Source organism: Panthera tigris, chromosome A3, assembly GCF_018350195.1.
Source record: "Panthera tigris isolate Pti1 chromosome A3, P.tigris_Pti1_mat1.1, whole genome shotgun sequence".
NCBI classification, from domain to species: domain Eukaryota; kingdom Metazoa; phylum Chordata; class Mammalia; order Carnivora; family Felidae; genus Panthera; species Panthera tigris.
The window spans coordinates 42,083,758-42,644,763 of record NC_056662.1 but is presented as its reverse complement, the minus strand read 5'-3'; the positions used below and the strand labels follow the sequence as shown (position 1 = coordinate 42,644,763).

At 44.0% G+C, this 561,006-nt stretch overlaps 4 protein-coding genes and 2 long non-coding RNA genes across 19 annotated transcripts; 3 read left to right on the top strand and 3 right to left on the bottom strand.

Moving 5' to 3' along the window:
* Positions 1 to 6,014: 6,014 nt before the first annotated feature.
* On the top strand, positions 6,015 to 70,226 carry RRBP1 (ribosome binding protein 1). Of its 3 annotated transcripts, none has more exons than XM_042980946.1 (24): positions 6,015 to 6,272; positions 29,972 to 31,838; positions 44,774 to 44,922; positions 46,124 to 46,246; positions 49,524 to 49,676; positions 50,395 to 50,513; positions 52,898 to 53,051; positions 55,263 to 55,401; positions 57,225 to 57,403; positions 57,550 to 57,575; positions 60,322 to 60,412; positions 61,232 to 61,324; positions 63,599 to 63,691; positions 63,773 to 63,856; positions 64,012 to 64,101; positions 64,809 to 64,901; positions 65,339 to 65,410; positions 65,973 to 66,068; positions 66,634 to 66,717; positions 67,194 to 67,301; positions 68,035 to 68,118; positions 68,383 to 68,481; positions 68,962 to 69,105; positions 69,652 to 70,226. In XM_042980946.1, exons 2-24 carry the CDS (start codon positions 29,993 to 29,995, stop codon positions 69,688 to 69,690), a joined length of 4,158 nt encoding a protein of 1,385 aa, XP_042836880.1. In that variant the 5' UTR covers positions 6,015 to 6,272; positions 29,972 to 29,992; the 3' UTR covers positions 69,691 to 70,226. The 3 variants fall into 3 exon arrangements, with proteins under 3 accessions (XP_042836880.1, XP_042836879.1, XP_042836881.1); XM_042980945.1 differs by having other exon boundaries at positions 29,972 to 31,847; XM_042980947.1 differs by lacking the exon at positions 67,194 to 67,301 and having other exon boundaries at positions 29,972 to 31,847.
* Positions 31,882 to 35,024, bottom strand: LOC122237269. The gene is made up of 3 exons (XR_006215609.1): positions 34,504 to 35,024; positions 32,950 to 33,356; positions 31,882 to 32,218 (listed from the first exon to the last, which is right to left on the bottom strand). It is a non-coding gene; the product is annotated as an uncharacterized LOC122237269 (long non-coding RNA).
* Positions 70,227 to 75,480: 5,254 nt separating the features above from the next.
* On the bottom strand, positions 75,481 to 111,025 carry DSTN (destrin, actin depolymerizing factor). The gene is made up of 4 exons (XM_042980944.1): positions 110,815 to 111,025; positions 83,396 to 83,703; positions 78,912 to 78,988; positions 75,481 to 76,718 (listed from the first exon to the last, which is right to left on the bottom strand). Exons 1-4 carry the CDS (start codon positions 110,815 to 110,817, stop codon positions 76,609 to 76,611), a joined length of 498 nt encoding a protein of 165 aa, XP_042836878.1. The 5' UTR covers positions 110,818 to 111,025; the 3' UTR covers positions 75,481 to 76,608.
* On the top strand, positions 111,019 to 181,872 carry BFSP1 (beaded filament structural protein 1). 10 transcript variants are annotated; one of them, XM_042980938.1, is made up of 11 exons: positions 111,019 to 111,158; positions 112,222 to 112,311; positions 112,397 to 112,591; positions 127,984 to 128,111; positions 148,067 to 148,127; positions 158,590 to 158,685; positions 161,497 to 161,589; positions 166,202 to 166,309; positions 175,782 to 176,002; positions 178,644 to 178,729; positions 180,723 to 181,872. In XM_042980938.1, exons 5-11 carry the CDS (start codon positions 148,107 to 148,109, stop codon positions 181,709 to 181,711), a joined length of 1,614 nt encoding a protein of 537 aa, XP_042836872.1. In that variant the 5' UTR covers positions 111,019 to 111,158; positions 112,222 to 112,311; positions 112,397 to 112,591; positions 127,984 to 128,111; positions 148,067 to 148,106; the 3' UTR covers positions 181,712 to 181,872. The 10 variants fall into 10 exon arrangements, 8 of the variants coding, with proteins under 8 accessions (XP_042836872.1, XP_042836874.1, XP_042836871.1 ...); XM_042980940.1 differs by having other exon boundaries at positions 111,019 to 111,176; XM_042980937.1 differs by lacking the exon at positions 111,019 to 111,158 and adding an exon at positions 111,190 to 111,329.
* A 9,752-nt stretch (positions 181,873 to 191,624) lies between these two features.
* On the bottom strand, positions 191,625 to 461,860 carry PCSK2 (proprotein convertase subtilisin/kexin type 2). 2 transcript variants are annotated; one of them, XM_042980934.1, is made up of 12 exons: positions 461,684 to 461,860; positions 424,971 to 425,075; positions 318,689 to 318,802; positions 316,401 to 316,509; positions 307,935 to 307,972; positions 263,697 to 263,773; positions 244,849 to 244,937; positions 233,834 to 234,009; positions 211,928 to 212,143; positions 209,603 to 209,703; positions 202,664 to 202,891; positions 191,625 to 192,788 (listed from the first exon to the last, which is right to left on the bottom strand). In XM_042980934.1, the coding sequence occupies exons 1-12, from the start codon at positions 461,858 to 461,860 to the stop codon at positions 192,302 to 192,304; spliced, it is 1,917 nt and encodes a 638-aa protein (XP_042836868.1). In that variant the 3' UTR covers positions 191,625 to 192,301. The 2 variants fall into 2 exon arrangements, with proteins under 2 accessions (XP_042836868.1, XP_042836869.1); XM_042980935.1 differs by lacking the exon at positions 424,971 to 425,075.
* Positions 344,724 to 348,165, top strand: LOC122237268. 2 transcript variants are annotated; one of them, XR_006215606.1, is made up of 3 exons: positions 344,724 to 345,270; positions 346,369 to 346,469; positions 347,886 to 348,165. It is a non-coding gene; the product is annotated as an uncharacterized LOC122237268 (long non-coding RNA). The 2 variants fall into 2 exon arrangements; XR_006215605.1 differs by lacking the exon at positions 344,724 to 345,270 and having other exon boundaries at positions 346,295 to 346,469.
* Positions 461,861 to 561,006: the final 99,146 nt, after the last annotated feature.

Sequence of the window (561,006 nt, the reverse complement as noted above, 5' to 3'; positions counted from 1 at the left end):
TGCTAATGTAATCTTTTAAATGTGGATCACATTGCAAGACTTTCCTGCTTAAAGCTCCCCACCCCCATTGGCTTCCCAATACCTCCTAGGGAATGTAGGACCTAGGTACCTTCCTGCTTCCCTTGCCTTTCTTCTCTTCCTCCTGGAGCTCCAGCCATACAGCCTTCTTCCTGTTCCCTGAACTACCTGCTAAGCTTACGGCCACCCCTGGCTTTTTTTCACTTATTCTTCTTATCCTCGTTTCCAAGACAAGATCAGCTTTTTCTCATGTTTAGGTGTCAACTCAACCATCACCTCCCCAGGAGGGTTTCCTCTGACCATGTTCTCCATCACTAGATGCTGCTCTATTTTTCTTATAGCCTTTTGCACCATTTTAATTCATCTTGTTTATTTATTGGTTGACTTGTCTACTTTCTCTCACTAGAATGTGAGCTTTAGGAAAGGAAACCCATTGCTTTGTTCATGGCTGTCTCCCCATCACTTAGAACAGTGATGGAAACATAGCAGATACTGAGTTGGATTCATCTGTTGGATGGATGGGTGCACATGGTTTCGTCTCTCCCCACTGTCATTCATCTCTGAACGTTCCACAAGTTGGTGGCTACCTTATCATCCACTCCTTCTCTAAAACTATTTCCCCAAGGTCCCTGGTGACTCCTGAGTTGCCATGTTTAACACATAGTCCAGTCTTTATCTTGCTGGATTACCAGGATGCATTTAACAGTGCTTACCATTCTTTATTTCTCGAAACTCTCTCCCTTCCACGAACCCCCATCCTCTCCTGATTTACCCTTGCCATCTTTCTTGGGCTCAGTGGTAGATTGCCTCGGTAGTGCCTTTCTTCATGCCTGGCCATATTTCCCCTCCTGTTGAATCTAGGCTTGTCCACGTGACATGCTTTGGGCAATAGAACAAGGTGGAAGTGACACAGTTGTAAGCCTTCGAGAGACCTTGTGTATTTCTGCTTGTTTTCCTTTGCTTCAGCTGTTGCTGAGGTGAATGCCCCTTTTACCTCCCTGATCCAGGAGAAGGGAGGGATCCAGGTGGAGCAGTACTTCTAAGATGCCCCAGTCAAGCCCAAACTAAAGGTGAACCCCAGCCCACCCAAAGATCCAGGCATGGGCTAGCCAAGATCATCTAAGACTTGAGCCTTTTTTAAAGCTATTGAGGTTTGGAGTGGTTTGTTATGCAGCAAAAGCTGATCAGTACAGACTCTTTTGTGGGTTTTCCATTCTCTGTCCAGGACTCTAGTCTTGGCTTTCTCCTGTCTCCATCCACATGCAGCTCCCAGCTCTATATGCCACACATGAGCATCTCCGTCCTTAAGGTTTGAACCCCCACTCATGTACTTGGGTTTCGGTGTGTGTTACCCACACTGGCCTCAGCACCTGGGCTTCACGCCCACAGAAACAGTGTCTCCACCTGGACTTCCCTCAGCCTCCTCAAACTCCACATGTCAATAAACATATAATAGCTTCTCCAGTTCCTGTCCCTTATGTGTCCATTCTCCTGTGGGTCCTGCTCCAGTGGTGTCACTCAGGCCAGGAACAGTGGCTCGCAAGTGGCAAATCTCTGTCCCTCACCCCATGGTCACCAACCCTCACCTATTTCACCTCCTAATCACCCCTCCCAAAGGATCATTGCATCCCCCGCTCCTACCACTGTCCCATTCCTAAACCCTCATCTCTGGAGCTATCACAACGGTTCCTCAACCTAGTGGGTCCCCAACCAAGCTGATCATCACTATCACGGGAAAGAGAGTGCCAAGGGAGTGATGTCTGCTGTCATTGATCACAAACCTTTCCCTGAGTCACCACCACTGAAGGTCAGAGTTACCCCCTCCACACATAGGTACAGCACGCCTTCCGGTATCTGACACCAAATGCAGGAGTTACGTGCATGTGCCCTGAGCCAAACACTCCTCTTCTGATTAGCCCTGTGACACTGGGCAGGTTATCTAACCTCTCTGTGCCTCAGTTTCCTCATCTCTAAAATGGAGATAAAAAAAGGGGCATCTGGGTGGCTCAGTCAGTTAAGCATCTGACTTCGGCTCAGGTCATGAGTTCGAACCCCACGTTGGGCTCTGTGCTGACAGCTCGGAGCCTGGAGCCTGCTTCAGATTCTGTGTCTCCCTCTCTCTCTGCCCTTTCCTGGCTTGCACTCTGTATCACTCTCAAAAATAAATAAACATTAAAAAAAATTAATGAAATGGAGATAACTGTACCTCTTTATTGAATTATTCTGAGGGTTATTAAATATTTTTACCTATATGTAGGGCATCTCAAATAATGTCTGGCACATGACAAGATGTAAAAATGTTACATATTGTCACAATGACTTTTTCCCACATAACATTTAATTCTGTTTGTCATTTATCATCCTTTCATAGATGTCGATAAAGCAAAAGCTCTTTTTACACTGTAAGATATTCTCATCTTTCTACTCATTTAAAATAATATTTGCAATTTAGTAATAGAAAGCAAAGCACAGCCATGAGTTCATAGGCCATACCAGGTAATTACTCTTGTATATTTAGGGTTTCCTATGAAGAATGTTCTATTTGTTTTTAACACACAACGAAAACCCAATACACCCTCTTTTTGAGTCAGGTTGATTGAAATACAATTTCCTTACAAACCAACTTCACCCTTTCAAGAGAGGGTGATTTGATCATGTGACCATCACTATCACCAAGATATGGACCATTGACATCACCCAAAATGGTTCCCTTGGTGCTCGTTATGATCACACTTTGAGACTCGTCTCTTCTTACGGTCTTCTGCAAGTCTTGGGGGTTCTGGCAAAACAAAACAACTCAGAGTTGCTCCTACTGCATCATGCCAGCTTGGGTCACCAGGCCTTTGTCCTTGCTCCTCTCTCACCAGGTGCACCCTTCACCCACTCTCTGGGCTAGGTAACTGCCACTTCTCTTTCAAGCTTCTGCTGTCACCCCCTCTGCTCTCCTCAGTCTAGGTTAGCGCCCCTGCCTGAGGGCCCTCCATCACCTCGGGCCTCTCTCTCTGGCCCTTTTACCGTGACAGCCCCTCATTGGACTATCATCCAGGGGGATGGCAGAGACCTGTTTCCCAGGCTCTAGCCTCGTGCCCGGCACTGAGCAGACAGGACCTGGAGGCTGCAGTGTGCCACGGGGTCTCTCTGCTGCCATGGAAGGCTGTGTGATTTGGCAGATATGAGCCTGCGATAGAAGACACAGCAGGGCCAGGGGCCCTGAGCCTGAGGGAAGCCCCTCCGGCTCCACACAGGCACCCCCATCCACCTAATCCTGGGGTGGTTCCTGTTTTCCCCAGACACACCATGGGAGAGCGCAAGATCAAGACACACTGACGACGCTGAGCAGGACCAAGGCTGGGGGGCTCCGCGGGCACGTGGTGAGAGTCAGGCTAGGCCAGGCAGCAGGGGCAGTGGGGCGTGGGGGCTGCCCTGGCCCTAACAGAACCTGGTGGAGGGAGGACAAGGAGCAGGGAGGGAGGACAGGCAAAGGCTCAGGCCAGGCCACCTCTCCATATTGAAACATACACTGGGTTGAAGCCAAACCAAATGTCAGATTATGGGAGGGAACACAGAGCCCCTTTTGGGGAAGTACCCCTCACCCCTAGGAATCCTGTAATCCTTTGCAATCCTGTAATTCACTTGACGTATTTATGGAACATGTGTTTACTGAGCCTCTACTCTGTGTAGGTGCTGTGTCAGGCTCGGCATCACAGTTGCAAAGAAGACACTACTGTGACCCCTCCACACCCTCCAGGCACACGCATCCTTCTGCCAAGGGCTTCTTGTTGCAAGCGGCTGCCTTTTTCTGCCAGAAGGCTTTTCTCTGGGGCATGAGACCAGTTAAAGTCCTCCCAGAAGAAGCCCTCAATCAACGAGGAGTGGGAGTGGTGGGTAAATAACACACCTCCTCATCCTGCAGGTAGGACGTCTCTGGGACATGTGCCACACAGTGTCCCGGCATGCCCAGCAATTCTGAGCCCTGGTTGCCCATACCAGTCACTAGCCTGATATTGTGCTACTTGCCTGACACAGCTCTCTCCCATTCTACTTCTCTACCAATGTGTCCTGTGATTACCGCCAAGTGAGTCACTTGAATCCATGTCAGGATCTGCTTCTGGGAAAACCTAAACCCACAGCAAGGCCCTCAGGGGCAGTTGAGCCTTCACCTGGTCTGCATGTCACTCTAGGCTATGCCCAGCCTGGTAGTGAATACCAGGCATTCAACAAACACCAATGAATGCATGAATGAATGAATGAATGAATGAACAATGAGTGACTTTCTTCTCTAAAACTCAGATTGCCCTAGAGGGATACATCCATGTTCAGAAAAGTTAACCGGTTTACCCATGGTCAATTAGAACTAGCTGATGTGGGGCACCTGGGTGGCTCAGTCACTTAAACATCCGACTCTTGATTTCAGCTCAGGTCATGATCTCACAGTCATGAGAGCGAGCCCCGTGTTGGGCTCTGCGCTGACATCTCGAAGCCTGCTTGGGATCCTCGCTCTGCCTCTCTGCCTCTGCCCCACTCATGCTCTCGTTCTCTCTCTCAAAATAAATAAATAAACTTAAAAAAAAAAAAAAAAGAACTACTTGATATGCCGGCCAGAGGCTGAGATTCTTGACTTTTATTTCAAGCGGGGGCTCACCGCTGGAAACAGACTGAGTGTTGAAAGTTAATCCAGGTTAATTCCCTTTGATTAATCATTAATGTGTTAAGGAACTGCTGAGATTAAAAATAGGAATGAACGGTTTAATTTCAACTCCGCCCCTCTAGTCCCTTACCATAGCTTGTATTTTTCACATCTTTCTAACAACAGCTAGTACCGCACCAGTGACAGAGCAAGGGGTAATGTGAAATTGCCCAACAAACATATATTAGGAACAGGACTCTGCAGCCTCAGGGGCCAGGGAAGTGGTGTGGAGATTAGGCTGCAGCAGCCCTTTTGGGTTTTTGGAGACCTTAATTTGAAAGAAGCTGGCTTTGGCTCACATTCAGAGTTGGCCTTAAAAGACCCTGATATAATGGTTAAAAACCAGGCCTAAAATTATCTTAATTGAAAGACTTATTTGGTTATGAAGAGACAGTGTTGGCTTGTATTGAGGGGAGGAAACTACATAATGAAGAAGTACTATTTGTTCAGTTTTCAGGGAAATGGGTGAGTTTGCTTGGGTCAGACCCCCTCACCCTCTTCCTTACATGGAGCCAAACGCCATAGGGTGGGTTATATTTATTGCTCTGCCAGTTGTGCTTTGTACCAGTAACTCTATTAGACTGTACTCAATTGCACCACCCCTAAAAATGGGTGCAATCACATCCACCTTGGATTCCTTGTGCACCTTCTGGCCTTTCAATCCCAATTCCTCCATTTGCTCAAGAAAATCCTTTCCAGTACTGAATGCCATCTCTTTGAAGATTAGAATTTGTCCTCTCGGGGTTGACCCCCAGCCGAACTTGTCCTCACACCCTGGGCCCGGTGGAGCCGCTGCTGGGGGGCGGGGGGGAGTGGGATTCAGTGGGTTTAAATAAAGCATTCCTCTCTGCTGTTGGTGGGTTGCGCAACCGCGTTCAGGGTGACACCCACCGTCACCTCAGCCTGTCGAGATCCAGGGGCTCAGGCCCGGCATCCCCTGTATTCGCACCTTCTGCAGGCTGCCTGGGCAGCGCCCGCCCCAAGGCAAAGACTGCGAGCGGCGCCGCGGGCCTGGGGTGGGCGGGACCTACCGGCGCCCCCTCCCGCTTTGGCGGGGCGTTTCGGCCCCGCCCCGCCCCCGCGCAGGGCCGAGCGCCGCACCGCACGACCCCGCCCCTCCCTGGCCCCGCCTCCCGCGGCTCCCCGCAGCTCCTCCCCTCTCCCATTGGCCGAGGCGGAGACCCTCCTCTTCGCCCAATGGCCGCCGCCGCGGCTCGGCCGCCCGCGCTCTGACTGGCCAGTGACACGCGGAGTGGCGGGGCGCGGGCCAATGGGGAAAGGCGGCTCGATGAATGGCTGGCCCGGGTGGGGAAGGCAGGAGGCGGCGATCCCGGCGGAGGGGGCCGTTCGCCAGCTCCGAGGCAGAAAGTGCCACGACTCCACACGCGCGCACGCAGCCAGCGAGCGGCCGGAGCGGACGGCGGACGGGGCGGACGGCGTCGGGGTCGCGGTGACTGCAGCTGCTTGGGGGCGGCTTCTCGGCGGAGGCTCAGCGGGCTTCTCTCCCGGTTCCGCGGCGGCGGCGGCTCCTGCCCTTTCGCTCTCCCTCCCGCGTCTCCGGCTGCAGGTAAGAAACTTGGCAGGGCCCTGCAGCGTCGGTGGCGGCGCGCGGGCCGGGCCGTCGGGGCGCCGGGGCCGGCCGCGCCGCGAGTGACACGTCTCCTTGGCGGCCCCTCCCCCGGCGGCGCCGCCCGCCGCCGGCCGTCGCCGCGGCCACCGACCTTCGGGGTCGGGTCGGGCCCTGGGGGGGCGTGTTCCGGGCGAACCCGGTGCAGGGGCGGCGGCGGAGCGCACCCCGCGGCGTGGACCCCACGCCCCTAAGCGGTCGGAGGGGACCTGCGGCGGCCTGGCGGCACGACGTGGCGACCCCTCCCTCCCTGCGGGCCGTCGGGCCGGCCCGCACGCTCCGAAGTTGGGCGAAGAAAGTTGGCGGTGGGGCGGGGCTGCGCACAGCTGGCGGAGGAAGGGGTTAAGTTTCGGGAAGCGGCCGGATGACGTTGCCGGGCTGGAGTCCGGGCTGGAGGGGTGGGGGGGGGCGGGCGGAAGGCGGCGGGGGCCGGTCGGGGGGGAGGAGGGCGGGATTGAATGGGGGGCCCGCGGGCCCAGCACGCCCGCCTGCGGGCTGCGGCCTGGAGGCGCTTCCGGGGGGCGGGCGGCCCCCGACAGGGCGGGCCCGGGACGCGGGGCTGCAGGGGACGCCGTGAGAGCACCGTGGCCGTCCGGGGTCCGGACTCCCGAGCGGCCGCGATGGCAACTTCCCGGAGTCGGGCGGCGGCTCCCTGCTCCCCCTGGCGGCGGGGCTAGGGGCACCGTTTTCCCGGCCGGGCCGCGCGGAGCCCGGCGCGAGGGCGCCCAGCGGGGTGACGGGGCCACCCGGGCCCTGCCCGGTCCGCCCCGCCCGCGCCACGATGAATGGCCCGGCGGTGCCATGCCCGGGCGGAAGCGGGCACCTCCGGCCCAGCGGGCCGGGGCGCGCTGGCACCCGGCCTGGCGCTCGCCCCAGCCCGCCGGGTTCCCCAGTCCGCGCCCTGGGGCAGGGAAGACGGGCTGGGGTCCGCGCTTCCAGTAGGGCGTCCGGGAAGCGTCAGGGACACTTCCCCAGCTTACAGACCATAAATGGTAGCTTATTGTGGTATAACGGTTAAGGGAGTGGGCTTTTGAAATCCCTGAAGCTCTGAGGGTGACCAGGGCCAAGCTGCCTCACTTCGGGTGTCCCGCTTTCCCCTCTGAAAAACGGGGTTGCTTATCATTTCTACTTAAGAGAAAAGCTGTGAAGACCCAGCACGCGTAAGGAATAGCCAACAAGTGTTGCCTGTTAATGCTCGGATGAGTTTTTAGGGGCTTGTGGGGCACCAGAGGGAGGTGGAGTCTGGGGCTGACTCCAGCCCGCCTGCCACAGACCGAAGGCTCGCATAAGTCCCAGGGTCCAACCGATGCCTCTCTTACAGACTCCCTGCGCAAGCCCCTTAACCTCTCCGAACCTGGGTTTCCTTATCTGTAGCCTGGAGAGATACCACCTACTCTCTCACCGCATGGTCAGAGGAGCCTCCCCCACAAGTGCTGGGAAAAATTAGGACCTTGTGCAAACAGACGGCAGTTTGGCAATACTCCTGGAAGTCGGAGGTCAGCAGAGACTGGGAAGCACCAAGGAAATGAAACTTTAAAGGGTGCTTGGGAGCCTCCCACCACTGTTTGCTTATTGTGCTGGCTGGGGGCATCTGGATGGTATATTTTGGAGGTTGAGGAAGTGGGCCCACTAGGACCTCACATCCTAGGCTAGATACCTCTTTAGAACTCTGGCTGCTGAGTGTTTCTAGAGACCTGGGTCTTCTTTCTCGTAGTCTTAGGAGGGACAGCTGCACATTTTATGCCAGCTCTACACAGTTGGGGAGCCTTCTCCTACTGTCTCTGCCTGCCTCCTTACACTTTCCTTCTGTGTGTGCTCTTAACTTCCTCTTAATCTGACACCAGAGAGGTCCTGGTGATCCTGCAGCATGCTGCCTATGGTGGTGATGTCTCAATTACTTCATGAACTTTCTAAAGGTCAGCTCCACCAGGGGCTGCCAACCTGTTTCCCTTCCAGAAAAGAAGCTTCCGATTCTAAGGTCCTGGAGGTACCACTTCCTTCTCTATTTAAGCAAAGGAGGAAAAGTGGGGGCATACCTCCTACTAGGCTAAGTTTTCCCTTAACCTGGAGCAATGCAGACGTGGCCTGCAGGGCAGCTGGGATGGGGACAAGTGAGGCGTCTTGGGGTTTGGAAGCAGAGGACGGCCAGTGGGGAGAGCCATAAGCACTCTGCTATAACAGGACTCCTTTCTTTTGTAGTTAGGAATCAGCCTCTCAACATCTATAGAGTTTAGAAGTTAGAGTGGTACCTTGGTGTATGAATATTTTTTTTTGGTGATGGGAGAGTTTTAGATAAATCCAAGTCATTGAGTCACATTTGAGCAATTAAGCTCTTTGCTGAAGAGTCAACAGGCTGCAATAATTATACAGTACCAAATTCTGTCTAAGTGGTTGAATGGGAATGATTTAACTGGAATATTGGCTTACTATGTATGTAACAAGGACACCTTTTAAAAGTGTCAGGACCCCAGACTCATTGTTCTTTTATCTCTGGGAACTTTAGCTAATGAATGACACATAGGCAGGGACTCAAAAGTTCTTTCCAGATAGCAGAGTTTTCTGCCCTAAAATCTTGCTTCAGGAGGGAAAAAATAACGGTCAGTCCGAATTACAGAGGAAGAGTCTGTGCTATCCATCTGTACATCCTGGGTCTACTGTAGTTAAGGCCTGGCCTGTAACATGTTGAATGTTGACTGGTAGACGGCCATACCTGTCAATATTCTCTCAGTTACCCAACTACTTTATTGGACAACTCAAGCTGAGCCCAGTTTGGTTTTTAAGGTTTACTGTTTAGTAATAGAGTCCACAACTTCAGTGTGTACCTAGGCCTTGCACAACCTCATTCCATAGAAAAGGTGTTGTTCCCATTCTACTGCTGGAAATGTGGAGGCCCAGCAGGTCAGGTGGCTGTCACTGTCAGGCCAGTTCCTGTTGCCCAGTTCCTGTTGCCCAGTTCCTGGGCAGTGTGGGCGTGGCCTTCTGAATGTTCACCCACAGGGTCCTGTAATTCCACATTTACTGGGATAGTAACTACTCAAGGGAAGACATGGATCTAGAAGATTGGAATTAAGAGCTTCAGAGGAAGAAAGGTAGACAGCCAGTTGAAAATGTGATCAGTGCAAAAAGGTATTTTTCATTTCTTTCTGCAGTGTCTCCTGCATGCTGGGCCTTCAAACATTAAATATAAATGAGTGAGACCTGTTTCTCGTGCAAAGAAACTGTCATCTAGGGGCATCTGAGTGGCTCAGTCGGTAGAGCGTCCAACTTCAGCTCAGGTCATGATCTACGGTTTGGGAGTTTGAGCCCCACACCGAGCACTCTGCTGTCAGCACAGAGCCCTCATTGGATCCCCTGTCCCCCTCTCTCTACCCCTCCTCTGGTGGGACTTCTCTCTCTCTCTCTCTCTCTCTCTCCCTCTCCCTCTCCCTCCCTCTCTTTCTCTCTCAAAATAAATAAACTTAAAAAAAACAAAAAACAAAAAACTGTCGTCTACAACTGTGTTGTCCAATACAGTAGCTGCATAGAGTTGTTTAAGCTGAAGACAGTTACAATGAGGCCAGTAAAATATGGCTTAGTCACACTAGCTGTATTTCAAATGCTTAGTAGCCACACGTTTGCAGTGCAGATTTAGATCATTTCCATTATCATAGAGAGTTCTCCTGGGCAATGCTGGTCTGGAGATAGCTGGAATTCTTTTTTTTTTTTTTTTTTTTTTCTTTTTAAGAGTTCCAGGTAGCTGGAATTCTTTAAACATTCAAGTCTCTGTTCTTGATCATTTAGGAATATTATGTCGAACCACATAAAATGCCCCATTTTATACGTTAAAAACGGTTGACTTAGTGGCAGTTCATGGGCTTCACCCTAATCGCCTTTAGAAAACGTTTATTCCTGCCTCCTTGTGTGCATTGTAAATTGCATACCAAGAAAAAAAAGTGGGTGGGGGAGCAGAACAGATAGTGGCCCTGCCCTGGGGAAGTTCTTACCTATTATCAACAGCATCAAAATGGTCAAACCAAGCCAAATAGGTATTGGGCAGACAGCATATGGCTTGTAGGGAAAGTTAATATTTAATTCTAAGTGAGAGCGTGGGCAAGAGGGCCATCCAGCATTATAGAAAATTAACTCAGGGACTTCCTAGAAGGTTGTTTTCTTGGGCAGACAAATTCTGATGAGTCTCCTGAAACTGGCAACCGGACTCCCACAGGTAAAAACCGGACACATCTAATATGTTTAAGTGCCTTGAGTGGCGTATCTCCCACTGTCTAGCAATGGGAGCAACTTTGATTTGTGAGCAAAGTATTGCATCTGAGTTCGATTATTTTGGCAAGATTGGAACAGCTGCTGGTCCCTGAACCTTACACTAGCAGTGTATTGGTGTTTTCATAGTTGGCTGGCATAAATTGTTTCCTGGGTCATTTGCAGGACTCTGTTCTCTGTATAACTTCGAAAGAATCATTGGACGGTATTTGGGAAGACTTTTTGAATTCTTGGCTGTTCTAAGGGGCTTATCTTAGTACTCCACAGAGAATAAGGTAAAGCCAAAGTTAACAAAGAACCCAGAATGATGGGCAGCTGCATATTCTCTTTTCGGTGGGAGAGGAGGTCCACTGAGGTTGGTTTAGAAGTTATCAGCTATTTATAGGAATAATGAATGTCATCTGCTGGCTGAAAAGTTGGACTAAAAGTCCATCTTAAACTGAAACCTTTAATTCCATGCCCTAACCCTGGTCAAGGTGTGAGTGAACCAGGTCTGTTTTAGGCTGTCTTGGGACTGGTTCCAGGATGGTGCCCTGTGTGGGCTGAACTTGGCCTGCATATGAGATTTGTTCGGCCAACCTCATGTTGTTAAACAGCTGAGCCGCCTTCTAAAGGAGAATTTCTTCATTAAAGTCTAGATTTGGGAGTTCTTTTGGGAGAATGGGAGTGTGTGAGCACAGCAGGTCTGTTCTCTTGCATGGCAGGCAGGGGCTGTGGTCATCCTCTCTGGTTCGTGGTTCATTCACCAGCATTCCTACCCTGGTTTACATTCCGTGCTTAGAATCGGTGGTCTCCGAGGGGGCACTGTCTGCTGTGGCGTCTGAGAGCATAGAGGAGTTGGAGGGCATCCGGGTGTGACCTGAGTGGTCACTACTGTCTCCCACTGAGCTGCAGTTTGGGGCAGAGGGAGAAGTGCTAGTTGGGGTTCTGGTCCTAGAAACAAGCTATGTGAGCTTGGACATGACTTTGTCCTCCCTGGGCTTTCATTGCCTCTTCATGTAAAACGAAGCTAGGCCAGATGGCTCCATCTCTCAGGCCACAAACTTCGGTTTATCCTTAATTATTTGCTTTCTGGTTCTTGTATCTTGTACAGCGGCAAACCTCCACGTTCAAAACAGAGCAGGAATGCAACCATTCTCCCCTCTTCCACTGGCACTACCCTGGTCCAGACCCCTCTCTTCTGTGGATTAGATTACTTCACTAGCTCTCACCCCCTGCCTTCTTAGCACTTCTCTGCTTGAGACCCTCCTTGGCCAGAGTCTTCACAGTGGCCTCCAAGGGCCCCGCTTTCACTGTGGCTTCACTCCTGCCATTGCCTGTGTCCTCTGCTCCAGTCACATCGGCCTATTAATCTGTATGCTTTTGCCTCAGGGCCTTTGTATGTGCTGTTGCTGTCCATGCAGCTGGCTGCTGTTTCTTAGAAGGCCACAGGGCTTGCTCTCCCCCATCTTCTTCCCTACTTGAAGTGACAGCCCCTAGTGATCCCCACCCTCGCCCCTGTTCCCTGGCCTGCTTCTCTGTATTTCTTTCCCTTCATTATCATCAGCCAGACATGCTGCATGTGGGACTGACTTTGTCTGCTCTGCCAATGCTGGGATCTGTCTGCTTTCTTTCCCCTTGGTATCCCTAATGCCTGGAACAGTGGCTGGCACACAGTGGATGCCCATCCTTGCCAAGCTAATGGGGAGAGGATTTTCTAGTGCTTGTGTTCTAGGAATGTATTATTGTTTAGCCTGAAGTAGTCAGGATTCCTAGAGCATCAGATATAAAACACAAAAACATATTATAGAGCCAAGTGATTTTTGGATTCCCTCCAGCCTGGCTGCAGTTGAGAGGTTGACAGTAACATTCATGGAGGAACACTTTGGAATGGGGATGATCCTGCTCTGCTCACAGAGTCCAGGGGTTTGAAGTGACCCTAAGTGGAAGGCCTGGGCATTGGCTTTCTCCCAGGTGTCATAAGCTTCCAGGCCAGTTATATGTACACATTATATATATTACATTATGTATATATATATATATATATATATATATATATATTTTAATGTTTATTTTTTGAGAGAGAGCAAGTAGGGGAGGGGCAGAGAGAAGGGAAAAAACAGAATCTGCAGCAGCCTCCAGACTCTGAGCCATCAAGACAGAGCCCAACACAAGGCTCAAACCCACGAACTGTGAGATCAGGACCTGAGCTGAAGTTGGACGCCACCCAGGTACCCCCAGGCCAGTTATATTAATCTCAGTCCTCCCTGTCCCTTCATAGCCCCCCATCCATGTCAGGGTGCCTCACCAGCTCTGGGTCCTTCCCAGCTGCTCCGCAGTTCCTGGAGGAGAATCCACAGCAAGCACCCTTGATTTCCTTCTGTGGCTGATGAGCATTGGTGGGGCTTCAGGGAGTAACTGAGTGTATCAGCGACCACACGCTCACCAGGAAAGAAAATGTTATTTTTGCTTTGAACAATGTGACGGTTCTGCTCTGAGAAGAGGTGGATTTTGTGTTTAGTGAGCAAGAGTGTTCCTTAGTGGTAGGAGGAAAATTCTTTTCTTGTAGTTGGCATTTTATTCTGTCTTTTAGTCAGACTTCGAGGAGTACAGGAACTGATGAGGTTAACCTGCTACCTCCCGCATGGAGGTTACTCTCCTTGAGCACTTGCGTGTGGAAACCAGGGGAGGTGGGAGAAGATGGTCCAGGCAGGTGGTCTGGTTGGTAAGAGTCCGTCCCAGGTTTACCCCCATCCTTTTGTTTCTCCCCCAGCTCTTCTGCTTTGCTTCTTGGCAGAGACATGAAAAGTAGATCCTGGATTCCTTGCCCTTCCTTCCTTCCTTCCTTCCTTCCTTCCTTCCTTCCTTCCTTCCTTCCTCTCTTCCTTTTTCTTTCTTTCTTTCTTTCTTTCTTTCTTTCTTTCTTTCTTTCTTTCTTTCTTTCTTTCTTTCATTTTTGTTTAGTTTTGAAAGAGAGCATGTAAGTGAGGGAGGGGCAGAGAGGGAAGGGTAGAGGACCTGAGGTGGGCTCTGTGCCAACTGACATGCCACTGGAGCTCACAAACGTGAGATCATGACCTGAGCCAAAGTCAGACGCTTAACCGACTGAGCCACCCAGGTGCCCCGATTCCTCTCCCTTTTTGATGGGCACATCTGGCCTATTTGTTTGACCTGGGACGGTGGAGACGCTTGTTCTGCCCTAAGCCCAGGTGGGATGTTTTTCTGGAACTTCTCATTCAGTGGTTAGAATGTACCACTCAACTCCATCAAAACTGTTTTCTTTTCAATTAAGGCTCATCCTGAATAGGAATTCGATGTAGTCTTCTTTCTGTGCAATACACTTTAATTTCTTTCTGAGTTCTAGATGTTTGTAGTAAGGAAGGGGGAAAAAACCAAGTAATTTTTGGAATTTAGTAGCAATCACAGTGATTGAGGAAACGAAGGGGTCAGTGCTGAAGAATAAATGAATTATTGACACCTTTAATGAAATCTTACAGTGATGTGTCAGCGGACATTGAAAAGGTCAACTTTAGCCACGGCTCCGAAGCCCAGGCACCGTTTTCTGTGTTAAGTTGCTTCCCTGTTAAGTTGGGAGCTTATTAAGTTGGAGCCTTATTCTGAACAGTTTTATTTTATGTATTTACGTATGTGTGTATTTATTTATTTTTGCATTTTTTCAATGTTTATTTTTGAGAGAGAATGTGCGCATGAGCAGGGGAGAACAGAGAGAGAGGAGGACAGAGGATCTGAAGTGGGCTCTGTGCTGACAGCAGAGAGCCCGATGTGGGGTTCGAACTCACGAACCACGAGATCACAACCTGAGCCGAAACCAAGAGTCAGACACTTAACCGACTGAGCCACCCCGGCACCCCTGAACGGATTGATTTTTCACTCAATGCTGTCTGGCGGCCAGCACAGTAAGCGTGGCCACAGACTGTGAGGTGACTGCCTTCCTGCTCCCCCCTCCCCCCACCCCAGCTACCCACCTCTTTGGTGGGAGCAACGCGGCCACGCCCATGAGAGGTCTGGGAGGTGGCAGCAGCTACTGTGTCACAGAAACTCCAGGCACTGAGGATGCTCCTCCTTCAAGTTCCGGGTGATAGAGTTTTTCCTACCAGAGTGGGCATATATATTTTTAACCCTTTAGTAATGCAAAGTACCTACACAGAAAAGTGCTCTGTTGTGAGTCCACTGCCCAGTTTTAAACTGCCACAAACTGATCACCCTGTTTAACCAGCAGATCAGGAAATATTATCCCCCCACACGTTCCTCTTCTGCCCTCTCCAGCTGCTGCCTGTCCCCAGGGGTAGCTGCGCTGCTGGTTTCTGGCACGCAGATTTGCTCCATCGAATTTGAACTCCAGGTAAATGGAATCACAAAGCCCGGCCCGTGCTCTCTTGGGTCTTTCATTTGATGTTGTGTGTGGGAGTCATCTGTGCTGTCGGCCTCGTAGCTCATTGTCGTTGTGTAGTACTCCGGCTTGTGAGTCCATCACCAGTGCCCATTTCATTCTGCATGGGTACTTGGACAGTTTCTGATTGGGGGCTTATAATATAGGAGATGTTATATTACGAAGTATAAAGTCCTGCCCCTCATTGTGGTGACCGCTTATCTACATGGCCATCAGGTCTGTACCTAGGATTGGGATTATGAGCCACAGGGAGGCATATCCTCACCTTTAGAGGAGAGGCCAGACTTCTTCCCAAGGTGCAGGTACTCATTTCTACTCCCACCAGCAGTACAGGAGGGCTGGGGACATATGATACAATGGCTGATTATAAAAAGGAACCAGAATGAAGTTTGCTATTCCTAAGAAATAACTCACTCATCCCATACTTCCCCTTGGTCACAGAGATGGGAGCGTCTGGCCAGGAAATTCGTTAATACGTGGTGGGCCTTTGCAAAAGGCTTGTGGAAGAGGGTCAAGTTTTGTTGCCCATGAGCAAGTGCTCTTAACCACAAATCTGAGTGGAAAGGCAGCAACTCTTCTTAGCAGTTAAATGAAGGGAGAGCCCTGATCCGGGGATTGATTTCTTTATCAGATCCACGCCCCCAGGTAATGTAATGAGTGTTGGAGTATTGAGTGGATTTCTTAAAAACAAAGGAGCCAGCAGTCGAGTACCAGAAGTCATTTGAGCCCTGACCACGCATTTCTAACCTGAAAACCCTCCCACCTTGGAGAATCCTTGGCCAGGGCCCCAGTTGGTGGTGGAAGGACACCCTGTAGGCTCCCCTCTTCTGGGGGTTGGATGTCTGTCCAGAGCTGGATTTGGAAGTCTCCCTGGCACAACCAGCCCTCCTGTCCTGCAGCAGGGATGATCTCATTTTTCTTTTAAGAGCTTGATTGGCTGGGATTTCATTTGGCGAGGGGTGCCAAATGGCAATGTCTTTTGGTCCAACAGTGCCAAGAGTCAGTAGCCCAGAGAAGTGAGGGGCCACTGTGCTCTGGCGATGGGGTGGACTGGGTGGGATGGACCAGTCTAATGAACGGGGTGGGGCAGGGCAGGTGCTACACAGCCAACAATAAGCATCTTCTGAAAAGCAGGGAATGGCTTGAAAAATACTCTTTTTTATTTAAGTATAATCTACAATATTCTGTTGTGTACAGTAGTGATTTGTATACATTGGGAACTGATCGCCACGATAAGTTTAGTTACCATCTGTCACCATGCAAAGTTAATACCGTATTATTGACTGTATTCCCCATGCTGTGTATTACATCCCCCTGACATTTATTTTATAACTAGAAGTTTGTACCTCTTGGTTCAAACTTCACCCATTTCACCTCCTCCCACTCCCAGCCTCCCTCCTCTCTGGTAACCACCACTCTGTTCTTCATAGCTGAAATCTGGGTTTAGTTCAGTTTGTTTCTGTTTTTTAGATTATGACTTACAAGTGAAATCATGTGGTATTTGGCTTTCTTTGTCTGACTTACTTCATTCAGCATAATATCCTCAAGGTGCATCCATGTGGTCACAAATGGCAAGATTTCATCCTTTTCTTTGCCTGAGGAATGTGTGTGTGTGTGTGTGTGTGTGTGTGTGTGTAAAATAGACCACATCTTTTTTTTATCCATTCACCTAACGATGGACACTTAGATTGTTTATTCTTAGAAGATAGGAGGCCAAAACCTCGGTGAAAGGAGTAGCCTTGGACAGCAAACACGGCCCCGAGGGCATTTGGCAAAGGGAGCAACCGCTGAATTTTGATGGCATCTCTGGGCACAGGAGGCAGTATGATGGAGGACCCTACCCCTCAGAACTGCAACCACGGAGGACTGCTACACCGTCAGGGTGAAGGCGAGCCAGAAATAAGCCCATTCCCCTCCTGAGGACTCGTTCTCACGAGTGGTTCCTCATGCAGATCCCGTGACCTAAGTGGGAGGAAATTCTCCAGCCAATTTTAAAGTTCTTTATTTCAGAGTCGACGAAGACTGTCCTTCTGGGCCATCCTGCAAGTGAACAGATGAGCAGATCTTTGAAGGACCGCCCCGTTATTCCGGGCTTAGTGAATCCCCATGTGTAATTTTCACAACGAAGTGAGCAGTTCCTGGTTAAGAATAAGTAAATGCGCAAAGAATGCAGAGCAGTATGAAAGAGGACCAGCAGAAACAGATTCGTGAAAATATGAGACAGTAGAGGGGTTGACTCAGATTTTGAACAATGCCTCTCACTGTACTTAAAGTAATAGACAAGATCAAAAATACCTACAGGGAAAGGAAACTATAAAACAACCTGGCAAATTTGGAAAAGGAATCAGGTTACCACTTCTAGATATGAGTAGCTCAATAATTGTAATTAAAAACCTAGGGGCGTCTGGATGGCTCAGTCGGTTAAGGGTCCAACTTCAGCTCAAGTCATGATCTTGCAGTTCATGAGTTCAAGCCCTGCATTGGGTTCTGTGCTGACAGCTCAGAGCCAGGAACCTTCTTTGGAGTCTGTGTGGCCCTCTCTCTCTCTGCCCCTCCCCCATTTGCACTCTCTTTCAAAAATAAATAAAACAAAAAAAATAAATAAAAAAACCAACAGACTGAAGAGAATAAGTGAACTGAAAGATAAAGCAGAAGAAAATATACAGATTTCATCTTAGAGGACCAAATGAATAATTTGTAAGACCAATTAAGAATTGGGGAGGGTAGAAGTGTGTTTAATTGGGGTTCCAGGAGAGGTGAGTGATCATGGGCCAGAGCCAGTATTGGACAAGATGATGTCTGAGGGTTTTAAAGAATAGATGAGCCACTCATCCAAAAAAGGAAAAAACACCCATATGTAGAGTGTAATGATACAGGAACCAAAGGAAAAACAAAAATCAAAAACTCAAGATAACTTTTAAGACAAAGAAAACTAAGACAGGTAATTACTGACAGGCCCTCACCGAAGGAATTCTGGAGGATGTTCTTGGAAGGCAAGTCATGCCAAATAGAAAGAGTAAGCTGTACAAGCAAGGAAGGATAAAGAAGGTGGTAAATATTTGGGCCACTCTAAACAAATGTGGAAGAATAATAGTAACATGTGGCGTGGGGTGGGGATGACTGAGAAAAGGATAGGATTAAATACTGAAAACAGTAACACTGAAGACAAAAGGAGTAATAGAGCTAGTGGAAGGGGTAAGCTCATTTAACTTTGAACTTGGCGAACCCTGCCATGTTCTTTTTTAAAGGTAATTACTAAAGAATAGAAACAGTATATTCTAAAGTAGTAGAGGGGGAAAATGGGATGACTTAGAAACAAAAAGAAGAGCGGACAGGTGGGAAACTAGCACAAAATAAGATTACGGAGTTAAACTCAAATATATCAGCATTCATATCTAATATACATTGATTAAATACTGCAGTTAAGACATAAAGATATACTGGATTTTTTAAAGTCCACTCTTGTGCTGTTTACAGAAGACAGGTTGAAAATAAAAAGATAGAAGAAGATACATTATAGAAATTCTACTAAAAGAAAACTGGTGTTGAGGCAGTTGGCAGGCTCAGTCCGTAGAGCAAGGGACTCTTGATCTCGGGGTCATGAGTTTGAGCACCATGTTTGGTGTAGAGATTACTTAATACAAAACAAAAAAACAAGAAAACTGGTGTTGTATTACTGGTATATAAAAGAGACGTTAACACTCACTGAAAGTGTTGTACAGAGAAAGGGCACTTCATAACGATCAAAGTTTAATTCAGCTTAAAGATTCGGCAGTTTTCACTTTGGGTGCATCTTATTAACTTCGTCACAAAATACCTAAAACAAAATTGGCAGAACTACAAGAAGTGTTCAAATCTATAGTCATGGTGAAGAACTTTAGTACATCCCATCAGTAATTGACATTGACAGTTAAGCAGACAAAAATCAGCAAGGATTGGAACTTTGAACAAAATTCTATGACTATATATAAATAAAACATTGCAGCCAGCTAGTACACATGTGACTTCAAAATTTTCAAAGATTGGTCATATCTGGGGCCTTCAAGTCTCAACAAATATCAAAGGATTGGGATTATATAGAGCAGGTAATCTGAGCACAGTTATACTAGAAATATGAATAAAAAGAAATAGGAAATCTTCATGCATTTGGAAATTTTGTAAACCTATGCTTCTAGCACTTACTTGTAGGCCAAAAAAAAGGGAGGGGGATAGAAAATGTCTTGAAGTGAGTGATAATGAAAATGCTACACATCCAGCCTTGTAGGATGTAGCTAAAGTATTGTTTACAGGGAAATGTGTACCTTTACATACATGCATCCGAAAAGAAAAGATGAAGATTAATGAGTTATAAGTAAGCATCTTCCCCCAGAAGTAAAAAAAGACATACTAAAACCAGTCAGAAGAAAATATGGATGAGAAGGAATAAATGAAACCAAAAACAGGTGAATACATAGCAGATGAATCCAACAAAGCCAAGATTTCATTCTCACAAAAGATAGGTAATGTTGACAAATACCAAGCAAAATTGATCAAGGAAAAGGCACAAATCCTCTCAAGAATGTAAAGTGGGACTTTACTACAGATGTGGTTGACATTAAAAAGGTAAGTGGTTATAACGAGCAACATGTGCTAAGTAAAAATAAGTAAAACCAGTGTTGTAGATGCTTATTAAAAATATCTGAAGGATCCAGAGGAGGGATCATGCCACGCATTATACAGAGAAGACCTCTTTTTTTTCCACGTCAACATGGCAAGAGTTTTGCAAGTTCTGACAACATATATAAATTTCTAGGAAAATATGACTTATCCACACTGACCCAAGAAGAGAACCGAGAACCTGATAAAAGGATCTCTACAAAAAGCCTGTAGCAAACACCGTACTAACCAGCAGCATACTTAAATCTTGCCTTTGGGATCAGGAAAAACTGGAATGCCTGGATCCTTCCTTCTCTTTAGCACAGTGTTGGGAGGGCCTACCCTGTGAAAAATTCAAGGAAAGTGAAGCCGAAGACAGGAAGACTGGGGAGAAAGGAACAAAACTGTGATTCATAGGCAGTATGCTTATATACCTAGGAAATGTTTTTAAAAATCTAAGGATGTGTCCCTAGAATTAGGCAAAAGTTGCTGGGGGGAGAAGTCACCCTACAGAAATCAACCAGCGGCAAACAAAATGAAACAGAGACCACGTTTGCAATAGTGGGAAAACTCTGAAGAACCAAGAACTAACTGTTTGCGAAGGTGTGCAAAACCACCAGCACACATTCTTTTCCTTTACCGGGGATACCGGGTCTTTTCTGGTTGGATGTGATCTTTATAACCATACAAATGGCGACTCCTGTCCTGATGGCCTTTGTTCACGGAGCACTTGGGAGTGTCGATGAGCTGAGGTTTGCTTGGACACAGTGCGGAAGAGACCGGTCCCTGCTTTCTGGGAGCCTGATGTCAGTCACAGTACGAATTCTGTCATGGGCCAGCACATCTTAACTGCTGTCATTTTGAGAAGTCAGGATTCTGGATTCCTGCCTCGTAGGCATGTTGTCTTCATTGATGAGGTGAGGCCTGTAGGCTTCCTGTGCGTTCTCGGAAGATTTAGGCCTTTTGAAGTACTTACTTTTCCAAAGACCATTATTTTGGAGAAACACAAAAACATGTCAATTCTTTATTTTTTTTCCTTAGGCGTAGAAACTGAATCTGAAATAGCCAATGAATAAGCAAAGGCTTATAATAGAATACATTTCTATTTTTAGTGTTTCATCTTTCTTTAAAATGAGTAGCATTGTTTTTCTAAAGTGGGAATTAAGTCGTTTCCATTCCCTTAACTCATGAAATAAATTATTTCAGAATATATTGTTTAGCAACCAAATTTTCTTTCTCTGGGTAAAAAAAAAAAAAAAAATCAGAAATTACACTTAATATTTAGATGAGTTGATCTGAAAACCCTCTTCTCCAGACATTTAGAAATGTTAAAGTTCATAGGCATTCTCTAAAAGCTTAGCTGGGCTTGCAGGGTAATAAAAGAGGTTGCCAAAGCTGTAAACCAAGGGTGAGGGAAATGACTGGGACCCAGAAGTAAACTGACCATGGGGTGTGGGTGGGGTCTTGTCAGCCCGAGTCACCTGGGTCTTTGGCTTTTGCGTCTAGATGGGAACAGGGGTTCGTCAGTGGGGAGTAGGACCCGAGCCCCCCTCACACCCTCGTGTGAAACGCGCACCCTCAATGAAAGGACGGACTAGCAGCCAGGGGAGATGACATAGAAACTTACCTGTTTTGTCCTGGGGCAGTGGTGGGGGTGGGGGGGGGGGGCATCAGTCTCCTGAGAATCTATTATAGGAAGCCCAGGCCTTGTGTAAAAGTTAGTCCGAGGTTGCTGCTTTCCGAGGGCCCTGTCATAACAAAGATTAAACAGCTCTGACACAAGCCCACTACTCACCCCAGACAGGATTGCCTCTGATAAAGTCCCACCAAAGACGTGACACGAAATCGCTATTAAAGATATAAAAGTAGATAATGAAAAACATTAATGGAAAAAATAACACCAGAAAAAAAAAAACAGGCCAACTTGAAAAGAGATAAACTCAAAGGACTGATTACAGAGCTGTTTAGATTCAGCTGAAGAGACTGTTGGTGAAATGGAACGTATGTCTGAGGAGTTTTCCCAGGTGGCAGCATGGAGAGCTTGAGGTCAGATTAGGAGTTCTGCCCCAGAGAAGGAGCAAAAAAATTTTCTAAGCACAAAGTGGCCCAGGATTTTCTGGAATTTTTGAAAAGCATGAGCCCTCAACCTCAGAATGCACAATGAGCCTGAATAAGGTAAATAAAGATATACACCTAAAAATATTTTCTTGACAGGTGCCTGAGTGGCTCAGTCAGTTAAGTGTCCAACTCTTGATTTTGGCTCAGGTCATGATCTCACGGTTTGTGAGTTTGAGTCCTGTGTTGGCTTATAGCACAGAGCCTACTTGGGCTTCTCTGTCTCTGCCTCTCTCTCTCTCTCTCTCTCTCTCTCTCTCTCTCAAAATAAATAATCTTAAAAAATATTTTTGTTGAATCCTTAGAACTCCAAAGATGAATCTTAAAAGTTGTGAGAGATTTTTTTTAAGATGTCATAAAGGAACAACAGATCAGTAGCATGTTTCTCAATAGTGACTCCTCCTCCCCCCCAAAAGAGCTAGAAGACAGATAAAATAGTATCTTCAAAGTGGTAAGAGACAAGGACAGTCAGCAGGGAATTTTGCACTCCGTTAATCCACTCATGAAGAGCACGAGTAGAATAACGATATTATTATTACGGGTCTATGAGGACTTGAGAAAGTTGATCCAGAATAGATCCTTGTTGAAAGAGCTGGTCAAGGATGTACTTTGGAATGACCCAAGAAGAAGGGAGTGAGGCGCAAGAAGCAGTGGTCAACAAAGAAATTGGTAAACATTTGGGGAATGCAAACATGAGCTGTCTGAGACAAGAGTCGCTTTGGGTCGTTTGAGTCATTCTGGGGTGTGTGTGATGGAGAAGCGGGGTGCGCCAAGTCGGAAAAGGGGCTCATGTCAGATGGATGGGCACCAGACTTCAAGCCTTCCACAGTTCTTTGGCTGTTGGGGAAGTGGCTGGAGGCATCGGGGAAATAGGTCAAGTATGTATGCTAGGAAAATGGAAGAGTAAAACACATTTTAATTATAATTTCAGTACTCATTAAAAAAAAAAAAAAAGAGTAGCAGTAGTATGTATAACTTCTAAACACCATAGAGGAAAAGGAGATAAAACCTAAATAGCCTGATAGGATGCAGAAATAAAGGGAGTGGGAGGAGAATAAGCAAGGAAGTATTATAAATAGGAATGACAAAATCAAGGTTTCAGTGCGTCCAATTGTATAGGAAATCACAATAGGCGTTGATGAATTAAACCTACCAGTTAAAAAGACAAATTGCTACACTGGTCTTAAAATAAAATCCAGCTTTATGCTATTTTTAAGAGTTCTACTTAAAACATATGAACACAGAAAGGTTGGAAGTGAAGAATAGAAAATGATTCTAGGTCAGTATTAACCTCCCAAATGTTGGTATAACTTTTTAAATAATCAGACAAGCTAGACTTTAATGGTTAAAAAAAAAAAAAAAGTTCATTATTAGGGATAAAGAAGGTCACTATGTAATGGGGGGGGGGAGTGTGGGGAATAGCAGATACTTTATCAAGAAGATGTAACAATGCTGATCTGATGTTCACCTAATGAGATGGCCTTCAAGTAAAGCCCAAATTGACAGATTCCCAGGAGAAACTGATAAATACATGATACGTGGTGGGAAATGTTAAAAGCTCTCAATAGCTATTAGATTGAATTAGCCAAAAATGGTCTATAGAAGGTATTAAGCTGAAGCTAAGGATACACATTGAACCCTTCACTCCATAGAGAACACGTGTATTTATAAAAGTTGACCACAGTCTAGCAAAACTCACCAAATATCGTTATCTAAATTAGTATTTTTATTTTTTTTAATGTTTATTTATTCTTTGAGAGAGAGAGAGAGCGCGCAAGTACATGAGCCAGGAAGGGGCAGAGAAAGGAAGACACAGAATCTGAAGTGGATTCCAGGTTCTGAGCTGCCAGCACAGAGCCTGACACGGGGCTCAAACTCGCGAGATCATGATCTGAGCCGAAATCGGACACTTAACTGCATCACCCAGGTGCCCCTCAATTAGTATTTTTTAGAGTATAGGCCCAACCTATTGTGAGACTCAAAATGAATTTAATTTATTGTGAAAAACCTTTTCAGATGTTTTAATAGTATAGAAAATACTGATGTATCACATGTCCTAGTACTGAGTTATTTCATGAAAGTGTTGTGTATATGTATATACACATACGTATGTATGTTTCTGTGTGCTAGGTCATGTAAAAAATTATTAGTGTCTCCATATCCTGATTAGAGGTCTAAATGCTTTGTTCTATATCACCCAGAACAGATTCTCTGATGACAACACAGTTAAATAAGAACTATCAGTGATATTTTAAAGCCCCCATGTGTTAGGGAAGTTAAGGTCACTACCATCTCATGAGTCTAGGAGATCTTATGGGATTTAGAAAAGACAACTGAACAATCATGAAAAAAGTGAGTATGTGTGCTGCAGCTTGTAGTATGTAGCTACAACAGTACTAAGAGGGAAATTTGTTGCCTTAAATATTTGCTGTAAGAAAAAAGAAAGGCCTGAAAATTAATAAATGTCCATGTTGGAAAGTTAGAGCAGAATAAACCAATAGAGATTAGAGGAAGGAATAATGAAAATTATGTATGCTGGATCACAAACCCAAAAGCTGGTTTGGAATCATCCTTGATATTGAATCAGCAATTTATAACAGCCAAGACATGGAACAACCTAAGTGTCCATTGACAGATGAGTGGATAAGGAAGTTTGTGCTACGAACACACACGCACACACACAATAGATTATGATTCAGCCATAAAAGGAAACCTTGCCACTTATGGACCTTGAGGGCGTTATGCTGAGTGAAACATAATGTGTTGTGTCAGAGGAACACAAATTCTGTGTGATCTCACTTATATGTGGAATCTAAAAAAAACCCAAAACCAGTCTCCTAGAAAAAGGGATGACCAGCGGTCACCAAGGGCAGGAGTAGGAGGAATCACAGGAAGGTGGTCAGAAGGTGCACACTCCCAGTTAACAACATAAGCGAGTGCTAGGGAGGTCCCAGACGGCTTGGCTGGCAACTACAGCTAACATTGGTGTGTGGGGCGTCTGAAAGTTAAGAGAGTAACAGTTCTCCCGAGAGATAAAATTGTTTTCCCCCCCTTTTTTTTTTCTGCCTTGTTTTGGTCTCTGTATGAGATGATGGAGGTTCACTGAACTTAGCGTGGTAGTCATTTCACAATATATGCATAAGTCATTATGCTGTACACCTTCAACTTACACAGTTCTTTTAATTTTTTTTTTAATACTTATTTTAAGACAGAGATAGAGTGTGAGCAGGGGAGGGGCAGAAAGAGAGGGAGACACAGAATCTGAAGCAGGCTCCAGGCTCCGAGCTGTCAGCACAGAGCCCAACGTGGGGCTCGAACTCTTGAGCTGCGAGATCATGACCCGAGCTGAAGTCGGACACTTAACCGACTGAGCCACCCACGTGCCCCAAACTTACACAGTTCTGTGTGACAGTTATATCTCCATAAAACTGAGTGGAAAAATAAAATAGCAGTTAAAATAAAATAAAATTAGCAGTTAATTAGCAGTTAAATAAAATTAGCAGAAAGAGTTAACTCTTTACCCCCTCCCCCCACCGCCAGGAACAGATCTGGAAACACCAGATCTTGACAGTTTTGCAGGCAAGTTCTTCTAAACCCACAGAGAAGAGAGGGGAAAGGGACCATCCTTAGCTCATTTTGTAAGACTCGAGTGACCTTGCTACCAAGATCACAGAAAGACGGGGTCATGAGAATGATCCCTAGGTTTTCTCACTCCGCAGCACACATGCAAATCTCACATGAAAAAAGTGAACAAACCAAACTAGTGATACATTAAAAAAGAAAGGACCCAACATCAAGAAGCGTTTATACCATACGAACCATCTGTGAGTTAACATTAGAATATATATTATTGTGATTCAACCCATTTCAGATTAGAGAAAATGTCAAGGGATAAAGAAAAAGCATTTGCTAAAATTCAGTACCCAGTTGTTAAAAAAAGAAGAAAAGAAGAGGTGACTAGGAATACAAGATAGCTTAACCTCATAAAATGCTTCTGCTACAAACCTACAGTCAACACAGCATCTAACAGACGTGGAAACTCAGAGAAGAGACCAGTAAGCCCCCCCTCCCACCCTGCTCAACACTGCTTCAGAGTCCCTGTGAGACAAGAGCTTGAGTGGTAGGACATGGGTGGTCACAATATTTTTTACAATATTTAAACAAATTAGGTGATAGTGGTCCTGATGCAGCCATATCTGCTAGGGTCTCTGATTTATTGTCGCTCTGTTTTAGTTTTGTACCTGCCTGGCTGGTCACCTTGTGCCCAGGAAGGGTGTCTGGAAACTAGATCTCTTTGACATCCGCCGGGCACATCCCTGCCCCACGCTTCTCTGTGCACCTGCTTATGGCCCATGACAGAGCAGATGGTTAGTGATGAGATCCAGCCCCAGAGGTGCTGTTGAGGGTATCTTCACAAAACCTACCCAAGTCTCAATTGCCAAATTGGCTTGAACTGGCCAAATTGGACTGCGTTGGTTGGGCCACACGAGCTGGTAAATGTATTCCATGTCTAAAGAATTCAGGGCCTCCACAGACTTTTGTTCCCTGAATCCTTACCCCCTAGGAACAGAAGAAAAGACATTCTTTCCAGACCCTTACTGATTTTAGAGACACAGCAGGGGTGGAGCAGAGAGAGAGAGAGGGACGAAGGATCCAAAGTGGGCTCTTAGCTGATGGCGGAGAGCCCAATACAGGGCTTGAATTCACGAACCATGAGATCATGACCTGAGCCAAAGTTGAGTCAGACGCTCAACCAACTGAGTCACTCAGACACCCCTCTGCTCTACGCTTTCAAGAGTACTAGCAATAGTAAGTGAAAGCACATATTTCACAGAAGTTTCTGGAATTGACAGAACACAGGTCCTTTGTGGTCAGTCCATACAAGATGTGGGTGGTCACACATCTGGCCTCATTCTTTGACCTGCTGGGCCTGGCCCAATGGGAAAACCCGGGGGACATTCCTACTGGGGGTCCTTTTAGGACAGTGGGGATTTCAGAAGCGAAGCACCCAGAATGCTGGTCCCGAGAGCACAGTTGGAAGGCATCGCTGGCGTTATCACCCCGGTGAGTGTGGGATCTCCCCACGACGTTTCTGCTGAGCAGCGGGCTGGCTTGGCTTTCGCTGAGATTTCTTTGCCATTTGTGGCAATACGGCCTGAGCCGTAAATGTTTCAGTGTATTACTTCTCGAGACTAGGGCTTTTCATTTTCCTGTGAAAGATTTCTTTTAAAGAAATTCTAACTCAGGAATTAGCGGTGGGGATGTAATTCCTTTTTAGAGCAACCCGTTCTGCACAACTTGGAAGACACACTTGTGCTCCTCTCAAACATGCGTTTGTGTGTGCTGCGGAGGAAAAATATTCTCCCGAGCTAGCTTTTTCTCAAGTCTGTGCTCCTAACAGAGGGTATATTTTTGTATCCCGTATTTGCCTAGCTTGAGTAAGATTCAAGGCACATTTTTCAACCTTGGCTTTTCTGCCTATACCGCAAGGCCGCACCGATCCCACAGTGCTCAGCGGGGAACAGACCCGGCTTTGTGGGAGCCTGGTGACTGTGTCGGCGTGGTGACCCTGCAGCAGCTCCATGGAAGACCGCCCTTTGAGTACACAGCTGTTGAGAAGCCACTGGGACTTATGGAGCGACCCAGACCAGGGTGACCCAGACCCCTGGTCTCACACTGCCTCTGAAGAAGCGGGGGACGGGGGAGGGAGGGGAGTGTTTCAGAGGATTTTTGTCATCTGAATAGATTAAATACATTTGATTACAATGTGATCTTTGTACCTGAATGTGTCCATGTCGGCGAAGTTTTGAGAGCTCCTCGTGAGGACCCAGAGTTTTGGTTGGTCGATGCCCACCAAGAAATGGAAGTTGATGGTAGAAAGTTCCAGGCCTTTGTGTCCCTGCCCTCCCACCCACTGGATCCCTTCCGGGACTGAACAGGGTGCAGTGTCCTTTTTGATACCTCGCTTGTGAGTGTGTTCCTGGAAAGGCTAATTTGGGACAGCCTCTCTTGAGGGTGCCTGGCTGTGGCTCACGCCATCAGAACCCACGGCCAGAGGTCAGAATCCACTTGCCCAGGATTTGAAAGCTCCATGAGCCCACCTCAGAGTTGGCTTGCGGCGGTCACAGCTGCGATAAAGGTGACAGTCTGGGAGAAGTAAATGTCATAGCCTGCAGCTGGTGTAGTCACCACGGGGGGAGCACATGCTGTGGAGTTTTTGTCATGAGTACCTTAAATCCTGTTCCTGCAGAGAGCTTATTTAGAAAGCCACAGTGAAATTGTGTGTGTGTTCCGTGATGAGTGATTTTTTTTTCCTCAAACCTAATGCTGAGGCATTTAGAACAATCTCTTCTTAGTCCCTTCTTTAAAATGCCCTAATGTTAGAGTACTTGGGTGGCTCAGTCGGTTAAGCGTCCAGCTTTGGCTCAGGTCATGATCTCATGGTTCGTGGGTTTGAGCCCTGCGTCGGGCTCTATGCTGACAGCTCAGAGCCTGGAGTCTGCTTCAGATTCTGTGTCTCCCTCTCTCTCTCTGCCCTTACCCAATTCTCACGCTCTCTTTCTTTTTCTCTCTCAAAAATAAACATTAAAAAATAAAAAATAAAATAAAATGCCCTAATGTCAGAATTTGGATTTCATGATTGTTAAGAAATCCCCACCCTCTTGCCCTCCCCTGCTCCCAATGGAGGACAAATCTCTACTTCTGAGCCCTTGGCAAGCCTGGACCCAGCCTACCCGAGGGTCTAAAGATTTGGCAGGCAGTGGTCATGCCAGGGAGGGGGGCTTGTTGACCTCTCCCCTTCTGTTCCCTCCTTCCTCTTGTCCCACCTTCCCCGACTCACCTTTTTTTTGTCAAGTTTATTTATTTTTGAGAGGTGGGGGAGGGGCAGAGAGAGAGAGAGAGAGAGAGAGAGAGAATCCCAAGCAGGCTCTATGCTGTCAGCTCAGAGCCTGACATGGGGCTCGATCTCACGAAGCATGAGATCATGACCTGAGCTGAGATCAAGAGGAGGACACCTAACTGACTGAGCCACCCAGGGCCCCTTACCTTCCTTCTTATACTTGTGTTCTGTTCACTAATTCCATCACTGCTCCTCTTAAGGGGGGCTAGGATCTGTGCAGGGGACTGGGAATGTGATAGTCACATCAAAATTAGCTGATAAAAGTTGACCACACCCAAATAAGTAACTCTCTTGGGGTTCCTCACTGAAGTCAGACCCAGCCTGGGCTGGCAGCCCGGAAGTCGTGGACTCTGGTCCAGGGGCAGTGAAAAGAAGTGGCTCATCCTCTTGGTTTGTTTGGAGTGTCATCAGGCAAAAAGCTCCCTCCCTGGGGTGAGGATTGGGTCTGGTGACACCATTTACCCCCACTGTTTGCAGCCTGTGGCTGTGAAATTCCAAACATGAGGTCTCTTCTTTGGTGGGCTTTCCAGGACTTCCTGTTTCCTGTTGTGCACCTTGCAGCTTCAGCAACTCTTTAGGAGTGTATCCTGAAGGCCATTTTTTCCTCAACAATTTCTTGATCACTTTTCAGGATTGTGAAGGTTTTTTGTCTCTGACGCTCGGTCGTTGTCTGTCAGCACTGGAGAAGAGGGAAAGGAAGGCAGCAAAGTAGAGCTAGAGGGCCAGGGGCTGCTGGCCAGAACGCATGCAGCCGAAAGCCTGCAGAAGTACTTGATTTGGTTCACATGGTATTTTTTTAAATCAGTCGATTTCATTTTAAGGAGAAAAAAAAAAAACAAAAACATTTCTGGCCTAGTGTGAAAAAGCAGATCTCTCAACACAGCACTCAACATTTCTACAATAATTAGCAATGGCTGGGTGACACTGTACCCCTAGTTTACTGGGGCATTCATGCCCCAGTCCTCACCACTCCCCATTGTCTCACACCTCGCCTGTGCTCATGCTTATGTGCATCTTTGACCCCCACGGTGGAGAATCTCTTGAGTTGTGATTGTGGCTTCTGAGTCTCCAGGGTATTATGTGTCCACACCTGTACTCTGCCATTTCTCTGCCACTTCCTATCCTAGCACTAGTAGGGGCTGCTCATATCTTGCATAAAAACTCACTCCTGAAGAGGGGCAGGAAGGAATGGATGACATCAGAGATTGTCTGGATTTGTTTCTTCGACTTTATCAGTCTGAAGGATTAGCAAAACCTTAAGTTTGGGGGCAGGGGTGAGGATGGAAACTGTCAAATGCCTCTGTTTCTACAAAAAGTAACCTACATGTATGTATTTGGCAGGTGAAAGGAAAGCAAGCCAGGATGGATATTTACGACACTCAGACCTTGGGGGTTGTGGTCTTTGGTGGATTCATGGTCGTTTCTGCCATCGGCATCTTCCTGGTGTCCACCTTCTCCATGAAGGAAACGTCATATGAAGAAGCCCTAGCCAACCAGCGCAAGGAGATGGCGAAAACGCACCACCAGAAAGTGGAGAAGAAAAAGAAGGAGAAAACAGTGGAGAAGAAAGGAAAGACCAAGAAAAAGGAAGAGAAACCCAATGGGAAGATACCTGACCACGAGCCAGCCCCCAACGTGACCATCCTTCTCAAAGATCCTGTGCGGGCACCTGCAGTGGCCGTGGCTCCAACCCCAGTCCAGCCCCCCGTGGTCATTGCCCCTGTAGCCCCAGTACCAGCTGTGCCCCAAGAGAAGCTGGCCTCCTCCCCTAAGGACAAAAAGAAAAAGGAGAAAAAAGTGGCAAAGGTGGAACCAGCAGTTAGTTCTGTAGTGAATTCTATCCAAGTTCTTACCTCCAAGGCTGCCATCTTGGAAACTGCTCCCAAAGAGGTGCCTATGGTGGTTGTGCCCCCAGTGGGTGCCAAGGCCAGTACCCCAGCCACTGGCACTGCACAGGGCAAAAAGGCAGAGGGAGCCCAGAACCAGAACAAAAAGGCAGAGGGGGTCCAGAACCAAAACAAAAAGGCAGAGGGACCCCCCAACCAGGGCAAAAAAGCAGAGGGGGCTCCCAACCAGGGCAAAAAGGCAGAGGGAGCCCAGAATCAGGGCAAAAAGGTAGAAGTGGTCCCGAACCAGGGCAAAAAGGCAGAAGGGGCCCAGAATCAGGGCAAAAAGGCAGAAGGGACCCAGAATCAGGGTAAAAAGGCAGAAGGGGCCCAGAATCAGAGCAAAAAGGCAGAAGGGGCCCAGAATCAGAGTAAAAAGGGAGAAGGAACCCCAAACCAAGGCAAAAAGACAGAAGCGGTCCCCAACCAGGGCAAAAAGACAGACGGGGCCCCCAACCAGGGCAAAAAGGCAGAGGGAGCTTCCAACCAGGGCAAAAAAGTAGAAGGGACCCATAATCAGGGCAAAAAGGCAGAGGGGGCACAGAATCAGGGCAAAAAAGCAGAGGGGGCCTCCAACCAGGGTAAAAAAGAGGAAGGGACCCCAAACCAGAGTAAAAAGGCAGACGGGAGCCCCAATCAGGGGAAAAAGGTGGAAGTGGTTCAGAACCAGAGCAAAAAGTTAGAGGGGACCCCCAACCAGGGCAAAAAGGCAGAGGGGGCCCAGAACCAGGGCAAAAAAGTAGAGGGGGCCCAGAACCAGGGCAAAAAGGCAGAGGGGGCCCAGAACCAGGGCAAAAAGGTGGAGGGAGCCCCCAACCAGGGCAAAAAGGAGGGAACCCCAAACCAGGGTAAAAAGGCTGAGGGTGCCCCCAACCAGGGCAAAAAGACAGAGGGGACCCCCAACCAGGGCAAAAAAGCCGAGGGGGCTCCCAACCAGGGCAAAAAGGCAGAGGGGGCTCCCAACCAGGGCAAAAAGGCCGAGGGGGCCCAGAATCAGGGCAAAAAGGCAGAGGGGGCCCAGAATCAGGGTAAAAAGGCAGATTCAGTTGCTAGTCAGGGCACAAAGGCAGAGGCTGTTGCAAGCCAGGGGAAAAAAGCAGAGGGGGCCCCCAATCAAGGCAAAAAGGCAGAGGGAACCCCGACCCAGGGCAAAAAGTCAGAAGGGTCTCCCAACCAGGGCAAAAAGGTGGATACATCTGCCAATCAGGGTAAAAGGACAGAGTCAGCTCCTATCCAAGGCAAAAATGCAGATATGGTCCAGAGCCAAGAGGCACCAAAGCAAGAGGCTCCTGCAAAGAAGAAGTCTGGCTCAAAGAAGAAAGGTGAGCCTGGTAAGTAGTTCTGATTTCTCTGTGAACTGGAAGGGAAAAGCGATCTTTTAGTAGCTTATGGATTCCCTTTGGGGGAGCCATATGTATCAGTTAGCTGTTGCTACAACAAAGCTGTGTAACAAACATCCCATAATTCAGTGACTTACACCAGCAGTCATTTATTCTTTTTCGTGCTTCTGTTGAATTGGCTGAAAGTAGACTGATCTGGGTTGTCTCAGCTGAGTGGCTCTGCTTCACGCTGCAGTTTAACTAGGTTCGGCCCCTTGCTGTAGATCGAGCATAGGTCTGTTCCATATGTGTTCATTCTGGGGCCCAGGCTGAGGCTTCAGGGATTCTGGAGGGTAGAGGTCCTTCTCCTGGTTACAGTAGAGCTGTAAAAGGGCACATGTCAAACCAGCATCCTATTGGCCAGAGCAAGTCATGTGACTGAGCCAGAGTCAAGGGGTAGGAAGGGCACTGTCTCCAGTGGGAGGGACTGCCAAGTGATGTTGTAAGAGGTGTGAGTATGTGAGTACAAGGAGTGGTGAGGAATTAGGAATAGTAATTCCATCCACCACGCAATCTGAAACACTTCTGTGTCTTGGCAAATCTTTCTTAGACGTCTGAGTATGTTCTGCCAGCCTGTTTGTTGCTTACCTCACCTGGTACTCGTTTCTGTATGTTTGTTGAATGACTAATGGTAGGATGTTCTTAAGGTTAACAATGGCATCCACCCCCATCCCCAGTTTTTCCTCTTCCCAACTCCCTATCCCAGTTACTTAGTGGACCATTTTATATATATACAATACAGAATGGTAATTTTCTGTTATCTTTTTAGTGTGCATTATAGAAATTGGGCCAGTGAGTTCCTGTTTCCTGTTCATCACTCATTTGATATGGCAGTCTTCTGTTTGCTTTTCTTTCTTTCTTCCTTTTTTTTTTTTTTTTTAAATATCTTTGACTAGCCATTAGTTGATTTGGATAATTAATTGCATTTGTCTTACCGAGTTATCTTAGGGGGTCTGAGATGTTTGGGCCTTGTGCTGGATAGGGGCTATCCAGCACAAGGCCCTATGTTCTTAGCTGGGTTTCCCTTTCTTGCCTCTTTGTGGAGATGCATTACCTTTTCTCAGGTTTCCTCCTCCCCCACCTTTTGGGGGGGCATTTGTTCAGGCAGCACCCAGTTCCTTATGGGGGGACCTGTGCTGTGTGAGCAGCTTCAGGCTTCTGCTGAGCCTCAAGGATGAGCCCACCTGGCCCCCCACAGGTGAGGCCAGTTTCTCAAAGCCCTCTGAAAATCCAAATGTTCAGCCTCCGTCTGCCTCCGCAGGCCAGAGGAAAGGCTTGCTGCCTTGTCTTTAAGTTGATGTTCCACTTGACCCAGGGACAGGGTATTTGAGACATGAGGACAGGGATGGAACTGAGAAGTGGCCTGTTTTCTGTAAAGCATCAGGTTTGTTCAGAATAGAGCTTCCTGTTTCCTGTGGCCTATGTCCTGTGGCCATTGTTACCATGTTTGGCTTTAGGCATCTGAAACAAGGCACAGAATAGATAGAAATGTGATACTTTAGGAAGGAAGGCAAGTGGTACTAATAAGCCAGAAATAGAGAACCTTATTAGGAGGAAGACCTAACTTTCTGACCTATATGAACCCACACAACACCTTGCTGGCCTAAGAGAGAATTTGAACAGAGAAAAGAAATTCCAGAGATTAAATATTATGGATAAAATGACAATTATTACTAAAATTATTCTAGCCAAAATTTCAATGGGATTCCCCCGCCGACTCCCGCCTTTAACTTGACAAAACTATTCTAAAAGTCCCATCTGGAGGGGAAAATAGGTTGGAATATCGGATAGATTTTTTTAAGCAGCTTTTGGGAAGCCAGTTGTGTCTGATGTGTGAATATATTCCCATGCCATTGTAATTACAGGTTAGGGTGCTGGCCCAAGGACAGACAGGTCAAAGAATAAAATGGTCCTGAAGCAGACTGTCATGCCTGAGAACTTCAGTGAGGGGAGGCAGCCTCATTTCAGTGGGAAGAAGAAATGTTCTGATCTTGGGCAACATGTTCAAGATTTGGAAGAGTCTGCTTATGGATCCCTCTAAACATGTAAGGTCTGGATAAATTAGATTTAATTAAAAAAAAAATAAAACCCCAGAAAATACCAAAGACAGCCAAAATTAATATTAATCAGCCCAGATATCGGGAGGCCTGACGCCACTCCAAGGTTGCAATGAGAAAATCACAAAGGCCAATATGGGGCACTGGGCCACAAAAGCAACCACACAGGATCGTCAGACCCAGAATGAAAACCCAGCCACACAGGGTATTATGTGCAGCTGAGAGGACACCTGAAAAGCGAATTTCTTTATTCTTCAGGGGGTTTGAGAGCCTAGAGACATGGGGAAAAAACTGTCTTGTAATTTGTCATTTTCCTGAATGTAATTTGTCATGTGATCTCCACCTGCTGTGGTTGGGGTGTAAAGCCATCTTGAAGCCCCACCCCCACACCCAGAGTAGACGCAGGCCACTCCCTGCACCAACACCAGGAGGATCCTGAAATAATCTGTGTGTTCAGAAGTAGTGGGGATATGCCCAAGTGCATTGCTTCTCCAACTTTCTATGCAGTTGGATCCCCTGGGGGACTTGTTAAGGTAAAGAGTCTGACTCACAGTTCTGGGCAGAGCCTGAGACTCTGCATTTCTAACCAGCTCCTGGGAGATGCTGATGCTGTTGTTTCCAGGACCACACTTGGTGGGGAGGTGGGGGGTGGGGAGCAGGTAGTAAGGACCCCTGAGTCACTGCCAGGATGGCACAGGGCAAGGTGGGTGTCTCCATGATGCCTGGCTTCCGGCAGCTTTGCAGCTCTTGTCTGTAAAGGACTGTGGACCTGAGGGTAGAGTAAGTGAAGTGTGTGCTTTGGGTGTTTGGGTGTTTGGGTGTTTGGCGCTCCCAAATACAGACATGCGGTTTGGGGCTTGCTCTGAAGACGACTCCCAAGTCAGATGTCAGTGACGAGCCATCAAGGCCCTTCTCCACTCTGAGAGCCTTCAGTCATTTGCAGCCATATTCCCACTGTCCAGAATGCTGATTTCTTTCCATGTTTTCATTTAGCCACGACCTGTGTCTATGGACGGCATGGATTTTCCAAGTGGAGTATGATAGAATAGGGCTCACTCACTCTTCCGTTGTGATGACATCTCATACATGTTTAGCATTCCAGAACTGATCTGACTCACATTGAGCATCCATGGCGGTGATCTTGTGGCCATAACCGTGTTGCTGAATGGGAAGCAGGCCACATTCCTCTCATATAGTCATACTGCATGTCCCGTGTTCCTTCCTTTGCTCGAGATGCTGCAGTCAGCCCCGGCTGCCTGCTTTTGACCTCCTTGCCCACTAGCTGGGGTGGAGCTTCTGTATTTCTGTCCAGGGCCTACCCACCACCAGCTTCTCCATGGCCCTGTGCACTCAACTCAAGAGCACAGCTCGGGCTGGGCTGGGTGGCCCCAGGCATCTAGAAACTTGGGGGTGTGGAGATGTGAGCGGCCTCAGCTAGGGGAGATGCCTGGAGAGTAGGTGTGGAGCAGGCCAGGAAAGGAGCTCCTTCTCCAAATAGAGGAGACCTGAACTTGGGTCAGGGAGGGCTCTAGGGCCTTGAAGTTTTAACCGTAGGCACCAGAGAGCTAGAAGTCTAGGGCTGGTCACATGGGGGCTATCTCAGTTAGCATTCAGATCGATCAAAAGTCAGTCAAATGACTGGTTCAGTTGCGCTCGCCACATTCCAAGTGCTCAGCAGTGCCCTGTGGCCAGTGGCTGCCTTTGCTGGACAGTGCAGGGAAGAGTGTCTCCATCAGTGCAGTCAGTTAGGACAGTGCCGTTCTAGACCAGAGCCACCAGGAGGAGGCCAGGCAGCCTGTAAAAATGAGCATGTCTTTGCAGCTCTGAGTTGGCACCACGCAGCTCACCCAGTGCCTTGTTCTGTCTGCCTGCATCCTGAGTGGGGTGGGGGTGAGCTCCCCGTCGTCCTCCATATCCCAGTGCTATGTGACAAGTGAAATCGTGGAGCCTGTGGCTGGCCCATGATGCACGACAGATCAGCAGCAGAACCTGCCCCAGAGCTGGGGGGCACCACAGACGGTTGTGTCCTCAATTGTCACCAGGTGGGCCCAGCAGGGTCCTTGCTGACAGACGCCCCAGAGAGAGACCAGGCAGGTGTGGAGGCAGGCACAGGACACGCTTCTGCAGGCCCCAGTTGGAACTCTTCCAGGACTTCTGATCTGTTTTTCCTACAAGAGCAAATCAGGGCCGTGTGGCAGGTTTTTACCACTTGTCCGTGGCTGGATCTGACAGTGAACACCTGCCTTCCTAATCCACGCTTTTAAAATTTATTAGCGTATAAATGTGTGCTTCCAGCAAACAGAGTACAAACAGCATAGAAGTGTGGAAGGTGAAAACCGAAAGTCTTTCCACTCCCTCCCTTTCATGGGGGAGCCTGGGAGCCATTCCGCTCATTGCTTTGGCACACACAGTTGCGGCCTGCGGTGCACACAGCCTTGGAGCTTGCTTGCCTTGTGTACCAGGGTACCAGTGACATCTTTCTGTATTGTACCTACAGGGCTGCTGCTGCTGTATCCTGTCCCATAGCGTGAATGTATCGTTTGCTTATTTAAATGGCATTAACCAGCGTGCGGTTTTTTTGCTGCTAAAATTAATGCCACAGTGATGTACGTATATTGTAGTGTATCTCTGCAAAGTAACTACGTCGATACGCAGTTGCTAAGTGAAAAGACGGGTCCGTTTTCAATTTAGGAGCACAGTGCTGCATCGCTCCCCAAAGACACTTCACGATTTACAATTTGCTCAGAGTGCTGAGAGGCCCACGTGAGTGTTTTCCAGCACCTTCCACCTGACTTGACTCTTCACGTGGTGCTGTCGAGATGGTGACCACTTGAGGGGAGCGTTATAAACCCAGGTGTGGAGTAAGGAGAAGACGCTTACTTATGAAACAAAAGGCGCAGATTCTTTTATTGTTGTTTGCAGAAGAGGGAACTCGGGGAGCCACAGAGAAGTGGAAATTTCCCCAGAACTAAAGCTCCTGGGTGCATGCAGCCTGGTTGCAGGCCTCCGCTGGTTCGCTCTCGGAGAGTCCCTCAGGACTCGTGCATGGTGTTTATCAGGAATGCTGCGTCCCTCTTACAGGAAGTGTGTTGTGTACATGGTGGGGGTTTCTTGAAAATCTGTTTTTGCCCTCGGAGTCGGTCTTTGCTGGCATACCTCGGCTGGGAGTGTGAAGTTACACTTTTAGGACAGCTCTTTTTGTCCCAGTGCCTAGAGGTGAGTCCAGATTAGTACGGTGTGGGCTGGCCCCAGAGGAACCAAGGACCGACGGGGAGCGCAAGATGCCCGTTGGCACACTCTCCAGAACGTCGTGCTTCCGCCGGAACTTGGTGGGTGCACTGCTGTCGCTGAGCGTGGCTCTTCCCCTCTTGCGCTGCATTCACACTGGACACCCTTCCCTGTCTGCGGGCCTGTTTGCCCTGAGGCCAGAAGACCGTCATCGTGTCAGGGCTCGGGGGAACCCCGCCAACCTGCAGGAGATGGAAAACGCTCTCAGACACCCCACGATGACCTTGTCACACACACACGAGTCTGTGTGGGAGAAAGGCCTTCTTGGGGTACCCGACTATGGGTAAATTTTAATACCTTTCCTTCACCCATATTTTCTGGTTTTTTGGTAACCTGCATTTTTTTTTTTTTCATTTAAGTTTTAGTTAACAGACAGTGTAATACTGGTTTCAGGAGTAGAATTCAGTGATTCATCACTTGCATACGACACCCAGTGCTCATCCTAACAAGTGCCCTCCTTAGTATCCCCCACCCATCTAGCCCATCCCACACATACCTGCCTCCCTCCATCATCCCATAGTTTGTTCTGTATCATCAAGGATCTCTTATGGTTTGTTTCCCTCTCTTCTCTCCCCCCCCCCTTCCTATATGTTCATCAGTTTTGTTTCTTAAATTCCACATGTGAGTGAAATCATACAGTAATTGTCTTTCTCTGATTGACCTATTTTGCTTAGCACAATACACTCTAGCTCCATCCACATCATTGCAAGTGGCAAGCTTTCATTCTTTTTGATGGCTGAGTAATGTTCCATTGTATATATACACCACATCCTCTATATCCATTCATCAGTCAGTGGACATTTGAGGTCTCTCCGTAGTTTGGCTGTTGTTGATGATACTGCTATAAACAGTGGGGGGTGCGTGTACCCCTTCAAATCAGTATTTTTGTATCTGTTGGGTAAATACGTTTTCTTTTTTAAATGGAAAAGAAAAAAAAAGCTCTATTATTTGTCTGCGAGTCAAATAAGCAGGCACTCATTGTACGGAGTGGGGCTCCTAACCTTTCGGGCTTTGTGAGGCAGCCCAGCCCTGACCATGGGTCCTCTGAGCAGCAGAAGGGGGTCCCTGCTCCTTCAGGGGGGTCAGGTTGAGGAAGGAAAGTGGCCAGTTCTTTTCAACCTTGTCCCAGCCTTTGGGTACCCAGTCTATGATCACAAACTGAACTAAGATGGAAAGTTCGTGGCTCCCCACATCTGTGAACCTTGAAGTGTCCTGGGGGAGCTGCTCAGCTCCATATTGTGCAAGGCCTCCCTGGCCACTCCCTTCTGTGCCAGAGCAGATGGAAATGCACAAATAGGATCATGCTCTGTACCCTTCTGGGGCAGGAGTCACCAGAGGTCAGGGGATATAGGGAAGGATCTTCAGAAAAACTGCTAAAGTCGTCTGTACCTTAGCATGTGACTTAATCTAATCTTAAGGCATGCAACTTGATAATAGCATCACCCCTTCCTTCCTACTATCCCATCCCCCCCACCCCCCAGTGTCCTTCTTCACTGTGTGCTTGCTGGGTCGCCCCCAGGATTGTGACACTATCGTTCTCAACTAGATGTTTGTGAGATGTGTGGTTTACGAAGCTCCTTTCCATGCATTTCTCCTCCTGAAGGTCTGTAACGTGGATTGGTATGTTTACCTGTTTTTGCAAAAGCAGAAGCCACAGCTCACCTCTTGTTTTGAGACTTCCCAGAAGTCATGTGGCCAATGGACGGTCAGGGATCTCAGCCTCCTGCCTTGGGCCCTCTGTCTCTGCGGGTCCCTCAGGCCAAGTGCAGCCCACCTCAGCGGCTACTCTACAGCTGTCTTAGGGCTGAGGTACACGCAGATATGTCTTGAGATTAGGTTTCATACTTTTTTCTTTCAAACTTAGTTTTTCAGGGTCTGAAGCTCTGAAATCTCTGTAGGACTTTTGAGCCTTCATAGCCTTCATTCCCTTTCTCTGTAAGTTCTTCAAGCCCAACTTCTCTTTCTCTCTCTTTTTTTAATGTTTATTTATTTTTGAGAGAGAGAGAGAGAGAGAGATGAGACAATGCGAAAGGGGGAGGGGCAGAGAGAAAAGGGGACAGGATCCGAAGCAGGCTTTGTGCTGACAGCAGTGAACCCAATGCAGGGCTCAAACTCACGAACCGTGAGATCATGACCTGAACCAGAGTTGGATGCTTAACCGACTGAGCCACCCAGGTGCTCCAACTTTGCCTTTTTGCAAGAACAAAAACATGCCCTAGGGAAGGAGCCAAATCAGTCTTGGCGCCTCATGTCTCAGAGAAGCTGCTGGATGACATTGCTTCCAGAACTTTCCATTCAGTCATGTTAAAACATGGCAGTGCTGGGGCTCCAGTCGCTGTCCTCAGGCAGCTGTGGTCAGGAAGCCCATAGTTGCACAGATCTTAACCTTTTGTTACCACCCGGGCCTCTGTCCCCCCAGTTCAGCTCCTCGGGGCCCTTGGGCCTGGCCCCTGGCCCTGGGGCTCTTCCCTCATCTGCCCTCCCCCCCGCCAGCCTTGTCTCCCAGGTGTCCTGAAATAACATCTCCTCATTGCAGACCTTCCTCCCTGCTGGCATTGCTTCTAGCCTGTAAGATAGAATCCAGATCCTTGGGGCCTAGGAAGACGTGGACTCACTCCAGTCTCACTTCCCTCTGCTCTGAGTGGCAAGGCCCCTCCGAGCCTCACTGCCTGTCCTTGCCGCTCCCCTTTCCGAAGCCCCGCACAGCCCTTGCCGTTTCCTTATCCAGTAGCTCTTGGCCAAAGCATCCCCTGCTACTGCTGCCACGTCGCTTCCTTGGCAGCATGCCCTCCCTGGGTTCCCTTCCTGTGGCTCTACTGCATGGTTGCCGTGCATCCTGTGTCTCCTCTGCCTCTCAGCTGGCAGTTCGGCCTCTGACTTAACCCTGCCACCCCCAGTGGTGTGCTGACTGCCAGGTGCACGGTACGAGCACACTCTGTGTCTCTAGAGACCGTTGGAACCTGCCTGCCCCAGGCAGGGCTGCCTCAGGGTACCTGCACCGGCCATTGGAGTTGAGCCTCGGTCACCTGATGGGCTGTCCCAGGGCCAGGGTGGCCACCCGCTCCCATTGCTGGGCAGCGGTCAGCACCGACCTGTCGGTCGAGTCCTCTGGAGCCGCACAGGAGCGGTCCCGAGCTGGACTCTGGAGGGGCTGTGATAGTGCCGGGCCGCGGAACCCCACGAGTTCCCTAGCGCTGAGACCTGGCCGCAGGGGATCCTGGTGGGGATGTAAAGACAAAACTCTCCCGAAAGGACTTTGCGGTCGACAGGGAGAGAGGGACTCCTAAGTGCCTCTTGGCAAGACAAGTTTGATTTTAGGTGACCACGCCCCCCGGCATGGTCACAGAAGGGCGCATGGTTTTGGAATTTGAGGTGTTATACACATTACCCAGTGCCGCATGCTCCCTGGCTGGGGGCTGCAGGAGGCAGAGGGCTCCTTGCTTTATCTAACCCTGTTGCCCTTCTTAGCCTCACGAGAGGGTACAGACGGGGGTGCCAGGCAGGAGCCAGAGGGTCCGTGGGCTGTGTTGCTCTATCCTCAGGGCTGGCTTCTGGGCACCACCCTTGCACGACTTCTCCGTCCCGCTGGTGGGAGTGGGGGAAAGGGCAGAGCCCCGCCTGAGTCCTTCCCGGTGGGCGCTGTCTGTTCAGGGAGGGGTCGGGGCCTGTGCCGGTCCTGTGACTGGGGCTTGCTTGAAGGTGGCCCTGTTGGTTGACTCTGTGGTGCGTTTTGTGCCGGGCATTGTTCCAAACGTGTTGGGATTTAATCTTGGCAGTGAGGCTGGAAGGAGGAAAGATTGATTATGACCCCTATTTCGCAGATGAGGAAACCGAGGCCAAGGGAGGTGAAGCAACTTGCCCAAGGACGCACAGGCAGGAAGGAGCTGAGCTCGCAGAATTTGAGCCCAGACTGCCTGACTCAGGGGCCTTGTTCTGACCGCGGTGCCCAGTGCCCAGGGGCAGAGGTGATCTGCAGGCCACACCTGGCCCACAGATGTGTTTGTTCAGCCCCACAGAGGTTTTATTTATTTCTTTGAGTTAGCTGTCAGCACTAAAGGTCAGGAGGTGACACATACAAATCTCGTTTCCGGTTCTCCTCGGCAAGTCCACAGCTCTGAGGGTTCTGGCCCAGACCCCACAGGAGCCATCCCCTGGAGGTGAAGGAACATGTCCAGAGGCTGTCCCCTGAGCCAGACCTGTGCCATCCTTGCAGGGCCTGGTCCCTGCGGGTGTTTGTTGTGTCCCCTGCCGGGCAGGTCTGGATTACTCCAGAGCAGTGAGGCACCAGTTCTGTCTCTGTTCTGTCTCTCCGCTCTTTGCTCTCTTGCTGTGACCTTCCTCCAGGCCTCCCTGCTCGTCCATTCCTGGTATTTCAGAACTCACCAAGGTGGGCAAGGCAGAGACTATAGGGGCAGGCTCTCAGGAGCTCGTCTCACTACGATTCACTGCCTCATGGTCTTCGTGAAGTCAGTGGTTTAGCAGATTAGATGTTAGTCTTTGACAAATTTAGTGTAGTGCCTTAAGATTTCACAATGCCGGGGATTATTTCCAGTTTTCGAGTCTTTGCTGGAGATGTGTAGCATGCCGGCCCAAGTTAGCTCCCATTAGCACGTGATTTGTGGCCCGGGTGCCCGCCTCCCAGGAATAGGCATCCAAGTGAGCTCAGTGCCACTGGTTTGGTGAGAGGATCTTGAAACCCAGAAGCAAACGCAGTTCACACGGAGGTCCAGAAGTTCTGGTGCCTACTTCCAAGTACTTTTTTCTTTCATTTTTACTTCCCCTGATTTGGGGGAAATAAAGATGGCACCATTCTTTAAATTTTTTTTTTTTTTTTTTTTTTTTTTTTTTACATTCCCTTTATTTTTGATAGAGAGAGACAGAGCACAAGTAGAGGAGAGGCAGAAAGAGGCAGAGACACAGAATCCGAAGCAGGCTCCAGGCTCCAAGCTGTCAGCACAGAGCCCAACGTGGGACTCGAACTCACAAACTGCGAGATCATGACCTGAGCCAAAGTCGGATGCTCAACTGACTGAGCCATCCAGGCGCCCCAAAGATGGCAGCATTCTTACCTAAACGACTTCATGGAAAAGTGTAAAGCTGGGGCTCTCTAAAAATACCTTAAAAGATAGTGTTCATATGAACATAGAGAAGGCCAGGGAAGTTTGTGTGGGGAGATCGGGCGATAGGCAGGGGAGAGTTAAATTGTGCTGTGTGTAGCTTTGGATTGTTGCACCTGCTCAAGTTTTCATTGCTTTGTTCTCTAAAACATCTAAGAAAATATAATTAGGTAAGAAAGTTTGAATAAAGGTATATTAGAACGATACTCTTACAGAATACTCTTGGCAACGTTCTACAGGCAGAGTGTCCTGGCTATCCAAGAGGGAACACGGTCTGTCAAGACCACTGGGGTGACATCTGTGGGGAAACAGAGCCCCATAGCAAAGCCTGGCTCCACTATCTAAATGTCTCCCCCTCCCGCCCCCAGCAATGTGGTAGGGACTACGGGGGCCTAGAAGGATGGTCTAGGAGAGGCTTCAAGAGATGCCCGAGCCCCTGCGCAGTCTGAGGCCTCTGCAGGGACAACGGCCGTACTTTTGGGGGGTTGGAGGGTCCCTAGGGCTGGAAAGGAATAGACCAGCCTGTCCAGTAGAAATAGTGTGAGCCACCCGTGTGAGCATATGTGTAGTTCAGACTTTCCTAGCAGCTACGTGAAAAAAAAAGCAAACAAAAAACAAAGAATTAAATTTTAATGATATATTTTATTTAACCCAATTTTCCCCAAATATTATCATTTCCACATGCAGTCGATACCAGAAAATTATTACAGATATTTTACCAAGTCTTCAAACCGGGGTGTATTTGTACCTGCAGCACAGCTTGGTCCACGCTGGCTGCATTTCAAGTGCCCAGTGGCCACATGTAACTGGTGGCCAGCCTGTTGGGACAGCACAGTAGACATTTCCCGAGTCAGGAAAGGAAAACGTCTGTCCATTTGAGCTCCAACTGTGTCTTTGAAATAGTGGACTTCCGTCTTCTGGAAAACCTGCATCTGCCTGCAGGCTGAGGGGGAAGGGCAGGGACCCCGGAAACCAAAATGCTACTGGTGGGGTCTTCTTCCAGTAGTGAACTTGAGAGCGGTCTTTGCTTTGTTTTTGGCTTAGTGGTGCTCAGAGTGGTTTTTCTAAGTTTGCCATCAAGATGATTTTGTGTTATATACTTATATCAATGAAAAGAAAGGCTGAAGGGAACACGCACCCCACCTCCACTTCATTTTCATGGCACTCTTGAGCTCTTAGGCCTTGAACATCACCGTGGTTATTTTTAATCTCCCGAGCCTCACTCATGAGGTAAGAAGTTCTACAATGAAGGTGCTCATAGCAACCAGCTCGCCCACATCCCACGTTCCCCTCATTAAGGTATCACTCTAAATGCTTTGACTGGCGATGAAAATATTGTGACTAGCAAGTGAAAATATTGTGACAGGCCAGAGAATTTGGGGTTGCTATGGAAACCTTCCCCGTGCGTTGTCCTCAGTGAGGGGGGCTTAGCTGAAGGTGCTGCCACGGGCCGGCCTGTTTCCCTTTATTTCATTCATTTGGGGCCCGGCCGTTCGGTCGCGGGGCAGCTCTGGGCCTCGGCATAAGTCATTCCCCGGGGCATTTCAGGCGGGGTTGCTGCCAGATGGGGCGTCTCAGTTCACCCTTTCCTGCATTCGAGGTCACTCGAGAGCCTGCTTTGAGTGAGTGTGCGTGTGTCAGGGGGCCTCAGGAGCACCGCAGAAGTCACAGCACAGGTGGCTGTTGGCACCTGACTCTGTGCCTCCCGGGAAGTCACTCGTGGACTGACAAGTGGGCAGGCCCGCTGTGAAAGAACCTAGCCCAGCCTCCCCTCCCCTAAAACCTGCCTCGGGCTTCGTGAAGCCGGAAACAGTGTTTGAACCTGGATGTGTGGAAAGAGCCTCCTTTTCCCTGGGACCACAGAGAAGCAGCGTTAGAGATGCGGGCCTTTGCTTGCCATCCTTCTCCAGTGACCGCGGGGTTGTGGCAGTGGGGTCCATGTTTACGAGGAGCCATGGGGCTTGGTCACCGCAGGCGGGTGAACCCACCTGTGCAGGGCTGTGCAGGGCTGTGCAGGGCTAGAACTGGACCAAGCGGTTTGCTGGAAAAAGGGAAGGAAAAGCACCTTTGGGGAAGGTATGCCTTGCTTAATTCTGCTCATTTTGATGATAAAAAGGGGGGCGGTGAGGATGTCTCCCCCAGCCTAGGAAAACAGCCTTTCTTTTACTTAGGGACCTTCCTCCTCTGCTCTCTTCGGGCAGTTGGGACGACTGTGCAGGGACCTGAAGTCTGGGCCGTTTCTCAGCACTCTGAAAGAGCTCAGGGTACCCAGGGCAGGCTCGCATTCAGCCCGTACAGCCCAAGCAGCTGGACAGAGTCCTCGGTTGGCTGTCTGGCCCCTGCTGCTTTGAGGTGTGACCAGCTTGGTTGTTGGGGGCGGAGGGTAAGTTCCTGTTCCTTCTCTCTCCCTGCACAGCGCCCCCGGACTCCGACAGCCCTCTCTACCTCCCTTACAAGACTCTGGTCTCCACGGTCGGAAGCATGGTATTCAACGAGGGTGAGGCCCAGCGGCTCATTGAGATCCTGTCCGAGAAGGCTGGAGTCATCCAGGACACCTGGCATAAGGTAGACCCGCCCTCCCTGCTCTCCCCTTAAGTCCTGGGGCCCTCGCCTCCCTTGAGTGACCCCGTTGGGCTGGCCACATGCACAGAGTTCAGGAAACAGTCTCCACTGGCCTCTCTCAGCAGCACCCCGCCTCCCCTTCCCAGACACAGATTGCATGAATCACCCTGAGTACACTCTGCCTTCTGCCTCAGCCCAGCCACAGCCCAGCCACGGAAACAGGAAGACCGTTACGGGTCAGGGCCGGGCTCTGTGTTGTGTGAGCCAGGGGGGGTGAACACAGGAGCTGGGGCCCGGCTGGCCTGTGGCCAGGGCTCGGGTGCAGAAAAGAAGGTGTAGGGACACGCTGCACAGTGGGGAGCCTGGAAGCCCCTTTCTCTGACGTCCCTCCTGCTGTTGGGGGTCAGTCCAGAGGCCGGCACTCGCCCTCTGCTTCTTGTGGCGAATGAGCTGCCACCAGGAGATGCTGCCTGGCATGTGTTTGTTCCTCATCCAGAGTCAGAACTCTAGGAATTTTGCTGGAGAATTTTGTGGCACCCTAGTGGTTAGTGATGCTGGGGGGTGTCTTGAGAGCCAGGCCAGTGACTCCTGACCTGAGGCCAGCGGGGCTTACTCCCTTCCTGACTCTCGCCAAGGTGTGGCACATCCCACAGTCACAGGAAGCTTTGTGCTCAGTGAGCTTGGGGGAGGGAAGGGTGTCTCTTGGCGTGCGAGTGACTGGAGGTTGGGAGGACCTCTCCTCCAAGGAGACAGGCCCAGACTCACCTCAGGCCACTGTCCCCAGAGTACACCTCGCCTCCCGAGGCATCTTGCAGGCCTCACACAGCAGCTAAGGGGTAGGCCCCAAGCCAGAAACAATGACTAATTGCCCTTCAGTGGGGTAGGAAAAGGCCTTGGCCACCATTGGCCCAAGTTTGTGGGAAGCACCATGCTCCTAAAACCTACTGCAGAGACGCAAAGCTTTTGGTCCAAACAGTTCCTGTATGCAGTGGGCCTAGAGACCTGGCCGACTGAGTGGCTGAGGCAGGGGTGCCCATCCCCAGAAGTGCGTGGAGTCGGGCTAGAACCCGCTCACCCAGAAGCCCCATCCCACAGGACCGGGCCCCTGCTCTGGTCGTGGGTCAGGGTCTGACTGCTGGGGTGGGAGGGCACACCAGCTATCTGCACACCCCCTCTGTTAACGCTGCTCTGTGGGCACTTCCAGGCCACTCAGAAGGGCGACCCTGTGGCAATTCTGAAACGCCAGCTGGAAGAGAAGGAAAAGCTGCTGGCCACAGAGCAGGAAGACGCAGCTGCCGCCAAGAGCAAACTGAGGGAGCTCAATAAGGTACGGCTGAGCGCACACCCTGTCCTGAGCACCCCCAGCGGTGGCCAGTGCTGTCCCCAGATCGCAGGCTGGCCTTCCCACCTGGACTCCTTGCACGCGCCTGCTGGCTTGGGACTGCCTCTCACACCAGGGATTCTGTGTCCACGGGAAGGCCTTCTGCTGTCTGAGAGCCTGACAACCTGGGGCTGGCTCACCTGTCATGGCCCTGGGTAGCTGTGCGGGGTGGCAGCTCCCCTCCATGATGAAGAACACGTGCGCATGGACGTTAAGTAGAGGGTTAGGGCTGTCATTCTCTGATGGGGATGGGCCAGAACCTCATCACCGGTCCCACAGTGACAGGCCATCTTTTTAGGGTATTCACCCTGAAAGTGCAAGGGGCCACCCCGCCAGAACTCGCTGAGCTTTGTCCCTTGCCTCTCTCCTGAGGAGTAAGTCCTGGTGCCGCAGTCCCACGAGGCCAGTTGCACTCAGTTTGAAAGCTGTCTCTTTCCAGCAGAATTCTGTGGCTTGCTCTTGCCCTCTTGCTGCTTACTTCCCCCTTCTGTCCGGGCATCGGGCCCAGGGAGATGGCCTGGGACTGGGGATGTCCCATGTGGTCTGGGCCACAGCCCTTCCTCAGGGCACCTCCACCTGCTCATTCGAGAATAGTCAGAAACGAGGCAGCCTGAGTTTCTGACCTCAGTTGGAGAGACACAGCCCTGAGCCAAACAGTGAAGTTCATTTGGTGGAGATGGCAAGAGCAGATGAGCTTTTTGGGTGGTAACTCTTGGTTAATGGTCCACCCAGGAGAAGGACCTTCCCTAGAGCTCAGTAGCCTTCTGCCCGCTGGGCCTCATCACCTCTGTCAAGATTGTCCACGTGCAGCCTTCATGTGAGCCCGTCTTGAGTTGTTGGTGAAATGCAGGCTGGCTGGAGCCGCTCGCCCTGCCCCCAGGAGCCGGACACGCAGCCTCTTTCTGCCTCGGCCAATGGTGCGCCATGGCCGTGAGCATTTGCACCACAGAAAAGGGCCAGCGCCGTGAATCAGTGCCCTCCCACCCCCAGGAGCCAGCAGGCCAGCACTGGTCAAATCTGTGGTTTCGGGGAGCCATCCTTCTGTATCTTCTTTCTGGACAAACTGAGAAATCCCTGTGACATTTGTCTGCCCCAGAATTAAGGTCAGGGGAGAGGAAATGGAGCAAATGTCCCCACGGCTGGTTGGCCGTGTGGTTGTCTGGCTAGTTCCGTGCATGCCCCCTTGACTTTAGGGTGGGCTGGAGGTGTGAGGAGTGAGGAGGTACAACCTTTGCCAGTCCCAGTGGCCTGTTTCTTCCCCATGCCCAGGGTCTCTGGCTACCGTGGGCAGGGCAGCGGGTGCAAGCAGGGAGTACATCCTGCAGGAGGCCCCTTAATGCGGCCCTCATGCTGGACACTTACTGCTCACCCTAGTGGTGGCCGCTTGACACAGCCCTTGGTGTTCGTTACCCATCTTGCTCCGAGGTGTCCAGCCAGGCCCCCGCTCCTCTGACCGCACCCTCCCTGCACCCTCCTGGGCTCCCAAGTGCTAACACGGTCCTGTGAGGTCCCTCTTTAAGCTCTGCCAGTGGGTCTTAATCTTCAGACCCAAGCCCACACCCCTGCGGTCCTGCCCCATGTGCTCCCCTGACATGCCGACCCTTTGTTGCCACCCCTGGGCTTCTCCTCCTGCTCTTCCCTTATCCTCAAATGCCTTTCACTGCGTGGCTGGCTGGAGATTTTCCCCTTATCTTTGAAGACTCCTTTGACCTCCCTCCCTCCCTCCTGTGAGAAGCCTTCCAGAACGCCCATTTTCCTCTCCCAATGCCATGGTTGTCATCACCAAAGCAATTACCTATCATTGTATTGTCCCCTGTGATTCTGGCCACCTTGCTTGACTTAACCTAGCAGGCTGCCTGTTAGCGAATGGCCACCAAGGCCCAAGGCCAGCACACAGCTAAGAGGAAGCCTTCCCGGCCTTGGACACCATCATATCTTCCCCAGGGCTCAGTGAGCTCAGCTTTAAAATGGGGGTCATGATCCCCATCTTACTGACAGAATTGAGTGAGGCGCCTGCTTGCCTCAGAGTGGGAGCACAGTGTTGGCCACCTCTCCCGGTTCCGGTGGATGATCAGTGAAGTGTCCTTTAGCGTGGACCTTGGGCTCCTGTGGGCTCTCACCCTGGGCAGAGCCAGGAAGAGGATTGTGTGAACAGTGAGGCCAGGGGTCCCAGGTGGGCTCAGGGAAGGCCGGGCACACAGGCAGCGTTGGCACCCAGCGGCCACCCCGTCAGCCTAGCTCCTCCTTTAGCTTCTGATTTGCTTCTGTCCCAGCCCAGGGACGGACGTGCGGGGGGCACTCTGGCCCTTCGGGGTGGGTCTCCCTGGCATCCCTGGCCTGGAGAAGGAGAGCATTTCCCACTTCTCTGATCTCCTGCCCAGGACCGGGATGGCACAGGGCCTGGAATCTTGGGAGACGCTTGCACCGTGGTCCCCCAGGCCAGCTGGGCCCACACCAGGCTCTTCCAGCCCAGCTGGAGGCCCACTGGACAGGGAGCATCCTCACCCCAGGGGCTTGTTTGCATCACCCTTTCTCGAATAGTCACTCTCTGCTCCCCTGTGGCTTCCATCCATTGCCATTCTTCCAAGAATGACACAGACCCCAGCCAGCCCCTCTCCCCTGACCAGCCCGTCCCACCCTGTGCTCTGCCCATGCCTGAGGCTTCAGGTCCCCAGGCCCAGCATCCTGTGTTCATCATGGGCATCTGACACTGACCAGAGCAGATGTTCCCTGGGCTGCGGAGGGAGGACTGATCAGGTGCACATGGAGACCTGGGCCCTCCGTGTGGCTCAGCCATCAAGGCTCACTGCTGCTTCCATCCTGACACGAAGCACTCAAGTAGAAGTGGGCCTTCCAGGACCTGGATGTCAGGGACCCAGCCAAGCCAGGGTGTTGTAGCCCCAGCAGGGCCGAGCCAATAGTCCTGGAGAGCACAAGACAGTGTGTCCTGTTTACATAGCTCCTTCCTGTGTCCGCTGCCTTCACATGGCCAAGGTCTGACATCCACTCCTACTGGTCAGGTCAGCAGGGTTTTCCAGGGATCAGATCCCTCGTTGCCTCCTGTGGGTTCTCTGCTGTGGCTGGCTTGGTCTGTCCGGGAACTCAGGGGGAGGGGGTCTCAAGCCCCCAGCCCCAGGCGATGTCTGGGCTGTGATGACCTTGGGCCCGTCTGACAAGTTCCTGCCCTGGCCTGACTGCCTCTGTGCCCTCTGCTGTGTCCTAGGAGCTGGCAGCAGAAAAGGCTAAGGCAGCAGCCGGGGAGGCCAAGGTGAAGAAGCAGCTTGTGGCCCGGGAGCAGGAGATCACAGCCGTGCAGGCGCGCATGCAGGCCAGCTACCGGGAGCACGTCAAGGAAGTGCAGCAGCTACAGGGCAAGGTGGGCAGTGGCTCTGGGGTGCGGCCGGGGGCCCCAGGGGGCACATGGCTCCCCACAGGGTGGGGGAGCTGGCTTCAGAATCGGATTGGTTTGGGAGGGAGGGGCCATTTCACGTGGCCAGCCCACCACGCGTGTGTGAACGTCAGCAGCCAGGAAGATATAAAATAGATTTTAAACAACGCTTTTTGAAAACAGCCTGGTCCCAAGTGGCCGGTGCCATGTCCCGTCTCCTCCGTTCCCGTGGGTCAAGTTCGCAGCCTCCATGTGACTCCCCAGTCATGCTGGCTCTGCCCTCTCTGCTCGTGCTTGGGAGGACGCCATAAAACAAGAGACACAAGCTGCCCGAGGGAGCAGCCTGGCCTGCCTGCAGGGCCAGAGCCCCGTGCCTTCTCCCCGGCCCTGCGCTCTGTTCATGGTTGGCCATGGCCACCTCCCTGCTGCTTGACTCAGGATGTGCCACGGGAGGTCAGAGAGCAGGAAACAGGCTTCCTCGGGGTAATTGTAGGCTGTGGCTATGTGCTTGGTGTCATGGCGGTTAACACAGCGCCTGGAGTCTACAGACCGTAAGGCAGAGGGAAGGGAGGGGGCGCATGCAGGGGGTCACCCTGCCTCTGGTGCATTAGTTTGTGGGCTGGGGCCTCGCTGACCTCGCTCCCCACCAAAGCCGGCTCTCTGTGAGGCCAAGAGGCACTCTGATGCCCCTTCGCTGACTTTGCAGATCCGGACTCTTCAGGAGCAACTGGAGAATGGCCCCAACACACAGCTGGCCCGTCTGCAGCAAGAAAACTCCATCCTGAGGGATGCCTTGAACCAGGCCACAAGCCAGGTGGAGAGCAAGTAAGCTCAGCGCCCCCGTTCAGACACCGTGAGGGCGCTCTCCTGGAGGCTCTGGAGCTGGGGAGGGTGTCCGAGCCTCAAGGCTTTGCAGGTAGATTCTAGTTTCTTGCTGGATGTGGGGCTGGCACGACAGCCTGTCATGGGCCCCACACGTGAGCGAGCACGGGGAGCTGGCTGTGCACTTGGCAACCCTCCCCGTTCAGGGCTCTGGCCTGAGACTCCATCCCCCTGTCTGGCTGTGAGTGGCCAACCCTTCCAGTGCATGGCCGGCATCCTCACACGTGGTCAAGGCGCCAGGGAGAGCCAGCAAACCCCGGTCTGGTCTGTCCGTGCCCAGTGTCCACGTAGTTGGGTGCCTCTCAGGTCCTGGCTGGTGCTGGCATCTTGCCTTCCCGGGGGAACACGTACTTTTCCACGTCTGTCTTCACAGGATCTCGATGTAGGGTCTTTAAACACTTCTCATGGTGGCCCAGAATTTTGGGGGTTAGCGGATTGTCCATGATCAGAGTTTGATGGTGGTGTGGGGACCCACCGTGGTCCTGAGCCCCTGGATTCTCCACCGGGAGACGAGATCTCCTGTGCTGGAAGGGACATTTGCAGTAGTAAGTCCTGCCTCACGGCACTCGGCCCGGCCTGCTCAGGGGGGCTCTTGCTCTCAGCATCACCCATCAGGAGTTCCAAGGGCTAGTGAGTCCAATAGGGGGCTGACCTTGGAGGGCAGCAGTGACCTCACCCTGTGAAGGGCAGCGTGGCTTTCTTCTGACTTCCTGATTTGAGCATTACAGTCTCAACTGGCTGGCCCAGAGGAAGCCCCACTACGTTTTCTTTTGATTCACATTTCCTTGCCCTCTCTTGGCCTGAAACATCCAGAAGGGACTTTCCGAGGTTCTGCGTTATCCCCAGAGCATCCCCTCTTGCCTGGAGAACCGACAAAGGTAGAGGGCGCTAGTACCCTCTGTCCCTTAGCTGCAAGTCAAGTGGGGAGAAGGTTGGCCCAGGAGCCGGACCGGGGAGGGGAGTCTGTGCCCATGCGTCTGGTCTTGCCGGTGGCCCCCCAGGGCAGTGTGAGCTAATGGCCACCTTCCCCAGGCTGGTGCCTTCTGTGCAGAGGCCTCCTCTGGGTGTGCGTGTGCACACATCTTCATGTCTGCCCTGGCCTGTCAGCAGGCTGGAGGTTGGTGGCTGTGGTTTCCTCAGCAGCTACAAGCAGAAGGTAACAGTGGAGCTCTGGTTTCTCCACTCATGTAGAATCCACTGCGGCCTCTGTCCCGGGGAAAGTCATAAAGCTACAGACCTGTCACCCTGAGGCGGTGGCCACCGACTCCCTTTGTGGAAGTTCCGCTCTGCGTGGGGTGGGTGTCCCGGGGCCCTGCCCAGAGCTCCAGAGCAGTCCCAGGGGGCCACCCACTCAGCTTCCCGTCACTATCCCAGGGCACTGGAATCTAGCCTTTGCTGTAAGCCCTCCGGTCTTGAATCTTGGCCTTAGCGTGAGCTGAGAGAGAGCCTTTGGGACAGCCACTTTGGTGCAGGTGGGAAAAGCCAAGTGCAGAGAGGTGGGACCCACCTGGCCCTCAGCCAGCAGAGTGCAGCTGGTCCTAGCCAGGTTTCTGGCCTCCACGTGGTGTGACACCACTGTGCAGGGTTGTGGGCGGTCTTGTCTGTCCCCTTTGTCTTGCCGAGTACTGTCTCCTGGCTGGATGGTCGGTCCTGCCTCAGAGAGATGTCTTCTGAGCTGATGAGGCTGGTGGGCCGATCACCTGCTCGCACTGGGGAAAGCGGGTCTTGAGCTGCCTTTCTTTTCCTTTCAATCGAGTCTCCTTCCTTCACTTCTGTGCTTGTCGCCGGTCCTGAGATCCAGCTTTTGTGCAGTGTTCAACAGTCTGTTTTGTAAAGTGCCTCAACCTCCCATCTCTGGTGGCCCCCAGGCGTGGCCATGGTCCAGTCTGCCAGGGAAGTGGGGCGCATGGACTCCAGCCCTGCAGGGGTGTCGAGGCCAGTCAGCCTGCATCTGGGGCCTGTCTGGTCCTAGATCAGCAATGAGGAGAAGAGTGTCTTGCCTTTTCTCTGACTTTCTCTGACTTTCTGGGCGGGGTTCCTGTGGGATACTGTAGGGCACATTTTGCTCTTCGCTCTGTATGGTCCATACGTGGCGCTGGCAAAAGAACGTCTTCACCAACACACATCAAAGCCCATAGGACCGACAATATGAGAGGCTTTGGTAGTGGCTCTGGGATGTGGGTGACCACTTGTAAAAGAGCACGTGCCCCGAAGGAAAGGCTCGCCTGCCAGGCCCTGTCACCCAGGGGGAGCTCTTGGGGCTGGCGAGAGCTCACCCAGTCAGTCCCTCTTCTGTCCATCAGTTGGGGCTGGTGACTGTCTTGCAGGCAGAACGCAGAGCTGGCCAAGCTCCGGCAGGAGCTCAGCAAGGTCAGCAAGGAGTTGGTGGAGAAGTCAGAGGCCGCACGGCAGGAGGAACAGCAGCGGAAGGCTCTGGAGACCAAGGCGGCCGCCTTTGAGAAACAGGTCCTACAGCTGCAGGTGAGCCAGGGTGGCAGCCGCTTCAGCGCCCGAGTCCGCTCTGCCCTCCCCCCCGCAAGCCTATTTGCGTAGCAGGGACAGGCCAGAGCTTGCCTGGCCACATCGGGTCATCCCTTCCCCGTGATCGTGATGGCCGGAACCCTCGGCCCGGGCCTCGTTAGTAACAGTGATCGCTAGTGGTGTGGAGCGGGTGCACTCAGTGTGGTCAGCATTGTCCTAAGTGCTCTGTAAGCATTGACCCTGCCAACTCTCGTCGGGACCCTAGGAGGTAGGTGCCATTGTTATCTGTCGTCACCCATTACAAGATCTGAGGCACCAAGAAGTAATTGGTCCCAAGTTCACACAGAAGTGGGATTTGAACCCCTAGGTCTGGCCCCAGAGCTGTTTCTCCTTCCACGTTTGCCACCACCGGTGGTCCCGCAGCCTCGGGCTTCAAGGCTGGGCTGGTATGCTTCCTTCTCAGCCTCTGGCTGTGGCCCGAGAGCTGTCATTTTCCCCGGAGAGTGGCTGTTCTCCTTCAGAGGAGGAAGATTGTCCCCATCCCAAAGTGCACTGGGCAACATCCAGTGTGGCCTCAGCCTAGGGGCTTTGCTCCCTGTTGCCCTGAAGGCTTCTGGATGCCCCAGTCAGCCCGTTTGGGGACCACATGTGGGGAGCCTTGCTATCATGTCTGCTGTGTATTTAACTTACCTGCGGGAGAAAGTCCTGGTGGTCTGAGGGCCCTGGGCCCTTCTGCGGCTCAGCCATTGAAGTTAGGCTGAAGCACAAGTCTTGTGGAAGGTACTAAAACGACAGACGTGAAATTGTAAGACCAGTGTTTGGGTGTATACGAGGGACCAAAAAGGAACACTGACAGGTAAACACAGTGTGGATTATTGGGGCAGCATCAAGATGGATGATTTGGTGTTTGCTATTTTTACCTAAAGCAGGCCCACCCACACCAGTGAGATCAGATGCTCACTGGGGTGGGCCTAGCCGTGATCATGTGTTGAAGGTTTCGGGATAGTTCCTGTGCTTCGGGGGCTGGAACCTCCCCTCTGGCACCCAGCTCGTCACCGTTATGTGTGCCACTTCTAAGGGGTCAAAGCCTGGGGCTGGCCCTCACCAGTAAGCCCCAGACTCGGAGCGTCTCTTGCCCTCTCAGGCTTCGGGCTGTCGTCCCCCGCCTGGGGCCGCAGAGAGTCCCCTCTTTCCTCTCTGACACCAGAGATTCTGGGAGTGGATGACTGCAGGTGGTGAAGGAGGCAGGGGTGTGTGGCTGCCTCCTCTGTTGTCCCATTGCTGACAGTGAAGCCCCCGGTGTCCGCTGGGGATTTTGGAGCCTTTTTCCCCATCTGAAAAAGGGTGTGACAGTAGTACCTGTCCCATGGGCTGGCTGGGGGTTCACCACGCTGATGCACACATAGAATGCCTACAGTAGTCCTTTGCTCAGAACAAGAACTCAACAGATGCGAACCTTAGAGGGGCCAACTCAGGAGGTCCCCAGGTTTTTCTGGAGGGTTAGGTTGCGGGAAGCAACTCTCTGTGTCACACTGAAGTCAAAACGGGGCTTTTCCCTTTCTGTGACTGCGCTTCATCACCTGGGACCCCTTACCGAGAACTCACCGTTGAGGGGCCAGGGTGGCCATGGCCTCCTGGCTTTTTCCAGTGGGTAAACTGACTTTAGAAATCCAGGAGCATTTTTTTTTTCAAATTTTTTTTAATGTTTATTTATTTTTGACACAGAGGGAGACAGAGCATGAGCAGGGGAGGGGCAGAGAGAGAGGGGAGACACAGAATCCGAAGCAGACTCCAACTCACAGACCGCGAGATCATGACCTGAGCCGAAGTCGGACGCTCAACCGACTGAGCCACTCAGGTGCCCTGAAATCCAGGACCATTTTTTTTTTAAGTTTATTTATTTATTTTGAGAGAGGAGAGAGGGGCAGAGAGAGAGAGAGAATGATTCCCAAAAAGGCTCTGCACCGTCAACACAGAGCATAGCTCTGGGCTAAGCTCACGAACTGTGAGATGGTGACTGGAGCTGAAATTGAGTCAGATGCTTAACCGACAGAGCCTCCCAGGCGCCCCTGCAGGAGCATTTGATAAAGGCTGTTGGGGTAGGTTGGCAGGATGGAGAGAGCTCTCTGTCGTCTGCGACGTCAGAGCCAGCTGAGGGGCCAGCTTCCCTCTGGCATCTTCACGGCCCCCTTCCCTGTGCCCGGTCCCCAGGTGTCTCACAAGGAGAGTGAGGAGGCTCTGCAGAAGCGCCTGGATGAGGTCAGCCGGGAACTGTGCCGCTCACAGACCAGCCACGCCAGCCTGCGGGCGGACGCCGAGAAGGCCCAGGAGCAGCAGCAGCAGATGGCCGGTAAGGGTGGCCTGTTGGCTCCCAGCGGGCCTGAGGGTCTGTGCCAGATGTGGGGCCACACACCACCCTGGCCCCACTGCCGGGCCGGAGCCCATAAGATGACCAGCCCTGCTGGCGAGTGAGGGCAGCATGGGATCCCTGACTCTGCCCCTCAGGTGGTGGTGAGGTGGCGGTCTCGGCAGGAGGCGGGCAGAGCCAGCAAGGACTAGGTGTCGGGGCGGAGCTTGAGAGCGGGGCTGGGGAGTCGGGGGTGTGGAAGGTGCCACCGCCTGGAGCCTGCCTTGCCATGGGGCCCCCTCTGGAGCATCGGCTGTGGGTGAGAGCCACAGCAACCCTGAGGCCTTTGTCGACCTTCTCAGCGGACTCCTTCTGGACCTGTCCTGGCTCACTCAGCCCAAAAGCTAGGTTTGGAAGGTGGGGCCTATGGTCCCCCTAGGCCTACATACAGGTAACCTTCATAATCAGAAGAATGTGGCTAAGTGAGGGTGCTGAGGGCCCCTGGAGAAATAGGGCAGACGAGGCCAGTGACCACTCCATAATCACTTGCTCACAAGTATTTCCTAAGCGACTGCCATAGGCACCCAGAGCTCGGCCAGGAGTAAAGCAGTGGCAGCAGGGCCACATTCTAGCAGGAGAGACAGTAGTCAGGTGCGGGGCCATGCATCAACCAGCCCTGTGCTCTACAGGCTTCAAACAGCCAGCATGACCTAACGCAGGGTTAGTATTCTGTTTCTCTGAAGAGGCAGCTAGTAAATAGTTTTGGCCTTGTGGGCCAGACACAGGGTCTGTCACAGCTGCTCAGCTCTGCTGTCATAATGCAAAAGCAGCCCTAGACGGCGTATAAACAGACAGACCTGGCTGTGTTCCAATGAAGCTTTACTTACAAAAACAGGCAGTGGGCCAGAGATGGCCCTTGGGCCTCGTTTGCTGACCTCACTCTAATGGGCTAGGTGTGGCTTTAGATTGGGTGGTCAGGGAGGCCTCTCTGAGGCAGAGGGAATGTTCAAGCCAAGTCTGGATGACGGGAAGGGGCTGGTCTCACAAAGACCGGGAAGAGGCAGAAACGGCCAGCACAGGGCCCCCGAGAATGGGGATGAACTTGAACTTGGCCCGCACAAGAAACAGAGGCATAAGATCAACAAGTGTGACTGGAACAAGAAGGCAGTCGGCCAGTGTGGGGCCCCAGGTGGCCCTCCCTGTGAGGTGTAGCGTGCTGGGAGCACTCAGGGCATCTGGGACGGGGGTGGCATGAGCCCCTTGTACTTGTGGATGCTCCGGTGCTGAGTGGAGACTGGACCAGAGGAGCAGGAGTGGCCCAGGGGAACAGGCGTGAAGCTCTTGCAGTCATTCCGGCCAAAAGCAACAGGCTGGGCCCAGGTGGCTCCAGGGTGCTGGTGGGCCGGGGAGGGATTTGGCAGACAGCGGATGTGGAACCCACAGGCCTCGCTGGCCGGTGAGAAGTGGGGACACGGAGGAGCAGAGCAGCCAGATGAGGAGACCAGGCTGGTCGGCGGGAGTGCTGGGTTCGAGTTGCCTAAGCAGAGCTCAGCTGATATGAGCCAGTGTTCCAGAGAACAAAAGTTCAGCAGCTACAGCTGGAATCCATTTCAGAGCGGCATCATTTTCCCATGAGTGATCTCAGGGCATTTCGTTCCACCCCGGTGTGCGCTGGGGAGCAAAAGCCAGAGTGACTTTGTCCCTCAGCCGCTAAGATGCCCAGTGGTCACAAGTGTGTCTTACGGGCCTGGGCGCACGCAGAAGGCAGTGGGGGTGGCCGTGCCGGCGTTTCCCACCCCCACCCACCCTTGCACGCTTCTCCTCAGAGCTGCACAGCAAACTGCAGTCCTCCGAGGCGGAGATGAAGAGCAAGTGTGAGGAGCTGAGTGGTCTCCACGGGCAGCTCAAGGAGGCCAGGGCCGAGAACTCGCAGCTCACCGAGAGAATCCGGTCCATCGAGGCCCTGCTGGAGGCGGGCCAGGCCCGAGACACCCAGGACGCCCAGGTCAGCCTTCGGGAGGGGAGGGAGAAGGCTGCCGAGTCCCACCCTGCCAAGCAGAGAGGGCCGACCGTGGATGGGCCCCATCCTGACTAGTCGCCGCACGAGGCCAGTCTCATGGTGACCGCGGCGCTTTCTGTCTCTCGTTCCAGGCCAGCCAAGTGGAGCAGCAGGCCCAGTAAGTGGAAGCGGAGGCCCGCAGCCTTAGCGTGGGGTGGCCAGGACCCCAGGAGCCAGGGCTTCCAGCAGGGTGCACAGATTCCCTGGGGAAGAGCCCCTTCAGAGGCCCTTGCCTTTCCCTGCTCCCTCCGGTGGCTCTGAGGACAGGGAACAGGCCTGGCCAGAAAATAAGGCCTCCCTGCAAAGAGCTCCTTGCCTCCTCTCGAGGAACAAGGCTCAACTGTGTGGAGACTGGCAGGTGCTCGGTGGGGGCTTCTGGACCTTCTGCCCCCTCCTGTCCGTCCATCCATCTGTGACTCAGCTGGTCGGAGGGTCTCCATGTCTACAAGGCGAGGGTTTTTTAGGGACTGAGATCATAAATCAGGTAGCAGCCGTGATTACACACCCATCTAGAGAACCCAGGAGGTCTCCAGCTTTTTGCACAGATCTGCGATGTCTGTGCAGTTGAGAGCTGACCCAAGTCACAGGATTGCCCGCGAGGCAACTTCACTGCTGGCAGACCTTGTTCGCTCTCGGTATTGGTGACCCAGCACGAGGCTGTGCTAGGGGACTGTTTATTTGCTGTTGCAAAGGCTGGAGCCAATACTTGGGTGGAGTGGCTTGAGTTAGGGGACTTAGAGTCCTTGGGACCATCACCTCTGGAGCATGCGTCCCTGAACAGATGTCCACAGGCTTGGGAGAGGGTCCTGGCTGCTGTGGCCAGAGCTCCACAGGATAGTCACGGGGGGGTGAGGCATGAAGGGTGTCCTCTGTCCCTATGCAGACAATAAGACATGTCCCAGACCATCAGCTGACATGGTTCCCTTGTTCTGGCTGCTGCCACCAGTGAGTCACCTCCCCTGCGCCTCCTCGGGCCGTGGTCCATGTTTCTTAGCCTCAGGCTTAGCGGTTTGAGAGCTGAGGAAGGAAGCCAGAGGGCCCAAAATGCCTTGCAGGAGATGCAGGACCAAACTCTCCATGTTCCTTTCCCACTGTGCTACTTTGCAGAAAGTTCACGTGAGTTTTGTTTCTCTTGGAATTTATTGGAGTAGAGAAGTTGTGTTTGATGAGGGTTTTTTTTGCTTTTGTGTTTTAAGATCACATTCTTGGATCACAGAGCAAATTATTGAGGCATCAAAGTTACACCGCAAATAATGGTTCATTCTAATTTTTTGCATTGTGCAGATGTGTTTGGCAGAAATCGGTTTTTTAAATTTCCTTCTGAATTTATCTGGAAGTTGTGTCTAAGTCTGGCCATCCTGTTCTGGGTGGAGATGAGTGATCTGACCCAGATGTTCTGGAACCCAGGCAGCGGCCGCCAGGGGGCTGATTGTCAGTGTGTCCTTGCCATCTGCCTGCCTGGGTTTGCTCATGTGGTGGTTTGCTGGAGGCAGGCTCTTGCACGAAGGGGGGGGTGGGGGGTGGTGCTTGAGGGAATTGCTGCGAGGGGTCCCAGTACAGCTTTAAGGGTGAGGTCAAGGTTCCTTGGGCCTGAAACCACCCCCCAAGAAGTCAACAACTGACTTCAAGGCCTTGACCAAAACCGTTTTGAGAGTAACCAGGTGAGGCGTTGCCACGGTGGGAACCCATTTCCTGGTAGGGTGGTTGGGGCAACTAGCGGCCCACGCTCACAATTGTTTTGTTCAGTCCTAACGTGCGTGAGAATGGTGTTTTGCAAAAACGTTGTTGACCGCGGCCCATGAAAAGAAATGCAGATGTGTATGTCCTCATCTGGCTGGCAGTGGCCAGGGCCCCACCCGCCTCCCCCAGACTGTGGCAGCCCCCTCTGGTGGGCACACCCATGGGTGGGGGACCTCTTTCCAAGCTCATCACTTCTGGACTTCAGATTTCACCTGTTCCTGCTGTTCCTGGGGTCTTCGCTGCCCTAAAGTTTAATGCAGAACCCAACATGTTAAAGCCCCTGTTTGAAGCCTGTGACTCAGAACAGCTAGTCCATCTGTAGCAGCGTCAACCTCTCACTGTCTGGAAGATGAGGGTGGTCAAAGCCCACTAGGCTCTTGAATGTGGAGACGGGACTGACATCTCGCCAACCCCATGGCATCTGGGGCGTCACCCGGAGCTGATTCCCCAGAGCCCGGGCGCAGGCCTGAGGGAGGAGCCTTTGGGTCTCAGCAGAGTTAGGTTCTGGACAAAGGATGGTCCTGCTGTACCCTGCAGAGACTGCTGGCCTATCATGAGCTGCTGAGAGCAGTGGCGTCCAGAGTCTCAATGGGTGTGCAGGTGACAGCACCACCTGAGTCTAGCTCAGTCGACCTCTGAGAACGCCCAGCCCATGTCTTCGGAGGGCCAGGTGTGGCTGTGGCCATAGGGAAGGGCCAGCTGACATGTTTTGTGGGGACCGAGCAGGACCAGGTTGAATAGAAGCCACATACCGTTCAGTAGAAGAAAAAGCACCCCCCAAACCCTACTGTCTGGGATACATCCCTGTTCCCGCCACTGTGGCCGCTCTGACCTCTTCAATCCCAGCAGCCAGTGTCACCAGGTGTAATTCTGGTGGCCTTTTGGGTCTGCACCCAGCCCCCTGGGCACTCGGGATGAGTGGAGAGGATGGGGCCGAGGCAGTTCCTTGGGCTCCCCTTGAAAGCTTGTGCTCTGTTGACGTGATTGGGGGCAGTGGGAGGGGACTGACCCATAGCCAAGTGGCTCCGGGTAGGTGTTCAGGCAGCAGAAGGGGCACTCCCGAGGCAGGACCTGGGGTGGCGTGGCCCTTGGAGTGCAGCAATGACGTCACTGTCTCCCTTCAGCCTCAAGGAGCTGGAGTCCCAGGTGCGGTGTCTGGAGAAGGAGGCCACCGAGCTCAAGGAGGCAGTTGAGCAGCAGAAAGTGAAGAACAATGTGAGTGCTGAGAAGCGTGGGTGTGAGGCTGGCCTTGTGGGAATCCCACCCCTAACCACTCAGGAAAGGGTTTGGCTACCCCTTTATGTCCCGTTGTGCTGTTCGTGGCTGGAAGCCTGCCTGCCTTTGGCGGCTTGGGTGAGGCCTCTTTTCCCCTTTGGGTCCGTCATAAGGCCCAGAGCTGACTCCCTTCCCATCAGCTTGGGTCACGTGCCCAAGCATGGAGCCCCCTGCCCCCCCTTACCCCCACCCCATGGTGGGGTCAGAATGTACCAGTTGGTCTGGTCTGGGTCATATGGTCACCTTGGAGTAGGGAGGCAAATGTCATGAGAAGGGGATATGGAAGCCCCTTTCCTCTGCAGGGGGTGCGGAGCCCCCCCTACATCCTCCTTGCTGGGCTGCCCCTCACTGCTCCTCAGGTGGCCCCGGGCTCCCTGGCTCCCCCATCTCCTCTTCCCCCGGGAGCCCCGCCTGGCCCTCCCTGTGCCTGGCGCAGCCAGAGCCAGCTGAGGGGTCGGTGGTGACAGGAGCTGCTTCTCTCTGAGGAGCCAGCCAACCCTGTCTTCTTCTCTCTCCTTCACGCTGGAGCCTCCTCACGGCCTGGTGCCACGGCCGCTCCCTAGTGGTTGGCCCCAGAGGAACCAGGCGACGTGCGCTAAGAGAAAGCACGTTTTGTCCCTTGGCAGTCTCCCCATTGGGGTCCCAAGTGGGGTTGGGGAGGGTTCTCCCTCGCTACTGAGCCTGGCTCAGGCAGCCCGGGTGGGATGTGTGGGCAGCCGACCGTCCCTGGCCGCTGACCTCTCCTGCCTCTGCCCCCAGGACCTCCGAGAGAAGAACTGGAAGGCCATGGAGGCTCTGGCCTCGGCGGAGAGAGCCTGTGAGGAGAAGCTGCGCTCCCTGACCCAGGCCAAGGTCAGAGTCCCACACGCGCAGACTCCCCTGCTGGTCAAGATTCGGTCGGCAGCAACTGTGTGGTTTAGCAAACCACACAAAACTCACAAACCACGTGCAGAGCAGCCTTGGCCTCGGAGCCTCAGAGATCCATGCCAGGGGGCCCCTCGGAGATCCGTGCCAGGGGGCCCCTCGGAGATCTGTGCCAGGGGGCCCCTCAGAGATGCATGCCAGGGGGCCCCTCAGAGGTGCGTGCCAGGGGGCCCTCAGAGGTGCGTGCCAGGGGCCCCCTCGGAGATCCGTGCCAGGGGCCCCCTCGGAGATGCGTGCCAGGGGCCCCCTCGGAGATGCGTGCCAGGGGGCCCCTCGGAGATGCGTGCCAGGGGGCCCCTCGGAGATCTGTGCCAGGGGGCCCCTCGGAGATGTGTGCCAGGGGGCCCCTCGGAGATGCGTGCCAGGGGGCCCCTCAGAGATCCGTGCCTGGGGGCCCCGAGGCCAGCGGACAGTGTGCCCTGTGCGCCTGCATCTTCCCCCTTACCCTCCTCTTCCCTCTCCTTCATTTATCCTTAAGGTGAAGGGGGGGAACATACCCCCCGGTGCTTTTTCTCACCTGGGCCTTTTGCCGTTAGGGTGCAGAGAGTGAGCGGCCATGGGGCTATGAGCCCTCGTGGCCTCACTGCCTTTGAGCCCGAGGTTGGCTGTCCTCAAGTTGTTTTTCTCCCCGGCCACTTTCTCGGGGCCCATGAGATCCTGGCTTAGTAAGTCCTATGGTTGATCTTTACCGTAAGTAGCAGAAGGAAAGTTGTCTTTAGCAGCAAGCTGTCTATAGGTCCTGGGCTCTGTGCCACCCAGCTCGGCGGAATGTGGGTGTCTCCATGTTTGGGGCCCCCATGTTGCCTCTGGAGCCCTGGGCCGGGAGCCAGCACTGAGCTCTGGCCTGGGGACGTGGCCTGCAGTGGCAGCCATGGGAGGCCTCACCCACCCCCTCTTGCCACACGTTTCCGTCCTTGATGAAAGGCCCCGGGGCAGCTAGCCCTCCCCTCCCAGCCTCGCTCATGCAGAAGGAATGTCTGTCCTGTTATCATGAGCTCTGCAGTGACTTTCATGAGCCTCCCAGGAAGCCTGAGGGTTGTAGCAGTTGAGGCCCCAAGACAAGGCAGGAGGTGGAGGGCTGGCCTCAGGCCAACAGCTGTAGTTAGACTCCTCAGAGGTGACCTGGAAGCCTGTGGCCTTTCTGTGGCAAATGCAGGAGCTGTGATGAGAGATGTCATCTGCAGTCATGCAGCCAGATTGATAGGAGCTGGTCTCTGGGTCCTCTGGCCCTTGCCTGGGACTCACGTGGCCAGGGGGCCTGAATGGGGTCATGAGGTCATGGATTCAGAGCAGGCCACCGGCATCGACCAGCAGCGTTGTTTGCATCGGTGGTGAGCCAAGAAGGGTCACCACCCTTGAGACTTGAGTACAGATCACATGGGTGCTGTGGGCGGACGGGGCATCCGTTTGTCATGCACATTCCAGAACAGCATTGGAAGGTCCTGATCTGGTCAGAGTTCTAGTGTCACCCTCAGGTCTCCAGCCATGCCGTCGGCAGCAGGTTCAACCTACTGGGCACAGGATACTAGATAAGACTTTCTTTTAGCCAGAAACCTCCCCAGGGTCCTCCTTGCGCTTTGCATGGGAGCCTCAAGGAGGGCGGATGGGGTCTGGCCTGGCAGCCTGGCCAGTGTGAGTCAGGCTTCAGAAGAGCCAGGACCCCACCAAGCCCTTAGCCCTTCTGGGTGGGTCCCTCCCTTTGCAGAGTGGGGGTCCTGATCCCCGCTGCTCCTGGCTGGCAATAGCCCTTAAGTGGTGGCTGCTGGGAGATTCACCTGTCCTCTGCCTCCCCCTCAGCAACCCCCCCCCCCCCAGCAGCTTGGCCGTCCACACGCACACAGGAGCACGCACACGCTCATGTGGAGAGCTCCAAAATTCAGAACCGATAGTGGGTAGGTTCCTGCTGGGGGGTGTCAGGAGCCTGCACCTGCCACGTGGGCACCTTGCTGTCTCCCCATCAGCACTTTGATCTGTCAGGACTGACCCAGCGCAGGCCAAGGTGGCCAGAGCCTGGCTGCTGAGGTTGAGCCCCCACTCCACCACCCCTTTTGGTCCCACGGAAGCTACCTGTCTTCTCCTTTGATCCTGTCCCTCCCCCGAAGAGCTGAGGTGGGGACGGGCATCTCCAGGAACACTCCCTGGGGTTGCCCTAAGTGTCACAACTGAATGCTGCCCTCCCCCACCCGCCCACCACTGCTCTAGGAGGAATCGGAGAGGCAGCTCAGCTTGACTGAGGCACAGACCAAGGAAGCCCTGCTCGCCCTGCTGCCAGCGCTCTCTGGCTCGGCACACCAGGTAGGAGGCGAGGTGGCTCCCGCGGGACCCCACTGCCCACAGGAAATGTCTCCGGGCCCTACCTCGTGTGTTTTGTGGCAGAGTTACACCGAGTGGCTGCAGGAACTCCGAGAGAAGGGCCCCGAGCTGCTGAAGCTGCCGCCAGCTAGCACAGAGCCCTCCTCGGTAAGCACAGGTGCCGACACACACCCTTGCCGGGGCCGCTGCGGTCACTTCTGCTGTCCCCTGTCACTGGGAAGGGAGGGTGCCCGGAGCTGCCTCATCAGGCAGCTGGGCGAAACCTTTGTGCTTGGCTAGCCAGACCCCTGTTCTGCCCTCAGGACCTGGCCTCCAAGCTGAGGGAGGCTGAGGAGACCCAGAACAGTCTGCAGGCTGAGTGTGACCAGTACCGCACCATCCTGGCGGAGACGGTAGGGTGTGAGAGGCAGGGCCTCTGGCAAGGCTCTTGGCTGGGTGTCCCTCACGGGGCTGCCAGGAAAGAGCTCTCAGAGCCTCCAGGCAGTGGGCAGGCCAGTGGCCCTGGGGGAAAGAGCCCTGGGTTCAGACGCTGGCTCTGTGCGCCCTTGGGCGAGCCGTTGCCCCTGCCTGGGCCCCAAAGGGGATGAAGGAGGTGCTCAGGCCTTCGTTGCTTCTGAGCGGAGGAGAGGGCTGGGCTGCGGGTTTGGAGCTGGGGGTGCAGAGACAGTCGGGACACGGAACAGTCTGGGAAAGGAAGAGGTGGGCATTTGGCTGACGGCCGGCTTGCAGCCACTGTCCGTGTGACTGCCGGAGCCACGCTAGGTCTAGACCTCCTGCCCGACCCCGTCCCGGGCCCCTGAGATCAGCGCTGGTGGCAAACCCAACGGAGATGAGAACCCTAGTGATGTCCTTCGGGTCACAGACCTCATTCCCCTGCGTGGCCCACGCACAGCCTTCGTTCGCACACTGGCCAGAGACCCCACTCCAGGACTGTGGCCCGCCTTCCTCCCCATGTGACAACTATGACGAAGTCAGAGCTGGGCCACGCTGACAGCCAGGCAGCCATCCCAGAGGAGCCGGGGGCACTAGGCTGCGGTTGTGTTCATGGGAGTAGGGTCTACAGGCAGAGGGGCCCCGCCTCAGTGTCCCTTTCCCCCAGGAGGGCATGCTCAAGGACCTACAGAGGAGCGTGGAGGAGGAGGAGCAGGTGTGGAAGGCCAAAGTGAGCGCCACGGAGGAGGAGCTCCAGAAGGTACTGGAAGGGCCCTGAGACCCTGGCCTGGAGCCAGTGACCTGGGCGTCACTCCGGGGGGGTCCACCTTCCCTAGGAATTCAGACACAACTTCCCAAAGGCCCACAGCTAGATCAGAATTCATCAAAACCAGGGGGAGCGCCGATGGGGTCGCGCAGGTCTCCTGGGAGACAGGAGGCGAGTGCGCTGGGTTTTGGCGATGCCACATAAAGTGTTGATTACGGAGTGACCACCGACTTCTCTGTCTCCAGGGCACCCCCACCCCTACCCTAGGGAGAGGCTGCTGGTCATGCGTGAGGTGGGCGGGCACCACTGGGCTTCCTGGGAGAGGGGGCCCCGTCCTGCTCGGGTCCGGGGACACGTGGCACCGCATCCCGGGACCATCCCCCCCCCCACCAGGGGCTCACATTTGATGGGACCTTGCCCTTGCTTTGCAGTCACGGGTCACAGTGACACATCTCGAAGAGATTGTAGAGAAGCTGAGAGGAGAACTTGAAAGTTCAGATCAGGTAGGCGCGGGGGCTCTGCCCAGAGGGCTGCTTTCCTCATTACAGAGGCCACCGTAGTTCTTTCTCCCTCGTGGACCACACGTGTTGAGAGGGGTGGAGGGATCTCGTCCGTCCTGCTTTTCGTTCTTGAGAGCCACTTGCCACCTCAGAGCGGCCCGAGATAGTGGGGGGCCTGTGCAGGATGCCCGGCACACGGCAGCGTCTGCGGCGTGGGAGGGGCGCCGGGTGGCCCCAGGGCTCTGCAGACACGGTCAGCCCTGGCCTTGCGGAGGGGGCCTCTGGTGCCCACCTAACAAGGAAATCTAAAAGCTCTTCCCCACCGTGGAGTCTGGAACACATCTGGGCCCAGGAGTGCCGGAGTTCAGGACGGCATTCCGCTGCCAGGGACTCATTTCTGCCTGTCCTTGGTTGGCCCATCGCCAACAGGCCACGGAAAGTCTCCCAGCCCCTACCCCAGGGCAGCCAGCCTTGTTGCGCCCCGTCACCCTGTCCTCCCGTGGTCAGTGCCTCCTGCTGGCCCACTCGAGACCTGTGGTGTGTGTGTGTGTGTGTGTGTATCCAGGTGCGGGAACACACCTCACATCTGGAAGCAGAGCTGGAGAAGCACATGGCGGCCTCCAGCGCCGAGTGCCAGAGCTACGCCAAGGAGGTGGCAGGGGTGAGTCTGCCCAGCGAGGTCTCCAGCCTGTCCTGGGTTTCTCCTTCCATGGTGCTCATTAATAGGAACTCAGAGTCTGGGCTCTCGGGCTTCTGCCCTGGCCGTAGGCCAGCTGACCTGAGAGAGGTGTCATGGGCAAATGGCAGAAAGACCGTGCCACCAACAGGGAAGCATACAGCCAGGACAGCCTCGTGAGGCCACTTCCTTCCCTGGCCCGGGGACACCATTTCAGGGGCAAATGGGCTTAAATCTGATACCGTTTACTGACTGTTCAGAGGCGGCACCCCCCCACCCCCCAGTCCTGGTTTGATTTCAAACTTTTGGCCGTATTTTATAAGATGGTCTGTAAATGAAGATCCAAGAAAGGCCTGTAGTGGATTCTGTCTTCCCCACGTCTTCAGACAGAAACCGTAGTTTGGGGAGGCCGAGGAGCCCCTGCCAGGCCCACGCTGCTCCGGAATGCTCTCGGGGCTTGGAGCAGCTTGTGTGCGTAGGTGTTAACTCATAGGAACTGGTTTTCTTTTCTCCTTTTCCCCCCATCACCTGGATTCATTTTCTCTCCAAGTTGAGGCAACTTTTATTAGAATCTCAGTCTCAGCTGGATGCAGCCAAGAGTGAAGCCCAGAAACAAAGCAATGAGCTCGCCCTGGTGAGTGAGCGTGGACGGGAGGGGAACGGTGCCAGGGTGTGTGTGCGTGTGTGTGGTTCATTGGCCAGTCGTGGTTCTCCACCCCGTGCAAGGTCACACGGCTCGGTGGAGTGGGGTGTGCCCCGGTGTAACCTCTGGGGCCGGCTTTGATCAGCCGTGCTGAAGGGGCTCCTTGTGCGTTGGCCCAGAACTCGGAGCTGGGCGTGTGGCTGCCAGGGCCGGTGCTTGGGCTCTAGTCACATGTCCCCTGGTGTGGCCTGGCCCCATAAAGGCACTGGGAGCTCAGGGCAGGGGTTCTGGGAAGTTCAAGTCTCCGTGAGCCCTGTGGCTCAGCACTACCTCGCCCTCCGTGGCCCTCGGATGTTTTCTCACTTCAGCAGTGGCTCAGACCCATTCAGTCAAATGTATGGGTGGGCGTGGCACGGTGGGCGTGTGTCTGGCTGTGTATTTGCACAAACCCACCCTCCCTGTTTCAGGTCAGGCAGCAGCTGAGTGAGATGCAGAGCCACGTAGAGGATGGTGACGTAGCTGGGTCCCCGGCTGTCCCCCCTGAGGCCCCCCCAGCAGAGCAGGACCCTGTCGAGGTTAGGGCGGTGAGCCGGTCCCCAGATGTCTGTCACTAACAGCCCGCGTGGGCCCCCTCGAGCCCAGTTGGAGAGCAAAGGCGGCAGGCCTCTGTTCCGGCTAAACACTGGCAACTTGCGGCCTCCAGCGCCTGCTCTCCCCACCCCGCTCTGCCCCGAGAGGGACCACCAGGTTCTGAGGAAGTCCCAGAGCAGAGGAAGGGGCAGGGAAGCGGCCAGAAGAAGAGGGGTCGGGCGCTGGATCTTAACAGTTGTGCGCAGGAGTGGGGGGAAGAGGGAGTCGGGGTGGCTGGGCCTGCAGTCAGGGAGTCTGGTCTCCTGCCAGGGCCCTCGCCGACACGTCACAGCAGGGTGCTTGCCCTCCAGACTCCGGACCCAAGTGGCGTGGTTGCGAGCCCTCAGCGGGAGGTGGGGTCCTGTCACCAGAGTGGCAGTGGTGGGCACGACACTGTGGGGCGGGGACTTGCACGGTGGCTCTGAGGCCTCCTTGTGCCGTGAGTCTCAGGAAAGGTGTCTGAGGTTGGCAGAGGTGGTGGCTCTGGACCCGGGGGCCGAGGCACCGTCTCCGCGCAGCGGGAGTGTAGGAGCGACTGTCAGCTGGCTGGTGGGCAGCCAGGGGCAGGGAAAGGCCGAGGGGGCGCAAGGAGCTAGGAGGCGGCGCCTGCCCAGGAGCCCTGGTTCCCAAGGGGGTCCTTCACCGGGTTCCCACAGTCTGTGCGGTGTTTCCACGCAGCTGAAGACGCAGCTGGAGCGGACGGAAGCCCTCCTGGAGGACGAGCAGGCACAACGGCAGAAGCTCACGGCCGAGTTTGAGGAGGTCAGGCCCTGCCTCTGTAGCCCTCGGGGTGTCGGGGACAGTGGGGGTATGGGCGGGGGTCTGCCGGGCGGTCTGGCCTTGTCCCTCCTGGGGTGGGGTGGGGGGGTGCCACACAGTCCCCTGCCCCGTGCGTGTGGGTCCCACCTGCTCTCCCTGGCCACAGCCTTAATCCCCTCCTGGTGGGCGTCCCCAGGCGGACTTATAGGACCTGTGGGGTGTGTACGGCGTCCCGCCCATGCCCCGCTGCCCTCTCTCTACACCAAGGCTCAGAGCTCGGCGTGTCGGCTGCAGGCAGAGCTGGAGAAGCTCCGCAGCATGGGGCCCCTCGAGTCTTCAGAAGCAGAGGAGGCCACGCAGCTGAAGGTAGAGGGGGCCCTGGGGGTCTGTTCCAGGGCTCAGGGTGGGGTCAGGAAAGGAGCACCACCTCTCCCGCCCCGGCTCTTGCCACCATCTCCCACTGTCGCTCCGTGTGGTGGGAGCCATCTTGAGGCCCCTCGGGCAGGGTCCAGCCTCATTTGGTGGTGATGGGGGTGGCGGGATGTCTAAACTTTTGATGTCGCACACAGCAGCCACCAGTCAGCGGGGCTGTTTACATTAAACAAAACTGGAAGTTCAGTTCCTCCGTCACGCTAGCCACAGTACGCCGTAGGACATGCCCCGTGTCATAGGAAGCTCTCCTGGTAGTGCTGGTAGCTGGGACAGAGACCTATCTCTGGGTGACCAGGAGATCACATCCTCCCGCCGCCTTTGGAAGACTCTGGCTTCCCGGGCATATAGCCACGTGGTCTTTCTGCTGTGTGCCACGTGACAGCTGATCTCCTTTGATCCTGTGACCACCCACAGGAGAGACTAGAAAAAGAGAAGAAGTTAACCAGTGACCTGGGACGCGCTGCCACCAAATTACAGGAGCTTTTAAAGACGACCCAGGAGCAGCTGGCAAAGGAGAAAGACACGGTGAAGAAATTGCAGGAGCAGCTGGACAGAACAGTGAGTGTCCTGGCCCCAACCATGGCCTCGGCTGCCCCATCCCCGGAGCTGGGCCCTGGCCCAGAGCAGAGCAGACCCCGTGGGAGTCAGGGTGGGAAGGGCCAGGTGGGGTTGTGGGAGCCCCAGGACGCAGGATAGATGGGAGAGCCAGGCCTGGGGAGCCGGAAGTGGTGGGGTCAGACTCCTGAAAGTGGGTGGCAGGACATTCAGCCTGCTGGGCCCAGCACCTGCCCTCCTGTGGCTCCCCTTGGTGGGAAGTACGTCTCTGGCCCCCACTGCCAGCTAGGTCCTCGCTTTGCAGCCTGGGGGACCAGGGTCCTCACCCAACTCAGGGCCCTCCCTCTCCTATGTCCCCGGCTCCTGTCAGCCCCCGGAGTCCACTCTGGTTTTCCAGACTTGCTGGGCTGGGTGTTCTCTGAAAGTATTGGAGTGGTGGGGGGTGTTAATCCCAAGGGGTGATTGGAGGTCCCTAGGAGTTCGGGGTGAGTGCTTGCCTTGGCTCTTTGACCCCAGCCTCTCCTTCCGTCTGCCCACCTTTGTTCACAGGAGGACAGTAGCAGCTCAAAGGAGGGCACTTCTGTCTGAGTCTCCTCTGCGGGAAGAGAAGTTACTGTTCAACTTACCAAAATGCCTTACACATTCCTTACAGATAAATAAACCAACCAACAGCGTTATCCAGGCCCAACTTCCAGTAGCTCTGAGAGAAGCCATTAGAGACGAGAGTCTCTTAGAATCACAGAAATAGATCTTCCAGACCCCTGTTTGTAAAAGAACCTTTGTCACGTTTGATAAACACTATTCCCCAGGACCAGGCCTGGACCACCACCGAGCAGACGCCAAAGCCCTTATCAGCTCCGTGACAGACCCCAGGGTGTGAGCTGGGGAGGCTGGGGCCTCTGGGGACCCGTGTGTCAATCAGTGCAATTGTTTTCTCTCACTGGGCTGGGGAGTGGGAGGCGGGCGGGGCCGGGTGAGGAATCTCAAAGGCTGTGGGACAGACTGGAGGGTCACAGCCCGGCCCAGCGAGGCAGCAGCCCTCAGCCCTGGGAGAAGTTGCCAGCAAGAACGGGTGTATGACCTCCGGATGTTAATGCCATTAAAACCAACGTTGTCGCCCGGCACTTCGGTCTCGTCTGGTCTGCTGGGGCTCCCTGGCCTGGCCGCTGGGCCCAGGATGAGGAACGAAGAGGGGCTGTCTCCCTCAGGGGAAGAACAAGTGTGCTGTTTGGTTCCCCTGAAATCAGGAGATTTGCAGCTGTCTTGGGGGCTCCCCCAGCACTTCTCCCGGTCATGGCACCCGGTGACCAGATGTGCTGACCGCTGCCCCCACCCTTGAGAATCGGAGGCTACCTAAGCAGGCCACAGGTGGCCTAGGCTGTTGTCCAGGGTGAGCTCTGTGAACGAGCAAGGGAATCTGTGTCCTGACTGAGGCTTGGACGCTCCTCTGTGCCTCAGGGGGGTGGTCCAGAGCTGGAGCAGCCAGCCCAGACTTGCCAAGATCCTAAGACCCACTGTGTCTGGCAGCTGGAGGCAGCGTGGTCTTGGAGGAAGCAGTGGGAATCGAGCTTGAGCAACACCTGGACTGGAGGGGTCAGGTCCCAGGATGGGTGGGACCAAGCCAGGAGCAAGCAGGTGAATCTGAGCAGCCTGGGGCTTGGTGGCATCAACCAGTCCTGTTAAGGGGTTGCCTCGAGCAAGCACTGTCCCCTTTCATCACCCTCCTGAGCCTCAGGCCTGTGACAGGAGTTGGATTGGCTAGGGGGAGGGCGCACACCCTCACAGCAGGTCCAGCACAATGGGGAGGGTGCCAAAGAAGGGCAATCCAAGAACTAGCCTCCACTGCCTGCTTTGGGACCTCCGTATGTCAGGAGTCAAACCCACCAGAGGGCACTTCTGTGGGTGGCTGTCACGGGAACCTTGAGACCCAGGCAGCATGTTCTCAAGCCGGCAGCCTCTGCACTGAGCAATCCTCCCGAGGCCAGGCAGTACTGCCTTCAATCTGCAGGACCCTGACCTGGTCCCGGCTCCTGTGGGCCACCTAATCATGCTATGTGGCACCTATGTATTGCAACGGTATTGGCATAAAGGATGCTGGGAGTTTGAGGAAGGCTCCCCAGAAAAGTGAGCTTAAGCTGGAGTTCACCAGAGCAGGAGATATTTGTCAGGGGAGGGGAGAAAGGCCCAAGGCCAAGGGGACAGCATGTGCAGGGACAGGAAGTGAGGTCAAGGGGGCCTTGTAGAGCCAGGTTACAAAGGACAAGGTGTCCGGACAGGTAAGGCAGTAGGGGCTGTGACATTTTTAAGCAAGAGGACACCATCCTACCTGTCCTAGAACTCTGGAGGGGGCTTACGTGGAAAGAGGAAGCCCATGCTTTGGCAGGAGACTGAACAGAAGTGACTGGTAATATCTGATGCTGACCACATGCCCAGCCCTGCCCTTGGTTCTCACGTGAAACTTTTCAGAACCCATGGGCGGTATACCGCCCGCCCCCCCGCCATTTTACAAAGAATCCCCACAGAAGGGAAAGCTCACCTGGTAAAAGGCAAGGCAGGTTTTAAACCCACCTTATTGTCAGTGCAGCACGCAGCCTGGAGGGCCAGCTGGAGGAGAAGAGTTGTGGAGTCCATGGACCCCATGAACAGTGGCCACTGAACACCCCCCAAACCTGTGGTCCCTCACCGTACCTTCCGTGTCCCCTGTGCACAAGGAGCAGGGATTCTGTGCTGGAGGACTGGCCCTATGGGGGGAGTCACAACCCTCCTCCCGCTGACACAGTGGCCTTAAGGCAAGTGGTTTGGGGCCCTGGTCAGTCTCCTGTTGGAAAACTGAGGCCAGACTTGGCCCTGCGCCAGGACACCCGCCTCAGAATTGTCACCGGGCCCTGTGAGCCTACATTCCTAGTAAGTTCCATCCCCTTGCCATGCTGCAGAATTGAGAACCCCTATGCTGGGCAGGTGCCCTCTGAAGGCACAGGAACAGGGGGGGCTCTGGGGCAAGAAAGGCACGGAGAGAGACCTGGGGGCACCAAACTGCCGCCTTCGGGTATTACAGGGCGGCAGCTGCTCCCTGGGTTCTGGCTCCAGTCCTACCCCCTGCTCAAACCACGTGGTAAGAGGCCCAGTGTCCACCGGTTAGGAGGAGGTAAAACAAAGGCAGGGTGTGGGGCCCCTGGGGGCTCTGAAAATGCCACGTCAGAGACTACCTGCCACTCAGGCTTTAAGGGCCCATCGTCAGTCTTCTGCTCCACACGCCCCAGCAAATGTGCCACGCAGCGCTGAGGCCCAGCAGAAGGGAACCCAAGTTCGCCAAGCAGCCTGATAGGGTTTGCCTCTGCCTGGCCTCCTCGCCAGGGCTGTTCCTGGGCAAGCTTCCATCACCAGGCTGGGGAAGGAAGAAAGAGCCATTCAGGAAGATAACGGAGACAGCCACCCTTGGTAGATGCTAGAACAGGAGGCTGGCTGATAGGCACCTCGTGTTTGTCAACATGGCACAGATGCCCTGAAAGCCTGGCTCATCGGCCCGGCCATTCCTAGCTCTGTGTCCTGCAAATGGAGTATCGGTGCAGCACAGGACAACCGGCTCTTGCAGTCACTTGCTAAGTTCAATGTGGAGGCAGGAGTCACCCGGGCTCGGTTAGAGCACTGGCTGGCCCGCCAGCCTGCTGACAAGAAGCCATGTTCTCCCCTAGGTCAGGCTTTGCAGAGGCCACAGCCGGGGCTCAGCACTGCCACTGCCATCGGAGACCCCCGACAGTGCAAGTGGGAGAGTTCTGAGAACATCTAGTCTACACCCCACCCTTCAGAGGCTCCAAGAATTGACCTGAACCTCCAGGGTCACACAGCCCATAAACAGCCATCTCCAGACCTGGGAGCCCCATCGTGCCAGCGGCGACTCTTGTGACTAAGTTCCTCTGGTCATCTCAGCATGATATTTAGTAAAATGTATACACACCAGGATGCCTGGCCTGTAGGCAGCAAAAACACAAGGTTTTAGAAACCACCAGACACCCTCCATAAATGTCTTCTAAGCTTCCTTCAGGTTTGGGTCTAACAGGATTCAAAGCCCAAAAGAACTCTCGCCCTTTCCTGCCCCAGTTCCAGTCTCATCCCTGGCACCGAACAAGATTGACCTCAGAATTCCAGATGTTAGAAACAAGGAACTCCCCTGGGATACAATGGGAATAGCTTAGGGACAGAAAACAAGAGATCCAAATTGTAGTCCCAGGGTTGCCCAGTAGAAGTTGTGTGACTTTCCTTCCTGGGCTGCCTACCAAGGGCACTGGCTAGGGGCTGGGGAAGTCTCAAGGGCAGACCTGGCCAGCCAGATGCAGCTCAAGTTACACAAGCCTTCCTTCCACCAAAACTCTGGCTCCTAGAACTTCACCCTCTTGCAGCCACAATGCAATTATGGGTGACCCTTGAACAACTCGGGGGTTAGGGGCAAGATACCCCTACCTGCATAGTGAAGAATCTGTGTATTACTTTTTTGTTGTCGTTTTTAAGTAGGCTCCACACCCAGCAAAGAGCCTAACATGGGGCTTGAACTCACGACTGAGATCAAGACCTGAGCTGAGATCAAGAGTCAGGATTTAACCGACTGAGCTACCCAGGCACCCGTGTATTACATTTTTTGACTCCTCCAAAAACTCTACTAATAGCCTCCTAGTGACGTGAAGCCTTACCAATAACAGATTAATACATTTTGCAAGGTATGTGTATTATACACTGTATTCTTACAGTAAAGCTGATGTTAAAATCATAAGGAAAATCCATAAATAAATGGACCCACACAGTGCAAACTTGTATTGTTCAAGGGTCAACCATAATGACCCTTCTTCTAGCTGCAGCTCAGCTGGAACTTGGTCTGGAGAGTGTTGCCGTGTTTCAGAAATGCCCAGATCACGGGAAAGTGATGTGTCCCTGGGCATATCCAATCTGTTAGTCCTAAGAGCAACAAACCAGTCAAGAAACAAGCTGCCCTTCCTGTGTGTGTGGACGAGCCAGCACTCTGGGCAGTTCTGCAGAAAGGAAACCACTCGACTGAGCCTAATTCTATTATCTGAGTCGCTGTGCTATTTTCTCAGGGATTAATATTCCCTGAAAGAATGAACTTCACAGTCAAGCTCTGTATTTGTTAGCAATGGCTTTATTTGCTTCTTTCCCAGGGCAAGAGAGTATCACTTTAGTCAGCTTTCCACAAACACATTTTTGTAATGTGTTTACACTTGTAAAAATGTAAATGTGTTTGCTGAGAGCAGAGTACACCTGCCAGTTTTATTCCTCACCAGTGTTGGCTGAGGTCTCAAACTCTAATTCTGCATCAGAATTACCTGGAGTCCTTGTTAGCAGGATTCTTGGGCCCCAACCTCAGGAATCCAGTAAGAATCTCTCAAAAGTTCCCCTAGGTAGAGATAACAAGTAACTATTAGCATCTTCCCAATTTCTGCTGTAAGAGTGGAGTGTTGGAAGACGTTTACGTTCTCTTACATCCCTGTACCAATTTGAAATCCTTCTGTTCCCACAGCCATGCATCCCTCTCCCATACCCCCAACACACACGCAAATGCACACACACCAGCAGGAAAGGGTGGTTACACAGGTAGCGCCACATGTCACAAGCTAAAACCACAGAAAAAAGCTTCCTTCTTTTAAAACTCTTTGACCAAATACCTGGCTGTATCTACATGGCTGATTCTGGAGTAGGGCAGCCGTGGCCTGTGATGCTTCTTGGGCGGGCTGTTAATATACACGGTCTCTGAAAGCACTGCTTTGCAGTAAAGAAAATAAGAAACTCCGGAAGAAAGAATGACAAGCAGTCCATCAGTAACAGTAAGCCAGTAGCCAGCACGGTCTTCTAGACCATTCTTTTTTTTTTTTTTTTTTTTTTTTTTGAGAGCGAGTGTGGAGGAGGGGGCAGAGGGTGAGAGACAGACACATGGATGGACAGACGGAGGGAGGGAGGGAGGGAGGGAGGGAGGGAGGGAGGGAGGGAGAGCAGGCTCTACACCCAGCCTGGAACCAAACATGTGGCTTGATCTCATGACCCTGGGATCATGACCTGAGCTGAAATCAAGGGTCAGATGTTCTTCAACTGACTGAACCACCCAGGTGCCCCTAGACCATTCTGAAAGAAGTATTTTAAGTGTAACTTTTTTGTCTCCCAAACAAATCAGGAGATATAAGCCTGCTGTTTGAATACACATTTAGAGTAGAAAAGGATTCCCAACTTTTACACCAACTTCCTCGTTCAATAAGAGGAGGAAAGAACTGTGATCTTAACTCTAATGGTCTGAAATACCCAAACCTCCACGCCTTACCCCACTTATGGAAGGCAAAATCCTCCATCCCCAATTCACCGTGAATAATTACACGAGAGGGAGTTAAAAATGCTTCCTTTATTACACAAAGCCAATACTGCTACTTCTAAGTCCAACAGTGTGCATCTCTACACCGTTCAAAGTGTCGTTATGCCTGTGATGTTAAGGACAATCACTTGCAAGTGTCATCAGGTGGTGGCTTCCGTGGGTGTCATCCATTACACCTGCTCCCCATTTCCCATACAATCCACAAACTGCTCTAGGAAATTTGGAAGTTCTCCCAGGCCCCAGCATAAACATGTACCTAATGTTCTTCCACACTTTACTGTACCAGAAGCAACAAAATTTTGAAGGACACACAATTAAAGAGGTCACAAGTGTCCCAGCTTGTCAATACACCATTTTATCATTTTCATTAACAAAGTATATTACAATGGAGCCCTAATTTGTGTTATAATGAAGTCGTTGCAAGGTATTGCACATTCTCCTGAGGACACACCATGATTTTATTTCCAAGATGCAAGGTCACTCTCAGAGCAGTCTCACGAACTAGCGAATGGAGAGCTTACTGCAGGTGCAGAGAGCTGCTTCCTGTATTCCAACCGCGTGCTCAAAATAGTGCTTTGCAAAATCAGCGCCGGTTAGAAGTGTGCACAATTCTGAGGCAGTCTCCATCACACAGTTGCTAGAATTAGAAGGCTGCCTGACTTAGTCTTACTGTAGTTAGTATATTAGTGCTGTTACATATGGTGAGGAGATTTATTTTCTAGTATGCAGTTTAGCTCCAGAGAGAATAAATTGGGGCCAAAATTATAACCAGATTATGACCAATTCTCTAAGCAAAGAAATAAAGTAACTGCTGAGGTTACAAAGATGCAGTGATTCTCTTCATAAGGCCTTGTACTGTTTTGTGAACTGCATTATTAAAAATCATGAGTTTAACAAAAATCTTTACAAGCCAACCCATCAAAAACAGGCATCTGGCCAATAAGAATTTAATTTCACACCAATAAAACTTCAGATTTTAGATTTATTTAGGGCCATCTGCACATGTTTATAGAATATTTAATTTACTCTAACAGATGACAAGACAGCTCCCCCTCAGTGAGACCCTGGCCTAAACATTTATATAGCAAGAGGATAACATTAAACATGGAAGCTTTCAATTTGTGGCACTGAATGATGGTCTACACAGGGCATCCTTCAAAAGCTACAATTAAGGATCCACCTAGCTTTTCAGCAATACAAGCCCGATTGAGGTCTTCTGGCCCATTTGCTTGACATTCGTGTTTTATGCCTAGGAAGGAAAAACAACAATTCTATTTAAGAATTATAGCAGTAATTTAACCTATTTCTCTAAGACAGCAACTGTTTTAAAAGACCAGCGCTAACATGGATAGACAAACTGTGGTATATACAAACAACAGAATACTACAGTGAGGAGAATCAATAATCTGTAGCTACATGCGACAAAATGAAAGACTAACAGAACGCTGACTAAAAGAAGCCAAACTTTATAAAAACATACATTCTAGATGATTCTATTTGTACAACAGAAAATCAGCCAAAGCTATTTTATGCTGCTAGAAGTCAGGGTGCTGGTTCCACGTGGAGGAAGGAGTAAAAGAAAGTGGTGTGACTGGAAGGGATACGAGGGAGACTTTTGGGGTGCTGGTTGTTAAATCAAGAAACCACCATTTTGTTCAGTTTGTGAAAATTGAGTTCTACAATCATTTATGATGCATACTTTTCTATAGCTACGTTGTACTTCAATAAAAACTTAAAAAGCAGGTCTAGTAATTTTCTTGGTTTTTAAAATGTAAGTAAAAATATGAATTCAGTGTTTTGATTGCACAGTTGATTTTAGTTAACTACACTGAAGAATAAGAGTATTTACACAACCAGCATCTCCTTTGCTCTAGAAGTTAGCTCTCCAGTGGTATTATACTATACGTTTAAGAACTCAATCACAATGAAAACTGTGTAAAATGTGTTACTGATTGCTTTCTCAGAAAAATTACATCACCACACTGCAGAATCAGCTCACTTAGGGAATCACATACAGTAGCTTCTCTGTAAACAGCTACTGTTTTTCAAACAGCTGCATTGTTTCTGATTGTTCATAATTTTAAGACCATTTCTTAAGCTGCAGAAAGTATAGCAGGTCAGCCTTTGGACCACTTAGACTGACTGGAGAAAGCCAGTAATGGTTTCTCTAGGGAAAAAAAAGCAACAAGTGACCATCTTTAACATCACCAGGCCAAGTCTATATAGCAATTCCATTTCCTTTACTGAAAGGCAACACAGAATAAGGACGGTAAGGAATCCACTGTCAATCTTTTTCAGTTGCATTGTGGAACGTTAAGGAGTCCCGCTAAAACATCAGTTAACCAACCAGTGAACACACTTCCGGCGGTGCGGGGGCAGGGAGAGCAACATCAACCCAAATGCCTGTGGAATCTGACATCTGACAGGCCTGAACTATGTAGCAGCAGGCTTCAAGAAAAGAAGTGAGTTTTCCTAAGCAAAACAAGCTAGAGCAAACCTGTTTCACTACAAGAATATAGAAGCCAGCCATGGTAAAACCAAACAAAAACCACACTGGGCCAAGCCCTATGACCTTGGCTCACACAGCTGTTTGGAGCTAGCCACGGCAAGGAAGGTGGTGGGACACCTCTTAAACTGAGCCTACACAATCCAGACCAAGCCTCCCATTCTGCTATGGAGAGAATCAAGGTCGAAGGAGGTTAAGCGGTTTGGGCCAGGGTCACACAGCAGTTAGATTACAAGCTTAGCCCTCATTGCAGGCCTTTGGGCATTTGCCCCATGCTCCTCCCATCATACCAACATTTCCTCCTGGCTGGAGGCAGTAAGTACAGTCAGGCCGTCTCATCAGGATCCCACTCACCCAGTGGCAAGTCAGAGATAACTGGCCAGTTCAAGAAGGGCACTTTCCTTTGGACACAGATGAGACAATTAGCTAAAATCATACCATTCCAAAGTAAAGCTAGAGACAAAGAGTATCCTTTCCCATTTATGAATGTCTCTTTTATGCAACTTTATTATGTCAACACATTCAAAGGCTATAAATTCACTACTTAGTATGACCAACACAAACCAATTAATCTCCACATGCCGTGTGAGAGACTCAGCAGCATCCCAAACTAGTTTAAAACCAGCCTAAACAAGTCCTATGTGGGCAATGTCCAGAGAATGAGGTATTTGGGGGTTTTTTTGTGTGTGCCCCCTACCCCTCCCTGAGAATAAGGTTTTCAAGACAGGCTGTTCAGACCTGGAGTGACCGGCGTAAGGCAGACGACACGCTGAAAGCCGGGTTCAGTCTTCCAGGTTTTTCCTCAAAACAGGCAGCACGTGCCTTCTTTGTCACCAAGACTCTCCAAAGGAAATAAGGTGCTTCTTAGAAAAGATGCAGCCCCCAATTCCAGGCTCACCACACCTCTAAATATTTGCAAGTAAATCTAATTCATACCTTGAAACTTCTTTTTGATTGCATCCTTGGAGCTTGCATAGATCATTTTACTTTTCAGAGGAGCTAGTTCTGGTGCCCTGGATAAAAAGATGCCAAAAATGGAAAAAAACGTTCAGAGAAAGTACAAATTTACACTGTGTTAAGCATTTGCATCAGTGATAGGGGACGGTCCTCAGAATCTCCCGGGAGAGTTTTACTAACTACCCAATTTTCCTATTTCCCACCTCCTTAGAGATGTCATGATGGACACGCATACACACAATGGCTCAGGTTGACTAAGGTGGAAACAAACTAGAACCACTGATTTAAAATCAGATTAACGGTCCATAATAAAAAAATCCCCACACTGGACAATTGACTATATCACCCAATTTGTTTTCTTTAAATTTTTTTCCCCATTTTTATCAATAAGTTCAGGCAAATTACAACCATCTTTATACAAGGTTTTTAACTCCTTCTGGTTAGAAAAAAAGTTTCAAAACACAGAAAAGTACAGAGAATAATCTGTAAATCAAGTATCTGCCACCCTGAATTAAGAAATGCTAGCAACTTAAGCATTTTTGCTTCAGATTATTTGTAATATATTCTTTTTTAGAAAACAAAGTAAAAGTCCCCTTCTTACCCCTCACCAATCCCTTCATTTATGTCTATTCCAACGGCAAATTCTGACCACACAAGTCTGTGCTTTCCATCTTAGTCTCAAATAGTAAAAGAAATCACAAGGATTTTTTTTTAAGCATAAGCAATTCAGCATTAATATGCCTTAATTGTCAATATTACTATTATCTTGTATTTACAAAAATGTTAGTGTCTCCCTCCTCTTGAATGAATACTGGAAAGCATGCTTCACCACTTTCTTCACCAGCAATATTGAAAAATAATAGAAATATTATCAGAAATATTAATAGAAAAATAATAGAAATATTAACAATGGACAGAAAACTCTCATCCTATCCAAACCCCTTGTCCATGAACGGATCATTTAGCACAATACCATCAAGCCCCACTGCCTCCACTCCCCACTATCTACATATCAGGGGAGAGGGAGAGGGAGAGGGAGAGGGAGAGGGAGAGGGAGAGGGAGAGGGAGAGGGAGAGGGAGAGGGAGAGGGAGAGGGAGAGGGAGAGGGAGAGGGAGAGGGAGAGGGAGAGGGAGAGGGAGAGGGAGAGGGAGAGGGAGAGGGAGAGGGAGAGGGAGAGGGAGAGGGAGAGGGAGAGGGAGAGGGAGAGGGAGAGGGAGGGAGAGGGAGAGGGAGAGGGAGAGAGGGAGAGGGAGAGGGAGAGGGAGAGGGAGAGGGAGAGGGAGAGGGAGAGGGAGAGGGAGAGGGAGAGGGAGAGGGAGAGGGAGAGGGAGAGGGAGAGGGAGAGGGAGAGGGAGAGGGAGAGGGAGAGGGAGAGGGAGAGGGAGAGGGAGAGGGAGAGGGAGAGGGAGAGGGAGAGGGAGAGGGAGAGGGAGAGGGAGAGGGAGAGGGAGAGGGAGAGGGAGAGGGAGAGGGAGAGGGAGAGGGAGAGGGAGAGGGAGAGGGAGAGGGAGAGGGAGAGGGAGAGGGAGAGGGAGAGGGAGAGGGAGAGGGAGAGGGAGAGGGAGAGGGAGAGGGAGAGGGAGAGGGAGAGGGAGAGGGAGAGGGAGAGGGAGAGGGAGAGGGAGAGGAGAGGGAGAGGGAGGAGAGGGAGAGGGAGAGGGAGAGGGAGAGGGAGAGGGAGAGGGAGAGGGAGAGGGAGAGGGAGAGGGAGAGGGAGAGGGAGAGGGAGAGGGAGAGGGAGAGGGAGAGGGAGAGGGAGAGGGAGAGGGAGAGGGAGAGGGAGAGGGAGAGGGAGAGGGAGAGGGAGAGGGAGAGGGAGAGGGAGAGGGAGAGGGAGAGGGAGAGGGAGAGGGAGAGGGAGAGGGAGAGGGAGAGGGAGAGGGAGAGGGAGAGGGAGAGGGAGAGGGAGAGGGAGAGGGAGAGGGAGAGGGAGAGGGAGAGGGAGAGGGGAGAGGGAGAGGGAGAGGGAGAGGGAGAGGGAGAGGGAGAGGGAGAGGGAGAGGGAGAGGGAGAGGGAGAGGGAGAGGGAGAGGGAGAGGGGAGAGGGAGAGGGAGAGGGAGAGGGAGAGGGAGAGGGAGAGGGAGAGGGAGAGGGAGAGGGAGAGGGAGAGGGAGAGGGAGAGGGAGAGGGAGAGGGAGAGGGAGAGGGAGAGGGAGAGGGAGAGAGGGAGAGGGAGAGGGAGAGGGAGAGGGAGAGGGAGAGGGAGAGGGAGAGGGAGAGGGAGAGGGAGAGGGAGAGGGAGAGGGAGAGGGAGAGGGAGAGGGAGAGGGAGAGGGAGAGGGAGAGGGAGAGGGAGAGGGAGAGGGAGAGGGAGAGGGAGAGGGAGAGGGAGAGGGAGAGGGAAAATCCCAAGCAGGTGGGATCCTGGAAATCAAGAGTCTCACACTCAACCAACTGAACCCCACAGGTGCCCTCTAACCAGATTTTTAAAACACCTTAAGAGCCATTTCCTGGGCCCTAAACAGAGCCTGCTGTGGGAAACTCCTATACAATTTTACAATTTCTTAAAGGAGCAATGCAAAACAAAACACTGCATTAACACTGAATTTCCCTTTCTTCTTTCCAAATATTCTCCAAATGTCCTTTAATAAGGACATATTGTATTCACAGTGGGGGAAAAAAAAGTATAAACACCAGGGGAAAAAACAGTGCAAACGAAGGAAACAGGCACCAACTTAAAAGCCGAATGCTTTAGCTGCCATCTCTACCACTCAGCTATAAATCTTAGAAGGGCAGAGGCTTTACCTGTTTTCCTCACAGCTGTTTTCGCAGGCCCTAACACAAACGCTGGAATGTAGCAGAAATAAAAGTTCAAATCAGGAATGCGTTCACCTGAGGTCCCATTAGCTACGATCCTTACGTATGTATGTCCATGGCTGTCAGGCTTGCGGAACAAAAAGCTGCCCCCAAACAAGCACCCTGACCCCATATTTATATCCACACAGCATCTTGGTTTAACCAAGTTCGATAAAGGCTTGCTGCAATGTAACTGAGGAGTGATCTAGAGTTACATTCCTTTTAAACCAGAATTCTTTTGACTACCTAGCTCCATATCCCAAGCCATTGGTAGCACACAGTTAAAAGCTAAGCCCCTCCTCACCTTGCCCTGCCTCAAGCAAAAGTATCAAGAGGACCCTCGCTCCCCCAGAATCAAAGGCTGTCACCATTCTCCCTTCCATCGGAAGCTAGAGAATATTCTGTGTAAGAATTCCTTATCAAGGACAGTAGCATAATACAACTAAGTAAGACATACATGTGTGACTGTCAACTCAAGCTTAATCTCAAACTTACTTGAAAAGACGAGAATAACTAATTTAAATAGCCTTTCAAGAAAAAGGCCACATCAATCACCTTTATAACACTTTTTCACCATTTAGAACAATGTCCAGTAGAGCTTTCTGCAATGATGGAACTGTCCTGCATGTGCTACCCAGTAAAGTGGCCACTAGTCCTATGTGGCTACTGAGCATTTGAAATGTGGCAATTGGACTAAAAAACTGAATTTTAAAATGTATTTAATTTTAATTTTTTTTTTTAATTTTTTTTTCTTTTAATGTTTATTTATTTTTGAGACAGAGAGAGACAGAGCATGAATGGGGGAGGGTCAGAGAGAGAGGGAGACACAGAATCGGAAGCAGGCTCCAGGCTCTGAGCCATCAGCCCAGAGCCCGACGCGGGGCTCGAACCCACGGATGCGAGATCGTGACCTGAGCCGAAGTCGGACGCCCAACCGACTGAGCCACCCAGGCGCCCCTAATTTTAATTATTTTAAATTTAAACAGCCACAGTAGTTAATGGCTACCCTGAGCTAATTACAGTTGTAATACCAGTACCGACTTCAAAAGTAGCAAAGCACAGAGGGACAAGGTTGGGTGATTTAAAAAGTGAGGAGTTGGTTCCTGCAAGACATGTTGCAGAAGGATTTTGGTGCGCTAAACTTTCTCCTCAGGATTCCAGGAAGAATTTTTTGAGAAACTGTAACTTATAAGAAGTGAGGCCAGGGGCACCTGGGTGGCTCAGTGGGTTAAGTGTTCAATTTCAGCTTGGGTCATGATCTCACAGTTCATGAGTTCGAGCCCTACATCAGGCTCTCTGGTGTCAGTGCAGAGCCTGCTTTGGATCCTCTGTGTCCTCTCTCAAAATAAACAAATATTTAAAAATTAAAAAAAAAAAAAAGTGAGTTCAGAGAATGCATAACATCTAGCTCCTGTCCCTTCTCCTACCAAAAAAATTAATAAAAGTCATAGTCTTTCAAATACACAGAGAGTAAAATTTAGTTTTCATCCCACAAACATCAATCCAGCTAAGACATTATGAAGCCCTAAAAATAAAAACTAAATGACAACGACTGCAAAGAGCTTGACTGAAAATCATGTTGGCCCTAGGAACTGGTTTTCCAAGTGCCGACAATAAGAGATTAACACTGAGTTTTACAGAGCCTCGATATTTCTGATGCTTACCACAAAAAAAACATCAACTCCTCTTTTCTGGATTCCTTGGTTTCAAAGCTTGCATCATACAAAGCATAGCGACAATCTTTTTCAGGAAGCATTCCCACAAAATGCTTGAAAGGATCGGTTATGGTTACACCAACATCTCCAACCAAGATCTCTTTCCCTTCTTCTACAATGATGCACTTTTTGTCTGCACTGAGACAAAAAATGACAGCCTTCTTTCTTTTCTTGATTTCTTCTGGTGTGGAGCACTTCCGAACTTTCATGTCATAAAAAATGCGACATACTTCATCTGCAACTTGCACTCCTGAGGCCTATAAGGGGGGGAAAAAAATCAGAAGGAAGCTTACAACTTTTATTGTGCCAAACATAACACTATGTAACTTTTTGTTATAGAATGGCGTGCACTTCAAATTTTTAAGAACTCATCATCCAACAGAAAAACAAAATCTAAGCTGTAATCACTAATTTCAGGCATTGAACTTTTAAAAAGATTACATACATAAAATATTCATCACTATTATATGGGAGTAAGAGAAGACTGAGTGACAGCAACCCCTCCTACCCTAAAACCTAGAAAAAGATGCTTCCTTGAGGTGGATTCTTTTCTTTTTGAAGAGGTTGTTCAGAGCCCTGCCGGGGACTAGTCATCTCCCAGTTTGGGTTAATGATACCCAAAATTCTTTTCATAATGCACAACAGAGGGACAGAATGGCTGGGTTGGGAAAATCCCAACCAATTAAAAAATTAAGTTTTATTTATTTATTTGAGAAAGAGAGAGGCCAAATGAGCACACACGCAGGGGAGGGGCAGAGGGAGAGGGAGAGAGAATCCCAAGAAGGCTCTGCACTGTCAGCACAGAGCCCAACTCAGGGCTCAATCCCACCAACCGTGAGATCATGACCTGAGCTGAAATCAAGACCCTAACTGAATGAGCCACCCAGGCACCCCTAAAATCTTCAAATTTTAAATTAAGATCAGGGTAACTAAAACTGAGACTAGACCTTAATTGTTTTGACCATGGAAATGATAATTAAGTGACAAGATAGTGGTATTAATGTAATCATCACACTGTAATACATAACTCTATCAAATCACTACCTTGTATATCTTAAGCTTACACAATGATATAGGTCTTTTATATTGCACATTTAAAAAAAGGGTAAGAAAATGTTTACTGCTATAGAAAGAAGACAGTTTAAGATCATACTGACCAGAAAAATAAGTTTTACCATGTTATACCTGCTATTCTGAAATGAGGAAGCAGTTACACATAATCTTCAGAGCAAAAAATCTAAAGCCAGTTTTTAATCTTTTCATCTTTAAGAAGTGTTCTATTTACACTAACTTCACTAGAGCCATAATTTTTAATGCTTCATTAACTACTGTGTTTTGCACGTTAGCTTTTCTAAAGCAAGATTTATGACCTTAACAGAATTTAAATACTAAACAATGCAAAATTAATGTCAAGTAATGTGATTAATAAAACTGCATATAAGATGAAAGGACAGCCCACATACGGGGAGAAAATATTTGCAAATCATATATCCAGTAAGGAATTTGTATCCAGAATATTATAAAAGTCCCTTATAACTCAAAAATTAAAAACACAACCCAAATTAAAGAGTTAAGGGATCTGAATAGACCTTTGCCAGAAAGATATAAAAAGGGTCAGTAAGCACTTGGAAGGAGTGCTCACCATCATTAGCCATTAGGGAAAAATATATCAAAACTACAAGGAACTACTGCTTCACACCCACTAGGACTAACAAAAAAGACGGCAGTAACAAATGCTGGTGAGGCTGTCGAAACACTAGAACCCTTCTACATTGCTGACAGAACCGCGAAACAGTGCAGCTGCTTCAGGAAATCATTTGGAAGTTTCTCAAAAAGTTAAACACAGAGTTAATACCTATCAAAGCCACTACTAGGTATAGGCACAAGAGAAATGAAAACGTATGTCCATATAAAAACTTGTACACGGGGGCACTTGGGTGGCTCAGTCAGTTAAGCGTCTGACTCTTGGTTTCAGCTCAGGTCATAATTTCATGGTCCTGAGATATAGCTGGGCGTGGAACCTGCTTAAGATTCTCTCTCCCTCTCTCTCTGCCCCTACCCCACTTGGGCGCACACACTCTCTCTCATACAAAATTTAAAAAATAAAATAAAACTTTAAAACTTTTACAGGAATGTTCAGATCAGCATGATTCATAATAGCTAAAAGGTAGAAAGACCCAAATGTTTACCAACTGATGAATGGACAAACAAAACGTGGTAGTATCCATACAGTGGAGTATTATCCAGCCATAAAAAAAATAAGGTGGCGTTACATGGTATAACATGGATAAACCTCGCAAAACATTATGCTAAGTGAAAGAAGCCAGATATAGAAGGCCATATATTGCATGATTCTATTTCTATGAAATGTCCAATATAGACAAATCCACAGACAGGAAGCAGATCAGTGGTTTCCAGGGGCTTAAGGGGGAAAAGGAATGGGGAGTGACCACTAACAGGCATGGGGTTTCTGTGATGTGATGTGATGTGATGTGATGTGATGTGATGTGATGTGATGTGATGTGCTGTGCTGTGCTGTGATGTGATGTGATGTGATGTGATGTGATGTGATGAAATGCTCCAGGATTTGACAGTGGTGATGGATGCACAAGTCTGAATATACTGAAAATAACTGAATTATAGTTTATGATATGTGAATTATATCTTAGTAATAAAGCTATTACTTTAAAAATGCATATAGGAATTCTGGGGATTAAAATATACTAAGATTCTAGCATGTACTTAATATTGAGGTAACTGGGCCATATAGTCATCTCATTTATTAAAAGAGCTCTAACACACTTCAATCCTATCCAATCCATATCTGATCATAATCTACTTCAATCCTATCTAATCTAATCCATTTTGTTTATAAACTTTTCACTCTAAATTAATGAAGTAGTAGAGAAAATTAAGACTACAAAACTACCTCAAAAGCGATACAATTTTATCACTTTCCTGCTTTTAAAAAACAATTTTCTTAAACCTTCTTTTACTGCTTTAAGAGTAGTATTGTTCTGATCTTCAACAGTTCATTTCTGTTAAACAAGAATCTTTATTTTGCTTTTTTGAACAGAGGTGAATAAAATGTCCAAAGTAACAAAGATTAATGAACACTAGAAAGAGCCCCCACTTCCTCTAACTCCCTAGTCCATATGCTGATCCATAAACCACAACTGACCAACCCATATTTAAAAGCATGAAGGAAACATTGGAAGTCTTATATACAACCAATCATTTGAATGTACCTGTCAATATCTAAGTGAATTCCCTCAAACAACACTTTAAATTCTGACTTGGAAATAAATCCTATTAATCACATACCAGTAATTGAAAACAAAGTCAATATGTATTCTGCAATTATAATGCAACTAATCTCAGCCAAATCTAGCTGTAATTTAGAGGAACCTTAAAAGCTTCAGTAAGGAGAAGTTTTGAGCTTTTCTCTATCAGAAAGGAGGTTTATGAAGGTTTCTGATGAAAGGAATACTACAGACACTTGTGCTTGAGGAAATTAACATTGAAGACTGTGAAGGAAAAACTGGCAAACACAATGAAAACAGGAAGACCACTTCTGAAGCAATTACAAATATCCAGAGTATGTTAATTTTAAAGACATCTAGGTGGAGATGACCAGTTAGCAGCTGGCAATGTGAGCATGTATCTGATAGGTATTTTGGACTATAATCAATATCTTAGAGGCACTACCATTAAGTAGCAAAAGAGTAGCAAGTCAAGGGGACTAAGAAGAAATGATCAGGAAACCATAAAGAAAAAGTTAGAAGGGAGAAAACAGCATCCTAGAAGCCACGAGAGAGTGGCCAGAAGGGGTCAACAATACCAAAAACTCTGAAGCTTGAGAATGACTGAAACAGACCACCAAGTTTGGCAATTGAGTTTCTATGCATTTCAGGAGATTGGAGGAATGGGCAGAAGTCCAGGGTAATGGGCTGAAGATTTACTGGGGTAAACTGAGGAGTTAAAGACAGAAGGCACAAGATGGTTAATGGCAAAGGGAAAATAGTGTGCTAACTTTACAGAAATTGTCTTAGGACTGGGGAAATCTGACCATACTAAAAGTTTAAGAGTTTGAAGGAACAAGAGGAGGAAAACCAAAACACCAAAGGCGGGAGGAATATATATATATATGTGTATATATATATATATATATATATATATATATATATATATATGTGTGTGTATATATATATATATATATATATATATACATACACACACACACACACATATACATACACACATATATATATGTGTGTATACATATATATACATATATATATATGTATACACACACACACATACATACATATATATATGGAGGGGAGAGAGAGAGAGAGAGAAAGAGTACTTAAAGTCATCAGACACTTATAAATCACAAAAATTCTATGAGATGACGGGATCATCAGTCTTAGAAAAGAATATACAAATATCCCTTGATTTTCCAAAGTTCAAGTTATACCACTTTACTTTTATGAAAGACCTGCCATTAGTATGTTTTTGCAGACCAAAAGAAATCTAAAGATTTTCACTTTTACAAAAAAAAAAAAAAAAAAAAGGCAAATAGCAAAACTAGTGTTCAGCATTTGTATGGAAGCAGTCCATACCCCCGAGCAGTGAGTGGCCCTGTCAAGCTCCTTGGCCAGATCTACACTCAGCATTTCCTCATCAAGACACCATAGCTTTAAACAGTGTCTGTGGGCATGTGTGCTTTATCTTGATTTATTTTGTTCATTTGTTATCAAGGTGTGTCCTAAGGTATCAGAAGAGCCTAAGAAAAAAGGTCATGTTTTTGGGTCTGCAAATGCTCAAAAGTTTTTCCATATAAATTTTTTTTTTGTTTGTTATTTTTTTTTTAATATTTGACAGAGAGAGAGAGAGACAGAGCACAAACAGGGGAGAGGTAGAGAGAGAGCGAGACACAGAACCCGAAGCAGGCTCTGAGCTGTCAGCACAGAGCCCTACACGGGGCTCGAACCCACCAACTGTGAGATCACGACCTGAGTCAAAGTCGGATGCTTAACCAACTGAGCCACCCAGGCACCCCAAGTTTTTCCATATAAATTAATGGTAATTGCTACACCATTCTGGCTTATGAAAGGTTTCAAAGGATCACTCTACTTTTGGATAGTGGGGGGAACCTACACATTTTTCCCTCTAAAAGAGTAAAAGGGGAGGGTAACTGTTTCGAGAAGGAAGATACACTGCTAAAAACTGTACTTGAAAGGCTCTATTTTCTCCGTGAAGTATAAGCTAGAAGAAGTAGAGCAGGGGTTTGAGGGCATATTAGGTAAAGATTTAGAACAGCTGTTACAAGGAGTTCCCAAGGGGATCACCTGAGGACAAGCAAAGAGGCTCTGAGGACATCTAAAGGTCAGCTGAGGTCAGAGAGGGTGACAGTAGAGCAATCTGGCAGTACTGAGATGCTGATGGCAGTTAGGTGGAAAGGAAGGACTCTGCATTCTCCCTAGGAGATTTTATCACGCGTAAGGTTTCAATCATCTAATCCAAATGACTCACACATTATTCAGATTTCTGCCTGACCTGGAAGCCTTTACACCCAATTTCCTATCTAAAATCTCCAGCTGCATGACTCAAAAGAGATCGGACGCTCAGCATGTCCAAAGTCCTCTTCTAGCCAGTTTTCCTTTCTCAGTACATACCACCATCCGGGTTACATAGGCTCCAAACCTAAGAGATATCCTCAACACTTCTTTCTCCCTCACCACATTCAGCCCTTTGGTTTTTTGTATCTTTTCCAAGACCTTCGGCTCTCTCCATCTCTGTTGCCACTCTTCCAGCCCAAGCCACCACTGCCTGTTATCTGACTGCTATAATAACCTCCCAAGTGGTTGCAGGGGAGAGAGATCAAGATTATGTATACACCACACTGCTTCCTCCTCATGAGCACACAGGAAGACTACATTCCCCAGCCTCCCTTGCAAGTTCAGCGGGCAGCCATGGAGTTCTGCTTAGCAAAAGCTGTACACAGTACTACAAATGACTTCTAGCCCTGGCTCTTTAACAGTGATCTTCAAGCTCTGTCTTCTCCTGACAAGAGGACCTTGGTGAACACACTTCAAGACAGAAGAAGGCTGCCCGACTCCCCTGAACTCCACGAGATAGAGAGTAGTATTTTCTGTGTCAAGTCACCGAGACTTTGGGTTTAATACGTTATTGCAGTTGTTCAAATACAACAGACTGCCCATGCCCACTGCTGATCCCCTCCACCTCCAATTCATCTTCTACACTGCAGCCAGAGATCTGAAACACAAATCTTATCTCCATGCTTAAACATTTCAATGGCTCTGCATTGATCTGAGGGTAAAAGCTGTAATAATTCTTTAACATCCACTGGTCCTACCCAGCTCTCCAGCCTTATCTTATACCCCATGAACTCTGTAATCTCACCATCCTGGCCTTCTTTCGGTGGTTTATATTGGCCATGCTCCCTCCCACCTTTGCTCTTACCTTACACTCTAACAGCACTTCCCTACCCCTCTTTGTCTAATTCCCTCAGCTCAATTCTCACTTTGCAAAAAAGTTGTCTGGGTCAAAACCACTATAACATCTATGACACCATGAATACCATGTACTCTATCCCATAGCACTTACCACAGTTTCAACGTGTTTTTATTTATTTATTTATTTATTTATTTATTTATTTATTTAGAACGAGCACATGCATGTGAGGGACAAAGAAAGAGAGGGAGTGGGGCGCCTGGGTGGCTCGGTTGGTTAAGTGGCCGACTTCGGCTCACGTCATGATCTCATGGTCCGTGAGTTCAAGCCCCACGTCAGGCTCTGTGCTGACAGCTCAGAGCCTGGAGCCTGTTTCAGATTCTGTGTCTCCCTCTCTCTGACCCTCCCCTGTTCATGCTCTGCCTCTCCCTGTCTCAAAAGTAAATAAAACGTTAAAAAAAAATTTTTTTTTTTTTAAAAAGAAAGAGAGGGAGAGAGAATACCAAGCAGGCTCTGTGCTATCAGCGTGGAGCCCAACTCAGGGCTCAAACCTACAAACCGTGAGGTCATGCCCCGAGCCGCAATCAAGAGTCAGCCGCTTAACTGCCTGAGCCACCCAGGCACCCCTTTTTATTAAGTTTTTAATTTTAATTCCAGTACAGCTAACATGCAATATTATATTAGTTTCAGGTGTACAATTAGTTATTCAACAATTCTATACATTACTCAGTGCTCGTAAGTGTACTCTTTAATCCCGATCGCCTACTGCACCCATTCCCCCACCCTACACCCCTCTGCAACTGACTTATTTCACTTAGCATTATACTCTCTACTCCATCCATATTGTTGCAAATGGCAAGATTTCATCCCTTTTTATGGCTGAATATTCCTGTGTGTGTGTGTGTGTGTGTGTGTGTGTGTGTGTGTACACACCACACCTTTATTCATTCATTTATCAATATACACTTAGGCTGCTTCCATATCTGGGCTATTATAAATAATGCTGCTATGAACACAAGAGTGCATATATTCCTCTGAATTAGTATTTTTGTATTTTTTGGGTAAGTACCTTCGATGTTCTCTAAGATTATTAAATAATGACTGTCTCCCCAAATAGGCTGTAAGTTACTTTAGACTGTGTCTGCTTTCGTTCACTGCTGCATTCCTCTGAGGAAATCAAAGATTTCCCAAGACCCCCAAGAAAGCTTATTTGACCACTGAAGAAGATAAAGACAGCATACATAAAGCTTCAATACTTGGTAAAACTTACATTATTCCTTGATAAAGAAAGCAGAGATTAAATGAGGGGTCAGAGGGATGCAGGGAGTCAGGGAGGATTCCACATGTAAGCTGACTTAAAGCACTCCAAAATAAGGTTGAAAGAAGGAAGACAGTTCCTGACAAAGCAAACCTGGCACAAACAATAAGAGAGGAGGATACAGGAAGAGAAAATGCAGATGTGGACTGGCTTCAAGTGGAAGAGGCCATGAATAGTAGGCTGAGTTTGGAGACACTGGATATTTTTAAAGAGAAAAGAGGACCAGCCAAAAGGCTCATTCGGTAAGCAAGGCAAGAGGTACCCAAGGCCTTCAGCAGTGTAGTGGGAACAGTACAAGGAGGCGACTGGGTGCCGGTACTGTGAAGGTGCAAACAATTGCACTTGACAACAACTGGCTGAGAGAGGAAAGGTAGAAAGGAAGGAGTCAGAATAAAGTATAGTTCGGTGATTAGCGTTTCATCAAATGCTTACTTTCTCACATCTTTCCAGATGGCAGCTTCAGAGGCTTTGATGTTAAAAAAGTATGGTCTTCTATAGCTAGTAGTGTTGTAGTACTAAATTCTGCCCATGAAAGTAATAAAAAGTCCACCAGGTAAAGTGTATACTTTTAATACTACGGAACTATATACTATCCAACTGTAATAAATAAATATGCTTGGATCTGTTACACCCAGTATACCCCTGAAATTGCACAGATATGGAAGATAAAACAAATGGCCCCTTGATTCTTGATAATGATTTTATAAAGTATAACTAAAACCATGAGGTCAGACAGGGCAACAGGGAGTGCTGGTCTTAGCGCCCAGGACTCCTCTCAACAAGCTGGGAGCTCTTTTACCCTTGATTCGGGGAGTGAAGAGTGCACTGAAAAGCTGAGATAAACATTAGCAGGAGGGGAAAATATGAAATACTCTTAAGTAACTATAGTTTATTAACATCTTGAGGCCAAAAGAAGATAACCTGAGGGGCACCTAGGTGGCTCAGCAGGTTGAGCATCCAACTCTTAATTTCAGCTCAGGTCATTATCTCACAATTCACAAGATCGAGCCCCATATTGGTGCTGCACGGACAGCAAGGAGCCTGCTTGGGATTCATTCATTCATTCTCTCTCTCTCTCTCTCTCTCTCTCTCTGTCCTGCACCCCACTCACGCTCTCTCTCTCAAAATAAAAAAAGTTGAAATTAAAAAAAAGTTGAAATTAAAAAAAAAAGTTGAAATTAAAGCACCAGAATTTTGAAATAATGAATCCAGATTACAAAGTGTTTTAATGTTTTTTATTTTAGAGAGAGAGAGAAAATATGAGCAGGGGAAGGGCAGAGATAAGAGAGGGAGACAAAGAATCCCAAGAAGGTTCCATGCCATCAGCGTGGAGCCTGATGTGGGGCTCGATCCCAAGCACCACAGGATCATGACCTGAGCTGAAATCAAGAGCTGAACGCTTAACTGAATGAGCCACCCAGGGGCTCCTACAAAGTTTTCTAGTACCAATAAGGATAGGGGCAATTCTCCCTCTCCCTCTGCCCCTTCCCCAGCTCACATGCACTCTTTTCTCTAAAATAAAAAAAAGGGTAACTTCATTTTATGTAATATTACACATTACCATTCCATATGAATTTTATAATTAATTGGGAATATATGTTTTAAATAAAGTCAGATATGTAATTTTTTACTTTACTATGTTCTCTTTCTCATAAACAGAATTTGGAAGATTTAATCTTAGAAGACTTTTTAAACAGAGGAGAAAGCATACTGAATCTCTTACTCAAATCTTGTAACAATGAGCAAGTTAGTTAGCTTCTCTAAACCTCACTTTCATCATCTGCAAAATATGAGTCATGATCATCCTACCTCAAGAGGACTGAACACACAATACAAGTAAATCACCTAAATACAGTGCCTGTCAATGGTACCATTCAGTAACTGAGGAGTCATGTTATTCTTAACCAGAAAACCTGGTCAGAGCTTCTTCAACTCCTTTTAGCTACCAATGTGGCTAATTTTTAATGAAGCCTTTGGGGAGTGGAAGGCTATGGATAGAAGAAATCCAGACAGGGGTGCCTGGGTGGCTCAATTGGTTGAGCATCCGACTTTGGCTCAGGTCATGATCTCGCGATCTGTGGGTTCGAGCCTCGTATCGGGCTCTGTGCTGACAGATCGGAACCTGGAGCCTGCTTCGGATTCTGTGTCTCCCTCTCTCTCTGCCCCTCCCCCGCTCATGCTCTGTCTCTGTCAAAAATAAGTAAAACATTAAAAAAAAAAGAAAAGAAAAGAAATCCAGACAGCTTAAAACTTGTATTTGAAACAGTCATTTCCATCTGTTCCCTGATAACCAGAACTACAAACTAAACCATACTGACATTTGACGTATGTTTCCTCTTCCGTCCCATAACTACTGAATGGCTGCAGAGCAAAGACACGCAAGGGCAAAGCTTAACAGCCCTCTCAAACAGTCACAATTCAGTTACACTACCTCTTACTATGCTGCTAGGCAGAGCTACCACTTACATGCCTAAGTCAAAAAAATCTACAGTGATGAAAACTGGGGCCTGTGGGGCAAGGTAAAAGGCTGTTCTAAAATTTGTCCCTACCCTAGTATATATCAGCCAAGCAAGCACATAGCAAATCCTCAATCACTTAAGTTCAAAATATCTGGAGCTGTTAAGTACAGTTTTAAAGATTGTGCCTTGCTTAAGGGTGCAAGACAAGAGCTAAATTCAAGTTCATGGTCCACTAGCCAAGGGATGTGCCTGCAGGGCTTCAATTGTTTGAAGGAGTGCCATCTACCAGTCTCCTGAGGCCACATCACCAGAGGGAACACCATTCCGTAATTTGCACAAAGTAACTACGTAAACTATCGGCAATCCAGAAAGAAATCCAAGTTAACTCTCTGCCTTAATACACTCATTCATTCCTGAAAACAATTTCCAACTACGGAAGTCCTTCATTCACCTCATAGCAAGGCACAGTGTCCTTGAGACAGCCTACACAGACTGAACAGCAATTCTACCAGCTATATGTTACTTTTATTTTAAAGAGTTCCGCTAAAACAAATTTTATGTTTATACCTTACTCAGTAGGGAAAAAATTCAATCAATATCCTAAACTCTATGAAACGCTACCCACACCCCATCAAAAGAAAACAGAAAACAAAACCTTACAGAAGTCATCTCAACAGTGAAAGTGGATTAGATACAATGCCTAGCTGCATAAAGTAATCCATGTCATTCGTACTGTGCGCAATTGTATAGACAATGCTAACCAGATTTGTCAACTGATTTCCCGCCACAACTGGGAAGCAGAAAGTCAGAAGGGGAGGGTAGGAAGAGTGGGAACAATAAGTTTTATAAGCATGGTAGAGAAAATAAAACTCCCCACTTCTCACTAAAGGACTAGACAGAAAAATGGGAGGTAGGAGGGCAAGCCAGGGACAGTAAACACACTGGCAGACAGTCTTATGCTTTTACTGTTTTCTTTTTAGAGTTTCCAACTTTCTTCAGGATAAAATCCATGCCATATCAAGCTCTTTATGGCCTACTGCTGCAGCCTCTTTTCCCACTTGTTCCTGACACATTCCCCTTAATTCCAGCCATGTACAATTCTTTGCGATTCTCTTGAATACACCATGTTCTCTTGAAATGCTTCATCATCCTTCTCTTCATCTGGTTAAATCCCTCAGGGCTCAGCTCAGGCATCACATCCTCTGGAAAGGCAACTCTTACTTGGTCCTTCAATCACCACCTCTAATCTAAATCACATGATCCTTCTATGTACTGACACGAAATACAATTATTTCTATCACAGTACTACCTACTACTGTGATTAACTGTCTATTGTTTGTGTGATTCTCACTTAGTGCTCCTTAACTCAGGATCTTTTTTTTCAACCCTACTTCAAATCAGAACTATCATCTACTTTCACAGGTTTTGAAAAATGATTATCCCATAAAATTTTTACAAAATGTACCATCGCCTTCAGGGTATTTTTTTCCATCCTTTATAGTACAATTCTTCAATTTATACCAAGGAAAATCATCCATCTCAAAACTTTAGTATTTTCAGGAAAAAATAAAGCAAAAAAAAAAACCTCTAAGTAATTTTTATTGATCTCTATTGGAATGTTTTGGTCTTGATGAGATCTGCTATTATGGTCTTTTTCCTAAAGATACAGAACTTTAGTCCTGTGAAATACTGTTTGCATAAATCCTCATAACTGATAAAGAAAGTTGTAAAGAGAAAAAAATTTTACACTATTTGACTTATAAGTGACAACTCATTACCTACCACATCATGAAAACATGAAGGTCTTCATGATAATACTGAAAGAGTTCTTTTGAGCTATAAATTGGCATATAACATTAATCTCAAGTGCACAGCATGATTCAATACTTGTGTACACTGTGAAATGATCACCACGATAAGTCTAGTTAACATCCATCACCACACAGTTACAATTCTTGTCTTATAAGAACTTTCAAGATTTACTCTTCTGGCAACTCTCAAATATGTAATACAGCATTATTAACTATAGACACCATGCTGTACATTACATCCCCATGACTTATTTGATAACTGGGAAATGTGTACCTTTCGACCACCTTCAACCATTTGACCATCTTTAACAACCATCAATCTGTTTTCTGTATCTAGGAGTTCAGGGTGGGGGGTGTTTTGTTTTGTTTAGATTCCACATACAAGTGAGATCATCCAGTATCTGTCTTTTTCCCTGTGACTTATTTCACTGCACATAAGTTCCACCCATGTTGTCACAAATGACAATATTTTTTTCTATGGTTAAATAATATTGAAGAATTCCTGTGTGTGTGTGTGCGCACACGCGTGCCACATTTTCTTATCCAGTCATCAATCCGTGGACATTTAGGTTGCTCCCATGCCTCGGCTACGGTAAATAATGCCGCAATGAACATGGGGGTGCATTTATCTCTTCAAATGTTTTTGTTCCCTTTGGACAAATACCCAGAAGTGGAGTTGCTGGTAGTTCTATTTTTAATTTTTTGAGGAATCTCCATATTGTTTCCCATAATAGCTGTATCAATTTACATTCCCACTAACAGTGCACCAGGGTTCCCTTTCCTCCATATCCTCATCAACACTTGTTATTTCTTGTCTCTTTGATAATAGCCATTCAACATATATATGGTCAATTCATTTACAACAATGAAGCCAAGAACATACACTGGAAAAAGGACAGTGTTTTCAATAAATGGTGTTGTTAAACTGGACAGCCACATACAAAAGAATGAAACTGGACCACTGTCTTATACCATACACAGAAATTAACTCAAAATGGATTAAAGACCTGAATGTTAAGACCTGAAGCAGTTAACACTAGAATTAAAAAACAGGAGATAGGCTCCTTCACATAGGTCTTTGTGATTTTTTCGTTTAACACCAAAAGGCAAGGCAATAAAAGCAAAAATAAACAAGTGGGACTACATCAAACTAAAATGCTTCTGCACAGCAAAGGAAACCATCAACAAAATTAAAAGGCAACCTACGAAATGGGAGAAAATTTTGGCAAATCATATATCTGATAAGGGGTTAATAGCCAAAACATATAAATAACTTACACAACTCAATAGCAAAAAAGGCCAACAATACAATTTAAAAATGGGCAGAGGATCTAAATAGACATTTTTCTTTTTTTTTTTTTTTTAATTTTTTTATTTTTTTTATTTTTGGGACAGAGAGAGACAGAGCATGAACGGGGGAGGGGCAGAGAGAGAGGGAGACACAGAACCGGAAACAGGCTCCAGGCTCTGAGCCATCGGCCCAGAGCCCGACGCGGGGCTCGAACTCACAGACCGCGAGATCGTGACCTGGCTGAAGCTCGAACTCACAGACCGCGAGATCGTGACCTGGCTGAAGTCGGACGCTTAACCGACTGCGCCACCCAGGCGCCCCTAAATAGACATTTTTCCAAAGACCTGGATGACCAACAGATGAGCAAGTGCTCAACATTAGTAATTATCACAGAAATGCAAATTAAGACCACAATGAGATATCACCTTAACTCTTAGTATCTTTATCAATTCCCTGTCCAACATATACACACAATCTCCCATCTACCCAGAATTGTGAAGCTGCCTAATGTTTACTTAACCAATACAAGTTCTCTCCTTAGTATTGTTTTAAAAGTGACAAATTATCATTTTTTAAAACTGATATATAAGTACCGTTTAATTTCTGAATGCTGAAGAGACATTAATGTGTAAAACGACCAATATGCAAAGAACATAACCTTTAAGAAATCAATATCCCATAAAGCACATTGACACATTTCACAAGTTGTGCAATCTACACCCTTGTTAAATAGGTGTTTGATTCCACAATTGAAAAACTAAGGGCACTATTTAATAATAAGGTGTGTATCTATCAGTAGTAGCTTTACCAAGGTGGAGAGAATGACTATTTCAAGCCATTTATCAATATTAGGAAAAGAAAAAGATCTCATTGGCCTTACTCTTCACTAAGACAGGAAACAATTAAAAAAGGACTCTATTCCTCAACTGGGGAACAGAATACTACCCACAGTAAAAAGGAGAAACTGCTGATGCACAAATGCTTTATGCTAAGTGAAATGAGGCCTAACTCAAAGTATCTGCTTGGGTAATTCCATTCGTAGGACATTCTTGCAAAGGTGAAATTATAGGGACAAAAAACAAATCAGTGGTGGTTGGTGGGAAGAAAGATTAACAGAAGAAAAATTTTTGGAGTGAAGGAACTATGCTGACTGTCATGGTAGTTACACAACTGTATACATTTGCAAAAACTGAAAAACTTACACTAAACACGGTGACTTTTCCTTAACATAAATTATCCTGAATGGAAGAAATTATACATTACTTCTAGTCTTTACTTCAAGTAACAATATAAAAAATATTCCACTCCCATTTGAGAAAGATCATTTTGAACACATAATAAGCTAAAGGCAAAAGATTTCTCTTTGGTTTAACAATTTGGCTTCTCTCTGGATAATTAGCTAGTATGTCAATGAACCTAAGAGAGGAAACAGATTTGATGTTGTTGGTTAACCTTTTTTCCCATGGTCGCACTCCATTTCTAAGCCCTACCAGCCCCTCCTTAAATGTGTATTTCAAATCTATTCCTTCTTCTCTACTCTTAACATCTCATATCACTCTCAAGATTAAAAATATTCACCAATTCCAAAGCACCTACAAGGTAAAGTCCATATTCATTAACAGAGCATAGAAGGCCCTTTATTATCAGAACCAACCTACTTTTCCAGAGTCATCTTCCACCATTAAGTAACTGTTTAACTCACTCTTAGCTTTCAGAAAGCAATTAGGCCATTTAATTTAAGAGCCTTAAAATAATCCAAACCCTTTGACACTTTAACCTGGTAATTTCACTTCGAGAAGTTTATTCTGGGGGAATAATCTGCATACTAAAAACCAGATAGTTCAAACAGAAACAGGAGAATTGCAAAGTATAATATATCCACAGGACAGTTATGTTATGTAGACAGTTATGTAGACATGTCTTTTCAGTTCACTTGGTATATAACTAGGGGAGAAAGTGCTGGGGTCAATGGCAACTTCCAAGCTTAACCTTTTAAAGAACCGGCAAAGCATTTTCCAAAGTGGCTGCACTACTTCACATTCATTCCCACCAGCAATGTATGAGGGTTCCTACTTTTCCACAGCTTTGCCAACATTTATTACTCTTGTCTTTTCTATTATAGCCATCTTAGTGGGTACGTAGTAGTGCCTCGTTGTGGTTTTGATTTGCATTTCCCTAATGGCTAATGATTTTGAGCATTGTTTCGTGCGCTTATTGACTATTTGTATATCTTCCTTAAGGAAATGTCTATTCAAAGCCTTTGTCTATATGACTGGATTGCCTTTTTACTACTGAGTTGAGATACTCCTTGATATATTCTATTTTTTTTTAATTTATCTATTTATTTTGAGAGAGTGTGCACAGTAGGGGCAGAAAGATAGAGACAGAGATAGAGACAGATAGAGACAGAGAGAGACAGAGAGAGACAGAGAGAGAGAGAGAGAGAGAGAGAGAGAGAGAGAGAGAGAGAGAGAGAATCCCAAACAGGCTCCACACTGTCAGTACAAGGAGCCTAATGTGGGGCTGAAACTCACGAACCTGGGAGATCATGACCTGAGCCAAAATCAGGAGCCACCCAGGCACTCTGTACACTTTGATATATTCTAGATTCAAGCTCCTTGTCAGACATGATTTGCAAATATTTTCTCCCATTCCATGGGTTGCATTTTTGCTTTCTTGATGGTGTTCTCTGATGCAAGAGTCTTTAATTCTAGTGGCTCAGTCTTGGTTTCCGCTCAGGTCATGATCTCACAGTTCAGGAATTCAAGCCCGACATTGGGATCTGCACTGACAGTGCAGAGCCTGCTTAGGATTCTCCTTCTCACCCCTCTCTCTCTGCCCCTCTCGCACTGTCTCTCAAAAAAAAAAAAAAAAAAAAAAAGCATTGCATTCTAATAAAGTCCAATTGTTCTATTTTTCTCTGGTCACTTGTGCTCTTGCTTATAAATGCCAAGAACATTGCCCAAACCCCTCTTCCAAAAAACAAACAAAAAAACCCTGTCTAACCCAAACTCATAAAGATCTATGCCTACATTTTCTTTTGGGAGTTACACAGCTTTAGCTCTTACATTTACATCTAGAAGCCACTTTGAGTTAAATTCTGTATATAGTGTGAAGCAGGGATCCAAATTCATTCTTTCACATGTGGATATCCAGTTGTGCCAGCACCACTTGTTGAAGACACTATTTCCCCCCGCACTGAATTACTCGGCACCCTTGTCACACTGGGACATGAGAAATAAAGGATATAAAACTGTTACAGATAAACTCCACTGTGTGAGAAAAATCTATATTGACGATCTCTGGATATTCACTTTCTCCCTTACTTCCATTATAGTACTTATTACAATCTGCAATTATCTTATTCATGTGTTTACTTATTCCTTACCTATCTCCCCCATTAGAATGTATACTTCATAGGGACAGGGACTTAGTCTTGTATACTGTTGAATCTCCAAAGCCCACTACAGTACCTGGTTCCTAAAAGGTACCAAGCAATTATTTACTGAAATAATGAGGATACATTTAAAAATGATCCGGAAGAAAATGCACCAAGTGTTAATACTTTGGTTGGAATTGTCATTACAAGTAAATTTTTAATGTTTTACAATGTACATACATTATTATAATAACCACATATGAAATCAGGTACTCTAAAAATGGAAAATACCTCTGGATCAATTTGTTATTCCTCAAAGTTCTAAGAACCTCACTCTTTGCCAAACGATCTTATTTTAGATTCTTTTCTAGTCCCCAGCACAATGACACCACCAACTACCAACTACCTAACACCTCTGGTCTTAAGAGTAAGTTATCCTTGATGTCTTTCTCTTAAACCACACACCCAAATTATCAGTCGGTCCTGTCAGCTCTACCTCCAAAATATGTATCTGATCTAAGCACTGCTCATTTGCCCACTCCTAACAATTCCAATCCAAGCCACCACCATCAACTGGATGAACAGCAACAGTCTGTTACTCTTTGTCCCACTTGCACATCTCCACAGGAGTCAACTCTATCTTATGCCACTACTTAACACCTTAACACCTCCCCCCACCACACACGCAATAGCTTCCTCGAGCAATGAGAATTAAATTCACGTTCCTGACGTTGGTCTGTAAGCTCTTCCTGTTCCAGCTCTCGCCAACAATCCATTTCCTACTTTTCTGTCCCCCTTTTACTGAATTCCAGCTACACAAACCTTTTTTTGTCCTTGGCATGTCAAGTTCGTTCTCTTCTCAAGGCCTTTCTACTTATAGAGTTCCTTCGGCCTGAACTGCTCTTCACATGGTTATTTTTTGCCATGCAAGTCTTAGCTGAAATGTCACCTCCTAAGAGGCCTTCCCTAACAATCTGGCTAAAAGAAGCCAACTCTTCTAGCACTGCCTATTGATGACACTATTTCCTCCGTACCACTTAACAATTCTCTGACATGATCTTGCCATTTTGTTTTTCTCTCCCCGTCCCCTGCCCCATTAGAAGGTAGCTTCTACAAATAGAGGACTTTTTTAGTACTATATCCCTAGTACCTGGATCAGTTTTTAGTCCATAACAAGTTCTCAATTATTTATTGAATAAATGGTTGCTATTCTAAATCTTGAGGGTGAAGAACTGTTTGATTATACATTAATTTCTTTGGGAAAAATACTAAGAGTGGAAGACAAGATATTTTTACATTAAGAATTAAATCACCTGAGACACTACCTCACATCAGTAAGAATGACTAGTATCAAAAAGACCAGGAATAACAGGTGTTGGCAAGGATGTGGAGAAAAGAGAACTCTCAGGCACTTTTGGTGGGAATGCAAATTGGTGCAGCCACTATGGAAAACACTATGGAGGTTCCTCAAAAAGTTAAACATACAGCCCAGTAATTCCACTTCTGGGTATTGACCAAAAGAAAACAAAAACACTAACTTCATTAAAAGATACATGCACCTCTACATTTACTGCAACATTATTTACAACAGCCAACATATGGCAACAACTTAAGTATCCATTGATAAATGGATAAAATGATGTATATGTACACACACAGATTACTCCACTGTACAAAAAAATGAAATCTTGCCATTGACAACAACACAGATGGTCCTACAGGGTATTATGCTAAGTGAAACAAGTCAGGGAAAGACAAATACCATATGATTTCACTCATAGGTGGAATCTAAAAAACAAAGCAAACAAAAACAGACACAGACTCATACACAGAAAACAAACTGGTAGCTGCCAGAGGGGAGGAGGATGGAGATGGGTGAAATAAGGGAAGGTGATTAAGAGGCACAAACTTCCAGTTATAAAATTAAAAAAAAAATTAGTCACAGAGATATAAAGTACAGCATAGGGAATATAGTCAATAGCTTTGTAGGACAGACAATAACCACTTACAGTGAATATTTCCTAATGCAGGTAACTGTCACATCATTATGTTGTTATACATGTGAAAATAACATAAATTGTATGTTAACTATACTTCAATTTCTAAAGTCAAGTTACCTGAAAAATAAAATTTAAAAGTAGACCATAAAATAAAGTTGATCATATATAATTTAAACAAAATTAGTTTTAAAACTAATAAAACAATTGGAAACATGTTCTAATGCATTCCCTTCCACCCTTTTCATTGTATCTACAATTGCTGAAGCATGTGATGGTATAATCAGAATATAAAGAAAAAAAGACTGTTAATCTAATTAGGATCTAGGGGTGCCTGGGTGGCTCAGTCAGTTGAGTGTCCGACTTTGGCTCATGTCATGATCTCATGGTTCACAGGTTCGAGCCCTGTGTCAGACTCTATGCTGACAGCTCAGAGCCTGGAGCCTGCTTTGTGGATTCTGTCTCCCTCTCTCTGCCCCTCCCCTGCTCATGCGTGCGCGCACGCGCTCTCTCTCTCGCTCTCTCTCTCTCAAAAATAAATAAAACATTAAAAAAAATATTTTTAAGTAATAATGAGGATCTAACGTTGTTTAATGTCATTTCATCCAACACTGATAAGCACTTTACTATATACCAGGCACTGCTTTTAAATTACTTATATGCATCACCCAAATGCTGTGATGGTAGGTACTCCCATTTGGAGAAATAATGAAATCGAGGCATAGCATAATCAGTAACTTACCTAAGGTCACAGATAGTAGGTGGCAGAGCCAAGATTCAAAAACCCTAGGTAGCCCCACTCCAAGCCCATGCTCTTAACTGCTTCTCAGTATAGTTTAACAGAAATGATAACAATACCTACCTCACTGGGTTACTATAAAAACTGAGAGAAAGTATAACACAATGCCTGTCACATATTAAATACTTATAAATTTTTAAAGACATTATTTCTTGTTCTTTCATTTGTTAGGCTTTCAAGTACTTTTCTATGGTTCAGGATGCCTCAATGAGCATCAAATACCATTATTGTTTCATTTTCAAGGGAAGAAAGGGAGCTGGCATTTATTGAGGAATTTCTGTATGCAAGAATTATTTTAGGGGTGCCTGGGTGGCTCAGTCAGTTAAGCGGCCAACTTCGGCTCAGGTCATGATCTCGCGGTCCGTGAGTTCGAGCCCCACGTCGGGCTCTGTGCTGACAGCTCAGAGCCTGGAGCCTGTTTCAGATTCTGTGTCTCCCTCTCTCTGACCCTCCCCTGTTCATGCTCTGTCTCTCCCTGTCTCAAAAATAAATAAACGTTAAAAAAAAAATTAAAAAAAAAAAAAAAGAATTATTTTAAAGGTACTACTCTAATAATACTTGCCTTATCTCAAAGGATTTTCACTGTAAGACTCAAATTGTAATGCAGTATACAAAGGGGAGGTACTATTCAATTAGTTTAGTACTTAAAAATTAATTTCCAGGGGTGCCTGGGTGGCTCAGTTAAGCCTCTGACTTCGGCTCAGGTCATGATTTCACGGTTTGGCAGTTCGAGCCCCATGTCGGGGTCTGTGCTGACAGCTCAGAGCCTGGAGCCTGCTTCAGATTCTGTGTCTCCTTTTCTCTCTGTCTCTACCCCGCTCATGCTGTGTGTGTGTGTGTGTGTGTGTCTCTCTCTCTCTCAAAAATAAACTTAAAAAAATTTTTAAATAAAAACCTTAATTTCCATTGAATTAAAAAAAAAAAAAGTATGTGGGAATAGAAAGTATAAAAAAGAATCCATATCCATGGGAACCTGTCCCTGTCATAATTACAAATGCCCTCTCACTAACTCATGTTCATTCAGGACCATCTGTTGTGGGCCTACTATGAGAAAGGCATCTTGATACTGAAAAAACCTTTTCTTAAGGAGATCAACAGTCTAGTTCTACAAAACATCTTAAGTGCCATAAAAGAAATTCACATGCTATCTTAGCCCTGCTTCTTAGACATGTACAGAAATGCAAAGAAGTAACATAGTATTGATACCCATATTAACTTCCCTTTACAAATTAAATAGGCTAATCCACAAAGTCTGAGGTTTGTCCATTAAGTTAGCCACTACCCACTTGTGGTTTAGTGAGTCTGTTAAACGTGACTGGTATGACTGAGGAGCTGCATGTTTAAATGATATTTTATTTTAATTAACTAAAATTTTAAACTGATTACCAATACCATTATACTAGAAAACTTATAAGCATGCATTGAACAACTTAGGTATGTGAATCTACTTTTTCAACTGTAAAATTTATATCTAAATACAGATCAAATGCTTCCAGTGAAAACTGAGTATTTGAATTAAAATGTGCTATATGTGTAAAATATATGCTGGATTTCAAATAATTTGTATGAAAAAATAATGTGAAATGTCTCATTTCTTATATTGATTAAATGTTGATATGACATATTGGGTTAAATAAATTTCATTCTTTTTTGTATGTTTTTAATAGGGCTAGTAGAATATTTAAAAGTATACATTAACTTGCATTTTATTTCTATTCAAAAACCCTGGTCTAAAGATTACTTACAACATTCTTAAAACAAGTTTTCAATGATTTGAGGATTCCTCAGAGTTCCAGAGCTTCAAAAACTGACTTAACAGATTGCTTCCTAACAAACTGAAGGAATCTTACCTGTATTTGCCTGCACTTTAGTTTTAGCTCTAGCACTATATGAAAATTCCACCACCGTCAAAAATGCCCATGAAACCATTTAAAAATAAACGCTAATTACATTTACAGGTTGGCAGTTTTCTGAAAGCATGCCAATATGCATTTTTCAACAAAAATGTTGAAAAGAGTAAATAGTCTTCCTTTGATGTAATCCAAAAACACACACAAATTAGTTTCAAATATGGAGTTCCTGCTATAGTATGCACTGAAGTTTGTCTTTGAAGTGCTCATCCTATGCCCTGTTGCAACAGAACAAGAGTTCTTTGACACACCTCCCTCATGTTAACAAAAAGCCAAAATCTCAGCTTTTCCTCTGCTTTTTCATATTCCAACTACATATTAAAACCTGAATTTTAGGGGCGCCTGGGTAGCTCAGTCAGTTGAGCGACTGACTGGTTCAGGTCATGATCTCATGGTGAGTTCAAGCCCCCCCATCAGGCTCTGTGCTGACAGCTCAGAGCCTGGAGCCTGCTTCACATTCTATCTCCCTCCCTCTCTCTCTTCCCCTCCCCTGCTTGCGCTCACCCACTCTCTCTCAAAAATAAACATTTAAAAAAATTTTTAACCTGAACTTTAAACATGTTTAAAAAAATTTTTTTTAATATTTCTTCATTTTTGAGAGAGACACAGAGCATAAGTGGGGGAGGGACAGAGAGAGAGGGAGACACAGAAGCTGAAGCAGGCTCCAAGATCTGAGCAGTGAGCACAGAGCCCAACACGGGACTCGAACCCATGAACTGTGAGATCATGACCTGAGCTGAAGTCGGAGGCTTAAGTGACCGAGCCACCCAGGTGCTCTGAATCACAATTTTACTTAAATCAATCACCTTTTAAAGATCTACACAAAAACTGATTCAATTTTAACATTCCAAAGCAAATCACAGAATAGGGTTAACAATACGTAAGCATTACAGTATCAGCTACTAGAAGACTTTTAGAGTTACAAATCACTCTAGACTAAAAACTACTCAACTCTATGGGGGATCCTTGTACAGAAGACTCCAAGATGAAATAAGTAACAAGTCTGTCAAAGTATTAGTGAGATGAACCAATCTGATGTTTATTTTGCTATACTTCTCCCAATGTAAACTTTCAAGAAAAATTAACACCAGCACAATTCCAAGTGAAAACTCACTTCCAACATCAAGGAGGCGGGGAAGAAAAACTGTGATTAAAATATTTCTGAAGCGTTAGATGTAAATCTTTGAGTACATCTTTCACAGACAATGTAGAGAGAATATTATGCTACAAGAGAAGGAAGCTCAAAATACTTAAATAACACTCTTCTATTTATTAGTCTCTCTGGTTTAGATATGCAAATCCCAAGCAGTACAACAAAAAACAGACTAGGCCTAACTACTCAGAGGCCAGAGCCTTGCTGTGTAGAAAAAAGCGACACATACGTGTTAAATCCAGTTTTTTTAATTTCAAGAGTTTTTTCTAATTTCACCTGTGCTGTTCATCTCAAATATCTTAGTTATTACTAAAAGAAACTAAAGTTACATTAACATAAAAATGATAATGTTTGGAGTCTTTCTGGATAGGAAGTTAAACACCTCTTGATTTAAACCAATTCTATTGGTGAAATACAGTCAATTATTTGTTTTATTTTGCTTCTTTAATAGACTATTTTTAGGGACATTTTGAGTGCACAGCAACATTGAGTGGCAAGCACAGAGTTTTCCCATATATCCCTAGCACTTGTTTGGCTTTAACATTTTGGCTGGATGAATTACCCAAGAAAAAGAAAGAGATAAGTATAAAGCAGAGGATGTTAATCACCAGGGCCGCTGGCAAAGATGGAACTCTACCCTGAATCACTTTGCATTCTACCACTACCAGGGCCTGACAATGGCAGGTGACTAGAGTTAAGGGTCTTTATTCTGTTACTTAGCAGCTACAGAGGCATGCAAAGAAACGTAGGTGCCATAGAAGGATATCAGTCTTCAATATGCAGTTCTGACATTGACAATCATGTTCTTGTAGATTTTTTTTCCTTAAACGTTTATTTTTGAGAGAGTATGCAAGCAGGGGAGGGGCAGAGAGCAAGGGACAGAGAGAATCCCAAGCAGGCTCTGTGCTGTCAGCGCAGAGCCCAACACAGGGCTCAAACCCACAAACGATGAGATCATGACCTGAGCCGAAATCAAGAGTCAGATGCCTAACTGACTGAGCCACCTAGGGGACCCTTGTGTATTTTCTTTTAATGCTAGATTTAATGCTAGGCTCCACAAATAAGCCTAGACGAAGATGTGATGAGTATTTACATAACGTCAGGTTCACCAGAAGGGCATGCATGTAAAAACACTGGCTGCAACAAACAAAGATATTTTACTACTAATCAGAGAAATGCAGGCTAAAAGAGTAAGAAGTCATTTCACACCCATCAGACTGGCAAAGGTTTTAAGTCTCATAACACCAAGTGGTGAAAAGAAATGGAGAAAACAGACAAATGTAGCCAATGGGATGCAAACTAGAACCACCTGTAGTAGAACAAAAAAGGCATACGCATACCCTCTAATCCAGGACTTCCACTTCTAGATCTATACTGAGAACACACTCACTGGGGCTACAGAAGTAACATAAAACATGGAAACCGTCTGCTGCAAAACTGTTTAAGTAGACAAAAGGAGATAAAAGAATGGAAACTTGAGGAAATGTTCATTAACAGGGAAATGAATAAACGTATACAATCATAAAAACAGAAACTATTCAACAGTTAATATAAAGAACCACAGCTACAGCTAAAACCAAAAATCAACCCCCTCCCCGAAAACTCACCAAGTTTAATTTTTTTTTAAGTTGCGAAAGGATACCTAAACCATAGCACTTACATGAAATTTAAAAATACATCAAAATGATATATATTACTACAGATGCACATATGTATAGCTAAAAGTATGGAAATATCAAGGAGAAAGAAATATACTAATTTCAGCTGACTATGTTAAACTTTACCTGAGCCCTGTGCTCCTGGAAAGCAGAGCAGGTTAAGAAATCCACCCCCATCATTTTGTGTTTGGGGAAGCTGGTAAAATAAAGATCCTGCCATTGCTTGCTGAGATTAAGACCTGTCCTCATGGTTCCTCAAGACTCTGTTTTACCTGTCCCAGGTCCTTGTCCTTTTTTTTTGAGACATTCCTCATTAATTAACGGTCTCCTAATTGCAATAGCCCGAAAAAATCATCTCCTTAATTGGCCAGCACATTATGTCTTTGACACAGGAGTGGTTACCTCTGGGGAAGGAAGAGAATGGGTTGAGGAAGAAAATATTTAACTGTAATGGTAACACAGAAACCTGAAATGTGGCAAAAAGTTAATCTTTTCTTTTTTGTACAAAGAGACCGGTTATTATGTGTACTTTCTGCTTAAAATGTTTCAAAATTAATTTGTAAATTATGTTAAACCTTGATGTGGAGTCAAAGAAGGTCACAAGTAAACGCTTTACAGTCTGTTTTCATGTTAAATAGGCACACGAACACATGCCCAACCTATTTCATTACACTGCTGTAATGTAATGTACAGGCTGCTGTAAGTAAAAGTGTTTTTAGTAATCATCAAGTTGCAGGATACATTTGTAATGTATTCTGAGCCAATTAGCTCAGCTTGTTATAGCAGAGCTCTGACTAGGGCAAGGTTAGATTATCATGTAGACTTTTATTGTTTCTGGGGCAAGACTACACTCCTACTTCCCAGAAAGCTATACAGCTATGCTATAAATGTCATACACCATTGGTTACAAGAGGCACTAGGCAAGTCAACATGTAAGATCTCGATCCACACCCAACAGATAGAACTACTAAGCAGATAACCCTAGGAACTTGACGGTAGACAAGTAAATAAGCTTTCCAAGAGGAAGGTGGCACACCAAGTACACACATCAAAGTTTTGTGTGGTTCCTGTGGAGGATAGGCTTTTTTTTTTTTTTTTTTGGCACTGTAAACTGAGATTCTGAAAACATGAAATCTCATCTTAAAGTGCCCAAGGTGATCGATCTTTTGAGTTGGTTTCAAATTGCTTTTATTCCCAAGTGCTTCCAGAAGGCTTGTGAGTACCAGGAAGTGATTTTGTTAATGCAGAACAAACCCATCAACAGCTAAAATTTAATCTTAACAAACCAAAAAAACCTTAGAAACTTGGAACCTCAGTTTCAAATATAGAGGCAGAGTGCTAAAATCTGGGATAATACAAGAACTTCCAATCTTCACAATATGCTCTGTGCTTATAAGGCTAAATACAAGAGTAATCTTTACAAAAGGTCAGTCTGTATTTTCTGAATCCTATTTGCAAGCATCCAAACAAGAGCTTGTAAGGTCGTCTTGATCTCCCTAAGGCCAACAAGTTTGAAACGTATCTGGAATCCACTCATCTTGATTAATTTTTATTCCTCCTCCTCCCCCAAGAACCAGTAAACAAAATATTTTAATGCATAGAAATATGGAAGGCTTGAACTAAAACTTAAAGCTAAAACACTTGGTCCTGTTTTCAAATAGAAAATAAAATTTGTATTAAAGAAACTCAAAAAAGAATGTCAAATCATAACTTAAAGCAGGCTCCGACCCACTTCAAAGAACTTTTATCAGAGTGGATGGTCTTAATTTTATAATTCAAAACCCTTAAAGTCTTTTAGTATAAAGTAGTATATACATTTATAATCTTATAGAGGTTTAAAAAAGTCTTAAGGTGCTTCTCCTCTCTAAGCTTACAGATTTAAACCAAAGAAGAACTGAAAACTGAACAATATCAAATTCCTACATCTCCTTACTCATCAAGAAACTACTAGTTAATCTTTTTCTTCCTTGCACTACCTTAAGTAAAAATTAAGTTATTCAGCAAAATTGTTATTCAGCAAAAAACATTCTGTATGCAGTAAACTGGTACCAACTGCTCCCAGGCAGACAGATGCAATAACAGTGTAATATTTCTAGCAAAGTCTGGTAAGCCTTTGCCTGCAAATCATTGACCAAAAATGGTAACAGCCAGTGCAGACTAAAGAAAATGACAAAATGTTCTACTCGATCGTCCAATTAAGAATACTGTTGTACTGCAAACTAGAGACAGTTTATAGAGGGAAATATGTAAATTAAGCCAAGTGTCTGTCCATCACCTAGAATATAAGGGGCATGTTCACTTTTTAGTGACAGGATAATCTGATGGGCTTTTAAAAACCTTTTTCATTCGCTTTTATTAGCATCCCAGCACTATCACTCCTCACACGTTAGGTTCTGGCAGAGACAAACTGTTCACAGGTAAAAAGAAAATTTCTAACCATGCAGGGAGAGACTAGGTAGGGAAGGGTTAAAAGAGCCACTGCGAAGCTCGACAAGCACTACAAGAGTGCTGCTGGAAGCTGATTGCCAGATACGACAAACAAAGCGGCTGCGAGGCCACCCTGTTCTTAATCATACCAGGGTCATACTCGTGATAATCATTCCGCCCTCTAGGGTTGTTCAATAAAGGCCTTATTTTCTTTAATGAGATGGACAGACCTCAGGGGCCGAAACTCGCACGAGTCACTGACCACCTCGGTGCCCGGCTTTGGGGAAACCTGCGCCAACAAGGCCCAGGCCGGATTCCGACGCCCCCCCACCCCGGGAAGGCGGACTCCCGGTCGATTTCAGCGAGGGGGTGGCGCTGCTCGACCCTGGCAGGTCGTCCCCAGTCCGGGGCCGCAGGAACCGAGGGGACGAAGCTGCCGGCGGCGGCCTCGCAGCAGCAGCGACCGACGCAGCGGCCAGGAGCCGCCCCGAGGCGCCCCCAGGCGCGGGAGTCCCGGCGGGTCCGCGGGCGGCGAAGCCCGGAGACCCTCCCCCGCCTGGGGATTGCAGCAAGGCCCCGCGTCCTTCCCCGGGCGTGGGCGCGCCTGTCGCCCCTCCGCCCCGACCCCCGCGGTGCCCCAGCGCCCCGGTCCCGTCAGCCCACGCCTCGGGCTCCCTCCCACTCACCATCTTCGCCGCGGCGGTCGCAGAAACGCTAGAAGGGTAGCCGGTCAGCGCCGAGTCTGTGTACTGTCCTCCTCGCCGCAGAAGGAAGGAGCAACCCAGCGAGCAGCCTACGCTAGGCGCGAGCCTACCAGGGGGTGGGTGCGCGAGCGCGCGCCTCGGGCCCAAACGCGGCTGCGCACGCCAAGCGCGGCCCGTCGTTGCTGTGCAACCGGCTAGCCAGGCAGCGCCCCGCCCAGAGGGCGGGCTGAGGATTGCGCCTCACCTTCCGGAGGCTGGGGGACTAGGTCCTGCTCTCACCAGCTCGGCTGCGTGGGGTGGGGCCTTCCTCATCTACTAGCGACGAGGTGGCCCGGCTCGGGCTGGTACCTGCGGGCGAGGGGAGGGCAAAGGATCAAACGGGGCAGGGGGCCCTATCCCCAGCTCTGCCGGCGAGGGGGTGGGGAGGGGGAAGGGTCACGTGGCGCCCCGCCCACTGCGCTGCTGTTGCCCTAACATGGAAATATCCACCTGGCCAGGTGTGCGCCGCCGCTGGAGGCGGGGCCTGGGAGGACGCGGAAGGAGGAGGAGGGAGGAGAGACGAGGCAGGAGGGAGGGCGAGGTAGAGCGAGGTTGACTGGGGACTGGGGGAGAACGACGGTGGGCGGCTTTCCCCGAGCAGCAGTCCAGAGGGAGGACCCGGGGGAGCCGAGGAGCGGGCTGCGGCGCCGAAAACGCATCCCGCATTTTTTTACCTACTTTGGTGCGATTCCCGCCGTCCTCCCCTGATTGGCCCAGCCCGGCACCGTCGGGCCCTCGCGTGAGGGAAAAATCTGCACATTCTTCCCTCTTCCCGAGGCGACTGTGGCCATTCAGAGTGCTCTGTGAGTCACCGCTAATTTCAGGTCTGGAAAAAAACAAGGAGTGATTTGTTTATCTTTGGGAACTGCCCGGGGAAGGAGGCCCGGCGGTCCGCAGGGGTGTGGCTGGGAAACGGCAGAGTTTACTGGGACTATGGCGCCAGCCCCGCCGCTCTGTTTTGGGGGCTTTTAATTTGGGGTTGGGTTTTTTTTTTTTTTTTAATGGGTGGTTACATCACAAACACAATTTTGAGAGAGCCTGAAGGAATCCCAGTGTTTTTCCTGAGGGTGTTTTTGTGGAGAGTAAAGGGAGCAGAAAGAATTTACAACTGGGATGATTACTTTAAGTTTTACTTAATTTAGCCTACCGAGAACATCACGGCCTCTACCAAAATTATTTTAATTCTCCAAATGTGAGGCTTTGGGACAAGACTTTTTTGTTGTTTTTTGTTTTTTCTGGTCACTGTATGAAATCTAGACTGTTGTGTGGCTTTTGTTCTGCCCACTCAACGTAGAAACTTATTTCTCATTACCTCGTCCTGTTTTTTGTTGTTGTTCTTTTCTTTTCCAGCAAAGTTGGGACAATTCTAAGCCTTTACCACCTGATATAAGATTTTGCAGGCCAGAGCAGTGGCCTCAACTTGAAACAGAACTTGTTAAGGTCAGATTTGTGTTTCCCGTCCCCAGAGTTTCTGAGACTGTATCCGAGTGAAGACGCAATAATTTGCATTTCTCACAATTTCCAGGTGATGCTAATGCGGCTGGTTGGGCACCACGCTTTGAGAAGAACGAACCCACCTGTATCACACTGCAGCTGGAACCCTTTGTTTCTCTGCCTGGGACTCAGCGGCCCCTCCACCTGTAAAGTCTTCAAAGAGGAACTCCTGCTGGATGGCTGAGTCAGCCAAGCTCTGGGTTTCAGGGCAGATCATGATCTCACGGTTTGTGAGTTCGAACTCTTGCAGAGTCTGCTTGGGACACTCACTCTCCCTCTCTCTCTCTCTCTCTCTCTCTCTCTCTCTCTCTCTCTCTCTCTCCCTCTCTCCCTCTCTCCCTCTCTCCCTCTCCCTCTCCCTCTCCCTCTCCCTCTCCCTCTCCCTCTCCCTCTCCCTCTCCCTCTCCCTCTCCCTCTCCCTCTCCCTCTCTCTCCCTCTCTCTCCCCCCTCTCCCCCCCCTCCCCTGCTTGTGTTCTCTCTCTCTCAAAATAAATAAATGAACTCTAAAAAAAAAAAAAAAAAAAAATACAAAAACAAAAAAAAAAAACTTCAAAGACGTTCAGTCTAGTCCCAAATAGAATCATGCTCATTTAAGGATACAAGCCTGCCTCCTCTAGCTTCTCTTCTGCATTTCATCCTCCACCCTGCCACTAGTGTTCTATCCAAACATAAGAATCTGATCTTGTCGCTTTCCTGCTTAAAATTTTCCAAGACTTCCTCAGCAGGTCATTCTGGCCCTTCCTTCTGCCTCTGGCCTCTCAGCCTACCTTTTCTGCCCTGCCTCCCATATCTTCCAGAGTGCCCAATTTCCTTCCAGACTGAACTTCTCATTCTAGAACCTTCCTTAACTCTAACTGCCATAATTATTGACCTGTTAGTTTCTCAGACTGGAATGTTTCTATTACCCTTCCATCCTGAAAACCTCTGACCACTTCCCCAGGGATCATTAGTGGTTTGTTCTTTAATCCCACATTTCATCACTTCTCAAATCATTAATAAGCATCCAGATCACCTGAGGATCTTATTAAAATGCAAATTCAGGGGTTTAGGGGGTGAGGTCTCAGATGCCCCCAGGTGATTCAGATGCTTCTGGTCCTCAACCCATACTTTGAGTAGTGAGGTCTTATGGTTTTTCCCTAATGTTTGTTACTGTAGACCTGTCATTGTTTATATAAATTTGCCACCACCACCAGTTTAGACTGAGTTCTTTGAGGACAGGGACTGTTTAGGATGTACCTTATATGGATTGGCATCATCCCTGATCTCTAATAGGTGTTGAATACACATTTGTTCAGTATGTGAACCAATATCTAAAAATGTTTTACAATTCATCAGGCAAACTTCTATGTTGGTTCATTATAACCTAAGATGAGCCCCCATTTTTAAGAGTCCCTTAAACTTTAACCTCTGCCTTTACACATAGATTTTCTGGGTCTTTCTATTCTTCCTCATACCACAGAGGAAAACATTTTGACATAAAGCCCCTCCTGAAATACGGATGTATTCCATTGCAAAATTAGAAAACATTTTTCATACTTAATCTGAGCATATACATATAAGCATTTTCATTTAAAAGCAATACTATGGCAGGAAGAATAAAGTATACATTAACGAAGAGCTTAGAGATGTATGTTAATACACTGGAAAAAGTTTTGTTTATTTGCAGGTGGACACAACCCTGTCGTAAACAGTATAGGAAAACTAGTTTCTACCCTGCGTCCCTACAAATTCACCTTTTCTCTCTCCCCTTGGGCACCCCCAACTGTCCATTCTATAGTCTCTCCTATAGTTCCCTCCTCTGAAGAAAAGAGGAGGGAACTAATTCTTTTGTTCCCTTTTGTTCCCACTAATTCTTTGTTCTTCTCTAGGTAAGATGTTTTTTCCCTCTTCTTTTAGAATTTTTTTTTAATCCTCGATTTTCTATAATTTGAAAATGATAGACCTAGGTGTAGTGTTTTGTTCTGTTCTGCATTTATCCCTCTTGGTGTTCTTTGAGTTTTCTGGGTCTGTGGTTTGGTATCTGACAATAATTTGGTTAAATTATCAGTAATAGTTTCAAATATTTCTTCTGTTCCTTTCTTCTAGTATTACCATTTCGTGTATGTTACACCTTTTGTAGTTGTTCTACATTCGTTGGGTAGTCTGGGTTTTTTTCAGTCTTCATTGTCTTTGCTTTTTGCTTTTGAGGTTTCTGTTGACATATCCTCTAGTTCAGAGATTCCTTTCTCCTCCGTGCCCGATCTACTAATAAGCACATCAAAGGCGTTCTTCATTTCTGTGGGTCTTATTTTGTCTTTTAGTATGCTTTCCAATTTTTTCTTGATAACTGGACATGATGCACTGGGTGAAAGGAACAGCAGTAAGTAGGCCTTTAGTGATGTGGTGAGGTTGGGGTGAGGGGAAGACCATTCTATAGTCCTGTGATTTGGTCTCATTTTTACTGAATCTGCCTCTCGACTGTGAACTTCACAAGTGTTTCTCTGAAACAGGCCGCACACCCCCCACCCCCCCGCCCCGCCGCCGTCCTTCCCTCCCCAATCTCTGCCCTTCAGTGGGACAGCATAGCTGGAGTAGGCTGGAGGTGAGGGTCTTCTTTCCCTAGATCAGGAGGTTCTGGTAACTAGTTTCCCCTCAGAGCAGGCCTTGTTAGGACTGAGGCATCTGGTGTATTTCAAGATGGTTCCTTTTCCCCTCCTGCCTTCAGTAGGGGATTTTTCTTTGTCATTTACTGTGGGAACCTGGTAGAGCTGCAGGAGGTGAAACAGATGTTGGGGGGTGGGGGGTCCCCTGTGACTGAGTCTCCCCAGAGTTTCTGTCAGACTTGTCCACATTGAGCCTCCAGCAATTTGTCAGTTACAGCTCAGGTTTTCTTACCCCGCACTGATTCCCAGGGTGGTTTCTACTTGAGTCTCTGCTTTAGGAAGCCATAACTCCCTGTATTTGCCTGTCTTATCTACAGTTTGGGCACAGCAGTCTGCCCTGTGTATTCCTCTCTCCTATGGATCCAAGAAGAGTTGTCTGTTCAGCTTTTTATTTATTGTTAGGACAGAGTAGCAACTTCCAAACACTTTACAGGCAGACCAGGGAAACCTGAAGTCTGCCCCTTTCCTTTTAATTTTTTTTTTTTTAAACGTTTATTTATTTTTGAGACAGAGAGAGACAGAGCATGAATGGGGGAGGGTCAGAGAGAGAGGGAGACACAGAATCTGAAACAGGCTCCAGGCTCTGAGCAGTCAGCACAGAGCCCGACGCGGGGCTTGAACTCACGAACGGCGAGATCGTGACCTGAGCCGAAGTCGGACGCTTAACCGACTGAGCCACCCAGGCGCCCCTGCCCCTTTCCTTTTAAAGAAGCTTCCCAGAAGTACCAGGCAGGGCTTCTACTTTTATCTCATTGACCAGAATGTAGTGTATGGCTGCCAGGGGCACTGGGAAATGTGGTCTGTTCTCTGAGCAGCAATGTGTTCAGCTAAGAAATTGGGATTCCTATACCTAGACAGGAGGAGAAAGAGGGTACTGGGAGATAACCAGCAGTAACTACCATGGCTAGATACTATTACTCCATTCTACAGGTGAGGTAAGGTGAAGAAATGTTCCTTAGGAATCCAGAGGAATTAGTGATCTGCTCCCAAGCCCATGACCTTTACTGTCAGGCCACGTGACACATCAGTAGTGCTGAACAAAAGACCTGAGCTACCTCTTATTGCTTCCTTAACACTACAGAGGGGGGTTATACAAAATGAAGCAAATGGAAGCTGTAGAAAATACATTCTGGACATTCCTTTATTGTAGCCGGGTCCTCTTGGATCAACTGCCCCAAGGGCCTAGACATCTATTTTAGGAAAGAACTAAATATATTTAAGTATATTCATGGGAACAGCACAGTACTACATGGTAACACTTGATTTCTGTGTTAGTCTTCATGGTAAAGTAAAAGTTATATGCTTTTTTTTATAACAACATTTTATAACCTTATAAACAATACCGATACGTGTTTTTCAGTTACTGGCGTACTACTTGAATGAAACCATGAGAAATTGGAGTGGAAAGTGGCACAACACTCCTGACCAATGGTTATTCCCCCTCTTGGGTCTTCTGTTCCAAGTTCTGGTGAAAAGTATAGACCCTTTCTCCAGAAAAATAAATACTTGCTCCTACTCACAAAGGTTGGCTTACATTTTCAGGGAGCTCGTGGACTGTCCTGAAGCCCATCCCTTAAACTACATATTTCAGGAAAGGTTTGGGGGGAAATTCTAAAAAGGAAACCTGAGGTAGGGGTGACTGAACAGTCCTACAGTTCCTCCTCCACTGGGTTGCTATCACCCTGGTTATGAGTGCAGCATGACTCTTTCCAGACCCTTACAATACAGAGCATTTAGAAAAACACAGATGGCCTCCGAAGTGCATGTAGGACTGCAGCTTGTTTTTATTCGCTCACTCATTCAGCAGTGTATCTTCGGGATCTATCCTTACTGTCTTCCCATTTTCCAGAAGTAATGGTGCACTCTACAGTTCTGATTGGGTTGCTATACTTCTGAAGAAAGAAAAAGCCACAAAGGATTCAGAAAGGGACAAATAAAGGCATCTGGAATCCGGTATTTGATTTAAGGATAGACAAAATGACTTAAAACTCTCCAGAATATAAAGAAGCTCAGGGGTTGAATGTGACCACAAGTTAAAATAAATCATGAAGGGTAGGAATGAAGTAAATAGAAAATCTCAGCAAATTATAAAAATAAGAAGGCATCTCTTAAAAGCTCAAAGTGTGTACTTTCAGAAAAAATAGGGAGGCAGTTTTACATGGGTAAGGACAGGAGGAAGGTTGGGAGATGGAGGGAAAGGAAGACCCGACAGGCAGTAACAGACTGGTAGTGGTGAGCTTTCCAGTTGGGACCCATTTTTCCCCCACCCCGTTATTTTCTGCAGACCTCTGCCTCTCTCCTGACTACCAGAGAGCTAGAAAACCTCATTACCAGTGAAGTGCCCACTGCCAAGGCTGCTGGGTAATGTCAAGGCAGCACTAGAGCCCTGTGGGGGTATGGAGATGACACCAACACATGCAAACGGGTTGTCCAAGCTTGGAAATTTCCCTCATCCCCCTTTTACCTCCCCTGCCTCTGGGGACTAAATAGTTCTATCCTGCTAAGGAGAGAGTATACTCGGAAGTCATCTGGAAGGGCGGGGCCTCCTGGTTGAGGTTGGGGGGGTGGCGCCCAGTTTGCAACCTCAGAGGTTCCCCAGCTTGGTGCATCTCTACCCATCTTCCCCCAGACTCTCCAGGAGTGGTACCCGTCCTCAACCCCTGCCCCAGGTATTCTATACAAACCCAGCCAGATGAAAACCCTAAGGACATATGTATGAGTCCATAGGTAAAGTTAATGAGATGGAGGAGGAATCCTAGCATTATGAAAGAAAAAGGCAACAAACTGAACAATTTCAAGCAAAAGAAGAAATAGGGCAAGAAATTAAAATGAGCATAGTAAGTATTCTCAGATAAGGAAAGATACTGGGAGACCAAAAGCAAGAACAAGCAGTTATGGAAAAAAATGCAGACGTTAGGAATATTCTTGAACTGGAAGATTCAATAGAGGGGCTGGACTATGGATGGATATATGTAAATAACAAAGATGTGAGTCAGAAGATGAGGTCAAGTAATTCACTGTCTCAGAATGCACCAAGAAAGGATAAAGAAGATGCAAAGAACAAGAGAAGAATTTCAGAGACCTGGAAAATAGAGGAAAAGGACGAGTATCTATCTGTATATAGGAATCCCAGAATGGTGAAATCAGCAAACTAGGGAAGAAAATACTTGGAAATACTTTAGTTCTGCTACATTTTAAAAGTTAATTCTTGAATCCATCATTTCCACATTTATGTTTTGGGCCTATGATGTGCCAGCTCTTCAGAGCCATGAATAAGACAGACAAGGCTCCTGCGCAGTCCTGAAGCTTAAATCCTAGTCAGCTTCAGGCAAACAATGAACAACCAATCAAAGAAGTACTTCAGTGACCATAAAACTGGGTGATTTGACAGAGGGTAACTGGGGGCGGGAAGGGCACGCTTAAATCAATGCTCAGAGAAGTCTGATCCAAAGAAACAGAATTTAAGCTGAGGCTTAAATGCCAAGAAGGACTCAATTGTGTGAAGGTAGCGGGGAACATCCCAGGCAGATGGGCTGAGGTCAGCGTGTTCTAAAAACAGAAGGAAGACAGTGTGGCTGGAGCCTGGAGAGCCAGGGTGGGTGGACCCAAATGAGACTGAAAGTGTAATTATAATTACCAGATGATGTAGGACCGTGCAGATGATGGTAAAGAGATCAGGGTGGATTAATGAAAGGACTGAATTATTGCCCCTGTATAAAGCACTGTATTTATATTATTTTCAATTACATTAGGCTGTACCTAAGAAACGGACAAAATTCAACTATCTTTGACCTACAAAAGCAGGAGTTTTTTTTTTTTTTTCTTTTTAGTAGGATGCACACCCAATGTGGGGCTTGAACTCATGACCCTGAGATCAAGAGTCACATGCTCTACTAACTGAGCCAGCCAGGTGCCCCCAAAAAGTAGGACATTCTTGTGGTTCAATCTAATATACATCAATTAGTAGGAGTCCAAGCAGTCTGGCATTTTAAAAAGATATTTGCATCATCCTATCTATTATTACCACCTGAATTTCTTGTAGGAAAAAGAGGAGGTAAGTATTAAAAAAAAAAGAAAAAAGTTTGTGTTTGGGGTCAAAGCAATTGTCTTATTTACATTCACAACAGGATGCTACTTTGAAATCTTTTCAGTTAGATTTGACATGTTTACTGGGTCCTACTGGATGCCAGCTGTGGCCATGTTAGCTACCAGGAATACATGGGCCCTGCCACAAGGAGATCATGAGTGAAAACAGATTGATGCCAAGATAAACTTGGCCCAGGTTCCAGTGGGAATTCTCAGGATCCTACTGATGGGGCAGATCAAACCAGGGAGGTGTGACCAAATCTTGAGTGGGGCATCCGGAGAGGAAGGAAGTGAGCATTTGTTACCGACATGACCTCTCGCTTAGGTTGGTGAATACAAATATGGAAGAGATGGCTAGGGGGCTGACTCAGAGGCTGATGATTGGGGGAAGAAAACACCTAATGTTCTTACCCAAAAATTAGACTCCATGGACCAAGGTACCTAGAAAGATACAGATGTAGGGATTTTTGTTTGCTGCTTTTGTTTCTTGCTTTGGAAGAGGGGATGGTTATGATTTATACCCAGTTTTCCCTTCTGGGGGTGTGAGGCAGAATGTGAAATGGTGCTTCAGCCAAAGAACCCCAGCTCTGCCCAGTGAGGAAATTTGGAGCATATTCAAGGACAGCTCTGCTAGAAACAGCTGAGGGACAATGGCCATGATGTGAAATTGGAGTGTCTTTTCATATAACTTTTGCCTTTATCACTACAACTCCGGTATTTCTATCACCAGGCTCCCAAGAAGGTGTTTTATACCATTGGCACAAGTTCTGGTCTTGACTGGCTGTGTGACCTCTTAGGAGGTACACTTCTCTGGACTCCCTTATCCTTGCAAACTGAAGGTGTTAGGTTAACCCCTTTGGTTCTAAAGTGTAATGCCTGCACAATACAGAAAATGTCTTGAGTATCTAGGGCCATATTAGCAATTTGTGGAGTATCCTAGTAATACTAAAGCAGACCTCTGAATTTTGATTTATAAACTCTAGGCCTTGTGCTCTTGATACAAGGCCTGTTTTTACAGCAAAATCACTAAGTTGCTATAACTGTCCAGGTTGTGGACTCCTAGCAGGTCCCCATCTGGGGAAAAGAAGCTGATTGGCACAAAAGGGGCAAGCAGCACTAATGAAACACACTCTTATACGTAACTAAGGGCCACACATCACATCTTACAGTATTTTTCCCCCCTTTGGTCGGTGTAAATTCAGGCCCCCTTGCAAGATGTTCCACATTGGAGGTGGAAGGAATCACTTGCTCATTTGTATTCTCGCTCCAATGGAAAACCTTTCCTCCCACCCCTTGAGCCAGTGAGTCACTTCCGCCCTTGAAACCTCTACAGCTTCCTTTCCTTTCTGGCCCTGGCCTGGCCATTTGGAGAGGGGTCCGGGCCGTCGGGCCAGAAGGTGTTCAGGCAGGAGGCAGCACACCTTGAATGGCTTTGAAATCTCAGGAGGATCCTCCCCATAGGAGAAAATATCTGTGTGGTCTGACAAATGCTGGGTGTTGGATTCCAGATTCCGTGTTTTCCCTTTTATCTTAAAAACTCTAGGAAAGAAACTCCCATAGAAGGTAGTGCCTACCGCAGGTTTATTTTATGACTCATGGAAATTTCTTAAATGATAAATATTGGCTCAGCTATAGCCTGACATAAGAAACACTCAACTAGACCAGAGTCTATGGTTACAAGAAACAAGAAGAACGTGTTCAACAAATAAACTGTGACTCTGTGTCCAAGCTTTCAGAGGAAAAAAAGCAGAAAGTATTGCCTGGATTCCATGAGGTGGCTTGGCAAGCCACAATTTCATTTGTTTTTCTGGAGGACAAACTTTCCCAAGATGGTTGCAGTATCATCCTGGCCAGGAAACCGTTTCATATGCCTTTGGTTTTCTACTTTATTTAGTCCAGCCTCCTTTTGGCTAATATAATGAAAATGCTTCACCAACCATAAAAATTAATGAGGGTGAAGGAGGAAATATTTTCCCCTCAGGAAAAAAAAAAGGAAAATAAATATTTTCTTTCCTGAGTAAAACTCCCTCTATCTCTGTGCATACACAAAGCTAGTCATTCTGCATAGATGTTAACAACCCAGACTATCAACTTGTTTCAAAGAAAATTCAGAAATTATGAGCCTTGGAGTGCCTGGGTGGCTCAGTCGGTTGAGCGTCCGACTTGGGCTCAGGTCATGATCTCACGGTTCTTGGGTTCGAGCCCCGCGACAGGCTCTGTGCTGACAGCTCAGAGCCTGGAGCCTGCTTCGAATTCTGTGTCTCCCTCTCTGTTCCTCCCCTACTCACATGTGTCTCTCTTTCTCTCAAAAATAAGTAAAAGATTTAAAAAATTAAATAAATAAATAAATTATGAGCCTTAAATATGGCTCCTCCTGAGTAGGTTTTATTTCTCACAAAACGAAGTCAGCATTACCTTCCCATCAGCTGGTTTTATCTTCTAAAGAAAATGTGAATAGTAATATCCATACCCAATGAAAAGGCTAGCGTCACAACTTATCAAACCTAGTACTGAGTAGCTTGAATCTACCTTTTGCGAGCAGGTTTATCCTGTATAACTGTTGTAGGTTTGTTAACAGAGCAGCATTACTTGTAATGTTCTTTTTTTTTAATTTTTTAAATTTTTTTAACATTTATTTATTATTGAGAGACAGACAGAGCATGAGCATGGGAGGGGCAGAGACAGGAGGAGACACAGAATCTGAAGCAGGCTCCAAGCTCTGAGCTGTCAGTACAGAGTCCAACGCGGGGCTCAAACTCACAAACTGCAAGATCATGACCTGAGCCGAAGTCGGACACTTAACCAACTGAGCCACCCAGGTGCCCCATTTTTCTTTTTAAGTTTATTTATTTATTTGAGAGAGCAGGGAAGAGGCAGAGGAAGGAGGAGAGAGAAAATCTTAAGCAGGCTCCGTGCCCAGCTCAGAGCCCCACTTGGGGCCCCATCTCACAACCATGAGAACATGACCTGAACTGAAACCAAAGTCAGATGCTTAACCAACCAACCAAGCCACCCAGGCACCCCTACTTGTAATGTTCTTTAGAATCGGCTATCCCAACACACACACACACACACACACACACACACACACACACACACACACACTTTATAGAAGACTGGAGTCACAATAAATACATGGTGAGGAGGATTAATAAATAAAATGAGAAAAGACTTAGGCCATAATTCCATGCTTCAAATAGAGCAGCCAAAGAGATTGGGTCCCAAGCCAGGGCCCTGGGAGGAGGAAGAACCAAATATGAAAAGGTGTTTTTAGTAAATCTGCCAGGCCATGCTGATAACTCTCCTAAAACCAGTCACAGGCATTCATACCTCCCTTGGGGAAGAGGAGACCATACTGGGATAGCCGTGGACACCCAGAGCCAAGACCCTAGAGCACATTGCAGAGGACATTGGACGGCAGAGAAACCGCTGAAGGCCATTCCATAGGCTCTTGTAGAAACCACCATGAGGTAGGAGAGTAACAAGGTGGCTGGCGTGATCTGGAACCCGAGTGCAATGGGAAGGGGTATGCAACAAGACACTGCATCCGACTGCCCTTTGCCCCAGCCGCTGAGAAACTTATCTCAAGTTTCTCCAGAGAGAGAAACTGCGAGAGCCAGATTAATCAGGGAGATGCACCATGGGGCCTGGTGTCAATACTGAGGAAACGGGACTTCCCCTCTGGAAAGCCATGGCCCTATGTATTTTTCCTCCCTTTGCTTCTCTGCTCATCTTATATTAATAAGCCTTGCAACCTGATGGGAAGGGAGCTTTCCCCACTGGAGAGGCCGTGGCAGGAGTGTCTCTGCAGGTAGTCAAGGTGATGCTGGCAACCACAGAGGCAGCAGTTGTGGGGAGGGCTCGGCAAGATCACTTTGCTTGCTGCACCGAGAGAGAGGGAGCCCCCTGGGCCCTGAGCCAGGACAGAGATGGGCCCTGGGTCATTCTGGTGGTTGAGCCAAAGAGCAGTAGAAATAATTACAGAATGGAAATTGCTTTGTTGCATTTTTTTCCTAGTTATTAAAAAAAATGCAAGTTTGTTAGGAAAAAAAAACAACCCTGAAAAGAGAAAGAAAATAAGGGTTCCAAGGTCATCGGCCCAACACCTTTATGTCCAATAATTAAAAAGAATTAAAAGGGCGCCTGGGTGGCTCAGTTGGTTAAGTGTCCTACTTCGACTCAGGTCATGATCTCACGGTTTGTGGGTTTGAGCCTCACGTCGGGCTCTGTGCCAACAGCTCAGAGCCTGGAGTCTGCTTCAGATTCTGTGTCTCCCTCTCTCTCTCTCTCTCTCTGCCACTCCCCTGCTCACACTCTGTCTCTCTCTCTCTCTCAAAAATAAACATTAAAAAAACTTCTAAAAAAAGAATTAAAAATTTTAATTATACAAATTGTCTAAGAATACCTTCTCCTTATTTTTTTAAAAAAAGAAAAAGGCCACATAGAAAACTTCACCTTCACTGCCCTGCATTTCTTGGCCCCTCACCAAAATTAAGCCCTGTCATTGGTGTGGAATGTGTCCTCCAGAGTTTGTGTTGTACATCCATACTCCATACCACACATTTGCACATATGCACATACACCATTGAGGGACCAACACAGACATAGTTTTCGTATTCCTGTGATTTAAAAAAAAATGTTAATAGTGCTCTTCATCATCAGCTTGCTTCCCTATGCTTGGAAGGCAACCAAATGGCTTGCTTTATCACTTCTCTCAGGTCTGTGCTCAGATGTCACCTCCTCAGTGAGGCTTTCCCTGATTACCCTGCCTAAAATTACAACACACCTCTAACCTTCCAGTTCCTTTCTCTGCTTTATGTTTCTCCATAACATTCATCATCAAACCTCACACATTTTTCACTTGTTTTTCTTATCTACTTTCTATTCCTCCCCCCCCCCCCATTTAAATATAAGGTCCACGAGAACAGGGATTTTAAACCATTTTTTTTCACTTCTGTATTCCTAGTGCCTAGAAGAGTGTTAACACATAGTGAGTTGTGAATAAGTATTTGTTGAATAAGTAAATGAGTTAAGTTCCAAAGAGTTGGTGGGAAGACATGGCAGGTGTAGACACCATGCCTACAGGGCAGCGGCCATCTTGTGAGCACAGACACCAAGCCACGCACTGAGGACAGCAGAGCGGAGTGGTCCAACATACCAGCCCTGAACTGCCTGCCTCTAGACTCTGTGCCTGAAGACAAAAAGCAGATCTTATTTGGTTAAACTATTGTTGGCTACCTGCTGTGTGCACCCGCATGCAATCCTAGCTGATACCAGTCAATACATCTCAGAAAAGTTGAGATGTTTTCTGAGGGTAGAAAGAGAAGAGGGCTGGGGACAGAACCCGCAGGAACTCCAGTAGTTCAAAGATGTGAAGCTCAAGAGGATCCCTTCAAGAGGCTAAGAAACAGACAACCCAGAAGCAAGTGGAATAACGGCGTAAGAAAGGGTGCTTCAAGGGGCGCCTGGGTGGCTCAGTCGGTTGAGCGTCTGACTTCGGCTCAGGTCATGTTCTCATGGCTCATGAGTTTGAGCCCCACATCGGGCTCTGTGCTGACAGCTCAGAGCCTGGAGCCTGCTTCCGATTCTGTGTCTTCCTCTCTCGCTAACCCACTCGCGTTCTGTCTCTGTCTCTCTCAAAAATAAATAAACATTTAAAAAAAAAAGAAAGAAAGGGTGCTTCAAGAAGGGGAATGTAGTCAGCAGACTCAAATATTGATGAGCAGTCCTGGAGGGGAAATGGCATGTTGGACTGTGAACTTGGGGGTGGACGTTGAGAGAGTGTCTTTCTGAGGACTCCTATTTTCCCCATGAAGTAGCAGACATAACCATGTGTGGTGGCTAATTTTATGTGTCAAGTTGATTAGGCTTTGGTGCTTGATGGCTTGGTCAAATTTTAGTGAAGACATGGATGTGAAGATATTTTGTAGATGTGATCAACATAATCAGTAGACATGGACTTGAAAGGGCGGGCCTACGCCGGCCGACTCCATCTTGTTCTGTGTCCTTCACCTTGACCACACCTCCTCCCCTTGAGTAACGCCCCCCCTCACCTGCCTAACAGGACTCGGACCCTTCCCCAGCCAATCGGCTGAGGCCATAGCCATTACCTCACCAACTGCCCCTAGGCCCCAATAAAACCTTTGTCCTTTTGAAACTCGCTCTCTCTCCCCGGTATCTCACCGCTGCGTTGGTGCAGGTAGGGGATTGAGCTCGAGCTAGCTCGAATAAAGGCTCTTTTGCTTTTGCATCGGACTCAGCTCCCTGGTGGTCTTTGGGGATCACGAATTCTGGGCATAACAATATATGGTTCTTTTTCCTTTCATTTGAAAATGTCACAAATGGCTGATTTCTGAAACAGGTAAACTTTTCAGCTGATCTTGTCCTTCACTTTTCTGCTGTCTTTTTGTCTTTTTGTTTTTGATTTGTAATTTTCATTACCTAGTACTTTGTCTTTTGTCTAATACGCAAACCATCCCCCTGTGTTTATTTTAGCTTTTAACATTATTTAGGGTTTGTTGTTCTTTATTGTGTTTTTTTTTTTTGTTTTTGTTTTTTTTTTTTTGTAACACAAAGCAGTTTACGTTTTAGATAGGCAAATCTTCCAATCTTTTCCTCTGAGGCAGTCATTTGTCTTTAGAAACGTTGGCCTCGGGGCGCCTGGGTGGCTCAGTCGGTTAAGCGTCCGACTTTGGCTTAGGTTGGCTCAGGTCATGATCTCACGGTCTGTGAGTTTGAGCCCAATGTCGGGCTCTGTGCTCATAACTCACAGCCCAGAGCCTGTTTCAGATTCTGTGTCTCCCTCTCTCTGACCCTCCCCCCTTCAAACTCTGTCTTTCTCTGTCTCACAAACATTAAAAAAATCTTTAAAAAAAAAAAAGAAACATTGGCCTCATATACAGGCTTTCTGCTTTCACATGAAGATGACACAATCAATCATTATCCAACAGATACATTGTGCAGTTTAGGAATGGAGTTTATGGTGTTCGTTACCGTTTTAGTGTTTTGAACCTCTAGATGCATGGGAAAGTCTTAATATATTATTTTTCCTAAAAACGCAAATAGTTTAGTTTACTGAAAAAGTCAGTTATTGGAACTGCTAAGAGTTTGGTGACTTTTGAAAAAAGAGGGATGTTTTCCTTTTCCATGAAGGCTTGGGTCTTCCACAGAACTGTGAAAAATACTGGATACCTCCCTAGCTTCGGGTGATGGATATTGAGGAAGAGTAAGCCGTTCAAAGCAGAATTAGGGTTGAAACTCCATCTATTATACTCAACATTGTGTTGATTTAATGGGCACTTACATACAAATGTTTTTAAGTTACATGATTTATTTCTTAATACCTCCATTAAAACCAGCATAGAATGAACACAGTTTTTTGTTTTGCTCTGTTGTATTATTGTCACTTAAGGGTTGACCCATTAAAACAAATATATAAACTTCAGAGGTGTCTCGGTGGCTCAGTCAGTTGAGCGTCAGATTTTAGCTCAGGTCATGATCTCGCCATTCGTGAGTTCGAGCCCCATGTCAGGCTCTGTGCTTAACAGCTCAGAGCCTGGAGCCTGCTTTGGATTCTGTGTCTCCCTCTTTCTCTGCCCCTCCCCTGATCACGCTCTGTCTCACTCTCTCCCCCCCCCCAAAATAAATAAAGATTAAAAAAAACAAAACAAAACATTCCAACTCTTGATTTCAGCTCCGGTCATGATCCTAAGCTCATGAGATCAAACCCTGCGTTGGGCTCTGTGCTGACAGCATAGAGCTTGCTTGGGATTCTCTCTCTCCTCTCTCTCTTTGCCCCTTCTCTTGCTTGTTCTTTCTCTCTCTCAAAAGAAATAAACATTAAAAAATAAATAAAGGAACTCCAGCCCATTTAATGATCTGAAAACAGTGATGCAGGGCTCTAGTAGCTGCTGCCAGTTCCCCTCCTGTGTCCCCTTCCACTCTCTCACGCTGAAGGCTGCAAACTCTGAACTGCCTGCCATTTTCTGTCCCGTGTCCTAGAGGGTGAATGCCTTTGGGAGCAGTTCCCAACCAAAGATGGACAGGGAGCTGTGAATAAGTACCCAGCTTCCTCCCTCCTTGGATGGGATAGTTCTGTGGGGTGTCCTGTTCTGTCTCCTAGAGGTCCCAGATACAGTGAGCTCCTGCTGCCCACAGAGGTAGTGGTGATGACACCCCCGTGACTGGCCACCTTCCCTTCCTGCCTTATGTCCCCCATTCATCTACTGCTGTGACATGATCATCTCCCAAATACACCACTTGTGCTCAGAGGCTGTTTCTGGGGGATTCCAAACTAAGACAAATGCTTAAAGCCCATCAGCCTATATGCAAAAAAAAATAATCGCTAATGTCTATTAAGCACTTACTATGTGCCACCCATCATTCTGAACACATTATGTAGCCCTCACAACATCTTTTGGGAACTACTATCACCCCCAGTTTCTAGATGGGGCATGTGAGGCTTAGAGAAATTAAGTCTCTTTTCTGAGACCATGTAGCTAAAGGGTCACAAAGAATTATTAAAGTTTATTTATTTATTTTTGAAAGAGAGAGAGAGCGCAAGTAAGGGAGAGGCAGAGAGAGAGAATCCCAAGCAGGCTCTGCACTCTTAGTGCAGAGCGCGACATGCAGCTCAAACTTAAGAAACCCTGAGATCACGACCCGAGCCAAAATCAGGAGTCAGACGCTTAACCAACTAAACCACTCAGGCACACCATGGGTTGCAGAGAATTTAAACCTAGACCATTGAACTTAAGTGTCCATGATTTTAGTCCATACATCCTATGGCACAGTATATCAGTTTACTTCAAATAACTTCACTGGTACATTATTTAATAGGCCTTGGGAGGGCATTTTGCTGATAGTTGAGCTGACTGATTTTTTTTGCAGTCCCCAGCAATCATAACGTTGCCTAACTTGGATCATCTACACTCATCCAACTGAAGTTCGAGTCACTGCAAGAAGCTTCTATTTTCTTCCAACCACGTCAAGAAGTTTTCTCCTGGCTCTTCTAACACGCGAGTCTGTTTTTGCTGCTAACTGCAGTTCCTGCTGTTTTTGTCAAACCTAGCTGCCCGGCTTACAATTTATTGTATGATAAAGGTCACCATTTAATGCCCTAATAATCAGCTGAGCGGATCCAGGATTTTAGCTGGATGTGATGTTGTGCAAGGCACGTTCATTATTGGTTTGAAAGGCAGCATTTCACGGGCTCTGGATGACCGTTATTTGAACTGAAAACTTCTTCCAGCCGCTGACCTTATCAAGTTTTTTTCTTTGTTACACGGCAAAATATTATGCTCTCCTTCTGGTCCCACTGTCGGTCTTCAGAAAGAGTAAAACAAAGGTTTTGTGGTTCCTAGAAAATGTTATAAAATTGTTTCCCAAGTTAGGTCATTGCAGTTGCAAAATTCTTGTTTTGGTCAAACACTTGGCCAAAAACAACAGAGGCAGTGGTCAGTCATTATTTCAGGAAAAAGAAATCTTGGGCTTTGCTAAGGATTGCTACCTTCCTTTCCACTGGAACAGAGACCAAGTCCTCCAGCTGGGCCTAAACTAGTCTTGAGATCAATCTCCTTCTCTCCTTGCAGAGATACATTTTAATTTACTGGCTGATTTCCCTAGGTTTTGAAATGGCCCCATAAAATTTTGGAAGGCATTTTAACTTTATAAGGCAATTATATGAAATTAATTGTCAGAAACTTCTTGAGCCAACTCGAAATCAAAACAAACCATTTTCTCAGGCTGTAGACTCTAATTCTGCTCTAATTTTTTTAACTGAGTATTTGAATTTAGGGGACTATTTTCAATAATGTACTTGGGAAGGCTGGTTCTCTTCTTTGAGTTTGCAGGGATTGAAGAAAGAACAAGTTTCTACCCATCATTTTCAGCCCCTGTGTTATAGCAAATACTCAGCGCCCAGGAAGAGACAAGCGACAAGCGCTAGGGAATCAGAAAAGACTTTTTATTTGTCACCGGTGCCGGCCCAGCGGAGTCAACTCCAAAGGCTGAGCATCTGGCTTGGGTTATACTGATCTTTTATACATATGTGCTTCCGGGTTGGGCGGGACTAGTATACTCAAGCTTCAGATTCCTGGCTTCTGGCTGAGGCAAGAGGAAAGCAAGATTGCAGAAGCCAAAAGCATGCAAGGGGACTATCCGGCCTTGGATATCCGGCTGGCCCTTTTTATTCGCATTTACCAGCTTTCCTTCTCAATTGGAGAGATGGATCAGTATTATTTCATAGTTAACATGATTCCAGTGAATGTTGAACAGCTGAGTTTCAAGGGAAGAAATGTCTTTATAGTGTTTGTCAACTCCTGTGGTGTGAAAACTCCCACTATTGCTGATTTCAAGCTATCAGTGAGGTGTTAACCAGCAACCCAAATTCCTGGAAATACAATAGTTGGGTCTTATGAGCTCCTGAGAGGCAGCTCCAGAATAATACTGCAAGTGACTCGGCCAAATAGTGCCCCAAATGCAGGCTTGGGGACACTGGTGTGTTGTCCCTGTGATGTCCTGGAATTGGCCTTAGAGGTCACTAGGATATCACATAGCAAATCGTGACAAAGTGGCATTTTCAGATCCAGTGTGTGTGTTACCCAAAAACCCAGGTTAGTTTGAAAAAATAATGTACCCCGGAGAGCTGGACCCTAAATGTCCCGTTTAATTCTCATCCTTGCAGATTCTAAGTCCTACGATTAGAGTCATTGAGGATAATCCAGAAGGCATTTTAGACACAGGGGCCACTCACAGCTCTGTGGCTTGTTTAAACTGCTATGTTCAGCACAGGCTGACCACAGAACAGAACAAGCAGCTGGAATCCAGCTTGGATGCCACCCTTTGTAATGGACTACGTTTCAGGTTTACATCTGAAAAGCCACAGAGGCCGAGGATGCCTGGGGAATGTCTTCATTATCTATCACTTGAGGGCATCTCTTCTTTTTATTCATCTTCTTAAAATAGAAAGCTCTTTTTCAAGGAAGTTTTTTTTTTCTTTTATTGTGTCTAGTCATTCTGCTGACTGGTGCACTGTTTTCTTTCTTAACAAATGGATTTTTGTCCTGTCCCTCTATATTCCTTCTAACGATGGGAGACAACAGAAATCTAGTCATCACAGTGGAGAGCAAAGCAAATTTCAATTGAGGGCTGCTTACAAAGTTTGACCACATCTTTTGAAACAGCCCAGTCAGCAAACGTGGAGTAAGAGGACCAGGCCTCTGGTACAGCTATCGATAAGAGCCTCGAGCTTCGTCTTTGGCCAAGCGATACTCAGCTTCCCCATCTGAAAGTTTCAAGATGAAACTTCCCAACACTCAAAAACTTTGTCTTGATTTCAAGTTTCTTTCCAAGTTTCATTTGTTGTTTAATTCATTTTAGCGGATACCTACAGTGTTTCAGAAGCTTTACTGGTTGATGAATGAGATTTTGCATCCGCCAGGGTTCTTCTGTATCTGGCAGGAAATAAACGGTATAAACAAAGAGCTTAACTGAAGAGAATTTAATGAAGAGACAACCTCCAGAGCTGTGAGCAGGGTTAAGGGAATCATCAAAGCGTGATAAAGGGCCCAGAACTAGCAACAGCAGGAAGCATGAAATGCCATGAAGGGGTGATTTTGCTTAGAGGGGAGAGGGAAACAAGAAGGAAGTCTCTGTGATCTCCTGCCAGCGACCCCCATTTGCGAAACCCTACAGGAAGACCGAGCGCACGGAGTCAGGTGAAGCAATCTAGGAGGGCTAACCTTCTAGGGTTTCCAGCAGCCTGGGGAAGGATGGAAGATGGATCCCTGGACCGATCCTCTGGTAGAGAGTGGGCACTGTAGAATGAACAGCATTGACATCTGCCTTGCCTTTAAAGAGCTCTAGGCTAGTTAGAACAATCGCGTGAGCAGGTCTGCCTGGGTAGTGGAGAGGTGGAGCCTTAGCCAGGAGCCTTAGAGAGGCATCTTGGCTAAGCCTGTGGTGGGCTCAGGTGTGTGGAACTGAAGACCTCTCAACAGTCTACTTCATAAATTAATTTGCATGAGCTGATGGGTGGGTGTGGGGCGTTGTTCAAGGGAGTAAGGAAGATATTGGTTTCCAAAACCAAGGGGCAAAGACAAATGAAGAAAAGGATGGTATCTGCTGGGTGAGAAGAAAAGTCAGAAGACAAAAATATTAGATAAATGAAGGGGTAGGAGTTAGTAAGTATCAACCATGAGCTGGTGGTAGAGAGTGGAGTATAGGGTAATTCACATCATTACAGTCCTTTTGCAAATGAACTAACAAGGAAGATGGTTGGAATAGGTAGTTCTTTGAATTTTGGTCAGGCTCATATGCCCACCGAACAATGGCGCTCCTACTCAGACAGGCTGTCGTTACAAATTTCACTGGAAAACTTCACATGGAGTTTAAGTCCAAGAATTGAAGGTTAGAGCTTAAAATGTACAGTCTTAGCATCCCTTACTATACTTTCAAACTGTGTGCAGAGTCTGAAAATAGTGGGTAAAGTAGCTTGGAATATCATCCCTCCCAATTTCAGGTTAAAGCTATAAAGTTGGGTGAACTTGAGAAGATAAGAACATCTTCTCTTATGAAATAGTTAAATCAGTTCCTCTTGATATCCATGGGAAAGTATGGATGGCCCTATAAAAATGATATACCAGATGTATGCTTCAATCTGTGAATGTATATTTCTATCAGAAATGCCTTCGTGGATATGTATGCCTAATTCCTTCGTATCCGTTTCCTAAGTAGTACAAACCAGGGGCTCGCACATCCTCCTTTTAGGGCAAAATGGGCATGCTGGTTGGCCAGCTGTGACTCCATGATACATCAAACCACTTGACAATCTATTCCCAGAAGAAAAGGAGCTGTGGTTCAGATGTAGGCTGACCCAGCTTAAGAGTGGTGGTGGGTCTGTTTAATGATATCTTAAAGAGAAGTACAGAGCAGAAATATGAATAGCGTGGCTAGCTTTAAATCCACAAGAAATTATAACTGTGAAAGAGCCTTCTCCAAACTTGGTCCTGAGGATGGCGCCTGCTGGGACAATGACTCATTTCTGCATCCCTGAGGTCATGGGTATGGTCACTTTTCATGCATGACCAGAATGATGATGAATGAGCAGGTGTAGCAATGTCTAAGACATTCCGAGGTAGTGCCCCATTGTCTGGTGTTCAGGGAAGGTAAGTCCACATATATTTCAAAAGCCCTTCATTATTAGTGGTGTTAAACTCCCACCATAATCATCAGTGAAACCCTGGCTGCTGAGACCATGATACCATCTCATAAATCAAAGGAGCAAGGAGCATTTTTGTATTTTCTTGCGGTTACTAAGAAATATCTATTCTCAGCACAATTTTCCCAGAGGTGTTTGGGATTTGGGGAGGGGAGTGATTTTTCTTTTGTTATAATTTCAAATTTATAGAAACGTTGCATATGCCCTTTACCCAAACCTACCAATTATTTACATTTTTCTCCATTTGCTTTTTTATTCTCTGTATTTATTTTTATACGTGTGTATTGTATATGCATGTATATTACTTATTTTTTGACCAAATGAGGGTAAATTGGACACTGTGACTCATTATTCTTTAAACTAGCATGTATTTCCTAAGAACAAGGTCATTTTCTCACATGCCATAGTACAATTACCAAAAGCAGCCATTTAAAAAAAAATTTTTTTTTAACGTTATTTATTTTTGAGACGGGGAGAGACAGAGCATGAACAGGGGAGGGTCAGAGAGAGGGAGACACAGAATCTGAAACAGGCTCCATGCTCTGAGCTGCCAGCACAGAGCCCGAAGCGGGGCTTGAACTCACGGACTGCGAGATCATGACCCGAGCCGAAGTCGGCTGCTTAACCGACTGAGTCACCCAGGCACCCCAAAAGCAGCCATTTTAACACCTTTAATAATATTATTATTATTATTTGAATGTTTATTTATTTTTGAGAGAGAAAGAGAGTACAAGCAGGGGAGGGGCAGAGAGAGAGACAGGGAGACACAGAATCTGAAGCAGGCTCTGGCTCTGTGCTGACCAGAGCCCAGTGTGGGGCTCGAACCCACCAGCGATGGTGAGATCATGACCTGAGCCGAAATTGGACGCTTAATGGACTGAGCCACCCAGGTGCCCCAACACTTGTAATATTATTATCTAATTTGTATTCCTTATCCAAATTTCACTGATCATCACAATAATAATCCTTTATAGCTTTTTTTTCTTAGTCTAAAATCCTATTCAGTATCATGCGTTGCATTTAGTTGTCATGCCTTGTCCTGGTGCCCATCAGTCGAAAAGCCCAAGGAACATATCTGTCATCCAACAAATTTGGGTTTGTTGATTCTTACTTCAGTTTCTGTACCAGACCCTGAGAAAAGCTGGTTGGTGCTCAGTGCCCTCCTGCCTTTGATAGTGTTTGAATCTGCGGCTTTACTTTCCCGGAAGTCTTTGTGTGTGTGCAGCTGGAGATTGAGCCTTGCTTCTGATGTTTCCCCATCTGTTATTACTCTTCATGAGGACTTATCACTTACAGGGTAGCTAAGCATACTATAAAGGCTGGGGCCTGATGGGGAGGCCACCCTAAGAGAGCAGGGGCTGGGGAGCCAGGGGTCTGCCCTTTCCCTCGGGTTTGCTGGTCACCCTACTGGAAATGAACCTTTCCAGGATGGCTTGTCTTTGGGGTCGATCCAGTTTTGTGGAAAGGCTTCAGGCTGTTCATCTGCACATCCTTCTGTCCCCTTTGCAATCAGCAATCGCTCTCTGGGCGACCAGGAGGCAGGGTGTTCACTCTGAGGGCGGAGTGGCCCTCTTGTGGCAGACATTTATATATCCTGGGAAATGGATGGCCCATAAAAGAAGAGCAAGCAGAAGAATCAGAATGTTAGAGCAGTATATTGGTTTGCTTGGGCTGCCATAACAAAGAAGCACAGACTGGGTGGCCTCAACAGCAGAGATTCACTTTTTCTTTTTATAGCTGTGGAGTCTTGAAGTCTGAGACTGAGGTATCGGCAGAGTTGGTTTCTCCTTGGCTGCAGATGGCCACCTTCTCCCTGTATCCTCACATGGTCTTCTCTCTGTATGTATGTCTGTGTCCTCATCTACTCTTCTTATAAGGACACCAGTCACACTGGATTAGGGCCCACTCATATGACCTCATTTTACCTTAATTACCTCTTTAAAGGCCCTATCTCCAAATATGGTTTCATTCTGAGGCCCTGGGGGTTAGGACTAAAATGTGGTTTATTTATTTTTATTCTTTATTAATTTTTTTAATGTTTATTATTTATTTTTTGGGGGGGGCAGGGATAGAGAGCGAGGGAGACACAGGATCCAAAGCAGTCTCCAGGCTCTGAGCTGTCAGCACAGAGTCCAACGTGGGGCTCAAAGCCATGAACCGTGAGATAGTGACCTGAGCCAAAGTCAGATGCTCAACTGACTGAGCCACCCCAGTGCCCCTAAAACGTGAATTTTAGAGGACACAATTTGGCCCCTAACAAGCAGAAAGGAGATCTTAGAGATTGTTTTGCTCAAATCCATCATTTTAGAAAACAGATTAACTGAATTGTTCAAGACCACACAACTAGAAAACAGCAGAGACTTGGCATTTACATGAATGTTCTATACTACTCTTTGTGTCTGGAAAAAGCCCACAGCAAACTCAGGATGTATGTAAACTGAAAGAGAAAGCTCAAAGTTGTAGAATATGAAGTTGACTAAAAGGCAAACATCTATGCCTATTTTACTCAGGCTTTTAAAATAGTTGTTCAGTTCTTTAATTAAGAATGCTAATTAAAATTTTTAAGAAGCGCCATATATGCAATTAACTTTAAATGACAATAAGATGTGATGAATATAAAACCTGGTATATAACACGAGTATCCGATTATGTACATATATGTGTTCTTAGATGACTGTCATCACCATGCATCTGGTATTTTGTTTTTCTGCTCCCCTTCATGTTTGTTATAAACATTCTCACTTATATCATCATGTCTTCCACATGCTTATAATGGTTATAGACCATTTTCTCCTGTTGTTACTACACAGTTGGCTAAACCATCTTCCTCTCTGTCCTTCTCTCTCTCTCTTTGCTGTTACGCACATTTATATGGCTATAAGGTAAAGGAAATGATGTTTATTAAATGCCTACACTGCAAAATACTTAACATAGAAGAGGATCGGGATTTCCACAAACGGTTTTGAAAGTAATTTCCAACTTTCTTTGAGAAATTGCGATTATACAATACCCATATATGCTTTACCAAGACTGACCTATTGTCCCTATTTTGCCTCATCTCCTTTCTCTCTCTTTCTCCATACATTTTTATGTTTATGTCTATGTTTATATTTACACATGTCATGCTTTTAGAACTTATTTTATTTTATTTTATTTTGTTTTTCAGAATTTTTTCAGAGTAAGTTGCATACATCATGTGTTTCACCCCTAGATGGCTAAGAATATATTTTCTAAGAATAAAGATATCATTTTACTTAACTGTGCTATAGTCAGAAACTTCAGTGAATTCAACATTGACACAATTCTTTTACCTAATTGAGTGTCCATAGTCTAATTTTGTCAAGGGATCTAGCGATGACCTTTATAGCACTTTCTTCTCTTCCAAACGTAGGATGGGGTCTAGGAACAGTATTGCATGTAGATGCTGTGATTCCTTAGTTTCCTTTCATCTGGAACATTTCTCTAGTCTCTCTTTTTCTTTTCTGGTATTTACATTTTGGAAGAATATCATCCCCTTCTATTTTTATTAATAGAATGTTTCTTATTTTGGGTTTGCGTGGATGTTTCCTTATGATTAGATTCAGGCTAGACATTCAGGTCACGTGGGCCAGAATAAGAGAGGCAGCATTCCCAGACAAACTAAGAAACTCTTGAGAATAAAAGAGGGTGCTATCTATACTTGCGCCGAGATAGATGCGTAAACGTGGATCATCTCAGGTAAACTGAAATGTATGGCGAGCCTCTTCATGTAAGTGATTATTCCCATTGCCCGGTGTCCATACTGGAACCTGATTGGCTAGGTCACTTGCTAAGGTGATGGGGTCAAAAGCTAACCTCAGCTACTTTGGCCGCCTGTGGCAGACCAGAAATGCCCTGTGATCAGCCCTTAGGCCCTGGGAGTGGTGGGTAAATCTCCAGCTCTTTCACCCTTGGGTGGGGTGGCTCTGAGGTGCCTGTACCGAGCTATCTCCCAGAGTTTCCAGTGCGACTGACCCCCATTGCCTGCCGCAGCGTGGTGACTGGCTTGTTATCACAAACCGTGTTTGGCCTTCCTTGTCTCCCTCCTGCCTCCCTGCAGGCCCTTCCTGGGATTACCTTCCAGATAAACTACTTGCACTTTAACTCTTGTTTCAGGGTTTACTTCGGGGGAGCCCAAACTAAAATGACCAGGAGAGGGGGATTAGCTGTCGATTAGTGCTCATTGTCATACTTTATGGCCAGTTAAAAAACAGGATTCAAGAACAAGTCACAAAGTCACAAACCACCCAGAGGTCCCACAGAAGAAGCTAACTACACCAGCTTAGTTTCTTTCCTCCTGTGAGAGGAAAACCCAACTAATTATAGTAACATTCCGATAGGAAATATTTACACTTTTACACTCCGCATCAACAGAGCAGAGCAGGATATCATGATAATACCATTGCCCCGGTACAGGACAGGGCAAAGTATACAAATCTAGGGAATCTATCCTTTTAGGGAAAAATACTAATTTTCAAAAACAAAAATCTAGGTGAGAAAGAGAGATTTAAAAATCCTATGCTGTCACAAGTAAAACTTCATTATAAAATGGGTCTTAGTCTGATGATCAACAGCTTGGGTTACGTTGGACTGTACAAACGTGTTTCGTGTTCAAACCAAAAGCCAGTCAGTCCATATTCCAAATTCAGTATCTGGTGATTTTTTTTTCTCCGAAGTCACTCAGTTTCCCCGGAGAATTTTCTCCTGCCCCAGGGAAATACATGCCAGGTGACCAGCATCCTAGAAGAGAAGCGAAGTGGTAAATGGAGAGATGGAGATTGTACAGCTCATCTTTCGTGATGCATCCACTGTCTTAATTCCTTTGTTCCAGTATGGTCTTATCCTGTCCTTAGCTGTGTTTCAACTAGGTGACTTTCAACTCAAGACCTCTCCTGTTCAGTTTCACTCAGCTTTGCCAGGCTGCGCAGGAATGGGGTAGGCGATCTGAAATTCTAACTGCTTCTTGGGCCCTGGGCTAACCCTATGGCTTTTCAGCTCTACCCTTCACCCCCACCTTCTGTCGTATCTGGTACATCCAGTTACTTTTTTTTTTTTTTTTTAATATTTTTAATGTTTGTTTATTTTTGAAAGAGAGAGAGATAGAGTGCGAGTGGGGGGAGGGACAGAGAGAGAGAGGGAGACACAGGATCTGAAGCAGAATCCAAGCTCTGAGCTGTCTGCACAAGAGCCTGACGTGGGGCTGGAACTCACCAGCTGTGAGATCATGACCTGAGCTGAAGTTGAATGCTTAACCAACTGAGTCATCCAAGCGCCCCTGGTACATCCAATTCGTAAGCTTTTCTGAGACTCCTCTAGGTGAACCATCTTGTTTTCCTTTCCCAGTGCCCTCTGCCCCATGTAGGTGTCAGCTTGCTTCACTCCATTAAGTCAGTTGCCACTAATCTCTCTGTTCAGCCCTCTGAAAATTTGTTGGTATATCTTGTCCGCTGTGATCTTTTCTTCCTTATTTTTGTGGAGTTTTCATCTAAAAATAAATTCTTTGCTGCCATTTTTGGTAGGGCTTGGGAGAAGTTGTGGAGATGATGCCCGCATTCAAGCCACCGCAGCTGATGGGAAGCCCAGCCCTTCCTTCGAACTTTCCTTTTTTGGGACCCTTCTTGCCAAGCTCTCCTCAGTTCAGGCTCACCACGCCCAGGAAGCACATGGCTCCCTTTACTGCACCTTACTCCAGTTGTTCTCACACCTTGTTTATGCTGTTCTGCCTGAAATTCTAACTTCTCTTTAACTTTCTGCTTTAGGTACAACCACATTTTGGGAAGATCTCTATTTTAGAACTTATTCCAGATTTCCTTGTATCTTGAATTAGTTGAGTAGGAATTTGTCTCCCTGCACCTTGAGGGTAGGGAGGGACTTGACCTTGTTCAATATTTCTCTCCCTGAGACACGCTTTATGAGTAAATATTTTCTAAGTGTTTATTCCACTGTATTAAATTGAAATAATATTTTTTCCCTTTGTTATGTTTCTGGGATATCTATTTTTTCTTTCAAATGGGATTACTGTGTGTGGTTGATGGAGTTTCTGGTCCCAGTTCTTCACTGCAGTGTGACAGTTACACACCCGCACCCTTGCCATGGCCCTGGGGGTGGGTGGTGCCTCTTCCCTGCCTCTCGACTTTGGCTGTGGCCACCTGGTTTGCTTTGATGAAAGGGGTGTTAATGGACAGGATGCAAACAAAGGCTTGGAAAGAGATTGTGTGGCTGGGCTTCTTTTCGTCCTCTTGTCATCACTAGTTCTAGGAGGAAGAGAGACATTTGGAGCACAGCTCCCCTAGCAGATTGAAAGATCTGCAGCTCGAAGGAGAGCTATCCAGCTGACTTGCCGATCTGGGAGTGCGGCGCTAAATATTTCTTCTTGTGTGCCACTTAGTTTTGGGGTCAGTTTGTTCTGTAGCAATATTTAACTAATACCTGATGTCAGAAGGAACAAGTGCTTTTATATCCTTTCTTTGTTCTGTGCTGGTTTTGCTCTCTAGGAAGCCGGAAACCAATTTACCATGCCATCAGCATGATACATGTGTATCTACCAAAAATACTCATGTGGCTCTCCTTGATTTGATCATAACATCTATTTTTAAATGCCTTAAGAAAAGAAAATAGAATAACCGCACCACCACCACAACTCTGGACCTTATCTTAGAGTCACTCTCAACTGAATTCATTCCATTATCTTACAGTCTTTTTGGAGAAATAATAAAACCCATTAAAGATCTGTGTCCTTTTCTCGAACTTTGGTAACTATAACTTTAATTTGTAATATAATTATGTAATTATGTGCAATCCATATAGTTGTTAATTACATGGCACTGCTAAGCTGAATCCTTTTTTAAGGAAAACAACCTTTTTGATAATGATTTTTAAATCAGAGACTTGGGGCACCTGGGAGGCTGGCTCAGTTTCGGTTAAATGCTCAGCTCTTGATTTTGGCTCAGGTCATGATCTCACTTTTTTTGAGTTCAAGCCCGGCATCTGGCTTTGTGCTGTTAGGGTAGAGCCTGAATGGGATTGTCTCCCTCGCCCTCTTCCCTCCCCTGCTTGCTCTCTATCTCGCTCTCTCTCAAAGTAAATAAAAATAAACTTAAAAAAAAAAATAAATTGGAGGGCACCTGGGTGGCTCAGTGGGTTAGGCAACTGACTTCTGCTAAAGTCATGATCTCACCATTCCTAAGTCTGAGTCCTCCAGCCCTACTTCCGGTGAACACGAGCCCCCATTTGGTTAAAAAAACACACAAGCCCCACTTCAGGGGAGCCCTGCTTCTCTCTCTCTCCCTCTCTCTTTCTGCCCCTCACTCACTGTGCCCCCCCCTCAAAAAATAAAAAAATAAATTGGAGACATGACAAAATAGTCATATGTTGGATCATTCTCATCAAATGCTATTAGTTTCCTTCAACACCCACAATTTACTTTTAAATTTGTTAAAGCCCAGCTTTGTTGTTTCCACAATACAAATTAAAATTAAACATAGTGGCAAAAAATTCTTTTATATTCTCGAATTGAGAGTTGGCCAATTTACTAAATCTTTCAGGCTGTGAGGGTTTTTTTCTTTAGTGTAAAGAATCAGTTATGCCAATATCCTGATGGAACTCGACTTGCTTCTTGCTTCTACTCCGGAAAGGATGGCGGAATCCACGGGAGCAAGGGTAACATTATAATGATAACCGTGCATTTGCTTCTTAAGTTGTTGTACAAAGAATGTTTTCCTAACGCAGATGCATAGGTATTAGTAAAACTTACTTGCCGCACACATCACAATTTTATGAGATGGCCATTTATTTTGCATCCGTGGTTAAGAACCCCTAACGTAAGGAGGATTCCTAAATGTCATGTTGTAATTATGCAAAAGAATTGCTGAAGTGATCGGAAAAAAAAATGGCATTGTTGAAAAGGCCTGTAATTGAGAGCTTGACCGAAAAAGAGGAGACAAAGCGAGGGTCCCTGGGCTTTTGAGCTAGTCCAAGTTTAACAAGCTCCCTTGGGCTTCCTTCACAATTCCCAGAGGAAGCAGTCCTGCCTCTCTTGTCCTCCTGACCCCCCATTCAATCATAAAGCGACAGGCTTTAACAATCCCAGAACAAAAACCTCATTGCCCAATTTAACCTTCCAACCCTCAGAGCTGCATGGTCCGCTAATCCGGCGCACAAAAGCAGGCCTGCTGCTCTTTTATTCTTCTGGGGGCTGGGCGCCGTGTTGAGCTCAACAGCTGATCGGCTCTGGAACGTCCCAGCAGCGTGCCTGGGCCCCCCCGATGTTTATTTAGCGGCCCGTCGCCCCGGCGCACGGCCTCCCCGAGCCGGTTCGCGCGCGCTCGCCCGCACCGGAGCCATGTACCGGCGCAGCTACGTCTTCCAGACCCGCAAGGAGCAGTACGAGCGCGCCGAGGAGGCGCCGCGCGCCGCCGAGCCCGATAGCCTGGCGGAGGGCCGGACGGCGGCGCCCAGCCTGGCCGCGCTGCAGGGGCTCGGCGAGCGCGTGGCCGCTCACGTCCAGCGGGCCCGCGCGCTCGAGCAGCGCCACGCTGTCCTCCGGCGGCAGCTGGACGCCTTCCAGCGCCTGGGCGAGCTGGCCGGCCCCGAGGACGCCCTCGCCCGCCACGTCGAGGGCAACCTCCAGCGCGCCCGGGACCTGGCGGCCGAGCGCACGCGGCTGGAGCGCCAGGGTGCGGAGGCGCAGCGCGTGCTAGACGAGTTCCGCTGCAAGTAAGCGGCGGGCCCGGAAGGAGGGGGGGTGGGGTGAGCGGAGGCAGGGTAGGGGCGGTCGCCTGGCGACCCAGGACTTCCACCCCGCAGAGGGCGCGCGCACCACCGCGCCTCTCACCCACCTAGGACCCGCTTCCATTCCGATGGCACTTCACGGTTTGCACGAAACGGCATCATTTGCTTGTAATGTGCTTTAAAATGTAGCTATAATTTACATGCAGTAAAACGCACAGGTTTTGGGGCGCTTGGCAGGCTCAGCCGGTAGAGCCAGCGACTCTTGATCTGGGGGTTGTAAATTTGAGCCCCACGTTGGGCGTAGAGATTACTTAAAAATAAAATCTTTAAAAAATGCACAGGTTTTAAGTGCATAGTTCAATGAGTTTTGATGATGTGTGTACCCATGTAACTACAGAAACAAGCAGGGAACTTTGACCACCCCAGAAAGTTCCCTCCTGTCCTTTCCCGGTCAGTCTGTACCTCCCCCCCACAAAAAAGCGGGAGGTGCCCAGTGTTCTGATTTCTGTCACCGTAGGTTAATTTTGCGTGTTCTGGAATTTCACAAAAATGGAATCTTACAGATTCGTGCTTGTATGTCTGGCTCCTTTTGTTTTTGAGATATATTCATGTTATTTGATCCTCACAGCCGTATCCTGTAATACATGGTACTGCACCTGTTTTGCAGATGAGGAGACTGAGGCTTAGACAATGTCAAGATTTAGGGCAAGGTCACTCACCTAGTGAGTCCCAGCAGCGGCACGGAATTCAGGGCCTCGGCGTGCTGAGTCTAATCATCTTTACCGCATCATAGTTGATACCCGGAAATTATTTCAATGTGTGTCCTCTAGAATCTTGCTGCTCAAATTGTGATCTGTGGATGAGCAGCATTGCCATCATCTGGGAGCTGGTTAGAAGTGGAGTTAAGCTTGAAGCTTCAGGAGCCCTGGTCTAGGGCATGTCCCCCTTTCCCACAGAATGAATAAGATGATAAGATCGCCTGAAGAGTTGGGGCATGCGGACCTGGGTGGCTTAGTGGGTTTAGCCTGACTTCTGATTTCGGCTTAGGTCATGATGTGAGTTCCAGCCCCACATGGGGCCCTGCGCTGACTGCACAGAGTCTGCTTAGGATTCTCTGTCTCCCTCTCTCTCTGCCCCTCCCCCACTTGTGTTCTCTCTCTCTCTCTCTCTCTCTCTCTCTCTCTCTCAAAATAAATAAAACTTAAAAAAAAAAAAAAGAATTGGGGCACCTGGGTGGCTCAGTCAGTTGAGCGACCTACTTCGGTTCAGATCATGATCTCACAGTTCATGAATTCAAGCCCCACATCGGGCTCGCTGCTGTCAGTGGAGATCCTGCTTCAGATCCTCTGTCCCTCTTTCTCTGCCCCTCCCGCGTTTGCATGCTGTCAAAAATAAATAAATAAATAAATAAATAAATAAATAAATAAATAAATGGCATTTAAAAAAAAGATCACCTAAAGAACTATTAAAAAGAAAAAGGATACTCAGCAATTTGTCCCCATCCTCCAAGGCTATAAATACAGGAACCTGTATTTACTCTGCAGGGACCACTTCAAGGAATTTATTTATTTATTTATTTATTTATTTAATTTTTAAAAATTTACATCCAAGTTAGTTAGCATATAGTGCAACAATGATTTCAGGAGTAGATTCCTTAGTGCCGCTTACCCATTTAGCCCATCCCCACTCCCACAACCCCTCCAGTAACCCTCAGTTTGTTCTCCATATTTATGAGTCTCTTCTGTTTTGTCCCCCTCCCTGCTTTTATATTATTTTTGTTTCCCTTCCCTTGTGTTCATCTGTTTTGTCTCTTAAAGTCCTCATATGAGTGAAGTCATATGATTTTTCTTTCTCTGACTAATTTCATGTAGCATAATACCCTCCAGTTCCATCCACATAGTTGCAAATGGCAAGATTTCATTCTTTTTCAGTGCCGAGTAATACTCCATTGTATATATATACCACATCTTCTTTATCCATTCATCGATCGATGGACATTTGGGCTCTTTCCATACTTTGGCTATTGTTGATAGTGCTGCTATAAACATGGGGGTGCATGTGTCCCTTCGAAACAGCACAGCTGTATCCCATGGATAAATGCCTAGTAGTGCAATCGCTGGGTCGTAGGGTAGTTCTAATTTTAGTTTTTTGAGGAACCTCCATACTGTTTTCCAGAGTGGCTGCACCAGCTTGCATTCCCAAGGAATTTATTTTTTGATGATCCGGCTGGTGTAAAATACATGCCAACGTGGCGGTGTGATCTGCATTAGCAAAAGCCTGGAATGAACCTAAATGCCTATTCATAGGAGATCAGATTGTGCTTCATATATGCAATGAGATGCTACCCAATTGTAAAACAAGAGAATAGCATATTACTATCCTTTACTTTAAAAAAAAAAAGGGGAGAAGAGTAGAATTTTTTGCTTGCATTAGGAAAAAGGGGACACAGACACATGCAAAACCCCAATGGCACTGATTACCTGTGGAGGATAGGGGAGTAGGAGCTGGGCAATGGGAGAGATAGGAAGGGAGACTTTTAATGGAACAGCTTTTTAGGTAATTAAAAAAAATTGTCTATTTTATGTAAGAGATTTATCTATTTTAAAATTACATAAATTAATTTAAATATACAGATGTCCAGGCCCCACCCTGGACCTCAGATGGGGCCCAGGAATTTTAAGTTTTATGAGCTCCACTGATGAACAGCTAGGTTTGGGGGCCCCTGGTCTAGGGTAGTCAGAGCATCTTGTCCAAACGTGCTCTATGTTTGAGTTCCACGTTCTTTAAAAGAATTTTTTTTTTAATATTTATTTTTGAGAGAGAGATAGAACACAAGTGGGGGAGGGGCAGAGAGCTTGGGAGACACAGAATCCAAAGCAGGCTCCAGGCTCTGAGCTGTCAGCACAGAGCCCAATGCCAGGCTGGAACTCACCAACTGTGAGATCATGACCTGAGCCGAAGTCAGACGCTTAACTGACTGACCCACCCAGGTGCCCCTGAGTTCCACATGCTTAATCTGAATCTTGGGCAGGTTATTCAACAGTGTGTACTGAACATATTAATCAGTCAGACTCATTGATTTCATTCCTATCAGCCCTGTTTCTGGGTATGATCCCTAAAAACAGATTTGGAGCCGGAAGAAAGGATCTGGAAATCCACCTGTTACAGCCCTTCATGGGAAAACTGTGGGTGGCAGGACTTGAACTCGGGTTTTCGCACCTTATGCTTTCTAGAACACAGGGTCTTGAAGAGAAGTCATTCTTGGATTCCTGGGGAGTGAGGTCCAGAGATAGGACTCATTCAAATGAAGCTCATGTTTTCTAAAGCAAAGGGAAATGTACACTGGTTCAGACACCCAGGGCAGCTCCACAGGCCAACAGGAAACCCTGGATCCCCAAATGGTCTTTGCTTAGTTATTAGGCCCCAGTCTACTGAGATTTGGCTGGGTGCACAGGACTCCTTTGAGCCCTCATTGAAGGAACGGCCATGTTGAATTTTCCTGATCTTTTGGTGATTTTACTTGGTTCTGAGTTGTATGTTTGTCGTGGAGCTGTCCCTTCAGACTCTGTGATTTATTTAATAATTTCCATTCATTTATTCCCTCCCATTGCCCCCTTGCAGATACTTTAATATTCCAACTAAAGTCTTGGGATTTGAAAATTGTAATAAAAATCATACCTGTATGATATGTAATAAATATATACGTACATATGTATGTAATACATACATACATACATATGTAATAAAAAATATACCCTGCATGCAGGGGTATATACACACCAAATTTAGTTTTACATCCCAGAGGTGACTTATTGGTTAGCCAAAGCCAGGTGAAAATAATGCAGCCTTGGTAGGCATATTCTCTTCTAGGATAGTTGAATAATTTCAAAATCAGGTTTTCAGAACATCAAATGAAGACTAAATAAAACAGAATGAAATAAAAACAAGTAAAACTACCAAAATACATTAATGAATACCGTCAATTATCTAAATTGCTAAAAACCAAAAGTAATTATGTAAAACAATCAGGTAATTGAAGCCAATGCGTTTTTTCACTTTATGAATTCATTTGTATATTCGCTTATGTGGATATATATATGAATATATCATGATTTCTTTTTTAAACTTTTAAAAAATTTTTATTTATTTATTTTGAGAAAGAGAGAGAGAGAGAGAGAGAGCAAGCAGGAGGGGGAGAGAGAGAATCCCAAATAGGCTCTGCACCGTGAGTGCGGAGCCTCAAACTCACGAACTGTGAAATTATGACCTGAACTGAAACCAAGAGTCAGACGCTTAACCGACTGCACCACCCAGGTGCCCCATATCATTTCTTATTATGAAGTCTTTATAATGAAATCACTTGCCTTTAATATCTAGACTTGTCTTTACAGCATGAAAATTACCCACGATAACACATTATTGCATTATTTATCAAACATGTTTTTAAGCTACAGAAATTCTTGGATGTTTCTAGCAGGAAAGAGCGATGAGAAAATTTGGATTTTTGTTAACGTTTTTTTTTTTTTTAATTTTTTTTTTCAACGTTTTTTATTTATTTTTGGGACAGAGAGAGACAGAGCATGAACGGGGGAGGGGCAGAGAGAGAGGGAGACACAGAACCGGAAACAGGCTCCAGGCTCCGAGCCATCAACCCAGAGCCTGACGCGGGGCTCGAACTCACGGACCGGGAGATCGTGACCTGGCTGAAGTCAGACGCTTAACCGACTGCGCCACCCAGGCGCCCCTGTTAACAGTTTTATTCTCGAAGCTAACTAGCCATTAAAACAGAATTTCTGGCTCCATTAGAGCCACACACAAAAGACACTGCTAACTGTGACATCCTGGCGGGAAATGTAAGACTTGTACAAATATGTTTTGCTTGCTGGTTATAGCTGAGCTTCTTAGGTGGCTTTAGAACTGGGAGTGTGTGCAGTGCACATATTCCTGATTGTTCTTTCCCGAGGTTGGGACTCGCCCTATAACAGCATGGTTTTCTAGAGGCCTCTTTCGGTACTTGACTTGAGCCCAGGGCATGCGTGTGCAGGGGCCCTGAAACCTATGCTTTGTGGGTTGGGCTGAGTGCTAATTAGGATTCGCTTCAACCACAAATGGTGTAAACTCCAAAGTGACATTGGCTTATCCAGGATGGAAATTTGTTTCTGTCTTGTGGAAGGTCTGGCCTAGCAATTCAGCATGCCACTCTGCAGTATTTGAGGCTCAGAAGGCTCTGCCTGGCCTTCTGCAGGGTGGAGGAAAGGATACAGAAGGGCACACCCACAGCATCTCTTATGGAAGATATTTGGAAGCTGCCACAGACTTATGCTTATATCCCATTGGTCAGGACTTAGTCACATGGCCACACCTAGCTGCAAGGAAGGCTGGGAAATGTAGTCTTCCCTCTAGGCAGCCTTGTGTCCCTACCCACATCAAGGGCTTTGACTCTTGGAAGAAGGCCATGATGGATACTAGGGGCAGCTTATAGGGAATGAGGGCGGAGTCATTTGGGAAGGAGCCTTCTCTTTTTCATAAGGGGATGAAAGTCCCCCTAGAGGGAAACTCTCAAAACAGAATGATTTCTGTGGTCTCTCTGCCTCTTGATCTCTATCATTTTCTTCAAGTCCAGGGAAGAAGATGACAGGAGGGAAAAATACACCTGTTCCTAGTATCTGTTGCTTTATCAGTTTTGTGTATGTTTAAATTTGGGAGGTTTCCCTGCTCTACCCAGGCAGCATGGTGTGGCTATCAGGGCATAGTTTTTGGTGTCAGATTCAAGTGTGAGTCCTGACCCCACCCCTCTTTTAGTTTGGGGTCTTCCAGAAGCCGAGCCTGATAAAGGGGTTTGAGGGCAAGTAGCTTATTTGGGAGGTGACCTCCAGGAGCACAGGTTGGGGAGTGAGGAAGTGAGGCGGGAAGGAAAGGCAGAAAACACTGAGTGCCCTCAGCAAGTTAACCTGGAGCCAACTTACCGGATGGAGAGACACTTCAGTTGTCCTAGCTGAGGGCAACGGGGCTGGCGTACTTATGTACCCACTCACCTTCTGTCAGAGGTCGAGGGCTGCCCCAGGGGCACTGACTCTGTAGCCTGTCCAGCCTGCCCTGCCCACTGGCCCAGAGCAGGCCTTGAGGTCACAGAGATGAGGGTGAAGTGCCCTGAGCATCTGCCCAAAGTTATAGGCCAGTTTCCCAGCCTCAGTTTTCTCATTTTCCCCCGGTGGTGGGAGGGTGGGGGGAGGGCAATGATAACTGCCCTCTTCCAGGGTTTTGTAAGGATTAAATGGCATAATCCAGAAAAACGGACACATGTATAGACACAATAGTACAGGCAACCCAAACAAGGTCAAGGTCAGGTTAGTGGTGTTTGTTGTAGGTCATGTAGGGTGGTCTCCCATTCTCTGTGTCACTGCTGTACTTGGGTTAGGAGTGTGTGGAGATACGATTCCCTTATCCTTGATGTGGCTGGGCAGGGGTAGGGGGGTGGTGGAGGGGTTGGGGGGGTGGAGGTTGGGCCTCCAGGCTGGGGGACTCCTGTTCACTTACCGCTCCCAGTTACCCCCCATGCATGGTGGCCACAGCACCACTCTGTGAGTGCGCCATGCTGTGGAAAAGGTGAGGAAGCGACAGGCTCAGCGGTGCAGCATTAGCTACTATTTTAAACTTAAGGACCTCTCCTTTTTTTATTTATTTTTTTAATGTTTATTTATTTTTGAGACAGAGAGAGACAGAGCATGAATGGGGGAGGGTCAGAGAGAGAGGGAGACACAGAATCTGAAACAGGCTCCAGGCTCTGAGCTGTCAGCACAGAGCCCGACGCGAGGCTCAAACTCACGGACCGTGAGATCATGACCTGAGCCGAAGTTGGACACCCAACCGACTGAGCCACCCAGGCGCCCCAGTTAAGGGCCTCTCCTTAAAGAGACAGCATATACTCTGTAACGCTGATTGTGTGGTCATTACATATGGAATCATGGAAGCTGCCCAACTTTTGCTTATGTGTCCAATTTGCAGGTATGAAAACGAGTGTGAATGTCAGCTGCTCCTAAAAGAAATGCTGGAACGGCTTAACAAGGTGAGCTGAGCACATCCGTGAGTCTGAGTAGGGACAGAATGGAACTAAATGGCTGAAATGACCATCGCGCATTCCTCTCTGTGTCTTTTTAGGATTTGCCTATTTCTTTTGCTGTCACTCTTTCTTGAGTTCACAATTGCTTTTTTTTTTTTTTTAATATTTATTTTTGAGAGATAGAGCACGAGCCGGGGTGGGGCGGGGGGCAGAGAGAGAGAAGGAGACACAGAATCCGAAGCAGGCTCCAGGCTCTGAGCTGTCAGCATAGAGCCCGACGCGGGGCTCGAACCCACAAACCGTGAAATCATGACCTGAGCTGAAGTCGGACGCCTAACCAACTGAGCCACCCAGGCGCCCCTTGAGTTCATAATTTCAACTAAATCTTTTTGTGAACTCACATACCCAAGACACATACTCCTTTCCCACCACACACAGTGTCTTGCCAGAGAATCCGAGACCTTTAAGCTTATGACAGCTAGGCTGTCAACACAAGGCAGCATCACAGCGACCAGCTGGGATTTTGCCATTTCGATGTACTGGTCCCAAACACCAAACTCAGGAAACTTGCTTTGGTTATTGGGATGCAAGGATAACTCTGTTCTGTTGGCTGAGAGTCTCTTCTACAGGGGAACTCTCAGAGAACAGAGGAAGAAATTTCCAAAGAAATTTCCATTTCCCTTCAAGCTCTCCCCTCTTGGAGCCTGGAGAGCAGCTATGTGGAGGGCACCAGGGATTCTCAGCTTCTTGCTGGGACCCTCCTGCAGAGTTGTGTGGGGTTGTTCTTTGCAGGGAGTTTCCTTCTTCAGATCCTCCGTCATCAACGTAACTGATTGGATTTTCTGCTCTAGCCAAGGGAACTTGACTACCAAATGGAATAATCCTGGATCTCAGAGGTTGGGCAAAACCAGGGATGGCAAATAACTGTAATTTCAGAGCTCAAATGTCTTGAGCTCATGGAGCTCTGTTCCGTTGAAGGGTGGCTTATTTCGGGCACATGGCCGCTTTCCCCCTTTCCCTTCCTTCCACACCCGTAATTCCTCATCAGAATTGCTGATAAAACACAGCACCTTTCCCTGCTGGGCCCAGATGTGTGGCCCTAAGATTCTTCTCCACCTGGAGCCCCAGGCAACCACTTCAGATAGTTGAGGTTAGCTCAGGATGTTTGCCAGTCCCTGGCTTTGCCCAGCCTCTGTTGTCCAGGATTAGTCTGCTAATCAGTGGGAGTTAGAACCACAACTAGGGAAACTGAATTTTTCTTTGTCTGTGTTATCTACCACGTGATGCTTCTGTGTCCTTCCCTTTGTGAGCATATAATGCATTGCCCAAACAAGGACACTGTGTTTTGAAAGGAGCTGCTGTCAATAGTTGCCAAGGCCAAGTGATAGAAACTGGAATAGTCTCAGGCCAGCCAACATGTGAACACTCCGGATATAAACACAAAGGCGGGGGTGGGAGTGTGCTTCAGGAGAGCCCTAAGTGCACAGGCTCAATGATTGGTCTTGTATTGGGTTGGGTTGCTATGGCCCCAAGTCTGTTGAAGGTGGGATTTGGGTGTTGTTAGCATCAGGCATCGCCCAGCTGTTCTGCTCATATTTGTAGCTCATCCCCATTCTTGTTTTTGGTGGTGATCCCGGGCTGCCAGATGGGGCTGCCATCTTGTCCACAGACCACTACCTTCAGGGACATAGGTGCCCGACACCCTTCACTTAGCTGCCAGTTCAGCCCCTCCCCAACCCACCACATTTTGCTTTGTGCGTATTTGTCCTCACTGCAAGCAGACCTCTCTCCGGACCTATTTCTGAGGTTGTCACTCATGCAGTGCCATCGTGTGCACTCTTCATAGAAGAGGGAGACAGAATGTAGTCCCTCTTTTTAGCTTTGGTGGAAAGTAACACCAAAGATTTATTTATTTATTTAAAAAAGTTTTTTTAAGCTTATTTATTTTGATCAAGAGAAAGAGAGCAAGTAGGGGAGGGGCAGAGAGAGAGAGAGAGAGAGAGAGAGAATCCCATGCAGGCTCTGCATCATCAGCGTGGAGCCCTACGTGAGGCTCGAACTCACTGTGAGACCATGACCTGAGCCAAAACCAAGAGTTGGGTGTTTAAGTGACTGAGCCCCCCCACGCGCCCCAGTAACACTGAATTTAAAAAGAAGCTCCAGCCTTCTGTTGTTTTTCTCTTGTTACAAAAGCAATAACGTATTCTCAGAAGAAAAACACGGCAGTGGAGATCATGAAAACTAAGGGAAAAGGCCTCCCCGCCATTTTGTCCCCCTGAAACCACAGCTGCAACACCTTTGTGTATATTGTGACAGGGAGTCTGGACAATTGAAGTATGGGTCCCACTGAGGTAAGGGTTACGAAAGTTCTGGGGAAAGATGCTACCAGCAGCTCGGGCCAGAGCCATCACAGGGCATCTGCGTGGCTCTTCCCTGGATCCAGGGAAAGACACTTGCGCCCAAAGTGAGCTGTGCAGGCCAAAACAGGAGAACAGCTTGATCACAGGACCCTTCTCGCCACTGTCGCGTATCTGTGAGACTTTGGGGGAACTGCTTCATCTCCCTGAGCCTCAGCTCCTTCATTTCCCAAGCGGGAGCAGTAAGAGTTGCCACCACCATGGAGCGGATGTCTGTCGACCCACACAGTAAGAATGAAGTGGCAGGATAGTGCATGTGACTTGCCTGTCGCGGTTATTATTGCAGAGCCCTTGATGTGATGGATGCCAGCTTAGTTTCCCCAGAGGGTGGGATTCATAGCCCTGGTGGTGTGCGGGGTGATTTTAGATGGTGCGTGGAGGAACCATTTTTTGGGAGCTCTGAATTTATTTTTATAGTTGCCTCTTCTCTACAGCAGGTGACATCAAAAAGTTCCTTTTTAAATGCATGCAAGTGAAAATGAGTCAGTTTGAAGAAAAATATGGAGTGACTAATAGTACAGGTGGTGCTCGGATGTAGCAGGAATCACGACACAGGGATTGGCCGCCCGGGCGCTAGCTTGGAGCCTCAGCATAGTTGTGTGGTTATTTATTTCACCCTCAGAAAAGACCCAGTCCAGACCCTTTGTTGCCAGCGAGGAGGCCCACCCTTGGTGAGATTCAGTGACTTAGGAGCCCCACAGCCCATCCTTGGCAGGCGTAGTCAGGAGCCAGGTGTAGTCAGGAGTCTTTTGTGTACGTGGCTCGTTCCCTGCCTCCGGTCCCTGACTCTCAGGAGACAGACACAAAGCCAGAGTCTCTGGGTAAAGATGGCTCCTTCACACTTGATGTTGGTGCTCCGTCCATATCCCCTGGGCCACCCCTGAGGTCACACAGACCTGCTGAGCATACTGGCAGCTTCCTGCGTGTCTCTGGCTGTGGGGATGTGCATGATCCGCTGGAGGCATAGGCTGGAAGTGAGGCAGTTAGCTCCCCAGGAGCAGCCCTGGGCCACTGAGGGGTGGGAGTGGGTGGATGTGTTCCCCAGGTGCCCCATCCCTTGTAGCAAGGGTTCACAGGTGAGTTCTGTTGAGTCTCTCCACGTGCCCCCAGCAGGACTGAGGTCTGGTTGTCCACGGCGGTAACCTACTCATTACACAGCGTTATTGCCTTTTGTTCCTTTCCCCGGATCACTTCCTCCCTTCCAGTGCTTCTTGGAATAAACAACATGTACCCAATCCTTGCCTCAGGGAAACTGAAGGGGCCGGCCAGGGGAAGGCTGGACCTTCTTGTTCTCTGTCCATTGAGATGGTCACATGAGAAGATGAAAATGCAAGAGTATATTCATGTCTTGTTGGCTGGTCCCATAAAGGATTTTGGTGGACAAATCTTGGAATGTCTGCACACATCAGATCAACATGGTTTTGACTGTCATCTTAGTCTCAGCACCCCTTTCCTTTGCTCTGGTCGAAGAGATTCATTCATCCCTAGGTGTGGCCATGGAAAATGGGGTACAGGAGAAACCATTGACCCGGTGTTTGAACCATGTTTGGAAAATATCACTGTGTATGTTGACAAGATTGATTGCTGCTGCTTTCATCAGACTGTTATCTCTGAATATTGCCCATGTAATCACATCTCCAGAACAGAGTTACTGTATTTGTAACAGCCACATAACCTAAAACAAGCCACTCTCTGCTAGGCATTTGGAAATAAAATAAATTCCTTAACATACCACTTACATACTATGGCCAAAGGTATTTTGATGTAGTAAGAATTCTTGATGACTTTTAAATATTTGAGTTTGGCTGAACTCCAGGACCCGTTTTCTCTCTGTATATATGGTTATTGGTCCCAATAATGCCCAATGTTGCTTATTTTAAGAAAACTATAAGGAGGCTTTCAGGTTTCTCTCCTATTTTCCTTTAAAATCCCCAGAATTTTAAAATGATGTAGGTTCTAGTCCAATGCTTTCACTTAAAAACAATTTTTAAAGAAACACCTAAAGCTGTCATAGGTGCGGTTTTTTCATGCAATTTGTATATCTTTAATTTGTCCAGGAAAGGGTAAGAAGCAAGGGCATTTGGGGAACACCAGGGTGGGGCTTGATGCCTTCACCTTCAGGGCTACAGGCCTTCATTTGCCTGAGAACAACTCTGGGGCTGGAGATGAACTTCCGGGGCAGAAAAGGAGAGGGAACTGGGAAGGCTGAGTTCAGGAGGAGGCTGGGGGCAGGGAGGCTGGGAGAACAGAAGGGGAGAGGAGGAGCCAGGAAGAGTGCCCAGGGAGAGAAGACAGTGGGAAGAGAGGGAGCAGAGTCTAGAACATACTCAGCACCGTCCTCCAGGCCAGCCTGAGCCCCGGGAAGGAAGGCAAACCTACAATTTCTGGAAAGGTTTTTGGCGTCCAGGGTTGAAGTGTTTTTAATTAAATCCTAATTAACTAGAAATCTCAATGAACTTGAATACGCTTTTCTTTTGGGGTCGGGGGGGGGGTGGCTGATTGGATGCTGGATTTGAGGCTGGGTAAAGATACAGACAGTGGGTTTTTAAAGGGATTTCTGGCATCCCTGTGAGTGGGTTGGCAAGGCTGATTCTTCAGAGGCACGCTGGACTCTAGTTATTTCTCTAGTTTCTTTCTCAAAAAGTGGTTTAGATCAGCGATTCTGAAATTTCCATGTCCACCAGCAGCACCTGGAGGGCTTGTTAAAATACACATTTCTGGGGCGCCTGGGTGGCGCAGTCGGTTAAGCGTCCGACTTCAGCCAGGTCACGATCTCGCGGTCCGTGAGTTCGAGCCCCGCGTCAGGCTCTGGGCTGATGGCTCGGAGCCTGGAGCCTGTTTCCGATTCTGTGTCTCCCTCTCTCTCTGCCCCTCCCCCGTTCATGCTCTGTCTCTCTCTGTCCCAAAAATAAATAAAAAACGTTGAAAAAAAAATTAAAAAAAAAATACACATTTCTGGGTCCTGACTGCAGAAATTCTGACCCAGTACATCTGGGATCTGCCAGATATTTTACACCCCGAATCATTGTACACTTCTCATTTTCCCTCATCATCGGTAACCACACTTCAAGAACCACTAGATCTCAAACACATGCAGCATCAGGGTTGGAATGTTTTCTAACATTAGACTATTGACCCAGCGTCTCGATTCGGAAAGAATCTAGATGCTTCTGCTGGTGGAGCTTTTGAAAATGCAGCTGACAGCATCCAAAGAATAATAAAAACACCAGCGTCCACACATTTCTGAGTTCTGGTGCAAACAAAAGAAAACACTTCCAAACGAATTTTCCTCAACATACCAGCAACTGCACATTCCAGAGGTACCTACTCACCTTTGGGAATTTGGGGGACGGTTTATCAGATGACTGTCCTCAAATCAGAAGAATGTGCGTGCAGAGGCATCTGTATAATCCCTATTTTAAGGGCAAATATTGGCTAGCCTTTGTTATCACCACGAGCAGCTTTAAAGGCTTGGCTGATGGAAGCTGAGAGTGGTTGTTTGGGCACCATCCTAAGAGGGAGATGTGGAAAGAAAGGCAGGCACCTTGCAGGATGGGGTCAAGACTCAGCACTTAACTCTTGACTAGTAGAGACAGATTCTAGTCCTGTTGTTTCCCGGTAACTTCCGTTAACTAGCTGCATGACCCACTGGTTGATCTGGCCTCAGCCTGGCCATCTATAAGGAGAGACTCTAGTTTCTGAGCTGCGATTGGCAGAGCCCACAGGCCCATGGAGCTGCTGAGGGGCCTCTGAGGGAAGAGGGTTGCTGGATGGACCCCACTGTGGTCATGCTGTTCCAGAAACACGTCTCTGCATTGCCGCTATGCAATGACATCCTGGGATATTTTGTGGGAAGGATGACACATGTGACTTAACAAACGCTTGAGGACCAATGATCTCGGGGTCCTCTCTATTTCTAAAAGTGTGAGTGTTCGATCCCTTTATAAGTAATGACACAAAGTGTCCTTGAAACCGTATTCCCTGTTCTTCAGCTCTGGTGACTGTGGGTCAATCATGGATGAGTTTTTGGTAAAAATGAAGATGCGTGAGAATTCTCTGTCCTGCTTCCTCCTCAGCAGTCTTAAGAGGGGGGTATGGTGAGAGGCTGGGGATGAGATTAGTGGGTAGGGAGGGTAGAAAGATATCCAGAAGGATCAGTTCAAGGTCTTCCACCAACTCTGTCCCAGATTGAGCCCTGCCCAATCACTTCCATAGCAAACCCCTGCTCCTGAAGGGGGTACAGCTGCATCCCCAAATACTTTGATCGTCCTTCCCATCATTGTGGTCCTATTAGGACGATCAGTCAAGATGGTGGTCTTGTGACCCATGATGGCCATCACAGCCCTCTCCCAGAACTGGAGAGACACAGAGATGAATTCATTGGCAGCTGGGTCATCCTGAGTGGGGAGCCATTACCTCCTGCTGTTTAGATTCCCGGGACTGTCCTGCTTTCTGTCTTTCTTGAGCCCCGGCTGCCTTCCCTTTGGTGTCTGTAAGTTATCCTGGCTCTGTCTGGTTCCTCAGCCCTTTCCCATTGCTGGACAGTCACCCAGGCTTTCTTTGCCCCATGCTTTCTCTCTCAGAGGGGCTTCGCTAGGCTCAGGTGATAATTCTGGGTAGTTCAGAGAGCCAGTCACCAGGGCCTCCAAGGGACCTGCCCACTTGCCCTGGGGAATTAACACCTTGATTGTATAAGGGCATATTCGTTACTGTCCCTGGGACACAGGATTTGAGGGCCCATCGTTAAGTCCTGAGGACAGAGCTCATCAAAAGTCAGTGAACGATCAGATCAATTCATTAATCAAAAGAATGAGCCCAGAAGCTGAACACCCATAGTTAGATTGCACATGAATTTAGTTCAGACCGTTCAGAGTTCAGAGCCCTGTACCTGGGAACATGCATTCTTGTCTTGTAATTTGGTTCATTCTTTTACTTCTGATTAAGAAAAAAAAGACTTCAGACCCTGTTTCGGTCTCCCAAAGGGTGCGATTTTCCCCTATGCTGTTGTGTCTGCCAGTGGGCAGCGGAGGCCGGCTCCAGGGCCAAAGAGTGAGAGGAGCCTTGGGGAAAGCAGAGGAGTCTAGGGGCAGTGGGCAGGGGGCCAGCTCTAGGCTGGGGTCCTTCCCTCCTTCTGTCTGAGGGTTCCTTGCCTGCTTGCTCAGTGTTGGCCTCCCTGGTACCCATAGAGGGACTTCAGATTCTTCCAAGGGAAGGATTTAGTAACTGGAAATTAGAGGAAAGATACTGGGGACATTCCCCCCCCCCCCCCCCCAGGCAGCAGAAACCTGGAGGAGATACCGAGGAAGAATGAGATTCTCCTTTGTGCCTAAAATTAATCCTGTAGAGCTGCGTTGTCCAGCTGAGGAACCACCAGCCACGTATGCTGGGGAGTGATTGAAACACAGGGAGTTCAAATCACAATGTGTTGTAAGTGTAAAATATAAGCCAGGTTTCAAAGACCTTGCCTGAAAAAAAAAAAAGGATGTAAAATATCTCATTAATGACTTTTAAATATTGATTACAGTGGCGCCTGGGTGGCTTAGTTGGTTAAGTGTCCAACTCGTGATTTTGGCTCAGGTCATGATCTCACAGTTCATGGGATCGAGCCCCACATTGGAGTCTGTGCTCACAGCGTGGAGTCTGCTTGGGATTCCCTCTCTCCCTCTGTGCCCCTCCTCTGCTCATGCATACATGCTTTCTCTCTCTCTCAAAATAAATAAACTTAAAAAAAAAGTGTTTACATGATGAAAAGACAATATGTGGGGTATATTGGGTGTAATAAAATATATTACTAAAATTACTTTCACCCATTTCTTTTTATTTTATTCCATGTAGCTGCCAGAAATTTTTAAAATTATGCCCAAGACTTGGACAGTGCTGTATTAGGATAGCTTATTTCATTTTTACTTGCATAAACCCTATGCAAACAGGAATGCTTTAAGATGCATTTCTGATGTTTGCCAACTGACCCAGTTGATTTTGTAGAACTCTGAAGTTCTTTTAAGAGAAACTCAAAGTTATTTTTGGTAGATAAAATACCCTCAGAAGTTCGAGTTGGGTGGGGATTAACCGCTCCCCTACAATTTTGCTCAAGTTTCGGACCAAATTCACACAGGCACATATTTCTTTTTTTCCCCTTCTTCTTTTTTAAATGTTTATTTCATTTTTGAGAGAGAGAGAGAGAGAGTGAGTGTGAACAGGGGAGGGGCAGAGAGAGGGAGACACAGAATCTGAAACAGGCTCCAGGCTTCGAACTGTCAGCACAGACCCAACATGGGGCTTGAACTCACAAAGCCGCGAGATCATGACCTGAGCCGAAGTCAGAGACTTAACCCACTGAGCCACCCAGGCGCCCCGGGCACGTATTTCTTAACTAAACATTTATTTTGACGTGGGCCCCCAGAAGTTCATACAGCCTGTTTTCTAGTCTCACGAAGTCCCAGCTCTCCCACGTGGCAGTTGCTGACACAGCACTTTGCATGAAAAGCCTATTCAAAGCAGGTGATCCTTTGGAGTCAGAAACCTGATGTCTTTATTGTTAGCCTCCAACAATCAAAATCTTCCTACGCCAGTCATCTTTTATAGGAGTGATGAAGGAATCAAGTGCCTTTCTGAGGAGTGCAGGCCAAAGGCCTCCCTGGAATCTAAACCCTATTTGTGCAAAAATGGGATTTGTCTCAAAATACCTGGGCCCTTGCACATGCTGACTGTTGTAACTCTGTTCACACGAGGGTGGACAGTGTCTTAAATATGTTAGCCAACCACCTATCTGCCTTTGTTAATGAAAGCCGATTGCTACCATTCATGCTTTTTAAAAAGTCATTAATAAGTCAGTAAAAATTCCCTCGGCAAGACCTCAGGTATTGGCAGTTGACATTGTAGGGGGGTCTCAGGAGAGTGACAGTCTTGAGGAACCCAAGCAATGCTCACCTATAATAGCGTGCTGGACCCAAGGGACACTCAACCTGTAATACTACGCTGGACTGCGGTAGCATTAAGGCAGTTCCAGCCATCACAGCACTGTCCTATTAAGAGCACAGTAATCCGGGGCGCCTGGGTGACTCAGTCAGTTGAGCATCTGATTTCGGCTCAGGTCATGATATCACAGCTCGTGAGTTCGAGCCCTGCGTTGGGCTCTGTGCTGATAGCTCAGAGCCTGGAGCCTGCTTTGGATTCTGTGTCTCCTTCTCTCTCTGCCCCTAACCTACTCGCATTCTTTCTGTCTCTCTCAAAAATAAATAAACATTAAAAAAAAAAAAGAGTATAGTAATCCAACCTATTTGGTTCATCCAAACAAGATCAATGAGATAAAAGTCGGTGAACTATCACAATGTTTGATGAGGACACTCAGCCTTGTGTCATACATGTCACTTCCCACTTTAAAGGAATAAACAGCATTCACCACAGCAATCATTCTAAAAAATATGCATATTGTATTAAAGAAACATCGTATCAGAGTAAGTGTCAGCAGTACTTGGGAGAAAACTATTAAAACGAAGGTTTCATCGTTAACGGAAAATTCTTTCTCAGTCTTAGAAACTCAACTTACTGATGCTGAGATATAGAACAGATATAGCTGTAACTTAAATTTTAAGGCTGTTGGTATGTAAATATATGCTAATTTTCTCCCCGATCTTTTAGGGAAAATCTTTGCAACCCTGACACTATTGACATTTTGGGCTGGAGAATTCTTTGTCGTGTGGGGCGTGTATTGTAAGATATTGCGCAGCACTCCTGGCCTCTACCTACTAGATGCCCGTAATCACACCCCACCACCCAAGTGGTCACAATTGAAAATGTTTCCAGATATTACTAAATGTCCCTTTGGGGGTAAGAAACTCAATCTCTGTTGAGAACTGCCGTTCTTGACCAGAATCAATGGGCTCACCCAATGCCTTATTGGAAATGTGGAATCTTAGACACTCTTCCAGACCTATGGAACAGGAATTTGTGTTTTAATAAGACCCCAGCAGGTCCATGTGCTCATATGCCCGGCCGATTTCACACCCATGTATCCCTGCCTCCACGTGTGGCTCCCTTTCTCATTGCAGGAAGCTGATGAAGCCTTACTGCATAACCTGCGCCTTCAGATCGAAGCCCAGTTTCTGCAGGACGATATCAGTGCAGCAAAGGACAGGTACAAAAAGGTAACTGTGACCCTTCCGAAGCCCGTCCCTCAGATAACCTGGTTTGGGTTTGGCCAGACAAGTCCAGGGCACTCGTGGCTGAGACATGAGCCTGCTATCGTGGGTTACTTTTGTGTGGATTGCTCCTGAACCAAGGGGGCGATGGGTTGGTTGCTGGATGGCACTCAGGGAGCCAGACATATGTAGAGGAGGAGTCAGTAATGTGTGCGTTGAGGGGAGGGAACTGATGTCCGTTTCTTACGTTACAAAGTTATCGTACATAGATCCGTCTCGAGTAAGCTAGGATCTGTCTGTTGTTTCGGCTCAAAAAATGCAGAAATACAGAAAATGCGATGTAGCTATTTATTAGCCCTGCCTCTAAGCCAGTTAGTTGAGGGAGCACACAGCATTCAGGAGCTTCCTCTCAGGAAGCATTCCTCTCTGCCTCCCGCCTCTGCTAGCTGCTCACAGGCCTGACTTTGGGGGGCTTTAGCGTACTGGAAAGATCAAATCCTGGAGCTGTGTAACCATGGGCGAGTGCCGTCCCCACTCTGTGTTGCTTCATCTTCAAAATGCGGATGCCAGACTCTCCTTCTGCACAGCTGTGTGGTTAACTGAGTGTAGCAGACCTGTGAGCCTGGCTGTGGTCCCGGGGGCTGACCTCTCCAGTGGGCTGTGGCCTCCCTCCACCTGCCAGTATCTGCCGCTGGGCCTCCGGACGCTCGCCAGGCAGTGGAGGGTGGCTGTGCCTCATGGCAGGTGTTGGGGAACTAATGCCCCGGGAGCAGCTTCAGCCAGTGACGGGTGCACATTGTTGGATTCTTACCCCAGCTCCCTCTTACCTGCTGTTCTGCGTGACTCCCAGGATCCCCAGCTGGCCTGAGCGCCAGGCGCCCATAGGGGTAACTTACCTGGTAACATTCTTATTGGCTGCCTTGCCTTTCCTGTCTCACTTCTCCCTCCAATAATGTTTCCTGGCATCTTCATCCAAATGAACTGTTTGCACTCAGACCCTTCTTTCGGGGCCTATATCTGAGCCGACTCAGGGTGCTATATAACAAAGTACCACCAACTGGTTGGCTTTATACACAACAGAGATTCATTTCTTACCATTTTAGAAGCCAGCACACTGAAAGCAGGGTGCCAGCCAGCATTCCCAGGTTCTGGTGAGGGCCCTCTTCTTCGCTTGCCGATGTCCCCCTATCACTGTGTGCTCACCTGGGCTTTTCCTGATATCAGCTCTTTGAATTTTTTTTTAATCTTTTTTTAATGTTTATTTTTGAGAGAGAGAGAGAGAGAGAGAGAGAGCAGGGGAGGAGCAGAGAGAGAGGGAAACACAGAATCCAAAACAGGCTCCAGGCTCTGAACTGTCAGCACAGAGCCCCACACTGGGCTTGAACTCACAGACCGTGAGATCATGACCTGAGCCGAAGTCGGATGCTCAACTGACCGAGCCACCCAGGTGCCCCTCGCTCTTTGGTGTCACTTATAAGGGCACTAATCCTGTCCTGGGGCCCCATCCTCACGACCACATCTAAATCTAGTTATTTCCCAAAGGCCCACCTCCAAACCCCATCCCACTGGGGGTTGGGGCTTCAATATGTGACGTTTGGAGGGACACAACATTCCGTGTCTTTCTGCTTCTGGGGAAACTGATGCACTGTGGTAGTATGGGTGAGACACCGGGTACAGCCTGGAGCCTGGTGAGTGCTGAGTAGTGTTAGACTCTCTTCCTGCCTCAGTGTGGACCTGCCTCAGCACAATGGGAGGCCCCGTTACTCATACTGAAGGGGTCCCCCTCCCTATGGTGTTCCTCTGCTTTTCTACCAGGCCTGGCCTGTTTCCTCCCCCCACCACTTCGAGGCTGTTTAGAACAATGATAATAATAAGAGCTCACACTGTGAAGCTTTTGTGCATTATCTCGTTGGTCCCAACAGCAGCCTCCTGAGATAGTGTCTTAGGGTGGGCTGCCTACGAGGAGAGCCCAAGTGGTGATTTTCGTGCGATTGCTGTATTAGTGGTGAGCTCCCAGGAGGAGAGGAGGGGGAACGGGGCACGGGGGTAGGAGCTGAGCAAAGGTGTGGGATTAGCTGGAGTATGGTTCAGCTTGATCCCACGGGGGGCTCTGCAACATGAATCACTCACTCCACAAGGTTGGTCCCACTTTGAGGCAAGAGGGTTGGCCTTTTGTCCTCCTGTGCCAGAGAGTCATTGGTCTGGGGTGGGGGTGAGGTGGGATTGGGGGGGCATTGCTTCCTGGACAAGATGGCCATTGTCTGGAGGAGGGCAGTTCTCTGCACTGTGCCATCGGCCCTCATGCACGGAGCTGGGCACAGGTGTTCTTTCTGCTGGGAAGGGGGATCAGGACCCCCCCTCCAGATCGTTAGTCCTCCTATATGGAAGAACCTGAATTTTGGGAGATTTAAATTGCTTACCTGAGGCCACACACAGCTAGTAAGTGATTTAGTCTGGGACCATCCTTGGAAGCACTGCCCTGTTCTGGGGTCAGAAAGGGTCTTTTGTACTCTGCAAGGTCTCTCTGCCCCCACCTCTGCTTTCTCTTGTAGTTTTGCCATCCTGGGCTCTAGGAAGACCAGCAGCAAAAGCATCCATGTAACGGAGGGGAAATGGCGAGATCGACAAGCCTCTTTATTTGTCTTCTTGTTCTTGTGAAGATTAAAGGGAGTGTGAAGTGTCCACTGCACGGGTCGTGGTCTGTCCTGTCTGTGATGGTGAACATGTGAAAGCATTCATCCCTGGGGTCACCTGGTCCTGGAGGCAAGACCTCAAGGAGCCCAAGTTTTAATGAGAATGCTTTCCTTCCCCCAACAGAATCTTCTGGAAATTCAGACCTATGTCACCATCCTGCAGCAGATTGTCCAGACCACCCCTCAAGCATCTGCCATTACAAGTGGGATGAGGGAGGTAAGAATCAGAGCCCAGGCTGCAGGGAGAGCATACCTGGGGAGGGCGCCTACACCCCCAACGACCTAGTTTAGCAGAGACTCAGGTAAGGCTTCAGGTCAGGTCCGACTGGGCACCGAGCCGCATTCCCTGGTCACGCTCTCGCTCTGCATTCGCCTTTGAGGTTTACCCTTCCCTGCTTTCACTCAGACTGGGAACAATTTAGGCATCTGAGGACACAAACTGTGTCCCTGACCATTGTCTTAGGCATTTCCTCTTGAGAATTTCAGGCTGTTCTTCCTTGCGTAGTTCGTAAGAAACTGCCAGACTGTTTCCCAAGGCGGTTTGCATGGTTGCGGCCCATCAACGATGAGTGTGTGAGCGTTTCTGTTGTTTTGCGTCCTTGCCAGCACTGGGGATGTCAGGTTTTTATTCTGTTTGTGCTTTTTGCTCATCTAACAGGTGTGTTGTGTATCTCACTGTGGTTTTAACTGCGTCCCCCAGTGACTCATGATGTTGAGCCTCTTTTCGTGGGCTTATTTGCCATCCATGTACCTTTTTTGTGGTATCTGATCCAGTCTTTTGCCCATTTAAAAAAAGTGTTTTCTTTTCTTATTCTCCTTATCAATTTGGCCGTAAATTTTGAATGCAGAGAGACCCAGACAGTACGTGGCTGTATTTTCAAGGTTGGCCTCTGTTAATGATTATGTAAGTTTGTGGAATGAAAACTACTGTGGAAAAAAAATAGAGATTACAGAGGCTGATTTTTTTTAATGTGAATTTGGATGTAAAAACCTTTTTAAAAATTTTTTACATTTATTTTATTTAAAAAAAATTTAATATTTCCTTATTTTTGAGAGAGAGAGACAGAGCATGACCAGGGGAGGGGCAGAGAGAGAGGGAGACACAGAATCCCAAGCAGGCTCCAGGCTCTGAGCTGTCAGCACAGAGCCCGATGTGGGGCTCGAACCCACAAACCGTGAGATCATGACCTGAACTGAAGTTGCATGCTTAACTGACTGAGCCACCCAGCGCCCCACTTTTTTAAAAAAGTTTTTAAATATTTAGTTTTGAAAGAGCGAGAAAGGGGGAGAGAGAGAGAGAGTGGGGGAGGGAGACACAGAAAACGAAGCAGGCTCCAGGCCCTGACCTGTCAGCACAGAGCCTGACATGGGGCTCAAACTCATAAGCTGTGAGATCATGACCTGAGCCAAAGTCCGATGCTTAAAACCGACTGAGCCACCCAGGTGCCCCCTCATTTCTGATAGAATGTTCCACATTCCTTCACTGAGCTCTCTAGCTGCTGACGTCGTGTTTTCCTAATGTGGTTTAGTGGATTTTTTGATGCATAACACGAGACATGTAAAAATAAACTGACAATAATGCAGATTAAAACAAAAATGTCATGGTGCCCCTTCTCCTGAGGTTGTGGTAGGTTGTTACAAGGTTTGGGGGACTGGTCAACTGGTGAGATTCTGTTATTCTGCAAGGACGACTTAGGACAGTGGTGCTCATACCCACTGACATTTGGAATCACCTGGAAGTCTGTCCAGACCACACCCCAAGTCAATTAATCAGCTGCCTGGCAGGTGGAGCCCTGTCTCAGTCATTTAGAAACTCCCAGGGCAGTGTGTAGACAAGCTCCAAACTTGTGGGCCAGGGGAGCTGGCTGCTTGGGTCTTTTTGTTTTAACTTAATATTTCTTTATAACAAAGCCAAAGAAATCCCAAAGCTTCCTTTGGAAGACACTTTATTTTTTAAAAATGTTTATTTATTTTTGAGAGAGAGGGAGGGCACAGGAGGGTGGGAGTGGTGGGAGGGTGGGTAACAGGGAAGGGGGAGGGGGAGGAGGAGGGACAGAGAGAGAGAGAAAGAGAGAGAGAGAGAGAGAGAGAGAGAGAGAATTCCAAGCAGGCCCTGAGCTATCAGCGTGAAGCCCGACACAGGGCTCGATCTCATCAACCAACATGAGGTCATGACCTGAGTCGAAATCAAGAGTTGGATGCTTAATTGACTGAGCCACCCAGGTGCCCCAGAAGACACTTTAAAACTCTGCTGAATAACATCTGTGAGGTAGGAAAGTTGCTTGTTTTGGCCTCCATGGGGATATTCTTGTCCACATCACCCATCAGTGACCATTTCAGGTGACTGCTCTCCATAGTTGATATAACTGAGGCTTCTAGAAGGACCTAAAATAGCTTCTCTTGAAGCCTTAATTTTTTTTTTTTGTCAGAGGTTTCTTTCCAGATACCTTATTTGTATTGTGCAAATTCATGCTCCCCCGCCCTTCCCCCCCCCCCCCCAGTTCAAAGCTCTTTTACACCAAACACACTTTTTAAATCATGCATCTATATTCTTGTAACAAAATTCTTCTGAGTTGTAAGAATATAAAGACTGTCTGGACAGTCTGAGAGCATCAGTGATCGTCAGTGATCTTTGCCTCATCTGGAAGCTGGTCAGAAATGCAGAATCTCCAGCCTGAGTGCAGACCCCCCTGAGTAAGAATCTTCCTTTAGCGAGACCCCCCAAAGATTCACATTACAGATGGAGAAGCACAGATTTAGAAAGCACCACATTCTTTATTACTCTTAGCCTAAAAATTCTATATGTGAGATAGATGGTCCCTTTCAGGTTTGTCTGACTGACTCTTGTTACTTAAAAAATGTGTTAAGTCACCTTTGCAAAATGAGGCTATAATTAGTGTCGTTCCCTAGGACAGCAGGTCAATGGTTAATGTGTCAGTAAAGCATAATGTCAGTGCCCTCTAGCTAGAGGCCACTGAGGACGCACCTATGGTCAAATAAAGCCGGGTGTATTATTCACTGCAGCAAAGGAGTGTGTCCCCTGGGGACTTGCAGGGTGTCTCAGAGGAGGAGGGATGTGTGAGAGGATCGAGGCCTGTGGTGGGTAATTCGAGGGGAGGGATCAGCTAAGCAGGGCTCTGCTCTGGGTTGGATGCCCTCAGGAGAGGGCTGGTCCTATGACTGAGTATCCTGATAATTTGTACCTAGGAGGGTATACTTGGTAATCAAGCAGCATCGCTTGTTACTGGGGCGGGGGGGTGGGGTGGGGGCGGGAAACGTTTGGTCATTTTTGTGGGTGCCTAGACACAGGACAGTCTTGTTTCTTTTTCATTCCGCCATGGTCCCAGTGGTGACATCTTCAGATGTGGGGAGGGGGCATCCTCTATAAGTTTGTAAGTAGGGAGCACCACGGCCTGGCAGTTAGTGCCAGCTGCCAGCAGCCAGGCTGTCTTTCTTCCTCTTCAATGAATATCCAAGGGTCTATTGTGCGTGAGACACTCCCGCTGTGGGTTGGAGGGAGCAGGGGTGTATGATGAGTGGGAGCTGGGCATTGAGGAGAGACAGGGCCAGACAAGCGGGCAGGCCCCTGGCAGGGAGGTGGTGCAATGTATTTGCACTTTGTCTGCCTCTATCCCGAGGCCGCAGGCCTAGAATTTGCAAAGTGTGGCATAGATGCATATCTTCCACACACTGGTGCTCAGAGTCTGAGTCCCCCTCTACCCCCGCTACCCCTTCGTCTGCGTCTTTGAGGCAGGGAGGTGGGGACTGAAACACAGAGAAACAAAGAGGACAGAGATAGAGAAGCCGACTGAGAGACACAGGTAAAGAGACACAGAGATGGACTGAGAGAAACCATGCCTCCATGCACCGAGAAACACAGGAGCACACCAGCCCTGGAGTAAGCACACAGCTGAGGAGGGCCGTCTGCAGTTAGGTCTCTGGTTTCCCCTTCTCCCTGGGCTCAGGGACAGACAACAGAGCCCTATGAGAGTCTGCATCCCCAGCTTCCCTTTTGCAGAGGAGGAAGCGCCTTGTCCGGAATCTTTTAGCCAGTGTATGGCACACGCAGTCTGAAATGTGGGTCTCGTAGCATTTATGGTTCAGACGCTGAAGACAAAGTGGAAAGGCATTAACTAAGGGCGGCCACTGGCGGTCTGTCTTAGTCAGCTCAGGCTGCTGTGACAAGGAGCACAGATGGGGCAGCTCACACAACAGACATTTGTTTCTCATGCTTCTGGAGGCTGAAAGTCCAAGATCAGGCTGCTGGCAGATTCAGTTCTTTTTTTCTTTTTTTAACTTTATTTGTATTTTGGGAGAGAGACAGAGAGAGCAGGGGAGGGGCAGGGGGAGAGAAACAGATCCCAAGCAGGCTCCACACAGTTAGCTCAGAGCCTGCCTCGGGGCTCGAACTCACGAACCATGAGATCACGACCTGAGCTAAAATCAAGACTCAGACATTTAACCAACTGAGCCACCCAGGTGCTCCCAGATTCAGTTCTTGATGAGGGCCTGCTTCCTGGTTTGTAGACAGCTGCCTTCTTGCTGTGTCCTCACATGGTCTTTCCTTGGTGCATCTTGGAAAGAGAGAGCACTCTGGTGTCTCTTCCTTTTCCTATAAGGACACTAATCCCACCATGAGGGCCCCATCCTCATGACCTCATCTAGATCTAATCACCTCCTCAAGGCTCTAATTCCTAACACCATTGCATTGGGGGTCAGGGACTGAGCAGATGAATTTGGTTGGGGTGGGGGGGGGGATACCCTTTTCCCTCTGGATTTGCTCACACATCAAGTGCATGGGAGTGCTGAGTCTGGCTTTCTTTGTGCAGGAGAAGCTCCTGACGGAACGAGAAGCCGCTGTCCTGCAGAGCCAGCTGGAGGAGGGCCGGGAGGTAGTGTCCCTTCTGCAGGCACAGAGAGCCGAGCTGCAGGCCCAGGTAGGGTGTCACACTCTCGTGTCCACTGCTCGCCGTTGGGCATTCCCACCACACATGTCAATAGGGTTCTACAACACATTTTATTCAGGTGTCAAGTGCATGCAGAAAAGTGTACAAGTATCCATCTGAGGGAATTCTCATGAGTGTCACATGCCTGTGTATCCAGTGCTCAGAGCCAGAAACAGGCCATCCTGAGTAGCGTGACCAGCTATGCTGCTTTAAGTGAGGATTTCCCAGGATGCAGGACTTTCAATGCCCGGACTGGCCAAGTTCTGGGCAAACGGGAACCATGGTTCATGCTATTCCCAGGCCCCTCAGGGGTTCCCCTTGTGCCCACTTTGAGTCACCACCACTCCCCACCAAGGGTAAGGCTGTCCTGACTCCTGCACAATTGATCCGTTTTGCCTGCTTTAAACTTATCCTTAAAAATAAGAAGAGATGGACACATATTGGGATTTCTATCCTCCAATCTATGCTTCCTGTTTCTCTTTTCATGACCTAAAATCTCCCCTTTGGAATTTGATTACAGGCGTGGGAAAGGGTGGTCATGTCAGTGTTTGCCTCCCCTCAGGATTCATTCGTATAAAGCTCCCGTTTCTACCCCTCCCCCCCCCCCTTTTTTTTGTCAAAGCTTAATCTGAAAACTAAAGTCACCGGAAGAATGCTCTCCTGTTTCTGTGGCCTTCCTTCTTGGTTAGTGAGCTTCGTGGTTCACACCCCTGATTCCTTCCAGTTTGCTTTCTCTCATTACTATCCTGTTGTAATGGGAGACATTGGGTTAGAATACTAAACCTTCATATACTGTGCAACTACATTCCTAAATCAAAAAATAAATGGACATTTGGTTTGACAAGTACACATGAAGGGACAAGAGAAGAAAAAGTTTGGACTATTTAGGAAACCTGGAACATTTATATGTTATATGTTACTCTGTCTCTATCCAATGTCTGCAAAATCAAAAAAAGTTAACACCACACAGATCTGGGGCTTTTGTAGGTATTCAGTGCCCTCCAGATCTGCCCGGGGTTTCATGAGGGGACCATTGAGTTCCAGAATCTTCATTTCTGCCCCACCACACACTGTCACTATGCAGCAACTCTCAGGGGCCACTGAAAGCAAACCAGGGTCTGGTGATTGTCTCCCGAGGTAAAAATCACAGCTCAAGAAATCAAGTACTGCCCTTAAAACTCATCCTTTCATGGCAAACCACGGGTCGGGGACCAGATGCACCATTTTGGTGACTTGGTAATTTGTGGCTTCCTCTGAGGCCCTGGAAGAATGGAGTGAGAGTGAGTGAATGTGTGTGTGCGTGCACATGCATGTACATATATGTGTTTATGTGTGTAGACGTACATGTGTGTATGTGTATATGTGTGTGCATGTTGTGTACTATATATATGTCTATATTCATATATGTGTATATATGCATGACTTTGTATGAACGTACGTGTGCACGTGTTTATGTATATACGTGTGTATGTATGCGTGCACGTGTGTGAATGAGAGATTGGAGAAGTGGATGCAAGCCCACTGGTCCTAGAGACTGGTGTTTTCCAAACCACTGTTTACAACGTATTATTGGGTTGTAAAATGAATTCAGCAGAATTGAGTGGCATTAATAAAGAAGAAATTGACAACACTAGACTAAGAATAAGAAATAACAGAGTACATGGCATGTAACAGTGGGATTTGCTTTGTGAAACCTGTGTTTTAAATATATATGTTTGCATATTTAAATATATATATTTGCTCAAATGCACACACACATGCACACACACGTTTGTATGATGTGTATGGTTTGTGGTGTTAAATGTGGCTCTTCAAGTGGGTGTGGTGACAAAGTTGAAAACCCTGCCCTAGATACTGAGAAAATGAAAGAGCCCAGCTGATGTGGTAAATTCCTGTTCCGGGGCAAAAAGGTTTCTGTCTCTATGTACATATATGTATTTGTTGAATGTAAAAGTAAGACATTTCATGAAGGATCAACTTAGTTTCTGAGGACGTGAAATAAATCTGTCTGCTTGGCCACCTGTCCCCTCCCATAGTTGCTGCAGGAAGGCTTTTAGGTCTTGCTCTGACATTGTTGTCTCTCTAAATCGGGGATCTTCACTTTTTCTGTGCCCTGCCCCACCCCCCAGCAGTCTGGCAAAGTCCGTGGTCCACTTCTCAGAAAAATGTTAAAGGCTGTATAATAAAAATAAAGAACATATAATTAAAAGAAAACCAACTATATTGAACCAGTTATCAAAATATTACCAAATCATTTTCTATATAATAATACATGTTCTCATATTAAATACCACTAGCAGTGGGTCTAATGCAACACAAGTTGTGTTTTCTCTCGCTCCTGTCAGGAATTACTACACATGCAAGGGCTTGAAACAGTAGTCCCTTGTCTCACACTTCCATAAGTTAGAAGGCTGGGTGGGCTTGGTTGGTTTTTCTGCTCTGGGTCTCACAAGGCTGATACAAAGTTGTCGGCCGGCCTCCTTATCTGAAGGCTCTTGGTGGAGAATCTTCCAGTCTCAATCAAGTTGTTGGCAGAACTCAATTCTGTGTGCAGGTGGGATTGAGGACCCTATTTCTTGCTGGCTGTTGGCCAGGAGTTATTCTAGAAGCCGCACACATGCCTTGGCTTATGGCCATCCTCAAATCCAGCAACAGCGCATAGAATCTTTCTCAGGCATCTAATCTCTCTGACTTGTGCTTTTAAGGACTCATGTGATCAGGAATAATCTATAATAATCTCCCTATTTTTTTTAAGTCCACTGATTAAGAGCCTTAATCACATCTGCAAAGTCCCTTTTGCCATGTAACCTAACATATTCATGGGCGGAAAGCTAAGGGGCAAAGGTCATGGGGACCAAAGTCTGCCTAATTAGCACTAATTAAAACACAGATGTGGCTGGGCCCACCCAAGAGTTTCTGACTCGTTCTGGGATGTGGCCCAAGAATTTGCATTTCTAGATTTCCAGCTGATGATGCTTCTGGTCTAGGAATCACACTTTGAGCACACTGGTGTAAGGGTGGGCCCTAGGTTGGGTCAGAATGTTCTACATCTGGCCTACCTTAGTCCCTGGCTTGGGGCTTTCACATCCTATTTAGGAGTCGTTCATGGCTGGCTTTTTGTTAATTTTGAAAGGTTTTAGTGACTGCCCAATAGAGTAGCTAAGCTGAGTGCTGTAAGGGAGATTTGGTGGCTTAGCCCCTCAGTAGTGCCAATGCTGTGACTAGGGACAGGGGAGGGGGGTGGGGCAAAGAGAACTCCTTGTAGCCTGAGGGCTTCAACCTGGCACAACCAAGGCATATGGTTCTGCCTGTGGTTGGAGCTTCTGATGCTTCCAGAGCCCTCCATAGCATGGTCCTTAGGGTGAGGTCCCTAAACCAGCAACATCAGCATCACCTGGGACCTTGTCAGAAATGCACATTCACAGGCCCGGCCCAGCCCAGACCTACTGAGTCAGGAACTTTGGGGTGGGGCCCAGCAATCTCTGTTTCAACAAGCCCTCCAGGTGGTTTTGCAGGCTCAAGTTTAAGAACCCTCGTCCAGGGGTACTTGGGTGGCTTAGTCAGTTAAGTGTCCGACTTCAGCTCAGGACATGATCTCACAGTTCGTGGCTTCAAGCCCACGAACTCTGTGCTGACAGCTCAGAGCCTAGAGCCTGCTTCAGATGCTGTCTGTCTCTTTCTCTCTCTCTCTGCCCCTCCCCTCTCATGCTCTGTCTCCTCAAAAATAAATAAACATTAACAAACAAACAAAACACTAGTCCAAAGGATGGAAGAAACAGCACCCTCAGTGCTGGCAACCCCTTCTTTGAAGCTAAACATAGTCCATGCATGAGACCACTGGGATGGTGCTTCCCAGAGGTGGAAGAAAAGGGACAGGCACTTCTGGCTCCCTAAATTACATTTCACTGAGAGTTTCTGAGGCAGGGACATGGAAAAAGTCATGTATTACTTGGAAAGAGTGAACCTCCCGAGTATCGTTTCTCATTAAAGTTGCCTAGCACCATCTAGTGGTAGATTTTGGGAAGACAGCATGTAATCCGTGAAGGGCACTTGATTTCTTCCGTTTCCTTCTTAAATTGTTTTTCTTTTTTTTTAATTGAAGTAAATTAGTATACAGTGTTATGTTAATTTCACGAGTACAATGTAGTGATTCAACAATTCTATGTGTCAGTGCTCATTAAGATAAGTGTACTTTTAATCCCCTTTATCTGTTTCACCCTTCCCCTCTGCCCCCTCCGCTCTGGTGACCACCAGTTTGTTCTCTGTATTTAAGACTCTGTTTTCTTTGTCTGTTTTTTTCTTTGTTTGTCCACTTACTTTGTTCCTTAAATTCCACATGTGAGTGAAATCATATGGTGTTTGTTTTTCTCTGATTTATTTCACTTAACGTTATACCCTTTAGTGTATCCATGTTGTTGCAAATGGCATGACCTCTTTCTTTTTTATGGCCTGAATGGTATTCCATTGTATATGTATATACCACATACATCTTCTCCATGCATTCATCTACTGAATGGGAGGAGATATTTGCAAATGACATATCCAATAATGGATCTATATCCAAAATATATAAAGATCTTACACAACTCAACACCAAAAAACAACTAACCCAATTAAACATGGGCAGAGGACCTGAAGAGACACTTTTCCAAAGAAGACATACAGATGACCAACAGACCCATGAAGAGATGCTCCATATCACTCATCAGCAGGGAAATGCAAGTCAAAGCCACGATGAGGTATCACCTTACACGTATCAGAATGGCTAAAATCAAAAACACAGGAAACAACAAGTGTTTGTGAGGATGTGGAGAAAAAGGAACCTGTTTCCTTTTTTCAAAAGACCTTGGACCCAAAGGAATCTGGGGGCCTAAGAGGACCGAAGCAGGAGGTCACCCGTCCAGATGGGGCTCACTGTGAGGCACTGCCAGGGTCCCAGTGACCCATGCTGTGCAAAAGCAAGCCTCACAGCTGTGCTTGAACGCTGACTCCTTCGTTCATCCGTGACTGCCAAGTTCCATGTGAGGTTCAGCAAATACCGATCAGAGCATGATGTAGTTCCTGCCTGCAGTGGCTCACAGACGACCTAAACGGTCCAAGGAGAAACACAGCAGTCACTCTTGCTCAGGATGAAGTTCGGGTTGCAGCACGGCCCACACCTTCCACCTGCCTCGCTCTCCAGTCTCCATGCAGCTACTCCCCTCCAAGAAGCCCTGGGCTGGGAGTGAGATGCTCTCTCTTCTTCTCCTGACCCTCCTGTGGTTTCTGACACCTGCCCCTTGGCTCATCACGTCTCCTCTTTCTGGAAGCACCTTCTCTTCTTCAGTACCCAGGACTGGCCTTCTCTGACATCTTCCAGCACCTGAGGGTCTCCCTGTACTTTGTGATGCCCTGGGCATGTCTCTGTGACCGAGCCACCTCCCCACACTGGGCTGTGGGCTCTAAGGAGGAGCGTCCGCATCTCATTCTCAGGCAGCCAAGCTGGTGCCAAGGTTGTTCACATCAGAGATGTCTCTTTAGCCCCCTTTAAGGCAGTGAAAGTGGGGCTCTTATTATTTTTCTTGAACACCCCTCTTCTGATACCTCCCAGGGCAGGTATCCCTCCCGCAAATTCCATCAGAGGACAGCCATCACCCACCCACCCACCCACCCCCAACAGCAAACCACCAGCTCGTGAGATACACAAAAAATCATGCTTGCCCTGTAAGGTTCAAAGGTTACAGGTGACATTTTTCTAGTTTCTGATTTCCCGGTTTGTGACAATGCTTTGCTATCCCGTTTACCATTTAGAAGTTGGCTAAGTGAAGGTGCTCAGGGACGGATGGGTCTGTGCGTGGATCACCCTCAGTCTCCTCCCAGGTCTTCAGTGAGAACATGCTGGTGTTGCTTGCCTGTTGATGTGTGGGAATAGGGGGTTTTCCAAGGGCCTGGAGTAAGTGCACGTGTGTGTGTGTGTGTGTGTGTGTGTGTGTGTGTGTGTGTGCACGCACGTGTACTGCTCACCTGCAGCTGGGAGGAGGCTGACACAGGGAGGCCCATGGTTTTAGGAAGTGTCTCAGACCCTGCACAGGTGGCTCTGAATCCTGTACTTATTGGCAAGTCACTTTGTGCCTGTGTGCCTCAGTTTCCTCAAATGTAAAGTGGGTGCAGTGGCATCCCCTGCCCATATGGTTGCTGTGAGGCTCATGACTTGTTCCCAGTGAGAAGTTGCCAGCACAGACCATTGTCCCCACCCTGGGCCGGGGAACCCATACCCAAAGGGGGCAATCGATTCGCTTCACTCATAATCTTTGCTTATGTTTACTCTGTTCTGGAACACTTCAAACATACACAAAAGTGAGAGGACAGTCTCATGAGCGCCCGTACCCCCATCCTCCAACACATGGTCCCTCCTTCATCACCTGCACTCCACATACCCCCATGTGATTGTGAAGCAATCCCTGACACCAGACCACTCATCAGGCAGTATTTCAACTGTACCTCTAAAAGATGAGGGCTGCTTTTATAGAATGTGAGGCCGTTAACCCACCTTAAACATTTTTTTTAATGTTTATTTTTGAGAGAGAGAGAGAGAGAGAGAGTGCACTTGCAGGGGAGGGGCAGAGAGAGAGGGAGACAGACACAGAATCTGAAGCAGGCTCCAGGCTCGAGCTGTGCTGCCGGGGCCCCAGCGTGGCCAGGGTCCCCCAGGCTTGTTCTCGGGACTGCTCCATAGAAAAGAACGTCTGACTTCAGGGTTCTTCCACTCCTGGATGGCTTCTTGTCTCTGAGATTCGAGCTTCAAAGGGGGTCTTTTAAATTCCTTATTTCCTGGAAGCATTTCCTAGAGTGTATGAACCCTGGCGTAGGTAAGAAAATGTGGCTGCACCAGGAATTAGTGGTATGCCTTGGTATTTGACATGACAGGTAACTGAATTTAAAATCTTTTTTTTTTTTTAACGAGGAACAGAAACTCGATCACAGTAGCTTAAGCAGCAAAGGGTGCGCTGTGATTTTCTTTTGAAATAATTTTAGACTTCTCAAACTCTACAAAAATAGCACACAGGTTTCTCACAGACTCTTCACCCAGCTTCCCCAAATGTTAGCACCTTCACTACCACAGAACCATGTCAGGAAATTAACAACAATACCATCCTGGTAATAGACTTGACAAACACTTCACAAATACCCCACCAACATTTTTTTCCGGTCCTGGATCCTACTTGCGATTTAGGTGTTGTGTCTCCTTAGTCTCCCCAATCTGAGATAGTCCCTGCCTTTCTCTGTCTTTGATGACCTTGATGGAATTACTTTGTGGAATGTCCCTCCTTTTGGGCTCCTCGATGTTTTTTCAGGATTAGGCTGAGGCTATGCATTTGTGGCTGGAATCCACAGGAGTGATGTGTCCTCAGTGTGTCTCATCAGGGGAGTGTCATGTGGGCATGTCTTCCTGCCGGTGATGTAACTTGGATCACTTGGTTAAAGTGGCATCTGCCGGGTTTCTCTACTGAGAAGATACTCTTTTTTCCCCCAGAGGAGCAAGATATAAAAGGTCGTTTATGAGATTTGAGAGCAGGGTATGGGGCAGGAACCAGGAACTTGGATCTGAGGCAGCTGCTTACTCCCTCTCTTTCTTCTCTCTCACAGGCTCTCTCATCTCTGTTTGCCTTTGCCCTTAGGCTTCATTTCTCTGCCCCTCAGGAGAATTGCCTTTGTCAGTTTCTCCATGCACGTTATGAAAGATGGCCACTCCAAAATGGCGGCCCCAAGGTTATATGAATATGCCACCCACTCTCTGCTGTTTCTGAGATCCCTTTCCAAATTCCACAGGGAGGAAGCATGTGATAGGCCTGTCGGAATCAGGCCCAGCCCTGGTTCTGTACGTCTGGTCAGGAGAGTGGAGTCACACTGCTGCTGGGACTCCTCTATGAGTGAGATGGTACAGGCATCAGACAAGGGGGATGACATAGGCTGACAGATGACTTCCCAAAGTGTTGAGTATATGTACCCCTTCTTTTCCTCCTTCCCTCTCTGCTTCCCTCCTTCCTTCCTTCTCTCCTTTCCTTTCCTTTCCTTTCCTTTCCTTTCCTTTCCTTTCCTTTCCTCTCCTCTCCTCTCCTCTCCTCTCCTCTCCTCTCCTCTCCTCTCCTCTCTCCTCTCCTTCCTTTTTTCTTTCCTTCCTTCCTGATGCAGTAGATACATTCCTGAAAACCTTTGTAAGCTGTTTTCAAATGTCATCACTTAGGGAACTTCACTATTCTAAAGCGACATCTGTATGTAAAGTGAGGAATCAAGGGCACCTGGGTGGCTCAGTGGGTTAAGTGTCTAACTCTTGATTTTTCTCATGGTTTGTGGGTTCAAGCCCTGCATTGGGCTTCATGCTGATAGTGCTGAGCCTACTTGGGATTCTATCTCCTTCTCTCTCTGCCCCCTCCCCCGCCAAATAAATAAACTTTAAAAAAAAAAGTGAGGAATCAGGTGTCCTCCTAGGAATAATCATTCTCTAGATTTGTCCAATATGCACATTCAGCTGCATGTGAGATACCTGGTGGCAAACATACATGAAGTTGAATTCAGATACCTGTCCAGCCCCCCCACGACTCACTGTGTGGACCAGAGACAGGGCCAGTAACGTCACGTGGGCACTGGTTAGAATTGTAGAGCCTCTGGCCTCCCCCAGACTTGCTGAGTCGGGATCTGCAGCTTAACAGCGTCCTCCAGTGGTTCAAATGTGCAGTGAATTTTGGGATGTTCTAGGTACAAGTGGCTTTTTGGTTTGGTTTGTTTCATTTTGTTTTGAGGACTGATAAGGCACGGTGATTTCTTTTCTACTTGGGAAAATGTGATTGTAAAAGTCACGACTGCACACATACTAAGCTTGTAAATAAATACACATGTTGCTCTTTGCACATTGTTGGGAGCTCTTAAAGTGACTATAAGACCACCTTATATTCTGTCATATTTCTATTTTCCTACCTCAATTTGGACTTGTGCTGTGTCAGTATGCACCCGCCCCAACTTAATCATTTCAGTGAAAATAACATCTTGTCTATTTAGTATGTGTGCTTTTTTCTGTTTATCTTAAAATTTTTTTTAATCTTTATTTTTGAGAGAGATACATACAGAGTGCGAGTGGGGGAGGGGCAGAGACAGAGGGAGACACAGAATCTGAAGCAGGCTCCAGGATCGGAGCTGTCAGCACAGAGCCCGAGGTGGGACTTGAACTCACAAAACTGAGCTTAGGACCTGAGCTGAAGTTGGACACTCAACCAACTGAGCCACCCAGAGGCCCCAGGGCAGTTCTATTTATCTTTTAGCCAGGTTTATGCTAACTCAGAATGTGAGTGATACAGTTTATTTGAATTGTACATTTTATTCCACAGACAGGGGTTTTCTTTTTATTTTCGGGGTTTGTCATCCGGAGACGTCTGTGTCTTGGGGAGAGGTGGGGTGGGTTTCCTTATGGCTGTGTCTTTGCCCACAGACGGCGGCCCTGGAACAGGCTATTAAAGATGCCCACGAGTGTTACGATGACGAGATTCAGCTCTATAACGAGCAGATCGAAAGCCTGCGGAAGGAGATTGAGGAGACTGAGAGGAGCCTGGAGAGGTCTTCCTATGACTGCCGGCAGCTGGTGGTCGCCCAGCAGACCCTGAAGAACGAGCTGGAGCGGTACCACCGGATCATTGAGAACGAAGGCAACAGGTGTGGTCACAGACGGGCACGGCCCAGAGGCTGCATGTCTCTCTCCGTCCCGGCCGCTGGCTTAGTTCACAGGTCCTCATTGGGTGCTTCCTGTGTGCCAGGCACGGTTCCAGGTGGTAGGGGCGTGGCAGGGGAGGAATCGCAACCCCGTGGCCTGGTGGAGCTGGAATGCTAGTTGGGGAGGCAGCTGATGGATGGCTTTGTAACAGATGACAAGTACCAGGGAGTGAATTGTGATGGGGGAGAGGGGAGCGGCATTGGGGTGATGGTGGGAATGTTTGAAATTTTAAGTAGGGTTGTCGCAAAAGACCCCATGGAGAAGGTTGCTTTGGGTCCCATGGGCCTCTGGGGACATAGATGTCTTAGCAGGTGGGATGACCGGGAGTATTTAATGAGATGCTGCAGGTGAGGTGCCTAATGCAGTGCCTGGCACTCGACAAGCGCTCGGAGGTGTTGGTGTTATTACTGCTGCTACCGTCATCGCTTTTCTCACCTGGCCGCGTCAGTAATGTGGCTGTCAATGCACTGGCTCGTCTTGTTCATAGTGGAGCCGTGAGTTAAGCTCCATTAACTTCAGGATAGCTGAGAAATTACCTCTATCCCTATCCCCTACCCCTGTCCCTACCCCTGTCCCCTATCCCTATCCTGTTTCCCTGTACCTATCCCCTATCCCTGTCCCTATCTCCTGTCCCTATCCCCTATCCTTATGCCCTCTCCTTATCTCCTGTCCTTGTCACCTATCCCTATTCTTATCCATGACATTATCCCTATCCCTGTCTGTCTCCCTATCCCCTATCCCTATCTGCATCCCCATCCCTATCTCTCTCTCTCTCTCTTCCTCTTCCCCTGTCTCTATCTCTGCATCGTCTACACCGACACCTACAGTCTCCATCATGACTCTGTCATCTGGGTGTACTGACACCTACACTTACATCTGCATCCACAGCCACACCATCCACCTGTACATGTATGCCACATTACCTGTGTCATCTGCTTCTGTGTCATATAATCTGTACCTGCACCGACAGCATTACGTTTACACTGACACCTGTAACATCTACCCCTACACCTATCCCTACATCTACATCATCTCCGCCTACCCCTACACTTACGTCTACACCATCTATGTGTATATCGTCCACACCTCCATCTACATCACCTCCATCCACATCTACACCTACGTCATCTAGGTCTATGTCATCTTCATGTGTGTGGACACTTATACCTGTACCTACATCAAGTGTGTCTGCACCTACATCATGTCCGTGCATACCTATATCATGTACATGTGCATCTATCCATATGTGCATCTGCATTATTTATATCTACACCTACATCATCTATATCTGTGTCCATGTCCCTGGCCATATCCATAGATATCATTCAGAGAGCAGATTGGAGACTCATAGAAGATACCTCATAGAAGGACTGTCACTTTAGTAAGTTGTGGTTCTTTGATTAAGTTTTGCTGATTTGGGGGTTTAGACTGAATTAAAAGAGAAGCACCCAGAATTGCCCCACCAGGAGCAGTTCTTTCCTTGTCTCGTGAAATTTTAAGTAGGATGGTCACCAAAAGACCCCATGGAGAAGGTTGCTTTTGGCCCCACAGACCTCTGGGGACATAAATGTCCCCATGGGTGCTCTGTCTTGGCCGTGAGTGCTCCAATGTTTTAGCAGAGAAAGCAAGATTTTCTTTTTCTTTCTCTAGTTATGGTCAGTGGATTGTTGCATAATCCTACATTATATTTGCGTCACAGTGTACGCTTTATGCACGCGTGAAAATATGTCTTGAACTGGCATTTAAGTGACTGTGTGGAGATTTTTGTTTTGGAGGCAAGACTTCATAAAAAGGTCATTGGGTTGCCTTTTTGCTGATTTGCTTAGAACTTCGAATTTTGTTGTAATTTCAAGTTGGTAGAAATGTTGTAAGCATAGAACAAGGAACTCCTGAACACTCTTTTCTCAGACTCACCACTTGTCTACGTTTTGTCTCAATTGCATAGTCAGTTTTTTCTCTACTTATATATAATGCATATTATGTTTTAAAAAAGAATTGGGGATACCATATCCTGGTTGCTGTAAATACTTCCACCTGAGCTCACTACTTTTTTATTAAAAAAAGCAAAAACTTGGGGCGCCTGGGTGGCGCAGTCGGTTAAGCGTCCGACTTCAGCCAGGTCACGATCTCACGTTCCGTGAGTTCGAGCCCCGCGTCAAGCTCTGGGCTGATGGCTCGGAGCCTGGAGCCTGTTTCCAATTCTGTGTCTCCCTCTCTCTCTGCCCCTCCCCCGTTCATGCTCTGTCTCTCTCTGTCCCCAAAATAAATAAAAAACGTTGAAAAAATAAATAAAAAAAAAAGCAAAAACAAAAACTCTGTTCAACAGAGAAGTGCCATTTTTTACATTACAAGCAACCCCCATTTTATAATTCTCCTGTGTGTTTCACAGGGTATGACTCGAGCTCAAAGAAACCCTTCACATCCTCATCTAGTGTATAAGTGTGTATGTTTCATGAATAATGTGATTTAGAGAAAGCTTTCCTCATTTTTGGTCACATTGAAGAGTCACTCTTAATCCCCCACCATCTGTTTGGTTTGATGAATTCAAGGTGGCGATCATCCTCTTTCTGGTTCTTTCTCCAGGCTGAGCTCTGCCTTCATTGAAACTCCTGTCACCCTGTTCACCCCAAGCCATGGAACCTTTCTCAGCTCTCGGCTTGGTGGGAAAGGTAATGCTTCCTAACCCTGGCTTCTGCTGTTTTCTATCATGGAAAAGTGGGGGAAAAAATCAAACGGCTTTCTTCCTGAACTTAACATTTATGCTTCCTTCTGATCCATTTGGAAATTAAACGCTTTTATATGAGGTCTTCTCTCTCTGATTCACTCCCACAGGTGCTGAGTGACTGAGCCAGAATGTTTACAAGGAGAAAAATCAGACTGGGGGATAGGCCACCTTGGGAATGTCATCCTTGAACTTGAAGCATTAAATTGGGGGGAAATATAATTCAATATTCACCTTAGCAAAGGAAATGAGCAATGCCGTGCAAAAGTGCTTAATGCAGTGTCTGGGGCAGAGTCCACGCTCAATTATCGCTCACTTCTCTTCCATGCAAAACCGAGCACAACCAGCTTGGTTGGCAACCATGGCTTCCGTCTTTCACGTTTGGTCCTTTGGGGATGGTTTCATGCAGCTGAGAGATGTTACCTTCACAGCTAAATCTCCCTAGTGCTGAACAAACACAGTGTTGTAGGAGAAAAGAAGAGGGTGTTGCCTATAGTGTTTTCAAATCCACATCCCTCAGAGAGCTCAGAGGGATTTGTGGAAATGGGGTTTCGGAGTCTGAACGTGTTGGAAGGGGGCAGCAGTCCCAGGGACTGGGACTAGCTCTGGGAGCATGCGGCCACACACGGGGCCCTGTGCACACAAGGGTCCCCACACTTGGTGTAGTGCTCTGCTGTCACTGTCTTGAAATTCTTTTTTGTTTTTTCTGTATTAAAAAAAATTTTTTTTTTATTTTGAGAGGTGAGGGAGAGAGATAGAGAGAGAGAGGGGATGCACACACGTGGGAGAATGGCAATGAGAGAGGGAGAGAGAGAACCCCAGGCAGGCTCCACACTGTTAGTGCAGAGCCCAACGTGGGGCTTGAACTCACAAACCACAAGATCATGACCTGAGCTAAAATCAAGAGTCGGGGGCTCAATTGACTGAGCCACCCAGGCACCCCACTGTCTTGAAATACTTCATGATTTTGAACAGGGCCTTTCCCTCTTGTACCAGGCCCTGAAATTCTGCAGCAGTTCCTGTAAGCCCCCCCTTCCCCCAGCGGGCTACCTTAGACAAGTCCCTTTGCACATCCCTTCCTCCCTTATGGCTTCATGGCTCATTTCTGCCATTCCCTGGTCACTTAGCTGTCTGAGTCAACCGGTGCTAGGTACCTTCGCTTTGTCTGTCAGTCCTCTGGTTCATGGGGGGAGGGCATGGATAAGACCTCTGAGATGAAATCTGCTTGCAAGTGGAGTTGAAAAGCCTCATAGACGAGGCAAGGCGAGATTGTGTGTGTTTTCTTAACCGTTCAGTTTTTCCTTTTAGAAGACAGCCTTGGGATCAGGGGATTCCCATCATTTCTGAATTTAGTACCTCGCTTCCTCTTTGGCCCAGGAGGAAAGGGATGCTACTGAAGGGGCATTTGTATCTATTTAGCTTGGGATGCGTGTGGAGCACAGGAGATTGAGTCCCCTGCCTGAGGCCATTCAGAACACACTGGAGGCCCAGTCTGCTCTGCGAGGATAACTCTGTGGAATGAGTTCCATCGACTAGCCGGTAGAGCCAAGTATTCACCATGAGCTCAGCAGGGGCTGGGGTGGGGACTCCGAGTGTTACTGCAGTAGAATGTCTCAGTAAGTCGCAGCCAGTGGGGTGGGAACTGTGAAAACTGTCAGAACAGGCAGTACCTTCCCTCCTCTCTGCAAGCCCAGAGGGGTCAAGAGACTTGCCCAGATTCACACAGCTGGTTGCAGAGCTGGGACCTTAATGTGGGCCATGAATGCTGCTGGTCAGATCCAGGCATCTTTCTCTGTTCTTTTTGCCCCATGTATGGTAAACTCTACCCCTGCACTAGGCCTTGGTCTCCAAAATAGCATATTTTCCCACAAACACATTTTCTTCCTCTTCCATTGACAAACTTGACTTATGCCCCTGCCCCCTCCCCCCCTTTTTTTTAGATCTCACTAGGGCTGTGCAGGATATAACAACAGCAAAACCAAGACAGAAAGGTCTCCCCAAGAACATTCCAAGGAAAAAGGAGATTATAGCTAAAGACAAAGCTGATGAGAGTCTGGAAGACATACCACTGAAAGGTCCAGAAGACACAAAGCTGGTGCAGGTGGTACCCAAAGAAGAAGGTGAGTCTAAGCTTGAATCAGGAGCCGAAGAAGCCAGTCTCCCAACCCCAGAAGGGGCTCCAGAAGACGTGCCAGATGGAGGGCAGATAAGCAAAGCCTTTGGGAAACTGTTCAAGAAGGTCAAAGACAAAGTGAAAAGCCCCAAAGAACCCGAGCCTCCGGCTGACCTCTACACCAAAGGGCGGTACGTGCTGGTTTCTGGGGATGCCAGTTATGTGGACCCTGGGTTCTGTTCCTTCTCCATCCCAGCCAAAGGCGGAGTGGTTATTTCCATTGAGGATGACTCTGTACATCGCGACAGCGCTGTGGAGCCTTCTCCTGAGCCGCCCGGGCCCCCTGTGGAGAATGGACAGGGGGACCTTCAGGAGAAGGAAGGCGGAAAGGCACCTAACCAGCATACTGCCGACAAGGAGAATGAGATTAGTGCCGAAGAACCGAAAGGGCCTGGGGAGAAACATGATGACCAGAAGGAAGAGAAGGAAGAGAAGGAAGAGGAGGAGGAGGAGGAGGAGGAGTCCAAGGGGCCCTGTCCCGTGATCACACCTGGTCCAGAGGGACCATCTACACCCCAGTCGCAAAGGCCTGGGGTCGGTCAGGGTGGATCTGGGGGGCACACGGCTAGGAGCAGTGATGCACAGGAGAGAAGTCCGCCCAGGACTTTGGCATATGAGAAGGTGGAAGTGATGGAATCCATTGAGAAGTTTTCCACGGAGAGCATCCAGACGTATGAAGAAACGGCTGTCATCGTGGAGACCATGATTGGGAAGACGAAGGCAAACAAGAAGAAATCGGGAGAGAAGAGCTCTTAAGATGCCCGGGGTCAGTGGGAAACAACGTCTTTGGGGCCACTGTAGGGGAAGTGCCTTGATATTTTAGAACAGATGACAAAAGAGTGAAGGTTCCTTGTTTGGATTAGACCATAGTTGGCCCTTCTGACGTTGCCAATGAAGCCTTAATTAAAAAGTTTTCTTTGCTTGCACACCCTTTGTCTAATTAACAGGGGCCTTGGGAGTGTAGGTGGGTCAGCCATGCTCAGGACAGGGATGCCCTGTTCAGGGGCCATCAAACCCTGCTCCTTTAAGGAAAGAGACATGCCCTTCATCACTGGTCATGGAGAGACTCATTAGAGAGTCAGGGAGTGTCTGGGCCTCACACAGAAACATGCTAGTGGATGCATTGGTGCCTTTTTATTGCATCTCAAGCACAAACACCTGTTCACATGGAGGAGTGTTTTGTTAGAGGTGCATGATGAAAGGTGTCTGTCTTAGTTTGGGTTCGCTGAGAAGTTGATCCTGAAGCAGGGATTTGAGTGTAGTTTCTTTGGGGGTGTGATCCCAGGAAGCGCCAGAAGTGGGGTGCAAGAGGGATCCCGGGATGGCAAGGCAGCCAATAAGAGGTCTGCTACCAGATCAGTTAGCACTGCGGGCACTTGGAGCTCAGTCGCCCCCAAGGGATTCTGGGAGATGGAGTAGAACCCATGCCCCAGAGTTATCCTGCCCGAGTGAGGAGGGAGCGGAACTATCTCCTCCTGTCCGCCAGTGGGGAGGGCTGCTCCCAGGGCACTGACTTCAGGGGCAAGAAACCCTCAGGTGCAGAAATATAGCTGCAGGCATTTGGACATCGGGCATGGAAATACATGGGTCATGAGGATCTAACTGGGGCACCCAGGCCGTCTGCCACAGCTTATGTCCCGTGTCCTTTTGTCTGAGTACTGAAAATGTTCTCACTGAGAAATTGCAATCCTAGGTCAGGTTCAAAAAGAAAAATCAAATGTCACTGCATAGTTCCTTGTGTGGGATTTAGTTAACTGATTAGTCCAACAAGCACTCATGAGCATATACCATGTGCCGGACAGCGTGCTGTGCTGCTGGGGGGAGATTTTTCACGTTTATCAGTGATCTCAATTACCGTCACACACATACACACGCACGTGTACGTATAGATACTGTGTCACGTCCTAGGAAACAAATTCCTTCAAACTAGAATTTTTAAAAAAATTTTTAATGTTTACTTATTTTTGAGAGAGAGAGAGAGAGAGAGCGTGAATGGGGAAGGGGCAGAGAGGGAGGGAGACCCAGAATCTGAAGCAGACTCCAGGCTCTGAGCTGTCAGCACAGAGCCCCACCCAGGGCTCGAATTCATGAACTGTGAGATCATGACTTGAGCTGAAGTCGGACGCTTAACTGACTGAGCCACCCAGGCGCCCCACTTCAAACTAGAGTCTTTACAAAATTTCTGTGTTGCCTCTAGGCATCTGTTTTTCTACTACCGGTCCAAAAGAATTTTTTTTTTACGTCTACCAATTGAGAAACTGCTCCTACCCTATGTAGATGCTCATATGGGCACTGAAGAAATATGCTTAAATGGATTATTACATCTGCCTAAACAAAAGTATCCCGTAAGACAGTGATACGTTATTAGACAAAATTGATGGAGTCGTAAATTACATTCTATTATTTCTTTGTTATGAATAATAGAGTATTTAATAGTCACCTTTCCTATTCAGAGTGGTAAAAAAAACTTGTTCTGAGTTCATTTGAGGTTTTGACTTCAAGAAAGAAATATGCTTTTGTTGTTCTTTCTAAAAGATGAATGGAAGGGCCCACTCCATTGCACACTTTTGAAATATTTATAATTTAAAAGCTTAAGAGAGAATGATGGAAACCATTAGCTAGAGCCCGGAATGTACTAGGAATTTGGATCAGTGTATGTTATATTCAACATCACAGCCACTGAAGGCTTTATCTCTTCCCCGTGAAGTCTTTTTACTGTGTGGACTATATGTTCAGTTCATATTCTTATTTTCAAAGGCAGGGTATCACTTTGGAAAGAAATGTTATTTTTATATTACATTCAGTCCACCATCAAAAATGGACTGGGGGTCTGTTCTGTGCCATGCATGGTTCTGGGCACTGGGGAGACAGCAGAGAAAAATCAGACGTGGTTCTGTTCTCACAGACATGACATTTTGGCATGGGGAGGAAGGACATGCACAAGCAAGCAGATAACTAAGAGAAAATTAGTCTGACAATACTAGGAAAGGAACCAACAGGACGACATGTAAGAGTGGCCATGGGTCTACTTTGGACTGAATGGTCAAGCAAAGACCCCATGAATGCGGTGACATGTGATCTGAATGACAAGGTGGGCCAGTCATGTACAGACCTGAGGAAAGAGCATTTAAGTGCAAAGGCCCTGGGGCAGGAATGGACTTAGCCTGTTCAAGGAGGCGAACTAAAGGGGACTACAGAGGGACAATGGAGGAGGGGAGGTCAAGGAGGGAGGCAGGAACCAAGAAAACACTATTTCTTGGCAGCCTTGCCTCAACCTCAAGCTGGGCTCGCCATGTGGAATGTGGGACTGCTTACAATGGACACCTTGGGGTGTAGTTGGGCTAGTTGCCCCCAGTCCCCCAGAACCCTACTTGCTCTTTTCTTGCCTCCTTATCTCCACTTGCCCTGCTTAGTTTGTTTTCCCAAGGAGCTGAAGAATGGGTTCATCTCCTAGCTATCCCTCTCCCTGAGGTCTCTGAAAACAAGCACTTTATAATTTTCTAAAAACCATTTCTTGTCAGTAAACACGGGGGCTCAGAGCAGGCCTTCCTGTAGCTCAGTGACAAGAGCACCCTGGAGCTTGGACAAGTCCTGGAGTACCTAAAGTGCCAGTGCTGCAGGTGGCTGGTCCTAACTGTTGCACCAGAGTCCCAGCCTCAGGTCCGGGACTGAGAGTCTCCTGAAGCTGCCTCCTCCACAAAGAAGCTGAATCCCAGCTGCCCACCCCTCCCATCCGCCAAGCGCTGAGTCGGTGACCCGTAACTGCTGTCGTGGAAGCCGCCATGGGTGTTGATCCCCCAGTTTCCCTGACCCTCACTGTTCTGGTTCATGCCTACATCCCCACGATTCTCATGCCAAGCACATATGACTCTGACTTGGGGGATCCTGTGGTATAGGATTGTGCTCGGTCCACACACCCGGCAGGTTGGGAGCACTGGGGTGTTGATGCTCCTGGGGGCCACCCTTGATCAGGATGGATAGGACCTGGTGCATAAATACCCCAGCTCCTTCTCCCCTCCATTGGGATAACTCTGAGGTGTTCTACACTCCCCCTGGGGGGCCTGAGCCCCAGCTGCCCGCAAAGAAGCCCATTCACCCCATGTCCTGAATCAGTTTCCCTCCACCCCTGCCTTACTTTCTTGTCCCCTGTATATAGATGCTCCTTTCCAGTAAATGACTTGACCTCAACTCCTTGTTTTAGACTCCACTTGTGGCAGGACCCAACCTAAGATGGCTGGTTGGCACATGCCCAGCAACAACCCCCACTCCTCAGGTGGCAGCCCCAACTTTGTGGGTTTTTTTAAAAAAGATTTATTATTATTTTTTGGAATGTTTATTTTTGAGAGAAAGAGAGAGAGAGAGAGACAGAGCATGAGCGGGGGAGGGGCAGAGAGAGAGGGAGACACAGAATATGAAGCAGTCTCTAGGCTCCGAGCTGTCAGCACAGAGCCTGACGTGGGGCTCGAACTCACAAGCCGTGAGATCATGACCTGAGCCGAAGTCGGACGCTCAACCGACTGAGCCACCCAGGTGCCCCACTTTGTGGGTTTTTTTTTTTTAAAGGTTTATTTATTTTTGAGAGGAGGGGAGGGGCAGAGAGAGAGGGAGGCACAGAATCCAAAGCAGGCTTCAGGCTCTGAGCTGTCAACACAGAGCCCAACATGGGGCTTGAACTCACGAACCCCAAGACCATGACCTGAGCTGAATTCAGATGCTTAAGCAACTGAGCCACCCAGGTGCCCCTCAACCCTGCTGCTTTAGCATGAAAGCATGCTAACATGCAATATAAAAGTGAATAGGCATGACTGTTTTCTTTCTTTCTTTCTTTCTTTTTTTTTAACTTAAAAAAAATTCTTTCAGAGAGGGATAGAGTGTGCGAGCAGGGGAGAGAGGCAGAGGGAGAGGGAGAATCTTAAGTAGGCTCCAGGCTCAGCTCCCACAACTGTGAGATCCTGACCTGAGCTGAAATCAAGCCAAATGCTCAGCCAACTGAGCCACCCAGGTGCCCCATGACCGTTTACAGTAAAAGCTTACTTATAAAAACAGTCAGAGGGCTGTATTGGGTCCCTGGGCTGTAGTTTGCTGATCCGTGATCTAGGGCGTGCTCCAACAGGGTCTAATACAAAATTAATTTACATATCAGAAGACATTTCTTTTTCTTCTCTTTTTCTCTTTCTTTCTTTCTTTCTTTCTTTCTTTCTTTCTTTCTTTCTTTGAGAGAGAGAGAGACAGAGAGCATGAGGAAGGGGCAGAGAGAGAGGGAGGGAGAGAGAGAATCTCACACAGGCTCCACACTGTTAGTGCAGAGCTTGAAGCAGGGCTCAAGTTCTCCTGAAGCGGGGCTTGAACTCACGAACTGTGAGGTCATGACCTGAGCTGAAGTCAGGTGCCTAACCAACTGAGCCACCCAGACGCCCCAGAAGGCATTTCTAACCTGGCATCTCTACTTGTTTCTTCCTTCCCCTTTCATGTTGGAAAGTTCCATTTAGGTCTTCCCTTGACTTAAAGCTTCTATTATAAGAAAAGATCTTCAAGCAGCCATTACAGTCTAGCTTTCCTACAATTTTTGTATCATAGGTTTGTCCTTGGGATGTTGCTGGTGAACAAAGTCACCTCAAACCTCATAGGACATTTGGCACATTCATGATAGAGGACATCCTTCAGATACCTTGATTAGTACAAATGCTTGCCTTCAATTTCTCATGCTTGGATAAAAGCGAATAAATGCCACAAAAAAACCCACACTGACTTATGTTTCATTCAAACAAATAGGGGTTTTGAGTTGAGATGTATATTCTGTCATGAGATACCTCCCTGGTCAATAACTCTGCTGTGTTGGTATCCTTACTAGTCACACCTGCCCCTTCACTTGCATTCTTGTATCCTTCTTATCAGGAGTCTATTGGGTGGCTTATCTGTCACCTGTGGTCAGTCAGTGGCTCCAGAGAAAAAGATAAGTTGCAGCCTCTGCCTTCTGTCCAGCCTAGAGTAGCCCATGGGGTGTCCTCTTGGGTGCAGATGGACATCTTTGAAGGCACTGTGAGGTGGGTCACCCACACTGGGATGGGGGGGCAGGTTGGCCTGAAACCTCTGTCCATGGTGGAAATCAGTGTCAGTTACCATCAAACCAAAGGAATTCCCAGACTCAGTTGGCCGTCATGGCATTGGAAACTCTGTGGGCTGAGATTTCCAATCACCCCTGCCCCAACCCAAACCATGCAGGAATTTTGCAATATGTAGTCTTCGTCTCTTTGGGCCGAGTGCATTTCTCACCATCAGTTCATTCCATCCCCAGGTTCAAAGCAGCGAGACTCTTCCAACAGAAAAATGAAGCTGGCAGGCTGACTTGGAGAATTTGCCTTAGGTTAAATTTCCATTCCTGGTCCCTTATAAATCCAAAAACAAATTCAGCGGGAGTGTTTTGAACCCAAGGAAAGGGTTTCTTGGCAACTAAATACATAAGAGACTACTGGAAGAATTCAAGAACTACTTGATTAATTTGCAATGCAAAGAAGTGACCTTTCTCCCTAGAGCTCCAGGTGCTGGTATCCCCTATACTGGTTATCCCCTCTCCTGTGTCAATGTCCTTGGGAAGCCAAATAAGGCACAGGAGGCTGTGGGTGGCCATGGAATCTGACCATTGGCAGGTGGATGGTGTTGACTGGGGATGGCTTTTTGTGCAGTGGGCTCTGTCCTCAACAGACTTGGGCTCTTCAGAGACTAGAATTCTCCTTTATACCAGCCTGTGTGTTTCCCTATGCTTAACACCTCTAGATCCTGTCTGCCAACTTTTGCTCTCCTGACTGTCCATTTCCCTAAGCACCTACGTGCTGAGTGCTGGCCCTTCCCCCAACTTTGCATTGACCCCTTCTTTGGAGACAGAGAACCACCCAGCTGGCTACAACCAAATCATCTTCCCTGGTGCTGATGTTACTTCAAACTCTCAGAGTTTTTGGAACCCCTTATTCTCTCTTACAACCATGGTCTTTAATCTTGGCATTTTGATTTTTAGAAATTTCTATCAAATTAAACTCTTTGCATCCAAGAACTTACTCTGGCTATGAGAGCACCAGTTCCCCTAATTAAGCATTTCTCTCTCTAAATCTAAAATGCTTCAAGGCATCTGGGTGGTTCAGTCAGTTAAGCATCTGACTTTGGCTCAGGTCATGATATCATAGTTTGTGGGTTCGAGCTCCAGGTCGGGCTATGTGTTGACACAGCCCAGAGCTGGAAGCCTGCTTTAGATTCTGTGTCTCCCTTTCTCTTCCTCTTCCCCACTCACACTCTCTCTTTCTCTCTCAAAAATAAACATTTAAACAATTAAAATGCTTGGCTATGTTTCCCAAAGGTTTTATAGTATGTGGTTTTCACTGCAATGAAAGGCATTGATCACCTGAAAGCTACTCTTACTAATTTATAAGTGATACTAACAATGACAGTACAGTAATAACACAATAAGAATGATCAGTTTTAACTTAATCTTTTGGAAATCAATTTTTGGACTTAAGTATTGAAAAGCAGTGTCTCGGTTTGTCACAACCTCAGACTTTGGACCTTACTCCTTTCAATGGCTGTTTTTGGCCTCTCTAAAGATTTTACTCATTGGGTTTGAGAAGCATTCTATCATAGGAGAAAATTAAATGTTGTTTTTACAATGAACCATGATAAATAAAATAGATTAATGTTTTATTAATAACTATTAAGATTGCTAGAATAGCGTGTGGTTACATGGGTTACAGCTACTTTGTAATGCTGTTCATGACTATCCATGAAGAGAGGTTTGCCATGTAAATCAGTATTTACTATATTTTAAGAGAATGTCAAGCTTTATCTGTGGTAGAGGTCATTGACCAGTACTGGCCAATGCATAGTAGCTCAAACGGTATACAGTAAAACCTTGGATTGTGAGTAACTTGTTCTGTGAGTGTTCTGCAAGACGGGCAAACATTTCTAATAAATTTTAACTTGAGACACGAGCGATGTCTTGCAATATGAGTAGTACGTGATGCCGAATGTCACATGATCACCACTGAGCCAATGGTTCTTGAAATTCACTTTGATATACAAGTGCTTTGGATTACAAGCATATTTCCGGAACAAATGATGCTCACAAACCAAGGTTTTACTGTATATGTAAATCTCCTTCAGGCTGAACATAAAAGAGTGGATGAGTGTCCTCCATGGGTTCTCTTCTGTATAGTGATTTAGCAGTCTTGTGTTCTGATCACAACCCATAAGATCGAAGATCAAAGCAGCCTGAATCCCTGAGTCTCTGGCCTTGGGGAGTCACCTGAACCCTCAGAAGAATTAGTATGAATGATATACTTTTGCTGTGTTAAGCCACTGATATTTTGGGGCTGTTTGTTATTACAGCATAACTCAGTCTAGCTTGATGAATGAATACATTCTATAGTAGTCTTTCTAAAGGATTTTTGGCCACAACCCACAATTAGAAATATTTTATCTTGTGAGCCAACACACACACACACACACACACACACACACACACACACATTCAAGGCAGATATTTTAAGAAATACTTACTGATATGCATGATGTATTCCGTTCTATTCCAGTTCCTATTCTATTCTATTTTATTCTATTCCAAAATGTTGGTTTTGACTCCCTAAAATTTTTTTACAGCCTAATGGGATATAACCTGGGTTTGAAAAATGCTGCTGTAGATTGTAGTTTGTATATGATTTATTTTCTAATTATGAATCTCTTAGGCAAATATGAAGGCAGGCTTTTTATTTAGCTCTCTCTTTGGCAACTTTTTATCATCTGCTCCTAGAACAGATGACAGTGTTTTTATAGAATATATATCACATCCCACATAATTTCTGGAAGGTAATGCTTTATTGTTAAGTCTCCTAATTTACAACATGTCTTTTTAAATTTACTTAAAAAATCCTGTCATGGGGAGTAACAATGTTAACTTGAGTAATCATTATTCACTTATTTTCATTTTTTAAAATAAATGATTATAAATAACTATCTCTTGCATTAGGATCAGGGATATCATAAAAACCTCACTAGCTGGACATATTTGTGTGTTAATACTGGTGCAAAAAATGAAATAGAGACCAAATATTTGTATATAGCACTATATATATTTTTATATACTGTATACTTATATCAAAACTTGCCATTTCTATTAAGAAGCTGATAAGTTACTCTCTAATTTCATAAATTATACCACAGCTGTGAAAATATGGACAACTATTTTATATTTTTGCTGCTATATAAGACATTTAATGTTTATACAGAGAGCTGCAAAAATCACAGAGGTGATGTAATGGGAATCAATGAACATTTTCACCTGAATTTCCACCGGCCTTTTTCTTCAGCCAGAATCATCTTGATAGTCTCTGAATATTCTTTTAGAGATGAATATGGTGTCTGTTTCTTCAATAAATACACATACACACATTTTAGGTATATGTGTGTATATACATTTATACAAGTGTATATATATATACACATACATACACACATGTATATAGTCTACATATGTATATATATTTCTGTGTGCACTTGTACACATATGCACACATAATGTCCTTTGGTTTATTTTCAGACTGTTAATATGAAATGGATTTTTGATGGTTTCCATTAATTTTTTCTTTAAATCTAAAGTGGTTTAAAAAGACCTTCGTGACAGGTAATAAATTTCTTTTAAAAATCATAAATATTATTACATTTTAAAGCATTGTATAGAGAAGGTCAGACGGTGTTAGAGAAGACAGAAATTCATGCCAATATGGGGGGGGGGAGGAAGAAAATGGGCTTTCCAGAGTTTTCTCTTAAAGTTGCCACCTTCAGGGAATGGAACCTAGTGCCCTGTGTTGCTGGCTTTAAAGGAAAGGCGCTCCGAGCTTCGCTACATGCTCCCATGGGAAGGAGTGGTTGACCTGTTCTTGGGAATCAAATCAAACAACTCATTTCTTGGGAATGGGTGGGCCTTGGGACTGGGGATGAGGGGCAATCCTTGGGTAGAAAAACAAAGGGATGACGGGTCAGAGAACATTTCTATTTGGTAATGAAATGGTGCTGTGTCTTTGGGGGGCAGGGAGAGACACCTGTCTCCTTTGGGTTGCATGTTGAATATCTTCATGGATTGCGTAGCTGTCAACATGGTGACTGTGTGCTTTCCCTACGGAGGCCTTCTCTGGCTTCCTTCTGGGCCTCACGTGGCTGAGAGATGAGTCAGCATTCCTCCTCCCACCCCCACCCCCCCACTTTGGCAGAAGAGGCTTCACACAAATGGAGGTCCACATCTTCAAACATGCCCCTTTTCACCCTTCACACGCCTCTTCTAGAACACAGGCCATTTCCCCAACACAGCAAAGAAATCACAACCATATGTTCTGGAAATCAACGCCCGAGTATATGTGTGCCAAAAATACTCATCCCACGTCTCACTTACATCAGAGTAAGAAGCCCCAAAGTGTTTTGGGAAAAGGAACGTTCCTGTGTTCTAAGCTACTAAGCTATTCTTTACTAGACATGTTGCCAGACCTGCCTTGCCTTTTTTTTTTCTTTTGGATAGCTATGTGAGGAACCCCAGAAAATTGGGGCTGGGATGAATTCTATACAAACTGAGTAATTTTGGCTTCTCTAGCAGATTTTACCATAACTCAGAGCAGCAGCTGGTGAAAAGGACAGCCAAGTTACGCAGGTTTTATATGTATCATGCTGGCTGAGTAGGACAACACCTGTTGGTGTTGGTGGTTAAGATTTCCAATGCTCATGCTTTTTGACTCTTTCTTTCCCCAGCCAGTAATCAGGGCTGTCACGGATGGCGCCTTTCGCATCATAACCACCATCTACGTCACTGAAAAATCTTGCTAAGTTCGAAACATTTTCCCCCAAAGGATCGACGGCATCTGTTGTGCTTTAGCGATTCAGAGCTCACCTTCTGTTATAATCTTTTTCTTTTTATGTAACAAGTCCTCAGTTGAGACCATGAATAAGCGTTCTTGGAGTCACTGTGCGTGGCGTTTTCAAAGCAGTCTCTTCTCAGATATGAAAAAAATGGAGGAGAAAGCTGTCCCAGTTTTGTTTGCTGGCTACCACCTATTTGAATGACACAAACAAAGAGCTTAGAGTCACAAATAGGACATAGGTGTTGGTGGGAACACTGTATTTGGGGCCGAGAATGAAAAAGATTGCTGCCATTGTAACAAAAAGAATCACTGACAGTGAGCGAAGCTTCAGATCGGGAGTCTGGGATCGCTTGTGTGAGGGTGACAGTAACTGCGAGGCTCCTGACGGAGTGTGGAAGGAGGACAGAGAAGGCAGAGATGGGGGAGTGGGGGAGGCGGTGGCGGCCCAGGCGCGGTGCTAGTTCTCGCGCAGGATGCTCTTCAGACTTCTCTCCACGGCTTCATCCAGCTCCTCCTCCAGCTCCTCCTTCTTGGACATGGCCAGCTTGGACTGGTAATCCCTCACTACCTGGTCAATGTAAGGGGCGCTCTGCGTGCCATGCAGCATCAGTGTCCACTCCTTCAGCACCCCCTTCTGGGGGGTGCTCCCGACAAACCCCAGCTCCAGGGTCCAGGTTCCTCGAGCGTCTTCCCCCCACGTGTGGGTGGTCATGAAAGGCCACTTGTCAAAGCCCACCTTGGAGTCGTCATCCCGCGGACGCCGGCTCAGCAAGATGGACTTGGTGCCCATTGGGGAGGTCATGTTGATGTTCAGGTCTCCTCTCCTGCTTGCATTGACCGTGATGACAGCTTGGACGTGCTCAAGGTAGCGGACGAAGTTCTCTTTCCCCTCACATGCGTCGGTCGTGAGGGTCAGCACCAACTTGCCAGTGGAGGGTATTTTCCTGAGGGCAAAGTGAGGAGATATGGTAAGGGTGGGCACACTAGACTTGGGGTTTTGAAGGCAGGTGCAGGTACCAGGCAGGTTCAGCCTTGGGGCTGATCAGACAGACCAGCGGTGTGACCCCGAACACCTTACCTATGCCCTCTGAACCTTCTGTGCGGAAGGGGTGTAGTGGATGCCGTTCACTCCCTTCTCACTTCTAAGTCACCTCTGAGTTCACCTGTGGCTGCCCTGACTGCTTCCCACCTCAGGTATCAGCATCTCCTGCCTTCTTTCCTGGAGCTTTCCCCCACATCATGGGAGCTTCCTCAGCCAAGGTGCAGGGCAGTCCCAAAGTGTCAGGGATTTAACTCCTCAGGGACAACTCTCTACCAGTGGTTGGGATAGAAAGCCATAGATAAATAGACCCTGGCTTCCCTGTTCCTCAGCAGGACAACTCAATGTCCCCAGTGGGACTGAGCCTATTGCCCACAGTGACAACTCGCTCATCAATGCACTTCTGACTGGCTCATTCATCTCCGTTCCTCGCTTGTGCTTCCTGGGGTCATCTCTCAAAACGTTGTCAGCACCCAATTTCACTTCCGGGTCTGTTTTGGGACAGCCCAGGCTGAGACAGGAGCTCATAATGCCTTTCTTTTAAAGTGCAAAGTATCTTGATAAATAGAAGTTATTGCTCATATGATTATTACTATCATCGAGAAAGCTGAAATGGGGTTAATTAAACCTAGTGAAAGATTCCTCAGTTGACTTCCCATGCAACCAATCTTCTTCCCGGATATGGCCTCCTTTGAAGGCAAGATGCTCAAAGGTTCTTGAGTCAGAAACATAATAAACTACATTTGAGGATGGCACGGTGTAATGGAAAGACTCCAGACTTCAGGAACAAACCTCTCTGGGTTAGAATTCTCTTCTATGCTTACTGGTCAGGAGAGCTTGGGCAAATTATTTAAATACTTTGAAGTCTCACTGTCCTTATAGTTGGGTTTTATGAAATTAAATAAGACCATGTATGAAAACACAGAGCACAGTGCCTGGATCATGGGGTTTTCCCTATGTGAATATTCTCCCTTGACACAATTTTTATTTTGGAGCATAAAATGGTGGGCATTTTAAAGCATACGTCTTGTAGAGCCCATCTACAAAAAGATGATCACACACCCAGCTCAGAGGCAAGCCTTGGTTCTGCATGACCCTTGGAACCAAAGCCACAAACCTGGGAGGGCTTGCTGAAGCTTACTCTGCAGCTCAATGATAAAGTCAGTACTCTCCTGAGGAACTTTCAAAATATATGCTTTAAGAGCTTCATGGAATGCTGCTGTATGCACTCTGCATAGACGTTGATGCTGAATGAGGCGTGAAATATCCATTGGCCATGGAGATCCAGTGATGGTGGTGGAGGTGGTGTACCAAACTCTGGGAAAATCATCCAGTTTGGTGGAGAGCAAGCCTTAGGTCAGCTTTGGAGGTCAAAGTATGGAAGGCCACTACCTAGATCTCTTAAAAAAGATGTATTTACTCACAATAGGGTCAGCAATGTAGCGGGTAAGCTAATACATGACCAACAATCATTTGGGCTCCTGCCTATAGGTAGAGAGCTATGTGGGTAGAATGAAGGTCCAGTCATAGGCAAAGCATCTGTACTATCTGAGCTCATCGTCCTTACCTGTACAATGGAGATATTTCTTCTTATACCGAAGAATTGCTGTGCAGATAAAATACATACATACACTCATGTATCGTACAAATACAAACGCCTAGACCAGAACTGACCATTAGAACTTTCTACAATGATGAAAATGTTCTGTATCTGTAGTGTCCAATATAGTAGCCACCGGCCACATGTGGCTATCGAGCACCTGACGAGTGTGAGTGAGGAACTGAGTTTTTAATGAAATTTAATTTTAATGGTTAATTTAAATTTATTTAATGTCATTAAATAGCCACCTGTGGCTAGTTGCTCCCATACTGGGGAGCACAGATCTAAATTATTTGCATATGTTCATTTTGAACCTGATGCCACCACCACCACCACCACGAAAATCTCTCGGGCTTCTGTTGTAAGCACATTCCATTTTTGTCAAACTGTGGATCCTGTTTGGCAGGTCTCCCAGCCGCCTTGCCGCCTTGCCGGAGGCTCCTGGAATGTCCAGACCTCAGGTATGAGTGCAATGCCACATTCTTTCTGAGTTTCTATACAAAGAGGCAGGTCCCAAATGGAGGCTTTCCTTCTAGACTTGAGCCTCAGGGGCTCTGGGACTCCCCAAGAGTTCACTGACAGTCCCTTTACAAGCCAATTGGTGGAAACCCTGGCAGAAAAGTGACATTGCTGCTCCCGGGGGGACACTGGAAATATTTCTTTGACTGGCTAAGGGTCAGAGATGGCATGGCCACCGAAGCTGGGAATCAGATCCCCCCCGCCCACATGCAACGGGGTTTCTGTAAATGAACAACAAGCTCCTTCATACAGGAAGGAAGGTATTCCAGGGCGGAGATGAGCTCTTAGGATAGAAAGGGAGAAATCCATTTTGGGCCAAACCTGAAACAACCATGGCTAAGGGGGCTTCAGTAGACGCCATGACTTAGCCAGATTCCCTCCACAGCTGCTTTGAGCTTGGACAAATGACTCTCGGCTACCCTCTTCCCTGCAGGAGGGGAAACTAGAAGACAGGCTCCCTATTGCTCTGCCTAAGGGATGAGAGAGTGTATCCGTGAGAAGGGCTGGAGGAGGCTAAAAAATGATGGGCATTTTGCTCTCACCTTGGAAAGCAGAAGACAGATTGGAGTGGGCACAACCACACCGCTTGTATTAGGATTCACAAATTGTCCCAGCAGCCTTGGGGCTGGGGTGTGCGTGGGGGGTGGAGTCCACTCCAAGTACCCCTGGGGAGTCTGGCTTATTTAGTGCCATGGAGGTATTGCTTGCCTGCGAAACTCTGCCATTCCTGCCCTGCCACGTGAACTGCCCACTGAATGCATGGCGACCAGGCCCCCGAGAGAGGGAACATTCCAGTGGATTCTTCTTGGAATGCTACATCACTTTGAAATGAAATGAAAAGCCCCGTGTGAATTAAAAGTAGCAAGCTTGGAAGAGAAAGAACGCCATTTCCCCCCTCAGAGGTAAGCTTCTCGGCCGGTATCATGGCGTCCGCAGAGCAGAGGAACAGGATTTCCAGGGGTTTCTTACCACCGTTTTTTTTTTTTTTTTTTGGCCACTTGTATTTTCTGCAATGTATTTCTCCATGTATTGCTTTTATGAGAGGAAAAGGAATACAATCCATTCTTATTTTGAAGGAAAAGCAAATCCTTAGTTGCTCAGGAAAAGTTAATTTATAGGTTGAAATAGGAGATGGTTGTTTGTGGAACAAGAGGAGACTCCGCTGAGATCCTTAAACAGTCCTACAGGCCACATTCTGGAACTCATTCGCAGAAATGGAACTCATTCGCTGCACCCATCGAGAGGTTTGAGCTACTCTCTGAACTTTGAGGGAGTATGTACAGAAGCCTCGTGTTTGAGTCCTATAGGTCAACTCGGGGGCCTGAGGATGGCTTGTAACTTCCTTGCGTGTTGTTGCAAATAGTGAGTGGCCCACTGCCTCGCCTCTAGAAATAAGCACTGCTTCCCAGAAGGAACCTGTGGCTTGCTATCTGCGTCCTGAATCCTCAACCGTGTAAAAATAATTAGTTGCGCTACAGTTGTTTTATTAGGGTAATGATACTATTAATAACAGCCATCCTTTCTTGGGTGTCTAAGATGTCCGCTCCGTGGCAGGCACAGAAAAACACTCAACAGGTGGGCATTCCTCACACAGGAAGACAGTGCAGCTCGGCAGTGACAGGTCCCACCGCTGGTTCATGGCCAGGTACGTGCTTCTCTCTCTCCCTCCCCCGTGCTGCTTCTGGCATTCACATCAGGTTTTAACATCTACTTCCAAATTCACTTAAAATTCCAAGTTTGCCACAGCCTTGAAGGAGCCGAGCAGACAGATCTCTTGGGTGGGTGCAGGGAAGGGCGGGGACAGCCTGTGCTTCCGCCCTCAGAGGACACGCGGCTACCGCTGGCCGGCCAGCAGGCCTGGGTTTGCTCTGCTCACTGCACGCGGCTGGCCTGGTGCAGACGCTCAGGCCAGTTATATTTTTCCTTCTAATTTTAGTTGCACACCCTCCCCACTGACTTTGCTGATAAAGTCTCTTTAGAAAATTGCTTTTCAAATTGACTGCTTCCCTGGGAAGATTAATGCTGAGGAAACCCATAGACCTGATAGTTGGCACTCGGCCCACTCAGGGGCCGTTTCTGTGAGCCCCACACGTCAGAGCAAGCGGCTGTAGATACCTCTGTCCCAGCCCCTCAGGAGAGTGATTCATGGTGACCAAGGCCTTTTCTGTCAGTAGCACAGAGGCCTGGGCGCTGCCCTAAGGACCAACCTGTACCACCCTCTGAGTTTCGCAAAAAGTACATCTGGGGCACCGGGGTGGCTCAGTTGGTTGAGCGTCTGTCTTCAGCTCGTGTCATGATCTCATGGTTCATGGGTTCGAGCCCCGCATCGGGTTTTGGGCTGACAGCTCGGCGTCTGGAGCCTGCCTCAGATTCTGTGCCTCCCTGTCTCTCTCCCACTCACACTCTGTTTCTCTCCGTCTCTCGAAAAATGAACAAATGTTAAAAAATAAAAACAACAACAACAACAACAAAAAAGCACATCTGCCCTAGATCTCACCCACGTGCACCTGAGAACAAAGTCAAGTGTGGGGTGGATGGCAGTGCAAAAGGTGCCAGGGGACGCAGAGTCCTTCCAACAAGGCTGTGGCCTCCTTCCCCAATTCCTCTGGCTGGAGAGCGGGTCCTCCCGCCAGCGTTTAGCCAGTACTGCTGGCCGAACATTTATTCATTCAAACAATATTTGCCACGTGACTGCTGGGCACCGGGCACCCTTCCAGGCACCGAGGCCACACCAGCAAACAAGACAGACTAGGTTCTTGTCCCTTGGAGGGCCCAGCCGAGTCAGTGCTGAAATGGCTTTCCAGTGTCCTTTCATTTAACACTAGGTGCCGATATGGGGTAAAGTTCCGAGCTGGTTGGGAGCTGCTGGGCCCGTCACATCTCTGGGCCCCAGATCCTCTAACTGGAACATGATAGACTTACCGCCTCTGGCTCCAAATTCAACATTTATGTGGATCACGACAGAATGCTATGCATACTGAGAAACTGAGATAAACTGTCCTTCATCACAGCCTGCGTTCTCTGCCTCGCTCTCCTCCCTCCCCCCGGCCTCACAAATGCACAGAACTGGGGGATTACGAGGGATCCATCCTTGTCCGGAGAGCGCTCAGAAAACAAGGCCTGCTATCAACGTGTACCTGGACTAAGCTGACCATTCCTCTGCAACCCGGCCACCTTTCTGTTAATTGTGGGCGGAGCTAACTGTGGATAATGCCTTCATGGCATGGCCGTGGGGACGTCTCGGCCCCTACCTGCTGCTGCCTGAGCTGTAAAGGAGCAAACACCATAAGCCTTTCTCCCTCTTGGGAAGTCCCTTTCTGCAAACCTTTCCCTCTCTGCAACAAGGGAAGGAGGTTCCAGGCCCAGGGCTTTGACTGACGTTGGAGTTGCTGGTTCTGTGAATCAGAACGATTTACTTTCTCTTCCTGAGCCTCCTGCCCTCTCACCTGTAGATGAGACTACCCCTGCAGCCTCCTGTGATGAAATGAGGCAGTGGGAGAAAAGCCGCAGCCTCGGTGACCAGCGACAGCGACCGTCTGAGAGCAGCTCTTCTGGGCCCGCCCTCTCCCAGGACCGTCTCAGGCAGCCGTCTGGGCTGCTGGAGTGTCCTGCAGGCCATGTTGGGGGGGAGCAAGCGGTGGACCCGAGCGCAGGGGACCCTGGGAGAGGCACAGGCTGTGAGACTGGGTCGGCTTTCCTTCAGGCTGGACTTCTGGACACCCCTTCGCGGGGTTGTTATCTGATGTACGCTTCGGGTTCTGTGTGCGTTCTTTAGCAGCCTTACTGTGATGGCATAATGACCAGATGGGCGTCGGGGCTGAGCTGTCTAAGATGGAGGCCGCCTGCCACATGAGGCCACTGAGACTGAAATGAACTGAAATTGGGCCCGATGGAAACTTTGGTTCCCAGGCACATGAGCCACATTTCCAGCGCTCCCTAGCCACGAGCTATTGTACTGGACGCTCAGATACAGAACAGCTTCACCACGGTACCAGCCTTCTGGGCCTTCCGAGTCACGCAAAGACTGTTCCGAACTCGAACAAGGGCAGCACAGCGGTCAATGCCCGTTGAATGTTTCCTTTGGATTTACCCTTCCCTTCCCCATTTGGACAGTGGTTCCCAGTCTGGTCTCCATTCTGTCACCTTGTTTGTAGTCTCTGGCAGAGACAAGGACTCCAGGAGGGCAGTTATGGAGTTTGGGGAGGGGGCCCACCCTCTAGGTGGGTGTTTCAGAGTCCCCGCCCCAAGGAAGGTTTTACTAGAGGAAGCCCCCCAGGCCCTTCTGCTATCTGCTGAGCCTCACCTCCTCCAGCAGGGGGTTGCTGAGATACACGGAGAGGCTCCTCAAGCGATGGAGTTCTGGCATCGGAGTGCCTGGGTTCAAATCCCAGTTTGGGGCTCAAGAGCTAGGCGTTCTTTGGTGTGTCCTTAACCTTTCTGAGCCTCTTGTCACATGTAATGGCACTCCCCAGCTGCCAGCAGGGCTTTCTGATGTATCACCTAATGTAGGGCCCGAGCGCACAGTAGGAGCTCCCTAAGGCCAATGTCATATAATGAGACAAGCTGAGGGGTTACATTCAGAAGGGCTTTGTTTCAAGTCTCAGTTAGACCTTTGTGACCTTGAGCACACTTCTTGTGCTTTCTGCATCCGCCTCCCCACCTCTTCCTCCCTCCCCACCTCGTGAAGAGGTAACAGTGATGGCACATACCTCCTGGACTTAACCAGGATTAAATACAAATAGTGTAGGTCAAAGGCCTCACCCCAGCCACCTAGGAGGTGTTTCTCTCTGAGGCACAACATGGGACCACTTTGCTGTCCATCCTGCAAAATACTCATACCCTGGGTGTGTGAGGTAGGGCACACCCTCAACGGGGTGGCTAGATAGCTTAGGTGGATGTAAAAGCACACGGCACACAGTAAGTGCCCAATGAAAGTTAATTCCTTACTTACAGCCTCCGTGACCTTGACCGAGTCGACCAATTTGTCTGGGCCACGGTGAAGCCTGTCTTACCGGGCAGAGGGGCACAAGGATGAACAGAAATGATTCAGGTGCATGGCAGCCTTGGGAAAACTGATAGGAAGGCTGTAGGAGCAGCTGTTTTTTACTAGCATGTCAAGTGGGGCTTATGCAGCTCTGTTTAAAAAAAGTTATTAGTGGGGCACCTGGGTGGCTCAGTCAGTTAAGCATCCGACTTCGGCTCAGGTCATGATCTCACGGTTCGTGGGTTCGAGCCACATGTCAGGCTCCATGCTGACAGCTCAGAGCCCTGAACCCGCTTCGGATTCCCTCTCTCTCTGCCCCTCCCCTGTTTGCACCCTGTCTCTCTCTCTCAAAAATAAATAAACATTAAAAAAAAAAAAGCTATTAGAGAAAGGACTTGGGCTGATGCTTTACTTTTCCACCTAGTGCTGGAGGGAGCTCTGCTTAGGAGATCATGGACTGGTCATGGACAATACAATGTCCACTTAGTGCCATTTTCTGGGAGTCCAGGGAATGAACAGTGAGGACGGTGGCTCAACCAACAGTGGTTGGGATGTTGGGAGGACAGTGTAGGTCACAACTTTGAATTCATATAGGAATCAGACAGTTATGGCATCTAAAATTCTACATTATGATCTTTCCTTTTCCCACAGTGTGAACTAGGAGTGTCCAAAGTCACAGATGAGAGGGAATGGGAAAGTTACATTTACTGAGTGCCTACTATGTGCCAGCATTATGTCTGTTGTCTTATTAAGGTCTCCCAGCAGCCTAATGAGGAAAGAGAGAAGGAGGTTTTGCTTCGGGAAATAAGGAGGGAATTCAGGGGGTATAAGACTTTAGATGGCAGAACCCCCTACATATTAATTTGCACTAACTTGTAAGGACAATGTAGCTTCTCCACATGCCGGAGAGGTATCAGCACTTCCTCAGAGTCTGCCATCAAAGAGCCCAGAGATGTTCATATTCCATTACAATTACCGACAGTATCTTCGAGTAGCATTTTGGTCATCATTGCTGCTCTGAAATGATCGTGGCCATTAGACTTGCATTAGACTCCTGCCGCTAGGAGCTTTTTACGTAATGTGTTGATGAGAGAAAGGACATACATTACTTCATCACGAATTTGTTTTTCAACAAATTTTTATACCTAGTTTTCAATATTATTGGCTTCCTTTCTTTGTAGTCCTATGTATTTTATCTAGTGCATCTAAAAACATCGAGCTGAGATGGGGTCCGTAGACTTCACTGTCCTGGCAAAGGGGCCAAGGTACAAAGGTTGAGGATTGCTAAAAGAGATGTTCAGGGAGGTCAAAAGTATTGTCCCAGTTTGGTGAAATCAAGATTGGAGTCTAGGTCTGAGTAACTGATTTGTAATCTGCAGAGGATCTAGGACCGAGGGTGAAAAGAGAGGGAGGATGTGCTCTGAGCGTCTCACTCTGACCAAACTCAGATGATCGACAGAAATGAGGCCAGGGTGGGTGGTTAGAGGGATGGGTTTTAGCACTATTTAAATGACATAATCGCAGGTGTGTTTTCAGAATCAAACACTGCACAACAATGAGAGTGAAGGAGTCACTACTGCACATGAGCACTGGGGTCATAATATTGAGTCAAAGAAACTGGACACATCCCTATCATGTGATTCTAGTTAGAGAAAGTCCAAGAAGTGGTAAAGCTAATTTATAGGGACAGGAATGAAAATGGTTGTGTATAGGACGTGGGGATGAACCGAAAGGGGGCACAAGGAATCCTTCTAGGGTGATGGAATGTTCCATCACGTGATCGGGTGGTGGCTACCTAGATGTATACATCAAAACCCAAATAATGCATTTAAGTTCTGTGCGTTTCACTGTATGTAAACAATGCCTGCATTAAAGAAAATAATGATAAGAATTGCTACTTTCATCTTACTGATGAATCAACGAGGAGAGAAATTAAATACAAGGGGTCCTTATTATCCAATCCTCTTGCTGTGATTGGAAGTTAAAAGGGACGTAGGTGCAGGTGACCAGACTGGTGGTTTCTGTGTGGGGAACTCCTCACTCAAATCCCTCCAAATGGCTTTCTACCTCATTCAGAATCAAATCAAGTCCTTACGCTGCCTCACCAGTAGAACGAATAAGAAAATTGTGTTATAGTCACATAACAGAACATTGTTTAGCCATGAGAATAAACCAACTACAAGTACGCTAAACATGGATGAATCATTCTGAGTTAAAGAATCCAGATATAAAGGAGAAGACAGTGTCTCATTTCATGTATATTAAGTATAAAACAGGCCAAATAATCTACGGAGTTAGAAGAATAGTGGTTACTCTTGGGGAGGCCATAATGGAAGGGGACACAAGGGACTTCTGAGATATTGGTCACGGTCATGGTCTATTTAGTGATCTGGGACCTAGTTACACTGGTTGACTTGTGCACTTAAAAATAATAGTATAAGCCAGTGAAACAATAAAGGATCACACCTAAAAGCACGGGTTCAGAGTCACCTAACTGTGTTCTACGTACATGGGACTCCTGGGCTTGTGCAGCTCTATAGCTCTGCCTGGAAGCTGGTTGTCCCTGAATCAAATCCAGTGTATCTCAAGCAGACAGAGAGGGAATCTGAGATTGTTGCCAATGCCACAGCACCACCTCTGGGGTGTTTTCAACATGCAACTGCCACCCCCCACTTACTCAGGGTCCTGCACGGAGCCTCCTACACAGTGGAATCTCTCGGGCACAGTTTTCCAGTCTTTAGCCATTTTCACCATGGCGCCTGCATCAAGGACCCCGTAGCCAAAGAGGTGATTAAACTCCAGGCCAACCCCATTCCTCCGCCATTGATGGACCTCGTCGTGAAGCTGGTTCCGTTTGGAGGTAAGCACAGTCAGATGCTGTATGTCTCTCCAGGTCAGACCCAAGCTGGATACCAGAGGCAGAGAGATTTGAGAACAAGGGTAAGGGGGAGGGCACAAGGCAAGAGAGAGAGAGAGAGAGAGAGAGAGAGAGAGAGAGAGAGAGAATGACTAAGCACATATACCCTTTGTAGGATTTGGAACATCTATGAACCGCGAAGGGAGGATTTTCATGCACCATCTAGAGCCATTATATATCTACATTTAAACATCTTGTCTTTCTTACTTAAATAAATTTACTTCAAATGCACATTCTAACACACACTGGAATGGCTGAAACGAAAAAGACTGACAATACTAATTACTGGCAAAGATGTGAAGCCACTGGAGCCCACATACTTTGCACATGGGATTGTAACTTGCTGCTGACACTTTGGAAAACCATTTGGCTGTATCTTCTCATGTTGTCCCAGTGTCCAAGCTATGGCCCAGAAGCTCCATTCCTAGGTATGCATCCCCCCAAAAATGTGTGTATATATCCACCTGACGTGTACTGGAATGTTCACAGGCCCAAACGACAAAGCCCCAAATACCCAGCCACAATAAAATGAATAAGCCAACTGAGGTGTATTTATTGGATGTGAAATGCTGTCCTACAATGAGAACGAATGAACTATAGCTACGCTGAATAATACAGATGAATCTGTCAAATAGAATGTCACCCTAATGAAGCCAGACACAGAAAAGAACATACTGTATACTATTTCTTTTGTTTAAAGTATCAAAACAGACCCAACTAATCTGTGCTGTTAGAAGTCAGGTTAGTGGTTAGTCTTGGAGGAGGGGCTGGAAGGTGACACAAGGAAGCTTCTGGGTGAAGGCAGTGCTCTGCTTCTTGATCTGGGTGTTGGCTCCATGGCTATGTTCCATTTGTACAAATGAGGCTGTCATTTCTTCAAGGGCAGAGATGGTATCGTCAGCATATTCGTGTCCCCCGGGCCCAGGACAGCAGTCCTTTGTACGCTGTTTGTCCGGTGAATAAGCACATCTGCTTGCAGACGCTACTGTCTTTGGAAATAAGCGTCTAATATAACTCACTGCCTGTGTTTTTCAAAGGGCAAGTCAGACCCATCTGTGGGCCAAGAAAGCAACTTAACTGCACAGATTATCTATGTGGGCTGCACATTAAAATCTTCTGGTGAGACATTTCAAATCCCATTGCTTAGGCCACATCTCAGACCAATGAAATCAGAATCTCTGGGAGTTAGACTCAGGCTTTGGAAATTGTTAACACTTCCCAGGCCAACTCTAGTAGACAGCTAGGCTTGAAAACCCGTGATTTAATGAATGGGACTATCATTAAAAAATGAACAGAACAGAACAGAAAAGAGTAAGAGCGTGAATTAGCATGTACTACAGGAAACTATTTTTCTTGGAACTGTGTATGTGTGTGTGGTGTTGGGTTGCTATGCAAAATTTATTCCTGAGAGTCATAATCAAAAAGTTGGAAAAACCCTGTTCTGTGGTTCTCTTTAGAAGTCAAATAATTCAAAAGACCAGGAACAACATAACTCATTTGATTTCAATACATGCAGCGTTCATTGGTTCAAAGCCTTGAGTCACAGCCAAAATATGCCAATGATTCATGTACTCTTGCAATGCAGACCTTCAGCTATTAAGGAGAAAGTTTCAAGGAAGGTCACTGCTTATTTGGGAAATTTATGAACATATCTTGATATGGTTCCCAGGACCCAGGTGAATGGGGTGAAACTTCCAGAAGTTGATTATGGCTAAAAGCTCAGTGTTTTGGTGGAATGAGATTCTGAATTAATTAAAAACAGAAGTGTTGATAAATGAGGAGCTGGTGGTCTCGAGATGATCTGAGGGCAGGCTGGCAGGTGGATTATCGCCCATCTTTGCTGGGGGTTCTGCCACAAAAACATGCAATGCTTCCTGGAGCTTGGAGAGCTCGTTAGATATTTCTCCACAGTTTTATTCTCATGGAGTCCATGAGAAATAGAGAGAATGCATCAGAACAAAGATCTTCTCACTTCTAGAATAAACCAGATAGACCATACTCTTATGTAACGGAGTTTGTGACACTGTTTGGCCAGCCATTTATGCATACCTGAGAGGTAAAACTAAGTCCCTCATGATTCCCCCTTCTGAACACTTTCAGAATTGACAGAATACACTGTTGTGCAAAACAGTATTTCTTCCATCTGCTTTAAGCTTTATTCCTACCATGGTAGCTCAAGAATTGTAGGCTATGCTTATCAAATAATAAAAAATAGTAAATTTACAGATGATCTACAATATAAAGGTCACTGTGAACAGTGTAATAGGACAAATAACATGAAAAATATTTTATATAATGGTTGGGAAAATAAGGCACAGGTATATGGAAAGGTCCTGCACAATGAAGTGATTCTATGAAGGTTCACTGAGTGTATACCAGCTCTAGGCACTGTGATAGTTGTGGGCATGTCATAGGAAGCTCCCTGTTCTCTCAGAGGCTACAGCCCAGCGGGAAAGACCGATAACTCAGTGTTTAAAAAGGGAGGGCTGCCATGATGGGGGAGCTCTCAATACCAAGAAAACCAACAGTGGAGCCGATGTGTTATCCCATCTAGGGGGCTTCAGACTCTGGTCCTCAAGTCTCCTGCATCAGAATCACGTGGGGACTAGTGACAGATGTAGATTCCTGCCTCAGTGCCCTTTCTATATTTTTAAGGTAAGACAACAGAGATCCAGAGGTGGTAAATGATTGCCCATGTAGATACCGGGAGACTGGAGGACATAGCTATTGTCTCCCTCATATCTACCCTCCCTGTTCCTTTTTAAGAAAACCTCAATTTTATTCAGAACAGCAACGTTACCAGCTACAAAGCTATAGTTCCCAGCCTCCTCTGCAGTCTGGGGTGGTCATGTGACAGTTCTGGTCAATGAGAAATAAGCAAAAGCCACTGGGTGAGGCTTTTCAGAAAAAACTTTAGACGCGGCTGACTCCGATGGTGGGTGTCTTTTGTCCCTTTGCTCTTCCAGTTTTTTCTATCTGAAATATCAGCGTGATGGCTGGAGCTCCAGCAGCATCTCGAGAACATGAAAGTGGAAAAGTAGAAATCTAGGAAGAGCTGGATTCCCCACATCCCAGGGGCACCCTCAAAGTAGCCCTGGGCTCCTTACCTCTGTTTCATCTTTCACATGGCAGAAAAATAAAACCCTGTCTCAGTTTAACTACTGTCATTGGGATTTTCTGTTTCCAATCTTGACCCAGTCAGAGGCAGAGTCCAGATGGTCACCTGGCAAACAACAGTATATCCTGATTCATAGGTTCATGGAGCTCTTGCTTTACTGCATGCCCAGGCCACGGAGCTTCCACAGGCTGGCTACTTACAGAGTCCCTGGAACGGCGCTTGAAAAGACAAATCCCTGGGCCATCCGTAACCCCAGAGATTTGTATTTGGTGACTCTTGGTTGAGATGTGGGAATCTATTGTTTTCAAAATTCCATCCAGTGCTCAACGTTACCAGTTATCAGGGAAATGCAAATTAAAAGTAGAGTACAATTCTACTGAACAGTCATAAGAATGGCTAAAGTGTGGAAGGCTGGCAATACCAAGTGTTGGCAAGGATGTGGGGCCACCGTTAACTCATACTGCCTGAGCGAGCGTCAATGGCTATTTGGAAAAACTTTGAAAAACTGGGGGTATCTACTAGCACAGCACATATGTATATCCCGTGACTCAGCATTTTGAGTGCCTGGTATGCACCCAACAGAAATGCATTCATACGTTCACCGAAAGAATGAATATGTAAGAATATTCACAGCAATATGACTCATAATAGCCCCCACCTGGAAACAACCCAAGTATTCATTTATGCAGTGGGGTAATTAACAATGAGGATGAATGACCCATAGCCACACACGACAGTACGGAGGAATCTCTCAGACATACTATGAAGCAAAAGAGCATATACTGGTACTTAGGTAATCGTCTGTTTCTTGATCTGGATGCTGGTTAACAGGGGTCTGTTAGCTTTGTAAGAAGTCACTGAGCTGTATCTAATATTTGTGCACTTTTCTCTGTGTCTCTTACGCTTCTATTAAGAGTGTACATGAAAAAAAATCCATCTTCTGGAAGGTCAGTTTTGGAAACTTTAGTCAATATGTGGGCCATGTTACCACAGATGGTTCCATCAAGCCACAAAATTACTTTTCTATGACCTACCCCTCAAACCCAGCTCAGCCTTCTCGAGCCACACAGAACGCCCTGGGTCATAGAGAGAATGCAAAATATTTGTAGCTGGCAGTCACCCCCCGCCCAAAGAAATCATTTGGAGTTTTTTCTACTGTTGGTCACACTGGGAAATGTGAACAATATTCCCTGTGACTCAAGAAGCCATTTTCAAGCATATTGGCAGAAAAGTACATTATTCAAGTAATGACTGGGCAGGACAGAGGAATAATGGCTTCCCTTTTTTCCCCTGGAGTCCTGGGGGGTAGTTGTTCCCCTTTCATGGGTCCTGATGGGCATACATTTACGTAGGATAATTTGTTTATTGCATGCAAACTGCTTTGGAAAAGCTTTCTTATTGGACCTCTGGGTGGCAAACAGCCCTCGACTGCTGTCGACACAACTGGGGGTCACCAAGGTCCCCAAGTTGTCTCATCTCACAATAAAGAGAGATGAGTTGCTGGAACTGTTCATGGAGGGGCTTTCCCAGCTCCTCCCCCTGGATGATCTCCTGGGGCTATTTTGCTCTGACCAGTGGTTTTAACTGCCGGCTACTGGAGCTGCTTTGCCGACAGGTACAGAAAGCCAGAGGAGCCTTGGAGATTCCCTCCCAGGCATGGCTCTCAGCCAGTGACTGGCCACCACCAGGACATGGCAGGCCAGCATCCTTGCCCTGAGGGAGAACATATTCTGAGGCATAATTTACACGCCAGAGCTCCCCATGGGATCAGGCTGAGGCTGAAACTTCTGAAATTGCATCCTTACTTGGATTCTTCCTCATCCTCAACCTGCTTCCTCTACTTTATCCTGGTTTCTCCCGAGAGCCCTTTCTTAATAAATTGCTTGCCATCAACTTCTGTCTCAGGGTGTGGACCCAACCTCAGGCAGTTGGTGTTCTCGGGAATATTAGGACTAGCTCCTAGGATGGGCTTGAACCACCACTGGCAAGGATCACTTTTTTCCTCTTTATGGCAACAGAGATTTAAAACCATTGCTCCAAAACAAAGTGTGCCCAGGTGGTGATGCCTTTTCTGTAAGGCTATCTGCAAGGGTGTTAAAGAATGGCGAATGATTGGTGCACAGCCCATGAACCTGTTTAGAGATCCAGCAGCCTTGTTCCATTATGTTGATGTATTTAGGTTGTCCTTTTGTGTGCACAGAGGCCTGGGCAACTGACTCTTTGCTTACCAAAATGCAAGGCGACTATGAGTCAAGTTCTGTCCTCTTAGATGGAAAGGGTGACCAGAAACCCTTCTCAGTTTTGGAGCACCCCTGATCCCTGTTCTCTTCAAGGCTCAGTGGCAGCCAGCAGGCTCCCACTGTTTGTCTGCTCCCGCCTGGAGTGAGCAAAGCCAGCTCAGACACCGGGGCCTGACAGGCCTTGAGATAAACAGTTTCATCTTCAGGAAATGCACATACGAAGCAAGTTTTGGTTTCTGCGCTTCATAGGAACACTTCAATCAGTGTCTCCTGGAATCCTAAAATTTCCACCTGATTTTTGCTAGAAGAATCAGAGTTTGGCCTGATCCAATGAAAGGAGTCACTCCCAGTTGGGGGCCTTATCTGTAAGAGGAGGGCAATTACACCTTTTCTGCTTAAAGACAGAGTGTTGGACTAGATAATCTTTCAAAGTCCTTTCCTATCCAGGAATCAACGCTTACCTTCTTTGCAAGTCAGAAAGCACACTGTATATATGGAGACAGATGAGGAGGGCTGCCTGGGGATTGACGCTAGAAGCTCCGGTTGCCTAGCAACGACTGACAAGGATGGGAACTCAACGCCCCTTCCCCAGGGACCTGAATCCAACCTCTCACAAGTTGCTGGTGCTGCATTCTTGAACAACTCCCCACAGCGTGGGCATCTGCAATCACACCACACGGGTGATGCCTGAGACCACATGTTCAGCTCTCAGAGTAGTGGGTGGGTAGGAAACTCTGTTGGGGATCAAATCCAAGTGTGTCCAGCAACAGCAATATGCGGCCTCTCCGTGGGATGGTGAGAAAAGAGAAGATAATCTCCTCCTACCTGTAGCTCGGAAGGTTTCTTAGTAAAGCCCATTTCCTGGTCTACATTGTGTGATTCTGCCCACCTCGTCTCAGTGTTAAAAGTGAATTCGCCTTATAAGCTAATGAATCTTCACTGCGGGCATCCTGATTACCACACGTTCTGAAATGCTTTGCTAGATACTAGTTTGGCAATAGTTTTCTTTCATTTAGCTGATGGTCTTATGGAAGTAAAACAGTCAAAGGATCCAGATGGTTTTCACAAAGAAATATCTACCTGCCCCTACTTGGTATCTGAGTAAGCAGCTGATATGCACTATGGAGTGTCGGGGTATTGTGCTTTCCTAAGGATGTTATTTGTGGAATGTGTGTGTATGTGTGTATCACTTAGGGCCCGTGGTTCATTCAGAAATGTCCATCACAGTCCATTGGCCCTGACTCTTCAACACTCTCACACCCACTTTTGCCTCCATAGACACTTGGTATTGGGTAGAAAGACAAATGTTAGTCTACCCTTGGCCCCGAGACGGAAACATACTTAGCCTCTAAAGCCAGTGCAAACACTCCAGCTGCCTCGGGGGCAGCCGCGGATGTCCCAGAATGCCTCAGAGTGCAGTTGCCATACAAATCTGTGGTTGCCTGGAAGGGAAGATATTCAATCATGAGCGAATAAGTCACGCTAGTTTGAACCCCAAAACAATATGAGGCAGAGGGTTGTCTATTTCTTTTATTTAAGTTCTACCTTGTTCTGAAGATTAAGCTGAAGGTAAGGATAAGCTAGCATCCATCTATCTATCTTGCCATACCTTTTATTCAAGCTTCCTAGTAGCCCATGCAAAAAGGGACAACCCGTGCCAGTCCGAGTGCTCACAAGATAAAAAGAAGTCAGTTGTTCAGAGAGGCATATTTGCAGTTATTCCAAAGACTAGAGAGACATCTGTTTCCTGGGTCCTGACAGGAAAATCTATAGGTGAAAAGTTGACAAGTCAATACTACCTCCAAGTCAGTGCAACCATGAGTATCATTGCCCTGGGATCAGTTGGGAAAACCCAAGCTCACAGTGTCATTTGTCCCCCTTCAGAAAGGAAAGGGTGGCATTTCCAAAGAGGGAGGAATAAACACGCTGAGCTAAAGTTTGCCTAGAAGGACACGCCAGTAAAAAGAAGATGTTTCTCTAGATACCATGAGGAGATGCTGGGACACATGGAGCCACGATAACGGATGTGTGAGAAATCACTTCCAGAATTCTTAAGTGGGGAGACTGATCCATCAGGTTTTAAAGGACTTACACGAAGAAGAAAAAAACTGCTCATTTTCAATGAGCCAGGGTGAAAGCCAGGGGCTTCATTAAGATCATGTATACACCACAGGACTTCTCTTTCCTCTGTTTGTCTGTAGGATCCTCAGAAAGGCCTATTAGCTTGAGGTACAAAGTGTCAGAGGAGTTTAAAGGCATCTATTGGGGGAAAGTTACAATATTCAGAGTGAACTCAAGGCCCTTCCCGGGCCCAAGAAGAAAGAGAGTCATAGACAAGGTTGAGGACAAAGTGACACCATTGGGGTAGGGAGGGACACCTTCTGGCGGGAGGGGGGGGCGGAGGAGTGAAGCATCACAAACAGAACAGGATTGGGGCCTCCCTCACTTCCTTTCTGCTCTGCTCTTCTCCCTTTCTGCCCATATAGCTCTCCTAGGATAGGAGAGGCTGAAGCCTTCTTCTGCTTGGGAGGAGCGGGCATACTTGCTGGTTCCCCAAGACCAAGGGGGAGCTCAGGAGGGCTCAAGGAAGGAGGCAGGTAAGGTCTGTGTCCCTTCCATAAAGGGATCTCTTGGCTCACAGGAGAGGTGAGGTGGGTGGCCAGTCAAAATGGAGCTCAGCAGAACTACTGAATCACCAACCAAATTCAGGGCTTGGGGGTCTGAGGAAAGGCTGATATGTGAGTGAAATACCCAGAGAGAGGAAGAGATCCAAAAAGGCTCATTATGCTCTACCGATTAGATTTTAAAGGGATTTGGAAAATTCACCATGTTACCTAGCTGCCCAGGAAGGAAGGACTGCTCAGAAAAGTGCAATAAGTAATCTAACTCTGGGATGCTTAATCTTTTTTTTCCCCCTCAATTATGGACATATTTTAAAATAGAATGAAAACCATTGCTCTTGCCTTGAGAAAACACGTGTGTGCCCAATTTTGGAGGGCTTATGGACCTACTACTTTTTAATTACTGTAATAAACGGATGGGCTCTTGGCTCAGATGGTGTGATGCCTCAGTTCTTTTCTTTTTTTTTTTTTAAGAGAGGGGGACAGAGAGAGCACGAGAGCACTCGCGAGTGGGGAAGAAGGGCAGAGGCAGACAGAGAATCCTAAGCAGGTTCCACGCTCAAGGCAGAGTCCGCCCCTGGACTCTCTCCCACAACCCTGGAATCATGACCTGAGCCGAAATCAAGAGTCAAGGCTCAAGTGACTGAGCCCCCCAGGTGCCCCGATGCACTAGTTCTTAATATTAGTTCTCCTTATAAGTGGTGTGCTGCGGCAACTTTTTGATCATCAGAGTTTGTCATTATTTGTAAGGTAAAACAACAAACAAGAAAGACAACCTATGGAAAATATGCTGGAAAGGAAGCACAGTTTTTGCTTCCGACTTGCATACCGTATGGCTCTACCTTGATAACAAAGCATTACCTGCCCTGAAAGACAACGGATCTCTAGAGCCTCAACAGGTGCGCTGACTCTTTGAGCGCAGGAGGGGAGATCCCCTTCTTCCCATGAAGTCACACAGTGGTGACGCATGACGTCACTCTGTACCTGACGTCCCATAGCGGCTGTGCACTTCACCGCCTCACAGAGGGCCCGGGGCTGCACTCACCACGCCGGCCTCAGGGTTCCTCTTCCTCCCGTTGCTGAAGGTGGAGGCCAAGGTGGAGGAGCAGCTCTCGTCGTACAGGGCGGTTCTGCCGTCGTTGATGGCCGAGTTGATGGAGATGGTCCACATGCTGGAGGCGTAGCCATCACAATTACAGTCGTCGTAGCTGCCGCCGTCCCCGGAGGCCCACACGTAGATGCTGCCTTTGCCGCCTCGACCCTGGGGAGGGGGGCACAGGGAGGGAGGCCACCAGATCCCACGCGCCCCGCGGGGGAGGAGGTGGTGCGGGCTGCCGGAGAGGAGGGGGCGGGGCCCCGGCCCGAGGAGGAGGGGGCGGGGCCCCGGCCCGGGGAGGAGGGGGCGGGGCCCCGGCCCGGGGAGGAGGGGGCGGGGCCCCGGCCCGGGGAGGAGGGGGCGGGGCCCCGGCCCGGGGAGGAGGGGGCGGGGCCCCGGCCCGGGGAGGAGGGGGCGGGGCCCCGGCCCGGGGAGGAGGGGGCGGGGCCCCGGCCCGGGGAGGAGGGGGCGGGGCCCCGGCCCGGGGAGGAGCTGGCCAGCCTGGACGAGCCAGGTTTCCTCGGCATCTGTGAGCGGCTCTGTGTGCCTGGAAAACCACTCTGCTGCCCACGGGGCGCTGTGAGAATGCTCCTTCTTGTGTCCGAAGGATCCAATACAAAAAGTTACCTGACTTTAGTGTTTGAGCTTGGGGGTAACACGGTAAGAAAAGCTGGAAGAATCGCCTTAAAATTTACAAGAAAATTGCTTTTAAAAAGCTAGAAAGGTAGTACATCCTCATGGTAAGAAATCAAAGTATATGAAAAGAAAAAGGAAAGAAAAACCCTCCTACAGGTCATCATTATCACCCAATTCTTGTTCCTCCTTTCAGACTTTTTTTTTTCAGCAAAAATGTAAATGTACATTTATATTTATCCTTAGCTCTATAAGATGTAAAAGATATTTATATATCTCTGATTTTCTAGGTATATATTTTATATATACATTTACATATATACGTAGATATTTTAAGTTTAAAATACACATTTTACTCCAACATATATAAATCTTGCATATCAAATATGTGTGTGTGTGCGTGCATGTGTGCAAGCTTGTGTGTGTGTGTGTGTGTGTGTATTTACCTGGTTGGATCATACTAGAATTCTTTTAAACACAATATTATATGACATTTTACCTGTGTAAGGGAACACCAAATATAGGAAGAAAGTTTTATATGAACAAAAATAACTTTAAACACATAATAATATGCACAATGGTTATTACTATGTGCTAATTAGTTATAAACAGCAAGCTTAGCTATAAATCCCTACAGTTCATGTTGCTCTTCTGTTCAACCACATTCTTATTTGCCTGTCCTTTTCTTTTCCTGTTCTTTGCCTTCTAGGAGTAGTCTCTCTCCCTCCACCACCCAGCAGTGCCCATCCCCTCTGGCTTCCTATGTTCTGACTCTGGGGGCAGTAGGGCTGGGGGTACTCTGTTTCCCTGCAGGCTAGGTGGGCAGGGCAGATCAGCCATGCAGTGTGGGAGGTAAGGGCAGGTGTACAGCCTCCGCCCCTACCCCCCACCCCCTTCCTTCATGGCTTGGCCCAGGGCAACTCAGTAACTCCCCAGGACCAGAAGATATGGATGTTATGACAGAGAAAGTCTGTCCCTGCGTGGCCATCAGGGGTCTATGGTCCTGACTCAGGGGCTTAAGGGCAGAGATGCCAGAAGGCAGAGAGACAACCGGATTACCTCCAAGGTCTCTCTGCCTCCTGGCAATGAGAAAAAACATTTTGATTGCTTCTAACAGGACTTGGAGTTAATTAGCCTCTGATTGACTGAGTCGATACATCAACAAAGATTTATTCAGCCACCAGCTGAGAACGGTCACAGTGTCTTGGAAAATCAATACTGGAAAACTCCACCGAAGTCAGTAACTGCTCTCAGAAACCAGGACAGACGGGCAAATGTATCATCCCTACAGCTGGTGCAGGGGATCACACGCTCAGACAGACTCAGATTTGGGCTCAATGTCAAGAAATGGCACCCAATGAAATTGAGACAGGTGTGGATCAGGGTGAACGGATGAAGCCCACCAAACGTGGAACTTTCCTCTGAATCAGTCCACAGATGGGCTGCTGGTGAGACAAAGCAACCTTTGCTAAAAGGTAATCGGTACTAGAAGCATTGTCACTGTGTTGTAGGGTTTTGGGAGACGATTGTGACTCTAATTTTTCAGGCTTCTCTGTATTCATGCCTCCTCTGCAATATGACTTTGCAGTCTTGCCCACCAAAAGGAGAGGTGTACTTCCCACCCCTTAAATCTGGCTGGCTTCCTGTCTTTGCTTTGTCCAACAGAAAGTGGTGGAAAGTCAGGCTGTGTCAGTTCCAAGCATAGGTCTCAAGAATCCCTCAATTCTGTTGCACCATGGAACAAACCTGAGTTGGTCTGCTGGTTGATGACAGATTTAGCCCAGATTACCATCCCAGCTGACAGCCCACAAGTGGCAGACATAGGAGGGAGGCTACTCCAGACCAGCCGGTCTGTAGTTCACCTTCTAGCTGACCACAGATGCATGAGTGAGGCCAGCTGGCATGAGCCGAGGCTGGCCCAGATCAGCAGAACAACCCAGCTGACCTGCAGACCCGTGAGCAGGACTTAAATGGTGGTTGTTTTAAACTACTGAGTTTGGGGGGCAGTGTGTTATGTGGCCTGGCCCACTGATGCACAGAGCACAACTGTCAGCCTGTTTCTGAGGAGTAAGCAGCAAACATTAGTTTTGTATTGGACTGTAAGACTTGCCCACAAGACTTGCCACTGTGATTCCTAGCAATAGTAAGCCTTGTTTTTCTAAGATGTGGTGTGTGTTTGTGTGTGTGTGTGTGTGTGTGTGTGTGTGTGTGTGTTTATATGACATAATAATAGTTACATCTAATGATTGGGTATCAGGACCAAATAGTCCCCAAGTAGTCTGGGGACAGATACATGGGAAAAGGGCACCTATAAGAGAGCTGGTTATGGAATGGGTCTGTTGCTGGCACACCTTACTTTCCTGTTAATTGATGCCCCAAGATCTAGTTCTGCCCCCAGCTGCTCCTGAACGGGAGCTGGGCAGAAACAGACCGAACAACTGTGACCCATATTCCAACAATAAGTTGGGGAATACAATGAAAGAAACTAAGATGATAATGAGAAGAAGCACTACTATGGCACTTACTGTATGCCAGGGACTGCCCTAAGGACTTTACATATTAACCTATTGAATTCGATGTGAAGCACCATTTATACTAACCACAGGAAGGGTAAAATACTTAGAAACCCAAGAAACTAAGAAAAAAAAAAAGAGCTAAGTACTAAATAAGACTTTGAAGGCTTTGAAGACTATGGAGGGACACATGAAGATTTGACCCAATGGAAAGACACATCAATACATGATGATCTTGGGCAGAAAGAAAGCATTGCAGAGATGTCGATTTTCCCCAAGTTAACTTATAAATTTAACATCCTAATCAATACACTGTATCAATCAAGGTTCAGTCAGGCAAATAATGCTGTACGTAGTTCAACAGAAGGAATTTTATCCAGAGACTCCGTGGTAAAGGAGAACCAAAGACCAGATGGGGTTGGGAGGCTCACCTAGAGACTTGGATGAGATGGGTCAGCAGTCTGCACTGCAGGAGGGAGCTGGGCCTGGAGGGTGGGCTGTCTGCTGGGGCTCTCCCACCCTTCGTCAGTAGCACATGCTCATATAGTAGACCGGCCATCAGACTCGCCCCAACCCTTTACATTGGAATTCCCTTCTCCACCTCCACTTCCCCTCCTACAGGACTTTTTCTTTTCTTTTAAGAAGGCAAGTGCATTTATAAATTTTTTTTAATGTTTTTTGTTTATTCTTGAGAGAGACAGAGCATGAGTAAGGGAGGGGCAGAGTGAGAGCGGGACACAGAATCTGAAGCAAGCTCCAGGCTCTGAGCTGTCAGCACAGAGCCCGACGCGGGGCTTGAACTCACAAGCTGTGCGATCATGACCTGAGCCAAAGTCAGACGCTCAACCAACTAAGCCACCCAGGCACCCCTGAACACATCATCATCAAATAGTGAAAATTTTACTTCTTCCTTTCCAATTTGCATGCTTTTTGTTTTTTTGTCTTACCTAACTGCTGTAGCTAGGACTTCCACTACTATATTGGGTAGGAGTAAGCAGAGTAGGCAACCTGGTCTTGTTCCTGATCTCAGAGGAAATCCTTTCAAATTTTCCCCATTGAGTATAATGTTAGCTGTGGGTTTATCGTATCTGGCCTTTATTATGTTGAGCTAGTTCCTTCCACATCTAATCTATCAAGGATTTATATCATGAAAGGATGCTGTATTTTGTTAAATGCTTTTTCAGTATCTATTGAGATGATCATGTGGCTTTTATCTTTCATTTTATTGATATGCTTGAGTTACATTTATTGATTTGCATATGTCAAACCATCCTTGTATCCCAAGGATAAATCCCATTTGGTCGTGGTGTATAATCCTTTCAACATATTCTTGAATTCAATTTGCTAGTATTTTGTTGTGAATTTTTGCATCTATATTCATCAGGGATATTGGTCTATAGTTTTCTTTCCTTGTGGTATCCTTATCTGGTTTTGCTACCAAAGTAGTGCTGGCTTCATAGAATGAGTTTGGAGGTGTTCCCTCTTCTCAATATTCTGGAAGACTTTAAGGAGGGCTGATGCTAATTCTTCCTTATATGTTTGGTAGAATTCACCAGCAAAGCCATCTGGACCTAGAGATTTCTGATTTCTGTGTTATTTTTTAATTGACTCAATCCCTTGATTTGTTATTGATCTGTTCAGATTTTCTATTCCTTCCTGATTCAGTCTGGGTATATTGTTGCTAAAGTGTGTATCCATTTGTTCCAGGCAATGTAATTTGTTAGTATATAATTATTCATAGTGGTTTCTTAAAATTCTCTGTATTTCTGTAGTATCAGTTGCCATGTCTTGTTTTCCTTCTAATTTTGAGTCTTTTTTTTCTTAGTCTAGCCAAAGAATTAGTCTTGCTCTCAAATGTGTTTCTCTTTTCAAGGAACAGGTTTTTAGTGTTGCTGATCCTTTCTACTGTTCTTTTGGTCTTTATTTCGTTTATTTTTGCTCTGATTTTTATTATTTTCTTTCTTCTGCAATCTTTGGACTTGACTAGTTCCTCTTTTTCTAGTTCCTTGAGGTGTAAAATTAGGTTGTTTGAGATTTTTCTTATTTCTTAATATATATGTTTATTGCTATAAACTTTCCTCTTAGAACTGCTTTTGCTGCATCCTACAAAATTGGGTATATTGTATTTTCATTTTAATATGTTTCAAGATAATTTGTTTCTATTTTTAATTTTTTGAAAGTGTTTATTATTTTATTATTTTTGACAGAGACAGAATGCGAGTGGGTTAGGGGCAGAGAGAGAGGGAGACACAGAATCGGAAGCAGGCTCCAGGCTCTGAGCTGTCAGCACAGAGCTCGACAGGGGGCTCGAACTCATGAGCTGTGAGATCACAACCTGAGCCAAAGTTGGACGCTCAACCAACTGAGCCACCCAGGCGCCCCAGTTTGATTCCATTTTGATTTCTTCTTTGACCCATTGGTTGTTTAGAAGTGTGCTGTTTAGTTTCCGCATATTTGAAGATCTACTCACCTTCCTCTTGTTGAAACTTCTAATTTCCTGCCTTTTGTGGTCAGAGAAGATAGCTGAAATTGATTTCAATCTTTTTCAATTTGCTAAGATTGGTTTTGTGGCCTATCATATGATCTATCTTGGAGAATGTTCACAGGCACTTGAGAAGAATGTATGCTGTTGGTGGATGGAACATTCTATATGTGTCTGATAGGTCCATTTATTTTATAGTGTGTTTCAATTCCAGTGTTTCCTTGTTGATTTTCTGTCTGTACAATCTCTCCTTTGCCAACGGTGGGATAGTGAAGTCCCCTCCTGTTATTGTATTGTATATTTCTCCCTTAAGATTTGTTAGTATTTGCTTAATATATTTCAGTGCTCAGATGTTGGGAGTGTATATGTTTATAGTTGTTATGTCTTCTTGACGTACAGAGGCTCCCCAATTTATGATGGTTTGACTTAGAATTTTTTTACTTTGTGATGGTACAAAAATCATACTCAATTCAGTAGAAACAGTGCGCTGAATTTTGAGTTTTTAATCTCTTCCTGATCTAGTGACATGCCGTACTCTGTCATGATGGTGGGAGGCAGCAGGAAGCTTCAGTCTACTCACCCACATGATCATGAGGGCAAGCAATTGGTATACTTGCAAACATTCTGTACCCACATAATCATTTTGTTCTTCACTTTCATTACAGCGTTCAATAAATTACCTGAGGTATTCAAGTCTGTATTATAAAATAGGCTTTGTATTAGATGGTCTTGCCCAACTGTAGGCTAAACTAAGTGTTGCTAGCACATTTAAGGTAGGCTAGGCTATCATGTTTGGTAGGTTAGGTGCATGAAATGCATTTTCAACTTATATTTTCAACTTTTGATCGGTTTATCAGGATGTAACTCTAGTGGAAGAAGATCGGTGTTGACCCTTTTATCATTATATAATGACCTGCTTGGTCTCTTGTTGCCAATTTTGAGCTTGAAGTCCATTTTGTCTGATGTGAGTATGGCTACACCTGCTTTCTTTTGGCTACTATTTCTTGGAGTATCATCCTCTGTCCCTTCACTTTGAGTCTATGTGTTTGGAGCTGGGAAGAGTCTCCTGAAGGCAGTGTGCAGTCAGGTCCTCGGTTCAATTCATTCAGACACTTTGTTCCTTCTGATTGGTAAGTTCAATCCATTTACATTTAAGGTGATTATTGATATATGAGGACTTACTATTGCCATTTTATCTTTTGTGTTCTGATTGTTTTGTATCTCCATTGTCTCGTCTTTTTCTTTTTCTTTCTTTCTTTTGTTTGATTTTTAGGTTGGTGGTTTTTTATGACATTTTGCTCAGTCCTCCCCTGCTTTTTATTGTATTTTATTTTTTTAAACTTTTTCTCAAATGTTTATTTATTTTTGAGAGAGAGAGGGAGGGAGGGAGGGAGGGAGGGAGGGGGAGAGAGAGAGGAAAACACAGAATCTGAAGCTAGCACCAGGCTCTGAGCTGTCAGCACAGAGCCTGATGTGGGGCTCGGACTCACAAACTGGGAGATCATGACCTAAGCCGAAGTTGGAGGCTTAACTGACTGAGCCACCCATGTGCCCCCTCCCCCGCTTTTTAGATGTTTTGTTTTTGCTCTAGATTTTTGTTTTGTGGTTCCTGTGAGATTTGTATAAAATGTCTTATAAATAAAATAATCCTTTTTCTGTTGATAGCAACTTATCTTCATTTGCCTCTACAGGTTCTGGCATTTTCCTCCTCCCTTTTTATACTTTTGTTATCACAAATTGTCTCTCTTTTTGCTGGGAGTTCATTTCCAAATTGTAGTAGCTATATTTATTTTTAATGCCTTTTTCTTTAAAGCTTTATGTTACATTTAACATCCTATTATAAGAGAGGGTTATAATTTTATGATTCTATCTATCACCTTTGTAAAAATCTGGGGTATTTTTGTCTTTTCATTTTAGGCAGAAGAGTTCCCTTCAACATTTTTTTTTTAATGTTTTTATTTTTATTTTTATTTTTTATTTTTGAGACAGAGAGAGACAGAGCATAAGCAGGGGAGGGGCAGAGAGAGAGGGAGACACAGAATCCGAAGTAGGCTCCAGGCTCTGAGCTGTCAGCACAGAGCCCGACGTGGGGCTCGAACTCACGAACCGTGAGATCATGACCCGAGCTGAAGTCGGACACTTAACCGACTGAGCCACCCAGGCGCCCCTCAACATTTTTTGTAAGGCAGGTCTGGTGGTGGTGAACTCCATCAGCTTTTGTTTGTTTTTCTCTTTCATATCTGAAGGGTCACTTTGCTGAATAAAGTATTCTTGGCTGGAAATCTGAATTAGGACATTCACTCTCTCCTGGCCTGTAGTTTCTGTTGAAGAAATCTACTGATAATCGAATGGGATTTTCTTTGTAGGTTATGTTCTCTTCTCCCCCCCCCAGCTGCCTTTAAGAATCCTTCTTTATGGTCAATTTTTGACAGCTTCGTTATAATATGTCTTAAAGAGGATCTTTCAGCATTGAGATACTAAGGTGACCAATTAGCTTTGTGGACTTGTATGTCTAGTTCTCTCCTTAGGTTTGGGAAGTTCTCAGCTATTACTTCTTTAAATAACCCTTCTGTCCCCTTCTTCTTCTGGTATATCCGTAATTCTTTTGTTGGTCTCCCTAAGGGAGTCTGATAGCTCTTGTGTGGTTTCTTCACTTCTTAAAAATCTTAGTTCTCTCTCTGCTATTACCTGAATTATTCTAGATTCCTATCTTCTGGCTCGCCTGTTCTTTCTTCCCTCCCATCTGCTCTGTTTCCAATACTTTGTAATGTGTTCTTCATTTCCTCTGTTGAGTTCTTTAGTTTCAGAATTTGAGTCTTTTTGGCAAAGCACTCCTCCTGTTCATTAATTTCATTCCTCAGTTCATTAAATTGACTTTCTGAGTTTTCTTCTAGCTTGCTGAATTTCTTCATAACCAGCTATTTTGAATTCTCTATCAGTTAGATCCTAATTTTCTGTGACTTGGAGATTAGTTGCTGGAGAACTGTCTGCCATTTGCTTTTGGTGATACCATCTTACTGTGATTTTTCATGGTGTTTGATGAGATGAGCCTCTGCTGACACATTTGAAGTAATGGATGCCTTTCTTATTTTGGTAGAGTTCTATTGACTTTGATTTTAACTGTTCAACCGGTTGGGAATTAAAGACCTTTCTTTTATTTTCCAGCAGGTGGCGATATAGTGTAATTTTTTCCCCTCTTACCTAAACTGCTCTACGGCTGTATTTGGGAGCACACACTTTCCACCCACCACCTGCTCTTCTGGCGGGGTCACTGAGGCTGTCATAGTTACCCGTGCACTAGCGTCTCACCAGTGCTGAGGTTGCCAGGGTTGCTGGCGTGCGGCTGGGTCTGCTAGGGTCATGGGTACTGCTGCTGCCCAGGGTTGTTGGGGATACCACGGTCTCGGAGGCCTCTGCCACTGCCAGGGTCACTGGGTTTACAGGCACCACTGCTGCTGTTCCCCTGGTTTTCCTGCCTCCATGAGGTCCAGTCTACCCACCTTCAATGTACAGATGTATGGTTCTCTGTGGAGTCCTGATGTGCTGTTGAGGAACCCCTGTTGGGTGATGGGTGCCCTATTCATTGCAAATTAAAGGAAGAAACAAAAGATTTCTCATGCTGCCATGTACTGATGTCACTCCCCCCAAATTTCTTAACAGTTCATGCAGATATTTTGCTCATAATATAAAAATGTCACAAATCGCTTACCATCTGCTAAGGTCAAGTTCTAGTCAGAGACTGGTGCTATGGCTCTGTGTGCCCCCACCCAGGACATCATTCTTTCATTCTAGGAGGTGGAAATCCACTTTGTCGGTCCCTCCTGCTCACCAATCAGTAGCAACCTGGACGAATGACCAGACCAGGCCCTGGCCCACTGGTATTACCTGCTTGCAGATACTAGGGAGGCAAGCCTGTTGCAAGTTGCCTCTTCCTAAACACTCAGACTAGTTTTTATTTTCCAGTCACTTTGACATCTTAATACAAAATTGACGTACTTAAAAAAAAGTTATCACATTTTTTATTGCAAAATCATACTCATTGTAGAATAACTGAAATTTAGACTCTGAACAGGAAAATAAAAATCCTTTCTAATTTTCCACGAATAGAAAAGATCCCTGGTGATATTTTGTGGATTCCTGCCAAGTTGATATATAAATGCTAAGTATAAGAACAGGTTTAGGGATAAAATTAGGATCATAAAAGAGATCCACTTTTGTGGCCAGAATGCTTCAAATGTATATTCACTATTATATCAGTAACATTTCCTAATGTAATTAAATATTCCTCTACACTGTAATTTTTATTAGTCTTATTCAATAGCCATTCCATAATTTATTTAGTCCTTTATCTAGACATACCTGGAAGGCTGTTTCTAAGTTTTAAAGTTCTGCGATGAACATCATTTTATATGTCTTTGTATTTCTGTTTATTTCCTCAGGCAGAATTTCTAAAAGGGGGAATTAAGGGTAAAAAGGAATGAATGTTGGAAGATTCTTGATCTATATTGCCATATGATTGCTATTTATAATGCATATGAACAATTTATTTGTTTCGCCATCAGTGTGTAAGAATTCCACAATCAGCCCCCATGGTTCAAGATTGAGAATCTTACATTTAAAAAATCTAGTTTTGCCAATTAGGTGGGCAAAAATGGTACCTTGTTGTTTTGAGTTATAAATTTTTCCATGACCATTGAATTTATCTTCTTGCATTCTCACTGTTCATTTGTACTGCTGCTTTATGAATAAGGTTAGCAAAGCACCAAGCCATAAAGATAATATCCTTTGCCTATTTTTTCTTTCGTATTCTTTTTGATTTGTTAGAGCTTTTCCTATATTAAGGACCTTAGCCAAATTTCTGTCATTTATGTTACATATATATTTGCCCAATCTTTTCTTTTATATGTTGCATTTTGACTTACAGAAAATTTCCCCCCTAGATTGCATAAACCTATTAATTTTTGCAAATACTTATTTTAACTACCGCCTAGAACAATGTATCGATTTGCAAACACTGCTTTTCTGTACTCACAGTTCACTGAACAATTTTACTCAAACTATTCACAAACATCTTTGACATTGTGTTTGTCCTCACTAGATCACTGTTGAGTTGCCTTTCGAGTCACTGAGAAGTTGTTCTGGGCGCATTGTGGTAGTCATTGGTGCTATCTGATAAATGTTTCTAGCTGTCCACAGTTTGGGTCCATGATGACATCCCTTTGTGGTTGGGTGGGGTCCTGTAAGCCATTTTAATTAATGAGTTTTGAGTGGCAGTGACTGATACATAGTGTCATTTCTAGGCTGAACCATTGACTGGTCAGGGCCAAATGCCGTGGGACACCCTCTTTCCCTCGGCACAGTGACAAGCAATGTTCCAGATGCAAGCTCTGTTCTCTGAGAGACTGTGATAAGCAGAGCTCACTATTGACCATGGTGATGTGTAGCTGAATGAGAAATAAACCTTTGTGGTCTGAAGCTTCTGAGCTTTTGGGGCTATTTGTTACCACAGCATAATGTGGCCTCTCCTTACTGACACAGTTCATCATGTCCCTTTAATTTGGGTTATATCAGATGCACCATTAAAAAAAAAAAATCTCTGTGTAATGCAGTCCCTGGAATTTTTACCCCAAGCCACAAGTGGCCATCTGTATAATATTAGAGCAGCTGCTGTTTTCATTTTTCCTAAATTGTGTATTCTTACTTTTGACAGCTTATCCACCTACTGAATTGCTTTTTATTTGGGGGGATGAATAAAAACCTTTTAATCTGAAAAATATTAAGCACAACAAAAGTAGAGTGAATAGTATAATGAATCCCCACGGATCCATTGCTGAGCTTTAACAATGACCAGGCTTGCAGAAATTTTGAAAGGTTTTAGGTAGTAATATTTCTTACTTAGTTTTGGTAAATATTTTCCTTTTGCTTTTATGCTTAGAAAGTCCCTCTCTGCCACAATATCAGTGATTGGATTATATTTCCATGCAGCTGTTTTGTGTGTTCATTATTTGTCACTTCTAGTCTTTTCTGTACTCCGTGTTGAAGGTGGTGGTGAATTCACAAAGGGCTTTAAATGGGGACGGTGGATCCTCCTGTAAGGAGCTACGCTTACGCTTACTTTCAGAAGGCTGCTGGCTTCAACTGTAGGAGAAAGGGGCTGGTCTCAGTTTGTGTTCCTTCATAAAAAGACCCTGAGACCAGGGCCAGGGAGCAGGTAGTTAATCTGGGGGGAGGTGGTCTCAAGAAGCCTAAGTTAGTGGCAGGGGGACAGGAAACAGGGAAGGGAGAAACATCCAACCGAGTGTGAGCTGATGAACAGGTTGTCCCTGTGGGAGCTGGGGTCAACTTCTCTGGAGAGCCCCTGTGACCCTGCCACCAGGACAGTGCAGCTGTGTGGTGGCCCCCGGGGTGTTAACTCCTCCCAGTCTGGGCTGTGTGCACACTGGGGAGCACACTCCACTGGAGCCTGGCAGGTCCTCACCCAGAGGAGCAGAGAGGCCGGCTGGCTGGTGAGCAGGAAGCCACGGCTGGCTGGAGCTGTGTGCCACAGCCAAGTCACCAGGATCACGGCGTCTGCCTCATGTCCCCATCGGGTTCCACGGGAGTTCAAGAGTGTGCTGGTGGTGTCATGATCTCTGGAAAGGCCAACAGTGGATGGTATGGTTGCCCTTGGCTTCTGATTAAATCCTTCCCTCAAGGCCATGTTTAATGGCGCCTATTGTTGCCTCTAATTATGACCTATTTTGCCATGTATCCACTTTGGAAGGAAGACCCTTATGCAATCGTGTTTCATTTCTAGCAGGATCCAAACACACCATGATTAACCTTTCTGATGTCAAGGGGGTTGGTGAAGGGTTTACATTCATGTCAATCCCTTAAGCTGGTTGGTGTTTTCACTGGGTTCAAATAAGTCACCGCCGCCAATAAGGCCACAGGATGAGTGACCAAGAGTCTTGGTTCTCCTGGGACTGGGAGCTCCTTGGAAGTGGGACTTTCAGTGTTAAAAATGGGAAACCAAGATGGTTGACCATCCCACCTATGGCTGGCCAGCACTTAATAAGTTTCACCTAAAACCTGCCAGCCTTTTCTTCCATTTCTCTTGATCACAAATAATGGGGACTGTAAGTGCAACAATCATTTCAGAGAATGGATTGCAGACTCCACACTTTGGCAGCTCCTGCTCAACTGTGAACCTTTGCTTGGTTTCAAAGCATAAATCAGGGCTCATGGAGTGTTCCTGAGAGCTCCTTGGCAGGAGGCATCCATTGCCTGCCAGAGGCCCCAACATTTGCTGCCACTGTGTCAGCCCCACTGCTCTGATTAAGCTTCAGCAGGCTGCACCAGGGCTCTGCCTTGCCAACACCCAATTCATCAGCGTCTCCCTAGGCAGCCCTCTGCCCCCCTTGCCTGGAGGGTTCCTTTAGAGCCACACTCTTGCAAGTGATCTCTCTTTACTGCATTCCAGTCCGAAGATCTGGGATCTGTGCTTGGGTCCTTCAAAATCCCACAGGGATTGATTCCTAAACAATCAGTGCTCTGTCTCATCTGTGCCTCAGAAGGCTTTCTGTAGCCTCGTCTTTAAATATTCCTGTAGCCTTGTCTATTTCTGTAGCCTTGTCTTTAAATATTCCCTCCGGTAGCAATCCTGAACCGTGATTACTAAGAGGTTGGGGTGTAGCCATCAAAGCCAGCCACAGACTTACCAGGGTTACTCTGGGTAGCTGTACTTCCTCAAGATGTGGAAAGAAGTTCATGAATCGACTGTCACTTTCCAGGCCCTCTGTGTTGTCGGAATTGCCTTCTGGTTGTCAGGACAGCGTCAGACTCTGTGGTCCCCAACGTCTGGGCTCTGTTACTCCACCAGTCTCTGCAAAGGCTGCGTCTTTCTGACCAGCAAACACATCACCTTACTGGTCCTTTATTACCCAGACAGCGATGACTCCAAGCCTAAGATTAGGTTTTGTCAAACTGCACCCTCGAGATGGCAGCAGATGGCAGTGGGTGTCGGCCCACGTCCCTTAGACCTTCCGTGCACTGTGATTTCCAAATGCCAGCACAGCATCGGCATCTCTTTGTAGAAGGGCTTTCTCCCAAGAGGCCGACAGCTGGTGGGCACACCTGCCCCAGGGGGGCCGCAAGTACTGTGGCATTTATGTGGATCAGGATTTTCACCTCTGATAGCTTCAGGGTCCATGTGGTTTTCCAGCTTCCTGGTGGGACTGAGCTCAGGGTGTTCACAGTGGTGGCTGGCTCGATCACACACACTTTCCTGGTCCCTTTCTTCCCTGTCACACCTCCCCATTCACTACTGGGGTTCCCTTGCCTCCCAAAGCAACTACTTGAACAATCCTTGTTTCAGCATCTGCTTTTGGGGGGGGCTCCCAAACTAAGAAAAAAGTCAATTATTGGATTATTTCATAATTCAGGGGTCTAGGACTGTCACCTACTTCCCACAGAAGATGTGAAAAATGCTTTTACTATGTGGTCAACATGTAGACTAGAAAGGGGAATAAAAAGTTGCCTCCTCTTTTTTCTTGTCTGCTCCTTGCTGCCTCAGGTATTCATCGAGCAAATTTAGGAGATACAAACTCAAATCCCTAAGGAGTCAGGTCAGTGATGTTTATGTGGAGAACAAGTGTCAGACAATTGGGAGTGGGGAGGTCTGTGGCGAAGAACACATCCCCAGAAAGGTCTCTCGACTCTTTTTCCTCTTCCTCTATCATTACTATGTTGGTCAAACAAAACCTACCTGCAGGATGCTAACATTCAAAGACAAGCATAAGACCTACCTTTGTCCACTAGGTAATTATCTGACTCCTTTGTTTAGGTGGAGACCATCTTTCAGAGGTGGACTTTCCTTTAGAGTAGACCAGACAACTGAAATAACTGAGAGATCTTTGCTCATGTATCATATACCATCATGCACGAGATTCTACAGTTCTGTCCCCCCAAATTGTCACCCTGAAACAAGGAGAGAACTACTCCCACAGCTTGGGGTTTCGAAAGTCGAATGAGAAATCATGTATTTTTCATTATACTTCACTTTCTAAAATATTTACATGCTGTCATCTGAAGATAAGTCATAACAATTTTTCTCTTAAGTTTTGGAGCAGTTGGCAAGCTTTCCAGAACAATCACACTTGAAAGGGCCTTTTTAGTTGTGACAGGGGAGGCTACAGATGGAGGAGAGAGAAATACTCAGACTTAAGATGCGGGGAACAGTTCAGAAGTTGTGGAAAATGACAGGAGCCACTGGGGAATGTGCTGCATTGAATGCCTTGTGCATTTGTAAATTGCGACTGAGGGCGGATGTCACCTACATGTCTCTCTGTCGGCCTTGTATGTCAAAAAAATGCTTCTCAGTGGAAATCTATGTCTGCTGGACATCTGCCAAGTGTCCCCCAGGGGACTTGTTGTCACCCGGTCCTGTCACCCGGTCCTGTGTGACCATTTCTCTCCAGCCACACAGTGAACAGTGCGATATGCAAACAAGCTGCTTGTGCGTCTAAGTTTCATCCTAACAACTCCTAAGGGTTGAGGCACTGAAATGGCACTGAAATGGGGCAGCACGATTGCCTCCTACCCCCTCACCCCTCGATTCTGTCGCTAAGCCCCCTCTATAAACTGAACTGTGCTTTTCAAGCATCAGGGGCCCTTGTGGTTGTCTCAGATGGGCTGAATGCCAATGGCATCATGAGAATTTTGGCAAGCTTCTCTTCTGAGGAACGATATTAGAGAATGAAGGAAAGATGACTCTCAAGGTGCCAGATGAGAATGAGTTGTAATGGGATCAATGGTCAGCCATCTTGGCTTTCAAAAAGGGAGTCAGGTGACATCAAGAGTAACTAAAAAAATGACCATACTGTTTCTGCACTGCTCGAGTCTGGCAAAATCTCTTTTTTTTACTATCCCTTCTAAGACTGAAAGGTGTATGGTTTTCTAGGGCTGCTGTAGGAAAATACCACAAACTGAGTGGTGTAAACCACAGAAATATATTGTCTAGACATTCTGGAGGGTCAAAGTCAAGGTGTTGAGAAGGCTGGTTCCTTCTGAAAGCTGGGAGTGAGAATCTGTCCCATGCCTCTCCCCTAGCTACTGACAAGTTTGGGTGTTCCTTGACTTGTAGAGGCATCACCCTGATCTCTGCCTTCATGTTCTCTTGGCACTCTTCCTGTGCATCTGTGTCCAAAAATATAAAAAAAAAATCATGTTTTTTATAACATGATTTTTTTAAAATGCTTATTTATTTTTGAGAGACAGACAGAACGTGAGCAGGGGAGGAGCGGAGAGAAAGGAAGGCACAAGACACACAATCTGAGGCAGGCTCCAGGCTCTGAGCTGTCAGCACACAGCCCGACGCGGGGCTCGAACCCACGAACTGTGAGATCATGACCTGAGCCGAAGTCGGATGCTTAACTGACTGAGCCACCCAGGCGCCCCTAAATTACCTTTTTAACACAGACACCAGTCATATCAGATTAGGGGCCCACTCTGCTCCAGAATGAACTCGTCTTAACTAATTACATCTTTCATGACCCTATTTCCAAATAAGGTCCCTTCGGAGATATGGGGGGTTAGGGTTTCAATATGTGAGTTTTGACTGGGGGCGGGGAAAACCCAGCCCACAACAGAGAAGAAACATGGTGTTATATTTCTATCGAGACTTCTGGAAGATTTCAACGGTTTAGAAGAAACTTCTCCATCAGAGGTCTGAAAAGCCAGTGTGGGGGTAGACAGCTGCCACTTGACATTACCGGAATGGAAAAGAAGGGGCTCTGTTAGCAACCTTCTGACTGATCTCTGACCCTTCAAGTTCTAAACCTTTCCAACAGAACCACATTTGCTAGTTTTGGAGCCCAGCAGAGAGAGAAGTGTCTGCCCTAATTTGGGGTCAAGATTCTCCCTCAGGCATTGGAGGGGAGCAAACGGCAGTTGGAATAGAGCCTGACAGGTTGTGACAAACAAGAATGCTAATGGCGTCATATCCACGTAGAAGGAGCACATGAACATAAGCCCCAAGCAAGAGGAAAAGTGGATTCAGAGAAGGACACACAGAGCCAGTGGGAGACAGGAACTATAAGCATAGCCAAGACCCACGACCGTGGGGCCCCAGTGGGAATCTCCACACACTCTCGTGGCTGGAGCCCTGCAGCCATGCTGGGTCCAGAACGTCTGTCTGGTCCTAGCCTGTACGAGGTTCTGCCTGAATCCCCTCTCAGTGCCCTTGTCTCTCCTCGTGCATCCCTATAAGAAACCCCTGAAGTTGAGCCACTGGGCCCCTGCTCCTGCAGCTCAGAGACAAACCAGAGCATCTGGCTTGGTAATCAATCCCTTCAACATACCACCTGGATAGGGTTGTGCAGTGTTCCAGAAAACGAGTCACCTCTGCTGCCTTTTCCTAGTCACTGGGGATGTTTTTTTAAGTTTTATTTATTTTGAGAGAGACAGAGACAGCATGAGTGGGGGTGGGGTGGAGAGAGAGAGAGAGGGGTGGGGGAGAGGGAGAGAGAGAATCCTAAGCAGGCTCCATGCTGCCAGCTGCGGAGCCTGATGTGGGGCTCAAACCCATGAACCGTGAGATCATGACCTGAGCTGAAACCCAGAGTCGGAAGCTTAACTGACTGAGCCACCCAGGCACTCCAGCACTGGGGATTTTTTAAAACCACATTATCCTGTGGTCTTAGTATCTTAGGGTTACCGGATTCATTTTCTAGAAGTCAGTTAGAGCAGCACCTCTCAAACTTGAGTGTGACCTTGTTAAAATGCAAATACTCTTTAAAAAAATTAAAAAAAATTTTTTTTAACATTTATTCATTTTTGAAAGGCAGAGAGAGACAGAGCACAAGTAGGGGAGGGGCAGAGAGGGAGACACAGAAACAGAAGCAGGCTCCAGGCTCCGAGCTACCAGCACAGAGCCCGACGCGGGGCTCAAACTCACGGACTGTGAGATCATGACCTGAGCCGAAGTCGGCTGCTTAACCGACTGAGTCACCCAGGCACCCCTAAAAAATTTTTTTTAATGTTTATTTTTTTTCGAGAAAGAGACAGAGACAGAGCATGAGCGGGGGGAGGGGCAGAGAGAGAAGGAGACACAGAATCTGAAGCAGGCTCCGGGCTCTGAGCTGTCAGCCCAGAGCCTGATGCAGGGCTTGACCTCATGAGATGAGTGAGGTGAGATGAATGACCTGAGCTGAAGTCGGATGCTTAACAGACGGAGCCACCCAGGTGCCTCTAAAATGCAAATTCTGATGTATCAGGTGGGTGGGTGGGGCAGAGCCTCTGCGTTTCTCACAAACTTGCAGGTGGGCCAGTGGTCACACTTTGAGCACCACTGATGTGGATTATCACATCAGTGATAATCAGTAAATAATCAGTAAAGAAGAAAACGAGGCACAAAGAAGCTAAGGACTAATCCGAAGTCCTGTGGCCAGAAAGGGATAGGATTGAGATGAGAATTCTGGCCTCCCAGCTCTGAAGCTCAGCTCTCTAACTTGCACATCCCAGTCCTTAAAAAAGTCCCTGCAGCAGAAGCACACCTCTTGTCATGCAAGCTGGCTGTCTAGTGAAAATGAACACGGGGACAGACCAGCAGAAGAGCCCAGGGTTCTGATGATCCAGTGCCCCAGGTGTTTCCCTGGGTGTGGAGCCTGTGACAACCGTGATTGGGAGAGAAATCAGGGATGGAAAGACACAGGGGCCTGGCTGTGTTCCAATAAAACTTTATTTGCAAAGACAGCTAGTGCGTTGGGTCTGGCCTGTGGGCCAAGGTCAACTGAGCCCCTCTCTAAGGGGCTGCACTTTGTTTGATCTACTGTTTACTATTGTTTAGGGCCCAGACACCGTTGATTTTTGTCCATTGAGATGGTTTAGTCCATTAAGACTAGAAATTGCAGAAGCAAGAAACAATTTGAGGATCCCAAAGTTAAAATTTACACCTTAATTTAATCAAATCAAATTGAACTAATTTAAGCAATTCTTTTACAAATTTTATACTTCGTAGTATTCATAGATTTGGATTCCATAGAAATATGAAAAAGGACATGAGAACAACAGTTAAGGAATGATTTTCGAGGCCATGGTTGGTGAACAGAGGGGAGAAAATGGGATAGGAGAAGACTTAGCCTAAAAAAACCCCACACTGTTAGGCCCAAACTTAGTTCTGAGCTTTCTGGCAGCCAAGGGAAAGAATGAACCTCATTTCTAATGTCTTAGAATGGGTTCACTAGAAGCAGAGCCCAAGGCAGGGACTTGAGCTCACCAGGTGTATTAAGAACGTGCACTAAGGGGAAATCTGTCAATGAGGGAGTGAAACAAGATAGGCCAGGTAGGAACCTCAAAATGGTGTGCTCTCAAGCAAAGTCAACCCTTGCTTGGCCTGATTCACTGGGGTCTCTGGAGCATACATTATACTGCAGAGTGGTACCTACTGGGGCCAAGTGGTCTGGCCTCTTCTACCTGAATCAGTCATTGGCTGTGGGCTGCCTCCTCGGTGTGTGTGTGGGCATAACCATCTGGATGAAAGCCTCCCATCAGCTAGGGCAGTTCTACAGGGAAGGGGCAGCTGTGTGAGTCATCGTAGCTGGGAGGTTCCCCCTCCCCACCCCACCCCCACCCGATAAAGGGGACGTAGTGGGCACCACTGACGTTCACCACAGTTTTCTATAGGACTTTTAATCTTTGAACCATCCAATTTCATTCATGTATTAATTCCACATCTACTTATTGAACAGCTGATCCACTTTTCAAGCACTAGGCCAGTTTCTGAGACTAGCTGGAGAGGAAAAGACCTGTTCTCTTACCTTAGGAAACGTTTAGAAAAAGTTGCCTTCACGATTATCAAAAAGATAAGTGTTGGTGAGGATGCGGAGAAAAGTGAACCCCTGTGCCCTGTTGGTGGGAATGTAAATTGGTGCAGCCACTATGAAAAACAGTTTGGAGGTTCCTCAAAACATTAAAAACAGAACTACCATATGATTCAGCAGCCCCACTTCTGGGATAATCTGAAGGAAATGATAGTACTATTTTTTTAAAAATTTATTTAAGTAGACTCCATGCCCAGTGTGGAGCCCAAAGTGGGGCTTGAACTCATGACCCTAAGCTCAAGCCCTGAGCTGAGCTCAAGAATCAGATGCTTAAAGGACTGAGCCACCCAGGTGGCCCTGAAATTACTATCTTTAGATACCTGCACCACTATTTCACGTCAGCGTTATTCACACTAGCCAAGAAATGGACACAACCTAAGTGTCCATCAATGCACGAATGCATAAAGAGAATACTGTATATACACATACATATATACCAACCCCCCCCCCCACATACCAGAATATTATTCAGCAATAAAAAGAAGGAAATCCCGCCATTTGTGCCAACTTGGATAGACCTTGAGGGCATTATGCTATTTAGTTGTCCACTCTAATTTTCTTCAATATTTTTACCTGTCTAAGCTACTGTTAAATTTCAGGTGTTTCATACCCATACCTATTTTGGTGATATAAATGTGTAAATAATAGGTTCATGTATATTTCACATAGACCATAAATAACGAAGATAAACATAAAACGGATGCATTTTGCAATTAATCTGTAGCAGTGCTAGTTTATATATCCAAATATGGCCTTATCCATTTCATCCATTTGAAATTGGCCAAAATCCAAGAAGCAGACTTTCTAAAAATTCCTAAAAGGCACTTGCAAAAGTCCATATACTAAACCTCACACACTTGTCTTTCCCTCAGTGAGGACCTGGTTACTCTTACTCTACCACCATTGTTGTAATATTAAAAAAAAATGTTTTTTAATATTTATTTTATTTTTGAGAGATAGAGACAGAGTTTGAGCAGGAGATGAGCAGAGAGAGAGGGAAATATGGAATCCGAAGCAGGCTCCAGGCTCTGAGCTGTCAGCACAGAGCCCGATGCAGGGCCCGAACCCACGAACTGTGAGATCATGACCTGTGCTGAAGTCGGATGCTTAACTGATTGAGCCACCGAGGCGCCCCACCATTGTTGTAATCTTGGGAAAATGCAACTCCTGCCCATGGCTGGTTAGACAGGCAAACTAAAAGCATCAAGAGGGTATCACTATCACCTGATGGTAAGTCCAGTCCTGAAGAAAACACTAAATACAACAAAATGATTAAGTACTCTTGAGTGGTTGGTGTTGTGGCACAAATGGCGATAATTTGGCACATCACAAGGGCACTAGAAGACTTTGAGTTTGGCAATTCAAATCTGGAGACTTCTATCCAAGGCCCAGGACTCTTAGAGCTGGGACAGGCCATCCCCAATATGCCCTGTGTTCTTGACGCATAAAATTCACAAGCTTAGTGAAAACAAAAACAAAAACAAAACAAAACCCTGTGCTTTACTCCACAAAGTTTTGGGGGGACAGGTTAAGCGTCCACAATGGCCTGGATCAACACCAACCCTTCCCGGGTCACTTCTCACTACCAAACACTGGTATATTTATCTCATTTACACCTTACAATGATCCCAGGAGAAATGTAGGATTATCACAATTTTACAGGCAAGAAAACAGAGGCGCAGCAAGCGAGGTCAAGTCATTTGCAGATACACCCAGACACTGACTGATGGAAATGGGACCTGAACCCAGAAGACTGATCCCAAGGCCTGGCTCAGGTCTTGTCCGACGTGACCCCTACTCTGAGATGCATGGAGGGTACCAACTTCTCCTCCATCGGTCGCTGACCTGGCTGCCCTCCCTTTGGGGGCTCTGCCCTGGTCTCTTTGCCTTGAGTTTGTCCATTCCTGGGCTAATCCCAGGGATGGGGAGCCTGGAAATCCTGTGGCTCACAGCCCTGCCATGGGAATATCGCGGATCCACCACCCCATCTGCACCCAGACTCCACTGCCTGGGGGCTGCTCCCAGCTGTTGTGTGGCAAGGTGGGGGTGCCAACACAGACCCCAGGGTGGCCGTCCTTCCTCCCCGGTCTTCACAGGGGTCAGACTAACATCACCATCTGAAGGCACCCCCGCCACCTTACTCCCCCTCCCCTTTGCCCTTTAAAGGAGTCCCCTCTGATAAATCTGCATGGCTAACCCTGTTTGGGGGTCCATTTCTTGGATGTCCTGAGCTAACGCACAGGGTAACAGCCCCACCTCTGCCCCATTCCCTGCTCCTTGTTTCATTCTCATCACCTCCACTGGACACCCCACCCTCCACCCCTCCCTCCAGAGGACCTGGGCCTGGTGGGCACAGGAATGATCTTACCTTGTTGACGCCATCGGCCATGGCCTGAAGCGTGAGCTCCCGGGGTCCATCCACTGTCTTCCCGTTGTCTGTCGGGCCCCAGCTGGCACTGTAGATGTCGATCAGCTGAGGCATGTGGCTGATGGAAGAGGCCTCAATGATGTCTGTCATGAATGGCTGGTCTAGCATCCGGATACCTGTAGACCCAATTGGACAGGGAAACACCATGTTTTGGTCCCCCAGTGCACTGGAGATGGGGGAGGGGTGATGAGGGCTCAGGTCCTGGGTGTGGGTGGAGGGCCTGCCACCTGGGTGTCCTGGGGGACACTGCAGAATCTGGAGTCCAGCCTCAGGTTGTGTGGGCTACACCTTTAGAGGCTAAAAGAAGGACACATACACTGTCCCACTCAATCCTTTTAGGACTCCACCCACACCTTTCCTTATATAACTGAAGAAATTTTTTCCCACTGGAAACTTTACTAGAATTTCTAATGGGGAGAGACCACCTTTGCTGAAGAGATTCCTTGATAAGTCTATTTCCTTTTCTCTCTCTCTCTTTTTTTTTTTTTTTTTTTTAGCGCGTGGGAGAGAGAGCACGTGCATGTGAGCAGGGGGTGGGAAGAGGGAGAAAGAGAGAGAGAGAAGGAGAATCTTAGCGTGGAGCCCCATGTGGGGCTCTATCCCATGGCCCTGGGATCATGACCTGAGCCGAAATAAAGAGTTGGACATTCAATTGAGTGAGTCACTTAGGCGCCTCTTGATAAGTCTATTTCTTTTATTTCTTTTTTTATTTTTTTTTTTATTTTTATTTTTTTTTAAACGTTTATTTATTTTTGAGACAGAGAGAGACAGAGCATGAACGGGGGAGGGTCACAGAGAGAGGGAGACACAGAATCGGAAACAGGCTCCAGGCTCCGAGCCATCAGCCCAGAGCCTGACGCGGGGCTCAAACCCACGGACCGCGAGATCGTGACCTGGCTGAAGTCGGACGCTTAACCGACTGCGCCACCCAGGCGCCCCTCTTTTTTTATTTTTTAATTTAATGTTTTATTTATTTTTGAGAGAGAAAGAGAGGGAGAGAGAGAGAGAGAGAAAACGAGCAGGGGAGGGACAGAGAGAGAGAGGGAGACACAGAATCCGCAAAGCACGCTCCAGGCTCTGAGCTGTCAGCATAGAGCCAGACACGGGGCTTGAACTTGGGAACCACAAGATCATGACCTGAGCCGAAGTCGACGTTCAACCGACTGAGCCACCCAGGTGCCCCGACAAGTCTATTTCTAGGTGGAAGCTCAGCCTCCAGTGACTAGGTATTGACCAGGGGCCGGGGGAGGGGGGCGGGGAAATAAACCCACTGTGCGTGACAGTGGGCTGGTGGGAATTCAATTGATATTAAATTTTTAAGAGAAAATCCTAGAGGTTAAGGGGCAGAGAGAGGAATAGGGACAGTGCAAAGATCGAGGGAGTCAGAAAAAGATGATTCCCAAGCTGCATGGTAGCTAGAAGGGGCTGTGGGGAGGACAGAAATGTTGTATGGGTAATTCTGAAATATCCTGGAAATGGGGTGCATGATACAACCCCCTCCTCTTTCTCCCCTATGTTACCTTGGTAAAGTTTGTGCTACTCCAATAACCTGTAGGAGTGACTTCTTGCTGGGACATTAAAAAATTTGAGTCCTGCAGTCCACGAGTGTGTGTGGGTAAGCCTGAGCTGCACAAACGGATGCAGAAGGGACATGCCTGTGGGCGTCCACAGTTCACACCACCTTCCGGCTGTCCAGAACAAGCCTCTCCAGGGTGAATGCAGCAGCCGCCACTGGGATGGGCATTTTGCCCTGCTACTACCCTCCAGACATTGCTGCTTGGTGCCATGTCATACTGTTCTCTGCCTGACACGCTATTTCTCTTCTGTGCTAAGTAGCCTAGAATGTTAGAGTTGCTGACCTAAGTTGTTCTGTCCACAGGAGTCACGAAGTAAAGGGACCAGGCTCTACACCGTCAAAACCTGGATCCTGACACCTCTTACCTATATTTATCATGGTCAAAAGACATGATTACATAAACATCTGTCTCTAACATAGCATAACATTTAAATAAGGACAACCCAGGTCCTTGCAAGGCTTGTGATGCTGACATGAAATTGTCTTCTCTCTAAGGGTCTCTCCTCCCTCCTCAGTGTCCCATAGCTACCTTTGTCCTTGCATACAACTTCCCCCAGTGCTCCTCCTTCTCCTGACTAACGTATGTGTTTAGTAGGCATTTCCCTAGCAGTCTTTCCGGATCCGGCATCCCCCGTGAGCACCACACTTTCAGCCTTCCAGTATAATTATTTGCTTGTGAGTCTCATTTGTGGAAGATTACAACCTAAAGCAAGCACTGCTAAGAGAGTCATCCAAAATAGGGGGTGGGGAGGACATGGAGGAGGCAAAGCCTCTGCACAGCTCTTGTTTCTGTTTTTGGAAGCCACTGCCGACTTTTGACTTCGGTCAATGACAATTTGTTGACTGCACCTTCACCACCTCCTGGAAAACATCCTTTTACTTTAGACTGAAATAGACATAATATAGCATTTGTTAGCTGAATAGCCAACCTTAGATAGTCAGTTTAACACTGTTAGTGCCAAAGATAATGCTTCCAAAACAAGTTGGACCTTGTGGTTTTTGCCTGTTTAAGCCTGCACTCCCCGCTCTCGGTTCTGAGCACGCTTGCATTTCAGTCGACTCTGTGTCTCCCGGACTGCGATCTCTGAGACCCAAATAAATGCTTTTAGTTGCTTCATAGCAATTCTGCGTCAACACATTCATCACTACACAGCAAAATCTTTTGAGTACAGGGCATGTGTCCATTTTGTTCTTTTCTTGTGTTCTACGTTATCAGCATTATTTTAAGCTTAATAAATATTTGGTGAATAGATGTATAGTGTCGTTACTTGAATTGATTTTTTTTTCCCTAACAGAAAGGACAGGTCCAGAAGAACAAATAATAACATGTCGAGATTTCCCATCCTCTACCCATAAATCAGGTCACTATTCTTGCCAACAAATATCCAATTATCAGTTAGCATCCTTTCTCTTGGGAGAAGCTCATATTGAATGAGGAAAATCTTTGGTTTGGACTTTCCAGAAGCTAAGTTTTACGGTTCATTTTATAAGGGATAGACGTCTAAAGCATCACATTTTGCTTTGGCCCTACCTGTAATTTTATTTATTTAAAAAAATTTGTTCGACAACAGTAAAGCAAATAGTGCAGCTGCTTTTGGCAAGAAGCCATGCCCACCTTGTGGGTAGGGAAACCTCTCTGAGAGGCTGGTATTCACTTGCCTGCAAGGAGAAAACTCAAATGGTCTTGAACTTGTGTACAGGGTCAATGGCCGGAACTGAACAGCCTGCTTCAGCTGGAAGGTGAAAGAGATTCAGCCCTGCCAAAGTGGATCTGGACTGTCCCAGATGCCAACCGATGGCAACACTGAATTTCATCCACTGGATTTCATCCACTGCACCACAGCCAGTGTGGCGCATCCAGATCTGTCCTTTACCCTCTCTCTTAGCAGCTCCGGTGTCTCTGCCTCTTCCTCTTCCTGCCCTCCCTGGCTCTCTTTGTGCTGCACAGAACATCAGAGCTGCTGTGCATTAATCTTCTGACTGTTTCAGAGTCCAGGGAGTCAAGGGCCGCCACAGACTGGGAGCAAGGCTCTCATTCATATTCTGGGGCCAGGCGCCCGACATTCCTTTAATCTAGTTAAGCTCAGGAGGAATGAGGCGTGCATTAATTGAATGAGATACAGTGTTCATTTTTGCAAGCGACTGCACCATTAGTAGCCAAGACAGAGGCTCAGGGTGACCTGAGGGTTCTCTCTCTCCTCTGTCCCTGGATGCTGTAGGAGTTAGAGGGGGCACAGAGAGACAGAGACAGAGAAAGAAAGAATAAAGGAAGGCAAGAGAGTAAGGGCGAGAGCCAGAGGGAGAGAGGGAAGCCGAGGGGGCTAGGACTTGGTGTCTTCACATTTGTAAAATGCTCTCTACCAGCTGGTGTGATTCAATGGCATGGAGAAACCCAGTGCACGTCAAGATTTCTACCCCCCCACCCTGCAGTCCTGATCACTGCACTAATGACTGATGGGGACACTGTGACTTCCTTCTCTAAGAGCTGCAAGGCCCAGGGATTTGAGCTAAATCCTTTCTATCTCTGCTCATGTTACAAAAGGGGAACTTGTACCCGACACTGGCAAAGCCGCACCTGCCAGCAAACCTCAGTGTTGCTAATCACCACCTTTTGTGCTCATGAATATTAATCTGCAGGCCCAGGAGGGAACTCATGCTGATCTAGGTCTAAAGGATCTGAAAACATGTTCATCATGTGCTAATATGTGATTTTCATTGGTTTCTTTTGAAACTCAGATAAAGTACCTGTGAACTCAGTGAAATGTTAAGAATTCTACTGGCCAAATATGGGAAAGCAATTCATTGCTGCAGAGAAATTTCAGGGTATTTTGATAACGGTCAACCGTGCGTTTTTCAAACTCTTTTTCAGAACCTTTGAACAAAGGAGATCCCATTTCCAAAACTCAATGCATAAATCTGAATGCTCTGGCTTAGCAAGAATGGCAGGTAAGGCCAATCCCACCTGGACTGGACCTACCCTGGGGTGGCTCTGAGGACCTCCGTGGAAGCCCAGGTGTGGTGCTGTAAGGCCCGCCCACTAATCAGCTACTGTGCCCTCATCTTATTCGCTGCCACCTTACTTTGTTTTATTCATAGCGGCCACCATTGTCTGATATTATCTTGTTCATGTGCTCATTCTTCTTCATTCACGGCTTGTAAACTACGTGGAGACAGGCGTCTTGTTGGCTGGCTCACAGCTCTGTCCCACCACCCACAGCAGAACTGGGGACATGGTAGGCACCCAACAGTCACTGTGGAGCCCTGGAACGGATTGTCAGCAAGAGACAGCATCTCCTAAGGCGCGGTGCAGTTTTTGAGCTTTAATAATCTCAGAAGTATAAATCTGACAAATTCACAAGGAACGTCATTTGAAGGGTTCATTGTTTATACTTGTGCATTTTATTTTGCTTTTGCAAAGTTTGAATACTATATTTTTAATTTTAATTCTTTGTCTTAATCCCTTTGATCGAAGATGTTAAACACTTAAAAATAAAAGTAAGAAAAGAATTAGGTTATTTTCTTAAAGAGTTACTTAAATAATGGCATTTTCAAAGTCAAAAAATGGAAATTAATTTTTTTCTTCAAAATTCATAAAAGTAAGCAAGTGGATAAAGAAATGTAAATAATTAAATCTTCAAATACACATAGTTCTGAAGTTATTAAAGCTTCAAGGTGAGCACTTCTGGAACGTGTCATATGTATGGGTTTACATGTTACAGAGTGTTAACTCTTTAGGAACCAGACTAATTGGAATTTTTCCTCCCTCCCTGCAATGCGTCATCTCGAAGAGGTGGTAACAACTGTGTCCATGATAGGTAACAGAAATCAAAGAGAGAGCTAGTTTTAAGGAGGAAGTTTCTCAAAGTCACACCTATCCAAAGGCAGAGTGGACTGTGTTGGAAGGGAGTGAGTTTCCTGTTGCTGGAGGTGTGTAGTTCCAGGCTGGATCCAGACTATATCAGAAAAGTAGGAAAAGAGAAGTTGTTCAAGCATTTTAGTGTAGGGGGTCAATGGTAGAATTTCTGGCTTAGGGCATTCTAGGTGCAAAATTATCCTATAGCTTGCAAGCTGTGTGGCCCCAGTTTGGTTCTCTGTAAAAGAGGGATATATATATATATATATATATATATATATATATATAATTATAATATATTAATATAATAATAAATAGTATAATAATAATTATTATATATTTATTATATATAAATATATTTATATTTATTTATATAATTATTATATATTATATATAATATAGTTATTATATATAATATTATATATATGCAAAACTATTTACTCAACTCTTTACGCAATCTTATCATGCATCATTATATATGTATATATACATATACGTACACATACGTATGTATATATACATATATATGTACATATGTATATGTACATATATGTGTACACATGTATATGTACATAAATGTGTACGTATATGTATATATGTATGTATATATACATATATAATGATGCATGATAAGATTGTGTAAAGAGTTGAGTAAAGAGTTGTGCATCGCACTGACACATTGGAAGAGTAAATAATGTGTTATTTACTACTACTGCTGCTATTATTATTGCTATTATTATTATATTGTTGCTACCCTTATGCAAGTATCTGTGGGTTTGTGGACTAAAGGATCTTTGGGGCCCAAGATTTTGAGATTCTAATGAATAGGTGGAAATGATGAGCCCCTGGAAATTTACACACTCTATTTGTAACACCTGAATGGTGTTATATTATGGTCGATGGACGGTCGTGATACTTGTCAGCCTGGAGCGGCTTAGGGCATAGGTATAAAGGGGTCCCCTGTCCCTTTTTCAATGGTGGGCCCTGGGGCAGCTCCTACTGGTGATGCCAGCACTTAGAACATTATCATGGTGCCCTTGGAAGGGAGGGAAGAGGGGAGAGGATATAAGAAGGCTCAAGTCTCCTTGGAACTAATTTGATTGGGATAAAATAGCAAAGGTGAGATGGTACTGGTGGAAGACAAGATACTTTTGCTTCCTGGTAGAAATTCTATCGGCTTTGGGTCCTTAGATCCTAATGCCCTTAATCTTTCAACTCCATTCATCCATCCATTCTTCTGTCCAGTGATTAATCTCTACTGCTTATCATGGGTTTATTCACTGACCCTTCCTTCTCTTTATTCCTTTTTTGCTTCCCGTCACTCAGCAAATAGGCTCTGAGCATCTGCTGGGTGCCAGACCTTGTTCTGGGTGCTGAGGTGAGAGAAAACAGACAAGGCCCCTGTCCTCAAGCAGGCTGTTTTCTGACTGGGGAGAAAGATATTGATCAAATAACCATGTACAAGAATGTGGGCAATAACTGGACAGTGGTTAGTGCCAGGAAGAAAAAACTGCATGCTTTATCAAGTGTAGATGAGAAGGCTGGTCTGGAGGTGATGCTGAAGGTAACAATGGGGAACCTGAGAAGTGCAGGATAAAGAGGTGGCCAGGTAAAGCCTATAGGGGAGGTATTCTGGGACGAGGGAAGAGCAGATACAAAGGCCCAGCAGTACAAGGAGTGTGGCTACACTTCCTGATTTACACTTGCTAGGCGGTTTTATCTAAATTATATTTACCCGGGGACTAACCATATATGCACGGGAACTTGAAACATGATGAAGATGGCACCACAAATCAAAGGGACAGGATAGATTACTGAATGGATGATATTGGCGTCATGTTGGGAGAAAAATATAACTGGATCCCAAGCCAGCATGACATGCAAATGTGGAATCCGGACGGACTAATGATCTCACGTGAAAGTTTGGGAGAAGGTATTTGCACTGACTGTAACCGACCAGGAGCTAAGATCTAGGACATACCAAAAACACGTGCAAATCAACAAGAAAAAGACAGGAACCCCAGTGGAAAAGTGAGCAAAGTTTATGAAGAAAAGAGAAACCCAACAGGCTAATAGGCAGATAAAGAGATGCTATATGATTTTTTCCTTTTTTCCCTTCAGAGGACCCATTTTATCATCTTATCTCCACTTTCCTATTTCTGGACTAAGATTCTACATCCCCTTAACTGAAACCTTTTTTTTTTTTTTTTTTTTTTTTGAGCACAGGATGAAGAGAAACACAGGACTCAGGAAGGGCGTGGAACAAGACCTCGGGCGCCTCTCTAACCTGTGATGGGACACCTCCAGACTGCCAGGGACTAGCAATGATCCCAGATCACCACCAGGTGGCGCTCTAGACATCCCTAGCTCAGAAACCCGCAAGAAAGCTTCTCTGGAAAGGTATGGTTCATTTAGAGTAATAAAAACTAGCCAACTTCTGGAATTGCCAGCCAGAAGGAACAAAATGTTTCCCATAAATTTGTAAGGTCTAGGAGGATGAAATTCCGCTTTTATTGTGATTCTTGAGTAACAGTCCAGGGCTTCCTCATGAAGAATTCCTCGTGCTGCTTCAGTAAAGCCCAGAGGACACTGGGTGTCCTAATGGGCACAGGATGATGGGGACCAGACTTCTGAGCCCCTTAAGCAGTTAGCACCAGCAGAAGTTGTTACAGAGGAGCACCACTGGGATTAAGGGAGCGGAAAAGGAGGCTCCTTTGCTTAAAATCTTTGTGTGGCTAGGCATGCCTCCCACTAGTTCTGGCCTATTTCTGGAACATTGGAGCATTGCTGTGAGACCTGAGCTGTCTGGGGTTTCACAAAGCACAGGTCAGGTCGTATCTTTGAGGTATCAGGCTGCAGTCACTCACCTTTGGGATTGGGACTCAGTTAGCAGGTGAGGCAGAGTTTATGGGTTGCACCTGCCTGAATCCACTACCCTGTCCAGGTGTCTTTGCCTGGGGGGAGGCATTCTTTGCCTCAGGACTATGCTCCACCCATGTGAACTGGCAGGCTGGACAGGGTGCTGAGGGCCCAGGAGGCACTCCCCCCCCCCCCCCACCAGTGAGGGGTGGGAGTTGGTAAACAGCCTCTTCACCTCGGGGGTGCAATTCTATAGTCCCTCAGAGCCCTGCTTGTCCTCAGCTCATCTACACACCCTTTGTTGGCTTCCCTCCCTTAGCCGCCTCTCTTCCTCTTCTCTCTGGCTTCCTGGGATCACCCTCCCAAAGAAACTCCTTGCTCCTGTAAGCAATTCATAAAGGGAGCCCTCACTAAAATGGAATCAGGAGTCCAGAAGGGGGAGCCATATCACTCAATATCAATTACAGGAAGAATCGTCAATTACAGATCCCAGCAGAATTGTCAGCAGGAAAAAATCAATACTTTCCAGCCCCAACTGGAAAAGATGTACATTGCATCTCCTATGAGAAACTGACTATCCGCGCAACTCAGCCAAAGAGAAACCACCCTCACCCCAAACTCCTGCTTTTCTCCAATGGACTTCCATTCAAAACAACCCCTCTCAACTTTCTTCTTCTCCCTAAAATGACATTCTTCTGCTTTGTGGGAATTGCCTGTGGTTTTGTTATAGCTTGCATGTCCTGAATTGCCATTCTCTGTTGTCATAAATGTAAACCTGTTTTGCTGGTAAGATAACTGGCTCTTTTATTTCTTAGGTTAACACACTCAAATCTTTGTCTCACGCTTCCCTTTTAGGGAATTCCAATGAAAAGAACAGGAAAATGAGGTACATTTGGTGAGCTGCTCAGATGTTTTCAGAGTGCAAATACTAGGAGAGAAAAGGATAGAAGGCAGATGGAGAAAGGGACCCCAGTGAACCCTCCTAACGCTTGAGCTGCTCTTAACTCAATTTTGCAGGGAGTAGTTCTAAGAATCCCTGTTCAAAAAAGCCCAGTTACTTCAGGCTCCAAAAGTATTTTGAAACTGTACTGTGGGATCCAAATTATTTTGAAAACCATAATTGTGAATGGGAAATCCAGGTTTGAAGTTTTCAGTTGCCTCCAGTTCTGTCCTGTGGATGGGGAACCCACCTCGCCTCAGATACCACCCAAGGTATGAGCCTGGCTTATAAAATATTAACTGAGTGTTATTCTTTCCCCTGAGCTCATAATGGCTCCTGACATTTTAATGCCAGCATTTTGAATGCATACAAACTAGAGAGAGCAGAAACCCAAGGGGCAAAGCTTCCCCTATTTTGCATTTCAGAACCCTCCAGATGGATTCTTTTGTGAAATTCAGCACCCAGCAAGCCTCTTAGCAAACAGTGTTGAAAGAGGTTGGTGGTGGGTTTGTATAGGTTGTTCTTGCTTTATTTAGGTCCCTGGAAATGCAAGCGTCAGCACAAAGTATGTTTATGGTTCTCTTAAATTGCTAGGAAAAAAAATACCAAGACAGTTGTAAAAAAAAGAAAAACAAGGTTGAGTGACTCAGCCTGAACAAATTAAGAACCCATTTGATGCAAAACTTGGAATGTGCCAGGAGTCACTCCATTCTCCTGCATCTTGTTGACAGCTTATGAACCCCTCCTTCTCACTCCCTCTCTTTTTTGAGAGGAAGATGTTGGTTTCTAAGTTTCTAGTGATCTGCCACGTCATTTCTAAAGCTGCCTTTAGGATGAAATTGTCAAATGTCCTTCCTGTGGAACATGATACAAAGGTTTAGGTAGAATATATTTCCTTAAAGATGAGATGCACTGTGTAAAAAACCGTTTTTTAGAGTTTTGAGTATGTTTACAATAATTTGTATGCATCTCTTTATATTCTACAGTCTTTATTTGAGTCTTGTTGATAATGACACAAAAGAGTACAGCAGTGCAATTCCATTTATATTAAAGTTTAAAAATTGGCAATAACCAGTTTTTGTTGTTAGTAATCGGGATCATGGTTACTCATTTTCTTTCTTTCTTTCTTTCTTTCTTTCTTTCTTTCTTTCTTTCTTTCTTTCTTTCTTTCTTTCTTTTTATTTTGACAGAGAGAAAGAGTCTGAGTAGGGGATGAGCAGAGAGAGAGGGAGGGAGAGAGAATCCCAAGCAGGTTCCGCACTTTCGGCACAGAGCCTGATGCAGGACTCGAACCCACGAACTGTGAGATCATGACCTGAGCCGAAACCAAGAGTCAGATGCTTAACTGACTGAGCCACCCAGGCGCCCCAGGATCAGGGTTATTCTTGTGTATATGGGTAGTAACTGGGAGGGGACATGACAAGGCCTTTGGGGTGCCTGTGATGTTTTGTTTCTTGATGGTTTCCTTGGATGTGGTGGGTTGTGAAAACTCACTGAGCTCATGAGCCGTGCCCTTTTCTGTATTTATGTTACACTCGAAAAAAAATCTGAGTTTATTGATACTGCCAGATCGATTAAAAAGATTGTCTTTTTCACTCTTGCTAAAGCTATTGGACCCAGCCCTGCTGCTCCAGTGGGATTTTTTTTGCCAGGTCCTGGCCAGGCTGGAGACCGCAGTGTGATGCCTTCTGGCTCATGGCACCTGCTGTTTGGCAGGGACAGCTTACCTGCAACCTTGGAGTTGTATGCCACTCCGACCCCACAGATATTGTTGTTGGCCGCGGCAGAAACCTCCCCTGCACATCGGGTCCCATGGCTGTGGAGAAAAATAGAGGGAAGTTAGACACGGCATCAAAAGACTCTGGGGGAGGTTCCTTAAATTCTATCAACTGGAAGCAATTTGCTGTCGATGGTCTGGTTAGCCGGAGCTGGCAGATTTTCCTTCTGTGTATCGCCTTTCTTCCCCCTCTCCCCTTCCACCTATTTTCCTGACCTTGACCTGCTTCTACAAGAAGGAGGCTTCTCAGAGCATTTTCCACCTTGAAATCTGATCTTTACTTTCAAATCTGAAGTGTCTTCCTGCAGAAAATACACTTAGAGGCTTCCAGGAAACACCAAGCATGAGAGGACACGTGTGTGCTGGTCGGATCACAACACTTCAGCACTTCCTAGTGGTTGGAGCACTAGGATTGTGGACTAGTGGTTATTTTCAAGGCTGGTTCTCTACACAGGCATGCAAGGCTGCCTGTCAGGTATAGGATAATGGTTACTTACCTCTTCTGGAAGATAGCCTCCTTGGAGGGCGTATGGAATGCTATAGATTCCCACCTTCCTCCAGGAATAAGAAAGCATGTGTTGGCAACATTTTGCATGCGATTTCAAGGGACTCACAGAACCTTTGAGGCTGACCAGATTAAGGAGCCCCGCCAGGCACTAGATAACCTTTCCCAGGTTTTCCCAGCCTTACGAGTCTGAGCAAGGCCTTCCCATGGCTTATGTTCTAGAACGTTATCGGGAGCAGACACCACTAATTTTTGTCCTTCTTGTTTTGCTCTCTCCTGCCTTCTACTAAAGGGTTCTAAACAGTTCTATCTGTCCCGTGTGCATTTCCCCTCCCGTTGGATTGAGCTGGCCTGGGGACTTGCTTTGACCCACAGAACACAGTGGAGATGTGATGTATCACTTTGTAAGAGGGCTGACAGCTTGGTGCCAGGTGTCAACAAGGGGAGCCTGGGCTAGCCTACAAGTGGACGAGACCACGTGGGGGGAGAGAGAGAGAGAGAGAGAAAGACCCAGCAATTTCTGCCATTCCAACACCTCAGATGAGGCTCCTGGCACATGAGGGATGATGCTCTCCTCCTCCAGACCTCGCTAGATCACCCCGGTGGGCGGCACGTGGAGGGAGACTGGCTGTTCCTGCCCAGCTTATGGGTCTGTGAGCAAATAAGTGTTCGGTTTTTTTTAGGCCACCAAGTTTTGGGGTAGTTTGTTAAGCCACAATGGACAACTGAAACCAGCACAAACTCTGAGCCTATCAGAGTGTTGTGTTCTAGCCCTAAACAGCATTCAAGATGTGGGAGGTTCCGAAGGTACAAGTCCTCTGAAACTACTGGTCCCCAGTCCCCAAAAGTCCATTCTAATGGTCCATGAAGCAGCTAAAGGAATAACTGGGCCACATTATCCGCTCTGCTGGAAGAGTGTCAGCACCGCCTGCTGAAGGGACAGGGCGGTGAGTGTTGGCTTTTCCAAATACGATAAGGAAACATGGGTGAAGGGGTTTATTGGCTGCATGGCCCTAGGAGTTTAGATTTCTAAATTGTTGACTAGTGTGCTGTTTGCATCATCCTCTTGGGGCAAGCAAAGCTATTGTTTCAGCCCTTAAAGAACCACACCCGAGGAATGGGTATGGGGAGGGGGATATATATATATATATATATATAATTATATACTCATCATATATTGTATGAGCAAAAGTGGGGGTCCCTGGGTGGCTCAGTCGGCTGAGCGTCCGACTTCAGCTCAGGTCATGATCTCGGGGTTCATGAGGTCAAGTCCCACATCTGGCTCACTGCGGTCAGTGTAGATAGAGTCTGTTTTGGATCCTCTGTTTCCCTCTCTCTGCTCCTCCCCTGCTCATTCTCTCTCTCTCTCTCTCTCTCTCTCTCAAAAATGAATAAACAGTAAAAAAAAAAATAAAATAAATTAAAAAAGAAAGTAAATCCTACCTCCATAAAGGCTACATCTTTCATGGGCTCCAAATGTCCTTTGGAACAAGAATGAAATCTGTATATTGTGTTCAGGTAAACTGTGTAGTTACAAGGGCAGAGGATGGCCCTAAAAAAATCTATGAAACAAAGTGTTGTACACATAGCTGTCTACTTGTCTTTAAGTTTTCTGTGGATCACATTTGAAATTTTTGAGAAGGTGCTCAGTCTACCACGGATGAGATTTTCATAGCCACCTATTCCAAATGCTGAAGGACCTTATTCCAAATGCTGAAGGAATTGCTAAATAAAGTTCTGAAAAGCAGCACGGAAGCACACACATATGTGTGTATATGTGTATGTATATATATATATATATATATATATATGTTTGTATATGTACATATAATTAAATATGTACATTCTTTTAAAAATGTTTTTAATGTTTATTTATTTTTGAGAGAGAGAGCGTGATGGGGGTGGTACAGAGAGAGGGAGACACAAAATTCGAAGCAGGCTCCAGGCTCTGAGCTGTCAGCACAGAGCCTGATGCAGGGCTTGAACTCACAAACTGTGAGATCATGACCTGAGCCGACGTTGGATGCCCAACCGATGGAGCCACCCAGGTGCCCCTGACATACGTACATTCTTTATGTTGATTCATAGATCTACTTTAAAAGTACATAATTGGAAGAGAGCCAAAGCATAAGAGACTCTTAAAAACTGAGAACAAACTGAGGGTTAATGGGGGGGTGGGAGGGTGGGGAGGGTGGGTGATGGGTATTGAGGAGGGCACCTTTTGGGATGAGCACTGGGTATTGTATGGAAACCAATTTGACAATAAACTTCATATATTGAAAAAAAAAGAAAAAAGAAAAGTACATAATTAAGTATATAATGATATATTTATATATAATATATACTCATACATTCTATATAATCCATATATTTAAATACATGCTTATATAAAGTACCTACCAGATATAAAGTGCATATATATATCCTTTACATATATGCACATGTATTTTTTAAAATGGAATTTAATGGATACTGATTAAATTAAATTATTTTTTATTTTTTTAATGTTTATTTTCGAGAGAGATTGGGAGACAGAGCACAAGCGAGGGAGGGACAGAGAGAGAGGGAGACACAGAATCTGAAGCAGGCTCCAGGCTCCGAGCTGTCAGTGCAGAGCCCAACACAGGGCTCAAATCCACGAACTGTGAGATCATGACCTGAGCCGCAATCAGCCGCTTAACCGACTGAGCCACCCAAGCTCCCCTGAACATATAAATATTGAAATAAAAGCTTAAAAATCAATGCCATGTCTAATTTGGCTAAGCATTAATTTCCTTATTATTTAATAATTAGCCCTGTCAAGATCTCCTCTCCGAGAGCTGACGTGTGCAATTAGACCTTGCCTGGGATAGTCAGTTGTGCCAGCATCCTCGGAGAACACGGATGGCCTCATCGTGAGGGGAGCCCTGTTCTAGGTGACGAAGGAGGCAGGGAAACGAATACCCATCGGCCACTCACTAGGCCTTTATCTACTACCAGATGCGGTGCTCAGTGCCTTGCTCGCCTCGCCCCCTTCGGGCCTCCCGGGAGGGCTATGAGAAACCACGGCCCTGTTTCACAGACATCAGAGCTGAGTCTCAGAGGTGCTGGCCCGAAGGCGCACAGCTAGAAGATGGCTGGAGCGGGGCTGAGACCAACACTCGGTTACTGAACCGCCCCGCTACGCTCCTATCTTTGCCCTAGACTGCTCCCCAAAGGCTAGTGGATGAATGTGTGTGAACTGGCTGGAGCGAACTAAAGGCACTCAGTGCTTCCATAGCCTTAATTTTGGCCTTTAAGCGGGGAGACAAGCGTTGTGGGCTCTCCAAAGGAACATATGGGAAGAAACGCTTCATTGCTAAATTAGGCAACACTAATTATAAACAACTAGTGGCAGTTCCCTATAATTGTTCATGGCACCATGTCTTTCCACACCCCTGGGGCTTCACAGGCTCTGTTCCCACTGCCTCCAATGCCTTCCCCTGTCTCCTGCCTTCCTGATTGTCTCAGACAAGCGTGCCTGCTCCCCCGAAAGTCAGGAAAATCTTTTTCCAAATCCATTTTCATTTGGCCTCTTTGCTTTCTTGAGAAAGTTCGGTAGCTCCCTCTCGCTTCTAGAATAAAACATATGTCTGTCAGATGTGGAGCTATAGGGGGTGAGGAACACATATCAGCCGTTCAGTCGGCCTCCTTCTAACTGAGGCTAATGGGAGGGAGGCAGGTGGTAGAGTCACAGATGTGTTGCCAAAATGGCCCCAACCCACCACTCTTCCGAGTCCGTGCCCTTGACAATGTGCTTTTCTTGCTCCTTCCATGAAGAGGTGAAGCCTGTTTCCCGCCTCCCTTGAATCTGGCTGGACTTGTGACCTGCTGTGGCCAAAACAAGGTGGTAGAAATGGGGAGCTTACCCCTCAGCTTGAGACCCTGCCTAGGTGCATGTGGACAAGCCTGGGTAAGCCTATTAAGTGATGAAACCCATGCAGCCACGACCCCAGGTCCCCCAGCTGACGGCCACCCGTCCTCCAGACATGTGAGAGAGGGCATCCTATCAACTGGCTCCCAGCCACCCTGCAGGCTGACCGTGGATGCATGGGTGAGCCCAGCCACAAACCCGAGCCTGGTCCAGGTCAACAGAACTGCCTAGCTGACTCTACTAACTTTTGGGACGATTTGTCATGTGACATTATTTGGCGATTGATAACTCACACATAAACAAACAAGGCTACAGGGACAACCCATGCTTAACTTATGGGGGATTGGGGTTCAAAGCTGGACTCTCATGATGACTGGGGCTTCCCCAAAGAACTGCAGTGGCTGTAGAGGTATCCAAGTGAACACCTGAGGTGCGGCCCCGACCCTGGGGATCTCCAAAGAGACAGCCCAGGTACACCCCTCCTTTCCACATCGCTGGCCTTTTGCTAAAGGGATTTGGTCATCCCTCTCGCCCTCCCTAGCCAAAGTCATGTCCTTCTGTATGCACTCCGTTCAAGGCACAGTGTAGGTATACTGAGTAAAACGAATATAACAACTCTCATTTATTGATACCTACTGAGGGTTGAGCACTGTGCTGAGAGGGGTGCCTCAGCACCTCTGTTATTGTCCCCGTTTACAAAAAGAGGAATCCGAGGCACAGGGATAATAAGTCACTTTTCACGTAGGAGGCAGTAGCAGAATTCACACTCAGGTGAATGTTCCCAAACCCCTGCTCTTACCCAGAACCCTTGACTATCATCTATTCCTGACTAACAGAAAAGTGCGGACAGAAAGCGTGACAGTTAATTTTATGTGTCAACGTGGCTGGACCAAGGGGTGCTCAGATATGCGGTCAAACATTATTCTGGGTGTTTCTGTGCGGGTGTTTTAGATAATATTAACATTTTTTTTAAAGTTTATTTATTTTGAGGGGGGGGGAGAGAGAGAGAGAGAAAGTGTGTGTGGGAGGGGCAGAGCGAGAGAGAGAAAAGGAGAAAGAGAAAACCCCAAGCAGGTTCTGCACTGTCAGCACAGAGCCCAACATGGGGTGCAAACTCACAAACCGTGAGATTATGACCTGAGCTGAAATCAGGAGTCAGACACTTAACCGACTGAGCCACCCAGGTGCCTCTGGATAAGATTAACATTTAAATTGGTGGACTTTGAGTAAAGCAGATTGTGCAGCACCTTAATGCAGGTGGGCCTCATCCAATCAGTTGAAGGCCTAAATAGAACAAGAAGAGTGACCTTCCTGAGCAAGAGAGAATTCTCCAGCAGACAGCCTTTGGACTTCATCTGCAACATTGCCTCTTTCTGGGTCTGCAGGAGGCTGCCTTTGGACTTGAACTGGAACATCAGCTCTCCTGGGTCTCCAGCTTGCCAGCCCGTGCTGCAGATTTTGGGTTTGCCAGTCTCCATCATTGCATGCGCCAATTTTCTATAATAAATCTCTCTCTCTCTCTCTCTCTCTCTCTCTCTCTCTCTCTCTCTCCATATCCTTTTGGTTCTGTTTCTCTGGAGGACCCCGACCAATACAAAAAGTAACTGAGTTTTCACTGGTTCTTTAGCTCACTCATCTGTTGGTACCACTGGCCAGGTTTTCTGGTACAACATTATCTGTTACTTTGCAACATGATTTTTGTTGCTGGCAGAAAATGCTAACTGATCACCAAGCTCATTTTCTTTTCTTTCTGGGATCCAGCTAAGCTCCATTTCCAGGTCTCCCTTGCACTGGCATGCAGCCATATGACTGGATTATGCTAACGTGATGGAGGCACACGGATGCATGCTGTGTCGGGGCATAAATACCACCCACGAGTGTCTATCTGTGCTCTTTCCCCTCTTTTAGTTTGACATGGACAAGCATGGTAACTTTGGAAATGTGTGTCACAGATGAAAGAAGCCCACATCCCTGAATCGCTGCTTGGAGGGCAGCTGTTCCTCCAGAAGACGTGCAGGAACTGGTAGGTGAATTATAAATAACTTTTATTGTGTTATTTTTTTGTTTTTATTGTTTTGTATTTATTTGTTATTATTTATTTATTGTATTATTTTATTGTGTTTTATTGTGTTAATCCCCACTAAGATTTGGGGATGTATTTCTTATAGCTGCTGGAATAACCTGAACTTGTAAACTTAAAAAAAATTTATTTTTGAATGTTTATTTTTGAGATGGAGAGACAGAGTGTGAGTGGGAGAGGGGCAGAGAGAGAGGGAGACACAGAATCCGAAGCGGGCTCTGGGCTCTGAGCTGTCACCATAGAGCCCAATGCGGGGCTTGAACCCGTGAACCGTGAGATCATGACCTGAGCCAAAGTTGGACACTTAACTGACTGAGCCACCCGGGCGCCCCTGAACTAGTAAACTTTGATTTTAATCTTATTGAATAGTTCTACCATATTTATATTAGTAGTTGCTGCTTGATCTCTTATCTGGAAGGAGACATTCAAATAGTAAGTAACTGAAAGAAACGAATTTGAAAGATACCGTAAGGACCAAACAGATGACAACAAGGGGGACAGCAAAGATGTTGGATGACAAGCATCAGAATAAGGCCATCCTCGAAGAGCAGAAAAAAGTCTATCTTGTCTGATCTCTTATTCTCTACCCTCCTCTGAGGTTTGTGTGGTGTGTGGGAGGGCCTTTGGGCATTGGCCGATTTAATGGACCTTCTGAGGCTGGTGAGCAGAAGTGATTCTGTTAATGGCATGAGACCTGGATGACATTTTGGTGTTTCTATTTTGGCTCAGTTTATGTTTACTATTATTATTATTATTATTAAAAATTTTTTAATGATTTATTTATTCTTGAGAGAGAGAGAGAGAGAGACCAAGCACTAGTGGGGGAGGGGCAGAGTGAGAGAGGGGCACAGAATCGGAAGCAGGCTCCAGGTTCTGAGCTGTCAGCACAGAGCCCAACGTGGGGCTCAAACTTATGAGCCATGAGATCATGACCTGAGCCGAAGTCGGATGCTTTACCAACTGAGCCACCCAGGTGCCCCATTATTATTATTTTTATTTTAATGTTTATTTATTTGTGAGAGAGAGCATGGGTGGGGGAGTGGCAGAGAGAGAAGGGGATGGAGAATCCACAGCAGGCTAGGTGCTGATAGCAAAGAGCCTGATGCTGGGCTTGAACTCACAAACTGTGAGATCGTGACCTAAGCCAAAGTCAGATGCTTAACTGACTGAGCCACCCATGTCCCCTGTTATTATTATTATTATTATTTAAAAAATACAAACAGGGGACATGGGTGGCTCAGTCAGTAAGCATCTGACTCTTGATGTCTGCTCAGGTCATGATCTCACAGTTTGTGGGATCGAGCCCCACATCAGGCTCTGTGCTGACAGTATGGAACCTGCTTGGGATTCTCTCTCTCCCTCTCTTTCTGCCTCTGCCCCCCTCTCTCTCTTTCTATCAAAATAAATAAACTTAAAAAAATACAAACAAATTCAATGAATAACATAATTGCATATGAATCTCATATGGCTACCACCCAACTCTATCAAAGCCAAATGTTTCCCATACTTCAGATTTTTTTGTGTGAGTATGCTATAGCTTATTAGATCAGCCATCTACTGATAGACATTTGGTTATTTTTATTCTTTAGTCTTGTGCATGCGTGTACAATTAATATTATGCCATATTTGATTAAGCTTTTTTTGCAAATCAGCCTAAAGAAAAATACAGATTCACCCCCCCTCAAATTGCTTAATATATCTGTACAAAAATGCTAGTATCTTAGATAACCACAATGCCATGATCACACATAATGTAACTAACAAAATGGTAGTAGTTTTTCAGAGAGAGCAGGAAGACAAAGCCCTTGCTGTGATGGTAGAATGAAAACTAAGGCAGTGGCAGTGTGCAGAGAAAATAGGAAATTGATTCAAGAGACATTTTGGGAACAGGGGTGTCATTCAGCAAGATTTGGTGATATAATGAGCACTTCTAATGTTGTTCTCTTAAGATACCTTCAGTTTTCCCATGAGGGTAAATTAAATCTCATTCAACCATGTACCTACTTTCATTCTATGATAGACCATATAGTTCTTAATTTTAAATCATATGCCTTGAGGAAAACGAACCCTTGAAGGAACACAAGGGCAGGTAGAATAAAGAACACATACCCCATTTGTCACGGAGACTCTGGTCACAGCACAAAATTAAACGGCAGAGCGAATATGTAGTACGGTTACAGTCTCTGGTCTAATCTCCGTCTTCCTGAGCAAAGCAAAGTGTGGAGTTCTGTGCATGACTAATTAAGGCACTCTGGATATTCTCATGACCAAAGGAGTGTATAATTACAAGGGTGCATTCCATGTATTTTTATATAGGGATAACTATTTAAAAAAAATTTTTTTTAATATTTATTTTTGAGACAGAGAGAGAAAGCATGAACAGGGGAGGGTCAGAGAAAGAGGGAGACACAGAATCTGAAACAGGCTCCAGGCTCTGAGCTGTCAGCACAGAGCCTGACGCGGGGCTTGAACCCACGGACCGCGAGATCATGACCTGAGCCGAAGTCGGACGCTTAACCGACTGAGCCACCCAGGTGCCCCGGGGTAACTATTTTTTCAAGAAATAAACATTTACAGATTCACTCGAAGACCTCCCTGGGCCCATACCTCTCTTTGCTTCCTCGTAAGTGACCACTGTACCCAGGCAATCCTTGGAATCCCTGTGCATGTTTCCATACAATTACTTTATAATCAGATGTACATAAGCATATATGCCACTACTTGCTTGTTTTCCAACTCAGTATACGTGTTTCCTTGTATACAATCTTCTTAAAATTTGCTTTTTGCACTTGAATTTCTGAGGTTCATTCATAGACTCTGGTGCGTTCATTTTTAGTGCTGTGTAGCAGCACTGTGTGTAGTCCATTTATAGACAGGCTGCAATTTACTTGTTCGTCCTCCTAGGGATAGGCATTTGGATTGTTTGCAATTTGCTTGCTCTTACAAATAATTTGAAAGGAAACATTCTTGTGCGTTATTACCCGGTGCACGTTTGTGACTCTTCCTCTAGGATATGTATGTAAAGGTGAAAACAGGTTCTTTGAATATATATGACCTCCTGCAGAGTGGGAGAGTGCCAGCATTTAGTATCATCAAATTTGACCTTTTTTGCTTATCCAAAGGTTGTGAAATGGTATTTCATTGTTTCACTTTGCAATTTCCTCATTTCTAGGAATGTTGAGCATCTTTTCATACACAAGTTAGCTCAGGTGTTCTGTTAATCATCTGCATATAACCTTGGTCCATTTTTTCTATGGAGTTATTTTTTTTCATTGACTTGTAGCTGTTCTTTTTTTAAAAAATATATATACATTTATTTATTTACTTTGAGAGAAAGAGAGAGAGAGAGCAGAGGAGGGGCAGAGAGAGAGGGAGAAAGAGAATCCCAAGCAGGCTCCGCTCTGTCAGCACAGAGCCTGACATGGGACTCGATCCCACGAACTGGGAGATCATGGCCTGAGCCAAAACCAAAAGTCAGACACTTAACCAGCTGAGCTGCCCAGGTGCCCCTGACTCGTAGCTGTTCTTTATTGGATACTAACCCTTTTGTTTCGTAGAACTTGTTGCACATAAGCTCCTGGTCTGTGGCTTGTCTTTTAACTTTGTTTATTGTGATTTTGAACCAAAATGTTTAATTTTAACTTAGCTTTCTCAATATTTTCCTTTTCCTTGTGGCCTAGTGTCTTGTTTAAGGAAGCCACTCCTATTCCAGGGTCATAAGGACATTTTCTTACAGTTTACTTCTAAAAGATTTATATACATTTAGGTCTTCATTTCCCTAGAATTTGTTTACGCTCTGTGCGTGATACCTATTTTCCCATATGAATAACTAGCACCATTTATCGAATATCACTGCATCATCCTTTTTCCATTGTGTTTATTGCCATCTTGGCCATATTAAGATTCTTTTATGTGGTGGTCTGCCTCTGGGTTTTCTATCCTGTTTCTTTGATCTTTTTTTCACTCCGTGTGCTAACGCCGTTCTCTCACGATTATTATGGTTTTGTAATGTTAGATATGTGGCAGGTAGAATTTCCCCACCTTGCTGTCGTGGTTCATCTTCCCCTTTTATTTCTTCTTCATTTTCATTCTCCTCCTCCTCCTCCTCTTTCTTTGTCTTCTTATTGTATTCATTACCCTTTGCTGTACCATATCAATTTTAGGATCAGATTTTCTAGTTTCACAGAAAAATACTATTGAGACTTTAGTTGAAATTGCATTGAATTAACTTCATATCTTTCTATGGTTCCATCCTCCCATCTGTGAACTTAGTAGGCAACGCCATTCATTCAGGACTTCTTCTATGTCTTTTCTAAATTTTATAATTTTCTCCTTAATGTTCTCATGTATCTTTCCTTAGATTTACAATGATTTCATTGGCTATGAGATGTGGCATGGTGTCAGATAAAAGAGAGATAGGCAGAATTCTTATTTCATCCAGCATTAAAGAGAGTGCCATCAAAGTTTCAGCATTAAGAATAATGTTTGTAGGGGCGCCTGGGTGGCTCAGGTGGTTATGCCTCTGACTTCGGCTCAGGTCATGATCTCATGGTTCGTGAGTTCAAGCCCCACATTGGGCTGTCTGCTGTCAGCACAGAGCTTGCTTTGGATCCTCTGTCTCCCTCTCTCTCTGCCCCTCCCCACCTCACACACACGTTCTCTCTCTCTCAAAAATAAATAGCATTGTATGTCAACTCTACTCCCCCAGCCGTCCAGAAGAAGCACGTTTGCTGTAGATTTTTTAATAAACAGTGTTTATCTTCAATTCAATAATTATCTCTTCAACTGCACCAGGCTAGATGTTATCACATTCGTTGAGACTTCCTTCCAAGTGCAATTGGTTCCTTTTTTATATTCATGTTTATTTTTGCTTGTGTTTCCCCATCATTTATTTTTCTTTTTAAATGGATGTTATCCATGCATTTATCCCTCGAAGCAAACATAACATAACTTGCTTTATTGTCTTTTTCAAGTCTTTCCATAAAACTAATTTCACCTGGTATAAATTCATGTCCTGATTTTTAAATTGTGTTTGATGTGTTTTTTTTCCAGATATTTTGGAATGTTAGTTTGTAGGCTTAGTTTGAGTTGAAGGGTATTTTTTCCTTTTCTTCCTCTCTCTTCCTTTGGGCTCTTTCCTCATTATTGTTCCCTTGGTTGCTTTAATGGGCTCCTTAGCTCTATATCCTATATACATCTATATGATGTTTTAGGGCTCTGGATTCACAGAGATACTGGAGATATGGGGAATTCATTCAGCAAGCCAGTGAGAAACTTGGCCAGATTCATGGACATGAGGCTGTCTTTGCCTTCCAGACTCCAGTCTCCCTAGGTCTATACAGATTCTTACATAAACAGAGCTCTATATGGCTAGCTACGGTCTGTTCAGCCATGTCTTTGGAAAAAGAAGCTTTCATGTCACATGAAATGCAGAGATCAGTCATGTTTCCTGGCTCATATCCAAAGGTCTCTACAGGGTAAGACTTTGGAGTAAGCCCAAAGGTTTGGATAGGTAAGCATGTAGAGCTGCTTCTGGGGAAAACCTTGGGTCTGCTTACAATCATCTAGTACTTTCCGGAGAAGTGAAGAGGCATTCCATCTTTCTGATGCTAGATGTTAGGCTCTTCAATTTTCCCCACAGATCAATCTTGTTTCATGCATTTAAGCTATCTCCGGATATAACTCTTCTTTTAATCAGCACTGCAGAAACAGAGACACCAGACTCTCTCCAGAAAGTTTAACCTTGAGCTACTGTTGTCTCATGTCAAAGGCTCAGATGAGAGAATGAAGGGCTAAGAAAGATGGGTGAAGTGTTGGGTCATCCATTAACTCCTTTGGAAGAAACTCCCCTCGTTTTCTATCTAGTTGGGGAATCTTTGACTTAGCTCCTATAGACATCCCTTCACTGCATTTCACAATTAATATTTGCTGCCATTTAGGAAATGCCTACCACGTGTCATGCTCTGAACCAAGTATGTGTCTCTAGTCCCTTATACAAACTTCCATGGTGGAGTTTCAGGCCCAGTTTACAGATAGGGGGAACTGATTCAGGGATCACTTAATCTATGCCAAGCAATTAACATGACACTACATTTGTCCATCATAATCTGCTGTGTTTTTCTCCCATAAGGAAAGAATTATTGCCACCTGAGTACCATAGAATCTACCTATATGGCATGCATAACATTTGTTTCCAAAGTAGAAATAACAATACCAACATACAGATTTCTTCTATGATCTATATAATTCTCTCCATAACCCCCAAATCTGTGTTATGTCTATTTCTTTTAGCTGAGGGGAAAAATTTAAATAATGAAGACTTGCCTAATTCAGGTAAGGGACCAGAAATGTTTTAAAAAAACTTTGTGGGGGTGCCTGGGTGGCTCAGTCGATTAAGCGTTGGACTCTTGATTTTGGCTCAGGTCACGATCTCATGATTTGTGAGATTGAGCCCCATATGGGGCTGTGAGCTGTCAAACATGGAGCCTGCTTGGGATTCTCTCCCTCTCTCTCTGCCCCTTCCCAGCTTGTGCGCAGGTGCGCCCACGCTCTCTCTCAAAAATAAATAAACTTTAAAAAACAAGTATATGGTATTTCTCCGATGGCTCAGTATAGCTCACAAAGTTAAACTGTGTTGGATTTCACTGTGTTCTGATTTGGATAGAGAGACAGTTGATTACAAGCAGCCACATTTGAACTAATATGGGCTTATGAGGTTTTCTCAAAGCTCACATGAGAGAAAAAGTTAGATTAGGTCTTTGAAAGCAGTTTAAATTTTATTATCCAGGAGGTGATTTCAGAATTAGTTCATAAAGACAGACGGGAAAGATGTTCATGCATTTCTAAACCATTAAATGTCACCAGGGTAAAGTATTGGTTTCCATCAACGGGCAAATAACCAACCAGAGATGGCCGTTTTTCTCACATGTTCATTTTTGGCCTGTCACATAGAGTTCTTCAAAATGAAATATGACTTTTAATAAGAAAAAAAGTTAATCACTAGAGATCTTTCTTTTTTTTTTTTAATGTTTCTTTATTTTTGAGACAGAGAGAGACAGAGTGTAATCGGTGGAGAGGCAGAGAGAGAGGAAGACACAGCATCTGAAGCAGGCTCCAGGCTCTGAGCTGTCAGCACAGAGCCCGACGTGGGGCTCGAACTCACAGACTGTGAGATCATGACCTGAGCCGAAGTCGGACGCCTAACTGACTGAGCCACCCAGGCGCCCCCTTTTTTTATTATTTTTTTTATTTATTATTTTTTATTTTAGATCTTTCTTATTTGAAGGTTTAACTAACGCTATCAATCACACGAGCCCACGTGGAGATAAATGTTCCTCAGTATCCATTTATTGTTCTTCCTTCCCTCACCCCCATTTGGGTTGCTTGAGCAATAAATGTCTTCTCTCTCCCTGAATTTATAGTAAACTTTTTGTGGCCAGGAATTGCATCGAATCCCAAATCTCTTACTCTTTAGGGCTTAATAGATAGAGTGTGCTGCACCCTTGTGATGCTCCATAAATATTGCCGATGGCAGGGATGACATTTCAGTGGTGAATGCCTGTCAAAGAAATGCTATGCAAGAGGGATTTTTATGGACAGCAGCACGGTAATGGAATACAGATCTGCAATGCATCACCAAACATTGACCTAAAACCGAGCAAGGCTGGAAAATTATTGACAAAGCGTGGGCTGCAAACCTCGGAAGAAGCGGGAAGCTCTGAAGTGGACGGATGTCAAGGCCACTCAACATCTCGGCGTGGCTGACAAGGTGTGCCGCCCATCTATCAACCAGCCAATCAACATTTACTGAATGCCAGCGAAGAAAAACATGTCATGCTAGATCCTGATACCACATAGGAAGTCGGTTATATCTGTTCTGCATATTAGTGAGGTTCATTAAATGTGCATGATTTTCTACCTTTTTGCAATTTGGATTACTACTACTACTATATTATTGCTTTGCTTGGCCATCTGTATTTTCTTGCTTGCAAGCTAGGAGGAAATTTACTCCCTTTGCAAATTTCTCAACTGTGTTTCAAATATATCTCTAGAGCTCAGATACTGCATGTAATTATTAAATGGTTCACAGTAGAATAAATACACTTGCTCTGCTTGAAAAGGAATAATCCTACAAAGTCAAATTTAGCACCGGGCAAGAAATTCTAATATCCCCATCCTCTAAAAGCAGTTCTGCATATGCATGAAGTTTGTTTTCATAAACGGTCCTTGGCTGGGAGTTTTAAATAGGTTCTTGAAGAAATGCACACTTGAAGGTGCTCACGCCCAGAGGAGAGCACCTGAAGAAACCGGCATGCCTTTGTGGCTGCAGAACTGGCCAGAGACTCATGCTGGCACAGCAGCGAACACAGCTCCAGCCAAAGGCAGGTGCTGGCTCAAGACTCCCGGAGCCTCTGGGCAGCAACATTCCCTGAGTGCGGTGAGAGAAGGGTCCTCATCTATGCCTCGGGCCCAGTTTCTGACCCAATCACAAAATCTTTCCTCCTTTCTCCTAAAGCCTGTGTGATGCACACCTCTTCCATGAAGCCTTCTTAGAATGCTGCCCCCTGTCCCGGGCTGTAACTCCCAGGCCAGGTGTCCAGGTTACCTCCTGAACATGTCTGCACCTCCCGCTTCCCCTCCTTCACCTAAATTGTACCCTCAGCCTGGAATATACCCCTTAACTCTACCAGTTACCTTCCTTCAAATCCTAGAGCAAATGCTACCCGTTCAGGGAAGCCTGTCTCTGCTTCTCTGGCTAGAGATAATTTTGCATTGCTCCATACTGTCCAAGGCATCTTTGTTATGAGGCAGTGCGTGTAATGACCCCGTCACTGGTGTCAAATCCTGTCTCCACCACGTATTAGCTGTATGACCTTGTCCAAGTTACTTGGCCTTTCTATGCCTCCATTTTCAAAATGGGGATAGTCCTGATAAGAGTTATTTCTTTTTTTTTTTTAATTTAATGTTTATTTTTGAGATAGAGAGAGACAGAGTGTGAGTTGGGGAGGGGTAGAGAGCGAGGGAGACATCAGAAGCAGGCTCCAGGCTCTGAGCTGTCAGCACAGACATGCAGCTCGAACCCCATGAACCGTGGGATCATGACCTGAGCCGAAGTCGGGCACTCAACCCACTGTGCCCTGATAATAGCTATTTCAAAGGTTTATTATGAGAATTAACTGAATTAATACATGCAAAGCACTGAAAACAGTGCCTTAAACACAGTAACTGCTTAATAAGCTGCTATTTTAGCCCTAGCTACACTTAGCACTGTGGTGATTTGGGCATCTGTCTCCACTCATAGGACATTTTGCAAGCTCCTCAGAAGTTTGCATATCAAAGCTAATAGTTTCATAAATACCAAACTAAATTATGCCCCATGCTTTTTAAATTTACTTCTTATTATGGAAAAAAAACCCCAGAGATCTACAAAAGTAGGTGGAAATCTCATGTACCCATGATAAGCGTTAGCACTTACTAACCCATGACCATTTTATTTTCTGTATTCCTCCACTCATCTCCTTCCTCCTGTCCCAAGCCCTAAGTTATATGGAAGAAAATCCCAGGCAAATATTTCAACCAGAGGGAATTCTGAATAAACTTATCCTACACGCATGGATAGGATGTTATATTCAACTTCTCCTTGGGCCAAGAAGGAATCATCTCCAGGACCCAAATTTTCAGACCACAGGTCCTGCTAGTGGTGTGGGCTTGGACTTTGACCCACTTTCCTTCCATAAGCATTTACAATAATAATTATGTTTCGAGAGGCCATGATTTGAACTGGTACCATCCAGTCTTTATAATAACAAGATGGTGGATAAGGATCTTTGAATATGACTTGCTTATTGGGAAAAGCCCTATTTATAGGTCAAAGTGGCTCCTGTGTCTTGAGTCAGTGGCTTCCTAATAAGCAAAGATCCTACATGCTTGATTCATTATACTGTGTCGCAGGCAATCGGACACTGGGGAATTTTTACCACTGACAATGAAGAATTGTGTTGCAAGAAGCCCTAATTTGCCCTAGTTAGACGATTTTAGCCAGTTTAAAGTTGAACTTTCAAGAACAAGTTTGCAAATGAAAGTATTTAAAATAGAAGCCAATTCTGTTTGTTTGTTTGTTTGTTTGTTTGTTTAAAGAATATTCTTACAGCATATCACACAGGGAGACTTGCTTGGGGTGATTGTGCTGGGTTCAGAAAATGGGCCGTGGTGGGGCGGGGTGGGGGGGGAGGGGACCATTGTGTTGGTTATATTTTTGTGCCTGCATCAATCCACCAAAGATTAATTTAGTACCTACTAGCTGTAGAGAGAACAAGTGACACATGTATTGCTCCTGCCCTGCTGTCATGTGGACAACTGGTAAGCAGTCATGTTGAAGCCGGGCACCCCCTCTTGGTCCTCCTCACTGCAATGTTCCAAACCACCATTACCCGTTAGGTCTTGCCCTTGGCTTAGTGACATCTGTCTGGGGACTTCACATCTCTGTGTCTGAAAAGTGTTTATTTGCTAAGGGTAAGTTAGGAGGTCGGGTTGTAAGTTGTGGAGGGTATGAGATGCTTCATGTCAGAAGTTCTCAGACCTTTGGGATACACCCTCATCTCCTAAGCAGACCCTTTCGAACACGACGTGATAATTTTAAAGCTGTCATAGAAGAAGCTGATGAAGAGTAAATTGTGCTGTTGAACATAGGTAATGATCTTTTTTAAAATGTTGCAAATGTGACTGGTTTTTCTCCTTTCTTCTTTTCTGCATTTTTTGTAATTGCCAAACCCCCAACTCATGTGCCCTTTTGTGTCCCCCAGTCACACTCGGGTCAACTTGCTGACTGTAGGGACAGAGTATAAGTCACCTGGTCCACTGGGGACCCATATCTGGCCACTGTCTGGCCATCATGCTTTGTGTCTTTTATCATAAAAATGTTGCTTATAAAAGAATGGTACAGTTTGGATTTAAAAACCTGTCTGAAGCTTGGGTTCAAGTGTTGGCTCTGACACATCCTAGTCTGACCAGGGAAGAGACACACAACCTCTCTGAGCCTGTTTCCTTCTCACCGAACAGAGAACGGAAACATTTATTTTGCCTACACGCGTTTGCCATGGAAGTGAAAGAAATGAGTAGAGTGATGTACACATATTGTTACACCATTAATTGAAGTTCATATGTTCTTATGAACTTTATCCAAGAACATCAATAATAGGGAAGCACTAGGTTTAAAACCTAGCTGATTTTGAGTAAGCAAGCCACGCGACTTTATTTCTCAATATCTCTCATATGCAATCAACCGTAAAGGCAAGAATTTTACTTGGAGAAAAAAGAGACTGCATGTTTACATGTTTAGTAGCAAAATAGGCGGAAGAAAAGTCACACCTTTGGATGGACCATTGGGTACGTTAACGTGGTAGGACGCCAAGCAATGCTTCGAACCTATGGGTTGATGACACTGCATTGTGTATTTGGAAATGGCTAAGAGAATAGATCTTAAATGACCTCATCAACAAGAAAAAATATTTCTTTGGTACTATGCATGGTGTCAGATGCTAACCAGACTTAATGCAGTGATCATCTTGTGACATATGCAAATATCAAATCGCTATGTTGTATACCTGAAATTGGTATAATGTCATATGTCGATTATGCCTCAATTAAAAAAATACTTCAAACCTTTGCCAATTATGCTTACTGCTCCATTGCAAGGAACTACACAAGCCCTTATAAGGTTACAGCAGAAGCATTTTTCCAAAACACATAGAAACAGAGCAGAGGGCCAAAACAGTTGTCTTCAACAGATCAAGTGGAACGAGCATGTTTTTTATCATCTTATGGTGGGTTGAAAAGGATTTATTATTATTTCTATTTTCTTTTGTCTTTTTAAAAATGTTTATTTATTTTTAAGAGAGAGACAAAGAGAGACTGAGGGGCAGAGAGAGAGGGAGACATAGAATCCAAAGCAGGCTCCAGGCTCAGAGCTGTCAGCACAGAGCCCAGTGCGGGGCTTAAACTCACAAACCATGAGACCATGACCTGAGGTGAAGTCAGATGCTTAACTGATTGAGTCACCCAGGCGCCCCATCTTCTATCTTTAGTAAAGTGGCAAATAACTCCCAACTCATCCAAACAAAATAGTCCAAGACCATTCTAGAGGAACATTGCCATATTAACAAAATCCAAGAATTTAGAGAATGTAGCTATGACGGAGAAAAATCACAGTATAATTTAGGGAAGCACTAAGATTATTTTCCTGGGAATAGCCAAGTTTTCAAAACAGAGTCAAACAAAACCCCCAGATCTAAAGTCAAAGGTGGCCCCCGAGGCCCAGTATACCTGTTGAACCAGTCGTCTGTGTATCGAGGGTAGGGGTAGGGGTCATTGCCGCTGAAGTCATAGCTCGCTTCGGCGTTCTGAAAAACACAAGGCGTCTCATTAGGTCAGTCAAGCCAGGTGGACAGGCCAGAGAGGATGCTTCAAGACATGACTGTCTGATGCTTACAGGACCTCTGTGGAGTGCTGTGTTAATGTTCCTCCCTGGGCCAGCCCTTGCAAAGGGGTGACAGAGCTGGTGTGTCCTTGGATCTCTCTGTCCCTCCCTTTATCCTCTTCCCAGACTTCCTCATTCCATTCTGCTTCAGGCCCTCAATGAACTAGCAAATTTGAGTCCTGTGCTCTCCAGGACTGTCTCCATTTTAAGTTGAGTTACCATCTGTGGGTGAATGGGCTTCACCTAGAATCCAGGACTTATGTTATGCTTCCTTGGCTTGATGGTCAGAATGCTCTCGGTCTTATGTCACAAGTGAGGCAATCTCTGGAGTTTTCTTGCTTTGTGCAGAAGGCTCCCTGCTTCAGACTGACCTAGGCTTGTGTCCTTTATATTTATGGGTGTTAAACCTCTGCCCAAGCCCCTAACATCAGCACAATATCAACCTCATTGAGTCACTCAACAAAGGTCAGAGTCTAATATATGCCAGTGATTATGCCAGATATGGGAACGCCCTTGTATAACTTACAGCCTAGCTGGGGGCACAGACATCAATCAAATGACCAAACAAATAAATATACAATTATGAACGGGGAGTACTCTACACCCTACAGTATTTGGTTAGAAGTTTAAATTCTATGCATCTAACACCTCCATTTTTCCCCTTGGGAGTCCCCCCCCCAAAAAAAAAATCAATTACATATCCACTTAAATAGTTTTCCATTTAGGCCTTTAGTTGGCCGACCTTTTATTTTGGCCCATGATGGGAAATGATCTACCATCTTTTGGAGACTAATTCATCCTTCCCACTGCTTTCTCTGCTTGCCTGGAATGCTCAGAACGAGAATCCCATTTTCTCTGTTCTGTTTTTGAGTTTTGCAGTAGAGACCCAGAGGGCTTCCTGGTCCACAGTATACATTTGGCTAGAAAGCACTGGATTAGGCATATATTCCAGTGTGGGCATTTCTTGATTTCATGGGTCCTGAGACATTTTCAGGAATCGTGCCCTTGTATGAGGTAAAACACTTTAGTCTGTAAACTTTATGTATCAGTGGCATAATGTTTTTAAAAGCAAACTGATGAATTCCATTAGTTTGCATTTCCATTTGCTGGATGGACAAAGGGCTATTAGTCACCAGTAGTTGTAGTAATCAGAATTATAATACTAATTTATTTAAATAAATGTTGTGTTTGGGATAGACATCACCCTGAAATTTGTGGTTTTTTTTTTTAATTTTATTTTTAATTTTTTAAAGTTTACATCCAAATTAGTTAGCATATAGTGAAACGATGATTGAAATTTGTGTTTTTATTTTTTTCCAGTTTTTATTATTTAAATTCCAGTTGGTTAACATGAAGTGTAATATTAGTTTCAGGTGTGGGATGTAATGATTCATCACTTATATGCAACACCTGGTGCTCATCACAAGTGCCCTCAAGACCCATCACCCATTTAACCCATCCCCCCCACCCCCGCCCACCTTGCCACCAGTAACCATTAGTTTGTTCTCTCCAGTTAAGAGTCTGTTTCTTGGTTTGCCTCTATTTTCCCCCCACTATGTTCACTTATTTTGTTTCTTAAATTCCACACATGAGTGAAATCATATGGTATTTATCTTTCTCTGACTTATTTTGCTTAGCATAGTATTCTCTAGCTCAATCCACCCCATTGCAAATGGCAAGAGTTCGTTCTTTTTGATGGCTGAGTAATATTCCATATATCTCACATCTTCTTTATCCACTATATACATGTATATGTATTTATATCTATCTATCTATATCACATCTTCTTTACCCATTCATCAGTTGATGGACACTTGGGCTCTCACCATAGCGTAGCTATTGTTGGTAATGCTGCTGTAAACATTAAGGTGGATGTATCCTTTTGAATCAGTATTTTTGTAACCTTTGGGTAAATACCAAGTAGTGCAATTGCTGGATCATAGGTAGTTCTATGTTTAACTTTTTGAGGAGCCTCCATACTGTTTTCTAGAGAGGCTGTACCAGTTTGCATTCCCACCAACAGTGTAAGAAGATTCCCCTTTCTCTACATCCTCGCCAACACCTGTTGTTTCCTGTGTTGTTAATTTTAGCCATTCTGACAAAAGGTGTAAGGGGATATCTCATTTTTTTAAATGTTTATTTATTTATTTTGAGGGAGAGAGAGAGTGCAAGCAGGGCAGAAGGGTGGGGGGGGGGAGAGACAGAGACAGAGAGAGAGAGAGAGAGAGAGAGAGAGAGAGACGGAGAGAGAGAGAGAGAGAGAGAGAGAAATATCCTGAGCAGGCTCTGTGCTGTCAGGGCAGATGTGGGGCTCAATCCCATGAACTGTGAGATCATGACCTGAGCTGAAATCAGGAGTCAGAGGCTTAACCAACTGAACCACCCAGGTGTCCCATCTCATTGTGGATTTGATTTGTATTTCCCTGATGATGAATGATGTTAAGCATCTTTTCATGTGTCCGTTGGCCAGCTGGATGTCTTCTTTGGAAAAACATCCATTCATGTCTTCTGCCCTTTTCTTAAGTGGATTATTTGTTTTTTGGGTGTTGAGTTTTAAAAGTTCTGTATATATTTTGGATACTAACCCTTTATCAGATATGTCGTTTGCAAATATCTTCTCCCATTCCAAAGGTTGTCTTTTAGTTTTGTTGATTGTTTCCTTCACTGTGCAGAGATTTTATCTTGATGAGGTCCCTGTAGTTTATTTTTGCTTTTCTTTCCCTTGACTCAGGAGACATGTCCAGTAAGAAGTTGCTGCAGCAGATGGCAAAGAGGTTACTTCCTGTCTTCTCCTCTAGGACTTTGATGGCTTCTGGTCTCACATTTTGTTCTTTCATCCATATTGGATTTATTTTTGTTTATGGTGTTAATTTTTTTTTTTAATTTAAGAATTTTTGGCGTTATTGAGGCATTGATATACTTCATGCATGATGAGTTTGGGCATGTGCCTACACCCATGATAACATCACCCCAGACAAGGTGCTAAAAGCATGTTCATCACCTTCCCAAATTTCCTTTTGTTCTTTTGTGTCTGTGTGTTATTTATGTTTTTGTCTCGGTGAGAACATTTAACATGAGATCTACCCTCTTAACATAGTGTGAAGCACACAATACCGTATTGTTGACTGTGTTGCACAGCACAGTTCTAGAACTTACTCGTGTGCATAACTGAAACTTCATACCTATCAAAAATCAATCCCTCATTTTCCACCTTCTCTTACCCCGTTGGAAGTTTGGGTCAATGCATCTTCTGTGTCGAATAAACCTATCTTTTATTCTAGAATATAGGTCTTCCTTTAACACCCGGTCATCAGAGAGGACAACTTCCTGTCTCCTCTGGCCATAATGATTGACTCCAAATTATCTGTTCCTCCTTCTCCCCTTTGGTCCCAAACTACACTCATTTACCTTTTTAAAAAAATTTAATTCTCTCTCTGGTCTCTATTTCCCGTCTCTGGGAGACACTCTCAGATCAGGCATGGTTTTTTTGTGTGTCGTTTTATTTTTTTTTACTTTTCTTGAACTGTTTGGATTTCAGTCCTTTTGAGGGATACTATTTTGAAATAGTTACTATGTTTGGTTACCCTAACCTTCTCTGAGTTTTTGAGACAAGAGCATTCTTAGGTAGAGTTGGTAGATGGAGTGTCGAGAGAAACCCAAATTAATACTTTCTCTTTGGGGCTTCAAAGCTGGAGTCGAAGCCGAAGCAACAGACTGGGAGGACTGTAGGCTGAGCCTGGTTTGTTTCTCCACAGAAGAGAGAAAAATTGCCTGGCATAAGGCAAGTTGGACAGAACATTCAATACGTAGCTATTGTGGGGCTCTCAGAGGGGGCCCTCTTTTTTTTTGTTCTGGAGTGGGATGGGGGTTGGAATGTCCAAAGTCGGAGGGGTCTGGGACTCATCTGGGGACAGGGGACTCATCTTGTGTTGCTGCAGATCAGCAGCGGCTCCCCGGGATGTCTGCGTTCAGGGACTTGGGGTGGCCCCACTCTGCATTTCTTTGGCCATCAGTGTGGAGCAGTGGGCAACAGAATACTCTGTGGGAGGCTGACAGGGGTGAGAGTGTGGCAGTAAAAATCAGCTGTCCTAGAAAGCTCTGGAGTCAGGACACTGGGGATCCAGGGTTCAGGCAGGATCTGCACGAAGTGACAACCAATCCGTGAGAATGGGGACGCAAGAGTGGAATCCAGGGGCACAGACGTGAGCCGCAAGTGCACGCACCCCGCATCCTCAGCGCTGTGCCGGTCCTTTGAAGCTCAGGGACAATTCTGGAGACAGGAGTGGGGGGCACCCCCTGAACTGACCAAGGTCAAATTTCTGCCTTGAGCGAGTACCATCAGGCTGGCAGATAAGAAGTTAAATTACATTAGAGAAAAGAAAAATCGAACTGGTCTGCACCTCTGTGTTTGCTGCCTGATTGCCCACGTCACACTCTTTCACCCGGGTTCACTTTTCTGGTTTATAATTATTACCTGTGATCTGGGCTGAGGCTTTTTGCCTCCAATTCCTGGTCCTGGAGAAAATGGCTTGCCTTGAGGTGGGTGGGGCTGGGGGGAACATTGAAGAGATCTGATGGCAGAACTGGCACCTGAGAATCCATGGAACCCTGAGTCCACTTTTGTAAGACGAGAAAGACCATGTGTTGTCAGGGGTCAGATTCACTTGTGAAGGTTGAAATGGTTGATGACTTACAAACTTTTTTGCTGTTGTCTTTTAGTTAATTTGGTGACTAATGCTTAATTCCTTGTGGAAGAGTCTAGGCTGAGTATCGAGGAAGGCAAGTGGCTGCTCTGGCATGTCTTTTGGCCAAAAATCAAACGGTTTATGGCCAGAAAGAACAGTGAGCAATTTTTTGTAAGTGTTCTGTTTATACTTTTATAGCCCAAACCGAATCATTTATTGATTTGAGTTACAATGTTGCCTTCCATAAAATTATTTGTGTACAGGAATAAATTAAATGGGGCTTGAGTTATGCTGGAATTTTCTAAAATAGCCAATAACGTGGACGTTTAGGGGGAAGTGGTGTCTCTGGAAGTTGAATGCTCTGGTCATCCCAGGCTAAGCCAGCCGCTTGTTTTGGTTTGGATTCTTCCATAACTTCTTTTGGAAACGCATTAGTCTTATTTTCTTGCTTTAGAAAATACTAACTGTTTAGCAAACATAATTTAATCACGGATGATTCAGGATCAGGATGATTCAGAGTCATCATGAAGAACTTGAATTATCATTGTCCCGTCGTGCAGAAAGTGAGAAGGCTGGACTGAATCCAAACCGACCTCAGGGCTGCCCTGGAAGTTATTTCTGGAAGAAACTTCTGATAATGGTTCGTTTCTCTTATAAGAGTTGAGTGTGGGAGGAGAAAATAAACCCTCTGGTACTTAATAATTCTGGGGCTTAATTTCTGAATATTTGACTGCGGGGTCAGAAAGCAGGTCTAGATTAGTCCTTAGAAAAGAAGTTTCAGGGGCACCTGGGTGGCTTAGTCGGTTAAGTGTCGGACCTCAGCTCAGGTCATGATCTCACAGTCTGTGAGTTCCAGCCCCATGTCGGGCTCTGTGCTGACAGCTCAGAGCCTGGAGCCTGCTTCAGATGCTGTGTCTCCCTCTGTCTCTGCCCCTCCACTGCTTATGCTCTGTCTCTCTGTGTCTCAAAAATAAATAAACACCAAAAAAAATTTAGAAAGGAGGCTTAATAGTTATGACTTTGGTTCTTGTTTGTACTGTGAGCTTTCCACCAGATGGCCTGCCTGCACATTAAGCTAAGAAAGGACAGGAACTTACTTATTTTCAAGTAATCTTCTGATTTCTCATGTCCAAGGTGCTGCCTTTGTGCAGCCATCAAAGTCACAGGCCGACAAATGACACATGTTGGATGCCAGAGCTGGTCTCACCGTGAAAGCTGGTGGTGAACCCAGTGGCAACCATGCCCCTTGGCTTTCACATACACAGAGAAGCTTCTAAGACTCCCCGAGACTGAACCTGGCTCCGGCACTGCCACTCTTGCCCCCAAATCTGGAATTTAATGCCTCTGGGACCCGCAGACTGTCCCTGTTGGGGTTGTACACAACAAATGTGTCTGTAGGCATCAGCTTGGACTAGAGAAAGGGAGAGAGGCATTCAAGTCAGACAGATCTGGTGTCAAACCTAAGCAGTTTGGTCTTGGCAATGATCTTGTTTTCTGGAAACCCTAGTTTCCTCATCTTTACAATGCAGGTGATAAGATGTAAGTACCTGGTTGCTGTGAGGGCAGAATGAAAGAATCGATGTAAGCTGGCAAGTGCATTGCCCCAAAATGGGGCATTCTCTCACTCCTACTTCTTCTGTGTCCTTCACTCTCTTTGATCACCGATAGCAAGAGTCACAAAATATGGTATGTACCAAATCTGACCCTCTACCTGTTTTTGTAAATAAAGTTTTATTGGAACATAACCATGTCTATTTGTTTAGTGGCCACTGGCTGCTTTCACACTCCAACAGCAGACTTAAGCGGTTATGACAGAAACCTACAAATCTCGAAATATTTACTTTTATAGAAAGAGTTTGCCAAATCAGGCTGCCCTCTGAGAGCCCGAGGCCTACACTATAGCATCCTGCGTAGTCCTTGTCTTCCTGAGGGCCCCCTTTTGCTCTGAGACGTGCCCGTCCCCTTTCCTCTTCTCTCTAGGTGGGTTGTAGCTGCTGAAAAGGAATCTGATACAAACTAGCCTTACTACATGGCTAAGAGTTTGACATTTACGTCTCCCGGGTCTCATGCCAATCAAAGGTGGGTCATCGGGTGTTACTATGGTCAGAAACTGGTAGGGGCACTCTTGGAGGCAGAAGGCTGGGACGGTAGGGAGGCCTCACCATTATTGCTACCATCTCCCTGTCCATCACTGGTTGAAGGCTGTTTCTAGAGGCAACAACCCTCTAGGCCTTTGTCTCTCCATCTACAAATGTCCTGTCTGCCACACAAGGCCATACTCATCTTTCATTTTGAAATATGATGCTGTGCTCACATTCTGACAGTACCTAGCTTTCCTAATAGGCCAAGGTAGGTAACGTGGGGATCCATGGCTATGAGTGAACAGACCTCTTTAGAGCGTGAGGAGCAACCTCTGTAGTCTGACTACAACATTGGGAATGTGGTCTTTTTTTCATCAGGGCTGCCCATGCACAGTTGTGCATAAGGGTGCATGTCCAAGGGGAGGAATTCAAGGCTGCCCTGGACTCCACAAGCTGTGTGCCCTGGGGTGGGGCTTTAAAAAAGAATTGGCCTGTCTTGGGGTGGGGGCACTCTTTTCTCATTTGTTTGCCCAGAAGGGAACACATTTTCTAATTTGCTGGCCGGGAAGGAGGGTGTGGTTTTGCAACTCACCCACCAGCAGGGAGCGCTTTCATCAATGCCACACAAATGCATGTAAGTGCTACCATGTCCAAGAACTATGGCAAGTAGATCTCCCCAGTTAGAGTCATCTGTAAGCTCAGATATCAAAGAAATTGGACCAGGAGACAAGGTGTGCCCTGTGAAATGTCACACTTAAATAATATCTCAAATGATAGGAGTTTATGAGTACAGCGTGGCATGTGATTAATCGCCAATGAGATTTCCCACAGCTATAGGCACTCAGAACAAGAAAGTACATCTGTCTCGTTGGTCCCTTTATTCTGCCTTGCTACTTTCCCTGAAGGCATTTAACCAAATAACCCAGCTAGGAGCTGTGTAACCGTATTAGCTGAAATTGCACTGCGCTCCTGGACTAATGAAAGAGAAATGAGTTTCCCCAGATAGACTTGCAAACTGCAACCATATTGCCCCGGAACAAAGCTCGTCTGTATGGAAACTGAGCAGCAAAATAGCCCAGTCCTTTAGAGCCTACAGAATTTTGCTGCTTGCATCTAATATGGTCATGGCTGAACGTTCCCAACTGTGCCTATTTTGATTTTCCTCAAATAATTCTCCCACATGCACTGCTTTAACGATAATGTTCAGCTCACTTTTGACTGAAACCAACATTAAAGGGATTTATGTCTATATTAAGTCTGGCCGTAAAACTTAATGAAATTTAACATTTCTCCAGCACTCAAAAATTAAAAAAAAAAAAAAAAGATGCATAGTCAGAAAATTGTTTGAAATCTTTCTTTTATACTCCTAAGATTGCCAGAGTTGTGCATTTTTCCAGTGACGGGGTGTTCTCTTATTTGACGCCTCCTACCATCACTTCCTTCTTGCTCTGGTAAATTCCAGTAATTTCTCTAGCCACTGGAATATTCTCGGGGTAAGAGAACAAGGTAGCATCCTAGCCAGGCCGGGCAAGGATCACCCCAGACGGTGTCCTGGACCACTAGATTTTTTATATTTTCCAAAGCTAAACAGCTCCTTCCTTGGCCCACAGGGTCACTTTTATCAGCAGATTTGAGAGAGGTTCTAAGCACTACACATAAGAAGAGAAAATAATATTAATTCCCAATGGTTAACACAGAGTCTTAAGAATGAGTGCCCTTTAGGGGCTCCTGGGTGGCTCAGTTGGTTAAGCCTGTGACTCTTGATTTCATCTCAGGTCACGATCTCGCGTTGTGTGGGATCAAGCCCCGAGGGGGGCTCTGAGCTAACAGCGCAGAGCCTGCTTGGGATTCTCTCTCTCCCTTTCTCTTTGCCCCTCTGCAACTCGCACACATGCGCTCTCTCTCTTAAAATAAATAAACATGAAAACAAAGAACGAGTGCTTTTTTGTTTTCAAAGGAGTTAAAATTCTCTTATTTTATTTAATATTCTCCCAAACCCTGGGGATAGGAGAGCAGGTGTACTGAAGGAAGAGGTAGGGCTATCTCTGAGAAACAGTCAAAGCAACATCTTTGGTGGCTTCTGTAGACTTATCCCTGCCTGTCCACATCTTGACTTGTCTTATCACTTCAGAAGGCCAATGAAATGGGTTTTGGCTAGATGAGGCTGATTCCCACCCACGAAATTTAAGAGCTGCCCTGAAAGTGTGAATTCCTGGGGTTGACCTGCTGCATTGACGAGAAGCTGCCACTCACCACAGTTAATCTCTGAGGGCTGGCTCGGTTCCACTGATAGGGCCCCTCACTTGTTCTGAAAGAATTTACATCTTTATTATCACTAGCTGCCAAGTCAGATTTAGCATTTCCTTCAATTACGGATGGAGGCTACAAGCCACGATATTATTAGCAGGACCTGGGAGCTTGTCACCAGCATGTAGTTTCATATCACGTTACAGTTGTTGCAGATATGCTGAAATATTTTTCCTATTCACTCCTACCTGCCACTAGATTTTGTTGTTCAACGTGTTGAGAAAGAATATGTATCACCATTTCACACTTGTATTCTTACACGTGGACAACTGTGTCTCAATACAGTTGCTTTCTTTGATTATTTCATGTATTTTGTTTTATGAATTTAAAATAGTTTTCTGAGAAGGAGGGCAGAGAGCTGTGTGTGCAAATTGGTGCCATTTCTTGGAAGAGGAATTTGGCAATATCTACCAAAATAAAAGATCCACAGACTCTTTGACCCAGCCATCCCACTTCTAAGAATTTATCCTAAAGATATACTTGCACATGTATGAAACATTTGCTTTTGAGTGTATTCCTGGCAGCATGATTGTAAATGTTCAATAGTGGGGCCGACTTAAATAAACAATGGGGCCTCCACAAGATGCCAAACTCTGCAGGCTCAGCAAAGAATGAGGGACCAAGCCTATCATGAACTCATTCCTAACAAGTATTGTCAAGTAAGAAAGGCAATGTGTAGGGGCTCTTTGGTGGCTCAGCCGGTTAAGCGTCTGACTTTGGATCTCGTGGTCCATGGGTTGGAGCCCCACGTTGGGCTCTCTGCTGACAGCTCAGAGCCTGGAGCCTGATTCAGATTCTGTGTCTCCCTCTCTCTGCCCCTCCGCAGCCTGCACTCTCTCTCAAAAATAAGTAAACATTAGAAAAAAATTAAAAGAAAGGCAGGGTGTAGGAGCCTTGTGAGCTCCTAATTGCACAGAAGAGAAGGATATTTTTAAAGTATTTTTTAAAAAGTTTATTTATTTATGTTGAGAGAAAGAGGGGCACAGAGAGAGAGAATCCCAATCAGGCTCCACCCTGTCAGCACAGAGCCCTACACGGGGCTCAGACTCACGAACCATGAGATCGTGACCTGAGCCGAAATGAAGAGTCAGACGCTTAACCCACTGAGCCACCCAGGTGCTTAGAGAGCATATTCTTTATAGTAAATGCATACAGTATTTCTGGAAAGATACCTAAGAACCTATATATACTACTCTGCCTCTAGGGAGGGTCATGGGGTCTGGGGTGGAAGACAAAATTTTCATGGCATAACACTTGATTTTATGTAAAAAAAAATTTTTTTGCCATAATAACAACAGGTAACACACAATGAGTGGTTGCTTTGTGCAAGGGGCTCTTTCGGATGCTTTGCATGCGTCAGCTTCTCCTTACAACATCCTTAGGGGGTAGACAATATTCTTATCACTCTTGTTCCATGAGCAAGGAAACTGAGGCACAGAGACACTGAGTATTTTGCCTGAGGTCACAAAGATGAAAGGAGACAGAGTCTCTGACAGTACAGAGCCTGCTTAGCATTCTCTCTCCCTGCCCATCTCTCTCTTTCTCTCTCTCTCTTCCTCAAAATAAATAAACAGTCTGACTCAGAAAGGCCTCTCCTCTAACCATGCAGTCTTGCTGCTCTGCATAAGAACATACCATTCCAGGGACACCTGGGTGATTCAGTCGGTTAAGCATCCCACTTCAGCTCAGGTCATGATCTCACGGTTCGTGAGTTCGAGCCCTGCATCGGGGTCTCTGCTGTCAGCACAGAGCCGACTTTGGATCCTCTGTCTCCCCCTCTCTGCCCCTCCCCTGCTAGCACGAGCACTCTCTCTCTCTCTCTCAAAAAGAAATAAACATTAAAAAAAAAAAAAGGAACATAACCATCACATTCTATTGCATACGTTGCTTAAAAGAGAAAAATACCTAGCAAATTGAAGTAAATACACATTTTAGTGTACTTACACCCTACAATGTCCATGGGTCATTTTGTCTAAATCCAAGCGTGTAAATTGAGCCAAAATTGAACCCCCACCCAAGACACACCTCACTAAAGGGCCAGGAAACACATCTCTTACTTTGCGTGATCCATTCATTTTTCAAACAGCATAGTTTTGGTTAGTAAACTCTCTCATCCAAGGTGGGTATGACGCCTTTGAGGCCCAAAGCAGCAAATACGCTTTCAAAAGAGAAATCTCCTTCTCCTCCTTCCAACGGCAAGCTTCAAGCTAGTCCCTTTTCCTCTCGATTATGTTGTTCCTCTTAGAAGCAGAACTCTTTTTGAAAAACAAACATCACAGTGTATGTAAGCATGGGTGGCTGGATTCCTCAGAAACTGAAATCTTGGAAATGCTTCTTCTTCTTTTTTTCCCCCAGAGCCTCTTCAGCACTACTTGATGGCCCTAGGCGTTCTTAAAAAAAATTTTTTTTTTAATGTTATTTATTTTTGAGAGAGAAACAGAGCATGAGTGGGGGGGAGGGGCAGAGGGAGAAGGAGACACAGAATTCTAAGCAGGCTCCAGGCTCTGAGCTGTCAGCACAGAGCCCGATGCGGGGCTCAGACCCACGAACTGTGAGATGATGACCTGAGCCAAAGTTGGACGCTTAACCGACTGAGCCACCCTGGTGCCCGTTAGTGGCCCTTGGATTTCTGAATACAGTTTGAGAACTGCTGGCCAAGAGAGATGTTTCATGCGATGCATACATGCCGTGCCTTACTAATACGGCCTTGCAGGCCAGACCGTGACTTCTTTCAAAGCAGTCCCCCAATCCTTCTTATTATGCAGTGACAGACAAGTCTCCGTTAAGCGCACTGTGTCTTTAATACCTCCCTCAGTCTTGCCATACGTCTTCTTATCTGACAGAGGCAAGCATTGGCAGGCAGGGTATCCAGCTTGAGTTGTTTTCACTGTATGTATTTTGACAGTTACCTTCCATTTATGTCAAGGGATATTGGTTGTTTATCTGTTTGAAATAGTGATTTATAGTTTCCCTTCAAAACACATTCATTTATAATAAAAGAGGTGAGTCAATTTAAGGAAATCTCCTAGGTAAATAATAACACCCGTGGCAAGAATCATGCAGGTGTGTTTGTGACCGGTCAATGTTTGGGAACCACTGGAATAAAGCACTGGCAATATCACGGCTTCGGGTTCTCCTGTTATCAGCAGACTCGGCCTCGAGAGGGGCCAAGAACTGATTATCTGCACAGGGGATCTGAAGGAGTAATGGAAAAGATTTTCTGTCCTCAAATCTCAATCTTGTCACTTGTCATTTCGACGTTCTAGCTTCCATTCTTTACATTCTGTAGGCTCTTGGCCTTTATTCATTGTGTTCGGCCTGTCACCTATTTATTTTTTTCAATGAACAACTATTTCTCGAGTACCAACTACTTGCCAGGCATTGTAGAGTAGCAAGCCACTTTTGGAGAGGAACATACAAGAGCTGGGGTGCCTTGCCTTTGGCCGTCATGAGTGAATACATTAATTATGGACTGACACCCAAGTGTTCAACACAATCTTTAGCAGCCAACTGTGCCTTTCAACTCAGGCTGCTCAGGGGAATTGCCTGGGGACCTTCTAGAAGGATGGATACTTGAGTGACCCCTGGATTCTGATTTAATTCATCTGGGGCGGAGCTTGGGCATCAGTAGTTAACAAAACCCAACTCTGCAGGCGATTCTGATGTATAGTCAATACAGTGTGGCCTAGGGATCAGTAGCACTGACATCACCTGAGCACTTGTTAGAAACGCAGAATCTTAGACGGTACCCCAGGCTGGCTGAATGTGAATCTGCATTTTAACTGGCTCCCCAGGGGATTCGTGTATGCACACTGACTCTTTTATTTGTAAAGTGCTGCAAGGGGTCAGGCTTGCCTGTGGCCCTTCCCTTCCCCTTACACATTCATAATCTCCCTGTTACAATCTTCTCCACCCACTTCCCCTCTTCCCCCTTCCACCTAAACTCTACGACAGGAAGAAACTGAATTTGGTAAGCCATTCATATCTTAGCATGAATAAGTTCAGTACAGTGCCTTTTCCAGTATTATTTGCTTTAGCAGAAGGGAAAGGACATGCAAAGGAGCCAAAGAACTCAATCTCTAATAGTAGAGATTGAAGGGTGGTATTTTGGAAGCATCAGGAGCTTCTTGGCATTTTTCAGAGTGAAGTGCTTTCTATGGAGAAAGTCAGTTCTGAGAATAGAGTTGTCACAATGGATTACTTGGCTCTGAAGGCGTGGCCTGATAGACCAGGGAAAACAAGAAAGCAAGATAAGGTGTGCGGTTACTACGCATAATATTATTGGATTGTCTGTGCTCCTGGCAGGTGAGAGCTGTCACAGGAATTGATTCTGCAAGAAAGAAGAGTGGAAGTTCAAAGTGAAGGTTTCCTGCTGTTAAATAATTTTTGATGAATATTAAGGTGTGAATTATTTTTTGCTTCCTGCTGCTTAAAATAAAGTTCTGTCAAAACTTTAAAAATATACCCAATTATAGACAAAACTTAATGCCAAGCTGTTTTAATAGCAATAGGAATTAAAGCATTTCTTTAAAAGTGTGTGTATATTTCAAAGCTGCTCAGTTGTACAGCCCTGCCTCTTTCCTGAAAAGAAACAATATGGGTTTCCTGGGTTCTAACAAGTGATATAGACAAACTAAAGTTAACGCAGTAGGATACAATTTGGATTTAATAAAAATGAGGGTGCACAGAGACAATCACCTCTTTGAGCATAGATCCCGCTTGAAGCCAATGCTGGTGTACAACCTGTTCCATCAGCCGGGTAGTCAATCCTCCCGGCCCTGTGCTAACCCTGCTGGATGCACCCCCCCACCCCCGCCTTTCCCAGGGCCCTTCACTGCCGAGGTGCCTCTGTGTCCCCACAAGGACAAGGCTGACCTTGAGCGAGTTGCACAAAGGCAACTGGTGGATGTGCTGAGCGCCTTTATCACTTCATTACCTGTCACATCAGGAGAGGGTGACAGAGGCAGCAGCTAACTTCAGGTTGAAGGAAAAGAAGAGATGTGGGTTTAAGAAAGGCAGTCCAAGTTAGTCTTGGCAACTTAATGAGAAGATGGGGAGAGCGATCCCACAAGAGACTGCAGGGATGTCCTCCTGGACCCAGGACAGAAGAGGGGGGCAGCCCTCGGAAGGGCTGACAGTAGCTGCTGTTGGACCTCACCCCTTGTCTGGGAGGGAAGATTGAAGCGGCTGGGAGTCGCCTGTTCCAAAGGCTGTTCAAGCCCGCTTCTCCCAGTCTCGCAAAGACAGAGTGTGCTCTCAGGCCCTGCAATGGCAATAGTGTAAATCAGCAGGACGAGAGCGAGACATTGTTTTGGAAAAGGAATCAGAAGAGCATCTAGCAGCCAGGGTCTAAATTTGTGTTGTCAAGGTGACGAGGTACAAGTTGATTTGTGCTTCCCTCTTTTGGCTGGGTATTCTGCGATGTTGTAGAGATAGGAGATCACTGCTTCCCCTCCCTCAGGTCCTCTGTGTGTTCTGCTCGCCTCTGAATGGCTGCTGGGGTCCCAGGCCACTGCCTATGAGTCCAGATGTCCTGGGAGAAAGGGAGACACCGCTTTACAGCCCTCCCTGTGTGACTGACTCAACAACTTCAGTATTGCCTGCCTCTCCCTTTTTAGCCCTAAAAATAGCAAAGAGTTCACTGATAACTGAGTCACCTCAGCGAAGGGGCTGTCCAGTCCAAATGTTATTTATTGGAGACTATCTCCAAAAATGCTATTTTTTCCACCTGTCAGAAGCATAGCAACATGAAGAAGAAGTAGATCACACAGGGGTCTATTGTTATTATACATACAGGTACAAGTTTTAGGTATAAATCACATACGTGTATAATTCAACACAAATTAATGTTGGTTGAGCCTCATGGTAGTTTTGAGAATTGAGTATTGTAACCCCCATTTTACAGACAGGAAAACTGAGGCTCTGGGGGAATGTGACTTGCTCAAGTCTTTTTAATTAGAACAGGTTGACTTTGTCCTGGGAATGTGATCTGATGGAGACTCATTTTCTTCTCTCTGCAGGTCTTTCCTACCATGAAAAGTGGGGAAAAAATTACGAAACTTATCCCAGTACCCTTGGAAATGGGTGGGCACGTTAATATACCTGAGATAAATGATGTAGCAGCAAGATGTGTGTGTGGTGGTGGGGGGGGGGTGGGTCTCAAGGTTTTCCGTTGCCACTTATTTTCTCATCCATACTAAATCAAACACAAAATCTTCCCGCAATCTTTTCACTTGTCTTTTTTTTTTTTTTTTTTCCAAAGTTAATTCCTGCTTTGGTGATTCCTTTTAGGATAACCTTACTAACAGGAGAGGATGGATACCGGGTGTTATGATCTTGGGAGAGAAGCCAGAAGGAAGAAAGGCACATTGTAAATATCTTAGTGTTTACAGCTGGGGGACAAAAAAAAATGCTAAGTGGATCAGTTCTGTTCCATGAAGAAGTTGTTTGAGTCTTACCTTTGAACAAGCCCAATTTCATGTTCCCGGCTAATGTGAAACGTGACACGGAAAAGGACTGATCCCTAACTGTTCTGGAGGAAGATGAAATGCACGTCTGGTTCCTTTCACAGCTGTTCATCATTTTAATTGGTTTCGAAGCCAAAAAAACTTGACAGCGCTTGTGATGGGAATCCAACTTCATAATTCAGAAACTATGGAAAAGTGATTACAGCCTTCATTTGGAGGCTGTGCACATACTTTATTAAGTTGCTACGAGGATGGAGCGCCAGAATCCACATTAATCACACCGTCACTTTGTGCACGGGGGCTGCACCAGTTGAATTATGGGTGCTAGTGTTTTGGGAAGGAACTACAGTGCTCTAGACCTTTTGGGAAGCACGTGCCCTGGCTTATGGGGCTCCTCACCACCCCACTACCATCCTCAGTCGTGGCATTTCTAAGACCCATGGAGAATGCTCATCTTCCCCCTTGCCTTCCCGTTCCATGGTCTTCTCCCCCCTGCCCCACTGACTCCCCTTCAGTTCCATCTCTGCACCTCCCTTTTGATCTTCTCATAGTGCATAATCGTCCCAATCACAGACACCACATCTCATTCTTCGCTCTCCACTGCATGGTCTCCCGCCCCTTCCTTCACTAATCACTGCAATATCTCACTGGAGCCTGCAAATCCCCTGCCCACTCTGCCTTCTCTTTGTGACTTCTCCAGCCCATTGGTGCCTGCACACTTTCTATCAACATCAGACCACATTCCCTAGAGTGGTCGGCACCACGGTCTCACTCCTTGGCTTAACCCCAAGGCCATTCATGATTACCAGATTTCTCTCTAGCTCAGGGGTCCCTAAACTTTTTCTGGAAGGGCCAGATGGTAAATATTTTAGGCTTTGTGGACCCCATGGTCTTTGTCACGATGACTCTTTTCTGCCTTCGGTGAACAAGTGGGTGTGGCTGCGTTCCCATAAAACCCTATTTACAAGCAATAACCGCAAAAGGGCAATGGGTAGGCTGTAGTCTGAGGGACCCTGTTTTGTTGTGAGTTGAACTGTGTTTGCCAAAAAGATATGTTGGAGTCATAACCTTGGTATGGAAGACCAAATCCCCTGTGAATGTGACCTTATTTGGAAATAGCACCTTTGCAGAGGTAAACAGGTTAAATGAGGCCATACTAGGTTAGAGTGGGCCCTAAATCCAATGACTGGTGTCTTTTTAAGAATGCCATGTGGGAGGAGCTGGGTGGCTCAGTTGGTTGAGCGTCTGACTCTTGATCTCAGCTCAGGTCATGATCTCACGGTTCACGAGTTCAATCCCTGTGTGGGGCTCTGTGCTGGTGGCATGGAGCCTGCGTGGGATTCTCTCTCTCCCTCTCTCTCTCTCTGCCCCTCCCCCACCCACTCTCTCTCTCATAATTAATAAATAAACTTTTTTTTAAAAAAAGAACGCCATGTGAAGGGATAGAGACAGAGACAGAGGGAGGAGAATGCCAGCGGGAGGTGGGGGCAGAGATTGGAGTGATGGCTCTATAAGCCAAGGAATGCCAAGTGTTGCCCACAATCACCTGAGACCGGGAGAGAGGCATGGAACCAACTCTCCCTCAGAGTCTCCAGAAGAACCAGCCAGGTTGTTACCTTGATTTCAGACTTCTGGCCTCCAGGACTGTGAAAGAATAAACTTCTGTGGTTATAAGCCACCCAGTTGGTGGTAATTTGTTACAGCAGTCTAGGAAACACATATATGGCTTCAGGCTCTAGTGTTACCTTCCTGTACTCCCTGGCAATCGCTCCATCCATGCCTATGCTCTATGCTGTTTCATCTGCATAGAGTGAAGGGAGGAGAGTTCCCTCCTCCCTAAACCAGGCTAACTTGAGTCAGCTCAAATATCACCCCGTTTAAGAAGATCCTTCCCCATGTGACCCTCTGTCTTGGCTAGATATCCACTGACAATACTTGCCTTGCTTTTCCATCCTATCCATTTCACTGTAAGTGGTTCAAAGATGGGGACAGTGTTTTACTTGATGCCTCTATGGACATAGGGGATGTCAAGGCATGTCCAATGAATGAATGAATGAACTAATTGCAAGACAAATGATTGTCTAAACTCATTTTGTTAACTCTAGCTTCACTGGACTGTGGAAGTTATCAGGTGGAACGTGCCCATTTTCTACCTACTAACAAGATGATTAAAATAAGATTGTTTGTTTTTGGAACCGGGCAGAACAACACAAGCATGCTTCCACAGTTTTTCAAACCTCTAAAATTCACCTTTTCACTAGTTGTGGTTTCGTGAATTAAATGTTAATTTCCCCAAACTTCCTTTTCTATGTGCCAGTGTCCTATTACTTTATTTATACCATGATTAGCTGCGGTGGTGCTGTCTGCAGCATTATTTGCATATTTTAATTGCATTTTTCTCCTTATTATTTCAGAAAAACAAGGGAAAGTTGGAAACATGAAATAAGTTGACACTAGACATAAAAATAGAGGTCTCATACACTTCATTCAATTGAAACAAGATAGAAATCATTGTGTGTCGCAAACGGTACACAACTGAATTTAACTCAGCTGTGTTCATTTGCGACAGAAAAGAAGAAAAAGTTTTAAATATTTCATCTTTTTGAAGACAAATCATCCAAAATTGTATCTAATAATTCAGATATAGTAGGGATCGTATAATTATGATAATATTTTTAGCTTTCTGGGAATATAATCACATTATAAATTCACATTTAATGAGCAAATTTGGGAACTGCATATATTTTCAAAAACTTTCAAATGGAAAAGTAATAAGAACTCCATTAACATAATTTCCTTCACTTGAAAATCCCAATATCTATTTGTCTACAAATCTTGATGAAACTTTTAAGATACAGACATTGATGGGAAGAGGAAAGGAAAGGAAATGGAGTGTCCTGGGGTAGCTTGACTTACGGCTCTCCCCAAAACAGGCAAGTGATTTTCTGGAGTCATTGGACTTGAAGACATCAAGTCCACATCCTGAGCCCCTTATTCCATGCTGGGGACACAGCTGGAATGGATGACTGGACAAGACCAGATCATAGCTTGTTCACTCCCAGACTCATGCTACATAAGTGAGAACAGTGTTCATGGAGAAGAGTATTCAACCCCCAGAGCATCTGAACTGTTTCTAGGCTCCTTGTACCCTAAGGAAATTAAGTAGCAGTTGGATTTCCATAGGGCCCAGCAATCCCAAGATAAAGGATATCTTAATTTCACACAAAAACTTGCATGTGAATGTGTATGGTGACTTTATTTATAACTGTCCAAACTGGAGGTCATCCAAATGTCCCACAACTGGACAATGGATAAATCATGGTATACACACACACACACACACACACACACACACTGGAATACTACATAGCAATGAAAAAGCAACAAATATTAATATATACAACCACATGGATGAGTCACAAATACATGACCACAGCCAGATTCAAAAGGCTAAGATTCCATGTATATGACATTCTCTAGGGAAGGTATAACTATACAGACAGAAGATAGGTATGTGGCTATAAGGGAGTGAGGGTGGGGGTTTCAGAGGGGTTGCCCACAAAGGACAGCATGACTGAAGTGTTTTGGGGTGATGGGGATGTCCTGTCTCTTGATCGTGCTGGGAGTTATGTGATTTTATGCATTTGTCAAACTCGACCAAAAAGAATACATTTTACTTTCTGTCAAAAAAAGAAAAAAAAAAAAAGGAAATTAAAAAACAGCCATTGACTTAATGGCCAGAGTGATTGTATGTAACAATAAGTAAAGTGCTCTTATCTTGGTGAAGTACTATAGATGCTTTCTGGTCATAGCTTTGGAATGTACTGCCTTTTCCCTCAAATGTTTTTATTTATTTATTTGTCCATTCTAAAGACCTGTGTTCAAAAAACTTGACTACTAGGTGGGTCATGAATTCTCTCTGACTCGGTCAGCAAGATGTGAAAGTGCTGCATTTGGTGTTTTCGCTGCTGGTGCATGCCATCACAGGACAAGCTAAGTTTCCTTCAGGGTCATATTCTTTCAGGTTCAGAAAAAGTTTAACTCCATTTAAGGAGAAAAAAAAAATACCTTGGGTGATATAGCCAAAATGTGTTTGTTAAAAAGGGTCCTATTTCTTGAAAAGCAAGCTGTTCCAGATGGGGTTCTCTGGGATGTGGGGGCAGAATGGAACTCTGTTTCTGAGAACCTGGCACACATCTTGGAGAATGAGAGCTTCATCCTTTTCTCAACCCTAACCCTTTTCTCGCCTTCCCATCCCCACCAGCAGCTCATTACTCGGTTTTTAAATTGAGGCTTGGCTGGCAAGAGAGCTTCTCTTCAATTCGTCTTCATCTCTGGTTAATTACTGTAATTGACGTAACACTGTTTCTATCCCTAAATCTATTAACCAGCAAATGTTCAAGTCATAAACTCTCAACTCTCATTAATCTCATTGCTTAACAGTTTTTTTTCTTAAATCATGTGTTTTATTTCCTCATTATGGAAATTTCAAGTCCACAGTGAAAATAGGGACACGTTGACCTCAGCATCACCTTTGTTTTTCAAGGGCATTGGAGAGTCTTTGAACGTCGCAACCTTCCCTTTATTTTCCCTCTCTGTGAGATCGAAAGGAGAAGTGATGCTCTTGGGAGGGCTGTAAATTGATTCAGTCTTTTCAGAGAATAATTTGATAAGCTTTATCAAAATTAAAATTGCATGTACTACTTGACCCAGAAATTTCACCTCTAGGAATTTATTCTAAAGGGATAGTCACACAAGAATTCAAAGACTATGGTTAAAGAAATATATTCATTCCATAGTTTACAGTAGCAAAACATTGGGGGAAACCAAAAAGTCAAATTTTAGGGGCCGAGTTAAATAAATTATGGTGTATCCATACTATGGGAGAGAATATGTTGTTACATAACAAGGCAGATTTTGCAATATGATCTACTGTATGATTCCGATTTAGGGAAAAAAATCTGGAAGATTCACACAAAACAGGTACTTCATTAAAATTGGGAAGTGAGCGGGGGTTATAGATGAGGGATAGGAGAGGGGAGAGAGGGAAATGGCAGTTTTTCTTTTATCTAATCTTCTGTAATATCTAAATCTTTTTTATGAGGACCAAGCTTCCTTTTCTATTAAAAATGCAAATATGGAAAAAAGCAAGAGTGACGCGGCTCTCAGGATTTAGTAATCATGATTAAACAACATCCCTTTCAGCCTATACAGTGACTGGAGAGTTTCCAAATGTCTTGGCATCTATTTCCTTCTTTTATTATGAGACAACCTGGGGAGATGGGCGGGCATGTATCTCCTCCTAGCGGGCAGTGAAAATGCTGACCTTTGAATCCCTGCTTTTCCCACGTTCACGGGGCGTTCTCAGTAGTAACTGATTTCTAAAATAGCTCTTTTGCTAATAGGTTATTTTTTAAAATTGTACTTTTAAAACTGAAGTATAATGTATCTGTAGCACAGTATGTGATGCTAAGGGTGCAGCCGGGAGAATTTTGACAACGTGTATACCCATGTAAGCATCCAGGCAGTCAAGATACAGAACATTTCCATCTCTTAAGAACCTCTCTCATGCCCTTCTCAGTTAATCCCCACGCACCTCGGCCAACCACTCTTCTGAATGGAACCAGTGAGTGTGTACTTTTCTGTGTTTATTCTCAGCCCTCTTCAGCTAACGGTGTTTTTGAGGTCTGCCTATGTTGTTGTGTGCATCAGCAGTCTGTTCCTTTGGCTGGAGGATGGTATTCTGTTGTATGAACACACCTCGATTTCATTTATCCATTCACTTGTTGATGGGCATTTGAATTATTTCCAGTTTTTGCCAACATGAATAGAGCTGCTATGAACATCCTTATACATGTCTTTTTATGAACCTATGCTTTCATTTCTCTTGGGTAAATGCTTAGGGGTGGGATAGCTGGTTGTATGGTAAGTGTGTGTTTAATTGTGTAAGCGACTGCCAAAACTCTTTTCAAAGTACCCCGTTCGGCATTCCCTTTAGCAATGTATGAGGTTGTAGGTAGTTTTTGCCCTGTGCAAATACCTACCTCTGGGTGCCTCTGTGGCTATTTTTGCGTGGGGCCAAGGCTGAAGGAAGCTTTCAGTAAACACAGTACTGAGCCTTTACCGAGTTCAGGCCCTGTCCTTCCCCAGATTATAGACCCACCGGATAAATGAGACCTGGACCCTGTCTCAGGAGGGGCATCCCCTCTCTCTGGTTTTTTGGCTGGCCGTCCTTGGAGCTGCAAAGTCTAAGAAGTCTCTAGGCCTTAGCATATTTTCAAATCCTTTTTGTGTATTTTACTTCCTTAGGTACTTGCGATAGATTTTCTTGCTGTTCACTTGAGAAATCTCCCTCTTACTCTCCTGCATCTTTCCCTATATCAGTTGCTGAGTGTGGCCGGCACACACAGCCGTGGGGACTAATGACCTGGCTATTCATTCCGAGCTCCTTTGCAACAGGCACATCCCAGTCTGGTATTTTTCAGGGCACTCTGCACCCGCTATGGGCTGTGCACAGGGAGTTTGAGGCGTGGATTGTGTCCGCTTTAATGATTGTCTTTATTTGTATCGCAGGTGAGGTTTTCCATTATGGTGGTAACGTACAGTTACCTTCGGAAACAATCTATTAAGTCAAAACAGTGAGTTGAGTAAAAATGATTAAATAAATAATTGCACAGTGGGTCATATTTAGAACACCCCAGCTCTGGTCCAATTCCTCACTAGCTATTAAAGACACTGAGCAATGTGGTTAATCATCATAATCAAAAGAGATTTGCTAAGCACCCATTGTCATTCAGGATATAATGAGCCCCAAAGTAGATACGGGTCTCTGCTTGGGACTGAACATCAGTGATACTGTTACTAAATATATTCCTATCAAATTCTTTGTGATGTCTAACTCTCCATGATGTGTGAAAAACCCGAGCATCCAATTAATTTCCAGATCAACGCTGCGTGCTTTCTGATTAAACATCATAAATGCTATCCAGAGCTCTCTGTGGGCTGGTCTGGGTTCCTGCTGATGGTGGAGCAAGGCTTTAAGATTGTTGCTAAATCCTCCTCTGTTTCCCAAGACAAGGCTCTTTCTGGACCCTAGTGTGCCTGAGCTTACAAGGTGCCTAATGAGGCTTGCGGTATTTGACAATATTTTTGTCTTCTCTTTTTAGAGAGATCTGTTCTGCGCATATCACCTTATTTTAAATGTTCCTGACTTGTTTGTTGTAAGAGGAAGAGGGGAGTAATATTTAGTGAGTATCTCCTAAATTTGGGGTACTTTACATTTTCTCTTGCTCTCTGTTTAAAAAAAAAAAACCAAACCTGACAGCTCTTTTGCAAGTAATCTTTCTCTTAGAAAACTCTCCTTTGTGTTCTGCTGGCCTTCCATTCTTGCCCACCCACAATTCATCTCCAGAGCAGACAGATCTTTGAAAAATACCAAATCCCAGGCATCTCATTCCACATCCCACCACTGCCTGGAAGAAGAAAATTCCCTATGCTTCTAGGATGAATTTGCAAATCCTTATGGCTCACAAAGTCCACACTTTCAGGTATCTTTCCTCTTGCCCAGTGTCATCTGGGGCCATTTTCTCCCTGAATTGATATGCTCCTCCCTTTCCTTCAACACGCATGCACAAGGTTTCTTCAGGTCTTTGAAAAGGCTGAGCATATTCTTGCCTCAGGGCCTTTGCACAAGCCGTTTCCATTGCTGCCAGTTACCTGTCTAACTCCTCCTCATCCTTAAGGCATCTTCTCCAGGGAAAACTCAGACCAGATCAAGTTCCTGACATTACACACATTTAGGGGACTCAGTAGTCTTCCATCATAGGAAGGCACCACAGTGACAAATAAACAGTCCTTTCTGTAATTATTTATTTAGAGTCAGTTTTCCCTCTACACGATACGGTGTTGAGGGTAAGGACTGTGTCCCCCTTATTCATCAATGTAGCCACGCTGGCCCCCAGTAATTCTTGCCCCTTAGTATTCTTGACCTTGCATAGAGTGTCCCACAATGAAGAAGGCTGATCCATAGAACAAACAGGATATTGTGAAAGGGTGGTGGGTGGCTTCTGAGGCTCAATCGTGACAGGCATGGTCGCTTCCATTTTGCTCCCTCTCAGATCACTGGCTCTGGGCGTGGTCAGCGGCCACCACGCGGTTCATGAAGACCGGCACAGGGGGAGCGACTGCGGCCTCTTGCCAACAGCCATTCCCATGTGATCCATGTTGGAAGCGGATAATCTAGCTTGGGTCAAGCCTCCAGATGATGTGGCCCCAGCTGATATCTCAACTACAACCTCAAAAAAGATCCTGAACCAGAGCCATCCAGCCAAACTTCTCCTGACTTCCTGACCCACGGATGCAGTAGGAGATAAAAACTTGCTTTACGTGTCCAAGTTTTGGCAGTCATTTGTTATCCACAAATATTATATTATATCGATAACTAATATACCAGATATTTTATTAGGTAACTAATATGCCACACATCCTTGTGTAGTAAAAGCACTCAATAAATAGTTGTTGAACGAATAAACGAAGACATGTTTCTTTTCTTTTCTTTTTTTGTTTTTAGAGAGAGAGAGAGAGAGCGAGAGATCGAGAGTGGGGGAGAGGGGCAGAGGGAGAGAGAGTGTCTTAAGCAGGCTCCATGCTCCGCACAGAGCCCGATGCAGGGCTGGAACTCATGACCCTGGGATCATGACCTGAGCCGAAATGAAGAGTTGGACGCTCATTTGACTGAGCCACCCGAGTTCCCCGAAAATATGTTTCCATTACCTTTGAGGAATGTATAATTGAGAGGTTGATGTACCTGCCTCAAATCACAGTAGATAAATAGTAGAGGCATGCCAGAACTCAGATCCACACGTTTGTGTGGCACTCACTAGCACCATTTCTATTAACCTGTTTTATCCTCCTTGAGGAGAGAGATCCTAACATCTAGTTGGCCAAAGGAGTTTTTGTTCAGAACCTTTTAGCAAGCACACCATGGATAGGGTGACCCACTGGTTAGTTAGTACTAAAGTCTCCAAAGCGGGCATACCCATCCCAGGGGCTGGGTAAAAGGATCCACTGGGGTGTGATGATACAATAAATATTAGAACTTGCTTTTTTTTTTAAGCTTGATTAAAAAATTATGTATTTATTTCTAATTGGAGTGAGAAAAGCATGGCATAAAATTGATCATCTTAACCATTTTAAAATTTTTTAATGTTTATTTTTGAGAGAGAGAGTGTGTGTGTGTGAGTGGGAGACGGACAGAGGGGGAGGGAGACACAGAATCCGAAGCAGGCTCCAGGCCCTGAGCTGTCAGCACAGAGCCCGACATGGGGCTCTGTGAACCCACAAACCGTGACATCATGACCTGAGCTGAAGTCGGACATTTAACGTACTGAGCCACCCAGCCTTCCCCATCCTAACCATTTTAAAATGTATTGTTTGGTAGTGTTAAATATATTTGCATTGTTGTGCAACCAATCTCCAGAACTTTTTCATCTTGCAAACCCGAAATGCTACACCTGTTGGGCAGTAACTCCCATTCCCTCCCCAGCTCCTGGCAACCCCATTCTGCTTTCTGTCTCTAGGCACTATGATGCAAACTCTAGGAACCTGATGCAAATGGAATCAAACAGTGTTCTTTTTGTCACTGGCTATCTCACTTAGCACAATGTGCTCAAGTTTCATCTATGTTGTAACTAGGCAATAGAATTCCCTTCCTTTTTAAGGCTGAGGGATATTCCATTGTGTGGGTATTTTGTTTATCCCTTCACTTGTCGAGGGACACTTGGGTGCTCCTACCTTTTGACTATTGTGATGAAAGCTGCTATGGACATGGGTGTGTATTATCACTTTTTAAATATTTATTTTTCTCTTACCTTTTAAAGGTTCCTTTCTTGAATTTTTATAACGTACATAGTCCATTGGTATAGCAGTACATACATACATTGTGTGAATAAATAAATAATTATGAATATATTCAGAGAGGCTGTTCAAAAATCTCTACAGATAGGGATATGTGATTAAAACTACAGATCTGTGAATCAGCACCTCAGAGTTTGCTTCCGGGGGAATTCAAGACATTAACAAATGCTAAACTCTTGGAAATCGCTCAGTCACAGTGATTAACATCTAGAGCATCATGCATGGAAAAGGAACATAACTTTGACTTTATGTCTGTCATTCTCCAAAGCAAGTGCTCAACAATTTCATTTGCTTATAAAACCAATTTAGCTTTTGTTTCTTAATCAGTGATTTTATTGGAAGCAGGGAGAGTTTCATAGGATTTTAGAGTTATAACAGGCAAGAGTCCAATTTTGTCAGCTTACAAATAAGGATGCTAGCCCCTTGGACATTTAGCAGCTTGCGAGAGGCCATGCTGCTGGAAAGCGGTATTGCCCTGACCGGACCCACATTGCAACTCTCTGGTCTCCTGTTTCTACCAAAGCCATTTTCTTACATCTTGAAGGAACAGTTGGTTAGATCAAGGTATTTCAGCGGACTTTTTTTTTTTTTTTTTTAACATTTATTTATTATTGAGAGATAGAGGGAGACAGAACATGAGCATGGGAGGAGCTGAGAGAGGGAGACACAGAATCTGGAGCAGGCTCCAGGCTCTGAGCTGTCAGCACAGAGCCTGACGCAGGGCTCGAACTCACGGACCGCAAGATCATGACCTGAGCTGAAGTCCGACGCTTAACCGACTGAGCGACTCAGGAGCCCCTCAGCAGACTTTTTTTTAAAGGGTCAATGTAAAAATTTTAGGCTTTTGCAGGACTGACGGTGTCTGTCACAACTACTCTATTGGGTCACTTTACTGTGAAAGGAGCCATAGCCAGCAAAAAAGTGTGGCTGGGTTCTGATAAAACTTTATAAAAAGAGGTGGCTGGCCCATGCATCAAGGTTTGCCAACATTTAAGGGAGATTATAGAGGAGACACAGGTTCTCTTTGTTTTCATGTTTAAAAAATATTAATTTTTCAGGCTCTCCTTAGAGATGTTTAGTATTTGTGAAATAATTTATTCTTTTTTTTTTTTTTTTTTTTTTTTTTTTTACTAAGTAGGTTCCATGCCCAGGGTGGGGCTTGAACTCATGACTCTGAGATCAAGACCTGAGCTGAGATCAAGAGCCCTTCGCTTAACCGACTGAGCCACCCGGGTGCCCCTGAAATAATTTATTCCTCAGTAGCAGGCAGTCCCTTGGATACCAGCTTAGTGTGCTTTCTTTACAGCCAAAGAATAGCTTACTTGGTCCTAAGATGTATCATTGTCATTTGTCACGCCCCCATGTTTCTGTCGTGTTATCCCGATTGCCAGCCGTGCTGGGCATTGGGGCTACTGTGTTCTGCTTCTCGTACTCGCTGCACACACACAGACAAGTCTTCTCCTCCCCCAAATGTTGAAACAAGAGTGTATTTTTTTCATTGTGTCAATATTAATTACTCATAATTTAGGGCTCGATATTATTTTCTCTATTAATTTCCACACAGTGGAATGAGTCTAATTTGAATGATAAGGTTCATTTGCATTTAAATTGATATCTTAAGCATTCCCTGTGAGGAACAAGTAGCATCCATGGTTCTAATTATAAGCATTGTTTCTGGGGCAGGTTTGTTTTCCTTTGGAAGGATTTGTAAATATGGTGCATGGAGGTTAAAATTGGTAATGAGAATACAGCTCATTTGCTAGCTGTAGGAGCTCCGAGGGGGCTCAGTTGAATGAAGTCAGCGTGACAAATGGTGAACTTCACACTTCACTCTACACTAGCTGTGTGAGCTAAGGGAGTTCACTAACCTCTCTGATCTTTAGTTTTCTATCTTTGAGAGGTACATAATACATACACAACAAATGCTGTGTATCAGTACTGATGTGATTCGGAAGAAGCTGATGGAGACAAAAAGGACTAAACAGATGGGATCAAAATATTAGAACCATGGCAGGGAGATGAGCTGGGAGAGAAAAGATGGGTCTTGTACTCTGTTGACAACAATCAGTCCTCCCTGAGGGCAGGCAGATATGGGAGTGAAGACCAGCCAAACAACAAATGAAAAGTCACAAACCAAACTATCGTGGAAGATAGCAGAACTGTGGTTGCTTGCGAGTGATTAGCAGAGTGGTTAATGATCCTGGGCTCTTTTTCACAGATAATGTATTTTTCATTTGTAAAGTGCCTGGTAAGACTCCCAACAAGGTACTGACAGTATCAAATGACTCAGTGTCTGTTTGGTCACCATGCTGGCACCCACACAGAGACTGGCTCCTTCCCACTGAGTCTTCTGGAACATTCTCTGCGAGTTGAGCAGGGGACATGTTTGTGTCTGTCTGTGGGGCCTGGAGGAGAAGAGAAGGGAGGGTGGTCCAAGATCAGTACCAGAAGGGCATCAATGCTTTCAGCGTTCTGGGGAGGTGTGTGTGTGTGTGTGTGTTTAAATCATCATTTTTAATTTATTTTCTTTTATTAGCGAGAGAGAGAGAAAGAGAGAATCTTAAGCAGCCTTCATTCTCAGCGCGGAGTGCGACAAGGGAGCTCAATCTCACAACCCTGGGATCATGACCTGAGCTGAAATCAAGAGTTGGATGCTCAGCCGCCTGAGCCACCCAGGCACCCCTGTTTTTTTGACAGATCAGCAAAGACTTAGTGTTCAAGTCAGTAATATGGGCAATCCTACTCCTTTGATTCTCAAGCAGGGCAGAAAATCATCTGTTTTATAGATGGAGAAACTGAGCACCTTCAAGATCAAACAATGCATTTTTACTCACAGTCACTCAATGGGAGTCCTTGGACTCAGCGCTCCCTGAATAGCTTAGATTTACACTAAACCTCTTATTTTAAAAATTGGCAACGTTTGAGCTATAAAACACAAGCTTCTATTTCCATAGCTTAATGAAAACATCTCCCACACACTGTAATACATCTTATTCTTCTTCTGCCTAGCAGAGCACGCGTCGTGGCGAGGTTGTGTGTGCGCGACATTAAAAGTACAGACCTCGCCATCGTCCTGGGGATGATGAGGAGGAACATTGCTCAGAGCCAAGCCCTGGCTTCCTGCACTTGGCTTCAGGTTTTAATTATCTGCTGATAATTAAGGGTTCTTTCTTTGTGACAAATAATTTCCCGTAGGTTGGGAGCCTGCAGGGTTACTGTGGTTGGGAAGCTAATCTTATTTCTATGTCAGAGATTCTCTCTGCCTTGGCCACGTAGGATGGAAAATTCAGCTTTGCCCAGGTTCCAGAGCGCTGTCGCAGAGCAGACTCAGAGATGAAGGCTTGTGGGATTTATTGAGAAGATTGATTGAAGATGTGGTCTCCCAGGGGAAAACCAGTGAAAGAGGGGAGAGAAGCAGGATAGAATGAGGGAGGAAGCCAAGTCAAGACGGGATTTCGGGCAAGTCCTGCGGGGAGCCCTGGAGGGTGAATTGCACCTCAATGTAGGGCAAGCCTCTACAATTGGAGGCAGAAATCGAGCAAAGTCAGGGTGGGGGCACACAAAAAGGGTACAAAAGGGTCAGAGCGGGCCAGACATAACCTGATCCAGAGGGTTCTCTTTGGTGGCAGAAGGTGGGTTGGGAGGACTTAGCGGGTGGAGATTGTGCTTAGAGGGGCCAAGAGGCTTGAAGTTCCCTCAGAGGGACCCACAGCTGGTTGTCTGCCTGGGCTAGGTTTTGCCTGAGCACGTGGAAACATCCACACTGCGATGTGAACTGGCATATGGAGGGGAGCAGGTGCAGCTATGCCTCAGGGTTGAGGGGTGCTGGAGACTCTAGTGGGAGGACGAGCTCTGCCGTCCTCTGGCCAGTCACAATCCTCTTTGGCCTCAGTTTCCTCCTATGTAGTGAGTTAGGGACTAGACCAGAACACCTGTCAAATCCCTAGAGTTGTTACCCCAAAAGCCCATCTTCCCACATACCCAGGACAGACCATCTTTCCTCCATTTGCTTCAACCATGTTAACTTAGAGGCACTGAAAAGAGATTAAAAACTGTTAAGTGCCCTGGGCGTTTGGGTGGCTCAGTCGGTTGTGTCCAACTTCAGCTCACATCATGATCTCATGGTTCATGAGTTTGAGCCCTGCATTGGGCTCACTGCTCTCAGTGCAGAGGCGCTTGGGATCTTCTGTCCCCACTCCTCCCCCGCCCCATCCTGCTCATGCTTAAAAATAAATAAGCATTAAAACAAAAACAAAAACAAAAGTTGTGCTTTAGGGGTGCCTGGGTGGCTCAGTCAGTTAAGCATCCGACTCTCGATTTCGGCTCAGGTCATGATCACATGATCTCACTGCTGGTGAGGTCAAGCCCCGTGTCAGGCTCTGTGCTGACAGCTCAGAGTCTGGAGCCTGCTTCGGATTCTGTGTCTCCCTCTCTTTCTGCCCCTCCCCCCCGCTCACACTTTCTCTCTCTCTCTCTCAAAAATAACTAAACCACTCAAATAATAATAATGAGAAGAAAACTTAAGAAAAACCACTGGTAACTGCCCTGAAATCAACCTACAGCGCAGGCAGCTTTAAGGAAACATGTGCTGGAGAAATGGGATGTCTATTTCAATAAGGACTGAGAAGTCTTAGGGGATGAATTGTGGCCACATGGATCCACCTCAGAGTCTGCACATGTGCTGCAGGAAGGGGTCTGATTTGCTGGACTTCCAGGTAGAGCCATTTTGGGCTCATCCAGGTTGTTGCTGGCCTCAGAACTGGTTTACCTGGGTCCCCACTGAGCCTGCAGAGCTGGGGTGGCGGCGGGGGGGTGATGCCCTACCCTCAACCACCTGCGAGGTTTGTGCGTTCCGTTCTCCTCCAGGTGGAGGGAAAACACTATTTTCAATGAAGATGACCTGTTTAGTTTTCTATCTCTGCTGTAACCAGTTACTACAAACGTAAACAACAAAAATACATTATAGTTTGCAATGGTTCTGTGGTCCGAAGTCTGGCCCCGTATCAGTAAGCTAAAATCCAGGTGTTAGCAGGGTGGTTTCTTTCGAGAGGCTTTAGGGAGGAATTCGTGCCTCGCTATTCAGGTGGTTGGCACAATTCAGTTCCCAATGGGACCAGGGTCCCTGTTTCCTTGCTGACCGAGCTGAAGGCCACTCCTGGCTTCCATGCCACCCAAATGCCTTGGTTTGGGTCTCCCTTCCTCCATTTTCTGGTCCAGCAGTAATGGGTAAGTCCTTGCCCTTGTAAGTCTCCTCTGTCCTCTCGCCTCTCCAGCTTTCCTCTCTTACTTGTGAGAACACGTGATTACACTTGGTCCACCTGGAGACTCTCCCTATTTTAAGTTAACCTTAAACCCATCTGCAAAGTCCCTTTTGCCATGTAAACTATTCACAGGTTGCAGGGATTAAGGCATGGATATTTTGGAGGGCCATTATTCTGGTGATCCCATGGCCATTCTGTCATCACATCTCCCCCCTACCCTTGGTTTGGATTGAGACATTTTCTTCAATCTTTGAGGTCAAATCTTTCTTTTGATGTCATTCATTCATTCATTCATCAGTCATTGATCAGTCACCTGTTTGGTTGCACCTCATGGGCCAAGTAAGGGTTGAGGCTGTGGACAGTAGTAAGGTATGGACCTTGTCCTTGCTGAGGAGAACCACAGCAATGCAATGCCTGGCTAGTGACACTGTCAGTGCCCAAGATTCTCTTCACTAGGCCGGGGCACCCACGCGCCAGCTCTGGGAGTGTTGGCTGCTAAACAATCATGCCGTCCCCGTTCTCTGTATAATTTGCCTTTGGACAAATGGGACTCACCAAGCCCAGGGAGTTACACAGGCCCCAGGGACCACTGGAAGTTAGTGACTGACTAACACAGGAGTTCAAAATGCTGAGCCTCAGGGAGGGATGTACTTTGTGATGTGATTCATGCTGTAGAGTTTCCCAGGAGTCAGGCTGAGGCTAGGCGTCTGTCCTGCCTTGCTTCCCATCATCCCCTTGTCCTGAGAACGGGCACCCCAGAAAATCACTTTCTCAGTTGCTTTCAGGGGATGCGGCCTAAGGTAGTAGTAATGATAATAACCAGTGTGCACACACACATTCTACTTTTATAACAACGAAGAAACACAAATGTCATGCTTTCCATAGGTCCATGCAGCTATGTCTCACTGGAATACGTTTCTAAGTGGCCTTCAAGGCCAAAACGTAATTCAAGCAGGCAGTAGGGTAAGTGCTTTGCATTCCTTCAGTCTCTGGGACTTGGTTTGGCGTTGGCTTAAAAAGCAGAACAGAGGAAGGCTATTCATGAACTTTTGGCACACTTTGTAACAATGGGATAGGGAAAAAATTAGAACAACACACTAATTGACTCTTCGAATTTCATTTTCAAAAGGGCCTTCGTAACTTCATTATGTGTCCTTAAGGCAGGAAGGGAGGAGGAGTTAAGAGCATGGCCTTTGAGGTCTCACCATCTCAGGTTTGTGGCCTTCTTCTGCTAAGGTCTAACTGTGTGACCTCAGGCAAGTTGCTTAAATTGCAACTTGCACCCCTTAACAGCGGGGTGTCTAATATGTCGGAAGCAGTTCTAAGAGCCTTGTGTACACACTCACTTGACTAATCACAACCATCTTTAAGGTGTGGCAAGTACAATACTTATTAATAAGTATTACTAACCCATTTTACAGATGACACACAGAGAGATTAACTTGCCTAGGGTCACATAGCTAGCAACTACTTGGGGTGGGATCAGAACTCAGGGGGTTTCTGGTCCTAAAGCTCTTAACTCCCATACTAAATTTCCCTGCCCCTCCGTTGTAGCAGGATTACTGGTCCTAAAGCTCTTAACTCCCATACTAAATTTCCCTGCCCCTCCGTTGTAGCAGGATTATTATTTCTGACGGAGTTATTTTTGCGCTAAAAGCAACCATATTAACAAATGTAAAACCTGAACAACAGTCTATTTTTATTAACTCAGAGGAAAGGCAAGCCATTCAGTTCATGCTGAAATCTAATCAAGAAGTCTGTATTCCTTTTCTATTGCTGTATAGCAAATTCCTACAAACTTAAAAGAACACAAGTTTATTATCTCAGAGTTTCTGGTCATGGGTTAACGGGGTCCTTTGCTCGTGATCTCGCCTTGCTTAAAGCAAGGTGTTAGCGGGGGCTGCAATCTCATGTAAGGCTTGGGATCCCCTTCCAGGTTCACTGGTTGTTGATGGAATTCAGTTGCCTGTGGTTGTAAGACTGAGACCCTTAGCTTCTTAATAGTTTTTTTTTTTTTTTAATGTTGATTTATTTTTGAGCGAGAGAGAGTGCATGCACACGAGTGGGGAGTGACAGAGAGAGAGGGGACAGATGATGAGAAGCAGGCTCTGTGCTGACAGCAGAGAGGGTGACACGGGGCTCCAACTCATGAACAGTGAGATCATGACCTGAGCTGAAGTCGGCCTCCTCACCAACTGAGCCACCCAGACACCCCCGACATCTTTAGCTTCTTTTTAAATTTTTTTTTTATGTTTTTATTTTATTTTTGAGAGAGAGAGAGAGAGAGAGAAAGAGCATGGGGGAGGGGCAGAGAGAGGGAGACACAGAATCCAAAGCAGGCTCTAGGCTTTGAGCTATCAGCACAGAGCCTGATGCGGGGCTTGAGCTCACGGACTTTGAGATCGTGACCTGAGCCGAGGTTGGCCTCCTAACCAACTGAGCCACCCAAGCGCCCCCCTCTTTTAAAATTATTTTTATGTTTTTATTTTGTTTCTGAGAGAGACGCCTTTAGCTTCTAGCTCCATTCCCTGACATGTGCATCTGCACAACATGGCAGTTTGCTTCTTCAAAGCCAACAACTCAAAGCCTCTGTTGCTTAAGATCACTCTTGCTTCTTCTTTTTCTGATCTATAGATCCTCTTTTTATGGGGCTCCCCTGATGATGTAAGACACCTAGGATAACTTCCACTGTGATTAACTCAAAGCCAGGCGATTCAAAACCTTAATTACACACAAACAATCCCTTTAACCCTGCCCTATAATGCAACCTAGTCACGGGAGTGATATTGCACCATATTCCTAGTCCTGTTCACACTCAAGGGGAGGAGATTATACAGGGCGTTTAAACGAGGGGGTGGGTATCTTGGGGGCATTTTAGAATTCTGCCTACTGTAAAGGCTTTGGCTTCAAGGAAAAATGATTGAGAGATTTTAAAGAGAAGAATGGGGTCTAGTTGAAATCAAAGTGTGGTCCTTATAGTTCTTGAATACAACTACACAAGCGTTCTTTACCTGAGGTCTGGGCATTGTTTCTTGGTCTTTGTTGCCACATCAGAAAACTGAGACTGGATGATGGGTCAGACCTTTAGTCTCCATCAGATGCACAGTGGCCCTGGCAATGACCACAGCTAGGCCAGGCTCTAGTGGACACACCTACTTGGGCTCTGTGGCTTGACAGCCAGGTTTGGACAGGCACTAGAGATGGTCACCCATTCCTTCCTTCTGAATGGGGCATGTGGATTCAGGAAGCTGGGCAGACTCCCAGATATCCAGGACTGTGGCTTTAAGGAAATACAGTTGGGAAACAGGCACGCGAAGAAAGGAGAGGGTAATGATGACGTCACCTTAGTAGGGGCAGCATTTTTCATCATGGCTGCAGTAAGGAGATATTGGCACATTAATTATTTGTAAGGTCTGCTTTAAGCAAGCCTTGGTCACCTAAGCATTTTTGATTCCCTGAGGTAAAAAGCCAAAGTAGAAAACTTTAGTGAAATGTTTCACATCTTGGGAATTCAGTGAGCATATCTGATCATGAGAAGGAGAGTAAGAAAGTAACAAAAGCCGTAGAGAAAATATTTTTTACATTTACATAAATGACTTTCTTGTGGCTTGTCATGTAATGTAAATATTGGTATCCTTTTTCTGAATAGATACGGTTGGTGATGAGCAGAATAGAATCCTAATAGTCTCATTGGCACCCATCCATCCATCCATCCGTCCGTCTATCCATCATCCATCCATCCATTTATCCATCCATTCACAATTCAGTTATTTATTTATAGAAGAATCTCTATTAATGATCTCCTTGGGGAACAAGGCCTCCAGTTGATTCTCTCATGAACAAAAAATTGAAAGACATCTTGGTTTTTAAGCCGTTTAAATTTAGTCAAAGAGATGAGACTGCGTCAAAGGCCGTTAGAGAATTTAAGGTAAGAAAATGACTTTTGTGGGTTGCTTTTAGTCTGGGCTTCTTGGTGGAAGCAACTCTCTAGATGAAAAACTAATTATAATCCAATCATCCTTTGTATAGAACAAGCTTCTAGACAAATTCATATGCTGTCTCAACCTAAGAGAACATTCTTTAAATGCATTTTAGTATCTTCCCTTCTCTAACTTTTGGGGCTACTTCCTTGTTCTTGCTGTTGTGTTCCCATAGTGGGCAGTATTTTTATTTTCAGGACCACACTGTACACATTATGATGTAATTATATACTTACAAGTGTACCTCCCCCATTGAACTCTGAAATCCCTTGGGGGCGGGGACCAGATTTTTCACATTTTATAGTCCAGGCCCCTAGTATAGCATCTTGCACATGGTAGAAACCCTACAGGTCTCTTAAATGTTGACCTGGTCCAATGGAACAATAACTAGTCAACTGAGCAACAAGGAAAAATCGATTATCCAGATTTTTCTCTTTGTTTTCCCTGTAGTTATACATCTAGGTCCAAACAAGTAGATTCATTTCAGTTAAACCAGATTTTATTTTCTTCCATTTTTATCTCAAAGTACATTCCTGTAAAAATGAACAGATTCCTCTACCACATGGGTTGAGTCAGACGATACTCATTTGATGGATGATCTGTCCAAATGATTAAGAAAAAGTTCTTATTCCCGGTAATCAGTCTGGTGTCCTGGTGATAAAGCACTTACTATGACCTGGCCAGCATTAGCAAGTACACAGAAAGAAGCCAACTCCTCCTTCCAATAAGACATAAAGGTTGTTTAAACTTCAATTTCAAATGCAATATTAATGTGGTTATTTAAATATTAATCGGTCTAAAAGCCCGGAGCCATGCATGCGCTTAATACTTCATAGCATCTGAGTCATTCGGGGCTGAGGACTGAGCCCATCTCCAGCAGGTGCCCTTTCATCATGGCGGCCACCTGCCACCTGGAGCCCTGGTGCGCATGCGGCTGCCAAGCTCAAAGGCCCTTCCTTTGGGCTCAGAGATGGCAGCCCTTCTCAGTGCTCCAGAGGCCCCTCTTCAGAGACAGTCACCTGTCAGGAACCCATCAAAAGAATGGAAAAGTGCAGGTCCTGAGGGGTGGGCTTTTTTCTTCTACAAGAACTTCTTTTGGCAAAATAACCCTAGAGCATCAATATATCATGTTCCCACTTTTGAACCAAACCAAAGGACATAATTTGTCCTCTCCCATATGGGAACTTAATTACATTTTTACCACCTGACGAGCTGTAGACATTACAGAAAAGAAATAGCTCTTGGCTACCTGCATGTGAATCATCCATACTGGGAGTCATATTCTCTTCAGGCCTTCAGCCACAGAGACTTCAGTTAATTCCGTGGCCCTCTATTTTCTTCACCAGGGACAAGCATTATGGGGAATGGAATGAGACATCCACCTATGAGGTGGTTGACAGCTGGGAGTAGGGAGTTCTGCATGCTAGAGTTTCCCTTCGTCGCTGATAGAGGGCCATCATATGATTGAGCTCCTGATTTCATTTGCAAAAGTAGGAATGGTGAATCAATATTCAGTGCAACTGAACAAATATCTATTAAATGTCTGCTAACCATCGTGCTAAATGTTAAGGGGGACACGAAATTAAAAAGTACACACTTTCCTACGAAGAACTTGTGATCTAGTTGTAAGGTTGTCATACATTACAGGGGAACAGCTTTGCTGAATGAGTGAATGAGTGAGGTGCCAAAATGAATGATGAGATTAATCATCAGAATCTGGGAAAGCTTTCAAAGAAATACACGTTACAAGGCCTATCCCTAAAGATTTTGATTCAGTAGGTCTGGGGTAGGGGCAGAAACCTATATTCTCCTTACCAAGGAAGGGGTCTAGAATGGGTAACTGTAACAGCCGCTGCATAAAAACAACCATAATATGTCAGTAGTGGATGACAACAAATATTTATATCTCTTACGGGTCTGCAGGTTGGCTGGGAGTTTGATGATCTAGGCTGAGCTCAGCTGGGTGGCTCTGCTTTCTTGCTTCTGGGGTCAGCTGGTTTTCACCTGCTATTGGTGGGGCTCCAAATGGTGGCTCTGTTTCTTATTGCCGTTCTACAGATTGATGAGGGTGGCTTAGCTTCAGGCTCTGCCAGCTCCTCACCACCCCCCTACCCCGCGCCGGGTCCAGTGGGCTAGCCTGGGCATGCTCTGCTACTGGTGATGGTAGAGGCATAGGAGGGCGCATGGGAACCTGCAAGGCCTCTTAAGGCCTCGTCTCTGAACTGGCACAGCACCTCTGCATTATTAAATTGCTTTAAACAAGTCATAAGGGCCAGCCTGAATGAAGTCAAGGGGTGGGAAATTTACTTCACCCCTCTAGAGGAAGTTTCTGCAAAGCCCCACAGCAGAAGCCACAGGTCTAGGGAAAGATGGGTAGTTGGTGAATGTGTTCTTCTACAGTCCATGGAGAAACTCCAGCAAGAGCACGTGAATCTGCATCGATTTTCAGCACAGGGTCCAGGGGCTGCTCGGAGGGTGACCCACAGTTTCCCAGCGGAAAGATGAAGGCTCTCGGGAAAGACGCAGCCCATCACCCCTGCCAGCAGGGTAGATGCCTGCGGCCTGCCCCGTGGTCACGTACACATCTGGAGATGTCATTCCCTGGCCTGGAGAAATCCCCATTTGGAAAAATTGCTGTCTTACCATCCCTACACTCGCCTTGGAAATTAGCCCTCCCCTCTGAATATCCATGAATATCCTTTTAGTTCAAAGATCTGTGACAGAGAAGCGGCGTGTGGATCCGAAATTCTCCTTCCCAGGACCATCCTTCATTATATCCCTGGCCATGAGCCAAGGGTTTTCTTTCTCCCTGTGTCACCTGTTTGCCTGGGTGTTCTTTTTCAAATAAATCTCTTATTTTTTCAAATAAAACACACTTTACCTTTCAGAGAAATCTCATAGAGTCTCTTTGGTAACTTCCACTCTTTTGGCTTCAGCTTTACAAGCTCATGACCTTACCCTTAAGTCTGGACGAGGCGCCCTTTTTCTCTTTTGAGAACTCTGAGCTGACTGTGGAGTGCACCGAACGATGGCACTGGTTTTTTAAGGCATTCCCCTGCTTCTCCTCCAGCAGGACAAGCTGCCGTCGTGTGAAGTTGTAATCTCAACTCTTTTGCGAAGGAGATAAACATTTGTGTATCTGCCCCCACCCCCCCACATTATCTCAATGATACCACGCAACAAACCTGATGTTCGTTTTTCCCATTTCACAAATGAAGAAATTAAAGCTCAAGGGGGTTTACAGGGTTAGTCTAAGGCTGCAAAGCTATGAATTAGGGAGCCAGTTGTCACACTCAGGTTTGACTCAGTTTCCCACTGTTGTCATACTATAATCCCACCCTTGCTGGCTGATTTTCAGCTTCCGGCACCTGCCACTCTGTGTCTGAAGACTCCCTATCCACTGACTCTATTCTGCGTGTATGGTGGGGAGGCCAGGAGAGCCAGGGAGTTAGCCCCCGATCTCCCCACCCTATACCTGCTTCTGGGGAACAGCCTTCAACCACTGATTGACAAGAGTTGGGTGATAACTCTGAGAAGGCTCTGTCTACACTGCTTCCCAGAGTGCTACAGTCAGATCAAGCTCCCATTAGCCCTCAGTGGTAATTGGCTGCCTAACAAACCCTTTCTTGGCCCCTCTCCTTTCTGATATCACTTCCCTTCTCCCCGGCTAGTGCTTCCTGGGATCTTTTCCCAAATAAACGACTTGCCTTTAAATCTCTGTCTCAGGTATGCCTCTGAGAAAACACCAAACCACAGCGAGAAGACTCTTCTTGGATTATACAGAACCACTAGCCATTTCTTCGCCCCTGTACCTCAGCAGAGCAGGCCTTGGAGCAAAGCAGGAGATGCTCAGTTCTGTACCCCCCGCCCCTCCTCTGAAAGCTGCCACCTCTGTCACCCTTCACATGTTCTTGAAGGAGTCTCCCTGTTTTCTGTACATCTGGAAGGACCCCTAGGCTTGGACCAGTACTGTGAGCACAGATCTATGGTGGTCACCACCTGGGGGCTGCAGCGTAAAGTGATGAACAGCCCTGCCTGCCTGCCTGCCCCTCACCTGTTAGATGCATCCCACACCTGTGTCCTCACTGACTCGGACTCCTCTGGAGAACAACCCTGTCTGGTTTCCCTCTTCCCCTGGGGGCTTGCATATAGCAGGCTCAACACACAGGGATTCAACTGAGTTCGAGCATACATCCAGACTGTTTGCACAGAGAGAACAGGAACTCTGATTTTGACTCGGTCTAAAATTGTTTCTTGGCCAATACCCATTCCATGTTATTACTGTCGGGATGGAGAAAGGAGGATTTTAATCATTTGGAATAGTGAGCATTGACCAGGGGGACTGGATCCCTCGGATTAAATTCAATCACAGAACCATAGAGTAATAATAAAAGAAGTGTCTCTTATTATCCTTTGCCCCTAACAATCAACAGATTCACTGTAGATTTGTTGAATTAAATTAGCACTAATGACTTACATTTATATACTGATTTTCAGTTTTCAAACGATTTCAATTCTCAGTTTAAATAGAGAGAACGCTGGAGTACCAGCATCCTCAAATTTGTCTCTTTAATATACAGAATAAAGAAGATTTGAAAATAATTCTGCTTTGGGAAACATTTTGCCTGATTTGGTTATCAAGCAATTTTTGTCATAGCCGTCTAAGAGCCTCTGATAGAGCTTTCCCTTCTCATTGCAAATAATCAGTAGCAAGAGGGAATTTTCTCCACACAATACATTTCTGTTTATTGTAAACCCTTAATACATTTAAGGGTCATTAACCCATGTGAATGTTGCCAGAACCAGGCCCATATGACCTTTGGCCTCTCACCCATGTCCCTGCTGAGCTCTGTCCAGCTGCCTGCACCACGTCTCTTTGTCAAGGGCTTTCTCTGAGACCCTGGAAGGTAGGAGGTGCTGGAATGTTCACATCCACATCCCTAGGACCAGCCTTCAACCAATGACTGATGGGAGTTGATGTACAAAAACCCAGCCCTGGCCCGCATATTCTACTCCATCTCCTGGATTCCCCAGTGAGCTTGAGTTGGAGCCTCTCCCCATGGTGACTTTGATAACACACCATCTATGGCCTGCCTTCCCTTCCATATCTCATTCCCCCCTCTCTCCTTGCTTCCTAGAATCACCTCCCAAATAAACTACTTGCACTCTGACTCTTGTCTCAGGGTCTGCTTCTGGAGAAACCCAAACACGGACCTTCCCAAAGCACATTTCACTAGAAGCGCTGGGCAAACTCATCACATCCGAGCCATTAAGTCACCTAACAAAGTGTGACGCTGCCTGTTAATCCTTTACTCAAACAATTTTTGAGTTTATCACCGTCCACCGATTTCATTGCTCTCCCGGGCAGCTCTCCTCCACTTGCCATTCTCATTCTCTTAATTATAGTGTAAAATTTTTAATTAAAAATAAAGAAGATAAATTTGGTTGGTTAGTAGCTTCAAAGTTGTCACTCCCAACTCTACATGGGGCGAGAGAGATGCTGACTGGAGCAAGCCAGTTCAAGTTCAAGTTCTCCACTGAGAAATTTAGAAGGAGATCTCTGGATGCTGTTTTTTCACCTGTACCAATGACGTGGAAACACTTCACAGCCAGGCATAATTATATATGATTTTTTGGTAAGATTCCAAGTGTTTGACAAATGTTGAAGACTCGGACCTTCCTCTGGATGGAAGCTGTCAAAACGTGCAGTTTTGGACAGAACTCATGTGTTCTCTTCTATTCTTAGGTGATGTCTAGTTTAAGTTTACAGGAGATAGTGTCATCTCCTCGACAACATCCCCACCAAATGGCCATCAACCCTCCCCTTGACCATTTTCAGATATGGAGAACTCATTATTTCCCAGGAGACCTAACTCCTTTGATTAGTAACCTCAGCGACTGGACAGTTCTTCCTCTGACTGAACTATACTCTTTGTCCTGCACTTGTGGGCGGGGATTTTCTTGGGAGAAAGTACTGAATAAGTTGAATGTCTCATTCCTCATGGAGAATTTGAAATATGTAAACATGTATCTAATGTGGTTCTTACCGTTTTCCCCCCAGTTTTTTCAGCTGTCCTGAGTATGTCATGGTTGGGAGTCCCTCAAGCATCCTGGTCACTATCTGTCATTCTCCCTCTCTGAGACGGCCATAGGAAGCAAACTCGTCCAATAATTGAGGATTGGGATGTTTAAACTATTTTTTTTTTTAGTTTATTTATTTTGAGAGAGAGAAAGAGAGAGAGAGAGAGGAGAGAGAGAGAGAGAGAGAGAGAGAGAGAGAGAGGAGACAGAAAGAGAGAGAGAGTAGGGAAGGGGCAGAAAGAGGAGGGGAGAAAGAATCCCAAGCAGGCTCTGTGTTGTTCGCACAAAGCCCGATGCAGGGCTCAATCTCACGAGCCATGAGATCACGACCTGAGCTGAAATCAAGCGTTGGATGCTTAATGGACTGAGCCACCCAGGGACCCCAAGGACTAGGATGTTTAAATAAATCACAGCATAAGACAATACTATGTAGCCCTCATAATCATGTTTTGAAGACTATTTACTACTATAAAACTATTTACAACTTGTCAAGTGGAAGGGGGGTGCTGTACATGCAACAGAGCCCGATTTCATTAAAAAATACACACAGAGAAGTGAAAGCCCAAGACATGCTAAAATATTAAGAATGGTGCCATGGCTGCTTTTGAGTCTGTATCGTGATTTGTCCAAGTTTTCTACAGAGACCATGTATGTATTTTTTAATCGGAATTTTTTTTTTTTGAAAGAAAGAAAACAAAATAAAAAAGAACACAATGCTCATAGAAGCCATGGAGTTGTTCAGGTATATATTCTGATATTGCAGAATAGAGGGGAGCTTGGCACCTCCCTCCATGGATGTTTCATTTTCCAATTTCAGATACGGGTTTCTGGCAGATGAACCCCGCTGTTGATTAGCATTGTACCTGCCATTCATCAGAGCCCCCGGGGGTTGTTTTCCCATGTGAATTACTCTCTCTTTGGACTCTGGCAACTGGCATTGGGGGCAGCCTGTCCCAGAAGCACAAGGGCGGGGTGGGGGGTGGGGGAGAAGGGAGGGGAGCCTAGGTCACTCTCCATGTGAGTAACCTCAGGATGTTTCCATAGTGTAGTGATTCCCTTGCGCAGTGTCCATTCATCGGACACAGAAGTGACCTGCAGAGGTCCTGGACTGGCTGGAGGGAGGCCAGGCACTGACAGCCGCCAGCCCGTCTGACAGCCACTCCACCCTGAGGTCCTACGAGCTGTAAGATGCAGTAACATTGGTTTGTGGAAATGAATAAAACCCTATTTGGCAGCTCTGCAGGGTGCTGGGTCCTGGAGATGGGGGGAAACTTAGCAGCCTGTGAAAAGAATATAAATGCCTCTGTGTGCAGAGAGTGGCCCTCTGAGGAGGAACCGGCCGCCCCTGCACACTATCATCCCTGCCATCTCTTCCTAAGGAAAGGCCTCTGGGTGTAAGAGCCTTGGAGAACACGCAACACACGCCTTTCCCACTCTCTCCTTCTGAGAACTCTTTAGGGCCCTGCAGTTATTGGGGAGGCAGAGGAAGGGAGGTCATTGGAGGAGGCAGATGAGGCCGTGCATGGAGGCAGAGGAGGGGTGCCTGGGTGGCTTAGTTGGTTGAGCGTCTGACTTCAGCTCAGGTCATGATCTCACGGTTCATGAGTTCGAGCCCCGCGTCGGGCTCTGTGCTAAGAGCTTGGAGCCTGGAGCCTGCTTTGGATTCTGTGTGTGTGTGTGTGTGTGTGTGTGTGTCTCTCTCTCTGCCCCTCCCCTGCTTATGTGCACATGTTCTCTTTCTCTCTCAAAAATAAATGAACATTAAAAAAAATTTTTTTTTTAATTTAAAAAATTTAAGGAGGCAGAGGAACAGCCAAGGAGTCAGCTCCATGGTACTTGCAGTGGGGGAAGGTCACAGAGAGGAGGCGGGAACTGTTTCCTCAGACACAGCAGATGGGTGCTGAGACAGAATCTGCAGCTCCCAGGCCGTTTCTTAGTGTCTTCTCAGCAGAGGTTGATTCTCCTCTTTGGGAATAAAACTTCGATTTAATTTCTGTCCTTTCTTTCTGGGGGCATATTGGCTGGACTGTACCAATGGTTCATTTAACTTTTCTTTAAATTCTTTTCTTTTAAAAAAAATTTAAAAACATTATTTATTTTGAGAGAGAGAGAGAGAGAGAGAGAGAGAGCAAGCAAGGGAGGGGCAGGGAGAGAGGGACAGAGAATCCCAAGCAGGCTCTGTGCTGTTAGCACACAGCCCAATGTGGGGCTCAAACTCACAAACTGTGAGATCATGACCTAAGCCGAAATCAAGAGGTGGACGTTTAACTGACTGAGCCACCCAGGTGCCCCCAACCCTTTAAAAAAATTATTATTCCAAAAGATAGCCCAAAGTATACTCCTCTAGATTTGTAAGACCCATGAAGCAAATAGAAGCTCAGCACATCGGTGCTTCCTCTCCTGATGCTTAATGCACTAAACAGATGATAAACTTTGTTCTCTCTTTGCAGTGTGGACACACATACCTTCTAGGATGAATAACCCAGAACGTTGATCTCCCAACGCTTCTGCTTGTTAACAATCTTTACCTAAGTCTACATTCTTCCAACTGTGAGTCTCTTAAGCTAACTAAAGTAACATTGAAAAAAACCCCTTAGATCTGGAGGTTATAGGAAAAGTACAGCTTAGTAATAGTTTGGATAATTTCAAGCAGACACAGCAGTGCTTGACTAGGATGCTCCCTGGGGTTAACATAAAGCAATCTCTTCATGTTGAAAGCGTTTGCAGGTTTCATCAGGAAAGCAGTGTTTGATTTGCTATGTAAGAAGTTAGAGCACGTGGGTCTAGCTCAACAGTGTTTATTACGATTTTCTGTTAATATGTCTTACTCGTCAAGAGATACCAAATGGTGCGCTCAGCGTTGCAGGGGAAAGCCGGGGTGGGGTGCTCCTAAGCACAAAAACAATAAAAAAAGATGATGTCCTTGCTTTCATAAAGCTACGGTTGCGATGTGAGGTGCCCCTCTTTTTGGCTTTTTGCGATTGGTTTTATCCAGCGAGAACCCAAACGGCTCATTTCCACCCTTCAATTCAATATCCTCATCGAGAGTTGATGGGAAACCTTGCCGAGGCTCTCTCTTCTTCGTCTCTCCCTTGTCTCTTGGCTCTGTTCTTTCAGACCCCAAGTTTCCTCATCGTCTTCTCACAAAGCCACTACCGTTACCTGCTGCCAGGCTCCACGCTTTGTCCCTTTGCTTCGGGCCTGAGCTGAGGCTCCAAGAGGGGCCGGGCTAGCGTGCAGGTGTGCGCATGCGTGCATGTGTTTCTGTGTGTGTGCCCCCCGCCCGTGCAGATCGGCTGGTACTTACATAGTTCGAGGCCAGGTCCGGGTGCAGGTAGTCAATCCCTGTGAAAAGAGCACCACAAGATGAAAGGTTAATACCTGCCACTGTGTCCTCCGGAAAGTTGCTCAAGAAAGTGCCCTCCTGGTGGGGCTGGTGCCAGGACAGTTGGACGGGGTGAGCCCCTGTGCCTTAGTCCCAGGCTTGCGTTTCTGTTCCCGAGTGAGGGTGGGGCGTACCCACCAGATGCGTCAGAGGGGTGAAGCCAGTTAAAGCTGGGGCCCTGGGATAAGACTTCTGACATAAATGTCAGTACTAAGGGGCTTAGTGGCTGCAAGATGGATGGTTCATCAGAGCAGCGATCTAAGATTTGTGAAAATCCTGACATTTCCAAAGCACAAGCAGACATTTCTTTTGAAATGAAAGTGGCCCTGGGGAGGAAAAACGATTATTATTTAACAGGGTACAGACAGCCATGGATTAGGGGAGCGTCCTCTGGCACGGAGATAATAAGAGGAACACAGGCTGCGTGGGAAAAGGCGATTAGGCAGAGAGAAAATGTCTTCGGATGAAGTGTCCTGGGTGGGAGCTGATGCTTGTCTCTGAGGAACGTGGCTTTCCAGGAAGCCCGAGACTTCAGCCTCCCTGCACCAGCCCCGTGCTTTCTCCTGGACGTGGCCTGTCTTGTTGCCCAAGATTGGTTATAAGGGTAGAATTACCAGCACCGGCGCATTCCATCACAGGTGAACCTCTGCAAGCACGTGGAAATTCAAGGCCACACTGGAACTCTCGTCCAGGTCTGCAGAGCCGTAGAACCTTTGCAGCAGTTACACCTGAACATCCAGCCCTTTGCAAAACCGGCCAGGTTCCTGCACCACCTGACATAATGGTCACGAGTGTAGGTTTTGGAGTCAAAGACCCGAGTTTGGATCTCAGCAGTGCCGCCAGCTGGCCTGGTGACTTCAGGCCAAGTGCTTGGCCTCTCTGAGCTTGTTTTCTTCTCCACCACCACACTGGGGGTGTGATCAGTGGCATTAGCTCCATTGACATTCAGTAGCTCTGTTGGGTTTGCCATATTTAAAAGCTAGAGGTATCACTCAGTGCCTCCGATAGGTAGCATCTTCCCTGTGAGCACACTGAGGCCTGGCTGCTGTTACAGCTTTGCCCCACGTAAAAAAGAACCAGTATCAGGATGTTTATCTCAAAAAAAGAAATCTTCCTTTGTTTTCTTCTGGTTGCGCAAGAAATTTCTGGACTGGGAGTCACCATTCTACAGAACATATGTTACATTTTGCTGCTGATATTTTGACATGTGAAGGGTTCAAAATGGCTGCCTCCTATAGTCTAAGAGAGTATAGCCTATCACTTACCACCCACCAACCCACCATCCTCCTCCTCCTCCCCCCCCCCCCAACGATTGTGCAAGGACAGGGGTTAGAAGATTCAAAGACTAGGGGCGCCTGGGTGTCCCAGTTGGGTAAGCGTCCTACTTCACCTCAGGTCATCACCTCACGGTTGGGGAGTTTGAGTCCCACATCGGGTTCTGCACTGTCCGTGCAGAGCCTCCCTGGGATTCTGTCTCTCCCTTTCTCTCTGCCCCTCCCTGACTTGCGTGCAATCTCTCTCTCTCTCAAAATAAATAAATAAACTTTTTTTTTTTTTTTTTTAAAGAAGATCCAGAGACTCATATTTTAAAGGTTGCAAGCTCTGTCCTGGACCCTTATTCAGAAATTGTCCCTTTCAGCTGTGGGATGGGTTGGGGATGAGCACAAGCTATGGAGACCAGCAGATCCAGTTATCTTCTAGGCTCAGACACTATAATAATTGTGAGGCTTCAGCCAGGCGGCATCATCTCCTGGAGCTTCCGTTTCCTCATCTTTGAAACAGGAATATTATGTACCTTGCAAAGCAGCGTTCAAGATGAGGGCCGATTCGTTGAAAGTGTTTAGCATGTAGTAAACACCCGATAAGTTATATTTACGGTCATCACCCTTAATAGCATCACCTACCACATCATTAGAGTCCTGTGGATAATTCAGAAGAGCAGAAATAGTTTTAAAAATCTCCTTGGTCTTAGAATATTGTGTTGAAATCAAATTGTTGTACATATTTGTTGCAGTTGGTTATGGTTTGTGAACTCAATGTCAGGCAAAATATTTTGTAACATATAGATAAGTTAAACATAGACATGCACACAGAGAATATATTTCTTTTCTAGCAGGGAGTCGATTTTTTTGGCATAATTATACTTCTTAAGCTTATTTCGTTAGTGATCTCTACACCTCACGTGGGGCTGGAACTCCAGACCCTGAGATCAAGAGTTGCATGCTCTGCTGATTACGCCAGTCTGGGACCCCGGCATAACTGTCCTTCTATTCATGCTCATACTGTGTAAGAAGATCCTGGTGTATGTGTAGCCACACCTACACCTCGGGAAGGCCAGCTACAAGCCTCCCTCCCAGACACTCTGAGGCAGAAGCATCCAGTACGCACAATCCCAGATGATACACCTCCCCAACAAATCAAGCTGACTTTAGACAACTGGGTATTTCCCCCGAGGGAGTGCACCGTTCTTGGAAGAACTCCAATACGAGGTCGAGGTGCAGAATGGATGGAGCGAGCTCCTATTCCATGCAGGGAGTCAGTTTTTATTTTTATTAAAAAAAATTTTTTTTAAGGGGCCCCTGGGTGGCTCAGTCGGTTAGGCGTCCGACTTCGGCTCAGGTCATGATCTCATGGTTTGTGAGTTTGAGCCCCGCGTCTGGCTCTGTGCTGACAACTCAGAGTCTGGACCCTGCTTCTGTGTCTCCCTCGCTCTCTGCCCCACCCCCCCCGCCCCGCTCATACTCTGCCTCTCTCTCGAGAATAAATAAACATTAAAAAATTTTTTTTAGTGTTTATTTATTCTCGAGAGAGACAGACAGACAGAGAGAGCCAGCAGGGTAGGGGTAGAGAGGGAGGGAGAGAGAATCCCAATCAGGCTCCAAACAGTTCGAAGCCCGATGCAGGGCTCGAATCCACAAACCGTGAGATCGTGACCTGAGCCGAAGCCAAGAGTTGGACACTTAACTGACTGAGCCACCCAGGGAGTCAGTTTTTAAAACACGATTCCATGTTCTGATAGTGCAAGTCGTCTGGATCAGAAATTTTCTGAGAAATAGTAGTCTATTCTCTGTGAAAGGAAAATATCAAGGCAGAGAGATAAGAGAGCTGAAGGAAATTAAAATTAAAATAAGATAAAATTTGCCTAATTAAAATGAAGGATCTTGAATTAGGTTGAGGGGAAGACTAAGTGTTAAGTTAGAATAGATACAGTCTTTGGTCTAAGAAAGAAGAGATTATTGATAGAACCATGAGGGATGACAGACATGATTCAAAAAAGAAACAACGAACTAAATGAAGTATGAAAATAATGGTCTGGTAATTAAAGAGTATTTTAATATTTTTGTATATTTGATTATCTTTTCAGGTGGAATGTACTGAATACATTTTCTCAGTCAACTCTTATTTATGTTTTATTTCTTGTATTATTAATGTATTCATTTTTATTCTTCACTCATTGGTTTATTTCCAGCAGTGAATGCCAGGCACTATGTAGGTCCTGGAAAATCATAGACTGTGTAAGACACAGAATCTGAACTGTTCAACTATGTATGGCTCCCAGTCTACAGGGGGGACCAGCTCATTGCCAGCCAATCACAACGCGCTGTGGTATGCAAATGACAATTACTTGGTTATATTTTACATTAGTATCCTGTCCTCAGTGTCAGCGTTTTGAGAAAGTCTAATCCATAATAGTCCAAATTCTCAGGAAGCTCTGATGGTTCTGGAGACCTTGGGGAATTACCAAGGAGCTCCATGTACATATTCCTAGTTACAATTCCTAGTTAGTAGTTTGGCTGAGATGTATAACAATACCACACACCTCCTTTGGAGGTAGGTGTGTTTTCTCCTCTTTCATCTGAGTGGGCTACAACTGCTTCTACCAATAAGATGTTGCATGACTTTCAAGGCGAGGTCAGAAAAGGCCAGACATCTTCCACCAGTTCCCTTTAGACACTGGTCCACTTGGGGGAAGCCAGCTGCCACGGAAGAAGCCCATATGTCGGCCCGTGGTATGAAAGGCTCAGCTGAGCTACAGGAGCCAATGTCAATGGCCAGCTATGGGAATGAGCCATGGACGTCCACCCTAGCTGAGCCTTTGGATGACTGCAGCCCAGCCAACATCTGCCCACAACTGTCTGATAAACCTCGAATGAGAAGTGCCCAGACTGGCTCTCCCTGAGTTCCTGTGCCACAAAATCATGAGCAAAATAAAGAGTTAATCTAAGCTGCTAAAGGTAGGTGTCATTCGTTACACAGGAATAATGACTGGAACAGATACCCCAATGGCCCTTCTGAGAACCATGAAACCCAAGTTAGGGGAGAAAGCACTGCTTTCCTATGTGATGCAGACTTCTAACTCTCTTGGGAAAGTGTGGCTGACTGCCTGGTCCTTAAGCTTGGACCTCCACTTAAAAGGAGGAGATCCCACTCACAAAGACCCACCAGGGGGCAGAGCCAAGGGGTGGGCTTCAAGCACTGAAGATGGTGGTTCAGATTAGTTTGGGTAATTTTTTGTCTCCCTAAACCTTAGTTTCTTCATCTGCAAAATGTGGGTAATAGTACGAATCTTACAGGATAATTGTGACTGTGTTTCTAAATTGTCAGGCAGTGCCTAGTACACAGTGAGCACTCAAGAAATGTTAGTTTCCATTGTTATTTCAGCTTGAAGTTCTCTCTGACCCTGCCTCCCTGGCCTTCAGTCTTACTTCCTTGGCTCCATCTGATGTTGACTAACGGCCTTGACTCCTGCCTTCGCTGACCATCTTTGACCCCGAAAGCCTGCACCTGTCCTGAACTGTGCCGGTGATGGCTGGTGGCTCCTATCCATCTCTGTGTCTTGTTATGGCCACATCCTGTTTTCCAGCTCAAGTTTCCAATGTGAAACAACTCTATTTGCAACAAAGGGGCTGAGTTGTTATCATTAAGTGGGGCCCTCGCTGACATCTACATACATGCCCGGAACATCAGAGCAAACCTTTAAGAAATGCTTTCTGCCCCTTTGAGCCGCAGCTAACCGTGGAGGTACTCTCCTATTGATGTGTAGTGTATGGAAATGACATTAAGTTGCATCGAAATGAAAGTAGGAGATACGTGTTTTAAACATTTATTTTGAGAGAGAGTGAGAGAACACAAACAGGGGAGGGGCAGAGACAGAGGGAGAGGAAGAATCCCAAGCAGGCTCTGTGCTATCAGTGCTGAGCCTGACGTGGGGCTGGATCCCATGCCCGTGAGATCACGACCTGAGCTGAAATCAAGAGTCGATGCTTAACTGACTGAGCCACCCAGGCGCCCGAAAGCGGATATTTATTGAGCATGTATTGAGTCATTGGATTTGGCAGAGAGGATGTTGGCCTAGTTCGGAGTTGTGCAACCAGAGAGTGTAAATGGCTTTTAAAACTGGGCTGTCTATAGATTGACTCTTCCACATGCAGATAATCAAATTATTTCCCATGGAGGCCAAAATAAAGAGCCAATGATTATAAAATATGATGTTTATTTTGCTCTTAGGTATGAAGGTCAGTATCTGTGTCTGTCTTTACCTTGGTTGGGAATGATATCTTGTTAAGCAAATATCTGGGAAATGATACCATACCATCCACTGATGCTCCCAGCCTCACCATAGTGCTTCCCATTCTAGGTGTTAGGGCAGAGGTGCCCAATGACACAGTGACGGCTGCCAAGCATCGTCCTTGTTGCGTAGGAGGCCACTCATGTCTCAAATGTGTTTGTCTTACTATTCCAAAGCGGATTTGGAGAACAGCTTGGTAGTCTTTCTCTTCTTCAGTTGCCATACTGAATAAGCATGCACTGAATTAAAGACGGTCACAAATCCTTCGTCTCTTTCCACAGCCAGGGTGTGGAACCTATTCCCCCTCCTCTGGGATCTAGCCCTGAGACCACTCATCCAACAGAAGTGGCAGAGTAATGCTTGCTCATTCCATGTCCAGCCTACAGGTGGCCTGGGAGCTTCCACTTCTCATTTCTTAGAATGAACATTGGGTCCCTAAGACATCTGTAAGAAATCCAACCACCTTGCTGGGGAGACCGTGTTGAGAGGAGAGGTCCTGGCACTACATGGAGCGGAAGGGAGGCCGAGCCATTTGAGCATCCCGGTCAGGCCTCCAGTTGACACTGGCCCCAGTTGCATTCTGACCCCAGCTGCGTAAAAGACCCCAGGGAGACCAATAACAGAACTTTCCAGCTGAGCCAGGTCAACCCACAGAACTGTGAGAGAGAACAGCGGGGTGGTTGTGTTAAGCCACTCAATTTTGGGGTGGTTTGTTCTGTAGCAGTAGATGACCAAAAAAGCGGAGAAGATAGGAGTTTAAATGGGGGGGGTGGGGCAGAGAGTTCAGTTCTGGGGGGATTCCCAAAGGCTACTAAAGCAGAAGAAATAATATCAAACAGTAAACTCTGCTGAGACTTTCTTTCTAAATTTTTTTTTTAATGTTTATTTTTGAGAGACAGAGAGAGAGACAGAGCGTGAGCGAGAGAGGGGCAGACAGAGAGGGAGACACAGAATCCGAAGCAGGCTCTGGGCTGTCAGCATGGAGCCCGATGCGGGGCTTGAACTCATGAACCGCGAGATCGTGACCTGAGCTGAAGTTGGATGCTCAACCAACTGAGCCACCCAGGTGGCCCAAGACTTTCTTTCCTAAAGGGTTTGGCTTCTCAAGCCAGGAAAGATGGATCAGAGTCAGGGCTCATCTTCCCCCTTTCTTCCGGTAAAGAAAGAATTCTGACATGGGCAGCACGGGCTGTTGGAATTTTTGTAGGAGCAATGTGCCTGTCTGTGGCTACCGCAGTGCCACTTTTAGGGTGCCCCTCGAGTCCCCCAGATGCTGTGTGATTACAATATATCCTAGGCAGACTTCCCCCAAACGTAGGTGCATTTTTCTCCCGGGTGAGCTGGCTTAGCCACTTTTGGTTTCCAAAGCATTAGGAAGGAAGAAACAGTCATAAGCTCCCAACATCCAAGTTCACACGCGTACTTTCTCCTGCAGAGCTCCTTTCTTCTTGTGAAAGCCCTCGGCCACCGGAGAAAGCTTTTACATCCACTTCAAAACCTCTCACACATCAGAAAACACGAGGCATTGTTTTTCTGTGGATATTTAATGAGACTGTGAGAAGACAGCACCAATTCTAAGCATGCCGGCTCCCTGTGTCACCATTAATTTGGCTTCAAAGGCTTGCTTTGGAGAGCATAGTGTTCTTTGAGGCGCTTCAGAAGGGAAAGGCTCCATTGTTTCATCTCTGTATAGGCTTTCTGTGTAATTGCGTCAATAGAGCACAGCCGCACAGGGGACCTTTTCCTGGAGGATCCAGGCGGCTGATGAAGGACAAGAGTATCTCCCCAGTGACATGACCGCAGGGCAGAGATTCTCCAGGACCTTGGCAGAGCCAAGGACGCGTATAGTTACAAAAACACCAATTCATCAAACGCATTGGTTTTTGTATCACAAACTATAGGAAATAGTTTGTCTGGCAGGCATAGGGGGTAAAATAACATCTTATAGGGGGCATATGTCATAAAATGTTTTCAAGGTCTGCTTTACCAGGGTTCATTCTGAAAGTAGCAATAAAGTCGAAATTTCTCCAGACTCCAATCCTGTTACCAAAAAGCTATTTTGTGGATGTAAAACCACACTGTGTAATAGAACTTTCTGTGATGATAGTAAAGTTGAATTGAATTTCAGCAGCCGCTAGCTCGCCCCTTGTGGTCATTGAGGACTTGAAATGAGGCTAAGGTGATTGAGGAATTGAATTTTTAATTTGATTTGGCTTTAATTAATTTAAACTTCAGTGTAAATTGCCACATATGGTCAGTGGCTATTGCACTAGACTGTGGATCTGGAGAAATAGATGATAAACACAAGTGGGTTTAGAAGATATTGGAGGTAAGGTATAAACAGTGGCTCAATAAGAAATTACAGGTCAGTGATGGTCAGTTTTCCTTCATTCATTTTTTTCTTTATTAATCCAATAAATATTTGTTAAAGGCATCCTGAAGTTTGAGGACCACTGATCTGGAGAAAGGGAAGGATTTTGCCACAATATAGATGGTGGTTGAGTTTAGCAGCATCTCCAAAACAGTCAATCTTTCTTAAAAAAATTTGTTTTAACATTTATTTATTTTTGAGAGAGATAGAGAAAGCAAGCAGGGGAAGGGCAGAGAAAGGGAGACAGAGAATCTGAAACAGGCTCCGCCCTGGGAGCGCAGAGCCCAGTGAGGGGCTCGAACTCACAAACTGTGAGATCATGACCTGAGCCGAAATCAAGAGTTGGATGCTTAACTGACTGAGCCCCCAAACAGTGAATCTTTTATATTGCAAAGGCATGCAAAGACACACTTGCTTCCAAATGATGCAAAGGCTTTGAAATACTCACCATCATCCATAATTCCAATGGTGACACCTTTCCCTGTGTATCCCAGCTCCCAAGCTTCTGCCACATTCAAATCAAGACCAGGAGTGCCATCGGCTTGCCCTGTGTTGATCTGGTTCAGGAATTCCAAAGCAGAGAATCTTGTTAGTCTGGTGCAGTAAAGCACCTGTCTAAATGTTTGCAGCTGTCTGGTATTCCAGGGCCAACTCAAAGGCCAAGTCTTCCAGGAAACCATACTTACCGATGTTTCCCCATCCACCTCTTCCAGCCTTCTCCCTCCATTTTTTTAAATGTACATAATTGACGTTTCTATGTTATGTAATTATGCAAACACAGTTTCAATCCCTCTATCTCTTGCATTTTAATGTTTATTTATTTTGAGAGAGAGAGCGAGAGAGCATGGGGGAGGGGCAGAGAGTGGGAGACACAGAATCCAAAGCAGGCCCCAGGCTCCAGGCTGTCAGCACAGAGCCTCATGCGGGGCTTGAACTCGTAATCATGCCCTAAACCTAATCAGACACTTAACTGACTGAGCCACCCAGGCGCCCCTCAATCCTTCCATCTCTTATGATTGGATTGCTATCCTTAAACTCCTTAAAGCTGCTATTGCAAGAAACTCTCCAATTTGGAATTAAATGCTCACTCTTGTAGTCCTTATTTATACCTCATATTTTGAATTTAGCACATACTTTCTTGGATTATTCTTATTTGAATGTGATTTCCTTGCTCAATAACGATATGCTTTGCGAGAGAGAGCACATCCTATTTACCTTTAATTTCAGTACCACCACACCAAATCTTGCTTAAAAATGTCTGAGGAACTGATTAAAGATAGTTGGTTCACTTTTAGTGCTTGTTCTAATGGAGGAAAACAGTCCTTTCCCTAACAAAAATTCAAAAAAGGAAACAAAGGAATTCCAGATAAATAGGTTCATTGCCTTCTTTTCATGCATCTTTGTCCTGTGCAGGTTTTCTCAAAGATGAGTTGTGGAAACAGCGCAGTCAGAATTTGTATCGGCAGAAGCCCACAGTGACCCGTTGCTAAAACGCTGTGTGGATATCATTAGCGCTTTTTGCAAAAACGACTGGTCTTCCAGGCACATGTTAAGATTACACTCTCTATTACTTTGGAAGTTAGTAGAATGCCCACGTGACTGGTTTTGGCCAATGGAATGTGAGCTCGGGCGTCAATTGTCACATCCAGGCAGAAGCCTTAGGGCGCCAGTGTGTGCCCTGCTCCTTCCCCTTGTTGAGGTGCTCTTGAGAGCAGGGGTCGAGATGGAGCTGAGATGGAGACTGGGTCCATGAGGAAATAGGAAGTGTTGGACGTATAGTGAGTGGGCAACAGCTTCAATTTGTTAAGCCAGTGTGATTTGGGGGTTGGTTGTGATTGCAAGACCCATGGTAGCCTAACGTGATTAACACACAGAAGCCTTTTTCACTTGCCCAGATCAGATTTGTGGGATTCCATGCCAAAAAGCCAAGGGCACAGTCGAGCTGTGAAGATCCAAGAGGTAAGTTGTGATGCATTCCCATAAAAGTATCAGTCCACAGGGCTATAATTTAGTCTTCTTTCCTGCTCATCACCTTTTGATCTTAAATAAGGTGAAGCATCACTCGTGTTTTAAAATTACTCACTCCTTTCCCTTCAAGATGGCCTGCAGATAGATTGGTTTAGAGGCTCTGAGTCTCTTTTAGATATAACCCAACCTGTCCAAATGGGCCACGGAGGATGCTGGTGGGACAGAAAATACTCACTTCACCTGACAGATTGGACCCCCAGGCCTTGAATCCTGCATCAGTGAAGCACCATGGATGTGACTTCCTGCCATTATTTTAGGAAGAACTAATGGATGCTACTTTCATTGCTTTGGTCTTTGACCTCTCTTGCTTGTCCCTTGTGAAGTCGCCTGATTCTTTCTCTTATGCCTGTGGTTTCATTATGTCCTCCCATCACTCTGCCTGTTGAAACCCTTGGATTACTCCCCCTAGACCCTTGACTCAACTTCTGCATGATTTTGCAAGTCTCCCCTCATGCACTGGTGTGCTTTTTCAGAGTCTGGAGCAATCTGATCAGCAGAGATCATGGCTATTTAGCAGTTCCAGAAGAAACAGATTAGGGAACATGATGTATGGGTGGTGATAGAAAATCAATACGTATCAGAGGGGACAGAGAGGTTCATGGAGTCAGATGCTGGCTGACATTCCATAGAATAATGAGGAAATAGAAATGAGTCTTTTATCCAAAGTCTCAAGGTGGGAAATGTTAGGAATAATACGGAGATGCTTACCAGATACCACTGCTTTGTAAAAAGAGGATCATTCATGTTGATGTCAATCTCATTGATGTCTCTATACCCCCGCTTCTTTCTGTCAAATCCTTCCTGCTGCAAGGCCATCTTTACCTGAAATGACATATTGGCAGAACACCTGAATATCAACCTGAACACCTTCTTCTGGAATTCATTTCCATGAACTCAAATTCCATTTGTACATAAGGTGTTTTCTTTTTTTTCTGCAGAAGCCAAGTTCATCTCCTGTACACTCTGCTCTCTATGATTATTTTCTGAAAGCATTTGCTCCTCTCTGTGCTGAATAAATTGGCCTTGGTGATGCCTCAAAGTGAGTTTCTTTAAAATGAGAATTCGACAGAGAAAAGTACTCTCAAGGAAGAAAAGGTGGTAGGGGTTGTTGAGGGAAATAAACAAAGCAACCCAATACTTCTATTAAGTAAGGAAGGTTGATGTGGACTCAGGGAGGGAGAGAGTCAAAACTGCATGGATTATTTTTCTGGAAGGCTTTCGAGCCTTTATGTTTGTTGACAGGATTGTGCTGTCACATTTGGGAATCAGCCAAAACCAAAACCAAGACTGAACCAGACCAAACCAAAACCAGACCAAAAGAAAACCTGCGTGGAGAGCCAGCTAGTTCACGGCAGAGCTTTCGAAGGTAAGTGAGGGATCTTTGAAAAGAAATGGACGGTGTTGCCATCCTGGCGATGACAATACTTCAATTTTTGGAAAGTCAGACAGGACCCCAAGCCCTTGGATGGAAATGAAACTTAGGTGCTGAATTGTTCAAACAGGTTCCTGGACACAGCTAGACTTTGTCCCATTCATGAAACTTACCTTCACTTGGGCAATAATGCATTTATCACCCAGTGGCTGTGGCCAGTCTCTGAACAGCTATAAACTCAAGGACTACGCAAATGTAGAAAAGGGTGTGGGCTGAATACGTAGTTTTAAAATTATATTTTGCTGCCCAACATCCATTTCTTTGTTTTGCAAACATCCTCAGTGTATTTGGGGGACTACCTGGAGTCCACTAGGTTCTGTGTTGGTGGGAGTGAAATGTGAGACACCTTATCTGCTGCAAAGAAATTGCAGGCTCTCTCTGCCTTAGAGGAGCCCCGGTGGGTATGGATTTGCATTTTGGGAAAGTAATGTGAGGGGAAAAGGAGCCCTTGAAGGCTATTTATTTCCTAGGTTCACTCCCCAGACCTTCCCTGTAAAACGTTCTTACTACAGTTCCACAACCCGACCCTGGAGCTCCCCCAAGACTAATCTTTTGGCCTCTCACTGATTGGGAGCTCCCCATACCATTCCAGGAAATCCTCTTTTGCTTAACTAATCCAGAATTGATTTCTGTTGCTTGCACTTGAGAACTCTGATTGGGACCAGGGAAGACAAGAGGACCCATGTCTACAGTGACGGTAGGGAGGGAAAAATGGAGGGATCGTAAACGTGGCTGGAAACCTCCCCTCCCTTGCTGTCCTAGAATGTGCAGGAATGCTGTAGGAGAGTGGTACTTCATTTCCTTCTACACACTGACATAGGAAACCTGGGGGCTCATTTGCCAGAAAATCTTTAATTCTACCAGAAACTCTGTATGTGTAGAAAAGAAGTGGTAGGTGTGGCATTTGCTCGATTCCTTGGAAGTATTCCAACAACAGATACTCACTTTGGCACATAGCAAATATTTGGAAGCATGGGATGGATGTGTTTTCTTTTTTTTTAATTTTAATTTTTTTTCTATTAGAAAGAGAGAGAGAGAGCACTCATGAGTAGGAGAGAGGCACTAGAGGGAAAGAGAAAGAGAGAGAGAGAGAGAGAGAATTCCAAGCAGACTCCATGCTCAGCACAGAGCTCAATGTGGAACTTGATCCCATGACCCTGGGATCATGACCTGAGCTGAGATTAAGAGTCAGAAGCTCAACAGACTGAGCTACCCAGATGCCCCACGGATGGATATTTTTATAATGGCAAAAATCTAGACATAACTAGTGTCCATCAAATGGAGATGGGGCGCCTGGGTGGCTCAGTCGGTTGAGCGTCCGACTTCGGCTCAGGTCACGATCTCACGATTCGTGAGTTCAAGCCCCGCGTCAGGCTCTGGGCTGATGGCTCAGAGCCTGGAGCCTGCTTCCGATTCTGTGTCCCCCTCTCTCTCTGCCCCTCCCCCATTCATGCTCTGTCTCTCTCTGTCTCAAAAATAAACATTAAAAAAAAATAAAAAAAAATTAAAAAAAAACAAATGGAGAGAAATTATGATTCAAATATACATGCGCATATATGTATATGATGTGTATTTTCTATATATTCTATATATGTATCTTCTGAGAAGCAGATGCCAAGATGAGATTAAATACGCAAGGTTTTTATTAGAAGAGAAAATGCAAGACACTGCTATGCAAGCTTGACCCCGTAAAGGAGAGCATGAACAAGGTTGGGCAAAAGTGTCCTCAACTGCCCCATAGTGTAAGGAAAGTGTGACAAGTCTGTTGGGGTTCCAAAGTCGACTTTCAGAGGAACCCTATGTCTCCCAGGGATGATCCTGCCTCAGCGCTCCTGCCGTGCTCAGTGACTGGCTGGAGCCGCCTGGGAAGCATGGCCTGTTGCCAACACAGTGACAGATTTCAGAGCGCAGCAGCTGGGGTGCTTGGTCAATTACTCTCCTGGAAATCAGAGGTGTGCTCTGTGTATCCTCACAGCTGTCACAGAACAGATAGAAGATAGATCTACCTACACACACACACACACACACACACACACACACGTACGTTTATGTAAAGAGCCATAGTGCACCCCTCTTAAAACGTTTCTTTTACTATGGACACAGGTACTCAAGGAAGAGGGGTAAGAGTGTCGCTTTCACTTGGGAAGGAGCCTGAATTCGGCCATCGCATCTTCCCATAGTGGTCCTGAGTAAGACCTTTATCTGCTCCGCTCATTAATGGTAAGCCTGGGTTGGCTTCCGTTGTGGGATTCCCATCATACTGGATTCGTTGTCATGACTGATTTTGTTGAGGTAGCGTTGTTCCATTGCTAGGGTCTTTGCTAAGCAAGAGTAGCTGCCCTGTGGATGCTCGAAAACTCCCTTTTGGAGTTGCTGATTCTCAGCAGCATAAGAACAAGCAGACCCACATCGGATTTCATCTTTTTTTAGATAACAGAGCAGGAATGGCTACGACAATAGCACTCGAAACTTAATTAGACTGAGTGCAGTCTAATGAAAAGACTTAAAACTCATTTCCATAAAATTAATTTTTAATTCCATAAATTAGGTTTTAATGGAGACCAGCGATGCTTTGGAACGCTGTGCTCTCTGGACACCACCCCTCCTTGCTGCTCAGAATTGCCGAAGCGTGACGTCGGTGTCTGCAATCTTGTCATTTAGTGTTACTGAAAATTAAAAATCCTACGACTGCAGACCTTTCTGAGCCTTTTAGTTTATGTTCACGTCTTCAGTGAAGATCACAGTTACAATTCCAAGACAGAGAACTCCTTTAAAACATATATTTTTCTTGTTATATGCAAATAACTGGAGAATACGTATTTTTCCCCACAGTGATACCACAGACTACCATAAATTGCTTTCTTTTTCTGGGTTCTTGTCCAATGCTAATTTTCATTTAAACTTAATTTTTACATAAGAGTAATTGAACGACAGATAAAATTCTGCGTTCTTTCTTCTCTAAGTAGTGTACACAAGGATTTTAATATGCTTCTCTAGGGCTCTCATAAATTAATTTTTAATAGCTACCTAAATATCCCATAGAATAATGTACAATAATTTACCCAATGATATCCCTCTTACTGGTCATTTGGATTGTTTTCTACTATAATTGAAATTTCCAGTAGCAGAAAGATGAGATTATTAACTATTTTTAAAGACCCCTGGAGGAGATTTCAGTGTTATAACCCCTCGTGTGATAAAACAGTTAATATCAGAGAAGTATTTCCTGGTGTTCAAATTCCTTCCTCACATTATAACTACAAGGTTACTTTTATTCTCTCTTTCTCCTCCTCTGAATGTAACCTTTCACACACGGTACCTTTCATTACCACTTCGATGTGGCACCAGTGGCCTGCAACTTAACCATAGCTCCTTGCCTTCTTGAAAAATAATGTACAGTTAGCTTAGGTATTTCATTTTAGACTGCTCATCCAAGTTGTCCATTGACCTAATCATTTATATAGATAAACAAGATAAGAAAGCAAGAGTGTTCGTTACTGGGAATTATTTTATTAGAAACGAAGAGATGGATATTCTGCAATTCTGGTTCAACTTTTAAATCTTTATTTGACACCCATGCTTGAACAAGTTTTACTCCAGAAACTCCCCCCACTTCCTTCCTTCTTATAGTCTTTCTCTTTAACGAAGAATTTTCAATCAACAAATGTGTTTGTACATCTACAATGTGCCGGTTACAGATCATTCTAGGAGGCAGATACTATCCCTGCACATTTGCCTTCTATTTTAGACGTTTCATTAGCAAGGTACTTTCACTACATATAATCTTCTCAACAAGACTGTGGGGAGGATATGGTTACAACTGAGGAAAGGAGGGTTAGCGGCCATTGTTCAGCTGTTGAAAACATGGCAGAGTCACGCAGGCTGACCAATTCTAAATCCTCCACACTTTCCACCAAGCCACACTGCCTCTTGCTAAGGCATGGAACACAGTCAACCTTCCAGTATCTGGGACAACTTAACTGTGGATTTGACTCTCTGAGGATCAGGGTCTGGATCACTCCCCCGCTGGGCTGATAATTAAACAGCTGCTAATTAGCATCCACTGTGGGGGCAGGAGAGGGGCCAGGAGAAAGACGAGCAATATGGGAAACCTGCTTCCAAAGGGTGAGACGACTTCGCTGGGAGTGAGTGTGGGAAAAGAAACAAAACACAAAACTGACATGTTTGTGAAAACGCTAAAGTTTTAAAATCTATGATGCTGTAGATGTGTTACACCATTATTTTGTGTACTACCAAGAATTATTTTTATGTACCACCTTCATGGGTTAAATTGTGTCCCTCTGAAAGATATATTGAAATCTTAACCTTCAGTACCTCAGAATGTGACCCTATATGGGAACAGGGCTGTTGCTGATGTAATTAGTTAGGAGGAGGTCATACTGGAGGAAGATGGGCCCTTAATCCAACGTGGCTGGTGTTCTCATAAGAAGAGGACAGACAGACACACGAGAAGAATGCCACAGGAAGACATAAGGACACACAGGGCAAAGCCATGTGAAGAGGGAGGAGGCAGAGAATGGAGTTATCCTTCTACAAGCCAGAGAACTCCTGGGTCTACTAGAAGGTGGAAGAGGCAAAAGGAGATGGGCTGCTAGAGATTTCAGAGGGAGTGTGGTGTCCCAACACCACGACCTCAGACTTTTGGCCTCCAGAACTGTGAGCGAGTTAATCTCTGTTGTATTGGGCCTCCCAGTTTGTGGTATCCTGTTATAGAAACTAATACAACCACTAAGAATTGAATTCAGCCCTAGGAGATTACTACGACTCCTGAGAATGAAACCATGTCACGATGCTTCCTTCTCATTTGTAAACTTCATTTTGTACAGGAAGTGCTCTTGTAGTCCCATTTGGACAAAGACTTCTTCAACCATGTATAACTTTTGTAAAAAAAACAAACAAAAAGAAAAAGGGAAAATGTTAGGAAGTACATTGGTTAGGATGTTCCTAAACTGTTGCACATTTGGAGCCTCAGAATTGTCCACGTCTGTGTTTTCCTACGGGATGTCATCCTCCGTGCCGTCGAGCATGTTGGTGATCAGCATTTCTTGAAAGAGTGCTCCGCTATTGCCTCCAGGATTTTCTGCTAAATTGCCAACACCTTCTGCATGTTTTGATGCCCCAGCCTAAGGCAGTACGATGTCGTCACTCTTGTCATTTGCCAAGAGCGGTTGTAAGACACGTGCATAAACCCATGCATTTGAGAACAGGTAGCGTGTGATTGTTTTTGCTTTTCTCGATTTTCTGATGGCAAACTTTTGAGCAGTTAATAAAGTAGAACTTCTCAAAGTTTGCCCCACCCCAGGACCGGAGTGAACTGGGTAAGGGTCATCCGTGGAAGCCAAGAGGTTTTGTAGAAAGAGCTCTGGATTGTGGTGCCGCCACAGAGGTGGGTTTGCAACCTGCATCTGCCCCTACTAACTCTGTATCTTTGAGCATAATAGTGATATTTCTGAGACTCCTTATCACCGGAATGAGAGGAACTACTTCTGAGGGTTCATTTGAGGAATGAGTGGCCTCATCCTCTGTGGAGCACCTGTGAAACACAGCTCCGGGCACACAGTAAATGCCCACATATGTCAATTCCCCTCCCACCCTTCAGCCAGCTCACCTCTACCTGGGGTGCACACCAGGTCACCCGGGGAGCTTTAGCAATCCCCACACGTGGCCCACGCTTGGACCCAATCAGACTCTCCAGGGGATCCCAATCTGCCCCAAGGTTGACACTGTCCTGGAGGCCAATTTTCTTCCCCTGTAAAATGCCTATTTCCACTTCTCAGAATTGTGGGGAGGCCCCGGTGGGATCCAAGCTGTGAAATCCTCACTCAGTAGAGAGATCTGCAGATGGGAAGCCTTGGGGCCATCACCTCCCAAGGCGAGGAGGCAGGGAGATGCCCACTCCCCCTTAGCAGCCAGCTCTCCCAGTGCCTGTCCTGCCCTCCTTCTTGGTTCTTTCTCTGTGAGAGGACACGGTCAGATTGGGTCACTTACTCTCTGATTGGGCGGGACATCCAAATCACCCACGTGAGCTGCTTCTTTGATTAAATAAAAATTGTTGTTTTACTTTATTTATGTATTTATGTATTTACTTATTTTTAAGTTTATTTGTCTATTTTGAGAGAGAGAGAGCAAGCATGAGTGGGGAAGAGAGAGAGGGAGAGAGAGAATCCCAAGCAGGTCCCATGCTGTCAGCGCAGGGCCAGATGTGGGGCTTGATCCCATGAGCCATGAGATCATGACCTGAGCCAAAACCAAGAGTCAGACGCTTAACCGACTGAGCCATCCAGGCGCCCCCAAAATTGTTGTTTTAAAATGGAGAAGTAGGAAAGAAGAAAAGAAAAAACATAATTTCACACCCCCAACCTCCTGAGAATCCTTGTTGACATTAAAAAAAAAAAAAAGAAGGTAACACATGTGCATGGCTAGAAAATTAAAGCAGTACAGGAAGTTGTATAATGGGAAGGGAACGTTTCATCCCCCTCTTTCCTTCCTTGCTCTCAAATAGTTCTCTGCTCAAAAGTGATCACTGTTCATGACTTCGCATGAGTCCTTCCAGAAAATGTTTACATGTTTGCACTAATACACATACATAGAAAGAGGAGGTTTTTAAAAATTATTTATTATTTCTTTATTTAAAATAAAAAAAATGTTTATTTATTTTTGAGAGAGAGAGAGTGCATAAGTTGGGGAGGGACAGAGACAGAGAGAGGGAAACACAGAATCTGAAGCAGGCCCCAGGCTCTGAGCTGTCAGTTCAGAGCCTGATGTGGTGCTTGAACCCCTGAACTGTGAGATCATGACCTGAGCCAAAGTCGGACGCTTGACTGACTGAGCCATCCAGGTGCCCCAAGAGGGAGTTTCTTTTTTTAAAGGAGTATGTTTAGCATGATTCTTTTGTAGTGTAGTGGATTCAATGTTCCCCCCAAAATATATGTTCCCCCAACTATATATCCCCCCAAATTGTATGCTCACATCCTAATCTCTGGAACCTGTGAACAAGACTTTGTTTGGAAAAAGAGTCTTTGTAGTTGTAACTCAAGATCTTGAGTTAAGACCATTCTGGATTATCAGGATGGGCCCTAAATCCAATGACACGTATCCAGGGACCAGTGTCCTTATTAGACTCACACTGAGGAGATGCATACACAGAGAAGAGCAGAAGGCCAGGTGAAGGGGGAAACAGGGCCTGGAGTAAAGAGCCACAGCCCATGAGTGCTGGCGGCCAATAGAACCTCCAAGAGGCAGGGAAGGACTTTCTTCCTCTGGAGCCCCGGAGCAGCACAGCCCTGCAAGCTGATGGCCTTGACTTTGGACTTCCATCCCCTAGAACTGTGAGAGAGTAAGTAGAAGTTGTTTTAAGCCACCGAGTTTGTGGTAATTAATACAGTAGCCATAGGAAACTGATACAATGTCGTAAATTTGAAACGTGTGTGTGTGTGTGTGTGTGTGTGTGTGTGTGTATACACACATATACACACTTGTGTGTGTGTGTGTGTATACACACACGCACATGTATACAATATTGATGGATAATATCCATATGTTTGATAAATATATATAGATATATTTTATAAAATGTAACCAGTGGATTTATATGTAAATACCTACATGTTATCCGTATATGATACCTATAATACCTATGTTATAATATCTACATCTGTTCTAATATAGATATGACATCTGGTAGTATCTCTTTTAAATTTACTCCAAAAAGATCAAGAAACATCTGCTGTTCTTAATGAAACATATGGATGGCTGTCAGACAACCTAAGGTGGCTACTCTGACCACCCAGGAATGTGTCCCTTAAGAACCCCAGGGAGTTGTGCTGTGGGTCCTGGCTGAGAACCGGTGGAGAGTGGAACTCTAAGACCTGCTCTGGTCCTGTGGTGCATCCGACAATGCCTCTGTGGGGGAAGCAGAGGGTCCCAAGCTTGGCCAGTGGCACCATCGCCTGGAGGGGGGTGGTGGTGGTGGGGTTTGTCAAGAGTCCCTAGAGGTGGGCCTGGCCTTAGGGTCTCTTAAAGCTTTCCAAGTGCCTGATTCCTAAGCTGAGGCTGAGGAACTGCATGCTGGGGTCTCCTCCCCCTCCTCGCTCTTGTCCCAGTTCTCACACTGCTCAAACCATAGATGAGAGCAAGGGACAAAGCGTCTATGCTTCCAGAGACCACACCAAGTGGTCTCTGAAAGAGAACAAACTCACATCTGTAAGATAACACAGCCCATCTACTCCTTGAAAAATCATCTCTCTGGATTCACCTAGTGCTAGCTGGGAGGGGCAGGGACGGCAGGCTGGGGAGGTGCGTGGGCGGGCATCAAGGCTAGAGCAAGGTTTCCAAAAAATGTGGATCTTCTGTTTATTAAAACCTCTTAATTTGCACACGAAATGACCTAGCCTTTATTATGGGCTGAGGACTTTTTTTCCCTTGATAGGTTAAAACAAAACAAAAATAGCTGTTCCAGAAACATCACGCCCAACATGTTAGCTAGGACAACCGTGGGCGGGCTTGAAGATGCGTCCACATGGGGCGCAGGATTAAGGCTGAAGTCAGAAGGCTCCTCTGGCTCCTGGCCTGATCATCCTCCCTGGTGTCAATCTCCTGGGTAGGAGAGAAGAATTCAAGTCCTTTCTGATGTGTGCTTACAGAGTCAGTGGCCAACACGGACAGGCTCTGTTCTTCCTCTCGTGAGATGCCAGAGGCACACTGGGGGCTTTCCCTTCAAGCTTTGAGTTGCTGGGGGGATTTAAAATGGATTGGGCTGGGCTTCATCTCCTGGAAAGGACGATATAGCTTTACTTCTATTTAGATAGAATATTGACTTTTATTCAGAATAAAAGGTTGCAGAAAAGGAGGCAGCATTGTAGATGAGAGATTGGTCTTTGGGATAGGCAGATATAGGTTACGGGCCCCGATGGATCTGTTGTTCACCAGCCGTGTGATCTCACGCAAGTTGCGAAACCTATTTAAGGCTCAGTTTGTTCACTTGGGAAATGGGGATGAGCCCTGATACCAACTAACATTTATTGAGGTCTGGCTGTGTGTCAGGAGGACTTTAAGTATTTCATGTACATAATTTTCACAACAACCTCAAGGCTGCTTAGGAATGAAGGCAGGACAGAGTGAGTGGCTGGGTAAAAGTCACACAGGTAGCCAAGGGCAGAGACATGGTTCAGATCTGTTCTGGGTTGAACTGTGTCCCCCTAAAAAGTCACATGTTGACGTTCTAACTACTAGTCCCTCAGAATATGATTGTATTTGCAGATAGTGTCTTTTTTTAATGTTTATTTGTTTTTTTTGTTTTGTTTAAAAAAATTTTTTTTTAACGTTTTTATTTTTGAGAGAGAGAGACAAAGCATGAACGGGGGAGGGTCAGAGAGAGAGGGAGACACAGAATCCGAAACAGGCTCCAGGCTCTGAGCTGTCAGCACAGAGCCCGACGCGGGGCTTGAACTCACAGACTGTGAGATCATGACCTGAGCCGAAGTCGGCCGCTTAACTGACTGAGCCACCCAGGCGCCCCTGTTTATTTGTTTTGAGAGAGAGAAAGAGAGCACAGGCATGTGAGCAATCACGTGAGTGGGGATGGGGCAGAGAGACTGGGAGAGAGAGAATCCCAAGCAGGCTCCCTACTGTTAGCGCAGAGCCCAATGGGGGGTCCTATCTCATAAACCGTGAGATCATTACCTGAGCCGAAATCAAGAGTCAGATGCTTAACCAACTGAGCTACCCAGGTGCCCTGGAGATAGTGTCTTTAAAGAGGCTATTAAGTTAAAATGAGCTCTGTAAGGTGAGCCTTAATCCAGTATGACCAGTGTCCTATTCTAACACGAGGATATTTGGACAGAGACACACAGAGGGAATGCTGTGAAGATATAAGGTCAAGACAGCCATCTCCAAGCCAAGGAGAAAGGCCTGGAACGGATCCTTCCCTCCTGGCCAACCTGCTGACACCTTGATCTTGGACTTCAAGTTCCAGAACTGTGAGACATGCATTTTTGTTGTTTAAAACACCCGGTCTATGATACGTGGCTATGGCAGCCCTCAGAAACCCATAGGATACCAGAGCAATCTGGTTGCACAGTCTGTATGCTTCCCTACTGCGCCAGTTGCTTCTCTGTTCCCACTTCATAATTTGGATTATGGAGAGAATCAGATGAGATTATGCATATGGACCCCCTGGCTCATAGTATATACTCAATAAATGCCTGCATTTGCTGCTATAATTGTTGCCAGTGTTCTAATATTTCAGGCCCTGTGGAAAGGCAGTGGCACGGTGCCTTCCAAAGCAGCCCAGGCACCTTTGATTCATTCTTACTGCTCTTAGCTAGTTGGAGACAAATTAAACATGGCAAGAGAAACCAGCTAGAGCCTGTTCCTCTGTGGGTCCTGGAGGCAGAAGACCCACCTACAGGAAGAACACAGCTCCACCCCTTTTTGACTTCACCTTTCCAAGGCAGTGCGTTATCTCAAATAAGAGACCCAGAAAGATCATTGCTGGGGGTGATGTGGGAGATTACAGAGGAAAGAGGCCACTCCTAAGCTTAGACACTCTAGCTTACCTGCTGTGCCACCGCTGCTGGCCTTGGTTGTCAAGATCCAAAAAGGGATCTAGAGATGAGAAGGGTTTGGGGAGGGAAGACGTGACCCAGGAAGGTCAGTCGCTGGGAGGGAGGGGGCAGGCAGGAGGCTGGCTGCTTGATTTCCCTCTTGAGCATGCAGGGATGCCTTTTTGGAAAGGCCAGTTTTAGGCAAATCACATTGCTTAACTTTTCAAAGAACAGGGAGTTAAGCCACAATTATGGCTAAATGCGCTGTATTGATTGCCCTCATTTAGAGAGGTTTGCCTATCTTGCAAGAATGAAGACAGTCAATTGAGGAAAGAGGATATGGCTGCATGCCACTGGTCACAGTTCCAGTCACTGCGTCTCTGTGACAAGATATTAACAAATTGGTATCTATCATCGAAAGCACTGTATACAAGATATACCATGAGATAAGTCAGTGTAATTAAAGAGGGATCAAAAGACGTTTCTAGCGGAGCCAAGTGCAAAGACAACCTATGGGAATGCCTTGAGGAGGTAAAATGCCATCTCCTGTGTTTGCTGGAACGTGTGTAGGGATTTGAGGTTGTGCCTTAGCATGATCTCAGTCTTCCTCTTGCTCCTATTTCCAAGATGGTGGAAGAATGTCACAGGTTGGATTAAGGGGGCTGTATTAAGGAAAAGGATATTAAAAGATGGTAGGCACTATGCCAGATGTTGAGGAAGGGATGGTTAGGCTGGGATGTACTTGAGAGGACAATTTCCCAGGGCTGCCAGGAACCTGTAAACACTGTCCTTGGCGAAAATGATGTGGTCCTGTCAATGAGGTTCTTTTGAGAGATGAGTGTGGAAAAGAAGCAAAGGGAGGCTGTCACTTTAATATATGAATAGCTTTGGCCACACACCTAGTGTAGACAAAGAGAGCCTGCCTGCGACATGCAGGCATGTCGTTTGTTTCCTAACAACAAACGGTGGACCTCAGTGTAACCGAGAAGGTTTCTGGGAGGACACGTGAGAGGAAGGCTCTGCCCTTGTCCACTCCAGCTGTGGCCCAACCAGTGTCCTCACACCTGACTAACCCACCCAGTGCTCTACCTTCCTGGGAAGGCACCTGGAGGTGAAGGTGAAGAGAAGGACCCACAGAGTAGGTGTCATGGTGCCCAGCTGGGAATGAATGGCTCCAGCACAGCAGGAACATAGCTTCCTAAAGCTCTGTCTCCTGTGAAACTTCCACCGTGATGCTGATGCATGGCTGCTTCTGCTGAGGAGGATGCTGAGTGAGGGCGGGTCTGGGATGCCTAGTCCCCATTCTGTGCTGCAGGGAGGGCTCCATGATGTGCTTCTGGAAGGAGTGGATGAATCTGACTGAATATGCAATGAAGTGTCACTAATTATCCTGTCTAATGGCCTGGTTTGGTCCCGTGGGTCAGTTACCTTCCCTCTGTTTCCTTGACCGCATGGTAATGATGGTGGCCTAGTCCCAGATGTTGCCTCACTAAATGTGCACGGGGAGATGTGGGGATGGGTGGAGATTGTGTATGACTTGATCCAAAGTCATGACTCTACCGAGGGCTAAAGACCATGCTCCAAATGCAATGCTTTGTGGCGAACAAGCAGTAGATTTGGAGTCAGAAAGCACTGGGTTCAGGTCCTGGGTTGATCTGCTTCTTATTTGTGTGTGCTCTGGGTCCCTCAAACTTCTGGATCCTGTTTCCTTCTTCTAGAGCAGGGATTGGCAAATGCAGCCTGCTGCTTGTTTTTGTAAATACAGTTTGTTGAACACAGCTGTGCTCATTCGTTCACATGCTGCTCCTGGCTGCTTTCTCACTCCAAGGGCAGACTTGAGTAGTTGCAGCAGAGACCATATGGCTAACGACGTATTTGCTTTCTGGCTCTTTATAGAAAAAGTTTGCTGACCCCTAACGTATAACATGGAGATGAGAGAATTCTTGCCTGTATAAGGCTTAATGGTGGGGAACACATGAAATAACCTTTGGTTGGGAACTATGAGACCTACTATAAATATTACTGCCTATAATTATGTTGAACAGCGTGTCTATGGAATCCATCTCATCTATGAAGGAAGAAGTAGGGGCAGAATTTTGAGTTGTAGTACAAATGGTGCGATTTGAGGGGCCCAGAGAAAGTTTCCAGTGACTCAGATCGCCTCCCCTGCGCACCTCTACACTGACTGAATTCCAGCCACGAAGAGTTAAGCTTGAATTCTAAGCCCTCATTATCCATGTTGATTATGTCTCTATTTAAAAAGATTTGGAAAACAAGTCCTCTGGGACAAGCAACACATCCAGGTGTTACCATTTACAAACACTTGGGCATGAGGTCCTTCGTTAGATGGTTTCCCTCCAGTGAAGCTGGTTGAGATTGGTGCAAGAAAGGAAGGGGAATTTATGGAAAAGGTGATTTTGAAATTCTTGGGCCGTTTCCAGGGCTTAGAATCGGGCACCACCAGAAGGGGTAGAATTAAGACAAAGGAGGCGAGAGGACATGGTGAGAAACCCCTCCGAAGTTGTTTGTTTCTAGATGCTCTTAATGCCTGACATGTTGCTGCATGGAGGGCCACGCCATTTATTTGCTTTGACAAATGTTGCAATACGGCTTCATTGTACATTTTCATTGGGGGGGGGGTACAAACCAACAAGCTGCTTGCTTCTAAACACAAATGGATCCTTGAAAGCGCGTGGTCTCCTTTTCTTTCGCAAACTCTGAAGAAGGTTCGATTTTTGGGTTAGGACAATAGACCAAAGAGTTAAAGATGAGAGAAGATTCACTTCCTCGGTTCTTTCTTCCTAAAGGGCATCTATTTTTAATCTTCCTCAAAGGTTAGGCCCTTTGTCAACAGTGATGCCTTGCCAATTCCTTCCTCCTATCGGTCTTTCATTAGTTGCCAATGGAACAATTCCAGGTTGACGGGGTGGAAAAGAGAATGTGTGTTGAAATCGCAATTGGCATATGTCTGAAATATTTGGGGGCTGGTAGCTGCATCCTCTGCATCAGGCAGCCAGAGTATAATTCACATGTCAGGTCGAGCAGCCCACGAATGACAAAACACCAACAAGGAATAAAGGTCAGAGCGATTGATTCTTAATACGTTTCTGCTTATGCACAGAGCACCCAGGGATGGGGTGTTAATGAGCCTCAGCACAGTGATGCAGAACAAACGAAGAAAATAATAAATCGGCTTTTCAATAGTGCCCCTGGAAGGTACTGAACCAACGGGTGCTTAGATCTGCCCTCTGACAAATGCAAGGAGAAAACAGTTTTTCATTCTGCAGTATCTTAGTTTTCTGTGGCTGCTGTAACAAATTGCCGAAATATAGTGGCTGAAAACAACACAAAGGCAGCCTCTTACAGTGCTGGAGGTCAGAAGTCTCAAATCAAGGTACCCGCAGGGCTGCGCTCTTACCGGGGCTCTAGGAGAGGATCCATTTCCTTGCTTTCTCTGCATTGCACAGACTGCTGCATTTCTTGGTTCATGGCCTTCCTCCAGCTTCAAAGGCAGCAACAGCGGGTCAAAGTCTTCATCTACGGTATTACTCTGCCCCTCTCTTCTGCTGCCTTCCTAGGAGACCTTTGCAATGACATTGGGCCCACCTGATCATTCAGGGTAATCTCCCTACCTTAAAGCTATTTGCCACGTTATGCTTCACCAGTTCTAAGGACTGGGATGGTGACATCTTGGGGGGCCACTATGCTCCCTGCCACCTGTGACACGGCAGCTGATATTCATGCTGGAATATGAGGCTGATGGTTGATATTTGTTCAATGAAGATATCCGTGCAGGGATGGAATTTGATGGAGACACAGAGCACCCACTACCATGAAAAGGAGAGCTGCCAGTCCAACCAGCTTTAGAATTAGAAGGACCTGCTCGTGAAGCTGTAGAAATAACATGTTCTGTGGCCCATCTATGTGATGTCCTGAAAACAAGATAACCTTGCAGCACAAAATCTGATACGATCATCCTCAGGCCCTGGCCCACTGTTGTGCATTTGAGCTCAGAAACACAAGGTCTCTATTAACCACTGAGGAAGCTATTGTATGTCCCTCTCCCACACGCCACCTCAGCTGTCCCTGGCCAATACTTCTTTTCCGCTTCCCCCAAGAAACTTCCATTTGCAAAATGCACAACTGACAGAAGGGAGGGAGAGACTGGTGGTGGCTCGTTTCATGTGGGGAGCCATAAATCACAAAAGGCTGAGTGCCATTTGTGTGAGTAGAAGCAGGAAGAACCCTGGTGGCACTATATATAGCAGATTGCAATTTTCAACCCCTTCATTTGTTCGGAGCATCAGAGAAATATGCAGTGGGGGTGGGAAGAGATTCCATCTTAACACTGCAAGTCCTTGACACATTGGGAACTTGGTAAAGAACTGTGCGCTTCCAACACCGCATCGGAGAAGGTGATTAAACTAATGAACAGAACCAAGGACAACCCACCAGTGAATCAAGAGGTCAATGTTGGTGTTCTAGCTACTGTTGCTGCCATCACAAATTATCCCAAGACATGGTAGCTTAAAACGACCACTTTATGATGCTTACAGAGTCTGTGGGTCAGGAATTGGAAGGTGACACAGAGGGGTGGCTTGTCTCTGCAGTGTTATTTCTGGGGCCTCAATGGGAAAAGCTCAAAGGCTGAATGCGATGCAAGAGCTGGGGGCTACGTAAGATGTAAAAATGATCATTACTGAGGTAGGAGCTTGGGATACATCTGGCCAGAAGAACAATGCTGTTTCCTTTGGCCCTACACATGGCTGCCTTGCCCATTTCCTCTCCTCCACCATAGATTGGGAAGTGAGACAGAGGGTTAACTAGGGAAATGGCTTTCCCTCTCCCAAATGGCTAAGGTCTAGTTTTCTCTGCAGTCACCAGCATGATTTCTCCCTACAGAACACAACAGTGCTTCAGTCCAGACTTCGAGGTTGCCAAAGTATCCTCACCCCATCTGCCCAGCCTACATCTGCACACCACAGACTTTCCACCATGACTCAGACAGGCTAGTCTCTTTATAAACCCTCACATGTGCCCATGTGCCTCCTGCCCATACTCTCCGATCTCAGTGTTTTTGTGTCAAAATGTCGATGCACAACTGTTGGTTGCAGCCACTATAGAAAACAGTAGTTGGGGGGGATCCTCTAAAAATTAAAAATAGAACCAACGTATGACCCAACAATTCTACTTCTAAGAATACATCCAAAGGAAATGAAGACACTACCCTGAAAAGTTCTGCACACCCGTGTCTACAGCAGCATTATTCACAACAGCAAAGACATGGAAATAAGCTAAGAGTCCATCGATGGATGAGTGGATAAAGAAGTTGTGGTATATATATATACCATGTGGTGTATATACACACACACACACACACACACACACACACACACACACACAACATACAGTATTCTGTCATAAAAAAGAAGAAATCCTGCCATTTGTGACAACATAGATGGACCTTGAGGGCATTATGCTAAGTGTGCTAAGTGAAATAACTCAGAGAAAGACAAACACTGTATGATCTCATGTATATGTGGAATCTTAAAAAAAAAAAAAAAAGACTCAGAAAAAAGTGATCAGATTTGTAGTTACCAGAGATGTAGGGGGTTGGGGAGAGGGAGAATCAGAGGAAGGTACAAACTTTCAGTTGTTAGAGAAATAAATACTGGGGATGTAACATACCTAATGATGACTACAGTTAACACTGTTGTAAGGTATAAAGGAAAGTTTTTAAGAGTAAAATCTAAATGCTCTCGTGACAAGGAAAAATATTTTCTCTTTTTTTCGCTTTTCCTTTGTATTGTATCTCTGTGAGAAGATGGATGTTAACTAAACCTATTGTGGTCATCATTTCACCATACATGTAAGCCAGGCCATTGCATTGCACTCCTTAAACTCATACAGTGCTGTAGGTCTATTATATCTCAATATAACTGGGAAAAAATATCGACACACAAACCATTGCCCACACCCTCCCCATTCTTGAATATCTGCTCCGTTTTCTGAAAACGGCCAACATTATTTTTGCTGACTTCTTTGCAAAAGGGTTGTTTAAGTCACGCAGTTGGGACTCGAATAGTCATTTAGAGCATTGGACGTTTCCTACTATTGGGTGTACCTGCCATTAAACTGTAATTTTCTTGGGGGAAACAAAACCAAGTATAAAAATATATTTTGTTCCAGTTTCAGAGAAAACCTGGCCATTTCCATGGTACAGCTTTGCATTTCTAGAACTCTGGGCATGTGAGGGAACTATTGCCATTTCCATCCGCCCCCCCCCCCCCACACACACACATGTGGCTGGCGTACTATTATTCCTTGATGAGATCTTATTTCTATTCACCCCTTTCCCCCACTTCCAGACATGAATTGGACCACTCCAGTTACACAAGCAAAGGAGAGGCACCAGGTTGTCCATGCCTAGTCAGCATTTTAAAAAACTATGTCATGCTTTGTTTCATGCTATACAATGTGGTCACTTTTACGCAACCAGTTAATGAAATCTGAAAAGTGCTGTGTAGCCCCAAGGAGACTTCGAGGGGAAAGCCTTACTATTTTAATTGTATGAGATATTTATGACAAATATGCGATATTTGTGACAAAAAATACATGGTATGTCTTTTTTCTTCCTCTTTTTTTTTTTCCTTTTAATGTTTACTTTTGAAAGAGAGCATGAATGGTGGGGGGGACAGAATAGGCAAATGGTCACTTTAAAATAAAAACAGCAAAGGAGTGCCTGTGTGGCTCAGTCGGCTAAGCGTTCGACTCTTGATTTCGGCTCAGGGTGTGATTTCATGGTTTGTGAGATCAAGCCCCCAGTCGAGTCGGGCTCTGGAACGACAGGGAGGAGGCTGCTTGGGATTTTCTCCCTCCCTCTTTGTCCCTCCCCCACTTGCGAGCATGCATGTCCTCTCTCTCTGTTTCTCAAAATAAAACGCATTTAAAAAATCTAAAAACAAAAACAAAAACAGCTGCAATGAAATCAAATTTCTTCTCAGGAGAGAGAACCTGAGTCCAGAGAGATCTCAGGTGTGGAAGCACCTGACTTCAGGGACAGGTCAAAACAACTGCCTGTCCCACCTACAGTTTTCTGTCCCTGAACCCAGGCTCTTATGTGCAGAATGGAGACATTTAGACCTTATTTTCCTTTCTCTTTTCTCAATGCTTTAAAACACCTTTACTATTCATTTCAGGGAAAACGAAGGAATCCCATTTTCCTAAAGGGAGATGAGGCGGTTTCCTCTTTTGGCTCCGTCTAGAAATTGGATAGAAAAGCAAATTTGTTTCCTGGTTTGAAATGAAATCACAGCATCCTGTTCGCATCCATAGTTGAGGATAAAATGGACGTTCTTCAAATGGAATGCGGAGAATGTGCTCCAAAGACAGAGCTCGGCAAACGTGCCCTGTGATGGTCTTTTCCTTTATGAACATCACAAAAACCTAAAACCCAGCTCAAGAATGCCCACGGTTTTCACCTTATTCTGCTGAAAGCAATAATCCATTTAAATTCAGAAAATCTGGCAAGATCATTAGAAAGTCTCATTCTTTGGGGGGCCTGGGTGGCTCAGTCTGTTCAGCGTCCGACTCCAGCTCAGGTCATGATCTCATGACTTGTGAGTTCGAGCCCCACGTCGGGCTCTGTGCTGACAGCTCAGAGCCTGGAGCCTGCTTTGGATTCTGTGTCTTCTTCTCTCTCTGCCCCCCACCCCCACTTGTGCTCTGTCTCTCTCTCCCTCTCAAAACTAAATACAAACATAAAAAAAAAAAAGAGAGAAAGTATCATTTTTTGGAGATTGTCCTTTGTTGTTCCTTGAGGTAAATTCTCTGGGAATGCATGTTGGGAATGGAGCCAACCAAAATCTCAAGAGGCCCTCTCCACCCCTCATCGGTGGTTTCCTTCCATATGGTGTGAGTTTGCAGGTGATTTCCAACCTGCCTTCCTTTGACCACCTGAGGAACCCCTGGATTTTTTTTTTTCCTAGCAGAGGTAAACATACCTCAGTTTCCCTGGGTGTCACTAGCAATATAGTGTTGGGTGGTTTCTAGAATGTCCTCTATACTAAAGAAATCCTGTGTTTGTCGCTACTGAGACAGACTACACAGGTCTCTCTTATCATTTCCAAGAATATAAGCAATTTTGCACTTGGGCATCTAGGATGCACACCCCATCCTCTGAAATGCACAGCCCCATCTGTCATTAGCACTGCATATCTGAGTCTCTAGTCAGCTCTCCTCAGAGAGAGCTACAGCCTCATCTCCATGGATTGGTTGGAAATATTTTCCATGATGCTACTTAGTACCATCTGGGTGAACTATATTATGAATCGGCAAATAATAAAGTGTGAATAGTGGACAATTTCCAATCTAAAACCAGAGGTAGGGGGGAGGTGCACCTGAAGCTTAACCAGCTTCACGTTTGGAAAACCATAACTGCCTTTGTTGCTCCTCACTTGATCTATTTCTACGTGGTCGGCCATTTGCCTGATGTTTGCTCAGCACCTGGTAAGCAAAGAGCTTTCAAAAATGGTAGAAAAGAAAATCAATATCCCTGCCCATTTAGTTGGCCTCTCACCATTCAGTGACATTCACACAGTGCTGGGGAGGGAAGCAGATCAATGCATCTTAGGGACATGGAGAAGGCATTCACTCAACTCGTCTGAGCAATCGATGGCATTCAACTAGTTGCTAGCCTGGATTCAAGTGACTAGATTTTTATAAACCTGTGGCTTGTTTCTCTATTACGACATGCAAGCTCTCTGACTGATGGGAAGCAGCAGCAAATTATCCTCCAAGGAACCAATAATTATAAAAATCTCAACGATGACACTATATGCAAAATGCCTTATAGTCTTATAACGTGGTATTACTATTGTGGCAGCTTTGAGACATGTCTATAAATTCTGTGATGGTCTGTCCAATCAAGAAGTAGGGTGTATATGTCCTTTCCCCTGCCCTGAGTGGGTTTGTGACTGATTCAACTAGTACCGCATGGTAGAAGTGATGCTATCTGATGACTTCCAACAGTAGGTCAGAAAAGGCCAACTGGTTCTGTTGGTTTAAGTAAGCCAATAACCCATGTACAGAAAGAAGTTCAACTACACTGAGGCCACTAGGCCAGAGAATCCACGTGAGAGTGCTCTGGTCAACGTTTTCTGCTGGGCTCCCAGCCTGTAGCCATGTGAGTGGCCCATCTGACGGCAACCACATGAGACCCCAAGTGGGAACTGCTGAACCCTTTTATGAGTGAAGAAACCAAATCTCACAAGGCTCGAGTAACATGCCTAAAGTCATACAATTTCAAAGTTGCCAGTTTCTTCTAAGTTTATTTCTTATTATTTATTTTGAGAGAGACAGAAAAAGAACCAGTGAGGCAGAGGGGAAGAGGGGGACAGAGGAGGGGTTTATTATTATTATTATTATTATTATTATTTATTTTGAGAGAGAGAGAAAGAGAGAGAGAGAACCAGTAGAGCAGAGGGGAAGAGGGGGCAGAGGAGGGGCAGAGAGAAAGAGGAGGACAGAGGATCTGAAGTGGGCTCTGCGCTGATGTGGGGCTCCAACTCACAAGCCGGGAGATGAAGACCTGAGCTGAAGTTGGATGCTTAACCGACCGAAACACCCAGGCACCCCTCAAGGTTGCCAGTTTAATGCCAGATTTGTCCCAGTCTGAAACTAATGTCTTTGACTCTGTAGCATACTGCCTTTCCAATTAGCCAGTTAATTGCAGGGGAAGCCCACCGCCACAGAAAATGTGTGAACAAAGATAGAAATCTCACTATTTTAGACACTTCCTTGAAGATTCTATTGGTGTGAAGATCTAAAAGTTCCTCTCTCCTTCTCGCAGGGTGGAACCCTTGGAAGCTTTCCTACTAGGTAGTGCCCCACTGGCACTAGTGATGTCCCACCACCCCTTTCTATTTGTCCTCAGTAGCTCAATCTTTACCATCAGCTCCTCTGCCAAAAAGGCGGCCATCTTTTTTTTTTTTTTTTTTTTTTGAGCAGAGAACCAACAGTCATTGACCACCCAGGGCCCTAGACTACCTTCCCCCCAGTGGGCATCTCATCTGATTTTTGCTCCCCACATTGGGAGAGGTGTGCTGCTACCCTCACCTCGTGGAGGCAGAAATTGGAGCTTACGGAAGTTAAGCGACTTGCCCAAGTTAGTGGGTAAGTTTAAACCTACAGTTTTCTGACTCTCATCGTACTGTGTTCTTTTCCATTGTTCACAAAATACCTAACCCTTAAAAAAATGAATTACAGTTCAGGGCTCCTGTGGCACCTGGCACTTTCTCACTCTGATGAGTCAGGCGAGAGTATTTATTCTCACTTTTGGAGGTGCAGGGTACCCAAAGGTAAAGCTGTTGTTATTTATTTTATTTTACTTTACTTTACTTTATTTTATTTTATTTTATTTTATTCTATTCTATTCTATTCTATTTTATTTTATTTTTTTTTTTTAATTTTTTATTTTTGGGACAGAGAGAGACAGAGCATGAACGGGGCAGGGGCAGAGAGAGAGGGAGACACAGAATCGGAAACAGGCTCCAGGCTCCGAGCCATCAGCCCAGAGCCTGACGCGGGGCTCGAACTCACGAACCGCGAGATCGTGACCTGGCTGAAGTCGGACGCTTAACCGACTGCGCCACCCAGGCGCCCCTATTTTATTTTATTTTTGAGAGAGAGAGAGAGAGCTCGAGTGAGCGAGGGGCAGAGCATGAGGGAGAGAGAGTGTGGAGCCCAGAGCACGGCTCGGGCTCATCAGATGTGGGGCTCGAACTCACGAACCATGAGATCATGACCTGAGCCGAAGTCAGATGTTTAACCAACTGAGCCACCCAGTCGCTCCAAGGTGAAGCTGTTTTTCACTTAAAACCTCTGGAAAACCAAAGAGTGCCTGTGTGGCTGCTCTTCCAAAGTCCTAACCTTGAGAGTGTGCTGGCAGAAATGATTTCAGGCACAAATGTCTTGCTTGAATTGGTAAGTAATTGTGACAAGTTAGGTTGCCTCTGGCAAGTTATTGAACTTCTCCGGGTTTCTGTTTTATAAGGTGTAAAGTGAGAGAGACCCAGATGAAAGTCCACACCCTGGGAGCTTACCATGGACACACAACTATCTGCACTTGCAGCCATAAACATGAAGTGACTTATAATGAAGACAGGCATGGATATAATAACAACAGTAAACATTTACTGAATAACTGACCATGTGCTCTGCACGGTTCTCAGCATGCTCCAATTATTTAATCCCTATGGTTATCATCAACCCTATCTTACAGATACCTCGACGTGGGGGCTTGTCTGAAAGTACATGAGGCAGGATTTGAACCCTGGCTGTTTGGCCACTTCTAAATATGTCAAATAAGCATTACAGATAATAAATCCCCTAGAAATTCAGAGGGGACCATGGCATTTCCAGCTGTGACAACCACAGTATTCCTGCTCTCCTCACCCCTGGTACCCACCCTATCTCCATAGGCATCTCCAACATCCGGACACCCGGAGTGATGAGAGTGATATGACAAAACATGAATGAATGTGAAACATGAGTTTCTGTGAAATCAGTTGCATAAACATGGAGCATACATTATGGTGGCTCTCTTTCCCCTTTTCAACTTCTAATTTTGAAATAATACCAAAAAGTTGGAAAAACAGTGCATAGAATCCCTACATATTCTTCACTCACATTTTCCAAATACTAACATTTTACCCCATTTGCCTTATCATTCCCTCTCTCTCTCTCCACACACACACACACACACACTTTTTTCTGAATTGCCAGAGAGTGAGCTTCCAATGGTATGCTCCCATAAGTTCAAATATGACCATATGTGTTTCGTAAAACAACCACATTTTCTTACATAACCACAGTTCAATAGTGAAAATAAGGAAATTAACACTGATACAATACTATTATCCGATCTCCACACCTTGGTCAAATTTCGTCACTTGCTCCACTAATGTTCTCTGCGGCAAAAAAATAAGAAAGGTTCAGGATTCAATCCAGGATGATTTATATACCTTTCAAAGGGGAAAATATTGCAAATGTTCCATCTCCAGAGAAACCAGAGCCAAAGATAATATAAGACGGGGTCTTCTTTGTAGGACAGTGAGGACAGTGGCTAAACAGACCACAGTCAAACCCAACCATTGTTTTGACAGTAAGATAAAGGCACAGTTCACAGAACCAAGCACGGGGAGGCTATGGCAAAAAACACAGCAGGTCAGTGATCATGAACGCTGTACACAGCTGTGTTTCTTTGTGTTCGCAGAGATCCTTAGGTTCTTAAATTTTAAATTTTTTTTTTTTTAACGTTTATTTATTTTTGAGACAGGGAGAGACAGAGCATGAACGGGGGAGGGTCAGAGAGAGAGGGAGACACAGAATCTGAAACAGGCTCCAGGCTCTGAGCTGTCAGCACAGAGCCCGACGCGGGGCTCGAACTCACAGAGTGTGAGATCGTGACCTGAGCCGAAGTCGGCCACTTAACCGACTGAGCCACCCAGGCACCCCAGGTTCTTAAATTTTAGAAGCAGCATCAGAAACCTCTGGAAAGCTTGTTGAAACATGGACTACCAGGTTCCCCCCTTCCCCCCACAAATTCTGATTTAGTAGGTCTGGGGCGGGGCCTGAAAATGTTTATGTCTGGCAAGTTCCCAAGTAATGCTGGTGTTTCTGGTCCAGGGGGCCAGTGTGAGAACTACCACTCTAAGGTAAGGTATGCCAGCCAGATGAAGTTTCATCTGGGAATTTCATATGATGACTTAATCAATGACCTCCTACTTATCAAATCCGATGCCCTAGTCTCAATTCCATTGGACCCTGTGAAGAAGATGGATAGGGGGATATTTCTCTACTCGTTGGAGGCCTCTCGTTTCTACCAAGACACTGGAATGACTCCAGTTCACACTCAGGAGTATCGAGAAAGTTCTGTCTGTGTGTGAGGCCCCTGGAGTGTGCAATTTTTAATTCAGATGTCATTTGTGTTCCTCAGAAGTGCTTGCGCATGTGGCGATGATCTGAAAGGTGAAGCAAAGTTGGAAATTGCTATAGTATCTAAAAAATGTTTTTTGGCTATGTCATGTGAATTCAAGTATTAAGTCAGGGAACCATGTCCCAGACAGAACTGAATTTTATTCATCTTTGAATCTCTACATCTCAACTCTAGTATTTTATAGCTGTGTCACTTCAGAAGAGCTTCTTTACCTCTGTGTCTCAGTTTCCTCATTTATAAAAGAGGCATAACAGAATTCACTGATGGTAGATCACGTTATTGTTCAACAGGTAGTTATCGTCTGCCTGTTGGCCACCATTGTCGGGGAGCATGCTTGCCTCCCAAGTGACTTTGAACTTGGTCATACGACTTGCTTTGGCTAACAGAATGTGCGTGTAAGTATGGGGGCTTTAGAAAGCGTAGGCCTCAACGGCTTCCTTTGTTTCTGTTTTCCCTTTGGGAACTTCTGACTTCTGTCGGAAAATCCACTGGCCAAAAATAATTTAATAAGATAATTATTATTCAAGAACAAACTTGAACCCGGTCTTTGAAAGCCAGCTTCTCTCAAAGCCAGGCTTTGAGCCAGGACTGGCTGAGCCTACCCTAGTTCAACTGAACTATAGACAAACCATATATATGTTTATGAGAGCTAAGTGTCTATTGTAGACCCCTTCAAGTTTGTTATGCAGAAATAGCTGACATGCACAACCTTACAGGACTATTGTGAAGATTAAATAAATTAACAAGTGCAAAAGGTTCAGAACAGTGCTTAGCATGTAATAAACGCTCTTAAAGGTGTGAACTGTAACTATTATTACACCCAGTGCCTAGACCATTGGGAAGTTTTTGATATAGGAGACATTGAATGCTTCCCTGATGTCTAGTATTCCTTTCTTCTATGTCCTAACACCTAAGACCTGGGTCCTGGATTACACATTTGATCTTGACCTGATCACTTTATTTCTCTGAGTCTCTGTGACCATATATCTGATAGATTTGGACACTTCTACCAACCTCATAGGTTTTTTTCCTTTTCTTTTTTTCCTGCATCACATCATGGGCATAAAAGCACTTTGAGATTTTTATCTTCTCTTCAAGAATAAAAGCTATTCTGAGTAGATCACAGTAGACAGATCACTCAGTGTCCCCAAGATCTGTTTGCCTGATGCTCAGACAAGGACGGCATATACAGGGGTTTTCACAAATACCAGAGACTCTGCTGGGAGGGTACGGACTCTTACATTGGGTTTTCAAACTGGTCACAAAAGTCAGATTGACATTCTTTAATTGTACGTTCAGTTTTCACAAACCATTCTTTATGTATCAGGCAGATCACAGCTGAGAATAGAAGCAGCAGTGGGTTTCTCAACAGAAGACCTGGATTTAAGGGGTGGTTCATGGCTTAGCCTCTTGGTGATGGCCTGAGAAAGCCATTGAACTTCTGGGTAAAATGAAGGTGATGCTCATAAAAGCATAAACCATACAGGGTTATTTGAGAATCTGGTCATGCCAGCGCTGCTGTTGCTGGTGTAAGATGTATTTTTTTTTTTTTTTTTATAGTTTTGGAGGGAGTGTAAATTGGCAAAGCCCACGTGGAGTGTGGGCTTGAAGAGTCCATCTTACTCTAAAGTGAGCATCCTGTTTGAGCCAGGAATTCCATTCTAGATCTTTACATGGTCTTTGGGTTCTTATGACCCATTCTTGACCCTATTTTCCATTTCCTGCTTCTTCTCACTGTGGAGATAAAAATACAGTAGATGTTTACCCATCTTCCCTGTTACTAGGGAAGGACTTGTGACCTGTTCTGGCCAGTGAGGGGCATCTGAGAAACATCTTTTCCCCTCCACAAATACTGGAAGAGCCCCTTCTCACTTTTGAAGCCATCTCTCTGCTTCCTGTCGTTGTAGGCTGATGTACAACGATGTGCTCTCTGGACCGGTAGCAGCCATCTTGCAGCATGGAAGGGCTGAGAGCATTACAGAGACACCAACCTGGAACCTGGATTGTTAGCTGTTGGTCCAGCCCTGGAATCGGCAGCCTTGGCAATCCAGATTTTCTGTGACATGGCTCATTTAGGGCCTTTGTTATTTAGGCTATTGTTAGTTCTGTTACTAGCAGCAAAAGAGCCCTTAACCGATGTACCCTTTTACAGTCTCTCTCTCACCCATCTCCACACACACCATACGCTCAATGTCTATAGAAGGAAATATCTAGAGCGGCCTTGTCAAATAGGTAGCCATTGCCCGGTGTGTCTACTGAGCACTTGAAATGTGCTCAGTCTGAATTAAGGCATGCTGTAAGTATAAAGTACACAGTGGATTTTGAAGACAGTACAGAAGAGAATGTAAACTATCTCACTGCAATTTTATATTGATTGCATATTGAAATGATAATATTTGGGATATGTTGGGTTATATAAAAGATATTATTATTAAAATTATTTTCACTTTTTCTTTAGCTTTTTTTACATGTTTATTTTTGTTCTTGAGAAAAAGAGAAAGAGAGAGACAGAGCATGACTGAGGGAGGGGCGGGGGGTGGGGTGCAGAGAATCTGAAGCAGGCTCCAGGCTCCGAGCTGTCAGCGCAGAGCCCTTTGCAGGGCTTCAACCACGCACCATGAGGTCGTGACATGAGCTGAAGTTGGATGCTCAACCGACTGAACCACCCAGGCGCCCCTGTTGGCATGTAATTTTAGATATGTTTCAGAATATTTCAGATATTCCCTAATAATCCTCTGTAACTCTGTGGTATTGGGCATTATTTCTCCTCTTTCATTTCTGGTATTGTTTGAGTACACCCCCCTGCCTTTTTTTTTCTTTTTTTTTCTTTTTCTCTTTTTGATGAGCGTGGCTAAAGGTTTATCAGTTTTCTTGATCTTTGCTTAACTGACTGAGCCACGCAGGTGCCCCTCTTTTCCTTTTTAACAATGTGGGTATTTTATATTTTATAGCCATTTATGGCTCACATTCTATTGGACAGCACTGTTCTAGAAGAATAGATACCAAACTAATGATAATGGTCACCTCTGGGATATGGAAGAGAATAAGGGGCTTGACAGAGTAGGGGATATATATATATATATATATATATATATATATATTTCTTGAATTTTCTACAATAAGCATATATTTGTGCATTATTTCTGTGCGCTTTAGGAATCCGGGATAAGATTTAAAAAATGAATTAATATTTGCAATCATGCCTTGTCAATTGTAAAGTTGTGTACATGCTACTTGTTTAAATTTGATAATCATCTATTTTGGAACATCACTGCACTTGACTGTAAGTACCTGGTGTTTTAAATTTCTATAATATTAAATATTAGATAAAGCATACAGAGAAACACTCAGGTAGCCTTTGTGTAATGTAACAGAGTGTATCTTATTTTACCAGCAGAACCCTATATATAAAATGAACTTGCTTTTGAATAACTGGGGGCATATTTATGAGGCCAACATCAAGAAATGAAAAAGGTGACTTATAAAGATGTTAAGGTATTTTGGGGTTAACTCATATATTTTATTTTAAGGTATTTTGGGGTTAACTCATATATTATGAACAATACTTATGATAATTCTCTTTCCACTGGTAGAACATAGCAACTTAACAAAACATCCCAAATGTCGTCTTGGCCCTTGCCTTTTTGTGATGCCTTGGGAGGTTTATTTTTCTCCAAAAACCTCTGAGTCATTGAATTTCAGATTTAGCATTGATTTATTCCTTTTGAGAGTTTGCCAACTACAAAGATAAATTGCTTGGCCTAAGTGATTAAGGAAGAATAATGGTTTGCTTCTAGTCAACACTGTGTTTAGTCCTTCTTTATTATCTTTAATTAAAAAGCCAGCCCACGATTCTCCACCTGCTAATGGATCTGGATGGAGGACAAAGTAGCAACCGGGGTCCTGGAGACTAGCCTGGCTGTGGGTGGGGAGGGCAGCCCAAAGGGTGTCTCAGCAGCTCTGCTTGCTGGCTTCCTGCAAAGCTTTGATGAGTGACATTAGGTGTGTACCCTAGAGTCTTTGAGTGTTACTACATGACTTTGCACCATGGGAGCAGAAAGCCACGTGGTTTTGCTTCAGTGTCATCATTTTACTCACAGCTCAGCCATAGATTGGATGTGTGACGTTGGGCAAATCAATGTCCCTTTTGGATGCCATCTTCCAGGCCAGTAAAACAGAGTGTCGGTCTCAAAAATAATCTCCAAAATCTTTTCCAGCTTTGAACTCACCTTCCCCTTCCCTCCTCTTCCCTTTCCCTTCTGCATTATCTCCTTTCTCCAAATAAAACACGTGTGTTGTCTGACATTTAAAGCCAGGGTTAATTATCTTGTTAACAGATGTCCCTGTTACTACAATATATGTATTATATATCAAATTATGTATACTGTGTATATTTAAATTATGTGTAATATATACATTGTGTAATTTAATATGTTACATACATTACACATATGAATATATCGCACATAGTAAATTATATAGCTGTATGTTTAAATTACTATATAATTACATATAATACAAAATATTATATACAGTGATATATTATTTTATATATAATACAATCATGCATAAAATCATATACAATTATAAATATTATCACATAATTTATGTAAATATATATGTATGTGTACACATATATGTAGATTTATGTGTGTATGTATATGTATAAATACACATACATAGGGAAGAAGCTTTATTGTAGAAAACATACTCATAAACTCCCAAACTCTAACAACTCCTCTGGGATAGGTCAGAGAAAAAAAAGCAATCTAATTATATTTCCAATTTGTAACAAAACCTAAATTTAGCAATGCTTCATAAGCGCCGTTTGGAAATTTAATTTTAGAGAATGGCTGGTGAGCTTCCGTTCCATTTTGTCACCTTTGTTTTTCCATTTTCCTGCCACCCCAGGTAGAACCAGAACTCCTGAAAGGCTGAAGTAAGAAATCTTTGCTTGAGTTCGGTTTGTGATCCATCAGTAGAATGGCTTCAGGAGTAGAGTCAGACTTACGACTCAACAAATGCAGCCTGTTAACAAATCTCTTTTCAACACGGGTATAGTGTGCCTGTATCAAAGCATGATTTACTTGGATCTGTTGAGGCGGCAATAAATAAATTTGGAAGCACTGAATTGTATTAGAAAAACATGACTGAGCATTTAAAGTGAAATAAATGGTATGTTTGCCGACAATCTCTTTCTCATGCATTAATACGGAAAAACCGATTTACTCAAGAAATGGTAATAGAAACCAGCAAACACCTTAATTTGTGTTATTATCCCAGCCAATATAAAATTCAGGGAAGTGGAAATGGCACTGGTGGAGACCAGCAGCAGCAGCTGTTCCAAAACTCCATGGAGCATGGTCTACTTGAGGGATGCCATGTTGCCATGGCAGCCAGCGACTCCAGTGAGCAGTGCGCAACCTCAGACAGCTGGCTGTGCCCCTTGGGGTGCACAGCATTGGTCCTTCCTTGGGTATTTGGCAGGGTGGAGGTGGGGGCACGAGACCTAACATTTTGTTAAATCTTTGGAGGATACAGGATATATTCAGGTTGGTCCCTGCCTTCGGAGGACTTACAATTCATTAGGCCGAGACGCTCTAAGAAAAGCTATGTGGTTAGATGGTATAAGGGCTTCTGGCGTCCTGAGAAAGTGTCTTTGCTGAAGGCGGTAGCAGTCGAGGAGGCCTTCTTGGAAGGCAGTGGGATTTAAATGAGATCTTGAAGAATACATGAAATTGAGATGGACTTCCTCGATCCCACTGTCGCCGTGGAGTTTTCAGTTAGCTTGTTTCCAATCGTATTACTCCCAAACCACGGAGGTTGGGTGTTGGGTTTGGTGTTGACCCAGTCTGACTGATGTGCAGGTGAAGAAACGGAAGAAAGAGAAGGCGAGTGGAGGGCAGAGGTGCTGTGAGGAATAAGACTGCGGTGGCCTGAGGCTGCGAGGAGCCCAAAGGGAGGTGCTTGGGGACTGGGGTGGGCAGCTCCACATCCCTCAGGGGTGCCGGTGGCGGCTGTTTTCTCCTGACTGACAGGTGACTGGGACAAGAGCCCTCTCCACAAACACCCCACCCCTCCCTGAGTATATGTCTCAGGTGAGTATATCGCCGGTCCCAGAGTCTCAGACAAGGGGCTTCCCCCAGGCAGTAGCTCTGACATTTGGAAGACAGTAATCCGTTTCAGTACTTGATGAATCTCGACAAGGAGTCATTCTTGCTATCATAAACCGTACTCCATCTTTGACTGCTTTTTTGTTTAGGGAAACTTTTAATTTTAGAATAGTTTTAGATACACAGAAAAGTTGGAAGTACAGAGAGTTCCCATATACCTCATTCATACTCAGTTTCCCTATCATTAACATCTAATATTAGCATGGTACATTTCTCACAACCAAACATTATTATTAACTGAAGCCCATATTTTAGTCAGGTTTTCTTAGATTTTACTTAATGTGCTTTTTTTTTCCTGTCCCATTATCCCATCTAGAATTCCAAATTACATTTTACTTTTTTGTCATGTTTCCTTATTCATCTTGACTGTGACAATTTTCAGGCTTTTCTTGCTTTTCATACCTTGACAGTGTTGAGGGGTACTGCTTTTGGAAGGAATTTAAACCCACACACTGATTGAGGATATGATTGCCATTTGGCCATTTGCTTTTCTAAATGCATTTCGTCATTTACTTGACCTCGAATCTCGTGGTTGATTCATTGGCGGTCTTGAGTTTTCAGCCGTGCCTGTCTCCATACCCTTGCTGTGGCCTCATCGTGTACTTCTGTACCTCTTGGCTTTGTGTTTGCTCATCTGGCTTGTGTTGGCCAATGGCTTGTGGGAGAACTGACAGTGAGCCACAACTGAGCCTCGGGCTTACGAGGACCCCTGTGATTTCACTGACCTCTGCTTTTGTCATGGCCACGAAAAGGACATGGCTGGACTAGCCCACTGGTGTCAGGAGAAGGATGAGAGTTACAAGGGTCAGAGCTACCTTCAGCTGAGCCGGGCTTAGGTCAGCTCACTTCCAGCCAACTCAAAGATGAATGGACAATATTCGATGACTGTTATTTTTTGGCCTCTGAGCTGTGGAGACATTTGTTACGCAACAATAGTTAACTGATACATACCCTAGGGCTGAATACACTTAAGACTTAGAAACTTTTTTAAACAATTAGTTTAAAAATTTTTTTTTTTCTTTGGGAACATGTAATTAAGAGGCCCATGTGCCTCATTGGGTTATTCTAGTGTCTGTCATGAGAGGACAGGTGTCTCATTGAAAATCCGAGTTGTCTCCTCTCTGAGCCAAATGGACAATGTCTTCAGCTGATTGGCAACCTGTGATCTGGGTAAAATCTAAATGGAGCCGCTTAAGAATGAGCTCATTCATTCCTTCAACAGCTAATTATCAGGTGCCTAATATGTGTGGAGACTTCTGCCCACTGCTGATTGTATAGGAGAGAGCAATAGTGGGCAAAATCCTGGCCCCCGGGGAGCTGGCCTCATGGACAGGATGTGAGTAAAAATGCAATTACAAGGGGAATGCATTTCTGAAAGGAAAGCTGTTGTGAGGGATCTGACCTGTTTGTGTTCTCAGGAAAAGCTTCCCCAAGGAAGGCTGACCTGAATTCCGAAGAGGGGAGCATTCTGTGTAGAGAACAGCTCACTTCACAGCAGCACGAAGCGCGGAGGCTTCCTGGAGCCGCATCAAGCCCGATAGGGCTGGATATCAGGATAAGGAGGGGCCTGTGAGGCAGGAGGGGGCTGGCCCGTTTAAACACCCTGGTTATTTGGCAATGTGCCCCCTTTCCATGGTAGATACTGAAGTAGGGAAGAGAGTCCTCTCCTCACATCCTGTAGCATGCTTTTAAGCACGTCAGGCCTAGGGCACCTGGGTGGTTCCATCGGTTAAGCGTCCAACTGCAGCTCAGGTCATGATCTCGCAGTTTGTGGGTTCGAGCCCCGTGTTGGGCTCTGTGCTGACAGCCTGGAGCCTGCTTTGGACTCTGTGTCGCCTTCTCTCTGCCCCTCCCCCACTTGCTCTCTCTCTCTCTCTCTCTCTCTCTCAAAAATAAATAAACATAAAACAATAATTTAAAAAAAGCATGCCAGGCCTAATACTCTCTCTCAGGCTGTAACTTGAGATTGGGCCAAGAAGACACATGCTGGTTAGGGACTCTCCCATGGAAGTTGCTGGTAGCTGAGCATTAGCTGGTGGGGTCCAGACACTGGAATCTGGCAGCAGAGAGTGACCAGGACCAAGGTACGATGGCGTCTGTTGGGGTGTCCTACAGAGATTACCTTAACTCTGAATCAGTCTGGTTCTGTAAGAGAGGGCTTTCTAATGAATTGCTTTTCTGATTTGGGTGCTCAGATGATTTCTATTGGTAAAGCCAAGAACCCTGACAAGAACAGATGGGTTGGTGCCAGATCATGCCACGTCTTCCAGGCCAGATTAAAAATCATGACCTTTAGCCTAAGAGAACTAGAGGCCCATAAAGAAGTTTGAGGCAAGAGAGGAGACTGTCAGATGAGAGCCAGTACTTATAGCCTGGTGTCTCCGACTGAATTCTTCTAGCCGAAGATCCTAAGACAAGGAGCTGAGTGCAGACATCTTATTTTGGGAGGAGATCTCCGTAAGCACCAGTGGGAGAGGGGAGGCAGCCATAAAAGGTGAGTTATCAGCTGGTTACTACTGTGGGAAACTGGGGTCAGTTCATCTGGGGAGCTGTGGGAATAGTATAGAACATGTCTCAGAGCTATTTATCCATCTTTCCCATCAGTCATTGACTGATGGCTGCTCTGGGGAAGGGGGTATTCACTGTCCAGAACTTCCCATCAGTCCCGAGCAAGGGCTCCAGTGATCACGGAACCAGCCCAGGTGAAGAGTTGCAGATATTGGCAGTTGGAAGTCTCAGAATCTCTGCACTTAGAAAAGGTTAAAGCTGAGGGGATGTTGAGGTAGGTGGAGGAGGGACACAGGCGTGTACACTCACCCGGAAAAACACACCATCTGGTCCTTACTGCTCGCAAGGTGCAAAATGCTATCCTAGGTTGAAGGCTATAGAAACAAACGACAATGGGTGCCCGGTGGAAGACCAACCAGTTGATTCAAGGAATAACAAACCCCAGTTACTTTCTTTTTGGTCCCTATTATAACTCATTTCTGCTTTACAGGAAAGCCCAAGCTCTGCAGGAGAGAGAATCTTGGCTCATCTTCATAGCTCTGTAACCTTGAGCGTGTTACTTAACCTCCCATTCCTGGAGGTTAGAACAGGATGCTAGAACCTGATTCCAGAACAGAAGACTGTGCACCAACAGCATTCGTTTGCTTGGGCTGCCATAACGAAGTGCCACAGACTGGATGGCCTAAATAGCAGAAATTTATTTTCTCAAAGCTCTCGAGGCCAGAAGTCCAAGGCCAAGATGTTGGCGGGTGTGATTTCTTCTGAAGCCCCTCTTCTTGGCTTGTAGTTCACCATCTTCTCCTGTCTTCGTGTGGTCTTCCCTCTGTGCATATCTGTGTCCTAATCTCTTCCTTTCAGAACACCAGGCATATTGGATTAAGGTCCACTCTAACCTTTAACCTTTAACCTTTAACCTCTACTACCTCTTTAAAGACCCTATCTTTACATACAGTCTCTTTCAAGATACTGGGGTTCAGAGCTTCAACATACGAATTTTGAGGGGGCACGGTTTATCTCATAACACTCACTAAACAGCTTACTCATCAAGACTCCCTTCAAAGTCCTTACCTCTATGTGTTCACCAACCCAAAATAAGTAATAATAAAGTGACAAATTTTGCCCAACCCCAACAAATTCTAGGTCTTGTAAGATCCACCTAAAAATCACCTAAGTCACCCCTAAAATCATTCACTATCAAGGTAGTGTTCTTCCTTACTGCAGTAAGTCTAGCAAACGTAGGCCTGCCTGATCAACAGTTTTCTCTGTTGTTCTTTGTGGAATCCACAGGATCAAATAACATGATAAAGGAAGACTCTATCATAATACCTAGCATTTAGAGGTGTTCCATACCTGTTAGTTTTTTCTTATAACCCAATCTCATCGCAAGAGAAAGGATTTTCAGAGCTTAAGCAATAATTTTTATTATCTTTCTTTTATTATGCCCCATTGACAAATTAATCTCACTTCAAAAACCTTCTGTCTTGCTGTTTTATCTGAATAAATCTGTGCCTAATACAAGTCAGCAGTTTCTAAATGGTTTTCGACTCTTCCTCATCGTCTTTGGAATGTTGGAATCAATCACAGGTTAGTCAAAGGTTTTTTAGTGTGTAATACAATTCCGTTGAACGTGGCAATTGCTAGGAATTTCGCAGACTCTAGCAATTGAATGTGAATTATGGAACCAACTACTGTTATGTAAATTACGGGAACATAGAGAATAATTCCTCTCTCCCTTTAGATCAAAGCGTAGCAGTCTTTATATCGAACAGAATACTTATCACTACCTGATTTTATTAGAGCTGCTTCCTGATATGTCTGCCTTTCTCCAAAGCAGAAAGCGACTGGAAGGAAAGAACTGTGTTTTATTAGCTCTATTCTTCCTTTGTAATCTAAGATAGATTTTTTTTTTTTGCATATGCACGGACTTAAATACAAACTGATGGAATAGAATAGAATCTAGCCTTCAGCAGGGAGGGTATTGGACAGTGAGGGAGGAGGAGGACATCTGAGTGCCTCTCATATATCAGCTGCTTCACATTCTGCCTTCTATTCAATCCTTAACCACAGTCCTGTGCAGTCAGAATTGCTATTCTTTTTTCACAGACAAGGAAGCTGAAGCTTGGAGAGAATACCTGCCAAGGTCACAGTTTAGGTAGATGTCGGACACAAGGAAGTCCAGATCTACTATTGCTTCCTAATGGAAAGCATTAGTTTGCTTTCCCGTTGAGTGACTTGGGTAGATTACATTGAAAGCCAACCATGTATGTAAGGCAGCTAAGACATTATTAGTTTGCATAAAGGCAATGGCAATGACAACAGAATAAACCAAGCAAACAGTCTCAAGAGGGAAAAAATAAATAAAAACAATCAAAAGGATTGTTGGATGCTGTAACAGTTTGCTTGTTTTAACGATGTTTTGCTTTCATGTGCTTCCCTTGGTTTTGGTCAGAGCTTTCATCCATGTAAGTTATTCCTGACTTTCTGTTTTGTTCTTCAAGGACGGTTAAGGCAGAAGGACTGTAGGCTCTCCCACATTCCTTCTGCATTCTCCTCCATGAGCTTAAAGCTGCCTCCTATAAACTCCAGTGACTCTACCTGAAGGTCCTTCTCGAATGTTAGTGCCATGTCTAGAGAAGCCAAATGTGCTGGAGAATTAATTCTAGTGGGGGCACCCTTGACCACTACCTAACAGGGAGTTGGTTGTATAAACACACTGACTCCCTCCCCATTGGGTGGGGATAACCGTGGGGCATGTTCTATAGTCTCCCATAGATGCTCAGCAGGCCTGAGCCCCAGTTGCCCCCCGTGGTAACTGGCTGAAGAACACACTTTACTGGCTTCAGTCCCTTTCCTGTCTCACTTCCCTACTTCCTCCTGGTGCTTCCTGAGGAACTTTCTCAGGGTACAAAGCCCTCTTAAACAAAGTGGGCTGCATAGGGAGTGGGGACATAAGAATTCAGCCCTCCTCTGCCTCAGTGAGTGGTAACTACCGGTACGCAAAGAAAATGGTGGTTCCAGGAGGAAGAGGTGTGGGGACAGAGGGAATATCCCTGAGGTGCGTGACTGGGAGATGAATCTAGGTTTCAGAGTATGTTCTAAATAGTAATTCTTTTTTTTTTTAAGTTAATTTATTGATTTTGAAAGAGAGAGAGAGAGAGAGAGAATCCCAAGCAAACTCCTCACTGTCGGTACAGAGCTGGACGTGGGGCTCAATCCTGCAAACTGTGAGATCATGACCTGAGTTGAAATCAAGAGTTGGAGGCTTAACTGACTGAGCCACCCACGCACCCCGAAAATATGTTCTATGCATTCTATGTTATTTTGGGGAACAACAAGGACGAGAACCCTCTGTCTCCTGGGCACACACCCCTTTCACTAGGAGTATTCTTCCTGGAAGGGCATTGCAGTTGGATTTCTGACATGTTAATATGGGGAGTGGTGATATCAGCGAGGAGAGATGCACATAGAGGCTGAATAAAGATGACAGATGAGGCACTGAATGGACAAGGCTAAGTCCTAGAGCTTTGCCACTATGGTCCCAGCAGTATCAGCCTCACCTGGGAGCTTGTTAGAAATGCAGTCTCAAAACCCACCTCCTGAATGAGAATTGGCATTTTAACAAGATCCCAGGTGATTCATACGCACATTGAATTTTGAGAAGCACTACCTTAGGAATCTAAAAAATATGAGGAAAATATGACCCTCGGGCTTTTAATTAGTTTCCCCTCATTATATCTACATATTCACCTGCCTATCTAAGCTCTGTCTTTTCTCTCCCAAAGTATTTTCCAGACTCTCTAGTCCTGGGAGAGTTCTTATTTTTGTCCAGTATAAATAATTTTGCCTATCCTAAACACGAAATCAAATTACTATATAAACGATTCCAGGGGCTTTCCCATGTCTTCACAGTTAATGCATTACCGGCAGTCATGTGATCTTTGGAGGAAACGTGGCCTCAACTATCAAAGGAAGACTCTGGACTTGAAGGCATCTAATATCCATTCTGTCACATGAATGTATGATTCTAAGTTCTCATATTTCAGTCTGATAGATACAGAGAAGAGTGTTTCTAAGAAGACTTCTGTGATCGAGTAATGGCCCCAGTTTATTCATACCTCTCTGTGTGCTCACCTTTGAGTATTTCCTGTCCACAATGAGCCTGGCTGTGTGACTCGTGTTGGCCGATGGGCTACACGCGCCAAAAGCAGAGATTAAAAAAAAAATGATTCTGCTTGCCCTCCTTTGCTACATGTAGGAACCACCACCATGTGAATAAACCCAGGCCATCCTGTTGGAGATGCAGGGCCCAGTCACCCTCACTTTCCTAGCCAACAGCCAGTACTGAACACCGGACATGTGAGTGAGGCCATTCGAGACCAGTGGGCTCCCAGCTACGCCCCCAGCTGACTGTACCCACACGAGGGACCCCAGACCAGGCAAGCAGATCATCTGCCCAACAGAAGCCATCTCAAACTGCTGACCCAGAAAATCAGGAGCCTATAAATGCTTCTTGTAAACTACTACACCCCGATGACCGAAAGCTAATTTGATACAACTTCTTTTTCTTTAAATTTCGATTACAACTTTTTGCAGGTGCGTAGTTTGGTAGTGACTTACAATGGTGTGATATAGGCGCCCGTGCAAAAAACAAAAATGTCATTTTCATGATTAGATATTAGTTTCCCCCATTACAGTTGACTCTTTCGGGTTTCACTAATGACTGATTCTTGGTTGGCTATACTCTAATTGAAGAAAACAGAATGTATGTTTTTCTCACAAAGGTAGCAGCATGCTCCCTCCTCAAACACTGGCTCAGAAATGAACACTGTCCACGATGAAATAGGGCTCCCCCCCACTGCCCCGTTTTCTCTCCTTTTTTCTGATTGCAGCTGAATCGAATGATCTTGCACTGGGCCGTTCTGATTGTATGCGTGCTCTTCCAATAGGCTTCTTGTCTAAAGTAGCAGATGTCTTTCCCTCTATCTCTCTGAAGAAATGACAATAGAAGTAAATTGTGGCCCAGTAGCTTATTCAAAGCCGCTGAAAGCAGAGGCAGGCTTCAGAGAAACCCAGTAGAACTTTGACATTCGTAGGCGTCCCTGGCAGATGGTGACTGTTGGGTGGAACGCTCCATGTAGATGAAAGACCACCAGCCACAAGTGGTCTGGGGCCATGATGTTTATAGAAAATGACAAACGTATCCATTGTTTCCTGACTTAAGTCAAAACAAAACAAACCAAAACAACTCCCACGCTGCAATCATAGCCACTTGACATTACTCAGTTCATATACAATGCAGAATGCATTGTGTCTTTGAAACAGGGGCTGGTAATGTTTTCCATCTATATGGGACCTGGGCGAATGACAAACGTGATGACAAACAAGTCAACTTCAATATCTTTTGTACCTCAAATGCCTGTTCATCAGGAGCCAGTCACATCCCTCATCTTTCACGGAAGGGCTGGCACGAAGCAAGGTACCTGCGGAACCTCTGAATGGCAGCTAACAGACGAGACCACAAGTTTGAAGACGGTGGGTTTTTTTTTTTTTTCTTCTTGTACCGCATTACGGATGGAAATGGGACCGAAGGGTTCTGTCCTTGGTGTTCTTTGGCGTTTGCAACTGTGCTCCTGCAGGGCGCTCATTGTGTGCAAGTAAATCAGCATGTAACCTGGATGGTGGGTCTTAAAATGCATCCAGTCTTTTAACTAAGTTTCATTCAAAGCCCAGAATGGGCACTGGAAAGGTCTAGCACATCAAAACACATCCGAATGACACATCACGTTTTAAAGGACGGTCTGTAAAATAGAATCAGGCAAACACTTTTTTTTCTCTTCTGATTTATACCCTTCATCTCTGCTGCAGACTGTCCTCTGGCTGTTTGGTTATTATTCATCTTTCCAGCCATCTCCTAATTGCCCTTCTTACATCCAGGTCTTTCTTTTTTAAATTCATTTTCTTTGTTATTTTCCAACCTTTCATGCGTTGTTTATGGTTTGATTTTAAAAAGCTCTTCCCGTGTCTCCTTTATTTTGGGGTAGTATTTTATTATTCCTTCTATTTTGAGTTACTTCTTCTTTCTCATATTTCAAGAAATGTCTGACAACTGAACGCAAAAAGGAATAAAGAGCAATGAGGATGCTGGAGGAAGAAATGGGGATTATACTGAGGCGGAGAGGAACAGATGGCTGCTGCTAGGGAAAGAAAAACACCTCTAATAAATGAATATTTAGTTACTCATGTTCCGAATCCAAGTTTGCCAAGAGAGCTCTAATGGACATGGTCAGAATCAGCCGGGCAGCACAACAGATTATGAGAAACTGCGTCCACTCTGGTGAGAAACATAAGAGAGACGGGTCATTTAGAAGGGAAGGAGCTTCCAAGGGCACCTGGGTGGTTCAGTCGGTTAAGCGTCTGACTTTGGCTCAGGTCATGATCTCATGGTTTGTGGGATCGAGCCCCATGTCGGGCTCTATGCTGACAGAGCCTGGAGCCTGCTTTGGATTCTGTGTCTCCCTCTCTCTCTGCCTGTCCCTGCTCATGCTCTCTCTCTCTCAAGAATAAATAAACATTTAAAAAATTCAAAAAAATAAAAAAAAATAAAAGAAGGGAAGGAGCTTCTGGATAACCCAGAGGAATACTGGATCTCTATCTGCAGAGTCCACAAGGATGTTCCAGGGAGGAAAGTTTTCTGGGGGTGAAAACTATCAATGTATAAACACAGAAGTCTGGAAATACTAGAATTAATTTTTTTTAAGTTTTTATTTTATTTATTTTTTTTATTTTTTAATGTATTTATTTATTTATTTATTTATTTTTTATTTTATTTTATTTTTTTATTTTTTTTATTTTTTAATATATGAAATTTACTGTCAAATTTGTTTCCATACAACACCCAGTGCTCATCCCAAAAGGTGCCCTCCTCAATACCCATCACCCACCCTGCCCTCCCTCCCACCCCCCATCAACCCTCAGTTTGTTCTCAGTTTTTAACAGTCTCTTATGCTTTGGCTCTCCCAAAGCAATTTTTTTTTAAGTTTTTAAATTTATTTTGAGAGAGAGAGACAGCACGAGCAGAGAGGGGGCAGAGGGAGATAGAGAAAATCCCAAGCAGGCTCTGCACTGTCAGCACAGAGTCCAATGCGGGGCTCAAACTCACGAACTATGAGACCATGACCTGAGGCGAAACCAAGAGTCAGATGCTTAATGGACTGAGCCACCCAGGTGCCCCAATACTAGAATTAATTTTAATTACTTTTGCCTGTTGGACCGGGAATGTAATGTTGGCCAAGAGTGGCCCTGCTTGGAGCCTGAGAATTACTTATGGAACAGAAACTGTCCTCCTGTGTTCAGTTCTTAGAACCTCGCTCTCACATCACAATATCACACACCACAATCACTACATCGCACATCACAATATGGGAAATATGGAGGTGGAGGAGACAGGGAGCCATTGTTTCTGGTAGTGATCGCTCAAGTTGAGGCCAGTTTGGAATCGTAACTTTCTTGTACTGAGGCAGGGTTTCCATATCTATCTTGAATCCTGGGAAAGAATGATAAGTTGCCAGCTCTCCAGATTCTCTTAGCATCAGATCCTGTCGTGGGATTCGAGAATAAGTAGTTTCCCTTGGAGGTGATCTCAGAAAGCTCTAGTAGGGCAATAAGGAAAGGAGACAGGAGGGAAGGAAACCAGTAGAGGATATGTTTTCAAGCCTGTTACCTGGAGAAAAGTGTACAGGCCCTTGCTGAAGTACTATTTTACCTAGACATTCACTTGTAAAGAGATTGAAACACAGGCGGATACACATAGACATAGCTATAAACACAGATGTGTATGCATGTGTATACGTGTACACACACACACACACACACCATATAATTTTAAAACACTTGAATTGCTCCGCATGCCTGGTGCTTTTTCTCTTACATTGGTCTACCTTCAGGTCAGTGACAACACAAATGGAAGCAAGAATGGAAACGTGTGACAGCAGCAAAAAGAGGGGCAGTACTATGGAAATGGCAGCTCATATTTATTGTGCAAGGATGGCTTGCCCACACACGGTGCTGGGTGTTTTGGGTGCATTAGCAATCCCGTGGGGTCAGAGCTGCTGTGATTCCCATCTGACTACTGAGGGATGAGCCATAAAGAGGGTGAGGTTTAGGAGTGGAACGTAGGCAGCCTGACTTCAGAGGCTGCGTTCTTAACCTCCCAAGCTCCCAGGACAGAGCCTAAGAGGCAGTAGCTGTACCGTCAGCAGTAATGATGGAGTTGATAACCGAACACAGATGCCCGTGGTGGCTAATCTTTAAAGCTGGGAAATGGACATGGCTTTTAGGTTCAGGGAATCCCACAATGCCTTGCCCCCAGGCATGCTTGGCCATGGATTCACCACCGTGGGGTGGAGACTGGATGTGAGATGGACCCAGGGGAGAGGGAGGCTGTCAGGGAGAGCTCAAGGGCAGATATCACAAGCCTGATGTGTGAGTGCCTCCCGCTGAAGGATGGGAACTTGCTTCCGCGAGAGGGATCTGCCTGGGCGGGAGTCGCCTAGCTCAGACAAAGATCAGCGATCAACAAAGGTCCCAGTTCACTTCAGTACATAACTTTGCTAAGACCACCGCCGGTTGTGCTTTTCTGGATTCTGAAAAAGCCCGTTTTCACATTTCTTTTTTTTCCTTCTTGTCTATTCAACTCTATTCTCCAGCCTCTCCCACTCCATCCCAACCAACACATTCACAGACACACACCACTGCCATCACCACCGCCACCATGCACATATCGAGACCCCAGTAGTTCTGTCAAATTATGTCAGGAATTACTTCTTGGAGGGCCTCCAGAACTCACAGGGCATCTGCCCTTGGGTATGAGATGGGCATTCCTGACCGGAGGATAATACAGACTTTTCAAGGTGACTCCAAGAAGAAAGTGGTTTCATTTCTTATTTCTCTGGCTTATTTTAGAAAGGAATTAAGAAGATCTGACAGCATTTAATACCACTTATTGTAAGGAAGTCCTTCCAAATGCCTACCCTAAATCGCTATTGCTGCAATTGAACAATGAGCACATCACCAGAGGACAAAATGCCAACACAAAAGAACGTTAGGCATAAAAACCATGAAGGAGTCACAGATTAGCATTAGAAGCATCTGATAATGTTAGTAGCAAAGGTAACATGTGAAAATTTAGTTTTGGAGATCGGTGACTAGCAGAGACTGGAGAATTGGAAAGGACACACACACACATACACACACACACACACACACACACACACACATATATATATATATATACACACACATATATTTGCAATTTTATATCTTTGCTTAATATTTATTTATTTATTTATTTTGAGAGAGGGAGAATACACACTCATGAGCAGTAGAGTGGCAGAGAGAGAAGGGGAGAGAGAATCCCAAGCAGGCTCTGTGCTACCAGAGCAAAGCCCAACACAGGGCTCAAACTCACAAACCGTGAGATCATGACCTGAGCTGAAACCAAGAGAAGGACTGTTAACCAACTGAGCCCCCCAGGAGCCCCTACATATTTTTTAATCTGTAGGATAAATCAATATCCTCCACTAGAGATATTATTTTTAAAATCATTCAAAAGCAACAACCAGCATCTCTGGATTCATCTGGTTTAAAGCATGATAAACGTCGAAAGATTAAACCCATCTTTACAGACAAGTCAGAAACCATCCTGTGCCCACTGCACAGAGACCTTCTCCACCTTGGTCACACCTGAGGCAGTAGTAACTGTAAGTTATTCAGAGGACAATTCAGGCAGCACCCTTTTAGTCCAGAGCCACCAAACGGACACAGTTTTTACATGAATAGTAAACACTGCCTGGAACTGAAATATTTTAGTTCCTGTGTGTTTGGAAAACTCTCCCCAGCTTGGTTCATTTGCATTTCTGCTCAGTGCTTGAATCTAGATGTCCCAGCAATGTTTTTGAGCCCAGCTCTGGTTTTCCTTTGATATTGCAAAGTCAGTGCTGGATAAAATACAAAATAAAAAGCTCCATAGGAAGGAAATCAAAACTGATTTGAAATTTTGGAAGTTGCTAAACGGTAGGTCCACGTATCCAGTGAGGTGCTATTTCAAGGCACAGTTTAAACAAAGGGCTCAGTTTTAGGTCGCAGTCACATTTGTTTGGCAACATCTGTTACTACTTGGAGTAATTTAGCCTCTTTGGGGTGGGGGTGGAGGTTCAGGTCTATTTACTGCTGGAGAGAAGCACTTAGTCTTTGATAGAAACAAAAGTGAGTCATTAGTCACTGCTATGTTGGCTGAAAAATGGAGTTTTCAGAGTTTACCTTGTGCATGTGAACTATTCATTTACAATCAGGTACACATGATTTGTGTCTCATTTATCTATTAGGAAATGGTCTGCAAATGGGTTTGGGCTTGGATTTCTCAAAAGGCTGATGGAACAAACAGTCACCCTTTTATCTCCCAGTCTGTCAGCATCAATGTTAATGCCGGCCTGCCATTAGCAATGGTTGACTTGCAGACAGAAACCTTCTAAATTATGGTCCTTTGTTGGGTGAATCCCTTAGCAATGACCCAGAAAGCAAGTATGGAGGGCCCTCCCCTCCCCAGGATGCAAACATGTTGGAAATGAGGTTGGTGAGCGGCAGGGACAGCAGCTCCTGTTGGCCTGGCTTGACAGTCCCTCTCTCTTTCCCCACGAAGAAGCCACACTGTAAGATCTAATGCCAGTTATTCCTTGCTGGGCTTTAGTGCTGCCAGTGTTCTCCTTGGAAACAGCAATACGAGGTGCTTTGGGGATCCCCTCTGATGATGGAGGTCAGGAGACTGTTTTGTAAAATCTGAGGAATAGCGTGAGAACTCTTGGAGCTGTTCTGTCAGTCACTGGCCACATCGCATGTGGCTTTGGGGCCCTTGAAGTGCGGCCGCTGCAAACTGAAATGTGCTCCGAGTGTGACATGCACGCTGGATTTTGAAGACTGAAGATGAAAATAAGAACGTGAACATCTCACGAACACATGGTGGGATATGGATTACATTTTGAAATGATAAAATTGTGTTATATTGGGTTAAGTGGAATGTATTATTCAAATCACATTTTACCTGTTTGTCTTACTTTTTAAAAATTTTTAAGTTTTATTTATTTATTTTGAGATAGAGAGAGAGAGAGCAAGCACGAGTGGGATGGGGCAGAGAGAGAGGGAAGGGGATTTCCAAGCAGGCTCCACACGGACACAGTGCAGAGCCTGATGCGGGGTTTGAACTCATGAACCATGACATCGTGACCTGAGCCAAATCAAGTCGGGTGCTTAACTGGCTGAGCCACCCAGGCATCCTTTGTCTTACTTTTTTAAATGTGCCTACTAGAAAATTGAAAGTCGTCTACATGGCACCCTTTATTTTGGGGGGCTCATTTTATTTTATTTTAAAATGCTTTTATGTTTATTTATTTTTAAGAGAGAAAGAGAAAGCAGGAGAGGGGCAGAGAGGGAGACACAGAATCCGAAGCAGACTCCAGGCTCTGCGCTGTCAGTACAGAGCCTGACGCAGGGCTCGAACCCATGAACCGTGAGATCCTGACCTGAGTGGAAGTTGGACACTTAACTGACTGAGCCACCCAGGTGCTCCTTGGGGGGCTCGTTTCATATTTCTAGTGGACACTGTTGGTCTTGATGTCCTTCACAGAGGAAGACACTGACTAGGGTAAGTGACCCAAATTCTCCTTTGGGGAAATAAACTCTGGAAGGAGGAGGAAAAAGACGAGTTTGGGACATGGAAATCTAACAGCTTTAACGTTCTGAGTTTATGTGCTGCATTCCCTGGGTTAAAGACAATTCTCTATGGCAGATTTGGTGGCTGGAGCTAGACATTATGGGTGACACTCTACTTTAGCCCATGGCTCCCTCATGGCCACACCTGTCCTCTTAGAGTTTTGAAAAAAACAAAAACAAAAAACTGTGCAAAGAAGGGTGGACATTTTCCCAACCAGGGGTCAGGTCAGGCAATGTTTTCCTGTCCTGTTAGTGCCCAAGTTTTCTCTTTGTCTTTGTGACAATGCTTCATTTTCTCATGTGCTACAAATGTAACTATTTGGCCTGTTGACTTCATAGGACTGATACCTGAATCAAGCAAGTTCATAGGTTTGGAAGTATTTTGAAAAGTAGTAAATGGTTCTTAAGGAGCGGGTCACCACTGGGTCTTGAAAGAAAAGAGTGACAGTCAAGAAAGGAACGGATTTACTTCTGGAGAAACCACAAGTCATCAGAAGTCCCTCGTTTTCCTGCCTCTGAGGTTGTTGTTGTTTTATGATTGCTCCCACACTGATGTCAGAATCTGTGCCCGGCAGGAGAACTGTGCCAGATGGGAGAGTTTTGAAGTCCATAAAATCTAGTCTCCAAACCTGAAAAAGGAGACCCTGCCTTTCAACGTCATCTGCTTTGTGAAGAACTTTGATGAAGTGATGTATTTGCAGCCAGGATGGATAATTCTCAAAACTAAAGGTTGCAGAGTAAAGCAGTCAGGCTCCATAACTTGAGTGAAATATCATTTATTTATCTATCTGAGTCCTTCTGTTTAGTGAGGGCTGCTGTGAGCACATACCGAACAAGGAACAGAGAGAAATGCTTTCCTACAGATCTTTTGAGCAAGCTGGTTCTAATGGCAGTTGGAGTATATGTCAATTACAGCAGCAGGGAAAGAGAAAGAGAATTATTCTCTAGAGATATTGCTAAGTCTATAAAATCAGGTTTGGAGTCATGGTTTTACGTCTTGTAAAACTCTCAGTCTCCTATTTCATTCCAGTCTAGATTCCTTGCGGAGTCATCTAAGGGGGTCATGTTTCCGGAAAAGAGACTCTTCTGGGGTCAGAAGATGTGTGTTCTTGTCCCAGCCCTGATCTATCCTTTATAAACCACACAATGAAGGCACATCCATCACTGTCAACGTGTACTTTAATGGCCCAAGACACCTCCTAAAAGCCGAGAACTTCTTCATATTTCCCCACAATGAAATGATAAATCACCCACTTTTGGATTCAGTCATCTACTTTCTGGGTCACCTTGGAAGACCAGCAGCTTACAACATCAGTTAAATGATGATGATACCACCTGGCCCTTCATCGCTCCTGTTAGGATAACAGTCAGGTTAAATATGTTTGAGCTCTTTAAGAAATATATACAAAGGAAATATTCACGTAACATCGATCAGGAATTACCAGGAAATAAATTATTCTACTTAAAAGAATTTTCTAGGAACTGAAACTTACCTATTTAGCACCAAATGGACTTAAAAAGTAGGTGTTTTCCATGGAAATCTTTCCAAAATCCACTAAAAATGTGGAGTAGAAATGAGCCTTTTTTTCTTAAAAGCAGAATGTGTTCATTAAGGGGCTCAATTAATACTCATTGATATAATTGGAGTTTCTCAGAGTAGATTTGCCCTGAAGTTAATGGTCTTACACTACTCTGGTTGTTGAATCTTTCTGATGGCTTTTCATTGTTAGCACTTCTATTTCTGATGAAGACTTCATTGATTTGTTCATTTTCTTCACAAATGTTTTCTGATGGCCTACTTGGTCCAGGGTCCCATGTGACCAACTGGGTATGTGTAGATGAACGACGCCCAGTCCATGATCTCAAAGAGATTTCTGTGCACTGAGGAGACAGACTGACTTTGAGAATTACATCTGCACAGAAAATGTAGTTTGCGTGGACTGGCGACATTTATTGTGGCATTTTAGAGGCTAGGTAAGATGAACAAGATAAGTTCTCAACCAGTGTAGCTATTATCATATTATTATTTTTGGTAGCCCTTCAATTAAAACAATTTTTTTTTTAAGATTTCATTTTTAATTAATCTCTACACCCAACGTGGAGCTCAAACTCACAACCCTGAGATCAAGAGTTGAATGCTCCACTGACTGAGCCTTCCAGGCACCCCATTCTCGGGAGCTCTTTTAAATGGTTGGTGATATTAGATGATAAAATTTCTGCATGAAAGAAATATTATCACACTTGTTGATTATCATCAACATTTTCTACCTTGTGATAGCAAACGAGCTTCCAGACGCTGTGTCTCCGGGGACATGGTCAAACTTTAGTACATCTGCTTTCTCATTTCTCAGCCTGTTAGGTCAAGTCTTTAAATCAACAGTGTCTTTAATCAAGCAGACAGCATGGTGGATGGAAGGAGTCCTGGATGGAAATTAGGAGACCTACTTTTGGCCTTCAGCTCTTCTGTTAACTCTTTGGAACTCAGTAAGAATGAGAAGATAACATTTGAATCTGCTAAATCTCTTCTAGCTCAGCAATTATGTAATAACTACCTGTAAGGCTTTTATTTCCTCCTTGCTACCATAGTACTAACCTATTTTAAGGTCCTAAGAAAAGAAACTCTCCCTGCATTGACTCACTTCTCTTCTGGTCATGGATGAAGCAGCAGAAGAGAGGTTGCAAGTCCTTCCTGACCTGTCTCTCACCAGTCTCTTCAGTTTTATGACAGACTATGCAAAAATGGCCATGATACTTCACTTCTCCCACATGCTTCACTCACTCCCTTTGTGATGCAGTTTTTGGGGGTCTTTTCATCAAGAAAAAACGAAGTCTCTTTCTCCTCCTGTTGAATCTGGACTGGCCTTATGACTTGCTTTGATATTTGTTCTGTGATAGAACTTGGCAAGAATGATGGTGTGTCAGTTCTTAGGTTAGACCTCAAGAGATGTGGTTGCCTCTGCTCTCCCTGGGGCCCTACTCAGTCACCAAGCTGGACCAACCTACTGGAATATGAGAGACCACAAAGAGCAGAGACGAGTAACTCAAACGTCTCAACCAAGGCTCCAGACTTGTTAGGGGGCCTGGGTAAGATCAGCAAAATTGCCTAGATGACCCAAGTTGTCCATGGATATATGAGGGAGTCACCTAGCTGAGTTCAGCCTAAATTATTGACATGTAGAATAGTTAGCTAAATAGATCATTATTGTTTTAAGCCATTAAGTTTTGGCATGGTTTGTTATGCAGCATTAGCTACCTGATACACACACAAAACTCCTTATATTGTAGCCACCCTGGCCATCATTCTGTTCCTCAAACACACCGAATTTGTTTTCTCCTCAGGACTTTGCACTTCTGCCTGGAATGTTCTTCTTCAGATCTTTGCATGTTTGGCCCTTTTGTGTGTGTGAGAGTCAGGTGTCATCTTAAAGGTCACCTCTTTGGAGATGCCTTCCCTGACCATCATAACCTAGTTATAATGTACCATAATTCCATCCTAATTGTACCACCTGCGTATCTTCTATCTCATTGCTCTGCTTTAGTACTCTGCACCGTATTGACTATTTCTTGATATTTTCTTTGTTATTTATTGCGTTCTTGGTTATTCTCGATCTTACCTAATTAGAACGCAAACGCCACAAAATGAGGGAGTCTGCTCTATCCCCAAAGCCTAGAAAACTCCTGGTCGCTGGTAGGGCACACAATAAGGCATGGGGAAGGAGTAGAAGACATTCTTCAGTTTGCTGCAATTTGACAGAAGCAGTATATAAAAGGTGGGTAGTTGTATCCACCTGCATTCACAGAGTTCTTTTCCGGTCTAGCTATGTCCGGCTGTTCCTGACATTGCCAGCATCACCTTTTAGCCACACCAGGCTGTGTGTCATATCCATATTCCATTCCAGGTAATGGCTTATTACCTGTGGTCATGCTGTTCACTTCAGAATGGCCTTTGGCACACTCCCATTCATCTCCCAAGGCTTTCAGTGAAATTTTCAACTCCTCCCTCTATTTACCTCTGGTCACCAAGGAGAATTAATTATGCCTTTATCTATGTTTTCAGAGCTCATAACAAATGTTTCTATGATAATTTCCTCCATTAGCCAGAAAATGCATTGATGTTGGAAACTATTACTTATCCAACTTTGTACTCTCAAACACAACGAAGACTCTCCAAAAGTATTTGCCAAATTAAATAAGGCACAACTTGTGAAATAACTCGGCATGGTAGAGGGAATCATAATCTTACAAGGTCACGCGGCTGACGCTCTTGTTTCTGGCGTTGACCTCGCTAGGTAAAAACACTTTTTAAAAAATTAACATCTCCTACCACCCTTACTGGAATGAATGAACGAGCCAGCCACCCTCTGGAAGACTTTTCCTCCCAAATTACCTACCTAGACGAGTCATGCATGCCATTTGGATTTACAAAGCTCTTTCTAAGTATCAACAGAGTTTTGAGAGAGACTCTTCTCTAAGGGGTCCGAAGGGTTGTGATTAGGGGGGACAGCAGTTTCTTCAGGAAAGATATGAAGGCTGAAAGAGTCTGAAGGCCGCTCATCTCATATCACTCTGAACTCTTTACATAGGACATAAGAAAGATTTCTGGATGCGCCGAGAAAGTGTTTCTGTTCATGAACCCAGCGGTCGCACCAGGCCTTGCACGGGTGGAGTGCTAATGAGAAACGGTGGGGCTGAGGGTGGGGATACTGTTCCCAGGCAATATGCATTTAAACTTAGAGAAAAGCAGTTTCATTTTCAAAATCCAGTGTCCTAGAGATGTCCTAAGTCATCACCTGCCCGGGGCCATCTGTTTGAGGATTCAATGGTTCTCTTCGGGAAGCTTCAGCCTTTTACGGCAGTCAGTGTGCCGCCTCCCTCGCCAAAGGGCTTATTCTAATTCATTAATTAATTTTGGCATACTTCACTCATTCGGGGTCAATGCCAGCTCGAAAACAAATCATCCGCTTGACCTAAATGATTTATCTGCAAACCAAGAACCAGCTGTGGAACTAAGGAAATTCACATAAACTGCACAAATTACACTGTCGATGCATTTTAGCAAAAGGGAGATAAGACTGTACCCTTCACCTTTATGTTCATATAATTGTGTTTTAGGAAGCTGTATAAAAACAGTTCATTCTAAGAAATCCCATGTTCAGTACCAAGACATTCTTCATGCAAATTCTGCCTCATTTTGGGAGCAACCCTTTTGCAGAAAAATGTCCAGCTAAGAAAATACTGCGGCACTCGCAAGCAAATGCCTACCGGTAATGAAATGCGTCATGTTCAACTTTATTACGATAATAATTTTTAATGTTTGTGTGTATGGCACACTGACATGGCTGGACTTGTAACGGTTTGATTCATTACCCACGGAGTAACTTGATACACCGTTTTTTTTCTGTTTATTTATTTCACAAAGATTTAATGAGTGCCTGCTATTATAGATGCCCAGTCAAATGCTGTGAGTGTCAAGAATAAATAAGGTAAATGAGATAGCTTTCTATGTTTGCTGTATGGTTGAGCTTTCTTGTCCGAAGACACATTTAATAGGCTACACGCTTTATGTTTTTCTTATTAGGTCCTCATAATGACCCTTTGAGGGAGATAGCACTCTACCCATTTTAAAGATGAGAATACAGAGTCTGAAAGGAGGCAGGTGACTAGTTTAAATTACGAGGCAAACCAGTGGCAGAGCTGGGATTTGAAGCCAGAAGAAAAATGGGGCCTGGCAGGGAAGTAAAGGATAGAAAAGAGCAAGACTGACCGACCGCAACTAAGCAATCTGGAAAAGCTGTTGGTAAATTGAAACATGCTCAGGGTGACTGATAAAAAACAATAGTCAGACATTGACATGGACTGGCGAGGGGGTTGTGGGGTGGATCCTGGGTCATGACATTCCAGGATTAAAGACAATTTACTATCAGCTCTTTTGAAGTGAGCAGGGAGACGTACTGCAGGCCAACAAGAAAATTCTTATTTTGCCCAAGGCCTGGGGTTGCCTGAGGTTCTGGGTTAGTTGGGATAGCTTACAGAGAAAAGTCTGACAAATGTGGGATTTTTTTGCTTTGTGTACATCCCACACCCAGAAATTTCTGGGTTCACACACGTTGAGTTAATGTGAAGGTCAAGGCTGAAGTACTGAGAGGAAAACATCTATATATGTTCTTAGTTTTGATCTCTTGGATCCTGGTTGTTGGCAAATGTAGAGATCTTTCAGTTTGGGTATCTTACAGCTTCACCATAAGTGTGTGTGTGTGTGTGTGTGCATTTTTTTCCAGCACCAAAAGGCATATAGAACACCAAATAACCACCGTCTTTCAAATTCCTTAATTGAAGTTAAAATAATCAAGACACTCCTTTGGAAACAATTTGCAACTTGCTGGTAAGCAATAGGAGGGTGATAAATAACCAAGTATATATTGTTTATAACCTTGGTATTTTATAAGGTCATAAAGAGAATTGGGCTATAACGTGAAATGAAAGGGCCACTTTTGCTTTGCAATATTTTAGGTTTTATGACAGTGTTTATACTGACTGTCCAAATAAAAGGTGACCTCAAAGATAAGGTGATGCCCCATTTTCCCAAGAAGAATATGCAAAAAATGTCTCACCGGCAATGTAAATATGAAAGCTTCTTGGGAAATGGATGGACCAGGCCAGTGCCTCCTTGTGGTAATTATTTGTTGACTCACATTGAAAATGACATCTGTGGAGTGTTGATTTAAAACCATTGCTTTTTCAGACCCTATTTTATCCAAAGTCTTTCCAGGTGCCTTGGACATCAGGGCCCTCCTCCTGCTGGAAGCTGCTTTATGAGTCATCACACAGTTGTCAAAACAGGGCTTCTAACATTTTACCTCGTGTTGTGATTTATCTGCGGCAGGACACTTATTTTTAATCCAAATCCGATGCCAGTGCTACAATTTCCCTCCTAAGTTCCAAGTTCCTATTCATGTAACATCAAACAGCTCTCTTCTTCATTGATCCTGCAGGTCACACTCTCCACTGATCCTGTCTTGCTTTTTTAAAGTGATTTGAAAAGGCTTGTTTACAATGACACCCCACCCTGAAGCCCAGGGCCATATCCCAGGCGATGGTGACTACAGTCTGGTGACTCTGATCACCTTTGTGAAGTTTCTCTGCGTCTTGCATTCTTTCGCTTCATCAGGTCGCTTCTATGAGCATCCAAAATTAGCATCATTTAAGGTTGTTTAAGGCAAGTTATGTCTCCCCCCCGCAAAATGTATTTTTCAAATAAAATAAATGTGAGAGCACCTAATATTCTAAGAGGCTTTGTGAGGACTTCACCTTAAGGCAACACACTCACTTTTGAGGGTCATTTTGGTAAAGCCTCAACTCATATCAGAACAGAGTCAATATTTTATGAGTTCAACTGAACAGTATTATTGAAAATCCTTCTCAGTATTAATCAAAAAAGCGTGTAAATGAAGAAATGAGAAAAATGAAAAATATTTTCATTGTAATAATTGAAACATAAATAAAGCTCACATTTCCCTTGGCCATGCCTGTACCTCTTAGACGTCCAGACATCAAAATCTCACCCTCTTCAACTCATTGGAAATGACCAAAAAGGATGTAAAAAGAGAAAGCTGCACGTGGGCTGTAAACCAGGGGGTGTGCCAGGAACTGTCTGGCATTTCTTGGAGATTCAGTGGAGAGGGGCTGGGCGGCGATGTGTGGAGAGGACTCAGCCAACCAGCCTCTGGGAGATGCGTTTTCATCCCGTCAAATGGCCCTGGGTAGAAGGTGCCCAGAGCAGTGCAGACTCCAGGCTCCAGTGGGCACAGATGGCTCTACCAGGGACACAGGGCTGTGGACTTGTAAAGAGGGCAGCTGTCACCGGCCAGCCCTGGAGATCCTGCTGGGGCTAATTCGTGCCTGCTCAGTGAAGGGGCAGGAGGCAGGCTGAAAGACCATCCTTCAGGCTAGGGCACCTTCCCCTGGGTCTCTGAACAGATGGGATCAAACCAGAGTTGAATCTCAGCTTTTCACTTCTTCTTTCCCCGGGGCCTGAAGTATGTGGCCAGCCGGCTGTCAGGGAGCCAGCTCATGTGACAAATGAGAGTAAACACACACCTGCTTCCTTGAGGAGGAAAAGAGACACCCTAAACCTGACGAAGCCTGGGTCATCCATCCCGGAGAGTTAGAATTGGTGCCTTCCCCCCAAATAGATCTACAGGGTGGGATAGGAGAAAGAATGAATGTCTTTCTAATTCCCAGCCAGATTCATGAAAGCACAGCTGAGAGTCCATGAGAAGAAGGCGCTTTGATAGCACTAAAGATTGCCTAGGAGCAGAAACAGGATTATTAAATTCAAAACTGTCACGCCAGAAGAATGACAGATAAGGTAGAAAATCGGATTAGTGAGGAAAAAGCCAAATTTGGGAAATTCTTCCAGAACTCGGAGGGAACAATGAAGGTATAACAATGATGGAAGACGGGAGAAATGGAATCAGGGATCAGAGATATCCAGTGTTAATTTGGACATGTGATAAAATTCCAATAAAAAGTCCCAAGGGATATTTTTGGGGACTGGGTAAAAATTACCCTAGCATCCTTCTGAGAAGACTAACTAGACAAGGAAAGTTAAAAGGATGATCGTTACAGACAGTTGTGATGGAGGAAGTTGGGCAGGCATGAAAACATACCATACGGCCACATGATGCAAACAGAGAGGCGAGCCCGAGAAAACAGAGTGGATGAAGCAGAACGGAACCCCAGAAACTGACCCTTGTGTTTAGCACACAATAAGGTGGTTTTGCAAATTAAAGGGGGAAAGGATGGATTGTGTATTAAGCCATACTGTGAGAATCATGCAACTATTTGATGGTATTTTATAACAAACACCAAAATAGATCCTGTTGTGTTAAAAATTATTGCGTGGAGAAATATAATCCAAGACAACCAGGAAAATGTCTGGTGAAAAGGCTGGAGAAAGGCTTTCTAGCAAAAAAAAAGAAAAAGGAAAAAAAAAGAAAGAAAAGAAAACCATGAAGGGACAAACTGTGAAGTAAATTTTTAAAAAAATGAGAATTTAGGGGCACCTGACTCAGTTGCTTAAGATCCAACAGTTGGTTTTGGTTCAGGTCATGATCTCACCGTTGGTGGATTCAGGCCCCGTGTTGGGCTCCGTGCTGACAGAGTGGATCCTGCTTGGGATTCTCTATCACTCCCTTTCCCTCTGCCTTACCTCTGTTCACCCACACCCTCTCTCTCAAAATAAATAAAACATAAGAAATCTGAAATATGATTAAGGTGTCAACGATATCTTCAACATCATTAACTTAAAACAACCGTAACAGCAATAGAAGCACAAGTGCACACACGGTGTCCCGATCTCAACACTACTGGGATTTAGAAGTTGGATAGTTCTTTGTTGTGGGCTCTGTCCTGCGCACTGCGAATGTTGAGCAGCATCCCTGGCCTCTATCCACCACCTCCCCACCAGCTGTGGTGATCCTATCTCCAGGCATTGCCAAGTGTCTTCTGGGGCCGCAAATCTTCCCTCCCCGCACCCCCCCCCCCCCTTCTCCCGTGAAAACCATTGTTCTAAAGCTAAACTATAACATGTAAGCTATGGGGGGTGGGGGAGGCTAAGTCTGGAATCCCCACCTAAGTCAATTGAAATAGGAAAGCAGCCAAGTGGAGAGCAAGTAAGAGCGTGTTGAAATCTAGTGTCTCCCTCAGAGATCATTTCATAAATACTATTGGCTAGTTAACATTTTATAATTAGAGAAAAATGGATTCATATATGTTTCACTTCTTATTGTAATCATGAGGAGAATAAAGATGGGTTATAGCTCTCAGAGCAGAAAAGGAAGGAAAAGAACAGTAAAAAGATAATCCGTAAAGGACAGAAAAAAGGAACTAGCCTAGAGGTCCCACGAACAAATATATTAATTTTCGGGCGCCTGGGTGGCTAAGTCGGTTAAGCATCCGGCTCTTGATTTCCGCTTAGGTCATGATCTCACTGTTTGTGGGTTCAAGCCCTGCATCGGGCCCTGTGCTGCCAGTGTGCAGCCTGCCTGGGATTCTCTTTCTCCCTCTCTCTGCCCCCACCCCCCAAATAAATAAACTTAAAAAGTTAAAAAAAAATAACAAATATGTTACTTTTGACAATAAATAAAAATACCTTAGAGCACCACACTAAAAGAAAATTACTTTTAGTTGAGATCAAAAGTCCAAATTCAACAGTATGCTATTTTAAAAAATTACCTAAAGGGGTGCCTGGGTGGCTCAGTTGGTTAAGCATCTGACTTCTGCTCAGGTCATGCTCTCACAGTTTGTGAGTTTGGGCCCTGCATCGGGCTCTGTGCTGACAGCTCAGAGCCTAGAGCCTGTTTCCGATTCTGTGTCTTCCTTTCTCTCTGTCCTTCTCCTGTTCACACTCTGTCTCTCTTTCTCGCTCAAAAAGGAACATTAAAAAAAAAATTTTTTTTAATTACCTAAAAAAGTAATTGTTCCAAGAAGGCAAAAAATAAAGGGATTAGCAAAGCTAAATCAGGTTCATGTACTAACAGGAGAGTAAGAGTGGCAATATTAATTGGACAAAGTAGACCTGAAGACAAAGAACATTGAATGATAATGACTTTTTATTGATAAGAAACTATGTTTACAGTAAGGACATAACAATAATGACTCTGAACCAAATACTATCACATCAAAACACATAACCCGCACTTGCCATTTGCCATGTGCTATAGACTGAATATTTATATCTCCCCAGCCCTCAAACTCATATGCTGAGATCCTACCCCTCAATGTGGTAGTTATTTGGGGGTGGAGCCTTTGAGAAGTGCTTGGTTCAGGAGCATGGAGAGCTCAGGAATGGGATTAGCACCCTTATGAAAGGGATCCCATAGCTTCTTCGTCCCTTCTGCAAATGAGGACACAGGGAGAAGATGGCCATCTGCGAATGAGGAAGCAGGTCCTCGACAGAATCTGAATCTGCCGGCACCTTGATCTTGGATTTCCCAGCCTTCCGGGCTGAGAGTAATAAACGCCTGTGGTTTAAGCCACACACTCTGTGGCATTTTTGTGACAGCAGCCTGGGCAGACTCCAGGGAGCCACCAGCCTGAAAAAGGAGACACATGGGAAAGACCCTAACTCAACCTGCAGTCTGGAGCACGCCAGCCAGCCAGTGCTGCTTCAGACCATGGCGCCAATGAACCTGGCCCCACTATGCTAAATCCATTTCCAAATAGCCAGATGATGCTCCGATGTTGAATAGTCTCTTTCTGTCCTCCCTGCCCGAGAAACTCAACCGCAGCACCGGGACACTCACCATTCCTAATTCTCTAATGTAAACAGTCCTTTTTTTACTTTGAACCTGGCTGTCCTCATCGTGTACAACACCCAGCATGTACTTTGCAACACCTGTTCACTAAATTTTCTGCTCAAACACCAACACTTGTAATTAATGTAGTGTATGCAATTGTAATTCAATTCAAATGTCATGAAAACATTAATCCTGTAAAACACCCTTAAAAACAAATATAAAACACAAAGGGTCCACTTTGAATATCATTTAAGTGTAGCTCACTCTCTAGATAATATTGCTTCCTTATCTACAGTGAAACATGACATTTTATGTTCATGTAGCATCTTTGGGCCAACAGAGGAAACCTTTCTGAGTGTTATCACTAGGAGATGTCACCAATGGGCCTGCTGTTCCCCTTTTATAGTACAAGTAAATTCATCAAAACTTTTAGGGTTGAGGTGACTTTACCATAAGAAGACTCTTCCCATATTTTCACCTTTTGATGAAAAAGGTTATGGTAATTAATATTAGAAAATAAGGCAACACAAAATAAGGGATGAAAGGTGATCCTGCAGAGGTGAACACCCCCCCCCCCCGAAAGAACTTTTAATTTCTAAATTAAAAAAAAAATTATGTTTATTTTTGCGAGAGGGAGAGAGAGACAGAGCACGAGCAAGGGAGGGGCAGAGAGAAAGGGAGACACAGAATCTGAAGCAGGCTCCAGGCTCCGAGCTGCCAGCAAAGATCCCACTGCGGGGCTCGAACCGACAAACCATGAGATCATGATCTGAGCCCGAAGTCAGATGCTTAACCAACTGAACTACCCAGGTGCCCCGAGAGGATAATTTCTTTCTTCTTTTTTTTAAATTCGTTATTCTTTTATTTTCTATGATATTTTAGGGGAAAATGTAATGATTGATATTTATAGGATCAAGCTAATGTTATCTAAAAAGAATTATGGATAAATCTTCACTTAAATTTAGCATTTATTTATTTTTTTATTTATTCATTAATTTTTTAAAAAATTTACATTCAAGTTAGTTATCATACAGTGCAACAATGATTTCAGTAGTAGATTCCTTAACGGAGGATAATTTCTGATGCTCTCCTTGTACTCTGTTCCTGCCCAGGACTCTGCTTTATGCATGGTGATTACTCAGCAAAGACTATTGAATTGGAGGGTATCGTACATTCCAAAATGAATATTTTTTCTCACGAACCATTGTTGTAAATTATCCCTTGCTCCTGGCTTTTCACTAAATGTATTTTCCCAGAAAAACAAAACAAAACAAAATAAAATAATGCAACACAAAACTTGCTGGAAATACAGGAAGGCCCATTTCAAAGCAGTGATTTGAGCTCAGAGGTTCTCCTTCCCTTCCTACAAATATTCTATTGGAATAACCAAAGGGATGTAAATTTAAAAGAAAATATGCAACAGAGCTGAAAAACTCAGAAGGACAGACTTGACAGGCCAGGCTGGAAGAATTTCTGGAAGACAGGAAACAGATGGCGTCAAGGTGAGGACAGGTGAAGGGTGATGGGGGTACATATGGTTTGGCTGCATCAGAGGTAAGGATGTCAACAAAATGTCACGTGGAGGTTCTTGGAATTTATTCTCTATCTTAAAAAAATTGGTAAATTTTTAAACCAGTTTTACATTTACAAAAACCCTTTCTTTCTTTTTTCCTTTTTTCTTTCTTTTTTTTTCTTTCTTTCTTTCTTTCTTTCTTTCTTTCTTTCTTTCTTTCTTCTTTTTTTCTTTCTTTTTTTATTCTGAGAGAGAGAGAGCATGAGCAGGGGAGGGGCAGAGATCTCACAAACCATGAGATCATGACCTGAGCTGAAATCAAGAGTCGGCCACTTAAGCGACTGAGCCACCTAGGCGCCCCAAGAATGTGGGATTCTACGATAGATCCCAAGATTTAGGTTTCAGAGTTCATGTAGGTGATTAGCTAGCTATGTCTCGTTCTGGGACGTTGGGAGTTTTTGATGTGACTGTATGTGGCGGACCCTGCGGATGTCCTGCTCACATGCCACACCGCTTCTCTGGCCCCGAGGGAGTCGCCTGCTTTGTTCAGACAGCCCCATGGCTTTGCACAGGCAGTTACATCCCTGCTGGCCTGCGATCAGGTACTGGAGCAGTGAATTGGACAGACACCAGGTCTTAGGACTCTGGAATTCCTTTTTTTTTTTTTTTTTTTAATTTTTTTTTTCAACGTTTTTTATTTATTTTTGGGACAGAGAGAGACAGAGCATGAACGGGGGAGAGGCAGAGAGAGAGGGAGACACAGAATTGGAAACAGGCTCCAGGCTCCGAGCCATCAGCCCAGAGCGTGACGCGGGGCTCGAACTCAGGGACCGTGAGATCGTGACCTGGCTGAAGTCGGACGCTTAACCGACCGCGCCACCCAGGCGCCCCAGGACTCTGGAATTCCTGAAGCCCTGCCCCCTCAAAAGCTGGCACAATTCTTGCCCCGGGGCTTTGCCACCCCTGGATGGAGCAGTGCCGGAGGTCCCTTGCTTGGGGAGAGGCAAGCAGGAGACACTGGTTATCAGTATGGAGAAATTTGTATTTTCATTTGTAAAGATGAGGCAGATAAGAGAAGAACCACACACCCATATCCGTAAAAGCAGCAGCTGAAAGAGGAGACTACCTGAGCACGAGGAGCAAATGTCCACGTTGCAATCGCGATGGCACTTTGGGACGCTGGGGCCAGATGGCCTGGGTTAGCGTCGGCCTCTGCCCTGCTCTCCTCACGGTGAAATGTTGGTAATAATAACCGTACATGTCCTAACTATCTAACCCACACCGGTTGGTTGGATGAAATGAGTTAACATATGTAAAGCATTTAAAACAATGCTGGGAACACATTAAATTCTCAATAAATGTTTGCTGAATGTAACTGTGGATCTCACTGAAAGCATGAAAAAACAAACAAACAAACAAAAAAACAAAACAGAGATTATCCCAATTTTAAATTTATAGCCTCAGTGAAATTTAAGGGATATTTCTATCAATATGACATGCACAGTTTGCTATGAGAAAAGAATAAACAGGAAAAAGAGAACCTTTTAAGAAATTCAAAGCAATTACTGTTCTCAAATTTAATTTAGGAATAGAATGGACATTGTTAAAAATCAAGTTAATGAATTCAAGGAATTGTCTCAGAGAACAGGACAGAGAGAAAGAAAAAGAAAGCAAGGGGAAGAGGCATGGAGGAGAGATCCAGAATATCTTATATTTACATAATGTCAATTTAAAAAAAGGAGAAAGAGGAAATGAGGGGGAATGAGGAAAAAAATATTTTTGATCTGCACAGGTTTTCTTTCAAATTAGTAACTCTCACTGGATGACAAACAAGATTATTCAAAATAAATCAGATTGTGGAATATTTCTAAATTTCCAGAATAAAGGAAAAGTCCTCCGATCCTTTAGACAAGGCAAAAAAAAAAAAAAAAAAAAAAAAAAAAAAAAAAAATAAATCCCTCAAACAAAAAACCCCACAAAACCTCTAAAGGAGGGAGACTCAAACTGGACTTCTTAGGTACTGGGCTTTTTACTTGAAACACCAAATGCCAGGAGAAAATAGAATAGGGTTTACGGAGTTTAGAGAAAAATGGATTGTGGCTCCTGAATTCATGTGTGAGGGCAGAAGAAACAAAGTAAGGTTGCTTATTCTAGCAAAAGGCTGGAAAGGGAAAAAGGGAAATATCAAAAAAGTATAGTAGAAGTATAAAAGTATAGTATAGTTTTCAGAAGACTTAAAACGAAGGGCATAAGTTCCACACAGCGGTCACAATGAATATGAATGACTTAGATGCTTAATAAAAGACAAGGTTGTCCCACTGAATGAACCAAAGCCATCACCAGTTATGTGGTACCACCAAGAGACACATCATAAAAAGAAAGGTTGCAAATAAAGAGACAGTGAAAGATGGGCTGAAAGAATGCAGAACAATGCCTACTAGAAAGGCAGGGTGGGCAGTATTAACATCAGAAGGAAGAAACCATGGGGAAAGTATCATAGGGACAAAGGAAATATTTCCTGTTGTTAAAAGGAATATCTTCCAGGGGAACACAACAATCACAAAACTTTACGCATTCATTATAACTTTGGAACTGGAATCAGCAACTCTTAGAAATAAAAGGAAACGTCACCTCGACCACAATTATAGTAGAGAGTTTACATGTTGCCTTCAAAAATTGGCAGACCAGGAAGAACAAAAAATCGCAAGGATACAGAGTATTTATGTAGCGTAATGAACACATCGGATTTAATGGTTATGTAGCAAACTGCAATTGTCAAGGAGATACTGCACGTCATCTTCAAATACTCATTTAAAAAATAATTATAGGCTACTTAGAAAGGAATAATAATGGAAGATCACATTTCAAAGCCTGTGAGATGAATCTAAATCTTGATTCAAAGGAAATCATTTTAATACTGTATATTTAGTAATAAGAACTATATAGCTTTTATTGCAAATAAAATAACAGCATTGGGGTGCTTGGCTGGCTCAGTCGGTGCAGCATGCAGTGCTTAATCTCAGGGATTGTGAGTTCAAGCCTTGCGTTGGGTATAGAGATTACTTAAAAAAATTTTTTTAAATAAAATAACATAATGTTTACTTAAGAAACACAAACAATAATTTCAAAGGAAATAGGAAAAAGGTATTATTAAGATAAAAACAAACAAATATCCTCCCCCCCCCAAGAGTAGTATTGAGAAACAAATCTAAATTTTGGTTCTTTCAAAAAGCCGACATAATAGCCAAACCTAAGTGTAATAAAAAAACAGAGAAAGAGAAGAGAGCAGTACACTACATTAGGAATAAAAGCATATAATTATATACTGAAAGGATTTTTAAATGGTAAAGAAATACCATACACAAGTTTACAGTAACAAATTTGATAATTAAGATTAATAAATACTCTTCAAGAAATGTATAAATTACCAAAATGGGCTCAGGAAGTGGCAGAAAACCTGAATAGACAATATGCAATTTAAAGGAAGTTGAAAAGTTGTCAAAGATACACTTCTAAAAAAGGACCAGAACAACCCAGTTTTTAAATGAGTTACATTGACCTTCAAGGAGCATATTGTTCCGTTGCTACTTAAACTGTTAGGAAACAAAAAGTTTCCAGTTCATTTTATGGGCTTCATGATTCCTGAGAAAAAGATTGCTCCAAAAAGAAACTGAAGACAAATATCTCTTAGGAATCCAGACTTTTAGAATTCTAAATAAAATATCAACAAATTGAATCTGTATTATAATAAAGATAAAGTCTCATGACCAGGTGAAATTTACACTAGTAATTTGGAGGTGTTTTTATATTAGGAAATCAGTCACTGTAATATACTTTATTGCATTAACTGTTTAAAAGAAAAACAATATGATGATGTAGACATATGTTTCAAGTATATTTTCTATATTTGATAGCTTCCATTTTTGATAAGTACTCTTTATGAATTAGAAGCATAAAAAGTGTTTGAAATGTGATACAGTGTTTGTTAGGAAGCAAAAGATACAAAAACAAAACAGGCACTCTTGTTACCATGGACAACACAATGATGCCCACACTGACAGCTCTTACTCGTTTCTTTGGAGGTTGTAAACAAAACAAGGTCAAGAAAAATGTATGAGATATAAATATGATAAAAGAGATAAGAGGGTTGCCTGGGTGACTCAGCCTGTTAAGCGTCTGACTCTAGATCTCGGCTCAGGTCATGATCTCAGGGTTTGTGAGATCGAGCCCTGCGTGTTGCTCTGTGTTGACAGTGCAGAGCCTGCTTGAGATTTTCTCTGTCCCTCCTCCCATCTCAAAATATGTAAATAAACTCTTAAAAAGAAGAAGAAGAAGAAGAGAAGAAGAAGGAAGAAGAGGAAGAAAAAGAAGAAGAAGAAGAAGAAGAAGAAGAAGAAGAAGAAGAAAAGACATACGAAATGGTCATTATTTATACTTTCTTTGAGTTTCTCCTTAGAAAATTCAAGATAATCGTGTTTCAGGCTATCATAATTAATAAGGCTCAGCAAGATGGAGAAAATCAACATTTAAGAATTTCATAGCTTTCCTATGTGCTAGCAGTAGTTTTTCAGAGAAAATCATAAGAAAAATTGTATTCATAATAATACTTCAGACTATGAAAGTCTTGGGAAAATATCTATACGTAAGACACAAGACCTAATTAAAAAAAAAAAACTATGAAATTTGAATTTTGAATGAATACATTGGGAGACATACCATGACCTTGAAAGAGAAGACATAATATTGTGAAGGTGTCAATTTCACTGCTTTTCAGCAATCTATACTCAATGGAAACTCAGTCCAAATATTTGATATTAAGATTTTTGTATATAGTAAAGTCATATGGTTAGGGCTGTATTAATTAAACAAGTGGTATTGAATCAATTAGCTAACTGAAAAAGAAACCCCTACATCACATGAAATTAATTTCCATAAAGAGTCACCATATGACAGTATAGTTTTAATTAATTTGTCAAATATTTTTATGATTTAATCTTGTATAAATTTAGGAAAATATAAAAATATCTTTTCTTATTCTCTTTTTACTTTTTTAACGTTTATTTTTGAGAGACAGAGAGAGAGCATGAGTGAGGGAGGAACAGAGAGAAAGGGAGACCCAGAATCCGAAGCAAGCTCCAAGCTATGAGCTGTCAGCACAGAGTCTGACGTGGGGCTCGAACCTACGAACTGTGAGATCATGACCTGAGCTGAAGTCAGAGGCTTAACTGACTGAGCCACTCAGGCACCCGTCTTATTCTCTTTTTGAAGGGCTGGATGGGGAAGATGTTTTGAAAATATTCTCTTTTTTTTCCAAAAAAAAAAAAAAGAGAAAACAATTCTTAAAGAAAAAAGTACTATGTATTAAAATAAATTTGTGATAAATTAACATTAAAATTGAGGATATAAAAGAAGTAAATAGAAATGCACATAAATGTTTATTTGGTTTTGGACTGGGGACTCAGTGAAGAAAAGACCTAGCTGTGACACGGTAGTAAGGATTGCTGCTTGTCTACTCAATATCCACACTCTCTGGTCTACCTTCTTTAAAAAAAATTTTTTTTATTGTTTATTTTTGAGAGAGAGAGAGAGAGAGAGAGAACATGAGTGGGGGAGAGGCAGAGAGAGAGGGAGACACAGAATCTGAAGCAGGTTCCAGGCTCTGAGCTTCCAGCACACAGCCCGACGTGAGGCTCGAACTCACAAACCTCACAGATCATGACCTGAGCTGAAGTCGGATGCTCAACTGACTGAACCACCCAGGAGCCCCTCTAAAAAAAATTTTTTTTAATGCTTATTTTTTTGGTCTACCTTCTTAATAGAAGTCTGCAGCAGTGAGGGCAGCCACATGCTCAGCCAAAAAAGTATACTTCCCAGCATTTCTTGCCAATAAGTTTAAGCAATGATATTTTTGGACTACTATAGAAGTCACTGTTTACTCTTGGTCTTTTCTTGATCTTGTTTGGGATGCTCATGTGACAGTGGAGTTTCAGCAGTTATTTTGTGAGTTTGAGATTAGAAGCCATATGTTCAGAAGGACAGAACCAAAACAAAGTACAGGAGCCTGGTTCCTTATGCTTTGTGGAGCTGCCATCGCAGCCCTACCCTATTTGCCTTCAGATTCCATTTATGTGAGGAAATAAACCCTTATGGGTTTATCCTGCTGTGATTGGGTCTCTATTACTAGCAACCAAATACAATTTCTAACTACACAAAACAAAACAAAACACCAAAAACCCTCTTATACCTTAAAAAACACCATAAATATAAGTGTTACAGCTGCTATGGAGGGAAATATGGTAACATCTATCAAAATTACAAATATATATACTCTGACCTAACCATTCAATTTCTGGGAATTTACTCTACAGATATACTTACACAGGCAGGAAGCAATACACATAAAATGTGTATGGTAACACAAGATGAGTAGCAACCCAAATATCCATCAATAGAGAACTGGCAAAGTCAAATATGATTCATTCATACAATAGAATATCATTTATCTGTACAAAAGACCAAGAAAGCTGCTCTTGTACTAATACGGAAGGTACCGAAAGGAAGATGCACGAGGATGTTTATTGTTTACAACTGTTTGTGTTAAAAGGGGAAGAAACAGGATATATATTTATGCTTTGCATGTACAAAGGACTCAGGGGGAGTTACACAGGAAATTAATAACGGTGGTTATTTAGAATAGGTAGGGGTGAAATAAGCTAATGAGGGAAGGAGAGAGAAGGAGACTTCTGAAGAAATTTATACATATATATGTATTATATATACATAATTTTGATCCAGGTAAAGATATTACTTACTCCAAAAACCTAAGTATAATTAAAAAGGAGGCAAATAGCATCAATGGTTTAGGCTTATGGAACTGGGTATTGTCTTTTCACAGTGTGATCAAGGCACCATTTAACCTCTGGGAGTCTCGACTTCCTCATTAGTGAGGAGGGTAGTAAGAGCCACCTCATGGGTGGAGGCCAGAATTAAATGGGATAAAGTATGCAGAATGTATATTCCAGGCTGGGCACATGGTGATAAATAGTGGTGGTGAATATGGTTCTTAGAAAGTGTAAATGACAAAGAAGATAGGTTATTTACCATATGGATAAAAGAAAATGGGCTAATGTTCTTACCATAAAATGGGATCATACAGATTGTTTAGGGAAACATTAACACTCCACCCAGAGATGATAAGAACATAAAAAAGCAAATCATTCATTCCTGATTGAATGACCCACCGTATACTAGGCAACGCTTACACGTCATACTGAAGATCACTGCCTTCTTACAGAAGACCTAAAATGTGTCTGTTAGCCATCTGGATGTCTTCTTTGGAAAAGTATCTATTCATATCTTCTGCCCATTTCTTCACTGGATTATTTGTCTTTTGGGTGCTGAGTTTCGTAAGTTCTTTATAGATTTTGGATATCAACCCTTTATCTGATATGTCGTTTGCAAGCAGACACATGAAAAGATGCTCTACATCACTCATCATCAGGAAAATACAAATCAAAACCATGATGAGATACCAACTCACACCTGTCAGAATGGCTAAAATGAACACTCAGGAAACAATAGATGTTGGTGAGGATGTGGAGAAAGAGGAACCCTTTTAGCATTGTTGGTGGGAATGCAAACTGGTACAGCCACCCTGGAAAACAGTATGGAGGTTTCTCAAAAAATTAAAAATAGAACTCTGCTACGACCCAGCAATTGCACTACTAGGTATTTATCCAAAGGATACAAAAATGCTGATTCAAAGGAGCAAACGCACCCCAACGTTTATAGCAGCACTATTGACAATAGCCAAATTATGGAAAGAGCCAAATGTCCATAGACTATTGAATGGATAAATAAGATGTGGTATATATATGTGTATATATATATATATATATATATATGTGTGTGTGTGTGTGTGTGTGTGTATACATATATATACACACACACACATATATAAAACAATAAATAATATATATTATAATATATTATATATTATAATATTATAAATAAATGATATATAAATAAAAATATATAATGGAAAACTACTTGGCAATGAAAAAGAATGAAATATTGCCATTTGCGACAACGTGGATGGAACTGGAAGGTATTACGCTAAATGAACTAAGTCAGTCAGAGAAGGATAGATATCATATGATTTCACTCATATGTGGAATTTGAGAAACACAACAGATGAACATAGGAGAAGGGAAGAAAAAATAAGAAAAAAAAAACACAGAGGGAGGTAAACCTTAAGAGACTCTTAAATACAGAGAACAAACTGAGGGTTGCTGGAGGGGAGGTGGATGGGAGGATGGGTTAAATGGGTGATGGGCATTAAAGGAGGGCACTTTTTGGGTAGAACACTGGGTGTCATATGTAAGAGATGAGTCACTGGGTTCTACTTCTGAAGCCACAAAAACACTGTATGTTAACTAACTTGAATTTGAATAAAAAAATTTTAAAAAAGAAGACATATAAATGAGAAATACAGGGAGAAATTCACTTCATTAAAAATCAAATATGCGCAAATTGAAGTAACATAAGATACCTTGTTTGGCTTGCCAAACTGAAGACTATGAAAAGTTATAATAATACTCCACTGTTAAAAATGTGTTTAAACACCTCAAAAATGGGCAAACTGATTAATGCACCAATTTTATCTCTAGGAATTTCTCTTCTGCAAACAATCGGCAATATGTTAAGAAGCACATATAAGAATTTACTTATGACAATGTTCTCTGACACTCAGTTATTAAAAAAAAAAGTGAGAAATGGCCATTGTTACAAAATACGGTAAATGTTAAATAAATAATGCTAAAATCATATAATGGAAAACAAAACATCTTTTAAAAACAATATTATAGAAGGAAGTAAAAGAAACATTTTACCATAGGATGACAGATTTGTAGAGTAATAAAAAAGATAGATAAAACACTGAAAGGATGTACATACAAAATGTTAAGGGATACTTCGCTTTGCCTCTGGGAAGTTTTTATTTTTCAAGTTATGGACTCAATGTTTGTGTCCATTCAACATTCTATGTTGAAGCCCTAACCTCCAAAGGCATGGTATCAGGAAATGGGGCCTTTGGGAGGAAATTATGCTTAGATGAGGTCATGAGGTAGAGCCCCCAGGATGGGATTAGGCCAGGAAGGGGACCCTCACCAAGAGCCAATCTCCTGGCACCTTGATCTTAGACTTCCCAGCCTCCAGAACTGTGAGAAATAAAAGTCTGTTGTTCAAGCCACTCAGTCTATGGCATTTTGTTACAGCAGCCTGAGCTAATTAATACAAAAGTTATACTCTTTGAAGGCATACATTGATTTACAGATTTAGACAAATTGATGTGATACATATTTTTAATAGTAAAAGTATTTTTTAATTGTTACCATTTTCAGATCTTTTTTAACTTTTAAATTAATAAACTTTATTTTTTAGAACAGCTTGTTTATTTATTAAAAAAAACTTTTTTTTTAGCATTTATTTATTATTGAGAGACAGAGCATGAGCATGGGAAGAGGGGGAGCAGAGAGAGGGGGAGACACAGAATCTGAAGCAGGCTCCAGTCTCTGAGCTGTCAGCTCAGAGCCCGACATGGGACTCAAACTCACAAATCATGAGATCATGAATTGAACCGAAGTCAGATGCTTAACCAACTGAGCCACCCAGGCGACACTCAGAACAGCTTTAAGTTCACAGCAAAACTGAATGGGAAGTACACAGTGTTCCCTTATACTCCCCGCCCCCACACATGCATAATCTCTCCCACGTCAGACATGACACCAGGCACCACAGGGGAACATTTTTCTACGACCGATGGGTTAATTTCTAAGAGAGGAGCTTCATACTGACTCTCCAATATGCATCTGTTACCTCAGTAACAGATGGAGTTACTTTTGTATCCAAAACTAATTGGGCTCCTTTTTGGTATATACATCTAGACTTCCAAAAAGGTCAACCTCACCACCCATTTTGCTCTTCAACCTAGATACTGATTAAACTAACAAATTGACAAGATTAAGCAAAGTTGAGAGATAACAGCTCGGCAGCCTCTGGGATTCTGCCACTATTCCTCTGTTGAGTGAAATGAAATATCTCCTTTCAGGCACAAGGCGGTTTGGAGCAAAGGCTCTCATCCTTTTTTCCTTCCGTAAATAGATCCAATAGCACAGCCCATCTTTCTTTTACGCAGGCTTTTAGGATAGCCTCGTGCAGTTTTCTAGAATTGCGAACTCTAATTCGATGCAGAGTGAAGCCGAGTGTATTAGTTTGCAAAGGCTGCTACAACAAAGCACCAAAGACTGGGTGGCTTCATAAGAGAAATTTATTTTCTCACATTGAGGTCAAGGTGCTGGCTGGGTTGGTTATTTCTGAAGCGTCTCTCTTTGGCTTTGGTAAATGGACATCTTTTTCTCCATGTCCTCACATAAGTCTTCCCTCTGTGTGTATCTGCGTCCTAATCTCTGTTTCTAAGGACACCCAGTTGTGTTTGATTAAGACTCACCCTAATGACCTCATTTTAACCTAATTAGCTCTTTAAAGAGTCTATCTCTAAATATAATTATAGTCTGAAGTACTGGGGTTTAGAACTTCAACTATGAACTTCAGTGGGACACAATCTAGCCCATAGCACCAGGTATTGTGTTGCTGGAGCCCCACCTATGGTGCCTCTCTTGGGCACCTCGCATTTCTCTTCTATGTCCTTGTAACTGCAACTGTCCTCATCTTACCGTCCTTAGGGTTGCTCCCTGTCAAAGCCACCCTCCACCAGACCAGACCATCACACAAAGCTCTTGTCGTTCCTCTTCTTGAAATGCTTTTCTGGATTTCCACTGTCTTTGGGAGCGTTCGCATATATCTTAGGGTAATAGAGTGCCTGCTAGGGCAGAAGTTAGATGAGACTCCACTCAAGGACATTCTTGCAATGTCTTCTTCCACAAGAAGGGCTCGCCTGAGAGCAGAGCTGTCTGTTCCTGAAAGGGCCATGTGGGGTTTCTGCTTTGTCAGGTAGATTTAGGGGAGGGGGGGAAGGGGACATACACATGATTCAGACTGCAGAGCTGGCCCCAGAGGGTGGAACAAGACCATTTTGCACAAGGAAGGCAAAGGCATTCGGGGACAGAAGGAAGAACCATACAAGCTCTGGATTCTGGGTCGAGTTGCTTTCTTAGGGTGGGCTAGGAGTGGGCACATCAAGGGCAGGTGTAAGGTTAGAGCAATGAGGCCCCCAGAGTAAGGGCACCTTAAGGATAAAAGCATGCAAGTTTTACGGTCAGATCCTACACAGGCCCAGGGCATCAGGGAGGTACCCCAAGCCTCCCCAAGTCTCCCCGAGCTTCTCTAGACCTCCCCTAGGGAGGCTTGTGAGAACATCCAGCGGCCAAGGTGGGAATTTTAAGTAAAAGGAGCCATGGGCTTGGTGCTTGGCTAAAATGGAAGAGCACCACCTATGGCTGCTAGTGGCGTTGCTGTCTCTGAAGCTCCAGGCTGCTTGGAGAATAAGGATCTCCTTCCAATAAGGTATGTGGACTCTCAAGTCACTAGTTAAAAAACTATATAGCCACATTTGCTCCTATGCCTGAGAAGCAAATCACACTGGACACAAACGAATAAGCCTTCCCCTCCTTGGCCTACCTCCCTCTTCGGGTTCCTTAGTGTCACCCTCCTGTCTCCTCCGGACTTCAGCACACACACCATATGCACGCGCGCACACACACACACACACGCACACACACACACACACACACAAATTATTTCAGATAATCTTCAAGTAGTCATATGTGTCAGGTAGTAAGGTCTTCTTTTATGGCTGATTTTTGGCAGTGGGCCTCCAGAAAGAGTGGTTCCCCTGTTATGCACTCTATTTTAAAAACACTCAGAATGCGAAGCTCCTTGAAATGCCTTATGTCCTTTTTTCACTGTGGTTTATTCTCCCTTAGCCTTGGAAACTCATCATCTGTGGCTCTTCTCAGTACTGCTGCATATCAATCACTATCTGATTTGTTGGCCTTGCCCATTGGATGGACCATGGGGTGATTAATTTTATGTGTCAACTTGGTGAGGGTTTGGTGCCCAGATGTTTGGTAAACACCAGTCTAGATGTTGCTGTGAAGGTGTCTTTTAGATAAGATTAAAATTTAAACCAGTAGACTGAGTAAAGCAGATTACTCTCCATTATGTGGGTCAGACTTGTCCAATCAGTTGAAGGCTTTAAGAGCAAAGAGTGAGGTGCCTTAGGAAGAGGGAATTCTGCTTCCAGAGGCCTTTATTTTTTTTTTTTTTTAATTTTTTTTTAATGTTTTTATTTATTTTTGAGACACAGAGAGGCAGAGCATGAGCAGGGGAGGAGCAGAGAGAGAGGGAGACACAGAATCTGAAGCAGGCTCCAGGCTCTGCGCTATCAGCACAGAGCCCCATGCGGGGCTCAAACTCACGGACTGTGAGATCATGACCTGAGCCGAAGCCGGACGCCCAACCGACTGAGCCACCCAGGCGCCCCCAGAAGGCCTTTAGATGCAAGACTACACCATCAACTCTTGTTGGAATTTCCAGCCTGTCAGCCTGCCCTGCAGATGTAAGACTTATGCGCCCCTACAAACATGTGAACCAATTCCTTCGAATAAAGCTCTCTTTATTTACACAGCGTGTTGATTCTGTTTCTGCGGAGAACTTTGACTGATACAGACTGTGACTATGACCCTCTCCATCAGGTTAGGGACAAAGGCTGAGGGTGTTGGGGAGTGATGCCTGGACAGTTTTACGAACTAAGCAAAGCAGGTAGGCTTACAAACATTGCAAACTCATCTTGAATTCTTGACAAAACCAGGATTTATATGTAAACATCTACCAAAATATGGCTGAAGGGTCATATTCAGAACATTACAGCCAATTGCTACCTTCTTCTCCCTCCAGAAGATTAAGCTCCTGGAAAGGTAGTTAGTACATTTCTTACAAAACATCTGACACATTCTACGTGTTAAAGAAAAGGTTAGTTTCCTTTAAAAAAGAAACCATTCTGTGCAGAGAGCTTACTCTTCCAGTCCTATGGAAGCTGCACCTAATTTCACATTTATCTTTCATGTTCTTCCTCTTGCCTTTGAAACTCTCATCTAACATTAGCATTTGATTAACCTTTTATTCAAGAGACATCTGGGTTTTGTTATACACTATTATGCTGATTCTGGCTTGTTTTTATTTCAGATAATTTTCAAGTAGCCACACGTGTCAGGTAGTAAGGTCTTCTTTTATGGCTAATTTTTGGCGGTGGGGCTCCAGAAAGGCTGGTTCCCCTGTTATGCTAAACTTGTTCACTGTGGAGAAAACAGGAACCGTCAAGTAGTGACAGTGAGATCTTGTTTTACTGTCTGGGATTATTTGGAGGAATGTCTTGGCCATCTTTCCCTTATATATATGCATTTTCAGCTGTCTTTGAAAATTACATTGTCTATCAATGAAAATTCATATAAAATACAATTTAACTGAGAAAACTAAAGATAAATCTGCAGTTACCGTCACATGGGAATATTCTCAGCAGTCCCTGTGGATTCTGTAAGATTTTTTTCAAGTGTTCTCTGAGGCCATAGTGCTGATCGACAGCCAGGTCTGTGGTGTTAGGGCCTGGATGATGTAGACTATGGCCTAACTTCTAGATCTGGAGGAAGGAAAATTCCGCTCCTAATTCTTTAATAGTAATGATGGGTCATGGTTGCCAGGGACAGAACTGATCCAGAATTTGCACCATGCTTTGGCACTTCCTCAAAGCTTTGGTCTGAAGATTACTACTCTCACGGGGCCACTCTGTCTGCCTTTGTCTGAAGGAGGAGCTCAAAATACAGTCGCCTCAGGACTTCGGGGCTATTGAGAGATTCACAGCTTGCACATGCCTGCTCTCACACAAAGAAATGACAGGGGAAATGTAGCAGACGTAATTCCTGGAAGGTAGAGCCAAATGTCCAAGATATGGGTCAGGGAAAATCAAGGAATGCTTTCATGGATAGGCTGAAAGGCATTTTCAATAATAGCATGCTGTACCTTACACTTAGCCAAACACAAGGGGCAATTCCAGGAGATTAGCTGAGCCCTGTTAGTTAATAAGTAGTCAGAGGCAAGATTGGTACCACTGAAGACCAGCATGATAGCCTCACTTTTTAACTTATTATATCCATAAACCTCAGTGTCTCCAGCTAGTGGGAACAATGTTCCCCAAGCGGGAATGATGAAACACTCCTGGCTTACCTCACATGGTGCTCAGAAGGCTGAGAGGTTTGTAAACTCCCAGACCATTTGAGATGATGATGATTAGGGTGGAGTTAATAATGTAATTTTCCCAGGAGAGTCAAGGCTACACGGATGCCTGTCAAAGATCTAAGTATCAATGGAGCATGAGTGGAGCTACAGATATTAGAGACGAGAGATGTGGATTCCAGCCGTGGCTCCAGCAGACCCAGATGATAAACTGGGTCATCTCTGGAAAGTCTGAAAACTTCAGGGAGGCTCATTTTGTTCATCTGTACCCATAGAGAGGCCTGCTAGGAGTGAAGAAAGTAAGTAATTTTTACTCCAGCTGATCCTGGTCTAGGTGTGGCTGCTAATTGCACCTGAAATCGGATTGTCCTCTGTCTCTATCCTTAGCATGACAAGATAGCTCTTGTCTTAGTTCTTTAGCACAAGAAACTGAAGCCTTAAGTACCTGTCAAAAATGTTTACCCTTTTTAAAAATTAAAAAAAAATTTTTTTAATGTTTTTTTTTTTTTTTTATTTTTGAGAGAGAGAGAGCACAAGCAGGGGAGGGGCAGAGAGGGAGACACAGAATCTGAAGCAGTCTCCAGGCTCTGAGCTGACAGCTCAGGTGCGGGATTTGAACCCACAAACTGTGATGTCATGACCTGAGCCAAAGTCAGACACTTAACCAACTTAGCCACCCAGGTGTCCCCAAAATGCTTACCCTTGATTGAAATCATATGGCGGTCATACTCAGCTTGACAGAGAAATGGTTAGAAATTAGGCCTGGTCTGTAATACATAGATACTTAATGTGAAGAAGCCCAGCCTCAGCAACCCTTCCCCTTGGTCCAGCTGTATTTGTGCTCTTTGAATGGGATAGTTTCTTCTGGAGATTCCAAGACTGTTTTTGTGTGTAACCATCATAGTGGAGGTGGGTAGCAAAATGAGCTCCAAATAAGATTTCAATTTATCATACAGATCTTAGATCACTCCATACCTCCATGAAACCTCCTTAAGAATTCAAATTCATCCTGAGCTCCTCCATCTGTGAATATATTTTTTCATTATATGTCTCTCTACAGAGTTTACCCCTAAATTATTCTTTAGTCTCTTTATTTACATATATACTTAGCATCTCAATCTATCTACCTATCTTCTATCTATCTATCTCTATCTATCTATCTATCTATCTATCTATCTATCTATCTATCATCTATCCATCCCTTTACCTATTGTAGCACCTTTTCCTTTTCTGTTTGAATGCAGCATCTTGAGGGATGGGATCAGGTTCCTATCCAGTTGCTCAATGGGGCACAACCCATAGAAGGTGCTCTTGGCAAATGGTTGATCAGTTAACTGGGCTAATGGGGTCTTAGCCATCACACTCAGATCTAACTCCCTAAAGAGGTCCCCAGTTCTAACCATCCTTCAGGCAAGGCAGTGAGCAATGAGAAAAAATCTTTCCCAAGAACAGGGAGAAATAAGTAATCTGAGATCTAAATAATTTTCAAATCACGATAGGTTATCTACAAGACTCACTCAGACTCATTCTCTCCAGCCTGTATGATAAATAGGAAGAAGACAAAAGGTCTTACTGCATTAAAAAAAAAAAAATCCTGGCATAACACTTTTTTTCACAGCATGTATGCCCTTTCAAAGGAAATATTTCCACTAATGAGTCTCCTTTGCTTGTCCATTAGTTATTAGACACTTCTTAGAAAAAAGCCAACTTTCCTTTAATTAATGTGGCCGTTCTTCAGGCTCTCTTTGGAGATTTTCTTTTTATGCTGAGCTACAGAAATGAGATGAGGAGGTATTATATTGCCATGAGCTTATCTGTATTTGATACAATGGGGCGCTTCCCTCTTTCTTTCCTTCAGTAAGCTTGCCTTAGAAAAGAACACCCCATGGGTTAAAGATAATATTTGACTCAACAGCAAGTACACCCAGTAAAAGAAATGGATGTTCCATACTTAAAGTTACATAGGAATTGGTGCATAAGCACACTGAGAGCCACTTCCTACCTCCTCTCTCTCCTTAAAACTCTTAAATATTATAGGAGGATAGATAGATTTTTTTTAAAATTCTTAACTGCACTAGAAAACAAGAAAGGGTTTCCTTGCTGGAACATATACCATGAGAAATTCTTGAAAGATGGCATCAAAGCAATACAGAATATTACAGGCAGAAGAGAACTCTTATGGATTGCGTGCATGGCACTGAGAAGCTCAAAGTTTGAAAATGGATATAAGGGTCCAAGGGCAATAGTCAAGTGGTTTTCTGGGGCACCATAGTAGGAATAGTCAAGTGAGGTAACAGAATTCCCTGGCAATTCCCAGAGAAAGCTTCTTCCCCCTGGCAGGAGCAATGAGTGTAGGAATCAGATTGGCAGGGCAATGTCCAGAGGGTTCAGAGACATCCTCATTCCTTTAAGAAAAAGTGCTTGAATATCCTCTTTGCTGCACAAGCTGGTCATGGTTTGCAATGGCTTAGTTAACAAATAGAGCATGCATAGAGATGCACAGCTACCAATAGAGGACAGCCAATGTAAAGATGAGTATATGATAAAAGTCTGTCCTGGGACAAGAAGCTATCCCATCCATGTTAAGTGGGAAGATTAATGAGAATAAAGAGAAACATTACATTTGGTCACTTACATGCCCAGACCAATCATCTCGAACTGGTGGTGAACTGGATGATAGGTTCTTGAGACCTTCTCAGCATTACCATGGGAAAGCAGTATCAGACCAAGGATTTGAACTAGTATAAAGCACCCAAGTTTGGGATCCTATCCCCTATGACTTTCATAACTCATTATTTGGTTCCATCACATGCTTTTCCAGGGTGTACTGAATACAGCATCCAGTCTGCTGGTCTACAGTATCTAGGTGACCACTGATCTGGGAACACCAGAGATCAAATATCTCAACAGCTGGTGAATGAGTCCATCCCAAAGCGAGATAAAACTAAATGGGAAAGGGAGCCTGGGTGGCTCGGTTGGTTAAGTGTCCGACGTTGGCTCAGGTCATGATCTCACTGCTCGTGGGTTCAAGCCCCACATCGGGCTCTGTGCTGACAGCTCAGAGCCTGGAGCCTGCTTCGGATTCTGTGTCTCCCTCTCTCCAACTCTCCCTCCACTCATGCTCTGTCTCTTGTCTCTCTCTCAAAAATAAATAAACATCAAAAAAAGTAAAAAAAATAAATGGGGACAAGGTATAATTAGTAAAGACACCAGTGAACTTCCTCTGGGTGACTCTGAGAATGAGGGGAAGGCTCTAACACACTTTCTGAAACACAAGGACCCCATGTTCAATTTCTAAGTGACATCAATTTGGTATGAAGCCTAACCACCATTCCAGGACCAAAACACAACTTTGACCCATGAATTACATTTCTGGTGACTATCGTAAAGAAACAATTGCACCTGTACACCAAGAGACATGAAACATGGTTTATGTAGTGAAAATTTGAAATGATTGAAGTTTCTATCAATAGGTTAATAAACAGTGTACATGCATTTTGGAATGCCATGAAGCATTAATAAGAAAAAAGTCAATACATATATACTTATAAGTCAAGTTAAGATACACTACTATATGGAAAAAAGAATTTGCAAAATTGTTTATGTAATATGACCCATTTTGGTAAAAATTACTCTTGACACACACAGAAAAAACCTATTTCCACATGCACACATGTATCTATATAGACATAGTAAAATATCTGAAAGTTGACTCAGAGGCAATATAAATTCCATTTAATGAGAGTTTATTATGTATTTTTGCCATGATGGGTATTCTAGAGATGAACAGTACTGAGATACAGCTTTCTTTTTCATGAAGTTTGCAATCAAGCTAAGAACCAATTATTCTTTTATCCATTCACTCAGGAACATAATGGTGATCTGAATACTCACAATTACCTATGATTCCCTTAAAAATATTTACTGAGTACTTTTTGCATGTCAGGCACTGTGTTAGGCATTGAGGATAATGAATAGTTATAGCATCTGCCTTTATGAGGTTCACAGTCCAGTGCAGGAGATGTGTAACTGATAATTTTACGCATCGTATTTTTGACTTCTGGTTAAATATGTTAGATTGCACACACATGTTTATTTCTGTTTCTTCCATAAACTGCACTAAAGTGAATCAAGGAATAAAAAAAGATGCAAACCCATGATGACAAATAAAAGGGGATTAGAGATACAGCAATTGAATGATGTGAACAGAAAATAGAAGACAGAAAGTGAATGGACAAAATGTCATTGACTTTTTAGAGCTAATCGATGAATTTAGCAAACTTGTGGGATACAAAATCAGGACATAAAAATCAGTTGTATATCTATGCACAACCAACAACAAACAATCTGAAAAAGTATTTAAGAAATGAATCCCATTTCTATTGGCATCTAAAAAAATAAAATACTTAGTAATATATTTAACCAAGAAAATGAGAGACACATACACTGGAAACTACAAAGCACTGCTAGAAGAAATTAACACACAAATGAATGGAAAGACATCCCATGTCCATGGATTATAAGATTTAATATTCTTAGAATGTTCACATTACCCAAAGTGATCTACAAATGCAATGCAATCTTTATCAAAATCCTAATGGCATTTTTTTCTTTTTTATGGAAATAGAAAAAAACAATTCTAAACTTCATATGGTACCACAAAGGACCCTGAACTGTCAAAACAATTTGAGGAAGAAGAGCAAAGCTGCAGACCTCACACTTCCTGATTTCAAAACATATTATTAAAAAGTTACAGCAATCAAAACAATGTGGTACAGGAATAATGACAGATACATAAATCAATGGAGCACAATAGAAATCTCAGAAATAAACTTATGGGGAAAAGATGGCTCACAGGTATATGAAAAGATGTTCAACATCAATAATTATCAGGGAAATGCAAATCAAAACTACTATATCACCTCATACATGTTAGAATGGTTATTACATTAACAAACAAAGAAAAACCCAGGAATAGCCAATGTTATTAAAGATATACAGGAAAAGGAACCCTGGTACATTGGTGGTGGAAATGTAAATTGGTACAGCTATTACGGAAAACAGTATGAAGTATCCTCAAAAAATTGAAAATAGAACTACCATATGATATACCAATCCCACTTCTGGGTATTTATCCAAAGAATTGAAATTAGATTCTTGAAAATGTATGTGCACCATGTTCACTGAAGCATTATTTACAATAGCCAAGAGAAAGACAACCTAAATGATCATCAATGGATGAAAGGAAAATACACTGATGGATGTATTAAGGAAAATGTGATACATACATACAATGGGATATTATTCAGCTACACACAAAAACAAAATCCTATCATATGCTACAACGTGGGTGAACCTTGAGGACATTACGCAGAGTGAAATAAGCCACTTACAGAAGGACAAATGCTGCATGACTCCACTTATCTGAGGTCTCCAAAGTAGCTAAAGTTATAGAAGCAGGAAGTAGAGTGGTGGTTGTTCCTCTCAAGGGAGAGGAAAATGGAGAGTTGCTATTCAACAAATATAGAGTTTAAATCATTCAGGATGAAAAAGTTACAGATATCTGCTCTGCAACATTGTACTTACAGTTAACAGTACTGGACTGCACACTTAAGATTTTGTTAATAGGGTAGATTTCATGTTATGTATTATTTACCACACACAAAAAAGTCATTGATTAGCTAGACTGGGAAGCTGGAAATTAAGTGTATGTGAAGGGAGAAGCCAATAAGATGTAAGCTGATTTAGACTGTGGCATCCCAGAAAGACTCAGCAATCAGAGGCACCAACTACATCAAAAGGTCAGGAGAGAAGTTGAAACCTGTATGAAAGCAATTAGGGTTACTATTTAGGAAATTGGACCAGAAAGTTTTCATATTAGAGATAACAAGCATGCAAATGATTGGAAATAGATGTCATGTTAAAGTGGGGATCAATCGAAATGATCTCACAGTACAGGGGTGAGTAATATTCTTTTTATGGCTGAGTAATATTCCGTTATGTATATATACACCACATCTTCTTTATTCATTCATTTATTGATGGACACTTGGGTTGCTTCCATAACTTGGCTTTTGTAAATAATGCTGCAGTAAACATCAGGGTGCATGTACCCTTCTGAATTAGTGTTTTTGTATTCTTTGGGTAAATCCTGAGTAACGGAATTCCTGGATCACATGGCAATTCTATCTTTAGATTTTTAAAATGTTTATTTATTTATTTTGAGAGAGAGAGATAAGGGGGAGGAGCAGAGATAGAGCAAGAGAGAGAATCCCAAGCAGGCCTCACCCTGTCAGCACAGAGACTGATGGAGGGCTCAAAGTCACAAAGTATAAAATAATGACCTGAGCTGAAATCAAGAGTCAGATGCTTAACTGACTGAGCCATCTAGGGGTCCATATTTTTAATTTTGGGGGTAATTTCCATACATGACATGATTAAATCCCAGAGTGTAAGAGCAAGACTCTTCACTCCAGGCTGGATATATGGTGTATTCTTCTTTGGAAAACCAACATGGTCAAGAGATAAGATCCCAGTTATTTGTGGATAGACAAACAAATCACTATGTCTCTACTAATGCACCTAGAGTTTCCAATCAATTTTTAAATATGAATGAACAGCTAAAGATCACCAGGCATTTGAGAAAATATTCTAAAAGTTTAAGTAGACAAACCGTAACAAAACACACAAAATACAAAACACTCAAGGGAAACAGAGACAATGCAGGGAGTAGGACAAAACTTTAACAGAACTAGAAGAAACATCCTGGAGAGAATAAAAACTGCAGCAATGAAACAAGAGCATGATGCTATAGCAAAAGAACAGGAAAGAGATATTGCATTTAAAAATTATATGTACACACATATGACATACATGTATATACACATATATCTACATATGTATACATGTGTGAATGTGTATGTATTAGAAAACCTCCCCAAAATGTAGATCAAAAAGACAAATAATATGGGAGGCAAAAAAGGAAAAATAAGAAAACTATAAGATCAATCCTATAATTTGCCAAATAGCTAACTGATAGATGTCCAGAAAAGAGAACAGAGAAATAAGTTATCATGTCTCCAGATTAAAGGGGCTCACTAGGTGTTAACTACAATGAATGAAAAAAATCTCATCCAAGGAATATAACTGTGAAAGTTTAGAACATAGGAATAAGGAGAAAATAACAAAAGTTGTGTGAGAGGGAGGGAAAAAGAGAGAGAGCAAGAGAAAGGGACAGGGGGAAGAAGAAAAACAAGGAAAGGAATCAAAATGATTATCAGACTTCTCATTATCTTTGCTTCTGTAAGGAAAGATAATATAGTAATACCTCCAAAATTCACAGATGTTTATTTCCAACATAATAATCTATAACCGGACAAACTATTAATTAGATTGAATGTAGAATACAAGTTCTAAAATATCATGTGTTGTGAGAAACGTCCTTCATCAGATTAAACGGATACAGTGAATAAAAGAAAAGTATGAGATCCAGGAAAGAGGGATTTAATACTGGACAGCAAAAAGAGAATTCCTGGAATTATGGTGAAGGAAGTTCTAAAGTAAGAGCTGTGAGCTAGTCCAGCAAGCAACCACTGCAAGTGAAGTGAAGAAATGATAGCTCCAGAATGGGTGACTCAACTAAATAAAGGAATTGATAGTTTATCAGGCCTGTTTGACTATACTGAAAGGAGATAGAAAAATATTAGACAGTTTAAAGAGAAAATTTGACATAGAGACGTATGATACTTAAGCAAATGAAAAATAAGGCAATCATTAACTCCAGGAGAACAAAAAAAGCTGTTTGTGAAAGGATATGTTATTGGTATAATAAGTGGCTCCACTGTGAATAATACTTAAATACTCATAATAATATAAACACTGAATGTTAATTTAGCCCCATATTTATTGTGATATAACTATATTCAAAAGCTGTAACACTGGGTGTTGTATGGAAGCCAATTTGACAATAAATTTCATATCTTGAAAAAAAAATTAAAAAAATTAAAAAAGTAAAAAAAAGCTGTAAGAAAACATTTGTGTGTGTGTGTGTGTGTGTGTGTGTGTGTGTGTGTTGTGTTTGAGAAAGTTAAATTCCCATCTTCTATTGAAAAAAAGTCAATATAGTACATTTGAAATAAAAAAATACAATACATTTCACTCTACACATATTATTTTAAAATGTGGAGTTAACAAAATGAACAGTAGAAGAATTAAAGGACAATGCCTCTCTGATGGACAGAGACTGGGGAAATGTGGGGCAAAAGAGGTGTCTTTAGTTAAGCCTTGAATTTATTGCTTAAAGCTGTATTACTTTGGCAGTGAAAATAAAATTACCTACTATAATTAAATGAGATCATGACATATGTATAAAATTGTGAAAAGGCAACAGTGAATAAAAGTGCTCACAGGTAAATTTCAGAAATCAATATTAATCACTATGTATCTATATGCTAGAGAATTAAACATTACTAATCATGGCTATCATCTTTTGACCATTTAGCATCATTTCATTTAATGCTTACATCAACTCTTGAACTAGGTTCTATTATAATGAACCAAATTTTATAGATGAGGTCATTAGAGGCTAAATAACTTTTTAAAATATTTTTTTAATTATTCATTTTTGAGAGACAGATAGAGACGGTGTGAGTGGGAGAGGGGCAGAGAGAGAGGAAGACACAGAATCAGAAGCAGGCTCCAGGCCTTGAGCTGTCAGCACAGATCCCAACGTGGGGCTTGAACCCGCAAATTATGAGATCATGAACTTAGCTGAAGTTGGATGTTTAACCAACTGAGCCCCCAAACACCTATAACTTCTACAAACATACACAGTTGGAAAGTGCAGTGGTGGGCCTAAGATTAAAATCTGACTCTATCCAAAGCTCATAAACTTGGCCACACGTCTACACTCCAGACATACTAGGAGATTATAGGAATTCAGAGAGGGCAAGAGGTCTGGATTCACCCTCTTTCCATACCAAATAGAGCAAGTTTCCATGTATTAAAAAAAAATTACCTCCAGTGTAATTTGCTATTTGATAAGACACTGGATTGAATTTTAAGAAATACTTTTACATAAAGTTCTTTTAAAATTGGCTTCCTACACATTTTTAGTCAGGTTATATTTAGAATTTTCAGCACAGAATTTAAAATGCTGCCCTGAATCTCTATGAACAATAATAACACTTCACTGTATTCAGAGAACCTTCCTTTGTATCATCTTATGTGATTGCCACAGTAACTCTTCAAAATGAGCAGGGTTGATGTCATTCATCATTTCACAGATGGGGGCATTAAGGACCATAAAAGTGATGTGGTTTTCTGGGACCCACAAAGACAATAAAGGATGGAGTTGTGATTAGAACTCATAACTCCTGACTCTTTAACTCTCTATCAGACAAGTAGCTCCTTACATGGCTCTTCAAGTGGTAACCATTGGTGTCACTGCCCTGAAAAGGGTATTTATGTTTGTCTTATGCCAAAGTTTACACTTTGGAGAAGCTCATCTCTTGTATGTATGTCTATATGTATATATATATGTATGTATTTCAGCTTATTTTATTTATTTTTAATTTTGAATGCTTAAATTTTAAGTCCAGTAGAGTTAACATGCAGTGTTATACTAGTCTCAGGTGCACAGGATAGTGACCCAATGGTTCTATACATTACTCAGTGCTCATCATAATAAGTAAAATCTTAATCCCCTTCACCCATTTCACTTCACCCATTTCACTCATTCCCCCCCCCCCCAACCTCCTCTCTGGTAACCCATTAGTTTGTTCTCTATAGTTAAGAGTCTGTTTCCTGCTTTGTCTCTTTTTTCCTTTGTTCATTTGTTTTGTTTTTTAAATTCCACATATGAGTGAAAATTTTCTTTCTCTGACTGGCTTATTTCACTTATCATTATACTCTCTTTGATTCATCCATGTTTTTGCAAATGGCAAGATTTCATTCTTTTTATGGCTGAGTAATATTCCATCGTGTGTTGTGTGTGTATATATATATGTATGTATTTATTCATTCATTTATCTCTTTATTCATTCATGTATCTATTCATTCATTTATCAATGGACACTTGAGTTGCTTCCATAATTTGGTTATTGTAAATAATGCTGCAATAAACATTGGGGTACATATATCTTTTTGAATTAGTGTTCTGTATTCTTTGGGTAAATACCAAGTAGTGGAATTCCTGGATCATTTGGTAATTCTATTTTTTAAAAATTTTTATTTAATTTATTTTTTAAATTTACATCCAAGTTAGTTAGCATATGGTGCAACAATGATTTAAGGAGTCAATTCCTTAATGCCCCTTATCCATTTAGCCCATCCGCCCTCCCACAACCCCTCCAGTAACCCTCTGTTTGTTCTCCATACTTAGGAGTCTCTTATGTTTTGTCCCCCTCCCTGTTTTTATATTATTTTTGCTTCCCTTCCCTTGTGTTCATCTGTTCTGTGTCTTAAAGTCCTCCTATGAGTGAAGTCATATGATATTTGTCTTTCTCTGACTAATTTCACTTAGCATAGTACCCTGTAGTTCCATCCACATAGTTGCAAATGGCAAGATTTCATTCTTTTTGATTGCCGAGCAATACTCCATTGTGTATACGTACCACATCTTCTTTATCCATTCATCCGTTGATGGACCTTTGGGCCATTTCCACACTTTGGCTATTGTTGATAGTGTTGCTATAAACATTGGGGTGAATGTGCCCCTTGGAAACAGCATACTTGTAACGCTTGGATAAATACCTAGTAGTGCTATTGCTGGGTCGTAGGGTAGTTTTATTTTTAATTTTTCTGAGGAACCTCCATACTGTTTTCCAGAGTGGCTGCACCAGTTTGCATTCCCACCAGTAGTGCAAAAGAGATCCTCTCTCTCCATCTTCACCAACATCTGTTGTTGCCCGAGTTGTTCATTTTAGCCATTCTGACAGGTGTGAGGTGGTATCTCATCGTGGTTTTGATTTGTATTTCCATGATGATGAGTGATGTTGAGCATTTTTTCATATGTCAGTTGGCCATCTGGATGTCTTCTTTGGAAAAGTGTCTATTCATGTCTTCCGCCCATTTCCTCACCGGATTATTTGTTTTTTGGGAAAAATGAACCTGGACTACTTTCTTGCACCATACACAACTCAAAATGGATGAAAGCTTAAGTGTAAGGCAGGAAGTCATCAAAATCCTTGAGGAGAAAGCAGGCAAGAACCTCTTTGATCTTGGCGGCAGCACCTTCTTACTCAACATATCTCCAGAGGCAAGGGAAACAAAAGCAAAAATGAACCACTGGGACCTCATCAAAATAAAAAGCTTCTGCACAGCGAAGGAAACAATCAGCAAAACTAAAAGGCAACAGACAGAATGGGAGAAGATATTTGCAAATGAGATATCAGATAAAGGGTTAATATCCAAAATCTATAAAGAATGTATCAAACTCAACATCCAAAAAACAAATAATCTGGTGAAGAAATGGTAATTCTATTTTTAAATTTTGTAATATTTATTTATTTTGAGAGAGAGAGAGAGAAGGGGGGAGGGGCAGAGATAGAGGGAGAGAGAGAATCCCAAGCAGGCTCTGCAATGTCAGCTCAGAGACCAACATGGGGCTCAAACCCACACTCTGCAAGATCATGACCTGAGCTGAAATCAAGAGCTGGAAGCTTAATTGACTGAGCCACCCAGGCACTCATATTTTTAATTTTTTGAGAAACTTCCAGGCCATTTTTCTACAGTGGCTGTACCACTTTGCATTCCCACCAATAGTGCACAAATGTTCCTTTTTCTCCGTATCCTTGCCAACACTTGTTGTTTCTTATGCTTTGATTTTAGCCATTCTGACAGGTGTGAGGTGATTTCCTATTGTGGTTTTGATTTGAATTTCCCTGAAATGATTGATGTTAAGTATCTTTTCATGTGTCTGTTGACCATCTTTATGTCTGCTTTGGAGCAATGTCTGTTCATGTCTTCTGCCCATTTTCAAATTGGATTATTTGGTTTTTGGGTGTTGAACTTTACAAGTACTTTATATATTTTGGATACTAACCCTTAATTGGATGTCATTTGCAAATATCTGCTCCCATTCAGTAGATTGTCTTTTAGTTTTGTTGATTATTTCTTTTGTTGTGTAGACTTTTCATTTTGATGTAGTCCCAATAGTTTATTTTTCTTTTGTTTCCCTTGCTTCAGGAGAAATATCTAGAAAAATGTTTCTGTGGTTGATGTCGGAGACATTACTGCCTGTGATCTCTTCTGGGATTTTTATGGCTTCAGGCCTTACATTTAAGTCTTTAATCCATTTTGAGTTTATTTTTGTGTATGGTGTAAGAAAGTGGTCCAGTTTCATTCTTTTGCATGTAGCTGTCCAGTTTTCCCAGAACCATTTGTTGAAGAGATTTTCTTTTCCTATCACATATTCTTGCCTCCTTTGTCAAAGATGAATCAACTGTATAATCATGGGTTTATTTCTGGGCTTTCTATTCTGTTCCATTGATCTATGTGTCTATTTTTAATTTTTTTTAATGTTTATTTATTTTGAGAGAGAGAAAGAGAGTATAAGCCGGGGAGGGGCAGAGAGAGAGGGAGACACAGAATTAGAAGCAGGCTCCAGGCTCTGAGCTGTCAGCCCAGAATCCCACGTGGGGCTTGACCCCACCAACCATGAGATCATGTCCTGAGCTGAAGTCAGGCACTCAACTGACTAAGTCACCTAGGTGCCCTTCTATATGTCTATTTTTGTGCCAGTACCACACTGTTTTGATTACTGTATCTTTGTAGTATATCTTGAAATTTGGGATTGTGATGCCTCCAGTTTTGTCCTTCTTTTTCAAGATTGCTTTGGTTATTTAGGGTCTTTTGTGGTTCCATACAAATTTTAGAATTATTTTTTCTAGTTCTGTGAAAAATGTTGTTGTTATTTTGATAGAGATTGCATTAAATGTGTAGATTGCTTTGGGTAGTATGGATATTTTAACAGTATTTGTTCTTCCAGTCCATGAGGATGGAACATCTTTCAATTTGTTTGTGTTGACTTTAATTTCTTTCATCAATATTTTATACTTTTCAGAGTATGGATCTTTCACCTCCTTGATTAAGTTTATTCCTAGGTATTTTATTATTTTCAGTGCAATTGTAAATGGGATTGTTTTCTTAATTTCTCTTTCTGCTACCTTATTATTATAAATGCAACAGATTTCTGTATATTAATTTTGTATACTGCAACTTTACTGAATTCATTTATCAGTTCTAGGAGTTTCTTGGTGGAGTCTTTATGGTAGTATCATGTCATCTGCAAACAGTGGAAGTTTTACTCCTTCCTTACCAATGTGGATACCTTTTATTTCTTTTTCTTGTCTGATTTCTATGGCTAAGACTTCTAGTACTATGTTGAATAAAAGTGGTGAGTGAACATCCTTGTCTTTTTCCTGATCTTATAGGAAAATCTGTCAGTTTTTCACCATTGAGTATGCTGTTTTCTCTGGGTTTTTCACATATGGCCTTTATTATGTTGAAGTATATCCCTTCTAAACCTATTTTGTTGAGAGTTTTTATCATGAATGGATGTTGTGCTTTGTGAAATGTTTTTTCTGCATCTATTGAAATGATCATATGGTTTTTATCCTTTCTTTTTTTGATGTGATGTATCACATTGATTGATTTGTGAATACTGAACCACACTTGCATCCCAGGAATAAATCACAGTTGATTGTGGTGAATGATTTTTTTAAAAGCATTGTTGGATTCAGTTTGTTAATGTTTTGTTGTTTTTGCATCTGTATTCATCAGAGATATCAGCCTATATCTCTCTTTTTTGTAGTGTCTGCATCTGGTTTTGGTATCAGGGTAATGTTGGCCTCAAACAGTGAGTTTGGAAGCTTTCCTTTCACTTCCATTTTTTTGGAATAGGTTGAAAAGTATAGGTATTAATTCTCCTTTAAATGTTTGGTAGAATTCATCTGTGAAGCCATCTGGTACTGACTTTTGTCTGTTGAGAGTTTTTTGATTACTGATTCAATTTTGTTGCTGATAATCAGTTTCTTTAAATTTTCTATCTCTTCCTGATTCAGTTTTGGAAGGTCAGATGTTTCTAGGAATCTATCCAGTTCTTCTAGGTTGTCCAATTTATTGACATATATTTTTTTCATAATATTCTCTTATAATCCTTTATATTTCTGTGGTGTCAGTTATTACTTATTTCATATCTGATTTACTCTGAATCCTCTTTCTCTCTTTGATGAGTATGGCTAAAGGTTTATCAATTTTGTTGATCTTTTCAAGAAATCAGTTCCTGGTTTCATTGATCTGTTCTATTGTTTTTCTGGTTCCTATTTCATTTGTTTCTGCTCAAACCTTTATTATTTTCTTCCTTCCTTTTGGGCTTGTTTGTTCTTTTTTTTAAACTCTGTTACATGTAAGGTTAGGTTGTTTATTTGAGATTTTCCTTGCTTTTTAAAGTAGACCCATATTGCCATAAACTTACCTCTTAGAACAGCTTTTGCTGCCTTCCAAAGATTTTGGACTGTTGTGTTTTTATTTTCATTTGTCTCTATGTGTATTTTTATTTCCTCTTTGATTTCTTGGCTAACTATTCCCTGTTTAGCAGCATGTTATTTAACCTCCACATATTTGTGCTGCTCCAAGACTTTTTTTTGTGGTTGATTTTTCTAGTTTCATAGTGTTGTGTTTGGAAAAGATGTTTGGTATGACTTCAATCTTTTTGAATTGTTGAGAAGCCTCATTTTGTGGCCTAATATGTGATCCATTCAGGACTTTGTTACATATGCACTTGAAAAGATTGTGTATTCCAATGGAATGATCTGGATGGAATGTTCTGAATATGTTTATTAAATTCATCTGGCCCAATGTGTCATTCAAAGTCATTGTTTCCCTGTCGATTTCCTGTTTGGATGCTCTATCCATTGATCTAAGTGAGGTGTTAAAGTATTACTATTGATTACTTTCTTAATGTTTGTTATTAATGGCTTTTTATGTATTTGGATGCTCCAAATTGGGTACATAAATATTTACAATTATTGTATCTTCTTGTTGGATTGTTCCCTTTATGATTATATAGTGTCCTTCTCTGTCTCTGTTGCAGTTTTTGTTTTGAAGTCTATTTTGCGTGATATAAGTATTGCTTCCCCAGCTTGATTTTCACTTCCATTCACATGATAATATTTCCCCATCCCTTCCTTTTCAAATCTGCATGTGTCTTTAGGTCTGAGATGGGTCTTTATAGGCAGCATCTGGCTTTTTTAGCCATTCCATGACCCTATATCTTTTGATTGGAGTGTTTAGTCCATTTACATTCAAAGTAATTATTGATAGGTATATACTTATTGCCATTTTGTCATTTGTTTTATGGTTAAGCCTACCTTTTAAAGATATATTTCAAAAGTATTAATTTCTTAAACTTGAATGAACCTGAAAAAGAAATGGACTCTTTTATAATGAAAATCATTTTTCACTGGTCTCCCAGTATTGGTATGTTGTATAAAATATCCACAAAATAGAATTTGGTAGCAACTGCTAATGCTTATAGCTCCTATACAACTATAATACTAAAACAGGTTTACAAGTTAAATATAAACATCACAAAAGCAATAATATCCGAAGAAATAACATGAACTAAAGGACTCTGTGAATTTGCCATAGACTACTACCCAGTTTTCCACCGCTCAATCCCATCTGAACTGGTGGGCAAATTTCTTTGCCTTCTGTTTATCTATCGCTGCACAATACACTACTCCAAAAGTTAGTGGCTTGAAGTAACTATTTTATTTGGCTGAAGAGTTCATGGGTCAGAAATCCAGAAGAGACACAGCCTGAATGGTTTGCGTTCAAGTAGCAGCAGTTGGAGAGACTGAATCTGAAAGATCCACTTCCAAGACGCCTTCTCCACTTACATATCTGCTGTCTTGGTGCTCCTTGACTTCTCTTTCTTCTCATGGCATATGGGCTTCTCCACCTGGCTTCTCCTAATAGGAAGATGTTTGCCTCAGGGTAACATCTATAGTGGCCAGGCTACAGGAGGCAGGAGTGGAAGCTCCTAGAAAGCTACAGCTAAGGGCTATACCGACTTGGCGCAGCATCACTCCTACCACATTCCAGTGGACAAAAAGTAACAAAATCTGCTCACATTCATGGGGATGGAGAAATAGACACTGCCTATTGACAGAGGAGGGGCCAGGTCACACTGCAGAAGAGCACCCATGATGAGAGATGCTGGCCCAACCATCTTAGCAAAAATACAAGTGCCTCATTTTGGCACAAACGCCCAGTACATGCTTTCTCATTAACCAGAGGCTGCATGATAGTAATCGTTGCCAATATGATTAAAAACACGAATGCCGAGTTCATGGCAAAGTCTGAGTCCCAAGGAATCACCCACAAGAATAAAACATGCTTTTATTCATATTTTTATTATTGTTCTGAATAAAAATGCACTGTGCAAGGGACTTCTGCTCTTCCCCATATCCAGTTTGTCTCTCCTACCTGAGCACATGAGAGCACCACACTTCTCAGCTTCTTCACATTGAGACAGGCATTGTGTCTCTTTCTGGCCAATGCATGGTAAAGAGAAGTGATATGTGCCATTTCCAAGATAAGGCATTAAAAGTGGATTGAGCCCATCATGCTTCCTCTTCCCCTTTCTCTTCCAGTGCCCGGGAAGCCATATGTTAGGATGATGGCATCTCAAGATGATGGAAATGTCAACAGCATTGTTATCGAAAGATCATGTTAATTAAAACTTCCACTGACCCAGTCTAGACATGTAGCAGGAGTAAACAGTAAACATTTGTATATTAAATCACTGAGATGTCAGGAGAAATCTGTTTTGTTACTGCAACATAATCTAGTATATCTTAAGATTGTTATTATTTATTTATTTATTATTTCATTATTATTCATTATTTATTCATTTTAAATATTTTATTATTTTCATATTTCTGATAGGAAATGCAAGGACCTTATTATAATATAGTTTGAGGAGCACTGTTTTAAAATTTTAATTCACTGGAATTTTTCCTGGGTAAAGGCAAGCGAAGAGAATAAATAGAGAATTAAGTAGAAGAAAATGCACAAGGAATAGGAGTTACTGTCACATTTTCTGCCCAGCAAAAGCTATAGTGAATCTGTAGAACTAGTATGTACTTTCAAAGATAAAGTCACTCTTTTAGCTTTGAAGTTTTAAACACTGATTTGTCGACATTTGTGCTTTCATTGTGATTCCCTGATAGAGATTAAAATAAGGCAATTTATTTTCAGACATTTAGACTTTCATTGCTATTTAATCATAGAGATGGTAAAACAGAGGTACTTAAAGAAGGTTAAGTGACTTGCCCAAGTCGCATGATTAAGCAGTAGAGAAATTCTTTTGAAGACAGATAACATATGTTTTCACTCTTATGTGGATCCTGAGAAACTTAACAGAAGACCATGGGGGAGGGGAAGGAAAAAAAAGAGAGGGAAGGAGGCAAAACATAAGACTCTTAAAAACTGAGAATAAACTGAGGGTTGATGGGGGGTGGGAGGGAGGGAAAGTGGGTGATGGGCACTGAGGAGGGCACATGTTGGGATGAGCACTGGTGTTGTATGGAAACCAATTTGACAATAAATTTCATATTAAAAAAAGGCACTTAATTTTATTATAAAAAAAAGAAATTCTTTTGAGTGTTCCTATATATAAGTCAAATGACAGGTTATATTTTAGCCACAGAGAATATGATCTTTAGTTGAATTAGTCTATTTCTGAGATGCCTTGAGTTACTCGCTTAAAAGGAATCACTTTATTAAGTTTTAGAAGAATTTTATTTGGTCCGCACTTCAATGCCACCTGGTACTCTCATGATTAGCATTGATGATTACTCATTGATTTTGGTTCTTTGATTGAAACTTTTCATAATTAAACATCAACCAGTTGCAGATGTGTGAACAAGTTATCAAGTGAATTCAAATGATCTCAAAAGACCAGATTGAAAACTGGTTGGTCTAGTGATTTGGGTCATGTGAATAACTGGTTAGATTGCTCCAAGGCAAACAAACTGATTGCTCAGAGAGCAGGTGTACACAAAGCAATCAACTAGATTTCAGAGTGATGCAGTCAAGCCATATCAACAGCCTTCAAATAGCCTCCCTGGTGAGACAGTTTTTCATCTGACCTGAATGATATTTTTGGGACTTGGGGTGCTTTATAATTTCCTTTCAATGTGGGGTCAGTGTGAGATACTCCTTAGAGTCTATATTAATAGATTTATATCCTACTGGACAAAAGATTCCGAGCTTTGCCATTTCTCTGTCCTATTTAACATTTTTATTGAGAACTGGTTGAGGATCTTGATGTTGATCAAAGTTGTAGATGACAGAAAGCTGAAAGGAGACTGAATCAGTATCTAATAAAATCTTGACAGGTCATAATAATGAACTCTAACAAAATGGAAGAAATCAAAGTCAAACCTAAGTTCTTGCTTTAGGACCAATACCCTAATCCTGTAAGGATGGATTGGTTTGTGCAGATTTGAGAAGACACTAGACTAATAAAAATTAGTTGTAAGGTCAGTATCAGTCAATAATAAGGTCTGTGACTTCTAAAAAGGCTAAAATGATTCTATGGTGTATTAATAGAAGAATGGCTTTCAAGACACAGGAAGTGAAAGTCCAGTGCTACTCTCACCTCATTATGCCAGAGCTGGATTGTGTTTAGTTCTCAGACAATGTTCAGAGAGGTGTAATCAGGAAGGCACAGGAGATGAGCACAAAATTCATTTAAAACATCTCAAAAAACTACAAATGTTTACTCTGAAGAAGGTCCAGGGGGCATGGTCACCAACTTCAAATGTTTCAAGAGTTTTCACATGGGGGATGAAATCATTTGGCTCTGGAAGCAAAACCTGGATTGTGGACCAATGCTTTAAGGAGGTAGCTTTGGGACAGCCTTAAGGAAGAATTTTTATGGGGACCACACTGGCAAACAGTGAAGTCAGGGGCTAGTCATGAAAGTGTCTTGCCAAATGCTGGATCATCCCATCTTGGGAGGCAGGGATTACAAAATGGTGTCCCGTGGACAAATTTGTTTGGTTGACATATTTTCTTTAGCTTTCTAGTGTGTTAAGAATTTTTGACTTTGTCACTAAAATTTTTTGAAAGCACAAAGATTTTACAGAGCGGTGGATATTTTCTGGTTTTGTTAAAAAAATCGAGAAGTCTGGTAACCACGGGCCTTCATCTTTGTGAGGCAAAGGATCAGCCGCTGCCTTTTGACATGGTGTGTACTCCGATTCTCTGGTCCCCACCACTCCTTCTTGTGTTCCCCAGCAAGTGGCGGAAGATATTTGCCATTTGTCCTCTTGCTTGAGTTACCGCTTTGCTTACACCCAATCCACCTCAGTTATAACTTACTTGCCTGCCTGGCCTCTCCAGGCTTGGGTTTATGACCCTGGCTACACACACTAATTGACTGAGTTGGAGAATAGGGCTTATTTAGAAATCAGTGGTTTTCAAACAATTTTTTTTTTTTAGTTCACTTACCTCCACTCTCCCACACCCACCATGCCAAATGAAATCTTACACCATATCCCAGTTTATAAAACATGATAGAGACGTTATTCTCTTTGAAGGTGGATGAATAACCTCTACCTCATCACTTAACGTTTCCCTTGGACAACAAGTGAAGTTTTAGGGCTCCAATGGACTGGTTTGAACAGGATATGAAATTTTCTTCCAAAAGATGAAATTACTAATGGGGTGCGTAGGTGGCTCAGTCAGTTAAGAGTCTGACTTCAGCTCAGGTTATGATCTCATGGTTCATGAGTTCGAGCCCCGCATTCGGCTCTGTGATGACAGCTCGGAGCCTGGAGCCTGCTTCTGATTCTGTGTCTCCCTCTCTCTGCCCCTCCCCCACTCATGATTTCTCTCTCTGTCTCTCAAAAATAAATAATAAGCAAAAAAAATTTAAAAGATGAAAATACTAACATAAGTTGTAGTTCTAAATACTTTGGAGTATTGTTTTAAAGAAAAAACAATCCCATTTCTGAGATGAAAATAAGGATATGCAAAGGAAGGAGCACAACCTAGTGGGAATATCTGGGATCTAGTCCTGGTTTTGACATTAACCAGGTGGAAGGACTTCAGGGCCCCTGTAATCTCAGATACTAAGATCTGGAGGGGAATTTTGGAGACTAGTCTACGCTCCTCACTGTACAGATAAAGAAACTGAAGACTGTAAGATACAATGGTTGTTCAAGAAAACTTAGCTACTGGTCATCAGAGCTAGTCTAAGAGTCCAATAATGACCTCATGTTGCCCCGGGGGAGCATGCTCCTTTTCTTCCTAGTAGACAATCATTTGAATCTCTTTCCACACAATGGGTTTGAATCACTTTGCTTTTCTTCAGTTCTCTTGGGAGGGCTTTCTCTTGCCATTTCTCTGAGGTGTCCTTACAAACTAACATCCATTAAAGCAATTCTTTACATGGGGTGGGCTGCTCTCCCTTTTCAAGGGGAATGGAAAATGGAAAATTGTTTTGTCTTACCTGTTTTCTCTTGGGCAATAAGTTCTTTGTTGCTAAATGGGACATACTTGCCGAAGAGAAGATAGAAAACACAACATTTTCAGTACAGATAATGGGAAACCAATTAGATAAACTCCAGCAACCGGCTGTTATTCAGACATGAATCTCTTTGTATAACTGCTGTTTACTCATTTCTAGACCTGGCTTCACTTGTGTCCTCTCCTCAACCCATAAGGGTTTGAAACTACTGGAAATGGTAGGAATTCAATTCCATTCATTTTCAAAATTCCATTGGCTTGTATTTAAGAGCATGTCTGTTTACAGATGGAGACGTGATCACAAACATGTCAACGTGCATCATAAAGGAAAAATGGCCAAACCAATAAAAAATACCCAAAGAGAGTTTTAAAGAGTGGTGGGATTTTTTTGTTTTTTGTTTTCGTTTTTATAAAATCTTTCTGAGGCATATCCAACTCCAAAGCTAACTGTCTCACAAAATATTATCTCAGGAAAAGTCAGTAGCTGCATAGACATACCTATTTTAACCATTTTTTATGTCTTCATTGAGGAGCACCTAGGGGCGCCTGGGTGGCTCAGTCGGTTGAGCGTCGGACTTTGGCTCAGGCCACGATCTTGCCGTCCGTGAGTTCGAGCCCAGCGTTGGGCTCTGTGCTGACACGTCCGTGAGTTCGAGCCCAGCGTTGGGCTCTGTGCTGACAGCTCAGAGCCTGGAGCCTGCTTCGGATTCTGTCTCTCCCCCTCTCTCTGCCCCTCCCCCACTCATGCTCTGTCTCTCTCTGTCAAAAATAAATAAACATTAAAAAATTTTTTTAAAAAAGGAACACTAATAGTCTCCTTCAGCTAAGCATTGAATAAAATTCATTTGGGAGCAGTGGTTTAAGGAGTGAAAAATTACCCTCTAGACAGATTTTGAATCTTAACAGGAAATTATTTTAAGAACTCTATCTTTCTGAAATGCATGAAAATGTGATCTGAATTGAATCAACACAGCTTGCATTTTTATTTTTCTTAATTGGAGATTAAGTTTCTTTCCTTTGGGTTTACAGTCAAACTTGATGCTTCTCATGGTTTTTATAGCTCCTAAAAATTAGAAAAGAAGTGCCCAGCTTAGATTCTCCATGTCAAATAGGCTGTTTTCCAGTAATTTCACCCAGGAGCTCCCAGAACCAGGTCTTAGCTCTGAGATATTGTCTAATTGGGCTTGAGTTTTTATTTTTTAAATTTTTTATTGAAAATTTTTTTTTATATTTATTTATTTCTGAGACAGAGAGAGACCAGGCTTTGTGAGACAAGAGTGCAAGGCTCAAACTCACAAACTGTGAGATCATGACCTGAGCTGAAGTTGGTCACTCAACCGACTGAGCCACCCAGGCACCCGGGGCTTGAGTTTTTAAAAGCTTGATTCTTATCCATTCTGAGTCAAATGTGATTCTCTTCTTCAAAGTATACCACCTAGCCCAGACACAGCACTGTCCATGACATAAAACTTAGAACTACCCGATGATCCAGCAATTGTACTATTAGCTATTTACCCAAAGAATACAAAAATACAGATTCGAAGGGGTACATGTACCCTGATGTCTATGGCAGCATTGTCAACAATAGCCAAACTATGGAAAGAGCCCAAATGTCCATTGACTAATACATGGATAAAGAAGATGTGGTATATATATATACACACACATATATATATGTGTGTATATATATATGTGTGTGTATATATATATATGTGTATATATATATATGTGTGTGTATATATATATATATATATATATATATATATAGGGTTGATTACCTACCCACTCCCCATCAACCTGTTCTCTCTACCTTTTGCCTACTGACATAAATGCCGACTCTATACCATCCCCATTTCTATCTTTGCCTTCTTCCTTTCTCTCCCATTCCTTATCTAATCCATATATATATATGATGGAATATTATTCAGCCATCAAAAGGAATGAAACCTTGCCATTTGCAATGACGTGTATAGACTAGAGTGCATTATGCTAAGCAAACTATCAATCAGAGAAAGACAAATATGATGATTTCACTCACATGTGGAATTTAAGAAACAAAACCAATGAATATATGGGAAGGGAGAACAAAAGAAAATGAAAAAAGAGAGAGGGAAACAAACCACAAGAGACTCTTAAAGACAGATGCACCTGGGTGGCTCAGTTGGCTAAGCGTCTGACTCTTGATTTTCACTCAGATCATGATCGCATGGTTTGTGAGTCTGAGCCCCATGTCAGGCTCTGCACTGACAATGTGGAGCCTGCTTGGGATTCTCTCTCTCTCCCTCTCTCTCTGTCCCTTCCCTGCTTGCACACTCTCTCTCCTTCTCTCTCTTTCAAAAAAAAAAAAAAAAAAGAGGGAGAGACTTTTAAAGACAGAACAAACGGAGGGGTGATGGAGAGAGGTGGGTTGAGGATGGGCTAGATGGGTGATAGGTATTAAGGAGGGCATTTGATATGATGAGCATATGTATGTAAGTGATGAATCACTGAATTCTACTCCTGAAACCAATATTGCACCGTATGTTAACTAAATAAAATTTAGGTAAAAATTAGAAAAGAAAAAGAAAAAACTCATGCTCCAATTTTTATTTCATAAGCTTCTAATTCATAACTATGAATTACAATACCTCTTGAGAAAAAATAGATTACAGGAAAAAGCTGAAGAAACTTATTGATACCTCTAAGGGGTTTTAGTAAGAAATACGTACAAGGACAGTCAAGTTATTCTGGTAAAATTCAACTGAGCTCAGACACATTGACTAGATTGGTTTTGGCTTGACCTGCCGATCCCCTTCCTACATCATTTGTCACTTCTCTGTCTTGTTTGCAGGTCTGAAGTTATCTCCCAGATTTCTAAATGTTCAAGTGCCCTAGGACTCTGTCCCATATGGCTTGTCTGTCCAATTTACACTCATGTTTTAGATAATCTCAACTGATCTCATGGCATTGAATGCTGTCAATATGTGCGTGACTCCCAATTTATGTCTCCAACTCCCACCTCTAGCCTAGATCTTTAAATCATTTGCTTATTTTACTTGTCCACTTGGATACTCAGTGCAAGTTTCAAAAGTTAACATGCTTCAAACTAAACTCTTGATTCCCTACCCACTCCCCATCAACCTGCTTCTCTCCTCATTTTGCCCACCGACATAAATGCCGACTCCATGCCATCCCCATTTCCACCTTTGCCTTCTCCCTTTCTCTCCCATTCCTTATCTAATCCATCAACAAAAGAATCAGCAAATTGAAAGACTCTACCTTCACAATATGTCCCCCAATCTGACTTGTTTCTTGCCACCTCCACTAACTTCTACCCTGGCTTAAGCCACCGGCCTTTCTCTTCTAGAATGCTGCAATCACCTAACACTGATCTCCCTGGTTTCCAGCTGTGCCCCCCATCCCCATGCCCAGCCACAGTCTATTATTATTCACTTTGAGGCAGAGAAATCACATTTCATTCAGAATCAATGAGAAGTCCTTACCTGACCGTGGTCTTGCTCCCTTGCTCCTCTCTGACTTCATTTCTTTCCCCCTTCTCCTCGGCTCACATCTTCCCAGCCTTACTGGAATTCTTGTTTTTTTTTTTTAAAACACATCAAGTGTACCCTAGACACCTGGCTTTTATCCTTGGTGGTTCCTCTGCTGGGAAGGCCCTTTCTGCAGATAGCCAGAGGATACCTTTCTTAACCTCCTTCAGGTCTAGTGTAAATGTCACCTGACTAGAGAAGACAACCCTGGATGCTTTTTATAAAACGGAAACACCCCCTCCCCTGGCCCTCTCTTCCTCCCACTTCTGCTCTATTCATTTTCATAACATGTTTGCCAACAGTCATATACCTACTTTAGTATCTGGTTTTTGTCTTTTTCATCCCCGGTAGTATATAAGTTTCATGGGAGAAGAACTTTGTCTATTTTGTTCCCTGTTGTGCCCTGGTACCTGGAACAGTGCTCGGCATGTAGTTGAACTCAATAAATATTTGAGGAATGAATAAATAGTTTGCTAGCAAGCAACCAGATAATGTAATTACATTGTGAATTTAATAAGCATACATAAAATGCTCATTTTTAGAGGAAACAAGAAAAACATTTTAGGTATTTAAAGACATTTCCTTTTGCATCTTGAGAAAGGTTGGGGAAGGAATCAGGTAAGGCAGGTTGGGAGAAATTTGCTCTACACACATTGAAGATTTTGCCTGGAAGTCCTAAAAGCTTGCCAGCTCACCGTTTGAGAGTCTTTATCTTGTGAGTTATAAAGTTGATATGGAACCACTTTCTTCTCTTTGTGTTGTTTTTCTCTGCACTGGGGCTTGTTAGAATTCTCTCAAAGAAAGTTAAAACTCCCCAGAGATCTCTGGGCTTGCTAGAATGGTGTCTCCCAGAGTGCTCCTCCTTCCTTTTAGTAAGCCTGGCAGCGTGAACCGTAGTAATCATTTAAAAATATGCTCACAACATCTAGGAAAAACCAGGCCTACTCATTAGCAGCTTTCTCTCTGCCTTTCTGAATTCATGGTAAATAATTCTCCCGTGTTCCCCACGAATACTTAATTATAGCACGAGCAGCAGCTCTTTGAGGCAGGAAGCTAGGCATATCTGCAATGCCCAGAGGAGATACTGAACTGTTGCTCCCTGCTGCATAATAAAGCCAGCAGATTAGGGCAGATTAGCTTTTCGCACAGGCTGGAGCATTTCTAAAACTCCTTCCTGCATTGTCTCCCAACACACTTTTTCTCTGGATGCTGTCACGTCACTTTCCAAATATATGCCCCATGGAAGGTTTACACCTGCCGAGCCCAAATCTTAAGTGCAAATCAGAGTGCAAAGGTAAGTCAGAGTGCAATCCACATGGGTTTCTTGGCTTCATTGTTTTGGGCTCCAAGCATGGTCAAGGTTGTGTGCTTCCAGATTCCTTTTCCTCTGAGTTAAATGCAATCCCTGGAGGAGGGCAGTGAGGGGAAGCTGGGCTGTCTAGAAGGAGCTATTGACCCTAGAAGGCATGCCAACTCTTCCAGGAAGGTCAAGGCTCAAGGCAGAATTTTGACACCCATGGTCTCCTGCCCCTAGTGTTACTCATGGTTGTATTGCATCTTGTGGTAAAAGGGACTTTGCAGAGGAAATTAAGGTTACTAGTGTGCTGACCTTAAGAGAGAGAGATCATGCTGGGTTATCTGGATGGATCCAATGGTGTCACATGAGCCCTGAAGTAGAAGAGGAAGCAGAGGGGTGTGAAGCACAGGAAGGATCTGAGTGTATTATTGGTTTCAAGATGGAGAGAGCCACATGCGACAACGCTGTTTTCAATCTCATGCCCAGCTAGCGTTCTTAACAACATCTTTTACACATGCAACTCTCCATCGCAGAGCACATTTCCAGGAAATTCAAGCTAAGACACCATCTTTGTTTATATTCGGAGAGGAATCCAAGTAGGATTCTGAAGTGGGTGTGGTAAAAACTACACATGGTCAATATTGACTATGACAATTTATTAGGAAAGTTAGAAAGTGATGTACCACGTCTCAGTGCCTCACAGGTCATTCCCATCCACAAGGAAGCTGGTCCCAACACAATCTTTGTGCAAAGGAGCTGGGAAAATTAATTTATGAACTACAAGTCCAAGACAGCAGCACTGCGCAGTGGTGAAGATTCCTTACAAACTGTGGGACGAGCCTCCCTAAGGTTCTATTGCCACACCTGTAAACTGGGAATCTGACAGTATGTAATTCACAGGCGACGTTTGAGGGTTAGGGCTAACGAGATGATGCATGCTAAGTCCTCAGCACAGCATTGGGTTTGTGCGATTTGTGATAGTAGCTGTGGATTTCAAGCCTATACTCTCTGGGCCCTCCTCTGAGTTCACCTGCGACTGCTCGCGGCTTCTCCGCTATCTCTCTGCTCTAGGGCTTTCTCCCGCATCCTGAGACTCAGCCTGTGCGCAAGGCAGCCCAAAGTGCTAGGGATTTAACATTCGGGATCAACTCAAACATGAGACAGAGCCTGTAGATTAATCATTCCTCAATCAGCTTCACTCCTTGTGGGACAAGTCTAAAGCACATTCTACACATCACTCTCAGAGAGAACTCAGTGGGACTGAGCCTCTGGTGCCTATGATGAAAACCTGCTAAAATATCCACCCTCTATATGCTTTCCTCACTTCCTTTTTTAATTTCAGTCTTTCCCTCATGTTTCCTAGGACCAACCACCCAAATAAATGACCCTCTTCTGAGTTCTTGTCTCAGGGTTTGCTTTTTGCAGGAACCTAAATAAAACGGCAGCATCTAACACTCACTGTTCTTAAACTGTTATCAAATTAAAGTGAGAGGAAACCCTGGAGCCCTCCTCTCTGTTCTTTTCTGACTCAGTGATCTGGTTCCTGCAGAAATGTCATGAGCACGATCATTGAAGGACTGTGTCCTTGCTTTCTCCTCACTAACGCGCAGAGGGTCACTAGCTGGCTGGCTGGGCATGGAGAGGTCTGAGCCAAAATTCCTTCCTAATGGATTTCATTGTACGTGCATTCGCTTGCATTTATAGCTTTTTTTTTTTTTTTTTTTTTTTTTTTTTTTTTTTTTTTTTTGTAAAACAGCTTTTCTCTTGGAGCCTGAAACCCAAAGCACATTCTGGAAGTGTGTGTTTGCTGCTTATGGATTCTTGAGGAGAAGAAATAAGGTGGAGAGAGGGAGGGAGGAAAAACCAGAAGAAGGGAGGAAGAAATGATATTTGCTTAACTTTGCTATGCTCTCCTTTTAGGTATTCGCCCTTTTAGGGTTGGCAACATGGTTTCCTTTTTTATGATAGAAAATTGAACTATTTACAATAGGAAATGTCCAGTTCACTGAAGGGACCACTTGGTTCCGTGATTTTGAGAGACTGTTAGGAGGTTGGGGGTGGGGATGGGGGTAGTTGTTGCATTGGGTGTGGGGATGGGTTTTCTCCATTTTCCACCAGTCAAACATTTTTTATTTTTTACAATTTTCCTGTGCTTCTGTTTCTCATTGTCTACCTTCTTCTTCGCAATGTAGCTTCAACATCACTTTATTTCAGTTCTATATCTTTTTACTTTATTTCTGTTTAGAGTAGATGTGCCAGAGACACCCATGAACATTTATTAGCCCATGAACAAATATTAGCCCATAACCATTTATTATTAGGTAGGAAGGAGTCTTTCTTAGGAATTCTGGCTAATCTGTACTTTAACCCCAAGACATAAAGAGATTTCATTCTACTTCCAGACCCCACCAATGGTTAACTCTCTGTTTGGTTTGTGGTCTACTGGACTGTCACAATTATACATCGTGGACACTCCTTTCACTATGAGAATCCTAATTCCAAATATGTTGTTCCCTTGTCCAACCAGGACACCTTAACCTGGATTGCACAAGATGGTCACCATTTCTGGGTCCTTGAGTTGTTTTAAAAAACTCATGTGTGACTTTGTACCTCCGTGTCAGGTTGGTCTAACTCATGCTACAAGAAAATGAGAAAATGGAGTAAAGGCAGCCATGAGTGGCTTCTGGAGTAGAAGTTCTACAAATATTATTATATTTGCTATACAGTAAATTTACCCTGCTTATTTTTTAAAATAAATAACATATAATTAAGTCTCTCTGCTTCCTTCCCCCCCCCCCCCCCGTGAAGCATTTGGAAGATAGATTGGAGAAGTCTTATACATTTCTTAGAGCAGCATCTCAAAACCTCAAACCTCACCGTGTTAGAGTTAACAAGTATGAAGATAAAAAACAATCTATTCTTTGGGTATAAATTCACTTTAAAAGGCACTCAAACTATCTAATTTCTATTTTTACTGTCCCTCAGGCTGAGAGGCTCTCATGCATTCACTGTGATGGTAAGGACAGGATACCCCAAATTCTACTAGTTATCCACTGGCTAAAGGTTTGATCAAAATGAAAAACCAAATCAAACCAAAACAAGAAACAAAACAAAACAAAACAAAACAAAACCCAAAAGACAAAAAAACAATAAACAACCAAAAAGTGCAAGAAGACATTTTTTTCCATGAAATTTTCCATTTGAAGGTAGATCTTTCACAAGATAGTGATGCTTTTCCTTTTCTTCTCCCAACTTTTAATCTAAGTAATCAATTAGTTATTTAATACTATAAATCAGGCACAATACATACAAGTGACACATGATTATTATAAAAAGTTACTATGACTGATGTGTATGACTGTGTTTGAAAAGGGTTGTATGCTAAGAGCTTAGCAATTGTGACAAAACTGTATGTTACTTGTGGAGGAAAAGGTAAACGAGTTGGTTTGCTTGCCTTGAACTGCTGAAGTTCCAGTGTTCTTTTCAGAAAGATGTCACAATCTAAAGATTGTGAGTAAATTGCTATATAATTGCTCTGATCATCTCACGGGCTTCTTCAGGTCATGGTTTCCATGTCATCAATGCTTAATCTTTCTGATCTGAGTCTATGTACAGCTTTTCTAGGTGTTGCCAGTCATGGCTAAATTACTGCACCTGAGTTAGATCTAAAAGCATTATTATGTTGTGTCAGAAAATGACCCAGAGCAATTACAAGCCTTTCTCAGCTTCTGTCCACCACCTGAGTTTGAAGCATGCTAATAAATCCATTTTTTAAAACAACATCAATTAGTGTATTATTAAATCCCACAGACAAAGAAAGTCTGGCCCGCTCATTATTCAGAATTTTACCAACAAATCACACCAGTCTTGTCCAGTTAATTTCAAAGAATGAGAAAACTTCTTTTTTTGTTCTGATGGTATGGTTCTATGAAGTTATTGTAGAATTATCCAGTGAACGTAACTTTTGTGGGTTTTTGCAGCACCCTCAAAACTCCACGAATATGCTCAGAGTAGACCCTTAAAGAACAAAACTAGGTCACTATTGGATCATGTGTCAGCCATCTACGGTCATTAGACAGGGGGATGTGTTCGGATGAAGAAGAAGCTAGAGAAGTAAAAGTTCTATAGATAGAATGCAAGGGAGACATCATCCATTCTTTGAGAATGGGAAGTGAGATGAGTTTTCAGCAAACTGATAGGAGTTTCTGACTTGAGAAATGATTTTAAAATGATTTCAAGTGATCACTATGTGGTCTAGTAAAATTGCTCTGAGAAGGGAATAAGTGTTTGTAATTCTCAAATCAAATTAACTTTTCTCAACAAATGACGTTCAGATTATTTGTTGTTAAATTATTTGGCCTCCATATGGCTAATGTGTGTTGCTCATTGAACGATGGGAACCTTCATGTTTTTTAATGTATTTCATTTCAATGCTATGTCAGATATGCAAACAGGGTTCAAAGTAAGTGTGAAACAAATATTATCTTAAACAAATCTATTCTCTGCAGATTTTAAGCCACTCTTAGAGCTGTGGGGAGTTGGTATGTAGACTGTGGACTGCAGTCAGATTTGGTTTCAAGACTCGTTGACGTGGCTCTTAGCTGAAGTTTAACAAATCCCACAGACATTTTGGGCAGGGGATATTTGTTCTTAACCTTGATGCTCAGAAGTCATTTCTAGTTTTATTATTTCAGCCCAGCATTGGGTTTAATGATTCCCTCTTTAAATTATTTTAGCTACCCAAACTTTCCAAACATATTGCCCTCATGTGGGTGGTTGTACCGGGACCGTGAATATGATCAGCAACCCAGTGTATTGGACTTTTGAAATTAAAAACTGGCTCTTGGGACACATGGGTGGCTCAGTCAGTTAAGCCTCCAACTCTTGATTTCATCTCAAGTCATGATCTCATGGTTTGTGAGTTCGAGCCCCACATTGAGCTCTATGCTGACAAGTGTGGTGACTGCTTGGGATTCTCTCTCCCTCTCTCTCCACCCTTCCCTTATACACTCTCTCTTTTTCAATAAATAAATAAATAAATAAATAAATAAATAACTGGTTCTTCATGGGGTTCTCAGTGACAGGGCCTGGAAGTCATAAAATGGTAACTTGTTTCTTTTACCTACAATTAAGAATATACTGAAAGGAGGAGCTAAAGAGAAGGCTATGCTGTTTCCTAGAGGGTGCACATTTTAGAATAAGGACAAAAATACAAGATGAGAAGAACTTTTTCATGGATTAAAACCCTGAGGAAAAATTATTAATCATCCATTCATTTGGCAGTTATTTATTGAACATCTTCTATGTATTCAGAACTGTGTTGTGCAAAGATATCCAGAAATAAGCAAGACGCATTTAGCAGAAAGAGATGGAAAGGCGAGAGAACACCTTTAAAACAATCTGCATCAGAATCTATTTTCTTAGCTGTTGTCCTGACACTTAGTGAATGAATATGAACATATTGAAAACAGAACTTTATTGGCCTGGACAAAAAGCACATATTCTTTTCCAGTCTTTCTGTTGTTTTTCTTAAACACAAAAAGTATTCGCTAGATGAGGGTCAACTATCCTTGAAACTTTTGTTCTGAAGCCAGAACAAAACCAAAGTCAAGTCTGATCCTCTACCTTTTCCCTTATTTCTTGAGCTGATAGCACATCTTGGTAGTTTCTATGACTAAAAACTACCTAGTAGATTCATCCCTGAAAGCCTGTAGCTACTCATACCCTCCTGCTCTTATAGGCCTGGTTGCTTGGGTTTTGCATCATCCTTCCCCAGCTGCAGGACAGTGAGTGAGAAAAGCCAGGAAGAATGTGGAGACAGGAGGAAGAAGGAAACTGGGGCTGCAAGCATGAGTCTAGGAGATAACACGTTTCAGAGAATGATAAAACAACTTGCCCTTAAGATGTTGGCTCCTAAAATGTAACTTAAAACATGTACCCAAGAGATAAAAGCCTGGACCAGTAATCCTTTCTGGCTATCTGGTCCTTTCCTTTTTCTTCCTCTCCTTCTATTTATTTTTCTTTTTGCAGCCTGTGTGAATGTGCTTGGAACCCAAAACTTGAGGTATCCTAATTCTTGACATATTTGCCCTTTTGTTTAAGATCTGTAAACCCACAGGGCAGAGTCCTTATAGTGCTACTCTTGCACTGATCATAGTCAATGTTTTTTGTTTAAGAATAGCACCCCCTCCGATGAGGATGAGGAGAAAAAGGAAATCTCATGCATTGTTGGTGGGAATGCAAACTGGTGCAGCCACTGCAGAAAACGGTATGGAGTTTCCTCAAAAAATTAAAAATAGAACTACCCTACGATCCAAGAATTCCACTACTGAGTATTTGTCCAAAGAGTATGAAAGAAAACATTAAAAAGACATATGCATACCTATGTTTATTGTGGCATTATTTACGATAGTAAAATGCTGGAGGCAGTCCAAATGTCCATTGATAGATGAATGGATAAAGAAGATGTGGTATATATATGCAATGGAATACTACTCAGCCATAAAAATAATGAATTATAATCATTTGCAACAACATGGATGGACCTAGAGAATATCATGTTAAGTTAAATAAGCCAGTCAAAGAAAGGTAAGGATCATAAGATTTTACTCAAATATGGAATTTAATGAACAAATGAATAAAGAAAAAAAAAAAGACAAACCAACCCCCCTCCCCCCCCCCCCGACTCTTAACGATAGAGAACAAACTGGTATTTACCAGTGGGAGGTTGGGGAGTTGGGGATTGGTGAAATAGGTGATGGGGATTAAGAGTACCCTTATTGTGAGAAGCACTGAGTAAGGTATGGAATTGCTGAATCACTATATTGTACACTTGAAACTAATGTAACACTGCATGTTCACTATACTGGAATAAGAAAAAAAGAATAGTCACCCCCATATTTTGCAATCAGCTGATGCCCAAATTAGATAACCACAAGAACATCATGCAGGAAAGACTCAGGGCTTGATCTAATATTTTGAAATGAGGCAGTCATCACTAGGAGATTTTTTTCCCCAAAGAATTATGAGATTTTATGCTTTTTTCATTTCCTAGAATGACTTTATTATTGACAACAGTCTTAACATTTACCCTTGATGAGAGGACAGAGAAGAGGTACAGGAGATGTATGATTGTTAGTGTCCCTGCTATCTTCTAATGATCATGGGCAGGGCAGATGGTTGTCCCACCACGTAGAGGCACATGGCTACCAGGATCCTTCTAGTAGGCAGTGATGGGGGAATAGCTGCCCCTTTTGGTTACAACAGACAATATTTTGAAGATAAAGACAAATGATTAGAATCACTAGTGCATGATCTCCTTCCTTACTACCTAGCCCATTTTATTTTCTTCTCTTTTGAAAATATCACTCTAAACTTCAAGAATAAACAATTCAAAGATTACTTCAAGTAAGTATAAGAATATCATAACTTAATGGGCCCAAGGAGTCTCTCTGACCCAAACAATGGCTTCTTAGTTTCACTGTTCCTCAGTTCTCTTTCCCAAGCCTCTCTTTCCTTCTGTCCCAGTTTCTTTTTTTTTTTTTTTCTCCCTGGATGGTCTTTAGGAAACATCCTTAATTGTGGAAGAGGAGAACTCAATAGGACTTCGAAGCAAATATATAAATAAAAGGAAAACAATGGGCCATAAAGGGTAAGATCATGGGACAGTGATGAAGTGTAGGGAAAACCAATGTCACAGTGCACCAGAATGGTCTTTGTCTACTGGTATCCACTCTGGACCCATAGGTGAGACATACAGGATTTCTGTCCTGTATAATACCTCTTCCCAAGGTATTCCCCAAGCTCTGAGTTGGTACAGCCAGGGCCAATGCAGTTATGACACAGAAAATAGAGCTTTTCCCTTAGATAACGATGCCAGGTTCTACAACAGACCCTTTGAGAATGCCTGGCATGGGCTGGCAGCAGGCAGCTTGGGTCTTACTGTGAAAGCAGATAAAGTGGCTTCTCAGAGCAGAATTTCCACTCCAGGGAATGGGGGATCCCCTGGGTTGAAGAGTTGAAGGAAAATTGCCTATGGCCTGTCAGTTGGTGGTCTGCTGGGGGCATCTGTTTCATCTGCATTCCTAATTAAAGCCCAAATTAAACCCAGCCAAATGTTCACATGAAAAGCCCCACCAGAATGAGTTTCCAGATTCTATCAACTCCAAAAGAATCTCATGTGTAAATCTCTAACTCAACTGTCTGGCCCACTTTATATCCACTTTCCCCCCAAGAGCTCTGGGGAAGAGGTTGTGCAGCCATCAATGTGCAGAGAGCAACTTGCTTGGATTATTAATTTCCCTTAATTAACAAGGAAATAACTTATCTTATTAATAATTAATAAGATAATATTTTCTCTTACTCAATTGAATGAGTCTGTGAGTATAGGAGGATGGCAGAAGGGATTTGACAGAGGATTCAGGAATGACCAAAGTTCCTATTCTGGAAATGGAGCTGTTTTGTGGCTAAAATATTAAGTTTGACTGTGGGGAAGTTGAATTTAACTTTCCAGGGGGAGTAGGAAATGAGATCTGGATTCCAAGAGCAAGGTAAAGATTCCAAATTAAAAATGGGGGTCATGAGCACCATTAAGGCATGGTGGTAAATTAGATGGGTGTGAGAAAATATGGAGAGAAAGGCTACAACTTTGCATGGATACTGAGAAGCCCATTGCCTACCATGAGCCAGGCACTTGCCGACCCGCTCATTTCTCCACGTCCAGGATGAGGCACAGCAACCTCCTCAGAACATGTGGACTCACCAGAAGAAACCTTCCATAAAACAACTCATTAAACAGCTTGGTTTTTTCCCATCCATCACAGGCCAAAACATGTTCCCGGGGAACCAGAAGTCCAAACACAATAATGCAGGAGAAGATAGCCAGTAAAGGGGTGGTGTCCCTGTTTATTCCCCACCGTCTCCACAGCCTATAAAATATTTATTTATCATGCACAAGGTAGAGGAGTGGAGAGTCCCCAGTACCACTCTGCCAAAGATCCATTTTGCCTATCACAATACTTGAGTGCTTTTACTTCAAAATTCCCCACCCATCCCTTTATACATTCCCTCACTGGGCTCAGATGTGGCAGCAGAGGTTGTAAGGCAGGTGTCCAGGGAAACTCACCCTGGGGTCTCTCTCCAGCTGCTGCTTGTGATGTAGGCTGCGTCTTCTCTTGGCCTTTGCAAGGCCATTGTGGTAAAAGTGGTATAGGCCGTCAGTGAAGGGGAGCTGTAGAGAGTCAAACAGACATAGGGCATAGTTAGCTTCTGGGGGTGGCCCCAGGACACGGAAACCAAAGCTGGGGCTGCATGCAAGGGTTCCATGAGATGAAGTATATGTGAGAAAACTGCTGGAAACTTCCTTCCTATCAGACTTGGACATCTATTTCCCTATCTGTACTCCTTTCGTTTTCTCTATATACTGCCCATTCACCCCTCCTCCTCAAATACCTTCTACTCTTTCCTCTATTTCTTTAGTTTCTACCCATTCTTTGATCTCCTCCTCCATAGAGTCTTCCCTTTATATTTATACTCACACCAAGTTCTCCATTCTCTTCCCTTGAACTAGTATTTATACTCCATGTCTGGTTGCTCCAGAATTGTGTTGTGATGTACTCCTGTCTTCACAGCTGCATTATCTGTACTGTACCTTAGACTTTCTCTGTGACTCCTTGATGCCTTTCATCATATTGAGCACAGTGCAACCATGTAAATATAGTAAGCACCTATTAGATGGTGGACCGGATTTCCTTCTATCTCCCTAACTTACGGATCCTTGGGATTAGGTATGGGTGTCAGAACTAGTTGCAGAAAACCACAATAATGAGAGATTGTCTGCTCATCAGGGCCTGTAAGAATCAGAGAACATAAGACTCTCTTGTCCTATGACCAAACTGCATTTGGGGACTTATGATGTACAGAGATGTATTAGTACAACAACAATAGCACAATACTTTTGAAATTAAGTTGGTATTAATTTGTTTAAGTTATTTATTATAATCTCCAGGGCATCCACCAAGAAAATAACTAAACAATATATAGTATAATAAACAACAAGGTAATTAAAAAGGTACACTAAAGGGGTGTCTGTGTGGCTTAGTCAGTTGATATCTGACTTCAGCTAAGTCATGATCTCATGGTTCATGGGTTCAAGCCCCACATCGGGCTCTGTACTGACAGCTCAGAGCCCAGAGCCTGCTTCAGATTTTGTCTCTCTCTCTCTGTCTGCCCCTTCCCAACTCATTCTATGTCTCTCTCTCTCTCAAAAAATGAATAAGTGTTTAAAAAAATTAAAAAAAGTGTACTAAAAATATTTAACACAAAAAGGACTTTATGAAAGAATAAAAGAAAAAAGTTTATAAGACATATAGAAAGCACATGGTAAAATAGCAAGTGTAAAAATCTTTTAAGTATTACATTAAATGTAACTGGATTGAAAACTCTAATCAAAAGACAGAGTTACAGAATGAATAAAAAAAACATTATTCAACTATATGCTATCTAGAAGAGATAAGGTTTACATTTGGGGGGGGGTATGATAAGGGAGCGTAAGGCAAGCTGAAGGCAAAGCACAAGCTAACAATAACCCTACTCCCCGAGAGTGGGATATGTGTGACATTCTTCAGGCACTCCTGGCAGCCCAAGAGCAAAGGAAAGAAAAAAAAAATGGTTAACTGATAGTGATCATAGTCATGCAGGACATGCAGGACCAGTTTACAAATGCCTTAGTAATTTACAAGAAAAACGCAATATTATCAATAGCCTAATCTCCAGAAACCTATAGACTCGGTTTCCTGGAGCCCCAACATTATCCTCCCCTCTGGAGTGCTGTGGGGAACAAAGGCAAGAAGGAAATGGTAGGTAAAATTAAATTTCTTTATAATCCGTAGCCCACTGACAAATACTTGAGGAAAATGTAGAGTATAACATTTCTCCAGGAACTCCCTATTGTCTTAATGTTAATGCCTTACTAGAGGAAAACAACTTAGCTTGACAATAGCCAGGCCTCTGGTATCTTATGAGTTTTCGTTAGTATATGAAAGTCCTTTCGGAGGCCTCCCTTTTGCCTTTACCTCCCTCAACTCCATAGTATATAATCAGTCACTCTTCACACCCCCAGTGCAGCTCTTCCTGCCCATGAGTCCTGTCCCTATGCTTTAATAAATCAACTTTTTGCACCAAAAAAAAATACACTTTAAATTCAAATGTACAAATGGGTTGAAAGTCAAGGGATGTGGAAAGATATACTGTACAAACAACCAGAAGAAAGGACTGACAATACTAGATATAATTGATTTTAACAAAAATTGTTACTACAGACAAGGAATGACATTTTATGGTGATAAAAGGGTTAATACATCAAAAAGACAGATAATTATAAATATACATGCATGTAACAGTGAAGACCCCAATTCACAAAACAAAAGCTGACAAATCAAAGGGAGGAATAGGAGGGCGCCTGGGTGGCTCAGTCAGTTAAGCATCCAACTCTCAATATTGGTTCAGGTCATGATCTTGCAGTCATGAGAATGAGCCCTGCATCAGGCTCTATGCTGAGCATGAAGTCTACTTAGGATTCGCTGTCTGCCTCTCTCTCTCAAAATGAACATTTTTTTTTAAAGGGAGGCATAAATAATGGATCAATAACAGTAGACCATTTTCAATAATAAGCAGAACCAAGAAGTATGCAGACCAAAAAGTAAATTGAAGACTTGAACAAAACCAAAAACCAACTAAATCTAAGAGACATTTATGGAACATTCCACCTAACTATAGCAAAATTCAAAGTCTTATCAAGTACACATGGAATATTCCCCAAGATAGATCATATGTTAGGTCACAAATCAAGCTTTACTAAATTTAAAAGGAAGAAAATAATACGAAGTGTGTTAGCTGATCACAAATTCTAATTACATTAAAAATCAATAACAGATGAAGAGCTCCTGGGTGGCTCAGTTGTTTAAGCATCCGACTTCAACTCAGGTCATGATCTTGCAGTCTGTGAGTTTGAGCGCCACATCAGGCTCTGTGCTCACAGCTCAGAGCCTGGAGCCTGCTTCAGATTCTGTGTCTCCTCTCTCTGCCCCTCCCCCACTCATGCTCTGTCTCTCAAAAATGAATAAATGTTAAAAAAATCAATAACTGATGAAAAATTTAGAAATTTGGAAAACAACATACTCCTAAATAATCAGTGGGTCAAAGAATAAATTACACTGACTATTCCAAAATACTTTGAGATGAATGAAAACAAAAACAGAATTTAAAAACTTTTGGGATGCAGTTAAAATAGTGCTTACAGGGAAATCCATAGCTGTAAGTGCCTATTGTGAAAGAAAAAAGACCTCAAATCAATAACTGAACTAGAAAAAGGAGAGCAAACTAAATCCAACAAATAGCAGGAAAGAAATTAGAAGATTTAAGTTGGAATAAATGAAATAGAAAATTAAAAAAAATAGAGGAAATCAACAAAACCCAGTTATTCTTTGAAAAGTTCAAGAAAATTCACAAAACTCTAAGAACATTGACCGAGAAAAAGAAAGGTTCAAATAAATACAATCAGTGATGAAAGAGGAGATATCACTACCAACCTATAGAAATAAAAAATATTGTAGGGAATACTGGGAATAACTGTATGCCAACAAATTAGATAACCTTGGTGAAATAGACAAATTCTCAGAAAGATATAAATTTCCAAAATTTACTTAGAAGTAATAGAAAATTAGAATAGACCTATAACAAGTAAAGACATTAAATTAATAATTTTCAATCTTCCTGTAAAATAAAGTCCAGGCCCAAATAATTTCACTAGTGGGTTCTACCAAATGTTTTCAGAATTTATACCAATCCTTCAGAAACTCTTCCAAAAAATGTAAGATGAAGGAACACTTCCCAACTATTTCACCAAGGCTACTATTACCCTCATATGAGAACTAAAGATAGATATCACAGGAAAACTACAGACCACTATCCCTGACAAATATCAGCCCCTACGTCCTCATCAAAACACTAGCAAAATGAATCCAGCAACATGTATAAAGGATTATATACCATGACTAAGTGGGATTTATCCTAGGAATGCAAGGTTCTTTTAACAGCTGAAAATCAGTTAATGTAATAACAATATCAATAGAATAAAGGGCTTTTTTGAAAAAAAAAGTATTTATTTAGCTGATTATTACACAAAATCAAATACTCTTATGTTAAGACATTCAAAAAACTTGAAATGAAACGGAATTTCCTCAATCTGATAATTGTATCTATCAAAACACACATAACATCATATTTAATGTTGAAAGGGTGGTTACTTTCCCCTTAAGATCAGAGCAAGACAAGTTTGACTGTTCTTTCCATTTATATTCAACAGTGTAATGGTGTCCAGCTGGGACAATCAGGCAAGAAAAAGAAATAAAGTCATTCAGATTGAAAAGAAAGAAAAAAAATCTCTATTTGCAAAAGACATCATCTTGTTCGTAGAAATTCCTGGGAAATCCACAAAGAACTATCCAAATTAACAAATGAGTTCAGTGTGGTTGCAAGATATAAAATTAATATAAAATTAATATAAAATTAATAAAAAAAAAATTAACCATATAATTCTGTATGCTAACAATGACCAATCCAAGAATAGAGTTAAGAAAATAATTTCATTTACAATAACATCAAATAAGTAGAACATTGAAAATAAATTTAGCAAAAGAAGTATAAGACTTGTACACTGAAAAGTACAAAATATCATTGAAATAAATTAAAGAAGATATAAATAAATGGAAAGACATCCCATGTTCATGGATTTTTAAGATGGAAATATTCCCCAATTTTGCTAATCCTAAAATTCATATGAAAATGCAAAGGACCCCAATTAGCCAAAGCAATCTCAAAAAAGAACAAAGTTGGAAGACTCACACTTTCTCATTTCAAAACTTAATAGAATGCTACAGTAATCAAGATGGTCTGGTATTGGCATAGGAGAGACATACAGTTCAATGGTATAAAATTGAGAGTCCAGAAATAATTTACAGTAATTTATGGTTAATTGATTTTAACCCCGGTGCTATGAAAATTCAATGAGAAAAATTAGTCTTTTCAACAAGCCATGCTTAGAAAACTGAATATCTACACAAAAAGAATCAATTTGGATCCCTATCTCACATCACATAAAATTTTTAACTCAATATTATTTATAGCCCTAAATGTAAGAGGTGAAACTCTACAAATTTTAGAATAAAACATACGAGTAAATATACAAGTAAATATTCATGACTTTAGGCTAGGCAATGATTTCTTAGAAATGACACCAAAAGTACAAAGGACAAAAAACCCCAAAAACCCAAAATTGGACTTCATTAAAATTAAGAATGTGCTTCAAAGGAAATCATCAAGAAAATGAAAAGACAATCCACAGAATGAGATAAAATATTTTCAATTCATATCTATGATTAGGGACTCAAACCAGAATATATAAAGAATAATTTAGCAAGAAAGTCAAATAACTCAATTTAAAAATAGGCAAAAGATTTGAGCAGTTATTTCTCCAAAGAAGATATACAAAGTGGCCAATAAGCACATGTAAAGTTGTTCATTATTAGTCATTAGTGAAATACAAATCAAAACCACAATGAGATATCACTTCATACCCACTAGAAAAAAAAATTAAAAACCAGCAAGTGTTGGTGAGGATATATGGAGGAATTTGAAACCTTGTACTTTGCTAGTGGATAATAAAATGGCACAGACACTTTGGAGAACAGTCTGTCAGTTACTCAAAATACTAAGCACAGATTTTCATTTGATCCAGCACTTCTAATCATAGGTATATATCCAAGAGAAATGAAAGTATTATATCTACACAAAGACGTGTACACAAATGTTCTCAGCAGCATTATTCATGATAGGTAAAAACTAGACACAACCCAAATGTCCATCAACTGAGTGGGCACTCGGTAAGTGTTGGCAATAAGTGAGTAGATAAATAAAATGTGGTATGTAGATACAAAGGAATATAATCTGGAAACAAAAAGGAATGAAATACTGATATATGCTATAACACAGATGGACCTTAAAAACTAAATGCTAAATGAAAGAAGCGAGACCAAAAAAAAAAAAAAAAGGCTACATATTGTATCACTTCTTTTATATGAAATGTCCAGAACAGAAAAACAGATAGAAATACAAAGTAGATTAGTATTTACATCAGGGGCTAAGAGGAGGCAGAAATACAGAGTGATTGGTAATGGTATAGGGTTCCTTCTTGGGGCAATCAAAATGTTCTAAAAGTAGATCGTGGTAAGATTTCACAACTTTTTGAATATATTGAAAATCATCAAATTGTACATTTTGAAAGGGCAAATTTTATGATTTGTGCATTATGTTTCAATAAAAATGTTATTTAAAAAATCCTGTGATGAACAGCCTTGTAAATGTCACTATATGCACAGATGAGAGGGGTTTTTTTTGAAGGATATATCCCAGGAATGCACTAATTTAATTAGAGATTGTGAACATCAGCATTTTGACAAATATCCCCCCAAATTTTTCCTATCAAGTTGTAAGTAAGTTGTAAAAGTAAGAATAAAATTATCCATTGTCCAATACTTCCAAACACTGGACTGAAATTTATTAATTGAAGTTTAAATTTTGCCTATTTAATAAACAAAATATGCCATCTTATTTGGATGTCTTTGTTTTTAAAGTTTGAACATCTTTTCCTATATTTATTGAACATTTTAATTCCTTCTCTTCAAATTGCCTGTTTGCATCTTTTCTGCATTTTTCTATTGCTTGTCATAAGCCAGGCACTGTGTTTTGCACTGGGGACACAAAGATAGATATGACATGTAAAATAGCTCACAATCCACCAGGGAAGGCCTATTTACAAACAGCAGCATATAAATAGTACTCTGTGATGGAGTGATTTAAGAGCATGAGTTCTGGGGTAACTTGGTTTAAATTCTGGATCTTCCATTTAATATGACCTTATGGCAAGTTATTTAACCCTTCTGGACCTCAGTTTACACACTTATAAAATGGGAGAGTCCCCTTTTCATGTTGCCCTGAGAATTCAGTGAGATAATGCATGGAAAGTTCATGGAATAATGCCTGGAACATAGTGGGCACTCAGTAAGTGTTGGCAAGTATTTTTATTGTTAGAGTACAGAGTGCTACAACAGTGTTACAAGGTGCCATTAGAACCCAAAGGAGAGATTATTTCAGTCAGAGGGATATCTGGGGAACATTTCATGAAATTTCTGGAGGAAGGAAAGGGTATTCAGACAAAGGGAATACTTTTTGTTTTTATTAAAGTGTGTATTTTCCCAATGTTTCAATTTTGAAGAGTGTGGCCATTTTTAAAACATAGGTGTAAGTTCTTCTACAGTCTTCCCATCAAGAGATGGAATACATGACCGCAGCTCTTGAATCTGGGGAATGTGATCACTTGGATCAAAAATGTATGTTGAAAATGATGCCATATGACTTTTGCGGCTGGGCCATAAAAGGCCACGTGACTTCCTGCCTTGTTCATCGGAACACTTGCTCTTAAAGTCCTGATCTGCCATTAAGAAGTTCAACTACTCGCAAGCTTCCATGTTATGAGGAAGCCCAAGCAAATTTGGCAGCTTTGTGCAGAGCTTTGGTTGACAATCTTGGCTGGGCCAAGTCTTCAAGTCACCCTATTTTGGGTGTTAAATATATAAATGAGGAAGCTTTGAATGATTCCACACTCCAGCCATGCTAGGCATTCTTCAACCACCAAGTCTTCTCAACTAAATTCCTATGTGGACCATCCACAGGTGATCCCCTGTGCCTTGCCTGAATTTCTGATCCTAATCCCCATGAACATAAGAAAATGGTTGTCATTTTGTACTACTAAGTTTTAGGTTGGTTTGTCACCCAGAAACAGAGAACAAGCAACAAATACCTGGCTAAAAAAAAAAAAAAAATTTCCCTCAGTTTTCAGGACTGTGCAAACTTGAAACTCTATGGTATTAGCTCTGTCTATTAATTGGTGATACCAGCCTGGAACAGCTCAGTTAGAGTCCTTCAAGCAACCTTCCTGGCACAGTGGGAAGGGGTCTTGGGGCCACAGCAGCAGATACTGGATGAACCTCAAGGGCACAGCAAACTTGTCTAGGAGTCTGGTGTGTGAATGAAAATCTTTTAGAACACTGCAGCTTTTGTGATTTAGTTCCTGTTCATTAAAAATCACATTCTCCAGGGAAAATTAAACATCAACATTTCATGTGCATTTTCCAGGCTCAGTGGTTCTTGAATGGTGTTTTCCACTTAACTCCACTGATATACTCAAGGTAATGTTAAGATTTGACTTCAAAAGTGAGGGTGGGCGGAGGATGGAAAAGGAAAGAAAATATAAGTGTGCTGACCTTTTGCTTTCCAAAGACTTGTGCCTGTCTTGACTGTCAAGTGGTATGAACTTGGACTTTTATCTCCTGTTGTGGAGAGCAGGATGAATCTGAGAATTTTTAACACTAGAAAGGACTTGGGGGTAATCAAGCACCTGTGAGCATCGCAGGGACATTATTCTGGTTTTGTTTTACTGATTTTCAGGAATTAAATTTGAATGGAGGCAAAAGGAAAATTCTTTCTTACAATGGAATTCCAACTAATAAATGTAGAAGTAATGATGGAAATTGGTTACCACCTTTTAGGAAACACTGTAGTAATAATCGTGGCTGGCAAGCATCACCAACAGATACTAAACTTAGTGGGTGAAATATAATGATAAATAAAGCGAAATAATACTTTTATAGTAGAGAAACCTAACAGGCACCATCCATCCTAAACAAGTGATCAAGTTAGCCTCACTCAAGGTGAAATGTCTCAAGATCAGGTGCCTCATGACATGATGTACCAGGAAGGAGACAACATTGCAGATCCTGGATTGGATCCCAGATCAGCGAAGAGGACATTCGTGGGGAAAATTTGAAAAAGTCCATAGATTAACTAGTAATATTATATCAATTATTTTCTTGACTTTGATAATTGTGCTATGGTTATGTAGGATGTTAACCTAAGGAGAGCCAGATAAAAGGTATGTGGTAACCCTGTGAGCTACGTTTTTTTTTTTTGTTTGTTTGTTTTGAGCTACATTTTTTAAGTAATCTTTTTGTATGCGGTAAAATGTACATAATATAAAATTTATCCATTTTATCTATTTTTAAGTGTACAATTTCAGTGGCATTAAGTGCATTCACATTATTATGTAGCCATCACCACTGTCCATCTCCAGAACATTTTCCATCAAAACTGAAACTCTTTATTAAACAATAACTCCTCATTCTCTCCTCCCTGCAGCCTCTGACTACCAACATTTTGCTTTCTGTCTCTATGGACTTCGACTACTCTAGGCACCTCATATAAGTGGACTCGTGCAGTTTTTGTCTTTTGGTGACTAGCTTATTTCACTCCGCACGATATCTTCCAGGTTCACCGATGTGTAGCATGTCTCAGAATTTGCTTCCTTTTTAAGGCTGGATAGGTCCTAAATGTATATTGTATATATTGATGAACACTTGGGTTGCTTCTACCTTTTGGCTACTGTGAATAATGCTGCTGTGAACATGGGTGTACCTGTGTTATTTGTGCAAAAAAAATTTTTTTTAAGTTTAAAGTAATATCCAAATCGAAATTGTTAAAAATGTAAAAATATTTTTAAAATTAAATTCGAGGGGCGCCTGGGTGGCCCAGTTGGTGAAGCGTCTGACTTCGGCTCAGGTCTTGATCTCATGGTTCATGAGTTCAAGCCAGGCCTCGGGCTCTGTGCTGACAGCTCAGAGCCTGGGGCCTGCTTCAGAGTCTGTGTCTCCCTCTCTCTCTCTGTCCTTCCCTGCTTATGCTCGCTGTCTCTCGCTCTCAAAAGTAAATAAATAAACATTTAAATAAATATATAAATAAATAAATAAATAAATAAATAAATAAAATTAGAATGTTCCGTAGGAGGAACCGTTCAAGCTGGAGGCCCCACCACTTCCTATTGTCACATGGAAGGTCACTTCGATGGTTATGTTACCTGAAGGCTGTTGGGTTGCACCCCTGGCTTGGTCTAATTGCTTTATCTTATAAAATGGTAAAGATTATAATTCGGGGAGGGGCAGGGCTCTTCCAGTTGAGAAGGAGTCACCGGCAGAAATCCCAGGTCTCCTGTCGATCAGCACCCTTCACATCACATTGCTTCCACCGCAGCCTCGGTCTATGCCCCAGTCACCTTTGCAGCCGTGGCTCTACATCCAACAGACTACAGGCTGGAGTTCTTAACAAAGACAAGGGCGACCGAAGGACAAGGAAGCTGGTGCGTGACATCCCCTCTGCGATGTCCTCGCAACCCACGACCTGGGATTCTCTGATGAGAGGCACTGTCTTGGCTCTGTTAGAAATGGAGCTAACTGGTGTCATGGAGCTGAAACTGGAAAGTAGTAAGAAACAGGTAAATGGATCGCAGACCTAGCAGAAGAGTAGTCTGCAGCCATTTGTTATTTTTTGGCATCCTCTTGCCTCTTGTCTTTGGACTGTGCAGCCCACATCTGCTGGCCTCTGAGCACCTGAGGAGGGCTGTCTGAGATCATTATGCAAGTAGGAAGGCACCACAAGCAGAGAAAGACAGATGCTGGGTAACTTACAGTAGTACAAGGTTGCTGCCTACACAGACCTCGATGATGTAATGCTCATGCATTCCTCAGTTTTTAAAGTAGAATGCTAATCTCTTTTAGGTTTATTTATTTATTTGGGGGGGGGGTTGCAAAGGAAGGAGAGAAAGGGAATCCCAAGCAGGTTCTGCAACGTCAGCAAGGAGCCCAATGCGGGGCTCGAATCCATGAACCATGAAATCATGACCTGAGCAGAAATCAAGAGTTGGTGGCTTAGCCGACTGAGCCACCCAGGTGCCCCAAGTAGAATGCTAATCTTAAAATAGAAAAGACATATTAAAAACAGTCTTAGGTCCCTAAACACTCACCTGAGTGTCCCAGTAAGAGATGTCTCATATACATCAACATTTGGTATATTTTCAAATGTTTTCTTTATTTAAAAAAAATTTTTTAGTGTTTATTTATTTTTGAGAGAAAGAGACAGAACATGAGTGCAGGAGGGGAAGAGAGGGATGGAGCCATAGAATCCAAAGCAGGCTCCGGGCTCCGGAGCTGTCAGCACAGAGCCAGACACAGGGCTCGAACCCACAAACTGTGAGACTATGACCTGAGATGAAGTCAGACACTCAACCGACTGAGCCACCCAGGTGCCCCATGTTTTCTTTATTTAAACACATACACACCCTTCTTTTACACCATCACCTTTTTTTTTCCCCTTAAGACAAAATATGTTTGGTTCTGAAGGAAGGAGAAAAACAAGTGAAAGAAGAATTCACAGCAAATTGTCAGCTTGAAGTTTCAGGCTGGGTGATGGTATAATAATGTTGCTAGCTCAGACTTGCAGTGTTTTTAGAAATTCTCATTATGCTGCAAAATTTTATGGAAACCAGCAACACTTCCTATTGCCTTTATTCCTTACCTCTTGCTTCCTTTTCCTCCTGATAACCATGGCTCCAAGCTATAGCTCTTCTCCAAACCCACACACTCCTGTCCCTTAATGGGAGGGAACCTCTGAGAACTGCAGCCAATTATGCACCAATAAAAAGGTCTGTTAAATCCTCACAGAGCCCACCACCTGCTTTCCTTTGGACCAGGGTTTTTTCCACTTAAGCAATTCCTGGATGCTCCAGAAGGTCTGTGAGCATGGCTTCCACCCCAAATTTTGTGCTGCTATGCATTTCTTACTTTTTAGGAGACCTCACAGCTTCTTACCAATTCACAGATGGGTCCAGAGTCCCCATACAGTTAGGCCTCTCTGGTTTAGACCCATCATGTTCTTTGCGTTTGTCCATTGTGCTAATTTTCATGATGCTCAGTCAGCTAAGTTGGAAGTCCAGTTTGGTAGAATTGGATGTCATTCCACATATAAAGATTTTTTATAATTTTATTATCAAAAGGAGCTGCTGTCAAGGGATTTAAGGAGAAGGGATGCCTGGGTGGCTCAGTCATTAAGCATCCCACTCTTGCTTTCGGCTCAGGTCATGATCTCATGGTTTATGAGTTCAAGACTGGCATCGGGCTCTGCAGCTGGCAGCATGGAGTCTGCTTGGGATTCTCTCTGTCTCTCTGTCTCTCTCTGCCCCTCCCCTGCTCACACTGTCTCTGGCTTTCTCAAAATAAATAAATAAACTTTAAAAAGAAAAAAGAGGTTTCAAGAAAAAAAAAAACCCAGAAAACAAACAATACATCAAGGACTGGAACCAGCCCAGCTGATAATTGCTCTTCAGTTTCACTTGGCCCTGCGTTTTACAGTCAGATCTAGGCTCTGCATTACACTGACATTTCCTGAGACCATTCTTAATTTCCCTGGATCTCATGCAATCTCTTATGGATGAGAGACTGCAGTCTGTAATAAGGTTGGGGGACAAAGAGAACTGAGGGAGTCCCAGGCTCTGCCCTACAGATACTTACAGGCTGGTGAGGAAATGTACAAGCAGGAAAATTATACTGTGTAATGGACAGAAACATATGACAGTATAGAGAAAAAGAAGAATAGAAAGAGAGGTTGTGGCTGTTAAGTAGGCAGGAGACAGTAAGAAGAAGAGAGGAGAGGGGAAGGGACAGGCTGACAATTTCTGTGAGAGAGGCAGGGTAAGTTAGTGTGGATTTAGATAGCATTAAAAGGCCTTTCTTTGCATCCTAAATTGTGTGTGTGTGTGTGTGTGTGTGTGTGTGTGTGTTGAAGCTTGGTCTCATGAAAGTTTAGTTATCTCTAGGAGGCTAACTCCCTAAGCCATGACTGGCTAAATGCCTCCATTGAGATTTGCTGATGGGATGGTGGTTTCTCGGGCCAGAAAGGAAGAGAGTAGGACTAAAAGAAGCAGAAAAGAGGATACCAAAGGCCTAGGTATACCTGTATTGCAATCATGCCCCAGCCTGAACCACCTCTTGTATATAGGTTCTAAATGTTCACCCCTACTGACTTGTACATCTTTCTCTCAACCAAAGTTCCTCCTCTTCAAAGTCTGGACCCAGGATCACACTTCTAAGCTATCTGAATTCTCTCACTTCTTCCTGTTTTACTTTGGAAAGAGAGATGGACAAGAAATGGGTCTGGAGAACAACTGGTAAAAACCACCTCCTTTCCTGCAAAAGACTCTTCTTTTGTCTTATGCCTCCCCAGGACCACTATTAGCTGCCTCTGCTGTCAGGCTCTCGGGTGATTCACAAAGAAGCTCAAAGAACATGATCAGTAGCTGAGGATTGGGGAGACAGGCAAACCCGCAGAGGGAGGCTGTCACTCCAATGCTGAGGAGCCTCAGGGGTCCTCATTAAAGCCCTTTAGTATTGGAGGAAACTTTTCAGTCACTCAGGGTTCAGTCATGTATGACCATGATAATGTGTGCTACAAAGCACCACAAATCTTGGTAGCTTTAAACAGCAACCACAGTTGCTCACAGTATCCTGGGTAAACAGCTTAGGCTCATTGAGTGTTTGTTCAGGTCTTGATTGGGCTACTTCATGCATGTGTGGTCAGTTGTAGTTTATGTAGTTGGTTCTGCTTCAGAGTGTTGACTGGCTGTGAGCGGGGGCACCTCAGGTCTCCTCTACATGGTCTCTCATCCTCCAACAGCCATGTCCAGGCTTGTTCTCATGGATGATGCAGGGTTCCAAAAGTAAATACAACAGTGCAAAAGACCAAATGGGAATGTGTAAGGCCTCTTGAGTCGCAGGCTTGGAACTGGCCCACAGCACTTTGACCATATTCTTTTGGCCAAAGCAAGGCAGAGGCTAGCCCAGAATAGAGAAGACTGCCAAAGTTCCAGGGCAAATATAGGAAGGTCAATAATTGGGCCATGAATGGAATCAATGTATCACAGTCAGAACATACCAGGAAGTGCACCCTAAAGATGAATCGGGGACCAGCTGATGCCTTGGGACATCCAGTTGCCATCTCTTCCCAGAAGGCAAGGCATGGATATCACCATTTTTGGATCTGCTAGATGGGACAGTTGACGCACAAAGGGAGTCAGCATGAGGCCACAAACCAGGATGTTGCCAGTTTCCAGCAGAAAATGGCTAAATCCATTTGTAAATTTGCCTTGCCAGGCCCTTCAAAAAAATCATCCCATTTACTGATTGAAGCAGTCCTGCAAGGTGGGTGTTATTATTTCCATTTTAAGTATGAGGAGACAGAGGTGCAGAGAAGTTCATTTGGACCCAGGTCTGGCTGACTTTGAAGCCAGTGCTCTTCTTCTATTTTTCACTCTCCCTCAAATTTCTTCCCTACCCTGAACTTGTCTTTCTCTGAGTCAGTCAGAGGATGGGCCTTGCACGTTACTGACACCTGCCCAGAGACAATTACTGGTTTCCCTGGATTGAGTGCAAGGTAAGCGAAGGAAGGGAGAAGGACATAGTTCGGCATGATTTTTTTCAATTAAAAAAATAAAAAAGTGTGTTTAACCTAATACACAAATTAAATATGAATTCCCATCATGAAATAGAAAACTATTTTTTAAAGCAGACTTTTATATCAGCTATAAAGTCATAGCTGCCATCCAGAGCAAGGGTAAGAATAGTTTGATTGACAGCTCAAGATGATGAGGGAACAAACCATATTCCTCAGGTTCACACTGGGCTATACCCCCTCCATGGGTTGGGCAGGGACCAACCAACTTCCGCAGTACAGAGAGGAGGTGCCTTTTATCCAGATATTTTCTGGAGAACACCTCCATTTACTAGCCTGGCTCTTAAACCAGGAAGCCTAAAGAATTTTTGATCCATACTTTTGAGATTAGGCCTTTACATTTTCATTTTTGCACTTGTGGCTTGCCATCAAAGGCTGGTAGTGACTACTTACTCTAAGTGCTCTGATCATTTGTCTCATTTTGTTCTCATTGTCAGACAACTGAATATCCTTAGTCAATCCCAGGAGAGCAATTCCGACCCATAGCCAAGGGGATCATGCATGCTGCACAGAAGGAAATGCTTCTTCCTTATGGGAAGATTCATACACAGGCTGGTTTTGTATGAAATGTTAGGGATCAGAAGAATCTTAAGCCTTAAAAACTTGAACTACTGACACAGCACCTAAAGTTTCATCTTTCAAAATTATCCTGGTATGCCAAAAAGAACGTTCTCTCTGGAGACAGACTTGGGAACAACTGCAGGCTCCATGTGGACAATCTTTGTATTGCTTACAAGTACCTGGTATAGAGCATGTGTTTCATAAATATCTATTGAATGAATGAAAAAATTGCTAAGTTCTAGACTGAACTTGGAGGAGTCACTAATAGCTGTGTGCCTCAGCGTAGATGGCTATCTTTCAGTATGGCATTCTTTGGGCATTAGTAAGACATTTAATGCTTTGGGAGGCAAGCAGGAAATATAAATATGTGAGTCAGGTATAGGACAATAGGGAGAGGTGAGGCTTGTGGCAAATTGGAGAGTACATGCCTTCCTTACGACAAAAAGATTGAAAGAACTATGTTGGGCAAAGAAAACTTAATTCGTGAGTCAATGAGAGATGCATATTGCACCTTCTAGCTCTGAACAGTCTAGAACTCTAATAAGTGCTTGGCAAAAGGCACATCTTAAGAGGGATTTTGAACTCCTAGAAACTCATGAGATTGAACCAGGGTAGAAATACCCTCAGGTCTTTTAGCATTAAAAAAAATCTATTTCATCACAGACATGACTGAGACTGTTATTTTTGTCCATAGTTGGGCCCAAGTACTCTGCAGCAGTTGTGGAAGACAAGACAGATTAATCACTACCAAACATCAGCTCTGGGGTTGATTACAACGGAGAAGAAGGGGTGAAAGAAAAGTAGTCACCTGAGCTGGTGTCTTCACAAGCAAGGTGTTTCCTTTTTCTTTGAAATCTGGAATAATCCAGAAGAAAGCTGGATTTGGCCAAGCCAATAGCAAATGTGATTTCTTAATGAAGTTCACTGGTGCCACATTAAATTCCACATTGATAAGAGGGCAGGAGAAAGGGGATTCATTTGGAATTGTATTCAAAGGGATACATTTGTTGGTTTGTGTATATGAGAGCAGTGATATCAAGACTAAGTTAAATATTGAAATATCAGTGTTGGTCTCACTGGAATAAAGTTGCAGAAAGAATGGAAAAGCTTGTGAAGGAAGAAAGGGACTTTGCAGGGAAGAAAGCTGATTGCACTTTCAAAGAGTAAATAGCTATAAAAATGGTGTCGCATTTGTCTTCATTGCAGCAGAAAGATTTTCACAGTATATTGCTTTTGTAGAAACAAAACAGTGTGTGCCAACTAAGGTTACTGCTTGGAAAGATGTTCAGCTAATATTCACCTAAGTGTTAATAACAGGTGGCAAAACTTGGAATGATTTAATTTTTTTGGTTTACCTCTTTATTATTTTCTACAGTGAGCTTTGTAGACTCTTAAATTTTGACATATGCAATAAAGATAACCTCACTTTGTAAAATAAAAGCCAGTATGCTTCATAGTATCTCAGCATTTTCACAGTGGAAATGGCCCGATAGAGTACCTAGCACTATGTCTAACTTTGCAGAAGTTAGGACACCTTAGTTGGCACCAGAGTTCTTCTTGGGGAGGCAGTGGTCTTTATCTGAGAGAGTCTTGTGATGGTTGGTAGAGTCCTAAGGTCATGGGTGCCTAGAGAACAAAAAGATCTGTTCTTCCTGAGAAGAATCTGTTTTGACCCATGAGAGGAAGGAATTATAAGCAGACCAAGGGACACAAAAAAGAAAGGGGAGAGAAGTCAGTAAGAGATGTGAAGCTGTCATGACATTGGGCAAAGGGGCCACTGCTTGAGCCCCAGTGGTGAGGTGACCAAAAGTTGTCTTTATGCCTGCCTGATGCTTACTTTACAGTTGTTTGTATTTTGCAACATAAATCCCCTCTCTGCATCCCTGACATCTTTAGTAAAATACATTATAGTTACAAATGCCTTGGGTGAGTGGTTAGAGTTAGGTAGGTGTGGGGAAATCAAGATGGTGGCTGACTTTCACACCTGCTAGCCTAATGAAGAATAGAGATTGCAGGTGTGGGATAGGACATCAGCTATTAACCTAGAAGTTTTATTGGGAGCAGAAAACAGGATCTAGAAGTGAAACAAGGATCCAGATTTTACCCTTAGAATTTACAGGAATGTTGAGAAGGGCTTAGGACTTCTAAACGTACATAATTCAGGAGTGGGGGAGGGGTTTGAGTGAATCTTATTTAGATCTCAAGGTACCGGGCATTTTCAGTTGACATCTGGATCATATACATAAGAAAAGTGAGGTTCAGAAAGTTAAATAACTTGGTCAAGGTCATACTGCTCTGTAGTGGCAGAAGTTGGATGAAACCTCATGGCTATTGAGAAAGAGGAAATTTTCTCAGTTTCATAGAGGGAGAGAGACTTGAATGATAGTTTTGAGCCAATATACCCTTTTTGGGATAATTTATTTTCAAAACAATTTCTTTCTTTCTTTCTTTTTTTCTTTTTTAAAGAAGCAAACTTTATTCTTCCATTGAGGAAGGGTAATTATTTTTTCCTAGATAAAAGTACAGGTTTAAAATGCTTCTAATGGATTAATATCAATGAAGGAGATCCAACCACAAAGTAATTCATACTATCTGCTATTCTTCAGTGTATAACCATACATTCAAATAAAGCAGAAACCAATTGCAAAGAAAAAAAAAACATTTTGAAATAACTTAGGATGCTTTTTGAGTATAATTACTAAAGTTGATGACTTTACAGAACCAGCTGATTAGGGTTGAAATAGTTTCAAACTCACAGAAAAATTTCAAGAATAGGGCAAAGAATGTTCATAGAACCTCTATCCAGAGTCTCCAGTCACTAACATTTTACTGCACTTTCTTGATCATGTTTTCTATGTATACATATTAATTTTGTTGAATTTTCTGAGTGTAATTTGTAGATGGCATTTGTTTCCTAAGGACAAGACAGTATGAGTATTATAATCAGAAAACCAACTTTGATATAATATTATTTTCTCACTTGCAGACATCAAGACATCACTAATATTGTCTTAATAATATCATTTATGGCTTCTAAAAAATCTGACCAAGGTCAATCCAGGATCACATGTTGCATGTAGTTTTCATCTCTCTTTTAATCTGGAAGAATTTCTTAGTTTGTCTGTCTTTGTCTTTCATGACCTTAATACTTTTGAAGAGTACAAGCCAGCTATTTTGTAGAGTTCCATTCAATTGGGAATTGTCCAATGTTTTCTTACCATTAGATTGAAGTTATGTTTTTTGGCAGGGATATCACACACATCATGGTGTATGGTCTTGATACAATGTACAGTCTTTTAAATGCAACTACGTTAAGATTAACCATTCTGATCTCACCCAACTAATAGTGAATTTACAGACTGAGCTCAAGACACATTTGTGGGCACATTCAATGCTACTTGCTCACAGACTTCTGAGCATTCAAGTGTGAGGATACTGAGTAACTTAAAAGCAAAACCTATGCTAACAATGAGAAAGTACACTTTGAAATAAAAACAATACCATTTACATTAGCATAAATTCAAAAATGAATGTATATTTGTTAGATATAAATCTAACAAATCAGGTGCAAGATATATTTGAGGGAAACTATAAAACTCTGATCAATAGTATCAAAGAAATAAATAAATGGAGAGATATTCCATGTTCATGGATAGCAAGACTTCATATTGTTAACATGTAACTTCTTCCCAACCTCATCTATGGATTCAATTCAACCCCAATCAAAATCTCAGTAAATTGGTCTGTGGACATTGACAAATTGATTCCAAAGGTTATATGTAGAGACAAAAGACCTAGAATTGGCAACACAGTATTAAAGGAGAGGAACAAAGTTGGAGGACTGACACTGCCTGATTTCAAAATTTACTATAAAGCTATACTAATTGAGGCAGTACAGTCTTGGTGAAAGCATACAATAATTGATCAAGAAAACAGAATAGAGAGCCCAGAAATAGGCCTGCATAGATATAGTCAACTGACCTTTGACAGAGGAGCAAAGGTAATACAATGGAATAAAGATAGTTTCTTTAACAACTGATGCTGGAACAACTGGAGATCCACGTGCAAAAAAAAAAAAATCCAGGCACTTTACACCCTTTACAAAATTTAACTCCAAATGGATCATAGACCTAAATATGAAACACAAAACTATAAAACTCCTAGAAGATAGCATAGGAGAAAACCTAGATGACCTTGGGTATGTGATACATTTTTACATACCACACCAACGACACAATCTATGAAGGAAATAATCGATAAGATGGGCTTCTTTAAAAATAAAAACTTGTGCTCTCTGAAGGACAATATTAAGAGAATTAGAAGACAAGCCACAGACTGGGAGAAAATATTTGCAAGAGACACATAAAGGACCGTTATCCAAAATAAACAAGGAACTCTTAAAACTGAACAGTCAGAAAACAACCCAGTTAAAAAAATGGCCAAAGATTTTAACAGACACCTCACCAATGAATACATACAAGTGGCAAATAAGCAGATGAAGAGAGTCCATATTATACACCATGAGAAATTGCAGGGACACCTGGGTGGCTCAGTCAGTTAAGCGTCCAACTCTTGATTTCAGCTCAGGTCATGATCTCATGGTTCATGGGTTCGAGCCCAACATTGGGCTCTGTTTTGACAGGGTGGAGTTTGCTTGGGATTCTCTTTCTCCTTCTCTTCCTGCCCCTTCCCTTCTCTCCCTTCCTCTCTCAAAATAAACAAATAAACCCAAAGGAGTTGAAAACTCATGTTTACACAAAAAGCTGCCCATGGATGTTTACAGCAGCTTCATTCATAATTGCTAATACCTGGAAGCAACCAAGAGGTCCTTCAGTAAGTGGATGGATAAACTGGTATATCTAGATAATGGAATGTCATTCAGTGCTAAAAACAAAGCAAAGCAAAACAAAACACGGAGCTATCAAGCCATGAAAAGACATGGAGGAAACTTAAATACATATTACTAAGTGAAAGAAGCTGAACTGAAAAGGCCACATTTTGTATGATTCCAATTCTCTGGTATTCTTAAAAGGGCAAAACTATGCAGGCAATAAAAAATATTAGTGTTTTCCAGGGGTGGAGGGAAGGAGAGATGAACAGCAGAGAACAGATGATTTGGAGGGCAGTCAATAGTTTGCATTATATTATAATGATGGATATTTGTCATTATACTTTTTCCAAACTCATAGAATTTACAACACAAAGAGAGTTGTGTCAGTAAGGCAAACTGAATTTGGAGTGATTATGGTGTGTCAATGTAGGTTCATCTTTGGTAAAAAATGTACCCTTCTAGTGAGTGATGCTGATAATGGGGAAGGAGATGAATGTGGGGGAGTGGGAAGGGGTATATAAGAAATCCCTGTATATTTAAATTTTGTTGGAAACTTAAAACTGCTTCAAAAAAAGATAGCTTTGAAAAATATATACAGCCTATTTCAGTGGATTCTGATTGCTATAATTACCCAACCAGGGAGCAACATGTTGGGAATGGAATATAAAATATGTGGCTTTTATTTTTTATTTTTAATTACTGCTTTTATTTATTTTCATCATTCTTTTCCTGTTAATCTTGGAAAGCATGGTTGGGCAGTGAAAAACATAGGGATAAAGAGTTGGACATTTTGAATAAACACAATGCCTCCAAAACTGTAAAAGAATATAATTGAAAGGATTCAGTAAGAAGCTATTCCATTAAAAAAAAAAAAAAAAGAAGAAGCTATTCCATTCTTAGCAGAGAGGCATATGGACACACAGAAAGTGATATGCTATCTCATAAAAATCAATCAATGAGAAACAGTGCAAGACCATTTCATACAGAAGGCAAACAAGCCACATTATTTAGATGAATAAAGTAAATATGATTTCCATAGAGGAGTAGAAGTCTTGACAGCTTCTTTGAACAGATGCCACTCATGCAGCAGAGAAGCCTAATTGTTTGTATGTGCCTTCAGCTTCTCTGTCAACAGGAGGAAGCCTGTGGAGTGAGGATGTCATTTCCTTGCATAACCAGATGTGACAGAGGATATTATTCAGCCTCAGCTTATCTGGGCATGTTATAAGGTTAGCCTGGTCTGAGAAAGTCCGTTGTGTGTAGAACCAGAGCTTTCCACACCCCAGCTTATAAAATGGGTATTCATTAAAGCTGAATGGAGTCATCAGATCAGGTGAAGTCTAACAAACTGGAGTAGAGAACTTATAACATGCTTTCCTTTGCACATAAATCTACGTGTGTCAGTCACCTTTCTGTCTGTAGAATCCATGCCTTTCAATGTGCTTATCTCTGTAGGACTCACTAAAAACCTGTTGATAAAATATGAATTGCATGGATGGATGTTCCTTTGGAATTAGATATTTCCAAGGGAGGAATTAGCTATTTGAAGGGAGACTAGCAGAGAGAGTGGAGTCACTGACCTGAAGTCACAGCACTCAGGACACCTTGTCCATTCCTAAGCCACTACTGAGCATTTGTCTCCATGGACAACATTCAGCTCTCTTCTGTGATTCTGGGAGCCACTCTTGCCTACAACCAGGAGCTCAACAATGTGAAACAGCTTGCATTGTACATGGTTGTTTTCTATATTGTAAGACTGAGTGAACAGTCCAAAGTGGGATTCAAGCTATGATTCACTACCAAAAACTAAACAACTAATTTATATCAAGTTTATGACAACCAGATAGTGAGACAGATAGAGGGTACCTGATTCTCTGCCTCACTCACTGTTTCCTTCTAGCCTCAGGCAAAATTTCCAAACACTATTTCAGAAATGAAAATTTAAGAACATACATTATTCCTTTAGAGGAGCCGGGAATAATCTACCTGTCAGATCCGCTGTGATGACAGTGATATACTACTGTCCTGGCTTTTCTTTTTAGCTCCTAAGTTAGAAGGTCTGTTTTAGATTCATGGATTCATATGTTGGGAGAGGAAGTAGGATGCATTTAATCATTTTGTTCTTAGCTGGAATAAATTTCACAGATGGAACAGGCTGCCTCTACCAGCCATTTATTGTGGCTCCAAAGACAATAATTAAGCCATTCGTATCCTTGATGTCATCAGCCAGTGGCAATGGGATCAAAGACATGTAACCTGACTCCCAGTAGCATCATCTGTTAAAGGGGATGATGCTACCAGCTTCCAAAGCATGACTGATTCCATAGGACAAAGGAACCAGGCTGGGAAACCTAGGCCCCTCCAACTCACTATTAGCTCAACTTGTTATCCTAGACTTTCCTGTTACACTTTCCAAGTATCCTTCAACGCCCCCTTCTACATAACGACAATATCCAAACTCGTCTGCATGGCTTGGGTGACCCCTCATAAACTGACCCCAGTCCACTTCTTTGGCTTCTTGGTCTCTCTCCACATTTAGCCAGACACAACCACTTGCATTCCCTCCAGAATCCTGGTGTGTTCCCTTGCACACGTCATGGGATCCTCTATAAACCCTCTTTCCTTTTGGCCTGTTGAAATTATGAGTCTCAATCCAAATTCACATCAACCTGACACTGTCTGCCCTGGGAAGACTCCCTTTCTGCTGACAGTCATTGCCTCATGGGTACTATATCATAAATCTACCACAAAACATATTGCCAGTACTCTAGTTGTTTACAAAGATCACTGTATTCCTCTGATTTCTTTAAATCAGAACCTATATTCTATCTAACTGATGGCCTCTGTGCATCAGATGGTGTTGATGCCCTGCCTTCATTCCCGTGGCCTACCCGGGATACCGCCTGTAGACAGTACCTATACATGACAGAGTCTTTGTGCATTTTTACCTCTGGAAGCATGTTTGGTCTTCTTGGGGAAAGCAAAAGTGCCAGCAATTTGATGGCTCGGGTGCAGCCCTCAGCAAAGAAGGAATGGCAGCTGGTGGTTAAATTTCCCAGCTTTCTCAGTCTTTGATGGGATAACTCAGAGATGTCATCACTCGCAGAAGGTCTAGAATGTTGCAATAATGGTCTGCATTTTGTTTCTGCCTCTCTGGATCAATTCCATGGTTAGTTGTCTCCACACTGACTGAGCTTGGCCATGTGCACTTGTTTTGGCCGATGGGACTTAGTAAATGTGACACAAGCAAAGATTTGTTCCCAAATCCATGTCTCAGTGTCTGACATCATACTTGCTTATTGAATGTACTAAGTACATGATTGTTGAATGAAATGAATATTTTTCTGCTTCTATACTATCCCCTGGTATGACTGTGGCTCCTGTTAGTTTCTTTGTCCATTCCTTTCAAACTCCTGTAATTTTCCCTTGGTCCTTTCCTCTTTTCCAGTTAATGGCCAGGAAGGTTTGTTTTGGCTTCAGCTGCTGGGTCTAAATTTAGGTTAATGTCAAGCCTCACTGAAGACACAACTCTACAAAGTTCTCTTTGGCACTGATTCTGCCCTCCCTCCCCCACAATATGGTACCACTTCTGGACTTCGAGATCGACAATGGCTTGTCTCCCATCCTTCTTCCCATGTCTTAGGCTCTGCAAGGTCTCTCTTGGTCTCCCATTCTTGGCTGACAGTCCCAAGAAATACAATCAGCAGGAACTGACTAGAATGGACCCTTGGATGCCAACTACCTTCTTGTGTCTGAATTTCCATCACCTTGGAAGGGAACTGATAGCCTCCTGATGAAACTGATTTTTTCCCCTTCATAGAAGTAGAGAGCAAGCTAAGGGCAAGGAAGGATAGAATTTGTGGATTACCTTATTTTCTGTCTTAGGTTTCTTTATATCCCATCAAGTCACAACATTTTAGGCCATTAATGGTAATTAATTAATTGAAGCCATTTAACACAAGCACAAATTCATGTAACCTTTCCTAGCATGCTTGGTCTTCCTGATTGCAGCATTACGTAACACATCAGTCTGTCATTTCGTGAGCATCCGATGATAATGTAAGCTTTTAGATTTTTTCCTCATCATTTATTTTTATATTTATTGAGTGCTTACTAAATGTACAGTGCTGTATTAATCACTAAGGGGGCAGTCAAAGAAACATCAATTCTTGTTCTGTATTTCACCTAGTGTAAATCCAATAGGTTGTGGCTGGTGCAGAATCCTTGCATCTACAAGCCGCTTTGTTTGGAAAACTGGTCTTTATACAACTTTTACAAGTAAAGTGGTGAAAAGCAGGCCAGGGGGATCTGCAATGAAGTGGCGTGGTCAGATCCAGTTGGTGCGTGTGGCTAATTACTCATAGGAATCTCATGCAGTTGGGGTCTCGGTCTCATCCAATGTGAAAGGCGGATACAATGGTTCTCTGGTCTCTGAATCTCAGCCAATAAATGACAGGGTTCAAATGCTCATTGCTAGTAGTGAAGAACATAAACATCATGCTTTATTTCCTTTTCCTCCTGTGTAAAATGAGAGGTTAATCTAATGCCTTTCTATGATTCCTTCCTGTAATTCCATCACAGTAGATATTACTCGTAAAAATTTAAATGACTCCAGATAAACCACTTAGAATAATTAGGCTAACATATCACAAGTTTTTGGTGGGATAGCAATTTCCAAGCCATCTGACAAGTGTTTAGAAACTATTACTTACAAACACCATTAAAATGACATATATTTAAATCACCTCAATGCTTTTCCTCTTTCCCCTCCCATACACTTCTTGAAGAAATTGTCTTGATACCTCAACTTCATCATATTTACTGCTACCCTTCACAATGTGGCTTCCTTCCTATAGCAGATGTGATCACTTTTCTGCTCGGATCCCTTTGGGCCTTAGCATTTAGGGCAGGCCAGCTCTGCATTCTTCACCTGAGTTTTCTCTAGTTGGCCGAATTCTGCTCTTCTGAACATGTGCCAAGTCAAAGTACTGGAGACTTAATGCCACCCAGGAGTAATTAGCAATCCTGAATCGATGTGTGATTGCAACTGGCACATAAATACCCCAGCTCCCTCACAGCTCAGGCAGGATACCTCTGGGGCACATGTTCTACACCAGCTTTCCAGAGTTTCCTGGTGGGACTGAGCCCCCAGTTATCCACAATGACAACTTGCTTTCCCTTTCCTGTTTCACTTCCCCCACTTCCCTACCAGTATTTTCTACGTCCATTCCTTAAATAAACAACTTTCATTTAAATTCTTATCCCTTAATCCTGGAAACCCAAACTAACAGATGTGTCCTCTTCCAATGTGCTAAGATGGCACCTCCAATTTCAACAAGGACTTCATCTCTAAAATCGGTGGCCTTGGTTGCCCCATTCTTTCTTTCTTAACCCTCACCTACTTTCCTTTCACAGTTCTCAATTCTCCTTCCCTATCTCTAACAGTCCAAGCTCTGTCTCCTTGCCTGGCTCCTCTTTTCCCCTTCAGGTCCAAAGTTCTCCAGGATTTTGTCCTGGGACCTCTTCTCTCCTTTTTCTCTCAACACTCTTCCTTGGCAATGCTATGTATTGCTGTGGTATGACTGAGGTGTATGTGGATGGATGTTTGTGCATTTGACTTTCAGATCCTTGGCCAGCTTTACCTCTTTTTGACTTTGGTAATTAACCTCTATGGGCATTATCATTATCTGGATGTGTTCGGGACTTGGAGCCTAGTGAGTCAACACCCTAGTCACTAACCAGAGCTTTCTCTCAGTTCTCTCGCTATGAATCCCAATTTACCTTCTGTTCTAGTTTATCGATAGTCTCTAGTTTTTAAAAACTTCATTTCTCTCTCTCCCAACCTCTACCACCCCCACTTAAGTGCCGTTTAAGAAAATGATGCAGTTGGTGCCACTATAAATCGATTCTCTCCCTCTTGGCCCCTCAGTGCTGCCCAGAAGTCGTCCTTTGTCCTTTATCAGCATCCCTTCCCTTGCCAGTAACAGTGTGCAAAATGTTGTCTCCCTTGAAGCCCCCACCCCATCACCTCTTCCCTCACTGGAAGTGTTGACTTTGCCTCCTTCACCTTTGAAGTAGTTGTGACTCCTCAGTGGGTATTCTCCCCATATCCTCTTCTGTGACCTACACACTGAACTTCATCTGCCCATCCTGTTTTTTTAGCTCAGAGAGAAGAGAGTTCCCTTTTCCTACTCAGGCTCCTTTCACTTTTCAGTAAAGCCTAGCTAGCCAAGAGACAAATGAAAATGAAGAATTTGGGATTGAAGAAGTTCTGGGTAAAGCAACTGTGATGAAATCACAAGCAATTTTAATGTAGAACAAATACCAGCAATACTGTAAATCATGGTTATATGCAGAAGGTTAATATTTACACGTAACCTAGTGCAAAATATGACACACCTAAGGAGCACTGCAATGTGTGAATAGGGGAGGCAAGAGAAAGTGTTAGCAGGCTAATGTCCCCACTTTGCTGAGCATGGACTCCACAATTCACTGAAGTTGAAATACATAATGAATTAATCAAACTTGTCATTAAATATATATTATCTACCTATCTACCTTTTGCATGTAAAATAGTCACAAACTCCTCAGTACCATCACACTAATTTTTTTTTTAATTTTAGGGAGACCTATTACAAAATTATATCTCTTCCGTGACTAATTTGTCTGAAGTTTAACAATGTCATCAAATTTTTTTTTTCAGTTTCCTTTCCTTTTGTTAAATTCTATAATAATCAAATGAATAATTTAAAACTTAAAGTAGTGTGTACAGGGGCACATGGGAGGCTCAGTCAGTTAAGGTTCCGACTCTTGATTTCCACTCAGGTCATAATCTCCCAGATTGTGAGACTGAGCCCCATGTTGGGCTGAGTGTTGACATCAGGGAGCCTGCTTGGGATTTTCTCTCTGCCCCTCCTCTGCTCATGCTCTCTCTCTGTCTCTTTCTTTCAAAAATAAATAAATATTGGGGCGCCTGGGTGGCTCAGTTGGTGGAGCGTCCAACTTTGGCTCAGGTCATGATCTCGCAGTCTGTGAGTTCGAGCCCCGCGTTAGGGTCTGTGCTGACAGCTCAGAGCCTAGAGCCTGCTTCGGATTCTGTGTCTCCCTCTCTCTCTGACCCTCCCCCGCTCATGCTCTGTCTCTGTCTCTGTCAAAAATAAAAATAAACATTAAAAAAATTTAAAAATAAATAAATAAATAAATATTTTTTAAAAAAGTAGTGTGTACAATATAATCCCAGTTCCATAAAACAATTTATCTAACTACCTTTTTTCTCTCTCTATATATATATTCTTACAGAAATATCTGCAATAAAATTTACCTAATGCTATTAATGGTTATTTCTGAGTAATAAAGTTTGGGGTAATAAAAAAAAAAACCCACCTTTCTTTCAGTGCTTTTTTTGTACTACTTTATATTAAAAGATAGTAATGAGAATGTGTAATTTTGACAAAAATAATTAGGTTATTGTATTTTTTACATGATCAGGGAGTCTTAATTTATGTCAAGTTAACAACTTGGTTATTCGTATTCATTGCATTCATGAGGACTGCAACAAGTAAGAACACCGTGTTTACACTGAGAGATTCGCCATCCCCCCAGTAGAAGAAGTCACAATTTTGTTTGCTTGTTTGCTTAAATCTCAAGAGGAAAGACGCTCAATTATCTAAGAAATCTGACGCCAACATAAATTAGATCATTCATTCAACAACTACTCACTGTAGGCTTAGTTTTATCAGGCGTCGCATTTACACAGAAAGCAAGACTTATGATGTCACTACTCTCAGCTTACATTAAAACACTGGAACAGTGAAAGCCAAGTATCCCAGGTCAAAAAATATTTTTCTAATGCCGTTATGTGGCACATGTTTTAAGCCTAAGTTATTATCTTCCTGTTCTTGATGTCTCCAAATAAGTCATCCTAACATGTTTCTCATCTTCCTTTGAACTCTTTCTACCTTGACACAATGTAAGCATTAAGTGAATCTATTTAGGAAAATTTAGGAGAAGAATTGGATGTTCATGAGAGTCAAGCAAAAATGAACTATTGGAACCTCATCAAGATGAAAAGGAAGGAAACAGTCAGTAAAATTGAAAGGCAACCAATGGAATGGGAGAAGATATTTGCAAATGACATATCAGATAAATTGTTGGTAACCAAAATCTGGAAAGAACTTATCAAACTTAACACCCCCCCTGCAAAAAAAAAGTAATCCAGCAAAGAAAAGGGCAGAAGGCATAGACATTTTTACAAAGAAGACAGCCAGATGGCTAACAGACACATGAAAAGATGATCAACATCACTCATCAACAAGGAAATACAAATCAAAACCACAATGAGATACCACCTCACACCTGTCAGAATGGCTTAGATGAACAACTCAGGAAACAACAGATGTTAGCAAGGATACGGAGAAAGGGGCACCCTTTTGCACTATTGGTGGGAATGCAAACTGGTGCAGCCACCCTGGAAAGCAGTATGGAGGTTCCTCAAAAAATTAAAAATAGAGCTATCCTACAACTCAGCAATTGTACTACTAGGAATTTATCCAAAGGATACAAAAATGCTGATTCGAAGAGGCACATGCACCCCAATGTTTATAGCAACACTAGTGACAATAGACAAAGTATGGAAAGAGCCCAAATGTCATCGGCTGACAAATGGATAAAGAAGATGTGATATATATAGAATGGAATAGTATTTGGCAATCAAAAAGAATGAAATCTTGCCATTTGCAACATGAATGGAACTAGAGTGTATTATGCGAAACGAAATAAGTCAGTCAGAAAAAGACAAATAGATGATTTCACTCATGTGTGGAATGTAAGAAACAAAACAGGAAAAGAAAGAAAAAAGGAAAAATAAGATAAAAGCAGAGTGGGAAACAAACCATAAGAGACTCTTAAATACAGAAGACAAATTGAGGGTGGCTGGAGGGATGTTGGGGGGGGGGATGGGCTAAATGGGTGATGGGCATTAAAGAGGGCACTTGTTGGGATGATCACTGGGTCTTATATGTAAGTGATGAATCACTAAATTCTAATCCTAAGATCATTATTACACTGTATGTTAACTAACTTGGATTTAAATAAAAATTTAAAAATGCATATATTAATTAATTTGATACAGAATTAAAATAATAATTATAAAAATAAATAAAGTTATAAATAAAGAGCAACCCTAGGATTCTACAGTTCTCATCTTCTTGTCGACTTCCTAATGGAGAAGCTACCAACATCTTGTGATATTGTTGAGGCTACTTCATTTGTGTCAGAAAATTAAGGGTTTGTGTCCATGTTTCACTTTCAACCTAAGAGTTTGTTATATTCAGTTATTCTCATCAGAGGAGCTCAGCACATCACAACCTTCTCCAAAAAGTTATGGTCAAATTGTTTTAGGGACAAAAAAATGATTTGTCTAGGGAATTTATTGCTTTTTATATATACCTAACATAGAATAATAGAAGCCATTCTATTATTATAGAAGCTCTTCTAAGTCAAGAATCAGGGACCTGGGGTCCTTCCATCTTGCACTCTACCAAATGCATCTTTGGAAGCATTTGGCTTCCAAAGTTACTGTTCTTAATCACATCAAACCTCAGAAGAGAAGAGGTGGAGAATCAACCTACGGTCAGTTTTTACGCTTCAAGCAAGGAAGAAGTGCACATCACTCCTGCTTACATCCCACTGGCTAGCATCCTCATATGGTGGTACCTATCTGCAAGGCAGGCTGGGAAATGTGGTACTGCTGTGGCCCAAGGAGAAGACAAAATTAGTCTGGTAATTAGCCTTTACCTTCTGTCCCATCTTTTGCTGGGAAATGGAGCTGGGAAGTTATAGGAACTCAGATGAAATGTCTGCATCTCCCATGGCCTGGATAGTCTCTTTCATGACAACTAGACCCCATTTTCCTCTCTATAGCAACTAGTGAATCAAATTTCCTAAGAAAGTCACCATGATTGGTTAAGATAATTACCATGGGCTATAGTGAATTTAATTCTGATTATTTCAGCCAGGCACTCTCAAGGATCATGGCCAACTCCTGGATGGGTTCCCATTGGGCTGTTTACTCCTCATTCAATCAGTTGTCACTCCCAAGAAAGTACAACTTATAATTGTTTTCGTGAGCAAAAAAATGTAACCAGGTCATCACCTTATTATTATTACTTCTACCAATAATAGTTTTTTTATTCTATGCACTTGCCACTGTGTTCAAAACCTTATACACACTGTGCTATTTATTTTTCACAACCACCATATTTTATTATTTTTTCACAACCACCATATTTTATTATTTTTCACAACCACCATATTTTCAAATAAACATGAGCCTCTTAGAGATTTCATAATCTAGACAAGTTTCTGGTACTTTCTAATTCTAAATCCCATTATCTATACCTTTGAACATTGCTGTTCCTGGCTTCCTTTAGTCACAAGAGAGGCATTGGATATAGTGAGTGCTGGGACAAAGGTGACTGGTGCCAAGAAAAGGAACAGATTAAATGCAGGGGAAGTCCCAAAGAGATAGAGAATATTTCAGTCTAAGTCAGTCAGATAAGGCTTAAAGGATTAGCTTGGACTTGACCTAAAGCATACTGTATTAAGTTAGAGTCCAAAAGGAATTCATAGCTTTCATGTTGGGGAAGTTGAGTTCTGGGCTATTTACCTTTGGTTACCATGGTAATAGATCGTGTAGGGTCAGAAAAACTGTCCCTTAAGGGATTCTTAGATAGGAATCCTCTTGGAAACACTTAGGATCAAATCTATCTCTTGTTTTGTTTCCCCTTCTGAACCATGTTAATCTTGATCTAGAGAACAGGGCAGAGGGTGGAAGACTACTTCTTCTGACTCACAATTGATCCACGATGAAATGAGAGTGAAATTATAGAATCTGGATTCAATATTGTTAATACCACTAAAAGCGCAAAAATAAATATATGACAAAAGATTCTTCCTATCCATAATAGCTAAAGAGCTCCTACAAACGGAAAATTAAGACAGACAATCCAAAAGAAAAAAAAAAAAGAAAAAAGAAAGAAAGAAAAAGGAAGAAAAGAAAGAAAGAAGAAACAAAGAAAAAGAAAAGAAAACAAAACAAAACCAAACTTTTCAGGGCAAAAGACTTGAACAAATGATGTGTAAAAAAGGATTTCCAAACCACTAATAAGTATATGAAGAGGTATTCCGCTTGAGGTGATCATCAGGGAAATGCAAATTAAAATCACAATGAAATATCATTATGTACCCACCAAAATAACTAAAAGGAAAAGGCATAAGAAATCAAATGTTGCTGAGAATGTGGAGCAATCAGAAACCTCACACATTGCTGGTGGTCAGTTTGTCTGTGGCAGGCGGAATCCTGAGATGACCCCCAAGATTTCCTCTCCCTCGTGTACGTGCCCTGTATCATCCCCTCCCCGTGAGTGTGGGAACAGGGTTGTGAAGATGATGGATGTCATTTATGTTATTAGATTACCTTTTGTGGCAGAGGGGAGGGATTTTATCAAATGTAGTTAAGGTCCCAAATCAGTTTACCTGAATTAAGACAATTCTCCTGGGTGGGCCTGACCTAATCAGGCTCACCTAAACAGCGACTGAGCCTTTCCTGAAAGAAGGGTGAAAGTGTGAGAAGGTTTATGGAAAGGGTCATGCAGCAAGGTCATGAGCGTAGCTCCAGGAGCTGAGAGTGGAACTTGCAAAAATTGAAGACTCCAGGTCTACAACTACAAGGAGCTGAATCCTAAACACCTGAATATGCTTGGAAGCGGACTTCCCCTTAGCTGTGCCTGTAGATGAGGACATAGCTGGCCAATATCTTAATTTCTACCTGTAAGCCCATGAGCAGAAGACCCAGCTAAAATGTGCCAGACTCCTTATCCATGAAAACTATGAAATAATGAATTTGTGTGGTTTTAGGACACAAAGCCTGTAGTATTTGTTACACAATAGAAAACTGATACAGTCTCCTAAAGTTGAATGTATATATACCCTTTTACTCAACAATTCTAATCCTAGGGATATTCCCAACAGAGAGACATATATGCTGGGAATACATACATTACAAATTCCACAGAAACAATAATCATAATAGCCTAAAACTAAAAACTACCTAAATGAGCAAGAGGGGGAACTTATGGGGTATGGATAATACTTTATTTCTTGATTTGGATGCTCATTACATAAGTGTGCTCAGTTTGTGAGTTTATGAACTGTGTTCTTTCCTAAGTTATACTTCAATAAAATTAAAAGAAATTTGATTTTAACATTAAATTCAATTAAAGAATTCAATTCAATTAAAGTTAAAATTAAAAAGTCAGTTAAAATGAAAAGAAGTTTATTCTTTCATTGTATACCAGCACAATTATTGCTAGAGTTTTCCAAATGCAGTGAGCACACATATAAAAGTGGTCACATATGGCGCCTGGGTGGCTCAGTCGGTTAAGCGGCCGACTTCGGCTCAGGTCACGATCTCGCAGTCCGTGAGTTTGAGCCCCGCGTCGGGCTCTGTGCTGACAATTCAGAGCCTGGAGCCTGTTTCAGATTCTGTGTCTCCCTCTCTCTGACCCTCCCCCGTTCATGCTCTGTCTCTCTGTCTCAAAAATAAATAAACGTTAAAAAAAAAAAGTGGTCACATGATTTTACTTGTGTAATTATCCTAGCCTCAGTCCTACCTGAACAAAAACCAAAACCTACTGTAGCAAAACAAAAACACTTCATTGTCAATTGTTTGGATTTCTACCTTAATTCTTACTTGATTTTTGGCTAACCTTCAATATACTGTTTTAATAAATATTTTTTTTGTTCTTTTTCCAAGAGATTTAAAATTAGTAGTATATTAAGAATTTTAAGGGGTGCTCGGGTGGCTCAGTCGGTTAAGCATCCGACTTCGGCTCAGGTCATGATCTCACAGTTTGTGAGTTCAAGCCCTGCGTCAGGCTCTGGGCTGACAGCTCAGAGCCTGGAGCCTGCTTCACATTCTGTGTCTCCTCTCTCTCTGCCCCTCCCCCTCTCGTGCTCTGTCTCTCTGTGTCTGTCAATAATAAATAAACATTAAAAATTAAAAAAAAAAGAATTTTAAGGCACTCGGAAAAACACCTCTGATGTTATTGTAAACTCACTTACTCTCCTAGACATATACATATGTCTATACATCTTTTTTGATGAACAGATGTCTTTTAGCCAGGTCACGATAAAATAGAAAACTTTAGTCTCAACACACCTTTCTGACAGTAAAGTTAGAGGTATTTTTGTCCCATTTCAGGGAGGAAATACATTTGTTTGGTCATGGCCTTGCAAGAGTTTGGTAAAAAAAATCACCAGGTATTCATTTAATATCTCATATATAGACCACTGTGCTAAACATAGGGCTTTAAGAAAAGACACAGTGTATTGTTTCTACTCTTAAAAGATTTATGATCTACCTGAAATACATACTCATTCACATTTGTTAATGACATAGGTTTATATGTTAATACCAAATAGGTGTTGGATACAGAAAAAATTAAAAAGAAAGAAAGGAAAGGGAAAACATCAGAACTCTAAAATGGTGCCCAGAGAGCAGAGTTCTTGGCTGTCCAGGAAGCAGTTTGGTAGGAAAACAAAGTTATTTTCCACAAAGCAAATTTGGTTTTAAATCTGAGTTTTTTTTTCACTCTCCAGATATAAGTTTAACTGGTTGGGGCTTTACCTTTTCATCTGAGAATTAGGTCTGATGGCAACAATTTCTACCTCACAGGCTTGTGAGTTTAGATGGGATAACTTAGTAAAATAGCAGGTTCCCCTAGTCTGCATAGCTGACCCTTCTTTGGGATAAATAAGTAATCACCGAGGATCCTTGGTGTCTGACCCTGAGCATTGGAGAGGATGGGGCGGTAGGGAATTGGAAGATACACTAAGTATTAGAGAGAGGAAGGAGAAGGAGGTATTGTAGGTTTAAAATGAAAAAAAAAAAGAGTGACAAAAGTGCAGTATGTGATGAGAACAAGACAGGACAGTGTGTGAGAAACCCGGAGGAACAGATAAAACTAAGGAAGTTTCCTTACAGGCTGGCAAACCCAGTACTAGGCTGGCCATGGTGAGGACTAGAGGTAAGTATGGAGGATATGGTCCTTGAATATTTACCTTTTAAGTGGAAAGACAATACTTACACCCACATTTACTTACATATATAAAATGACTGGAGGAAGAGTGTTGGGATGTACGAGCTTATGTCATATAGGCTTTGCTTTTTCATCCCGTGGGAATTTGGAGAAGAGAAAGCACATTGTGGTCCATAGCATCAGGGAAGGTTTGGAGCTCAGTCGTGAAGGAAGAAGGGTGGGGCATGAATCCAAGGAAAGAAAAGAGGGCTCCTTCTACACAGGTGTGGCACCATGCAAAGATTTGTCAGACAGAAGCATTCTGCCATAGGCAGATTTTTTTTTAACTTAACTATGTATCAGAACAAAAATCATTTGGTTAAGAGATACTGTTTTTGAGAGGGGGTTATAGAGAGGGGAGGAGAGGTGGCAAGGTAAAAGTTCATTTTTCCCAGATAGAAATTGCATGTTTGTGGCTGACTCAAAGCCAGTGGGCTCCTCTCAATTAAAGAGTAGGGGTGAGAGAGACTTAGGTATCTGATTTTACCCCAAAGTATGAGTTCCCTGAGAGTTCACAGTAAGCATATCAAGATTCTCCAGATATATTTAGGATGAGATTGTCCCTACACCTCCTTTCTCAAACTCCACCGTCAAAACTACAAAACCTCTCATTAAGCCGTTTACCTCTACAAAACAAAAGAAGACAAAACAAAAGTGACCCCTTGGAGAATTAAGTCAAGTAATTATCTGTCTTAGTTACACCCGGATTTGCTTAAGTTGTTAAGATCCTAAAGGGTATTGTCTAAAGGGGAAGTAAGGAGGAGGTAGCAATAATCTGCCTACACTATGAAAAGGTGCATGGTACAGAAAGAGTAGCAGGTATTCCCAAATCAGCTGCAGCCCCTTGACAGTCAGAAACTAAAAAGCCCGATGCCATATCCCTTTTCAGCCCACCTCAAAGCTCAACACATCCTGCAGAGCACTTAGCCTGTTTGGCATGTACTAAGAGGTAAAGAGCATGAGTTTATTTCTGAAAGATCTGGGTTTAAATCCAGATCTGGTTGGTTTTTACCTTGGGCCCTGATCTGAGCCAATGTCCTTATCAGTACCATGAGCTTAATAATAATAGCAGCTTCCTCGGAGTTGTTGAGAATATTAAATAAGAATATGTGTAAGGACTCCAGCACACAAGGGTGCCCCATTGTTGTCAGGTAATAATAATCACGGTGACAATCACTGTTCTATCTGTGGCTCCTGGGTCCTGAATCTTGTCTCCTAACAAGTTAGGGAGGTGGGTTGGGAAGGATGGGGGGTCTGCTTGTTTCCTGTGTTGAAATAAACATAAACTCTTGAAACAGCCCCAGACCCTGGGCCAGAACGACAGCGGGCTGCTCCCTCAGCTCGCATCCTCTCTCCCTGCTCCACCCACGCTTCCCGGGAGCAACAAGTTCCCTTCTGCAAAGACCCGCCCGCGCGCCACTGGTAGACCCGGCGGGCTTCTCCTCCCAGACTAGTATGACTGGCGGGGAAACCCACCGAGGGTCGAAATCGCTGCTGCCAACACCCTACCGGGGAGGGAGAGCCAGCTGCTCATGAGGGAGCTGCGTCTGGGAGGAAGACGGGAGGCATGGGAAGTCCGGACAGAGGGACTGATAGGAAACCTAGTTCGCACTGCCCTTGAGAGGCAAAAACAACAAAAGAAAGCACCCACCGCTCGTTTCCCGCCCCTCTCCTGGGATCGGGAGGGAGAAGATAGGGCCCCGAATCCCACACCTCCACCCAGCCTCCACCCAGACCTCCACCCAGCCTTCTGGTTGCCAAATCTCATTCTTACGTCCTCCACGCTCCCCTTGCCCGGTTTCTCCGTGCATCCTCTCACTCTACCCCACCTCGTGCCAGGTCTCCTAAGGACACTTGCGATTTCTGACAAGATATTTCGTAAGAAGGACAAGCAGGTAAGCTACGGCCCCCACCCAGCACTCTCCTTTCCGCTGCGTCCCAGGTGGATACCCTGGAGTCACAAAAGGAGTCCCAAGGCGTCTTAGGTTGGGAGCCTTAGGCAGCTGCCCGAACAGTTGAACTCTGGCAACTTCTTGGAATGGGGATCCCCGCGCCCTCGTGAGAAAGCCACGGTGGCCGCCCACACACCAGGAGAGACTCCCCAGCTTCTCCATAGGGAACTCCTCTAAAATCTACCTTTCCAGCTTCTACAGCTGTGAGTTGAGAATCAGAGCTAACTAGGAGTACGCTTCGGGGGCGGGCGCTCGTGGGCAGGGGCGAGGGCGAGAAGTTCCACCCGGATTTTGGAAAGAAACCCCAGTTCATCTCCAAGTCTCCTGGAGCCAGAGAGCTGCTAAGGAACAGGGGCGGAAGTCACCGGGAGGGAAGTCCTCCTAGCGCGGGGTCCGAAAAGCACGGAGGTGAATTGCAATATCCAAGCTTTTAGCCTTGTGCCTTGGAAACTACTCTTTCTCCAGGGGATGGGGGCGGGGGATACATCCCTGGCAAAGACTGCCAACGTCAAGCCCAGATGTTCAGCACTTCATTCCCCCATCCCCACCCAGCCTTGAGAACTTGGTACCTCGGACAGCAGCCCGGGCGCAAGGCATTGTCAGAAAGGTGTTATCTTGTTTTCGCCACCAAGTCAAAGAGCAATAAATTATTTTTATGACCTTACTAGTATAATTTGAAGGACATTTTAATTACATAACCCGTGAAAGATCACCGGAGGCAATGTCGTGTTAAAGAGCCCATGGCAGAATATCTGCATCGCATGAGAAAGAAAACTTGCAAATCTGCAATGAGATTGCGCAGGGCTGCCCCCGTTTTGAAACAACATGCGAAATGCAAGGGAGATTTTACCTTTCGGACTCCAAAGCCGTGTTCTGCTGCAACTTGGCGAGCTTCTTCCTCTCCTCCTTTATGCAACTCCACAAGAAAATGATTCGTGAAGACCGGTCTCTCGGCAGATGCAAAAACCATGACACAGAAGAGGAGCCCGGCGGCCGCCTTCCACTGGGAGACACAGCCACCTTTCATCTTTCTTGGGAGTGAAAAGTGGTGCTAGGAGGCGCGCAGGCTGGTGGAGCGGAGGACTCGGAGGAAAGGTGCAAATGAAAAATGTATATATATAGTTTTTTTTGTTTGTTTTTAAAAAAATCTTTGTGTAGAGAAAGAGACTGATTAGGGGGCTCAGAAAGCAGCAAATCAATGTGTATTCTCCTCCAGCATCTGGCTGGCGGGGAAGCCGTGTAGTCAGGCTCGCTGGCAGAGGTGCGAATGTGGGGAGCTGTGTGTATCTGAGAGAAAGAGCGAGTGTATGTCTGTGCTTGAGGCTAAATCTGCATTTTCAGCTCCTCCTCGGCTCCAATTCCACTGGGGACAGAGGAGAGCACCAGCCTGGCTGACGTGCGCTCGCCAGCAGCCAATGAGGGCCGGAGATGCGACGGGCCCCGCCCTGGACCGCCCCGGGCCCACCCCTGCCCGCCCCCAGACCGGCCGGTCCGCCTCCGCCGGCGGGGGGCGCTGAGCGGCGAGCCCGCGCCCCCGCCCCTTTCAGAACCCTGGAGAGCTCCTCCATCTCTCCACCCGGGCCCGCCTAGCTCCCAGGAAAATCCCCCCAGCTGTAATCTGGTCGGCGGCGCCGGAGTGATGTCATTGTTTGTGGAAATCTGTAAGGCTCTGGAAAGGGAATTACGGCGTGTGCCGCTCCCTGAGGCTCCGAGGGGAGCTGGGGCACCGGCCTCTCCCTATTCCTCTCCCCTGCTTATTTTCCGCTGCAAAATAACTCTTTCTCTCTCTGTCTCTCAAGGCACACTTGCCTCTCTCGCGCTCAACAACAAAGCAAATATTAACCCTCCTCTCACCACTTTGGACAAATCCCGGGGAGGGTTACTCCCTTTCCCCACACGGGGAAGGTTGGGGAAAGCAGCCTTCTTGGGGTGACTCATGGGGACGAGTATTTATTTATTTATTTATTTATATTTTTGTAGGCTCTGGACTTGTCTGGAACTAAGCAGCTGGGAAGCCTAGCAGATCAAGCTCACTCCCACCAGCATCTGTGATTAGATGAGACTCCTCCGAGAGTCAGGGTTGCTCCGCAGAGACCGCCTTCTAGAGAGGCGCGGCCGGGATTGACATGCCTGGAGGTACATTCTCAGACTTGGGGACAGACGTTCGGTTGCACAAGGACGGCGAGAGTGTGCGTTTGGGAAGGTATAGCCACCAGTCCTAGGCGCTGGGCCAAGACGCCAGTTGGGCATTCTCAACTGAGTCGAATTCAGGCCAAGTGACACCGGGTCAACGAAATTATCCAGTTAAGAAATGTGCACTCCCAGACTACAAATGGCTTACACTGACTTCTTCCTGTCCCAGAGAGAGGAAGCAGGGGCGAAATGTCTGCCTCGAAATCAGGGCGATTGTTTTAAAGTACCCCAAATATTGTTGAGTTATAGAATGCGTACACTGATCCCCATTATCATTTAGCTCCAAAGTTCAAAATTCTGCTTCACTTGAATAAGAGGTGAGATCTTTGTCCTAGAGGCTTAATTAAGTGTATGCAATACAGTGAGAGAGAGAGGAGAGAGAGAGAGAGAGAATAATGTTGACACATTTTACACACACACACACACACACACACACACACGAGCGTTTTATTTTTAACAGACTTCCCCCTTTTTCATTTTATCATGAAGTCGGACTCTGCACAAGAAAACATTATTGTTAGAAAAGAATACACACAATGCCATGGGACACACTGTCTTCAGAGCAGAACCTTTTTCCTGACATAGTTGGCTCCCTCAGAGCCCTTTCCAAACTAGCCAAATAAAAACACAGACGTTATTGAAAATTTTGATTAAAGCATTAAAGAAATCGGTATGTAATTAATATTAGGATTAGTAGTGGTAGTACTTGAACTCCTTTAAGAAACACTGAGTACTTGAACTCCTTTAAGAAATGCTGAGAAGGTGCTAGCACACAGACTACAGATAAAAGGGTCCAAAGTGGAGACAAGTTTTCTGGGAAGGTATTAATAAAAGGGAACAGAGCTGCTCTGGATTCCTCAGTTCTTTACTGCTCAGAGGTTCATTTCTGCTGAGATTTTTTTTTAATCCCCCTATCCTACTCCACAGCTTACCTCTCATAGTCCATCTGTTTGTTTTTAACACAAGGTTTTCTTACTAAGAGACCTTCAACTCTTTCTCTCTTTTCCTTATATTTCACCCACATTTTGAATCAAAGTACTAGGCTGGTATGAAAAAATGCCAAATGATTCTTCCTGCCCTGTATTGTCATTTGAGAAAAACGGCACCAAATGTGAAAATTACATTAGATGGATTCACAATCATGGAGATCATTTCAAAAGCAGCAACAGAGATAAAAATCTAAGTCTTAAGAAAAATAGATCCGAAGAGCATCAAATAAGTCAATTTAGAAGATTATGGGTGTTGGGAAATAGCGCTGCTAATGTAGCTAAATCTCTTTGGAAATGAACATGAAATTACCATCTATTCAGAGATATTTATTAATTTTTTCTGAAACCACAAAGCAATACTCCATTTCCTAAATAAATTCCAAAGATGAAATGCTAGTAAGTGTTGAATCTTATGATTTTGAATTTTCAATAATTAAAACCATGCAAAATTGGGTACAGGCTAAAATAAAACCCGGATGATTGATTAAAATAGGACATTTTTAGTGTTTTACATAGAATACAGTTCATCAAACTATTGCCAGAACAGCATATCAAATGAAAATGGGAATCTTTTTGTGATGTAAATGCTCAATTTTAAATGCATAAGAATGTCATATGCAAGTGGAGGAAATATATTGATACATTGAATTGTTATTTGAAATACAAATACACATCCATGTGCATACACACCTAGCTTTTTCAAGGTAACTATTCCTAGGCTCCTTTGTTTTGTTTTGTTTTCTTTGTTTGAATACCAACAGTAACTTTGGAGCAAAAAGGTGAACAAAAGAGAGAAACGGTAGCAGAATGCTTCAAGGACTAAAATGGAATCCAGTGGACAGGAACTCTCCCACCGGCTCTGCAGTTACTGGCGATGCCACTTGGGCTAAACCACTGTATCCTTCAAAGCCTTTATCTCCTTATCTGTAAAAGGAGATGGTTGGATTAGAGACCCTGCAGGTCCAAAAGCCAACTTGTAATTTCAAAGAGTTGCCAAAGTAGACTATGATATAGAAAGAATCATCAATAGCTTGAGAGATGTTAAGGACAGTCATACTTTTTTATTACATGGTGGTGGTCAATGGGCTTATTTATTTTTATATCCCCCGCCCCCCCCCCACACCAATAGTCTCTTATTTGCCTATTTTGTGGATTTGAGGAAAGAATAACTAACACAAACTGGCTGACACTCAGTACCAGACAAGAAAACCATCAATATGTTGAGGTTCTTACTATTTAAGATACTGTTGTATCTGTAGAAAAAAACATAAGTTTGGTTCCAGTTCAAATGTACAACATAACCCACAGAGTCTCTTTGAAGACATTGCCTTACAAACACCAGAATATTCCCATTATATGGATTAATAACTATAAATCAACAGACCTATGTGTATTAAAACAACCCAAACCACCTGGACCCTTCCATTCAGATATACTTCTAAGGAGAACTTTGGGCACAGGGAGCTTCAGGTCAAGGAAAACCTATCACTGGGGAGGAAAGGGGAAATTAGAAGCAGCTCTAGGGAGGCTGCTGGATCTTTGAATATTCTTTAGTCCATTAGGGAAAAGGTCTTAAGTTTCTGTTGATTTCAGTTGGGTGGGGTGTAATCTGAAAGGGAATAGACATGTACAACAGAAGGTGCAATTTAAAATTCAGCCATCTTACGTATCAGTTGAGTTTTGTCATTACTGTTTCATTCATTCTGAGTATTTTAAGTGCAGTAAAATTAATTTCACTGGGTGTCACAATTCTTTACTATCATACTGTATTACCAACCCCTTCAAGTAGATTCCTCCTAATGACCCTGCCCTCCCTGTTCTTTCCACCCCAGCCCATACTCAGGTTTTCTGAAATATTGTTACCACTGTACAGGTTTCTACCAAATTTTGGATTCAATGTTGATCAAGTTTTAAAAAAAATTTCCCCAGATGATTTTTATTTGCCAAGATCTCACCTAATTTCCCAGTGGTATTTATCTACACTCTCATATTTGCAGTAACTCAAGATTCAGGTATTTGGAAATTTTTAATTCATTCCTTAGTGTACACCCACTCCTTCTAAATTATTGGGATTTACTTGGTCCATCCTCCAATTTCTATAGCTTTTATCACCTTATACCTTTTCCTTGAATGACCTATCTCTGTTTTTCCTTTAGTTGCAAAGTCTCAGGTGACTTTAGTTACCTAAGCCATCTTAAATTAATATAGTGGGGAGGACTCATGAGGCTTTATTATCACCAAAGCATTGAATCTAGAGTGTTTTGGGTTGTCTTCATTTTATAACTTCATCAACAAATCATCAAATTTATTCAGACAAATTGACTATTCATAAATAAAAGCTACTCATTGCTTCCTTATTTTCCAAAACAGTAAAAATTTATTTTTTGTGTGTTAATTCAGGTTCTATTATTTTGAAAGGATTTGAAGTAGCTAAACAATGAGGACCAAGAACCCTTTTAATCTTCTTTTGAAAATTAGGAACACATTTCTATTCACTATCTTTAGATTCCTCTTTTGGTCTACAGGGCTACAAAATAATGTTTGCTCACTTGGAAAATTAATTAGCTATTTCTCAGGGCTTATTGGAACATTGCTTATTGTCTGTAGAAAGTGATTACCTATTCATGAATTCTTTACCTTGTGTTATTTCTCTTTTCTTTTTCATGGTCTTAAAAAAATACAGTAAGTCTCCTTCAATTCACTTTTGAAATGATTATGGAAATTATCTTTAACAGGGAGATGTTTTGTTGGACTCCTCAAATAATGTAGAAGTAATGTAGAGAGAACAAAGGAAATAGCTTGTTAGCAAATATAAACTGAATTTAAGAAGACACAAATTTTATGAGCAAAATGAAAGTTCAAACATTACAATGTATATACTAGTTTTTTAAAACTAACTCTGTCATTGCAAAGAAACACCTGATTCTAGAAAGTCCTTACTTAGACCTAGTGTTTTGGGTAATTATACACTACTTAGTATTGATTTGGATGGCCTTGCCCAAGTAGAGAAATTGATATATAATGTTATTTATTATGCCAGAAGAATAGCTATAAATTGATGACTCTGCTCTTGGATATCTCATTTTTTATGCCTTGTGAAAATATTTTATGCTTTCACAGTTTTAGAAACATGGTATAGTCTATTTTTAGGGAATTCATCATTCAATATCCATTTTATCTTCTTATTACACTAGAAAGATTGAACCAAAAAGTACAACATAGAAATGTATTTCTACAACTAGCTACTGAAAACAATACATGGTGGCTTTTATACATTTAGAATTTAAAATTCTTTTAAAATGCCCTAATCAGGGGTGCCTGGGTGGCTCAGTCAGCTAGGTGTCCGACTTCAGCTCAGGTCACGATCTCACAGTTCGTGGGTTCGAGCCCCGCGTCGGGCTCTGTGCTGACAGCTCAGAGCCTGGAGCCTGTTTCAGATTCTGTGTCTCCCTCTCTCTCTGACCCTCCCCCATTCATGCTCTATCTCTCTCTCTCTCAAAAATAAATAAACGTTAAAAAAAATTAAAAAAAAATAAAAAGAAAAAAAAATAAAATGCCCTAATCAGGATATTTTAATTCATATCAGACTTAAGAACAGTATTCTTAATTTCTAATAGCACATTCCATGATGCATTAATTTATGCTAGTATCATTCAGTTCATGAGCATGTTTTATATGGATCACATGTTTAAAAAGTCAACATCCTTTAAAAATGGGTCATTTACCGTTTAAAAAATCCCAAAAGGTTCCTTCTTTTGCAATAATCCAAGATTTGGCAACATGGTCACAATTACTTAGATTTAGTAGCTATCCTTCTCCAAGACCCCCTTCCCTACAATGTAACAGGGCCTGAACTGCCAACTTTGCTAGATCGTCTCCCAGCCTTTTGATTCATATGCTTTACATTTGTGACCTAGCTCAGAAAGCCATCCGAGTTTGTGACTTCTGGGGTAAACGATCTACGAGGTTTCAATTCATTTTGCTATAGAGATTTTTATAATGCCTCTGACAGAACACATTCAAACAGCATGGGGATAAGATATGTTCTCTAAAAACAATTATTAGCATCGATGTTAAAAAAAAAATCCTACCAAATTAGACTCAGGCTTCCAGAACACAGCCTTCCAGGGAAATGAAGCAGTCTTGGCCGAAGGCATTCTATCCACATCAGAGAACACAGAGTAGATAAATTGGCATTTCCTCTCTCCTGTGGTAGTGAAAACCTTGGCAAATATATCCAGTATGGTTACTTTTTCTCATGTTCTGTATTTTGCTATACGGTAGTCCTTAGCAGAATGCCAGGGGAAGACAGAACGAGCATTGCCAATATGAGAAGAGTGAGATATGGAACTAGGGTATGAATTAGTCTCTAAATACCAAAGAGAGGGTATGGTGGTGTTATGGGAAGATCATGAGGCTGGAAGTAAAAATTCCTTTGTTCAGTGCTGGCTCTGTGTCATTTTAGCCATGTGACTTGAGGTACGTTGCTTCATCCTCAAAGCCTCCAGGTAAATTGGGAGTAGGGACTATTTGCTTTGATTGATTGTGTCTCAGATTCTGTTTAGGGCTAATTTTCAATGATAATATTCTAAATTAAGCCCTTACCTTTTCACGCATCTCATCTCTCTCAAGTTCTATTGGTTGTGTGCACTATACAGTAGTACATAAAGCACAACAATGAGATTGCACAAAATGTAGTAAACAGCTATAGACACTATAGCACTATGTCAATCATCCTAAACTTAATGGCTTATAATGAGTATTTTTATTTTTATGTTACGGCTGCCTGTGGTTTGGCTGATCTGGGCTGGGCTTGGCCAAAACGGCTTTACTTCAGGCTGTAGATTTCTCCAGCCTGTGAGTTTCACTTAGATCTTCTCCACGTGTATTCTTTTCTGAAGCCCAGGCTGAAGTGGCAGTGGTTACCAGAGTCACACTCTTACGATTTATCACTGCACCTCGAAACCCAAGCCAAGCCACCGAGCAACACTTATGGCCTTTTGCCTCGTGTCCACCAGAATTCTGTTGGCCAAGACCAGTCACATGGCCAACCCCAATTCTGTCCAGAGTGGAGGAGTCACCGGAGAGAATATGTATTCAACAGTAATCCAGACTCTAACACCAGGCAAAGTCCAGCGTCTATAGACATTTTCATTATGAAGCATATTTCCACAAGCCAGTTTAAGCAATTGTCTCAGGAACCATTTTAAAAGGTTAATTTCTTTTTTCTCTTAATTTTTTAATTTATTTTTGAGGGAGAGCGAGAGAGAGAGAGAGAGTGCAAGCAAGGGAGGAGCAGAGAGAGAGGGAGACACAGAAAGGGAAGCAGACTCCAGGCTCCAAGCTGTCAGCACAGAGCGCATTGCAGGGCTCGAATCCACAAACTGCGAGATCGTGACCTGAGTGGAAGTCGGACGCTTAACCGACTGAGCCACCCAGGCGCCCCTAAAGGGTTAATTTCTAAATTAATCTCTATAATGCATTTGGGGTATGTTGTTCTAAAACACTGAGAAAGAACATTTCAACAATTTCATTTCTGTGTGGAAGAATGAATCACTCTTCTCATGGAGGACTTTAGAATTAGAGTGGGTGTCCTTTTGGACATTTTCTTCAGAATAACCAAGTATGCATTGCTGGAGTCTCAGTTTAACCTGAATGACAATGTTCCGCATGAGGATTATGGAAGCAAGACTGATCTTGGCTCAAAATGGATCAGCTAAGACAAAACCACAATAAAAAGTGTGAAACCCAGAGTTGAGAAATAGTAATGGAATCTAGTTACGTGATCTTAGACTTTGGACACATTCCAGATTGTAGTTCCCCACTTGTATTAATTCTTCTCCTCCTCCCCCTCCTCCTCCTCCTCCTCCTCCTTCTTCATCTTCATCTTCTTCCTCTTCTTCCTTTTCCCCCTTCTTTTGTTTAGAAATGTTAGAACTACAACTAGAGCTGGCTTAAACAATGAAGGAAATTTCTTGCTTGACATTCTTGAAGAGTCTACAGATAGATACACATTCAGATATGGCTGGATCCGGAGCTTTCTCCATCTTCACTGTGGGGGTCTGTTATCCTTGTTGTTGGCTTAACCTCAGAGGAAAGGGGGCTTTTATTCCTCCAGTAGTTTTGACTAAATATCAGAAGACTAGTTCATTAACTTGGCTTGTGACATGTGACCAATTTTTCCCCTACTATGGGGTTCAGATAATTGAAATCAGCTACTGGTCAGGCCTGTGTGTTCTGCCTTCCACTGAAGCTGACACATGACCTGAGCTGCATGGACTGATAATAAAGAAGTTTTTATTAGATGAAGGAAAACAAGGGGACTTTCCCTAGAGATCGGGACCAGGACATTAGATGGATAAAATAGCATATGTCTATCACAATTCCTGTTCAGCAAAGATAAACAGTGCATTAGGATAAGGGACAATCTATAAAGCAGAACTATACTGAAAGGTATTGACTTAAATGAAGCTAAGATATAAATTGTCTGGTGCTATAGTAACACATCTTCTAAATGCTGGGCAGAGAAAGTAATATTTGATGCATTGGCTATTTCTTTGTGGGTGTTAAGGACTGTTCCATTTGTGTGGGCTCATCAGGCAATGATAGCTCTTAGCCAATGTCACAAACATGTCACAGACTCATGCCTAGTGACTAGTCAGTGATGAGTTGACTCAGCTGGTAAGAGTATAACCATCGTCAAATCATGGGTTCAGTCTCCACAAGGGGAAGTCAGTTACTCACTTCACCATGTAGCTGTATATAAACGCCAGGAATCAAATGGTTACAAAAATAAATCTTTGAAAAGATATACACTGATACTAGAATGAGTCCTCATATATCCCTTCCACTGACAGGGAAAGGAGGGCTTTTGTTCTCAGTTCCACATGAGATGGCAAAATCACCTCAACTTTCAGCATTGCCCACAAGACTTTATGTATAATTACATTGTTTCTCCAAGGTGCCCTTATTATTTCTCCTCTCATCTTTTTCAGGAGACATGCACCAGGAGGAACTGGCAAGTTCCCTTGGCAAGAACAGGCAAATAAATAAGGAGCATGAGCTTGCGTCTTTTAGCTGAGGTGATTTGTCAAAAACCACAGCGCTGTGGCTGTTTGCAGATTTTAAGGGTTATGTTCAACTTTAATCAAGGGGAATTTGAAAAGCCAAATCATTGAATGAATAGAGAAAAAGATTTTGGTGGAACATGAAGTGAACTCTTCACATATGGCCGAATACACTGGCCTGAAGTCGTTTCAAACACAGGCTAGAGTGCTAGACAATTGTGAATTACCTACTCATGTTTGCCTAATTAATTGAGTGGTAAGTGATACTGAGTGAGGAATCCCATGAAGAATAATTGGCTTTGACACTCAAGAGAGAATAAAATACCTGACCAACCAACCCCTGAGGGTCAGCTACTTGTTGTAAGTACCAGGTGGTGAATATGGATAAATCGAGTTCTACAATATTATCCGAGTTTACAATATCTTTGTAATTTTCATTGTTATATTTTATTATGTAGATCTCAACTGTGCCTATTATATCTGTCTGGTTATTTCCATTTTCCTCTTCAGATCTCCTCTTCACCCTTCTCCACTGTGTGCTGTGCCCCAAGAGATTGACTTTTATGGACCACGTCAATGAAATTCATTGTGTTATGGTTTCCCATTGGATTCAGCTAACAGGAAGAACTGTTAACAAAAAATCAGAGTACAGTAGGAGAATCAACTCAAGGCTTTTCTTTTCCAGGCTTTCCCTGTTGGGTCACCATGTGTTGACTTCGTCCTTTTCCTGGATGCAGCAATTTCTCCTAATGAGACCTCTCCATACAACCCATTCTCCACATTCTACTGACTACCACCTTCTCTCATCTCTTCAAGCTGAAGGAGATAATGTCTCCAGAATGTTGCTAGTCCCAAGGGCTTGACTATACTTTGCTGAATTTGCTTGATCTTCCCATGCATTTGCAAATGGCCCCATAACAGATGACTGACATCTTTCCTGTGTGACATATAACACATGTTATATATTTTCAAGACATAGAATACATGTACCTTCAACTTACTACATATTTAAAGACAGCACTTGTGATTAATAGTCAAAACAAATCGCAGCCTTCTGGGAGGCCAACTGGGTGAAAACAGTAGTCAAAGCAAAAACAAACTAACAAATAAGAACAAAAATGTGACATATATGGGGTAAAGGGAATAATACTGAGAAAAACTATGTTAGGAGGCATGAATAAAATGGGAAAATCAGGATTTGGGGGGACAATTTCCCAGGACCAAAAAACCAGAATTTAAATTGTGAACAACCAGGAAATTCTGATATCCAGGGGCTAGAAAGTGGAAGAGAGAGAGAGAGAGCTCAGAAAAAAAAAAAAAAAAAAAAAAAAGTATGTGGGATGGGGGGAGGCCCTAAGGAGGTCAGATGAAGGTTACAGGACCCTGCTGGGTGACAGGATTCAGAGCCTTCTGTAGCATCCACATTGTGGCTCTTTCCATGGTGCTGGCCAAGCCCAAGCTGCTGCATATTTCTCCTCTCCCTCTGAGGATCAGGTGAACTGAAAGAATTCTTAATGCTTAACTGATGTGCCTTCAGACTTCCCTGGAAATTACTTTGTACTAAAGGCATCCTGCAGAAGAGCAAACTGTACCAGGCTAAAAGAAGAAGGGGGGTAATGTCATTTGTCTCCAAGTTATTACACATTTGTACATGATTGATGCTCGCGTTACTGCCACTGGCAATTGATCTAAGTATATTACCATGCTAAAACAATTTACCATGAACACAGGTGCGAATGTGACAACTTTGAGAAGCAGTTTCAAAATAGGAGGCCAGGTTGGAAATAATCTTAAGACCACAGGGTGGAAATACTCCAAATGCTTGCAAGTAAATATAAAACAAAGTTTCTTCTATTTCTTCCAATATTTTGTCCTCAGCTGAAAAATGAGTACTCTATGTAATGCTATGTCCAAGAATGATTTCTAAAAAACTGTTAAAGGGAAGGATGGGAATACATTAGCTTACACAACGAAGGGTATTTTCGTGTTTGGGGAAGAGACCACAATTTAAGTCTAGGGTTAATTCCACCTTGGAAACATATCCAAAGGAAATGAGAACACGAACTTGCAAAACTATCTGCATCCCCATGTTTATAGTAGCATTATTTACAGTAGGCAAGACATGGAAACAATCTAAATGTCCAACAATGGATGAATGAATAAAGAAGTTGTGAGATTTTATATATATATATATATATGTATTATATATATGTATTATATATATGTATTATATATATATGTATTATATATATGTATTTTATATATATGTATTATATATATATATATTATATATATAATTCAGCCATAAACAGTAGAGGAAATCATGCCATTGGCAACAATACGGATGGGCATTATGTTAAGTGAAATGAGACAGAGAAAGAGAAAGGCAAAAGCAAATACTGTATGATTTCGCTTATATGTGGAATCTTAAAAAAAAAAAAGCCCTTGTGGTTTCCAGAAGCAGAGGGTGGGAGGAAGAGGAACTGGAGGAAGGAATGTAGCCCCAAAGTACAAACTTCCAGTTATAAGTTAAATAAGTACAAGGCATATAGCGTGCCACAGCGTGACTGCAGTTAACCGTGCTGTATGGTACATAGAAAAGCTGTTAAAAGAGTACTTCCTAAGAGTTCTTAATCACATGGAATTTTTTCCCCTTTTTTCCTTTCTTTTCTTTCTACTGTTTCTACACGAGAAGATGGATGTTAGCTGAACCTATTGTGGTGATCATTTCACAATATATGCAAATCAAGCCAGCATGCTATATACCTTAAATTTATACTGTGATTTGTGTCAATTATTTCTCAATATACTGGGAGAAAAATAAACCTAAGGTTCTACTCTACTATACCGTTGTTACTTCTAACAACACTAACCAATGGAAATAAACAAGTCCTTTTTAAAAAAGCCTCTTCAATCTGATCATTCTTTTTTTTTTTTTTTCCTTTCAATTTGAGAGAGAGAGATTGCAGGGGAGAGAGGTGGGGTGGGGGTGAGGGGAGAATCCCAAGCAGGTTCCACACACAGCATGGAGCCTGATGCGGGGCTTGATCTCACAACCCTGCAATTACGACCTGAGTGGAAATCAAGAGTCGGATGCTCAACCGAGTGAGCCACCCAGGGGCCCCCAATCTGATCATTCTTAAAGAAACAAAAAATGTAGTATCTTGGGAAAATATTGAATGTACAGTCAATGAGGAAAGTTTCTCCATCTGACAGTTTTGAGAAGTTTTGCAGTCCTGCTATTAAAGATCTTAAGTTTAAAACAAAGAATTTAAAATTGATGGGGGCATTGTAGTGACTTCTGAAAACTGCTCCTTGGATTAGAATGAAATGGTGTAAAGATGGAGAGAGGAACCTGGAACCAATTACAACAACGAAGAGAAAATTAATCCAAGGAGACCACCAAACAGAAGGAGAAAGTGTCTTCCCACTTGGGTGACCAAGTTCTCAAAAGGCACAGTACACACTTACAATCCCACTTCCAACCCTCAGTGCTTGGAAATGCAATCACTTGAAAGCCACCGTGTGCTCGATCTCTTGCCTTTTATTCTCTAATTTTGGAAAAGTCTCTAGGGGTGATGGCAACGACATTAAAGGACCTCAGGATACAGGTTCCCAGTCTATCAGGACATTTTGTGCGACGTTTTGGAACTCAGCGCCTCCCCCCCCCCCCCGCCCCCAAATAGTACCTGAGCTATCTTGTTCACAAGGTTATCTTGGATTTTAAATAAGCACACAGGAATGTAAAAAATACATCAATAAATGGCAAACCAGCCATTGGGACCGAATAGAATCATTCCAGACCCCAATGGGAGAGCCTGGGGGAGATCCTAATCTTCCTCAAGGTATCTGAAATTTTCTGGAGGCTACTTCCTCATAATTGCCTTTAATGCTGGACTCCTGGTACCCACTGGCAGCTTTTCACATTGTATTAACTCAGATATGGAACTCAAGACCTCAATGAATTTCCTCTCCCAAACGTGCACATCCAAACCCACGAAGGTACTTCAGAACACCTTTGCTTATGGACTTAGCAGGGGGCAGCCTCTGTAGACAGCAGGTAAGTAATAGAAAGTAAAAATGCTTTCCCTGTTATGTTGATTTTAATGACCACTGATAAATTGAGCATACAGCAATGGAATCATGGATTCTTCCTTAAGATGATACAAAAATAACTATACTACTCAAATAAAGCTGCCCAAATACTCACTGGGGCAGTCCAGTGAAACGTTACAAAGAAAAACCACTGAGAAGCAGATATGGAATTATTCCATCTCTATCAGTTTGTTTATGCCAGGAGAGGAGAAAAGGAACAAACTTGTGGTGTGTACATCCTTGGATACTTAGCAGATATTTTAAAGCAAAAATAGGTTCAGAGCACATGGCACACAGGCTTTAGACTTAATATGCAAGGCGCTTTTAGCTAACAGCTCATCCTTCTCTTAGAAATTTGGCTCATTAGAAGTTTCTGTACTTTAGGTCCAAAATAAAGTAAAATACAGATAACAAATTTCTTTTGAAACTAGTGGCCTGTCTTTAGGAGTTCCTGGGGTCTTTGTGGAGGGTCTATTTTGATGCTTTGAGTCATAATTTTTGGACAACAGTGCTACAGAGGATGCAAAACAAAGACTACCATACTTCTTTCCTGCCCTGCTTCAGACCAGATCATTATTACTTTGACCCCATTAGCAAAATAAGAGGCTATCCTTTCACAATTAAAACAAAATCCCACCTTCTCATCAGAGTGTGTTGTATGTACCATAAAGCAAAGGTCTTAATTATGCAGCAGAGTCAGGAATAATACATTGAGGATGTCTTCAAATGGATGTGTCAGTGGGTATGTACATTCATGGGTTGGGCTAATATGACCTTGAATAAGGAGGACTTCAAGTGTTTAGCTTCCCAGGCATATTGAGATGAATCTGAGAACCAACATGTCAAGGGCAATATACTTGGTGGCTCCAATCAAGCATGTAGAGTTACTTATTTTATTATTATATAGCCCTGGCAGGGTGAGGAAAGGAGAGGGTGATATTACCTACAGTAGCTGAGAGCTATCACATTAATGCTGTGATGGCTGGAGCCAGAGCATCAACCTTGGATCATGAGACAACCCGAGGAATAGAGTTAATGCCCACCTTGCACATTAGAGGTACACCCCTTGCAATAGTCAGTCTTGACTAATCTAGTCGGCCAAGTTGCTAACACAGCTCTAACACCTTGAAACTTGTCTGTCTTTCATGCTAAGCACTTTGCAGTGCTGGGGGCTTTCCTAAACAGTGGGGGAAGACCAGGAAAATGAAGGATGATGCAATAGAGTTAGATAGGTCAGAGTTCAAGACCTGCATGGGTACTTGTAAGCTGTGACAAGATTTTAAACTTAATAAGCCTCCATCTGTTTTTTGTGAAATGCTCTAGGATTGTGAGAATTTTTTAAAAGGCAAAATATACGCAGTACTTTGTATAGAGTAAATCCTCAGCAAAAACATTATATTATTATAAGCATAGTTATTACACTGTTAAATAGACCAGTCTTTCAGCCCCACTGGATGCTTTTGTTTTAGTCACTCTTAATCCTAGCATATTTTCAGACTCATCTAGATCCAGTCTGGTTCTCGACGGTGATTAGATTCAATGTAGCCTGGACCTTTTGGTTAAAGCAAGCAGTTATTTGGGGCTTCTCTGCCATACCCTGGAATTTTATCTGAAAACAAGATGGAGATAATTGTATCTAAGAATAAATGATATAACTGCTGACCATTGTGACATAAGCAGAAATGCGAGTAGATTCCAAAAAAAAAATCTTTATTAAAAAGGAGGAATGCGCCCTTAGCCTATTTTTCCTTTTTGGGGGGGTCTCTTTCTCCTTCTTCTTCATCACTTCCTCTTCCTCCTCCCCACTCTTCTAATCTTCCTCCTCTTTCTCCTCCTCCTCCTCCTCCTCCTTCTTCTTCTCCTTCTCCTTCCCCTTCCCCTTCCCCCTCCCCTCCTCCTCCTCCTCCTCTTTCTTCTCCTTCTCCCCTTCTTCTTCTTCTTCTTCTTCTTCCTCTTCCTCTCCTTCTCCTTCTCCTTCTCCTTCTCCTTCTCCTTCTCCTTCTCCTTCTCCTTCTCCTTCTCCTTCCCCTTCCCCTTCCCCTCCTCCTCCTCCTCTTTCTTCTTCTTCTTCTTCTTCTTCTTCTTCTTCTTCTTCTTCTTCCTCTCCTTCCCCTTCCCCCCCCCCTCCTCCTTCTTCCTCTTCTTCTTCTTCCTCTTCTTCTCTTTGCTGGTTGGAATGCAGATGTGATAGATGGAGCTGTAACAGTTATCCTGGAGCATGAGGTAATGTTGGGAACATAGCTAATGCACAGCAGAGCACAAAGATAGGAGGCGCCTAGGCTCTTGATACTATGGAACAATATACCAGCACTGAACCTGGACTTCTGAAACCACTGTTATATCGAGTTTTCTATTATAGCCAAACTGAATCTTAATCAATACACTGACCTTTTGTGGCAGCAAGGAGCAAAAAAGTTATTTTATATTGTGCTAACAACCTTATTTTGCAACAGAAGATCACATGACATGCATTTCTAACTTACCTAAATTCAAGGATAAGCATGAAATAAATTAAAAAGAAAAACACACTGTAGACAATTCCATTCTATGTACCACTTAAACACACTTGTGTCCCAGAATGACTGCGAACCAAGGAAGTTCAATCTGCTGTTTTCTCAGCCTGTGTCAGCTCCTGTATGAGTGTCAGATAGCACTGGGTGTAATCCCAGAGTTTAAAAATATCTATGATTTCTAAAGTTCAGCCAACATTTTTTCCTAGTGCTGAACCAAATGAAGAGCAACTGACAGCGATTTCAACCTCATATTACTTTCTTCTTAATTCCTGGAATTAGCATAAGCTATGTTTCCACTGTGTTTGAAATCAAGGTGGTCTCAGGAAGTATAGATTCCGGCATTTGACAAACGGACAGAGCACTGAGTTGGATTGGGAAGACATGGGATTTTGAATCATAAGCCCTGGATCTGTCATTCTGGGGCCCTGGATCTGTCATTCTGGGGCCCGTAGCCAGGAGCCAGGTATTGAAAGGAACCAACTTTTGGAAGATCTCCTGTGTCTCAGGCACCGGGCCAGGTACTTCATAGAGCACAACTTTTTAATCTTTGGAATGGACCTCTGTGATTTTTGCTCAGGGACCTCTTGGCTACACTGGTATGGCATTTCCCAGAATTTCCTCTGCCGGTTTCCAGATTAGAGTTGGCCAAAAGAGAACTCTGTGAGAGATTCAGAGGGGTGAAATGAAGCCACAGCCGGTATGCTCTGAAAGTCAGATACGGTGAGAAACAGATGTGGAGATGGGGTCTGGTTTGTCTCTGCCCGCACCTCCCCCTACCCCCTGATTCTAAGTGCAGCTCTTTTTGCTGACCCCCCAGCCCTGTTGACCAAAAGCAATCTCAGGTTTACTGGCGGACTCTGGGCTACAAACTCACAAAGTCAGTAGACCGATGAGCAACAGCCTTCCCTAGACTTCTCCACCAGCCCCGACTACTGTTGCAGGATATGCTTGGCTTCCAAATTCCCCGGAAAACTCTGACACACCCACGTGGGGCAGTGCTCCAAGCAACCAGGTTGATGATTTCCCCCTGATCTTCCAATCTGTTCTTTGGGCCCTTTCTTCCCCAGCAACCCCACAGTTATGTGAAGTCCAAGTCCTTATTCCCTAGCACTCAGAGTGATGGTGCTTTCCTGATTCTGCTCTTGTGCTATATTTGACTGCTGTCAGGCATCATTCTTAGACCACATCAGCTCAGTCCCCTCCAAAATCGTTTGAACTGAAATGGATTTTGATGTTAACCTCTGGATTTTTTAAATGTAAATTCCTTATTAAAAAATCCATGTAAAAGCCCAGTCAACAATTTTTTTTTTAATGAAATTGATGTCAGGAGACCTATCATGTCAACTCATGTTACCCTTAGAAGGTTTCACATGAGAAATTCATGATTATTGTTGCTGTTCAGACTTTGTTTCTTTTTTTTAATGTTTATTAGATGGGGGGAGGGAGGAGCAGAGAGAGAGGGGGACAGAGAATCCCAAGCAGGCCCCATGCAGTCAGTGTGGGCCCACACAGGGCCCAAACTCAGGAACTGTAAGATCATGACCTGAGCTGAAATCCAGAGTCAGATGCTTAACCAACTGGGCCACCCAGGTGCCCCAAGACTTTATTTCTTTTGAAGCACTGGTATACTTCTTTCTTTTTTGGACGTTCACCAGTTTCAGTTTTTGCCCTGGCTTCCAGGAGGCTCGGAGGTATATACGATGCCTAATTACAGGAACTATCTTAGCTCCCAGTTGTTTGGTTATTCTTCTCTTTCATGCATTTAATTAATTCTATTTTTATTACTCTTGGACTATACTTATCCTTTATTTTAATTTGTGTCAAATAAGATGTGGTGGAGACAGGACAAGGGACTGGCAAGATCAGTTTATTCTGTGCCAACCTAGTGTCATCTGGCCTTGACACTCTCTATGTCATTCTCTTATTTTTTCTTCCATTTCACATATTGAGGATTCAGGTAGATGAGGGCTACTGCATGATTAATGACAGGATAGGGGCCTGAGTGAAAAGGTGACCCATTCGTTCTACATTGTGTCAGGCTTTCCACTGGCTGGCAGAGTCACATATAAACACACAAGACACCATGGACTGAGAAATAAGCATCTCTGTCCTTCTTGGCCTGACTCGAGAATAAAGACGTTGACACGGGCCCCTTCTTTGTTGAACAGAGAAGTCTCTGAGTATAAATGCAACCCGAAGCAAGCATGTTATGAAATGGAAGTTGGTGACAAGGTGGCAAAGGTAATGAAGTTGACGGCGTGATGAAACTGATGACGATGGCTGTGGTGAAGATGATGTGTCATTCTAGTGCAAAGGAAAATTGTGATTATTTTTCAATCACTTTACTCCCCCATTATGTATGTTTTCAAGAGGTGCAGGATATGGGAACTTACACCTTAACCCACAGGTTCTTTTCTGGATGGAACAGATTCCTTGACTCCAAAAATCATATAAAGTAGCTAAAATGATTAACCAAGTGCTCACTGTATATGTCAGGCACTGTTCTAGGCACTTGACATATGTTAACTCATTTCATACTTAAAATAGATATTTTCCTTGCCCCCATTTTACATATGCTGAAACCAAGGCATTAAGAGGTTAAGTCACAGCGCCGACTGAGATCACAGAGCTATTCAGTGGTAGAGCCAGAATTCAAACCCAAGGAATCTAGCCCCCAAGTCTGTACTCTCAAACATGATTTTGTGTTTCATTCCCTCTCTGGTGGCCTGGGAAAAGAGCCTGCACGCTCAGTTAAACAGATTTGGATTCAAATGTGGATTCCATGACTTCCTAGCCATGTGACCTTGAGCGAGTTACTTAATCTCTTAGAATCTCAGTTTCTCTGAGGTTCTCTTGAGTACCAAGTGATGGGATTCTTATGAATCAACCATTTACTTACTTATCGAGCACCTATGAACTTAGAACTAAAGCTAAGTGTTATGAGCAGAAAAGTAAACCACCATTCCAGAGTTTTGCTCATGGATACAAGCATCAACATGCTCAAAATACTTGCTTAATTGGAATAAATTTCCCTGCAGCTGGTCCTCAGACATTCCAGCTTCCCATAAGATGACAAGAAAGGCCATCATTGAAGAAACCCTTTGCCTTTTCTCTTGACTTTTCCCCGGCAACTCAGTGCATCCCTTTCTCAGAGAGTTTTCTTTACTGTATTCCTTTGGCACTGTTAGCTCCTTTGAAAACCTACCGTCTATATTCCCCTTTAGAAATCACTAATGCATCTCAGGACACTTGCTGAGACCTGGACACTATGAATTTTCAGAGGCCTAATGGGTGACTGATGTGAGGTAGGGCTAGACGAATGTCATTCCCATCCCTACATTAATGCCATCGAGCAAGTGGCATCCCCGCTGTAAGTAGCATCCTGTAAGTGCTAGTGTGGAAGACCAGCTCTTGGAAGGCGCGAAGAGGCTGTGTGTTGGCTCTGGGCAAGGGGGAGGCAGCAGTTCCAAGAGACAGATTGTGGCTGTTCTTTTTTTCCCTCTTCCTTGAGTTTGTTGGCAATAAGGCATATGACATGGATCGCCCAGCCTGATCACTGTCTCAGGTTGCTAAATAATCTCCGGCATTTACGAAGGCAGTACTGCATGTTCAATGAAGAGAAGCTACAGGACAAAGAAGGCAATTATTTCTGGTGACGGAATTCTGCCCCAATCCGTGTAGTCACCGAGGCTTTCCAGATCAAGGGAGGGCAAATGAAAGAGAAAGGCTTAAAGGAATCTGCAGTCTGACGCCTCTGGGTTCCTGCTCAGTTGTCCAGAACTGAGCAGCCGACAGGAGACTTGGTTGCTTCCAGGCTGAGCATCCTTGAGACACGGCTTCAATCAGGGCCAGGGGCTTTTTGGTTAAACAGGGATCAATTTTTTCAAGACTGTGCTTTCCAAACATGCAGCTGTGGGACACTATCCCTACTGGGGTGGGGGAAGTGCTCAGAACAGAGTCTGAATATCCAGGAAATCCTGCTATAACTCTCCTCTCCTTCCCAGGGTTTCTTTTTGCCCACCCATCGACCAGCCCCTGTAGTTTGGCATGGGGGGAGGGGTCTGCGGTTGAAACGGCACTCCCATTGGATGCTGGAGAGAAAAGGGAGGACCTGGCCACACCCCCAGAGGAGGCCTTGCTCCAGAGCTGGGATTGATTGGCAGGTGGGAAAGGAAGGGCAGTTACCTGAGTAAGGGGCTGGAATCTGGGGAGAAGCAATTTCGAGAGTGCTGGTCACCTGGCGTGTGTTGGAGGGGGTGGGGGGCTAAACGAATGCTTTTTATACTTTGCAGTTGTTCAACAAATATTGTATAATTGAATGGAGCCCCTAAACTTTTCTCACTGGAATATAAGGGGGACGATAAGGGAGCGGAGACTGATGGCTTCGTTTTTAAAAGTGGCAGAGGGGACGCTTTGTCTAGAATCATTTGAGTCTGTTGGATTCAAATCTGCCAATTAGAATTGTTCTCCATCCTCGAGGAATTTGGGAACGCATAAACCCCTCTTATCTCGATGTTTGGTTGAAGATTACGAACAGAAGGCTCTTTGGACATAAACACAGCGACGGCAAAGACCTATTTAACATTTTATTATACTATTTTCCTTTTTTTATCTTCACAACTGTACGTGTTGGTCATTATTGTCACACTTTCTGGATGAGAAAACTGAGGCCCAAAGGACTTTTTATAATGGCAGAATGCAACTGAAAATGAGGTCTGCAAACTCAGATCCATGCTTTACCCTAAAGCCTCAATTTCTGTAGGGCATAGTCAGCAATGCTGGGGAAGAGTGAAGAATGAGTTTCATTATATCCTCAGGGAAAATAAACTGATCACAACAATTATTTGTTTAGGATTCTGTTGTAGTGTATACCTTTCCCTACGGGGGAGACGCCCAGAGGCGTCATTAGCCAGTCTGTCCAGAGCCATAGAGCCTAGTGTGTAGTCGGGAGGACAAAGTTTGGACATGTGGCAAGATAACCAGTGAGGCAGAGAATGCTGTATGTCAAATCAGTGTAGAGAGGGACTGAAAAAAAGGGAGGGCTTCCTATAGGAGACAAACCTTGATGTGAGCCTGGAAAGCATGAAATTAATGCAGGATCGGATGTGATTGATTACTGAGGGAGACAACCCAGTTAGAACTGAGGTTTTAATGAGGCTTGCAACGGAGATTGGGCCAGGTTATGGGTGGGCACTGAATGCCGCGGAGAGAAAGTTAACTCTCATCCTGCACTACAAACTTACTCCTTTATATACCCTATGAGCATAAAATTTTGAGTTGTACTTAATGTGTGTTACGTATACATAGGGGCCAAGGGCAGGTCCAAGATGGGCTGCTTTGGCAAACGTGATTTTGAGTTAAAAACCATCAACACCCAGCAGACCTTTTGGGAAAAGATCTTTACCCACCCCCCTCCCCACCCAACTGCCTGCTTGTAGCTGGAATAAACCTACCTGCCAAGGGCAACCTTTGTTTTTCAAACACCTCCCCTCACCCTTCTGCTAATGGTCTTCCTTCCCTTTTTATCCTCAGACCCCTCCCCCTCTCCTTAACTCATACCAGCATCATGTTGCCTATCTTTGGAATTCCCCTGTCTGTGAGGATTCCCCATAGTACACTATTACATTTTATTTTTGTCTGCTGATCTGTCTCGCATCAGTTTGATTCTTAGTCCAGCTAGAAGGACCTTGAAGGGCAAAGGAAATTCTTCCCCCTGGAATATATACATATATTTAAACACACCAGCACATCACATACATTATGAAATGTACCCCAATATAGTAGTTGAAAGTAATGAATTAAGACGAAAGTTTTAAATGTCTTGACAATTGACGTGGCCAAAATATACTTAAGCTGATGTTCATTGTTATGAAAAAATGGATTCAAATCCATATTTCAAATAGTCTCTTATTTGGACTTTTTGGGTTTTTTTCCCCCTTCTTTTCTAGTTCTTATTTTATACCATTGGTTTGAAAGGTAAGCATTCTATTTCTATTCTTGAGGAGTTTACTTCTAACCTGTTAAGAGCGACTGCTGGGGCACCTGGGTAGCTCTGTTAGTTAAGCCTGGGACTCTTGGTTTCGCTTCAGGTCATAATTTCATGGGGGGGGGTGGGGGAGAGGTTGGGGGGACTGGTGAGAGCCCCAAGTTGACTGCTTGGGATCCTCATGATCTCTCTCTCTCTCTCTCTCTCTCTCTCTCTCAAAAAAAAAAAAAAAAAGAGCAACTGCTAAGATGTCTGAAGCCGATGGTCATTGCTCTGGGGGAGAAAAGAAGAATCAAGAATTCATGTTTTAGGGGCTCCTGGGTGGCTCAGTAGGTTGGGCATCTGACTTCAGCTCAGGTCATAAACTCTCTTTCGTGGGTTTGAGCCCTGCGTCAAGCTCTATGCTGACAGCTCAGAACCTGGAGCCTGCTTCAGAATCTGTGTCTCCTTCTCTCTCTGCTCCTCCCCTGCTCATGCTCTGTGTCTCTCTCTCTCAAGAATAAATAAACATTAAAAAAAAAAAAAGAATTCTTGTGTTTTTAAAAAAATTTTTTTTTTAACGTTTATTTATTTTTTTGAGACAGAGAGAGACAGAGCATGAACAGGGGAGGGTCAGAGAGAGGGAGACACAGAATCTGAAACAGGCTCCAGGCTCTGAGCGGTCAGCACAGAGCCCGACGCGGGGCTCGAACTCACGGACCGTGAGATCATGACCTGAGCTGAAGTCAGACGCTTAACCAACTGAGCCACCCAGGCGCCCCAAGAATTCTTGTTTTATCCCTTATTCCTTTTCCAGCCATACTGGGATAATCTGGAATAAGAATATCTTACAAATATACTTGCTCATTAATTATTTAATCAATAGGAAACATTACACACCCTAACTTCCCATAGGCCACTGCTTTGTCCTGGACTAATTTCTGTCTTTCCTGGAGAAAGTCTCAGGAAAGCAAGTTTAGCGTAAGTGTGTGTGTATGTGTGTGTGTGCACGCACATGCTGTTCTCCCAGAGACCTTTGTGTCTGAGAATATTGACATCTTGCCCTTACAATCAAATTGTGGTTTTGCTGGGTTCTAAGTTTGAAGAGGCTACTCCATCTTATCAGATTTTTAGGCAAGATTTCTTTGTGATACAAAAACCCGTGCTTGTATTTACTGAATTATTTTTGAAACAGCCTTAGAAAAATCATTTAGTTATAATATATATAATTGAGAGGAAATACCAGTAATATGACTTAGCAAAGTGTTGTAGCACCCTAAAACATCCTTCAGCCATCAGGACATTGTTCACATTTTTATATTTTTCCCATTTCTAATGTCTTAAACATTTTTTAAATGACTTGAAATTATACAGTCTATGAGGATACTACTTTTCTGATCTAATATATCTACAACTGAACAGATCATTAAAAAAAAACAAATCATGTGCCTCTTAAGCATAGAGTGGCAACTCCTGAGATTTAATCTACTCACTGATTTTTGCAATTATAATTGAATGCATCTGATACAAAGCATTCAACTAAGTTCTTTTGAAAAACGCATGAAGATTTCAGTACGGTTTAGTTGCACAGATACCTGGTAGTTCAATTATACATCAGTGCATTTGCAAATTACCGTGAAATTGGTAAATTGATGTAGCTTGTGTTGTTGAAGAAATACTTCTTCTTGATTTTGGGATATGGGAAATGATGCAATTGTAAATGCCACAGTCTTTATGCCTTTGTAAGAAGTAACATATTTGATCCTCAAATCCAAGAAATTATAGAATCATGCTTTATATCATGATATCTCTAAGCAATCAGTCAGAATGACTTCATTCTGCCTTGTTTCCTGGCTACTATACCTCGAATGCCTAGAGGCTTCTAATTGTACAGTGAGATTTCAATTATTCACTACTCGTGGGTTGCATGGATTGCCATGAAGGATGTGACCATTGCTTATGAAACTTTTAAAGTATAACTGTTCACACTCAGACACACATTCCTGATGTGTGAACAGTGTGAAATGATGCAATCACTTCATTTGTAAAAGTCTTTTAAATTTCTGGATGGAAATATAGCTCTTAAGAAAATAAGGCAGTTTCAATAAATTTGTGGATGTTTTAGGACAGACTCTTAGAAACAGACCAAGAGAGGGGTGCCTGGGTGGCTCTGTCAGTTGAGCGACTGATTTTTGATTTTGGCTCAGGTCACGATCTCACAGTTCATGGGATCGAGTCCCGTGTGGGGCTGTGCGCTGACAGCAAGGAGCATGCTTGTGATCCTCTGTCTCAAAATAAATGAATAAACTTTAAAAAAGAAAAAAAAAGAGACCAGGAGAGAAGCATTCACATGTGAGAGGTTTACTAAGGATGTGCTCCACGGACACTGATGGGGGAGTGGAAGAAGCAGGACAAGGAAGGGGGAAGTAGGTGAAACAGGTGTGTGATTTTAGGCAAATCTCCATCTGGTTCTGCAGAGGAGCTCTGGTAGGTAAATTATGTTTCTGAGTTTGTTTCAACTGGAAGCAAGGGAGCTTCCATTACTAAAACCCAATACAGGGGTGTACAATCTCCAGGTATCTCCAGCAACCTGTATAAGCCAAGCAGCTCTAACAGCCTGAAGGCAGCCACTGTAGGAGAATCACTGGGTAGCCTTTAGAAGTAAAAGCACAGAAATGGTAAAAATTGTGGTCCAGGGGCTCTGAGCAGAGAGCACTGACCCTATTTCACTGTCCCTGTGTCCTGATTTCCATCCTTCTCTGCCTTTGGATCTCCATTCAGACTGAGTGCTCACTAAGGTTCCACTCCCTTCTGAATTGGGGACCTCAGTCTGGAGAAAGTCAGAATGTGGATTCTCACGTGGACTTCTAAAATGAAACTTTTATTTCTTCTTCACCCTCATCATGATAAAGTTGTGGTTCAAGTAAATCAGTATTTTTATTTCAAATTCACAAATAAGAAAGACTCTGTACAAGCGAGTGAATTGCTTCCGTTTACACAGCTGAACGAGAGGCAAACCCAATCCGATTCCCATGCGACTGATCATTGCACTGACTACAGCAGTTTCTCTGGGACATGCAATCGAATGCTGACCTCTCTGTTTCTGATATAAATGCATTCTTCCATATGGCACACGCCATGAATTTAGGGGGCATTTTTAAATGCTCACTGGTACATGGAAATGCCAAGTTGCTTCTGAAAGTGGTAACTTTGCATGGTTCAAGGATTCTTGCTAATGAAATCTAGATTGGCATCTCACTCTGAAATTAAGGGACTCGCGCTAGTAGTCCACAGATGTGTGGAAGCTATTTTCAAATAATTGTCAAATTTATAAATGGAGAGAATTCACATCAATGTTTGGATGTCTGGCTCATCTTTGCAAAAGTCAGGTGAGCTAGTAACTTGGTATCTACATTCTTCTGCATCAACAATTTGTTACAGCTAAGCATGGGGTGTTTCCTTGGACTGTGCCCTTGAATTTGCCAGTCTGCCCATTGCTCATTTCCATTACCTGCCTGGTCCCCAAGGCCACCTATGCTTGCTCCTCTAGCAAGGTTTAAGCTCATGACAGGAGAGATCAGTAATTTTGGGGGCCCCTTCACTTTGGTTTCTGCTGCTGAAGAACTTAAAATGTTGAGATTGGAAAAGGCTTTGTTGTCAAGTCTGGAAATTTTCCCAATTCCCCTTTATTTAAAGACTGGGTCCTTTATGAATGGCTTTGTCTACTGGACATATTTTTTTTTCTGCCACTCCTTTGGGCTACATATTTCTTAAGCATTTGATTGCTAACTAACATCCTCTATAGGAGACAGAAGGGGCCATACAAGAAACATAAAAAACATTTTGTGTGGAAGTAAATCCAAAACTGACCAGTTAAATTAAAAGTTCACCTTAACTGTAACATTACTTTTTTCTTGCTACTCCTCCATTCTTTAACACCGAGGAACTCTTTCCTCTGTGTATTAACTATTTTATGAGTAAATTTTATTAACTGTTTTTGCATGTTCTTTGCTCAGATTTTGCATGTTCTTTGCTCAGATATGGGTAAAGATCTTAAATTTTCTCTGTGATGCAACAAAAAAAGACATAGATTCAGGATCTAGTGGTCTGTTACTTTGCCTTTAAATCTGGGATCATCACTTTGTCATTAAATCTCCTAAGGTTTCAGTTTCTTAGTTGATCAAATAAGTACGGTGGCAAGTTGGGCAAGATAGTTAAGTTCTCCTAGACTTTAAAAGCCATACGATTGCCCAATTCTTCCAGGATCATTTGAAAGCTTACCACTCAGGCTACACCATTTTCCTACATCTTGACTGTGAGATGCCCAGGTTCCAGAAGGCATCCCCTGGAGGAGGCATTGTCTCCTGTAGCTTGTGGCAGCTTGGAGAATAACTTCAGGGCTGGGAGAAGAAGGGCTAGGAATTCTGTTCCATGATTGTACCATTTTGAGTTACCTTCTGGTGGTCTAGCTTCTTCAACCAAGATTCTGCTCTGTTGAGGTATTATCACATGGAGAATTATTAAAATGCAACTTAAATACATTCATCATACTCTAAAACATCAACTTTACCCTAAGGATCTCCCTGAGACAGGCCTGGGCCCTGGATGTTTTGCTGGAAGACCTCAATACATCTGCCAAACCAAAGCCAGTTCATCAATCTTACCCAACCAGAATGTAAGTGCAAAGAAAAACGAATAACTCCATGGAAAAATAATGAATCTGAAAGTTATTTCTTTGAAACGAAGGAAAATAAAATCAATTTGGTGTTGCATTAATTTTTGATGATTTACAGTGCTAGTTCTAACGCCCAGCAGGTACCATTTGACATTTTCATCTCCAGTGCTGTGACGAGATTAGCACTTACTGGTATTGATTTAAACTAGGATTTATACCCGGGCTGTCATTTTTATAGAAAGCACAATAAAAGAGATTAGAAAGAAATTGCCAAGCGGCCTGAGTCTAATCAATTGTAGAATGCTTTCATTGGGAATTTGCAATTTTACCAAGCAGAAAGTTAACACGCAGGATAAGCAATAGGAAATGAAATTCACATCAGGACTTAAAGAAATGTGGCCAGGCCAAAAGCAAACCGCATCACCCAATAAGACACAGGCTCTAGTGCAGCATCACTCTGCTAATTTGCCATGGAGTTGGAGGAGAATCTGTGAAAGGCAGCATTTTAAAGCCTACTGAACTGGAGCAGACACCCGCTAAAAGACTGAAGAGGAAACATTCATGATGGCTTTTTCAAAACAGAATATTTAAAGCTGCATTTGGCGAGAATTTCTCAGAGCCAAAGTCACGATGAATCAAGAAGGGCGCATGACTTTTAACCGGTTTTGGTTGAGAAGGAGGAGCTAGATCAGGATCGGCTGGAGGGCAGGAAGTCTGGCCAGCAAACTCAAAGTTCACTGCTGAAACTGAACCCAGAGCTCAGGGAAGACAAAGAGAAAACTAATGTGGGGGAAGCATTGATTGCTAACTTCTGAAGCAGAGCTTATCCAGCAGTGTGACATGTGAACACTGAGGCCAGAGGCTCAAAAGGGGTATCAGTAAGACTCTTGACTTTCCACCAAAGCGATGCCCAAACAATGGCAGGCAATCTATTTTACTTGAAACATGACCCAGAAAGGAGATTCTATTTAAGTTAATCACCAATTAAACATGTAATTGATGGCAGTATTGCACAGAGGGCTCAAGACAGAAAAGAAATTGTTGGAAGGCAGCACACAGAATGAGCTACTTGATGGCGGATAATTACAGGACAGAATGACAGAATAGGAGCATAGATTTATGGCCTTGGGAGATAGACATCTCAGAAGAAGAGGTAGTTAAGTCTTTCAGGGAGGGAAGGTAAAGGGGGATCAAGGACAGATCATAGATAATATGATCTAAGGGGGGCTCATAAAGTAGAGCTCAGAAGAAGAAATGGAAAGACAAGGGAGAGAAGAGCATTCTAGGTAGAGGGAACAGCAGTGTGGAGGTATGGAATCATGGTGCAGCACACAGGACAGATGTAAGGAGAGAGGTCCGGGGTTTGACCTTATTCCCTGGGCAATGGGGAAAACTTGGGCTGGTTTCAGGAGTGGGCACGCATGGTGGGTGCACGGGCCAGGTGAGGAGAGTGACCTGATCAGAATTGTGTTTTAGAAAGGCTCTCTGATGCCTTCATAGTCTACACCACCTGGATCCATGCAATGGTCTTCTGTGGTGCCTCTGTCTCCACCTTGCCTTCAGAGTGTGATCCTTTAGAAATATCACCTCTCTGCTCAAACTTGTCCATTGTTCCCCATGGCACTCAGAGAGGGCCACTAACATACTTTGAAGCTGATGAGGGCTGCTCAAGCTGCAACTTCTAGCACTCAACAAAGATTCTCTCTTTCCTTCTGGCCCTTAAATACATCTGTCTCAGAGCCTTTGCACATATCACTGTTTCTTCCTGGAATGCTTTTCCCTAGGAAAGCTCCATGCTCACTCCCTGAGTTGATCTAGCTACTCAGAAGTCATCTCTTCAGAGAGGTCTTCTCCAGCCATCCTGCACGGTCAGTATGACTTTGAGTGACTGAATGGATGGATGAATAAACAAAGGGGGCAAAAATGGAGGTAAAGTGTCCCTTATATGGTTTGAAAGAGATAAAAAAGCATGTGGGAATTAAGCATAATGGGTAGTTGTTGGAGATTACTTCAATATGGAGGAAGTAGGTGTGGGAGACCTAGGCATTAGAAGGTGCAAAGGATTCCTCCCAGATCCCAAAGTGGAGGACTGGATGCATCCTGGAGGAAGGACACATATTTGGCGGGAAGAGGGATAGTCAGAGAGTAAATAAGAGTATTATCTAATAGCTGCGAAGTATGTATTATATGCCAGGCACTGTGCAATTACGTATATTATCTCATTTAATTCCCTATGGCAGATCGCTCTACTTGTCATCATCATTTCCTCCTTTCAGCTGAAGAATCTGAGGCTCAGAGAGATTAAGCAACTTGCCTAAGATCACACAGCTAGTAAAATGTAGAACCGAGATTTAAACGCAGGTAGTTTGATGCATTTCACATACATTTAAATTCCTTTGGCTACTGCTGGTGGTTTTCATTGTGACAACCAACTGCCACAGTCTATATGAAAGATTAGAAGGTGCGTACATTGGATACAGTGGGGTACTCTGAAAGCATTACCAGTATAATGTTCCTGCTATTGTCTTGGGATTATTAGGGAAGAGAGGCTCATTTATTGTTTTACTCGAATCCTTTCTGCTATAGACCTAACTCCTTCTCCATTGCCTGAAACCCACAGAAATATTACTGTTAACTTCGCCACACAGTGCTAGCTTCACTGCTGCCTGAGTGGTCTGGATACCGCAGAGCTAGGGGAACTTGCCATATGTGAATGCTCCCCCTGGAGTTGTGTGATACGGCAGCTCTGAAGTCCTCGTGACACGTGTTCTAAAACTATCGTTCGCTATACATAACACTCCTTAGTGAAGCAAAGGTAAGCTTCAGAAAGAAGAAATGAATAAAAGAATGAGGACCTTGCCAACCATGGAAAAAAGGCTCCAGGATGTGGCGAAAATCTCTCCTAAAGACTAGAGACCAGGGCAAATCGTTGAACACATGATAAGATTGGGTGGCTGGACACAGGTGTGGAAACAGAAAGACTAGCAGGGCCATTTTCATAAATACTTTATTCACTGCCAGAACTCTGACCTTTTCTCCAAGCTACGCCCTTTATAAACATATAAATGGGCAGTCATTTCCTATGAAATTACCTATCAAAAAGGGGTAGTTGAAAATATTACTCAGAATTTTTTTTTTTCATGTAGACAAAGAACATCAATCTTGCCTGGTGGACTGAAGTTTGCGGTTTCTTTCTACCCACCCTCCCTTCGGTTCTTTACTTTTAATTTGCTTAAAACTCATCTTTGAAATCTCTTTTATTAAAAAATATAAATAAGTCCCTTTTATTATGAAATAGAATACACACACAGAAAAACGCACAAAACACAAACCCACATTTTGACAAAATGATTATAAGCACTCAAATAACTGCCACACAAAGAAATAGAACATAACCACTCCTGAGGCTCACTCCCTAGTCACCCCTCCCAACAGGATCGCCCTCTCTGGAGGTAGCCATTCTCTGGACATTTATGGTCATCAATTCCTTGCTTTCCTTTATAGTATTACCATCTAAGAGTGCATCCTGGAACTATAGTTTTGATGACTTTTTGAATTGTATGTCAATGGAGTTTTTTCTTCTGGTCTTGCCTTTTTTGGGGGGAGGGTGTTGAATGATATAGGTTGAAGATCCAACTGTGTGGTTTGTAGCTTTAGCTCATTTATTCATTCTTTTTTTTTTTTTTTTTTTTTTTTTTTACAGCATGGGTCAGCAAACTTTCTCTGTCAAGCACAAGAAAGTAAATATTTTTAGTTTTTGTGGGCCACATATGGTCTATTATGTATTCGCTATGGAAAAAGCAGGCCATCAAGTTGCATTTGGCTCATGGGCCATAGCTTGCTGACCCCTGCTATATAGTATCCCACCATTTGATTAAACACTCAATTCTTTTTTTTTTTTTAATATGAAATTTAACGTAAACACTCAATTCTATCAATGAAGACCATTTTCGTTGTTCTCGGGGTTTGGGGGTTTTTTTGCACACATTAGAAATAATAACGTTATTGTCATTATACAATAATGTCTTATACAATTGTCACTTAGATTTACCCACAGATTTAATTTCTCTCCTTGATTTTCACATATTATAGCTTATTCCTGTTTAGAGTTTCTGCTGACTTGCATTAATAGTGTCATGTGTTTCTGTGTGTCTGTTTATCTTTGAGTATGTACTGAACACTGTGTTTGAAAAATTATTTGTAGAAATCATTTGCAATTTAGGATGACATATTTTTCCTGGGATGACCTTAATCCAGTTTTAGGATTTGGAATGTTCTGGACTACACAGAAGAGGTAACGTGAAGCTGCAGTCTGTGTTAAGACTGGATGACTTTCATTTCACCCTCACTCTTGGAATCTTTCTGGTAGTCTCTGAACTCTGGCATGTGTGGCCTGATGATATTTTCAAAACGGTAATTCAGATCATCAGCCCTGTTTTTAGGATACACACTTGTCCTTAAGGGTAAAAGTGGTCTGGACTGCTGGTCTTACCTTTCAACCTTCCTCTTTTGGATACTGGCCCAGTAATTCCCCACTTTCGTTAGCTTAGACTTTTTTTTTTTTTTTAAACGTTTTTATTCATTTTTGAGACAGAGAGAGACAGAGCATGAATGGGGGAGGGTCAGAGAGAGGGAGACACAGAATCCGAAGCAGGCTCCGGGCTCTGGGCTGTCAGCACAGGGGCCCGATGCGGGGCTTGAACTCACGGACCACGAGATCGTGACCTGAGCCGAAGTCGGCGCTCAACCCACTGAGCCACCCAGGCGCCCCTAGCTTAGACTTTTTAATGTACCTTTTTCCCCCTGCTTTTCTAGTTTAGGTAACATATTACCTGGTCATTTATGACTAGAAGCAGAAATCTTCCTAACTTACATTTTTCATTTAAAAAAGGACAAATTTAGAAATTAAAAAATATATGCAAACAAATGAAAATAAAAATACAACAATCAAAATGCTTTGGGATGTAGCAAAGACAGTCCTGAGAGGAAAATACATTGCAATCCAGGCTTATCTCAAGAAACAAGAAAAATCCCAAAGACAAAATCTAACAGCACACCTAAAGGAAATAGAACAGCAAAGACACCCCAAACCCAGCAGAAGAAGAGAAATCATAAAGATCAGAGCAGAAATGAACAATATAGAATATTGTTCATATAAAAAATATTAAAAAAACTATAGAGCAGATCAATGAAACCAAGAGTTGGTTTTTTGAAAAAAAATACACAAAATTGATAAACCTCTAGCCAGGCTTCTCAAAAAAGAAAGGAAGAGGACTCAAATAGATAAAATCATGAATGAAAATGGAATTATTACAACCAATCCCTCAGAGATACAAGCAATTATCAGGGAATACTATGAAAAATTATATGCCAACAAACTGGACAACCTGGAAGAAATGGACAAATTCCTAAGCACCCATACACTTCCAAAACTCAAACAGGAAGAAATAGAAATGAAAATGAACAGACCCATAACCAGTGAAGAAACTGAATCAGTTATCAAAAATCTCCCAACAAATAAGAGTCCAGGACCAGATGGCTTCCCTGGGGAATTCTACCAGATATTTAAAGCAGAGATAATACCTATCTTTCTCAAGCTGTTCCAAAAAATAGAAAGGGAAGGAAAACTTCCAGACTCATTCTATGAATCCAGCATTACTTTGATTCTGAAACCAGACAGAGACCCAGCAAAAAAAGAGAACTACAGGCCAATATCCCTGATGAATATGCATGCAAAAATTCTCAACAAGATACTAGCAAATCGAATTCAACAGCTTATAAAAAGAATTATTCCCCATGATAAAGTAGGATTCGTTCCTGGGCTGCAGGTGGTTCAATATTTGCAAATCAATCAATGTGATACATCACATTAATAAAATAAAAGATAAGAACCATATGATCCTGTCAATCAATGCAGAAAAAGCATTTGACAAAATTCAGCATCCTTTCTTAATAAAAACCCTCGAGAAAGTTGGATAGAAGGAACATACTTAAGCATAATAAAAGCCATTTATGAAAAATAAGCCCACAGTTAATATCATCCTCAATGGGGAAAAACAGAGAGCTTTCCCCCTGAGATCAGGAACATGACAGGGATGTTCACTCTCACCACTGTTGTTTAACATAGTGTTGGATGTTCTAGCATCAGCAACCAGGCAACAAAAGGAAATCAAAGGCATCAAAATTGGCAAAGATGAAGTCACACTTTCACTTTTCGCACACAACATGATACTCTACATGGAAAACCCAACAGACTCCACCAAAAGTCTGCTAGAACTGATACGTGAATTGAGCAAAGTCGCAGGATACAAAATCAATGTACAGAAATCAGTTGCATTCTTATACACTAATAATGAAGCAACAAAAAGGCAAATAAAGAAACTGATCCCATTCACAATTGCACCAAGAATCATAAAATACCTAGGAATAAACCTAACCAAAGATGTAAAAGATCTGTATGCTGAAAACTAGAGAAAGCTTATGAAGGAAATTGAAGAAGGTACAAAGAAATGGAAAAACATTCCATGCTCATGGATTGGAAGAATAAATATTGTTAAAATGTCAATACTACCCAAAGCTATCTACACATTCAGTGCAATCCCAATCAAAATTGCACCAGCATTCTTCTCGAAGCTAGAACAAGTGATCCTAAAATTTGTATGGAACCACAAAATGCCCTGAATAGCCAAAGTAATTTTGAAGAAGAAGACCAAAGCGGGAGGCGTCACAATCCCAGACTTTAGCCTCTACTACAAAGCTGTCATCAATAAGACAGCATGGTATTGGCACAAAAACAGACACATAGACCAATGGAATAGAATAGAGAATCCAGAATTGGACCCACAAAAGTATGGCCAACTAATCTTTGGCAAAGCAGGAAAAAATATCCAATGGAAAAAAGACAGTCTCTTTAACAAATGGTGCTGGGAGAACTGGACAGCAACATGCAGAAGGATGAAACTACACCACTTTCTCACACCATTCACAAAAATAAACTCAAAATGGATGAAGGACCTGAATGTGAGACAGGAAACCATCAAGACCCTAGAGGGGAAAGCAGGAAAAAACCTCTCTGACGTCAGCCGCAACAATTTCTTACTTGACACATCTCCAAAGGCAAGGGAATTAAAAGCAAAAATGAGTTATTGGGACCTCATGAAGATAAAAAGCTTCTGCACTGCAAAGGAAACAATCAACAAAACTAAAAGGCAACTAACGGAATGGGAAAAGATATTTGCAAATGACATATCAGACAAAGGGCTAGTATCCAAAATCTATAAAGAACTCACCAAACTCCCCACCTGAAAAGCAAATGATCCAGTGAAGAAATGGGCCAAAGCCATGAATAGAGACTTTTCCAAAGAAGACATCCAGATGGCCAACAGGCACATGAAAAGATGCTCAACATCACTCCTCATCAGGGAAACACAAATCAAAACCACACTGAGATACCACCTCACCTCAGTCAGAGTGGCTAAAATGAACAAATCAGGAGACTATAGTTGCTGGCAAGGATGTGGAGAAACGGGAACCCTCTTGCACTGTTGGTGGGAATGCAAACTGGTGCAGCCGCTCTGGAAAACAGTGTGGAGGTTCCTCAAAAAATTAAAAATAGATCTACCCAATGACCTAGCAATAGCACTGCTAGGAATTCACCCAAGGGATACAGGAGTACTGATGCATAGGGGCACTTGTACCCCAATGTTTATAGCAGCACTTTCAACAATAGCCAAATTATGGAAAGAGCCTAAACGTCCATCAACTGATGAATGGACAAAGAAGTTGTGGTTTATATACACATACTACTTGGCAATGAGAAAGAATGAAATATGGCCTTTTGTAGCAACATGGATGGAACTGGAGAGTGTGATGCTAAGTGAAATAAGTCATACAGAGAAAGACAGATACCATATGTTTTCACTCTTATGTGGATCCTGAGAAACTTAACAGAAGACCATGGGGGAGGGGAAGGAGGGGAGGAAAGTTACAGAGAGGGAAGGAGGCAAACCATAAGGGACTCTTCAAAACTGAGAATAAAGTGAGGGTTAATGGAGGGTCGGAGGGAGGGGAAAGTGGGTGATGGGCATTGAGGAGGGCACCTGTTGGAATGAGCATTGGGTGTTGTATGGAAACCAATTTGACAATAAATTTCATATTAAAAAAAAAAAAACTTTGAATGGGCAGATTGGAAAAAAAATAAATAAAAAGGGACAAATTTTAAATTATTTTCCACAAGGAAAAAGAATATTATAAGAAAATTGGAAAGTCATTTTTATAGAATTAAGCCCACACACAAAAAAATTCAGTGTTCCAAAATCTTTAACCATTTTCTATTCCTCTGCTGGTTCACAGGAAATTTCTAACCTATGAATTGTTTTATTATTAATTTTTCTATCAAAGCTAAGTCAATTCTGTTAGAACCTTTGAAAATTAATTTCTTAGCATAAATACAAACAAGATTACAGTTAGATCCCCATATTCTGATTATTCTGTTTGTGGATTCTTCCCCCTTTGCACTGCTTACGAATTCAAAGAAAAGAATCCGGTCCAATAAATGATTCATCTCACACTAATGAATACATACATCACTGCAGCTTGTTCTGATTTATTTCCCAACAGAATTAAACTACAAAGTGAACTTGAGATGCAGGTGAAGACAGCGTGTATTGTCACTGCTTGCAACAGTTTCACGGTGCTTAACGAAAAGCTGAAAAGACTCCTCAAGATTTGAATAGAAAATGGATAGGACAAATCAATGAAAACTTGATTTCTGAAGGAACTGTAACACCAATGTGGATTACAGGTTTCCTTGGCACTTGTCCTGGATGGGGCCAGATGAAAAAGCACAGGGCGTGTCAGATCCTCAGCCTTGAATATTGTGTTTAGATACACATTGTGACAAACATTTATTAATTTGTATCAAGTAAAAAAAATACAAACAAAATAATAAAACCACATTACTGAGAGCTATAAACATTTCACGGAGACTGGGGTGAAAAGGACACAGCAAGCATGAGTTTTGTTCTTTTTCCTCGTTGTGTGCTCTAAATTCATCTTTCCCTCTATGTTACCCAGGGGAGCAATGATCTTCGGTATATAATGGAAAAAGCTAGAGAACGAAGGTTTTCACCTCGCATTGGGCCTTTAACGCATCCAGACTGAACCAATGTTGCGGCTTAAAGTGCCAATTTGCTGGTAATAGAGTCCTTATGGCTTTTGCTGTGTATGTTATGCAGCCAAATCAAGGACCGAGTGACTGTGGGAGCTTTAAGTCTGCAGTCGTTAAACAGAAATAGAAATGTGCAGTGTCTTTCCTGGTCAGCCAACTGTGCGGCAACTGTGGCTAATAGTGAGAGATTCGACTGGAAGTCAGAAGATGCCCCCATTTCGGGAGGCTTCTCAGTGTGACTCTGGACAAATCATCTCACTGTTCAGCATCCTCGGCAAATGCGTAAGGAGAGCTTATTAATACTCTCTACCTAGGACTGTACTGAATGCTAAGGATCATGGCCCGGGGCACGGCATTTAGAAGTTCACTGATTAGCTGTGGAGGGTGATTTCGACGTTGCGGCCTGATGTCCCGCGTTCAGTGATATGTTCTGCCATTTCCTAGCCGGGAAGCCTTAGGTAAGTTATCCTGCCCCGGCCTCAGTTTCCTCATCTATAAGGTAGGGATAATGCGTGTTACCTTATAGGACTGCTTCCAGAATCACAGACCAAAGTAAGCATGGCATAAACACAGGTGTGGCTGCTGCTATAAAAGCAGTAGGTGCGATTGTTATTCTTTGTAGTAGCAGCAGTAGCATTTCGGCTTTTGCACCTGAGATATAGTTATCAAGATAGATAATGAATAATAAGTGCCCAGGGAGAGGTTCAAAAGAAAGGTCCTACGTGAGAACCAAACCATTCACACTCACAAAGCTTAACGTCTACGTCAGTATGACCTTACTTTTCCACTATATTCATCACCATGCATCGCTATTTCAGGACACTCTTGCCTGAGAAGTTGTAGATAACTTGATTGATCATTCCAGAAACTGTCTGAAAGACCCATCAACTCTTCAAAGAAAGCTCCAAATGATTTTATACCTTGCATCTTTGAACCTCACAGATTGGAACCCCCACCGTAAATTCCTCACCACGCCGTGTCCACCAATCTCGAACCACTATGTCACGATCCTTGGCCGTATTCTTCATCAAGCCTATGACCTGTCCCGCTGAAAGACTCACTTTAAACTAGACTTCAAGCTCTCACACGCACCCCTACTTTCCCTGCCCCCTCTGAATTGCTGCTTAGATGCCCTGCAGAAGAATTAACTCAGCTCTGTCTTATCGCTAGATTGTTTTGGAGATATTTTCGGGAACTAGCATTTCACCTAGTGGGAGGCAAAATGGGAAAGAGGAATTTATTTTCTTCTACGGACAACTAACATTATGCCTTATTCGCACAATTGCTCAACACTGACCAGATGAACATCTGGAGTGACTGAACACATGAATGCACCATCCCCTGATAAACTTAATGACTCAAGGGGCACCTGGGTGGCTCAGCTGGCTGAGTGTCCAGATTTGGCTCAGGTCATGATCTCACAGTTCATGAGTTCAAGCCCTACATCGGGCTCACTGCTGTCAGAGCTGGCTTTGAATCCTTTCTCTCTCTCTCTCTCAAAATAAATAAACATTTAAAGAATAATAATAAACTGTGACTCAAGTCATTTAAAAAAAAATTTTAAATCTATATTTATTTTTGTTTTTTGAGAAAGAAAGAGAGAGAGAGAGGGAGACAGTGCAAGCGGGGGAGGGGCCGAGAGAGGGAGACACGGAATCTGAAGCAGGCTCTAGGCTATGAGCTGTGAGCAGAGAGCCCAATGCAGGCTCGAACTCATGAATCGTGAGTATGACCTGAGCCAAAGTCGGATGCTTAACCAACTGAGCCACCCAAGTGCCCTTCAAGTCATTTTAAATATTAATAAAATCCATGCTAGAAAAGTTAATATTTATGACCATTTATTTATGAGGTGGGCCTTGTGCAAAGTTCCTATTAAAGGGTAATTTTTTAAGAAGTAAAATCATGACCTTATAAAATGAGCACCTGTCAATGATTTATTTAACTCATAGCTCATCCATCTGGCTTATCACTGCCATCCATTTTCTGTGAGCTATTTCACAACTTTGTAAGTTGTAGAAAACTGATAGTAATACAAATGACTCTTGTGGATGATATGCAATTTGAGGCCAGTGGAATGCAGTTAATCAACGCCCTGGCTATCGACTAGTTTTGCATCTAGCTGTTGATTGATTTCATTTCTTATCTATACTTATAAATGGGTGGCACTCTTCCATTATAAATGGATTCTTCTTTGAACTGGCTGTAACATGTTGTCAAACTGCTTTCCAAAATGATTAGATCATTTTATATTTCCCTCAGTGTATGAAAGTCCCAGTTCTTCCACATCTTTGCCCACACCTGGAATAGTCAGTCTTCCTGGTTTTAGTAATTTTAATAGGTGTGAGGTGGCATCTCATTGTGCTATTAATTTGTATCTTCGTAAAAACCAGTGATGTTGAGCATCTTTTCATGTATTTATCTACCGTCTATATATCTTCTTTGCTGAAGTGTCTGTTCAAATCTTTTGCCCACTTTTATTGGGTTGTTTATTTTCAGATTATTGAGTTTTTATTTTTTTTTAACGTTTTATTTATTTTTGAGACAGAGACAGAGCATGAATGGGGGAGGGGCAGAGAGAGAGGGAGACACAGAATCGGAAGCAGGCTCCAGGCTCTGAGCCATCAGCCCAGAGCCTGACGCGGGGCTCGAACTCACGGACCGCGAGATCGTGACCTGAGCTGAAGTCGGCCGCTTAACCTACTGAGCCACCCAGGCGCCCCAGATTATTGAGTTTTTAAAGCTCTTTATGTAGTTTTGATACAAATCTTTCATCAGTTATATTCTTTGCAAGCATTTTGTCCCACTTTGTAGTCTGTCCTTTTATTCTCTGATTAGTGTCTTTCAAAAAACAGACATGTTTCATTTTGATTAAGTTCAGTTTATCAATTTGTTCTTTCATGAATCATCCTTTTGTTGTTATATATAAGAAATCTTTGCCTACACCATGCTGCAAATATTTTCTCCTATGTTTTCTTTTATACAGCTTTGGGTTGCTCATAGAAGTCCATGGTACATTCTGAGTTGATTTTTGTATATTGTGCCAGGTAGGAATCAAAGATACAGAAACCCAATTATTACAGCCCCGTTTGGTGAAAAGACTATCCATTCTTCACTAAGGTTCAGTGTTACAAGGTGAAGAGCTCTGGAAACTGATGATAATTATTGCGAAACGTTATGAATGTATTTAATACCACTCACTTTTACATTTAAAAGTGGTTAAGATGGTAAAGTTTATGCTATGTATAAACGCCACCATAAAAAATGGGGAAAAAATAATTCAGTGAGGAAAGGATAGTCTTTCCACTAAATGGGGCTGTGATAATTGGGTATCTTTAATAGATATGGGTGTATTCAGGTTATCTAGCTCTCTCTGAGATTTAGTAGCTTGTATCTTTCAAGGAATTCTTCTATTTCAACTGTTTTCTAACTTATTGGCACAACTTTTTAGAAATACTGTTACTTTGGTTTTTAAACAATGTAGAATATGTAGTGATGTTGCCTCCCTCATTCCTCATGTTGGTAATTTGCATTTTTATTCAATCAATCTGGCTACATGTTAATCAATTTTATTGATCATCTTAACCAATTTTTGGTGTCATTCATTTCCTATGTTGTTTCCCCATTTTCTGCTGCATTCACTTCTATTCTGATCTTTATCATTTTCTTTCTTCTGTTTACTTTGAGTTTCATTTGCTCTTTTAAAAATTAGTTTCTTGGGGTGCCTAGGTGACTTAGTTGGTTAAGTGTCCAACTCTTGATTTCGGCCTAGGTCATGATCTTGTAGTTGTGAGACTGAGCCTTGTGTTGGACTCTGCATGCTGGGCATGGAGGCTGCTTAAGATTCTCTCTCCCTCTCCCTCTACCCATCTCCTGCGTACCCTTTCTCTTTCTCTCTCTCTCAAAAAAAATTAGTTTCTTGAAGACGAAGGTAAAATCATTGACTTGAGATATTCTTTTCCAAGTTAGAAATTTAGTATCGTAAATTTCCTCCCTACGTACTGCTTTGTCGACAACCCAAATTTTGATATGTTGTGTTTTTATTTTCACTTAATTCAAATACTTTCTAATTTCCCTTTAGATTTCTTGTTTGACCAATTAGTTATTTATAATTGTGTTACCTCGTTTCCAAGTATTTGGGCATTTTTCTCCAAGATTTTCAGTTATTGATTTCTGTTTTAATTCCAGTGTGGACAGAGAACGTACTTTGTGCAAATTGAATACTTACTCTGTTTACTTGTTCTATTAAGAAAGAGACTGAATCTCTGTTTATAATTGTTGATTTGTGTATTTCTCTTTGTAGTTCTCAGCTTTTGCATCATTTATTTTGAAGATCTCTTATTAGTACATGCATATATAGGATTATTATGCTTTCTTGATGAATTGATTTTTTTATTGCTTGAACTGATCATCTTTATCTCTGGCAATATGCTTTGCTCTGAAATCCACTTTGTCTCACATTTATAATGTCACTTCAGTTTTTTTTTCACTAGTGTGATGGACATACTCAAGATGACCCCCATTGTCATGTCCTTGTTTAATGGCCTCCCCATAAGTACTGGTGGAACCAGTGACTTGCTTCTAAACAATAGAATATGGAAAAGGTGATGGGATGTCACTCCATTTTTTGTTTGTTTGATTTTGGATAGTTTCTATTGCTGTGTGTTCAAGTATATTAATTTTTTTTTCCTTGCTAGTTCTAATGTGCTATTCATTTCATCCAGTGCTATTTTTCATCTCAGACGTTGTAGTTTTTATCCTTAGAATGTGAATTGGGATCTTTAAAAAGCATTTTTCCATGTCTCTATATAACTTTTGAACATACAGAATATGATTATAATAATAGTTTTGATGTCCTTGTATGCTAATTTCAACATCAGGATCAGTTCTGGGTAACTTTAAATTGACTGAAATTTCAATTGATTGAAATGCTTAGCCAACTGAGCCACCCAGGCGCCCCCCACCCCCACCCCTCCATCTTTATCAAAATATATAAAACCTCTTTAAGGAAGAGTTAAGAGCTCAACATAAAAGGCTGTCAGATGAGAAACATTACTGGGGGGAAGTCAGTACTGCTGGGTCCGAGTTTGACCAGATGTATTGAAAACAGCAGTGTCCGTGGTCATTGTCTAGACTCTCCCATTACTCTCTTCCTCCCCTCCCAGCAGATTCTAGCCAGAATTCCTCACAGGCACTTCCCAGGGGCTGTACAATTCCCCAAGTCCAGGGGATGAGCCATTCCGTTTTAAAGCTGGAGGAAGCAGAGTTTATCTTTCTTTTTCTCCTTAGCCAACGTTGATTTTGACAGGAGCTTCTGCTGCTGTGGCAGCCCCTGAGATGGGGGTCCATCTAGATGAACTAGAAGGAGGGTGGACCCCTTTCTACTCACAGGCTCTGAAGGGAACTTTGAGCCAGTGCCGGTCTTATAACACTTCGGGAACTCTGGGTGGAGTCTCTAGCCTCCGAGGCAATGCTGAGACTGATGCTGTCATGGAGGTGATTGACAGGGGCTCCCGCCACCATTAATCAGAGAAACAAGCTGGCCTTTCCTGCCTGTCTGCATTTGCCTGCAACTGGCATCCTGATAGCTGACTTATTACTATTATTATTTTTCTTTTCCTTTTTAGACAAGAAGACCTGCATATATCAACTCACATTATGCATGCCTGTGCATTCAAAGAGGCTTAAACAAATGAACAAACAAGCAAGAAAAAAAAAAACTGTAAAGGAATCGCACACAGCATAGAAACATGGCAAGATTTCTAAATAATCACAGGAAAGGGATTATGCCAGAGAAATTCTTTATATTCCACCCTCCCCCACCCCCACTCCATATTTGGATCTAGGGGAAGCAAGGGTCAGTGTGTTCCTGGCTTTGATGCTGAATACTCAGTGACCCTTCTGTGCTAGCTTATTTTTCACTCCCAGAATGGCTTTAGAGATTTCATGGTTCCTGTAGTAGAAGGCTTAGAGGACTCCCAAGACATCCCGTGGCTATGCATAGCTCCGTCACTAGCCACGTCACTAGCCCAGACTCTAATTTTGCATCTGCATAACTACTGTGGCAAACACAGTGATGGTTTCTATTCATTTTCCTCACAGGTGTCCCACAATTGTCCTGACCTGACTTCTTGCCCATGAAAGGGTATCTTTCCTGCATCCAAGTAGGGGGCGTCCTGCCCCACTAATAGGCCCCTTCTTTGCAGTCTCACCTCACCAGGAAGATGGACAGTAACACGGAAACAGCCATCTGACCGCATTGTGGGGGATTCCCAATGCTGCCGTTCCTACAGTGTCCCTCACATCTGGTCTACGAGCCAAGGGAATGGACCTGATGGTGGCTGGTGCCTCAGCCTTGGGTAGGACTCAAATGACACTACAACCAGAGTTCACATTTCACAGCCTGCTTTATCTTATGGGGAAAAAAATGTAGACAGAAAGATCTCTGTAGCAGAAGAGAAAGTCCAGAAATAGACCCAAATACATATGGGAATTTATATATAAAAAGACTAAAAAGATGCATCATTTATAGCAGTGTTAGGGCTCTAGGATATATACGTGGGAAAACAATTATGTTTAATCCATCTCTCACACCTAATACCAAAATGAATTCTAAAATATTCAAAGGTTACAGTGTGGAAAAAATGAAGCCATTCATAATTAGAAGAAAGAAGGAAGCACTTTTAAAAATAATCTTGATGCGGAAAAGACTTCCAAAGCATGACCCCGGAGCCAGCAGCTATAGATATCGATCATCTACATAAAAATTGCTCAAAATCCTCTAAGGTAAAAATCGTGTATGCTAAGCAGACTCAAAAGACAAATGATAAATAACAACCAAATGCAACTCATAGTCAAAGAGTTCATTACCTGAACAGATGAAGATTCATGTGAATGGATTAGGAAAAATACCCAAACCAGGACGGAAAACTGACAATGGACGCAAATGGTATTTCAGAAAAAACAAATACAAATGACTTAAGTAACAAGCATTATGCAATGCATAATAATAAAAATTTAAATTAAAATTACAATTAGAATATCATTTTTATTTTATAATCGAAGCAATTAATAACTGTGATGGCAAGAGTGCTTACAGCAAACTTTATATCTTGCTGCTGGGAGTGACAGATGGTTCACTCACTATGCGGGGGGCAATTGGCAAAATTAACAAAGATTACAAGTGTGCATAGGTAGGCCAGCATCCTCTGGGAGTTTATTGTGGAGATATATATATGTACAATTTTTGTTTGTCTAAGTATATTAGCTTCCCATGGCTGTCATAGCAAATTACCACAAACGTGGTGGCTTAAAAGCAGAGAAGTTTGGGGCGCCTGGGTGGCTCAGTCAGTTAAGCGTCCGACTTCGGCTCAGGTCATGATCTCACAGTTCGCGAGTTCAAGCCCCACGTCGGGCTCTGTGCTGACAGCTCAGAGCCTGGAGCCTGTTTCAGATTCTGTGTCTCCCTCTCTCTCTGCCCCTCCCCTGCTCATGCTCTGTCTCTCTCTGTCTCAAAAATAAATAAACATTAAAAAAAAATTAACACACACAAAAATAAATAAAAGCAGAGAAGTTTATTTTCTCACGTTTCTGGAGGCCAGAAGTCCAAAATCAGCATCACCGGCTGAAACCAAGGTGTGGGCAGGGCCACGCCTCACCTGCAGGCTCTAGGGAGTGCCCATTCCTTGTCCCTCCCAGCGGCTGCTGGCATTCCTTGAATTGTTGCCACGTTACTCCAGTCTTTACTGTCAGCATCTGAGCTGCCTAGGCATCCCTGTGCACAAAAGTCTCCTAATTCATTATGCATAAGATACAACGATACGAAGCTAAGGTCAAGATGACCTGTGGGGCCACCAGACAGTGGAAGAGAAGACAGGAAGACATAGATATTATGATACCTTAAAACTTGGGCCAGAATTGTCCTGCTTCAAGGGAGTTGGTTCTGTAGAGAAGTTCTAGCAAGTTACAAAACGCAGGTGTCTTGGTGGTCAAGAACCACAGGGCTAGGCATCGCTCTATAGGTCTCCAGTGCTGACTTTACGGTGAAGCCAGGATTGGATTTGCTCAACGTTAGGATATTTCTATGGCTCGCTTCTTCATTATCAGGGACAATGGTTTCTTCAGTAGGTTTGGGTGGCCATTGAGAGAGAGCCTTTACACAGAAGGGCCCTCTCTACTTGGACACAGAAAAGCCACCGCATGCAGTTGGTGATGGTTTCCTAATCAAAGGATACTGGGACAATGGGTGGCCATGGCCACAGGGCAGGCAGACTCAAGGTGGAAACAGACCCTGTGGCCCCCAAGATGTTTGTGGCTTGTGGCCTCTGAGTTGATCCTGCTTTCCGAGTTCTTTGCTTTCATCCCTGGGTGGCTGAGGTGAGTTTCTTGTCCTTGGACCTTTTCGCTTACCTCTTATTTGAACTAGTGTGAGTGAGTTTCTCCTTGTAACCCTAAGACATCTGACCGGAATATGGTTCAGTTTTTAACATTCCTTTTGCAAATAAAACACATGTATATCATATCATCTGAAATCAAAGCTTGTAACGTGTAGGAGGGATCAACAATGTTGTTACACGAATGCCAAACCATGACTACAATGATGTAAACTGCGAAATACTAACAGGAAAGCATGAAGTGGCGAACAAAGCCATTTAGACTCAGGCGCACCTGTGTTTCAATCTTGACGGTATCATTTACGTGCTGTGTGACTTTGGGCAAACGAGTTAAGCTTCCTGAGACCATTCTTCCATCTGCATATGGGGGAGATACCACATGCTGTTTTGCCGAGAGGATTAGAGATAATACATGTGCTATGCTGAGCGAGGTACTTGGCACCTAGCAGATACTCATTGTCATGTGACGCTGAGTTCATGAGCAATGAACTAGTTCATGGGTTGTGGCTGTAACGGCAACTGTCGGAGTGAAATGAAAACTACATTTGTACGAGTACACTAATCTGAAATCAACAAATGTAGATCCACCAGTGGCCGGGTATGTAAGTGAGAAGGGTTGGAGCGTGTGTGGAGAAGCAAGCTGATCCTGACTGCGTGAAGAAACTGCCTAACACAGGGTGAGGATATCGAGGGATTAGCTGCCAAAATGTACTTTGTGTTACAGGGAAAACCAATGAATTCCTCCTGCACATGGAGTGAGTGGCGTATCACAAAAGCCAGGCAAGAGAGCATGGAATGTCCTATATGTTGGATAAAGGAGAGACATTAGGAACAGTTATGACAGTGACTGCAGTGCCCATGACAGAGGAACAGACGGGATAACCCCCAAACACACAGATTTGGGGATTAACCGATCTCCAAAAACTCAGAATCTCAGGTCTGTGAGTTATTTCATTCAGGCCGCTAACCCCAGGTGATCTGGAATCACAAAAGATACTAGGTGTTCCCCTTGAAAAAGTTGAAAAAGTCGAAGTGCTTTGCTCTAATATTACGAATATTATGTCACCTGGGGATGCAAATCCTGTTAAAATGCAGGTCCAGACACCGCAGGTCTGGGTGGGGCCTGAGACGCTGGATATCTAACATTCTTGCAGGTGATGTTAATGCTGCTGGTCCACAGCCTGCAACTTGGTGGAGCAAGTCTCTATATGACAGAAAAAGCCCCTGGGGAAAATAACTTTTAGCCATTCCTCTAGATTTTCCACATCCACAGTACGTTTACACAGAAGGAGTTGAGAACGGAATAGAAATTAGAACCTGGAAAATATATATTCTTCCAACCCACTTGCAAAACCCTGGACATCGGAGAAGAGCTTTGGGGTTGACACTTCCACCTGGTGTCCAAACTGACAAGCTTGCTCTGTCCCTCCACACCGGGACACTTCCTTCAGCCTGGCCCTGCTCTTCAACGGCTGTGCCAGAGTTAGAAAGAGGGTGGAGCATGATTTTGGGGTGAAGACAGGAAGCAGCCTGTGAAATCATGTCACTCTAAGGTCTGCAATCCTTTCCACTGTGACAGTTCATTGTCACTTAGCAGAAATTGCTGGTTATGAATATTTAACAAATTTGCAATTAGCTCATCTACCAACATGATTACTGAGATGGAGTAAGCCATTGAATGAAGCTGCTAGGATTACGTACATAATGCTTTCTGATTACACATGCTTACACATCTGCTTTTGTTTTTCCCTCTTCTCTGGCACCATTTTTGCTAATTTTTATCAAACCACATGCCACATCTCCCTGCTTTCTATAGTCTTATACCATGCTAAGCGGGTAGAGGAAGGCATTTTTCAGATTGTGGAGAATATTTGGCGTTGAGCTTCGGAGGCAACTGCTTCTGATGCAGGGTTACCCTGCAATACGAACGCCTGGAATCTTTCCCGAATTCCTCACCACTTTCATCTGCAGTCCAATTACCAAATTGCCCAACTTCGTCTCTCGGAGGCAACTGCTTCTGATGCAGGGTTACCCTGCAATACGAACGCCTGGAATCTTTCCCGAATTCCTCACCACTTTCATCTGCAGTCCAATTACCAAATTGCCCAACTTCGTCTCTCCATTTCCAAAAAGGCATTACATATTATCTGCTTGATTCATCCCAGTTGGGCTGTAATGCAGATAAATTAAAAAAAAATAAAATAGGGGCACCTGGGTGGCTCAGTCGGTTAAGCGTCCGACTTCGGCTCAGGTCACGATCTCCCGGTCCCTGAGTTTGAGCCCCGCGTCGGGCTCTGTGCTGACAGCTCAGAGCCTGGAGCCTGTTTCGGATTCTGTGTCTCCCCCTCTCTCTGACCCTCCCCGTTCGTGCTCTGTCTTTCTCTGTCTCCAAAATAAATAAACGTTAAAAAAAATTTAAAAAAATAAAATAAAATAAAATAAAATAAAATAAAATAAAATAAAACAAATCCACAATGGAAGGGAGAGATCGCTTCATTTAAAGTACAGGAAATGTTGGCAACTCATTGGCCACGTGACCTTGTCCCTAACTCCTTTTATTTCCTGGACTTGATTCTCATCTGTAAACAGAAGACAACCATTACCTTCCGGTATTTACTTATTAAGATCATACATTGTTCTCCCTATTCTGCTGGAAACAGCTCCCTGCTACTTGGAGAAGTAAAAGAAAAAAAAAAAAAGAAAAGTAAAGGATTTACTCTAGGGTAGGAGGTAGAAGAGTAGGGCAGAGAATCATTTTTCTGTATTCTATCCAGTAGGAGCTTTTTCCTCTGGTGGTGAAAACAATTCCAGCAGCAACGTGGTAGCAACTTGTGCTTGATCCTAGGTACAAAACAAAACAAAACAAAAAAAACATTGCACAGGGCAAAAGAGACACCATCACTAGGCTTTGACTATTAATTGGGTCTGTTGTTGAAGGGCTTTTATTTTTTCTAAGTGTATTTCAAACTGTCATCAAGGCAGGGCACATCATATTATCTTTGAGCTCTTTGCTGAATGGTGCTGTCTGATTTGTTGATAGATCCCGTACTCTGTTTTTCTTAGCATTTTTAGAAAATGATCTTGATTATTTCTGGCATGCAGCTTGGATTTCTAAAAAGCCAGTTTCAGAAGTGTGAAAGACAATCATGAATAGTATAAGAGTTACCAGAAGCTACTGATAATAATAGTCATGCTATTTTGCATAGGAGGGTAGGGCTTTTATGTTTGCAAAATGCGTTCACTTGCATTAGGTCATGTATTCTGCTGCTACTCACAGACACCTTCTGTTTTTCAGGATGGCCTTTTCCCAGCCCTTCTGCTGCTGGAGCTAAGGCTTTGCATTTGGAATCATCCCAGCTCTGATTACACCCTAAGGACCAAACGTAGGAGTCAGCAACCTGCTTGTCTCCCTCATTTCTTTCCTATTGCTTATCATTAGTCCTAAAAGGATATTCGAACATTTATTCATTATTCATTCATTCAGTTAGCCTTTCACCCAGTGACCATTAGGCGTCAGATAGCTGCCGTTTGCTCCACTGTGGGGAAACAGAAATGTGATACCCTTCCCATTCTCAGGGAGATCATTGCAATGGCAATGTCAGCCAGGAAAGTCAAGGCCCCGTGGGGTCACAGCCTTGCTGGAGGCAGTCATGGACAAAGGCTTGTGGACAACCGACTTGGCCTGAAGTGGTCAGCAAATGCTTCCCGTGGGTAAGTCCCTGGGTATGTGTACTTAGCCAGGAGAATGGATGATGGAAGGGAAGAAGGCCGTTTTGAAGAGGAGGGTGGAAAGACAAAGATTTGGTGCCCAAAATAGCATGGCCTGGTGAGCAAGGCAACACAGCAAAGCATTCTACATTCTGCTAAGATACAGTTATTTGTGTAAGTCTTGGTTATGGAAACTAGCAAATATACACAAAGCAGAGGGAATGGTATCATGAGGTCCTGCATGCCCACTGCCCAGTCTCAATGATTTTGTGTTCTTAAAGGAAAATGAAATTCATATCTGCCATTAGCTTGATGGCTTCAGGAAGCCACACGATGGAAGAGAAGAGAGGACTCTGAAACAGGTCTGTGCTGACCCACAAACTTGACGAATGACAAAGCTGGCATTGCAGATCTGTGGGGAAAGATAATTAGCCGTACGGAGAAAATATTTTGGGTCCCTCCTCCACAATCGATGTAAACCTCAATTCCCATTCCAGGCTGGATTAAAGACAAAAAGCAAATCATTAAAATTTTTGGAGAAACCGAGGAAGAAAACTATGGGTTTGGGGGTCTGGGAGGATTTCTTAGAGTTAAAAATCACAAACCTTAAAAAAAAAGTTGTAAATCCAATTATACTAGGACAAAGCACATTTGTTGTAGGCCAAGATGAAAAATTCAAAGTACAAACCCCAGTCTGTGAGAAAATATCTGAAATGTATTTAATAAATGTAAATGATCAGGATTAAATTCCAGAACATATAAAAACTCTTACAAAGATTAACAATCCAATAGAAAAATCAGGTCGTTACCTGAGCAGCCAATTTTTAGAAGAGGAACATTTGAACATTTGAAAATACATTAAGCCTCACTTAGGCTTCCTGATTTCCTGAATCGGGAAATTCAGGAAATCAGATTAAATTCAGGAATTTAAAATTCAGAATTCAGGAAATTCAGATTAAAACCACAATGCTCTGAAGCAACCAATGTTGGTGAGGATGTAGAGAAAAAGGAACCTTCGTGCACTGTTGGTGGGAGTGGAAACTGGTACGGCCACTGTGGAAACGGTATGGAGGGTTCCTCAAAAAGTTAAAAATGGAACTACCCTATGATCCAGCAATCGCACTACTGGGTACCCAAAGAATACAAAAACACTAATTCGAAGGGATACCCGCCACCCCTATGTTTATAGCAGCATTATTTACAATGGCCAACGTATGGAAGTAGCCCAAGGGTCCATCAACAGATGAATGGATAAAGAAGACATATACAATGGAATGTTGTTCAGCCACAAAAATGAATGAAATCTTGCCATTTGCAATGAGATGGATGGAGCTAGAGAATACAACGTTAAGTGAAATAAGTCCGTCAGAGAGAGGCAAATACCATATGATTTCACTTGTATGTGGAATTTAAGAAACAAAACAAATGAGCCAAGGGGAAAGAGAGAGAGAGACCAAGAAACAGACTCCTAACAGCAGAGAACAAACTGATGGTTACCAGAGGGGCAGTGGGTGGGGGATGGGTGAAGAACTAGGTGATGAGGAGTAAGGAGTGCACTTGTCTTGATGAGCACTGGGTGACGAATGGAATCGTTGACTCACTATGTCACACACCTGAAGCTAATATAATGCTGTGTGTTAACTAACTGGAACTACATTTTGAAAGAATCACAACGCTCTAGGGTGGATCACATAGCAGGATTCACTGCTGTTTTTAATATTTTACATCTCAAGCTGGGTGGTGGGTACATAGTGTCCACTAGACTATTTTATATACCCTATTATATATGTGAAGCATCATATATATGCACATATGTGTATATATGCACATATATTTATATGATACATTTATGTCTATAGAATATATACATGTATACACACATATGTTATGTAATGTTGTATTTCATTAAATGAATTGGCACAAAACTCTTTGCAGTGTTTGATTATCTACCATGAGCACCTTAAGAATTGCATGGTATGGGGGGCACCTGGTGGGTCAGTTGGTTAAGCACCTGACTCTTGATTTCGGCTCAGGCCACAATCTCATGGTTCATGGGTTTGAGCCCCATGTCCTACTCGGCACTGACAGTGCAGAGCCTGCTTAGGATTCTCCCTCTCTCTTTCCCTTTCTGTCCTCCCATTTGTCTCTCTCTCTCTCTCTCTTTCTCAACATAAATAATAAACAAGGAATATGCAACATTCCCTTAAAAAAAAAAAAAGAATTGCCATTGTATGAGAACAGTGCAGTTGAACTTGGCTGGTCCCCAGAAACTGCAGTTGACATAATTCATAATTTCAATAGAGAAAGTCGAGGCCTGGCATGCTCTGTGCCATAACTGGATGCGTTGATCCTGAGGCATGCCATTCAACCTCTGTAGACCTCCATTCTCTCACTTGAAAATTGAAGGCATCCTATGAAAGGCCCATCGGCACTGCCTCTTGATTTACAATTCTCTATTACGGCAGCAGTTCTCAAAGTGTGTTGGAGAGAATCCATGAGATGCTAATCAGGATTCCTTGAGAACAGAGCTCTGTTATCAAACAAGTTGGAAATCATTTATCATTGTAATGTGTCGTCCTTTGGGAGTGTGGTTGTGCAGTATGGAGGCAGGGAAGGAACAGGAAGCACTCGCTTGTGGGGGAGAGAAGCCCGGGAGGAAGACCAAAGCACCTCCAGCATGTTCCCTTGTGCTGTCCCATTTCTGGCTCCGGGGACGTGGGAGTCCTTTATTTGACAGACATATATTCAATCCCTTTGTGCAGCCAGAGATAATGAGACACAGAAGGGGCAGGGAGACCTTCTGTTCTATGCTCCCCAAATCCCCTCTTTGGAAGCACGCTTAGGTGGAAGCCTTATATTGCTTTGGCCTGTGAGAAAACAAAGCCAGCTGGCTGCACCTGCTTCCTGCTCAGAGCTTACCAGATGTAATTGAAATCGGGAGAGGCTCACACGCAGCATGGGTGCCTTCCTTTGTGAGGCTGGTAAACAGCTTCAGCCTGGGGTTTTATTTTCTGCCAAAAGCAACGGCCCAATGAATAGCTGTTGTGTTCTTGGGACCTCACTCGACCCACTCTGGGTTTCAGATCCGCACCTTTTTAAAAAATTTGTTTAATGTTTACTTCTTTTGGGAGAGAGAGAAGTGGGGGGAAGGGGCAGAGAGAGAGAGAGACAGAGAGACAGAGAATCCTAAGCAGACAGTCAGCACAGAACCCCATGTGGGGCTCAAATCCACGAAACCGTGAGATCTTGACCTGAGACGAGATAGAGAGTCGGAAGCTTAACTGACTGAGCCACCCAGGTGCCCCTCTTTAAAAAGAGGAGGTTGGAGGGGTGCCCGGATGGCTCAGTTGGTTAAGTGCCTGACTTTGGCTCAGGAGCTCGCCTCAGTGAGTTTGGTTCGTGAGTTCAAGCCCGCGTTGAGATCTGTGCTGACAGCTCAGAGCCTGGAGCCTGTTTTAGGTTCTGTGTCTCCCTCTTTCTCTCTGCCCCTCCCCTGCTCACACTCTCTTTCTCTCTCAAAAATAAACATTAAAAAAAGAGGACACTTGGTAGGATTATTTCTGAAGGTTTTTCTTGTTCATTCATTACCTAAGACATTTATTATGTGGCCTTTCAAAGTCCCTTAGGACTTGGTTGAAGGCAGCGTAGAAGTATTCAACAAGGGAATGTGTAGTAAGGCATTCACTGCACAAATAGTTATTGAGCATCTACTGTGTGTATCATTGTTTTCAGTGCTAGGGAGACAGCAGTGAGCAAAAATAGAGAAATTCTTTTCTCTTGTAAAGATTACATTTTAGTATAAGGAGATGACGATACTTAAAAAAACTGAATATCAGGTACCATCAAGTGCCACAAAGAGTAAGGAAGCAGGATATGTGGGCAGAGAGTGGCAGCCAGGGGTTATTTTTGTGTGGGAAATTCAGGGAAGACCTTTCTATGAAGGTGCTATGTGAGCAGAAACTTAAATGTGGGGAAGGGTAAGCCACTCCTGGTGGGAAGAGTATACTAGGGAAAGGAATTGACATGTGCAAAGGCCCTGAGGTGGGAGTGTGTCTGGCATGTACAAGGGACAGCATGGCAATAGGAGGAGAGTGCCTGGAGATTAAATGGGGGAGCTAGTGGGAAGTGGAGAAAATTCTGGATTTCATCTGGAATGGGATGGTAAATCAAAAGAGGGAACTGAGAAGAGAATTGACATGATTTGGATAAAGGTTTAGAGAAAAGATTCCTGTGGCTTCTAAGAGGAGAGCAGTCTGTGGTGGGCAGGAGCACAGGGAGGGAAAGCGGGGACCCAACAGGAGGCTCTCCCATCGTCCATGTGAGACACGGCTTGCAATAGGCTTTGGGGTGAAACTTTGAAAAATCCTAGGAAAGGACTCCAACTGGCTCAGCCACAGCCTGAGTGGCAGGATTCTGTGACCAGCAGCTCTTCCTTGAAATCCACGGCCGGGACAGGAGAAGTGATGCCCCAAGGGAATTGGTGGAAAGGATGTGCACTGCACCATTGGAGAGAGAAAAACAAAATGGAGGGAGGGAAGGAAGGAAGGAAGGAAGGAAAGAAGGAGGAAGGAAGGAAAGAATAAAGGAACGAAGGAAGGAAGGGCAAGAAAAAAGAAACTCACCATGGGAATGAAGAGTTGAAGACATGAAAATTAAGAGCTGTGCTCAAAATTATTTCCTCGCATAATCTTGTAGTTTTGAAACAAAGAGCATAGGGTTATAATACATTAATGCTTCCTGTGACATAATCAATAAATTGATGTGCACTGATTACTTCTTAATGTTCTGGGTGAGGGAGGAGGGTTTCACTGCATGTTAAGATAGAGGGAATTAACAGTATCAAGCCACTTTTCATTCTGCCTTTTGTCTTGAAATTTGCCACTTCTCAGCTTCAGCGTATCCCGTCTGATTTATTGCTTCCTGTAGTTCTTTTCTCACTGCTACCACCCTGTTTGGAAAACCCTTCTCCTTTCAGAAAAGGCAAATCCTACGGGGACTCAGCCCACAAGGAGGTCAATGACTTAGGAAAAGAGGCAAGTCATTACTTAGCCTGGTGTTTGTGGGGAGTGCTTTGGGGGCAGGGGCATTGGGGGAGTTTGGGCTGTGGAAGGTGTGGGAACAGTAGAGGGCCAGGCTTGGTGCAACAGGCAGGGGATGCGGAGCTGGGCAGGCATAGATCAAAGCAGCAGTGGACAGACAGGAGCCAGTGGAACTCTGGGAAGGAGCACAAAGGCAAGGAGAGCCACTGAGAAGCTTCTGTGCTAGCTTAGCCCTTGGGAAAGGAATCCTCCCTCTTGAAATGATGGCAGTGAGAGAAGACTAACAGGGACAAAACTCAGGCATATCTCAGAAAACAAAACTGAAAGTTCTCTTAAATATGGAAGAAACATCGGGGTGCCTGGGTGGCTCAGTCAGTTAAACATCGGACTTCGGCTCAGGTCATGATCTTACAGTTCATGAGTTCAAACCCTGTGTCGGTTGGGCTCTGTGCTGACAGCTTGGGACCTGGAGCCTGCTTCAGATTCTGTGACTCCTTCTCTTTCTGTCCCTCCCTCGCTCATGCTCTCTCTCTCTCTCTCTCTCTCAAAAATAAATAAATGCTAAAAAAAAAAAAAAAAGTGGAAGAAACAGCTCCTTAGCACAATGTAGAAGAAAACCAAAGTAGCCCGATCAATCCATCCGCATTGACATATTTATTTTCTAGCTTATATTAAGACGATGCACCAGTTACTATTCTCAGCACCTTACAGGTATTAACTCACTGACTACCCCCAAATAATCCACTTTGCAGACGTGAAAACTGAGGCACAGAGAACTTACATAATGGAACTGGAATTCAGACCTGAGCAATTTGATTCCAGATGCCAAGTTCTTAACCACCTTCCTTCCCGTGGGGGATTCTGATACTGGTTCTGGTACTTTTGTAGTCTCTCCCCTGCTTCATCTTTGAGAAATGTCAATTACATATAAGCCCTTCCCTCTCTAATGGTTCGCTGGGTTGGAAATTGCAGACATTCTTTATAAACATGTCAGACACTTTAAGTTGTGAGCCTCCTTCTATGGTGTGAGAAGTAAGCAAGATGATTAATTTTCGGAAGTACCAAATAAAAGCCGTGCTGTGTGGTTAACAATAGGTTGACAACCTATTGGAAATATGTACAAAACCACCCCTCCCCCCACAATGGAGCCCCCAACCTTTAGACACTTCACTTCCTGGTTCTTCTTCTCCTCTTCATTTTGCAGCCTTATTTTTTGTGGGTTTTGCAATGAGCATGTGCCAAAGAACTGAAGTCTCTGTGTCACCTCAAGGAATGTGCATTTGTTCCGATCAGACTACTTTTTGGCCTTACGTGGGTATACTGTCGTCCGGGTAAGGCTGTAACCTCTGTAGTACTCAGCCAATGAGGAACCAGGGGAGGGACTTCATGCTAGGAGATAAATTGTCTGCTGTAACTGCCCTGAGTGTGCCTGTCCATCAGACACCCGCTCTTGCAAGAACGTTGATTAAAGCCTTGTTTCACTGTGCTCCAAGTCTCTGCGTCCCTCCTTTGATTGGGTCTGTGGGGCTTATTTCTCACAGTGGTGTAACACTTTTATTAACATGCATCAGAACATATATGAAGGGGCCCCTGGGTGGCTCACTTCGTCAAGCATCGGAGTCTTGATGTCAGCTCACGTCATGATCTAACCTCCCATGGGGCTCTGCACTGACAGTAGGGAGCATGCTTGAGATTCTCTGTCTCTCCCTCTCTCTCTGCCCCTCCCCTGCTCGTTCTCTCTCTCTCTCTCTCTCTCTCAAAATAAATAAATAAACAAACATTAAAAAAAGAATATATGTGGAATCGGCTCAGGCATATATGTATTCACACACACACACACAACCAGTATCAAGTGGCAGTTGGGGAAATTCTTTGGGTCACCAGGAGAGGGCTGGGTTCCATTTATCTCTCAGCATCATTGCCAGGCTGTGACATCAAGGGAGCCACTTGACCTCCTCTACCCATGGACTTCCACCTCTTCCAGGTACCATTAAACAGCTGACATTTCTCAGGCAGAGCCTCAGGAGAAGAGAGGACCACGACTCCCACAACTGTGCAAGTTCATGGTTCTGGAGCAAAGCTAGCAGTGGCTGTGTTTGATTCCTGGCCCAGATTAGACTCTTACCACTAAATATGCTGAGTTATTTAAGAGCTGCAGTACAAAGCTTGTTTGGAAGAAATGCCAGCCCACTCATATTTAGATGCAAAACACCTGCATTTGGAGAAACCTAAGTCAACAGCAGGTGGTTCCCATTTCCTGAAAACCAAGGGTGAACTTGCCTCCATTAGCTGGATTTTTTTTTTTTTTTTTACAGGTTTTAGCCTGTACACCTGCTCAGACTGGAGGCCACGCTCTCGCAACCAAATTTGCTTGAACTTACTCTGGATATTCCTGAAGTGGGATCCCCATCATTTCTTATCATTCCTCTAGATCACACAGATTAAGAATTTATATGATCAGGATTCAAAGAGAATGAATCTGGCCTTAGAGACAAAATTAAAAGGAGAAAAACAAGACTCACTCCACCGCTATACATATCCTTGGCAGGCAGGCCTTATTATTTAAGGCAGGCAGCATGTTGGAGAGGAAAATACTGTAAGTAGAAAAAAAAAAAAAAAAAAAAAGAAAGTTAAGAGATCTAATTTCACCTTCTTCTTAGGTACTTAGTACCGTATCTGGCACTGCAAGGCTCAGCAGAGTGGTATTTAGACGTTGGCATCTTTCCATCTCCTGCAGCCCTTCTAGAAAGCAGTCAGGATTCCCTTGTCCTAAATGGGTCCTCAGCCGTCTTTGCACATTGGAATCACCCCAGGAGCCTTAGAAGCCCTACACTTGGGTTCCACCCCTAGTAAGTCTGCGTGTCAGTCAATGGGATCTAGGCAAGCAGCACTCAAAAATGCCCCCAGGTGATTACAGTCAACAGCAGACTCACAGTACCGTGGGTCTGATGGCTTGTTCTTGGAGGAGACCCCTGGCTTCATACTCTGATTTCACTTTTTAATTTAATTCTACTAACCACGTCTTTTCTCCCGACTCACGGGAAATCCCTCCCATCCCTCCTTTTTTTTTTAAACAGGTAGAATTTTGGGGCGCCTGGGTGGCTCAGTTGGTTAAGCGGCCGACATCGGCTCAGGTCACGATCTCGCGGTCCGTGAGTTCGAGCCCCGCGTCGGGCTCTGTGCTGACAGCTCAGAGCCTGGAGCCTGTTTCAATTCTGTGTCTCCCTCTCTCTGACCCTCCCCGGTTCATGCTCTGTCTCTCTCTGTGTCAAAAATAAATAAACGTTAAAAAAAAAAAAAATTAAACAGGTAGAATTTTAATATATTTACTGAATAATGAGTTGAAGAAAGAGGAGCTATTTGTAAGTTTTAGGTTTTATTTTGGGGAAAAAACTACAGAAGCAGGAATTCTTTCTCAGAAAGGTAACAAACAAACAAAAAGACTTTTGCTTCTGGGGTCTGAGAGCATAACGTGTAATAAAGTGGCAGAAAGAATTATGAACATTTGCACCTTTAAAAAGCTTTGTGTTTTATTTGTAAATTCAGAGAAGAGCAAATTTTAGAAAACTCATTTAGAAGCAAGTTGCTTTAAGGATTTTTTCCCTCATAATATTAACTGACTACTAGAAAATCATAAAGAGGGAGTTGTTTAAAAATTCAGCTACTTCAGATTTACTCAAATCTGAAGATCTAATTGGCTCTAGTAAATGATTCATGATTGGGGGAGCACCCCATCTAGCAACTAGAGATGCTCAGTTGTAAGAAACGGAAGGTTTCTATTGGAGAGAGGGTAGGGCAAGAGGTTATCAACTAAAGAAAAGGAAGGATTGTTACATTTCCTTTTTGTGGGGATGGAAACTGCAAGGTTTATTATCATGCAGATGACCTCACCCGCACAGATCTGAAAGTTTCAGACTGCTAAAAGATCACATTCCTGGGATAGATTGAAACTGTAATTAAGTCTTAGTTTGTTGTCCTGGCCTCAGGCGAAGGACTCCAACTTGGGCTCCTGTGATGTTTCTTTTTTAACAGTGCAAAGAGAGGACTGTTCTTTTGAATTGGGATTCCTCAATGTTGTACTTTAGGAGGAGGTGAATAAAGGAGAAGCTGATCTCAAAGATCCCAGGGCCCCTGCCTGTGTAGCCCTTTTGCCCTGACGTCCTTCCTCCTCGAAGGAAGGACAGCTAAACAAGCAAGTCTCAAGGCAGGCATCTTGCAACACCATAGTGATGTAACTGATTGTCCTGTTTCATTATTGTATGTGTACTATATTTAAAGACATCAGTTTTGGGGGTGCCTGGGTGGCTCAGTCAGTTAAGTGTCCAACTCCTTTTTTTTTTTTTAATTTTTTTTTTTTTAACATTTATTTATTTTTGAGACAGAGAGAGACAGAGCATGAACGGGGGAGGGTCAGAGAGAGGGAGACACAGAATCTGAAACAGGCTCCAGGCTCTGAGCTGTCAGCACAGAGCCCGACGCGGGGCTCGAACTCACGGACCGTGAGATCATGACCTGAGCTGAAGTCGGCCGCTTAACCGACTGAGTCACCCAGGCGCCCCATCCTTTTTTTTTTTTAATGTGTGTTTATTTTTGAGAGAGAGAGAGAGAGAGAGACAGAGTACGAGTTGGAGAGGAGAAGAGAGAGAGAGAGAGAGAGAGAGAGGGAGACACAGTATTGGAAGCAGGATCCAGGCTCTGAGCTGTCAGCACAGAGCCTGATACGGGGCTCAAACTCAAGAACCACGAGATCATGACCTGAGCCGAAATCACTATGCTTATCCAACTGAGCCATCCGGGCACCACTTGTGTCCTACTCTTGATTTCAGCTTAGGGCACGATCTCACAGTTTGTGGGTTCGAGCCCTGCATCGAGCCCTGCTGACAGCACGGAGCCTGCTTGAGATTCTCTCTCTTTCTCTCTCTCTCTCTCTCTCAAAATAAATAAGTAAACATTAAAAAAAACCCACCAGTCTTCTGAAATTGGAGATGCTGACAGCTCATTAACTTTTGAAGGAGCTAAAATCCACCCAAAATTAATATATGTGTCAGAAAACTAAGAGGTATGTGCAGAAATATGTGTATATTCTCTAAACCAATTTTTCCCAATTCCCTTTATTTTTCCACTCCCCCTATTCATGAGAAGAGAAAATAAGTAAATAGAATAACATGACATGCATGAACAAATGATATGAAAATGAAACTCATTTCTAATGTGTTTATCTACCTGTCTTCATTTTGCTTAAATAAAATGTAATGAGATATTTTGTCATTTAGCAATTAAGCTTTGGCTGTAATTGTGACTTTGATGTCCCTAAGTAGGTCATTTAAAAAAAATACCCAGGCATTTCCCCAGTTTTTCTATGATATACTGTTTGAATTATAGTTTAATATTCACGATTTCTTTGTGTATTACTATTTGCATGCCTATTCAGTGATGTGTGGTTAGCAATTACATTAGCGTTTAACATTTAGAATTGTTTCCTCTTTCCTTTCAAACACACCTATCATTTTTATTTTACTACAGAGACTATAAACTATAAGTCTGGATTTCTAATGTGCTTAAATTACATGTAACAGCCTCAGATTTAATGGCTCAATTATCCTGAAAGCTTGATATTATAGTCATAATAAATGGTAGAAAAATCAGTCATCCTGTATCAGTTATCTGTTGCCACATAACAAATCACGCTAAAGCATAGTGGCATGAGACAGCCATCTTATTATGACCGTGGATTCTGTGGGGCAGGAATTTGGGCAGAACAGAGTGGAGATGGCTTGTATCTGTTTCAAGATGTCTGGGACCTTAGGTGAAATGACTCCAAGACCAGGTATGTGTTGACGGCTGGAGCTGGAATCACTTGGAGGCGTCTGCGCTCACATGTCTGATGGCGATGCCGACTCTTGGCTGGAACAGCTGCGCAGGACCTTCGCTGGCGATTTCTCTGATGGAGCTGGTTTGGGTTTCTCGCAGCATGGTGGCTGGATTCCAGCAGGCACATCCCAGGGAACGGATGGAAGCTATATCACCTTTCGTGTCCTAGCCTTGTGAAGACCATAGTGGGGCTTCTGTTACAGTCGCAGAACTTATATCTGGCGTCAAGGAGAGGGACATAGATCCCATTTCTCCCGGGGAGAAATGCCGAGTCACTGTGTAAAAGGGATCTATGGGAGGGAGATGTTAACGTGGCCATTTTCAGGAAGCACAATCTGCCGCACACCCATAGTTCCCTCTGACATCTTTTTTTCACTAGTTCTTTGGAGCTAACTTTTCAAGCTTTTATACTACTTGTTTATTTCAGAGATAGTCTTCCCGGTAGGTAAGTGATGTGGACCGCTAGGTCAGCCACAAAATCAGTGCCTCCACAGTTTGCACAGGGTTGGAAACCAGGAAATTAGGAAGGAGCCCCTAACATTTATTTATTTTTTCCTGTAAAGATAACACTGTTTTCTTTGTGTGGCTTCCAAAACAACTGGCTTTGCAGGAGCCCTGAGCATCTTTGTTGTAGGAGGATGCTGAGTGGATTCTGAAAGAAAAAAAAATGGTGAGTTTAGCCTGATAAATCAGCCTTAAGAGACACAAAGAGTGTGGTCACTCTGAGGGAGTTAGATATTCAACACAAAGTGAGGGCACAGAGCACTTGGCCAAATCTAGGCTCGAATTGGAACTCTGTTACCTCCTGGCTGTGTGGCCTTGGGCAAGTTACTTAACCTCTCTGAGTCTTGGTTTCCTCATGTGTAAAAGGAGGATAATTGTAGCCTGTCCTAAGGTTACTGTAAGGATCAAAGGAAGATAATGGGTGGGAATATACTTTGAAATCCATAAAGTGCTGTGCAGGATAATCTGGGAATGATGGCAGGTTCTCTGGAGGGTTAAGTGGCAGAATGAATGTAAAACATACACACTCTAAGATGAACAGTATCTGTGATGCAAAGGTGAGACGTTGTTCTTTCTCTAAGTCACATGCTGGGAGTGTGGCACCTTGGGTGCACAGTAGCATTTCTCCTGCCAGCAGCCCGTAGTAAATGCTCAACAAATTCTTTTCAAGTGTTCAATCTCTGAACGATTTCTGTTCTTGATCTTCTACAATGAATCACATATTTGTGCAAATCTTTGCTGGTTTGAAGCTGCATAACAAGCTCTAATTCAGTCATTCCAAGAGCTGTACAAGTTCAACATTTCTGATTTGTGGTGTGGAATTTAGATATTCAAATCGCTCTTTGCATTCCCGAAGAGTCTCTCCAGAGAGGGCTAGTCTCTCTCTAACTCTTCTCCACACCAGGCCTCTCTGCTCATGAAGGCATTAAACATTCACGCAGCTGAAACCTGTCACCAAGCTAGCTTTCTGCAGAGAATGGCATCTGGGTCTAAACGCGTGTGCTATTTCTACAGCTCCAGGAGCTGAGCCGAAGGATCTGGGAAGAATAATGCATGGGCTGTGTTCTCAAATGAGTGAATTGTTCGTGCTCTCAGAATCTTCAGAGTTGGTTGATAGTACAGGGTGAGTCCAAAGGGAATAATGGTGTCACGATATGGGCTATTCAAGGGGACCCTTAATCAACAGACTGTGCGTGAAAAGAAGAGAATGCACAAGAACTGGTGAACCATTCTGAGGACAGAAAAGAAACAACGTGTTTTAGCAGCAGTCCACAGACAGGATGGCTCAACACAAACGTTCTCTGCCAAGCGCACAATTTTACACATCACCTTCTGAAGAAGTGGCCGTTGCCTTGTGTGCGCGGGGGACCGAAAATCAAATCAGAATCCACGTGGGAGACACCCAGCCCTTGGTGTTTTTCAAACCTTTCAGGAGATCGCAAGTGCGGTGACATTGCGAACCAAGCTAGATGGGGTCCTTGTTTCGTGTCCTTCGATACTTGATACTTGGCTACTCAGCGTGTGCTTCCTGGACAAGCAGCAGCACCCCCACCTGGGAGCTTACTAGAAATGCAGAACCCTGGGCCTCCCCACCCTGCAGATCCACTGAATTAGAATCTGCGTTTCACAGTATCTGTAGCGATTACTGTGCCGTGACGTTTGAGAAGCACTTTGCTAGAGCAGTAGTTCTCAAATTTTGGCCACATATTAGAGGTAGTTGGGGGATATTTAAAAAACCCAGAGGCTCATACATATCTCGCTGGGCTTAGACCAATGAAATCTCTGGGCTGATCCAAGGCCTATCCTGTAAATGGATCAGTTAACAATTGCTAGTGTTCAAGACTGCTTAGCGTTTCTTCTTGTCTTTTTATTTTTATTTTTATTTTTTATTATTTATTTTTGAGACAGAGAGAGAGCATGAGCAAGGGAGGGGCAGAGAGAGAGGGAGACACAGAATCTGAAGCAGGCTCCAGGCTCTGAGCTGTCAGCACAGAGCCCGACGTGGGGCTAGAACTCACAGACTGTGAGATCATGACCTGAGCTGAAGTCGGCCGCTTAACCGACTGGGCCACCCAGGCGCCTCTGTCTTTTTTTTTTAATGTGTATTTTTATTTTTGAGAGACAGAGAGAGCAGGGGAGGGGCTGAGTGAGAGGGAGACACAGGATTCAAAGCAGGCTCCGTGCTGTCAGCACAGAGCCTGGTGTGGGGCTTGAACTCGCGAACCCTGAGACCATTACCTGAGCGGAACTTGAATGCTTAACCGACTGAGCCGCCCAGACGCCCCTGGACTGCTTAGCATTTCTTGGGTAAGCCACACCCTGACTCACACATCATATTCCCATTTTTAAATCTCTTTAAAGAGGAACAAGAATTCAATGACAACGACAACAGCAGAAATAACGATTGGAACATCATCTAAGGGTAGAATCTTCCTAGTTTTAACATTTTCTCCCCAATTTTTTTTATAGTCATGCCACTTTTAATTCACAGCAATTTCTATTCACCTCTACTGAGGTGAGAAGTTATTCACCTTTATTGAGATTTTCCCAAGTAGTCAACTTAATTTTATTTTCTTTTAAATGTAAAAATCCCTTTGCACTCCTATTTCATTGTTTTACATGACTTTTAAATACCTTGCATAATTTCAGAAAAGGGGAAACAGGGCATGATCAAGTTTGGGAACAAATGCAATTTGATTCTTGGTAAGGGCAGGACTCACCTTTTGGAAGCAGAAGAGGACATGGAACTTAGAAAGTATTCTTTAATAGCTCATGTTGACCCACGAACAGCAGATACAAATGCAATTCTCCAGGAGAACCACACTCAGTATTTCCTGCCTCCAAACAAAGACAGAAACCACCAGAACTGTCACCATCCATTATGTGAGGACACAGTTGCCTGGCCACATTTTGTGCACAAATGTGTTGATGTTTTTGGACATTCGCTCCAACAAGTGCCAGGGTTCCAAGTTCCCAGTCTCCCCACGTGCCATTTGCAGGAAAATACACCTTTTGATAAGCTTTGGCTCAGAATGGGTGGTACAGGGCAAGGACTCAGAGGACTCCTCAGGTGTTGTCGGAGGCACAGACTCCTCAGGAATCCGGTTTCAACGCGCACTCAGCTATTTTCAGACCTAATTTGTTCCCCAAGCAAAATCTAGGCAACATCCTAAATTCCTCTCCAAGCCTCTTTGGAAATAACACGCTTGCATGTGTCCCTTTGTCTTCAGTCCAAACCAACAACGATGCTTCTGCCAATGGCGATGGTTTAAGCTATTATGGTAAGCAAATGAAACAGCGACAGAAATAGAAACTCCAATTAAAAGATAATGTTATACCAGATCATTCTTGTTCCACATTTACTCTATATCCCTAAGTGCTACCGTACCCAAGGAAGACCGAGAACACGCTGCACATATTAAGCCCTGCTACAGCTCTCTGTTCTCTTCAAACGCATCACATTAGCAGTTACATTTCCTCCTTGCGGGCTCTAGGAAGACCTAAGGTCAGTGAAGCATGTTATAGTGACTATGAAATATGTGTTCCAATAGACATGCAGACTAGCTGTTATTGGAAATTGCAGACACAATGTGTATATCAACTATTGATAAGCAATCTATTTCAACAGGAACCTTGAAACATCGTGCATATTATCAACCCACCCATTTCTTAAGGACAGTTTGTCTGGGGAAATGCCCACGAATTTTAATTTTACAACTAAATTTTTGCCTACGATCAGCTTACAACCCCTGAGTGAAAAGAATACACATTAAATTGGGAGACCATAGATAGATCCATTTGCAAATGGCCTGGTGCATCAGTACCTTTAAAAAATTGTCACTGCTATGTTCACACGCAAACACTGCCTAATTCAGAACTGAAATCTTTGTATGTATTATAAAATAAATAAATGGGTATTATAAAATGCATAAAAAGTATTATAAAAATACTCTTACTGAATTTCATAACAATAAACCCAAACACAATCATTTTGATTAAAAAGCCTTCCATTTGTGGGAGAAGTATATTTCATTTCAGTGAAAACATCGTTCTTGTTCTCACTATAAAAGGTATTAAAATGTATAAAGTATTCAGTAAAAAAAAAATCAGAGAATGTAGAAAAATACAAAGCAAAACTGAAAATTACCCATAATCCTACCACTTAGAAAAGACTCCTCTTAATATATAGGGGTTTATGGGGCGTCTGGGTGGCTCAATTAAGCCTCTGACTTTGGCTCACGTCATGATCTCACAGTTCGTGAATTCGAGCCATGTGTCGGGCTCTGTGCTGACAGCTCAGAGCCTGGAGCTGCTTAGGATTCTGTGTCTCCCTCTCTCTGCCCTTCCCCTGCTCACATTCTGTCTCTCTCAAAAATAAATAATATAGATAGATAGATAGATAGATACAGGTGTTTATTCTTTCCCACAATGTTTTTATGAACACACACTTATTAAAGGATAGAACACCATAAAAACTGCTTGGAGCTAGATCTACATTATTATTTGTAACTATTTTTTTAATGTTTATTTTTTGAGAAAGAGACAAAGAGAGCGTGAGTGGGGGAAGGGCAGAGAGAGGGGGCGGGGGGGGGGGGTGAACAGAGGATCCCAAGAGGGCTCTGAGCTGACAGCTCAAACTCACCAAGCAACTGTGAGATCATGACTTGAGCAGAAGTTGGATACTTAACCAACTGAGCCACCCAGGTGCCCCTTATTTGTAACTATTGCATGGTTATCCAGAATATAAACTGTATCTGTTTGCTTCATAAACAAATTATTGTTGAACATCTAGATGGTTTCACTTTGAAAATTAACTGTTTACCTCAAAAATTGTACACCATGTGTACAGAGGGAATCAGGTCAGTATAGCATCAAAGAAAAAGATCTCATAAGTGCTAGGACTGTCCCATTCCTGGCCTTTTTTTTCCCTTAAAGATCCTTTGGCGGCGGTCTGTGAGAGGCTGTCGCATGTGGGAAGTGAATGTACTCCTTGTTCTCCATGGAAAGCAATGTGTATGAGTGTTTCCACGGACCGACTGTTGACCCTGGAAGGAAGAGAGCTCCCCGGAGCCATTTCAGATCCTGGGCAAGAGGACTACCTTGAAGAGATGATGGGACTGTCCTCGGGGAGAATGTGTCCCATGGGCTGGACATGGAATGGCTGGCCAAAGGAGAGCCATAGTCCACACTGTGGGATCTGTATCCACAAGAACCTACAAAGGTACTGCACAGAAAGAAGGTTGACGATTATTCACCTGGCCCCAGAGAATCCCCACATGAGATAATAAACACATCCAGTGTATCAGAACTGGCCTTTTCACAAGCCCAGCTCTGCTTGGGCCAGTCCTCAGAGGGTACAGACTGGCAGTCAGCATGTGCAGGAGAGAGCAGTGTGGGGAAATAATGGAGAAGGACCATTCCTATTTATAGCCCCTGAAAACTGACAAGCCATAGTCAGTTATTTCATTACTATTAAGGACTGGTCATTCTAACTTCTTCTCCTTCTTCTTTTTTTTTTTTAACATTTAAAAAAAATTTTTTTTTAATGTTTGTTTATTTTTGAGACAGAGAGAGACAGAGCATGAACGGGGGAGGGTCAGAGAGAGGGAGACACAGAATCTGAAACAGGCTCCAGGCTGCCAGCACAGAGCCCGACGCGGGGCTCGAACTCACAGACCACGAGATCATGACCTGAGCCGAAGTCGGCCGCTTAACCGACTGAGCCACCCAGGCGCCCCTTTTTAACATTTTTAAATGTTTCTTTATTTATTTTGAGAGCCAGAGATAGAGAGCGAATGGGGGAGGGGAAGAGAGAGAGGGAGACTGAGAATCCCAAGCAGGGTCTGCCCTGTCAGCACGGCACCTGACCAGGGCTCAAACTCACAAACCTGACCTGAGCAGAAATCAAGAGTAGGAAGCTCAACTGACTAAGCCACCCAGGCGCCCCCTAAATTGAGGCTTTGTGTATTGTTTTTAAAAGTGCCATAATACTGTCCAATGCCCACCCTCATTTGACTTGCCCAGCTCTTTACCCGGGACAGGTAATTCACATTAAAGGGAAAATGGTAGAAAAAATGAAACAGTGTATATCCTGTGTACTGTGCGTGTTCAGGAGGCTGGTTACCCAGTTTTTGGTGGTTCCCAACTGAAAACACTGTGGGTCTGCAGCAGATCTAGTTGGTAACAATGCTGTCAAGTGGGGGGTAAGAGGGAAACAGGATTTGAAGTCTCTCCTGTATCATTAAAAAGGCCCAAAAGACAAATGTAGAACCACAGAAAAAGCTGGAGTATATGGTATTCCCCACTTGGATATTCATAGTGAACTCTAATTTATGCGACTGAGATGAAAAGAAATAATGTTTCTTGTCAAAGAGCAACTCGGAGACATTTGTTAGCTCATGCTTATTATTTTGTTTTGTAGGCAGATTGTTTACTCACATGAGAAGGAGTCAGTTGGTGGATGGGGCCAAGGGATAAAGGCAAAAACAAGAGTCATAAGATGGAAGGAAGAAAATGAGACTGTTGACGGTCTGGGAACTGCAAATCTTGTTTGCACAATTTTTTGTGTAAACTGATTATCTGGAAGCTGGCAGGGAGAAGTCCATCTGGGCAGACTGTTTTCCAGTAGGCCAGCCAGGGGCATCAACGATAACAATGTTCACTGTGTAGAAGTTCTCCAGAAAGCCTTGGGAGTCGAGCAAAGGGAGGAACCATCTTTATGGAACTGCCACCATTTTCCTTTCCTTCAGCGCCTCTTTCTTGGTTCAGCCCTGCCTGTAACGTGCAGCTCTGGAAAATTCCTCATTGTTCGCCACCTTTCCCTGCCCTTCCTTTTGTACCTTCTAAGATGGTTTTAGCGGGTTTGCATTAGCAAAAGGTTAAGGAGGAAACTCAGATGTTCCTAAAGGCTGAATTTTTCTAGGTTAGAAAGAACAGAGAGCTTTCCCTCTTTCTAAATAAGTGAATTTGGGTGGGGTGGGGGGAGGGATAGGACGAAAGAGTCAAGAACGGCTCAGTTTTTATTTGGGGGGAAAGGTTTATCTATAGGGATGACGGTATGATTTGGGGGAGGCTGCTGGGGGACATGGAGGAGGGTTTGGGGGGAATTTTTACTGTACACAATGTAGTATATTTCTCCTGTGGTGTTTTTCAAGAGTTCTGCAATAAAGATTTAAATTGCTTTTCAGTTCTTTTGTAACTCTTCTGAAAGCAATGTTGTGTTGAGAAAGGCAATGAAAGAGCCAAGTTTATTCCAGTTATACATGGTAAAGATTTGCTAAAGCTACAATAAAGACACTTTTTTTTTGAACCCAGCGTTCACCAAACTTTTTTGACCACGCTTTCCTATTTTTAGAGAATGTGATTTCATATGTAATTATTTGGAACTCACTTTGGGAAATTTGATTCCTGGCTCACATTATCTCAAGGTAGGCCAAGAATTATAAGAAAAAAAAATCGCTCTGTCTCCTAATTTAATTTAAATAGCCATATAAAGTTTAATGGGGAGGAATGTTCCCCCCCCACCCGTCAAAGTGTCACCCCAAAGTCATGTCCTTCCTAGAACCTCAGAATATGAACTTATTTGGAAATAGGGGCATTGTGGATATAATTAGTTCAGATGAGGTCATACTGGAGCAGGGTGGGCCCCATAACCCAATCTGACTAGTGTCCTTCTAAGAAGAGGAGAAGAGACACAGAGACAGACACACAGGGGAGAACGCCCCGTGGAGATTCAGGCAGAGATGGAAGTGATGTATGTGTCTAGAAGCAAAGCGACATCAAACGTTGCTGGCAACACCAGAAGCTACGAGAAGGGCATGGACTAGATTCTTCCCTAGAAGCTTCGCAGGGGCCGTGGCCCTGCTGACACTTCGATTTTGGATTCTAGCCTTTACTACATCACTGTTGTCTTTTTTTAACGTTTATTTATTATTGAGAGACAGAGAGACACAGAGCGTGAGCAGGGGAGGGGCAGAGAGAAGGGGAGACACAGAATCCAAAGCAGGCTCCAGGCTCTGAGCTGTCAGCACAGAGCCCGACGCGGGGCTTGAACTCACAAACTACGAGATCATGACCTGAGCCGAAGTTGGTTGCCTAACCAACTGAGCCACCCAGGTGCCCCTGGATTCTAGCCTTTACAACTGAGAGAGAATTCATTTCTGTCGTTGAAAGCCACTCAGTTTGTGGTAACTTGGTAAGGCAGCCCTGAACTAGCAAAAAGGACATGTCTCTGAATTCAGGAAACACCTGATTCGCAAACTTGCAAATGTAAAGACCACGAAGCACTAAGAGGTAATGAACCCACGCATAAACTGAAAACAAAACCCTAAAACTACAGGTGAATCTCAGAATAATTATGGAGAGTGAAAGGAGCCAGATTAAAAAAAAAAGTACATGCTGTATGGTTCCATCTACAAAATCCTAACAATGTAAAGTAACCTATTATGACAGAAGCAGGTGGTTGCCTGGGGCAGAGGTGCCTTAGTGGCAGGAGGGGACAGGGGGAGGATTTGCTAAAAGCACAAAGAACCTTTTGGGATGATGGATACATCTAGTCTAATGATTGTTGGAACGGTTTCATCATGTATATATGTTGAAACTTATCAAAAGTGTATACTTGAAATGTGGGCAATTGATTATGTGTTAATTATACCTCAGTGAAGTTGTTTAAAAGAAAACCACTTAGGGATTCATTAGTTTAAAATCACCAAGAAAGTGTTGTGCAAGTTTGCATGGAGTAGTGGCTGTTTCATAAAGTCCTTCTACTGCTGTGCACATGCTCTCTCTCTCTCTCTCTCTCACTATATTCTCATCCTTAATTGAAAGTGGTAAAGCAAACACATTACTGAAACAGCTCTAATTATTTCCTCTGGACGAGTCTCCAGCAAATTAAGAAGAGGGAGCCGAGAAAGCCATTTCAGCCCTGAAATAACACGGCGGGGTCTTCTGAGACAATCAGCACACAGCAAAGCCAGGTCGTCCCCAGCTTTCATTGTGCCCAGGGGGACATGCCCATGGCCGTGTTTAGAACGCACCTTGGGAGCCACCCCTGTTCCCTTACCGCGTGGACACAATTCATTTTCTCCCTCACTTTCCTCCTGGCTTTAATTAAACATCACAGCTGAAAGAGGTTACCAAAGCAGATTATGAGAAGGGACACGGGGTGCACATGCTGTCATTTTATGTGTTCGTCTTGGCTGCTCAGTCACAGTGACCCCTGGATCTTTCTATCTGGAAGCCCTTTTTCTTGTAGATTCATCTCTATCCAGATTTTAGGACATATTCTATTTCTAAAGGGCTCCACAACAGCCCGTGTGCTTTCCTCTTAAGGATCTCTTTCACTTGGCCTCAGATACGCCACTTCTCTGGCTGGAATTCTATGTCCAGGTGCAGCTCATGACTTCAGGTGCCTGCTTCTGTGTGTCATGACTGGGGACTTTTCAACAGGACTGCTCTGTGCGTATAGGCCAGAAGTGCCTGGACATTAAACATCCCCCCGGGCACTCAGCAAATGAATGATGGGAGAGGGTGGTCAAATACCTCAGCCACCCTGCCCCTCAGGTGAGATGGCTCCACACTCTTCCCTCAGGCTCTCCCGGGACATGAAGTTTCAGTTGCTCATTATGTAGCTAACCTAACCACACACCCTTATAGGCCCCCTTTCCTTCCTTATATGGTGTCCCCCACTTCCTTGCTAGTGTTGAAGGCATCTTCCAGATAAACCACTTGCCTTCAAATTCTCGTCTCAGCATCTGCTTCTGGGGAAGTCCACCCAAGACTAAGACCTTGTCTTAGAGCTCACTGGGTACTTGACTTGCTGACGCCCCTTCCATACCCTCTCAATAGACTTTTTATAGACCCCCATTTCATACAGTTGAGCATTCAGTTGGATTCCCATCTACTGCCATAATCTTGAGCCCTGAGGCTAGCTTTCTGCAGTCCTTCCAATGGAAGACAGCTCGGAAGAGTGCACAGTTGTTTCTCACGGGCTCATGAGATCATCAGGGAAAGAGGTCTAGTGTGGTGGCTGAAAGGGTGAGCAGATCTCAGCAGGAATATGCTGGACAAAGCTTGCCGAATGCACGGAAGCCAAGAGAAAGAAAAGTGCATTTGGTCACCTGAATAAAGATATACCTTCTTGGCTTAAGAGAACCATGGGAGAGAGAAGCCCTATAGGGACCTTCTGAAGAACCCATGAAAGAATTTTTTTTAACCATTAGTCAGGCCAGTGACTGCAAAGACCCACAGCCCAGTAAAGTCTGCTCTACCTTCTTGACTTTCCTCCCCTCAGGGCTCAGACCCTGCCACCAAGGAGTGAAGGAGGGGAAGGGAGAACAGGAAAAGAGTAGAGGGCCATTACTACTCACCCCATTCCCCCTTTCAACTGCAGGGCTCCCATAAACTCAATGAAGAATTTTTCTCCGCTTGAAGTGCCAAACTGTGAGACCTCCATTGTGAGATCTCCACCGTGCTGGGACCATCTCTTTATCTCACCGTGGTTAGCATAATAAAAGCCCTGAAGATGTCTATGACTTAATTCCTAGGACTTGTGACTATGTAACCTGACATGGATGGCAAAAGGGACTCTGCAGCTGTGATTAACATTATGCACCTCGAGATGGGGAGAGTAGCCTGGATTATCCAGGTAGGTCCAATTTAATCCCATAAAGCCATAGAAGCAGAGAACCATTTTCAGCTGGGGGGAGGGAGATAAGATAAAAGGAGAGAAGATTTGTAACCTAAGGGGGACTTTACCATGGCTGATAGCTATGAAGATAGAGAAAGGGGGCCACAAGCCAAGGAATGTGGGTGGCTTCTAGAAGCTAGGAATGGCCCTCAGCTGAAGGTCCTACGAGGGAAAGAAACTGGGGCACCTGGGTGGCTCAGTTGGTTAAGCGTCCGACTTCGGCTCAGGTCATGATCTCGTGGTTTGTGGGTTCGATCCCTGCATCGGGCTCCGTGCTGACAGCTCAGAGCCTGGAGCCTGCTTCGGATTCTGTGTCTCCTTCTCTCTCTGCCCCTCCCCAACTTGTGCTCTCTCTATGTCTCTCAAAAAAAAAAAAAAATGTAAAAAAAAAAGGGGGGTGGGAAGAAACTGAGTTCTGTCGACGACCAAATGAGCAAGTAAACGAATGCTCCCCTGGGGCCACCAGAAAGGCCTGCCAGGGCGTTGACTCCGGCTCCGTGAACCCATGTAGGACTTCGGACTTAAAGAGCGGGAATATAATAAATTTGTGTTATATGAGCCACTGTTTGTTGTTATTTCTTATGGCAGCAATGGAAAAAGAATACACAGACCATCTCAAGAGTTTCTGTCTATGCTTGGGAGTTGCCCAAAAGAAAAAGCAAACCTTTGTAAGTGGCTGCCTGTCGGGTTGCAAAATGAATAATACTTTGCCAACCCTCTGACTGACCTTCTGTTCATCAAGGAAAGAGAGAACCAGGGTACATGATTTGAAACCAGTGGGTCTGTCCTCACTGTTGCCTGTAACTGGACACCAGACATGCCGCCCATTCTCCACCTTATCTCACTTTTCACTTTTGCTTGAGCTTCTGACTCCTAAGAGCTGCATCTGCATCCAGACTGTTGCTCAGAGAGAGAATATGGAGAGTTCCAGTTGATAAAAGCAGCACTTGTTCAGTTTATCCCTGCCTTTAAATTCACTTAATTGGACAGAAAACCCATCTCTTTATTGGATCCTAGAACCTCAGCTAATACATTGACCTGTTTTGTTTTTTTTTTTCTCCTGTACAATTTCAAACCAGTGATTTTCCAGGCATCAAAGCAGAGTGGAGAGGTTTAATTAACTGATAGGCCTGTGGTCACCTGTACTGGGTTTGACAGTGTGTGTGACTCTTACAACACAGACTCATTAAAAACACTTCCTGCCTCACACTTGAGATTAAGGGTGTCTCATGAAAGCCAAACACTGAACAGTGTACTTACTAGAACTTGCAATTGTATTTGAGCGTATTATATTGGCTTTGGAATCAGAAAAAAAAAAAAAAATCCAGAGGATTTTACTTATTTTTTTCAAAGAATATTCCAAACAAACTCATTGAGAGATATGTAGGTGTTTTTATCTCAGGTACTTGTCTTTTTTTTTTTTTTTTAATGTTTATTTCTTTTTGAGAGAGACAGCGAGTGCAAGCGGGGGAGGGGCTGAGAGAGAGAGGGAGACACAGAATCTGAAGCAGGCTCCAGGCTCAGTTGTCAGCACAGAGCCTGACACAGGGCTTGAACTCACAAACCATAAGATCATGACCTGAGCTGAAGTCAGATGCTTAACCAGCTGAGCCACCCAAGGTGCCCCGCAAAGTCATGTTTTAAAACAATTTGTGTTTCTCCCAAGGATGACACTTTGTAAAGAACAAGCTTCAGTGCTTGTTATTCAAATCTTCTCTATCCTATGCTTTTCTCTCTCTCCTTGATCTTTCAGTTACAGAGAAGGGAGGTTTAAACATCTTCCACTACCAAGATAGATTTGCCGATCGATTTCTTCCAGTCTTCTGCCAACTGTGTTTATTTTAGAGCTTTATTGGTATCATATAGCTTTTAGAATTCCTGCAGTTTTTTTTGTGAATTGAAACTTTTACCAATTTTTAGTGATCCATTTTACCTCTGAATAATGCTTTTTCCAGAAAGCCTATTTTTGTGTAATATTATATACATCTACACCAACCATAGTTAGTGTTTGTATAATTCTCATGCCATTTGTTTTAGGCATGTTTATAAATACCATTTGCCTGACTTTTTTTTTTTTTTTTTTTTTTTTTGCTTGACATTATAAAAGATTGTATGGTGGTCTGTAAATTTTTATCTTGTTTTTTTGAGAAGAGCAGAGTTTATTGAGGACTAAATTTTTGTCTTTTAACAAAACTTACATTGATAGTGATTACAGATATATTTGAATTCTTTTAGTATCTTATTTTACATTTTCTTTTTTTAATATTTATTTATTAATTTTGAGAGAGAGAGAGAGAGAGCGAGCAGGGGAGGGGCAGAGAGAGAAGGAGAGGGAATCCCAAGCAGACTCCACCCTCAGCATGGAGACTGACAGTGGGCTCCATCCAAGGCTGTGAGATCATGACCTGAGCCGAAATCAAGAGTCAGACACTCAACTGACTGAGCCACCCAGGCGCCCCTTACATTTTCTTTTTTTCTTTACCTTTTTATTCTTCTTTTCCTACTTTATTTTTTTACCTTGTTTGTCTTCTTTTGGATCATGAGGATATTTCTCTAATTTACTTTTCTTCTTTTTGGGAAATCATATATCTTATTTATATATTCTGTTTCTTTGACTTCGCTGGTTACCCTAGATATTTCCCTCCTTAGATTTTAAATTATCACTGGAGTATAATTTACATACAGAAAAGTGTACATATAATATAAGTGCACAGCTTACTGGATTTACATAACATGAACACACTCATGTAGCCAGCATCTAGATCCAGAAACAGAACCCCCATATGCAGAAGACCTCCTTATACACCCTAGAAAATTGAATACACTTGCCTAGTGTAAGCTTAACAAGGTCTATAATTCAGGACACTCTTTATGCTTCTCCTAACAGAATGTGATTTTACTTTTGAGTGTTTTACCTCCAACCACCTTCTAATTTCTATACTGTTGTTGTCAAGGATTTTATTCAACCTTATTTCTTAACTCCATTAACTAACCATGACAGGTCTATCATTTTCATTGCTTGCTATTCCTTCTTGCAGCTTAGATTTTCCAGCCATGGTGGTTTTCCTCTTTGAAGTTTATCATTTGAAGTTTCTGTACATAGAGCTACTGATTGAAAAGTCTCCATTTTGTTTGTCTACAAATGCCTTTAATCTTTTTTTTTTTTTTTTTTCAAATTTATCTCTTCTGGCTGTACAATTCTGTGCTGAGAATTTCTCTTAGTGTTTTGAAAAACTATTCCATGGTCCTGTGCTTTCTATTGTCATTGATACAATAGCTCTCTTTCTAATTGCCATATATTTGTCTTTTTCCCTATTTAGAAGAGGTTTTTTTTTTTTTAATGTGGGGTTATATAATTTTACTAGGATAAATTTACATGTGGATATCTACCTACCTACCTACCTACCTATCTATTATTTATCTCTCCTGATCAGGATCAATGTGCTTTCTGAATTTGAGGATTGTGAAATTCTTTCAACAGTTCTAGAAATTTCTCAGCCATTATATTTTCAGAGATTGCCTCTTAATTTTCTTTCTGGAAACTTGATCACACACGAGACCTTTTCATTCTATCCTCTAGCACGCTGGCTCTGTGCAGCGTTTTCCCACACATCTCTGGGTACCTTTGTCAGTTCAATTCTCCATTCATGAATTCTCATCTCAGATGTGTCTGATGTGCTGTTTTCCCTGTCCAGTGAATTTCTCATTTTATTTGTGAAGGTTTTCTTACGAAGTCCCATTTAGTTCTTTTTCAAACATACCCGGTCAGTTTTTATTCCTTCATCATATTTCCGACATATTTGTCTACACTTATTAAACCTATTTATCCGACATTCTCTGTTCAGTCTAATATCTGCAGTCATGACTAGTCCGATTATCTCATTTGGTGGTTTTCCATAGTGCCTTTTTTTCTCATAGTGCCTTTTTTCTTAGGTAGTTGGTGCTATTTGATTGTGAGCTCATTTCTTTTAGATCATCTCTGGGAATGCTTTGGAATTTTGAGTCAAGGAGATGGTCCTCCAGAAAAGATGTGGCTTTGTCTGCCAGCTCTTGGGATGCTACCAACTCAGGAACACTCATATTTATGATCAGGGCTTGGATTATTTCTGGACGCATGGGTTACATTATTTCTGCCGAACTTGGTGATGGTGGTTTATGGTCACAGATTTTTTTTAAACAACTTTCTTTTAAAAAGTATTATTATTATTATTATCAATTATTAATGTTTCTTCCCTTGCCAAGGCCAGACATGAATGGATTACCTCCCCTCCCCTGCCTCCTTTCCCATTGGCAGGGTATTTTTTCCTAGTCTGCACTCCAGAGCATTGTCTTCTGAAAGTCCCAGCCTCGTATGTGGATCTTTGATCAGGTCTCCTACCCAGTTTGGACCCAAGTTTTGTCTCTTGTTCTCTATCACATGCCCCACTAAAATTCAAGGTTTAGAGCACCCGAGATTGGAGACAATCACGGAGAAAATTTGGCAACAACATTGCTTACTTCTTTGGATTGGCTTTTTGTCATTTTTACTCTACAAAGAATTCCCTTATTTCTTCACCAGTTAGCTTATCCATGAATTAAAAAAAAATGCTTGGCTATTTTTTTTTTTCTTTCAATCCAGTGTTAAGCGATATATGTATTAGAAACTAGGATTTCTCCTGATGTTTTATTGTATCACATTACTGCTGCATTTGTAACTATGCATATGACGAGCAGTTACCACTTTGGCCAGCTGGGGTGTAATGCAGCTGGAGAGCTCTGAGAAACAGTGTAGAATGTGCCCACAGTTATCACAAGTGAAGGATGAGAAAACTGAGGTCTTTTGGGACCAGCTCCCTATTCATCACTGGATGAAGATGATTCCAGAAACATTGACTCTGACACTTTTGGCTTGCTCTGTACACAGACAAGAAGTGAACCCTCAGGCAGAGAACCACTGGTATTTGCTTTCAAGACATGGAAGGGGTACTGAGAGGTTCTAGAAGACACCCTGACAGTATCTTCTGTGGGACATTAGGTGACTCCAACATGAAAGCATATCTGAATCTTGAACAGTTGGGCTTTGAATTTCTTGCTCTCAGCAATTCACGGACATATAGAAGGATAAGAAAAAGATTTAAAGATCAAACAGAGTAGACATCAAGACCACTGAAGCTCTGGAAAGCTGGCTAGGCCATTGAACGTTATGACTTGTGTCTCTCACACTTCCAGCAGAAGGTGGGAACACGCAGAAGACATCAAATTCTGTGCTCTGAGAGGGATGACATAAAGGAAGGAGACGAGGCCACAATAATGGAGAAGGCCAGCGACAGGCCTAGGGCCCTCACTCAAGGGCCATCCTTTTGCAGAACAGAGCTGATAGTAATGGACTACACACAGCAGTACTCTTTCTTGCAATAGGAGATTTATGGCTTTGCACTTTAAAGGTCAGAACCTGCGGCATATGTGTGTGTATGTGTGTCTACAGAGGGCAACAGGGAAAACACTCTGCTCAACCTTAGGACAGAACTAGGTAAGTCCAGGTTTCTCTGCTCAGTTGCTCAGTCTCCATTTGTAGAAGACCTTCTCTGCCTGGATCACTAACATCCAATAATCAGCAATAACAGAGAAGGTTGTGAAAATGCAATCCCCTCTATTTCCAACCACACTATTTGACTGGAGTCCCATGGGTTAATTGAAGACTCCTGTCAAAGGGTTTGTTTATAAAAGACCAACACAAGTGTTGTCTGGAGAATCAAAGTCATATCCTAAAACAGAAGTGACCTTTCTCCAGCTTTAAACACCGTTCAGTTTGCCCAATCTCCTTGAGGAAAGCGGCCATCTGTAGGAAAATGAAAACCACAAAGCTGATGGCTGTATAAACAACACAGGTGACAGGAAAAGCACAATTTGTTTGCTGCTGATCAGTGTAGATTTGCCCAAACTTGGACCCAAGTTGCTACCTGTTCAAGGATACCAGTTTCCACGATGCCCAAGATTCTGAATGACAAAGGAATCTCTTAAATATTCTTGAGATAATCGATATACTTCTCATCTTACACAAATGGCAAGATATTCTATGTATTATCTTGTCTTTGGCTTGTCACACTTAACATTAATTCTTAGAGCTTGCCCCATATCAGTGCACAGAACAGTACACAGTTCACAATCTTCTTTGTGGCTGTGGGGGGTTAACATTCTAAGAAGAAGCCACCAACTAGATTCCCTAGTTATGGGTAGTTAAAGTGTTTCCAGTCTTTCTTGATTAGAAAGAAAGGAACCTCGCCATTTGCAGCAACGTGGATGGAACTGGAGGGTATTATGCTAAGTGCAATAAGCCACTCAGAGAAAGACAGATACCATATGTTTTCACTCATAGGTGGATCTTGAGAAACTTAACAGAAGACCATGGGGGAGGGGAAAGAGGGGGGAAAAGTTACAGAGAGGGAAGGAGGCAAACCATAAGCGACTCTTCGATACTGAGAACAAACTGAGGGTTGATGGGGGGTGAGGGAGAGGGGAAAGTGGGTGATGGACACTGAAAAGGGCACCTGTTGGGATGAGCACTGGGTGTTGTATGGAAACAAATTTGTCAATAAATTATATTTAAAAAAATAAAAAAAGAAACTGTAGTTGCGATGATCAATATGAATGATATTTCCTGGATAATGAGCGGTAAGTCCTAGAGTTGGGAAAATTTGCTGAATTAAGAGATGTGTGCATTGGGATTTTAACGGATTTTGCCAAATTTCTCTCCATAAAAGCTGTATTGATTTTGCTTCCCACCTCCAATACATGAGGGTTCTGCTTTTTCCACACTCTATATGCTCTCCAATGTAAGGTGTTGTCAGACTTGCTGATCTTTTCCAATTTAAAAAGAGAAAGGGGGGTAATTTCAATGTTAATATGCAATGTTCTTTAGGAGCAACACTGAGCACCTTTTGTGATGTCTAAGAGCTGTGGGCTTCCTCCTCTTTTCCTTAGGCTTCCACTAAGGTGGTTTTTTTCTTTTTGGATTCCAGGGACTCACAAGAATTATGTCTGGAGCAAATTGAGGCTGACCTTTTAGGCAGAAGAAATTCAAGACAGACCTAATTTGAGAATCAAGCTTATTGAATCTGTGTATGTAAAAACCACAGAGAGAGAAACCATGCCAATAAGACTGTCATACAGATGTATATTTAATCACACAGAACATATATTTACAAAAATATTAAAGGGAAAAAAGCAGGTTAAAATATAGTACAGTGTGATCTCTCTTCCTCTTTTCAAAATGCACTATGTATTTCTATAGAAAGGTGATTGGAAGGATATATATGAAAAATTAACCATGATTATTTCTGGATGGAAGAACTATGTGACATTGTACTCTCTAATTTGTGCTCTGCCGCCTTTTTGAATTGTTGTCAATTACTAATTACTACCTTAAAGAACTAAAAATAATATTATATTTTGAAAATACATTATGCCTCCTTAGTAGATAGTCACAGAAAATACACAAAGTGATCAGAAGAGCACTAGACCAGGAGCCAGGGACGCAGGATTTTTAGCCCAGTTCCACCTCTAATATGCTCTGAGACATAGAGCTTCGAGTTTAATTTTTCTGTGCCTCAGTTTCATCACTAGTAAATGAAGGAATTGGAGGAATTTATATCTTTAAATCCTCATACTTAAATCCTTTCTTCTTTACTGAGATGAGCCACTTTTAAACAAATGCTGATTAAGTCCTTTTATAGATTTATGTTTACTCTTTGCACTTCAGAAAATGGAGGTGATTCTCCATATGGCTGTCTGTTGTTTCTTATGTAAATGTATTGTCTGTGACCTGTATCGCTGTGCAATGCAAAGCAAGTCTTCGCACAGAGTAATTATCTTTTCTAGGCTTATTGAAAGAGGTTACCTTGGTAACAAGAAATCAAACCCACCCACTTCTTCTTAGGGGTCAGAACAAGGTTCTCCTTGTAATCATCATTTCTGTTCTTCAGGTACAAACTGTGAAGAAATCTCCGTGAGAATATTCAAATATTAGTAACAAGTACGTTTGCACTCAAACACGCAATGCTTTGAATTATTCTCTTACCATTTCATATGAGCAAGTTTATTCCCATAACCAGAGTGTAGGAAAGTCCTTGAGGACAGAGACATTCCTGTTAACTTCTTTAGCACTTTCCCACCCCGCTGGAGAGTCATAGCTACCATCTGTTGAATGGTCACTATATACCAGGTACAGTATTGAGTGCTATATTTGTGGATCATCTCTCTGCTTCCTACAACAACACGAGGGGCATCAGTTAGCTTTTGTTATGTGACTCCCAATTTATTGGCCTAAAACAAGAACCGTATATTTAGCCTATGGTTCTGTAGATGAGCAACTCAGGACAGGCTTCATATTCTGCTCTTAAATGGACTTGCTCATGTGTCTGTATTCAACAGCTAAACTGTCTGGGGTTTGCCTGTTCTAGGATGGCCCTCCCTGGCCTTTGCTATTCCGCGTGGACTCTCATCATCCAGCAGGGGACCTTGGGGTTATTTGCATCACGATCACAAAGTTGGAAAAAGCGACAAGAGATTGTGCCCTAATGTGCCGAGCGTTTTTTTATCATCTGTCTGCAGTATGCTTGCTACAGTGTCCCATTGGCCAAAGCAAGTCACATGGCCATGCCCAGAGCCAGTGGGAGGGCACTGCCCAAGGGCATGGGTAAAGGAGAGTATTTGCAACGATCTACCACACAGACAGTTGAAAAGTAGATGCCTGGTGAAGAGTAGTGTGCTAGTGTGCTCTTGATAAAAAGTGAGCCAATGGGGGCAGTAGGACTAACCCAGTCCATGGAGGCAGAGTGGCAAGAAGCACATAGTTGTAAGTAGCAGGATGCAGAGCAACAGGGAAGCACTCACCTGGCTAATCTTACCAGAGGGATGCTGCTCACTCGAGGTGACCATTTGTGTCCGCTGAGGCCTGTTGTCCCAGGAGAAACATTTAGCACACTATCATTCATTTTCAGAGGTTTCCTAGTTTGCATCAAAGATTCTTCCCATCCATCTGGCTCCTTAGCGCCTTGGATGGCTCTTATTCAAGCCTGGAGATGACAGGATCTCAGAACACTGATGCTTCTCCCTTGGCTTCTACCTGTTAACCTCACTCATGAAGGACAACTCATGATGGCGCACCTGGGTGTCTCAGTGGGTTGAGTGTCCAACTTCAGCTCAGGTCGTGATCTCACAGGTTCGTGAGTTTGAGCCCCACATCGGGCTCGCTGCTGTCAGCACAGAGCCCACTTGGGATCATCTGTCCCCGTCTCTCTGCCCCTCCCCTGCTCACTCTCTTTCTCTCTCAAAATAAATAAATAGACTTTAAAAAAGAAAAAAAAGAACAACTCATGTTTATTATTAAGGCTACATTTGTAGGACTCTCAGACCCATAAGAGGAGGTAGAGCTTAGGGAACTGCCCACCATGATTTCATAGGAAGCTGTAAGATTAGAACCAAAGCTTCTTCGTCTAGGGGAAACTTCCACTGAGGGACACTCTAGCCCTGGGCACTCAGTTACGTGTGATTCCGGCCTCTCCTTCACAGTCAAGGGTTGGTTTTGAAAAAAACTGCAGAACTGTACAAAATCTCTCTTTTCCTTTCTTTTCTAAGCCAGGAGCACACGGTGTTCACCATATAGCCTCCCACTCACTTCACGGAATTGACAAGGGAAAATAGCGGGCTGGTGGCCCGAGCACAATGACTTGAGCAGGGTGAAGTCTGGGACAAGGCTGCCCTGGGATCCTTCCTGCCCTCCCTTTATGTCCTTTGCCCACAAGGTTCTGAAGGCTGGAGGCCAAGGCTGGCAGTGATACCTGCTGGGGGAGACCCAGCCCTAGGCTCCCACCTGCACCAGGGCAGCCCTGATGAGTCAGTCCAGAGACTGTTATCAGTGAAACACTGGCAGGCTGTTACTGAATAGCTTTTCATCAGCCATCCAGGGATCCCCTCTCAGGGCCTGGGGAAAACAAAGCCAGAGAAGCAGGTGGTATTCAAAGCACTGAGTAGGTGTCAAAGGCAGCATCAATTCAGCCAACTGGAAACTCACTTTATAAATAAAAACACAGCTTTATACCACCAGTAATCCTAGCTTGGCAATGCAGGATATACCCCGCACCCCCATAATAGGGCTCATTTTTATCTCTTCCATGAAAGGAGATTGCAGAAACGATGACCATTTCGGTGCCCGTGAATAGCACAAATCAGTAAGTGCAGCAATCTCTTTCTTAGACCTGGGTGTGGAGGGGCTTGGAAGGTGTCTTCTGGTCTGATCCTCTCTCGGGAATAAGAAAGCTCCCAAGGAGACTGGCTTCTGGACCCTGCCCCACCACCATCTCAACACACAGACACAACAATGCGACCTCTACAATCCTTTCTTCTTGCCAGCTCGACCCAACAAATGCGTCCGCCCTCTGCCCTCTTCTCCCATCCTATATCCCGACCCCCTACCCTCTGACCAAGACCAGCAAACCTCAACAGCCCCTGTCCAGCCTTCTCACCTCCAATACCACTACTCACATTGCCATCTACACTGTTGCCAGAGGCATGTTCCTGGAAACCTAATGGAATGTGTCCTTGGCCTGACCAAACATTTTGATAGTTGTTAAAATCCAAACTCCTGCCTGATGTAAGAGTTTCTCCTCGAGGTGGATTTCTGCCTTCTTGTCCACTTACCTCTTGCTGCTCAGCCGTCAGGGGCTCACCGAGTTCCCGATGCATATGGCTCCATTTCCTGTTTCCACACATCTGTGTTGCCGGTGCTGGTGTTGTTGGACTCGCTCTCCCTTCATCTACCTGGTGACTTCTACTTAACTTCACAGAAGGGCGTCTCATCTCCTGGGAAGCCTTGGTCCAGAAGTCAAGGTCAGGGAAGGCCAAGAGGCCAAACCTGGGATGGGAAGCAAACATGAGGAAAGGGTGAGGCATATAGCGGAAGAAAATGTGCAATAGTCTTTCTTGTCTCTGTGTCACTTACAGGGTGGATTTGTGGATGCTGCCTTGTCCCCAAGAGGGCTCTCATTAATGAAATGCTCATGTAACGATTCGTGGGTCCTTTGTCATCCTCTTTTCTCACACTCTGTCAGACTTCAGAACAGGCTTTAAAGAAATGATGTGTGTGTGTGTGTGTGTGTGTGTGTGTACACAAAGTTCCACAGCTTGACGACCTAGATTCACAACTAACAGAAAATCCCTTGAAGCGCTCTGGCCTCCAGAACACCATGTAACTATTTTCAAAAGGATTTTCTTTGTCAGTGTTTATCATCAGGTTCTTTAAAACGACTGTGTTTTCCAGTCTCCTGGGTATGTACTTGTACAAGAAGTGCAGGAAGGTAATTAAAGTAGGTCCACATACATGAGAAAAGAAAAGGAATATTCCACTCATTGAGGGGGTGTTTTTTGCTCCCGGTTCTCTCCAGGGGAAGTTCAGTAACACAGGGGTCAAGTCATTTCAAGAAATGGGAGGCTTCCACATTTATGAGCCGAGCTGAGCCATTTCCGTAATTACTTTTTACAATCATTGGGGGCTCAGGAAGGGAAAGACATGCCTCTCCAGCAACCTGCAATTATAAAATAAATCAGCATGTGTGTAAATTAAATGCTAACTGGATCTTATTATTAGTTCCAGAGCTGGCTTCTTCCCTGATGCTCTCATTTCACAGACAAGCATACAGTGTAGCAAATGGCAGGCTGCCCCAAATTTTCATTCTAGGAGGTTTGCGGGGGAGGAAGGGGGTGGGTAGGGGTTTCTCTCCCACAGAACATTGTAGCAAGTTTGACGCGCGCTTGCCTGCATGTGTGTGCGCGCGCGCGCGCACGCACACACGCACACGTGCCCACAGAAGACTAGGATTAGCAGTAGATGCTGACTCCAGAGTTCACACCTTCCTAACTGTGAGGTTTGCTTCTTCTTAGTGGTACCCACAAAGAGGATGCCTTTAATCGACCATGTGGTGATGTTAAAGTTTTAGGAAACCTTATTTTTTCTAAATGAGACCTTTGTTTTTTTTAAGTTTATTTACTTAGAGAGAGACGGGGGAGAAGAGCAGAGAGAGAGGGAGAGTCCCAAGCAGGCTGATGTGGGGCTCGGACCCATGAACTGTGAGATCATGACCTAAGCCAAAATCAAGAGTCAGGCGCTTAACTGACTGAGCCACCCAGGTGCCCCGTGTAAATATTTTATTAAAGAAGGAATCCCAGGGCACCTGGGTGGCTCAGTCAGTTAAGTGTCCAACTTCAGCTCAGGTCGTGATCTCGCGGTTCGTGAGTTCAAGCCCCACGTCGGGCTCTGGGCTGACAGCTCGAGCCTGGAGCCTGCTTGGGATTCTGTGTCTCCCTCGCTCTCTGCCCCTCCCCTGCTTGCACTCTGTCTTTCTTTCTCTCTCAAAAATAAACATTAAAAAATTTTTGTAAAAAAAGATGTAATCCTCAAAGGACCCAGGAAGTGGTGAAGGAAGTCTGAAGATGGGGCTGGAGCTTCACATTCTTGCACCATCAGTCAGCCAGTCACTGGCCCAGGGCTACCCTGGGAGGCAAATGCCAAGGAACTTCCAGCATTGTGCTTGCTGTCTCTGTGCCACATGGGCAACATGGCTCCAGTAGTCCCAGGGTGTCCTCTGAAGACGGGCACAGTGCAGGCCACTAGAAGCCAAAGCAAGGACTCCCGAACTGGTAAACAAAACAAAACAAAAATGTTCAAGGAGGTTCAATAACTACATTGCCATCTGTGATGGTTGATTTTATAGGTCAAGGTATTACCAAATTTATGGTGGGCCATGGGGTGCCCAGATGTTTGGTCAAACATTATTCTGGGTGTTTCTGTGAGAGGATTTTTGGATATGATTAACATTTAAATCAGTAGATTGAGTGAAGCAGATTGCCCTTCCTAATGGAGGTGGGCTTCGATCAAATGGTTGATGGCCTGAATAGAACATAAAGGCAGATCTACTCCTGAGTACAAGAGAATTTTTCCTGCTTTCAGACTCAGGCGGAGACATTGACTCTTTCTGGGTCTCAAGCATGCTGGCCTTTGGGTTGGAAGTACACCATCGGCTCTCCTCTGTCTCTAGCTGGCTGACCCACCTGCAGATCCTGGGACTTGGCTGTCTTCATAATCACATAAGCCAATTCCTCATAAGAAATCCTCCCTTCCCTTTCCTCCCCTCCCCTCCCCTCTTCCCTCTCCCCTCTTCCCTCTTCCCTCTCCCCTCTCCCTTTCTCTCCTCTCCTCTCCTCTCCTCTCCTCTCCTCTCCTCTCCTCTCACTGATTTTTAATCTGAGTAAACTGGAAATATGAAATGGCCATTTACTGAGATGAAAAAGACTGAAATGCTTTTGAAGTAGCAGGAGATCAGAAGGCCAGTTTTCAACAGTACGTTGGAGGTGCCTATTATTCATCCAAATGTAGAGATCTAGTGAACAGTATGGTTTAGAGTGCAGGCTGAGGTCCAAGCTGGAGAGAAAATGTTCCAGTCTATAGCATAAAAAATGGTATTAAAGCCACGCAGCTAAGTGAAATCGTCAAGGGAGCGAGGATAGATAGGAAAGTTGTACCCATGAGGAAAAGGCAGTGTTGGGATAGTAGTTGAGGGCAGAGCTGTCAGGATTTGCTGATTGATTGAATGTGGAGGAGGCAGTCTGGCGAGAGGAAGAAGGGAAATCAGGTGGGTGTTCTGTGCAAACTCCTTCACCAGGTGGTGTCCCCATTCCTAGCTGTTGTGGTCCTTGCTAATGACTCTTAACTGCCTCCTTCTCTGGAGAATTGACCTTTGCCAATAGAGCCCACTCATCTAGAAATGGGGGGAAGCTTGCAACCAGTGACTCACTGATACTGGGGTCATGAAGCCTGAGTGCTTGCCTCACGGTGAGCCACCTCTGGTGTTCTTCATGCTCCAGTGCTCCCCGTAGCATCAGTCTGAGGCTAGACTAGAGTGGAACCCACCGTGTGCCATGTTTGAGTGGAACCCACCGTGTGGCATGTTTGCGAACCTCCTTCTCCTGCCCTTACAGCTTCCTCCACACCCTCCCAGGGTTTTCCTGAGGCTCTCTCTTAATGCATCACTTGTACAAGAATCTCTATTTTAGTCTCTGCTTCTAAGGAACCCAACCCAAGGCAGCCCTTACTCTATGGTTTGGGGTTTGAGTAACTAGGCCAAGTATGGCGACATTTACTGAAATGGGGGAACACCAGGGGGCAAACAGGTTTGAGAGGAACAAAGGAAGAGTTCAGTCTGTCCTTGTTAAGTTTAAGATGACAACCGGACATCAGTTGGAGATACCAAGTAGGTAGTTGGATGGAGTCTGGAGCTCAAAGGTGAGGTCTGGGCTATAGACTTGACCAAATAAGAGTATGTAATTTAGACTGCAGAGTAAGGGGATACTTCTGTAAAGAAGAGATATTAATTTATGATGAAGTTTAAGCAGGAATTCGTGAGGCTGTGAGTAGGAGAAAGAGCCTTCCTGGCAGAGGAAACAATAAGTGTGAAGTCTCTGAGTCATTTCTTACTGATATCAAAGTATCCTAATTCAGTGATTCCAGAAGCTTGGCTTAACCTTTGTCAGTGGGTAGACTTCCTTTGAAGCTGATGGATTTGGGGGTATTTAGTGCTAAGTGACCTTCTCATCTCCTTCTGTTGTTTTGCAGGCAGACCCTATCTTCACCAGTAGGCAAAATTCATTAAAAAGACCTATTCAGAAAAAAGAGAGGTGCACACACAGAGACAAGATGACAGAAAGGAGAAAAGAAAGAAACAGAGAATGACAGAAAAAGAAAGAAAGAGAGGAAGAAAAGAAAGAAAGAAAGAGAAAAAGAAAGAAAGGAAGGAAGGAAGGAAGGAAGAAAGAAAGACAGAAAGAAAGAAAGAAAAAGCCTAGCATCTGGAAGAATTTGCTACTTTTTGCTAACAGGTAACAGTGGGGTATGCAGAGGCCAGTGCTCACAGGAAGCAAGGATTCAGTCAGGGGGCAGCTAAAGGGATGCAGAGAGAATTAAATGGCAAGTCTGATTATAAAGTAACTTTTGAAAGAAATTTAGCAGTGGGAAATTAAAAGGGAGTGAAAGTGAGCAAGAAAGGCAAATACTGTGATGAGAAAGAAGAGTACTGATGCAGAAGACAAATATTGACTGAATTGGACAGAAGATTGGGTACAGAGAGCAAACATTCTCAGGATAAAATCTGGGTGAACCAAATCCATAAAGGAGAAAGATTCCAAACGCAAATGCAAAAACAACAAGAAAACAAAACAAACAAACAAACCCCCCCCAAAAACCCAAAAACCAAAAACGAAACAACCCAAACAGGACCAGCCAGCCCTGAATTGGAGCCAAAGACATGGACCTAGGGAGCATCCTGACAGAGGGACTCTGATTCTGACCCCAACTGAGGGGCAGTTAGCATGGTTACAAGCTCACCACAGAGCCCAAAAGCTCATCTTGTCTGCAGGGGAAAAGGAACTTGTTACATAAGTGGAATGATTATACCTGGCCCATCAGCAAGGGAGAAGCTGGCTTCCCGCATAAAGAACAGCCCCCGGGGAGGAAAAGTCCTTGCAGAACACAGGGCTGTGTGCAGCCTTTGTATATAGGACTGATGGAGAGAGGAATAATCAAGTGTTCTTGCCGCAAGTACAAATGATGAGAACCTGGGTTATTTTTATGTTCCGTGCAGTGGCAATTAAAGGTCCAAAGGAAAAACAACACGTGGCTCAAAGGACAGCTTAACTGAAGAGAACACACTGAAATGAAAAGTGACTCAAGCTTCCTCCAGCCCCTCCCTTTGCCAATAAAATAAAACTAGAGAATCAGGCAAGTTCATGCAGGAGTCACCCAACGTTCTGATCTGTTAGTTGGTTTGCTGTTACAAAAGAAAGATGGCGGCAAGGAAGACTGGGTGGTTGGCCTGGGTTTGCTGTAGCCATGTGAGCTTGGGCACGTCACTGAACTCCTACAGAGCTTTGGCTTTGGGAAATGAGAAAGGAATGTTTTATCTCTAAGGTCTTTCAGGATCTAAAATGGTGGGATTCCAGAAATCATTTCGCTTGGGTAATGCCACATGCCTGAGAGGTGCGTATCCTACACTGGGGGTGTGTGATGGGTGGAAGGTGAAGAAAGAACATCAGCAGAGGATGTACATGGCAAGATGACGTGGGCTGTATTCAAAGCCCACACTTCGTGGAGTGTATTTCTCAACATCTACTCCCCACAGACTAGCTACTGCTTTTTGATTTCTATTCCTGGAAAGACATGAAGAAATGAAAAAGCTTACTCTATCATGAAAAGTTTCTCATGTGTCAGTGGCCAAAAATCCAATGCATAGAAAAGAAAAGAGCAATGTCAATACTACATCCTTTCCTTGAAGTCTAAAGGAGTTAAGTTAACAACACATTCGTGGTTTGCTCACCGCGAGGTCTTTTCATGGCATAATATAGGGAATAATTCTAGAATGCTTATGTCAAAAGTAGGTCTGAAGAAAGGAACATTTTTTTTTCACGTGGAAGAGGCTATTGTTTACTATCCGCTGTTACACATTATCTTTTTTTCTAGTAATCAGTGCTGTGAAATTAAAGGCACAGACAAATCACACAAAGTTAGTTTTAAAAGGTAGTGAGATAACAGAAAATACATACATCGGTCTCTGCCCCTTGTTCTGGTACAGAGCTCCTAAAACCCTTGTAACATTTCTAATTGATAAGAGCACCAGGTGCATCTTGTGTTCTAATATTTGGTCTTTGATCCTGATGCCTGACACCTAATTCCCTTGGAATTTTCTGAGTTGTAGCCATCTTAGGTTCTAGTAAGGTGACTCTAGATACCTCGTGGATGGGGGTTGGTCACCAGCAGGACTGAGTCATGATTAGAAGCTTGAAATTTTCAGCCCGTCTCCCATTCTGCAGAGAAGGGAGAGGGGCTGGAAATGGAGTTAACGATTTATCATGCTTACGTGAGGAAGCCTCCATAAAAAGCCCAAGAGGACAGGTGTGAAGAGCCTCTGGGTGGCTGCACATGTGGAGGTGCTGGGAGAGTGGCCCACCTGGACAGGGTATGGAAGTCCGACGCCCCTTCCCACATACCTTGTCCTGTGCATCTCTTCTATCTGAATGTTCATCTGTATCCTTTAACACATCCTTTTTTCTAAAAGTGTTTATTTTCGAGGGAGAGAGAGTGCACAAGCTGGGGAGGGGAAGAGAGAAGGGGGAGACAGAGGATCTGAAGTGGGCTCTGTGCTGATAGCAGAGAGCCCGATGCGGGGCTTGAACTCACAAACCATGAGGTCATGACCTGAGCTGACATCGGATGCTTAACCAGCTAAGCCACACGGTGCACCGCTCACCTTTTATAGTAAACTGGTAAGCAGCAAGCAAACTCTTTTCCTGAGTTCTGTGGGCATCTCTAGCAAATCCATTGAACCTAAAGAGGGGGTTGTGGGAATCTCCAATGTATTTGATTGGTCAGAAGCACAGGTGATAACTTGGACTTGCGATCTGCATCTGAAGTTGAGTGGGGCTGAATTGTGGGACTGAGCCCTTAACTTGGATCTGACGCCATCACCAGGTAGATTGTGACAGAATGAGTTTAATTGTGGGACACCCAGCTGGTGTCGCAGAATTGGCTGGTGTCGGGGGGGGGGGAAAGCCCCCACACATCTGATGTCAGAAGGGCTGAGTGTGGGAGTCATGTGAGAGTAAAGGAGAGACACAGAACTAGTGTAGATTTTTCCTAGTTCAGCACAGGAAGAGGACTGATCCTTCTCACTCCATATGTCCAAGTATATTATTTCTTCTTCTACAGTTCAACTTTAAAAAATAATCCAGTAAACCCACTGACTGTCATTTAAAGGATAGGATTCCCATAGGCCTTCTCAAATTAAACCATAATCAGATTGTGATGAGTAACAAAATTTCTTCTTCTTCTTCTTCTTTTTTTTTTAAACTTCTTCTTTAAAGAATACCCTGTCTGATTATACTGGGGTTTAAATTGGATACACACTCATACATTTTAATAAAAATTATGATGTCTTTACTAAACTTCCAATATTGTCTTTTAATAATATCTGCTTTAGGGAACATAAACATTATTAGTATAGTTTGGTGATTAAATCCACTATGCTGTTTGCCATTGTAGATTCATATATTCATCCTGCATTGCAAGTTTTATTTAAAAAAAAAACTTGCAGCACATTTTGGCTTAACATAACTTCTCCCAGAAAACACAGCCCTGACTTGGCATGACAGGTGCCATCCCTGCCGAACCTAAAATTTCTGACATGAAAGAGCCCAGAAGTTATTACTCCTACAACAAGAAGCATCCAGACAAACTGACATCAGTGACTTTGGGGGGGATCCATAAGAGAACTGAGCTTGCAGGGAAAATCGGCCACCTCCAACTCGGGAGAGATTGTTGAATGTTGGGAGCTGCAGCTGAGATCTTTTACCTAGAGCAGGAGCCAGAAGTCGTAAACTGGCCAAGTGTCAAGAGACACTTCAGTGGTAATTTTGATGAATTTCTGGAGGATGAGTGTGGGCCAGCATGAGAGCGAGAAACCCCTGGAGGCCACGGTCTTAAGGGGTCCCTCACATTTTTGTAGGCTTTACATATAGGAACCCTGCCAAGTGTTCATGATGAACATCTGAGAAAGATCCCCTTGTGGCTGGTGAACATCTGAGAAGGATCCGCTTGTGCTCCTGTCAGGATGAGAGGAAACAATTCTTGGGAGAAGTGTCCAGAAGCTTTCTCCATAACGAATGCCTACTCTCCAGGGAAAGGGTTTAACCAGAGCCTTCTCCCAGGGCTGTGGGGAAAGGGCATTCCTCTCGCGCCAGCCCCCTCTAGCCTTCCTGTTTTGCCTAAGGAAGGGGAAGTTCTACGGAAACATGTGTAAAGGACACAGGCCAAAGACACAAGCCCACAAAGACTGAGGTTTAATTAACTGAGATTATAGAATGTCCCTCATCCCTTACAGCTTACCACCACACCAACTGGACTTCAGCATAATAATAGTGAGCTACAGCTAGAAGACACAGCTAGCAAGTGCTGGCTAGCATGACACAGATTTTCTCTGAGGAAGAGGAACTAAAGAAACACAAAGTCGTGAGGGATGATAAAAATAAACAGAGAGCAATAACAACAAAACTAGAGGAATTTAAGGCTTCTGGCCCTATAGCTATAGGAAATGTTAAATGAAGCCCAACTCCTCTTTAGAGTAACATTAATCTTCACGCTAGAGGCTTATTTACCTCAGTTCCTACTACCCCACATGACATATCCATCATTCAATAAATTATAAGACACGCCCCAAACAAGGAAAGCACAATCTAAAAAGGCCAAACAAACATCAATCAGACCCAGATGTGACATAGAGTTTGGAATTATCAGACAGAAAATTTTAAATAATTATGATTAACATGTAAAGGAATCTAATGGAAAAAGTAGACAAGGTTAGATGCAAGAATAGACTGATAATATAAGCAGAGAGATGGAAATTCTAAGAAATAATTAAAAAGACACGTTGGAAAAAAAATACTTTAACATAAATAAAGAATGTCTTTGAAGAGCTCACGAGTAGACTGGTCAAAGCCGAGCAAAGAATCAGTGACCATGAAGGTAGGTCAATACACAATTCCTAGACTGAAATGTAAAGAGAAAAAAAAGGTAAAAACAGATCAACATTCAAGAACTGTGGGGCAATTTCAAAAGTTGTAACACGTGTATAATTGAAATACTAAATGGAGAAGAAATAAACCATAGAGCAAAAAAAATATTTGAGGTAATAATAGCTGAGAATTTTCCAAAATTAATGACATACACTGAGGAGCTGAGAGATTAACAAACAGAATAAATACCAAAAAATAAAAACAAAAACAAAAAACCCTACACCTATGTGTTATAAAACAATTGCAAACATTATTGATATTAAATCAAACATATCAATAATTCCCTTAAGTGAATGTTCTAAATACACCAACTAAAAGATTGAAATTGTCAGGTAAAAAAGAAGACCTGTGTGGATACTGTCTATGCAAAACCCACTTGAAATAAAAAGGGTTGGAATCATATGTACTATGCTAATACTAATCAAAAGAAAACTGGAATAGCTATAGTAATTTCAAAGAAAGCAAACTTCAGAACAAGGAATATTGTCAGGGATAAAGGTAACACTATACCATCTAATGATAAATGGGTCAATTCTCCATGAAGACATAAGAATTCTAAATATGGATATACCTAGCAACAGAACATTGAAATACAGGAAGCAAAACTGATATAACTGAAGGAGAAATAGACAAATCCACCATTATACTTGGTGACTTTCACACCCTTGACAGTAATTGATAGATTAAGCAGGCAGGAAATCAATAAAGATATAGTTTACCTGAATACTACTATCAATCAACTTGATCTAATTGACATTTGTTGAATACTACATCTAACAAGAGCAGAATACGTGTTCTTCTCGAAATCAAATGGAAAATTCTCAAACATAGACCACATTCTAAGCCTTAAAACATACCTTTTTGAAAAAATTTATTTCTTGTTTAATTTACATCCAAGTTAGTTAACATGTAGTACAATAATGATTTCGAGAGTAGATTCCAGGGATTCACCCCCTATGTATAACACCCAGTGCTCATCCCAACAAGTGTCTTCCATATAGCCCTTTACCCATTTAGCCCAACCCCCCAACCGTAAAACATACCTTAATAAATAAAGAATTGGGTTAACAATTCCAAGACCATTATATGTACGTGTATACACGTAGTGAATAATTAAGTAAATGGATGGCAGGTGTTGGGATTCATGTTCCTCGTGATTGGCATAGGAGATTATAGATAAGCCAGAGGGAAGAAGCTAGAATGAACCATGTGGTAATGGATTATAGTGTGTTGGACATCAGCATGAAATTGTTATCTTAATATAGACACAGGTAGTTACATATGGAAATAGTTATCGATATGTGTATAAACACTGGTTAGTATACACATATGTATCTCTGTCAGCTGAGAGTGTCCAGAAGCAATGACATCCCAGTAACAATGAGCAACTTTGTGTCTAGATTTCGGTTTCCAATACCATTCTCCAATAAAAAGAACTAGGGCTCCTTGGATAAATGGATGATTCTAGGACTGGGGCAGGAAACATACAAGATAAGCCTGGAGCATCTTATAGTGCAGAAATCAAGGCAGTGCTCAAAAAGCAAAACAAAATGAACAACGTGGTTTGAAATTCACACCTTATAGGCAATATGCCAACGGTACACAGTAGCCAACTGAAAGAGTTCTCAATGGTCAAAGCTGGGAAAATTTGAGCAAAAAAATGAATACAGTAGTAATGGATTATAACTCAAAGTATAAACTAAATATCCGTGAGCCTGTACTATTATAGATAAATGATTAAATAAATAAATGGGAATAAATAAATTTGCCGTGCAGGAAAATTCCAAATAATTTGTGTAGATATTTTGTCTTTAAGAAGGGAGAGCATTGTATTATGCATAACAGCCAAGATAGAGAAACAACCTAAGGGTCTGTCGACAGATAAATGGATAAAGAAGATGTGATATATTTATACAATAGAATATTATTCAGCCATGAGAAGAAAGGAAATCCTACTGTTTGCAGACCGTGATTAGTAGACATTATGTTGAGTGGAATAAGCCAGAGCAAGACAAATACTGTATGATTTCACTTATATGTGGAGTTTAAAAGAAAAAAGTCAAAGTCATAGAAACAGAGAGTTGAATGGTGGTTCCCGGGGACTGGGCAATGATCAAAGGGTACAAATCTTTGTATAAGATGAGTAAGTTCTGGGGATGTAATGTACAGCATGGTGAGCATAGTTAATAATACTGTACTGTACAGTTGAAGTTGCTAAGAGAGTAGATCTTAAGCATTCTCAACACACATGCGCGTGCACACACACACACACACACACACGTAACTATGTGAAGTGATGGATGTGTTAATTAACCTGATTGTCATAATCATTTCACAAAGTACAAGTATAGCAGATCACTTTGTACACTTTAAGTATTTATGTTTTTCTTTGTCTATTATACCTTAATAAAACTAGAGAGAAAAAAATGTAGAGCATAATTCCCTGTCCCTTAATTATGGGTAAGGCACAGTGTCTTTCTTCCAAAAAGCACAGTATGGAAAGGTAGAAAAATCAAGGGAACTTCACAGTGGAGAGTCCTGGTGGAGGTACCTCAAGCTGGATGATTAATTGCTAAGACCAACAGTGATAAAAAGACACACAGTGATAAATCACATCGATAGTGTGTACCCTTGAAATTACATGATGTGAATGGCATTTTACCTCTGTGGTTTTCCTCCACCCAAACATATTACCCTAGTTTAATCATGAGAAAAACACCAGAAAAATCTCCAAGAGTGGGACATTTTACAGTATATCTGAAAACTTTAAAGGTTATCAAAAGAAAAGAAAGCCTAAGAAACTGTCACAACCAAGAGGAGCCCAAGGAGACATGAAGACCAAATGTAATGTGCCATCCTGGAATAATGACAACAAAGGAACATTAGGTAAAGATTAAGGAAATTGGAATAAAGTATAGTCTTCAGATAATGAATATCAATACTGGTTCATTAATCATGACAAATGTACCATAATGTTAGATGTGGATAATAGGGAAAAACTGAGTGTATAATCAAACTCTGTACTGTCTTTGCAATAATTTTGTAAATTTGAAACTATGATACTATAGTGGTAGATACTTGTCATTATACTTGTCAAAACTCATAGAGGGGCGCCTGGGTGGCGCAGTCGGTTAAGCGTCCGACTTCAGCCAGGTCACGATCTCGCGGTCCGTGAGTTCGAGCCCCGCGTCAGGCTCTGGGCTGATGGCTCGGAGCCTGGAGCCTGTTTCCGATTCTGTGTCTCCCTCTCTCTCTGCCCCTCCCCCGTTCATGCTCTGTCTCTCTCTGTCCCAAAAATAAAAAAAAAAATAAAAAACGTTGAAAAAAAAAATTAAAAAAAACAAAAAACAAAAAACAAAAAAAACCTCATAGAATGTACAATACAAAGAGTCAACCCTAATGTAAACTTTGGACTTAATAATAATGTATCAGCTCCCCAACACCAACATGGCGGGACTTCAGAGAGCTACACAGCAGCCCCCAGTGGAAGCAGGGCCCACTTATACCAAACCCCACTTCACCTGTGCCTGGCAACTACTTGTTTACTGGAGCAAGACTGACTATGAGCCAAGGCAGCGGGCCTCTCCTCCAGACCAGCACAGCCAGGACCCTCCATGTACCAAATGTACTGAAAATCGAGTGCTTCAAAAAGACACTTGCAGTTCTGGTGGAAATGGGACCAGGAGGCTTTTTTATTCTTTTCTTCTTCTTCTCCTTTACCCCTTCTCTTCCTCCTCCACCTCCTCCTCCTCCTCTTCCCCCTCCTCCTGCTCCCCCTCCTCCTCCTCCTCCTCCTGCTCTCCTTCCTTCTCCCCTTCCTCCTTCTCCTCCTTCTTCTTCTTCTTCTTCTTCTTCTTCTTCTTCTTCATCTTCTTCTTTCCTCTTCTTCTTCTTTTTCTTCTTCTTCTTCCCTTTCTTTTTCTTTGGAATCAGCCTTATAGTTTTTTGATGCTCTGTTTGGGTTTTTGTGTTCCCTTTCCTTCTCACTTTTTTTTAGGATCAGGCTCCCCCCACCCATTTTTTTACAGGCTTATGTCAACGAACAAATCAAAGCATACCTAGTTAAAGATCCAAACACTCCCCACTGCAAGCAAGGAGGAACTCTGCATAGGACTAACTAGTGGGGTAGAGCAACCAAAACACAATAGCAGAGTGCTCACAGCATACACCAGAAACACTTCCTGATGTGCCAGGCCCTGGACAGTGTATGACCTCTTTCTAATATAGTAGTACTCTCAGGTGCAGGAAGGATAACAGGCTTTTAAAACTCACAAAGACAGAAACTTAGCCAAAATGATGAGATGGAGGAATTCTTCTCAAAAGAAAGGTCAAGAAGAAATCATAGCCAGGGACTTGCTCAAAACAGATATAAGCAAGATATCTGAGCAAGAACTTAGAACAGCAGTCATAAGGCTACTATCTGGGCTTGATCAAAACATAGAAGACACCAGAGAAATGTTTGCTGCAGAGATAAAAGATCGAAGAACTAGTCAGGATGAAATAAAAAATGCCATAACTGCGATGTGATACTGATTGGATACAGTAACAATGAGGACTAAAGAAGGAGAGGAGAGAATAGGTGATATAGAAGATAAAATTATGGAAAATAATGAAGCTGAAAAAAAGAGGGAGAGGAAATTATTAGATCACAAGGGGAGACTTTGAGAACTTAATAATTCCATAAATAGAAACCATGTCTGTATCATAGGATTGCCTGAAGAAGAAGAGCAGGGAAAAGGGTCAGAAGGTTTATTTGAACAAATTATAGCTGAGAACTTCCCTAAGATGGGGGAGGAAGCAGGAATTCAAGTCCAAGAGGCACAGAAAACAACCTTCAAAATCAACAGAAATAGGTCAACTCCACAATATATCATAGTGAAACTTGCAAAATACAAAGATAAAGAGAAAATTCTGAAAGCAGCTAGGGAAAAAAGAGTAAACACATAAGGTTATCAGCAGACCTGTCCACTGAAATTTGGCAGGCCAGAAGGGAGTGGCAGGAAATAGTCAATATGCTGAATGGGAAAAATATGCAGCCAAGAATTCTTTATCCAGCAAGGCTGTCATTCAGAGAAGGAGAGGTAGAGTTTCCCAGACAAACAAAAATTAAAGGAGTTTGTGACTGCTAAGCCAGCCTTGCAAGAAATTTTAAGGGGGACTCTCTGAGTGAAGGGGAAAAAAAAGAAGACTGAAGCAACAAAGACTACAAAGGATCAGAGAACATCACCAGAAGCACCAACTCTACAGCTAACACAGTGGTACTAAATTCGTATCTTTCAATAACCACTCTGAATATAAATGAGTTAAATGATCCAATCAAAAGACATAGGATATCAGAATAGATTGAAAACAAAAACACAAAGATCTATCTATGAGCTGTTTACAAGAGACCCATTTTAGACCTAAAGACACCTAAAGATTGAAAGTGAGGGGATGAAGAACCATCCATCAAGCTAATGGATGTTAAAAGAAAGCCAGAATAGCCATACTTATATCAGACAGACTAGATTTTTTTTTTAATTTTTAAAAATATTTATTTATTTTTTGGAGACCACAAGCAGGGAAGGGGCAGAGAGAGGGGAGAGAGGATTCGAAGCAGGCTCTGTACAGACAGGCTGACAGCAGCGAGCCCGATGTGGGGCTCCAACTCACAAACTACGAGGTAATGACTGAGCTGAAGTTGGATCCTCAACCTCCTGAACTACCCAGGTGCTCCAGACAAGGTAGATTTTAAAACAAAGACTGTAACAAGAATAAAGAAGGGTATTATACCAATGTAAGTAGTCTAACAATTGTAAAGAAAAACTAAATGATTGTAAATATTTATGCCCCCAACTGGAAGCACCCAAATACATAAATCACTACAAGTTAATAATAAATATAAAGACACTCATTGATAATAATACCATAGTCATAGGGGACTTCAATGCCCCATTTACAACAATGGACAGATCACCTAAGCAGAAAATCAACAAGGAAACAATGGCTTTGAAAGACATACTGGACCAGATGGACCTAACAGATATATTCAGAACATTTCATCCTAAAGCAGCAGAATACACATTCTTCTCGAGTGCACATGGAACATTCTTCAGCATAGATCACATACTGGGTTGCAAATCAGTCCTCAACAGGTACAAAAAGATTGTGATCATATCATGCATATTTTCAGACCACAATGCTATGAAACTTGAAATCAACAACAGGAAAAAACTTGGAAAGCTCTCAAATACATGGAGGTTAAAGAACATCTTACTAAAGAATGAATGGGTTAGCCAGGAAATTAAAGAAGAAATAAAAAATATACGTGGAAGCAAATGAAAATTAAAACATGACAGTCCAAACCCTTTGCGATGCAGCAAAGGCAGTCCTAGGAGGAAAGTACGTTGCAATTCAGGCCTATCTCAAGAAGCAAGAAAAGTTCCAAATGCACAATCCAACCTTACACCTAAAGGAGCTAGAAAAGGAGCAGCAAATAAAGCCTAAAGCCAGCAGACAAAGGGAAATAATAAAGATTAGAGAAGAAATAAATGATATAGAAACAAACAAAGCAGTAGAACAGACCAATGAAATCAAATGCTTGTTCTTTGAAAGAATAAACAAAATTGATAAACTCTTAGCCAGACTTAACAAAAAGAAAAGAGGACCCAACTAGATAAAATCAGGAATGAAAGAGGAGAGATCCCAACCAACACCACAGAAATATAAACAATTATGAGAGTACTGTGAAAGATTATATGCTAACAAACTGGGCAATCTGGAAAAATGGACAAAATCCTAGAAACTCACCCACTACCAAAACTGAAACAAGAAGAAATAGAAAATTTGAACAGACCAATAACCAGCAAAAAAATAGAATCAGTTCTCAAAAATCTCCCAACAAACAAGAGTCTTGGGTCAGATGGCTTCCCAGGGGAATTCTACCAGACATTTAAAGAAGAGTTAATACCTATTTTTCTCAAACTGTTCCAAAAAGTAGAAATGGAAGGAAAGCTTCCAAACTCATTCTATGAAGCCAGTGTTACCTTGATTCCAAAACCAGACTAAGACCCCACTAAGGAGAATTACAGGCCAATATCCTTGATGAAACTGGATGCAAAAACTCCTAACAAGATACTAGAAAATCAAATTCAATAGTACATTAATGTAATTATTCACCATAATCAAATGGATTTATTCCTGGGATGCAGGGTTGGTTTAACATTTGCAAATCAATCAATGTGATACACCACATTAATAAAAGAAAGGATAAGAACCATATGATTTGGTTAATAGACGCACAAAAGTATTTGACAAAATACACCATCCTTTCGTGATACAAGCCCCTCAAAAAAGTATGGATAGAAGGAACACGCCTCGACATCATAAAGGCCATATATGAAAGACCCACAACTAGTATCATCCTCAATGGGGACAAACTGGGAGCTTTCCCTCTGGGTCAGGAATACGACAGGGATGTCCACTCTCACCACTGCTGTTCAACATAGTACTGGAAGTCCTAGCCTCAGAAATCAGACAACAAGAAGAAATAAAAGGCATACAAATTGGCAAGGAAGAAGTCAAACTTTCACTCTTCGCAGATGACATGATACTCTATGTGGAAAACCTGAAAGACTCCACCAAAAAACTTCTAGAACTGATAGATGAATTCATCAAAATCACAGGATATAAAATCAATGAACAGAATATGGTTACATTTCTATACACCAATAACAAAGCAGCGGAAAGAGAAATCAAGGAATTGATCCCATATCTAATTGCACCGAAGCCATAAGATACCTAGGAATAAACCTAACCAAAAGGTAAAAGATCTGTCATTGAAAACTATAGAAAGCTTATGAAAGAAACTGAAGAAGACACAAAGAAATGTGTGTGATAAACTCTTACCCAGACTTAACAAAAAGAAAAGAGGACCCAACTAGATAAACATTCCATGCTCATGGATTGGAAGAAGAAATATTGTTAAAATGTCTATACTACCCAAAACAATTTACACATTCAATGTGGTCTCCATCAAAATAACACCAGCATTCTTCACAGAGCTACAACAAACAATTCTAAAATTTGTATGGCACCAGAAAAGACCAAATGGCCAAAGTAAGTTTGAAAAGAAAATCAAAGACAGAGGCATCACAATTCTGGACTTTAAGCTGTATTACAAAGCTGTAATAATTGAGACATTATGGTACAGGCACAAAACAGACACATAGATCAACAGAACAGAATAGAGAACCCAGAAATTGACTCACAAATGTATGTTGAACTAATCTTTGACCAAGCAGGAGAGTATCCAATGGAAAAAAGATAGTCTGTTCAGCAAGTGGTGCTGGGAAAACTGGACAGCAACGTGCACAAGAATGAACCTGAACCACTTTCTTACACCAGACACAAAAACAAATTCAAAATGGGTGAAAGACCTAAATGTGATACAGGAAACAATCAAAATCCTACAGGAGAAAACAGTCAGCAACCTCTTTGACCTTGGCCACAACAACTTCTTACTAGACATGTCTCTGGAAGCAATGGAAACTAAAGCAAAAATGAACTATTGGGACCTCATTAAGATAACTTCTGCACAGCAAAGGAAACAATCAACAAAACTTAAAGGCAACCGAAAGAATTGCAAATGACATATCAGATAAAAGGTTGGTATCCAAAATCAATAAAGAACCTCTCAAACTCAACACCCAAAAAACAAACAATCCAGTGAAGAAATGGGCAAAAGACATGAATAGACACTTTTCCAAAGAAGACATCCAGATGGTAACAGACACATGAAAAGATGCTCAACATCACTCATCATCAGAGAAATAAAAATCAAAACCACCATGAGATATCACCTCCCACCTGTCAGAATGGCTAAAATTAAAAACTCAGGAAATAACAGATGTTGGTGAGAATGTGGAGAAAGGGGAACAATTTCACATTGCTGGTGGGAATGCAAACTAGTGCAGCCACTCTGGAAAACAGTATGGAAGTCAAAAAATTAAAAATAGAACTACCCTATATCCAGTAATTGCACTACTAGGTATTTATCTAAAGGATACAAAAATGCTGATTTGAAGGGGCACGTGCACCCCAATGTTTATAGCAGCACTATTAACAATAGCCCAATTATGGAAATAGTCCAAATGTCTATTGACTGATGGATGGATAAAGAAGATGGGTAAGTATATACAATGGAATATTATTCAGCATTCAAAAAGAATGAAATCCAAGAGCACCTGGGTGGCTCAGTTGGTTAAGCATCCGACTTTGGCTCAGGTCATGATCTTGCAGTTCATGAGTCGTCGGGCTTGGTGCTGACAGCTCCGAACCTGGGGCCTGCTCTGGATTCTGTGTCTCCCTCTCTCTCTGCTTCTGTCTTTCCCTCTCTCTCAAAAATAAGTAAAACATTAAAAGAAATTTAAAAAGAAGAACAAAATCTTGCCATGTGCAGCAATGTGGATGGAACTAAAATGTATTATTCTGAGAGAAATAAGTCAGTCAGGGAAAGGTAAATACCATATGATTTCACTCATATGTGGATTTTAAGCAACACAACAGATGAACACAGGGGAAGAGAAGGAAAATAAGATAAAACAGAAATGGAGGGGCACCTGGGTGGCTCAGTAGGTTAAGTGTTTGACTCTTGATCTCAGCTCAGGTCATGATCTCA

What these genes read in the sequence shown, in the direction of transcription:
- RRBP1 (XM_042980945.1), top strand. Translation starts at nt 29,993, where the DNA reads ATGGATATTTACGACACTCAGACCTTGGGGGTTGTGGTCTTTGGTGGA. An exon ending in AGCAGAAAGTGAAGAACAAT is followed by an intron (nt 60,413 to 61,231) that starts GTGAGTGCTGAG and finishes CTCTGCCCCCAG; the next exon opens with GACCTCCGAGAGAAGAACTG. An exon ending in CGGAGGAGGAGCTCCAGAAG is followed by an intron (nt 64,902 to 65,338) that starts GTACTGGAAGGG and finishes CTTGCTTTGCAG; the next exon opens with TCACGGGTCACAGTGACACA.
- BFSP1 (XM_042980936.1), top strand. Translation starts at nt 140,673, where the DNA reads ATGTACCGGCGCAGCTACGTCTTCCAGACCCGCAAGGAGCAGTACGAG. An exon ending in TGCTGGAACGGCTTAACAAG is followed by an intron (nt 148,128 to 158,589) that starts GTGAGCTGAGCA and finishes TTCTCATTGCAG; the next exon opens with GAAGCTGATGAAGCCTTACT. An exon ending in TTACAAGTGGGATGAGGGAG is followed by an intron (nt 161,590 to 166,201) that starts GTAAGAATCAGA and finishes TTCTTTGTGCAG; the next exon opens with GAGAAGCTCCTGACGGAACG.
- DSTN (XM_042980944.1), bottom strand. An exon ending in GAGTTGATGTTTTTTTTGTG is followed by an intron (nt 78,989 to 83,395) that starts GTAAGCATCAGA and finishes CTTTTTATCCAG; the next exon opens with GGCACCAGAACTAGCTCCTC. An exon ending in AATCAAAAAGAAGTTTCAAG is followed by an intron (nt 76,719 to 78,911) that starts GTATGAATTAGA and finishes TTTCCTTCCTAG; the next exon opens with GCATAAAACACGAATGTCAA.
- PCSK2 (XM_042980934.1), bottom strand. Translation starts at nt 461,860, where the DNA reads ATGAAAGGTGGCTGTGTCTCCCAGTGGAAGGCGGCCGCCGGGCTCCTC. An exon ending in ACAGACGACTGGTTCAACAG is followed by an intron (nt 244,938 to 263,696) that starts GTATACTGGGCC and finishes TTTTCTCCACAG; the next exon opens with CCATGGGACCCGATGTGCAG. An exon ending in GGAACCCTGAGGCCGGCGTG is followed by an intron (nt 209,704 to 211,927) that starts GTGAGTGCAGCC and finishes CTTCCCTTCCAG; the next exon opens with GCAACCACAGATTTGTATGG.